Source organism: Platichthys flesus, chromosome 1 (genome assembly GCF_949316205.1).
Source record: "Platichthys flesus chromosome 1, fPlaFle2.1, whole genome shotgun sequence".
Taxonomy (NCBI): domain Eukaryota; kingdom Metazoa; phylum Chordata; class Actinopteri; order Pleuronectiformes; family Pleuronectidae; genus Platichthys; species Platichthys flesus.
Genome location: NC_084945.1, coordinates 29,284,918 through 29,860,253, shown reverse-complemented (window position 1 = coordinate 29,860,253; position 575,336 = coordinate 29,284,918). Strand labels below are relative to the sequence as shown.

Here is a 575,336-nt window from a genome sequence, read left to right as displayed (position 1 = left end):
TTCTGGAGTATTCGGAAATGGGCGTGGCAAAATGGCTCAACAGCGCCACCTACGGAAAAGCCCCTCATTTAGCATTCACTGATCCTCACAAAAATGAGGATTAGATTCAAGATTCAAGATTCAAGATTTTTACTATCAAATGCACAACAATAACATTAAGCAGTCGTTGGCAGTGAAATGCTTGAGTCACAGGCGCTCTTCTAGCAATGCTCAAGTAATTACAACCTATAAAATAAAATAAAAATAGTATAAAATAGAATATCAAAATTTAAAATAGAAATAAAGTATATATATCTATATATATATATATATAAACAGCTGAAGACAAAATAAAACAACAATAGTGCATTTATGTGCAATATGCAAATATGTCATGGTGCTGGTCTGGTGGAATTATTGCAGTTCAGAGGAGTTTAAAAGTCGTATGGCCTGGGGGATGAAACTGTCTCTGAGCCTGGTGGTGCGGGCCCGGATGCTGCGGTACCGTCGGTCAGACGGCAGCAGGGAAAAATGTTTATGGCTGGGGTGAAAGGGGTCTTTAATAATCCGGCTGCTCTTCTCCCTGCACCACTGGGTGTAGAGGTCCTCTATGGATGGTAGCGCCGTCCTGGTGATGTGCTGGGCAGACTTCACCACCCGCTGTAGAGCCTTACAGTTCAGGGCGGTGCAGTTGCCATACCAGGCGGTGATGCAGCCTGTCAGGATGCTCTCTATGTCCAATAGACCTGTAGAAGTTGCAGAGAATCCTGGAGTCCCTCCTCTCTGTAAGTCTTTTCATCATCCCTCTAGGCTTTCTCATCGTCGCCGATGATCAGGCCTATGACAGTGGTGTCATCAGCAGATTAGTTGTGTATCATGACCAGATGCACATAAATGCCTCAAGGAGCATTATGAAAAACCATAATGATCAAGCACTTTGAAGACTATTCAATCAAATAGAGAAGTTTGCTAAATACCAAGTTCCCCATTAGTGATACAATCCATAATCAGTGAAATTTTGAAAATGTATAATTTGTTAGGTCACTATCTGTCTCCTATTTCACTGACAACTAGACTGCATATGTCAAACTGATATATCAGCCACAGAGGTCCGCTGATCCTGTTATTTTTTGTCATTAGTTGTTTGTCAAGATATTTGTGACGCTCGTGAAGTCTTCGTTTCTCTGTTCCGCCGTTTCCTCCGCACGAGCACCTTTCAGCCAATGGGCTTTAAGAAGTGGCGACATCACTGCGATTCAGGAAACCCGCTCCGCTCAAAAGGAGAGGCAAGACTACGTAAACCACATTTCCGGTATAAAATAGACACTTTCAGAATAAAATAGAGACGGAACAGCAGTACGCGATCTTTCAACACATTACAAGTTGCAGTGAACATTACAATATCTCTTACATATTGTACTATGTATTTAACATTTGGATGATCTAAGATGTTTAAAACTGTGAATGGTGAAGGGGAATGTGTATTAAGGAGATGTCTCATCTGTTTGTGAGACAGTGTTAAGGTGAATTATGATGGGAAACTTCTACCCATATATAGAGAATTTGAAATTAAAACCAGTTAAACAGTCCGATGAATACCAAAAAAGAAAAACTAAATCAGACCTGGACTTGGCACTTTTATTTCTATGAAAACGAGGCCTGTTCCGGTGTTGTCGTCTTTCCGGTTGTGGACTTGATTCCCCAGGTCTGGCTTCAGTGTTGACTGATGAGTGCGGAGCAGTGCACTCGCTCAGCTCTTTAACGTAGATTTCCTCTGTTTGGTGTTCGGTGGTTCCACGGAACATTTCCCCCGGAGGTGAACGTTATACGGTCCACGATGTCTGTGGCTGGGCTGAAGAAACAGTTCCACAAAGCCAGTCAGGTAAGGAGACGCCTCTCACTGCTCGTTCACAACAATTGATCGGATGTTAACGGTGAGCGACAAACGGAACCCGGCTTCATAATACTAATAATAATACAAACCAAATAGTGAATTATTACATCCTGTCGTTGTGGACTGTTACACCGACTCAGGTGAGGTTTCGATGAATTGTGCGTATTGTCTGTCACATCCTTTTCATCCAGATAAGTTCATGTTTCCTCCGCACCAGCACCTTTTGTCCAAAATGCTGCAGCACGTGTCCTGACGAGAACAAAGAGAAGAGAGCACATTTCTCCAATATTAGCATCGCTACACTGGCTTCCAGTTAAATCTAGAATAGAATTTAAAATTCTCCTCCTCACCTTCAAGGCCCTTAATAATATAGCGCCTTTATACCTTAAAGAGCTGTTAATACCTTATAAACCCACTAGAGCACTCCGCTCCCAGAATTCAAGCCTACTTGTCGTCCCTAAATTCTCTAAAAGTAGAGTAGGAGCCAGAGCTTTTAGCCATCAAGCCCCTCGGCTGTGGAATAATCTACCACTTTCAGTTCGGGAGGCAGTCACCATCTGTTCGTTTAAAAGTAGGCTCAAAACCTTTCTTTTTGATAAAGCTTATAGTTAGAGCTAATTAGTGCGCCAGAACGTTACTTGTTCTATTTTATGACACATGACACACGGAGCTTCTCTTTCCAGCTTCTCCTTCCTCTTCTCCATCCCTATCCCCCTTCCCCGGAATCCCTTTGCTTTATCACCCGCAGATCCAGGGCCTCTGTGGCCGCACCATGGATTACGGTTTGTGGATCGCGCACCGGGGGTCGCGGTGTTGGATCCAGTGTGGCGGATTCTGAGTCATGTGGGCTGATCGTGGTGCTGGTGGCGGACCCTGTGTCGCGTTGGCATTGGGCACGGGCGGTGGACCAGGACCGCAGTGGTGGCTTGTGATGGGTCCTCCTGTTGGGCGGCGGTGGACGGTGACTGAGGACTGAAGTGGCGTCTGGTCTGGATGGTGGATCGTGGTCTAGATGGTTGCTGAGCATGGACTGTGCTTCATCAATGCTGCTAGAGACTTTGATTATTGATGATGTTCTCCTGCACGTGGCATCTATTGCACTTCTGTCCGTCCTGGGAGAGGGATCCCTCACATGTGGCTCTCTCTGAGGTTTCTACATATTTTTACCCTGTTAAAAGGGTTTTTTGTAGTTTTTCCTTACTCTTGCTGAGGGTTAAGGACAGAGGATGTCACACCCTGTTAAAGCCCTATGAGATGAATTGTAATTTGTGAATATGGGCTATACAAATAAAATTTGATTGATTGATTGATTGATGTTAAACGAAGACATCGTCACACCAAAGTCTTTAGACATATATGACAATTTGTATATATTCTCCTACATGCGAGCACACCTTTGTGGTTTAACGTGATTCAAGAGCGTTTCCGACACAATGAAGTCCAGGGGATCGTTCGGCTCTGCTATCGATGTATCACGTCTCCATCTCGTAGTACACCAAATGTTTGACCTGGTTCTCGTTGCCCGGACCAGTGACAGGTGTATCATTTATATAATGCATTACAGTTGCTCGCTCTGTTCTGTCCAGATGTCAGATCATCCGTGTATAATGTGTTGATTTGTCGTGGGATAGTTACACAATAATTCTAAGTTGTACAGGTGTCATCTGTTAAACCTGACAACTTTCTTTTGCTTTTCTTAAAGCCTCCTCCCACCAAAATACACTGTGGTAGGGTGGCTGTGATTAACTATGAACCCTTTGTAACATTTAGTATGTGTTTTTGGAAAATAAAATTTGGATCAGCTGCTGGTCTAAATGTGCAGTGGCTCTTGGTGATTCATACATTACTCAAGCTTTGATTACATATGTAAGAACATGTTAAAAAGAGTCGATAGCTCCTTTACAGGTGGAAATGGATTGGATTACACTAGAGTTTGGCATGAGGGCTTCCTTACAGGCTTTCTAGGTGCTCCCTTAAAACACATGGAGCCTGCTGAGTTTGGTTTTGGTTTCATTCTTTTGTGTTAGGCGACAAGCTCAGTAAATAGTGTTTCTCTAATATCCATGAAATACTGTAATTTATTTTAGTAACTTTTAGGAAACTCTGTTGAGCCTTCCTGTGAAAATAATATTTTTTACATTATCTATAGTTTTTCCATTTAACACTTTAATCTGAATGGCACACACAGACTAGAGCACAGGCCTGATATTTTTTGATATTTTTATTTGGGATGAGAGCTTCTGGAGACTAACCATAACCCTCCACAATGTGTACCTGTGTGTAATTTTTATTGATAATTGATTAAACTTGTGTAAAATATAATTTATTAAGCTCAGGCTATTTCATAATTAATACAATTTAATAAGGCCTTACTGAACCTGTTGACTTTTATTCTTCACTGAATTTATTCAACAAATTCTTACTGTAGAAGTGACATGACCAGATGATGTAACTGCTTGTCAGGACCAGGATCTTTCATGGATAATATATAAGGCAATTCATGTAGAATAGAATGTTATCCTCTATTGTATTTAATAAAAAATTTACATTATTTGTCAAAGATTCATTTACAAAACAGGTGTTTTCCCCATATGTTCTCACTTAAAAATTGCAAAATGTAGACAATTTCAATAAGATAATCCTTATAACATCTGTTATCATGTGATTTTGGAAAATGAAATAATTATTTCAAGTACAATTGATGTGCATAAACTATTCAATACATGATTTATTTAAGAGTATTCAGTCTTGATCTGTAACATAGTGTTTTATGTAGGGCTGACCCCCAAAGTCAAATAATCAGTCAGAGATGTCTCAGTCGACATCTCTGAGATTCTTCAGTTCAAGCATTTGGTTTACCTGCTTAAGCTGTGGCTCTGTTTAGAAGTGGTGAATTAACAGAACACAACTACTTAATATGATATAGACTCTGGCTTCTGAACTATTGTCTGCAAAAAACGGTTGCTTGACATTTTTTATCTGTAACCGTGAGCATAGTAAACACGCATTAGCTTGGAGAAACAACTAGATTTGCCTAAATGGTATATTTGTATCGCTTTTATAGTCTCGTAAAGCTCTGTATCGTCATTTTTGCCATGTACACAAACGTGCGTACAATGAATCTATAAGCAGCATTCTCTCTAGAAGAGGTGGCAAATTTGTGGACTTCAGTATCTTGCCCTAGAACATTTCTACATGCGGAATGGGGAAGACAGGATTGAACCGCAGACCTTCTGGTTAGACCGCTCTAACCCCTGAGCAGCAGCTGCTCCATGTTACCCATGTACAGTATATGATGACCCTGAACAACTCAGCTGAACCCTGTTCCAAAGTCTGGCGGTATATAGTTTTGTTTCATCGTCAATATGTGAAAAGGAACAACTGTCAAATACTCATGTTGTACTGCCGAATCATTTCACTGGACCTTTCAGGCAGCCCCTGCCATTGGCATTTCAATTCTATAGGGAAACACTGCAAAAAACCTTGACAACCTTAGACCAGCATCTGACTGAATCATAGATCAGGCCAGACATAAGAGATTTACTGTCTAATTCAGGGTATGACTGTCTTGTCCCCTCACGGAAGAGAGAAAAATCTGATTACATGTGAAATTAGTCCCATGTGCATGAGACAAATGTCAACCTGCCACCTTCCGTTTTGTGTCTGTCTGCTCCGCACTGTTGTTGTGGTGTCATTCCCTCCATGCTTTGATCAGTGTAATTTGACATGGAACTAGACGTGCAGGTTTTCTTCTTTTTTATAATAGAAATTATAATTATTTATAATTAACTACAATTAATTATAAAATGTTTGTATGTAATTGCAGGTGTCTATGTTGGTCTAACATGGGATGCTGTCCACTTTCTTGTACTCATTATATGGACACATTTATGTACAGGCTTTTCCTTTAGTTGGAAGGGCTTTCTATATTCTCTCATGGACAGTGTTATCTCCTCTGAGTCATGCAGTGGAGCCGTCAAAGCCAATTCTGTTTTCTGCTAGTGGAAACAAGGTGTGAGACCTGAAAAGCTATGACTATCAATCAGACTTTTTATACCTGCCAAAAAACTAATTATGGATCAGTTTCTCGAATTCTGTTTACCATATACTGCATGTGAAAATATTGTTTGGTGTTTCACCTGCTTCCTGAAGGGGAAGTCCCCCCTGAAATGAGACCAGATAAATAAATGGCCCTCGACCAGCGGAAGATAAGTGGGGAGGGAAACATTGTCTTTTCCTGTTTATTTTAGCCATATCTGAATCTTTTTCCACTATTAGTGGAGAGGGGGCTAGAGGGATAGTGGAACAGCATGTATGGCCAGGTTATATACATTGGTGTGTGTATGTGTACACACAATGTCAAGATGGGTTCACGCTTTAACTCAAGCATGAAGCAGAAAACGACGGCTGAGTTGTACCTTTTAGTTAGGGCTTCAGTTCTGGTTATTTTCAGTAATTATTAATGTGCTGATCATTTTTCAAGTTCGGGTCAGATGTCTGGTTTTGTCAAACCAACTTTTCAAAATGTAACGATCTTCAGTTAGAAAAGAGAGAAAACAGTCCTCTCCTTCCTCTATCTGTTACTTGATAACATCACTGTTGTTGTTGTCCTTGTATCCAAGGCTCAGTGTCATGTTCAAAGTTCACAGTCATTTGTACAGGTGGAGCCCACCACTGTCTGAGACGTTTTATGACTAATACTCCTGAAGTCTCTCCTTGAACCGTCACCTTATCGTGGTGGAGAGGTTTGCGTGTCCCCGTGAACCTGAGGGCTGTGTTGTCGGGATCCTTGTGCTCCTGGTAGGGTCTCCCATGGCAGAGTGGTCTCAGGTGAGGGGCCAGACTAAGAATGGTTCAAAACCCTCAATGAATATCGACAAAAGAGGAGATGGGACCCAGCCCGGAGGAAGCCCGGGGCCCCCGTCTGGAGCTAGGCCCAGACGGAGGGCTCGATGGCGAGCGTCTGGTGGCCGGGTTTGCCACGGAGCCCGGTCGGGCATAGCCCGAACAAACTACATGGCACCCCCCCTCTCTTCATCTCATGGGCCCACCACCTGTGGGAAGACCCGTTGGGGTCGGGTGCGCAGCCACATGGGTGGCAGCGAAGGTAGGGGGTCTCGACGGACCAGACCCGGGCGGCAGAAGCTGGCTCTGGGGACGTGGAACGTCACCTCGCTGTGGGGAAAGGAACCGGAGCTTGTGAGGGAGGTGGAGCGCTATCAGTTAGATCTGGTGGGGCTTACCTCCACGCACAGTCTCAGCTCTGGTACCGTACTCCTGGATAAGGGTTGGACTTTATTCTTCTCCGGAGTTGCCAAGGGCGTGAGGCGTCGGGCGGGTGTGGGGATACTCATAAATCCCCGGCTGAGCGCCGCGGTGTTGGAGTTTACCCCGGTAGACGAGAGGGTCGCCTCCCTGCGCCTAAGGGTTGTAGTGGGGAAAACTCTGACTGTTGTTTGTGCGTATGCACCAAACAGCAGTTCAGAGTACTCAGCCTTCTTGGAGACCCTGAATGGAGTCCTGTATGGGGCTCCAGTAGGGGACTCCGTAGTTCTGCTGGGTGACTTCAACGCCCACGTGGGCAACGATGGAGACACCTGGAGAGGCGTGGTGGGGAGGAACGGCCTCCCTGATCTGAACCCGAGCGGTCGTTTGTTATTGGACTTCTGTGCTAGCCATGGATTGTCCATAACAAACACCATGTTCGAACATAAGGGTGCTCATAAGTGTACCTGGTACCAGAGTACCCTAGGCCGAAGATCAATGATCGATTTTGTGATCGTGTCATCTGATCTGAGGCCGCATGTTTTGGACACTCGGGTAAAGAGAGGGGCGGAACTGTCAACCGACCACCATCTGGTTGTGAGTTGGATCAGGGAGTGGGGGAAATTTCCGGATAGACCTGGTAAGCCCAAACGAGTAGTGCGGGTGAACTGGGAACGTCTGGAGGAGGCCCCCGTCCTAGGTATCTTCAACTCACACCTCCGGCGGAGTTTTTCTGGCATTCCTGTGGAGGTTGGGGGCATTGAGCCGGAGTGGGCGGTGTTCAAAGCCTCCATTGCTGAAGCTGCGGCGGCTAGCTGTGGCCTCAGGGTCTTAGGCTCCTCAAGGGGCGGTAACCCTCGGACACCGTGGTGGACATCGATGGTCAGGGAAGCCGTCCGATTGAAGAAGGAGGCCTTCCGGGATATGATATCCTGGAGGACTCCTGACTCGGTTGCAGGGTACCGACAGGCCCGAAGGGCTGCAGCTGCTGCCGTGTCGGAGGCTAAGCAGCGGGTGTGGGAGAAGTTCGGAGAGGTCATGGAGAAGGACTTTCGGTCGGCACCAAAGTGTTTCTGGAAGACTATCCGGCACCTCAGGAGGGGGAAACGGGGAACCATCCAAGCTGTGTACAGTAAGGATGGGACTCTGTTGACCTCAACTGAGGAGGTTGTCGGACGTTGGAAGGAACACTTTGAGGAACTCCTGAATCCGAATAACACGCCCTCTATGTTGGAGGCAGAACTCGAGGTTGATGGTGTTTCATCGTCAATTTCCCTGGTGGAGGTCACTGAGGTGGTCAAACATCTCCGCAGTGGCAAGGCCCCAGGGATTGATGACATCCGGCCAGAAATGCTAAAGGCTCTGGGTGTTGAGGGGCTGTCATGGTTGACACGCCTATTCAACATCGCGTGGGAGTCGGGTACAGTGCCAAAGGAGTGGCAAACTGGGGTGGTGGTTCCCCTGTTCAAAAAGGGGGACCAGAGAGTGTGTGCCAATTACCGGGGCATCACACTTCTCAGCCTCCCTGGTAAAGTCTACTCCAAGGTGCTGGAAAGGAGGGTTCGGCCGATCGTCGAACCTCAGATTGAAGAGGAACAATGCGGTTTTCGCCCCGGACGTGGAACTACAGACCAGCTCTTCACTCTCGCAAGGATCCTGGAGGGGGCCTGGGAGTATGCCCATCCGGTCTACATGTGTTTTGTGGATCTGGAGAAGGCGTATGACCGGGTCCCCCGGGAGAAACTGTGGGAGGTGCTGCGGGAGTATGGGGTAAGGGGGTCTATCCTCAGGGCCATCCAATCCCTGTACTCCCAAAGCGAGAGCTGTGTTCGCGTCCTCGGCAGCCAGTCAGTTTCGTTCTCAGTGGATGCTGGTCTCCGCCAGGGCTGCGCCTTGTCACCAATCCTGTTTGTGATATACATGGACAGGATATCGAGGCGTAGTCGTGGTGGGGAGGGGTTGCAGTTCGGTGGTCTGAGGATCTCGTCACTGCTTTTTGCAGATGACGTGGTCCTCATTGGATCATCGGCCTGTGACCTTCAGCACTCACTGGATCGGCTGGTGGCCGAGTGTGAAGCGGCTGGGATGAGGATCAGCACCTCTAAATCTGAGGCCATGACTCTTAGCAGGAAACCGATGGATTGCTTACTCCGGGTAGGAAATGAGTCCTTAGCCCAAGTGAAGGAGTTCAAGTACCTTGGGGTCTTGTTCGCGAGTGAGGGTACTATGGAGCGTGAGATTGGCCGGAGAATCGGAGCAGCGGGGGCGGTATTGCGTTCGCTTTACCGCACCGTTGTAACGAAAAGAGAGCTGAGCCGCAAGGCAAAGCTCTCGATCTACCGGTCGATCTTCGTTCCTATCCTCACCTATGGTCATGAGGGCTGGGTGATGACCGAAAGGACGAGATCACGGGTACAAGCGGGTACAAGCGGCCGAGATGAGTTTTCTCAGAAGGGTGGCTGGCGTCTCCCTTAGGGATAGGGTGAGAAGCTCAGCCATCCGTGAGGAACTCGGATTAGAGCCGCTGCTCCTTCACTTAGAAAGGAGTCAGCTGAGGTGGTTCGGGCATCTGGTAAGGATGCCCACTGGGCGCCTTCCTTGGGAGGTGTTTCAGGCACGTCCAGTGGGGAGGAGACCTCGGGGAAGACCCAGGACTAGGTGGAGAGATTATATCTCAACACTGGCCTGGGAACGCCTCGGGATCCCCCCGTCAGAGTTGGTCAATGTGGCCCGGGAAAGGGAAGTCTGGGGCCCCCTGCTTGAGCTGCTCCCCCCGCGACCCGACCCCGGATAAGCGGATGAAAATGAGATGAGACTCCTGAAGTCGAGGTAGTCATTAAAACCTGCGTCACCCGATGTCTGCTCCTCCACTGATTTTCAATGGAAGGAGGAGCAGTTTGAGAACAATATTAGCAACAGGTGTCTGCAGCCGTTTACATGGATCAAAAAGCTTGAGACAGAATTGTTTCTATACAAATGCTGTTTAAATAATTCTGTAACAGTATTCATTTTGTTTGGTTTTAACAGTTTGCACCGTCTCTGTCAGTAATTTACTGCTGCTCTCTGTGTGTCTCTCATTCGCCCTGCGCACTGCCAACTGATTCTAGCCCAACCGAGCGGCTCTGCCATCTCCTCCAGCTCTCCATACATTGACTAAGGTTACAAATTCCGTGGTTTTTACCCAGTGTTGGTTTAGAAACTTGTCCAATGACTGTTATGAAATGTAGGTTCAGATCTTGATAATTGCAATCTAAGTTGTAAAGCTCTATAGCTAATAGATAGATGGATAATACAGTGTAGCGCTCCCAGCAAGCACTCCTACAGTATATTCCTTATGTACATTTAGAACAGGCATGTTAAGATGATAGTATCTTATTTGGTATAGATGAGGTTGAGAAGTAGAAACCAAAATGCCATTGTTGGCTGTTGGTCTAAGGGTTCAAGGTATTTTTGTGACAAAAGACATTTACTGTGAAGCTGGGGGTTTGGACATTGGAGTTTGCGTTTAGATAATGGTACCAAAGATTAACTTCACATTCATATATTTTTCTAAAAAAAGATACAAATTACACTTGTTTGATTTGAAAGACTAAGCAAACAAACTAGATCTTATCCTATCTCATCTTATTTTATATAACAAGGTTGATGAAGGACAATTGGCTAGAAAACAGTGTATTATAATCGTCAGGTAGATTTTTTCAGTGAGAAACATAAAACATGCGGTTTAGGTGGACAAACATGCAGTTTGTATGGTACACACACAGAAACTGAGGTAGTTGTGTGAAAACTATTTACACACCTAACCAGTCATTGTATGGTCGATGTGATTTGCACATTGTCTGTTGGTTTTGTAGATATCATGACCTTGAATTATGGCTGGTCAGAATTAAAGTGTAGATATCTGAAACAAAAATCAGGGATAGTGTTAATTCAACTGAATGGTCTCTCTCTCTTGCTTTCTGAAAGTGTGTGAACATTTAACATTTAACATTTAAACCTTTAAAGAGGACCTGTGCAAGTTGAGTTCACATGCTCCGACATGTTTTCTCTTCAGGTTCGTACCACAGTGATGTTGTGCCGCTGTGTCATTTGAAATCAGCGTTGTACATTTTTGGAGCTAACTTGGACGTTTTAATGCCGAAACCTAATCCCATACTTTTGACGACTTGGCTCCGTTGTATTGTTAGCAGTGCTTTTCATTCATCATTTTGTATATGTACTCCAGAGAGGTGACGTTGTCTTGTGATCTACACAAAGCACAGGATTGGCTGAATTATTGCCCCGAACTCCGGAAACATTGTTTAACAATATGTCTTTTATGTTTTACAATATGTCTTTTATTTGATGAATGTGGGGGCAGTCACTGAAGCATTAAAATGATCCAAATAGGTTTTATTTCTAGAAAAAAAGATAAATAGATGGTGGGGCCAGTTGGAAAGTTTTGTAATCGGTGTTACTCGTACTTGACAAGTATTACTTTAAGCAGTCTGGAGGCTTAAAATTGGCAGTATACAGAAATCCAAACTCCCTCTGTGGGACAGTGTAAGCTAAGGTCAGACTATGTCATCACCATAGGTCCGGGTGCGCTGCAAGTGCATGCACATCTGCAATATTGGTTGTCTTTGTTCTACTTTATTAACATGTCGTCAGTAAAAACCTGTGGATGCCAGCACCCTGTACCAGATACAGAAAAATTATTTCACCTCAGTGAAAAGAATCCATCCATCTTTAATGACAGCGTGATTGAGAGACTGAGCCAGAGTCGCCTGGTTGTCCCACACGATGTAGAATCCGCCATACTGGATCCACCATTGTGACCTCTGATGCGCGATCCACAAATCTTAATCCATGGTGCGGCCACAGAGGCCCTGGATCTGGGGGTGATAAAGCAAAGGGATTCCGGGGAAGGGGGATAGGGATGGAGAAGAGGAAGGAGAAGCTGGAAAGAGAAGCTCCATGTGTCATGTGTCATAAATTCCCTTTGCGTCTTAGCGTCATCAGGGGGTTTTGCCCTGTAATCACTGATACAATGATACAGGCCGTACTTGAGGCTACACTGAGGCTCAAGGTAACTCTGACTGGCTACTGGTTTGTAACGTTGTGTCGTTCTTGAACGATTCGTTCGTTTTGAACGAATCGTTACAAGGACTCGGGAGTAACGAGTCCTCTCAAAGAGTGGTTCGTTCATTTTCTCATGGCCGCGCATCGGGACTGTTGCATAGGCTGCTGCAGGTCACGTGGAAAATGATCCAAAGACTCGTATCCGGCAGATGAACGAATCACCGATCCGAAGACTCCGTTGGCAGAAGAACGAATCACTGATCTGAAGACACGGTCGTGAGGTGAACGATTCGTTCATCTGCCGGGTACGAGTCTTTGGATCATTTTCCACGTGACCTCCATAGGCTCAGAAGAGGAAACAGATACCTCATTCCCTATCGCGGGACGCTGTTAAAAAGCAGCCATGACTGACAGCTTTTGTGTGGCAGATCATATTTTTTTTAAGAAAACCTCCTCTATTATATACAGTAAAACATGACAGTTTGTATGGTTTTAAATTGTCATTTATAGTCACACTGGCATTTAATTATCACGGGAAATAATTACACTGCACTAAACTGTAAGTGTAAAGGTAAAGTGAAAATAACAAAACCAGTCATTATGACTTTTGAATAGGGCTGAACGATATGGGGAAATAATCTAATTGCGATTTCCCCCCCCCCCAAATATTGCGATTAAGATTTAATATAGGATTCTTTTATTTTATCCTCTCTTTCCCCCCAAAAAAACGTAATGAATGATTTAAATATGACCAACACAATATTAGATACTGTACAATATTCTTTCCCACATTTTTATTTAACTGCTCATTACAGAAACCAGAATAACAAATCGGTGTGCATTTAAGTAATTTAATCAAAGTCATTTTAAGTATAAACACAAGGCATGCACTTTTTAAAAAGTGTGTGCAAATTTACCATCTTGAGAATTTTTTTTTTTTAAATATAGGTGTCTTACTGCTCTCAAGTCAGTAACATTTCCAGTGTTGGGAAGGATACTTTCAAAACGTATTCTGTTACAGAATGCAGAATACATGCCCAAAAATGTAATCTGTAACGTATTCCGTTACATTAACTAATCTGAGTAACGTATTCTGAATACTTGGAATTATTCCACATTGAATTACATTTTATAAGTGTAGGAATGCGGCGTTGTTATATTCAGTGGATCAGCAGCAGTTTAAGCTCTGTGTCCACGGATGCGGCGGGCCAGCTGGATGTGCTGGCAGCGTGCGGATCAGCAGCTCCGTAGATCCCCGTTCATGTCCGGGTGGACGTGCAGTGGTATGGAGGAGCCGGGCCGCAGCAGGAACAGCTGAACACCTCCGTCTCGCAGATGTGCATGTAGATGACCGGGGGGCTCTGGAGCCCGCCGCCCCGGAGCTCGGCTTGCTTTTCCGAGGAGCGATTTCCCCGTCCGCCGCCCGCACCGCGGTCACCGGCGAAATGAGCTCGCTCTGTGTGGCCGACACTTTGGCCGAAGACTCTGTGGGCCGATGAACGAAACACGTCGGGAGTTGAACGATTCGTTCATCTGCCGGGTACGAGTCTTTGGATTGTTTGCCCCCCCCCCCGTTGAAACGAACGAATGACTCAAAAAGAGATTCGTTCATTCTAGTGAACGAGATTTAAAGAACCGACACGGTAAAAAGATCGCAACTTCCCATCACTACTGGTTTGTATGGTAGTACGATGAAAACCATGTGGCCCACTCAGTAGATCATCCATCAATACCTCTATGCCTTTTTAGAATAAACGCTTCCTATTTTAGAAAATAGTGAAAGAGAACTGAAAGAGAGACATTATTCCACAGGAGGATTGCTTGATGGCTAAAAGCTCTGGTTCCTACTCTACTTTTAGAGACTTTAGGGACGACAAGTAGGCCTGAATTTTGTGAGCGGAGTGCTCTAGTGGGTTTATAAGGTACTAATAGCTCTTTAAGGTAAAAAGGCGCTATATTATTAAGGGCCTTGAAGGTGAGGAATCTGAGCCCCAATGGTTGTCAGGTGCATATATATACTTTTATTTTAGTCAAGCTATATATGAGCAATCTGATCCTACAAAATAAATGAGGTAGTTCTGACATTTACATAATTTGTTCACTTGTAAGTGTGCAGTTTGTTTTATATCTTGGTCAAAATATTGTCAATATGTTTTGTTATTTGTCATATCAAAAAAGAACAATATCTGCTAATATATCCAATAATGGATGTAGATTGTATTGCCAATACATTAGTGTAGTATCGTATCTTTCCCGCAGTAGAGTCTTGTTGAAGTCGATGTTTGAAGAGAGGAGACGCGGACCCAGTACTTACAAGTATAATGTTTATTACACAAGAGTATTACAGGTCAGGACGAGTTTCTAGAAAACTCGGAGATAACACACAGGCCTAATAGTGAAAATCCGCCTTGACTCTGCAAGGTAAGGCGTTTTACAGGGGAGTTGTTTACCACAAACCTAGAGATAAAATGACGTCACACAACCGGGCCTTCTGCCTAAATTTGGGAATGTGTCGTACCTTAAGATTTATGGACCCGCTGAAAACCATCTCTCCTCTTATTATTCCATAGGCAGTTCAAGGATAGTTCAGACAAAGATAAACACACTGAACACATCTGGAGATAATACTTAAAGGTTTGAACTTAAGATTCAAGGCGCCTTAAGATATTAACATGTCATTATGATCTATACTTATGCTAGAGAAACTCAAAGCTGAATATTAACTTACCATTTATGGTTTGTAACTGTGCTATGGATATTTATTAGCTGCTTATGTAGATTAACTCTTTGAGACGAGATAGGAATTAGATCGGTAAAAGATGATGATGAGATATAAGTGGTATCCTGCTTTCTAGTTTACCAGCTGTCATTCTGATTTCGTGTTCCACTCACACCATGCAGCCTGACTGAAAGAACCAGTATTGTTCTGGCCAGGACTTGGTAACTAACGACATTATGGTAATGCACAGGTGTGTCCCTGCTCAGGACAGGCCTCTAATGAGGCAATAACCTGGAATGACACGTTTAACCCAAGCATGATGAAGAACAGCATTAATCCAATACTGTGGGGCCATCCTGTCTGATGGGCTGTTTTTATTTTAAGTCATTTACATTTTCTGCAACAACAGCAGCTTCAGTTTCCTGTAACAGAGCAGTGGTTTCCATTACACGTACCTTACTGGGACAGAGAAACACGAACAACACAATGGCTTCTAGTCTGACTCTTCTGACGTGCTCTACGTCCTGAGCCACAGCTGCAGGTGTAGTTGGGTAGATAACTATGTACAGTTGAGTTTCTTGAAGACTTTTCACCTCTCATCCAAGAGGCTTCTTCATTTCTAAGTGACTGCTGGGAGTCCCACGTATTTAATGTGTAGGGTCGTTAGGAGTCGTTGAGGTTACCTGAGAGGCTGGACCCACCCTGCTGTTGGTTTCACTGGAGTCGTTTGTGGGGTACTTTGTGAATTGTAGTAAAACCTTTTGGGGATGGAAGTCAAGACTGTATTGTATGTGGCTTTTTACTTTTTTTCTCTGTCTCTCTTTTCCACAAACACCCTTACAACTGCCCAATCTCTTTTAGTTTCATGACTTTGGACTCTGCGATGATTCGTTTTGATGGGGTTTTGAACACTTTCATCGTGGTCCTTTGGCTTGTGTTTGTTTTATTGACTATTACCTGTGTTTCCTTATGTTTAGTTTTGTGTTCAGTAGTTTTACCCCCTTAGTTCTGTGTTTCCTGTTTTATTTAAAATGTAGCTCCTTGTGTGTCTGTAGCTTTATTTCCTGCCTTTGTTGTGTTTCCTGCCCTTGTGATCTCCTGCACCTGTTCCTTATGTGTTTCAACTGTGTTCAATCCTCTCTGCTTCCCCTGTGTATATGAGTCTCTGTGTGTCCTTTAGTCTTTGTCAGTTTGTCGTCGTCGTCATTGGCCTCACGTCTTTCGTTGAGAGTTTTTTTGTCAATCATCGCGTTCCTGTAGATCCTGTCCCCTTGTTGTCTTTTGACAATCTGTCTGGTTTCAGGGTTTTTCTGTTAGTGAATTTTTTGAACGTTTTGTAAGAACATTTGCCTTTTATTAAAGGGACTCTTTTTTTTTGCTACAGAACTTGCTCCTGCATTTTTTGGTCGACCTGCACACCTCAATTCTGGACAAATCAAAGATTGTTCAGGCCACCATCATATGCACTCCTTCAATGACAGATTCACTGGGAGAGTCAGTGTTATGCAGTTCTGCAGTTCTGCCTGCCTCTGCCTGCTGAGGAAGGTAAACACTCTCTTACCTGGAACAAAGATGGAATCTAATTATGTGGGAAATCCTGGACATTATCAATCACACAATTGGGGAACCAGTAAAGCTACCTGGCAAACACTAAAGTGTGTGTTTTTGAGCCAAGTGTACAACTTTTTATTGACCCTACCCAAGAAAAAAATGGCCTTAAAGACTAAAGGCCAATTGCTAACATGTGCAAATCTTGATAACTCATCAAAATTATTACATCAATGTTAGTATGTTCAATATTTTGATAACCTCCTGTTGGTAGTGTAGGCTAACACAGGAATCGCTGGTCTGTGAGCTATGATGAACTCACTTCTAAATGTCTGAATACTCTGTCAAGTAAAAAAATTACAAACAAAATTCTAAGTGGTTTGTATATTGTCACTCATCTCCCTCATCGTCATCCGCTTATCCGGGGTCAGGTCGCGGGGGGAGCAGCTCAAGCAGGGGGCCCCAGACTTCCCTTTCCCGGGCCACATTGACCAGCTCTGACGGGGGGGATCCCGAGGCGTTCCCAGGCCAGTGTTGAGCTATAATCTCTCCACCTAGTCCTGGGTCTTCCCCGAGGTCTCCTCCCCACTGGACGTGCCTGAAAAACCTCTTTGTATATTACTTCTCTTTAATTATTATAGAATCAATGATAATCTGTCCCCTCCTCTTTCCTTCTCAGTACACCACCTTTGAGATACTCAGTTAAATAATAGGCTCTGCTAACACAGACAACCCCATCAACAGAGTCCCTGTATACATGTGTTGGCTGCCGATTCACATCCTCGAGAGATTCCACATTGTTTTGAGGGGAAACAGCTGTTTAATCCAATGTAGTTTGATTGAGTGTCACTTTCCCTCCTATCCACCCGGACTGTGACCTGTGACAAAATGACAGTGACTGACAGACCACTGAACACTCAAAAGTATCATAGCTTGTTTTTTCTATTTTATGACATTTGGACTACCTTGCTGCCAGCAAATATGGCTCTCATCTGAGCCTGAGCCACTGAATGCACTGCATGACAAAACGTCACTTTCATTGATCGCATCCTCACAAGCATGGTCTTTTGTTTGCAACTTTGAAGAGACTTACCTATATTCATTTCTCGGATAGTAGTTATAGATTTTGAATTACAGCATTTTGTTGCGGACCTTCTCCTCAGGTCTAATCTGTCACTCTCTCTGTGTCACATATTAGTTTGTATTTATTGATAGGGATAGCTCCACCTAGTATCAATGTGAAATTTAAGTTTTATTAATCAACCCCAAAATTCTGTCACATGATCAGAGTCAACACCTGATGAAGTCAAGACTATTACTGCATACACACTAATAGTGATAGCGCCACCTAGTGGTCAGTGTGAAAATGAAGTTTTAGCAATCGGTCCCAAATTGCACACACTTCATCAGATTCCTGACTTGAAACACAGTCTGTCTGTCTTCCCCCAAAAAAGGAGTTTTCTAGTTAGTTTTAACACTCTGCAAATCCTGACCAATTGAACTAACCTTAATGTATTTAAAGCCAACCTGGCTTATTAATTTTATAAGTAAACGTTATATCTCTTCCATGAGGTTAAGAGGAAATCACCTTTTCCAGTTTGTTAAAAGTTTGAACCATATGGTGAAGATTTTAATTTCTTGATATTGAGAAACTTTTTCAAGATTTGATAACTGAATTTTCATGCTCCAGTCAACTTGAAACGTAGTTTTTAAAAAAAGTGGGCTTCCTCTTAACTTAACTATAGTAGAAGTACTGACACCCTGCTTTTCCAGGAAATGTAAATGTTAATTTATTGGGCTATTATAAAGATCAGCTCTACATGTGAGTCATAAGAAAAGAGTACAGGAGCAGAATCTCTTGTTGACAGGCGCAGAGTTATGGGCCTCAATGCAGTGGCATGGCCAAGTGGGGCCACCATCGTACAACAAGGCTATAATCCAAGTTATTCCCATTTCAATATTAATATTAGATACATAATATGTAATTTTAAACTAAATCACTCATGATTTTGGGGAAAACTGCAGAATTACACAATAATGCTCTGGTCACTTTTCTGACTGTTGGAATATCAACAATTTTTCTCAGGGAATATCCCTACTCCCTACTAAAAGCATGGTGACTGTACTGTAAAGAGCTTTGAGTGGTCATCAAGACAAAAAAAGCGCTATATAAATACAAAAAAAACAAAAAACAACCATTTACTAGGGAAAGTCTGTTCAGGGAACTTCCCTCGACAAAATCCTTGATTCGGATCACCCTGCCACATCATTAACTTTTCTTGTGAACATAGTAAACACATCTCCAATTGAATGCAGCAAGGGACTCATGAACAAAGTAGCTCACAGCAACATAGCTAATGCATAGCTAATGCTATTGCAACATCAATGTACTATCTGAAAGTAAAACCAGGACCCCCTTCAGTATTTTGGCTGATTATGCCAAAATTGCACTATTGAAAACAATAACTAATATTGAAGTAACTAATATTAAGTGAATTATATTTTTGCTGAATTAATGAGAAGCTTCTACTAATTCCTGTAAGATAATACCCATATAATTGTGTGCGGTATGAAAATTAGTAGTACTGACAGTCACATTTTTAGTTATAGACTTAATGGTCTTTCCCCTTTTGCCTATAATACTATTTCATTTGTTAGAAGCTTAAGTTCATAAAACATTCTCCATTTAGATTTAGGGCCTGATCCAATAAAAGGTTTGCGCGTGTAAAGACGTGTGCAAACTTGATTTCAGCCGCAAAAAACATGCATGCTGATCTACTAGCGGTGCACACTGAGGATGTGTGAAGAGTAACACGCGGTGTGTGCGCTTAATGAATATGCTTTATCGGGCGTGTCTACCTGAATGCGGAAAATATTGGGAGGAGTATAACACAGGAGTACAAATACTTTCATTTAGCACAGGTATTGTGGAAAACAAATGCTGGGATTGTGACTGCGTCAATATTTAATATGTTTGAAAGGTAGATGCTAATCGGCACAGCATTGTGCACAGATGTCTGCAGTTATTGTGGTGAGGAGGTGAAGGCATCGAAGAAGACGGAGAGAATGTTTTTTTTCTGCTTGTGTTAACATGTTTGGATCGACAGAAGCAAAATTAATCCAGACCTATCGCCTATCCAGCAATGCCATTTTGGAGCTTTTGGATGAGCTAAAGGCTGATTTGGAGCCACCCACAAGAAGCAATCACACAATACCACTGGCTGCATGTTGGGCAACAACCCATTGCTTCAGGATTGCAAGCATGCATCAATGTAATTCAAAGTCATTTCTCATGAGCTGTTGAGGTATGAGTTTCTTTTCATTTCCATGCAATACTCTTTAACTACGAGAAAATGTACTTCAAGCCTAAAGAAAATTTAAGTTGTCATTCATTATGTCTTCCTATTTCCTTTTTTTTGCCAACTTTACATTGTTAACCAGGGTTTTTCTTTTTCACAGGTTGCGCTTGTCTCCAGGGCGTTCTTCTCCTCCAGTGCGGTCTCCTCCCTCTCCATTCCCAGACTGCTCCGTTGTGGGACTGCTTGTATTGAGAGACCTCACCACTGCCTATACCCCATCTTCAATTCCTCTTGCAAGGGCCAGATACACTGGTGACAGCCGCCTGAGCGCTCGTGCCACGGAGGAAACAGCTCTCACCTCCTGTGCAATGGATGGCAATCCATATTGCTACAGACTAGGGTTGGTAATGAATAATCGATGATCGATTATTCGTCATTAAGAATTCATTCGAATAAAAATCCAAATCTAATGAACAATTGCTCTAGTACTGCGTATTATGAGAACAACATCTTCCGGTATCTTGCGCGAGCGCGACTTCTTACAGTAGATGAGCAAAGATGAAGCGGGCTTGGAGAAGTGCAGTGTGGGACCATTTCTCAAGAAAAGATGATAATGTCAACTGCAGTTACTGTGACGCTGTATTTACTTACCATAGTACAACGTCTCCTCTAATATATTATTTAAGAAATATACATCCGAACTTAAATTCCAGCGAAGCCAGTACCAGCGGAGGGCTCAAGCAGCAAACCATTCAGGCTACACTACCTAGGAGGACGTGTGATGACAAGCGAGCTAACGAAATTACCAAACGCATAGTTAATATGATTGTCAAACACGTGTTGCGTTTAAGTTTGGCTGACGGCGAGGGTTTCCGAATACTAATGGGATTTATTGAGCCAGGATATCATATTCCATTCAGAAAAACATTGACCAACCGTTTGGAGCAACAGTTTGCTGAGAAGAAGGCTGAGTTAAAAAGGAAGCTAGCTACTGTTGACGTCGCTTTAACCACTGACTGCTGCACTGCCTTGACTATAAAGAGCTACATTACAGTGCCGCCAGCGTCGAGAAGCCTGACGTTTAAAAGGATGGATGTAAGTCATTATACCGTTTTCATTTCTTTTTAAAATTATTTTCCAATGTTATTATTTCTTTTCATTTCGTTGCCTCTGTACTTGTACTTTGTGTAATGACAATAAATTGAATCCAATCCAATTTATTAATTTTTCAAAGGTCTATGCTGTAGCCAGGCACTGATTCGTTGCAATCGCTACCTGTTAAAATCCTTCGGATTGGCATAATGCGCTGTGAAAACTTAACTTGCGTGTTTGAACTTAATGCGCGTGGGGGTGATTTGTGGGGGGGAAATCATGGGGGGGCCTTAGCAAATAATCGATTAATTGTTCAATAACGTTATTAAGAGTCGAAAATGAAAACTGCTGTAAAGTCCCATCCCTATTGCAGACAGATTTTTTTGTTGCTGCAGCAACTCCCTATCAATGTCAACACAATCTGGGCACCTTTAAGGCTGTGCAGTGCCTGCCGATTTGGGCAGAGTTGAGGAGTGAGGCGGGGATTGCTCAACTTCTGACCAGATATACAGATTTTTTAAATACATTTTCTGGGATTTTACTCGTAATTACTTGAAGGGGGTCAGTAGGGACCCTCAAAGTATGAAAACAGTCACTCCGCTGACTTTTTTACTCAGTCCACTCTAAGAAATATGTTATTGTAGTTCCTCCCCTTGATGAGTCATATGGCTTCTTACTCACCGCTCAGCCCCACCCAGCCAGTACCAGTCCAGCCTCCGAACCCACCAGTTGCAACCGACTGTAAATATGTGGCTGGTCTTCAATAGATGTATCCAAACATTACGTGACTTTCAGCCGTGTTTACAAGAGTGAATGCGCCAGTATGAGACAGGTGCTAGGCCTGGTCACGTGTCACTCAAGTTGCAGTCAACCAATCAGAGGAGGGGCTCAAGACGCAGGCAAAAACAGCCGGTTCTGTCTGCAGCTCCAGAGAGAGGCAGAAGAGAGGACATGGAAATACAGATTGCAGCAGTTTTTTTACTTCAAACCACTGATGTATCATCTTAGGGGTACCAATACCTCAAATTTAATCTGGGGATATTCTCTGGCCAGCCCCTAGTATGTCTGCAGCTGCAGAACAGGGCATTGTACAACAAACAACAAAATACAGTACACAAGGACATATCCTGTAAGACCCAGAAGAATAATGCAGAATAAAAGTGAGCTGAATATTGCACCTGCCCCAAAAACACTTAAAATGATAAAACACAAAAAATATATTTTGCCATCCTCAAACATTACTGTATATAACACTATAAATTATGTGTATAATGTAACATTGTATTAAATCTGTTGTGATGTCATTGAGGGGAGATAAAGTTCAGCAGAGACCACAACCCATCATTGCATCCAGTTAAGTGACTCCATTTCCCATAGTCAGGAGGATAACCAGAGAGAGAGAGAGAGAGAGAGAGAGAGAGAGAGAGAGGTTCAACTGACAACACCTGTGTTTGTTTTGTTTAGCTGCTGTCTGCTGGAATTTAGTTTACCTTTTGCTGAAAAGCCTGAATATATTATTTGAGTTAGAAACCACCACTTGTCATCTTCCTTTGTGCACCCCCGCCTCACGAGCCGATTCCGACCTCTCAAGAAATTACACTGTACAGGAGAATAGTGTCTGTCTAATTCCACAGATACTCACTTCTCTCCATCAGTACCCAGGGTCAGGCTAAAGATAAAGGGCCAACCAACAGTAAATTGTAGTGTCTACGCTCATGAACTTTCATATCTAGCTCAGATGCTCCAGACAGACAGACACCAGCTTAACTATCCACTAGGATGTGAACACCTACATGTAAGATAGAGAGTGACAGCAGTTAGATTGACTGACGCAACTAGAGATATACTGTATGGAGATGCCGTGGGAGAAATCTACAGACTTAAGGGCGACAATTGCTCATGTTACTAGAATTTCTTTATTGTTGTGCCTTCTGGTCTTATTGATACATCAAGTTTTAATTGTGTGTTCTTCTTATGTTTCTTAATTGTATGCATGTATATGCTTATTTTACACTGTAAAGCACTTTGTGAGATATTTGCTCTCGAAAGGTGCTATGTAAATAAACTTACTTAATTACTTATTTTCAATAAAATCGTTTGCATTAGATATCAGTTGCTGCCTGAGTTTTCCTTTCACCAGCCTCCGAAAAACATCCATAACAAAAATAACTAGTAAAAGATGAAATAACAAATTAAAACCATCTGAATATCTTCAAGGGAGGGGGGCTGATGATACACATATGTAGTTTGTGTTAGATGGACCCATGAACACGGAAGTTAAAGCGTTTTCGTGTGTCATGGCGAGCTGATGTGACGCCCCGCCACAGTCAGACAGTGTGACGAAAAGTTGTTTCTTTGATAACTTTAGATCTCCATCTTGTTGTGATGACACTCGTCTAAATTTTCAGTTGATGTGATGAAAGCTGTACGAGAAGTATATCAAAGTAAAAGATTATGGAATATGACCAAAATGGCCACGAAATCGAAAATGGCGTGCTTCCTGTTGCGTTTTTCATATTGCTCCGAGCGCGTTTTTTGTGCATCTGGTGATGATACATAACTGTCTTCAATTTCGTGCGGATCAGTGAATGCTAAATGAGGTGTTTCTCCGTAAATGAGGGAAAGCACCGTTGGGGGTATTTCTGGGGTATTTTTACCAAAATATTTTACAGACATTTCATTAAGACCCCAAGGAACCATATCAACTGTGGTGAAATGGAAATAATATGTCCCCTTTAAAGCGAATATGTCCCCTTTAAGCGTTTTCGTGTGTCATGGTGAGCTGATTTGACGCCCCGCCACAGTCAGACGGTGTGTCGAAAAGTTGTTTCTTTGATAACTTTAGATCTCCATCTTGTTGTGATGCCACCCGTCTAAATTTTAAATTGATGTGATGAAAGCTCTCCGACAAATAAATCAAAGCGCACGATGTACAAAAACAAGACATTTCCTGATGCCACCAGGGGGCGCTTTCCTTTTAAGTCATGATTTCTAGGTAGATGTCTTCCGATCGCGACTCTTGTCTTATATGTGTAGTTTGGAGTCGATTGGACAAAATATGTCTAAGTTACAGAAGCTCGCTTATATTGGCGTTTAGTCGAACTTTGAGACCTCACCACGGTCACACGGTATGATGAAAAGTTTAAATATTGATAACTTTAGATCTTCATCTTGTTTTGTAGAGTCTCATCTAATTTTTAAGTTGATCTGATGAAAGCTCTCAGAGTAGTACATAAAAACATAACACGTCTTAAAAACAAGACATTTCCTGTTGCCAGGGGGGGCTGTGATTGTAAGCCACAATTTCTGCAGTGATGTCTTCTGGTCGCGACTCTTGTCGTATGTGTCTAGTTTGGACTCAATTGGACAAACTATGTCTGAAATATGGAAGCTTGTGTTTTGATGGCGTTTCATCAAACTTTAACGCCACACCACGGTCAGACGGTTTTGCTAAAACGTAATCCTTCAATAACTTTAGATCTCCAATTTGTTGTGATGACGATCGTCTAAATTTGAAGTTGATCTGATGAAAGCTGTACGACAAGTACATCAAAGAAAAAATATGGAATATGACCAAAATGGCCACTAAAGTCAAACTGGCGGGCTTCCTGTTGCGTTATTCATAATGCACTGATGGACTTTTTTGTGCATCTAGTCATGATACACAATAGTGTATGTTTTTTTTGAGGATCGGTGAATGCTAAATGAGGGGCTTTTCCGTAGGTGGCGCTCTTGAGCCATTTTGCCACGCCCTTTTCAAAATACTCCAGAATACGTAATTTTACGCCTCCTTCGAATTTGCTGCAAACTCCTACAACTTTTTGAGCACATTAAAGCCCTCAAAAAGCCAATGAGTTTAAACAGAGAAAAATAATAATAATAACTAGGGCTACGTTGTAGCACTAACGGGCCCGAGCACAGGCAATTTCAAGTCTGTTGCGGTCGGGGAAGAGAGAACGTTCGATGACCAAGCGCTCGTCTCCACATTGCCTGCGTTTGCCCTGTGCGGCAAGGAAGATCGCTCCACTTCTTCTGGCCAGCCGCTGTTGCTGAACTAGAGGTAAGTAACCTTGAAACTATCCAACATAACCTATTGCTTTATCTATCATCATATGCTTACATGCCTCAAGTTTTTTGTAATATGTAATTGTTATAAAAGTTACCGTTTATTTATCACGTCTAATGAACAGATTGAAGCAAGATAACTCGACAGTCTTGTTTTGGTTGTGACATTATTTTTTTTAATGAGTTACTATCAATACGCTACACGTGTACGTTTCATGTGATAGTAACTGTTTCACCAATATTCTGATACAGGATGGTATATCCGCCATTACTATTTTCACATCGTTTATTTAGTCTGTCATGGAGTTGTAGAGTGAATTAGACAGTAGTGATAACATTATAATGTCCACACATCAGTGTTGTAAACACTTCTCCAATTAATTATATAATTATGTTTTCACACTGAGGGAAGTGGAGAGACTTGATGTGGACTGTTATCAACAGCTCTGTGGGAGATCATCACCTTGAATATTACAGATGAGGTAGAAAGACATTTTATCTATGTGTACAATGTTGTATTTCTTTGTCACGTTTTATCAAAAGCGATTTAAAGTATGTGCATTTAACCATTAGGATACAAACCCAGACCCTAGTACATCGGTTCTAGCTGAAATAAGTAGTGCTTCATAAACAACACAAAACATTCATAACAGTACGCTTCTGCTCCTCATTAATGCAGCTCCTGATGTCCCCAGCAGCAACATGGTGGAGATCTGCAGCTTCATGCTGGTCAACTGGAAGACAACTGATTAAGATTAAAAGATTAAGATTAAAATCCATTTATTCATCCCAAACACATGCACAGACATGCAAAGGCACACTCATGCAGGTAGGGAAATTTAATCGCTGCTTTTTACCCATCTGGTGCAGGACACACAGAGCAGTGAGCGACCATGTACGGCGCTCGGGGGAGCAGATGTTGGGGGAGTGAGGTGCCTTGCTCATGGGCACTAGAGAGGGTAGGGAGACTCTTGGATTTTTGGACAGATCAATCCAGGTTCGACTTTTGTTGTCTCTCCATGGAGTCGAACCAAAGACGAACCAGAGACCTTCTCTGCCCATAGTCCAAGTTTCTGCCACTCGACCACCGCCTCTCCTCATGCATCATCAAACTAGTAATCTACACATCACTCCATGCGTTGCTCCCTTAACTACAGATGGCCTGCGAATGTCATGGAGTTTTACAGTGAATTAGACAGTTTAGGTATGATTTTAATCTCCACACATCAGTGTTGTAAACAGTTCTCAAATTAATTATAGAATTATGTTTTCACACTGAGAGAAGTGGAAAGACTTGATTTGGACTGTTATCAATAGGTCTGTGGGAGATTATCACCTTGAATAGTACTGATGAGGTAGAAAGACATTTTATGTATTTGTACAATGTTGTATTTCTTTCAGCACTTTTATCAGAAGGGACTTAAAATATGTACATTTCACCATGAGGATATAAACCAAGACCACAGTACAACAGTTCTATCTGAAATCTGTTGTGCTTTATACACAACACAAAACATTCTTTAACAGTGCGTTTTTTCTCTTCATAGATGAAGAACTGCAGCACCTGATGTCCTCAGCAGCAACATGGTGGAGATCTGATTTGATACACTTTAGATAAGAACCCAGTGTTTTATATTTCTGCTTTGCCATAAGAGACAGAACATGGTCATCACAGCTGTGTCCTTCAGGCTCGTCTGTCCCTAATAAAATGATAGGAAACATGAAAGTGATCGTCATTATTGTAGAGGAAGAGTTACATATGAACAAAGTGTGTAATCTTATTTTCTGTGGATATTCAACTGTGTATTTGAATATGCTTTTGGATTAAAACGTGCACTACCATGACAATGAATGTTTTTAATGGAGCTATTTCACATTAAAAGTATTGCATTATAATGTAATACATTATGTATTATGTGCAATACTTTGATTGTTTTTAAGTAATGAAATCAGGTCTGTACCTGGAGTCAGTGTTCAGTCTGGTTGGATTCAAGTTGTGTGTCAAGTTGGACCTTCTAGAGGAACATGAAACCAATACACAGATATGTAAAGTCATACATGGGCCAGGTTAAGTAATTAACAGACTTTTAAATGGTAAAAATAAAATATTAGTTCAAAGTTAATCAGAGCATAATCATTTCAGATTAGGAAATAGGTAGTGCATATAAGCCTACAACTCTGTATGACACTGTCTGTTCTAGTAAAGTTACAAGGCTATGACTTACTCATATTTAACAAAAGAATTCAGTGAAGTCTGTCTGAGATTAACGATTTAAATACTGAAGGTGGGAGACACGGTTATTTTTCACTGTAACACGTGACAGGAAATCAACACCGTGACTCTGAATAAAGAGCCTTAAAAGACGTAGTGCTCCTTTGAACAGCTGCTCTTACAATGTGTAGCAAGTGCTAAATCTCCATTAGTATAATAGTAACAAAAATCACCCTTTACATAATTGAACATATATTTTCCATGTGAACCCCTTTAACACAGTTCAATTCAGGAGCAAAATATAATTTATACAGTATTTATTAGAGCTAGTATTAGTAAACAGATCAAACAAATGCAGTACAACACATCACACGTGCACCAGCATGCAGTCTCAATGTCGCTACGGAATTGACTCTGCAAAGTCAGTCCACAGTGTCTCTTTTGCTTATCATCACAGTCAGTCAGTCAGTCAGAAGTGTCCGTTTAACTTACGTAGCAGTTGAGAGATGCTTCGTTGGAGCTAGCAGGAGCTAGCTCATAGCCAGTGCTGCTGTTGAGAGCGGCAGAGTTCACACAGGAAAAGACACGACGGACGGGGGAAAAAAGCTTTGAGTGCGTCCCACACTCTAACCTGCTGAGCGAACAACGTCCACAGTGACTCCGCCGCCGTCCTCTCATCCAGACTCGCCAACCGTTCTCCGGTTCTTCGTGATACACAGCTCCGCAGCTTGTGACGACGTAACTTTTTTCAGTCTCATGAGGCGTTCACTTGCAGCTGTGTTAAATGCAGCTTCGTTTGTCATGGCGAGTTGAAGAAGTCTGCTGCAAAGCTATGAATAATCCGCATGATGAAAACTCACAGCAATGTTATGCCTACATTATCAATATATTGAGACCCATGTGACACAGTTTGACATGGTTTAGCAAAGTGAATGAGGAGAAATACATCCAAGTGTGAGACTTAACAAACCGAAAGCGGTCTCATGCTGCGTTCAAGGTAACTCTGTTAAAATGGGTTTCATTGGTCATGGTGAGCTGATGAACTTTGATGCCACGCCATTAACAATCTGCATGATGAAAAGTCACAATAATGTTATGCCTACATTATCAATATCTTGAGACCAATTTGACACAGTTTGACATGGTTTAGTAAAGTGGCTGGAGGGAAATACATCAAAGAGTAAGATGACCAAAACAAGACATTTCCTGATGCCACCAGGGGGCGCTTTCCTTTTAAGTCATGATTTCTAGGTAGATGTCTTCCGGTCGCGACTCTTGTCTTATATGTGTAGTTTGGAGTCGATTGGACAAAATAAGTCTAAGTTACAGAAGCTCGCTTATATTGGCGTTTAGTCGAACTTTGAGACCTCACCACGGTCACACGGTATGATGAAAAGTTTAAATATTGATAACTTTAGATCTTCATCTTGTTTTGTAGAGTCTCATCTAATTTTTAAGTTGATCTGATGAAAGCTGTCTGAGTAGTACATAAAAACATAACACGTACCAAAAACAAGACATTTCCTGTTGCCACCAGGGGGCGCTGTGATTGTAAGTCACAATTTCTGCACCGATGTCTTCTGGTGGCGAATCTTGTCGTATGTGTCTAGTTTGGACTCAATTGGACAAAATATGTCTGAAATATGGAAGCTTGTGTTTTGATGGCGTTTCATCAAACTTTAACGCCACACCACGGTCAGACGGTTTTGCTAAAACGTAATCCTTCAATAACTTTAGATCTCCAATTTGTTGTGATGACGATCGTCTAAATTTGAAGTTGATCTGATGAAAGCTGTACGACAAGTACATCAAAGAAAAAATATGGAATATGACCAAAATGGCCACTAAAGTCAAACTGGCGGGCTTCCTGTTGCGTTATTCATAATGCACTGATGGACTTTTTTGTGCATCTAGTCATGATACACAATAATCTTTGTTTTTTTTGAGGATCGGTGAATGCTAAATGAGGGGCTTTTCCGTAGGTGGCGCTCTTGAGCCATTTTGCCACGCCCTTTTCAAAATACTCCAGAATACGTAATTTTACGCCGCCTTCGAATTTGCTGCAAACTCCTACAACTTTTTGAGCACATTAAAGCCCTCAAAAAGCCAATTCATTTAAGCTAAGAAAAATAATAATAATAATAATAATAATCATTTCAATTTCAATAGGGCCTCCCACCGATTTCGGTGCTCGGGCCCTAATAATAACTAGGGCTACGTTGTAGCACTTGCGGGCCCGAGCACCCGCACGTTGAAGCCTGTTGCGGTCGGGGGAGAGAGCGATCGATGACCAAGCGCACATCATCGATCGAGCATGCACTTCTCCACGTTGCATGCGTTTTGCGCTCTGCGGCAGTAGGTTTGCCAGTAGGTGGCGCCATCACTATTATTACGCACAGACATATAGATCTGTTCAAGTAGGCGCTCTGATGTAGCGTGAGAAATTTTGTGTCAATTGGACAATGTTTCCGCAACTTAGTTTTCACACTGATCAATAGGTGGCGCTATGATCCTGAACTAATATTCATATATGGAGCTGTTCTATTCAGGATTGTGATCATAGGTCAGTAGTTTGGAGCCGGTTGGATAATGCAGAGTGGATTAACAAAGTACTTCCTGTTTCCTGGCGAATCAGTAGGTGGCGCTATGACACTGAGGAAATATTGACACATAGAGCTGTTCAGGCTTGGACTCTGACCATGTGACAGAAGTTTTGTAGTGATAGGACAATGCACAGTGGAGTTATGATAACATCGTGTCCTTTGGCGAAGGAAAATCCTTCGCCGCACATCAATGTTTACACGGTTTGAGGAAACGTCACAATGCTGACCATGATCTAATGACTTGACTGATCTGATTTGAGCTGTATATTGTAAATCAGCCAGGAGCAGTTCATCAAAGTATAAAACATGTCACTTCCTGTAGCCACCAGGGGGCGCTGTAATTTCAAGTCATAATTTCTGTGTAGATGTCATCAGGATGGCACCCTTGTCTAACATGTCTAGTTTGGACTCGATTGGACAATGTATGTCCGAGATACAGAACCTCGTGTTTTGATGGCGTTTAATCAAACTCAAGACGCCACGCCACGGTCACACGGTGTGACGAAAGGTCAATCTCTTAATCACTTCTTATCTCCATCTTGTTGTGATGGCACTGATCTTAATTTGAAGTTAATCTGATGAAAGCCCTGGGACAAGTGCATCAAGTAAAAATGTGGAATATGGGAAAAAAATGGCCACTTAATCCAAAATGGCGGCCTCCCTGTTTGGTCAAGCATACCTATCCAAGATATTTTTTTGTTTGTTATGAAACGACACATGTCCCGATAGATTTGTATAAATGTCGGCCATCGTAGTGCCGGGGTTGCCCTATAGGGGGCGCTGGTCAGTTTTTTTGCCACGCCCATTTCTTGAAACCATATGAATATCTTCAGGGGGGGGCTGTTGTTACACACATGTAGTTTGAGAGAGATAGAATCATGAACACTGAAGTTACAGCAATTTCGTGTTTCACGGCGAGTTGATGAACTTTAATGCCACGCCATTCATATGGCGTTTGACGAAAAGTCACGGTAATCTTATGTCTTCATTGTCAATGTCTTTGGACCCATTTGATACAGTTTGACATGGTTGAGGTCAGTGGATGAGGAGAAATTCATCCAAGTGTAAGACAAGCAAAAAACAAGACATTTCCTGTTGCCACCAGGGGGCGCTGCGGTTTTAAGTCATCATTTATGCATAGATGTCATCAGGCGGGGACTATTGTCTTACATGTCTAGTTTGGACTTGATTGGAACATGTATCTCCGAGATACAGATGCCCGTGTTTTGATGGCGTGTAACCAATTTTTAACGCCATGCCACGGTCACACGGTGTGATAAAAAAAAAATCCCTCAATAATTTTTTATCTCCATCTTGTTGTGATGACACTCATCTGAATTTGAAGTTGATCTGATGAAAGCCCTGGGACAAGTACGTAAAAGTAAAAATGTGGGATATTGCCAAAATGGCCACTAAAAGCAAAATGGCGGACTTCCTGTTGCGTTTTTCATAATGCTCCATGAGACTTTTTTTCATGACTGGTCACGATACAGCTATATCCAGATTTGGATGAAAATCCGTTATGTGGAAACCTAGGGGCTGGTTCCAGGGGGCGCTGTAGAGCCATTTTGCCACGCCCAATTCCAATTACTCCAGAATACTAAAATATCCGCAGACCTTGAATTTCCTGCAAAGTTTCATAACTTTTTGAGCATGTCTAGACCCTGAAAAAGCCCCCCAAAGGGAAATAATAATAATAATAATAATAATAATAATAATAATAATAATAATAATAATAATAAAAATCCTTACAGATTCAATAGGGCCTCTCACCATTCGGTGCTCGGGCCCTAATAAAAATCCTTACAGATTCAATAGGGCCTCTCACCATTCGGTGCTCGGGCCCTAATAATAATAATAATCATTTCAATTTCAATAGGGCCTCCCACCGATTTCGGTGCTCGGGCCCTAATAACTAGGGCTACGTTGTAGCACTTGCGGGCCCGAGCACCCGCACGTTGAAGCCTGTTGCGGTCGGTGGAGAGAGCGATCGATGACCAAGCGCACATCATCGATCGAGCATGCACTTCTCCACGTTGCATGAGTTTTGCGCTCTGCGGCAGTAGGTTTGCCAGTAGGTGGCGCCATCACTATTATTACGCACAGACATATAGATCTGTTCAAGTAGGCGCTCTGATGTAGCGTGAGAAATTTTGTGTCAATTGGACAATGTTTCCGCAACTTAATTTTCACACTGATCAATAGGTGGCGCTATGATCCTGAACTAATATTCATATGTGGAGCTGTTCTATTCAGGATTGTGATCATAGGTCAGTAGTTTGGAGCCGGTTGGATAATGCAGAGTGGATTAACAAAGTACTTCCTGTTTCCTGGCGAATCAGTAGGTGGCGCTATGACACTGAGGAAATATTGACACATAGAGCTGTTCAGGCTTGGACTCTGACCATGTGACAGAAGTTTTGTAGTGATAGGACAATGCACAGTGGAGTTATGATAACATCGTGTCCTTTGGCGAAGGAAAATCCTTCGCTGCACATCAATGTTTACACGGTTTGAGGAAACGTCACAATTCTGACCATGATCTAATGACTTGACTGATCTGATTTGAGCTGTATATTGTAAATCAGCCAGGAGCAGTTCATCAAAGTATAAAACATGTCACTTCCTGTAGCCACCAGGGGGCGCTGTAATTTCAAGTCATAATTTCTGTGTAGATATCATCAGGATGGCACCCTTGTCTTACATGTCTAGTTTGGACTCGATTGGACAATGTATGTCCGAGATACAGAACCTTGTGTTTTGATGGCGTTTAATCAAACTCAAGACGCCACGCCACGGTCACACGGTGTGACGAAAGGTCAATCTCTTAATCACTTTTTATCTCCATCTTGTTGTGATGGCACTGATCTTAATTTGAAGTTAATCTGATGAAAGCCCTGGGACAAGTGCATCAAGTAAAAATGTGGAATATGGAAAAAAAATGGCCACTTAATCCAAAATGGCGGCCTCCCTGTTTGGTCAAGCATACCTATCCAAGATATTTTTTTGTTTGTTATGAAACGACACATGTCCCGATAGATTTGTATAAATGTCGGCCATCGTAGTGCCGGGGTTGCCCTATAGGGGGCGCTGGTCAGTTTTTTTGCCACGCCCATTTCTTAAAACCATATGAATATCTTCAGGGGGGGGCTGTTGTTACACACATGTAGTTTGAGAGAGATAGAATCATGAACACTGAAGTTACAGCAATTTCGTGTTTCACGGCGAGTTGATGAACTTTAATGCCACGCCATTCATATGGCGTTTGACGAAAAGTCACGGTAATCTTATGTCTTCATTGTCAATGTCTTGGGACCCATTTGATACAGTTTGACATGGTTGAGGTCAGTGGATGAGGAGAAATTCATTAAAGTGTAAGACAAGCAAAAAACAAGACATTTCCTGTTGCCACCAGGGGGCGCTGCGGTTTTAAGTCATCATTTATGCATAGATGTCATCAGGCGGGGACTATTGTCTTACATGTCTAGTTTGGACTTGATTGGAACATGTATGTCCGAGATACAGATGCCCGTGTTTTGATGGCGTGTAACCAATTTTTAACGCCATGCCACGGTCACACGGTGTGATAAAAAAAAAATCCCTCAATCATTTTTTATCTCCATCTTGTTGTGATGACACTCATCTGAATTTGAAGTTGATCTGATGAAAGCCCTGGGACAAGTACGTAAAAGTAAAAATGTGGGATATTGCCAAAATGGCCACTAAAAGCAAAATGGCGGACTTCCTGTTGCGTTTTTCATAATGCTCCATGAGACTTTTTTTCATGACTGGTCACGATACAGCTATATCCAGATTTGGATGAAAATCCGTTATGTGGAAACCTAGGGGCTGGTTCCAGGGGGCGCTGTAGAGCCATTTTGCCACGCCCAATTCCAATTACTCCAGAATACTAAAATATCCGCAGACCTTGAATTTCCTGCAAAGTTTCATAACTTTTTGAGCATGTCTAGACCCTGAAAAAGCCCCCCAAAGGGAAATAATAATAATAACTAGGGCTACGTTGTAGCACTTGCGGGCCCGAGCACCCGCACGTTGAAGCCTGTTGCGGTCGGTGGAGAGAGCGATCGATGACCAAGCGCACATCATCGATCGAGCATGCACTTCTCCACGTTGCATGCGTTTTGCGTTCTGCGGCAGTAGGTTTGCCAGTAGGTGGCGCCATCACTATTATTACGCACAGACATATATATCTGTTCATGTAGGCGCTCTGATGTAGCGTGAGCAATTCTGTTTCAATTGGACAATGTTTCCGCAACTTAATTTTCACACTGATCAGTAGGTGGCGCTATGACCCTGAACTAATATTTATATGTGGAGCTGTTCAGATCAGTATTGTGATCATAGGTCAGTAGTTTGGAGCCTGTTGGATAATGCAGAGTTGATTAACAAAGTACTTCCTGTTTCCTGGTGAATCAGTAGGTGGCGCTATGACACTGAGGAAATATTGACACATAGAGCTGTTCAGGCTTGTACTCTTATCATGTGACAGAAGTTTGGTAGTGATAGGACAATGCACAGTGTAATTATGAAAACATCGTGTCCTTTGGCGAAGGATGATCCTTCGCCAAACATCAATGTTTACATGGTTTGAGGAAATGTCACAATTCTGACCATGATCTAATGACTTGACTGATCTGATTTGAGCTGTATATTGTAAATCAGCCAGGAGCAGTTCATCAAAGTATAAAACATGTCACTTCCTGTAGCCACCAGGGGGCGCTGTAATTTCAAGTCATAATTTCTGTGTAGATGTCATCAGGATGGCACCCTTGTCTTACATGTCTAGTTTGGACTCGATTGGACAATGTATGTCCGAGATACAGAACCTCGTGTTTTGATGGCGTTTAATCAAACTCAAGACGCCACGCCACGGTCACACGGTGTGACGAAAGGTCAATCTCTTAATCACTTTTTATCTCCATCTTGTTGTGATGGCACTGATCTTAATTTGAAGTTAATCTGATGAAAGCCCTGGGACAAGTGCATCAAGTAAAAATGTGGAATATTGAAAAAAAATGGCCACTTAATCCAAAATGGCGGCCTCCCTGTTTGGTCAAGCATACCTATCCAAGATATTTTTTTGTTTGTTATGAAACGACACATGTCCCGATAGATTTGTATAAATGTCGGCCATCGTAGTGCCGGGGTTGCCCTATAGGGGGCGCTGGTCAGTTTTTTTGCCACGCCCATTTCTTAAAACCATATGAATATCTTCAGGGGGGGGCTGTTGTTACACACATGTAGTTTGAGAGAGATAGAATCATGAACACTGAAGTTACAGCAATTTCGTGTTTCACGGCGAGTTGATGAACTTTAATGCCACGCCATTCATATGGCGTTTGACGAAAAGTCACGGTAATCTTATGTCTTCATTGTCAATGTCTTGGGACCCATTTGATACAGTTTGACATGGTTGAGGTCAGTGGATGAGGAGAAATTCATCCAAGTGTAAGACAAGCAAAAAACAAGACATTTCCTGTTGCCACCAGGGGGCGCTGCGGTTTTAAGTCATCATTTATGCATAGATGTCATCAGGCGGGGACTATTGTCTTACATGTCTAGTTTGGACTTGATTGGAACATGTATGTCCGAGATACAGATGCCCGTGTTTTGATGGCGTGTAACCAATTTTTAACGCCATGCCACGGTCACACGGTGTGATAAAAAAAAAATCCCTCAATCATTTTTTATCTCCATCTTGTTGTGATGACACTCATCTGAATTTGAAGTTGATCTGATGAAAGCCCTGGGACAAGTACGTAAAAGTAAAAATGTGGGATATTGCCAAAATGGCCACTAAAAGCAAAATGGCGGACTTCCTGTTGCGTTTTTCATAATGCTCCATGAGACTTTTTTTCATGACTGGTCACGATACACCTATATCCAGATTTTGATGAAAATCCGTTATGTGGAAACCTAGGGGCTGGTTCCAGGGGGCGCTGTAGAGCCATTTTGCCACGCCCAATTCCAATTACTCCAGAATACTAAAATATCCGCAGACCTTGAATTTCCTGCAAAGTTTCATAACTTTTTGAGCATGTCTAGACCCTGAAAAAGCCCCCCAAAGGGAAATAATAATAATAATAATAATAATAATAATAATAAAAATCCTTACAGATTCAATAGGGCCTCTCACCATTCGGTGCTCGGGCCCTAACTAGGGCTACGTTGTAGCACTAACGGGCCCGAGCACAGGCAATTTCAAGTCTTTTGCGTGCGGGGAAGAGAGAACGTTCGATGACCAAGCGTTCGTCTCAGCGTTGCAAGCATTTGCGCACTGCTGCAAGATAAACGCTTCACTTCCTGTAGCCAGCAGGTGGCGCTATGATTTTAAGTCATGGTGTCTTTGTTGATGTCATCAGGTCGCGCTTCTTGTCTTACATGTGTAGTTTGCACCTCGATTGGACCAAATATGTCCAAGATACAGAAGCTTGTGTTTTGATGGCGTTTAGTCACATTTTGACGCCTCGCCACGGTCACACGGTGTGGTGAAAAATTGATCTTTCAATAACTTTAGATCTCCATCTTGTTGTGATGACACTCGTCTAAATTTTCAGTTGATCTGATGAAAGCTCTCCAAGAAGTACTTGAAAATAAAAAACATGGAATATGGTCCAAATCGAAAATGGCGGGGTTCCTGTTGCGTTTTTCATATTGCTCCGAGCGCGTTTTTTGTGCATCTGGTGATGATACACAACTGTCTTCAATTTCGTGCGGATCAGTGAATGCTAAATAAGGTGTTTCTCCGTAAATGAGGGAAAGCACCGTTGGTGGCGCTGTTGAGCCATTTTGCCACACCCATTTCCAAATACCCCAGAATACGTAAATTTTCACGAGGCCCATAATCTGCCCTATAGATGTTGAATGCATTCTGTAGTGAGAACACATTCAAGCACATGTCCTACACCTCCATGAGAGGGGGGAGGGGTGAGAAGGGGGAGGGATGAGAGGGGTGAAAGGGGGTGGGGTAAGATGGGGGCGGGGTGAGAGGGGGGCGGGGCCTTAAAAACAGGTTGATCTGAGGAGGTCTGTTTTAGACAGAGTAAAAAGGTGCTGTTTTAAATTATCCTTGGGGTATTTTTACCAAAATATTTTACAGACATTTCATTAAGACCCCAAGGAACCATATCAACTGTGTTGAAATGGAAATAATATGTCCCCTTTAAAGCGAATATGTCCCCTTTAAGCGGTTTCGTGTGTCATGGTGAGCTGATTTGACGCCCCGCCACAGTCAGACGGTGTGTCGAAAAGTTGTTTCTTTGATAACTTTAGATCTCCATCTTGTTGTGATGCCACCCGTCTAAATTTTAAATTGATGTGATGAAAGCTCTCCGACAAATAAATCAAAGCGCACGATGTACACAAACAAGACATTTCCTGATGCCACCAGGGGGCGCTTTCCTTTTAAGTCATGATTTCTAGGTAGATGTCTTCCGGTCGCGACTCTTGTCTTATATGTGTAGTTTGGAGTCGATTGGACAAAATATGTCTAAGTTACAGAAGCTTGCTTATATTGGCGTTTAGTCGAACTTTGAGACCTCACCACGGTCACACGGTGTGATGAAAAGTTTAAATATTGATAACTTTAGATCTTCATCTTGTTTTGTAGAGTCTCATCTAATTTTTAAGTTGATTGATTAAAGGTCTCCGAGTAGTACATAAAAACATAACACGTCTTAAAAACAAGACATTTCCTGTTGCCCCCAGGGGGCGCTGTGATTGTAAGTCACAATTTCTGCACCGATGTCTTCTGGTCGCGATTCTTGTCGTATGTGTCTAGTTTGGACTCAATTGGACAAAATATGTCTGAAATATGGAAGCTTGTGTTTTGATGGCGTTTCATCAAACTTTAACGCCACACCACGGTCAGACGGTTTTGCTAAAACGTAATCCTTCAATAACTTTAGATCTCCAATTTGTTGTGATGACGATCGTCTAAATTTGAAGTTGATCTGATGAAAGCTGTACGACAAGTACATCAAAGAAAAAATATGGAATATGACCGAAATGGCCACTAAAGTCAAACTGGCGGGCTTCCTGCTGCGTTATTCATAATGCACTGATGGACTTTTTTGTGCATCTTGTCATGAGACACAATAGTCTATGTTTTTTTTGAGGATCGGTGAATGCTAAATGAGGGGCTTTTCCGTAGGTGGCGCTCTTGAGCCATTTTGCCACGCCCTTTTCAAAATACTTCAGAAAACGTAAACTTGCACACATTTGTAATTTACTGTACACTTTAGAAACTTTTTGAGCACGTTAAAGCCCTCAAAAAGCCAATTCACTGAGCGAAGAAAAATAATAATAATAATAATCTTTTCAATTTCAATAGGTCCTCTCACCGATTTCGGTGCTCGGGCCCTAATAATAATCTTTTCAATTTCAATAGGTCCTCTCACCGATTTCGGTGCTCGGGCCCTAACTAGGGCTACGTTGTAGCACTAACGGGCCCGAGCACAGGCAATTTCAAGTCTGTTGCGGTCGGGAAGAAAGAACGTTCGATGACCAAGCGCTCGTCTTCACATTGCCTGCGTTTGCCCTGTGCGGCAAGGAAGATCGCTCCACTTCTTCTGGCCAGCCGCTGGTGCTGAACTAGAGGTAAGTAACCTTCAAACTATCCAACATAACCTATTGCTTTATCTATCATCATATGCTTACATGCCTCAAGTTTTTTGTAATATGTAATTGTTATAAAAGTTACCGTTTATTTATCACGTCTAATGAACAGATTGAAGCAAGATAACTCCACAGTCTTGTTTTGGTTGTGACATTATTATTTTTTTTAATGAGTTACTATCAATACGCTACACGTGTACGTTTCATGTGATAGTAACTGTTTCACCAATATTCTGATACAGGATGGTATATCCGCCATTACTATTTTCACATCGTTTATTTAGTCTGTCATGGAGTTGTAGAGTGAATTAGACAGTAGTGATAAGATTATAATGTCCACACATCAGTGTTGTAAACACTTCTCCAATTAATTATATAATTATGTTTTCACACTGAGGGAAGTGGAGAGACTTGATGTGGACTGTTATCAACAGCTCTGTGGGAGATCATCACGTTGAATATTACAGATGAGGTAGAAAGACATTTTATCTATGTGTACAATGTTGTATTTTTTTGTCACGTTTTATCAAAAGCGATTTAAAGTATGTGCATTTAACCATTAGGATACAAACCCAGACCCTAGTACATCGGTTCTAGCTGAAATATGTAGTGCTTCATAAACAACACAAAACATTCATAACAGTACGCTTCTGCTCCTCATTAATGCAGCTCCTGATGTCCCCAGCAGCAACATGGTGGAGATCTGCAGCTTCATGCTGGTCAACTGGAAGACAACTGATTAAGATTAAAATCCATTTATTCATCCCAAACACATGCACAGACATGCAAAGGCACTCTCATGCAGGTAGGGAAATTTAATCGCTGCTTTTTACCCATCTGGTGCAGGACACACAGAGCAGTGAGCGACCATGTACGGCGCTCGGGGAGCAGATGTTGGGGGAGTGAGGTGCCTTGCTCATGGGCACTAGAGAGGGTAGGGAGACTCTTGGATTTTTGGACAGATCAATCCAGGTTCGACTTTTGTTGTCTCTCCATGGAGTCGAACCAAAGACGAACCAGAGACCTTCTCTGCCCATAGTCCAAGTTTCTGCCACTCGACCACCGCCTCTCCTCATGCATCATCAAACTAGTAATCTACACATCACTCCATGCGTTGCTCCCTTAACTACAGATGGCCTGCGAATGTCATGGAGTTTTACAGTGAATTAGACAGTTTAGGTATGATTTTAATCTCCACACATCAGTGTTGTAAACAGTTCTCAAATTAATTATAGAATTATGTTTTCACACTGAGAGAAGTGGAAAGACTTGATTTGGACTGTTATCAATAGGTCTGTGGGAGATTATCACCTTGAATAGTACTGATGAGGTAGAAAGACATTTTATGTATTTGTACAATGTTGTATTTCTTTCAGCACTTTTATCAGAAGGGACTTAAAATATGTACATTTCACCATGAGGATATAAACCAAGACCACAGTACAACAGTTCTATCTGAAATCTGTTGTGCTTTATACACAACACAAAACATTCTTTAACAGTGCGTTGTTTCTCTTCATAGATGAAGAACTGCAGCACCTGATGTCCTCAGCAGCAACATGGTGGAGATCTGATTTGATACACTTTAGATAAGAACCCAGTGTTTTATATTTCTGCTTTGCCATAAGAGACAGAACATGGTCATCACAGCTGTGTCCTTCAGGCTCGTCCGTCCCTAATAAAATGAGAGGAAACATAAAAATAATCAGATCATAATCATTTCATCTTAGGAAATAGGTAGTGCACATCATTTTCAAATTCTCTATGAACACTGTCTGTTCTAATAAAGTTACAAGGCTATAATGTATTTATATTTAACAAAATAATTCAGGGAAGTCTGCCTGAGATTAACGATGTAAACACTAGTAGACACGGTTATTTTTCACTGTAACACGTGACAGGACATCAACACCGTGACTCTGAATAAAGAGCCTTAGGATACGTAGTGCTCCTTTGCACAGCTGCTGTTACAATGTGTAGCAAGTGCTAAATCTCCATTAGTATAATAGTAATGAAAATCACCCTTCACATAATTGAACATTTATTTTCCATGTGAACCGCTTTAACACAGTTCAATTCCGGTGCAAAATATAACTTATACAGTATTTATTAGAGCTATTATTAGTAAACAGATCAAACAAATAGCAGTACAACGCATCACACGTGCACCAGCATGCAGTCTCACTGTCGCTATGGAATTGTTCTTAGAGTGTGTGCCGCGCACTGTACTCTGCACAGTCAGTCAGAAGTGTCCGTTTCACTTACGTAGCAGTTGAGAGATGCTTTGTTGGAGCTAGCAGGAGCTAGCTAATAGCCAGTGCTGATGTTGACAAAGGCAGCGGCAGAGTTCACACAGGAAGAAACACGAGGGGAGAGGGGAAATAGCGTGGAGACACTCTAACCTGCTGAGCGAACAACGTCCACAGTAACTCTGACGCCGAACTCTCATCCATATTCGCCAACAGTTCTCCGGTTCCCCGTCACCCACAGCTCCGCAGCTTGTCACGCTGTAACTTTTTTCAAAGTCTTATGATGCGTTCACTTGCAGCTGTGTTCAATTGAGTTTTTTTTTTCATGTCGAGATGATGACCTCAGCTGCCAAGCAGTTAATCATCATGATGAAAAGTCACAGCAATCTTATGCCTACACTATCAATATCTTGAGACCCATTTCACACAGTTTGAAATGGTTTCGTAAAGTGGCTGAATAAAAATAACTCCAGGTGTGAGTTGACCAAAACAATGCGGTCTAATGAACCTTGAAACTATCCAACATAACCTATTGCTTTATCTATCATCATATGCTTACATGCCTCAAGTTATTTGTAATATGTAATTGTTATAAAAGTTACCGTTTATTTATCACGTCTAATGAACAGATTGAAGCAAGATAACTCGACAGTCTTGTTTTGGTTGTGACATTATTTTTTTTAATGAGTTACTATCAATACGCTACACGTGTACGTTTCATGTGGTAGTAACTGTTTCACCAATATTCTGATACAGGATGGTATATCCGCCATTACTATTTTCACATCGTTTATTTAGTCTGTCATGGAGTTGTAGAGTGAATTAGACAGTAGTGATAACATTATAATGTCCACACATCAGTGTTGTAAACACTTCTCCAATTAATTATATAATTATGTTTTCACACTGAGGGAAGTGGAGAGACTTGATGTGGACTGTTATCAACAGCTCTGTGGGAGATCATCACCTTGAATATTACAGATGAGGTAGAAAGACATTTTATCTATGGTTACAATGTTGTATTTCTTTGTCACGTTTTATCAAAAGCGATTTAAAGTATGTGCATTTAACCATTAGGATACAAACCCAGACCCTAGTACATCGGTTCTAGCTGAAATAAGTAGTGCTTCATAAACAACACAAAACATTCATAACAGTACGCTTCTGCTCCTCATTAATGCAGCTCCTGATGTCCCCAGCAGCAACATGGTGGAGATCTGCAGCTTCATGCTGGTCAACTGGAAGACAACTGATTAAGATTAAAAGATTAAGATTAAAATCCATTTATTCATCCCAAACACATGCACAGACATGCAAAGGCACACTCATGCAGGTAGGGAAATTTAATCGCTGCTTTTTACCCATCTGGTGCAGGACACACAGAGCAGTGAGCGACCATGTACGGCGCTCGGGGGAGCAGATGTTGGGGGAGTGAGGTGCCTTGCTCATGGGCACTAGAGAGGGTAGGGAGACTCTTGGATTTTTGGACAGATCAATCCAGGTTCGACTTTTGTTGTCTCTCCATGGAGTCGAACCAAAGACGAACCAGAGACCTTCTCTGCCCATAGTCCAAGTTTCTGCCACTCGACCACCGCCTCTCCTCATGCATCATCAAACTAGTAATCTACACATCACTCCATGCGTTGCTCCCTTAACTACAGATGGCCTGCGAATGTCATGGAGTTTTACAGTGAATTAGACAGTTTAGGTATGATTTTAATCTCCACACATCAGTGTTGTAAACAGTTCTCAAATTAATTATAGAATTATGTTTTCACACTGAGAGAAGTGGAAAGACTTGATTTGGACTGTTATCAATAGGTCTGTGGGAGATTATCACCTTGAATAGTACTGATGAGGTAGAAAGACATTTTATGTATTTGTACAATGTTGTATTTCTTTCAGCACTTTTATCAGAAGGGACTTAAAATATGTACATTTCACCATGAGGATATAAACCAAGACCACAGTACAACAGTTCTATCTGAAATCTGTTGTGCTTTATACACAACACAAAACATTCTTTAACAGTGCGTTTTTTCTCTTCATAGATGAAGAACTGCAGCACCTGATGTCCTCAGCAGCAACATGGTGGAGATCTGATTTGATACACTTTAGATAAGAACCCAGTGTTTTATATTTCTGCTTTGCCATAAGAGACAGAACATGGTCATCACAGCTGTGTCCTTCAGGCTCGTCTGTCCCTAATAAAATGATAGGAAACATGAAAGTGATCGTCATTATTGTAGAGGAAGAGTTACATATGAACAAAGTGTGTAATCTTATTTTCTGTGGATATTCAACTGTGTATTTGAATATGCTTTTGGATTAAAACGTGCACTACCATGACAATGAATGTTTTTAATGGAGCTATTTCACATTAAAAGTATTGCATTATAATTTAATACATTATGTATTATGTGCAATACTTTGATTGTTTTTAAGTAATGAAATCAGGTCTGTACCTGGAGTCAGTGTTCAGTCTGGTTGGATTCAAGTTGTGTGTCAAGTTGGACCTTCTAGAGGAACATGAAACCAATACACAGATATGTAAAGTCATACATGGGCCAGGTTAAGTAATTAACAGACTTTTAAATGGTAAAAATAAAATATTAGTTCAAAGTTAATCAGAGCATAATCATTTCAGATTAGGAAATAGGTAGTGCATATAAGCCCACAACTCTGTATGACACTGTCTGTTCTAGTAAAGTTACAAGGCTATGACTTACTCATATTTAACAAAAGAATTCAGTGAAGTCTGTCTGAGATTAACGATTTAAATACTGAAGGTGGGAGACACGGTTATTTTTCACTGTAACACGTGACAGGACATCAACACCGTGACTCTGAATAAAGAGCCTTAAAAGACGTAGTGCTCCTTTGAACAGCTGCTCTTACAATGTGTAGCAAGTGCTAAATCTCCATTAGTATAATAGTAACAAAAATCACCCTTTACATAATTGAACATATATTTTCCATGTGAACCCCTTTAACACAGTTCAATTCAGGAGCAAAATATAATTTATACAGTATTTATTAGAGCTAGTATTAGTAAACAGATCAAACAAATGCAGTACAACACATCACACATCCACAGTGTCTCTTTTGCTTATCATCACAGTCAGTCAGAAGTGTCCGTTTAACTTACGTAGCAGTTGAGAGATGCTTCGTTGGAGCTAGCAGGAGCTAGCTCATAGCCAGTGCTGCTGTTGAGAGCGGCAGAGTTCACACAGGAAAAGACACAACGGGAGAGGGGAAAAAAGCTTTGAGTCCCACACTCTAACCTGCTGAGCGAACAACGTCCACAGTTACTCCGCCGCCGTCCTCTCATCCAGACTCGCCAACCGTTCTCCGGTTCTTCGTGATACACAGCTCCGCAGCTTGTGACGACGTAACATTTTTCAGAGTCTCATGAGGCGTTCACTTGCAGCTGTGTTAAATGCAGCTTCGTTTGTCATGGCGAGTTGAAGAAGTCTGCTGCAAAGCTATGAATAATCCGCATGATGAAAACTCACAGCAATGTTATGCCTACATTATCAATATATTGAGACCCATGTGACACAGTTTGACATGGTTTAGCAAAGTGAATGAGGAGAAATACATCCAAGTGTGAGACGTAACAAACCGAAAGCGGTCTCATGCTGCGTTCAGGGTAACTCTGTTAAAATGGGTTTCATTGGTCATGGTGAGCTGATGAACTTTGATGCCACGCCATTAACAATCTGCATGATGAAAAGTCACAATAATGTTATGCCTACATTATCAATATCTTGAGACCAATTCGACACAGTTTGACATGGTTTAGTAAAGTGGCTGGAGGGAAATACATCAAAGAGTAAGATGACCAAAACAAGACATTTCCTGATGCCACCAGGGGGCGCTTTCCTTTTAAGTCATGATTTCTAGGTAGATGTCTTCCGGTCGCGACTCTTGTCTTATATGTGTAGTTTGGAGTCGATTGGACAAAATATGTCTAAGTTACAGAAGCTCGCTTATATTGGCGTTTAGTCGAACTTTGAGACCTCACCACGGTCACACGGTATGATGAAAAGTTTAAATTCTGATAACTTTAGATCTTCATCTTGTTTTGTAGAGTCTCATCTAATTTTTAAGTTGATCTGATGAAAGCTGTCTGAGTAGTACATAAAAACATAACACGTACCAAAACAAGACATTTCGCGTTACCACCAGGGGGCGCTGTGATTGTAAGTCACAATTTCTGCACCCATGTCTTCTGGTGGCGACTCTTGTCGAATGTGTCTAGTTTGGACTCAATTGGACAAAATATGTCTGAAATATGGAAGCTTGTGTTTTGATGGCGTTTCATCAAACTTTAACGCCACACCACGGTCAGACGGTTTTGCTAAAACGTAATCCTTCAATAACTTTAGATCTCCAATTTATTGTGATGACGATCGTCTAAATTTGAAGTTGATCTGATGAAAGCTGTACGACAAGTACATCAAAGAAAAAATATGGAATATGACCAAAATGGCCACTAAAGTCAAACTGGCGGGCTTCCTGTTGCGTTATTCATAATGCACTGATGGACTTTTTTGTGCATCTAGTCATGATACACAATAATCTTTGTTTTTTTTGAGGATCGGTGAATGCTAAATGAGGGGCTTTTCCGTAGGTGGCGCTCTTGAGCCATTTTGCCACGCCCTTTTCAAAATACTCCAGAATACGTAATTTTACGCCGCCTTCGAATTTACTGCAAACTCCTACAACTTTTTGAGCACATTAAAGCCCTCAAAAAGCCAATTCATTTAAGCTAAGAAAAATAATAATAACTAGAGGTAAGTAACCTTGAAACTATCCAACATAACCTATTGCTTTATCTATCATCATATGCTTACATGCCTCAAGTTTTTTGTAATATGTAATTGTTATAAAAGTTACCGTTTATTTATCACGTCTAATGAACAGATTGAAGCAAGATAACTCGACAGTCTTGTTTTGGTTGTGACATTATTTTTTTTAATGAGTTACTATCAATACGCTACACGTGTACGTTTCATGTGATAGTAACTGTTTCACCAATATTCTGATACAGGATGGTATATCCGCCATTACTATTTTCACATTGTTTATTTAGTCTGTCATGGAGTTGTAGAGTGAATTAGACAGTAGTGATAACATTATAATGTCCACACATCAGTGTTGTAAACACTTCTCCAATTAATTATATAATTATGTTTTCACACTGAGGGAAGTGGAGAGACTTGATGTGGACTGTTATCAACAGCTCTGTGGGAGATCATCACCTTGAATATTACAGATGAGGTAGAAAGACATTTTATCTATGTGTACAATGTTGTATTTCTTTGTCACGTTTTATCAAAAGCGATTTAAAGTATGTGCATTTAACCATTAGGATACAAACCCAGACCCTAGTACATCGGTTCTAGCTGAAATAAGTAGTGCTTCATAAACAACACAAAACATTCATAACAGTACGCTTCTGCTCCTCATTAATGCAGCTCCTGATGTCCCCAGCAGCAACATGGTGGAGATCTGCAGCTTCATGCTGGTCAACTGGAAGACAACTGATTAAGATTAAAAGATTAAGATTAAAATCCATTTATTCATCCCAAACACATGCACAGACATGCAAAGGCACACTCATGCAGGTAGGGAAATTTAATCGCTGCTTTTTACCCATCTGGTGCAGGACACACAGAGCAGTGAGCGACCATGTACGGCGCTCGGGGGAGCAGATGTTGGGGGAGTGAGGTGCCTTGCTCATGGGCACTAGAGAGGGTAGGGAGACTCTTGGATTTTTGGACAGATCAATCCAGGTTAGACTTTTGTTGTCTCTCCATGGAGTCGAACCAAAGACGAACCAGAGACCTTCTCTGCCCATAGTCCAAGTTTCTGCCACTCGACCACCGCCTCTCCTCATGCATCATCAAACTAGTAATCTACACATCACTCCATGCGTTGCTCCCTTAACTACAGATGGCCTGCGAATGTCATGGAGTTTTACAGTGAATTAGACAGTTTAGGTATGATTTTAATCTCCACACATCAGTGTTGTAAACAGTTCTCAAATTAATTATAGAATTATGTTTTCACACTGAGAGAAGTGGAAAGACTTGATTTGGACTGTTATCAATAGGTCTGTGGGAGATTATCACCTTGAATAGTACTGATGAGGTAGAAAGACATTTTATGTATTTTTACAATGTTGTATTTCTTTCAGCACTTTTATCAGAAGGGACTTAAAATATGTACATTTCACCATGAGGATATAAACCAAGACCACAGTACAACAGTTCTATCTGAAATCTGTTGTGCTTTATACACAACACAAAACATTCTTTAACAGTGCGTTTTTTCTCTTCATAGATGAAGAACTGCAGCACCTGATGTCCTCAGCAGCAACATGGTGGAGATCTGATTTGATACACTTTAGATAAGAACCCAGTGTTTTATATTTCTGCTTTGCCATAAGAGACAGAACATGGTCATCACAGCTGTGTCCTTCAGGCTCGTCTGTCCCTAATAAAATGATAGGAAACATGAAAGTGATCGTCATTATTGTAGAGGAAGAGTTACATATGAACAAAGTGTGTAATCTTATTTTCTGTGGATATTCAACTGTGTATTTGAATATGCTTTTGGATTAAAACGTGCACTACCATGACAATGAATGTTTTAAATGGAGCTATTTCACATTAAAAGTATTGCATTATAATTTAATACATTATGTATTATGTGCAATACTTTGATTGTTTTTAAGTAATGAAATCAGGTCTGTACCTGGAGTCAGTGTTCAGTCTGGTTGGATTCAAGTTGTGTGTCAAGTTGGACCTTCTAGAGGAACATGAAACCAATACACAGATATGTAAAGTCATACATGGGCCAGGTTAAGTAATTAACAGACTTTTAAATGGTAAAAATAAAATATTAGTTCAAAGTTAATCAGAGCATAATCATTTCAGATTAGGAAATAGGTAGTGCATATAAGCCCACAACTCTGTATGACACTGTCTGTTCTAGTAAAGGTACAAGGCTATGACTTACTCATATTTAACAAAAGAATTCAGTGAAGTCTGTCTGAGATTAACGATTTAAATACTGAAGGTGGGAGACACGGTTATTTTTCACTGTAACACGTGACAGGACATCAACACCGTGACTCTGAATAAAGAGCCTTAAAAGACGTAGTGCTCCTTTGAACAGCTGCTCTTACAATGTGTAGCAAGTGCTAAATCTCCATTAGTATAATAGTAACAAAAATCACCCTTTACATAATTGAACATATATTTTCCATGTGAACCCCTTTAACACAGTTCAATTCAGGAGCAAAATATAATTTATACAGTATTTATTAGAGCTAGTATTAGTAAACAGATCAAACAAATGCAGTACAACACATCACACATCCACAGTGTCTCTTTTGCTTATCATCACAGTCAGTCAGAAGTGTCCGTTTAACTTACGTAGCAGTTGAGAGATGCTTCGTTGGAGCTAGCAGGAGCTAGCTCATAGCCAGTGCTGCTGTTGAGAGCGGCAGAGTTCACACAGGAAAAGACACAACGGGAGAGGGGAAAAAAGCTTTGAGTCCCACACTCTAACCTGCTGAGCGAACAACGTCCACAGTGACTCCGCCGCCGTCCTCTCATCCAGACTCGCCAACCGTTCTCCGGTTCTTCGTGATACACAGCTCCGCAGCTTGTGACGACGTAACTCATGAGGCGTTCACTTGCAGCTGTGTTAAATGCAGCTTCGTTTGTCATGGCGAGTTGAAGAAGTCTGCTGCAAAGCTATGAATAATCCGCATGATGAAAACTCACAGCAATGTTATGCCTACATTATCAATATATTGAGACCCATGTGACACAGTTTGACATGGTTTAGCAAAGTGAATGAGGAGAAATACATCCAAGTGTGAGACGTAACAAACCGAAAGCGGTCTCATGCTACGTTCAGGGTAACTCTGTTAAAATGGGTTTCATTGGTCATGGTGAGCTGATGAACTTTGATGCCACGCCATTAACAATCTGCATGATGAAAAGTCACAATAATGTTATGCCTACATTATCAATATCTTGAGACCAATTTGACACAGTTTGACATGGTTTAGTAAAGTGGCTGGAGGGAAATACATCAAAGAGTAAGATGACCAAAACAAGACATTTCCTGATGCCACCAGGGGGCGCTTTCCTTTTAAGTCATGATTTCTAGGTAGATGTCTTCCGGTCGCGACTCTTGTCTTATATGTGTAGTTTGGAGTCGATTGGACAAAATATGTCTAAGTTACAGAAGCTCGCTTATATTGGCGTTTAGTCGAACTTTGAGACCTCACCACGGTCACACGGTATGATGAAAAGTTTAAATTCTGATAACTTTAGATCTTCATCTTGTTTTGTAGAGTCTCATCTAATTTTAAGTTGATCTGATGAAAGCTGTCTGAGTAGTACATAAAAACATAACACGTACCAAAATAAGACATTTCGCGTTACCACCAGGGGGCGCTGTGATTGTAAGTCACAATTTCTGCACCCATGTCTTCTGGTGGCGACTCTTGTCGAATGTGTCTAGTTTGGACTCAATTGGACAAAATATGTCTGAAATATGGAAGCTTGTGTTTTGATGGCGTTTCATCAAACTTTACGGCCACACCACGGTCAGACGGTTTTGCTAAAACGTAATCCTTCAATAACTTTAGATCTCCAATTTGTTGTGATGACGATCGTCTAAATTTGAAGTTGATCTGATGAAAGCTGTACGACAAGTACATCAAAGAAAAAATATGGAATATGACCAAAATGGCCACTAAAGTCAAACTGGCGGGCTTCCTGTTGCGTTATTCATAATGCACTGATGGACTTTTTTGTGCATCTAGTCATGATACACAATAATCTTTGTTTTTTTTGAGGATCGGTGAATGCTAAATGAGGGGCTTTTCCGTAGGTGGCGCTCTTGAGCCATTTTGCCACGCCCTTTTCAAAATACTCCAGAATACGTAATTTTACGCCGCCTTCGAATTTACTGCAAACTCCTACAACTTTTTGAGCACATTAAAGCCGTCAAAAAGCCAATTCATTTAAGCTAAGAAAAATAATAATAATAATAATAATAATAATCATTTCAATTTCAATAGGGCCTCCCACCGATTTCGGTGCTCGGGCCCTAATAACTAGGGCTACGTTGTAGCACTTGCGGGCCCGAGCACCCGCACGTTGAAGCCTGTTGCGGTCGGTGGAGAGAGCGATCGATGACCAAGCGCACATCATCGATCGAGCATGCACTTCTCCACGTTGCATGCGTTTTGCGCTCTGCGGCAGTAGGTTTGCCAGTAAGTGGCGCCATCACTATTATTACGCACAGACATATAGATCTGTTCAAGTAGGCGCTCTGATGTAGCGTGAGAAATTTTGTGACAATTGGACAATGTTTCCGCAACTTAATTTTCACACTGATTAATAGGTGGCGCTATGATCCTGAACTAATATTCATATATGGAGCTGTTCTATTCAGGATTGTGATCATAGGTCAGTAGTTTGGAGCCGGTTGGATAATGCAGAGTGGATTAACAAAGTACTTCCTGTTTCCTGGCGAATCAGTAGGTGGCGCTATGACACTGAGGAAATATTGACACATAGAGCTGTTCAGGCTTGGACTCTGACCATGTGACAGAAGTTTTGTAGTGATAGGACAATGCACAGTGGAGTTATGATAACATCGTGTCCTTTGGCGAAGGAAAATCCTTCGCTGCACATCAATGTTTACACGGTTTGAGGAAACGTCACAATTCTGACCATGATCTAATGACTTGACTGATCTGATTTGAGCTGTATATTGTAAATCAGCCAGGAGCAGTTCATCAAAGTATAAAACATGTCACTTCCTGTAGCCACCAGGGGGCGCTGTAATTTCAAGTCATAATTTCTGTGTAGATGTCATCAGGATGGCACCCTTGTCTTACATGTCTAGTTTGGACTCGATTGGACAATGTATGTCCGAGATACAGAACCTCGTGTTTTGATGGCGTTTAATCAAACTCAAGACGCCATGCCACGGTCACACGGTGTGACGAAAGGTCAATCTCTTAATCACTTTTTATCTCCATCTTGTTGTGATGGCACTGATCTTAATTTGAAGTTAATCTGATGAAAGCCCTGGGACAAGTGCATCAAGTAAAAATGTGGAATATGGAAAAAAAATGGCCACTTAATCCAAAATGGCGGCCTCCCTGTTTGGTCAAGCATACCTATCCAAGATATTTTTTTGTTTGTTATGAAACGACACATGTCCCGATAGATTTGTATAAATGTCGGCCATCGTAGTGCCGGGGTTGCCCTATAGGGGGCGCTGGTCAGTTTTTTTGCCACGCCCATTTCTTAAAACCATATGAATATCTTCAGGGGGGGGCTGTTGTTACACACATGTAGTTTGAGAGAGATAGAATCATGAACACTGAAGTTACAGCAATTTCGTGTTTCACGGCGAGTTGATGAACTTTAATGCCACGCCATTCATATGGCGTTTGACGAAAAGTCACGGTAATCTTATGTCTTCATTGTCAATGTCTTGGGACCCATTTGATACAGTTTGACATGGTTGAGGTCAGTGGATGAGGAGAAATTCATCCAAGTGTAAGACAAGCAAAAAACAAGACATTTCCTGTTGCCACCAGGGGGCGCTGCGGTTTTAAGTCATCATTTATGCATAGATGTCATCAGGCGGGGACTATTGTCTTACATGTCTAGTTTGGACTTGATTGGAACATGTATGTCCGAGATACAGATGCCCGTGTTTTGATGGCGTGTAACCAATTTTTAACGCCATGCCACGGTCACGCGGTGTGATAAAAAAAAAATCCCTCAATCATTTTTTATCTCCATCTTGTTGTGATGACACTCATCTGAATTTGAAGTTGATCTGATGAAAGCCCTGGGACAAGTACGTAAAAGTAAAAATGTGGGATATTGCCAAAATGGCCACTAAAAGCAAAATGGCGGACTTCCTGTTGCGTTTTTCAAAATGCTCCATGAGACTTTTTTTCATGACTGGTCACGATACACCTATATCCAGATTTTGATGAAAATCCGTTATGTGGAAACCTAGGGGCTGGTTCCAGGGGGCGCTGTAGAGCCATTTTGCCACGCCCAATTCCAATTACTCCAGAATACTAAAATATCCGCAGACCTTGAATTTCCTGCAAAGTTTCATAACTTTTTGAGCATGTCTAGACCCTGAAAAAGCCCCCCAAAGGGAAATAATAATAATAATAATAATAATAATAATAATAATAATAATAATAATAATAAAAATCCTTACAGATTCAATAGGGCCTCTCACCATTCGGTGCTCGGGCCCTAACTAGGGCTACGTTGTAGCACTAACGGGCCCGAGCACAGGCAATTTCAAGTCTGTTGCGGTCGGGAAGAGAGAACGTTCGATGACCAAGCGCTCGTCTCCACATTGCCTGCGTTTGCCCTGTGCGGCAAGGAAGATCGCTCCACTTCTTCTGGCCAGCCGCTGGTGCTGAACTAGAGGTAAGTAACCTTGAAACTATCCAACATAACCTATTGCTTTATCATCATATGCTTACATGCCTCAAGTTTTTTGTAATATGTAATTGTTATAAAAGTTACCGTTTATTTATCACGTCTAAATGAACAGATTGAAGCAAGATAACTCGACAGTCTTGTTTTGGTTGTGACATTATTTTTTTTAATGAGTTACTATCAATACGCTACACGTGTACGTTTCATGTGATAGTAACTGTTTCACCAATATTCTGATACAGGATGGTATATCCGCCATTACTATTTTCACATCGTTTATTTAGTCTGTCATGGAGTTGTAGAGTGAATTAGACAGTAGTGATAACATTATAATGTCCACACATCAGTGTTGTAAACACTTCTTCAATTAATTATATAATTATGTTTTCACACTGAGGGAAGTGGAGAGACTTGATGTGGACTGTTATCAACAGCTCTGTGGGAGATCATCACCTTGAATATTACAGATGAGGTAGAAAGACATTTTATCTATGTGTACAATGTTGTATTTCTTTGTCACGTTTTATCAAAAGCGATTTAAAGTATGTGCATTTAACCATTAGGATACAAACCCAGACCCTAGTACATCGGTTCTAGCTGAAATAAGTAGTGCTTCATAAACAACACAAAACATTCATAACAGTACGCTTCTGCTCCTCATTAATGCAGCTCCTGATGTCCCCAGCAGCAACATGGTGGAGATCTGCAGCTTCATGCTGGTCAACTGGAAGACAACTGATTAAGATTAAAAGATTAAGATTAAAATCCATTTATTCATCCCAAACACATGCACAGACATGCAAAGGCACACTCATGCAGGTAGGGAAATTTAATCGCTGCTTTTTACCCATCTGGTGCAGGACACACAGAGCAGTGAGCGACCATGTACGGCGCTCGGGGGAGCAGATGTTGGGGGAGTGAGGTGCCTTGCTCATGGGCACTAGAGAGGGTAGGGAGACTCTTGGATTTTTGGACAGATCAATCCAGGTTCGACTTTTGTTGTCTCTCCATGGAGTCGAACCAAAGACGAACCAGAGACCTTCTCTGCCCATAGTCCAAGTTTCTGCCGCTCGACCACCGCCTCTCCTCATGCATCATCAAACTAGTAATCTACACATCACTCCATGCGTTGCTCCCTTAACTACAGATGGCCTGCGAATGTCATGGAGTTTTACAGTGAATTAGACAGTTTAGGTATGATTTTAATCTCCACACATCAGTGTTGTAAACAGTTCTCAAATTAATTATAGAAGTATGTTTTCACACTGAGAGAAGTGGAAAGACTTGATTTGGACTGTTATCAATAGGTCTGTGGGAGATTATCACCTTGAATAGTACTGATGAGGTAGAAAGACATTTTATGTATTTGTACAATGTTGTATTTCTTTCAGCACTTTTATCAGAAGGGACTTAAAATATGTACATTTCACCATGAGGATATAAACCAAGACCACAGTACAACAGTTCTATCTGAAATCTGTTGTGCTTTATACACAACACAAAACATTCTTTAACAGTGCGTTTTTTCTCTTCATAGATGAAGAACTGCAGCACCTGATGTCCTCAGCAGCAACATGGTGGAGATCTGATTTGATACACTTTAGATAAGAACCCAGTGTTTTATATTTCTGCTTTGCCATAAGAGACAGAACATGGTCATCACAGCTGTGTCCTTCAGGCTCGTCTGTCCCTAATAAAATGATAGGAAACATGAAAGTGATCGTCATTATTGTAGAGGAAGAGTTACATATGAACAAAGTGTGTAATCTTATTTTCTGTGGATATTCAAGTGTGTATTTGAATATGCTTTTGGATTAAAACGTGCACTACCATGACAATGAATGTTTTTAATGGAGCTATTTCACATTAAAAGTATTGCATTATAATTTAATACATTATGTATTATGTGCAATACTTTGATTGTTTTTAAGTAATGAAATCAGGTCTGTACCTGGAGTCAGTGTTCAGTCTGGTTGGATTCAAGTTGTGTGTCAAGTTGGACCTTCTAGAGGAACATGAAACCAATACACAGATATGTAAAGTCATACATGGGCCAGGTTAAGTAATTAACAGACTTTTAAATGGTAAAAATAAAATATTAGTTCAAAGTTAATCAGAGCATAATCATTTCAGATTAGGAAATAGGTAGTGCATATAAGCCCACAACTCTGTATGACACTGTCTGTTCTAGTAAAGTTACAAGGCTATGACTTACTCATATTTAACAAAAGAATTCAGTGAAGTCTGTCTGAGATTAACGATTTAAATACTGAAGGTGGGAGACACGGTTATTTTTCACTGTAACACGTGACAGGACATCAACACCGTGACTCTGAATAAAGAGCCTTAAAAGACGTAGTGCTCCTTTGAACAGCTGCTCTTACAATGTGTATCAAGTGCTAAATCTCCATTAGTATAATAGTAACAAAAATCACCCTTTACATAATTGAACATATATTTTCCATGTGAACCCCTTTAACACAGTTCAATTCAGGAGCAAAATATAATTTATACAGTATTTATTAGAGCTAGTATTAATAAACAGATCAAACAAATGCAGTACAACACATCACACGTGCACCAGCATGCAGTCTCAATGTCGCTACGGAATTGACTCTGCAAAGTCAGTCCACAGTGTCTCTTTTGCTTATCATCACAGTCAGTCAGTCAGTCAGAAGTGTCCGTTTAACTTACGTAGCAGTTGAGAGATGCTTCGTTGGAGCTAGCAGGAGCTAGCTCATAGCCAGTGCTGCTGTTGAGAGCGGCAGAGTTCACACAGGAAAAGACACGACGGACGGGGGAAAAAAGCTTTGAGAGCGTCCCACACTCTAACCTGCTGAGCGAACAACGTCCACAGTGACTCCGCCGCCGTCCTCTCATCCAGACTCGCCAACCGTTCTCCGGTTCTTCGTGATACACAGCTCCGCAGCTTGTGACGACGTAACTTTTTTCAGTCTCATGAGGCGTTCACTTGCAGCTGTGTTAAATGCAGCTTCGTTTGTCATGGCGAGTTGAAGAAGTCTGCTGCAAAGCTATGAATAATCCGCATGATGAAAACTCACAGCAATGTTATGCCTACATTATCAATATATTGAGACCCATGTGACACAGTTTGACATGGTTTAGCAAAGTGAATGAGGAGAAATACATCCAAGTGTGAGACGTAACAAACCGAAAGCGGTCTCATGCTGCGTTCAAGGTAACTCTGTTAAAATGGGTTTCATTGGTCATGGTGAGCTGATGAACTTTGATGCCACGCCATTAACAATCTGCATGATGAAAAGTCACAATAATGTTATGCCTACATTATCAATATCTTGAGACCAATTTGACACAGTTTGACATGGTTTAGTAAAGTGGCTGGAGGGAAATACATCAAAGAGTAAGATGACCAAAACAAGACATTTCCTGATGCCACCAGGGGGCGCTTTCCTTTTAAGTCATGATTTCTAGGTAGATGTCTTCCGGTCGCGACTCTTGTCTTATATGTGTAGTTTGGAGTCGATTGGACAAAATATGTCTAAGTTACAGAAGCTTGCTTATATTGGCGTTTAGTCGAACTTTGAGACCTCACCACGGTCACACGGTATGATGAAAAGTTTAAATATTGATAACTTTAGATCTTCATCTTGTTTTGTAGAGTCTCATCTAATTTTTAAGTTGATCTGATGAAAGCTGTCTGAGTAGTACATAAAAACATAACACGTACCAAAAACAAGACATTTCCTGTTGCCACCAGGGGGCGCTGTGATTGTAAGTCACAATTTCTGCACCGATGTCTTCTGGTGGCGAATTTTGTCGTATGTGTCTAGTTTGGACTCAATTGGACAAAATATGTCTGAAATATGGAAGCTTGTGTTTTGATGGCGTTTCATCAAACTTTAACGCCACACCACGGTCAGACGGTTTTGCTAAAACGTAATCCTTCAATAACTTTAGATCTCCAATTTGTTGTGATGACGATCAACTAAATTTGAAGTTGATCTGATGAAAGCTGTACGACAAGTACATCAAAGAAAAAATATGGAATATGACCAAAATGGCCACTAAAGTCAAACTGGCGGGCTTCCTGTTGCGTTATTCATAATGCACTGATGGACTTTTTTGTGCATCTAGTCATGATACACAATAATCTTTGTTTTTTTTGAGGATCGGTGAATGCTAAATGAGGGGCTTTTCCGTAGGTGGCGCTCTTGAGCCATTTTGCCACGCCCTTTTCAAAATACTCCAGAATACGTAATTTTACGCCGCCTTCGAATTTGCTGCAAACTCCTACAACTTTTTGAGCACATTAAAGCCCTCAAAAAGCCAATTCATTTAAGCTAAGAAAAATAATAATAATAATAATAATAATCATTTCAATTTCAATAGGGCCTCCCACCGATTTCGGTGCTCGGGCCCTAATAATAATAATAACTAGGGCTACGTTGTAGCACTAACGGGCCCGAGCACAGGCAATTTCAAGTCTGTTGCGGTCGGGGAAGAAAGAACGTTCGATGACCAAGCGCTCGTCTTCACATTGCCTGCGTTTGCCCTGTGCGGCAAGGAAGATCGCTCCACTTCTTCTGGCCAGCCGCTGGTGCTGAACTAGAGGTAAGTAACCTTGAAACTATCCAACATAACCTATTGCTTTATCTATCATCATATGCTTACATGCCTCAAGTTTTTTGTAACATGTAATTGTTATAAAAGTTACCGTTTATTTATCACGTCTAATGAACAGATTGAAGCAAGATAACTCCACAGTCTTGTTTTGGTTGTGACATTATTATTTTTTTTAATGAGTTAATATCAATACGCTACACGTGTACGTTTCATGTGATAGTAACTGTTTCACCAATATTCTGATACAGGATGGTATATCAGCCATTACTATTTTCACATCGTTTATTTAGTCTGTCATGGAGTTGTAGAGTGAATTAGACAGTAGTGATAAGATTATAATGTCCACACATCAGTGTTGTAAACACTTCTCCAATTAATTATATAATTATGTTTTCACACTGAGGGAAGTGGAGAGACTTGATGTGGACTGTTATCAACAGCTCTGTGGGAGATCATCACGTTGAATATTACAGATGAGGTAGAAAGACATTTTATCTATGTGTACAATGTTGTATTTTTTTGTCACGTTTTATCAAAAGCGATTTAAAGTATGTGCATTTAACCATTAGGATACAAACCCAGACCCTAGTACATCGGTTCTAGCTGAAATATGTAGTGCTTCATAAACAACACAAAACATTCATAACAGTACGCTTCTGCTCCTCATTAATGCAGCTCCTGATGTCCCCAGCAGCAACATGGTGGAGATCTGCAGCTTCATGCTGGTCAACTGGAAGACAACTGATTAAGATTAAAAGATTAAGATTAAAATCCATTTAGTCATCCGAAACACATGCACAGACATGCAAAGGCACACTCATGCAGGTAGGGAAATTTAATCGCTGCTTTTTACCCATCTGGTGCAGGACACACAGTGCAGTGAGCGACCATGTACGGCGCTCGGGGAGCAGATGTTGGGGGAGTGAGGTGCCTTGCTCATGGGCACTAGAGAGGGTAGGGAGACTCTTGGATTTTTGGACAGATCAATCCAGGTTCGACTTTTGTTGTCTCTCCATGGAGTCGAACCAAAGACGAACCAGAGACCTTCTCTGCCCATAGTCCAAGTTTCTGCCACTCGACCACCGCCTCTCCTCATGCATCATCAAACTAGTAATCTACACATCACTCCATGCGTTGCTCCCTTAACTACAGATGGCCTGCGAATGTCATGGAGTTTTACAGTGAATTAGACAGTTTAGGTATGATTTTAATCTCCACACATCAGTGTTGTAAACAGTTCTCAAATTAATTATAGAATTATGTTTTCACACTGAGAGAAGTGGAAAGACTTGATTTGGACTGTTATCAATAGGTCTGTGGGAGATTATCACCTTGAATAGTACTGATGAGGTAGAAAGACATTTTATGTATTTGTACAATGTTGTATTTCTTTCAGCACTTTTATCAGAAGGGACTTAAAATATGTACATTTCACCATGAGGATATAAACCAAGACCACAGTACAACAGTTCTATCTGAAATCTGTTGTGCTTTATACACAACACAAAACATTCTTTAACAGTGCGTTTTTTCTCTTCATAGATGAAGAACTGCAGCACCTGATGTCCTCAGCAGCAACATGGTGGAGATCTGATTTGATACACTTTAGATAAGAACCCAGTGTTTTATAATTCTGCTTTGCCATAAGAGACAGAACATGGTCATCACAGCTGTGTCCTTCAGGCTCGTCTGTCCCTAATAAAATGATAGGAAACATGAAAGTGATCGTCATTATTGTAGAGGAAGAGTTACATATGAACAAAGTGTGTAATCTTATTTTCTGTGGATATTCAACTGTGTATTTGAATATGCTTTTGGATTAAAACGTGCACTACCATGACAATGAATGTTTTTAATGGAGCTATTTCACATTAAAAGTTTTGCATTATAATTTAATACATTATGTATTATGTGCAATACTTTGATTGTTTTTAAGTAATGAAATCAGGTCTGTACCTGGAGTCAGTGTTCAGTCTGGTTGGATTCAAGTTGTGTGTCAAGTTGGACCTTCTAGAGGAACATGAAACCAATACACAGATATGTAAAGTCATACATGGGCCAGGTTAAGTAATTAACAGACTTTTAAATGGTAAAAATAAAATATTAGTTCAAAGTTAATCAGAGCATAATCATTTCAGATTAGGAAATAGGTAGTGCATATAAGCCCACAACTCTGTATGACACTGTCTGTTCTAGTAAAGTTACAAGGCTATGACTTACTCATATTTAACAAAAGAATTCAGTGAAGTCTGTCTGAGATTAACGATTTAAATACTGAAGGTGGGAGACACGGTTATTTTTCACTGTAACACGTGACAGGACATCAACACCGTGACTCTGAATAAAGAGCCTTAAAAGACGTAGTGCTCCTTTGAACAGCTGCTCTTACAATGTGTAGCAAGTGCTAAATCTCCATTAGTATAATAGTAACAAAAATCACCCTTTACATAATTGAACATATATTTTCCATGTGAACCCCTTTAACACAGTTCAATTCAGGAGCAAAATATAATTTATACAGTATTTATTAGAGCTAGTATTAGTAAACAGATCAAACAAATGCAGTACAACACATCACACATCTACAGTGTCTCTTTTGCTTATCATCACAGTCAGTCAGAAGTGTCCGTTTAACTTACGTAGCAGTTGAGAGATGCTTCGTTGGAGCTAGCAGGAGCTAGCTCATAGCCAGTGCTGCTGTTGAGAGCGGCAGAGTTCACACAGGAAAAGACACAACGGGAGAGGGGAAAAAAGCTTTGAGTCCCACACTCTAACCTGCTGAGCGAACAACGTCCACAGTGACTCCGCCGCCGTCCTCTCATCCAGACTCGCCAACCGTTCTCCGGTTCTTCATGATACACAGCTCCGCAGCTTGTGACGACGTAACTTCTTTCAGAGTCTCATGAGGCGTTCACTTGCAGCTGTGTTAAATGCAGCTTCGTTTGTCATGGCGAGTTGAAGAAGTCTGCTGCAAAGCTATGAATAATCCGCATGATGAAAACTCACAGCAATGTTATGCCTACATTATCAATATATTGAGACCCATGTGACACAGTTTGACATGGTTTAGCAAAGTGAATGAGGAGAAATACATCCAAGTGTGAGACGTAACAAACCGAAAGCGGTCTCATGCTGCGTTCAGGGTAACTCTGTTAAAATGGGTTTCATTGGTCATGGTGAGCTGATGAACTTTGATGCCACGCCATTAACAATCTGCATGATGAAAAGTCACAATAATGTTATGCCTACATTATCAATATCTTGAGACCAATTTGACACAGTTTGACATGGTTTAGTAAAGTGGCTGGAGGGAAATACATCAAAGAGTAAGATGACTAAAACAAGACATTTCCTGATGCCACCAGGGGGCGCTTTCCTTTTAAGTCATGATTTCTAGGTAGATGTCTTCCGGTCGCGACTCTTGTCTTATATGTGTAGTTTGGAGTCGATTGGACAAAATATGTCTAAGTTACAGAAGCTCGCTTATATTGGCGTTTAGTCGAACTTTGAGACCTCACCACGGTCACACGGTATGATGAAAAGTTTAAATTCTGATAACTTTAGATCTTCATCTTGTTTTGTAGAGTCTCATCTAATTTTTAAGTTGATCTGATGAAAGCTGTCTGAGTAGTACATAAAAACATAACACGTACCAAAACAAGACATTTCGTGTTACCACCAGGGGGCGCTGTGATTGTAAGTCACAATTTCTGCACCCATGTCTTCTGGTGGCGACTCTTGTCGAATGTGTCTAGTTTGGACTCAATTGGACAAAATATGTCTGAAATATGGAAGCTTGTGTTTTGATGGCGTTTCATCAAACTTTAACGCCACACCACGGTCAGACGGTTTTGCTAAAACGTAATCCTTCAATAACTTTAGATCTCCAATTTGTTGTGATGACGATCGTCTAAATTTGAAGTTGATCTGATGAAATCTGTACGACAAGTACATCAAAGAAAAAATATGGAATATGACCAAAATGGCCACTAAAGTCAAACTGGCGGGCTTCCTGTTGCGTTATTCATAATGCACTGATGGACTTTTTTGTGCATCTAGTCATGATACACAATAATCTTTGTTTTTTTTGAGGATCGGTGAATGCTAAATGAGGGGCTTTTCCGTAGGTGGCGCTCTTGAGCCATTTTGCCACGCCCTTTTCAAAATACTCCAGAATACGTAATTTTACGCCGCCTTCGAATTTACTGCAAACTCCTACAACTTTTTGAGCACATTAAAGCCCTCAAAAAGCCAATTCATTTAAGCTAAGAAAAATAATAATAATAATAATAATAATCATTTCAATTTCAATAGGGCCTCCCACCGATTTCGGTGCTCGGGCCCTAATAATAATAATAATAATAATAATAATAATAAAAATCCTTACAGATTTAATAGGGCCTCTCACCATTCGGTGCTCGGGCCCTAATAAAAATCCTTACAGATTCAATAGGGCCTCTCACCATTCGGTGCTCGGGCCCTAATAATAATAATAATCATTTCAATTTCAATAGGGCCTCCCACCGATTTCGGTGCTCGGGCCCTAATAACTAGGGCTACGTTGTAGCACTTGCGGGCCCGAGCACCCGCACGTTGAAGCCTGTTGCGGTCGGTGGAGAGAGCGATCGATGACCAAGCGCACATCATCGATCGAGCATGCACTTCTCCACGTTGCATGCGTTTTGCGCTCTGCGGCAGTAGGTTTGCCAGTAGGTGGCGCCATCACTATTATTACGCACAGACATATATATCTGTTCATGTAGGCGCTCTGATGTAGCGTGAGCAATTCTGTGTCAATTGGACAATGTTAACACAACTAAATTTTCACACTGATCAGTAGGTGGCGCTATGACCCTGAACTAATATTTATATGTGGAGCTGTTCAGATCAGTATTGTGATCATAGGTCAGTAGTTTGGAGCCGGTTGGATAATGCAGAGTGGATTAACAAAGTACTTCCTGTTTCCTGGCGAATCAGTAGGTGGCGCTATGACACTGAGGAAATATTGACACATAAAGCTGTTCAGGCTTGGACTCTGACCATGTGACAGAAGTTTTGTAGTGATAGGACAATGCACAGTGGAGTTATGATAACATCGTGTCCTTTGGCGAAGGAAAATCCTTCGCCGCACATCAATGTTTACACGGTTTGAGGAAACGTCACAATTCTGACCATGATCTAATGACTTGACTGATCTGATTTGAGCTGTATATTGTAAATCAGCCAGGAGCAGTTCATCAAAGTATAAAACATGTCACTTCCTGTAGCCACCAGGGGGCGCTGTAATTTCAAGTCATAATTTCTGTGTAGATGTCATCAGGATGGCACCCTTGTCTTACATGTCTAGTTTGGACTCGATTGGACAATGTATGTCCGAGATACAGAACCTCGTGTTTTGATGGCGTTTAATCAAACTCAAGACGCCACGCCACGGTCACACGGTGTGACGAAAGGTCAATCTCTTAATCACTTTTTATCTCCATCTTGTTGTGATGGCACTGATCTTAATTTGAAGTTAATCTGATGAAAGCCCTGGGACAAGTGCATCAAGTAAAAATGTGGAATATGGAAAAAAAATGGCCACTTAATCCAAAATGGCGGCCTCCCTGTTTGGTCAAGCATACCTATCCAAGATATTTTTTTGTTTGTTATGAAACGACACATGTCCCGATAGATTTGTATAAATGTCGGCCATCGTAGTGCCGGGGTTGCCCTATAGGGGGCGCTGGTCAGTTTTTTTGCCACGCCCATTTCTTAAAACCATATGAATATCTTCAGGGGGGGGCTGTTGTTACACACATGTAGTTTGAGAGAGATAGAATCATGAACACTGAAGTTACAGCAATTTCGTGTTTCACGGCGAGTTGATGAACTTTAATGCCACGCCATTCATATGGCGTTTGACGAAAAGTCACGGTAATCTTATGTCTTCATTGTCAATGTCTTGGGACCCATTTGATACAGTTTGACATGGTTGAGGTCAGTGGATGAGGAGAAATTCATCCAAGTGTAAGACAAGCAAAAAACAAGACATTTCCTGTTGCCACCAGGGGGCGCTGCGGTTTTAAGTCATCATTTATGCATAGATGTCATCAGGCGGGGACTATTGTCTTACATGTCTAGTTTGGACTTGATTGGAACATGTATGTCCGAGATACAGATGCCCGTGTTTTGATGGCGTGTAACCAATTTTTAACGCCATGCCACGGTCACACGGTGTGATAAAAAAAAAATCCCTCAATCATTTTTTATCTCCATCTTGTTGTGATGACACTCATCTGAATTTGAAGTTCATCTGATGAAAGCCCTGGGACAAGTACGTAAAAGTAAAAATGTGGGATATTGCCAAAATGGCCACTAAAAGCAAAATGGCGGACTTCCTGTTGCGTTTTTCATAATGCTCCATGAGACTTTTTTTCATGACTGGTCACGATACACCTATATCCAGATTTTGATGAAAATCCGTTATGTGGAAACCTAGGGGCTGGTTCCAGGGGGCGCTGTAGAGCCATTTTGCCACGCCCAATTCCAATTACTCCAGAATACTAAAATATCCGCAGACCTTGAATTTCCTGCAAAGTTTCATAACTTTTTGAGCATGTCTAGACCCTGAAAAAGCCCCCCAAAGGGAAATAATAATAATAATAATAATAACTAGGGCTACGTTGTAGCACTTGCGGGCCCGAGCACCCGCACGTTGAAGCCTGTTGCGGTCGGTGGAGAGAGCGATCGATGACCAAGCGCACATCATCGATCGAGCATGCACTTCTCCACGTTGCATGCGTTTTGCGCTCTGCGGCAGTAGGTTTGCCAGTAGGTGGCGCCATCACTATTATTACGCACAGACATATAGATCTGTTCAAGTAGGCGCTCTGATGTAGCGTGAGAAATTTTGTGTCAATTGGACAATGTTTCCGCAACTTAATTTTCACACTGATCAATAGGTGGCGCTATGATCCTGAACTAATATTCATATGTGGAGCTGTTCTATTCAGGATTGTGATCATAGGTCAGTAGTTTGGAGCCGGTTGGATAATGCAGAGTGGATTAACAAAGTACTTCCTGTTTCCTGGCGAATCAGTAGGTGGCGCTATGACACTGAGGAAATATTGACACATAGAGCTGTTCAGGCTTGGACTCTGACCATGTGACAGAAGTTTTGTAGTGATAGGACAATGCACAGTGGAGTTATGATAACATCGTGTCCTTTGGCGAAGGAAAATCCTTCGCTGCACATCAATGTTTACACGGTTTGAGGAAACGTCACAATTCTGACCATGATCTAATGACTTGACTGATCTGATTTGAGCTGTATATTGTAAATCAGCCAGGAGCAGTTCATCAAAGTATAAAACATGTCACTTCCTGTAGCCACCAGGGGGCGCTGTAATTTCAAGTCATAATTTCTGTGTAGATGTCATCAGGATGGCACCCTTGTCTTACATGTCTAGTTTGGACTCGATTGGACAATGTATGTCCGAGATACAGAACCTTGTGTTTTGATGGCGTTTAATCAAACTCAAGACGCCACGCCACGGTCACACGGTGTGACGAAAGGTCAATCTCTTAATCACTTTTTATCTCCATCTTGTTGTGATGGCACTGATCTTAATTTGAAGTTAATCTGATGAAAGCCCTGGGACAAGTGCATCAAGTAAAAATGTGGAATATGGAAAAAAAATGGCCACTTAATCCAAAATGGCGGCCTCCCTGTTTGGTCAAGCATACCTATCCAAGATATTTTTTTGTTTGTTATGAAACGACACATGTCCCGATAGATTTGTATAAATGTCGGCCATCGTAGTGCCGGGGTTGCCCTATAGGGGGCGCTGGTCAGTTTTTTTGCCACGCCCATTTCTTAAAACCATATGAATATCTTCAGGGGGGGGCTGTTGTTACACACATGTAGTTTGAGAGAGATAGAATCATGAACACTGAAGTTACAGCAATTTCGTGTTTCACGGCGAGTTGATGAACTTTAATGCCACGCCATTCATATGGCGTTTGACGAAAAGTCACGGTAATCTTATGTCTTCATTGTCAATGTCTTGGGACCCATTTGATACAGTTTGACATGGTTGAGGTCAGTGGATGAGGAGAAATTCATTAAAGTGTAAGACAAGCAAAAAACAAGACATTTCCTGTTGCCACCAGGGGGCGCTGCGGTTTTAAGTCATCATTTATGCATAGATGTCATCAGGCGGGGACTATTGTCTTACATGTCTAGTTTGGACTTGATTGGAACATGTATGTCCGAGATACAGATGCCCGTGTTTTGATGGCGTGTAACCAATTTTTAACGCCATGCCACGGTCACACGGTGTGATAAAAAAAAAATCCCTCAATCATTTTTTATCTCCATCTTGTTGTGATGACACTCATCTGAATTTGAAGTTGATCTGATGAAAGCCCTGGGACAAGTACGTAAAAGTAAAAATGTGGGATATTGCCAAAATGGCCACTAAAAGCAAAATGGCGGACTTCCTGTTGCGTTTTTCATAATGCTCCATGAGACTTTTTTTCATGACTGGTCACGATACACCTATATCCAGATTTTGATGAAAATCCGTTATGTGGAAACCTAGGGGCTGGTTCCAGGGGGCGCTGTAGAGCCATTTTGCCACGCCCAATTCCAATTACTCCAGAATACTAAAATATCCGCAGACCTTGAATTTCCTGCAAAGTTTCATAACTTTTTGAGCATGTCTAGACCCTGAAAAAGCCCCCCAAAGGGAAATAATAATAATAACTAGGGCTACGTTGTAGCACTTGCGGGCCCGAGCACCCGCACGTTGAAGCCTGTTGCGGTCGGTGGAGAGAGCGATCGATGACCAAGCGCACATCATCGATCGAGCATGCACTTCTCCACGTTGCATGCGTTTTGCGCTCTGCGGCAGTAGGTTTGCCAGTAGGTGGCGCCATCACTATTATTACGCACAGACATATATATCTGTTCATGTAGGCGCTCTGATGTAGCGTGAGCAATTTTGTGTCAATTGGACAATGTTTCCGCAACTTAATTTTCACACTGATCAGTAGGTGGCGCTATGACCCTGAACTAATATTTATATGTGGAGCTGTTCAGATCAGTATTGTGATCATAGGTCAGTAGTTTGGAGCCGGTTGGATAATGCAGAGTGGATTAACAAAGTACTTCCTGTTTCCTGGCGAATCAGTAGGTGGCGCTATGACACTGAGGAAATATTGACACATAGAGCTGTTCAGGCTTGGACTCTGACCATGTGACAGAAGTTTGGTAGTGATAGGACAATGCACAGTGGAGTTATGATAACATCGTGTCCTTTGGCGAAGGAAAATCCTTCGCCGCACATCAATGTTTACACGGTTTGAGGAAACGTCACAATTCTGACCATGATCTAATGACTTGACTGATCTGATTTGAGCTGTATATTGTAAATCAGCCAGGAGCAGTTCATCAAAGTATAAAACATGTCACTTCCTGTAGCCACCAGGGGGCGCTGTAATTTCAAGTCATAATTTCTGTGTAGATGTCATCAGGATGGCACCCTTGTCTTACATGTCTAGTTTGGACTCGATTGGACAATGTATGTCCGAGATACAGAACCTCGTGTTTTGATGGCGTTTAATCAAACTCAAGACGCCACGCCACGGTCACACGGTGTGACGAAATGTCAATCTCTTAATCACTTTTTATCTCCATCTTGTTGTGATGGCACTGATCTTAATTTGAAGTTAATCTGATGAAAGCCCTGGGACAAGTGCATCAAGTAAAAATGTGGAATATGGAAAAAAAATGGCCACTTAATCCAAAATGGCGGCCTCTCTGTTTGGTCAAGCATACCTATCCAAGATATTTTTTTGTTTGTTATGAAACGACACATGTCCCGATAGATTTGTATAAATGTCGGCCATCGTAGTGCCGGGGTTGCCCTATAGGGGGCGCTGGTCAGTTTTTTTGCCACGCCCATTTCTTAAAACCATATGAATATCTTCAGGGGGGGGCTGTTGTTACACACATGTAGTTTGAGAGAGATAGAATCATGAACACTGAAGTTACAGCAATTTCGTGTTTCACGGCGAGTTGATGAACTTTAATGCCATGCCATTCATATGGCGTTTGACGAAAAGTCACGGTAATCTTATGTCTTCATTGTCAATGTCTTGGGACCCATTTGATACAGTTTGACATGGTTGAGGTCAGTGGATGAGGAGAAATTCATCCAAGTGTAAGACAAGCAAAAAACAAGACATTTCCTGTTGCCACCAGGGGGCGCTGCGGTTTTAAGTCATCATTTATGCATAGATGTCATCAGGCGGGGACTATTGTCTTACATGTCTAGTTTGGACTTGATTGGAACATGTATGTCCGAGATACAGATGCCCGTGTTTTGATGGCGTGTAACCAATTTTTAACGCCATGCCACGGTCACACGGTGTGATAAAAAAAAAATCCCTCAATCATTTTTTATCTCCATCTTGTTGTGATGACACTCATCTGAATTTGAAGTTGATCTGATGAAAGCCCTGGGACAAGTACGTAAAAGTAAAAATGTGGGATATTGCCAAAATGGCCACTAAAAGCAAAATGGCGGACTTCCTGTTGCGTTTTTCATAATGCTCCATGAGACTTTTTTTCATGACTGGTCACGATACACCTATATCCAGATTTTGATGAAAATCCGTTATGTGGAAACCTAGGGGCTGGTTCCAGGGGGCGCTGTAGAGCCATTTTGCCACGCCCAATTCCAATTACTCCAGAATACTAAAATATCCGCAGACCTTGAATTTCCTGCAAAGTTTCATAACTTTTTGAGCATGTCTAGACCCTGAAAAAGCCCCCCAAAGGGAAATAATAATAATAATAATAATAACTAGGGCTACGTTGTAGCACTTGCGGGCCCGAGCACCCGCACGTTGAAGCCTGTTGCGGTCGGTGGAGAGAGCGATCGATGACCAAGCGCACATCATCGATCGAGCATCCACTTCTCCACGTTGCATGCGTTTTGCGCTCTGCGGCAGTAGGTTTGCCAGTAGGTGGCGCCATCACTATTATTACGCACAGACATATAGATCTGTTCAAGTAGGCGCTCTGATGTAGCGTGAGAAATTTTGTGTCAATTGGACAATGTTTCCGCAACTTAATTTTCACACTGATCAATAGGTGGCGCTATGATCCTGAACTAATATTCATATATGGAGCTGTTCTATTCAGGATTGTGATCATAAGTCAGTAGTTTGGAGCCGGTTGGATAATGCAGAGTGGATTAACAAAGTACTTCCTGTTTCCTGGCGAATCAGTAGGTGGCGCTATGACACTGAGGAAATATTGACACATAGAGCTGTTCAGGCTTGGACTCTGACCATGTGACAGAAGTTTTGTAGTGATAGGACAATGCACAGTGGAGTTATGATAACATCGTGTCCTTTGGCGAAGGAAAATCCTTCGCCGCACATCAATGTTTACACGGTTTGAGGAAACGTCACAATTCTGACCATGATCTAATGACTTGACTGATCTGATTTGAGCTGTATATTGTAAATCAGCCAGGAGCAGTTCATCAAAGTATAAAACATGTCACTTCCTGTAGCCACCAGGGGGCGCTGTAATTTCAAGTCATAATTTCTGTGTAGATGTCATCAGGATGGCACCCTTGTCTTACATGTCTAGTTTGGACTCGATTGGACAATGTATGTCCGAGATACAGAACCTCGTGTTTTGATGGCGTTTAATCAAACTCAAGACGCCACGCCACGGTCACACGGTGTGACGAAAGGTCAATGTCTTAATCACTTTTTATCTCCATCTTGTTGTGATGGCACTGATCTTAATTTGAAGTTAATCTGATGAAAGCCCTGGGACAAGTGCATCAAGTAAAAATGTGGAATATGGGAAAAAAATGGCCACTTAATCCAAAATGGCGGCCTCCCTGTTTGGTCAAGCATACCTATCCAAGATATTTTTTCATTTGTTATGAAACGACACATGTCCCGATAGATTTGTATAAATGTCGGCCATCGTAGTGCCGGGGTTGCCCTATAGGGGGCGCTGGTCAGTTTTTTTGCCACGCCCATTTCTTAAAACCATATGAATATCTTCAGGGGGGGGCTGTTGTTACACACATGTAGTTTGAGAGAGATAGAATCATGAACACTGAAGTTACAGCAATTTCGTGTTTCACGGCGAGTTGATGAACTTTAATGCCACGCCATTCATATGGCGTTTGACGAAAAGTCACGGTAATCTTATGTCTTCATTGTCAATGTCTTGGGACCCATTTGATACAGTTTGACATGGTTGAGGTCAGTGGATGAGGAGAAATTCATCCAAGTGTAAGACAAGCAAAAAACAAGACATTTCCTGTTGCCACCAGGGGGCGCTGCGGTTTTAAGTCATCATTTATGCATAGATGTCATCAGGCGGGGACTATTGTCTTACATGTCTAGTTTGGACTTGATTGGAACATGTATGTCCGAGATACAGATGCCCGTGTTTTGATGGCGTGTAACCAATTTTTAACGCCATGCCACGGTCACACGGTGTGATAAAAAAAAAATCCCTCAATCATTTTTTATCTCCATCTTGTTGTGATGACACTCATCTGAATTTGAAGTTGATCTGATGAAAGCCCTGGGACAAGTACGTAAAAGTAAAAATGTGGGATATTGCCAAAATGGCCACTAAAAGCAAAATGGCGGACTTCCTGTTGCGTTTTTCATAATGCTCCATGAGACTTTTTTTCATGACTGGTCACGATACACCTATATCCAGATTTTGATGAAAATCCGTTATGTGGAAACCTAGGGGCTGGTTCCAGGGGGCGCTGTAGAGCCATTTTGCCACGCCCAATTCCAATTACTCCAGAATACTAAAATATCCGCAGACCTTGAATTTCCTGCAAAGTTTCATAACTTTTTGAGCATGTCTAGACCCTGAAAAAGCCCCCCAAAGGGAAATAATAATAATAATAATAATAATAATAATAATAATAATAAAAATCCTTACAGATTCAATAGGGCCTCTCACCATTCGGTGCTCGGGCCCTAATAATAATAATAATAATAAAAATCCTTACAGATTCAATAGGGCCTCTCACCATTCGGTGCTCGGGCCCTAATAATAATAACTAGGGCTACGTTGTAGCACTTGCGGGCCCGAGCACCCGCACGTTGAAGCCTGTTGCGGTCGGTGGAGAGAGCGATCGATGACCAAGCGCACATCATCGATCGAGCATGCACTTCTCCACGTTGCATGCGTTTTGCGCTCTGCGGCAGTAGGTTTGCCAGTAGGTGGCGCCATCACTATTATTACGCACAGACATATAGATCTGTTCAAGTAGGCGCTCTGATGTAGCGTGAGAAATTTTGTGTCAATTGGACAATGTTTCCGCAACTTAATTTTCACACTGATCAATAGGTGGCGCTATGATCCTGAACTAATATTCATATATGGAGCTGTTCTATTCAGGATTGTGATCATAGGTCAGTAGTTTGGAGCCGGTTGGATAATGCAGAGTGGATTAACAAAGTACTTCCTGTTTCCTGGCGAATCAGTAGGTGGCGCTATGACACTGAGGAAATATTGACACATAGAGCTGTTCAGGCTTGGACTCTGACCATGTGACAGAAGTTTTGTAGTGATAGGACAATGCACAGTGGAGTTATGATAACATCGTGTCCTTTGGCGAAGGAAAATCCTTCGCCGCACATCAATGTTTACACGGTGTGAGGAAACGTCACAATTCTGACCATGATCTAATGACTTGACTGATCTGATTTGAGCTGTATATTGTAAATCAGCCAGGAGCAGTTCATCAAAGTATAAAACATGTCACTTCCTGTAGCCACCAGGGGGCGCTGTAATTTCAAGTCATAATTTCTGTGTAGATGTCATCAGGATGGCACCCTTGTCTTACATGTCTAGTTTGGACTCGATTGGACAATGTATGTCCGAGATACAGAACCTTGTGTTTTGATGGCGTTTAATCAAACTCAAGACGCCACGCCACGGTCACACGGTGTGACGAAAGGTCAATCTCTTAATCACTTTTTATCTCCATCTTGTTCTGATGGCACTGATCTCAATTTGAAGTTAATCTGATGAAAGCCCTGGGACAAGTGCATCAAGTAAAAATGTGGAATATGGAAAAAAAATGGCCACTTAATCCAAAATGGCGGCCTCCCTGTTTGGTCAAGCATACCTATCCAAGAAATTTTTGTGTTTGTTATGAAACGACACATGTCCCGATAGATTTGTATAAATGTCGGCCATCGTAGTGCCGGGGTTGCCCTATAGGGGGCGCTGGTCAGTTTTTTTGCCACGCCCATTTCTTAAAACCATATGAATATCTTCAGGGGGGGGCTGTTGTTACACACATGTAGTTTGAGAGAGATAGAATCATGAACACTGAAGTTACAGCAATTTCGTGTTTCACGGCGAGTTGATGAACTTTAATGCCACGCCATTCATATGGCGTTTGACGAAAAGTCACGGTAATCTTATGTCTTCATTGTCAATGTCTTGGGACCCATTTGATACAGTTTGACATGGTTGAGGTCAGTGGATGAGGAGAAATTCATCCAAGTGTAAGACAAGCAAAAAACAAGACATTTCCTGTTGCCACCAGGGGGCGCTGCGGTTTTAAGTCATCATTTATGCATAGATGTCATCAGGCGGGGACTATTGTCTTACATGTCTAGTTTGGACTTGATTGGAACATGTATGTCCGAGATACAGATGCCCGTGTTTTGATGGCGTGTAACCAATTTTTAACGCCATGCCACGGTCACACGGTGTGATAAAAAAAAAATCCCTCAATCATTTTTTATCTCCATCTTGTTGTGATGACACTCATCTGAATTTGAAGTTGATCTGATGAAAGCCCTGGGACAAGTACGTAAAAGTAAAAATGTGGGATATTGCCAAAATGGCCACTAAAAGCAAAATGGCGGACTTCCTGTTGCGTTTTTCATAATGCTCCATGAGACTTTTTTTCATGACTGGTCACGATACACCTATATCCAGATTTTGATGAAAATCCGTTATGTGGAAACCTAGGGGCTGGTTCCAGGGGGCGCTGTAGAGCCATTTTGCCACGCCCAATTCCAATTACTCCAGAATACTAAAATATCCGCAGACCTTGAATTTCCTGCAAAGTTTCATAACTTTTTGAGCATGTCTAGACCCTGAAAAAGCCCCCCAAAGGGAAATAATAATAACTAGGGCTACGTTGTAGCACTTGCGGGCCCGAGCACCCGCACGTTGAAGCCTGTTGCGGTCGGTGGAGAGAGCGATCGATGACCAAGCGCACATCATCGATCGAGCATGCACTTCTCCACGTTGCATGCGTTTTGCGCTCTGCGGCAGTAGGTTTGCCAGTAGGTGGCGCCATCACTATTATTACGCACAGACATATATATCTGTTCATGTAGGCGCTCTGATGTAGCGTGAGCAATTTTGTGTCAATTGGACAATGTTAACACAACTTAATTTTCACACTGATCAGTAGGTGGCGCTATGACCCTGAACTAATATTTATATGTGGAGCTGTTCAGATCAGTATTGTGATCATAGGTCAGTAGTTTGGAGCCGGTTGGATAATGCAGAGTGGATTAACAAAGTACTTCCTGTTTCCTGGCGAATCAGTAGGTGGCGCTATGACACTGAGGAAATATTGACACATAGAGCTGTTCAGGCTTGGACTCTGACCATGTGACAGAAGTTTTGTAGTGATAGGACAATGCACAGTGGAGTTATGGTAACATCTTGTCCTTTGGCGAAGGAAAATCCTTCGCCGCACATCAATATTTACACGGTTTGAGGAAACGTCACAATTCTGACCATGATCTAATGACTTGACTGATCTGATTTGAGCTGTATATTGTAAATCAGCCAGGAGCAGTTCATCAAAGTGTAAAACATGTCACTTCCTGTAGCCACCAGGGGGCACTGTAATTTCAAGTCATAATTTCTGTGTAGATGTCATCAGGATGGCACCCTTGTCTTACATGTCTAGTTTGGACTCGATTGGACAATGTATGTCCGAGATACAGAACCTCGTGTTTTGATGGCGTTTAATCAAACTCAAGACGCCACGCCACGGTCACACGGTGTGACGAAAGGTCAATCTCTTAATCACTTTTTATCTCCATCTTGTTGTGATGGCACTGATCTTAATTTGAAGTTAATCTGATGAAAGCCCTGGGACAAGTGCATCAAGTAAAAATGTGGAATATGGAAAAAAAATGGCCACTTAATCCAAAATGGCGGCCTCCCTGTTTGGTCAAGCATACCTATCCAAGATATTTTTTTGTTTGTTATGAAACGACACATGTCCCGATAGATTTGTATAAATGTCGGCCATCGTAGTGCCGGGGTTGCCCTATAGGGGGCGCTGGTCAGTTTTTTTGCCACGCCCATTTCTTAAAACCATATGAATATCTTCAGGGGGGGGCTGTTGTTACACACATGTAGTTTGAGAGAGATAGAATCATGAACACTGAAGTTACAGCAATTTCGTGTTTCACGGCGAGTTGATGAACTTTAATGCCACGCCATTCATATGGCGTTTGACGAAAAGTCACGGTAATCTTATGTCTTCATTGTCAATGTCTTGGGACCCATTTGATACAGTTTGACATGGTTGAGGTCAGTGGATGAGGAGAAATTCATCCAAGTGTAAGACAAGCAAAAAACAAGACATTTCCTGTTGCCACCGGGGGGCGCTGCGGTTTTAAGTCATCATTTATGCATAGATGTCATCAGGCGGGGACTATTGTCTTACATGTCTAGTTTGGACTTGATTGGAACATGTATGTCCGAGATACAGATGCCCGTGTTTTGATGGCGTGTAACCAATTTTTAACGCCATGCCACGGTCACACGGTGTGATAAAAAAAAAATCCCTCAATCATTTTTTATCTCCATCTTGTTGTGATGACACTCATCTGAATTTGAAGTTGATCTGATGAAAGCCCTGGGACAAGTACGTAAAAGTAAAAATGTGGGATATTGCCAAAATGGCCACTAAAAGCAAAATGGCGGACTTCCTGTTGCGTTTTTCATAATGCTCCATGAGACTTTTTTTCATGACTGGTCACGATACACCTATATCCAGATTTTGATGAAAATCCGTTATGTGGAAACCTAGGGGCTGGTTCCAGGGGGCGCTGTAGAGCCATTTTGCCACGCCCAATTCCAATTACTCCAGAATACTAAAATATCCGCAGACCTTGAATTTCCTGCAAAGTTTCATAACTTTTTGAGCATGTCTAGACCCTGAAAAAGCCCCCCAAAGGGAAATAATAATAATAATAATAATAATAATAATAATAATAATAATAATAAAAATCCTTACAGATTCAATAGGGCCTCTCACCATTCGGTGCTCGGGCCCTAATAACTAGGGCTACGTTGTAGCACTTGCGGGCCCGAGCACCCGCACGTTGAAGCCTGTTGCGGTCGGTGGAGAGAGCGATCGATGACCAAGCGCACATCATCGATCGAGCATGCACTTCTCCACGTTGCATGCGTTTTGCGCTCTGCGGCAGTAGGTTTGCCAGTAGGTGGCGCCATCACTATTATTACGCACAGACATATAGATCTGTTCATGTAGGCGCTCTGATGTAGCGTGAGCAATTTTGTGTCAATTGGACAATGTTAACACAACTTAATTTTCACACTGATCAGTAGGTGGCGCTATGACCCTGAACTAATATTCATATGTGGAGCTGTTCAGATCAGTACTGTGATCATAGGTCAGTAGTTTGGAGCCGGTTGGATAATGCAGAGTGGATTAACAAAGTACTTCCTGTTTCCTGGCGAATCAGTAGGTGGCGCTATGACACTGAGGAAATATTGACACATAGAGCTGTTCAGGCTTGGACTCTGACCATGTGACAGAAGTTTTGTAGTGATAGGACAATGCACAGTGGAGTTATGATAACATCGTGTCCTTTGGTGAAGGAAAATCCTTCGCCGCACATCAATGTTTACACGGTTTGAGGAAACGTCACAATTCTGACCATGATCTAATGACTTGACTGATCTGATTTGAGCTGTATATTGTAAATCAGCCAGGAGCAGTTCATCAAAGTATAAAACATGTCACTTCCTGTAGCCACCAGGGGGCGCTGTAATTTCAAGTCATAATTTCTGTGTAGATGTCATCAGGATGGCACCCTTGTCTTACATGTCTAGTTTGGACTCGATTGGACAATGTATGTCCGAGATACAGAACCTCGTGTTTTGATGGCGTTTAATCAAACTCAAGACGCCACGCCACGGTCACACGGTGTGACGAAAGGTCAATCTCTTAATCACTTTTTATCTCCATCTTGTTGTGATGGCACTGATCTTAATTTGAAGTTAATCTGATGAAAGCCCTGGGACAAGTGCATCAAGTAAAAATGTGGAATATGGAAAAAAAATGGCCACTTAATCCAAAATGGCGGCCTCCCTGTTTGGTCAAGCATACCTATCCAAGATATTTTTTTGTTTGTTATGAAACGACACATGTCCCGATAGATTTGTATAAATGTCGGCCATCGTAGTGCCGGGGTTGCCCTATAGGGGGCGCTGGTCAGTTTTTTTGCCACGCCCATTTCTTAAAACCATATGAATATCTTCAGGGGGGGGCTGTTGTTACACACATGTAGTTTGAGAGAGATAGAATCATGAACACTGAAGTTACAGCAATTTCGTGTTTCACGGCGAGTTGATGAACTTTAATGCCACGCCATTCATATGGCGTTTGACGAAAAGTCACGGTAATCTTATGTCTTCATTGTCAATGTCTTGGGACCCATTTGATACAGTTTGACATGGTTGAGGTCAGTGGATGAGGAGAAATTCATCCAAGTGTAAGACAAGCAAAAAACAAGACATTTCCTGTTGCCACCAGGGGGCGCTGCGGTTTTAAGTCATCATTTATGCATAGATGTCATCAGGCGGGGACTATTGTCTTACATGTCTAGTTTGGACTTGATTGGAACATGTATGTCCGAGATACAGATGCCCGTGTTTTGATGGCGTGTAACCAATTTTTAACGCCATGCCACGGTCACACGGTGTGATAAAAAAAAAATCCCTCAATCATTTTTTATCTCCATCTTGTTGTGATGACACTCATCTGACTTTGAAGTTGATCTGATGAAAGCCCTGGGACAAGTACGTAAAAGTAAAAATGTGGGATATTGTCAAAATGGCCACTAAAAGCAAAATGGCGGACTTCCTGTTGCGTTTTTCATAATGCTCCATGAGACTTTTTTTCATGACTGGTCACGATACACCTATATCCAGATTTTGATGAAAATCCGTTATGTGGAAACCTAGGGGCTGGTTCCAGGGGGCGCTGTAGAGCCATTTTGCCACGCCCAATTCCAATTACTCCAGAATACTAAAATATCCGCAGACCTTGAATTTCCTGCAAAGTTTCATAACTTTTTGAGCATGTCTAGACCCTGAAAAAGCCCCCCAAAGGGAAATAATAATAACTAGGGCTACGTTGTAGCACTTGCGGGCCCGAGCACCCGCACGTTGAAGCCTGTTGCGGTCGGGGGAGAGAGCGATCGATGACCAAGCGCACATCATCGATCGAGCATGCACTTCTCCACGTTGCATGCGTTTTGCGCTCTGCGGCAGTAGGTTTGCCAGTAGGTGGCGCCATCACTATTATTACGCACAGACATATAGATCTGTTCAAGTAGGCGCTCTGATGTAGCGTGAGAAATTTTGTGTCAATTGGACAATGTTTCCGCAACTTAGTTTTCACACTGATCAATAGGTGGCGCTATGATCCTGAACTAATATTCATATATGGAGCTGTTCTATTCAGGATTGTGATCATAGGTCAGTAGTTTGGAGCCGGTTGGATAATGCAGAGTGGATTAACAAAGTACTTCCTGTTTCCTGGCGAATCAGTAGGTGGCGCTATGACACTGAGGAAATATTGACACATAGAGCTGTTCAGGCTTGGACTCTGACCATGTGACAGAAGTTTTGTAGTGATAGGACAATGCACAGTGGAGTTATGATAACATCGTGTCCTTTGGCGAAGGAAAATCCTTCGCCGCACATCAATGTTTACACGGTTTGAGGAAACGTCACAATGCTGACCATGATCTAATGACTTGACTGAGCTGATTTGAGCTGTATATTGTAAATCAGCCAGGAGCAGTTCATCAAAGTATAAAACATGTCACTTCCTGTAGCCACCAGGGGGCGCTGTAATTTCAAGTCATAATTTCTGTGTAGATGTCATCAGGATGGCACCCTTGTCTAACATGTCTAGTTTGGACTCGATTGGACAATGTATGTCCGAGATACAGAACCTCGTGTTTTGATGGCGTTTAATCAAACTCAAGACGCCACGCCACGGTCACACGGTGTGACGAAAGGTCAATCTCTTAATCACTTCTTATCTCCATCTTGTTGTGATGGCACTGATCTTAATTTGAAGTTAATCTGATGAAAGCCCTGGGACAAGTGCATCAAGTAAAAATGTGGAATATGGGAAAAAAATGGCCACTTAATCCAAAATGGCGGCCTCCCTGTTTGGTCAAGCATACCTATCCAAGATATTTTTTTGTTTGTTATGAAACGACACATGTCCCGATAGATTTGTATAAATGTCGGCCATCGTAGTGCCGGGGTTGCCCTATAGGGGGCGCTGGTCAGTTTTTTTGCCACGCCCATTTCTTGAAACCATATGAATATCTTCAGGGGGGGGCTGTTGTTACACACATGTAGTTTGAGAGAGATAGAATCATGAACACTGAAGTTACAGCAATTTCGTGTTTCACGGCGAGTTGATGAACTTTAATGCCACGCCATTCATATGGCGTTTGACGAAAAGTCACGGTAATCTTATGTCTTCATTGTCAATGTCTTTGGACCCATTTGATACAGTTTGACATGGTTGAGGTCAGTGGATGAGGAGAAATTCATCCAAGTGTAAGACAAGCAAAAAACAAGACATTTCCTGTTGCCACCAGGGGGCGCTGCGGTTTTAAGTCATCATTTATGCATAGATGTCATCAGGCGGGGACTATTGTCTTACATGTCTAGTTTGGACTTGATTGGAACATGTATGTCCGAGATACAGATGCCCGTGTTTTGATGGCGTGTAACCAATTTTTAACGCCATGCCACGGTCACACGGTGTGATAAAAAAAAAATCCCTCAATAATTTTTTATCTCCATCTTGTTGTGATGACACTCATCTGAATTTGAAGTTGATCTGATGAAAGCCCTGGGACAAGTACGTAAAAGTAAAAATGTGGGATATTGCCAAAATGGCCACTAAAAGCAAAATGGCGGACTTCCTGTTGCGTTTTTCATAATGCTCCATGAGACTTTTTTTCATGACTGGTCACGATACAGCTATATCCAGATTTGGATGAAAATCCGTTATGTGGAAACCTAGGGGCTGGTTCCAGGGGGCGCTGTAGAGCCATTTTGCCACGCCCAATTCCAATTACTCCAGAATACTAAAATATCCGCAGACCTTGAATTTCCTGCAAAGTTTCATAACTTTTTGAGCATGTCTAGACCCTGAAAAAGCCCCCCAAAGGGAAATAATAATAATAATAATAATAATAATAATAATAATAATAATAATAATAATAATAAAAATCCTTACAGATTCAATAGGGCCTCTCACCATTCGGTGCTCGGGCCCTAATAAAAATCCTTACAGATTCAATAGGGCCTCTCACCATTCGGTGCTCGGGCCCTAATAATAATAATAATCATTTCAATTTCAATAGGGCCTCCCACCGATTTCGGTGCTCGGGCCCTAATAACTAGGGCTACGTTGTAGCACTTGCGGGCCCGAGCACCCGCACGTTGAAGCCTGTTGCGGTCGGTGGAGAGAGCGATCGATGACCAAGCGCACATCATCGATCGAGCATGCACTTCTCCACGTTGCATGAGTTTTGCGCTCTGCGGCAGTAGGTTTGCCAGTAGGTGGCGCCATCACTATTATTACGCACAGACATATAGATCTGTTCAAGTAGGCGCTCTGATGTAGCGTGAGAAATTTTGTGTCAATTGGACAATGTTTCCGCAACTTAATTTTCACACTGATCAATAGGTGGCGCTATGATCCTGAACTAATATTCATATGTGGAGCTGTTCTATTCAGGATTGTGATCATAGGTCAGTAGTTTGGAGCCGGTTGGATAATGCAGAGTGGATTAACAAAGTACTTCCTGTTTCCTGGCGAATCAGTAGGTGGCGCTATGACACTGAGGAAATATTGACACATAGAGCTGTTCAGGCTTGGACTCTGACCATGTGACAGAAGTTTTGTAGTGATAGGACAATGCACAGTGGAGTTATGATAACATCGTGTCCTTTGGCGAAGGAAAATCCTTCGCTGCACATCAATGTTTACACGGTTTGAGGAAACGTCACAATTCTGACCATGATCTAATGACTTGACTGATCTGATTTGAGCTGTATATTGTAAATCAGCCAGGAGCAGTTCATCAAAGTATAAAACATGTCACTTCCTGTAGCCACCAGGGGGCGCTGTAATTTCAAGTCATAATTTCTGTGTAGATATCATCAGGATGGCACCCTTGTCTTACATGTCTAGTTTGGACTCGATTGGACAATGTATGTCCGAGATACAGAACCTTGTGTTTTGATGGCGTTTAATCAAACTCAAGACGCCACGCCACGGTCACACGGTGTGACGAAAGGTCAATCTCTTAATCACTTTTTATCTCCATCTTGTTGTGATGGCACTGATCTTAATTTGAAGTTAATCTGATGAAAGCCCTGGGACAAGTGCATCAAGTAAAAATGTGGAATATGGAAAAAAAATGGCCACTTAATCCAAAATGGCGGCCTCCCTGTTTGGTCAAGCATACCTATCCAAGATATTTTTTTGTTTGTTATGAAACGACACATGTCCCGATAGATTTGTATAAATGTCGGCCATCGTAGTGCCGGGGTTGCCCTATAGGGGGCGCTGGTCAGTTTTTTTGCCACGCCCATTTCTTAAAACCATATGAATATCTTCAGGGGGGGGCTGTTGTTACACACATGTAGTTTGAGAGAGATAGAATCATGAACACTGAAGTTACAGCAATTTCGTGTTTCACGGCGAGTTGATGAACTTTAATGCCACGCCATTCATATGGCGTTTGACGAAAAGTCACGGTAATCTTATGTCTTCATTGTCAATGTCTTGGGACCCATTTGATACAGTTTGACATGGTTGAGGTCAGTGGATGAGGAGAAATTCATTAAAGTGTAAGACAAGCAAAAAACAAGACATTTCCTGTTGCCACCAGGGGGCGCTGCGGTTTTAAGTCATCATTTATGCATAGATGTCATCAGGCGGGGACTATTGTCTTACATGTCTAGTTTGGACTTGATTGGAACATGTATGTCCGAGATACAGATGCCCGTGTTTTGATGGCGTGTAACCAATTTTTAACGCCATGCCACGGTCACACGGTGTGATAAAAAAAAAATCCCTCAATCATTTTTTATCTCCATCTTGTTGTGATGACACTCATCTGAATTTGAAGTTGATCTGATGAAAGCCCTGGGACAAGTACGTAAAAGTAAAAATGTGGGATATTGCCAAAATGGCCACTAAAAGCAAAATGGCGGACTTCCTGTTGCGTTTTTCATAATGCTCCATGAGACTTTTTTTCATGACTGGTCACGATACAGCTATATCCAGATTTGGATGAAAATCCGTTATGTGGAAACCTAGGGGCTGGTTCCAGGGGGCGCTGTAGAGCCATTTTGCCACGCCCAATTCCAATTACTCCAGAATACTAAAATATCCGCAGACCTTGAATTTCCTGCAAAGTTTCATAACTTTTTGAGCATGTCTAGACCCTGAAAAAGCCCCCCAAAGGGAAATAATAATAACTAGGGCTACGTTGTAGCACTTGCGGGCCCGAGCACCCGCACGTTGAAGCCTGTTGCGGTCGGTGGAGAGAGCGATCGATGACCAAGCGCACATCATCGATCGAGCATGCACTTCTCCACGTTGCATGCGTTTTGCGCTCTGCGGCAGTAGGTTTGCCAGTAGGTGGCGCCATCACTATTATTATGCACAGACATATATATCTGTTCATGTAGGCGCTCTGATGTAGCGTGAGCAATTTTGTGTCAATTGGACAATGTTTCCGCAACTTAATTTTCACACTGATCAATAGGTGGCGCTATGATGCTGAACTAATATTCATATATGGAGCTGTTCTATTCAGGATTGTGATCATAGGTCAGTAGTTTGGAGCCGGTTGGATAATGCAGAGTGGATTAACAAAGTACTTCCTGTTTCCTGGCGAATCAGTAGGTGGCGCTATGACACTGAGGAAATATTGACACATAGAGCTGTTCAGGCTTGGACTCTGACCATGTGACAGAAGTTTTGTAGTGATAGGACAATGCACAGTGGAGTTATGATAACATCGTGTCCTTTGGCGAAGGAAAATCCTTCGCCGCACATCAATGTTTACACGGTTTGAGGAAACGTCACAATTCTGACCATGATCTAATGACTTGACTGAGCTGATTTGAGCTGTATATTGTAAATCAGCCAGGAGCAGTTCATCAAAGTATAAAACATGTCACTTCATGTTGCCACCAGGGGGCGCTGTGATTTCAAGTCATAATTTCTGTGTAGATGTCATCAGGATGGCACCCTTGTCTTACATGTCTAGTTTGGACTCAATTGGACAATGTATGTCCGAGATACAGAACCTCGTGTTTTGATGGCGTTTAATTAAACTCAAGACGCCACGCCACGGTCACACGGTGTGACGAAAGGTCAATATCTCAATCACTTTTTATCTCCATCTTGTTGTGATGGCACTGATCTTAATTTGAAGTTAATCTGATGAAAGCCCTGGGACAAGTGCATCAAGTAAAAATGTGGAATATGGAAAAAAAATGGCCACTTAATCCAAAATGGCGGCCTCCCTGTTTGGTCAAGCATACCTATCCAAGATATTTTTTTGTTTGTTATGAAACGACACATGTCCCGATAGATTTGTATAAATGTCGGCCATCGTAGTGCCGGGGTTGCCCTATAGGGGGCGCTGGTCAGTTTTTTGGCCACGCCCATTTCTTAAAACCATATGAATATCTTCAGGGGGGGGCTGTTGTTACACACATGTAGTTTGAGAGAGATAGAATCATGAACACTGAAGTTACAGCAATTTCGTGTTTCACGGCGAGTTGATGAACTTTAATGCCACGCCATTCATATGGCGTTTGACGAAAAGTCACGGTAATCTTATGTCTTCATTGTCAATGTCTTGGGACCCATTTGATACAGTTTGACATGGTTGAGGTCAGTGGATGAGGAGAAATTCATCCAAGTGTAAGACAAGCAAAAAACAAGACATTTCCTGTTGCCACCAGGGGGCGCTGCGGTTTTAAGTCATCATTTATGCATAGATGTCATCAGGCGGGGACTATTGTCTTACATGTCTAGTTTGGACTTGATTGGAACATGTATGTCCGAGATACAGATGCCCGTGTTTTGATGGCGTGTAACCAATTTTTAACGCCATGCCACGGTCACACGGTGTGATAAAAAAAAAATCCCTCAATCATTTTTTATCTCCATCTTGTTGTGATGACACTCATCTGAATTTGAAGTTGATCTGATGAAAGCCCTGGGACAAGTACGTAAAAGTAAAAATGTGGGATATTGCCAAAATGGCCACTAAAAGCAAAATGGCGGACTTCCTGTTGCGTTTTTCATAATGCTCCATGAGACTTTTTTTCATGACTGGTCACGATACACCTATATCCAGATTTTGATGAAAATCCGTTATGTGGAAACCTAGGGGCTGGTTCCAGGGGGCGCTGTAGAGCCATTTTGCCACGCCCAATTCCAATTACTCCAGAATACTAAAATATCCGCAGACCTTGAATTTCCTGCAAAGTTTCATAACTTTTTGAGCATGTCTAGACCCTGAAAAAGCCCCCCAAAGGGAAATAATAATAATAACTAGGGCTACGTTGTAGCACTTGCGGGCCCGAGCACCCGCACGTTGAAGCCTGTTGCGGTCGGTGGAGAGAGCGATCGATGACCAAGCGCACATCATCGATCGAGCATGCACTTCTCCACGTTGCATGCGTTTTGCGCTCTGCGGCAGTAGGTTTGCCAGTAGGTGGCGCCATCACTATTGTTACGCACAGACATATATATCTGTTCAAGTAGGCGCTCTGATGTAGCGTGAGAAATTTTGTGTCAATTGGACAATGTTTCCGCAACTTAATTTTCACACTGATCAGTAGGTGGCGCTATGATCCTGAACTAATTTTCATATATGGAGCTGTTCAGATCAGTATTGTGATCATAGGTCAGTAGTTTGGAGCCGGTTGGATAATGCAGAGTGGATTAACAAAGTACTTCCTGTTTCCTGGCGAATCAGTAGGTGGCGCTATGACACTGAGGAAATATTGACACATAGAGCTGTTCAGGCTTGGACTCTGACCATGTGACAGAAGTTTTGTAGTGATAGGACAATGCACAGTGGAGTTATGATAACATCGTGTCCTTTGGCGAAGGAAAATCCTTCGCCGCACATCAATGTTTACACGGTTTGAGGAAACGTCACAATTCTGACCATGATCTAATGACTTGACTGAGCTGATTTGAGCTGTATATTGTAAATCAGCCAGGAGCAGTTCATCAAAGTATAAAACATGTCACTTCATGTTGCCACCAGGGGGCGCTGTGATTTCAAGTCATAATTTCTGTGTAGATGTCATCAGGATGGCACCCTTGTCTTACATGTCTAGTTTGGACTCGATTGGACAATGTATGTCCGAGATACAGAACCTCGTGTTTTGATGGCGTTTAATCAAACTCAAGACGCCACGCCACGGTCACACGGTGTGACGAAAGGTCAATCTCTTAATCACTTTTTATCTCCATCTTGTTGTGATGGCACTGATCTTAATTTGAAGTTAATCTGATGAAAGCCCTGGGACAAGTGCATCAAGTAAAAATGTGGAATATGCGAAAAAAATGGCCACTTAATCCAAAATGGCGGCCTCCCTGTTTGGTCAAGCATACCTATCCAAGATATTTTTTTGTTTGTTATGAAACGACACATGTCCCGATAGATTTGTATAAATGTCGGCCATCGTAGTGCCGGGGTTGCCCTATAGGGGGCGCTGGTCAGTTTTTTTGCCACGCCCATTTCTTAAAACCATATGAATATCTTCAGGGGGGGGCTGTTGTTACACACATGTAGTTTGAGAGAGATAGAATCATGAACACTGAAGTTACAGCAATTTCGTGTTTCACGGCGAGTTGATGAACTTTAATGCCACGCCATTCATATGGCGTTTGACGAAAAGTCACGGTAATCTTATGTCTTCATTGTCAATGTCTTGGGACCCATTTGATACAGTTTGACATGGTTGAGGTCAGTGGATGAGGAGAAATTCATCCAAGTGTAAGACAAGCAAAAAACAAGACATTTCCTGTTGCCACCAGGGGGCGCTGTCGTTTTAAGTCATCATTTATGCATAGATGTCATCAGGCGGGGACTATTGTCTTACATGTCTAGTTTTGACTTGATTGGAACATGTATGTCCGAGATACAGATGCCCGTGTTTTGATGGCGTGTAACCAATTTTTAACGCCATGCCACGGTCACACGGTGTGATAAAAAAAAAATCCCTCAATCATTTTTTATCTCCATCTTGTTGTGATGACACTCATCTGAATTTGAAGTTGATCTGATGAAAGCCCTGGGACAAGTACGTAAAAGTAAAAATGTGGGATATTGCCAAAATGGCCACTAAAAGCAAAATGGCGGACTTCCTGTTGCGTTTTTCATAATGCTCCATGAGACTTTTTTTCATGACTGGTCACGATACACCTATATCCAGATTTTGATGAAAATCCGTTATGTGGAAACCTAGGGGCTGGTTCCAGGGGGCGCTGTAGAGCCATTTTGCCACGCCCAATTCCAATTACTCCAGAATACTAAAATATCCGCAGACCTTGAATTTCCTGCAAAGTTTCATAACTTTTTGAGCATGTCTAGACCCTGAAAAAGCCCCCCAAAGGGAAATAATAATAATAATAATAATAACTAGGGCTACGTTGTAGCACTTGCGGGCCCGAGCACCCGCACGTTGAAGCCTGTTGCGGTCGGTGGAGAGAGCGATCGATGACCAAGCGCACATCATCGATCGAGCATGCACTTCTCCACGTTGCATGCGTTTTGCGCTCTGCGGCAGTAGGTTTGCCAGTAGGTGGCGCCATCACTATTATTACGCATAGACATTTATATCTGTTCAAGTAGGCGCTCTGATGTAGCGTGAGAAATTTTGTGTCAATTGGACAATGTTAACACAACTTAATTTTCACACTGATCAGTAGGTGGCGCTATGACCCTGAACTAATATTTATATGTGGAGCTGTTCAGATCAGTATTGTGATCATAGGTCAGTAGTTTGGAGCCGGTTGGATAATGCAGAGTGGATTAACAAAGTACTTCCTGTTTCCTGGTGAATCAGTAGGTGGCGCTATGACACTGAGGAAATATTGACACATAGAGCTGTTCAGGCTTGTACTCTTATCATGTGACAGAAGTTTGGTAGTGATAGGACAATGCACAGTGTAATTATGAAAGCATCGTGTCCTTTGGCGAAGGATGATCCTTCGCCAAACATCAATGTTTACATGGTTTGAGGAAATGTCACAATTCTGACCTTGATTCAATGACTTGACTGAGTTCATTTGAGCTGTATATCTTAAAGCAGCCAGGAGCAGTTCATCAAAGTATAAAACATGTCACTTCCTGTAGCCACCAGGGGGCGCTGTAATTTCAAGTCATAATTTCTGTGTAGATGTCATCAGGATGGCACCCTTGTCTTACATGTCTAGTTTGGACTCGATTGGACAATGTATGTCCGAGATACAGAACCTCGTGTTTTGATGGCGTTTAATCAAACTCAAGACGCCACGCCACGGTCACACGGTGTGACGAAAGGTCAATCTCTTAATCACTTTTTATCTCCATCTTGTTGTGATGGCACTGATCTTAATTTGAAGTTAATCTGATGAAAGCCCTGGGACAAGTGCATCAAGTAAAAATGTGGAATATGGAAAAAAAATGGCCACTTAATCCAAAATGGCGGCCTCCCTGTTTGGTCAAGCATACCTATCCAAGATATTTTTTTGTTTGTTATGAAACGACACATGTCCCGCTAGATTTGTATAAATGTCGGCCATCGTAGTGCCGGGGTTGCCCTATAGGGGGCGCTGGTCAGTTTTTTTGCCACGCCCATTTCTTAAAACCATATGAATATCTTCAGGGGGGGGGCTGTTGTTACACACATGTAGTTTGAGAGAGATAGAATCATGAACACTGAAGTTACAGCAATTTCGTGTTTCATGGCGAGTTGATGAACTTTAATGCCACGCCATTCATATGGCGTTTGACGAAAAGTCACGGTAATCTTATGTCGTCATTGTCAATGTCTTGGGACCCATTTGATACAGTTTGACATGGTTGAGGTCAGTGGATGAGGAGAAATTCATCCAAGTGTAAGACAAGCAAAAAACAAGACATTTCCTGTTGCCACCAGGGGGCGCTGCGGTTTTAAGTCATCATTTATGCATAGACGTCATCAGGCGGGGACTATTGTCTTACATGTCTAGTTTGGACTTGATTGGAACATGTATGTCCGAGATACAGATGCCCGTGTTTTGATGGCGTGTAACCAATTTTTAACGCCATGCCACGGTCACACGGTGTGATAAAAAAAAAATCCCTCAATCATTTTTTATCTCCATCTTGTTGTGATGACACTCATCTGAATTTGAAGTTGATCTGATGAAAGCCCTGGGACAAGTACGTAAAAGTAAAAATGTGGGATATTGCCAAAATGGCCACTAAAAGCAAAATGGCGGACTTCCTGTTGCGTTTTTCATAATGCTCCATGAGACTTTTTTTCATGACTGGTCACGATACACCTATATCCAGATTTTGATGAAAATCCGTTATGTGGAAACCTAGGGGCTGGTTCCAGGGGGCGCTGTCGAGCCATTTTGCCACGCCCAATTCCAATTACTCCAGAATACTAAAATATCCGCAGACCTTGAATTTCCTGCAAAGTTTCATAACTTTTTGAGCATGTCTAGACCCTGAAAAAGCCCTCCAAAGGGAAATAATAATAATAATAATAATAATAATAATAATAATAATAATAATAATAATAATAATAATAATAAAAATCCTTACAGATTCAATAGGGCCTCTCACCATTCGGTGCTCGGGCCCTAACTAGGGCTACGTTGTAGCACTTGCGGGCCCGAGCACCCGCACGTTGAAGCCTGTTGCGGTCGGTGGAGAGAGCGATCGATGACCAAGCGCACATCATCGATCGAGCATGCACTTCTCCACGTTGCATGCGTTTTGCGCTCTGCGGCAGTAGGTTTTCCAGTAGGTGGCGGCATCACTATTATTACGCACAGACATATATATCTGTTCATGTAGGCGCTCTGATGTAGCGTGAGCAATTTTGTGTCAATTGGACAATGTTAACACAACTTAATTTTCACACTGATCAGTAGGTGGCGCTATGACCCTGAACTAATATTTATATGTGGAGCTGTTCAGATCAGTATTGTGATCATAGGTCAGTAGTTTGGAGCCGGTTGGATAATGCAGAGTGGATTAACAAAGTACTTCCTGTTTCCTGGTGAATCAGTAGGTGGCGCTATGACACTGAGGAAATATTGACACATAGAGCTGTTCAGGCTTGTACTCTTATCATGTGACAGAAGTTTGGTAGTGATAGGACAATGCACAGTGGAGTTATGATAACATCGTGTCCTTTGGCGAAGGAAAATCCTTCGCCGCACATCAATGTTTACACGGTTTGAGGAAACGTCACAATTCTGACCATGATCTAATGACTTGACTGATCTGATTTGAGCTGTATATTGTAAATCAGCCAGGAGCAGTTCATCAAAGTATAAAACATGTCACTTCCTGTAGCCACCAGGGGGCGCTGTAATTTCAAGTCATAATTTCTGTGTAGATGTCATCAGGATGGCACCCTTGTCTTACATGTCTAGTTTGGACTCGATTGGACAATGTATGTCCGAGATACAGAACCTCGTGTTTTGATGGCGTTTAATCAAACTCAAGACGCCACGCCACGGTCACACGGTGTGACGAAAGGTCAATCTCTTAATCACTTTTATCTCCATCTTGTTGTGATGGCACTGATCTTAATTTGAAGTTAATCTGATGAAAGCCCTGGGACAAGTGCATCAAGTAAAAATGTGGAATATGGAAAAAAAATGGCCACTTAATCCAAAATGGCGGCCTCCCTGTTTGGTCAAGCATACCTATCCAAGATATTTTTTTGTTTGTTATGAAACGAAACATGTCCCGATAGATTTGTACAAATGTCGGCCATCGTAGTGCCGGGGTTGCCCTATAGGGGGCGCTGGTCAGTTTTTTTGCCACGCCCATTTCTTAAAACCATATGAATATCTTCAGGGGGGGGCTGTTGTTACACACATGTAGTTTGAGAGAGATAGAATCATGAACACTGAAGTTACAGCAATTTCGTGTTTCACGGCGAGTTGATGAACTTTAATGCCACGCCATTCATATGGCGTTTGACGAAAAGTCACGGTAATCTTATGTCTTCATTGTCAATGTCTTGGGACCCATTTGATACAGTTTGACATGGTTGAGGTCAGTGGATGAGGAGAAATTCATCCAAGTGTAAGACAAGCAAAAAACAAGACATTTCCTGTTGCCACCAGGGGGCGCTGCGGTTTTAAGTCATCATTTATGCATAGATGTCATCAGGCGGGGACTATTGTCTTACATGTCTAGTTTGGACTTGATTGGAACATGTATGTCCGAGATACAGATGCCCGTGTTTTGATGGCCTGTAACCAATTTTTAACGCCATGCCACGGTCACACGGTGTGATAAAAAAAAAATCCCTCAATCATTTTTTATCTCCATCTTGTTGTGATGACACTCATCTGAATTTGAAGTTGATCTGATGAAAGCCCTGGGACAAGTACGTAAAAGTAAAAATGTGGGATATTGCCAAAATGGCCACTAAAAGCAAAATGGCGGACTTCCTGTTGCGTTTTTCATAATGCTCCATGAGACTTTTTTTCATGACTGGTCACGATACACCTATATCCAGATTTTGATGAAAATCCGTTATGTGGAAACCTAGGGGCTGGTTCCAGGGGGCGCTGTAGAGCCATTTTGCCACGCCCAATTCCAATTACTCCAGAATACTAAAATATCCGCAGACCTTGAATTTCCTGCAAAGTTTCATAACTTTTTGAGCATGTCTAGACCCTGAAAAAGCCCCCCAAAGGGAAATAATAATAATAATAATAATAATAAAAATCCTTACAGATTCAATAGGGCCTCTCACCATTCGGTGCTCGGGCCCTAATAATAAAAATCCTTACAGATTCAATAGGGCCTCTCACCATTCGGTGCTCGGGCCCTAATAACTAGGGCTACGTTGTAGCACTAACGGGCCCGAGCACAGGCAATTTCAAGTCTGTTGCGGTCGGGAAGAGAGAACGTTCGATGACCAAGCGCTCGTCTCCACATTGCCTGCGTTTGCCCTGTGCGGCAAGGAAGATCGCTCCACTTCTTCTGGCCAGCCGCTGGTGCTGAACTAGAGGTAAGTAACCTTGAAACTATCCAACATAACCTATTGCTTTATCATCATATGCTTACATGCCTCAAGTTTTTTGTAATATGTAATTGTTATAAAAGTTACCGTTTATTTATCACGTCTAAATGAACAGATTGAAGCAAGATAACTCGACAGTCTTGTTTTGGTTGTGACATTATTTTTTTTAATGAGTTACTATCAATACGCTACACGTGTACGTTTCATGTGATAGTAACTGTTTCACCAATATTCTGATACAGGATGGTATATCCGCCATTACTATTTTCACATCGTTTATTTAGTCTGTCATGGAGTTGTAGAGTGAATTAGACAGTAGTGATAACATTATAATGTCCACACATCAGTGTTGTAAACACTTCTTCAATTAATTATATAATTATGTTTTCACACTGAGGGAAGTGGAGAGACTTGATGTGGACTGTTATCAACAGCTCTGTGGGAGATCATCACCTTGAATATTACAGATGAGGTAGAAAGACATTTTATCTATGTGTACAATGTTGTATTTCTTTGTCACGTTTTATCAAAAGCGATTTAAAGTATGTGCATTTAACCATTAGGATACAAACCCAGACCCTAGTACATCGGTTCTAGCTGAAATAAGTAGTGCTTCATAAACAACACAAAACATTCATAACAGTACGCTTCTGCTCCTCATTAATGCAGCTCCTGATGTCCCCAGCAGCAACATGGTGGAGATCTGCAGCTTCATGCTGGTCAACTGGAAGACAACTGATTAAGATTAAAAGATTAAGATTAAAATCCATTTATTCATCCCAAACACATGCACAGACATGCAAAGGCACACTCATGCAGGTAGGGAAATTTAATCGCTGCTTTTTACCCATCTGGTGCAGGACACACAGAGCAGTGAGCGACCATGTACGGCGCTCGGGGGAGCAGATGTTGGGGGAGTGAGGTGCCTTGCTCATGGGCACTAGAGAGGGTAGGGAGACTCTTGGATTTTTGGACAGATCAATCCAGGTTCGACTTTTGTTGTCTCTCCATGGAGTCGAACCAAAGACGAACCAGAGACCTTCTCTGCCCATAGTCCAAGTTTCTGCCGCTCGACCACCGCCTCTCCTCATGCATCATCAAACTAGTAATCTACACATCACTCCATGCGTTGCTCCCTTAACTACAGATGGCCTGCGAATGTCATGGAGTTTTACAGTGAATTAGACAGTTTAGGTATGATTTTAATCTCCACACATCAGTGTTGTAAACAGTTCTCAAATTAATTATAGAAGTATGTTTTCACACTGAGAGAAGTGGAAAGACTTGATTTGGACTGTTATCAATAGGTCTGTGGGAGATTATCACCTTGAATAGTACTGATGAGGTAGAAAGACATTTTATGTATTTGTACAATGTTGTATTTCTTTCAGCACTTTTATCAGAAGGGACTTAAAATATGTACATTTCACCATGAGGATATAAACCAAGACCACAGTACAACAGTTCTATCTGAAATCTGTTGTGCTTTATACACAACACAAAACATTCTTTAACAGTGCGTTTTTTCTCTTCATAGATGAAGAACTGCAGCACCTGATGTCCTCAGCAGCAACATGGTGGAGATCTGATTTGATACACTTTAGATAAGAACCCAGTGTTTTATATTTCTGCTTTGCCATAAGAGACAGAACATGGTCATCACAGCTGTGTCCTTCAGGCTCGTCTGTCCCTAATAAAATGATAGGAAACATGAAAGTGATCGTCATTATTGTAGAGGAAGAGTTACATATGAACAAAGTGTGTAATCTTATTTTCTGTGGATATTCAAGTGTGTATTTGAATATGCTTTTGGATTAAAACGTGCACTACCATGACAATGAATGTTTTTAATGGAGCTATTTCACATTAAAAGTATTGCATTATAATTTAATACATTATGTATTATGTGCAATACTTTGATTGTTTTTAAGTAATGAAATCAGGTCTGTACCTGGAGTCAGTGTTCAGTCTGGTTGGATTCAAGTTGTGTGTCAAGTTGGACCTTCTAGAGGAACATGAAACCAATACACAGATATGTAAAGTCATACATGGGCCAGGTTAAGTAATTAACAGACTTTTAAATGGTAAAAATAAAATATTAGTTCAAAGTTAATCAGAGCATAATCATTTCAGATTAGGAAATAGGTAGTGCATATAAGCCCACAACTCTGTATGACACTGTCTGTTCTAGTAAAGTTACAAGGCTATGACTTACTCATATTTAACAAAAGAATTCAGTGAAGTCTGTCTGAGATTAACGATTTAAATACTGAAGGTGGGAGACACGGTTATTTTTCACTGTAACACGTGACAGGACATCAACACCGTGACTCTGAATAAAGAGCCTTAAAAGACGTAGTGCTCCTTTGAACAGCTGCTCTTACAATGTGTATCAAGTGCTAAATCTCCATTAGTATAATAGTAACAAAAATCACCCTTTACATAATTGAACATATATTTTCCATGTGAACCCCTTTAACACAGTTCAATTCAGGAGCAAAATATAATTTATACAGTATTTATTAGAGCTAGTATTAATAAACAGATCAAACAAATGCAGTACAACACATCACACGTGCACCAGCATGCAGTCTCAATGTCGCTACGGAATTGACTCTGCAAAGTCAGTCCACAGTGTCTCTTTTGCTTATCATCACAGTCAGTCAGTCAGTCAGAAGTGTCCGTTTAACTTACGTAGCAGTTGAGAGATGCTTCGTTGGAGCTAGCAGGAGCTAGCTCATAGCCAGTGCTGCTGTTGAGAGCGGCAGAGTTCACACAGGAAAAGACACGACGGACGGGGGAAAAAAGCTTTGAGAGCGTCCCACACTCTAACCTGCTGAGCGAACAACGTCCACAGTGACTCCGCCGCCGTCCTCTCATCCAGACTCGCCAACCGTTCTCCGGTTCTTCGTGATACACAGCTCCGCAGCTTGTGACGACGTAACTTTTTTCAGTCTCATGAGGCGTTCACTTGCAGCTGTGTTAAATGCAGCTTCGTTTGTCATGGCGAGTTGAAGAAGTCTGCTGCAAAGCTATGAATAATCCGCATGATGAAAACTCACAGCAATGTTATGCCTACATTATCAATATATTGAGACCCATGTGACACAGTTTGACATGGTTTAGCAAAGTGAATGAGGAGAAATACATCCAAGTGTGAGACGTAACAAACCGAAAGCGGTCTCATGCTGCGTTCAAGGTAACTCTGTTAAAATGGGTTTCATTGGTCATGGTGAGCTGATGAACTTTGATGCCACGCCATTAACAATCTGCATGATGAAAAGTCACAATAATGTTATGCCTACATTATCAATATCTTGAGACCAATTTGACACAGTTTGACATGGTTTAGTAAAGTGGCTGGAGGGAAATACATCAAAGAGTAAGATGACCAAAACAAGACATTTCCTGATGCCACCAGGGGGCGCTTTCCTTTTAAGTCATGATTTCTAGGTAGATGTCTTCCGGTCGCGACTCTTGTCTTATATGTGTAGTTTGGAGTCGATTGGACAAAATATGTCTAAGTTACAGAAGCTTGCTTATATTGGCGTTTAGTCGAACTTTGAGACCTCACCACGGTCACACGGTATGATGAAAAGTTTAAATATTGATAACTTTAGATCTTCATCTTGTTTTGTAGAGTCTCATCTAATTTTTAAGTTGATCTGATGAAAGCTGTCTGAGTAGTACATAAAAACATAACACGTACCAAAAACAAGACATTTCCTGTTGCCACCAGGGGGCGCTGTGATTGTAAGTCACAATTTCTGCACCGATGTCTTCTGGTGGCGAATTTTGTCGTATGTGTCTAGTTTGGACTCAATTGGACAAAATATGTCTGAAATATGGAAGCTTGTGTTTTGATGGCGTTTCATCAAACTTTAACGCCACACCACGGTCAGACGGTTTTGCTAAAACGTAATCCTTCAATAACTTTAGATCTCCAATTTGTTGTGATGACGATCAACTAAATTTGAAGTTGATCTGATGAAAGCTGTACGACAAGTACATCAAAGAAAAAATATGGAATATGACCAAAATGGCCACTAAAGTCAAACTGGCGGGCTTCCTGTTGCGTTATTCATAATGCACTGATGGACTTTTTTGTGCATCTAGTCATGATACACAATAATCTTTGTTTTTTTTGAGGATCGGTGAATGCTAAATGAGGGGCTTTTCCGTAGGTGGCGCTCTTGAGCCATTTTGCCACGCCCTTTTCAAAATACTCCAGAATACGTAATTTTACGCCGCCTTCGAATTTGCTGCAAACTCCTACAACTTTTTGAGCACATTAAAGCCCTCAAAAAGCCAATTCATTTAAGCTAAGAAAAATAATAATAATAATAATAATAATCATTTCAATTTCAATAGGGCCTCCCACCGATTTCGGTGCTCGGGCCCTAATAATAATAATAACTAGGGCTACGTTGTAGCACTAACGGGCCCGAGCACAGGCAATTTCAAGTCTGTTGCGGTCGGGGAAGAAAGAACGTTCGATGACCAAGCGCTCGTCTTCACATTGCCTGCGTTTGCCCTGTGCGGCAAGGAAGATCGCTCCACTTCTTCTGGCCAGCCGCTGGTGCTGAACTAGAGGTAAGTAACCTTGAAACTATCCAACATAACCTATTGCTTTATCTATCATCATATGCTTACATGCCTCAAGTTTTTTGTAACATGTAATTGTTATAAAAGTTACCGTTTATTTATCACGTCTAATGAACAGATTGAAGCAAGATAACTCCACAGTCTTGTTTTGGTTGTGACATTATTATTTTTTTTAATGAGTTAATATCAATACGCTACACGTGTACGTTTCATGTGATAGTAACTGTTTCACCAATATTCTGATACAGGATGGTATATCAGCCATTACTATTTTCACATCGTTTATTTAGTCTGTCATGGAGTTGTAGAGTGAATTAGACAGTAGTGATAAGATTATAATGTCCACACATCAGTGTTGTAAACACTTCTCCAATTAATTATATAATTATGTTTTCACACTGAGGGAAGTGGAGAGACTTGATGTGGACTGTTATCAACAGCTCTGTGGGAGATCATCACGTTGAATATTACAGATGAGGTAGAAAGACATTTTATCTATGTGTACAATGTTGTATTTTTTTGTCACGTTTTATCAAAAGCGATTTAAAGTATGTGCATTTAACCATTAGGATACAAACCCAGACCCTAGTACATCGGTTCTAGCTGAAATATGTAGTGCTTCATAAACAACACAAAACATTCATAACAGTACGCTTCTGCTCCTCATTAATGCAGCTCCTGATGTCCCCAGCAGCAACATGGTGGAGATCTGCAGCTTCATGCTGGTCAACTGGAAGACAACTGATTAAGATTAAAAGATTAAGATTAAAATCCATTTAGTCATCCGAAACACATGCACAGACATGCAAAGGCACACTCATGCAGGTAGGGAAATTTAATCGCTGCTTTTTACCCATCTGGTGCAGGACACACAGTGCAGTGAGCGACCATGTACGGCGCTCGGGGAGCAGATGTTGGGGGAGTGAGGTGCCTTGCTCATGGGCACTAGAGAGGGTAGGGAGACTCTTGGATTTTTGGACAGATCAATCCAGGTTCGACTTTTGTTGTCTCTCCATGGAGTCGAACCAAAGACGAACCAGAGACCTTCTCTGCCCATAGTCCAAGTTTCTGCCACTCGACCACCGCCTCTCCTCATGCATCATCAAACTAGTAATCTACACATCACTCCATGCGTTGCTCCCTTAACTACAGATGGCCTGCGAATGTCATGGAGTTTTACAGTGAATTAGACAGTTTAGGTATGATTTTAATCTCCACACATCAGTGTTGTAAACAGTTCTCAAATTAATTATAGAATTATGTTTTCACACTGAGAGAAGTGGAAAGACTTGATTTGGACTGTTATCAATAGGTCTGTGGGAGATTATCACCTTGAATAGTACTGATGAGGTAGAAAGACATTTTATGTATTTGTACAATGTTGTATTTCTTTCAGCACTTTTATCAGAAGGGACTTAAAATATGTACATTTCACCATGAGGATATAAACCAAGACCACAGTACAACAGTTCTATCTGAAATCTGTTGTGCTTTATACACAACACAAAACATTCTTTAACAGTGCGTTTTTTCTCTTCATAGATGAAGAACTGCAGCACCTGATGTCCTCAGCAGCAACATGGTGGAGATCTGATTTGATACACTTTAGATAAGAACCCAGTGTTTTATATTTCTGCTTTGCCATAAGAGACAGAACATGGTCATCACAGCTGTGTCCTTCAGGCTCGTCTGTCCCTAATAAAATGATAGGAAACATGAAAGTGATCGTCATTATTGTAGAGGAAGAGTTACATATGAACAAAGTGTGTAATCTTATTTTCTGTGGATATTCAACTGTGTATTTGAATATGCTTTTGGATTAAAACGTGCACTACCATGACAATGAATGTTTTTAATGGAGCTATTTCACATTAAAAGTATTGCATTATAATTTAATACATTATGTATTATGTGCAATACTTTGATTGTTTTTAAGTAATGAAATCAGGTCTGTACCTGGAGTCAGTGTTCAGTCTGGTTGGATTCAAGTTGTGTGTCAAGTTGGACCTTCTAGAGGAACATGAAACCAATACACAGATATGTAAAGTCATACATGGGCCAGGTTAAGTAATTAACAGACTTTTAAATGGTAAAAATAAAATATTAGTTCAAAGTTAATCAGAGCATAATCATTTCAGATTAGGAAATAGGTAGTGCATATAAGCCCACAACTCTGTATGACACTGTCTGTTCTAGTAAAGTTACAAGGCTATGACTTACTCATATTTAACAAAAGAATTCAGTGAAGTCTGTCTGAGATTAACGATTTAAATACTGAAGGTGGGAGACACGGTTATTTTTCACTGTAACACGTGACAGGACATCAACACCGTGACTCTGAATAAAGAGCCTTAAAAGACGTAGTGCTCCTTTGAACAGCTGCTCTTACAATGTGTAGCAAGTGCTAAATCTCCATTAGTATAATAGTAACAAAAATCACCCTTTACATAATTGAACATATATTTTCCATGTGAACCCCTTTAACACAGTTCAATTCAGGAGCACAATATAATTTATACAGTATTTATTAGAGCTAGTATTAGTAAACAGATCAAACAAATGCAGTACAACACATCACACATCCACAGTGTCTCTTTTGCTTATCATCACAGTCAGTCAGAAGTGTCCGTTTAACTTACGTAGCAGTTGAGAGATGCTTCGTTGGAGCTAGCAGGAGCTAGCTCATAGCCAGTGCTGCTGTTGAGAGCGGCAGAGTTCACACAGGAAAAGACACGACGGACGGGGGAAAAAAGCTTTGAGTGCGTCCCACACTCTAACCTGCTGAGCGAACAACGTCCACAGTGACTCCGCCGCCGTCCTCTCATCCAGACTCGCCAACCGTTCTCCGGTTCTTCATGATACACAGCGCCGCAGCTTGTGACGACGAAACTTTTTTCAGAGTCTCATGAGGCGTTCACTTGCAGCTGTGTTAAATGCAGCTTCGTTTGTCATGGCGAGTTGAAGAAGTCTGCTGCAAAGCTATGAATAATCCGCATGATGAAAACTCACAGCAATGTTATGCCTACATTATCAATATATTGAGACCCATGTGACACAGTTTGACATGGTTTAGCAAAGTGAATGAGGAGAAATACATCCAAGTGTGAGACGTAACAAACCGAAAGCGGTCTCATGCTGCGTTCAGGGTAACTCTGTTAAAATGGGTTTCATTGGTCATGGTGAGCTGATGAACTTTGATGCCACGCCATTAACAATCTGCATGATGAAAAGTCACAATAATGTTATGCCTACATTATCAATATCTTGAGACCAATTTGACACAGTTTGACATGGTTTAGTAAAGTGGCTGGAGGGAAATACATCAAAGAGTAAGATGACCAAAACAAGACATTTCCTGATGCCACCAGGGGGCGCTTTCCTTTTAAGTCATGATTTCTAGGTAGATGTCTTCCGGTCGCGACTCTTGTCTTATATGTGTAGTTTGGAGTCGATTGGACAAAATATGTCTAAGTTACAGAAGCTCGCTTATATTGGCGTTTAGTCGAACTTTGAGACCTCACCACGGTCACACGGTATGATGAAAAGTTTAAATTCTGATAACTTTAGATCTTCATGTTGTTTTGTAGAGTCTCATCTAATTTTTAAGTTGATCTGATGAAAGCTGTCTGAGTAGTACATAAAAACATAACACGTACCAAAACAAGACATTTCGTGTTACCACCAGGGGGCGCTGTGATTGTAAGTCACAATTTCTGCACCGATGTCTTCTGGTGGCGACTCTTGTCGTATGTGTCTAGTTTGGACTCAATTGGACAAAATATGTCTGAAATATGGAAGCTTGTGTTTTGATGGCGTTTCATCAAACTTTAACGCCACACCACGGTCAGACGGTTTTGCTAAAACGTAATCCTTCAATAACTTTAGATCTCCAATTTGTTGTGATGACGATCGTCTAAATTTGAAGTTGATCTGATGAAAGCTGTACGACAAGTACATCAAAGAAAAAATATGGAATATGACCAAAATGGCCACTAAAGTCAAACTGGCGGGCTTCCTGTTGCGTTATTCATAATGCACTGATGGACTTTTTTGTGCATCTAGTCATGATACACAATAATCTTTGTTTTTTTTGAGGATCGGTGAATGCTAAATGAGGGGCTTTTCCGTAGGTGGCGCTCTTGAGCCATTTTGCCACGCCCTTTTCAAAATACTCCAGAATACGTAATTTTACGCCGCCTTCGAATTTACTGCAAACTCCTACAACTTTTTGAGCACATTAAAGCCCTCAAAAAGCCAATTCATTTAAGCTAAGAAAAATAATAATAATAATAATAATAATCATTTCAATTTCAATAGGGCCTCCCACCGATTTCGGTGCTCGGGCCCTAATAAAAATCCTTACAGATTCAATAGGGCCTCTCACCATTCGGTGCTCGGGCCCTAACTAGGGCTACGTTGTAGCACTTGCGGGCCCGAGCACCCGCACGTTGAAGCCTGTTGCGGTCGGTGGAGAGAGCGATCGATGACCAAGCGCACATCATCGATCGAGCATGCACTTCTCCACGTTGCATGCGTTTTGCGCTCTGCGGCAGTAGGTTTGCCAGTAGGTGGCGCCATCACTATTATTACGCACAGACATATAGATCTGTTCAAGTAGGCGCTCTGATGTAGCGTGAGAAATTTTGTGTCAATTGGACAATGTTTCCGCAACTTAATTTTCACACTGATCAATAGGTGGCGCTATGATCCTGAACTAATATTCATATATGGAGCTGTTCTATTCAGGATTGTGATCATAGGTCAGTAGTTTGGAGCCGGTTGGATAATGCAGAGTGGATTAACAAAGTACTTCCTGTTTCCTGGCGAATCAGTAGGTGGCGCTATGACACTGAGGAAATATTGACACATAGAGCTGTTCAGGCTTGGACTCTGACCATGTGACAGAAGTTTTGTAGTGATAGGACAATGCACAGTGGAGTTATGATAACATCGTGTCCTTTGGCGAAGGAAAATCCTTCGCCGCACATCAATGTTTACACGGTTTGAGGAAACGTCACAATTCTGACCATGATCTAATGACTTGACTGATCTGATTTGAGCTGTATATTGTAAATCAGCCAGGAGCAGTTCATCAAAGTATAAAACATGTCACTTCCTGTAGCCACCAGGGGGCGCTGTAATTTCAAGTCATAATTTCTGTGTAGATGTCATCAGGATGGCACCCTTGTCTTACATGTCTAGTTTGGACTCGATTGGACAATGTATGTCCGAGATACAGAACCTCGTGTTTTGATGGCGTTTAATCAAACTCAAGACGCCACGCCACGGTCACACGGTGTGACGAAAGGTCAATCTCTTAATCACTTTTTATCTCCATCTTGTTGTGATGGCACTGATCTTAATTTGAAGTTAATCTGATGAAAGCCCTGGGACAAGTGCATCAAGTAAAAATGTGGAATATGGAAAAAAAATGGCCACTTAATCCAAAATGGCGGCCTCCCTGTTTGGTCAAGCATACCTATCCAAGATATTTTTTTGTTTGTTATGAAACGACACATGTCCCGCTAGATTTGTATAAATGTCGGCCATCGTAGTGCCGGGGTTGCCCTATAGGGGGCGCTGGTCAGTTTTTTTGCCACGCCCATTTCTTAAAACCATATGAATATCTTCAGGGGGGGGCTGTTGTTACACACATGTAGTTTGAGAGAGATAGAATCATGAACACTGAAGTTACAGCAATTTCGTGTTTCACGGCGAGTTGATGAACTTTAATGCCACGCCATTCATATGGCGTTTGACGAAAAGTCACGGTAATCTTATGTCTTCATTGTCAATGTCTTGGGACCCATTTGATACAGTTTGACATGGTTGAGGTCAGTGGATGAGGACAAATTCATCCAAGTGTAAGACAAGCAAAAAACAAGACATTTCCTGTTGCCACCAGGGGGCGCTGCGGTTTTAAGTCATCATTTATGCATAGATGTCATCAGGCGGGGACTATTGTCTTACATGTCTAGTTTGGACTTGATTGGAACATGTATGTCCGAGATACAGATGCCCGTGTTTTGATGGCGTGTAACCAATTTTTAACGCCATGCCACGGTCACACGGTGTGATAAAAAAAAAATCCCTCAATCATTTTTTATCTCCATCTTGTTGTGATGACACTCATCTGAATTTGAAGTTGATCTGATGAAAGCCCTGGGACAAGTACGTAAAAGTAAAAATGTGGGATATTGCCAAAATGGCCACTAAAAGCAAAATGGCGGACTTCCTGTTGCGTTTTTCATAATGCTCCATGAGACTTTTTTTCATGACTGGTCACGATACACCTATATCCAGATTTTGATGAAAATCCGTTATGTGGAAACCTAGGGGCTGGTTCCAGGGGGCGCTGTAGAGCCATTTTGCCACGCCCAATTCCAATTACTCCAGAATACTAAAATATCCGCAGACCTTGAATTTCCTGCAAAGTTTCATAACTTTTTGAGCATGTCTAGACCCTGAAAAAGCCCCCCAAAGGGAAATAATAATAATAACTAGGGCTACGTTGTAGCACTTGCGGGCCCGAGCACCCGCACGTTGAAGCCTGTTGCGGTCGGTGGAGAGAGCGATCGATGACCAAGCGCACATCATCGATCGAGCATGCACTTCTCCACGTTGCATGCGTTTTGCGCTCTGCGGCAGTAGGTTTGCCAGTAGGTGGCGCCATCACTATTATTACGCACAGACATATATATCTGTTCATGTAGGCGCTCTGATGTAGCGTGAGCAACTTTGTGTCAATTGGACAATGTTAACACAACTTAATTTTCACACTGATCAGTAGGTGGCGCTATGACCCTGAACTAATATTTATATGTGGAGCTGTTCAGATCAGTATTGTGATCATAGGTCAGTAGTTTGGAGCCGGTTGGATAATGCAGAGTGGATTAACAAAGTACTTCCTGTTTCCTGGCGAATCAGTAGGTGGCGCTATGACACTGAGGAAATATTGACACATAGAGCTGTTCAGGCTTGGACTCTGACCATGTGACAGAAGTTTTGTAGTGATAGGACAATGCACAGTGGAGTTATGATAACATCGTGTCCTTTGGCGAAGGAAAATCCTTCGCCGCACATCAATGTTTACACGGTTTGAGGAAACATCACAATTCTGACCATGATCTAATGACTTGACTGATCTGATTTGAGCTGTATATTGTAAATCAGCCAGGAGCAGTTCATCAAAGTATAAAACATGTCACTTCCTGTAGCCACCAGGGGGCGCTGTAATTTCAAGTCATAATTTCTGTGTAGATGTCATCAGGATGGCACCCTTGTCTTACATGTCTAGTTTGGACTCGATTGGACAATGTATGTCCGAGATACAGAATCTCGTGTTTTGATGGCGTTTAATCAAACTCAAGACGCCACGCCACGGTCACACGGTGTGACGAAAGGTCAATCTCTTAATCACTTTTTATCTCCATCTTGTTGTGATGGCACTGATCTTAATTTGAAGTTAATCTGATGAAAGCCCTGGGACAAGTGCATCAAGTAAAAATGTGGAATATGGAAAAAAAATGGCCACTTAATCCAAAATGGCGGCCTCCCTGTTTGGTCAAGCATACCTATCCAAGATATTTTTTTGTTTGTTATGAAACGACACATGTCCCGATAGATTTGTATAAATGTCGGCCATCGTAGTGCCGGGGTTGCCCTATAGGGGGCGCTGGTCAGTTTTTTTGCCACGCCCATTTCTTAAAACCATATGAATATCTTCAGGGGGGGGCTGTTGTTACACACATGTAGTTTGAGAGAGATAGAATCATGAACACTGAAGTTACAGCAATTTCGTGTTTCACGGCGAGTTGATGAACTTTAATGCCACGCCATTCATATGGCGTTTGACGAAAAGTCACGGTAATCTTATGTCTTCATTGTCAATGTCTTGGGACCCATTTGATACAGTTTGACATGGTTGAGGTCAGTGGATGAGGAGAAATTCATCCAAGTGTAAGACAAGCAAAAAACAAGACATTTCCTGTTGCCACCAGGGGGCGCTGCGGTTTTAAGTCATCATTTATGCATAGATGTCATCAGGCGGGGACTATTGTCTTACATGTCTAGTTTGGACTTGATTGGAACATGTATGTCCGAGATACAGATGCCCGTGTTTTGATGGCGTGTAACCAATTTTTAACGCCATGCCACGGTCACACGGTGTGATAAAAAAAAAATCCCTCAATCAATTTTTATCTCCATCTTGTTGTGATGACAGTCATCTGAATTTGAAGTTGATCTGATGAAAGCCCTGGGACAAGTACGTAAAAGTAAAAATGTGGGATATTGCCAAAATGGCCACTAAAAGCAAAATGGCGGACTTCCTGTTGCGTTTTTCATAATGCTCCATGAGACTTTTTTTCATGACTGGTCACGATACACCTATATCCAGATTTTGATGAAAATCCGTTATGTGGAAACCTAGGGGCTGGTTCCAGGGGGCGCTGTAGAGCCATTTTGCCACGCCCAATTCCAATTACTCCAGAATACTAAAATATCCGCAGACCTTGAATTTCCTGCAAAGTTTCATAACTTTTTGAGCATGTCTAGACCCTGAAAAAGCCCCCCAAAGGGAAATAATAATAATAATAATAATAATAATAATAATAATAATAAAAATCCTTACAGATTCAATAGGGCCTCTCACCATTCGGTGCTCGGGCCCTAATAATAAAAATCCTTACAGATTCAATAGGGCCTCTCACCATTCGGTGCTCGGGCCCTAATAATAATAATAATAATAATAAAAATCCTTACAGATTCAATAGGGCCTCTCACCATTCGGTGCTCGGGCCCTAACTAGGGCTACGTTGTAGCACTTGCGGGCCCGAGCACCCGCACGTTGAAGCCTGTTGCGGTCGGTGGAGAGAGCGATCGATGACCAAGCGCACATCATCGATCGAGCATGCACTTCTCCACGTTGCATGCGTTTTGCGCTCTGCGGCAGTAGGTTTGCCAGTAGGTGGCGCCATCACTATTATTACGCACAGACATATATATCTGTTCATGTAGGCGCTCTGATGTAGCGTGAGCAATTTTGTGTCAATTGGACAATGTTAACACAACTTAATTTTCACACTGATCAGTAGGTGGCGCTATGACCCTGAACTAATATTTATATGTGGAGCTGTTCAGATCAGTATTGTGATCATAGGTCAGTAGTTTGGAGCCGGTTGGATAATGCAGAGTGGATTAACAAAGTACTTCCTGTTTCCTGGCGAATCAGTAGGTGGCGCTATGACACTGAGGAAATATTGACACATAGAGCTGTTCAGGCTTGGACTCTGACCATGTGACAGAAGTTTTGTAGTGATAGGACAATGCACAGTGGAGTTATGATAACATCGTGTCCTTTGGCGAAGGAAAATCCTTCGCCGCACATCAATGTTTACACGGTTTGAGGAAACGTCACAATTCTGACCATGATCTAATGAGTTGACTGATCTGATTTGAGCTGTATATTGTAAATCAGCCAGGAGCAGTTCATCAAAGTATAAAACATGTCACTTCCTGTAGCCACCAGGGGGCGCTGTAATTTCAAGTCATAATTTCTGTGTAGATGTCATCGGGATGGCACCCTTGTCTTACATGTCTAGTTTGGACTCGATTGGACAATGTATGTCCGAGATACAGAACCTCGTGTTTTGATGGCGTTTAATCAAACTCAAGACGCCACGCCACGGTCACACGGTGTGACGAAAGGTCAATCTCTTAATCACTTTTTATCTCCATCTTGTTGTGATGGCACTGATCTTAATTTGAAGTTAATCTGATGAAAGCCCTGGGACAAGTGCATCAAGTAAAAATGTGGAATATGGGAAAAAAATGGCCACTTAATCCAAAATGGCGGCCTCCCTGTTTGGTCAAGCATACCTATCCAAGATATTTTTTTGTTTGTTATGAAACGACACATGTCCCGATAGATTTGTATAAATGTCGGCCATCGTAGTGCCGGGGTTGCCCTATAGGGGGCGCTGGTCAGTATTTTTGCCACGCCCATTTCTTAAAACCATATGAATATCTTCAGGGGGGGGCTGTTGTTACACACATGTAGTTTGAGAGAGATAGAATCATGAACACTGAAGTTACAGCAATTTCGTGTTTCACGGCGAGTTGATGAACTTTAATGCCACGCCATTCATATGGCGTTTGACGAAAAGTCACGGTAATCTTATGTCTTCATTGTCAATGTCTTGGGACCCATTTGATACAGTTTGACATGGTTGAGGTCAGTGGATGAGGAGAAATTCATCCAAGTGTAAGACAAGCAAAAAACAAGACATTTCCTGTTGCCACCAGGGGGCGCTGCGGTTTTAAGTCATCATTTATGCATAGATGTCATCAGGCGGGGACTATTGTCTTACATGTCTAGTTTGGACTTGATTGGAACATGTATGTCCGAGATACAGATGCCCGTGTTTTGATGGCGTGTAACCAATTTTTAACGCCATGCCACGGTCACACGGTGTGATAAAAAAAAAATCCCTCAATCATTTTTTATCTCCATCTTGTTGTGATGACACTCATCTGAATTTGAAGTTGATCTGATGAAAGCCCTGGGACAAGTACGTAAAAGTAAAAATGTGGGATATTGCCAAAATGGCCACTAAAAGCAAAATGGCGGACTTCCTGTTGCGTTTTTCATAATGCTCCATGAGACTTTTTTTCATGACTGGTCACGATACACCTATATCCAGATTTTGATGAAAATCCGTTATGTGGAAACCTAGGGGCTGGTTCCAGGGGGCGCTGTAGAGCCATTTTGCCACGCCCAATTCCAATTACTCCAGAATACTAAAATATCCGCAGACCTTGAATTTCCTGCAAAGTTTCATAACTTTTTGAGCATGTCTAGACCCTGAAAAAGCCCCCCAAAGGGAAATAATAATAATAATAATAATAATAATAATAAAAATCCTTACAGATTCAATAGGGCCTCTCACCATTCGGTGCTCGGGCCCTAACTAGGGCTACGTTCTAGCACTAACGGGCCCGAGCACAGGCAATTTCAAGTCTGTTGCGGTCGGGGAAGAGAGAACGTTCGATGACCAAGCGCTCGTCTCCACATTGCCTGCGTTTGCCCTGTGCGGCAAGGAAGATCGCTCCACTTCTTCTGGCCAGCCGCTGGTGCTGAACTAGAGGTAAGTAACCTTGAAACTATCCAACATAACCTATTGCTTTATCTATCATCATATGCTTACATGCCTCAAGTTTTTTGTAATATGTAATTGTTATAAAAGTTACCGTTTATTTATCACGTCTAATGAACAGATTGAAGCAAGATAACTCGACAGTCTTGTTTTGGTTGTAACATTATTTTTTTTAATGAGTTACTATCAATACGCTACACGTGTACGTTTCATGTGATAGTAACTGTTTCACCAATATTCTGATACAGGATGGTATATCCGCCATTACTATTTTCACATTGTTTATTTAGTCTGTCATGGAGTTGTAGAGTGAATTAGACAGTAGTGATAACATTATAATGTCCACACATCAGTGTTGTAAACACTTCTCCAATTAATTATATAATTATGTTTTCACACTGAGGGAAGTGGAGAGACTTGATGTGGACTGTTATCAACAGCTCTGTGGGAGATCATCACCTTGAATATTACAGATGAGGTAGAAAGACATTTTATCTATGTGTACAATGTTGTATTTCTTTGTCACGTTTTATCAAAAGCGATTTAAAGTATGTGCATTTAACCATTAGGATACAAACCCAGACCCTAGTGCATCGGTTCTAGCTGAAATAAGTAGTGCTTCATAAACAACACAAAACATTCATAACAGTACGCTTCTGCTCCTCATTAATGCAGCTCCTGATGTCCCCAGCAGCAACATGGTGGAGATCTGCAGCTTCATGCTGGTCAACTGGAAGACAACTGATTAAGATTAAAAGATTAAGATTAAAATCCATTTATTCATCCCAAACACATGCACAGACATGCAAAGGCACACTCATGCAGGTAGGGAAATTTAATCGCTGCTTTTTACCCATCTGGTGCAGGACACACAGAGCAGTGAGCGACCATGTACGGCGCTCGGGGGAGCAGATGTTGGGGGAGTGAGGTGCCTTGCTCATGGGCACTAGAGAGGGTAGGGAGACTCTTGAATTTTTGGACAGATCAATCCAGGTTCGACTTTTGTTGTCTCTCCATGGAGTCGAACCAAAGACGAACCAGAGACCTTCTCTGCCCATAGTCCAAGTTTCTGCCACTCGACCACCGCCTCTCCTCATGCATCATCAAACTAGTAATCTACACATCACTCCATGCGTTGCTCCCTTAACTACAGATGGCCTGCGAATGTCATGGAGTTTTACAGTGAATTAGACAGTTTAGGTATGATTTTAATCTCCACACATCAGTGTTGTAAACAGTTCTCAAATTAATTATAGAATTATGTTTTCACACTGAGAGAAGTGGAAAGACTTGATTTGGACTGTTATCAATAGGTCTGTGGGAGATTATCACCTTGAATAGTACTGATGAGGTAGAAAGACATTTTATGTATTTGTACAATGTTGTATTTCTTTCAGCACTTTTATCAGAAGGGACTTAAAATATGTACATTTCACCATGAGGATATAAACCAAGACCACAGTACAACAGTTCTATCTGAAATCTGTTGTGCTTTATACACAACACAAAACATTCTTTAACAGTGCGTTTTTTCTCTTCATAGATGAAGAACTGCAGCACCTGATGTCCTCAGCAGCAACATGGTGGAGATCTGATTTGAAACACTTTAGATAAGAACCCAGTGTTTTATATTTCTGCTTTGCCATAAGAGACAGAACATGGTCATCACAGCTGTGTCCTTCAGGCTCGTCTGTCCCTAATAAAATGATAGGAAACATGAAAGTGATCGTCATTATTGTAGAGGAAGAGTTACATATGAACAAAGTGTGTAATCTTATTTTCTGTGGATATTCAACTGTGTATTTGAATATGCTTTTGGATTAAAACGTGCACTACCATGACAATGAATGTTTTTAATGGAGCTATTTCACATTAAAAGTATTGCATTATAATTTAATACATTATGTATTATGTGCAATACTTTGATTGTTTTTAAGTAATGAAATCAGGTCTGTACCTGGAGTCAGTGTTCAGTCTGGTTGGATTCAAGTTGTGTGTCAAGTTGGACCTTCTAGAGGAACATGAAACCAATACACAGATATGTAAAGTCATACATGGGCCAGGTTAAGTAATTAACAGACTTTTAAATGGTAAAAATAAAATATTAGTTCAAAGTTAATCAGAGCATAATCATTTCAGATTAGGAAATAGGTAGTGCATATAAGCCCACAACTCTGTATGACACTGTCTGTTCTAGTAAAGGTACAAGGCTATGACTTACTCATATTTAACAAAAGAATTCAGTGAAGTCTGTCTGAGATTAACGATTTAAATACTGAAGGTGGGAGACACGGTTATTTTTCACTGTAACACGTGACAGGACATCAACACCGTGACTCTGAATAAAGAGCCTTAAAAGACGTAGTGCTCCTTTGAACAGCTGCTCTTACAATGTGTAGCAAGTGCTAAATCTCCATTAGTATAATAGTAACAAAAATCACCCTTTACATAATTGAACATATATTTTCCATGTGAACCCCTTTAACACAGTTCAATTCAGGAGCAAAATATAATTTATACAGTATTTATTAGAGCTAGTATTAGTAAACAGATCAAACAAATGCAGTACAACACATCACACATCCACAGTGTCTCTTTTGCTTATCATCACAGTCAGTCAGAAGTGTCCGTTTAACTTACGTAGCAGTTGAGAGATGCTTCGTTGGAGCTAGCAGGAGCTAGCTCATAGCCAGTGCTGCTGTTGAGAGCGGCAGAGTTCACACAGGAAAAGACACAACGGGAGAGGGGACAAAAACCTTTGAGTCCCACACTCTAACCTGCTGAGCGAACAACGTCCACAGTGACTCCGCCGCCGTCCTCTCATCCAGACTCGCCAACCGTTCTCCGGTTCTTCGTGATACACAGCTCCGCAGCTTGTGACGACGTAACTTCTTTCAGAGTCTCATGAGGCGTTCACTTGCAGATGTGTTAAATGCAGCTTCGTTTGTCATGGCGAGTTGAAGAAGTCTGCTGCAAAGCTATGAATAATCCGCATGATGAAAACTCACAGCAATGTTATGCCTACATTATCAATATATTGAGACCCATGTGACACAGTTTGACATGGTTTAGCAAAGTGAATGAGGAGAAATTCATCCAAGTGTGAGACGTAACAAACCGAAAGCGGTCTCATGCTGCGTTCAGGGTAACTCTGTTAAAATGGGTTTCATTGGTCATGGTGAGCTGATGAACTTTGATGCCACGCCATTAACAATCTGCATGATGAAAAGTCACAATAATGTTATGCCTACATTATCAATATCTTGAGACCAATTTGACACAGTTTGACATGGTTTAGTAAAGTGGCTGGAGGGAAATACATCAAAGAGTAAGATGACCAAAACAAGACATTTCCTGATGCCACCAGGGGGCGCTTTCCTTTTAAGTCATGATTTCTAGGTAGATGTCTTCCGGTCGCGACTCTTGTCTTATATGTGTAGTTTGGAGTCGATTGGACAAAATATGTCTAAGTTACAGAAGCTCGCTTATATTGGCGTTTAGTCGAACTTTGAGACCTCACCACGGTCACACGGTATGATGAAAAGTTTAAATTCTGATAACTTTAGATCTTCATCTTGTTTTGTAGAGTCTCATCTAATTTTTAAGTTGATCTGATGAAAGCTGTCTGAGTAGTACATAAAAACATAACACGTACCAAAACAAGACATTTCGTGTTACCACCAGGGGGCGCTGTGATTGTAAGTCACAATTTCTGCACCCATGTCTTCTGGTGGCGACTCTTGTCGAATGTGTCTAGTTTGGACTCAATTGGACAAAATATGTCTGAAATATGGAAGCTTGTGTTTTGATGGCGTTTCATCAAACTTTAACGCCACACCACGGTCAGACGGTTTTGCTAAAACGTAATCCTTCAATAACTTTAGATCTCCAATTTGTTGTGATGACGATCGTCTAAATTTGAAGTTGATCTGATGAAAGCTGTACGACAAGTACATCAAAGAAAAAATATGGAATATGACCAAAATGGCCACTAAAGTCAAACTGGCGGGCTTCCTGTTGCGTTATTCATAATGCACTGATGGACTTTTTTGTGCATCTACTCATGATACACAATAGTCTTTGTTTTTTTTGAGGATCGGTGAATGCTAAATGAGGGGCTTTTCCGTAGGTGGCGCTCTTGAGCCATTTTGCCACGCCCTTTTCAAAATACTCCAGAATACGTAATTTTACGCCGCCTTCGAATTTACTGCAAACTCCTACAACTTTTTGAGCACATTAAAGCCCTCAAAAAGCCAATTCATTTAAGCTAAGAAAAATAATAATAATAATAATAATAATCATTTCAATTTCAATAGGGCCTCCCACCGATTTCGGTGCTCGGGCCCTAATAATCATTTCAATTTCAATAGGGCCTCCCACCGATTTCGGTGCTCGGGCCCTAATAATAATAATCATTTCAATTTCAATAGGGCCTCCCACCGATTTCGGTGCTCGGGCCCTAATAATAATAATAATAATAATAATAATAATAATAAAAATCCTTACAGATTCAATAGGGCCTCTCACCATTCGGTGCTCGGGCCCTAATAATAATCATTTCAATTTCAATAGGGCCTCCCACCGATTTCGGTGCTCGGGCCCTAATAATCATTTCAATTTCAATAGGGCCTCCCACCGATTTCGGTGGTCGGGCCCTAATAATAATCATTTCAATTTCAATAGGGCCTCCCACCGATTTCGGTGCTCGGGCCCTAATAATCATTTCAATTTCAATAGGGCCTCCCACCGATTTCGGTGCTCGGGCCCTAAAAATGGCATTAATACAAAAAAAACAGAGTGTAAAGGTTATTGAGATGCATGGCTGAAGCAAGATATTTACTTATTGAGTAGTCAGATAGACGTTGGGATGAATAAGAGCTTGAGGTGGTTGGTCTTACTCTTATTGGCTCTGTAACGTCTGCCTGTAAGTAACCGTAACAATCTTTGTAGATGGTCTGAAGGGAAGGATGATTCTTTTTGACCATCACCTTCATAGCCGGTTTTACAATGTTCTCGTTTTAGCTGGACTGTTAGAGTTCCGAACCATGCTAGCATTCTGTATCTAATTATACTTTCTAACACAGCAGCGTAAAATATTGACATGACGCCGTGGTCACACCGAACAGTCTAAGTCTGGGCCCTTTCCATTTCCACTTAAGATCACAGTCCCGCTGTTAGCCCAGATATTTAAAAGGGCTCACCTCCTCAATAACTTTATAACTGATGGACTCTCATACCCCTGGGGTCAAGTATCATCTCCTATGACTGATAATGACTGTCAAACCAGTTTTTAAGGCAGTCATCCCTGTGCAGCAAGCTTAAAATCACTGTATCATCAGAAAATTTGATGGCCTGCTAATCCTGCATTTAGGATTTAGTATTCAGTGTGTGTAAGAAATCATTTCCTAAGTTTTTATAATTTGGAAAGGCTGCAAGAGGGACCATCATCAATACTCTTAATCTCGAAATCTACTCGAAATCTTAAACTTTACAGACCTGCAATTGCAAGATATAGCTCTGAACCTATGACAGTTGCTGTTAATAATAATAATAATTTGAAATTATGGCCAAACCTTTGAGAATAATAGCTGAGTATAATAAATGGAAATTAGCCTTTAACATACAAAGTAACAACAGCCTTGGTCTGGCTGCTGGGTACTTATTTTGTTTGTTTACACTTAGCCTTGTTAGCAAATAGCCAAAGACATTGTTCTTCTATGGATGTTTGTGTGTTCTCCCTGAAGGAAGGAGCAAGCATCCCTTCCGCTCCCCCAGATCCTGGCTTCGGGTTGGACCTGAGACATTTGTTCAGAGTGCAGGGAGAGGAAACATAGATCTATCACCACAGTCACACAAACAACAAGGGCTACGTTGTAGCACTAACGGGCCCGAGCACAGGCAATTTCCATTGTGTTGCGGTCGGGGAAGAGAGAACGTTCGATGACCAAGCGCTCGTCTCCGCGTTGCATGCGTTTGCGCACTGCGGCAAGGATAAATGCTCACTTCCTGTAGCCAGCGGGTGGCGCTATGATTTTAAGTCATGGTGTCTTTGTAGATGTCATGAGGTCGAAACTCTTGCCTTACATGTCTATTTTGGACTCGATTGGACCAAATATGTCCAAGATACAGAAGCTCGTGTTTTGATGGCGTGTGATCAGACTTTGACGCCACGCCACGGTCACACCGTGTGAGTAGAAATGTATCTTTTAATAACTTTTTATCTCCATCTTGTTGTGATGACACTCATCTAAATTTTTAGTTGATCTGATTAAAGCTCTCCGACAAGTATATCAAAGTGTAAGACGTACCAAAAACAAGACATTTCCTGTTGCCACCAGGGGGCGCTGTGATTTTAAGTCACGATTGCTGTGAAGATGTCTTCAGGTCAAGACTCTTGTCTTACATGTCTAGTTTGGAGGCGATTGGACCAAATATGTCTGAGATACAGACGCTCATGTTTTCATGGCGTTTCATCAAACTTTAAGGCCACGCCACAGTCAGACGGTGTGTCAAAAAGTTGTTTCTTTGATAAGTTTAGATCTCCATTTTTTTGTGATGACACTCGTCTAAATTTTCAGTTGATCTGATATCATGTCATGTCACCATCACAAAAATAGAGGTAACTGATTATTATAAGCAGTAGGCCTATATAGACCAGTAAGATATACTATGGGCTGCATTTTGAGTGCCAGCAGGGAGCAGAAATCCTATTTCAAATACAATTCACATGTTTTAGCGCTCGGCGCGACACAAAGATGTTGTCTATAATACAGCATTAAAGTAAAATGATTGCCACAAATTGAAAAGATTAGACAGACACATAGCTTCACATCAATGTCAACATCAATACTTTAGGAGACGTAATGCTACTTTAAACAGCTGCTCTTAAAATGCAGATGTGACTTTAAATACTCCAATTCAGTTGATCACAGTACATCTGTTTCTGCAGATTAATTATCTGTGTAACGTCGTTCTAATCAAATGGGTTGGCGATTGAAACTACTTTAATTAACATTAGATATCTTATGTGGTGGAGCTTATATTCCAAACACACTCATCCTCATCAACCCTTACACTTTTCTTCGCTGGCTGGACGGGATCATGTCGGATCATGTCAGGGCGATAACTTTGTACTGTTCCATTAGCATCTTCATTACTGATGGTATGTTGCCTGCAGGCACGTTCATTTTTAAAAAAATCATCGTATCAGGCCATCATGAAATACCAGGAGCGGGTGAATGTGTGTGTGTGTGGGTGCGCGCTCCTAGATAGTGGACACACACACAGAGCCGGGGCTCCGCCCCCCGCCCTGAGCCCACGCTCACTCGCTCAGAGAGACACAGTGAGATCGGTCCTGGTGCACGTGTAGCAGCCTCTCAGTATCTGACCGGCTGCTTCTCAACAGTGGAAATAGTGAAAACAACGAGTTTCTCTGGTCTCAGCTGATCAGAGATCATCGCCTAAGCTTCTTTATCAGAGCAGGAGCTGCAGGTGACCTGCTCTCACGTTTTGTTTTAATATTTCAGCAACTAGAATATGCGTCACATCCTATTACGTCCCGGCGCTCTTCCCTGCAGGTCGCTAATCTATAGTTCTGACCCCCGGCCTCGGTAAACTAATCATGGATAAATCCCAGAAAAGAAAAGTCTGGGAGGAAAATAGAGTTTAATTCTGCGTGGACAGCTTAATTTGCTTTCACTGCCACCGATGCTGTCTTACATGTATGCTTGATATGTGGCGAGGAATTAGCAAACAATAAGAAATGTAATGTTGAGAGATATTTCCAGAGCAAGCTCATAGCATCTGCTGAAAAGTACCAAGCTGGAGATGAGCAAAAAAAGCTGAGTTCTTTGTTTAATTTATTCCAAACTAGGCCCACACATGTATTTTGTTCTCCAATTCATAAGAGATGGTGTTTTCCTATTTTGTAACAGGTAAAAATAGCAGTTAAATGTAAAAAAAACAGTTTTATGTATTGTCGTTCTATTATTTAATAAATGCAACAAACTATAGTTTTCATATATATTGTATAACTATATATATATATCAGTGCTAATTTCGTTGACGGAAACGATGACGAAATATATTTGTTAACGACCCTTTTTCCATGACGAAGATGAGACGAAGACGTAACGAAAACGGGTCTTTCAAAATAAAAACTATGACTAAATCTATTTTTAACTTTCGTTAAAAAACGAGACGAGACGAGACGAAAATGTTGGTGGTTGACTAAGTCAAAATAATTTTTTTAACATCATCGTATCAGGCCCACATGAAGTATCAGGAGCGGGCGAGTGAGTCTGTGTGTCTGTGTGTGTCTGTGTATGTGTGTGTGTGCGCTCCCAGATAGCGCAGCGGTCCGTAGCTCCGCCCCCCGACTCGCGCACTCGCTCAGGGAGACACAGTGAAAGCAGAGCGCGTTCACGTGGAGCAGCCGATCAATGACTGACTGCTTCTTAACTATAGAAACTGTGAAAACACAGAGTTTCTCTGGTCTCAGCTGATCAGAGATCAGCGCCTCAGCTTCTTGATCAGAGCAGAAGCTGCAGTTGGTTTCTACCGAGCTGCAGTTTCTGTGTTCGCCTCCAGTCTGACCTGCTCTCACTTTTTGTTTTCACATTTAAAACTAAATATATATTTTTAAGCTATTAGGCTGCAGCTATATGTTTTAATTTGGCTATTAAATGTGACTTAAACTAGACTAAAATGGAATTTGTTTTCGTCGACTAAAACTAGACTAAAATGTTATTTGTTTTAGTCGACTAAAACTAGACTAAAACTAAGAAGGATAAAAATTATTAAATGTGACTAAAACTAAAATGCATTTTCGTCAAAGACTAAGACTAAGACTAAATCAAAAATAGCTGCCAAAATTAACACTGATATATATATATATATATATATGTAACTTTATAACCTGTGTAATCAAAATATGTTATGCGGCTCCAGACAGATTTAAATTGGGGGAAGAGGGGACGAAATGGCTCTTTCAATAGTCACAATTTGTGCCTTGATCAAACCATGGTCTTACACTGCCCTCTGGTGACTTAATATTGCGGGTACAGGTGTAATGGCAATATTAATTCACTAGAGAGCAGTGTAAACACAGACATGGTGTTTTCATTTTGTTTATCAAACTTATAAGCCTCACCACGGTGACACAGATTGATGAAAAGTTTAAATTTTGATAACTTTAGATCTTCATCTTGTTTTGTAGAGACTCATCTAATTATTTAGTTGATCTGGTGAAAGCTCTCCGACAAATACATCAAAGCGAGAGACGTACCAAAAACAAGACATTTCCTGTTGCCACAAGGGGGCGCTGTGATTGTAAGTCACAATTTCTGCACCGATGTCTTTTGGTCGCGACTCTTGTCGCATGTGTCTAGTTTGGACTCGATTGGACAAAATATGTCTGAGATACAGAAACTTGTGTTTTCATGGCGTTTCATCAACTTTAACGCCATACCACGGTCAGACGGTTTTGCAAAAAGTCGATCTTTCAATAACTTTAGATCTCCATTTTGCTGTGAAATTTTAATTTGATCTGATGAAAGCTGTACGACAAGTACATAAAAGAAAAAATATGGAATATGACCAAAATGGCCACTAAAGTCAAACTGGCGGGCTTCCTGTTGCATTTTTCATAATGCACTGATGGACTTTTTTGTGCATCTAGTCACGATACACAATAGATCCTTTTGTGAGGATCGGTGAATGCTAAATGAGGGGCTTTTCCGTAGGTGGCGCTCTTGAGCCATTTTGCCACGCCCTTTTCAAAATACTCCAGAATACGTAAATTTTCACTGCCTTCTAATTTACTGCAAACTCCTACAACTTTTTGAGCACATTAAAGCCCTCTAAAAGCCAATTAATTTAAGCGAGGAAAAATAATAATAAGAAGAATAATAATAATCATTTCAATTTCAATAGGGCCTCCCACCGATTTCGGTGCTCGGTGTAGATATGATGACATCACTGGATTAAAAGTGGGGCCAACGGCACACATTTATTTGCCCCAGCTGTCACCTGCTGCTGCAGCTTATGTACAAACGCACATATCGTTGTCACAGTGAGCACTGCTGCTTCTCCCTTTCTCCCTTCAATGCAACAGCAAGCAACCCTTCTTACTCCACAGTACATAGTAATGTGAATAATGGTTTAATTACTTTAATATGTAATTTTTGCAAAGCATCTGCAAATTCTTGGATGTTGAGATGATTCCAGTTTGGTATATATAAAGTATATATAAAGTAAAGTAAACTTAAATTACACTCTGTGCTTTTAAATCCTCTGTCTTCTTTCATGGGTCCATTTTAGGACATGGTGATGAATGGAGGTAAAGGAAAACATAGGGCTCAATTTGAACAATCTAACATGGTTCAGAAGTGCGGTAATTAGTCTTGTATATAGTCATGGGTGTGTTTTGGATGTGACATACCTCTTTTAAGCTGGCCGTGTATTTGCCAGATAGTAAAAGTGAAATCTTTAAAAGCAAAATGGGGCAACCAACAGTGTGACTGCATTGTTTGTGTGAGCAGACACACAAACAAACTTATACGCATACACAATCCTGGAGGAAATGCTGGAATACTAACCCTATACAATACAATCTAAATCATAGCCATCCCACTCAGATTCCAGCATAGAATGTTTGTGTCTGAATTTTAATTTTGGGATAATTTAAAGACCCTCCAGTTCTATTAATCCCAGTTTTCCAGATATGGCGCCCAATGTCCCATCTGACTCTTCCACTCAGCACTACCCGTGATTGCTGTCTTTTATTCTGGATTGATTTTGAGGTTCTCCCACTTTGTAGCTTCCTATAAATGTTGTGCTGTTCGGGGAGCTACTAATTGGACCTTTAGTCTTTTCCTTGCATCCATTATAGTTACATGGTCAATCTCATGAATTGTTTATCAGTTACTGACTGCAAATCAGTTTTCTTCCTAACTGGCCAACTGCCCCAAATCTCCAAGTATTAGTCAACTATTTGTGCACACAGAATTTTAATCCTCCTTAGAAATGCCAGGGAATGGTCTCTCCCAGTGGTCCCATTACTCTATGTGACACACATTTGAAAACTCTGCAGCTCACTACAGTTCATGCTGGTATGGAACAATTGTTGACTCTGGTATATTACCAGTTCTTTAACTACAACAACCATTAACCTTAACAGCTAGACATGAATTACCAGTACCAAACTCTCTCACTCATGTGGATTTATTCATTTAGAAACTGATGGATGCTGGATTCAGCTTCACTTTCAGATAGCATATTGCTCACTTGTGAACGGTTGGATTGAATCACCAGAACATGTTTCCATGCCCATCATTCACTACATGCAGACGTATCTGCTTACCTGTACACAGGAGTGAGGTCGTATCTTAGATTAACTTAGATGTTTTAACAAAATCCTTTTGGAGCATGTTTTATCACCCTGCTAAATAATGTGTGTGTGGGGTGGGGGTTGCATATAGTGGTTAGTATAATCCTTTGGTTTCTCGAATAGAACTTGAACCTGTGCCACCTCTGCATTGCTCTTTGAAGGCACGGTTCAGAGAGAGATTTTATTTCATGTTGCTATCCAAAAGTTAGGAAAACAATTGACACTGCATCAGAATCTAGAGTCTTACTCTCGTACTCTTCTCGATATATTGACTATATGTCATAGTCCAAAAGGACAGTGTCAAGACATTTGAACAGTCTCGGGTTCATTCTAATCATTAATATTTATTCAATTTAACCATTCTCTTGTTGCTCTCTCTTCGCAGCTACTAAGTGAGAAGATCAGTGGGGCAGAGGGGACTAAACTGGATGATGACTTCACTGAGATGGAAAGGGTGAGTTTTCTGTGACGGACGTGTAGTTTTGCATTTGGTAGTGATGAAAACATGTAACTGCAGAACTAACTGATGGAAGTGATGGAAATGGAGTTTTGCAATGTTTGCCGCTTTGTTGCTTTGTTACTCTGATGATACAGACACACACATGAACACACACACAAAAATATATACGTATTTGAAGATTTGAATTAATATAATATTCTAAATATCTTTCAAAATGACAAAAATATCTGCAATATTTACATATATTAATTATTTTTATTGTCTTCATCTCTATAGAAAATTGATGTGACCAACAAGTCAGTGTTTGACCTCTTGTCCAAAACAACAGAGTACCTCCAGCCTAACCCAGGTTAAGAAAAGAAAGACAATGATGAACCATATTGTGTATTATTTGGTTAAATACTTAATTTTCTTTTTCTTTTAACTACTCTATTACAAAAAAAATTGCAAAAGAAACCCAGTAATGGAATGTGGAATATTCATTGTTTTTTCTCTACAGCTTCTCGAGCCAAACTCAACATGCTTACAACAGTGTCTAAGTTCCGAGGGCAGGTGAAGACCACCGGCTACCCTCAGACTGAAGGCCTGCTGGGAGACTGCATGCTGCGCTATGGTCATGAACTGGGAGAGGACTCCGTCTTTGGTACAGATTTTTATGTTTCAGAACTTCTCCACTATGTATAAACTGGTCTTCCTATAACTACCAAGGCTTGTTACAATGATCATCAACAGTATCATGCATAAGTCATATTGAATAAAAAAACAACAACTAACAACTAACAATTTAGTAGCACTTAAATGGCACTTACTTATAGCACTTTGTAGTTTTGCTTTATTTTTGAAGAAATTGTACTTTCTTGATTCTTGTTGTTCTGGGTTTGTACCCTCATGGTTGAATGCACTTACCGTAAGTAGCTTTGGATAAAAGCGTCAGCTAAATGAAATGTAATGTAATGTAATGTTCAACTTAGTTTTACTCCATATTGTTTTTGATACAAACTCTGACCTTTGTTTATAGTTTATATATACTATGTTTTTTTTGCATTTCCACAACACATGTCCTGCTTTGTGTGTTACATTTTCCTGCGACAAAAACTACAGGCTATCAGAAACATTGTGGTTTGTCTCTCTGTCCTGTAGGCTGTGCGCTGCTGGACATGGGTGAGGCCATGAGACAGATGGCAGATGTTAAGGACTCCCTGGACATAAACGTCAAACAAAACTTTATTGACCCCTTGCAGAATCTACAGGACAATGACCTCAAAGAGATCACGGTACATTTTAATATAAATTAAATGAAATGAGGTGACATTTTTGAAAAACCTGTGGCAGGTTATTGATTTTCGTCCAAAGCGAGACCTTAACGTTCTAATAATGCTGCCAGTGTTTGCAACACAGGGGAATACTGACAACAATTTAGGGTGGCAGAGATTACTGCAGCACATTTGCAAAGCTGTTTGAAATCTGCCATTAGATCAGTGTCAACATGCAGCGCCTTGATGAAACTTTCATGTCATGTAGAGTGCATACAGTGTGTTTCCCCATACCATAAACGGCATTCTAAACTTCACTTAAGTAAAAGCACAGAAATATCATCAACCAACTGCACTTCGATTTATCTTTAGTCGCTTCATAAACAGCTGGATAGTTTGGTCTATAAGGACCTTGCTTTAACTACTTTTCTATTTTCTAATATATCAACTAAAATGCACTGTTATATGTCTTACCTGCATTACTAAGGATCATGCACCTATCAAACTTGTTCTCCCTGGTATCTGTCAAACTGTGTTGAACTCACTGGAGTAATTTTAATGGATAGTAACATGGGTATAGCTTTTGTTTTTTTTGGTTTAAATCTTAGTTGACAGCTCACTTTGACTGCATTAATATCTAACTTTTTTGCTCATGGCAATATCCAACAAATTGGACCAGCTTCAGCTGAATTATCAGCGCTTTCAATTCAATTCACTTTTATTTTCACAGCGTCAAGTCCCAACACACGTTATCTCACAGCACTACATAGTGAAGTTGGCACCTTAAATTATTGAATTATTGATTCAACGTACCAGAACTTACTTGTTACCAAATAATGTTGCATTATTACATACATATACAGTCTTATGATAATTATTTTTTATCAATAAATGATAATAGCAGTAGTTGTTAGTGAATAGAAATGGATATAGAATAGTTATAATAGTTAACAAATAATAGTAGTTGCTGCTAAAATCTGCTGTCTTAAAATGCTTCTGCTTTCACACGAAAGACAAACCACAGCAGTCCACGCAGAAATGTCTGGATCAAGTGTCTGTGTGTGATTTTTTGAACTGCGGCACTGTGTGGACTATAGCTTTCACAGCACAATTTGTCTGAACTGAGCCAAAGAAGTCAGGTGTTCACACTGTGCTCCTGTTTTCAGCTCATCAGTCATAAACCTTGAAATAACCGACCTTTGGTGCATTGTGGACACTATAAATAGGAAACTGCATGCTGTGTGATGAAATGCATACAATGTTTTATACAATATCACATTGAGGCAAAAATAAGTAAGAAGATATGACATTAGGTTTCAAAAAGTATACACTTCAAAAGAAATGCGACGATACAGCACTCTCTGCGTGTGCAGGATGTGGGACTTGTTGTCAGTCTGTAGGTACATGTCAGTTAGTGTGTAGAGATCATCATTTATAGTTTTTGTTTTTGTCCGCAGCACCACCTGAAGAAGCTGGAGGGCCGCCGGTTAGACTTTGACTATAAGAAGAAGCGTCGTGGGAAAATCCCTGATGAGGAGATCCGCCAGGCTGTGGAGAAGTTTGATGAGAGCAAAGAGCTGGCTGAGAGGAGCATGTTCAACTTCCTGGAGAGTGATGTAAGAGGAACACTACGTGAAGATTGGACCAACAGTTAATACAAGAGATTTGACAAACATGAGAGGGTTTCAACATCCGGCACAACAGCAGGCAGATTTAAAATAAAACTCTTCAATGGGAAGATTTAATAAATGAATACATTGATGTTTAAGCCATGCTGATTATTAGAATAAAAAAAATTAAAAAAATAAAAAACTGAATAACTTTGCATTTTTGTATTTGCGTTTAAACAAAACAAACACATGATATGTCCTTTTCCTTTGTTTTCCTTTCCTTTTATTGTTAATGTTTAAAACTGCGAGGAGAGCCCTGCTGTGAAGCTTCTAACAGTGTACGAACAGCTAGGATGAGTTTCAAATGCTCACCTTGATTTTTAAAAGCTTGATAAAAATGGGTCCAGATTACCTGACATTACACCCAGTTACCAAAAAGTCACTGTAGATAGACGCAAGTTTCCGCTACAATCAGGACTTTATCATTTTGCGCCAGATTTGTCCCCTTAACAATTATGGTGTATATTATCAGAAGTAGAAATGTAGAAAATGTGAACAGACTGTCACAGATGTGATTTGAATGGATGTTGAAGGTAATGTGTTTGTTTGGGCTGTGCTCAGGTGGAGCAGGTGAGCCAGCTGTCAGCACTGGTCGAGTCGGCCTTAGCGTACCATCGTCAGTCATGTGAAATCCTGGAGGAGCTGAGTGGAAAGCTGCAGAAGCGGTAAGGGGGTGGTGTGCTGTCAGTAGTGACTCTGTGACAAAACTGCCGTCAAAATCAGCTGCTGCTTTGAAAAAGTTTATTTCACTCAGAATGGTTGAGACATGAATGCCAATGGTGACAGCAGGTGTGTTGGCAGCACTGCTACAGCCAATAAGCTTAAATGAATGTGTTACAAGGTTTATGGCACCATCTCACAAGATATCACTCACTATTTTACAAATATAAAGGATCCACACTGACTGCTGTTGTTTTTTTGTATCAATGTGTTGGACTAACCTGAGAGCAGCTATGACCAGTGCTGGGTATTGCTGCCAACCCAAATTACCTTTTTATTCCATCAAAAACCTTTTTGTTTATTCTTTTTATTTTCACATATGGTTACACACATTTCTTTGCACATTGTTCACTCAAAGTCTCTTTAATATTGTATGGATACTGCTGCCATTTAAATCTTCTACATGTACACCAAAACATTTTGCAAAAGAAATTCACATTTAGCGTTAGTTTCAGTCATCATATTGTTCAGTATCTTCTCTTATATCAACTCAAGAGTGTTATGGTGGTTTTCGATACATCACTGGATAGTCCATATAATGTTAGTGGGAGGTGTTTATCTGTGTCCCATTTAGAGGATCTGCTTGTAATGCGAAGAGGAGGCAGAATATTTAAAAAGCATCATGACAGTATATTAGTTCAATGCTGTGAAAAAAGTGACTTTCAGTTTTCCTTTTTACTGCTTAGTAACCAGTTTGGCTGCCGCTGAAGTAAAGATACTCCATACACGGCTCAAGATTTGTCCATTCCGATCAGCTTCCTTCAGAAGCAGTGCTGTCTTTCTAATGGCACATTTATGTTTATTGAAAAGGATGGACTAAAAAGGATGGACTAAAATAAGTCATTTCAACTCGATGTATGAATTCAGATTACCCTTATTTGGAACAGACCAGGTTCCTGTCACTTTGTTAATCGGGTTCAGATGTAGAGCTTCAACATTAACTCTCAGTGTGTCCTTTCATGGGAAAACCCATCTGCTGCCCAGAAAGAGCCATTCAAATATATGTGGTATGTTGCAAATAATCCTTTCATTTCATCTTTTGTTTAAGGCAACTCACATTGACATACTGTACTTAGACGTCAGTAACCCAACAGTAGTTTATCTATGTCTGATTATGTTCTCAAGTACTGAAACTGTTCTTCAGGATTTAGAATCAAATCAGGCCCTGCTCTCATATCCCAGTCTGTCAGGAAACCCCTTTGGCAGAGTTCATGTGGGAGAGAGTAAAAAGTCTGATGACAGTCGTCAACATGACTGCTCATGATGAAAGTATGGGTGGAATGCTCTGTCATGGAGAGACAGAGCTTCAGTCTGCGTTTTATGAGCAAGCTGCCAAGTAATTTGTTGGAACAAAATTATAATCAGTGTAAAATGCTGACACTTACATGTTGCATTGATTTTTTTTTATTGATTCTTTGACACTTTGTGGGACTGAACATTTTAGTTAGTGATTTTAATATGTTATGTTTATGGTGGAGTTTTTTTCAATAAATCAATAAATCAAATTGTATTTGAATAGCCAATATTCACATATTACAATTTGTCTCATATGGCTTTTACAAGGTATGACATTCTCTGCCCTTAACCCTCAATAAGAGTAAGTAAATACTAAAAAAAAAACTCCAATAAACGGGAACAAATTTGAGAGATCTCTTTCCCAGGATGGACAGAAGTGCAATAGATGCCACATGTAACTAAGAACTCAACTGAATTAAGAAAATCACAGTCTACGATCCACCATCACGATCCACGATGTGGTTGCATCTATGACTAAATCACACGATTGGCTTTTTGGCTCTGTTCATTACAACCAATTAACCAACCATTCAATATCCTAATACCTCTTGCAACACATTTTAAACTTCACGTGTCCTTTATTTTTCCATAAAAAAAATTACAAACCAAAGGGCAGAAAATCATATTTTTTATTGTTTTCGATTTCTTATGTCCCTACATTAATGTTATGGTGGTTCAATGTGTTTATCACTTACGCTGAATTTATTTTAAAATACATTTCTCATGAAAGAGACCCTATGATAGAGATCATTGGTCAATCAGCACAGCCCACTAGCAAGCGATCATTCCTTATCATGGATCCATGTTGAATAATGCTCTGTGCGAAAAAATCATGATCTTACAAAAAGATAGATCACAATTAAAAACATCAGATCTCACACCCCTACATTAGAAAGGTCCAGATGATCTTTGAGTTCTTCTGAGCGCATTCATGAACCTCTGAACATTCTGGAGCCTCCTAAAAGAAAAAAATAATCCTGTGAATCAGTAAAGCATCACTCCATTGGCTTTTTATTTCTTTCACTCTGCTATCATCTCCCCATAGGATATCAACAGCCAACTGCCGTCCTAAGAGAGAATTCAAGCCAGATGCGATAAGGAGCAACACAAACACTCTGGACAACAGTCAGCACAACGGCCTGTCATACAGCTCCTCACTTAAATCCACCGGTACAGCTGCCACATATCTGTCTCTGTTTTATTTGTGTTTTCTTTTCCTTTCTGAAACTGTAAATTTCATCACCATCCCCATTGTGTACTTTGTGTGGACTTTTGTGGACTTTTTTTCTGTTTTCCCTTTCAGATATCCAGATCAACCAAACAGTTAATGGGAAAAGTAGGTATACTTTAGACTGTGTTCAGGTGTGATCCCTCTCATTAATTTTCAGGGCTTTAACCTCTGGGCTCTTATTCTACATCATGTGCTTCCCTCCAACTGGCATTGATAATACTTATATCCAGATATAAAGTGGCTGGATCATATATCAAATCAACAACACATGCATTAGTTGTGTTTTTCTCCACTCACTAAATGTACATAAAAACGTACACTAAACAATATTTTAATCTTTGCAAACTGACAAATAACAGCTTGTCTGCTCCACTCACACCAGTTCCTCACAAACTTTATAAAGCAACAGATACAAAGGGCTTCACATAGAGGACAAGTAAAAAAAAACGAGAATACAAAACATGCCATCAAAGACAGCAATGATATATATCAATATCTAAATCAATGACAGCAGATAAAATAATACATACTTTTAAAGTAATGGCAAAAGAAAAGGGTAAAATAAATATAAGTAAGAACTACAGCTAAGTAAAGTACATTTGATGGATGGTTTAAAAACGGACACTAAATGTTTTTAGTTTGAGATCCTCAATTAACCAATTTGGAAGGTTTTGGGCCCTGTCAAAAGCCCTGTCAACTTTGGTCTTCAGACACCACAAGATTATTTGTCTTGGTCTTGGAAAAAAATGAATGGGCTCATTGTCTCGTATCTCATGGCAGTATTTATAAAATGTTGCTGCCCTCCACTGGTAAGAGTTAGAAGGAACAACTGCACTACAGATTATAAGAGATGATTTCTTCATCCAACCCTGAGTTTGTACTTTGTTTTGTTTTGTCACATGCTCAACACCATCTCCATTTGTCTTTTCAACTCACCCAGTTGATCATATAACTACTGTACTACTGTCATGGCCTGAGAGCCCCACTACCAATGGCAACCTGCAGCGTGAGTAACACACCCTGACTCAGCACTGACACACATGTGTATCAGTTAGTAACATGAATAAGCAGAAAGGTACCCAGCAGCACTTTGATAATTGATTAGTCTCAGCTGGTCCCAATGTTTCTGGGTTTTCAACTGTCAAACACGAATGATGAAACTCAAAGTCATTTGTTTAACAATTAAAAGACATCTTATCAGACACTGTAATTAAGACTAATAATTTGAATAAATATAAATATACATGTATATCTCAATAGTGAAAGACATCATTATTTGCAGCCTGTTTTCACTCATAATTATGCACGAGTGAAAAAGTTATTTCATAATCTTATCTTCTTCCTTTGTTTGGGTGCAGAGTCGGAGGTGCTTGACCAGCCGTGCTGTCGCGCCCTCTACGACTTCAAGCCAGAGAATGATGGCGAGCTTGGCTTCAAAGAGGGTGACATCATCATCCTCACCAACCAGATAGATGAGAACTGGTATGAGGGCATGATCTGTGGCGAATCTGGCTTCTTTCCCATCAACTACGTAGAGGTCATTGTCTCCCTCCCTCAGTGACTCACCCCCGAGTCCTTTACCGACTCCGTCTTGCCTCAGCACGTTCAGCCTCTGTCCTCAGCTCAACTCTGACCAGAAAATGTACAAAGCTGGATCAACCTGAAGCTGAAGGGAATATTTTGTCTGCTGATTTTCATTCGGAGCGGGAGAGCTAGTAGGTCTGTCCCAAGCCAACGTAAAATCAGATCGTTAAATATTTTAGTTTTTAATATTAATGAAACAGAAACCAAGTGAAATTCAAGCCATTGAGTGCGACACTCTGCCTGGTGGGATCCTTTTTGTCCTTCAGGTCGGACCAAGGTCAAGATGTCAAGCTGTTGTCAGACCCTGTCGTCCCTCCCATGAGTCCCTCAGGTGAGAGAAGTGTATCGCACTAGGCTGTCTGCCTGCCTTTGCTTGACGTGCACCAGTTGAAAATATAACTGTATTGTTTAACCACTACATGAAAGGCTTTATTTGCTTTTATGTTATAGTCACATTAGGAACATCATATACATTCCAGGATTTTAATCCCATTTTAGTTATCCAATTTTAAAAGGTTGGTGTTTGAATGACAAATCCACTCATAGTGACAGTGTGAAGTGGTGTGGACACACACAGGTAACAGCCTACAGTACAGATTTAGTCCAATGAATGAAGCGGTTAGACAGATCAAATCAGGTGATCATCACGTTTACCCAGATTGTTTTATATGTCTACATCTTGATATATTTTAGTTTCTGAGTTTTATGCCATCTTTCACATACAATGAAGAACGTGAATATCACAACCAAAAAAAATTAAGCAGATATGATTTGTTTTAATGTGGGTGAACAAGGCCCATTAAAAAGGGGATGTGAGTTGAAGGCTGCCCTGTATGTAAAAAAAGAGTGCAAAAACAATAGATACAAATAAATATATACATTGCAACCCAGTGCCCATTGAGACACCAGTATGGCTGCCGGAGTCCCACATTCCCTGATGTTGTTTTGCATTTTGAGAAGCATTTTATGATCAGGATTATTGTCCATACACAAGACTACTTTTACTTTTCAGGATGCTTTGTGAGCACTTGGCAGACACATGGCTGAGTTACCTGTTCTAGCTTGTTGGTGAGATCAGGACTGCTTTAAATCAGTCTAATGTGAGAGCAGATCCAATGATCAAACATGTTTTAAATATCCAATCAATATTTTTATATCAACAATTGGTCAAACGACAACTCATGACCCCACAGAGAATTATCAGCATCACTTGCAGCTCCCTTCAGCTCGATAACATGTTAAATCATCTTTTAATTCCTGAATAACATAACATGTCTTATCTGTGAGAGCTTCAGAAAGTTTTGGAGTTCTCTTCTCCAGTAGCCAAATAAAATTGGTTCAATGCTGTGTTAAAGAAATATATAACCAAATAAGATAACCAAACATTCTAGGAAGAAAAAATGAAGGATTCGGGTAGAATAATCATCCACACTCTCAGTTGTAAACTTTGACTTGCAGTTTTGGAGGTTTAAATTTTACCTCCAAATAATCAGCATCTTGTTTTACCGTCGTCTCAGCGTCTGATAGCTAATTCTTGAACTCGGACTTAGTGCCAGCGGTGTTTCCATGCTCCCTGATCTGAGGAGCTACAAAGTTACATGTAAGTTTAACAGAGAGAAAGATCAACAATCATGAATATAACACCCAAATAGTTCTGAACCAAAATGATCCTGTAAAATGTGGATTTAAAACATATTGATGTGTGCTGTCTTTAGCTGGCTCTATATGTACACTCAAAACTCCATTGCTATTTATTTAAGAATTATTTTTTTTTATGGTTTTGTGAACATTTGCACCAATCACCTCACACTCCAGCAGGATGGTGTATATTAGTTCTCCACTATTGTTGTAACTCTTTATCTTACTGTTCACGTCTTCTGTCTTAATCAGATTGTCTTTTTGCCATCTGTGCTCTTATTTCTTACTCTCTCCCTCTCTCTCCCTCTCTCTCTCTCTCTCTCTCTCTCTCTCTTTCTCTCTCTCTCTCTCTTGCCCTCTCACTCTGAAACCATGAGAAAGATTTTTTTGAAATTGTGTCTGTATTGCACTGGAGCTTTAGAATCTACCTACCACAAAAGTTATATGTACATGCACCTTTTTGTAGTTTGTTTGAGGTTTTTACACTTTTCAAGCATTGCACTCTGTGTTGATCTCGATGTGGTTAAAATCACTATCAGATATATAAGTGATGTCCAAATGGAAGTAATTAGATTTCTATAATAACAGATGTTTTTTGTATTCTATAATAAATCTACTATTTCAATCATTGTAATGTAGAAAAACTCAGACATATACAAATTGTGGAAGTAAATGAGCCAGTTACCTTGTGAGACTCAGTCCAGCTCTTGTTAGCCAGTGATAAGCAGTAGATGAGTAAAGGCCTACAGTAACTGCGTGGACATGCAGATAAAGCTGTTAATTTAGGAAGTACCAATGTGGCATACATTGGTAAAACACCTGATAACCAGCAGTCATCTCGCCTTTAATAGATGTGGTGACTTAAATGCCATCAGACATGAAGCTGCAAGAGCTTAATTAACATCAGCTCTCAAAGGAGGAAAGGAAGCTTTTATTTACCTCTGCTGCAGAAAAGGACAGCTCTTTATCTATTGTATCCTGTTTCATATGTTTATTTTTTTTCAATCATATTTTAGGAAGAACATTTCTTGTTTTGTTATATGTTCTTGTATTCAAAGTGTATTCCATGCTTATCTGTTGGATAATCTGTAGCAATAACTCTATTAGTGATATATCGAAGTGGAGTCTGCTGCTAGCTTCTCTCAGAAGGTTTACATTAAAAACTGTCCAGCTGCTCAAAGTTCATAGTTTATTTTCTCCTATGCTAAGTTTAACAACTGCCATTAGAAAGGACTTTGAACAATTTATTTTCAAAAAATTTCGACTCCCTTGTATTTGTGCAAAAAAATGCATTACAATCACAGTCCTTAAAAATCCCTTTGCTCAGAATTCTATAATTTACAGCTTATATCATATATTTGTTTCGATTTTGGCTCATTTATTGCTGAGTAGTGGGTGTGACATTACTCTTTTGTATTACTGGTGTATTTATTGCTTCATCTCAGCACAGATATTTTGACCACATTTGAACCTTTAGCTTCTTTTACTACTGAGCAGCCTTTATTTATTCAACTCTTATTTGAATACCAGCCTTGATTTGAGATTGAATAGTACTCTGAATATTATTATGACAGAGCCCTTCTTTTCCCTCCAGACTTGTGTGCCTCTCCATAGTTTTGATTTACTTATTATGTGAAAAGACACAACTTCAGACCTAAACTAAAAAAGGTTTTGGGTGTTTGTCCCAGTATGCACTCGATGGACTACATTCTTATTCTATGTGATATAATCTCATCTTCTATTGTAAATGGAAAATTTTTAGTTTATATTTAATGGAAAGAAAATAAATAAGATGTATTTGATACTTACTGTTTGCTTGCAATTGCTAAAATGTTCAACGTGTTGCATGATAATTACTTCTTTACTTTCTAAAGATTGTTATCATGGATTGTGGATGGGCAGCTCCCAGCACAAGGTGCTGTCTGCAACACAGTCACAGTATGTCACAGAAAAGAAAGGTCATCAGATTATTTAATCCTGCATCCAGTCTCTAGAATATAACAGGGGACAACTTGTTTGAAGAGATTTTTTCTTTAAATGTAGCTTCTATAAAACAACTGGCAGAATCCATATGAACTTCATTTCCAAAGTGTTTGACTTTTTTAGAATTGAGACTGGAGGCAAGATTACACTGATTTAAAGTTTTATTTGTTTTACAGTTTCTCTATGAATTACTTGTTTATACCCTAAACAAGAACACTGTACCTCTGATAGCCTTTCCACAAGAGTCTAATTTTACAACCAACTTGTAGGTGAAGGAAAATGGCTGCGCAGTTCTGTGTTATATATTTTTTTTCAGTAGCATAATTAATGCAAATAGTGTTTTATAGATGTTGTAAATTAATATATTGATATATATATTGAGTAAATAAATAACAAGCAAGTATTCAGCGCATGTGCTTTTTGTTTACATGCATATTCATCCATAAATTGACCTATATGGCGAAAATTATGTGGACACACCCATAATGTTGGAATGAGAGTTCCATACAACTACATCCCAATATCTGGTGGGTATGCTTAAACCAGAAAAATGTGGCCTGATATAGTATCAGATTAAGACCCAGGGTTTATGTATGGGGTGTCCACATATTTGTGGCCATAAAATGTACCTTTAATCAAACTCCAAAGCGGATCTTGAGACAATTGCTGGTGTACAAAAAAAACAAAAGCAAAATTCTCAGAGACAAACTTTATTCAGTTATTGGATAATTTCTCAGATGTGTGTGTTTTCATTTCTGTGTGATTCAAAACTGAATTTCATAACCTGATGTCTCTGAAACCAATTTAAATTAAACAAACTGAAAAAAATCCACCTGCCCCAAAATCATGGAACCTGTGATGAGGTATAATACATTTTCATTGTATTAGAAGGTTGCAAAAAAGGGAACTTTGGGATACATAGTCTTAAATGATAAACATTATCATCATTGATAATCCTCTAAAGGGAGTCTGTACACACTATGGTCAACACAAACAGTGACACATTTTGTTATGTTGAGGCTTTAAGACTCATCCAGCATCCCAGCAAACAAGCATCCCAGCAGCACTCTGGTATTTCCACAACGTCCCTTTTGAAATGAATTAAATATCTGTTTACAGGATAGTGTCCAATTCAGGTTGTCTCTCGGGAATGAAAGACGTAATGGACAGCCACTATTTTTTGTGGTTGATAAAGTAAGTTGTTTAAATAGGTCTGTTTTAAGTCTGCCAGTTTAAAGTAAAATACAGGGTTAGTTCTCCCGAATTTTAAATCTATAAAACAGTTGAAAGCACTGTCCCTGGATTGTCCTTGTTAAAAGAGCTTATTTTTCAAAAGACATGTTACTGTTGAACAGGTCTATGATTTTTCGTTGTTGTGAACTACACATATTCAATTTCATTTACCACCACAATATTTTTATCAAAGTAGTATATCTCCACCGTTTCAGTAATCTATTGCCAAGAAAGAAATTTGGGTGATCCATTACGATAAATAACCTCGAATTCTACAGTAAGATCCATGATTTTAAACAAATGATGGCAGCAACAGTCTTCCACTCAATCAAAGACTAAATCCAGACCTGAGCACTCCTTTGCTTGGACCCCCTGCTCTCCTTTATACTCTTCATAGGCTGCCTCTCTCCTTTATGGGAGTCTTGTCTCTTTGGCTGCTCCAATTTAGTCTCTCTGACCTCTTCAGGCTCCCTTATACTGCTACAGTTCAAAGCACAAGTCCAATCCGGCTGGTGTCCCACCACCAGGTCTAACGTGGGGAGATGGGTGGTGCTGGGCACATCTCTGAAGCCTAAAGAGGATGTGAGAGAGTGACTGTCAGGGGGAAAGGTTTCATATCCCCCCCTCATACCTTGGCAACCTCCCCAGGTTGTCCTCTCCCTCATCTTTAACACCTGGCGGATCTTCTTCCAGCCCAGGTGGTTGAGCTCCAGCAGGTTGAGAAGGATACAGAAAACTCCCACACAAAACATGAAGCACAAGAAGATGGTCTTCTCTGTGGGTCTAGAGACATAGCAGTCCACCGGCTGGCTGCAGGGGGCTGAGGTGCAGAGGAAATGGACCGGCACCTGGAAGCCAAACAGCTTCCACTGGGCCACTACAAAGCCCACCTCCAGAATAGCACGTAAACACACATGGAAGATGTAACATTTGGAGAGAACCCCTCCAGGGACCACATGACCAGCTGCATTCCCTTCTCTAAACGGGCAAGCTCTGCCCTGGCTTAAGGTCACTATGAGCTTGGGGTCTCCCCTCTGGAGGTTCTGGGTGGGTATTCCCTCCAGCACATCTGCCAGGCTGTGTCCTAAATGCTTATGGGAGCGAACGGAGCAGCTATCTGAGTCACAGCTCCGATCATATGCCTCCAGTCCGCTGTCCCGCCATACATCTGGGCGTCCCTGCCCTGGGTTATCCCCTGTTCCCTGCCCCAACATTAGGGTGGTGTTGTGGGGCACTTTGGACAGGTTGTGCCAGGTGTAGATGATGAAGCAGAGGGACGGCGTAGAGACGCTGATAATGTGAAACACCCAGAAACGAGGTTGCGAGATGGGCGCAAACGCGTCATAGCAGACAGTGGAGCATCCTGGCTGAATGGTGTTGCACACAAACATCTCCTGCTCATCGGTGTACACGTCCTCAGTTGCCACAGCCACAATGAGCAGCCTGAAGATGACCATAACGGTGAGCCACAAACGACCAATCATGGTGGAGTGCTGGTGGACAGCATCCAGGAGACGTTTGAGCAGGGTCCACTCCGTCATGGTGGCCTGTGGCTGATGGCTGCCTCGTGGAGGGACAAGGTGCCTAGAGTAGAACAGTCTGCTCTCTACTGATCCACCCCTCCTTCTCCTGAAGCCCTATCGTGGTCCTGCTTCAAACTTAAACTATACTACAGACACCCTGAGAACTGTTCAATTTAACCTACATCCTACATACTCTGTTTTTCATTTTTTTCTCAATTCTTGAACTAAAGGATCTACAATCATAGCACCTTCCTTCCTCAGCTGAAGCCAGCAGTCCTCTCTAACTGAGTGTTTGCCAGCCCTGCCTTTCTGCCTGGCAAGCAGTTGAGCCATAGCAAAGGAAAGCCATCCCATCTTTTACAGATAAGGATGTCCACTTGACATGAGTCACTTGGCGTGTCCACTTCTCTCTTGCGTTTAGGATCCATTTTAAAACTGAGAGACATCAGCCTTCCTGTACCACAGGACCTGCTGATAGTGTTGACTGATAGAGCATTCTTCAATGATTAGTCGGCTGAAAGCAAATGGGCTCTTCCTTTAATGGAGACGCAAATTTTGGATGATGAGCAGTACTACAAATATAGCTTTCAGGACAACAGACATTATTTTACACAAAAATAAATCAACTCTGGATACACAACTGAAGTTTAAACAACAGGCAGTTCAGTCTGGTGTCTCATGAGGTTTTCTGTTCCAGGGGCTTGTTTTGACTGCTCCTCTCCAACCACTTGCCAGTCCTCTTATCTTTGTTTAAAAAAAGACCCTTGAAAGGTCTACTAGCATCAAATCATCCTGTCCCTAAGATAAAACACTCAGTGACCTTTTTCCTTGCATCAAACAGTCTTGGAAAGCTCTGTCTGAGTCTCTCTGTCGCAGAGCTCTGCTCACATTCTATTTATGACATGAACAGAAATGTTTGGTGCAGCGTGAAATAAAAATGTTTTTACCCAGCTAGCCTCCTCTCTCTCACATGTCGACACCTGTCTGCCTTAATCACTACTCAGAATCACATTGCTACTAATCTCAACAAACTGGACTGGTCCAAACCCTCATCTCTTGAATCACTGGAACCTGAAGACATTTGTGGTCTGTACTACAAAGCAGGATTTGTGGTTTTCAGGGTAACTTCAAGTTTACTTCAGGGCTTTCAGTCTCCTAAGAAGCTTGTTTACTTTATATCGGGGTAAAGCACCATGCTAAATGATACTGAATGACTATGAAAGATATAAATCCTCATCACAGGGAATAATGAACCTACGTCAGCTGGTGAAGCCAAACAAAACCAACCTTACATGCAAGAGCAATGTGCTCAGTGTTGTGCAATAGTAGGAGTAGAATTGACGTTGGCTAATTATTAATAATCATGAAATATGATTATTAAAATAACAATTATTTATTAAAAATAATCAAAAATGATAAAGCTATTAAGAACAGTAACACATTTAATTAGAAATGATACGGTTATCCATTAATAATAGTTAAAATAATTAATGAAAACAATACAATTATCAATTAAGAATAATAATCATTGCTTATTGTCGCGGGGCACCACCCTGGTTACAGGGACCAACAAGTCAATCTATAAAATGTCAGTCTCATAATGATAAATGTCAAATCAATAATCTCAATATTTAATATTAATAATTATTTAATTAACAGTGAAGGCTTCTAAGTTCGAGCACAGGCAATCATAATCCAGCTGCAATCACATACATATGCACAAATAATCACAGACTAGAGGTACTTTAATTACAAAAGCGTTTATTAAAGGGGAAATAAAGTTATAATGTTATTCAATGATTCATCATTTTAACAAGCTCCGATATTTCAAAGATAAACACAGCAGCAGCACTTATCACAATTCAGAAAATACATGTAAAAGCGGCGGTCCACCTATGTATGTCTGTCTCGGTGTGTGTGTGTGTGTCTGTGTCAAAGTGTCTCTCTGTGTGTGTCTATGTGTGTGCATGTGAAATACAGTTAGTGTTATTTAACGATTCATCATTTTAACAAACTCCCATATTTCAAAGATAACAACAGCAGCCGCTTATCACAATTTAGAAAACACATGTATTCTTCTATGTGTATCTGTGTGTGTGTATCTGTCTGTGTCTATCAATGTGTCTCTGTGTCTATCAATGTGTCTCTGTGTCTGTGTGGGTGTGGGTGTGTGTGGGTGTGTGTGAGTGTGTGTGAGTGTGTGAGAGAGCGAGAGCGAGAGAGAAAAAGAAGGGGGCGTGGCGATGACGCAGTCACGTGGTGACGTCACATCTAAGATGGCGGCCGATCATGATTCGTGGAATCAAGGCCTAAAAACTTTTATGATTTTAGAGCCAGAATGGGAGGAGAGGGAGAGAGGAGGCATGGCAGTAATGGACTCAAAATGGTGGTTTAACTTGCGTTATTCAAAATGGAGTCTATGTCAATGACACCATGTGGCCGGAGCTCACACTGGTGGTCGTCAAATGAATTACACAAAGGGATTTTCAGACAAAGAGAATTCTTTGTCTCTGCTTTGGCGTTCGGCCGCATGGCTCCCAGATGTGTCCAGCCTCTCTGAATATAGATTTAACTATGTTACATGAACTGTATTCTAAATACAGATCGGATGTGCAAATAAACAGGTTTAGAAGAAAAGAGAAAGAGAGAGAGAGAGATCAGGAAACAGTCAGAGACAACTACTAGCGAAGCAGGCAGTCCAGTTACGTGAGATTTATCTTTTAACAGATGTAAATCTCCGCACAATATCTCTGACGGTAACATGTTAAAAGGAAGCGACGGCTCATTACCGTGCGCTTCTCAAAAACACAGTAGACAAAGGAACCGGATGTGACGTCTCGGTCCGCCGTGTAACGGCTAAAAACAGATCAGCGATCTACAAACAAACATACAATCAAACAAATGACACGCTAAGTATTCAAACTAGTCTCTGCCCAGACAATCAAGCCTCTTACTGTGACCTCTGCGGTGTTGCTTGCGGGGCGCGGATTTCCGGGAGTCCAGTGAATGTCTCGTTAAACCTCAGGATGCGTGCGAACGGGCGAATTCCTGGAAAACAAATCAGTGTCCTGGCCTCTTAAGCGGTGCTCCGGTGGGTCTCGCGGTTGCAACGGAGATCAGTGCTGGGCCGAATCGAGCAAACTTCTCTTGCTCTTGGAACGGAATTCGGCTTCTTCTCTTCTCTGATGGGATTCAGCTTCGTCTCTTCTGCAGGGATGAACAGCGGTTGACGCAGCTGTGGATTTGGAAAGAAAGTCTCTGAGCTCGGCGAGCGAGCGAGCAAGTTCCTGTGCACGGCCTTTTCAAGTTAAAAACAAAAATAGTCTATCAAAGTAAGATCAAACTTAAGATAAAAGACAATGAAAGAAATGAAAGAAAATAACTCTGGTTGCCCCCTTTAGCAACTAAATCATCTGGAAAGACCCGGAGGGGTCTGTTGACGTCTTCAGAGCAGGGAAAATGGCAGCGATTATTGATGTCTCGGCACTCTTATACCACCTGAGGACTTCCTGCTTCCTCCAGAAGTGGTCACAGGGTTCAGTTGGCTCTCAGCCAATGAGAATGTCAGGATTCCGACCTTAGTGGGCGGGGCTTGGAACTCAGCGGGGGTCCTGAAGGCTCTTCAGGACATTTTCCAACCACCAGGGGGAGATTCTCAGGCCTGCTGGAGAATGTTTTCCCTCCAAAAGTTTTAATCCTTTGTCCTCACCGTCGGCTCCAGGCTGTCTGAGGAAGGTGTGAATTAAGACTGAAAACTGGCCAAACTGGTTTCAGCTTGGCCCCAAGTATTTACAACCCACTGTTTGGTCCTCACTGGGGAGTCTACCCCAACATCAGAGTACCACAGACTGTCTGCATCAGTTGGTCATTTAGCAGCTGTAATTATGTTTATTTTTGTTAAGATGCATTTGTATTATAGTTTTATCCTTGTTAAGAAATGTGCAGGACTGCTGCCAGTAAGGCTGAACAATTAAAGTAAAAATCATGAATCTAGTTTAATTTGGTCAATGTTGTCATCATAATATAATAGATTACTCATTGAATTTAGAGACATCATGCAAGTTAAACTCATAGTGGTGTGCTGCAGTTGTGTTGTTGTTGCTGGAGGTTGGTTGACACAGCTTGGTATTGCGTTATACATTTGCACAGTGCATAAAGTTAAATTTCACATCCTGTTATGTATTTTATAAGTCTGGCCATGATATATAAACCGATTTTGATACATGAGAGTTATCTTGCCAGGGGGCTTTTTTCTTTGAAATTTTGTAGTGGGCGCTATCAAACTATTTTGCCATTATCATATGCAAAACCCATATTGGAATTAAAGATTTGTCATTTCCGCTTTGTTCGCCATGTTCTCATGTATGTTTAGCCTCCCAGATAATGCTATCAACTGTAAAAAATATGGTCAACATTCGCTGTGTTGCCATATCAACAGCGTTCAACAAAAATGGCCAACATTCACAAGATATTTTCATCCCATTTTAAGCATCTGGTCTTATCCGGCCTTCTCATCCCCCAAGTTTTGTGCAGTTTGGACAATATATTGTAGTCATTTAGGAAGAAATTCCTGCGTCAAGGCAAAATTTCTAGCTGATCCAAATAATCCTTTTCGTACGTTTCGTACATTACATTAAAAATGGTTGACTTCCTGTTGGGTTTAGGGCAGTGGTCACCAACCTTTTCGAGCCCAAGATCACTTTTCAATTCTGAATGTAAGCCGAGATCTACCACCCTGATATCTTCCCAAAAAAACACTTAGGAGATTCATATTTATTATTTAGGGAATTTCTGTTAAAGGCTCAATGTACGAGCATAAATATACACAAATAATTATTGTAATGCAACTTTATCTATTCAATGCACAATATTCACATTCATATCAATTTTTATTATAAGCATCTGTTCAATGCACAATATGTAGCTTCACAGTTCAACAATATGTTTTGCAGAGGTGCTGTCACTGCAGATAAATGTTTTTACATATAGGCTATGACTTGAATATGACCATAAATATTCCTTATATAAAAGTAGTCCCTTGTGCTCAAATAAGTACTATTCAGATTGAAGCTGCGAATTTTCTGCTAATGCAAATATTTCACAATAAAACCCCTTTTCTTAAACAAAGGAATGGATCGGTCAACAGAAACATTGGGTTGCTTTTATTTTGAAATGCATACAGGAAGTCTTGCAACCAGTTCATTTTGTGACATAAATTCAACAGATATTCCTTGAAACTCAGGTGAAAGATTCTTTCATCCACTTTGAAATTCTGCTGTGAACCACAATTTGTATATATCTATGACACAAACGTATTTACAACCGCAGTCAGTGAATCCAGAAAGTTCGGGGATCGACAGTGAAAGCTTCAATGAAAACTCACAAGATTCATTATTTCTCATCAACCATGTCTAAAGGGTCTTCTTACCAAATTTCAGCTTGATCTGGTCAACCTGCTACATGGAGTAAATCCCACTATAAAACATGTCATTTCTTCTTGCCAATAGGGGGTGCTATGACCATGACTGAATATTAGCATGAAGATGTGTTCAGGCTAGGACTCTCTCAAACATGTGTAGTTTGGTGCAGATTAGATCATGTACACTGAAGATGGCAAACATTCAAATTCGACACCATGTAACTTACACACCCTCTGACAAAAACTCAGGAAGACTGCTAGAGGCTGCGGAGAGGCGGTGGTCTAGTGGCAGAAACTTGGACTATGGGCAGAGAAGGTCTCTGGTTCGACTCCACGGAGAGACAACATAAGGCGAACCTGGATTGATCTGTCCAAAAATCCAAGAGGATTCTCCCTACCCTGTCTAGTGCCCTTGAGCAAGGCACCTCAACCCCCCCAACATCTGCTCCCCGAGCGCCGTACATGGTCGCTCACTGCTCTGTGTGTCCTGCACCAGACGGGTCAAAAGCAGAGGTTACATTTCCCTACCTGCATGAGTGTGCCTTTGCATGTCTGTGCATGTGTTTGGGACTAATAAAAGCATCTTAATCTTAATCATCAATGTGTTTAGATTGCACCGAAGGAATTTGAAGTTGATCTGATTAATCCTCTAGGACAGGGGTTTTCAACCAGGGGTCCGCGGCCCCCTGATGGTCCGCGACGGCATTGCAGGGGTCCGCGAAATTCGCTTTGATATTTCAACACATTTCCAGATTACTCTTGAATATCGTGAAAAATATTTAAAATAAGAGAAATATGTCTAAAATAATATAAATATAATAAGGGGAACCTTGAAACCGGCTTGGGGCTAGAAAATGCAAGTAGTTCTCCCCTGTGCTTGTGTGTTAAAGGTAGATGTCGAAGAGCTGTTGAGCTAGGTAGAAAAATTCTCAGGAGGTCTTGGAGATGTAGTTTGTATGATGGGAATTTTTATTTTACCAAAAAGAAGGCCCAAAAGGGCAGAATTAATAATGAAAATATTAAATAAAACAAAAGAGCGAAAAACAAATACTTTGTAATAAGAAAAATGTATTGGCATAATAGCCAATACAATCAATTGCAATAACAGTCAACTTTATCAAGTTCGCTTGTTGAGAAACAATTTCTTAGGAGAGCTCTAGACACACACACACACAGAAGTACTACTCACGCAGTAGGTGGGATTTGCTGCTGTTGATCATGAGGTTAAACTTAAGTAGGCCTCAATTGTTTGTGTGATATTGTATAATTATCATTTGTGACATATTCTGCATTACTTTGTCATCTTCCCTCTTCAGTTGTAGTCCCAGTTTATGTTGATTGTTATTGATCACCGTTACTTTAACATTCTCTCAACATGTAAGCTACATGTCTGTACATTTACTACTGCAACTGTCTTTAGTTCCTGCTTGTTCTTGGGGCATTTTCCCTTTAGTTTTGTCTTCAGCAAGTGAAATGCATGCTCAATTGGATTCAGGTAAGGTGATGACTTGGGCATAGCATAACATTCCACTTCTTTGCCTTAAAAATTCTTTGGTTTCTTTTGCAGTATGCTTCGGGTCATTGTCCATCTGCACTGTAAAGCGCCGTCCAATGAGTTCTGAAGCATTTGGCTGAATATGAGCAGATAATATTGCACAAAACACTTCAGAATTCCTCCTACTGCTTTTGTCAGCAGTCACATCATCAATAAATATAAGGGAACCAATTCCATTGGCAGCCATACATGCCCGCGCCATAACACTACCTCCACCATGCTTCACTGATGAGGTGGTATGCTTTGGATCATGAGCAGTTCCTTCCCTTCTCCATACTCTTCTCCTCCCATCATTCTTGTACAAGTTGATCTTTGTCTCATAGGATGTTGTTCCAGAACTGTACAGGGTCTTTTAGATGTTTTTTGGCTAACTCTAATCTGGTCTTCCTGTTTTTGAGGCTCACCAATGGTTTACATCTTGTGGTGAACCCTCTGTATTTACTCTGGTGAAGTCTTCTCTTGATTGTTGTCTTTGACACAGATACGCCTTCCTCCTGGAGAGTGTTCTTGATCTGGCCAACTGTTGTGAAGGGTTTTTTCTTCACCAGGGAAATAATTCTTCTGTCATCCACCAAAGTTGTTTTCCGTGGTCTTCTGGGTCTTTTGGTGTTGCTGAGCTCACTCATGTTTTTTTTTTCTTTTTATAAATGTCAATCAATCAATCAATCAAATTTTATTTGTATAGCCCATATTCACAAATTACAATTCATCTCATAGGGCTTTAACAGGGTGTGACATCCTCTGTCCTTAACCCTCAGCAAGAGTAAGGAAAAACTACAAAAAACCCTTTTAACAGGGTAAAAATATGTAGAAACCTCAGAGAGAGCCACATGTGAGGGATCCCTCTCCCAGGACGGACAGAAGTGCAATAGATGCCACGTGCAGGAGAACATCATCAATATTCAAAGTCTCTAGCAGCATTGATGAAGCACAGTCCATGCTCAGCAACCATCTAGACCACGATCCACCATCCAGACCAGACGCCACTTCAGTCCTCAGTCACCGTCCACCGCCGCCCACCAGGAGGACCCATCACAAGCCACCACTGCGGTCCTGGTCCACCGCCCGTGCCCAATGCCAACGCGACACAGGGTCCGCCACCAGCACCACGATCAGCCCACATGACTCAGAATCCGCCACACTGGATCCAACACCGCGACCCCCGGTGCGCGATCCACAAACCGTAATCCATGGTGCGGCCACAGAGGCCCTGGATCTGCGGGTGATAAAGCAAAGGGATTCCGGGGAAGGGGGATAGGGATGGAGAAGAGGAAGGAGAAGCTGGAAAGAGAAGCTCCGTGTGTCATGTGTCATAAAATAGAACAAGTAACGTTCTGGCGCACTAATTAGCTCTAACTATAAGCTTTATCAAAAAGAAAGGTTTTGAGCCTACTTTTAAACGAACAGATGGTGACTGCCTCCCGAACTGAAAGTGGTAGATTATTCCACAGCCGAGGGGCTTGATGGCTAAAAGCTCTGGCTCCTACTCTACTTTTAGAGAATTTAGGGACGACAAGTAGGCTTGAATTCTGGGAGCGGAGTGCTCTAGTGGGTTTATAAGGTATTAACAGCTCTTTAAGGTATAAAGGCGCTATATTATTAAGGGCCTTGAAGGTGAGGAGGAGAATTTTAAATTCTATTCTAGATTTAACTGGAAGCCAGTGTAGCGATGCTAATATTGGAGAAATGTGCTCTCTTCTCTTTGTTCTCGTCAGGACACGTGCTGCAGCATTTTGGACAAGCTGTAGAGTCTTTAACGACTTCCTGCTGGAGCCTGATAATAATGAATTACAATAGTCCAGTCTCGATGTAACAAAGGCGTGGACTAGTTTTTCTGCATCTTTTTGTGAAAGGACATGTCTAATTTTTGAAATATTACGCAAGTGGAAAAAAGCGGTCCTAGAAATTTGTTTTAAGTGACTATTAAAGGATAAATCAGGATCGAAGATCACTCCCAAGTTCCTGACTGTTTCATTTGAAGCAAGGGCAATGTCGTCTAGCGCAGCTATATCATTAGATAATGCATCTCTAAGGTGTTTGGGGCCAAGTATTATAACCTCTGTTTTGTCTGAGTTTAATAAGAGAAAATTGCGGGTCATCCAGGTTTTTATGTCCTTGAGACATGTTCGAAGTTTAGTTAATTGATTACTTTGTTCAGGTTTTATTGACAAATATAACTGGGTGTCATCCGCATAGCAGTGGAAATTTACCGAGTGTGTCCTGATAATGTTTCCTAGTGGAAGCATATATAATGAGAATAAAATTGGGCCGAGCACAGAGCCCTGTGGAACACCATGATTAACTTTGGTGCGCACAGATGACTCATCATTAATTTGCACAAATTGGGAGCGATCAGAAAAATACGATTTAAACCAGTTAAGGGCGGTTCCATTAATGTTAATTAACTGTTTTAGTCTTTGTAATAAAATTTGATGGTCAATTGTGTCGAATGCTGCACTGAGATCTAACAGAACGAGGACAGACACAAGTCCCTGATCTGAGGCTATTAAAAGGTCATTAGTGACTTTTGCCAAGGCTGTCTCTGTACTGTGATTGGCTCTAAACCCCGATTGAAAGTCTTCATATATATTATTTTCCTGGAGAAACTCACACAGCTGATTGGCTACCACTTTTTCTAAGATTTTAGAAATGAAGGAGAGGTTAGATATTGGTCTGTAATTGGCTAAAACCTCTGGGTCTAGGGTGGGTTTTTTGAGTAGGGGTTTGATGACAGCTATTTTAAAAGACTGTGGTACATAACCTGATGATAATGACAGATTGATAATGTTAAGTAACAAACTATCAATTAGGGGCAGAATGTCTTTAAGTAAGTTGGTAGGAATGGGATCTAAGATACAGGTTGTTGGTTTAGAACCTGAGATTAATTTGGTAAACTGATCACGGGTGATCAGAGAGAAGCTGTCTAAGTAATGGGTAGGATTCTCAGCCGTTTCTGAGATCTCTGTTGTTAGGAGGGTATTAGTGCCAATTGAGGGCAGGAGATTGTTGATTTTATTTCTAATAGTTTGAATTTTACTTTTAATGTACCAAACAGTTGATTTCGCCACACCTAATGTTTCTGATATCTCTCTGATAGGTTTGTTTTGATTATTCAGCATAATGATGGCTTGCTTCACTGATAATGACAGCTCTTTGGACTTCATATTAAGAGTTGACAGCAAAAGATTCCAAACACAAATACCTCACTTGAAATTTATTCTAGACCTTTTATCTGCTCCTTGTCAATGTAATAACGAGGAAATAACACACACCTGTCCATGGAGCAGCTGAGCAGCCAATTGTCCAATTACTTTTGGTCCCTTAAAAAGGGGGGTGCCACATATAAAATGTGTTGTAATTCCTACACTGTTCACTTGATTTGGATGTTAATACCCTCAAATAAAGCTGAAAGTCTGCCCTTAAAGCACATCTTTAAGGTGTCAATGTCCAAATATTTATGGACCTAACTGTATATATTGACGTACATATGGTTCTGAGATGCAGTACAACTACAAATTGCATAAAATTTAGTTTTCAATTCTTAAGCACTGAAAATCAACTGTTTTTGTTTTTTACACATTTTTGTAGATTTATTTGAGGTTTTTAAATCAAACCAAAATGGAAAACGAAATGTTAAAACTTCCTTCTATCAACGCACACACACACACGTAGTCACGCGCTCACTTAGGCACATCAGTGGGCCGCGAATTACTTTCTAGTCAGAATGGTGGTCCCTGGGACAAAACCAGTCATAAACCCCTGCTGTATGATCAAAGTATGATGTGTATGAATCATCAAAAAAGACCACTTAATCGAAATGGCTTTCTTCCTGTTGGGTTTGACATATGGGTCCACAGACACTTGTAAGTCTGGGCATTATATAGATGTCCAACGATTTTCATTGGACATTTCCTATACATCAGAAAATTTACAAAGTTTCACCGACAGTTACGCATCTTAAGGCTAAATAATATGCGATTCATTTGCAGTGTAAAATTTACAAAAGTCGACAGGGTCCTCATGCAGCCGCTGCTCAGGCCCTAATAAATCCTTTTGGTGCCCATGTTTACAGATTAGAGTGTCTCACTTTAACCCTGATGTCCTGGCTGAGCCCGTCATGTTACATCTCGTGTTGTGTGACAGGTTAACTGCTTGCACCCAAAATGTTAGACTTTTTTGTCAATATGTTTAAATACGTTTCATATAATCTGTAGAGTGAATTAAATAAATTCACGGTGTAAATGGGGCGGTGTGGCCTAGGTGGTAGAGCGGGCGTTCTCCCACACGAAGGTTGCCGTTTCAAACCCCACTTTCCCCCATCTGCATGCCGAAATATCTTTGGCAAGATACTGAACCCCTAAATGGCCCCTCATAAATGCTGAGTGTACTAAAAATGTAAGTCGCTTTGGACAAAAGCTTCAGCTAAATGACATGTGATGTGATGAATAAACATAAAGTAAACTTCAGGAACTGTATTTTCCTAATAACTTTGATTATTGATTGGCGAATATGAGCTATAGAAATACAATAAGAACAATTGATTGATTGGTATTTATTGTTCATGTGTAAAGTGAGAGCAGGTCAGTGGGGGATGAGAAGGCCGGATAATATACAATGAGGCCTATAATGTACGTCTGCCCTGATTGTGAAGCAGTGGAGGCAATAATTGTGCTGCGGCAAGCCGCTGTAGTCTCCTGACGTTTAGTTGAGTGAACTAGCCTGACTGCATATCTGAAAGATTTCCTTGGTATGAACTTGCTTCGTAGTATAGATGAGTTGAGTTGAGAGAGAGAGAGAGAGAGAGAGATTACTCCTAGAAAATTGTTTACTTTCCCAGGGTCAGGTGTTGCAGGATTGTTGGGACCTAGTATTTGTGAACTATAGGTGGGCCTATATGTTTAGCCAAATCCTGCAACCACATGGAGACAAAGGAGAACTTCCAGAGCTCAGTCTCCCAGGGTGCTTCAAATTCACACCTAGGTTTTAACCTACCACTGGACACAACTTTCAACCACTATTGATCAAGTCTGACCAGCAGATGCACAACAACAGGAGCCACAACCATCAAGACCACTTCACTGGACTTCAAACAGTACCTCAAAGAGGACCTTTTCCCATTTTCATGAACTGGTAACAGAACTGGGGTAATTAGACTAGGCTATGCAAAGGACTGTTGAATTATATTCACGTAATGTTTTATAAGTTTGATTTGTGTTGTTGTGATGTTCAATAATTTCCCAAATTGGGATCAATAAAGATAATCTATCAATCTATTTAGTAATGTTATTTAAAAGCAAATGTTTTTTTATGTTATGCTCTTCATAGAATACGCATGCACTTAACTACTTTCTCTGACCTGGCACCAACACCTCACACACTCATCTACCGAGGTGGTCTTTTGTTTCATTCTGGCCAGCCGCCATTTTGAAACTCATTCACTAACTCACACATACACACACACGCACACACACACACACACACTCATACTCACATACACATCTGCATATCTATATATAGTAATTACGCCTAGTTTGTGTGGTTAATTATTAATTTTATTATTAATATGATCAGTTTTCCAAATTTGTAGTTAGAACTTTCATGAGACGTAGTCAATAAATTGGCTATAATGCCCCGAGGCAGCTTTAATGTCAATTAAAGTCATTATTTAATATTAATAATCTTAATTTTAAATAACATCAAATAATTTTCTTCCAAATTTATTGACTGCCGAAGCCACACCATTTAATGGTGCCACACACAAGGTCTAATAATCCCAGCAGGATCATGATGATGAGGTTGTACAGGTAAAGCCTTAAGCCAGTGGTTCTTAAACTTTTCTGTCAGAATATTTTTTATGCCCCACCCTCTCCCCAGCCCCAACAAAATTGGCCAATGTGTATTTACATAACATACACATGAACATTAAATCCGCATAACTTTCAGGAATTTAAAAAAAAAAAATTGTTTCAAACAACTTTTTGTGACCTTTGTGACTCTTTATTTCAAAGAATAGTCCCATAACATTGCTTAAATTCAACTTAATTGAAGTACTTTTGGGGACATTAATCACTACATTCCTCTATCAGTCTGTACTTTTTCAATAACAGAGAAAACATTTATTCAATTATAATCACTTTGTTACAAACATGATAAAGCTCAACCAAAAATAACACATGCATGTGACTGTGGTGTAAGAGTCTTCTTAATTTGTTTGGTCTCATAGAGTTTTCAGACATAAAATCAACACTGGTATCTCCTCATGTCCTACCCCATTGACTGTGAACCCAACAGTAAGACAGGCGTCATCGTTTTGATTTTTGAACACCGTCTCTTGTTTGTCCCTGACTGGCTTCTTCACATGAAAGAGCTCGGATCTCACTAATCTACACTAATCTAAACCCACCCTAGACCTAGAGGTTTTAGCCCATTACAGACCAATATCTAATCTCCCCTTCATGTCTTATATCTTAGAAAAAGTTGTAGTCAATCAGTGTGAGTTTCTCCAGGAAAATAATATATATGAAGACTTCAGTCTGAGTTCAGAGTCAATCACAGCACAGAGAAAGCCTTAGCAAAAGTCCCCAATGACCTTCTAATAGCTTCAGATCAGGGACTTGTGTGTGTCCTCGTTCTGTTAGATCTCAGTGCAGCATTCAACACATTTGACCATCTCTGATCCTGATTTGTCCTTTAATTCACACCTAAAACAAATTTCTAGGACAGCCTTTTTTCTACTTGCGTAATATCTCAAAAATGTCCTTTCACAAAAAGATGCAGAAAAACTAGTCCACGCCTTTGTTACATCGAGACTGGACTATGGACTAGATTCATTACTATCAGGCTCCAGAAGTAAGTTGTTAAAGACTCTAAAGCTTGTCCAAAATGCTGCAGCACGTGTCCTGACGAGAACCAGGAAAAGAGAGCACATTTCTCCAGTATTAGCTTCGCTACACGGTTAAATCTAGAATAGAATAAAAAATTCTCCTCCTCAACCTCAAGGCCCTGAATAATATGCCGCCATTTTACCTTAAAGAGCTGTTAGTACCTTATCAAGTAGGAGCCAGAGCTTTCAGCCATCAAGCTCCTCTCCTGTGGAATATCTACCACTTTCAGTTCGGGAGGCCGACACCATCTGTACCTTTAAGAGTAGGCGCAAAACCTTCCTTTTTGATAAAGCTTATAGTTAGAGCTAATTAGTGCGGCAAAACGTTACTTTTCCTATGTTCTAAAATAGGAATCGTTTAGTTAAAAAATGCATAGAGGTATTGATGGCCAGTGTTGCCACAGTTACTTAGCTACTTTACAGATTATTTGATTTTAAAAGTAACCTAGTTACTTTACAGATTACTTGATTTTAAAAGTAACTAAGTTAGATTACAAGTTACTTTATTAGTTACATTCAGCAGCTGACGACAACACCCCCGCCGCCTCAATATAAAAATGACAACCGGTTTTACCAACAGTCACTTTATTAGAAGTCGCCGGAGGGGGCCCCCCGCGGGAACGGAGGGTTCCCCCCAGTGGGCGCCGTTGCTGAGTTGATCCGTGAGAAGGGACTGACTTCTCGCGGAAGTACGGCGGTCGCACCATGGATTACGATTTGTGGATCACGCATCAGAGGTCACAATGGTGGATCCAGTACGGCGGATTCTATATCGTGCGGGCTGATCGTAGTGGTAATGGCGGATCCTGTGTCACATTGGCATCATATAATGGTGGTGGACCATGACTGAGGCGGCAGCTGATGATGGATCCTAATAAGCGGCAGTTGACAAAGACTGTGGACTATAGTGGATCCGATCTTGATGGTGGATCATGATTTTGCTGTCTGCTGACCATAGACTATGATTGCAGCAGGACTGCTGGACATATAGTATTGAAGTTATCCTTCAAAGTGTTTACCCTCATCAATGATGCTAAAAACTTTAATCTTGATGTTGTGCAATAGTAGTAGTAGATTTGACATTGGCTAATTATTAATAATCATGAAATATGATTATTAAAATAAAAAATATGTATTAAAAATAATTAAAAATTATAAAGCTATTAATTAAGAATAGTAAAATAATTAATTAGAATTGATACAGTTATCCATTAATAATAGTTAAATAATTAATGAAAACAATAAAATTATCAATTAAGAATAATACAATCTGTAATCATTGCTTATTGTTGCGGGGCACCACCCTGTTTACAGGGACCAACGAGTCAATCTTTAAATATCAGTATCAAGTGATATACGTTATATTAATCTCAATATTCAATATTAATGATTATATAATAAACAATGAAGGGTGGTAACATTCGAGCACAGGCTATAGTAATCCAGCTGTATTCACATACATATGTACAAATAATCACAGAAATACAAATACTTTAATTACAAAAGTATTTATTAAAGGGAAATAAAGTTAATGTTATTTCATGATTTTTCATTTAAGGCTCTTTAAATCTAGATTTTTCTATGCCACATGAAATTTGTAAGTGTAGGTCGGGACGTGTGTAAAAACAGGTTTAGGAGAAAAGAGAGAGGGAGAGAGGGAGAGATAGAGAGAGATCAGGAAAGCTCTCAAACCATCGTCAGAGACAAACTTCCAGCGAAGCAGGCAGTCCAGTTACATGAGATTTATCTTGTAGCAATCCCCCAAAAGATGGTCAAGACTTCACTGATGTTCTTGGTCGTTTATTAAATCGTCCTTATCCATGTACACGTTAATAAAATAAAACAACTCAGACACACCGTAAGAAAATTGTCCTTTTTTTGGCGGTTGCTAAAAACATAGCCTTCCGTTGCAACGCTGACGTCATCACCGCCCGACTCTGCCGGAACCCTTTCAAAATAAAATCATCTAACATGTTTACAAAATAAAATAAAAGAGACACTTCTGTGATATATAAACAATAACACACAGTTGGAGTGTTTTGTATCAAATAACAACAACAACGAACAATGTCACACATACAACATCAGTGCACCTTGCAAGCACAGCTCAAGTAGATTCCAACAGTAGAACCAACTTCTGCACTGGACGCTCCAACACAGAAAGTCCACCAGAGCGTTCACCCTTAACGCTCAAATTCTTATCTCCCACTGAGATTTTCACCTTCCTCACAAGCCCATCTTTTCCACTGACAGTCTCTAAAACCCTGGCAAGTCTCCATTCACCTCTAGGCAACAATACATCAACGTCCATCACAATATCTCCAACTTGAAGATTTCTTCTTGCAGTGTGCCAACGCTGCCTTGTGATGATGTTGTGAAGATATTCCTGTCTCCAGCGACTCCAGAACTGCTCTGCCAGGAACTGCACACAACGCCATCTTTTTGCTCCATACAGGTCCTGTCTGGGGAATATGCCAGGTGGAGGCAGTGCTGTGCTGGATTTCATTTGAAGAAGATGATTTGGGGTCAATGGTTCCAGGCTGTTAGGACTGTTCAAATTATCCACAGTGAGGGGTCGACTGTTGACTATGGCCATGGCTTCGTAGAATAGGGTCCGTAGAGAAGCGTCGTTGAGTCTGTCTTTGGCGATTAAAAGAGTGGCATTCAGAACACTCCTGACTGTTCTTATTTGGCGTTCCCATACGCCACCTGCATGACTGGAGTGGGGGGCATTCATGACAAAGTCACACTGCTTTTCTGACAAAAACATTCTGAGTCGCTGAGTATCAAGTTCCTTCAAAGCTGCTTTGAACTCATTCTGTGCCCCAACAAAGTTCGTGCCTTGGTCACAGCGAATTTGACGAACTGCACCTCGAACGGCAATGAAGCATCTCAAGCCGTTGATAAAGCCATCAGTAGACAGATCCTCGAACATTTCAATGTGAATGGCTCGTGAACAAAAACAGGTAAAAAGCAGACCATATCTTTTGTGATGTTTCCTTCCCTCTGTGGTCACAAAAGGTCCAAAGCAGTCCATTCCACAATACGTGAAGGGCGTTGAAGGCTCTACACGTTCCACAGGTAGGTCACTCATTCTTTGGGTCTCTGGTGGTCTCCTGAGTCTGCGACAAGTCACACATTGACGGAGGAATGATGAAACTGCTCTACTCATACCAGGAATCCAATAGCCACTGGATCTGATGTCGTTCATGGTGAAACCTTTTCCCTGATGCTTTACTCTTTCGTGGCAGTGAGCTATTATTAGTGATGTCACATGATGCTCTTTGGGAATGACGATCGGGTGCTTGAAAGAGTCAGAGAAAGTTGAATGGCAGAGTCTTCCTCCCACCTTGAGAAGCCCATCTGTGTCAAGAAATAGATCAAGCCGGTGCAGCTTGTTGTGATGTGGCAGTTCACTTCCTTTTCTCAACAGCTTTATTTCCTTCTCATAGGCCTCGCTTTGCACATTCTGAAGTATAAAATGTTCAGCACATTCCTGTTCACTCACTGAGGCTGGAGCATGTGATCTGACCTTCTTTGCTCGCCGTTGAAGGCGGGCCACAGCCTTGGTGCATTTGGACCATGAAGAACACTTGGAAAGATGATCTCCAAGACTCTTTGTTTCTGTGGTTTTTGTCAGCAGTGTTTGTGCCTTTCTGACTTCTGGATCTCCAATGGACAGATCCAGCATCATATCCTTTGGTGTTGGTAATTCTGGTTCCCAGAGGAACATGGGGCCAGTGAACCAATTAGATGCGATCAGCTTATTTACAGTGCTTCCTCGGGATGCAATGTCTGCTGGATTCTCCTCTGAGGGGACGTAAGCCCATTGCTCTGGGCTCGTTGTGCTGCGAATTTTCTGGATTCGGTTGGCTACAAAGGTGTGAAAGCGACGTGCATCATTCGTTATGTACCTCAAAACCACCTTTGAGTCTGTCCAGAAATACTCCTTGCAATTAGCATAACACAACTCATCCTTTAGCATATTGCTGACTGTGACTGAAACCACTGCTGCAGTTAACTCAAGTCTTGGTATGGAGGTCAACTTTGTTGGAGAAACACGAGCTTTTGCTATAACTAGAGAACAGTGAATCACTCCTTTCTGGTTCTTGGCCCTAAGATAAGTGCACTGACCATATCCACTGGTGCTCGCATCTGAGAAGTGGTGTAACTCCGTTTCGATAACTTCTCCAAAATCAGCAGGTAGGTAACATCGAGCTATGTTTATGTTCACCAAGTTGGCAAAGTCACGTTGCCAGTTCTCCCACCTTGGCTTCAGGACTTCAGGCAGGAGGTCATCCCAGCCGGTACCTTGACGACACATTTCCTGGAGGATTTTCTTTCCAGTGAGGACATATGGTGCTAGAAAGCCCAGAGGATCATATATGGAGGCCACAGTAGACAAAACACCTCTTCGTGTTGCTGGTTGATCTTTCATGGTGTTGCTAAATCTGAAGCTATCCTTCTCTATGCTCCAGAGAATCCCTAACGCTCGTTCTTGTGGCATGTCAGTGAACCTCAGGTCTTTGGTCTTTGTATCTATTGCACATTCTGATGCAGGGAGGCTTTGTAGGACAACATGGCTGTTTGACACAAATTTGTGAAGGCGGAGACCACCTTTGGAGCATATCTCCCTTGCCTCATCTGCCAACTGGATTGCTTTCTCAATAGTGTCTGTGCTTGTGACCCCATCATCCACATAAAAATCCTTTGTGATAAACAGGGATCCTACTGGATGAGAGTGGCTGTTTTCTTTGGCCAGGTATTTAAGCCCGTAATTTGCACAGCCAGGGGATGAAACTGCACCAAACAGATGTACTTTCATCCTGTATTCCTGGGGTTTTGTGTTCACATCTCCATCTCTCCACCACAGGAAACGCAGGTAGTTGCGGTCATCCTCCTGGACATGAAACTGATGAAACATTTTTTCTATGTCACACATCAGAGCGATGGGGTGCTGCCTGAATCTTATGAGGATGCCAGTTAGATTATTGATCAAATCTGGTCCCGGAAGAAGATGTTCGTTTAGGCTTGTGCCGTTGTACTTCGCTGAGCAGTCAAACACAACACGCAGTTTAGTTGGCTTTTTTGGCTGGTAAATGCCATGATGGGGAATATACCATCGCTCACCTTGAGTTCCGTCGTTGTGTATCTCCTCGATATCACCTCTCTCGATGATTTCGTTCATGTATGTTGTGTAGTCTTTCTTGTATTTCTCATCCTTGTCGAATTTTCGTTTTAGATGACTCAGTCGGATTTCAGCAAGCTTTTTGTTATAAGGTAAGTGTGGCCGTTGCTTGAATGGCAGAGGCATCTCATAATGTCCCTTGTCATTTTTCCTTATGGTTCCTTTCAGTTTCTCAAGGAATATGAAATCCTCTTGTGACACAGTCTTGTCTTCTCCTTTTGTGTCCTTAAAGTCTGACTCCAGGATGCTTACAATATCCATTGGTGTTACTGGAGGAAGTTCCTTTACACTGGCTCTGTGACACAGGCTGGATTCTGTTTCATCCAGGCATGGGGTTGAACCTCCAACAATGCTCCAACCTAAATCTGTAAGAATGGCATAGGGCTCGTTATCATTTCCAGATAACACCTGTCTGGGCGCTAATGTTCTTGGACAGTTGTATCCGATCAGAAGTCCTATATCACAATCAAGGAGAGGTGGCATTTCATCGACGATTCCTTCTAGATGACACCATTGCTTTGCTGTTTCATGCGTTGGTATATGATTACGGTTCACTGGAATGTGGTTTTTACTGTATGAAGGAGGAAGATCAATGTGAGAGCTTGAATTGTAGCCTCTTACACGCAGTCCAATTACTCTTTGACTGTTCACAATGGTGTTTTCTCCAAGCATAGTGGTCAGTTTCAGTTTCACAGGGTAGGCATCTGCTTGTAACTCATTGCTTAATTCTTCATCGATGAAGGTGCTGTCACTTTGAGTGTCTAACAATGCATACACAAGCTGCTCCTTAGATGGGTTTTTGGCTGTGGACACCCACACTGGGACGATCATGGAGGTGATGTCTGACTGGCTCCCTCTAGTGACATTAAGTGCTTTTACCACTCTGGTATCATTAGCCGTGTTTGGAGCTGTGTTCAAACTGCATTCAGTCCCCTCTCCACCTGTGTGTGCCCTATAGGTGTAGTCATGGAGACATGTAGGGTGTTTTCTCTTACATACGTCACATGTGTGCCGGTGACGACATTCCCTTGCGTTGTGACCTGGTTTCATACATCCGAAGCACAGCTTTTACTCCATCACATATGATCGTCGCTCCTTCAGAGACTTCTTCGTGAAGTTTGGGCAGCTTGGCAACTGATGCTTGTCATCTTTGCAACACATGCAGGGGGGTTTGGATCTTACACTGTTTGCTCCTGCTTCATTGCTGCTTGTGATGGTTTGCATAGTGAGGACCTTGGCTTTGTTTCCTCTTATTTCCTTGGTGAATTCTCTGTCATGGAGTGTGTTAGATGAGTGAAGAGCATGTAGAGAAGTGACTGGGTTGCATGCTATCTCTGCTTCCATGTTCACAAAGTTAGCAAAGTCTTCAAAGGGAGGAAAATCTTTTCCTTCCATTAGCTTGACTGTGACCTTACGATTCCACCGGGCTGCTAACCAATCAGGGACTTTCTGTATCAACTTTTGGTTTTCTTCACAGTCATTTAATATTTCTAGACCCTTTATATGTGGCATGGCTTGCAGGCAGGCGTTTAAGAAGTCTGAGAATGACCTTAACCCTTCAGCGTCCTTGGAATTTATTTTCGGCCATTTTGACAGCTTCTCCCTGAAAGCTCTTTGGACTAGAAATGGCTGGCCATAGCGTTGGTCTAGCTTTTTCCATGCATCTCCGTATGCTTCATCATCACTGCGGAAAAAGGTGCCTTCAAGGCATTTGTGTGCTGAGCCCGTGACATATTTCTTTAAAAAATGAAGTTTATCAGCTGAAGAGATGCCTTTGCGGTCGATGAGTGACATGAATGAAGCCCTCCATTCAATGTAGAGAATTGGTTCTCCATCAAACACTGTGGGCATCGGCATGGGAGTCTGTTTAATGCGGTGCTCTCTTGGATTGCTTGGGCCAATTGAGACACGTCAGTCTGAGGTGCTGGTGCAACAATGTGAGGGTTCTGCTGGTGATCAGAGGGGATGTAACTGCTTGCTCTGTTGCTTTGCTGGGAGGGCTGAACATCTGGTTCCCTTCTCATTTCTCTGTCGTAGATCATCAGTCTGGCACGAGCAGCCTCCATCTCCTTTTCTGCCTGTAGACGCTCCAATTCAGACCTCTGCATGCTCAATTGCTCTTCCATTGTTCTTATTTTATCCTTCTGTTTTAATTCAACTTGCATCACTTGGTATTGAGCTTCCTTTACAGCTAGTTCTGCAGCTGCATCAACTCTCTTTGCTGCAATGCTCGCAGTTTCAGAGCGGAGACTGGCGCCTGACAGTGAAGCGCTTCCATATACAGAGTAAGCATAGTTATTTGCGTGTAGCTGATGAAGACGCTGCCTTTGGAAGTCTGCATCAAATTCACCGTCTAGTTCTGATAAACGTTCATAAATGACTTTCAACATGTCATTAGTCACGGCTTCACATGAGTCCATCTTACATCTCAGTTCATTGGCTGGTGTGTCATGCACCCTCAGTTCACTGTACACTTTGATGATGTCCTTCATTCCCTTTTCAATGTTTTCTGCCAGTGTAGCCAACTCTGCGTCTGATATGTTGCTCTTCAAGCTTTGTTTGGACTTTCTCATGAGCATTTTCCATTGCTCATAGAGGCTAAGCAGGGGTAATCCATTAGCATCATCCATTTCAACTTGAAGCTCAGCTAGCTGTTCTTCTTTACTTTCAATGTCCTCCTTTATTTCCTTGAGTGACCAACCTTCAGTCTCAGCTTGAAGTAATAAGCCACGACTTTCCTCTATTTTGATCCGTAGTTTCTGCATCTGTTCCTTAATGTCATCCATCTCAGCCATCGTTGTTAAAGCTTCACCAGCGTTGCTGCGTCACGCCGCTCCGTGCCGTCTTTTTCCCGTCTTCTCTCTCCACAGGCAGTGTGTCGCAGCAGGTGAAGGTGAATTTTCTTACTGTAGCAATCCCCCAAAAGATGGTCAAGACTTCACTGATGTTCTTGGTCGTTTATTAAATCGTCCTTATCCATGTACACGTTAATAAAATAAAACAACTCAGACACACCGTAAGAAAATTGTCCTTTTTTTGGCGGTTGCTAAAAACATAGCCTTCCGTTGCAACGCTGACGTCATCACCGCCCGACTCTGCCGGAACCCTTTCAAAATAAAATCATCTAACATGTTTACAAAATAAAATAAAAGAGACACTTCTGTGATATATAAACAATAACACACAGTTGGTTAGTTACATATCTTTTAACAGATGTAAATCTCCGCACAGTATCTCTGACGGTAACACGTAAAAAGGAAGCGCCGGTTTGTTACCGCGCGCTTCTCAGAACACAGTAGACAAAGGAACCGGATGTGACGTCTCGGCCCGCCGTGTAAGACGGCTAAAAACAGATCAGCGATCTACAAACAAACACACTCAAATAAAATGACACGCTAAGTATTTAAACTAGTCTCTGCCCAGACAATAAAGCCTCTTACTGTGACCTCCGCTGTGTTGCTTGCGCGTGGCGCGCGAATTTTCCGGAAGTCCAGCGAATGTCTTGTTGAACCTCAGGATGCGTGCGGACGGGCGGATTCCTGGAAAACAAATGAGTGAAGTCCTGGCCTCTTAAGCGGTGCTCCGGTGGGTCTCGTGGTTGCAACGGAGGTCAGCGCTGGGCCGAATAGAGGGAACTTCTCTTGCTCTTGGAACGGAATTCTGCCTCGTCTCTTCTCTGACGGAATTCTGCCTCGTCTCTTCTGCAGGAATGATCAGCTGTGGATTGTGGAAAGAAAGTCTCTGAGCTCGGCCTGCGAGCGAGTTCCTGTGCGCGGCCTTTTCAAGTTAAAAACAAAAACAGTCTTTCAAAAGAACATTCAACTTAAGATAAAAGAAAAATTAAAGAAATAAAAGAAAATAACTCTGGTTGCCCCTCAAGAGCTGGAACATCTGGGAGACCCCGAAGGGCCCTGGTCAAAGTCCTTAACAGGGAGAATGGCAGCGATTATTTGGAGTCCCAAGGTTTTTAAATTACCTGAGAGGTCCTCCTACTTGAGGAGTTGGTCATAGGATGATGCTGGCTTTAAGCCAATTGAGTGTCAGAGCTGGACCCCAGTGGGAGGGGCTCGGCCCTCACTGGGCGTCTACAGACCCAGCAGGGGTTCCCCTGGTCCTGCGGGGGGCTTGAAACCTGCTAGGGGTTACTTGAAACTGCCAGGTAAAGGTACTCCCAGGTGGATCGGAATGTTCCACAAGGCCTTGATCTATACAGGCCTATGTGTAGATTTTCTCTGTGTGACACAGGTCTCTGACCTGTGTCTGGTGGCCATCCGCTGGGCTCTGCCCCAACATTGATGATGTTTTCCTACACTTGACATCTATTGCACTTCTGTCCGTCCTGGGAGAGGGATCCCTCACATGTGGCTCTCTCTGAGGTTTCTACGTATTTTTACCCTGTTAAAAGTGTTTTTAGTAGTTTTTCCTTACTCTTGCTGAGGGTTAAGGACAGAGGATGTCACACCATGTTAAAGCCCTATGAGACGAATTGTGATTTGTGAATATGAAAATATAAAGATATACAATTTGATTGATTGATTATGTTTGTCTGAGAGTGTTCGCTGTACAGGGAGCGAATGCAGAGGTGCTTCCTAGCCGTCCGCGGCTTCAGAGTCGCCCGCGGCTTCAGAACCCTGGCTACGGCGAAAGAGCGATTTGTTTACTGCTCAGCCGTTAAAGAGATGCGGACGACGTTAAAACATTGGTTCAGCTATAATATTGGTTCTGCCTCACATTTCCCCCTCCCGGTCACACGCCCCACCTGTTATGCCTTCACAGATCATAAATATGAATGCAAAGCTTTCTTTAAAAGAGGCTGGGCTCCTCATCTGCTTCACACACTCGCAGACAAAATACCTAATCCCAGAGCAGAGGATTTCCTAATCTTAAATAATTGTTGGAGTATAGCTTGTAAATGTTGTTATTATTCTTGTAAACAAAATGTTACTTTTATGATAAATTTCTTAATTGCACTCTGGGGACTTGACTGGATTATCACCAGACTGTATGGAAGGTCCAATGTCTGGATGTACGTGTACTCCAGGCTGTTCAGTATGACACTTTACTGAACAGTGACGTAATTTCTACCATAAACAAAGGTTGTTCACCTTTTCAAGATACTGTAACTGTGTGTCCAACCTGATCACAAAAGAAAAAAGTGACAGTAAAACTACAAAGACAGACAAAGACATTGTTTTGTGTTTTCTGTCTTACTCAATGCACTTGCTTTTACATTAGGTAAGAAAAAAAAGTGTGATGTGAACATCCATACTATTACCAATAATAATTATAGAATGTATGGCAAGCTTTTAAAGACTAAGATAAAGTCTTTAATAAGGTAAACAAATATGAACAGGAATTATTTCAGTAAAAAATATAAAGGGGGACATTTAATTTCCTATTACTCTATTATTGTTATGTAATTTGAGAAACTAGAGATTATGGTCAATCATTTTACTTGAGTTTGGTAGTTCAGATCAGACCAAGAAGTGTAAAATACAAAATATATATTTTATGCAAACTGACTAATACAAAAATGTAAAAATTGTATTTAATTACATTTAATTGAATTAAATTTATATATATATATATATATATATTGTTGGGGTAGACTCCCCAGTGGGTTGTAAATACTTGGGCCCTGCTAGGCCAAGCTGAAACCAGTTTGGCCAGTTTACAGTCTTAATTCACACCTTCCTCAGACAGGCTGGAGCCAACGGTGAGGACAAAGGATTAAAACTTTTGGAGGGAAAACATTCTCCAGCAGGCCTGAGAATCTCCCCCTGGTGGTTGGAAAATGTCCTGAAGAGCCTTCAGGACCCCAGCTGAGTTCCAAGCCCCACCCACTAAGGTCGTAATCCTGACATTCTCATTGGCTGAGAGCCAACGGAACCCTGTGACCACTTCCGGAGGAAGCAAGAACCTCTCAGGTAGAATAAAACCACTGAGACATCAATAATCGCTGCCATTTTTCCCTGCTCTGAAGACGTCAACAGACCCCTCCGGGTCTTTCGAGATGATTTAGTTGCTAAAGGGGGCAACCTTAACTTTTAGTTTATCGGCCATTTTTACCCTGCTCTGAAGACATCACCAGGCCCCTTCGGGGCCTCCCAGCTGATTTAGTTGCTAAAGGGGGCAACCTTAACTTTTAGTTTATCGGCCATTTTTACCCTGCTCTGAAGACATCACCAGGCCCCTTCGGGGCCTCCCAGCTGATTGAGTTGCTAAAGGGGCAACCAGAGTTATTTTCTTTGATTTCTTTCATTGTCCTTTATCTCAGTCGACGTTTTATTTTCAAAAGGACTTTTGCTGTTTTAACTTGAAAAGACCAAACAGGAAATTGCACGCGGAACAATCTCAGACTGTTTCACTTTCCCCACGGACTTTACTTTCTTTTCCCAACGATCTACAAACGGCTTCCACAGCCGTCCCCTGCAGAAGCGCGAGATTCATTCCGCTGAGGAGCACGACCTCCACATCCCTGAAGAAGAAGGACGATGTTCATCCCGTCGAGGCAGCACGAGAAAATCCGCTGCTTGTCCGGTCCAGCGGCGGCTCACCGCTTGAGAGACCACGTGATTCACTGGCCCGACGCGCACGCACACCGCGAGGGTAGTACAGTAAGAGGCTTTATTGTCTGGGCAGATGTTAATCTAATACGTAGCGTATTGTTTTAATACTTGAATGTATTTGTTTTGTATGAGACCGCAGAGTCTCCAGTGTTTTAGCGGCGATTCGCCACTTCCGGTTTCCGGTTACGGCCTTGTGCCATCGTTTTTAAGCGCCGTGAGCAGCGTCTCCAGCTCATTGTGACCGTTTGAACAACTTTAAAGAGACTTTACCGGTCAAACCTCAGCACACAACGCCACTTGGGTGCTGAGTGGTAAAGTAAATGTAACTTGTCTCTGACGGTGCTTTTAAGAGCTTTGCTCTCTCCTTGTATTCTCTCTCTCTCTCTCTCTCCTTCTAAACCAACCTATACACACATCCGATCTGTATTTAGAATACAGTTCATGTAACATAGTTAAATCTATATTCAGAGAGGCTGGACACATCTGGAAGCCATGCGGCCGAACGCCAAAGCAGAGACAAAGAATTCTCTTTGTCTGAAAATCCCTTTGTGTAATTCATGTGACGACCACCAGTGTCAGCTCCGGCCACATGGTGTCATTAACATAGACTCCATTTTGAATAACGCAAGTTAAACCACCATTTTGAGTCCATTGTTGCCACGCCTCCTCTCTCCCTCTCCTCCCATTCTGGCTCTAAATTCATAACGGCTCCGCCATCTTGTTTTGTAGTCAATCCGCCATTTTGAGAGTCTTTAGGCCTTGATTCCACGAATCATGATTGGCCGCCATCTTGGTTGTGACGTGACTGCGTCATCGCCACGCCCCCTTCTTTTTCTCTCTCTCTTGCTCTCTCACACACACCCACACAGACACAGAGACACATTGATAGACACAGACAGATACACACACACAGATACACATAGAAGAATACATGTGTTTTCTAAATTGTGATAAGCGGCTGCTGTTGTTATCTTTGAAATATGGGAGTTTGTTAAAATGATGAATCATTAAATAACACTAACTGTATTTCACATGCACACACATAGACACACACACACAGAGAGACACTTTGACACAGACACACACACATACCGAGACAGACATACATAGGTAGACCGCCGGTTTTACATGTATTTTCTGAACACATAGAAGAATACATGTGTTTTCTAAATTGTGATAAGCGGCTGCTGCTGTGTTTATCTTTGAAATATCGGAGCTTGTTAAAATTATGAATCATTGAATAACATAACTTTATTTCCCCTTTTTAATAAATGCTTTTGTAATTAAAGTATCTGTAGTCTGTGATTATTTGTGCATATGTATGTGATTGCAGCTGGATTATGATTGCCTGTGCTCGAACTTAAAACCCTTCATTGTTTATTATATAATCATTAATACTAAATATTGAGATTATTAATATAATTTATATCATTGAGACTGATATTTTATAGATTGACTCGTTGGTCCCTGTAACCAGGGTGGTGCCCCGCGACAATAAGTAATGATTACAGATTTGTATTGTTCTTAATTGACAATTTTATTGTTTTCATTAATTATTTTAACTATTATTAATGGATAACCGTATCATTTCTAATTAAATGTGTTACTGTTCTTAATTAATAGCTTTATCATTTTTGATTATTTTTAATAAATAATTGTTATTTTAATAATCATATTTCATGATTATTAATAATTAGCCAACGTCAATTCTACTCTTACTATTGCACAACAATATATATATATATACATATACTCCAGTCTACGTTATAGGCTCTCTCTGCTGCCCGGCCAATAGCCCCCTAACAGGATTAAGGGGGATATGGTGAGGTGCTACTCCTGCTTGGTGTAACTCACTCTGATGTGATTTCCATTTGTCTGGCCTGGCCCTTACTTTCCCCTCCATCTAATCCCTCACTATTCTCACTGCCACCCATTAGCCACGCTAATTTGCCACTAGGCTTTAGAAGGAAAAGCTTCTTCACAGTGACGCTGATAAACACAGCGGCAAAGTGATGTTTTTCACTGTGTGGGAGCACACACCTTCACACAGGACTTGTGGATCTCAAACAGTTGGTAAGACTACAACGATAAATTCACTTCTATACTTTGTGCATGGTGTTGTGTGAATCTCATTTGCTTTGTTCTACTTCGTGACTGGCTCTGGCTCAGCTCAATGTGTGTTTCATGTATCACTGCCTGTACTTATGAGTCTGTGATGAACAGGGCATGTGTGTCATTTCAAATAAGTTGATGTATAAGTTCATCTGAACCAATTGTGTGCAAGAGGCTTTTTAATGTAGAAAGGAGTGGATTCTTGTTGAAGCCAGCTGAGAAGATGCTCAATATGTGGATAAGTGGGTGTTACCTCACTACTTTACAGTCTATATTGTAAATTCACAATTCTTTGACAGACTTTTTTGTCTCAATGTAGGTCTACATGTCTTGTTTCTTTGAATATACAGGTAAAACTAGATTTTCAAGAAATACAATTTTACTAAAATTGGTTGAACATTGATTATTTCACTTCTATCGTAAAAAAGCTAAAAACAATCATTCTACAGCTGTATTACTTGATAGTTGTTTTTTGGCTGCTTTTGGTCTCCACTGACTCTGCATGTTAACCAGAGAGTCACTGACTATGTCTGTGAGCTGTTTGCTGCGTTGCAGTCTGAGGAGAGTGGCTTTATACAACCCTGTCCCCTAAAAGATATTTATACAGAGCTAAATTGCAAGAGTCCATATAAAAAACTAATTATGACTAGATTAAATTTCTATTCATATACAGTTCATTGTTGATATGTTACCCATTTTTATAGTATTTAGTCACAAGTACATACTTATTGACACAGTACGTGAACACACTGACATTAACATTACAGCAAAATGTTGACAGACAACATATTTATTTTCTGCCAATTATTCCGAACAGTATTCAACATCAGAATCTTTCCAGTGTTTTATTGATCTGTATAGACTCTCACAGCTCTTGGTTAAGGTCCTGGGGTCTCATTTATAACCATTGCGTACCCACAAAACAAGGCCTGAAACATGCATACTGCACTTCTCACGCAAACGTTTTTAAATACAAAGTCAATGGGAGAATGTGCGCACTTGGGTCACTAACTCTGACCCATGCTTACAAACATTTTGGAGATTGGAAAATGACGCTGCAGGCGTGAGGTTCTGACCTGAAGCCAGGTTATTGATCCACTTGATCATAACATTTATAATCAGCTGCGTTATTTGTGCTCACGTGACATAATTGTTGCAAAAGAACCTTCAATTGAATTTGATAAAAAACAACTTACAGCAAATAACAGTCAGGTTCCATTAAACAGCGAAATTGCAGAGCTGGGTGATTTGTAGTTTTTAATACTTTCTAACACTGCGTGTATCATCAAGTATACAATTGTGTGTAAAATTGTAAAATGTAAATCTTAAAACATATTCACACATCAGTGGATCCTAACCTCCTCTTTGGGATATTATTTGGAAATAGAAGTTTGAATAGTTTTTCTATATTTTTGTGAGTAACCTCCGCCAACAAGTGTTGTTTTCTATTGGAAAACAGGTGTACCTTACTGACTGATGCTAAGGAATTGTTATGGAAGTTTTCTGGAAGATGGTGAAAGGAGAACTCAGGCAGCATTTTAGTGTAGACTTAATGTAATGTAGACTTGATGCATCAAGGGACCAGAAGGTGGAACAATATACAAATGCTAAAAGAGTAACATGAGCAATTGTCGCTCCCAAGTCTGAAGATTGTCTCCCACAGCATCCCAGTATATCTCCCAATACTTGCTTCATCCATTCTAACAGCACATCCATGAATGGCTAATATTGCTGTCAGTCTCTATGTTACAGGTAAGTGTTCACATCCTATTGGATAGTTAAGCCTAAAGTATGCATAACTAAATCATACTGTGTCCTTACGTCTACCAATGGTGAAATACGCAAAAGAGTTAAAGTTGGTGAGAGTTGAAGTTGGTGTCTGTCTGTCTGGGGCATCTGAGTTAGATATGAAAGTTCATGAGATCAGACACTACAATTTACTGTGGTTGGCCCTTTATCTTTAACCTGAGCTTGGGTACTGATGGAGAGAAGGAGTATCTGTGGAATTAGACAGGGACTATTCTCCTGTACAGATAAAATGTAATAACATAATATATAGTGGCATTTATAGTAATGTGTGGGGATGGTAAAGAATTCCTCAACAGTTATGAAGTTTACATTGTACAGCCGAGTGATGGAATTACAGTGTAACTGTAACGTTAACTGATGTCCCTAGGTATAGACAATAAAATCGAGAGACAGTAAAAAACTGGGTGTATTAAAATTCAAGGAGTGAGAGTAGCAAAGTTCAATTGCATCCTGTGCTTCTCTAATATCTTCAACAAAGCCACAATGATGATGGAATTTATCAATTAGTAAATAAATATATTTGTAATATTATTTTAAATGGTGGACTACACAATTGAATTAGACTCATGCTGTCCTCAGTTGTAACTAATGAGCTCCTGGGTAGTTAGGCCTCTCACAGTCTTGTACATGTATGGGTGGTGGGAAGACTGCTGCTGTGCTAACACTTAAATAATATACTGTAAATACAATAGTGGAACCACAGTAAAACTGGTACCACAGCAGGCTACATACAGATTGCTCAGTAGCATCAATTAGCTCAAAGGGGAGGGAGGAGTAGAGGGGGCCTGCCGTGAACGTACCAACAGCGCCTTGAGGGTCACTTCTGGCTAGTGGGGGTCCACCTTAAACACCTACAAAGTGATGTAAAGATGAAAGACCCAAACAGGAGAACAATGCGATACACACATTCCAGCCTCTCTTAAACCTGCGTCAATGCCGGAAGTCAAATGGACTGGAAACAGGGTGTGCCATCAGCGTCATGGGAGAGCTCAGAAGACTACTACATCTCTATATAGTGTCCCTGTACTTGTGATCGGTTGATAAAGCTGACTGAATAACTGCGCAAAGCACTGACGCTCCGACAATGGATCAGTCAAGACTGAAACAACCAAAGCTAGCTCCAGGACTTCAATAGAGCAGAAAGTGCATTAGACACAGGTTTGGGGAATGTTGGCAGCCTCACACAGAGCTTCCTCCACGGGTCTTGGGAGAAGGTGAACATTGGAATGCCGGCCAGCAGTAGACCAAGTTGTCCGTCGTACTTCCACTTCGTTGTTGTCAGGGTGACTGGTGGGTGGAACTGTCAAAGGGACAGATGGTTGCCCGGTCGGTACAGTATTGGGGGCCCTCATTGGACCTGGCACAGTGGGGACCAAGTCGGATTGTGAAAGCAGTACCCCAGGAGTAGTTTGGATCACTGTAGATGGTCTGGCTCTCATCAAAGTAGGCGTCATCTGAGGACTTTTGGGCCTCAGGAGCATCAGGTAACCAACACGACAACTCATGACATGTGCGGCATTTCCACAGAATGTGGGTTACCACCGAGGAAAACAAGGAAACCCGTCTGATCTATATTGTTCTGTGGTCAATATTTTGTTAAGAGTGTTTTCTGTTCATTACCTTTTGGTAATGAACAGAAATTGTCCTGATAATTGTAGAAGATAAGAGGAAACCACTAGGTAGAACATAGTTTAATGCTAATATAGCTTAATATGTGATAATGTGATTAATTAGAATCCTTTCATGACTTTATGGTATTAGCAAATCCTCATTATGTTATTAATGAAAGATGTTTTTAACCACATCACAGATTTTAATTTAACAGACCAGAATAAGTCCATTTTGTAAATTTAGTTAAAACACAATTTTGGACTATGAAATATCAGTTGAAAAATTAATGATTTCTGGCCTATGCACTTCTATGATTCTAACAATGACTATAATTGAGTGAAGCATCAATAATTCATATTTTTTAACGTGCCATTAATTTAACTTTATGCCACCTAGAGACATTTTTGACATTTCAAATGTTTGCATTTATATTATTATTGAAAACCTAAATGAAAGTTATATTAACCATGGTCCTATGAAATAGTTATAATACACTGTGTAAAAAGCTTATTCCTTCACATGCATTTTGCATGAAATACTTTAATCTGACACAGAAAATACATTAATAATGCATACAAATCGTTGACGTATAGGTCTATGATAATTCACGAATATTTGATATTTATGATCAGGACTGAAATAAAATACATGTACATATTTATACATCTAGGGTTTTCATTGCAGTTTTAGGGGGCGAGTGTTTTAGTCCTCAAGGTACTGAGAAGGAGTTTTTTTTCAATGTGATACCACACAAGAAATAATTTAACAGATAAGTAAGTGTTGTTGCTGATCTCTTTTGTGTAAAGGCCTAGTCTCACATTGTGAAGGGCCACGTTTTCTTTATGTTAATGTTATTCCCACTTGTAAGACGTGATTCTACACTTGCCTGTCATAGTCTATCAACTACGATGTTCTTCAGTTGATGCATGTAGAGCACCGGTTGCTGTCCTGCATGCTGACACATTTCAATGTTGCCTTATGTTTCTACTTACTGCATTTCTTGTAAGATCTATAATAATCTTAATCACTTTGTGCACAAATTCTCATTTGTGTGCACAAAAAAGAGGACAGTAGCCGGCAGTCCCTGAACATGACACATCTCATTAGAGCTGCACAACATCCTGTGGGCCGAGGCTTGGATCTGATACTGGAGTCATTGTAGCTGCGGTTGATTACAAACAAGGTCAAGGATGACACAGGTTAAAAGATTCTCTCTGAAGGAGGCTAGGTGAGATTGAGCTAGTTTCTGCAGTATATGTGTTGTTGTAGATTACTTCTTATTGATGTGTCTTTTTATCATGAGAAGCAGGGGGATGTTTATTAACATGTTTAATTCATTTGATTTTTTCAGACAACAAACTGTTTATGTTGTACTTGGCAAAGAGTGAATTAAAACAGAAATATAGTCTTATAATGAACATAACCAACATAATTGCAGCATAGGGTGTATGTCCACAAACAGTTATTACTATTATCCAATCAGCCAATCATGTGGCAGCACTATATAATCCTGTTGGTTAAGGTTACTGGTCATATCAAACAGTGGAATGAATAAAAGTGTGATCCCAGTCAATTTGACTGTGACATGGTTGATTACGGTTACATCACTATTGATCAAATTCAGAATAAGACATTATTGTGATTACATGAGTTGCTAATAGTATATATTCCATTCATAATCCTGTTTACATGTTAGTTAAGCATTGTCTGATTATGACTAACATCATTATGTCCACTATGCAATTACGTCTTACATTATTCTGTCAGTTTAAAAACCCCAACCTGAAATTTGTATGATGATACCCTACACCAGTTAAGGTGTTTTCTTTCTGATTATGCAAAAGATACAGCTCTTTTTTATTTTTCCATCTTGTTTACAATGAGGGCATACTTTGTCAAGCAGTTTGTAATTGCACTATGTGCCAAAATGCTGTGAAATCTCCAAAGGTCATTATTTATGATTAAGATTTATGTATGAATGTATATATTTGATTATTGCTTGTTCTGATTATGATCTTATTATTGTTAAATTAATCAGAATCTGCTCTATACATTTAGCTTAATCTGGTTAATCGTTTTTCTATGATCCTGATTTTAGTTTCACAGCTTTTGTTACTGACCATGTTCAACCCCTTAATGCAGTGGTTCTCAAACTTTTTCTGTCATGCCCCACTTTAGGTCTAGAATATTTGTCATGCCCCACCCTCTACCCAGCCCCAACATAACATACACATGCACATTAAATCAACATTACTTTCAGGAATTTCTGATGTGCCAACAACTTTTTGTGACCTTTGTCACTTATTTCAAAGAATAGTGCCATAACTTTGCTTAAATTCAACTTAATTGAAGTACTTTTGGGGACAGTTATCACTACATTCCTCCATCAGTCTGTACTTTTTCAATATTAGAGAAAACATTTATTCAATTATAATCACTTTGTTACAAAGATGATAAAGCTCAACAAAAAAGAACACATGCATGTGACTGTGGTGTAATGTTTCTAAGAGTCTTCTTAATTTGTTGGGTCTCATAGAGTTTTCAGACATAAAATCCATACTGGTATCTCCTCATGTCCCACCCCATTGACTGTGAACCCAACAGCAAGACAGGCTTCATCATACTTTCTTTTCAACTTGGTTTTTGAACTCCGTCTCTTGTTTGTCCCTGACCGGCTGCTTCACGTGAACGAGCTCTGATCTCACTATGTGTGCCTCTAAGTGAGTGAGCGGGGCGGGGGGCGGAGCCCCGGGGCCTGAGAGTGTGCGCTGTACAAGGAGCCACTGAAGCGATTCGGACGTTAAAACATTGGTTCTGCTATAATATTAGTTCCGCCTCACATTTCCCCCTCCCTCCCTCTCTCTCTGTGTATGCTTACAGATGTGATGCTCCTCACATGAGTCGATGGCCCCTTGTATACCAGACATGACAGGAGAGGAACCCGTTGGCCTATGGGTGATGAGCCCAGTAGGGGAGGTCAAGTTACTGCCTGAAGGAGCCAGGCTGAAGGAGGAACGCCACAATTGCGATCAAGAAGTAACGTGCTATCATACAGAGACACCCAGTGAGGTGTCTGCAGCACTCACGGACAGGTAACTCTATCACCTATGTAGAACTGTTTAATGAGAGGATTAACTGCATCTCTAAACAAAATACTACTGGAAGAGTATTCAATCAATCAATCAGATTTTATTTGTATAACCCATATTCACGTATTCATATTCCGTTTTAAAGCGTGAAAAGACCATCACTTCTTTGCTTGCCCTGCTGCTGCAGTATTGCTACCAGATGCTTCAGCCCCTCCACCGCCCCATCATCCACCTGTTTGTTCATCACTCCCATCATATCTATGCAATCATATCTGGGGGAGTGATGAAGTCGAAGTTTAGATGCCAAACACTAACATGTTCTACCGTTGCAATAAACATTTGTAAATGTGAGTTGTCTGACTGAACTTTCTGTAAGGTAGTTAAAAATCGTTAGATTCAAACCTGCAGAAAAAAGCACTCCTAAACCAAGCTGATAGTAATGCGGTACTCAAGCTAAATACAGAAAGTCGTCGATTTGTATTATATTAGGGGTGTGTGTGTGTGTGTGTGTCTGTGTCAACCTTAGTTAATAGCTGAGATCTTGGAATACCCAGCAGGGTCCATTCACAGATCTGAATGGAACTCTTGACACAGGGTGTTAATATGATCCCAGTGTAGTTTGGATGAAGACTATTTATTGCTGTATGTTGTCATATATGGGATTTATGTGTTCATATCACTTGGTGCCTGTTAACATTACATTATATTAAATGTCATTTGGCAGACGCTTTTGTCCAAAGCGACTTACAATTAGCAGGGAGCTCTGACTGATAAAGTCAGTATAAAGTGCAAAAGGATAATCAAGATAAAATGCCTTTTTAAATCAGTTGGAGCCAGGGATGATCTGAGTTGAAAGAAGCATAAGCAAACAATATTTGTCACTTGCAATTCAAAACATTACTGCAATAAAAGTTTTATTGTGGCTTTCTTGGAGGTTTTGATCAAAGACAGAAGTTTTGGTTGGTAGAGTTTGTAGGACATTATTATGAACTCAGACTTGCCATCATTGAATTTTAGAAAGTTTTGGACATCCAGAGGCTAGCCAGCAAGTTATCAATGCTCCTGGGTTTGTTAATTTGAAATGGAAAATATAGCTGCATGTCATCTGCATAAGAGTGATAACAGTTTATGACATGAAAGTATCTAAAAAGCTTTCTCACACTACTGACACCACACAATTAAGGTCAATGTTTGGAACAGAAATCCTCAGAAACCTGAATACAGGTGTAGACTGCCATCCTCTGACATGTTTTCTCTTGTGTACTAGTGTGTGTGCTGAGGAGCTGTTCTGCAGGATCTGCCATGAAGACGGGACTTCAGGGGAACTGCTGTCCCCCTGCGAGTGCTCTGGTAGCCTGGCCATGGTGCACCGGGCCTGCCTTGAGCAATGGCTCACCACATCCAACAGCAGCCACTGTGAACTCTGCCACCACCAGTATGCACTCGAGCAATTGCCGAATCTTCTCACTGAGGTATGCCCAGAGCAACACACAGCATGTCAGTGGTAGTTGTACATGTTAACAAATCAGGACACTGCTCCTCAGCATTAATTCTTAAATTAAATGGGCAGTGACAAACTACCCAAAACCTGGAAAAGTATAATCTGTTACTGGAGTGAGTCTAAGGGTTGCTGAATATGGATGTAGATCGAGAAATAACATCTTATACACTTAAACAATGTTGATTTTATACACATCCAAATGTTAATTTTGGTTCCCAGCTTTCGATGCAGGGCACAGACCGGTAATGATATGTTTACCACATTCTGCAAAAACTAAAAAGGACAGTGAAGTAGCATGTTTTTTTTTTCTTCGAAGTGAAACCAAGCTCTATTATTACAAATGTAATAAACCAACGTTGTAGGTGATCAGCTGTTTCTTCTCAATGAGACAGCAGATGTCATGGTCAGTAGGAGGAGCTTCTTGGGGGAGTAGCTGCCTTCATGTTGGACCTGCTGCTGTTAGCTGGACCTCTTGTGCTGCTAAAGCCACTTAGCCTGAGAGCCAGATTAGATGGTGTTTCCTACCCTCGCTGCTCTGTAGAGAACAGACCTCCTTCCTACTTTTCCTGTTGCATGTGTGGTCAGAGCTAGTAATCTGCTTATTAAGCTCTACCAGGTTAAGCTACATCAGTGACCAACATAAATCTGCTGTCAGGTAGTGCTGGACTCATGCTTAAACATGCACAGTAACAAGGATAACTAGTGTTATCTGCTAATGTAAAGTTGATTGAGTGCTAGTGCTGGATGATAATTTGGCATTAGTCATTGCTATCATTAAAAACACTGCGATACAATTCTCAATAATTATATTCACGCAGCACTGGGTCATTTGTATTCTACAGTTGAAATATGTTTTCAGAACTGATTCAATATATAATTCAACTTAAGTAACCTCTTGTCCTTAAAACCTATTATGTGAGATGGGTTAATCACTTTCATTGAGGAAAACATGTACCTTTGCACAGTGCATTAGTTTTAAATAAAATCTTAAGCTAAATACAACATGGTCTAATTAAATTTGGAGATGGCACATTATATAAATTAATCAATAGTATATATATTTTACTGTGATAGCATTGAGATTCAATATCATTCCTAACTGCCCAGTGGCAGTGAATTTCACTGGTGAATGTAGAAATTACCCAAGTACATTCAGTTTAACGCAGTACTCTACTCAGTTTTGAATGACATATTCTTCAGTTAAATATCAATAATAAGATTGAATCAATACATTTTCTGCCAAATGGTCCAATCAACCCAATCATACCGTAAGGAACAGATCAATTATTTTGTGATTTTGTAATCTAAATTACCAAACACTTTATAGCCCGGCTTCAGAAGCTGCACCATGTAATTAGTAATTTTGCATAGATGCCTTTTACTAGTAATATAACCATTTTTGGTATTAATATAACTCATATAAAAATCTATACATTTGTCATATTATCACTTTTAATTGAGTAAAATATCAGAGTGCTTGAATAAATATATTAACTGTGATCCTATTGTTTATTGACCCTTTGTGTATTTGTATCATGACATTATGATTCCATTTTAGTCGAGAAGTTTGAGACATTGCTTCAAAGCTACTTTATGGTTCTAATACGTTTGACTTCAACACTTTTACTGGCACTGAGACTTTACCCATAATCCCACCTCTTCTTGCATGCAACCGTTCATAAGAGAGAGTATTTAGCACCACCTTTTGGTCAAACACTGTATTTTCAATACTGTAACAAAGGTATTCTATTTACACACAACTGTTTACGTGTTGAGAGGACCCCGCACTGCCCTCCACGAAGTCCTGGGTTTCACTTGTCTCTTGTGATGTACTGTTAACCAACATACACCCTTCTCCTTCGCTGCAGTGGTTGTGTGCTCCATCTATGCAGCAGCAGAGGAGGACATTGTGTGGTGATGCAGTATGTTTCCTGTTCATCACGCCACTGGCCAGCCTGTCAGGATGGCTGTGTGTTCAGGGAGCCATGGACCTCTATTACACTAATGGCATGGAGGCCTTGGGGCTGCTGGTCCTCACCCTGGCTCTGTTTACCATATATGTCTTCTGGACCCTGGTAAGTTCAGGGTCTACAGTGCTTGTGCACAGTATAGTTGGTGTTCACTCTCTGTGGATTCAATCACAATGAGCAGCCCCTTTTACACTATTTATCATTTGATTTGGCAAATATGTGTCTGGGACCTGTTGTTGATAAACAATAAACGGCCCTACATGTGTACATAAAGCTTTGGCGACAAGTTTCCTTTGTCCTAAAGACAAAAGGAGAGCATCCAGAACTCAGTCTCCCATAGTCCACCAGGTTTTCATACCTGAGTGGTCTATCCCATCTTGCAGCCACCACTGGTCAGTCTGGCTTCCTGGCTGTGATGTCACCATTTCACATATAAAGGCAGTTCACTCTCTTCTCTCTCTCTCTTCTGACTTCTCCGAGGAAAAACCACTACGTTTAATCCGGGCGCCACCTCCTCACACACACATCTTGTCAAAACTCATCACACACACACATGACCACAGCCACATAGTAAAACCATCCCATTATGGCCTTTTGTTTTTGTAGTCACAGCTCCCATTTTGACCCACACACATACTATCTCACACACACATTTAAACATACAATGTTATTGCTGAGTATTGTTGCCGAACATGTTCATCCCTTTGTAGGCACAGTTTATCATCTTCAAATGGAACATACAATTTAAATTTAAACATACAATGTTTAAATGTATATGGTAAGAACATTTTTTTGCTTGAACACACATTCTCTCTGTTTATCAATCTTGCAAAACTGTGAATTTTGCTCTACAATGGCAATAACAATAAATCCTTTAACCTTTATTAACCTGATAGTGATTTTGATTGTAGTTTGTATTCTAAATTGTGACAGTTATTTGTTTCTCAGGTATCTGTGCGCTACCACATGCATCTGTTCAAGACATGGAAGAAAACTGACCAGAGAGTGCGACTGCAGATTCCCTTGTCCGGCCACATTACACACAACCAACAGACCCTGTCCGTAAACAGCCTCGGCAAAACCACCGACAAAGCGACTATGGTGTAAACTATACTGTACAATACTGAACACACCTTAAATGAATGGGGGGTGAGTAGCATCCCCATACTCAACAGCAGGCCTTGAAGCCACTCGGGCTCCTCCAAGAGCAACTGTCGTGCGCCGTAGAGAAAGGTCGCACTGACAATGGCTCCGCAAGCACTACGCAGTTTTATGTTTATTACGTGTTTTCTTGTTTGTTTTTTGTACACACTGCACTGTCGCTCATACAGTATGATCGACTGGCACTTTTGGAAATACGTTCGTCACTAAATACGGAGTTTTTCTCAATTCACCGGAGTGCTTGCTGCGGCTCCTTTGTCCTGCCGCCGGTCTGTTTACCAATACGCCGTCGGACGAGGAAGAAGCGAGGGGAGGGGGCCGGTATCCTGTGCAGGTCTCGGACGAGATGCTGCAATCCCCCGCTGCCGAGCATTAAAATGAAAATAAAATGGATGAGCTGCACGCACGAATTAACTTCCAGCAGGACATCGCGAACTGCTGTGTGTTGGCGTTCACGGAAACATGGCTGGATCCCATGGTGCCTGACTCCGCCGTTACTCCGGCCGGTTTTTCCATCTACCGGCAGGACAGGACCTCCGAGTCAGGTAAGAGCAAAGGTGGAAGGGTGAGCTTTATGATTTACTCTCGCTGGGGCTCGGATGTTGTTGTGCTTTCTACACGCTGTTCACCAGACCTGGAGCTGCTAACGATAAAAGTGCGCCCTTTTTACCTTCCCCGTGAATTCAGCTCCGTTATAATAACCGCTGTTTACATTCCACCGCAGGCAGATAAAACGTGCGCGTTAGACGATGTGTACGGAGTTATTAATGGACTTGAGGATGCACACCCTGAGGCAGTCTCTATTGTTGTTGGTGACTTTAATAGGGCTAATATGAGAAAAGTTCTGCCTAAATATCATCAGCATATTAACTTTCCCACTCGGGGTGATCAGATTCTTGACCATTGTTACTCGCAAATTCGGAACAACTACAAACCCCTCCCCCGCCCCGCTTTCGGGAAGTCGGATCACACTTCCATTATGCTAGTTCCAACCTACAGACAACGGCTGAAACAGGACAAAACGTTTTTTCGGGCAGTTCAACGCTGGAGTGCTGAATCAACAGATTGGCAGATGTTCTGTGTTGCAGCTGATGGGGACATTAACGAATACACCGATACTGTCTCTTCATATATCTCCAAATGTATAGATGATGTTGTCCCTAGGGTCAGTGTCAGGACTTTCCCAAACCAAAAGCCCTTGGTAAATGGCAATGTCCGTGCTAAGCTCAGAGCACTGTCCTCTGCCAGGGGACCCGGAGGCGTTGAGGAAGTCCAGATATGACCTGCGGAGGGCCATCAGAGAGGGTAAAAGAGACTTCAGGGATAAGCTGGAATCCAACTACCTCAGCTCTGACCCCCGGCGCTTGTGGGGTGGCCTGCTACACATCACTGGCTACAAAGGGAGAAGTAGCAGTGATGATCAGCATGCTGCCTCCCTACCTGATGACCTCAGTGCCTTCTACGCACGGTTTGAGGCAGCCAACATCCTTCCATCCGCGAGACTGGCTGAGGACCGAGACGATGACTGCACTCTGTCCCTGAACGGTTGCGAGATGTAAACAAACCCAGGAGGGGTAGCATCGTTGAGCTGCGAAAAGTCATTTGGCTGCTGCCACGTCTCTGTCAAACAGAAAAAGTCATACTTGCGGTCGGTGAAGTAGTCCTGGACAATATGGCCTTTGCTCGTGAGTGAGCGGATGTTCAGAAGCCCGAAGTTGATGGTGGAGTTGTCATTATGGACAGTAGTGCTAGCCGACCTGGGTAGGCTGGCTAGCAAGCTGGGATCAACCCGGCGGCAGCTGGTGTTTCTCGGAGGGCGACGAGTGGAGGACCAGAAGCATTTTATTGGTTTGGAGTTGTCCGTATGGAAGTTCCGGCAGGAGCCACGGTGAATGTATTTTCGGCGGTGCAGGAGAATGACATCCCGAGGGCGCAGCACCGCAGGCGGAGGCTCAAACAGGTGGGAACGGAGCCAAAGGAGCTCGGCAGCCGAGTACTGGAGAAGACCAGCCACAGGTAGGTGGAATATCGACAATGTATTCCAGGTGAGTGCCGACGAAAGTATAAACTTAGCGGACAACATTTTTAACCGAGAAGCCAGATGAGCTTACTAAACACAATAAAACAATAAGAACAGCCGGTGAGTAGCGGCAGCAAGACGCGCCAGCGTGCACACACCAGCCAAACGTCAGGGTGAAGAAATATTCCCCACTTCTTCACCGTGAAAACTGTTGCTTCATTTGAATTTATTTGACTGTGTTATATGTTATACATATATTCATATTACTTAATTTAATATTCACCTGACTGTGTTATATGTCATATGTTACAATGTTATGTTATATGTTATGTTACATAGTATGTTATTTTTTTTGTCATTTTGTAAAGTCGCCTACTGCGTAGATGTTTGCCTGCCATGTCATAAGAATTTCACTGCTCCGATGACGCTGTCATTGGTGCATGTGACAATAAACTTTGATTTGATTTGATTTGATTTGAGAGGTTAAAAAGCCTTTGCAAACTTTTCCCTACAAATATTACACTGGAAAAAGCCAGACAAAGGAACAACTGCATCACTGTGGCAGCTGAGGGGATGCTCCGTCATTTCTCACACAGTGTCATCGTTTTCCTGAAGAATAGTGATATGACTGGACAAATGTCGCTACATGGAATAAGATCAAGATCACCAACAGATCTGTTGTTCTGTTCTTATACTCTGACCAAGCACTTTTTGAGTAACATCACAGTAATATTGCTTTCAAAACTGTTTTTCATTGCATTGATTCCACTAGATTGTAGAAATTTCCCTCTGAGCTTCTTCTCATTGTGGACATGTCACACTGCATTTCAGTGTCTATACTCTGCACATTCTGCTGCCAACCTGCTCTTCTACCATAACCCAAGGATTATACTGGATCCACATCTGCTGACTGTGGATGTCACTGAACTGACGTATTCAGAAAACCACTTTGACACTTTTACTTTGTGACATGGAGCATTAACTTGCTGGAAGGGTCCATTAGATGATAAACTGTGCCTACAAAGGGATGATGTTCAGCAACAATACTCACATAAACTATGACACGTAAATCATGACTGATTTGTATGAAAACCCAAATTGTACAAAAAAAACATAATTTATGATCATCACACCACCAACAACAGGTTGGACTGTTGACACAGGGCAGGTTGTCTATATGGATTCATGCTGTTGACTCCAGATTGTGACTCTACCAGCTGCAGCCTCAGCAGAAATCCAGACTCATCAGACCAGGCTACGTTTTTGAGTCTTCAACTGTCCAGTGTTGGTGAGTCTGTGTCACTGCAGCCTCACTCTTCTGTTGTTGGCTGACAGGAGAGGAGCCTGGTGTGGTCTCTGCTGCTGGAGGTCCATCCACCTCCAGGTTGGATGTGTTGTTGCCTCAAAGAACAAAATATATTCTTTGCTGTCTGTCGGTTTCTTAGCAAGATTTAGCAAAAAGATTGTTCATGAAAAGTTGTGAGGTGGCCCTTTCGCAACGTTTGGGTGCCCCCAAGATCCCCCCCCGCCACTGGGGATGGGGCATGAACAGAGCCAAGGACTTTTTTGCACTTTGTTTAAAATGGTGAGATACAGTGCTGTGAAAAAGTATTCACCCCCTTCCTGGTTTCTTATGTTTTTGCCCATTTGTCACACTTAAATGTTTCTGATCATTAAACCAATTTTTATACAAGACAAAAGTAACCAGAGTAAATATAAAATGCAGTTTTTAAATGATGATTTCAGTTATTAAGGGAAAAAAGCTAGCCGAACCTACTTGGCCCTATGTGAAAAAGTAATTGCCCCCCATGATAAATCATGAATGAATTGTGATTAACAAAAAGATTTGGAAAGCTGAATTCAATTTCACCAGCCACGCCCAGGCCTGATTACTGCCAGACCTGTTGAATAAAAAAATCACTTAGATAGAACCTGTCTGCCAAAATGAAGTAGGCTAAAAGATCTCAAAAAGCAACCCATCATGCCTCGATCTAAAGAAATTCAAAAAGAAGTAGTTAACATGCATCAGTCTGGAAAGGGTTACGAAGCCATTTCTAAGGCTTTGGGACTTCAGTGAACCACGGTGAGGGCCATTATCCACATATGTAGAAGACTTGGAACAGTGGTGAACCTTCCTAGGAGTGGCCGGCCTACCAGAATTACTCCAAGAGCACATCAACGACTCATCCAGGAGGTCATAAAAGACCCGAGAACAACATCTAAGGAACTGCAGGCCTCACTTGCCTCAGTTAAGGTCAGTGTTCATGATTCAACAATAAGAAAGAGACTGGGCAAAAATGGTATCCATGGGAGAGTTCCACTGCGAAAGCCACTGGTGACCAACCTGTGGCTTTCATAAAAACAACATCATACCAACAGTCAAACATAGTGATGGTAGTGTGATGGTCTGGGGCTACTTTGCAGCTTCAGGAAATGGACGACTTGCCATAATGATGGAAGCATGAATTCTGCTCTCTACCAGAAAATCCTGAAGGACAATGTCTGGCCATCAGTTTGTGACCTCAAGCTTAAGCGCACTTGGGTTATGCAGCAGCACAATGATCCGAATCACACCAGCAGGTCCACCTCTGAAAAAAACTGAAGGTTTTGGAGTGGCCTAGTCCGGAAGTAAAAATCCGATTGAGATGCTGTGGCATGACCTTAAACAAGCCGTTTAAACAAAAAAAAAAACTACAATATGGCTGAAATAAAACTATTCTGCAAAGAAGAGTGGACCAAAATTCCTCCACAACGATGTGAAAGACTCATTGCCAGTTATCGCAAATGCTTGATTACAGTTGTTGCCGCAAAGGGTGGCACAACCAGTTATTAGGTTTAGGGTGCAATTACTTTTTCAAGAAGGACCACTTAGGTCTGGATGGATAGCTCCTTTCTCTAATATTAAAATTTGTTTGACGATCTGAATCATTTAAGTTTGACAAATATGCCAAAAAATTCTAAATCTGGAAGGGGTCAAATACTTTTTCACAGCACTGTATGTGCTCTCGGTGTGCCAGTTCATTTAGAGATGCTTCTGTGTTCACCCTAGTTGTTAAGAGTGGACCATAGTTGAGGATGAGTGTGTTTGGAGAATAAGCTCCTCCACGTAAGATATCTAATGGTATGTAAATTGTTTCACTCGCCAACCCATTTGACTTGACTACGTCACACAGATTATTCTGCAGAAACAGATTTACTGTGATCAACTGAAACGTGAGTATTTAAAGTCATATCTGCATTTTAAGAGCAGCTGTTTAAAGTAGCATTTCGTCTCCTAAAGCTCTTTATTCAGAGTTTTGATGTTGATGTCTTTGTGTCGCACTGAGCGCTAAAGCATGTTAATTGTATTTGAAATAGGATTTCTGCTCCCTGCTGGCACTCAAAATTCAGCCCAAAGTACATCTTACTGGCCTACTGCTTATTATAATCAGCTACCTCAATTTTTGTGACAGTGACATGACGTCACCAGAAATGTCAAGCTAAAATCGCCACTGAGCAGTAGCTTTTTTTTTTTTTATTTCAGCTCAAACCAGTCTGACCTTTCTCCTCTGATCCTTCTCATTAACACAGACCTGCTGCTCACTGGACCGTTTTGATTTAGTCTCCATTCTTAGTAAAAACTGATATCTTGTTGGTTGAGATATAGAAAAACTCAACCAACAAAAATGGCATAGTCACATATCATTGATATATTAATTGCTGCCAGATGACTGCATTATAGCACAGCTAATTAGGTATACAAGTGTTCCTAATAAAGTGCTTGATAAAATGCAGTTTTTGACTTTTGAGATAAAATAAATTCAGCAATGCTATAATTAAGGTGCACACCATCCACCTGAATATTCATTACCTGTTTGACTTGACTTAATTCTGCACAGTTAATTGAGGCTCTACTAGATTGTTTTTTAGTACAGAGACCTTTGTCCTCAACGCTAATGTAAATGCATTAACACTTAAATTAACAGGGACAATATTTCCTACCATCACAATTTCAGTTAAGCACCTTAGCAGACTAACATGGGTTACCTTCACTAAAGACTGATGGGCCGATCATCACTCAGGTGTATGCTGGTAAACTGACTCTGGCACTGTGGGTCATGTAATCCCTCTTAAATAGTAACTCGTGGGAATTACAGTAGGACTCCAGTTGGTTAAAGAAAAGGAAATCTTCACTTTTGATTAGATCACTTGTCGTGAGCATGGACATAAAGAAAACCTGTTATTTTAACATTGGCTTTTATAACACTTACAGGGTTGCCAAGACAGCCTTCAGTAACCTTTTCAGTGAGCGGCATCCAGTACTGGGATGTCTCATGTGATTTGCAACGTTTCCATCAGCCTTTTTTTAAATATCACATTCCAATATGTCATCCTGTCAAAGCAAAGTGCGAAAAAGCATTTCAGATTTCCTGGCATATACAGCCAATGTGCTAGAGTAAATTGACATCACAACTGAAACAATCACAGCAATTATAGTTTGTCATACTAACAATACTGAGTTTGATGTGGATATTTTTGAACTGTAATTGTTGAATACCTTGAGCAGCATAATTGCATCCCTGGATGAAAAATCTCAGTAAGATTGTGTATTTACCTCGATGATTAATTTTATTTCTGACACTTTGTGGCAACATGCTCGTCATTATTGCAGAGATATGTTAGTGTCATACAACTCCATGAATATGGTATATTTTTTCACTGATTACAATTTAATACTTAGTATATTTGTACCATATAAAGTTTAAGGCCTTTTTGTTCAATGCTTTTATTGGGTGCATGATATCTGAAACTTACAGCTTTTAATTTGGCTTTTTACACACACACACTACATTATTTCATCTTGCTCCATGTGTCTAAACAATATATTTATCATAGTTCCTCAGCTTGATACACACACACACGTGTGTCTTCCTGTGCATTGTCATGAGCTTTCTCTGCATTTATGATCCTAACCCTTACTATAAACACAATATTTATTATTTCAAATACACACGTTCATTTAAAATCAAATCAAGGCAAAGCTCATACCTTGTGCAGCTAGAGGTTAAAAGAGGGAACAAGTAAGGATTATTGAGGTTGATACGGTAACTGTAAGGCCTCTTCACAGTCAAACTAAAACATCATACTGTAGTTTGTCACAGTGACACTCTGCATTGAACAACAGTAACACCACTCAGACATGCGTTCTGGAGATCAGAGGCCTGAGCCGATCTAGAGTTTTCCAGGCAGATGTGAATGAGAGCAGGAAGTGGATACAATCACATGACAGCGCAGTTTGTCTCTTTAGATAGATCCTGGGAAAAAATTTGAAGTCACATGGAATTAGTTGCCATCAAGAAACACATGCTGCTCTTACATAGTATATACAGTGTGGTTAAGCCTGAACATGCGGTTAGGATAAGATACAGCAAATGAACCAAGAAGCAACTTCATCATATAAGGTAACGCAGGCTGACAGATAAAGATCCCTGGGGCTATAATAAATGGGTTTAGCATGCTGCCGAGTCAAATACAAAGACCACAGCAAATCTAACATGTATCAAACAAGCCATGCACAACACAGAAGCTCAGGGAAGAAAAGCAGAGGAAAAAGTCCTTGGTGGGTAGATAAGCAACCCCCCCCCCCCCCCCTCACCTACTGTCTCCTCTGCATTCAAGATACAGAACAACACTTCTTTTTCTTTGGCTTCAATGTAGGCAGGAAAAAGAGTGAGGTGAAGTTTCACAAACTAAAGACTTTGCCCAAGTATCTGAAGGCTCTTTACACTCAACTTTCTTCTGGGCTAGTTGTAGTCAGTATCTTACCTTTCTCTGAAAATGCTGGATGTCACTGCCTGCGACAAATTCTTCAAACTCCAGCTCCTTTTCCTCGTCCCCTCTGTTCGTCATCCACACCCTGCGCTCAGACATCTCCTGAAAATTACCACAGGACTCTTGAGGTGAGTCAGCACAGAATAAGCAGACAAGTATTTCCACTTAAATATACACAAAGAAAATAAGCTGTGTCATCACTTTGATGAGGATCTACAACATTGACCTACATTAAGGCCATGGGCACTGGCATTTTAAGGAAAATAAATCCAAATGGGTGATTGGTAGGCTTTGGGACCATTAATGCCACCATCTCACCTTTCCAGTTTCCTGGAAGCCCCACCCTTGTTGCCTCACACTGCAGGTTGTCCTTTTAAAGAGGACATATGCAGTTATGTGTGTATGGCAGCGTCCAGGTAGCAACCAATGTCACATGAGTCATGACAAGAGTTTTACTTTGTGTCCCAGCATCCATGGTAAGTTGGCATGATCACCTTTTTCTTTATTAGGTCTGTTTGTTTTTTTATATCGTTGCATAATATAAAGTCAGGTAAATTATAATCTAGTATTTGAGGGGAACTCAGTTCAAATAAATCTTTCTGACCCCCAGTAGCATGGTCCAACCTCAAGGTTCACTAGTCTTCATCCTTTTGCCCATTATGTATATACACCAATTATGACTGCAGTGATTGGAGCACTGTGTAAAGGTGTATTCGGAAAGCTGTAGTTTGACTCAGTTACCTCATGGTTTGGGTTCAGGAGGACCACCCTTACATCAGAAATGGGGCCCCAGCTCCTGTGGCCCTGCAGAACCAGGTCCCCAGAGTCGGCCTCCATTTCTGCTCCTGCTGCCCAGATCTGTTGGTGTAAAACAAACACAATTCCTCTTGTGAGAGTTTCGTCTCCATTGTGGGACAGTTTCAGTTATATTATTCTCAACAAGAACAGCTCAACAATTACAGACTACCCACTGTGAGTATCTGCCAGCCAGCCAGGACACAGGAGGAGGGGATGTGGAAGAAAATGTCTTCAGAGAGTGGATAAATCCTCCGAACTACCCAACCCCCAAGTGGCTGTCCCTGTAAAGCACAAATGAGAAATACGGCGCCAAATATTGTATGCAACTTAGTGTCGCAGAGTGGAAAAAATGTACTTCATACTTTTGGCATGGCTGCAAAAACATTAACAAACTTTTACATGTGCACCATTGAGACTATTTCAGCCTGCACTACTGCCTGGTATGGTAGCTGCTGACAGCAAGGGCCACAACAAAAGAGCCTTTTAATCATGAATAGTATTAATACACACAATCTTAAGAATGTGGCAACAGATGAATAATCAATGCAGGAAAATCTGCCCCGAAAGATATCCATTTAGAGACTGGATGCATAGCCTCCAGTATGGGCCAAGCTCTAAAAAACACTGGACCCTATGTGGCGTCAATGGTCTTGTATAAGTTGTTATAAATCAATACATTTGCAGTGTGCATGCACAGCTGAGATAACCCAGATGAAAACAGCAGTTATTTTTTCCTCCAGAGCTACATTAGGTCATAAAACTGTTTCCACAGTCTGAGTTGTACCTACACCTAAGGCACGACCAAATAGCAAAAAATACTATGTGCCGCATTAGACTTACTGTGTCACTGTTGTTCTTCAATCTGACATATTTTCCATCCATGTCAACTTCTACCACGCTCACAGGACCATGGTTTGTTGATCGACTGGACATTTTGTAGGCAGGCGAGTTGCCAGACGCTCCCTCGTGTTTTCGTTTTTTCCCTCTGATTTTGCGGCTGCTGTGTTCATGGGTTCGAGGAATGAGAGAGTGCTGGGAGGGGCTAGGTGACAGCTGCAATCTGACAGAAACCAGGAACCATGGTATATTTTAATTTTTGAGTTTAGACAGTAACATTTTTCATGTTAATGTGTGATGTCCACAGCTGTACCTCTGCTCCTCCACTTCAAGCATCTTCCTGTAAGCATTGATCTCCATGTCTAGAGCAAGCTTGACGTCAAGCAGGTTCTCGTAGTCTTCTAGCTTGCTGTTCATCTGACTCCTCATGTCCAGCAGATCCTGCTCCTTCTCACACAGTTTCTGCTGCCAGACCTCCCTCTCCCTGTCCAAAGTCCTCTCAAGCTCCTGAGAGCGGATCTCAAGCTCCATTTTCTGAAAGAGAGGTGGGATGTAGAACATGAGGGTCAATGTTACCACATCATTGCCTACAATAGACACCATGGAACAAAGCCAGATAAAAAATACATGCAATACAGAGATCTAAACACAAGAACACCTGCATTGTAAACAAGCAGTTACCACACTTACGGGCTTTCAACAACCACATTCAAACTCGACGATACAACACAGCACAGTATAAACATGATTGAATAGATCAGCTGGTCAGTTCTGGAAAGGCGAGTCTTGTATTATGGAAGAATAACAAAGTACTTCTGAACTTTAAACTCTTAAATTTAAGTGCACACAGTGCTGATTGTGTTGTTATGGACTTACATCTTTCTGGTACTGCTGGAGTTGGAGGCTGAGGCTCTCTATTCTGTGCCTTGTGCTGACTAGTTCGTCTTTGGTGGTTGACATAACATAGTTTTTCTCCAGTGCAGCTTGCTGGGCATTCTCTAACTGAAGCACAGGAAGAACTCCATGTAAGCACAATGAACTTTAATACATTACATCAGAAACTTGGTGTTATAAATATAGACATACATCTTGTAGGACAACTTCTGTGTTAGCACCTTTGAACTGAAGGTCTTGTCGAGGTCTGCTTTATACTGCTGAAGCTGAACGTCATAGTCCTGGCGTAGATGCTGCATTGTTTCAGACAGTTTACTCTCAAAGTCTCTCTGTCTTCCCGTGTCCATCTCCACCAAGCGGCTCTCGTACCGGCTTCGGATCTCCAAGACCTCCTTCAAAATATAAACCACTGTGACTTGTATGAAACATTTTTTTCAGAGAGACAATCAGCTGTTGGAATTAGACGTGGGTTGAGGTGAACAAATTAACCACTTGTGCATGCCTGCAGGCGGGTGGAGGTCCGGGTTACCTGCTCACTGACATTCCCCTGGAGTTCTAGCTGCTCTTTGAGTGTCTGCACCTGGTTCTCCAGCTCCACCCTTCTCAGGATCTCTGAGTTCAGCTGGTTCTTGGTCTCCGACATGTCACCCTCCACCTGGTCACACAGATTCTCTTCATATGGCAATACCCAACATAATCAGCATCCCAGTGAATCTGTACCATCATCATCTACATCTGTCTGTCATAGATGTGACCCTTAAATGCCAGTACCTGTTAGCATTCGACACATTTCAATACTTGCTGTATATGAACAAAATAACAGTATTTACAACTTTGATAAGAAACAGATGGTAACATAATGGAAAATATATATTTTAAGTATATATTCGTAAGAAAATGTTTAATAGAGATGATGGGAGCAGCAATGACACATGATCTGACGAATGTAAACCCCCTTAATCCAACAAGTAAAGATGAATTTACAACTTTTGCAATTTGCAAGGAACCAGTTTGACACTAGTTCATACTCACCTGAAAAGAGCTTTATTTTTTGTTATCTTCAGAATGAGCCCTTTATGTCTTCATTTAGAGTGTGTCCTCTTCCACAGTGTGCGACATGTTTCTACAGTATCCCACAAAAGACAACCCAAACCCTGGCTCTACATAACAAATAAGTTTCTCCTACACATTGAAAATGAAATTCTATTCTACTGGCTGCAATCTGTGACCACTAAATGTCACTATCTTTTAAGACTGTTGGTACTTTGTTGATGTGTCAGAGAATTAAATACAGTATTTACCACACAGCAGCACAATGTCGTATGAATAAATATGCATTATTCATTAGGGGTGCAACGATTAATCAACGTCCTCGACAAATCGATAACAAAAATAGTCGCAGACGAATTCACTCGATGATTCGTTGGTTAGGTCATAGCGCGTGTTTTTGTGCCGTACAGCTGAACTAAACGTTGTTTTACCAGTGCTGATGGAAGTAGCCAAGGAGTGAGCCATCTCGCTCCCCTCCTATCACTGAAAGTCGCGCATATGCAAAAGAGACAAAACATGGACCAACGGTAAGGTCCGTTGCAACAGCAGCTTGTACCAGGAAGTGAATGGGTCGGGAGACTTTCACCCTTAACATAGCCCGAAAAAAAACTAAGTGCAATATCTGTACAGCGGACATGCTCTCCATGGAGGCAGGACACGCGCATTTGAGGAGGAGGCACTTTTGACATTGTAACGTAAACGATGCAGACTTGCCTCGGTAAGAGCCTGTTAGCGAGCTTGCTTTATAAATGTAAACCTGTGCGCAGGATTCTAGAATCCATTACAAAAATATAGTTCAAACTTTTTAACGCGTTTAAAGCGTAATGTTTGCTATTGACTGATAATCGTATTTTTTAATTACCATTATGCAGTCCGAAGAAGACTGTAGTTTCGTTTGATGTTTTTATTGCTGATACTTTCCCTGTCCATTTTGTTAACAGGAAAAATGGATACTTGCTTTTTAATCTATTTTTAGTATCAGCACTTGGCCTGTTCTCTTGGTTCACAGGAAAACTTGAATTTAAAAAAAATGATTAGCACTTTTCCTTTCCTTGGTTTGAAATGGACAAAAACTTGATTTCTTTGCTTTTGTGTCAACAGTACCCTTATATGCAGCAAAGTTTATAAAAAAATATTTTTTGAATCGATCTTTATTGTCGGTCATCGCATGCCTCGAACAACCTCAAGCTAAATTTAAAAGCTGTTTGCTAAATAAGAGCAATTGAGAATTCGTGTCATTCATAATCCGATTAGTAGTTTCAATAAATCGATGACTAATCGACTATCAGAATAGCCGTTAGTTGCAGCCCTATTATTAATGCAGCACTTAATGCTGTATACACAATGGCCTTCGCTGTATGGTACGTTTTATTCTAATTGGAATCTACAGGATGGCTTCAAACAGGATGTCATTGTGCTGATGCAGTGACAATAGTTATTTAAGCTTAATTTACGATAACTGAATTCATCCCAATAAAAAAAAGTGTATGGAATAATCCATCATAAAGCAGCATATTGGCAAAAATAAACAGATTCATCCCCTGGGGACTATGAATTTCTAAAGATTCAGTTACAATCTGTCCAACAGTTACAAACAGTGGGGGACTGACTGAATGGACTGTGGTGCTAGTGTGGATAAAAAAAAATAAAAAAATGGTAAATGGATTTGTATTTATATAGCGCTTTTCTAGTCTTGATGACCACTCAAAGCGCTTTACACTACAATTTCACATTCACACACACATTCATACAGTGCATCTACTTGCAGCACTTTTGTTATACTATGGGGGCCATTCAGGGTTCAGCATCTTGCCCAAGGACACTTCGGCATGCAGATGGTTCAGACTGGGGATCGAACCGCCGACCTTCAGGTTGGAGGACGACCACTCTACCCCTCAGCCACTGAGTCCCTCAACAGCTGCAACTTATCATCTCATTTGTTTAAGCCGAAACTAATTGTCATTTTTCATCTGTTTATTGGGATACATATGTGCGCTAAATGGACTGACTTAACACAATTGGGTTACGTTAATTCTAAAAATTTTACAAACCGAGGCTTCGTGGGCCTCAAACATGGCGACTAGACAACATATCAGTACACTCACTCCCGTAATAGATGTGAATATGAGTAAATATAGCTTTGGCTCATACGTTTTCCAGCTGGCCCTGCAGGTCAGTAAAGTCATCCTGGAGTCTCTTGTGCTCAGAGAGCAGCTTTGTGCATTCAGCATCTTTGGAGCTCAGCGTCGCCTCAAGTCTCCTCCACTGGGCCAAAGCATTCGCCAGATCACCCTCCTTCTTCTGGTTCCTGGAGATGGAGAACATCAGAGGAAATGTGAGCCCCATAGAAGACTACCTCACTGATTTTCTCTTAAACACAACTCCATTCAAATATTTGTACACATAAATGCATATTTTAACTTGAAAACCATTTACGTTTTTTTATAAACCTTCCATGCCCAAATATCTTTCAGCCAGGAGATCCAATCTTATATTATAAAATATAATTAGCGATATTCTCAAGTCTGCATTGTTAGGAGATGGAATTCATTCTGACCACATTTAACTTGTGGTCCCTTCATTTCAAAAAGGAGAATAAAGCCACACGTCTGCCCTGAGAGGGCAATTTGAAAAATATTAAGTCAACCTCAATTAAAGGAAACCTACCTGCTACTGATGTACACCAGGAACTGATTCATTAGTTTACTGGGGATCAATACTCAGACGGGCACATATTTAATGAAATGGACTTTAAAGGATTTTTGTCTGTCGTCTCTAATCACGCCACTGGTGCAGGGAGTAGTATATTATAAGTAGGAATATAAGTGTGACACCCGAGGCTGAATCAACCAGAAGCCATCCCCCCTTTGCAGGTGCTTCTAACAGCATGCCGGAAGAACGCTCTGAATAAGGTGATGGACTACATGCTGGTCGTGTTGCAGCATCACCGACACCAGCACGCTCGGCTCCTGACGCAAACCTCTCTACCTGGCCTGAAGTTTCCTGTTGTCCTCGCGCAGGTTCCCGTAGTCGATTTGCAAACGGGCCCTCTCCCCGGCCAGGCCGTCCAGGGAGCTTCTGACATCAGCCAGCTCCTGCTCGTAAAGCCGCCGCACGTTGCCCATCTCCCGTCTAGTCGACTCGTCCTTCTCCTCCAGCTGCCCCAGCATGGAGGAGCGCTCGCTTTCCAGTTCCTGGACCCGCTGGATGTAGTTGGCGAGGCGGTCGTTGAGTTGTCGAAGCTCATCTTTCTCGTGTATGCGGGACAGGCGGGACGGGCTGATGCTGGAAGCGGACAGTCCGGCGGCTGCGCTGCGGCGGGATGTGTTGCGGCTGGAGCGGCCGCTGGTGGGGAAGGGGGTGGAGGTGGCAGAGGCCATGATGACGCTCCTTCGCAGGCAATCCACAGGACCGATCTGATCAAGTCACACTGAACCGCTGCCGAGCACCAGTGACCGTGACGAGAAACTGCTTCTGTTCCGGTGGAGCCGCGGCTGGACAATATCAGTTGTTCAACACGTTCACAGCTGACAGCAATCACAGCTGACCAGCTTACGTCATGAGCACCAAGAGACCCACACACAGCACTTCCGCCTGTCCCTGTCATAATAAAACGTTTGACGGTCGTTTGTGTGTAATGTAAAAGTTAATTTGGGCCTATCGAATATAATATTTGAAAAAAAATCACTGATTTTGTCTCTGTTATATCTGAATATATTAATTTACTGCAACACTTTCAGACATTCATTTAGCCTAATGTATCTGATTGGAGCTGAATGAGTAAATCTTCTATGAGAAATAAGATGAGAAATATGGGACCTGGTGCTGATGAGAGTGAAAGTCCCTACAAGGTCTCATTAAAGCAGATTATGACATAAGAAACAACCAATAAAGGTTAAACTAAAGATCGGACAAAATATAAAAAACAAACAAGCTGAATGTTGTCAAGGAAAATGGGCTCAAGTAAAGGCACAGGCCAAAGATTCTTGACACATATCCTAAACTAAAGGTAAATGACATGTGAGAAGCTCCTGCGAATGAATCAGAACTAATCACATCATGATTGCCATTAGTCAGCAATGAAAACAAATGTCTCCTTAAATGTTGTTGTACGTGTCCGGGTGAAAGGGGGCGCAAGAACTCCATCACGCACATTGTTGGTTATAGGATAATTCAGTTTGTACAGTGTGACACATCCATCTATAAATATACAGAATTAATTGGTTTGCACTATGTAACTTCCACTGACTGGCATATCGACTGAAGATACGTGTTATACCCCCCTATATAATGGAGATATAATGAAGTCAATTGATATATATTCCTGTATATGTGAGTATATATCCAGCCCTGCATATACACAGTGGGTTTCCACAGAGCAGGACTGAGCACATTCCAGGAGCTTGAGGTAAAAACTAATGAATGTGTGATCAATCAAATTTTAATAGTATAGCCCATATTCACCCATAACAATTTGTCTCATAAGGCTTTAACAAGGTGTGACATTCTCTTTCCTTAACCCTCAACAAGAGTAAGGAAAAACCACAAAAAAATGTTTACAGGGTAAAGAGAACATAACGTGATTCCATCTCTGAGTCCTTCCGTACCGCTCTGTGCAAATGTGGCTCTTAGTCCGGTAAGTGGTTACTTTCGTCTTTTTGTTGGGATGTAATTTAAATGTAAGGATGTAAAATCGAAAACAAACGGCCGTGTTCACAATGACTAAATCATTACAAATTCAGTCCATTTAATACAAGTTTGTTTGTTGATTGCCAAAAAGAATGAAGCCATAATAATTTGAAAAGGAGACATGTTTAACTGTGAAGATTCCTATATAAGGGAGGAGGAAAGCTCTGAGGGTAATTCAGTTCCTGGTTAACAGGAATCCTGACCAGAAGAAGCTGACAGCAATGATGGCAATGGTGGCAAAGACAACAACTTCCATGACCCCATGGTACATTATAACGTCCCCAAAACAAAACAGACAGACAAACCAGGGAGTTAATAAAAATATGCTCAGGGGACAGTTTTGCATCATCATGTAACTGGTTAATGCAATCACACTCCATAGTGGTCCCTGAAAGAGGGATCTGGAGGACAAACCCAACATTCTTTAGCAAATAGGAGAGTTCAGGCTGAGTTTGAAAGGTCAAGTTGGATCCTTCTTTTTAAACTCATTTTTTGTTTGGGAAGGCACTGTGCTGCAAGAAGAATCACAATCATAAATGGCTAATTGATCCCATAGGGATATTGTGTTGTTACATGGCTCTTTGCAAAATTAGAAATATAGGCTTATAAAGAAAATAATATAGAAAAAATATATTAAATAAATTAAAATATAATGAAATATGAAATATGTACAATATGTGCCTTCTGTACAGTATTTACTATAAACATAGATATGTCAGATATTGCTGGCATTGTAATGAGTCCAGTCGGTTGACTCAGAGGGAGGAGTTGTATAATTTGATGGCCAAAGATAGAACATCCCCTAGACTGGCAGATGTCGAAGGACCTCAGTCTCTTAGGAAATAGAGGGCATCAGTGTTATGCAGTCCAGCCTACGGTCTCAATACACTCCCAGGTATTTGTTATCCTTCACAATATCCACGCTGACCCCCTGGATGGAAACAGTGTCCTAAAGCTCCTCAGATCTACAACCAGCGCCTTTGTCTTTGTCACGTTGAGCTGCAGTTGGTTCTGCTCACACCATGTGACAAAGTTAGCCCCAAGGTTGCATGTAGTAGCCCTGTGTCTGTGTGGGATTCCTTCGGGTTCCTTGCATAGTCCAAAGACTTGCAGGTTAATTGGAGACTGTATATCAATGTGAAATTGAGTGAGATTGAGGGGCGGTTGTGTCGGAGGGGGTTGAGCAATCATCTTCCAACCAGAATGTTGGCAGTTGAATCCCAGTCCCATCGAACCCCAAATTTCTCATATAAACTGGCAAATATAATAATATTAACCTGTACGGTGATGGACTTAGCGTGGTCATCCAGGTAGTTGTTCGTGTCTATTTGTCGGCCCTGTGATAGACAAGGGACGGCTGACCTGTCGGATTGGCTGCATCAAACAACAATCCTAATTTTTATCAACACAAGGACTGAGCAATACACGAGAATTTGTTTGTGCACAAAAAATAAAAATTCCTTTTAGATCAGATTGCTTCTCACAACATATCTTTTTCCTCCACCACAAATATCACAGTGTAATCTTGAAAGGAATATTCCAGGAAATTCACTTTTTTATCTTAAAAGTGGAATTACACATAGTAAAGGGCATAAGTTAAGCTCTGTACATCTTTCATATCACTTGGTTATTTTTGCTTTACTTCGCCACAATTACAAGCAAAGGTAAAACAATGAAAATTAACTTAAACCAGCTGTGACTCAGGGAAACTGAGGCTTTGGGGGTCTCGGGCTCAGTGACTTTGTAATCACATCCCTCAGGAATACTGATGCTCACAATGTTGATATATAGCTGCAAACAAAAAACGGAATGACTCTAACAGAGTAACAGCCATCATGTGAGCTCTGAGCCGTGGTACAGGTCACGGTCAACATGTGACAGTGGACATGATAAGAAGAGCAGGTCTGATGAGTTCACGCTGACTTGGTCATCAGGCTCGCCTGTGAAGCGCTGTGTCCACTTACTAACGACAACCAGAGCAATGGCGGAAATCAGCTATTTTATCCTTCAGAATAAAAGCAGCTTAAAAAATCGCACTGAAGGTATAATAAAACTGCATCACAAGCAATACAAAACTAATAAATAACATAAATAAAATCACCACTGCACTCTAACTTGTGAAAATGGGTTATTAAACAAGATCTGTAAATCAAAAAAGGGTTTACTCATACATAGCTTTTATCATTAATCTGAAAAAATGTTGCACAGCTGACAGCAAAAATGCAAATCATTAAGCACACATAAATAACAACAGTCTGACATAAGGCCCCAGCAAAGTCACCCCACATGGGTTTGTCATATAAGACGATACAAGTCCAAATTGACCACATTAACCCCACACAAGGACACACATGGACATGTTGACTGGCCAGTTGATTAAATACACGTTTGAAGCCTGTAGAAATATTAAAAGTTAGGCTAACACCAGTTAAAAAAATTAAGGTGGTACAAAATAAATCAACTCTATCAGTGTTTTAATTTGAAAGCGACGATCGGAAGCTGTGTATCTGCGTCTAATTTGACACCGGTCCCAAGTTGTGCGTCAGGCAGACGGAACTGTGCGCTGCCCGGAGACAGGAGACACTTCACCGGGGACACGAAGCGGCTGCACTGTGTATTCCTGACCCACACCCTCCTCGCCACCCACTTCCCGGACGTGTTAGTGTTTGACTCGGGCTGTGGGCTCCGGGACTTACTCATATAATCGGAGTGTTTTTGGGGCGATTACCTGATGCTGCATCTCATTATGAGCGCATAGGAAGCGCAGGAGCTCTCCCCCTCAGGATCTGAGGTGTGTATTCTTCCTCAACACACACACACACGCACACTGATGTTCTGATGCTCGGTGAGCAGCAGTGATCGTTCTCTGCTTCCCACATAGAGCAGACACATGTTACTGCTCCTGGATGCAGGTGAATTTTATTGTCAACCGCCTCTATTACTCGGATGTTTCTTTTTGTTTTACTTCACCAACTCGGCTGTCATTTTCACTATTCACTAATTAACTAACTAATCATAAATTACTTCATCGATTAAATCTCAAATCTTTCAGACAAATGTCCAGTAACAAGTCTAAATTATCCCGAGTGATCCCCTTCTAGTGTTTATTTCCAACCAACTTGCATTATCAGCAGAACTTTTATTTTAAAATCAGTTATTGATATTCTGTCTTGATGTTGCAATCAAAAATTATCATTTCTGATGAATAAGCAGGATTACAAACCAATGTGGGCTGCTGCCCGAGCATGCCTGGTTCACAATTCCAATGATTGCAAATTCGTTTTTTCATAGGAAGCTTCTTAACTGAAGAATGAAGTAAAGTCACACCTGTAGTGTCACTTAATCTTGAAGTGTCTTCTATCTGAGGGCCTCTGAGTTAAGACCTAGTTTTAATGGTGATTTTAAAGGACTGATTTAGTTTAGCACTTTCTTGAAACAGGAAGCTATAGCCAGATTTCTATTATTTTTATCAAGTCAAATTCAATGCAGCATTTTTTTGTCCTTGGTATGAGTTATGTTTCAAACATGCCGGATCCTACTTTTCCCATTGAGCATTTCACTAAAATTTGGGAAATTTTTTCAGCCAAGCACTGACTTAAGCATGTGTACCAAATCAAAGGCTGCATCCTTCTGTGGCTGGATTTGAAGTATTTATTCGTGACTCAAGCATGATTAGGCTGTCCACTTGCATGGGCTTCTACAAACAACACAACAAAGGATTCAACAGGTGGATCCTTCTCAGCCAAACCAATCCCAGGATTTAATTTTTCCCCAGCTCACAGTGACAAATAACTTAGCAAAAAAAGGAAATGACAATGACAAAACCAAATCCGAGAAGTACAATTTTAAATATCAGGATATAACTAAATCAATAGCTAACAGTAAAAAAATAAATTCAGCTTCAGTTAGCTGCAAGAAGTGCTCTATGCTGGTGACACATAGATAATCCTCCGTAGACCTGAACCAACACCTGTTTTATGTCGGTTCAGCCTTCGTGGTCTACTTGGCCTAGACCACTCTAGACTCAGCTGCTGAACTTGAGCTTATATGTAATTTTGCTTCTACTCCAAACCCAAGTTGATTACCCAACCCTGGTGACATCACTCTGACATTCATTTCCCCAGAAACACACACTGAGCAGAGTGCTCCATTCAGGACTTCGTCTCATCCGTTTATAATATACTTACATGTATTTTACTAAATACACTTATGCTTAATCAAGTTACCACACACTGATTACTAACCTATACATATTCAATCCACAGAGTGGGGTTTATCTGGGTGTTTGGGGGTCCACATCTCATCTTTGCACTGGGGCCCATCTGTCGCCTATTCCAGCCCTGTTAACTGGTGGTTGCATCATGAATAACTGCATATTAAATAACATTTTATTATGTCTATTGTGGTGTCACTTAAACATCACAATCAAGCCATGGTGCTGCTTGAGAAGTATTTTAATCTGTTGTGTTAACTTCCTGTCCACAGTCTGGGGCTCGCACAACTGTAGCAAGAAGCTGACCTGGGGGAAAAAACAGATAAGGATGGAATCCTTTATCCTCTGCAGGGCTGTTCTCATCTTCCTCATGCTTTCCTGTGTTCAGGTAATGCAAACGAGAGGATGGATGGATGGATGGATGGATTAACTGATCTCATTTAGAGTCATAATATGAGCAAAATATTAAGAACACATTCCGATGCTGAGTTGCAGCAACACATGTATTTGCAACGGAACTGTGGAGAATGTCACATACGTAAATTAAGTGATAGTGAGCACAGGATATTCTCTGGCAAATATAGCAGCTACTTAATCCCTGACAACAGACATCTGTGGACCTAATGTTCCCCATGATCAGCTTTATTTGGATCATGTTTCTCTAGATGAATCTTAGTGGAAGACAGAAATTACTCACACAGATTTATTTATAAGCAGAATTTTAATTTCTTACTAAGTTCAGTGTTTCCCCTAGGTTTACAGCTTTTTTGGGGGGTCGGGCGGCGCGGCGTGGCACCGTAAACTGTACATTGAATTTCTGACCGGCGCTGATAGGCTATTCTGTTACGCTCAGACGTCATGTGTTTGTCCAGTTTGTCCTTTCTGTAGGACTGGCAGGGAGACTCTATAAATGGCCAGGTCTTGTGTCAGTGTCAGTGTGTGCGCGCACGTGTCTGTGTTCGCGCGCATCTGGATGGACGTTCGCCGTGCGCAATACAGAGAGCAAAGGAGAAATCTCAATGCGCGACCATGTAGAGACATAATTGACATGCTTCTGGCGATCTGGCGGTTTATTAAAAAATTAAAAATAAAATAAATAATTAACTTGATCTTCCAGGGTGGGCGGGAGGTGCCGTTGGAGAAGTAAAGCAGGATTTTTTGTTCTGTCTTTTTTTGGAGGCTGGGATTTGTAACATTCCAGGGTTTACTGTTGTTATTCTGCTGATTGGGAATTACATTTTGAAGGTTTGCACAGGTGATCCACTGCTTATAAACTGCACACACAGCCACAGGGTGTGTGTTGTTTTTAACATCAAATTACATTTTTGGTGATTTTTGGAATTCACTGCGTCAGAGAATCTATGGCATAAAGACATACATCAAGGTTTAAAATACTCAATATCTGACTTGTATAAGTAGAATGGTGCCTCTTTCTTCCCTAAACTGGTCCCTGATGCTTTCTCTTGTGCAGATATGATCTACCATAAAAAGTGCAGAGGTGTAAAAATTACTGAAATATTGTACTCAAGAAAAGTACCTATCTAAAAATCTACTCAAGTAATATGGAGGACCATACATGACAGTAAAAATAAATAAATAAATAAATGTATAAATAAATACAGAAATAAATAAATAAATGAATAAAGAAAAATGGAAATAAATAAATAAATACAGAAATAAATAAATAAATATGTTAATATCAAAAGAAATGTCTTAAATATATTTTAACATTTATTTTTTCCCTGATACATTTCCTTTGCATTTGCAGTGTCCTTATGCTAATGAGAAATGCGGGCCTAACCGCAGTCTCATGCAGGATTGGTCACAGGAGTGTAATGATCCAGCCCTACTACTTCTGCCTTTCAATGCTGGTGTCCAGTAGCTGTTTGCAGCGTTGAGCCAGTTCACACTTAAAATGAACTAGTTCAAGTTCAGAGGGTTAGTTAAGGTTATTTTTTATTGGGATGATTTAGCTGTCAGTAGTCCTGACTGTGAGCGACACGTCTCGTGTTGTACTGAGCACAATGAGCGAGCCGAGAGGAGGAGGAGGAAACAGAAACTCCAGCTCGGTACAAACCACCTGCCGCCTCTGCTCTGATCATGAAGCCGCTGATCTCTGAGCAGATGTGACCAGAGAAGCTCTGTGTTTTCACTGTTTCCACTGTTCCACAGAGTCACTAACTGGCTGTTTCACGGTGAAGAGATCAAGTCTCAGTCACTGCCTGTGTCTCTGAGCGATTGTGTGGCGGAGCGCAGGGGCTGTGTGTGTGTAGCTCAGTTGACCAATCCTGCTCGAGACTGAGGTTAGGCCCGCCTTTCTCATTAGCATAAGGACACTGAAATCGAAAAATAAAAGTTGGAATAAATGTGGAAATAAAACAATAAATATGGAAATAAATGCAGAATTAAATAAATCAATGTCTTAAACTTATTTCCACATTTATTTATTTATTTCCACTTTTATTGCAACTTTTATTTATTTCCACATTTATTTATTTCCACATTTCAGTGTCCTTATGCTAATGAGAAAGGCGGGCCTAACCTCAGTCTCGAGCAGGATTGGTCAACTGAGCTACACACACACACAGCCCCTGCGCTCCGTCACACACTCGCTCAGAGACACGGGCAGTGACTGAGACTTGATCTCTTCACCGTGAAGCAGCCAGTTAGTGACTCTGTGGAACAGTGGAAACAGTGGAAACACAGAGTTTCTCTGGTCACATCTGCTCAGAGATCAGCGTCTTCATGATCAGAGCAGAGGCTGCAGGTGGTTTGTACCGAGCTGGAGTTTCTGTTTCCTCCTCCTCTCGGCTCGATCATTGTGCTCAGTAGAACAGGAGACGTGACGCTCACAGTCAGGACTACTGACAGCTAAATCATCCCAATAAAATATAACCTTAACTAACCCTCTGAACTTGAACTAGTTCATTTTAAGTGTGAACTGGGTCAACGCTGCAAACAGCTACTGGACACCAGCATTGAAAGGCAGAAGTAGTAGGGCTGGATCATTACACTCCTGTGACCAATCCTGCATGAGACTGCGGTTAGGCCCGCCTTTCTCATTAGCATAAGGACACTGCAAATGCAAAGGAAATGTATCAGGGAAAAAATAAATGTTAAAATATATTTAAGACATTTCTTTTGACATTTCTTTTGGTATTAACATATTTATTTATTTATTTCTGTATTTATTTATTTATTTACATTTTTATTTATTCATTTATTTATGTATTTATTTATACATTTATTTATGTATTTATTTTTACTTATGTCATGTATGGTCCTCCATAAAGTAAAAGTAAAAAGTAGTTCATTTAAAATGTACTTTAAGTAAAAGTTACATCCAACAACTTCATGGAGGCCGCTCCTATACAGTGCAAAAAAGGACAAGGGGTCATAAATCCAATCCAAAAACAGTTATTTTTAATTAAAGGAGAATCTTTACAAATATAAATGCGATGACATTAAACATGTCAAATATTAAAAATGTCAAGACATGAACCACATCTCATCTCATCTCTCATCTCATCGTCATCCGCTTATCCGGGGTCTGGTCGCGGGGGGAGCAGCTCAAGCAGGGGGCCCCAGACTTCCCTTTCCCGGGCCACATTCACCAGCTCTGACGGGGGGATCCCGAGGCGTTCCCAGGCCAGTGTTGAGATATAATCTCTCCACCTAGTCCTGGGTCTTCCCCGAGGTCTCCTCCCCACTGGACGTGCCTGGAAAACCTCCCAAGGGAGGCGCCCAGTGGGCATCCTTACCAGATGCCCGAACCACCTCAGCTGACTCCTTTCTAGGTAAAGGAGCAGCGGCTCTAATCCGAGTTCCTCACGGATGACTGAGCTTCTCACCCTATCCCTAAGGGAGACGCCAGCCACCCTTCTGAGAAAACTCATCTCGGCCGCTTGTACCCGTGATCTCGTCCTTTCGGTCATCACCCAGCCCTCATGACCATAGGTGAGGATAGGAACGAAGATCGACCGGTAGATCGAGAGCTTTGCCTTGCGGCTCAGCTCTCTTTTCGTTACAACGGTGCGGTAAAGCGAACGCAATACCGCCCCCGCTGCTCCGATTCTCCGGCCAATCTCACGCTCCATAGTACCCTCACTCGCGAACAAGACCCCAAGGTACTTGAACTCCTTCACTTGGGCTAAGGACTCATTTCCTACCCGGAGTAAGCAATCCATCGGTTTCCTGCTAAGAGTCATGGCCTCAGATTTAGAGGTGCTGATCCTCATCCCAGCCGCTTCACACTCGGCCACCAGCCGATCCAGTGAGTGCTGAAGGTCACAGGCCGATGATCCAATGAGGACCACGTCATCTGCAAAAAGCAGTGACGAGATCCTCAGACCACCGAACTGCAACCCCTCCCCACCACGACTACGCCTCGATATCCTGTCCATGTATATCACAAACAGGATTGGTGACAAGGCGCAGCCCTGGCGGAGACCAGCATCCACTGAGAACGAAACTGACTGGCTGCCGAGGACGCGAACACAGCTCTCGCTTTGGGAGTACAGGGATTGGATGGCCCTGAGGATAGACCCCCTTACCCCATACTCCCGCAGCACCTCCCACAGTTTCTCCCGGGGGACCCGGTCATACGCCTTCTCCAGATCCACAAAACACATGTAGACCGGATGGGCATACTCCCAGGCCCCCTCCAGGATCCTTGCGAGAGTGAAGAGCTGGTCTGTAGTTCCACGTCCGGGGCGAAAACCGCATTGTTCCTCTTCAATCTGAGGTTCGACGATCGGCCGAACCCTCCTTTCCAGCACCTTGGAGTAGACTTTACCAGGGAGGCTGAGAAGTGTGATGCCCCGGTAATTGGCACACACTCTCTGGTCCCCCTTTTTGAACAGGGGAACCACCACCCCAGTTTGCCACTCCTTTGGCACTGTACCCGACTCCCACGCGATGTTGAATAGGCGTGTCAACCATGACAGCCCCTCAACACCCAGAGCCTTTAGCATTTCTGGCCGGATCTCATCAATCCCTGGGGCCTTGCCACTGCGGAGATGTTTGACCACCTCAGTGACCTCCACCAGGGAAATTGACGATGAAACACCATCAACCTCGAGTTCTGCCTCCAACATAGAGGGCGTGTTATTCGGATTCAGGAGTTCCTCAAAGTGTTCCTTCCAACGTCCGACAACCTCCTCAGTTGAGGTCAACAGAGTCCCATCTTTACTGTACACAGCTTGGATGGTTCCCCGTTTCCCCCTCCTGAGGTGCCGGATAGTCTTCCAGAAACACTTTGGTGCCGACCGAAAGTCCTTCTCCATGACCTCTCCGAACTTCTCCCACACCCGCTGCTTAGCCTCCTATCCCGGAAGGCCTCCTTCTTCAATCGGACGGCTTCCCTGACCATCGATGTCCACCACGGTGTCCGAGGGTTACCGCCCCTTGAGGAGCCTAAGACCCTGAGGCCACAGCTAGCCGCCGCAGCTTCAGCAATGGAGGCTTTGAACACCGCCCACTCCGGCTCAATGCCCCCAACCTCCACAGGAATGCCAGAAAAACTCCGCCGGAGGTGTGAGTTGAAGATACCTAGGACGGGGGCCTCCTCCAGACGTTCCCAGTTCACCCGCACTACTCGTTTGGGCTTACCAGGTCTATCCGGAAATTTCCCCCACTCCCTGATCCAACTCACAACCAGATGGTGGTCGGTTGACAGTTCCGCCCCTCTCTTTACCCGAGTGTCCAAAACATGCGGCCTCAGATCAGATGACACGATCACAAAATCGATCATTGATCTTCGGCCTAGGGTACTCTGGTACCAGGTACACTTATGAGCACCCTTATGTTCGAACATGGTGTTTGTTATGGACAATCCATGGCTAGCACAGAAGTCCAATAACAAACGACCGCTCGGGTTCAGATCAGGGAGGCCGTTCCTCCCCACCACGCCTCTCCAGGTGTCTCCATCGTTGCCCACGTGGGCGTTGAAGTCACCCAGCAGAACTACGGAGTCCCCTACTGGAGCCCAATACAGGACTCCATTCAGGGTCTCCAAGAAGGCTGAGTACTCTGAACTGCTGTTTGGTGCATACGCACAAACAACAGTCAGAGTTTTCCCCACTACAACCCTTAGGCGCAGGGAGGCGACCCTCTCGTCTACCGGGGTAAACTCCAACACCGCGGCGCTCAGCCGGGGATTTATGAGTATCCCCACACCCGCTCGGCGCCTCACGCCATCGGCAACTCCGGAGAAGAATAGAGTCCAACCCTTATCCAGGAGTACGGTACCACAGCTGAGACTGTGCGTGGAGGTAAGCCCCACCAGATCTAACTGATAGCGCTCCACCTCCCTCACAAGCTCCGGTTCCTTTCCCCACAGCGAGGTGACGTTCCACGTCCCCAGAGCCAGCTTCTGCCGCCCGGGTCTGGTCCGTCGAGACCACTGACCTTCGCTACCACCCATGTGGCTGCGCACCCGACCCCAACGGGTCTGCCCACAGGTGGTGGGCCCATGGGATGAAGAGAGGGGGGGTGCCACGTAGTTTGTTCGGGCTATGCCCGACCGGGCTCCGTGGCCAACCCGTCCACCAGGCGCGCGCCATTGAGCCCTCCGTCTGGGCCTAGCTCCAGACGGGGGCCCCGGGCTTCCTCCGGGCCAGGTCACATCTCCTCTTTTTTCGTTATTCATTGAGTTTTTTTTTTAACCATTCTTAGTGAACCACATGAAAGCTAAAAATGCCGCTGTCCCACTGTATATTTAAACTTTTGGTTAAACTTTGGTCCACCTTTAGTGCACTAGTCCACAAACTTCTTGTTGAGTTTGAGCAGCAGCTGATTTAAAAGGTGAGTAGAGCTCATTCGGGCTCGCTTTGCAGTGAACAGCAGCACAGCTGAAGAGTTGCTCGCAGGAGGCAGAGAATATTGAACTGACCGCAACTTAATGACAAATAATGAATTTGAACGGTGAACAAGTTCATATTATCTGAGGTCTAGCAAAAACGTTACAGAATGTTTTCCTTATACTGAGGTGAGATGCTGTCTTGAGATCATTGTGTTTATTTTAAAATAAATGCAGTCTTACAGGGCAAAATACCATCTGAAAGTTGCAATTCCGTATTGGTGGGAAATTGTTTGAAAAAAAAATATATTTTTTTTTTTCAGGGTGGGGGGGCCAGGAGGGAAGCTTGCATAGAGCGCCAAATGTGCTAGGACCGGCCCTGTGTAGCTTAATGATTCTCAAACTGTGTGGTGCACCCATAACAGGTTGTGCGAGGCGTAACTAATATTATAGCCGAACAATTTTTTTATCAATCACTACTATTTCTTCTTCTTCTTCTTCTTCTTCTTCTTCTTCTTCTTCTTCTTCTTCTTCTTCTTCTTCTTCTTCCTCCTCCTCCTCCTCCTCCTCCTCCTCCTCCTCACCATCACTTGCAAACGCATTGCTAAAGCTACAGGCATCATAATCAGAATCATTAAGTATTTATTGCTAAGTAGGTTTACACCTACCAGGAATTTGCTCTGGTAATTTGTGCATACAATGAACATAGAAACATAAACACACAATAAATACTACACACATAAGAAAAGCAATAAATAAAAAAAGCTACTATAAATTTACTAGGGCTCTTTGATAAATCGAAATTTAATCGTGATTACGATTATGGGGTCAAACGATCTCCAAACTACTATAATTGAGTTGAAAAAATTATTTGGAATTTTTTCGCATGCTCAATTCAGTCCTTCGACCAAAGCATTCAGCGGCCCAGCTGACTGGCACTCACTCTCAAACAGCAGTAAAGTGAAGGAGGCGAGTTGTGTGTGTGGTGATCAGCGGTGAAAAAAACAGCGCGAGTGGAAAATCAGGGAGGGCAGCAGCACACCATGTAGCGGCTGCACACCGCAGAGTGTTAGGGTTGCCATCATTAAGGGTTTGAATAACCGGGCACCGATATCCTGGTTTCATGGAGGAATAGGACACGCAGCCATCATCTGTGTTTACCGGAACCGCAAATTATTAAAAAAATTAAGCATAGACTTCAGAATAAGGGCACATATTAATAATCGTCTAAATAATCGTGATTTTGATATTGTCCAAAATAATCGTGATTATGATTTTTTCCATAATCGAGCAGCCCTAATATTTACTCACTATTTACTTCTTATTTATTAACTTTTTGTAATATTTATACAAAGTAACAGAACGGATGATGCGCTACAGCCTCGTTTTGTCGTTTGCGGTGGCAGCAGCGAGCCAGATGGTAATGGAGGAGGTGAGGATGGACTCAATGATGCAGGTGTAGAAGTGCACCATGATATCCAAACTGAGCAAGAGATTGTGGGACAACAGCCAGTTGACCTTGAATACTAAACTTCTAAAGTGAACCTGGCATGTGTCCTTGGTACCCTGCTTTAAGGGAGTGAATCCTGGATAAAGTCACAGTGTTGACTATGTCCCCAGGTCATCAATATGTTGATATTATAAACACCTTTTCACTGTAGTGGTTTGTGTGAGAAAAAACGTTTGTATATAAGAATAACATTGTACATTCACAGGTTATTTGATTTATATTGCAATATATATCGACTGATATAAAAAATACATCGTGAAAAGTTTTTTCTTTTGAGAGTGGTGTATGATTTAAGTTTAGTGTTAATAGTGTTTGGACATAGGGACAGGTATATAAATCTGTGCATGCATCATCCATATCTAGATGGTCAACAAAAATAAAAATGTCTCTCAATACATTAAGAGTTTGTGTGTTCAATTGAGAAGTAAAGTAATGTTTTTGGTGCATTGAACTAAAGGGGGAGGGTTAGAGTATATGCCTGGCTAGCTGCATGGATTATCGCAAGCAGCTGTAACTGACCTCAGATGATTCTTTCTCTTTTCCTGGATTTGACCTTACACTTGGTTTGTTGACTAAAAATAAAATGTTGGGGAAAGGCAGAAAGAGAAAACAGCTTCTTTCGTGCTATTATCACACCACATAGGAGGCTGGTGGAGAAGTGAAGGAATGAGTGGTAGTGAAGAAAGGAAAAGATAAGGACAAAGGGAAAACACCACTCCTCCACCTCTCTATTCGTCTGTTTCCTTTTGGCCTGGCCTTCCTGGTGCCAGCCTCTTCCTGTCATCCTTCAACCTTGATGTAGGGACAGCTGTTCAAACACAACCCATCAGTGGCAGCTCTGCCTTTTCTCATCTCATTTACCCTGCTGCCAGTGGACACCCGCCCAATCTCCCACTCCAACCCTGGGACAGAAACCCTTTTCCGTCACCACCACCAACTTCCCCTTCCTACATACTCACAACAACAACTGGTAAAAATCACCAAGCTTTTCCTTTCACCCTCCTCTGAAAACAGCATTGTCTGTGATGCCAATGAGTTATGAGGTATGACTTTGAGGAATGTTGTTTGCCATTGTGTGTTGATGACAGCTGTGGAGGAATTGCATGGATCAGCTGGGGAGTAGGAGGAAAAGGGCAAAGTGGTGAAGACTTCATTTTTCATTTCTTCAACAAGCAAACAATCCATGTCTATAGCTATAGAACCTGACCTTAATTTACCTATAAATTGTCAAGATTAGATTATTAGCTGAGCTGGGTTTCTCATAGATTCATTAGACTGGTATCAGCACTTATACGTTGTTATCGTCTTGAGTCTGAACTTGTTGACCGATAAATAGTGCAGGGTAGCATGAGAACTATTTATATATTTATTTTTAGTAAAAAAATTATAATAGTATTAATTCAAAGTATTTTTTCAATATTGTATTTTTAGTTACATGACTAGGATTTTATATTTAGTGGCTAAATAACTGCCAGGAGTACATCACATATTAAATAGATATATTTGATTTCAAAAAGTATATACTAAAAGCTCAGATAATTTTCATTTCAATTCAATTTTATTTGTATAGTGCTAAATCATCATATACATTAGCTCAAGGATTTTTACATGAATTTTTTAGAGAAACCCAACAGTTCCCACAACGAGCAGCACTTAAGCGACTGGAGAGAGGAAAAACTCACTCATTTACTGGAAGAAACCATTAACAGAAGCAGACTCAATGTGGGCGACCGGTTGGGGTGAGCAGTGAAAAATGGGGAAGAAAGGAGAGATTGTTGGAAAAAATGGGAGAGAAGAGAGAGAGATAGGGGGGAGGAGAGAGTGAGAGAGTAGAGAGACCTGAGACACATGTGCACCATCAGGTTTCAGCTCTGACGAGTTATAATGAAAACAATTAGAGTGTATGTTATTAATGATAGAAGCAAACATTTATATATATATATATATGAATAATATATACAATTATTATTATTATGATAATTGTTGTTATACTGCAGCTCTGGAGTCAGAGATACTTGCAAAGAGAGAGACAGAAAGCGAGAGAGAGACTATGGGATGGGAAAAAAATATACAAGATTTTCATAATTTTCACAATATTACGCAGGTGTAAGAAAGCTGACCTAGAGACTTGTTTTATATATGGGCCTATCATAACTCCAAGGTTCCTCAAAGTGGGAAGGGGCCAAACTAACACCATTCAAGGAGACTCTCTGGTCAGACAGTGTTTCTCTGAGATGTTGAGCGCCAATTCGATGACCTCAGTTTGGTCTGAATTTAGAAGTAAGAAGTATTGGGTCATCCAGGTCTTGATGTTCTTGAGACATTCCTGAAGTTGTTTATGTGATTAGATTCACCAGGCTTCATAGTTATGTACAGCTAGGTGTAATCTGCATAACATTGGAAGTGCACATGGTGCTTTCAGATGATGTTGCCTAAAGGGAGCATTTATAAGGTGAAGAGTATCGGTCCAAGGACAGAAACTTGTGGAACTCCGTGACTAACTTATGTGTGCATGGAGGAGTCTTTAATCTGATTTAATATAAAGCTGTCAATTAGGAGGAAAACTTCCTTAAACATTCTAATTGGGATAGGGTCTAGTTGACAAGTTGATGGTTTAGAGGACAAAACCAATGAAGTCAGTTCAGAAAGAGCAATTGAAGTGGTCCAAATATAAATCTGGTGCTATAGGTGGTTCTATGGTTTCTGTACTATACAATGTATCGTTGCTATTCATGGGGAGGAGGTTGTAACTTCTTTCACTGATGGTTATAATTTTGTTTGTAAAGAAGCTCATGAAATCTTTGCTTCTCAGAGTTAAAGGAATAGATGGATCAGTAGAGCTATGACTCTCTGTCAGCCCTGCTACAGTGCTGAAGGGAAACCTGGGGTTGTTCTTAGTTTCTTCTATTATTAATGAATAAAAGGTCCTGGCATTTCTTTATTGTAATTTATCAGGCTATGATCTTTCTAGTCTTGGTGAAAATCACCTGGGCTGATGGAACGCCATTCCCTCTCCAGCATCCGTCATGTCTGTTTGAGAATTATACCATGGTGCTAATCTCCTCTGATTTGCCTCCTACTTTTTTAGCAGAACGACAGCGTCAAGCTTTAATTTAATGAGGCTGCTGTACTATTAACTAGTTTAGAGTGAGGTTTTGATGAACTTCCTGTATTCTACTGACACATGGCTTTGAGGTTAATGGGAAAAGGAGGTTAAAGGAAGCATTTTTTAATGTTCACAGTTTTATCAGATAATCACTGACTATAATATAATTTCTGTCCAGAGTCGGTGTTGTCAATAATTGTTGATTCAAATGTAATTCAAAAGTGATCGGACAGAATAGGGTTTTGAGGATATATTGTTACATTTTCAATTTCTAAGTCATATGTCAGATCAAGATCAAGCAGGGCCGGCCTGGCAATGTTGGAGCCCTAGGCGAGATTTCAGATTGGCAATAGAAGAGACGATGTTGTGACGTTACTGCATTGGTTAACATTGCATGTATCACGTCATGATAAATCATCCTCTTTTGGCGCCCACTCTGCATTTTGCGGCCTATGCCAGGAGCCGCCCCTGAGATCAAGAGTGTGATTTAAACAGTGAGTGGGTTTATTCACATGTTGAGTAAAACCAATTGAGTCTATTAAGAGTTAAAGGCTGAACTAAGGCGGTCATTAGTTACGTCTACATCAAGGATGCCATGTTGAAATTGGACAGGGGGCCAGATTTTTCTCAAGCGAGACCTCAGGGGGGGATAGGTAGGCTATTTTAAATTATTCATGAAGGCCTACACATCAATAAGAAATTGCATTGGCACCAAAATAGCCTCACAGTGAGGCCTGCAATTATATAGCCTAAAGCAGGAGACAGTTACCCTTTAAAAACTTAACATTTTCCTATCCATGCAAGTAGCCGATATTTATAAATTAGAAATGCAACAAAATAGACTCGGTGCCAACAAAACACAATTCCTATAAATAACACAAGTATAAACTGTTAATTACCTTTATTATTTTTTTGAAGGCTTGCACATGAAAACAGGTCAATGCATAATTAGCCCAATTAAAAGAAGGACAGTAGGCCTAAACGAGTCAAAGAGAGTAAGCGCCAGAATAAAGTAGTCCAACAATAGGCCATGTGATTGAATATCCAGTAGGAATTAGTAAAACTAAAAGTTTCTTGAAAAAATTGTCAATTATATCAAAAAACATTGAATTGGCTCAACAACAGATGAGGCACATTAACTTTGCGAGTCATCACCAGTCAAACCCAACTAGGGTTGACAACCGTCCCTTGAAAGACGGTGTAGACGGTTTAAAATTGTTGTCATATTTCTAGATATGAAAGCCATTCTTGTGGCATCTCTGGTATCTTCATATCTATTTTGTGTTGTGCAATAGTAGGAGTAGAATTGACGTTGGCTAATTATTAATAATCATGAAATATGATTATTAAAATAACAATTATTTCTTAAAAATAATCAAAAAATGATAAAGCTATTAATTAAGAATAGTAACACATTTAATTAGAAATGATACGGTTATCCATTAATAATAGTTAAAATAATTAATGAAAACAATAAAATTATCAATTAAGAATAATACAAATCTGTAATCATTGCTTATTGTCGCGGGGCACCATATATAGGTTATATTAATAATCTCAATATTTAGTATTAATGATTATATAATAAACAATGAAGGGTTTTAAGTTCGAACACAGGCTATAGTAATCCAGCTGTATACACATACATATGCACAAATAATCACAGAAATACAAATACTTTAATTACAAAAGTATTTATTAAAAAGGGGAAATAAAGTTAATGTTATTTCAATGATTCTTCATTTAACAAACTCCAATATTTCAAAGATGGTAACAGCAGCAGCACTTATCACAATTGTCACACATGTAATACGGAGTATGTATGTGTGTGTGTGTGGTCGTGTGTGTCTGCCTGTCTGTGTGTGTGTGTGTAAGAAAGAGAAAGGGGGAGTGGCTATGGCGTAATGACGTGGTGACGTCCTCTGGCCGAATTCAAGGTGATGTTACATTCACGTACTTCCAAGATGGAGGTTACCTTAGTGAAGCCACGTTGCGAAAAGCAAAATGGCTGCTGGTCACTGACCTTAACAAAGGGGATCTTTAAGACAAAGGGATTTCTTATCTCGTGGTTTTGGCGCCGAATGGCGTCGAGATGTATAAATGCTCGTTCAATCTAGATTTCTCCATGTAACATAGGTAAAAACAGGTTTAGGAGGAGAGAGAGAGAGAGAGAGAGAGAGAGAGAGAGAGAGAGAGAGAGAGAGAGAGAGAGAGAGAGAGAGAGAGAGAGATAGATATCAGGAAACATCGTCAGAGACAACTACTAGCAAAGCAGGCAGTCCAGTTACGTGAGATTTATCTTTTAACAGATGTAAATCTCCGCACAATATCTCTGACGGTAACACGCAAAAAGGAAGCGCCGGCTCTGTACCGCGCTCTTCTCAAAAACACAGTAAACAAAGGAACCGGATGTGTCGTCTCGGCCCGCCGTGTAGCACGGCTAAAAACAGATCAGCGATCTACAAACAAACATACAATCAAACAAATGACACGCTAAGTATTTAAACTAGTCTCTGCCCAGACAATAAAGCCTCTTACTGTGACCTCCGCGGTGTTGCTTGCGCGTGGGGCGCGGATTTCCCGGAAGTCCAGTGAATCTGTCGTTAAACTTCAGGATGCGTGCGAACGGGCGGATTCCTGGAAAACAAATCAGTGTCCTGGTCTCTTAAGCGGTGCTCCGGTGGGTCTCGTGGTTACAACGGAGGTCAGCGCTGGGCCGAAAAGAGCGAAGTCTCTTGCTCTTGGAACGAAGTTCGGCTTCGTCTCTTCTGCAGGGATGAGCAGCGGTTGACGCAGCTGTGGATTTGGAAAGAATGTCTCCGAGCTCGGCCAGCGAGCGAGTGAGTTCCTGTGCACGGCCTTTTCAAGTTAAAAACAAAAATAGTCTCTATCAAAGTAAGATCAGACTTAAGTTAAAAGAAAATGAAAGAATGAAAGAAAATAACTCTGGTTGCCCCCTTTAGCAACTAAATCATCTGGAAAGACCCGGAGGGGTCTGTTGACGTCTTCAGAGCAGGGAAAATGGCAGCGATTATTGATGTCTCAGTGGTTTTATTCTACCTGAGAGGTTCTGCCTCCTTGAGGTGCTGGTCATAGGATGATGCTGGCTTTAAGCCAATTGAGTGTCAGAGTTGGACCTCAGTGGGCGGGGCTTGGAACTCAGCGGGGGACCTGAAGGCTCTTCAGGACATTTCCCAACCACCAGGGGGAGATTCTCAGGCCTGCTGGAGAATGTTTTCCCTCCAAAAGTTTTACAACCCTTTGTCCTCACCGTCGGCTCCAGTGTCTGGTGCTCAGCCTCTGGACTGTGGCCCAACATTTGTAACACTAATAATTGTACTCAAAAGACTGACACCCACCTGGAGTATCCTGGCTACAGTTTGTAGGCTAGCCCGAAAACATTACAATGTATTCATAGCTGGATGAGGCTCTGTCACTATAACGATAATTTTGATACACCACAGGTGGTATATTTCCTTTTGGCTTGTTCACAACCTAACTCTTCCTCTGAACACATGTGGTTGTTGTCTTGTCAGACTGAATTTAAGATAAGTTATTCTTCCGTAGCTTCTTGTGTTCCAGTAATCCCTGTTTAGTACAAGCTGATGAGATCAAAACTGTTGAACTGGCTTTTATCATGGTTGTTCATTAGGGACAGGTTGATGGTACTGCAGGAGCAGGGTCACTTAAACAACTTTGAAGGTGTTTCATGTGCCCAGAATAAGGGCTGGGCGATACAATGATATAGATAATTATCGTGATATAACTTTTCCTCGATAGATATTCAAGACATGACAAAATAACATCGATTGAACTCATCACGTCCATGCTTTAACAGACAACACAAACAGTGAATGATAATGACAATACCAATTCTAGATATGAAAGCCATTCTTGTGGCATCTCTGGTCTCACTTTCCACATCCTACGGCACCACAGTGACAGAGCCTCATCCAGCTATGAATACATTGTAATGTTTTCGGGCTAGCCTACAAACTGTAGCCAGGATGCTCCAGGTGGGTGTCAGTCTTTTGAGTACAATTATTAGTGTTACAAAATAGATATGAAGATAGATAGATAGATGGACGAGGGTCCTCTCTCAATATATAGTATTACATTGTTGAGATTATGATTGCTCTACTGTAGGATGGTATGTGAAAAGTTTATACAGTATGTGTGGCTCTTACACTGATTTACCTGTTGCAGTATTTTAATAACGTTATGTATTAAGTTTTTCCAAAACGTCACAATTATTTAATGACCAAAGGTATGGGATCAGAATATTAGCTTCCACAAACTCTTGGTTCAGGTATGGTGTCTTTACTTTGTTGTTTGTCTGAAGAAGGCTTCATGTCAGAAACATGCGATATGGCTTAAATCAAATATCGCGATATTTTACGGCTATATACACAATATATATATTGATGATATCAGCCGACATTTAGGCTTAAAACACAGTATAAATAACCCATTTTGAGTCATATTACAATCTTAAGGCTTGCCGTCTGATCACTGAGCAGCTGTGGATCATAGAGGAAATTGTGTTTTAAATGTTTGTTTCAACTGTGGGAGGATCACCGGGGCCTCTGTGTGTGTAAACACAATCTTGCTTGAGTGAACACCGCTCATGTTCATCATTTGTAAACAGATTTGTTCGGTTCAGCGTTCACAATGAACATGAAAAAACAGTCAATAACTGTCTCTGAACTCTTGTCAACTCGCTGGGTTCTTCACCTTCTTTCTTTCTCTCCACACTCTCTGAGTCTCTTCCATCCTCTACTGATTCAAAAATGGGAATCCACATGGGAGAGTTTTCTGGATGGGCGGGGGAGTGAGTTGTCTGCTGTGAGAGGGGCATGAGAAGCCAAATTCAAAAATAATTTCATGTCGACAATTTTTATACATTGCACGTGGTACAAGCTAGATGGACTAGTGGCAGAAACTTGGACTATGGGCAGAAAAGGTCTCTGGTTCGTCTCTGGTTCGACTCCATGGAGAAACAACAAAAAGACGAACCTTGATCTGTCAAAAAATCCAAGAGGATTCTCCCTACCCTGTCTAGTGCCCCTGAGCAAGGCACATTACTCCCCCAACATCTGCTCCCCGGGCGCCGTACATGGTCGCTCACAGATGGGTCAAAAGCAGAGGTTAAATTTCCCTACCTGCATGAGTGTGCCTGTGCAGGTCTGTGCATATGTTTGGGACTAATAAATGTATCTTAATCTTAATCTTAATCAAGTATATTCGATATATGGCGCATCCCTACAGGTAGGTTCAATTATAAGCTTAATGGGGCATCATTTGGTGTGTGGAAAGTTCTCGTCCTCTGTTTTTTGTCACCTCTGTCCATTACTTGGTGGTTATCAGGTTTGGATGTGTGTTCTTTTGTGAACTATCTAAACTTGCACTACACTTGACAACAGCTGAGACACATGAGATATTTTAAGTCTCATGTGTCCACTGTCCTGTGAAATGAGGGATACGTACCATAATTTTGATACACCACAGGTGGTATATTTCCTTTTGGCTTGTTCACAACCTAACTCTTCCTCTGAACACATGTGGTTGTTGTCTTGTCAGACTGAATTTAAGATAAGTTATTCTTCCGTAGCTTCTTGTGTTCCAGTAATCCCTGTTTAGTACAAGCTGATGAGATCAAAACTGTTGAACCAGCTTTTATCATGGTTGTTCATTAGGGACAGGTTGATGGTACTGCAGGAGCAGGGTCACTTAAACAACTTTGAAGGTGTTTCATGTGCCCAGAATAAGGGCTGGGCGGTACAATGATATAGATAATTATCGTGATATAACTTTTCCTCGATAGATATTCAAGACATGCCAAAATAACATCGATTGAACTCATCACGTCCATGCTTTAACAGACAACACAAACAGTGAATGATAATGACAATACCAATCATGTTGCTGGAATAAAGTTATGCCTACATCAGTTAGGGCGATGCTCACATTACAGGGTGTAGGACAGGGGTCTGCAACCCGCGGCAGAGGCTCCTCAGCCTCGCAATCTGGGAACTTCACGAATCCGTTTTTTCATTTGATAAACGAGTGAACATCAGGTTCACGTTCATTTTTTAAATCATCATCATATCAGGCCATAATCATAATCATCAAATACCAAGATGTGTTTGTGTGTGTGCTCCCATATAGCGCACACACACTAAGGCGCCAGGGCTCTGCCCCCCACCCGGCTCACTCGCTCAGAGACGCACACAGTGAGATGAGAGCTTGTCCGTTCATAACAATGGAAACAGTGAAAACACAGAGTTTTTCTGGTCACAGCTGCTTAGAGATCAGCGCAGTAGCCCCTTGATAAGAGCAGAAGCTGCAGGTGGTTTGTACCGTGCTTCAGTTTCTGTGTCCGCCTCCAGTCTTTTTTTACCAGCAGAGTAGTGTGCCACAGTGCAGTGGTGTTGATTTAAGATAAGATAAGATAAAACCTTATTAATCTACACACTAGTGAAATTCAGTTGTTAGAGCAGCAGGCAGGTCCAAATGAGGTAAAGACAAGAGCATAAAGAAATAGAAAAAGGCAATAGAATTTTTTGTGCGTGGTATGTACATTATATATACTTATTCACTGTAGTGGTTTGAATGAAATGTTATAGGTAAAGTGCAGTGTCAAAGGATGTGTGTACGAGCACACTGTCCATAAGAACATTGTCCTTAAACGCAAATGGGCAAAGCATGTATTTTCTGGTTTGATTTGATTTATATCGCCATATAAATATATCGACTGATACGAAATAAACATTGTGATACGTTTTTCGTTATGCCCTGCTCTATTCAGTATATTCTGTATGGTTGTGATGTATCTTTTAGTCATTTTTGAATGAACTGAAGTGGTAGATGTGTAATGGTTGATTTTTAATAAAGTATGACAAATTTGTAGGGACGAGAAATGGCAGGGACCTCCGGATATGATACAATCACGATACTTAGATGGCGATACGATATGTATTGCGATTTCTTGCGATTTCATTTATTAAATACTGGACCATGGAAAACAGTTGAATCATTCCTTCAAATACAACACAGTCAAATTCACTTAGAGCTTTACAAGTGCTATTTCAAATATTTACATTAACTTGACTGCCGGGCAGCCAATAGAGAAAATGAAAAAAAAATATGCCCTATTATTGTAAAGTCCCTGTCAACTGCACAAAAACTGACAGATTAAGAAATGTATGCCACTTAGGCTACTTTTAAACAATAAATAAAAGGTAAATTAAATAGAAAGAATATAAGTTTACTTAAAATATAACTTTGAATAACAAAACAGTGGGCTATGCTTCACTGTTATTTGCGTGTAGGCTATGCAAAGCTAGTGCTTGGATATGTTTAGATTATTGTGCAAAAACAAGAGCTGGTCAGCATGCTCTGGGGTGAGGTTGCCCCCCCCCCCCCCCCCCCATATATCGGCCCCCGTGTAAAAGCAATAAAAAAAAAATTGATTTGGGAGGCAGCGTGGCGATTTTAAATTGTCATTCACAAGAATTGTGATCTGTAACTGAATCGATTTTGAATCTGCTCTCCATGGAAGCAGGACACACGCATTTGAGGAGGAGGCATGCTTGACATTGCAATGTACACGATGCAGACGGTAAGATAGCCTGTTAGCTAGCTTGCTATATAAACATATATACCTGTGCGCAGGATTCTACAATCCATTACAAAAATATATTTTTTCTAACGAGTTTAAAAGCGTTAAAATGTTATCCCATTGCCTGACAAATGTGTTTTTAATTACCATTATGCAGTCCGAAGAAGACTGTAGTTTTGTTTGTTGATGTTGTTATTGCTGATACTTTCCCTGTCCTTTTTGTTAACAGGAGAAATGGATACTTGATTTTTAATTATTTTTTAGTATCAGCACTTGGCCTGTTCTTGGTTCAAAGGAAAAAGGGAAACTTGGTTTTAAATGGACAAAAACTAGAATTTTCTTTGCTTTTGTGTCATCAGTACCCTTATATGCAGCAAAGTTTATTAAAATAAATCTTTTTTGAATGAAGTAGCGATCTTTACTGTCTTTATTTTCACTCGTAACATGCCTCGAACAACCTCAAGCTAAATTTAAAAGCTAAACATGAGCAATTGAGAATTTGTGTCATTCATAATCCGATTAGTCGATAAATCGTTTCAATAATCTATGACTAATCGACTATCAGAATAGTCGTTAGTTGCAGCCCTACTCAGTAGGTCCACCTTGTCGCTGTTATCTTCAATGTCATCATTTAGTCACTGCTTGGTTCATGTTTATTAATCATTTTTAAACGGTAAATGGCTTTGTGGACACATTAAAACTGCAGGTTATCTTTATTCATGTACTTCTGGTGAATTGATTGGAGTTGTTAGGTTTATTGTTATTTGAGCCCGGCTCACCACCTTCTTCCTCCCCCTTTTCTCTATTTCCTTTCTGGCGAGGAACAAGAGCTAGTAACCCTAACTCTTATTTAGTTTCATTTTGTGATCTACCTTTGCTGTCAACTTGTTAACCTTTGATGTCTCCTGACTTCTATCTGCTCCGCTGCCTGGGATTTATATCTCCTAAAGGCGCAACTAGTAGGTAGCTGCTTGAAAGTGCAGTGTTCCAGATCCAGATTTAAATCAATGTGACACATAAATGTGTTTAAGTAAGAATGGGGGCCTCTGGAGAGCAGAAGGAGAAGAGAGAGAAATGTCTCCTTTCCTTCTCTCTTCTTTTCAGTTGAATTCTCTTTGGACATCTTCAAGAAATTACTATCACCATGTTTTCTCTGCATTATCTATCATAAAATTATCCATAAATATCTGTCCTTAAACAAGTAGAGTAGTGCCTGATGTTAATTGTAGGTCAATATCTTGTATTTCTTTTTTGTGTTTTCTTTTCTTTGATTCAGCAAAAAACATTTTCATGTCAAAAACAACTGTCTTCTCCATTGTCATATTGCAGCATTAAGATAAATGGAAACACTTTCTCACAGCATGTATGTAACTGCAGCGATATGCAGATATGCAGCCATTAAAAGCGCCTCTGCAACATGACCTCGCACAGAGGCTCACATTACTTACCCAGTCCACTTTGATCCAAAACCTTTTATCACTTAAAATATGTAGAAACGAAAGAAACTTATACTTGATTTATTGATCTGTTACGTGTGTCAAATTTTTCTTTTGATTGACAAGCAGTAAGAAGTCTCATAATTTGATGGTTCCCACAGACAGTTTGCTTGCATATCTGCTGTTATTTATGAGCTGACAACATACTGAGGTTTAGTGAAGCACTTTTATGAAATTTTGATTTTTGTCTGATGTATGACGGCATATGTTAAACCTCTCTCTGTTGTTAAGTTTAGGGTTATGTTTGAATACACTTCATCTGTTGTAATCTCCCTAAATAATATTTCCACCAAATTTGGTAAATTCCTGTCTTGAAGTGCGGTCATTTCCTTCATTATGAAGAATGTTGCAAAATAAAATTATTGTTGTTTTTTAAAGGTCCAGTGTGTAAGATGTAGGTGAAAGGGAATAATATGCAGAAATTGTATATAAAACTAGGGCTACGTTGTAGCACTGGCGGGCCTGAGCACCCGCACGTTAAAGCCTGTCGGTCGGTGAAGAGCGTGATCAATGACCAAGCGCACTTCTCTGCGTTGCATTTGTTTGTGCACTGCGGCATGGATAAACGCTTCACTTCCTGCGTCCGTCACGCTACGTAGATCCTTGCCTGCTAATTGCTCAATACGGTCCACGCTATCAATTGCACAACACACTCTGAAAATTGTATGTAAATCGAGTGATAGTTGTAAAAAAAAGCTTACTCCCTGTTGCCAGTAGGTGGCCCAATCACTATTATTACATACAGACATATAGATCTGTTCAAGTAGGCGCTCTGATGTAGCGTGAGTAATTTTGTGTCAATTGGACAGTGTTACCCCAACTTAATTTTCACACTGAACATATGGAGCTGTGGAGGTCAGGATTGTGATCATAGGTCAGTAGTTCGGAGCCGGTTGGATAATGCAGAGTGGCTTTACAAAGTACTTCCTGTTTCATGGCGAATCAGTAGGTGGCGCTATGACACTGAGGAAATATTGACACATAGAGCTGTTCAGGCTTGGAGACAGAAGTTTGGAAGTGATAGGACAATGCAGAGTGGAGTTATGACAACATTGTGTCCTTTGGCTAAGGACCATCCTTCGCCGCACCTCAATGTTTACACGCTTTGAGGAAATGTCACAATTCTGACCATGATCCAATGACTTGACTGAGTTCTTTTGAGCTGTATATTGTAAAGCAGCCAGGAGCAGTTCATCAAAGTATTAAACATGTCACGTCCTGTAGCCACTAGGGGGCGCTGTGATAAGTCATGATTTCTGTGTAGATGTCATCAGGCCGGGACTCTTATCTTATGTGTCTACTTTGGACTCGATTGGACAATGTTTGTCCGAGATACAGAAGCTTGTGTTTTGATGGCGTTTAATCAAAGTTTTGCGCCACACCACGGTCCCACAGTGCGGCGAAAAATATATCTCTGAATCAACTTAACTGAATCAGTTAAGTTGATCTGAGGAAAGCCCTGGGACAAGTACATCAAAGAAAAAATGTGGAATATGGCCAAAATGAACAATTAAGCCAAAATGGCGGGCTTCCTGTTTGGTCTAGCATATCTATCCAACACTTATTTGTCTGTTATGAAAAGACACTTGCCCCAATCGATTTTTGTACATGTAAGCCAATCGTGGTGCCGGGGCTGCCCTTTAGGGGGCGCTTGTCAGTTTTTTTTGCCACGCCCATTCCTTAAAACCATATGAATATCTTCAGGGGTAGGATGTTAATAGACACATGTGGTTTGAGTGAGATAGAACCATTAACACTGAAGTTACAGCAATTTCGTGTTTCACGGCGAGTTTATGAAATTGAATGCCACGCCATTAATATGGCGTTTGACGAAAAGTCACAGTAATCTTATGTCTTCATTATCAATGTCTTGAGACACATTTGATACAGTTTTACATGGTTGATGTCAGTGGATGAGGAGGAATACATCAGGAAGACATGCAAAAAATCTGAAGAAACCCCTGGGTACTTCAAAGTAAAAATGTGGTATATGCCCAAAATGGTCACTAAATCCAAAATGGAGGGCCTCCTGTTGGGTTTTTCTTAATGCTCCTTGAGACATTTTTCTATGAATAGTCACGATACACCTGTGTCCCGATTTTGGTGAAAAAGGTGGCGCTGTTGAGCCATTTTGCCACGCCCATTTTCAAATACTCCAGAATACGTACATTTTTTGCCTGAATAAGTATAATAATCCTTTCAATGTTCTAAGGGCTTCCCACCGTTTCGGTGCTCGGGCCCTAATAATAATAATTTTAATTTCAATAGGGCCTCTCACCGATTTCGGTGCTCGGGCCCTAATAAGAAAATCCTTACAATTGAATAGGGCCTCTCACCATAAGGTGCTCGGGCCCTAATAATCCTTAAAGTTTCAATAGGGCCTCTCACCATTCGGTACTCGGGCCCTAATAATAATCATTAGAATTTCAATAGGGCCTCCCTCCGGATTCGGTGCTCGGGCCCTAATAATCCTTACATTTCAAAAGGGCCTCTCACCATTCGGTGCTCGGGCCCTAACAATCCTTACAGTTTCAATAGGGCCTCTCACCATTCGGTCCCTAATAATCCTAGTGTGTTTCATCAAAATTGTACAAATTTTTTTTTTTTTTTTACCCCAGAATTTGTCCTTTATATTTAAATACTTTATATTTACATCAGGAGCAGGTCCTCGGAGGGTGGCTATGTTTTTTTTACGGGAGCCAAAACTAGACAAACCAGAAATATTTTGAGTTTTATGAAAGCTACCTCAGGTTGTCTTTCATGTTTGGAAAGGGAGGATGAGTTGAGGGGCATTCAGCTGCAACATGCAACTTAACCCACTACATTTCATTAAATGCCAAACATTGAACCTTTAAATTCTTCAATTTTTGACATTTTTGATACAACCCATCTTCATGTCTCTTTTGGTGGGAAAATATGTCTCACCCTCCTTTACTGGTCCATGCAAAATAATATATTTCCAACAAACCAGGGGTGACATGTATTGTAATTCAAAATGAAGGGCTCTAGGTGTTTTATTGTTGACAGGTCAGATTTCACCAGATGTAGGCTTCAGATATAAGTTGTGTTTTTTAAAAGATTGGACAGTCTAGTCGCCCTGCTGTGATGCAATCGGCCCTCATATGCAGTCTCCAAAGGATGCAGCCCCCAATTTGAAAGACAGTTTGGTATTCTCCCCCCCTTCTGCTACATGTATGTTACTTTTTCCCCTTCACTAAGATGCTACTTTAACCCTGAAAATGTCAATATTTGGATCATTCTATCCACAGTTGACATATGTCTATCACAGTTTTTTTGTGGATGATCAGTCATTTTAATCACAGTGATTGCCACTAAATGTGAAAATAATGCATCAACACAAGAGCAGGACTTAAAATAAAACCCATGGTGATTGGTTTAAATAAATGAAGTGATGGGCAGGGAGTAGGGCTGGGGGATATGAAAAAAACCCTGTATTAAGAAAAAAAATGTTAATTCAGTCTATATCGATATATATATTATGATATAAATCAAATCACATATTTCTGACATTTCTGCTTCAGATGGTAAAAAAGATTAGTGGAATTACCTGTCTTTTTGGGAACATGCTTTTCACATAATTTGCAGTTCGTGCTACTCTGCTTCTTGTAGGACACTTAATAGCCAAAATATTTCCACAGTACCGAATTCCTTAGACCCTTCTTTTCAACAATGTCCTTGTCTTTTGAGCCTTGGGCTGTGTCTATTTGGTTGTCTTCTTCAGTAAAGCTGTCGCTCGAGTTTTGATTAACTTTTTCTGTCGTCACTTTCTCTTTATCTCGCAGCCACCTGACCAGAATATTCAGAATACTTGTGTGCCACTGCAGTTTGCTCCAAGCATCAGTACAAAAACACAACCCAAAGACTTGATGGCGTTGCACTTTCTTGTCAGAGATCCAGTGGGTTGCTTATGAGAGGCCTCTTTGAGAGACTGTTCCCTCAGTGTGACCTGTTTATCACTCTCACCAACATTTACAGTACAAACACACAGCCCAGGTTCAGTGTAAGCTCTGGTATTTCAGCTAAAGGTGAGGAGTGAAAAGATCACTCTGTATCTCCACACCACAAAAACTGCAGTGAACCAGGCCATCACTAGTCACCTCTTCCCCCCACACAGCTTCTGCATACATGCTTTATGTGTGTGTGTGGGCGTGCGTGTGTATATTGATGTTCAGATAGAGGTGGCTGAAAAGCTCATTCATACAAGCGGAGAGTGTGCCCTTTCACTCTGATTGGCAGCTCTGTTTCTACTCTGCTCTGGGCTAATCAGCTGGCTCGACTGTCTTTCTCATCCTTTCATTTTAGTGTTTACCTTTGCACTGTCTCTTTTATTCTATCATGCTACAATAAAAAAACAAGTATGTAAAAGCCAAAGTGCTGAATCATAATAATCATTATCTCAAGGAACTTTACAAAGAAGGTCAAGGCTTTAAAAATGTATAGAGAAACTCAACAGTTCCAACAATGAGCAGCACTTTCGAGACTCCTTCATTTACTGGAAGAAACCACTAACAGAACCAGAGTCTATATGGGCGGCCACCTTGGGATGTGCAGGGAAAATGGGAAGGAGAGAAGAGATGGGTGGAAAAGAGGGGAGAGAAGAGAGAGAGATAGAGAGAGGGGCAGGAGAGGGGGAAAACGAGGAGAGAGAACTGCACTGAGGCACATTACTCCGCAGGTCATAAAGTGACTCTGCTCCTATGATGTTTTCTAACCATCACACGTAGAACTGATATTTAACTCCATTCCAGCCACATGATTGGTTTGGGCCGTTGTGCTATGCTCATTACGATTGGCTTCTCGTGTTGTCTGTCGAAACATACAACCCAGTCTCATCAGAAAACGTTCAGTGGCAACGTTGGTCCACTTGGAACGACGTTACCATCTCACATTCTGGCCTCTCAGAGTGTGAGATGGTAACATTTTGTCAACCCATTGTTTTGCATTGGCGTGTTCTCACGTCACGTGACTCACCAGCTCCCGTCTGCGGAGAGGAAAACATGGCGGATATTCCTTGTTTTCGCAGATTAAAAATATAGTTTTGTAACTTAGTTTGGGCATAAAAATACATTCTGACACCATTTCTAGCGAGAAATGTGTTCTTTGCTTCCACAGTCTTCACCCAGTTTGTGCTTATGATAAATATTTTAATAGTTATCACGAATGTTTTTATCGTTGCTATGAGGGTTGCTATGACGCTGCCATGCCAGCACGGCGCAGCGTGCTGTTAAAATCACCGTCCCTGCGTGATGTCCTTCAGTGATCGTGAATGTTATTCACGTTATATAATATTAATATTTGAGGCTAGATTACACCTCTAATGCGAAGGATCCTGCGAGACCGTTCATCCCGAAGGGGGACCGACTGCGCCACGGACCGACTGGGTGAGCGGAACTGACGTGTGGCTTTTAGTAAACATCCGGACCTTTAACTCTGGGCTGCGTAATAGCCACCGAGCTCTTGGAAGACAAACAATGTCATCTTCCTTCTGTCAGGTGAGTAGTGACAGTTTGGAGAGGGGGGTTTCAGAGGGAGGGGGCAGCTCTGGAGAAAGGTCTGTCACTCCAGGTCTGCTGCTTGGTGTGATGGAGACATGAGGTTAGCATCAGGAGCGGAGGCTGCAGAAGGGACCTTGGAGCTGAGGCACACCTGTACTGCTTCTCTTGAGAAGAACTGAAGGACACACAAACAAACCATAGTGTTAAATTATGAAGATGGTCCCCTCAGATTTTTTTTTTTAAACATAAACGTCAGACAGGCCGCTAAAAACTAAAAATGCTGAAGCTAACAGCTACCCAACAGCAAGCTAATGCCTTCCTAAGGCTGCCAGGGAGTAGCAAGAGTAGCCTTGTAGCAAGAGAGTGTAGCTAATCACAGCCCTCACTGTTCTTCATCAGTGGAGAAGTACCTCGCCATGTTTCATCTTCAGAGGAGTCATTCAAAGACTGTGCTGCTGTTCCGGAATATGTCAGGCCCGCTGCAGCCTGCTGGGCTTGAACTCTGAGCACGCAGAGTAGGCCCTCACGTCCCGTCTCAGTACATGCATCAGTCCTTCCTGAGAATATATGATCAAAAACTAAACGTCTCAATAGTGCGTTTGTACGTATGTATACATACACACGTATGCTTCCAGGGAAGCATGATTGATGTATACATACACACGTACAGGGCTTTCTTTTCTACAGAAATATTTTTCCTGAGTTGATGTCTCTGCTTATGCCATCTAGTATGTGAAACCAAAGATATTTTGGCATAACTGTATGTTTTCGGATTGTCTAACTGTGTATTTGTGTTAAAGTCAAAAGGTCAAGGCCACACTGACCTCATCTTATGGTTTCAGTTGTCAAGAGACACAGTGTCATTTATACGAGAGAAAATATGTAGAAATATGTAGACGGACACTGCGCTGGTTAGCGGAGTCATACAACGCAGTGCGGTAATTCTAGTGTAGTTTTTTTTAATAAATGGGTTCTCTTGAATGTTACACAAATAAATTGGCATTAAAGTTGGCATCTTGCTGTCTCGCCAGTCTGACGATGCAGCTGAAGCCTCCATCAAGGGCGTTCTGCAGGTAATTTGGATTGTTTGTTTCTTGTGAAGAGGAGAATAACATGAATTCATACCAATATCAGTTTACAATCAAACCTTTTTGTGTTAACCTTGTGTAAACAGAGTCAAAGGTCATTGTACAACAATGACACACTTCCACAGTACCTGTCGTTCACTACTGCACTTCTGACACCCATTACTGGACTGTGTCTTCCTGTAGAGTGGTGATGTTCTCAACGCTCTTTTCACAGTCTGTCAAAACAAAATTAGAGTTACAAATGTTTATGCCTTACAACCCATTGCAGATACGGTTGTATTTGCACACCACATCGGACCAAAACAAAACTGCAGTCTGTGAAACAAGCAGTTTTGATAGATATAAGGGAAATGCTAATATTTCTACATGATACATATTCAGTCCCTTAAGCAAAATAACAATGATGGCAGGCCGCAACCTTGATGCCTTCGTCTACTTTGCTCACAGACTAGTTTGCGGAGTCTCGTGCTGCCGCCCACTGACCGATACATCATCGCTCTTTTCTGAAACTAATGAAGGCAAATTCACACATGTAGACAATAAATTAAAAGGTGTAAAGATTGCTAACATTATGTTTGATGGGGGTCATCATTATACATAAGAGGAAAACTTTGAACATGTATTCCTTAAATTGACTTGCCTTCCTGTGGAAAAAGTTGTTTTCCCAGTTAAACAATCACAGCAGGGAAGCATGATTGATCAAAATTCTTCACTCACTCACTCATCGTCATCCGCTTATGCGGGATCGGGTCGCGGGGGGAGCAGCTCAAGCAGGGGGCCCCAGACTTTCCTTTCCCGGGCCACATTGACCAGCTCTGAAGGGGGGATCCCGAGGCGTTCCCAGGCCAGTGTCGAGATATAATCTCTCCACCTAGTCCTGGGTCTTCCCCGAGGTCTCCTCCCCACTGGACGTGCCTGGAAAACCTCCCAAGGGAGGCGCCCAGTGGGCATCCTTACCAGATGCCCGAACCACCTCAGCTGACTCCTTTCTAAGTAAAGGAGCAGCGGCTCTAATCCGAGTTCCTCACGGATGACTGAGCTTCTCACCCTATCCCTAAGGGAGACGCCAGCCACCCTTCTGAGAAAACTCATCTCGGCCGCTTGTACCCGCGATCTCGTCCTTTCGGTCATCACCCAGCCCTCATGACCATAGGTGAGGATAGGAACGAAGATCGACCGGTAGATCGAGATCTTTGATCAAAATTCTTTCAGTGTGATAATAACTTGTACGTCAGCAAGCGTACTTTTGGGATTTTATAAAAATGTATATTTGGCATATTATATAAAATGGTGTTTCTGGTATGTAACTTAAAAGTACCTCTTTAAATGGTAGGATCATTTCTCTCCCTCATCTTCCTCGTGGTACGTGGATGATGGTAGTGGGCTCAACCCGGCTTCTCTTTCTCTCCAGGCTGCCCTTCCTGCTCTTCATCAAGCAAAACAAAGTGTTCGGTCCAAGTTATTGACGTTAATGAAACTCCTGTAGCTTCACTTGGATCTTTCTTGATTAAAAAACAGAACATAGGAATTGTTTTATAAAATGAATTGCAACTCCATAACATGGAAACATTATTGTCATATTGCATACTATACATTAAACCAAATTGATCTGATATTTTGGAGTAATGGTAGAGAAATACACTCCTTATTAATCTAAAGCATTCATAAATCAAATTCATGTTTATATTTATATTGTAGCGTCCCTCAATGATGAGCTAAGCGTCTTGAACTGGTTTCAACAACCATGTATTCACCTCCCAGGTAGCACAGGCTACGGTGGGCTGTAGCATGTGGCTAACAATGGCGTATTAGCTGAAGATTAGCATTGTGTGTATCAACGGACTCCGCATCCGCTGTCTCAGCACTCGGACTGTAAAAACCTAGATCGTAACGATCTTTAAAAACAATAAACTACTCACCTGACAGAAGGAAGATGACATCGTTTGTCTTCCAAGAGCTCGGTGGCTATTACGCAGCCCAGAGTTAAAGGTCCGGATGTTTACTAAAAGCCACACGTCAGTTCCGCTCACCCAGTCGGTCCGTGGCGCAGTCGGTCCCCCTTCGGGATGAACGGTCTCGCAGGATCCTTCGCATTAGAGGTGTAGTCTAGCCTCAAATATTAATATTATATAACGTGAATAACATTCACGATCACTGAAGGACACCACGCAGGGACGGTGATTTTAACAGCACGCTGCGCCGTGCTGGCATGGCAGCGTCATAGCAACCCTCATAGCAACGATAAAAACATTCGTGATAACTATTAAAATATTTATCATAAGCACAAACTGGGTGAAGACTGTGGAAGCAAAGAACACATTTCTCGCTAGAAATGGTGTCAGAAAGTATTTTTATGCCCAAACTAAGTTACAAAACTATATTTTTATCTGCGAAAACAAGGAATATCCGCCATGTTTTCCTCTCCGCAGACGGGAGCTGGTGAGTCACTTGACGTGAGAACACGCCAATGCAAAACAATGGGTTGACAAAATGTTACCATCTCACACTCTGAGAGGCCAGAATGTGAGATGGTAACGTCGTTCCAAGTGGACCACCGTTGCCACTGAACGTTTTCTGATGAGACTGGGTTGTATGTTTCGACAGACAACACGAGAAGCCAATCGTAATGAGCATAGCACAACGGCCCAAACCAATAATGTGGCTGGAATGGAGTTAAATATCAGTTCTACGTGTGATGGTTAGAAAACATCATAGGAGCAGAGTCACTTTATGACCTGCGGAGTAATGTGCCTCAGTGCAGTTCTCTCTCTCCTCGTTTTCCCCCTCTCCTGCCCCTCTCTCTATCTCTTTCTCTTCTCTCCCCTCTTTTCCACCCATCTCTTCTCTCCTTCCCATTTTCCCTGCACATCCCAAGGTGGCCGCCCATATAGACTCTGGTTCTGTTAGTGGTTTCTTCCAGTAAATGAAGGAGTCTCGAAAGTGCTGCTCATTGTTGGAACTGTTGAGTTCCAACAATGAGCGTGTTCTCACGTGACGTGAGAACACGCCAATGCAAAACAATGGGCTGACAAAATGTTACCATCTCACACTCTGAGAGGCAGGAATGTGAGATGGTAACGTCGTTCCAAGTGGACCAACGTTGCCACTGAACGTTTTCTGATGAGACTGGGTTGAAACATAGACGGGATGAGTTCTTTTGACGTTATATCGTTATATTTCTTAAATTTATATCGAGGAAAAGTTATATTGGGATAATTATCGATGTCGTTTTATTCCCCAGCCCTATTTCTAAAACATATCTTAATGTGGAAAGATGCTGTCAAAGGCCACTGTGACTAAGACTTAGTTAGATATTCCCATGATTTCTGAACAAGCCTTGTCCTGCTGATATATCAGAGAGGAACAAAGTCTAGCTAGAGTAAGCTGGCCAGTACAAGGTACAATCAAACATTTGGAACATTTGGAACGCTCCATAAAATTTCACATCTGTAACTTCATCAAGCATGATATGCTCTCTCTAACAACTATGGGAGCTGGTTCATTAGCTTTTAAAGGCACAGGCACTCAAAACAGGTTACTCTGAGGAGGGCTATTTTAGACAGGGTAAAAAGGGTGCTGTATTAAACGATCCTTGTGGTATTTTTACCAAAATATGCTACAGACATTTCATTAAGACCCCAATGAACCATATCAACTTGTGTTAAAATGGGCATAATATGTCCCATTTAACTAAAGTTGATTCAACCTGTAGGACTGTTGCAAGCCTCTGTGATGGAAATTCATCTTGAGAATTGAAATAATGAAATTCTCAGACTGGAGTTGCCATTGAGTCTGTATAATAATAATCTCTGCAGAGTTACAGAACAAGCACGGTGCTCAGAATGGAACAACTGGCTGCAAGTTCAACAAAAGCCAGGACTTCTACAAAGAGGCGTTTCACAAGACAATATGAAAAAAAGAAGACATGCCAGAACTAATACAAAGAGGTGCTTCATAAAACTTAATATGAAAAAGATATGAAATCCTCCTCTGTGTCTATCTGCTTTGTCCGTCCGCTGTAGTAAACTCCCTGTTTACTACAGAAGTGAGATACCTGGTCAGTTGAATTTTCCCTTACACCTCTTATCAAGCTGCACACTAACAAAGGTTATTGTAATCACAGAATAATTAGAAGACAGGCTGTAGAAAAAGAAGTAGGTCTATATGCGTGAGTGGTGGACTGGCTGTTCAAAATAGACTTCGTATATTTAGACACAATGAGATCAAAGCCTTTCATCCCACTCTCTCAGCCTCTATAATAAGAAGAGATTATTTTACAGTAGTCGACCTAGTATCAGCTTGAATTAGTTGAAGGACATATTATTTTGTGTGACTTATTAATGAAACAAATACTTTAACAGTTGAAAAATAAAGAAACTATGATTGAAAGTTTCTGGGAAATGAGTAATACTGTTTACAGGATGTATAGACACAAGCATAAGACAATTTGTAGATTAAAGCAGCAGCAGATGCAGAGATATCTTTTTTATTCACAAATATTGGACTTGAATCCCACATATCCCATAATGCAACCCACATCTTTTTTTTCTATTTAAAAACTGTATGATGATATTATGACAGACGGATAGAGTAAATCATCACCAGCACTTACATCAATGATGTAATACATGTTTATTGTCTTGTCCTTAAAAATGTTTCAGAACTGCAACATGCTTTAATCTTGACCTGCAGTACAGGAGTTTAACTCTCTGCTCTAACACACAATACATCCCACACTTAAACTGCTGCCTTTCCTGGTAGAGTATGTTGTACCTTGGGATGGGGGTTGCCTCCTGGTATTATTATCCCACTATTGGCTACTGTCAAGTAAGCTACTGATCCAGTGTTAAACAGGCGCTGCAGTGTAATGGAGGGGGGAGGCTGTCCTGACACTGTCCTTCCAGGTGTGTGAATTCAATTAGGAAAACTGCTCTATACCACACGCACGGACACGACTCAGTAATTTCACACCAGGACAACCTGACTTTCTGTGTATGTGTGTTTGTGTGGGCGCTGGACTTAGTCCTCTACTGGGATGACAAATCATGGCACTTTTAGACATGGCTTTTTTTCTTTCAGTGTCACCAACAGACTGTTCTCGCTGACTTGATTAAACAGCCGTCAGAGAGACATTCTCCCAGATGATGGCTGATTCATAAGCTATTTAAATAAGTTGCAGGAGGTCAGACATGTATTATGCTCTTTCTACTGAATTGAAGAGCGGGTCACACAATAAAAAGCCACAGACACACATGTTCCTGGTTGTAGGGATGTTAGATTATGTTGTTCTTGCACAGTTAAAACTCAGAACTCGCTGTATTTGTCAGAATTCATTTACCAGGATGATTAGAGAGACACCAGTAACACCGGATTAGATGGACTGTGAATCAATCAATTTAGCCATTTTGGCATTTGCATTGGTTCATCTACAATTTTAAAAGCAATGCAAATAACTAGACACCAAAAGGTTATGAAAAAAAAGATATATCAGTTGGCCACACTTGTCAGTCAGTGTTTACCATCAAATAAATGCAAGTGTTTGTTGAGAGCTCCTGTGGTTGTTAAGATGCAGCTGGGGCTCTGAATATCGCTAAGATTGCATAACATTTGATCCAGCTATTCATTAATATGAATGCTAAAGGAAGGTGCTTGCAAAGCTATTTAATTCAGGTAAAATTACCCTATTTTGCCAAAAGTATGTCCATATACTTGTGGTCTGTTTAGCCAGGTCCATGATTTTTATATTTATGGCTTAGAAATAAAAAGTAATGACCGAGAGCCAAAATATATTAATTATTTTGGTACAGCTGCCCTGACTCCTGGTTCTGTAACAAAATAGAGAAGAGCAAAGTATCATGTCGTTTATCAGCTTTTTTGATGCCCTCGTACTGGCAGGGGCATTATGTTGTGTCTGTCTGTCCCATTCTTCTGAGCATAACATCGCAAGAATAATGCCTTGAAGGAACGTCTTTAAATTTTGTACAAACGTTCAATGCAACTTAATGATGTAATGATTTTATTTTGGTTATCAAACCTTTTTTTTTGCCTTGTGAGTTCATCATGTAGGAACGCCTTAAGGAATTGTTGCAAAATTGGCACACATTTTCCCTTTCCCATTTTGCCTTTGGGGATTTTCTTTTGGACTTTAGTTTAAAGATTATCTGATTAGATTGCAGTGGTCAAAGTTCACAGTGACCTCATATGAGTATGGAAAAATGTATGTAGATGGAAACTCCACTGATTGGCGGCAGCATACAACTATTGGGTGTACTTCTTCTTAACTTGTTGCTAAATGCATAGCATTTTCAATACCTGCTTAAAACATTATTGGTTCATCAATGTAAGGCTTGTAATGTGATGTAGCAGCATAAAAATATTTTTTATAAGTTAACAGTAAATTCAAGATTTTATAAATACACAACTTTCTCTGTGCTCATCAGAAAAGACACATGTGATGACCAACTCACAAATACCAACACTGGTGGAGCAGGAGCACAACAGTTTTGTCAACTTAAGTTATATAATAATGATTTGCTGTCTGTGCATACATTTCATAGTGGGATCGTCGTGCTTAGCAATAATCTTCAGCTTAATGCAACCTAGAGTTTATTGTTATCACAGTAAGAACAGCTGTACAGGAGGTTTGTTTCTGTACTCGATAAGCTGGCAACATGCATACTCACATATACCCAATGAAAATGGAATTTTAGTGTAACAGGTGGAACAAACCATAGGAATTAAAATAAAAAAATAAAAGTTTATTATTTATTGAAAATTAAAACAATGGTTTCACGTTGAAACCCTTTCCCCTGCTCAAGACAACTTTAAATACAAAGACACCTGTCCTACTCACAGGTGAGTTCCTATAACTGAAAAGGTAGCAACAGGTATGCAAAAATGCAATAAACTCAAAGTCAAGCTTAACACTTTCTTCTAACGAAATGCAAGACATTCAGTTACATTGATTTAAAACCCATAACAAATGATCGTTTTGAACCATAAATATCTTTCACAATCAAAGTTCAATGGTTTTCACATTCAGTCTGTTCCCTCACAGTTCACTGATTTACATGTTTAGTCAAAAGTGGTCGAGCCATGGTCCTCAAAGTGAATTGAAGTGTTCCCAAAAATGGACGTTACCGTCCCAAACACTTTGCTGCTCGCTGACGATGCGGAATCACATGTGGCAGGGTAATACTCACAAACCAAACCGCCTGCCGGTAGCTTGGGAGAGGTAGAGAGAGATTCAAGTGAGCTGCGGACCGTCCAGGGCTGTAATGGCGCTGCCGGGCGAAGTCCCGACGCGGCAGGTACATTCAAGGCTGCGGTGGCTAAACGGCTAGCTGTCCTCCTTGGCCGGCGTGGTGAAGTCCCCGACGCTGCGGGCACCTCAAGGGGTTTAGTGGCGAAACGGCTGGCGGTCCTTGGCGCGATGAAGTAAACCATAATAAACCGTAATACTTCCGCAACACGGACACTAACAAACTTAGAGCTAAACTTATAATTAACCGACTAGTCCCGCTTTCATTTACTCCCTATCAGGTGTGAGTTCTCCGGGCGCCGCCATCGTCTCTGTCGCCGTTCTCCGCACACCTTGTCCCGCCCCCTCCGCTCTCTCCATTTGCCAGCGCACCAAATCTCACTGATTGGCTGGACCTATTGCCAAGTGCTGTTTTGCTATTGGGTGTGAACCCAGGATTGATGTCCCAAAGTAAATGCAGGGGCTGCACATAAAGAAATATGTCCACACTCTGGGTGTACCCCTACATTAGTATGAATTGTCACAAGTCTAGGATGTGGTTATTAGACGGAAAATGAAGATAATGGGGGGATGGCCCCTGTACAGCCCTCGACACAGGGATTTTTCAGAGCCACGCTTCAAACCGAGGGCTATTAGAATTTCCAAGAATGCTATGCGAATAATCCGCTAGATGGGAAGGAGAGCCACAAATGTGGTATTTTCTCCCTTAAAGGGGACATATTATGCTAATTTTACCACAGTTGCGCTAACGCTAGCTGGGCTCAACTGGCCCGGTTAGCTCGCAAGCTAACGCTAGCCGGGGTCCCCTAGCTCATGAGCTAACCGGGCCGACGGAGCCCGGCTAGCGTTAGCTCGCTCGTCCAAGGCCATGTAGCGAGACTCCCTTCATGGGCATGGTGTGACTATGACCATAGATATATATATATAAAGGCTAGCTGTCTCATCCGCGTTTCCGGTCAATGGAGTCGAACGTCCGCACATGGCGGCCATCTTGCCACAGAAAGCTCGCCCCATAGGCTCGCCCACCCATAACATTGTGTTGGGAGTGGTACATGTACTTTTTAAATAAAAAAAATAAAAATAAAATCTTGATGTATATTTGTAAAGGGAAATCTTGTACCTATATAGAACATAATTCTATTTTTTGGAAAATAACGTAATTATTCATAAGTATGCAGTGTCATAACTACATATCTGACGTTTGTAACAAATCGAACCATTTAAAAATCGATTGAGAATTTAGCAAGTTATGGTTATTTAAAAAGTACATACCACTACAACACAATGTTATGGGTGGGTGAGCTGCCTGTAGCAAGATGGCCGCCATGTGTGGACGTTCGACATCGTTGGCCGAGACATCTAGACTTTATATATATCTATGACTATGACGTTTATTTTGGTCGTAATCTCATTCGATGCACTCTAGCGTATCGTTTCTGACATAGAGGAACCACAACAAATCGCGGGAGTAGTTTTTATCCCAGAGTTTTTGGAACGGTAGACATGCCAGATACCCAAATTCACGTGTAGAAGCATTACAAAATCGGTATGTAACGTTGTCTGCCGACCTCGCGTTTACCTTGCTTTAGCTGACAAATTATTCAACCTTACAGCTAATCTACGAGATTCGGCTAACGCTGAGAAGATCCCTCCCCCCGGGTTAGGGAGACGCTGCCTTGGCCTGGCACGGTGGTGCGTATGGTTCCGTGACCTTTTGACCTTCAACCCCGAAAATCTAATCGGTTTCACCCAATGCTTGTCAGGGTGAATGTTTGTTCCAAATTTGAAAACGTTCCGTAGAACAGATCTAAAGATATCCCCTTGAAATGGAGATACCAGGGGTAATGGTTGAAATATCCCTTACATCTTCAGTTACTTATAGCACTATACTGTTTGAATGGTTTTCAGCTCCTTATTTTCGGACATTGACCATTGTCCAACTATATTTTAGCTTTTGCCTAATCTTGTTTTACAAGCTATGGATAAATGGTAAATGAAATGGACTGTATTTATATAGTACAAGCCACATTCACCTGTTCACACATTACTCATAAATGCTACACTTTTTCTATCACACACCATTCAGACACTGCTATCAGGGTTGATTTGTGGTTCAGTATCTTGCCAAGGGACACTTCAGCATAAGGACTGCAAGAGAAAGGGATTGAACCATCAACCTCCTGAGCAAATCACTGTGTCTGATTAGAAAATCACATGACTATCCATATGTAACCTCACAGAGAATAATCATCACTGAAGTCTGCAGTTCCATGCAGTTCTGTGGGGCTTCAGAGTGTTTTTCAGCTTACTGTAATGGTTCTAGCTGTACTGTCATGGTTCTGTCTCAGAACGCTCTTTATCCTTGTTTCCAGTTGCAGCGGAGCAACAGAGCTGTTGCCAACAACAGCTCTGTTAAAAAAAGCTCTGATAAATCCACTCTACATTGTTTTCACTGTAGCAACAACAGACACATATAGATACTATAGCTGGGAAACATTGTTGAGCATTTAGCAGCCAAGCAGCAAGCTATATTTCTCCAGGGTTGGCAGAGACCAAAACAGAGCTAAAAGGGTTACCATTGAGCAGTCAAAGAACAAATTTGCTCATTACTTTTTTTACATTTTCCAGAACTTGCCAAATACAAAATTCCTGAAAAATAAAAAAGCTAACTTAGGTAGCTAAAAAGAGCATAACCAAACAGAACTGTACCCCAAACAAGAAATTAAACTCAACTGTGAGACATATTAAAAAACTGATCATTTCAATGGGAAATGACAGATTATTACAAAATGCAAAGAAACACCATTCCCCCATGGTAATTCAGTTCTTGGTCTGGGGCTCTCTCTTACGTTCAGCCTGGACAAAACATAGCAAAATGTTTATTTGAATATGAACCGTAGTGCGTTGAACACCCTATTGGGATACACAAGCATTTCAAATATGGCTGCTGAGAAGACCATTGTTGGTGTTCTTGTGGGATGAAACTCGCAGATGATGAGTTTGAATAAGTTCAATACTTCAATACGCTTGATGTTACAGTCGCTACCTTTGCTCTCAAATTAAATGATATTTAAATATGAATATTTTTTAGCTTATTGTATTTAATAACTTAATTATAAAATATAGTCTTACAACATCTTTAATTGATGAACACCAAGCAGCAGCTTCCAAATTGGCAGTTAACTTTAGAATCCATTATTTGCACTGTCTTTTTAATAAGGTAGGGTTTATATATACATTTCTGCCAATTGGGCACCCCTCTGACACTTCTACCAATCCAGAGAAATTGTACCTGGAAGCTTAAGCTAATGTTTCATTTAACCTGCAATGTGTAGGAAAAAATTGCAAAACATTTTGATATTGAACGTGCCCATGTATTTAAGCAGGAAGCCCTATATAGACAGGAGCTAGTTTGCACCCCCCCCCCCCCCCCCCAAAAAAAACAAAGTCTCTCTCTTGTGCTGCTTTAAACCAACCTTCTAATTTCTTGCTGCTGCTAAACACTAATTACATCAACCACTACAGGGTAACACACTCCAGGCTGAGGAACAATGGTATATTTTTGTAGCATAATGTATATGTTGTTGCTTAGTGTAAATAGTAACGTGAAAACTTTCACAATCTTTTTTCTTACTATTCATAATTATACTTTAATACATTTAAGACCTTGCACGACCTGATTTTGTTAAGATGTAGGGGTTATGACAGTAACGCAAACATGGATTTGAGAAAGACAGCCAGAAAGAGAGAGGGTGAAGAGGTTAGTGGTGACAGTGTGCCTGTCCTCAGATGCTCTCCAGGGAAACACATACCAGTGGCCCTTCTGCTGTGTCTGTCTCTAAGTGGCTCTAAAAGCCTGCAGGAGACACCACTCCCACTAATCTTAATGGTGGATCATCTCTTTTGCGCACAGTTCAAGTGGCCAGTACACACACACACACACACACACACACACACACACACTTTCTCTCACAAAGTCTCCTTCTGTCTGTCTCTGAGGAGTCCTCTAAATGCCAGATGCCAGATATTCCTCTCCATTGTCAGTGTGCAGCACAGTCTGTGTTCGGATTAGATTCACTGCTCCCTTCTCGGCCTTTGGATAACGCTGCTTGCCCAAAAAACCAGTGTGAATTTTGCCGGTTTGAATACATCACAGGATATTTAATAGAAAGCATTCAACACTAAATAGGAGCAGAATTTATGAGCAATCCAAATGTACATATCTGAGTTCAGCTTTTCTCTCTCTTGATTTGAGAAGGAGGAGGGGTCAGCTTGTTTAGCGAGATGACTTCACTGTTTCTTTCAGAAAACTCCAGAAAGCAATTTTGAGGTTTTGACAAATTTTCTTCCATGTCATCTTCTTTCACTCTAAAAGAAAGAATATGTCAAAAAATACACATTTAGATGGTGTTTTTTCTACTTTGTCTGTGTGCTAGCAAGACACAAGATAACTATGTGTTTTGTCTTAAAAGAGGCAGGTGAGATTCTCCTAAAGCGCCTGTCTGAGGAATACCCAAAGTAAATTGAAAGCTGTTCTTGAACCATTTGGAGTAGATGCATCGTCTTGGTCTCTTTTGAAAGGTAACATTCTGAACTCCTCCCCCAAAAAAGAAGCAGAATCATTCCAAGTACTACTGGTATTGAGCAATAGCAGTTTGAACACAGTGAATTAGAAGGTTTTTAATTCCGGTTGAATATTTTTTGGTGAGCAGATGCTTGCAGATGACTCTAGCTGGGACGTATGAGCTGGAAAACACAATGGGACCCATGAAGCCTTGACTAGCCCAAGTTCAATTTGTTAACAATACCATAGTAAATTAATATTTGACAGATTTTTTCCTAAGGGCATTTCTAGGTGTTTTCCACAAAGGCCATTTGAAGTCTCCAAAGGACCCTTTGTAACCATGGTAACCAACCAGGCTAAAAAGGCAAATTTTACAAACAAAATCATACTTCTATATAAAGGAGACAAAACCGGTCATATGGTTTAAAATTTATACAAATAAACATCTTTCATATTTTTAGCAACATTTAGTACTCATGACGGGGACAAAACACAGACGCACGATGCGGCTAAACGATACGCCAGTCATCAGAACAGTCGGTTGCCATTTGCTCAGTCTCTACACTTCAGAAGAGGGGCAAGCTCTCTCTGTCAACGAGGTGTCTCATTGGATATTGTAGGCTGTGGACAACCCATGCCAGCCCATGCCAGCTCCGATTTGGTCAAGTTTAGATTGACAGCTCACGTGAACCAACAGGAGCTGCTAGCCACCATTTTTAGATTTTTGTTTACATGCAAACAGAAATTACGAGTGAGAGTAAGTTACAGTTTACACGGAGGAGGTGGCTGCGCTGACATTACGCAACAGCTGACTGTGGTTATTCTTTAATGTCATAGTGTGTTTTAAACTGATTATGTTACTGGATTGGATCGCCTGGACCTTTGGCAAGGTACCAACACCATTTTTGTTGGAATGTTATCAATCTGTGGATTAATATGATGCTTCTTAGGTGAGTCGCGTTGACTTTGTTATCGTTTTTTTTATTTCCGGTCTGACTGAGACGTTGGTTGTACCGGCTGTGGTGATTGGATCTTGAAATGGTTGACATCATTCAAATCAGAAGAATCTTAGCTTTCTAATGATATGTTGCATTAGTACCTAGCTGTATGACGCAGGTCTGTAAATAACAATGTTTGACCCTAATCGGAAAAACAGCACACCTGGAGGACGCCCGCTGGCTGATGCTGCTCAACAGATTAGGGCTAATTAGCTGTAAACTGGAGGCATTGGTAGCTTAGTTTGTTCATCACCACTCAGCTCCACACAAGATAAGAAAAAACAGTACAACAGGGTTAGGAGCTAGGAGGTGCTGCCTATCTGATGTGACTGTGATGACTATGTGCTCACTAGAGGTGTTACATTACAATTAGTACACTCAACATTGATGAGGGGCCATTTTAGGGGTTCAGTGTCTTGCCAAGGACACTTCGGCATGCAGATGGGAGAGAGTGGGGTTTGAACCGGCAACCTTCTTGTTGGAGAACCACCACTCTAACCACTAGTCCACACCGCCCCCGTGTTCACCTTCCGGGAGCTTTATGGGCATCGAGCCAAGCCTCCTAAGGTCAGTCATGTGACTTGTTAATATGTGGTCTTGAGCATAGGGACATGAAGGCATCATTCCAGGTAAAGTCCGTGGTGACAGTCTGAGTGAGGTTGAAATAGATCTTGTACTTGCAGCAGAATCTCCTGCTAATGTCTCATCTACAAGTTCAGAGCTAGGAAAATAAACAGGGGCCTTTACTAGATATTACTTCTCAGGCTAAATAGTTAGCTAGAACACTCTGTATATATTATTTAGCCTAGGATACTGAAACGAACACCAAAACGGGAACTGTCAAGAATCGTACCAATTTAGACTAAAATTCTATGCCGATGTTGGCAACCAGCACATTTCCCACCTTGGGCTTCTTCTATGTATCATTAATACTGCCTATCCCTGGATATAGCTCATTTATTTTACCAGGGAGTAAAGGAAGTCTGTTTGTGTGTGTTCGTATTACAGATATGTGCATGATCATGATAATAGTTCTCATGGACTTCAGCATGAAAATGATACACTGTACCTCTGCTTTTGTTTATGTGTTGTCAGTGTGCAGAGACTCAGCCCCAGAGTGCAGTGTTCCTGCCGGAGTTCACCCTCTCGTCTCGGGGCAGTTTCATGCAGGATGCCACTGAAGATCAGTTTCTAACGTACAGTTACGACGACCAGGTCGGTCACACTCTCTTCACTGTTACTTCACCAGTTGATGCAAATATTTTCAACTGAAATGTCATCAACTTTTGTTGATTGCTCGAACTTGGCCCAACTGGAGAACACTGTTACATGCTCTTCATTGTAGATATGAGATTGAAAGTCATTTACCATGACTATTCAAAATCAGTTGGACTGATAAAGAACTATACATTCATGAAAGGACATGACTAGGAATATTTATATATTTTATTTTCATTCAGTTGGTTCACAAAAAAGAAAGAATTTTGACTCGTTCATCATCCTTTGAAAAGAGTATCTGCTCAAGGTGTGATGGTGTCCCTAGTTTGATACCAAGCCCCCAGAAACAGCACAATACCGAAAGTCAAATGACAATACATAATTATTACAAGTTTACAATGACACAATTTCTTCTCAAAATCACAATTGGTTCAGGTAAATATTTAAAAATGTCTGCATTGACTTATGCAACTGGCATATTTTTTGCCATCGCAACAAATAATGTCCTAATTAAGACAATAATTAGACAAAAGTCTAATATAAAAAATGTTTCTCTCTCAGTGTAAATTAATATGCTCAGTGCATTCAAACCAGCCGTTTTTGTAGCTTGTTTAAGTTTGATCATTTAGGCTCAAAGTTATTTTTTATGGAAATCTCACCAAAACAAGCCCTGCTTATAGACAGGAAGCCTTCTTTTTGGGACACCCTCAGAAAACATCAGTTGGGTAAATTTAGCCGACAAGCTACTAGGTGTGGTTCTTAAGCTTGTTGTTGTATTGCACTGGTGACACTAAAAGTCACAGCTTAGCTAGACACACTCAATTGGAGCAAGATGCCAAATAAATTATCTCTATAGCTCTATCTTCAGTATCTTTGACCTAATTTCCTGTGCTGTCTCAGTTGTAGATGGACACTAAAGATCATAAATGTGTGTTGGCTATAGGTTTGTTTTAAAACATGCAGGGCTGCAGTCTAATTTTTTCCTTGGTTGCAGTGGTGCCCCTAAGTTTTTCATTTAGATGCAAAACCACATATTTTAGTTGCACCCAATATTTCATTTTCAGCGTCGCTTCCCATAGAAATAGGTAAATCCATTGCTCATTATGTAAAGTATTGTAAACAGGAGCATAGGCGTAGCATTTGTTTTAATCGCAGAGCACTCAAAAATTGTGATGATAAAACAAACTTTTGAAAAACTCATATAAATAGATTTACCAAACAAATATAACTCAATCAATCATAATTGAAATGTACATGGAATCCGCGATCTTGAGAGACATATTTCTGTAATGAGTCAGCGATCACGCCAATGAACTGTACGCAGGCAGTGTCGTTGGCGTAGGTCAGGTGGACATTTAACCCCTTGTTTTTCATGAGGATTATCAGTGATTTGAATTTAGTGAAGGCCAACTCTTCTTGCTATATTCTAAGCAGTGTTAAATTTGATCATCATATCTGATTCCTAACTTGTATGACTTGATATTTCATGCCTTGATATTTCATGCTGGCCTAAAACGATGAGGATTTAACAAATTAACGTGACGTTCACATTCAACATATGCAAACTGATTCATAAAGATCTTGTCAATCAAATGAAAACTGATTCATAAATCATTCATCTTTCTCGAAAAATTTGCCCGACATGCAACACTGTGCAGAGGGGCTGAAGAGCCCTCTCTGTGGCTTCAGAGATGCGGGTTGCCGACCCCTGGCTAGTGCTAAAAGAAAGCCATTAAATAACATTGGAAATACTTTCCATGAATTTTGTAAGTAAATTCAAGCTAGCTGTTACAAAACAATCAATGTGAACAGTAAAAAAACAAAATTAAATGTTTTAAAGGATGGAAACATGAAAAGACAAATAGTGGATGAGGCAATCAAATTGTATTTCTTCAAAAACACAACGTTCAACACTTTCAGGTGCTTGTAAATAACATAAAAAAATAAAAATAAATAAATAAAATACTTTCTCTTATGATCAACAAATTGCTTCCCTATTTATTCAAAGTAAAAAAAGAAAGACAATTTTAACGCTTTCAGCTGCTTGTAATTATAAAAAATATACTTTCCTTTTTAGAGAAATTGAAAAAATAGGCCATTTCAAGTCCAATGAGAATGGATCTTAGTATTAACAACATAAAGAAGCAAATGTACAAAAGTATTCAGTGGTGTAGTGAACAGTGAAGTGCTTTAAGAAATGGTGTGCTGTCTAGTAGCCATCACATATTACAGGATTCCATTAGAATTATCGGGGCCGAGGGAGCAGTCTGTGATGGCAGATTTTATATTTAGATATGTTTAATGAAAGAAATGACAAGTATATAATTACGATAGGGCTTCTGTGTTTAAGACTGCAAACATGTGGGGGTCAGTTTAGGAGACTCAGATGTGACTTCCTTCGCTCAGATGTGTATTTGCTTGGAGACTCCTATTCCTGTTGCTAGAACAAAGGTTTTCACTGCAGGGGCCATTGAACTGTCTGTAACAGAGGGACTATAGGTATTACAGGCCAGAGACGGGGTCTGAGAGAAACTTGGGAGTCTAAGCAGATGCCTGATGCCATTGTATTGTGTAACTTTGAAAGGGGTCCTCATTCAGATTGAAGGTGACCAAATGTAAGCCTGGTTACAACAAAGCAGAGAGTTGATTGGATGAACATTCTGCATCTCTGTGAGGAGGGGTCTAACTTGTATAAATGCAATGTGATTTCATTGTTCAGGGCGCTTGCTCGAATCTTTCAGTGGTACAAGCAAGTTGCCCTCAGCCGCAGCTGAGTAAGAATTAAACAACCAGAATTGATAATTGTTATGCTGTGAAATGTAGTAAATATTCCATTACAGGTCAGATATGGAAAGCTTTGGAAAGGTCTGACTTAACAAATTTCTAAATTATTTTAAAATAATTAGGGAACCCCCCAACCCTAAGACCCGATCAAGGCTTTCGACTGATCTGTTAGGGACATTTTTACACATATGCCAAAAGTGGACAATCTACACAGACCTACAAGTTGAGAAAATTTGATTTAGCAGGTCAGACTGATAGTACATGTGTGTATCAATATTAGTTTTATTCATACAATTTCCACTGTTAGAGCAAGTGAATCCTAACCAGTTTATGAATTACATCAGAGGCTGCCAATAGGTTTCTCTATATAGCTCACACTGTAAAAAGTAAAAGGGGATGTTCCTTCACACAGTAATTTACTACCTCATGCACATGGAAGGGAGCCGGCCACCTCATTTTGAAATCAGCTATCATTGGTGCCTCCCGAACTACTTCTTGCCTCCTGTAAGCAAAGGTCTTGTCGATCATTTTCGCCACATTCTCCTGAGTGTTTCTTTTCTTAACTTCTGAGAGGAGGTCCACCCTTAGTCCTTCTTGTGTCTAACCCTAACCCTAACCCTGCATTTGCCATCAGGTTTGTGTGTTAGGGCATTTACTGTGACTTCTGAGCAGCCAAGCCGCCTGAGATTTGTTCAGTAGTTACCGAGTATATATTTCAAACTCGTCTTCCAGCCGCCAAATCCAGTGACTGAGCCCGGCTTTATCAAACATGGATGGGCTGATAAAAGAGCTTCAGCTACCTCCTCAAACTCACGGCCGGAGAAGTGCACTTTGTACTTGACAATAGTTTAATTTAAACAATCGGCCATGGCTGATTTAAGTTGGGTATCAGGACTTAACAAAGTTATAGTTTCTTTGAAAGTCGTGTTGGCCCTTTCCAACTGCAGCTCAGCATCATAGGAGAACCGGGGAACATTTAAGATAATGGGCCATCCAGAAGATCTGCAGGAAGTGGACTCCGGTGAAGACATTATTCCTGCATTATGTTAGCTATCACAGGATGGGACGAGGAGTCATCTGGGGATCGAAAGGTGGCAGTAGCAGCTGGGTAGACAGGGGGCAGAGAGCCATCATGCTGGACAGATACAATGGGACCAAATATGAATTGTTGATAGTACTTTTGTCCTGGCCATCTGCAATTGAGAGCAAGTTGGTGAATTTATTGCCAAACTCATAATCCATGAATTGAAGTCTGAATTCCCCTTCTACTTAACAGTGCTGCTTTATTTGGTTTGTGAGGTCACAGATAGAATATGGTATCCCGACCTGGAAGGATCAATTTCTGGGAATCATTTTCTCCCAGAATGATTCGGAGCTTCACTAGATCAGCCATTTCACCGAAGTCTTCAAATGAGGAAAGAGAACACAACTAAAATTTATCAGAACTTCAAAAAAGATGCTAGAACAAAGCAATTTGACTTTTAATATAAAGCTTAACATACCTTATGTGATAATATGTCTTTTTAATGTCCCCATTCTGAGAGGTCCAACAAAGTAGTAGGTCAAAGGGTAGTCATCAGCCAGTTCACCAAGCTCAATCAAAACCGTTTCTCTGGCTGGACATGCACTCAGCTCAAAGGCTCTGTGGTGTTTCCTGTACCATCCAAAAAGCCTTCTTACGATGAAACGCAGTTTCTCTTGAAACAACACAAATCTGAACTATCTCTGCGAAATCAGGCAGGCCACTTGGAAGCCCATGAGCTACTATCATTCCATTTCTGAAATTGACACCTTTGCTTGACAGACGCTTAGTAAGGTGGACTACAGTCATACCAGGGAACTTCTGCTCAATAGTCTGAACTACTTCTTGTTTCAAAACATCAACAGTAGCGGCTGAGAGCTTTGTTAATATCTAGGGAAATCTCAAATGATGTTAAATCATCAGCTGAAGCTTAACAGCTAGCGAGAGGGGCACATTTTTAAAGCAATTGGTGGTCGTGCAACCTATCCCACAGGAGGACCAAACACCCTGATCAGCCGGGGATACTGCTGCAAATAATGATGTTTTGGAAGGAGCTGCAGGTCAGGAAACAGTTCTTGGTATTTTTGATGTGCTCGAAAATGTTGCCCTCAAGATAGGCAAATCGACTCATCTGTGTGTGCTGAAACAATGAAAATCTCTACAATGTCTTTCAACTCCAACAGTATTTGCCAAGCTTTTTCAATCTCAGGCACCAGATGCCCAACTATGAATGGGAGTAGTCGCAACAGAGCCCAGTTTTCATGAGCATTCCCAACAATTGTTTTCTTTGTTGAAAACATGTGTGGGCTTTTTGGTCTTGTCTCCCCACTTGTAAGGGAAATGCTAAATGGACTGCCAAGCACCATGCAAGCTACACAGGTACTATGCCCTCGAAAACATCATGCATAGCAGCTAGGGGATAACCTGTGAGAACACTGAAGTGGGAAAGAGTTTTAGTGATAACGCAATGGCTTTTCACTCCAAAACAACTACCATTCTCCTGAGCTGATTTCACATGAGACTCATCGAGTACCTTTGTTCGGAGACTAAATACTCCTGACTTTACATCTGTTGTCTGGATGTCTTTTCTTGTTCCTGTGCAAAATCGACAGATATACCCACCAGAAAAGCTCTCATTGAAAACAGCTAAACCGTGAGCACCCCTTTATGACATCTTCCGAAAAATGGAATGAAAACTCCATCTTTCTCCAGTGTTTTCATATCTCTGCGCATTGTCAAAACAATGCTTTTTCACATCATCAGATTTACACAGGACTGCCAAGTAAATTGAGGAAAGTGATGAATGTGAACCTGGAGGAAAATTACTCAAGGTCAAGTAGATTCCACAAAGCGTATGTCTTGAGCGTGTACCCAAGGGATTAAAGATCTCAAAGTCATCTACATATAAGATTATCAAAATTCTCAACTCATCCCCAGACAAAAAACTGTTCTCTTGGAAGTGAGAACCATTCTGAGAAGTTTATGCTGAATCACTTCAGGCAAGTTCTTGTTTAAATCCACATCACTATTTGCAGATGCAGGGTCTGCTTCAACTGCAGAGTCATCGAGATGATATGCATCTTCCTCTGGTCTATCAGAGGATACTGGATTGGTTGTAACTACACTTGACTTGACATTTTTCCTGGTATTTGGGTTGTGCTTTCTGTTTTTGTGAGAGTGAAACATTTGTTTTAAAACTGCAACCTATAAACAGCAGTTTAGCCGTAATGGAGCTCTGCTCACCTGGGGTCTCATTTATAACTGTTGCGTACACACAAAACAGGGCCTGAATCATGCGTATGCCACTTCTCACACAAACGTGATTTATAAAAACAAACTTGTCTGTAACATTTGCGTATTTCCACACAAACCCTGACCCATGCGTACGGAATTTTTGGAGACGGAAAAGTGGCGATTGCAGACGTGAGGTGGTGAACTGAAGCAGATTATTCATCCAATTCATAATTTACTTTAAAACCAACAGCTTAGTTTTGCTCGCGCGACATATCTGTTCAACACAAACCTTTTAATTTAAAGATATATAAAACAACTTACAGCAAATTACGTTTTGATTCCATTTAACCGCGGAGTTACAGAGCCGAGTCATTAACAGGTTTTAATAATATCTTCTGTGCGTGTATCATCAAATCACTGTTTTAATAATATCTTCTGTGCGTGTATCATCAAATCACTGCAGTGAACGTGACTGTGCCATCAGGCGCACTGAGCACCCTGGCACCAAGCGCACAGGAGATCACTTACAAGAAATCAAGAAACTTTCCAAATAATATCCCAGAGTGAAGGCAAGGATCCTCTGATGTGACGGAATTGGTCCGATGCTCTAAATAAATAAATACTGCCATGACAGTGGTGCGGGGTTCTGCGTGATGTGTACGAATGGAAGGATGAGGAGGAATTGAGGGCTCAGTGATGTCTGATCATTTCATATAGATCTATTGATCTGTGATCTTTTTTCTACTTCAGGCTCCGTTCTTTCTCGTCTTCACTCTTATCCACAGCAGCGGAAGAGTGTCTGTGTATTTTCTTTATTAGTGACATCACTGCTGTCCCATAAAGTCGCTCTTCACCTCCACCTCACTAACAAACGCTTTGATGTGTCAGAAAGTTTCGCTTCCTCTTCTCATCGGTTGATGCCGTGACTCCGTCAGGACTCACGGTAGAAACCCATTGGTCAGCAGCATTATTTTTAATTCTTGTTGTGCTTTGCATTGACCATTTATGGTTGTAAGTGGGCGTGTGGAGGGCGGATTTGGAGGCAGATCAACGTACGAACGTTCCAAGGTGGACTGTGATTTATAAAGCGAACACTGCGTTCAGCTGTGCATGCGCACGGTTTTATAAGTCGGGATTTTCTTTTGCATATGCCGTATCCGGCTTTTGTGCGTTACTACACTTTTAGTATGAATTCTACGCACTGTTTTATAAATGAGACCCCTTTACCGGTGTTCAGACACGCCACGTCTTCTCTGCTGGAGCCGCTTTTTTATCACATCCATTTTGTTCCCATCTCACACGATTTAACGTTGTTCTTCAGTTCAATGCTTATATAAAAGGTATTTGAGTATCCATTTTCAAACCAAGTAAATCAGATGGGCTTGTCAAGCTAAAGACTGGCGCATGCTTCTGCAACTGCGGCTTTTCACGCCGCTGTTGCGAAGGACTCTTTGTCATTCATGCTTTTCCAAGCATTGCGCGTGTTACAAAGCAATTCCCCGCCAGAATACTAGGCGTAGTAACGGGTTTTGTCGAAGACGACCTTAGAGACGCCTTCTTTCTTCTTCGTCGACTGTTTATTTACATCTGCGGCTCCTCTTAGCCTTTTACTGGCGGACAAATCCGCCAGTCAGTGACGGGTTATACAAGTGGTCATACTTTCAAAATACCACAAAGATCGTTTAAAACAGCACCCTTTTTAACCTGTCTAAAACAACCCTCCTCAGATTGACCTGTTTGGCCTAATCATCTTTGACTTTCAGCCAATTGCTGAGACAAACAAGCATGTTCACATTTTCTGGAGCTGATGCTGCTCTCCTCTTCTGGATAATATTACCTGAGAGTCTATTCCTGCAAGATTCTCTTCTCATGTGTGTGCTGCCTTCCTGACCACCAATTTAGTGGACAGTCCCCCATCTGCAATTTTGGCTACGCTCTGTAACGGTTCAGAGCTTTGTCAATGGACTCTTCCTCTTCTTCCTCTGAATCTGTATCAGAGGAGGCCAACAAGAAGGAAGACATCCTCTGCTTTATTGGACCCTGGTCTGGTTTCTCACAGGTATACCACCTTTGTCCTCTAGCATCAGGTTGAGCAGTAAAGCCCACACCTCACTTCTTTCCTCTTTCGGGAAGCACTTGAAGTCCTTGAACCTGGGGTCACACAGTGTTGCAATCTTCATCATCTTCAGATTGGTATTCTCTTTGCGTTTGGCAAGGTAAAGGTGTCTTTGAATTTCATCACGTAGATGGGATAATCATCAGATGACTCCATCATCCTGGACAGGTGGCACAAGGCTGATTTGACCACTGAACAGGAATCATACTGTTCTCCTCCCAGTAGTTCAGTCACAAGTCTGCAATAAAAGGTGCAGGCATGTTTTAATAAGGGCCTTAAAACAATCACTCTCACACACATGCACACACATACACACAGGACGGGGAAACAGAAAAAAAGAAAATACTAGCATAAGCATAAGTGGAGAGAGAGAAAGGGAGCATAGAGTAGACGATAGGCCTCGTTAAAAGCAAAAGACTATCAGAGGGAGAGCACAGACACATAGCCTACAAACTGAGGGACAGGGAACAGAGTAGACCACACTCAGAAAACATTACCAAAGGGAGAGTATAAGTAGGCCTACACATATGAACTTGCACACATGCAAACACAACAGAGAGAGAGAGAGAGAGAGAGAGAGAGAGAGACGTCGATTACGAATAAAGGCCATATCAAAAAGAAAGGGAGAGCAGAGACACAGATGGAATGAGAGAAGGCAGACAAAAGAGGATGGAAAGGGTGGACTTGCCTGCATGGTTCAAGTAGCTGCTCCAACTTCTCCAGTTTAGCCAGCGCCGGTGCAGTCAACGTCGAGATGTCTTTTGCTGAACCAGGGTGGCAGCAAACAGACCCTTGTTTCGCTGGATCCGTTTTATCATCTCCAAGGCAGAATTCCACCGGGTGGTAACATCTTGAACTTGCGACTCTTCCTGCTGTCCTTGTGCAGTTTGCTGTGCTCTCAACTCTCGATTATTTGACGGGCTGTGTTTGAAGTGCCCAACAATCTTCCGACATTTAGCCAGGATGTTTTCAAAACCACTGTCTTTTAGGTCAAGAGTGATTGTCCTTTGCAGACTGTGAGCCGCGCAGGGTAGATGTTGAAATGGAAGTAGCCTAATAGCTGCCAACATGTTGCGGCACTATCAGTGCCTAAAGTTGTCAGTTTGCCTCTTATCTCCCATCTGTTTGAGACGTCGAGGAATTCCTCTGCACAGTTCTCCGTGTGAATACCCAATTCAGCAAGTTCGACAACCAACTGCCTCCCCTCAATAAGTAGACAAGATCAATGTCAAATGTCTCTATGGTCACAACACGACTAAGCTAGAATAATTGGAAATTGCAGTCATTGACTGAACGTTTAGCCAGTACAGCTACACGTTCACAGTGGGTAAAATAGGCCCAATCCCATTTCACCCCCTAGCATGCTAGCATTAGCGCGCTAGCGTTTTAGCATGCTAGCTTTAGCGTGATGTTACTGAGCTTAACAGCTCCTCTCATAACAAAGCAACCTGGTAGGGTTGCATACTAGCTTTTAAATTTCAAATGTCATGGATTCACTTCAAGTCATTCACAAACATTGCAAACAATAGCATCGGTTTAATTAAGATCTCAACAATGTTATTACAATGACATCCCAACAAAGTTTAAGCCCAGATATATTTTTTAGGCAATTAACATTCAACTTACATAATAAGGTGTGGCTGGACACGGCTGTTGCTCTTCTACTCCCATGCTCTCATGTCGCATATCAACAGTATTTAACTGTAACATGCACCATCTACAGTCAGAATACAACTTGCCTGTAATTTTACAAGGAGTTACTGTAAAATGTACGTAGAAACTACAGCGAATTGTTACAGTGTAAGTCTGGGAAACTTTGAATTTCCAGGACGAGTTGTTTTCCATCTACAGTTGCAATCAGAAATATTCAACCCCCTCACCTCAATAGACATTATAGTAATGTGGATGACAGATAATGACAATAAATGACAAAAAAAACTCATCAAACAACAAAAGATATTTTTTTATGCGTATTTTAGTTATTTTGACAACAGAAGTTGACTTATCTTTGAAGTTCAAATGAAAAATGTAACTCTTTCAACACATGTGCATGTGCAGTATAATTCAACCCCCCAGCTTCAGTACTTTGTGGCGCATCCTCTAGCTTTTATAACTTCTGAAAAATGTTTTCGTAAGTGCGGACAAGCTTCTTACACCTCTCGATTGGAATCTTTGCCCACTTTTCAAGTGCAAAAGCCTCTAGATCAGTGATGTTTGATGGCTTCCATGCTGCAACTGCCTTCTTTAAATCCCACCAAAGATTTTCAATCAAATTTCAATCTGGTGACTGTGAATGCCACTCCAGGACGTTCCAGGATCTTTTTCTCAACCAAGCTTTGGTGGACTTGGAGATTTTGCTTTGGATCATTGTCTTGCTGGAAAGTCCAATGATCACCAAGGTTTAATTTGTCAACAGAAGGAATCACATTCCTCTTTAAAATGGCCTGGTATTTCTGTGAATCCATGATGCCATGTACACAATAAAGATTGCTAGTTCCTGCCGCAGAAAAACAGCCAAACATCATCTTTGACCAACCTCCATGCTGGACTGTGGGGATGGTATTCTTCTGGTCATAAGCCTGTCCTTTCACACGTCAGACATACCGCTGGTCCATACGTCCAATCAGTTCCAGTTTGGTTTCATCAGTCCATAGAACTGTCACCCAAAACTCATCTGGCTCTCTCTGAGGTTTCTACATCTACTGTTGGCCTCAGTGTCTATGTTCTTTGAAGTAAAATATGACAATAAATACATTTGATCTGAGTCTAGATAAAGTTAACTATGCTAATTGCTGATCATAAAATTGTCAATTGTAAAACAAACATTTACAATTTTTGAAGTAACAGAAGTAATACAGATGCATAAATTAAAAATATGTTACAAAGTGAAATCTAAGGTTGGACACCGCAGTGAGCACTGAAGGTATTTATTTGAGAACTAGGGAAAGAGTAAGACAGAGACCAACAATCACAATAAAAGAGCTACAGACTTCAGCTGCTAAGAGAGAATATGGATCAACCATATCAAGAACACTGCATAAAAAATGGCCGGCCATTTCCGAAGAACCATGTCAACCTGCATTTTATTTTGCACTGTGTTAGATAACACAAAGCCAACCATTATCATCCAATGCAGCATTACAGCTGTTTATTAAAAAAATGTATTTAGTATATTATTATATTTGTAAGCACTTCTATAACCCAGGGTTCGTACGGTCATGGAAAACCTGGAAAAGTCATGGAATTTAAAAAAATGTGTTTTTCCAGTCCTGGAAAAGTCATGGAAAAAAATAATCTCATAAAAAGTTTTGAAAAGTCATGGAAATTTGTTATATTAATATTTTTGTGTTGTTCATTTTAGGGATGGGCATAATTAATAGACGATGAGTTTCGTCGATGACATTATTTTTTCATGGATGAAAACTATTGCATGTTCGCTATGTGGAATATCCGAGTTGCCTTGAACGCAGCACAGCGAGGATCTTAGCAGCTGGAGGGAAGCAGCCCGGAGCTTACCTGCGCTGCTCGGCTTCATGTCCGCACACGGACAGTCAGTCCAAGGGGAGGGGAACCCGGACAGACCCGGGTCTGTGTGAGGGGTTCCGGGAGTTGGGGCGTGACAATAACTTGACTGAGAGGGCGAGAACAGTCAAATTCAGCTAGCTCCCAACGGGGCTTAGTTTGGAGTACAGCAGTGCATATTTTCAAGTGTTAACATTGAACGGATCCCGTTAAACTGCCACAAGAGGTGTTCATTCGAATAAAGATTTCAACACGCTTTGTTTTTTCTATTTTCACTGCATTTTAATATAGCCTATAAATTGTGAATTTTAACATGAAAATATTAATGATTAATCGAAAATTGATCGTTTATTCTCCCAACAAATCGATTAAGACAATTTAATCGAATGCCCATCCCTAGTTCATTTACGCTGAGTTTTAAATAATTCATATGCTTTTAAAGAAATACGCTAAAATATAAGCAAGCATACTTGGGTTTGTGTAATTTAAGGTATACTGTATGCTTTGGAATTCTCATTGTTAGTTTGAATACTACATTGTCACTTTTTCGTGAAGACACCGAGATTTCACAAAATGTTCGGTCATGGAAATTTGGTTAAAAGTCATTGAAAAGTCATGTAAAAGTCATGGAAATCCATTAGTCAAAATGTGTATGAACCCTGATAACCAAACACAACTGCTAGTCTGCTGTTAACACAGGCAGACACTACTGCTGCTACAGAGACTGGTTAGGGTGTTAGCTGCAGAATCATTAAATTATCAAACCATTGCCAATATAATCAAAAGAGCTGCTTGAATAAAATGTGTTGCCTTTTGGACAGAGATAAATACGTGGATACTTTTTTGATTTGAACTGAACCCATATGTTGATCAATGAAGACTTCCTTTATCTTAATGCTGTGCTCTGTTCATTTGTGTTTTAATTTATTAGTGTGCATGAGTGATACTTGCCTGGCTCAGTACAATATAAATTAAAATGGTTAATAATATGTTTTTAGGTCCTTTAAAACGTAATTAAGTAAGTAAATATGTCCTCTCTCAGCCTGGTCTATGGCTACTTTGTAACGCCTACTGTATGAAACTCACCATATATTCCTTTACAAGTTTCTCATAGTCTTCGTTCAGGTAGGTGCACAATGACTTCAGGATGCATGCTCGTCTTGTATGTATCGCATCACCTGAGGAAAAAAAGGAGACATATTCTGATTATATTTTGAATTTTAGGCTGAAGTAAAAAAAATATATATATTCTGCAGGCCTAATATCAATCTGTAAGTTTTGAGCATGTTACTTGTGTGGTTGCCAATACCACGGTGTCAGGAGCCCTTAAGGCAAATACTAAAAATATACAAAATCTCAACCAAATCAGACACGAAATGAGGCAGGCACAGACACTCACATGGTTTTTTTTCATTCTGACCAAAAAGTTAATTATGTGATTTTACCTATTACTTCACATCTCTGGCTGAAGCCGATGTAATCAGTATAAATTACATGATTTAGTGTTTTGATCAAGTAGAAATATCCGTACCCTTGGCACTTTTGCCTAACTTATAAATAGAGAACTATGCTCATGCAATTTTCATGACAGGGGCATAAAAAGTATTTCATAAGCATAGGTCTACCCATTTTTAATACAAAGCTTGGAGATGGCCACCATGAGATGTCAAATTTTTCTTCCAGCTGCCCCACTTTTGCATCTAAAGAGCTCCATCATGCGTGAAGAGTGCAGGTCAAGGTCAGCAAGTATGTAGATAGCAGAGGTACAGTTGATATGCGCATGAACTCTTTATCGATCTGAAAAACATCAACAATGCACTTGTCACTCACTAATTCGAAAATTACAACAATATACAACATAGGAAAGATAAACAATCAAACAGTATCGGGAGTCCGTGCTGACTGTGTGAGGAGCCTGGGGGACTTAAATAAACCAGCGTGGACTTCTTCTAGATACGTGGACTTCTTCTAGATACCTCATGAGGTAGGCTTCTCTAAGCTCGACTTCCGCTGCGCCAACTACTGTTCTGGCGGTGAATTGTTTTCGGAACAAAAAGGCTTGTAGAACTATAAATCAAAAAGTGTCCGTCCGCTCCGTCCGTCCGTCACTCCGCAACGGACTCGGAGGCCTTTAGTCTCCGAAAGTAGTGCAATTCTTTCATTTTCCATAGTGTCAGTGGTTTCTCCTTTTGGATACTGCGGACAGTAATTTACTTCTGCCCTTCTGGGCTTTTCACTTTCAACGCTGCCTGACATTTGTCTTTAGCCTTGTTCTTTAGTGAATTTATCATCACCTCATAACATGCCAGGCCTCTTAGTTTGGTCCGTAAGTTGGCCATTTTATAGTTGACGCTGATCTTCCAGCCTGCTCCCTCTGACAGGGATGCTTTTTCACAAGGGCTTGCCTCACATCGTTCAGATCATTTTCAATTTAATAATTTCTCCTGCCAGTCCTTCTAGAATGTGGGATTTCAGTTTCGGTGAGGGGCTCAAAATATTTCCACTAGATCTGCACTCAACATTGGCCTTTTCAAGTTGCAGTTCAGCCTCGTAGCTAAAACTAGGGACAGTGAAGACACTTGGCCAAACCGAGTGCCTTTGAGATGCTGATGAACCTGAAGATGAAACGGGGTCTGTGTTATCCGTGTTAACAGAGGACATTGATAAGGAATCTGTTGAGCTTTGGACTGGTAGAGGTTGATTAGTCATTCCATCAGCTTCTGTATAACTCTGCAAGTTTAAAGTATATAAGTATACAACCTTTAAAGTTGCTTTGTCCTTAATTTCTGAGATTTCCTACAGGTTTATGAAGTCATTTCCAAATCAGCATCTTGATATTGAAGACGGATATCTTGTTGCAATCCAAAACTTGTCTTTATTGGCACAATTCCTCTCTGGAGTCTGGTATCCCTGCTGGCAGAATAAGCTTCCTGGCATCATCTTCACCAAGGATAATCCTCAGTCTTATAGTGTGGGCCATTGTGTAAACCTGAACAATAAACAACAAAAACAGTGGTTGAATATTTCAGTGTAAAAAAAACTCAGAGGCACTTATAATAATTTACAATTAGTATTAGTAATGTGTGGGTGTGTGCATATACATTGGTACTGGATACTTTATATTATTTGTATATCATTTACAGTAGATTCCACTTTGTGCTGTAAACAAATTCAAAACACAAGTGCCCAATTGCTGATTTTACAACTTACTCTGCCAAGTAATATGGGGGGGAAATACTTACAAACACTACTCCTGTTTCCCCTGTAAGTGAATGTATCTCTTCAGACTAACCAGGGGCCGGCCTCCCACTGAATAGGCAGCTAATGGGTAGACATCAAGTAGTTCCCTATGCTCAATCAGAGACACCTTCCTCACATGTGACATGTAAAGTTCAAAAGCTCTTAAGTGCTCTCTATACCAAGCGGAGAACTTTTTCACAATGAAAGTCTGTGGTATTGCTTGAGATCGACTAGTTTTATCCCCCCATTTGTACACAGAATTTTCAATGGTGAAATGTTTCTTAGAGATCAAAAGACAAAAACAATGAGCAAGCGCCACAGGTACTATGGGCAGAGATTATGGAAAGCTCCACAGCCAGGAGAAGGCGCTCAGCTCGGCCCTAGCGCCACCAAATTCGCAGCAGACACCAGGGAGCCTTCCACTTAAAGTGTCCATTAGGAGTCTTCCATAGATGTTTGGACCGTGAAAACTTTTTTTAATAATCCACACAAATAAAACAACCGTCTTCGCAGAGCAAGCTTCATGGTGTCACTTTGGTGCTAAGATGTTATAGTGTTGGCTTCATGTGACATATAACCTTTCAAATAAAGTCAAACATAGAAAGGAGAAGAAAATAGACACAGTAAACAAAACAACACATGGAAAGGTGACAGCGTGCATAGGTGCAGCAACAAGCTTCTAGCTACTTGTTGAGAAAAAAATGCAGTTGACCTAAATTTAGTTTGTAAATGCCGGATGTCCTATTTCCTCACCCACCCGTTGACCTGGGCTTGCTTTACATGCTGACCGTGGACAGTGTCACTGCTCAGACGTTCTTGGGAACCATGCAGTTCTTAGGGTTTGCTTTGTGTTTGTTTAGTTCAGTTTGGAGTTAACCTGTTCCAGGGCATCTCCAGGTGTACTGTTTTACCGATCAGCGTCAAAGATTATTATTTACAGAACTGCGTCGTACAGCTAGGTACTAATGCAACATATCCTTAGAAAGCTAAGCTTCTGATGCCACTGATATAAACCATTTCAAGATCCGATCACCATAGTCAGTACAATCAATGTCTCAGTCAGACTGGAAATAGAGAAAAAAACCATAACAAAGTCAACGCGACTCACCTAAGAATCATCATTTTAATACACAGATCGATAACATTCCGACAAAAACGGTGTTGGTACATTGCCAAAGGTCCAGACGATACAACCCAGTAACAATAATCAGTCCAAAACACACCATTAAATCAAAGAATAGCCACAGTCAGCTTTTGCGTAATGTCAGCGCAGCCACCTCCTCCGTGTAAACTTTGACGTACTCTCACTCGTAATTTCTGTTTGCATGTAAACAAAGATCTCCAAATGGTGGGTAGCATCTCCTATTGGTTCAAGTGAGCTGTCAATCTAAACTTGACCCAATCAGAGTTGGCATGGGCTGGCATGGGCTGTCCACAGCTTGCAATAGCCAATAAGACACCTTGTTGACAGTCAGAGCTTACCCCTCTTCTGACGTGTAGAGACTGAGCCAATTGCAACCGATTGTTCTGATGACTGGCATATCGTTTAGCCAATAAAATTTCAAAAACAGAAATGGGCTGTTACACAGGAAAAATATAAAAGACGTTTAATTGTATAAATTTTAAACCATCTGACCGGTTTTGTCTCTTGTATATAAAAAGTATGATTTTGTAAAATGTGCCTTTTAGCCTGGTTGGTTACCATGGTTAACTTTGGCTAGTCATGGCTTCATGCTAGGGTCCCATTTTGTTTTCCAGGTCATAAGTCCCTGCTAGAGTCATCTGCAGGCATCTGTTTATTAAAAACTATTCAGGCGAAAATAAAAACCTTCTACTTTACTGTGTGCCAACTGCTATTACTCAATGCCAGTAGCAATTAGAGTTGGGGGGAAAGTTCAGAATGTTGCCTTTCAAAAGAGACCAAGACCATGCATGTACTCAAAATGGTTCAAGAAAAGCTTTCAATTTAATTTTGGTATTCCCCAGACAGGTGTTTTAGGCGAATCTCACTAGCCTGTTAAGAGGTGAGACAAGTATCTAAACAGAGCGAGAGAGACAAGCGCACACACACATGCACATGCACACAGGAGAGAGCTTCTTCCTGCAGATTGTGACGCATGGGTTTTAACTTGAATGTGTTCGAAGCAGCTATGCACTATTTATCCATGAACATGGATGTGAACTCAGCGAGTTATTGAGGAGATAGCTTCTTTGTATTACTAGAGATGATCAGAGGAGTAGAATCAATTGTCGACCGGCTCCGATTCTTTTTATTTAATTGATAATTTTGTTACCGGCCACTGTAGGAGTGTGTATTGAAGGTAATGCGACTTGTTGTTTTGTTTTTTTTTGCTGTGGTATTCGAATTGGGTATCATGAATAGTGGAAATTTCCTGGTATCGATATCGAGTACTAAATGTTTGGTATCGTGACCTCACTAGCTTATTAACATCGCTGTTTAGTGTTGCAGCACTTGTCTGACACCTTGTTGGTCAGTTTGAATTACTGCTTGAGCATTGACTGTATAGAGATTTCTTTTTACTTTTCTGGTATGGTATTGACACCCCTGGAATTTCAACAATATGCGAGGGTACTACCACATTTCTGGTATTGTGACATTATAAATTATTTCACTAGAAAGTAGAGTGAATATGTTAAGGACTGTATAATAGAAGTGAGGCTGAATGGAGCATGTTTATTAAAAGCTGCCCAAGGTAACGGAGCTGCCAGAGGTACAGCTGCTTCCTGAAGGATCGGAGGGGAAGCAGCTGTGGCCCAGTGAGGAGAATGGGTCGTCTACTGTTCAGAAGGTTTGAACCCCAGCCACATATCAAAGTGTCCTTCTGCAAGATTCTGAAGTGAATGTTGCTTGACAAGGAAGCGTTAATTATAGAAGCACAGTTTGAATGTGTGATAATGCCTTAATGTGACCTTCAATGTAAAACGCTCTGACTAGTTTGAAACGCAAACACACAAACACACACACGTGGAGTGTGTTCGGTTGTCTCTTAACTTGACCAGAAAGCAAACACATAGAGGGAATGGTTTTGAATGATAAATCTTTTTAATGTAAAGCTGTAGCTGGCAGATGACAGGCTGGTGGCTGGCTGAGGCTGAGCTTGGGACTCTGTGAGCTGGAGCGAAGGCAGGCAGGTTGGATCTGGCCATCCAGAAGCACAGAGGAAAATTCATGTAAGGAGATTCCACAAGAAGCATACGAAGAAAACTTTTACTATAGAGTAGTTCAAAGCGGCCCAGAGAGTATACCACTGTGGTGACAGAAACAATCTGCAGATGAGTGGAAATAACACTGTGGTTCTTGTGGAGTGGGTGACAGGGGGTTGAACCCAGGTGTGGAACTCACGCCAGGTGCCAGGTTTGGAAAGGAGGTGGAAAGGTGGGGGCACAGAGAACAAGGAAAATAACATAGTAACGGCCTGAGCCGTCACAGAGTGATATTTGGTTAGGGATATTCTAATTCGTCTGTGGTTGAATACTCTACCTCTTAACAAACATATGGATCAGACCAATGCATTTGTATGTAAGTGCTTGTGAATGTTTGTGTGATTTTGCTGACACATAAAGACAAGTGGGGATTCAAACTGAGACTCAATCCTTAATCAGTCCTTAATCATCCACATGACATATATATCCCATTTCTGCCAGGCATTTTTTGTTAATCAGAAAATAATTGGATAGAGCTTGACAACAGTAGATCGAACATGCCAAGCACTCAAGATGTACTGACAGATTGTGATCTGACACATTTAACCAGACACATTTAGTGCAGTTGCATTGTCCAATGCATATACAGCAACTACGTGGCCATGTCAACTGCTCCAAACTAGTGAGGTATAGCAGTTTGGCAGCTAGCAACCATTGCCAGTAAACTGAGGAAGCAGTCCTAACTTTATTCAGGACACCTGACGATAGAGTGAAGATTACAGCATCTGTAAAGCATGAAAACTGAAAGTTTTAGCTTCATGTATGGCTAACATCTTCACATCTTCATTTGTTGGACCTTCACAAACAAGAGGAGGATGTAACATGAGCTTGACAGAAGGATCACATTTCAAAAACATCTCAGTGTGGACCCTGGGGACACATATACCAGGTGTAAATGTTTTCAGGTTAAAATTATGTCTGGATGTGAAGTCATTTTAAAAGGAGACGTTATCCTTTCTGTAAAACGAAACAAACAGCTTTGAGCCCATTTTTCTGCACTGCCAAAATAATCAGCGAAACAAAAACAGACGAGCAGAGAATAACATATTTTGGCAAAGTTTGCCGCAATGCAGTTTAAAATCCATTGAAGTTGTCCTAGATTGTACATTTGTGTTCAATTCCATTATAATGCTATTCATATCAGTGATTTGTGGGCCAATCACAGAGTTAGGGAAATTAGATGGAAGGAGTATGGACCAACATCATTAAAATGCATGCATCAGCATGTGTCCTCAAGAAGATTGGAATAATTTACCAGTTATTTCTGACCTGTATTCTGAATTTGGGGCAATATCACCCCCCCCACACACACACACACTTTTTTCTAATAAGTCAAGGCTTCACAAGAAAAGAGTCGAGATATGTTATTTGTGGTCTTCAAATATGTTTGAGTTCCCTCTAAGGAGAGTGTTGTGAGATGCTTTATTTGTGGGTTTCTTGCATTTGCTGAAATAATAAGGCAGTGTTGACTTTATTTAGCTCTACTAATAAAAGAGTGAGTTAACTTCAGATAAACAGTTTTCTTCAGGAAAAAACACTAGTTTTCACATTTTAAAATGAGAATGACATTGTGGTCCTAAATAATATGCATCCATAAGTATTACCCAAGGCAAGTGACCTTATTATGCAAAGTTACTTCATGAATCTGTACTCACATAAAACATAACTCACAAGCACATATCAAATCCATTACTGTGTCTTACACTTTCCAACAGTATCATTATGTCCATAAATTATCATTGAATTGATGCTTTAGAACATGGTATCAGATCATTAACTTTTCCTAAGCGACAATGTAATGCAGTGACATTTGTCTGTATCTGCATATGTACTGATAAACAGTTAGGTAATTGCAGCTGGAATTATAACTGAGGTGGGGATGAAAGTGTTCCACATATGTTCACCAGATGGGATTAAAATCACCGCCTAGCAATGTAAATCATCAGAATGTAGTTTTAGATAAACAGTGATATTTCTTACATTCTTAATAACAGCATGTCAACGTTATAATGATGATCATGTTAGCTTGCTGATGCTAGCATTGAACTGTTAGCATGGCTGTAGGCTTTTGAGAAGTTGGAATCTGTCTGTCCCAAGTCCCCCCATGTTTATGGAGGTTTAACAGTAAATTGTTACATTGACCCTTTAACATTATGAACAGCTGCGAGATTCAACTCCATTTAGTTGAATTTGTATAGCTCCTTATAACAACATACACTAGGAACTTTTTGTAATAAATTCGAGGCCAAAAAATGTTTTTATCATTTATTATTTATGTTGCATTACGCACACTGTCCAAGCAAGCCCTATCATAAAATATGATAGAAAACATCTTCGGCAAATCAGATCCACAGTGGAAAACACATTTTCACTGCCACCCACACACAAAGAGGAACACCCATCACAGTGTTTACCTGTTGTCGTACCTGGAGCACAGAGGATGGAACAAGGGTCGCGGGCCGGCGTCCTAGTCCGGCTAAAGAAACGTGAGAACCACCCTCCACTACTTAGTCTTCTTCTGGCCAAAGTTCAGTCTTTGGATAATAAGTTCATTAACTTTGAAACAGGATGGTTTTCAAACGGGACATTAAGAGTTGTAATATCATGGTTTTCACTGAAACTTGGCTCGACCTCTCAATCCCGAACTCCGCCATTGCTCCCGAGAGGCTTTCCATTCACCACCAGGACTGGACAATAATATCGGGGAAGAGCAAGGGAGGTGGTGTCTGCTGCATGTTGAACAACCTGTGGTGCTTAGATCTGGAGATTATTTCTTCTGGCTGTTCTCTGGACCATCAGATCACGTCTCAGTTCTGCTGCTGCCTTCCTATAGGCAGAAACTCAAAGTGACAGACCTGTTACTTGGACCATTCAGTTGTTGTCAGACTAATCAGACTCTGCGTGACTGCTTTAGCACTACGTAGTGGTTGTGATGTTTCAGGACAACAACATCAACACATACACAGCAGTAATTGGCTACATCAGCAAATGTATAGATGACGTTATACCAAGGATTACTCTACGAACATTCCCAAGCCAGATCCCTGGATTAATGGTGCCTTCCATGCCAAACTCCAAGAACGGACTGATGCCTACAACTCAGGGGATTTGGAGGAGTACAGGAGTTCCGGAGTGCTATTAGCAGTACAACTTGTCAACTTGTCGCTGCTTCAGTCTGTAGTCCCCACATGCTTCAAGGACACCATCATTGTCCCTGTTCCGAAGAAACCCCAAACCCTTCCGCGTGAACGACTACCGCCTAGTAGCACTCACCTCAACCATCATGAAGACCTTTAAGTGGTTAGTCAAACCCTTCATCACCTCCTCCCTCCCTGACTCACTGGACCCACTTCAGTTTTTCAGGATTCTATATCGTGCGGGCTGATCCGCCATTAATGATAATGGCGGATCCTTTATCGCATTGGCATCAGAAAATGGTGGTGGACCCCGATTGAGATGGCAGCTGATGATGGCTCCTAATTGGTGGCTGTGGACAATGACTGTGGACTATAGTGGCATCCGATCTTGATGGTGGATCATGATCTTTCTGGCTGCTGACCATAGACTATGATTGCAGCAGGACTGCTTGACATATAGTATTTCTCCTCAGATACTTGACCCTCAAGTATCTGACCTTCAGTTATCCTTCAAAATGTTTACCCTCATTAATGCTGCTAAAGCCTTTATCCTGATGATTTTTTCCTCTACACTTGACATCTATTGAACTTCTGTCCGTCCTGGGAGAGATCCCTCACATGTGGCTCTCTCTGAGGTTTCTACGTATTTTTACCCTGTTAAAAAGGTTTTTAGTAGTTTTTCCTTACTCTTGCTGAGGGTTAAGGACAGAGGATGTCACACTATGTTAAAGCCCTATGAGACAAATTGTGATTTGTGAATATGGGCTATACAAATCAAATTTGATTGATTGATTGATGATATTGCCTACAGGCCAAATAGGTCGACTGCAAATTATATCTCCCTCACCCTACCCACTGCCCTCTCCCACCTGGACCAGAGGGACACATATGGGAGAATGCTGTTTATTGACTACAGTTCAGCGTTCGATACCACCGTGCCCCTGAAGCTCGTCACCAAGCTCAGAGACCTTGGGCTCAACATCGCCCTCTGTGATTGGATCCTGAACTTCCTGACGGGGAGACCCCAGGCTGTGCCCATAGGCAGCACTACATCCTCCACCCTGACTCTCAACACCAGCCCCCTATGACTGAGTGGCCACCCACAGCAACACAATCATCAAATTTGCTGATGACAAGATTGTCACAGGCCTGAACACTGATCAGGTGGCCTACAGAGAGGAGGTCAGAGCCCTGACATCTTGGTGCCAGGACAACAACCTCCATCACAACATCAGCAAAATGAAGGAGCTGATCGTGAACTACAGGAGGAGACAGGGAGAAGAACACACCCCCTTCTCCATCAACAGGACAGCAACTTCAGGTTACTCGGGGATCAGTGATGACCTGACTTGGACTCACCACAGAGACTAGCTGAAACCAGACCAGACAACGGCTCTTCTTCCTCCCCAAGCTGAGGAGGCTAAACATGGACTCCAGAATTCTCTGCAACTTTTACAGATGCTATACAGAGAGTATCTTGACTGGCTGGATCACATCCTGGTATGGCAGCTGCACCGCCCTGAACCGTAAGACTCTACAGACGTTGGTGAAGTCTGCTCAGCACATCACCAGGACACAGCTACCATCCATGGAGGACCTCTACACCCAGCATTGTAGGAAGAAGGCCAACATGATTATCAAAGACCCCTATCACCCCAACCATAAACCGTTATCCGTGCTGCCGTCTGGCCGACGGTAATGGAGTATCCGGGCCCCCACCACCAGGCTCAGAGATAGTTTTATCCCCCAGGCAATAAGACTGTTAAACTCTTCCAATCTGCCATTAGATCAAAATTTCGCATCACTTTCGTTATTAAATTATTCATTCTACTCAGCAGGATACTTTATTGTAGTTTATAATTTATATTTCAGGTGTATATTTTATTTCAAGACTTTGTTTTATTTAATTTTATATATTTAATTAAATTTTGTATATTAAAATTTTGTTTAATCTTTTTTGCTTGTGAGGAATATTTCTTGAATCTTGAATCCTGAATATAGAGAAACCCTACAGTTGCCACAATGTGCAAACACTTTGAACAAGAAAAAATTTAAGCTTCAAACGGGTTATACATCACTAACAGACAGCAGACAACAGACAGTAACTAAAAATTACAGCCATGTTCAGTTCATAAAGATTTGATTAAATCTCAAAGAAATAGCATGTTTGTTGATCAGTTGGAATCAATAGTTTTGTTAAACTTTAAAAAATACATATAGTTTTTGTCGTTAGTAGTTGCTACGATATTTCAAGTACTACCTGCTAAGGTCACATTTCCCCACAGAGTCTCTTGCTCTTTGAAAACTGGCAGAAACAGTCAAATCAGTGAATATTTCATTCAGGACTGGGTCTCTCCATGGCCTGGCCTGTTCTGCCCTTCTAAAATCGCATTTACTGCTTTAATTCGACTATCTCAGGAGACAATACAGCTGAAACATGGCCATAGCCATTCAGCGCAACTCCATTGCCAAATCTAGGGGCACTAGATGTAGACTTCAAATTACTTGCCTTGGACATATAGGTCAAATTTGGGCAAAAATGAAAAGAACAGTTTTCCTTTTATTACTTTCTTTATTTGATTACTCCTAAAGCTTATGAAAAATATTCAGATTCTAATTATGCATTTTTGTATAGCTTCTTGAATAAAGCACTTTGTAATAGTAGATAAAGCAGGTGTATTGTGAGCTCTACAGATCACAAAAGGCTCAAGTGGCTTCTCCCAGGGGGGTTAAATGCTGCGTTTAATCTATACATGTTTCCTTTTTGTTACTAATAGCCTACTCATCCATTTAACCTCCTCTCCTCCTACTCCACTGCAATATAAGTTACAAACGGATTTAGGTTATATGTGTGTGTGTGTGTGTGTGTGTGTGTGTGTGTGTGTGTGTGTGTGTGTGTGTGTGTGTGTGTGTGTGTGTGTGTGTGTGTGTGTGTGTGTGTGTGTGTGTATGTGTGCCAAGTGGAAATCACATTGCAACTTGCCTCTTGGCAGTCAAGTTTCCTCAGGGACCAGAGGGGGTTACCGTGGATACGACAGAGCTGACCTCATCCACTTCCAGTCTGAAAGAAATGGAGGAGCCATTTCCATTCATTGGCTGGTTTAATTCAATCTGTGTAAAATGGCTGGGAGGTTAACGGACTGGTGCGCTGACCTGGGGTCTAGAGGGAATGGAGGAGAGAAAGGAGAGGAGCACTGACACAGAGGAAGGTTTAAACTTGATACATAAAACTGGTATTAGCAAGAGATTTGTGAAGGTGTGGTCCTGCTGCAGAGCAGAGTCCACAGACTCCGCTGGGGCTGTCGACTCTTATGTACATTGGTTGTAATCTCATAATTTCCACAGATGACAATATGACAATTTTCATCATTTTTTCATCGGATACAGCACTTGCTTTACATGATTAGTCATGATTTTTTTAATGTGTTTTTTCCAGGTTCTCTGGTTTTGGGTTGATTGTTCAACATTCAAAAATATGAGAATAAAATAAACTTGACTCAGCTTGGCTGATCTCATAGTTTTGTGTGAGACCATGCACTAAAATTGTTTAAGATTGGCTGAGGTTAAGTAAAATGAACCAATAGGAGGAAGGTGGGTGTCACGTGAAAAGTGTGACAACAGCAACAGACCCTGTGCGCGTGACATTTGTCAAACGTATGACATATATTTGTCATTTATTTGCTGACTTATTTAAAAAACTCCTTGTGGATTTGTTTATTGATATCAATATACAGCAGAAAAAGTGTGGTAACTGTTGGATTCTAAAGATATTTCAATCAGGAGACACTTCGATTCAACGGTTTAACAAAAATGTATTGACATGCCCATAGAGAAAGTGACGGATGTTATAAGTCTTTTGGCATTTTAGACCCCTGTGTTGTCACTAGGACTAGAAGGGGGTGGAGCATAATCATTTTGGGGTGATAAAACTCCTGTTAGAATGCAGCTGTAAGCCATGCTTGGGTGTTGTAATCCCCTGTAATGAAGGTGTGAGTGATGCTGACCATGTGATGCTTCTCATGAACGGTATGATGTCCTCCCATGAGGAACGCCGCTTATTGATGATATTGTCTACAGCTTGGTTATTGCAAAAAAATGTTTCCGTCTGATGGAGAGACACTGAGACATGGAAAGCAGAGTTTAAGTTGGAGAGGGACACACGCCTTGAGCTGTCTTGACACAAAATATTAGTAACAAATCATCCAGCAGATGGAGAACAGCTGGAGCTCTCAGGAGATGAGCGTTTGGATAGTTGGTTAAAGATGCTCGGACTATTCTTCAGCCGAAAGTCGGGCGCATCACAAAATTATCTTTTGATTCTAACCGGATGCCGATTTCACTGCAAATGATGTATGAGATGATTACGAAAGCATCAATTATGCCTGCTTTACGAAACCAAGCTCCATGACCTGCAAGAGAGAGAAGCTCTGGTGTAATTATACTATTCACACTATTCACACACATCGGACCAGAGAGGGGATCAGAATCCTGTTCTGCTATGATGCATAAGGATCATCGGTGGAATGTAACAAAGTATTTTTATTTCGTTATATATCTGTACTTACGTAAGTAAAAATAATAGTGCATACTTTTTACTTTTACTCCGTTACATTTTGCAGCTATTATCTATACTTTTACTCCTTGCTGTTTTGGAAGTCTAAACGCGCGCACACACACACGTGTCCTTACACCGCAAAAAGACGTTATGTTTATAATAATGACAACAAGTAACGAAATAACCACAAACCTTGTGCCTTTATCAGCCAGGTGCTAAACAACTAAAAGTAATGCTTTTTCATGCAACAACTAGGCACACCTACCATTTAGCGATCTTTTTCGTTTTTCAGGAACTACCTTTTCAAAATAAAAGTATAACATTTCTCCTTCCATCTAAACCATTTCAAAATATTCAGAAGAGGAATAGTTTGGCTGCGTGACCAATGGTCAAATTTCCATTTCAAGGTCCTTCATTTTAAATTTCTCATTCTAAGATCTGCCTTGTTCTGACCAGTTTTACAATTGTTTTTCATGTTCCATGTTTCCATTTTTTACACGTTTACAATTAAATAAAAGATTTAAAGATATAACATGTTGTCTTTATTGGTTTGGCTTAATGGTATTAACTTTGAAGAAAATCCCTGGTAGATACCTTGTCATCCGCAGAATTGTAAGATAGAATGTGAACAGTATTACAGAGGGTAAGCACAATAAGTACACCAACCTTTCCAATAAACAAATGTTGTTGCTTATAATTATTACTAGTACTGACATCTGTAGAGGCAGGAGTATTACCAGTAGCTATATCTGCATTCTTTATCAAAATGGCAAGGCTTAGACATTGAGAGACAACCCATTACGTGAGTACTTTTATTGTTAATACTTAAATAAATTTAAAAATAAGTACTTTTTACTTTTACTTAAGTAGGATTGTTGATGTAGTACTTTTACTTAAGTATATATTTCCCTGGGTACTTGTACTTTTACTAAAGTACTTAACTTCAGTACTTCCTCCACCACTGATAATGATGCAACATTACTCATTGAGATCAGTGAGCCATGGTGGTTTTTTTTCGAACTTAAGGGAATTTCACACTGTACATCTATTGTCATTAACCTTTATACGGTCAGAGAGTTTCACTGTAATGACAAGGAGATTAAATGTATGTGTACATTTTCACAAAAACAACCCGAAGACATTGCTTTCTACTTCGTTGTGTTTTTTGTAATTGGTGGGTGTAGAGGCAGTAGTATTTGCCCATTGAACTGTAAGAGTATATCCCATTTTGTCAGTTATGGTAAGGTGACCAGATTTCTGAAATGAAAATCGGGGACATTTTCAATGCGGCGGTGAAAAATCATTACATATTATCATTATGAAATATTAAATGGGGACAAGTACTTTTTCATGTATTTTAACCAGCTTTTATTACACAAAAGGTCAGAGGTGCCATTAGGGGGCAAAAAGTTAGGAAAATTCTGAGGGCCCGTGGCCGTGACTGACAGGAACCCTGAAAAAATATTAGAACATTAGTTATGTTAATAAAAAAACATTATTAATTATTTCTGCTGTCTGTCCATATGTCATTCATTCGAGAGAACACCCTCTCTACTGGTGCATTACTGCCGGGTAAGCACATGACAACAGACACTAATCTTGCCAGGTTAGTGTGCGGGATGTCATTTTCTTTGAAATGAGTAAATACTGTGCTCCATCTCTGACTGAGTGGTGTCTCAATCTCTCTCCATTTCAAGAGTGATTCCCCCTTTAGGAACTCTTGCAGGGCAGAAACCTCATTAAACAAATCATCTTCTTTGATTTTCACATTGGGGCACTTTTCCTGCAGTGTGGCTGTTGCCTTCTGGATCTCTTCGCGCAGAGGTTTCTTTTTTAAAAGGAGACAGTGCAAGTCATTTAAATTGTCTGTATGCTTTCCCCAAGCTTGCAAGTAGTTCACAGCCGTTGTGAAGAAAGACTGAGTTGTATTGAGAAAGTTTTCTCTAGTAATTGCTGCATTTTCCACGAGCTCTCCCAGTAATCCTCTGGCTAGTACTGGAATGAAGCTGTCGTCACATCTTGCTGTCAATTTTATCTCCAACTCTCTCAGGATTGCAGCTGACTCCACAGCACAGCGGTCCTGGCCTTCAAGCTTCTTGATTGTTTCACTAAATATGGCCAGGTTTCCATGGGCAAAGGCAAGCCACAGTTCAGTCAGTGGATCTTCAAACATTCTTCGCAAGACAACAGGGCATTTCTCTTCAGAAAGAAAAAAGGCTTTAAGTGGTGCATACATTTGAAGCACTCTTTCTAGAGCAGGGAGCATGGACAGCCAGCGAACGTTGCTGTGTCCTAAGATTTTTTGATACTCTTGGCCAACAAATTCACAAAAGCTCTTCAATCTTTCCATTCTAACAGTGTAAATATGAAAATACCCGAATATCTTTGTGAGCAGGTACTCTAAATCGATGGGAAGGGTATCCATAGCTGTTCTGGTTGCATTATGGATGATGTGGGCAGGACAACCCAGGCCAATCACCTCCTGCTGCAGTGCATTTTTCACTTTGGTGTGGACGTTGATTCTCCCCACCCTATTCAGCCCGCCAAAGTTGGTGTTTGTATTGTCGGCAGAGAATGCCACTACTTTATTTTCCAGGGAGAATTTTTCAATCACCACCATGATGTCAGCTGCAAGTTCCTCTGCCTTTTCTCCTTTAAGTTCAACAAAATCAAGCAATTTTGTTTCTATGGACATACTGCCATCATTTGCTTTGCAATACCTGACGATTAATGGCAGCAGCTTCAAATGTCCATGATTGGATGAATCAATGGACAGGGAAACAAATTCAACCTGCTCTAGGTCCTGTCTTACCATATTGGTTGCCCATGGTGCGAAGACGTTATTCACTATGGCTTCACCTTTGGTCCGGCCACAGGAAAACTTTGGCTCATAAAGCTTCTTTGTCAGTTGTGCTGTGCAGTCCATAGATCGGTAACTATGATTGTGTTTCATAGTGTGGTACGCCAAGATGCCCTCCTGCACAGCTAACTCGAACTCCTTTTGGGAAGGCTCTGTCTTCTTATAGAATGTGGTGATAGTGGGCGTAAGAGCATTGGCAGTCAGACCTTTTTTATGTTTTTTTGTCTGCTGATGCTCCACCACAGAATATCGCCCCCCACTGGCAATTGAAAAAGAAGACTGGCAAAGGGTGCAGTGGACCACTGTGTCATCTTGGCCTGGGCGACAGGGGCGTATAAATGGAAATTCTTTCTGGATTTGTTCTGTAAAATGGCATTTGCGCTTCTTTGTAAAGCCATCTTCTCCTCTACTCTTTTTGCCTCTCGTCTGCTCTCTTCTCCTTCAATGCTTTTCTTTTCTTCACCCTTCTTTCTTCTCTCCTTAGCTTCCCTCTGTTGTTTACTTCTTTATTTCTGCCTTTCCACACTATTCTCCTGCTCTTTTCCTCTTCTCTCCTTCACTCTGTTGTTTACTTCTTTATTTCACTTTTACTAAAAAGAGTGACATATAAAACAGTGCCTCAGGGCATCAGCTAATCAAATGGTCTGCATTTATAACTACAACAGTCATTGACTACCCACACAGCGCGAAACAAAACAGCAGCCTAACACACACAACTATCAACCATTGACTTATTATTAATTAATTAATTATTAATTAATAATATCATCATTATTATTATTTTAACAGTCTCAGGTCACTATGCTTAGAGGAAAATTATATGCTAACAAAGCAGTTCCACCTCCCCCTCTTCCAAAACAGAGCCACATACAATGTCATCACCTGGTAATCTCATGCTAACGTTACCATTACAGCTTCACTTATGACAGATATGAAAACATTGTCATAATGTTAACGTTCACTGACTTTTATAACGTTACGTTAGGTCTTCAGTTCAGATAAACAATCACTTATTTTAACGTTACATCACTTCTCTTACACACACACACACACACACACACACACACACACACACACACAGCCAAGTCTACTGCCAATTCACACAAAATAAATAAGTTCATACACAACATACCATTTATGACCGCTGATCTTCTCTTTTTCCTTTTTGCCGCCTCTAGATTGTTGTTGTTGACGCTGCTGCGTCTGGTCATGCGTCTTGATAACGTCTGTACGTCATACGACGTCTTCTCTGGTGATGCGTTAAATGACTACAGTAATAACTGGTGTTTGAGTCTGTGCGGATTTTTCCCCCATTCAGTGTCAAAATCTGGGACATTTCCGGGGACAGCTTTGACCGGGGACAGATCACCGAAAACGGGGACTGTCCCCGGAAATCTGGGACGTCTGGTCACACTAAGTTATGGCCAATCAGTGAAATGGCCAACTCCCACAATGCAAGCTCCTACACTGATGAATAGCTTGTTGGCGTGCCAGCCCACAGCCAAAATGTGACATGTATTAAAGCAACAAGATAAATAACATGGATAGATATAACCTGTGTTGACCTCTAGAACTGAAATCATTATTCCATAAAGCAGCTTAGAGTGCTTTAACTCACATGTGCACACATTTTGTGCTCAGCACTGCTATCACACTGCACCTGGCATAGAGCAGTTCTGCTTTTCCCTTTTCATTCCCCAACACCAGCCTGACTTCTGATCACCTAACCACTTAGGCCCCCGCTAAACCATCCAGTCATTATCCGCTCGCTCAAATCTAAAATACCACTCTTTGTGATTAATGGCTGCAGAGAAAAGTTCTGACATAATGTGTGCTCATTTCTGTAAATTGTATAGCTCTTTCATATACAGGACCTCGCAGATGACTGAGAAAACATAAGCAATTAAGACCTGTCAACTTATTATGCCTGTCATGAAAATTAAACATAAGGTAATGTGCAGCAAGTTTGAGCATATATTTGTATGTATGTGTGTGTGTGTATGTCTGTGTGTGTGTATGTGTGTGTGTGTGTGCGTGTGTGTGTGAGAGAGCGAGAGAGAGAGAGAGAGTAATGAGCATTCTTTGATGAATGACTGGATCATGAAATGTACTTGGCTGCACATTTCCCTATGCCATACCTCTCTGTGTACTCCAGATGTTCCATGCAGTGGTTGGTATGGAAGCCCCAGGCTATGGACATTCATGAATGGTGAAGTGGTCTCAGACATTTGGACCTGTGAGCATGTGTGTTATATGACTGGCAGGTAAAGCAGTGGGTCTGGGTGATGCAGTATTCCTCTTTCAGCAGCTTTATAACCCGATGCAGGCTCGATTCCAAGACAACCACAGTGGGAAAGTGTTAAAGCCAGATGTCACAGCTGATCATGCTGCTGCATGTTGGGCCAGGAGGCAACCTTTAATGTCTGCTTTTTGTCAGGAAAGTGTGTGTGCAGCAGTTAAACAATGGATTCAGACACATACATACAAACTCGAAATTGAAAACTGTCAGTTCACATTTGTTCACAGCTGTGTATGATAGAAACACATAGAGGATTGGCGGTGGTCTAGTGGCAGAAACTTAGACTATGGGCAGAAAAGGTCTCTGGTTCATCTCTGGTTCGACTCCACGGAGAGACAACAAAAGACGAACCTGGATTGATCTGTCCAAAAATCCAAGAGAATTCTCCCTACCCTGTCTAGTGCCCCTGAGCAAGGCACCTTACTCCCCCAACATCTGCTCCCCGGGCGCTGTACATGGCTGCTCACTGCTCTGTGTGTCCTGCACCAGATGGGTGAAATGCAGAGAATAAATTTACCTACCATTGCATGAGTGTGTTGTGCATGTCTGTGGATGTGTTTGGTATAAATAAACGAATCTTAATCTCTTAATCATAGGGTTTTCATCTCATCTCATCTCATCTAAATGTTAAATGATTCACAAACTCTGTTAAAAAACTTTAGTATTTTCAAAATTTTCACTTTACCAATAAATTGTTGAAAGCATTACGTGGAGATCAGTAAAATGCTGTGGGGAAACTGTTAGTGTTTTAAAGACTCTGAATGCAAGATAAACAGTGAATAAGCCATCAAGAATCACAGATTGGAGTGACGTACCAACACAAACATTTTTACTACACTATCACCAAGTCCCAGTGGAGTTGGCTAGAGCACCAGATTACCTGTGGCTCCATAGTGTTTGGAAGAAGTACTTTCAGAGTTGGTTTATTTTTGTGTTTTATGTTTTATTTCAATTTAATTTTTTAACAATATAACTTAGAATGATTAGACTAACTCATATATATGATAGTACAGATGCATGCACACTGATTTGATAACAAAATTTTAAGAAAAATATTGTAATGAAATATCAGCATTTTTATCAGGAACATAAATAAAATCCAGATATTGTCATCTGTAGTTAATAACTTCTTTCCACAGTTGAAGCTGATGCTTTCTGCAGCACATGAAGTATTCTCTCTGCAAGCTATTATATCCCATTCACAGAGTAGGTAAAAGGATTGATCCTTTCCAAAGCTGAAATATCAATAACAAATTGAAAGTCAGAGTTAAATTGTCTTCATCCTACCATGTTTTTGTCAATGTTTTTGATTAAACTAATGAATTTACTTGGCATTCCCGCGTTCCTGTGCTATTTCAGCTGTCTGTTAAGTAAAGAAAAAAATCTTCCTTCTTAAGTTTACAACTTTTAAAAATAAAAACTCATTAATTCAGCTTGATATAAAGCATTGTGACTAATTGACAAACAGGAAATAATTCTATGAAAGCCTTTGCCATGATGGACATCAGCAGTTGTGCTGTTTGCCTGTGTGAGTCAGATATGATGAAATAACAATCATTAAATTATCTAAATGATCAAAACCACTGCTGTAGTATATCAGAGAAATAGAGGAACTGGTTCAAAATGATTCACCTGAGACTCACTGCCCCTTTTCTACCTGGGCCATTAACAATACACATACCAACCTCTCCTGATACCGTCACCTTATCGTGGTGGAGAGGTTTGCGTGTCCCTGTGAACCTGAGGGCTGTGTTGTCTGGAGCCTTGTGCTCCTGGTAGGGTCTCTCATGGCAGAGTGGTCTCAGGTGAGGGGCCAGACTAAGAATGGTTCAAAAAGCCTCAATGAATATCGAAAAAAGAGGAGATGGGACCCGGCCCGGAGGAAGCCAGGGGCCCCCGTCTGGAGCTAGGCCCAGACGGAGGGCTTGATGGCGAGCGCCTGGTGGCCGGGTTTGCCACGGAGCCCGGTTGGGCATAGCCCGAACAAACTACGTGGCACCCCCCCTCATCTCATGGGCCCACCACCTGTGGGAAGACCCGTTGGGGTCGGGTGCGCAGCCACATGGGTGGCAGCGAAGGTCAGGGGTCTCGACGGACCAGACCCGGGCGGCAGAAGCTGGCTCTGGGGACGTGGAACGTCACCTCACTGTGGGGAAAGGAACCGGAGCTTGTGAGGGAGGTGGAGCGCTATCAATTAGATCTGGTGGGGCTTACCTCCACGCACAGTCTCAGCTCTGGTACCGTACTCCTGGATAAGGGTTGGACTCTCCGGAGTTGCCAAGTGCGTGAGGCGCCGGGCGGGTGTGGGGATACTCATAAAACCCCCGGCTGAGCGCCGCGGTGTTGGAGTTTACCCCGGTAGACGAGAGGGTGGCCTCCCTGCGCCTAAGGGTTGTAGGGGGGAAAACTCTGACTGTTGTTTGTGTGTATGCACCAAACAGCAGCTCAGAGTACTCGGCCTTCTTGGAGACCCTGAATGGAGTCCTGTATGGGGCTCCAGTAGGGGACTCCGTAGTTCTGCTGGGTGACTTCAACGCCCACGTGGGCAACGATGGAGACACCTGGAGAGGCGTGGTGGGGAGGAACGGCCTCCCTGATCTAAACCCGAGCGGTCGTTTGTTATTGGACTTCTGTGCTAGTCATGGATTATCCATAACAAACACCATGTTCGAACATAAGGGTGCTCATAAGTGTACCTGGTACCAGAGTACCCTAGGCCGAAGATCAATGATCAATTTTGTGATCGTGTCATCTGATCTGAGGCCGCATGTTTTGGACACTTGGGTAAAGTGAGGGGCGGAACTGTCAACCGACCACCATCTGGTTGTGAGTTGGATCAAGGACTGGGGGAAATTTCCGGATAGCCATGGTAAGCCCAAACGAGTAGTGCGGGTGAACTGGGAACGTCTGGAGGAGGCCCCCGTCCTAGGTATCTTCAACTCACACCTCCGGCGGAGTTTTTCTGGCATTCCTGTGGAGGTTGGGGGCATTGAGCCGGAGTGGGCGGTGTTCAAAGCCTCCATTGCTGAAACTGCGGCGGCTAGCTGTGGCCTCAGGGTCTTAGGCTCCTCAAGGGGCGGTAACCCTCGGACACCGTGGTGGACAGCGGTGGTCAGGGAAGCCGTCCGATTGAAGAAGGAGGCCTTCCGGGATCTGATATCCTGGGGGACTCCTAACTCGGTTGCAGGGTACCGACAGGCCTGAAGGGCTGCAGCTGCTGCCGTGTCGGAGGCTAAGCAGCAGGTGTGGGACAAGTTCGGAGAGGCCATGGAGAAGGACTTTCGGTCGGCACCAAAGTGTTTCTGGAAGACTATCCGGCACCTCAGGAGGGGGAAACGGGGAACCATTCAAGCTGTGTACAGTAAGGATGGGACTCTGTTGACCTCAACTGAGGAGGTCGTCGGACGTTGGAAGGAACACTTTGAGGAACTCCTGAATCCGAATAACACGCCCTCTATGTTGGAGGAAGAGCTCGAGGTTGATGGTGTTTCATCGTCAATTTCCCTGGTGGAGGTCACTGAGGTCGGGTACAGTGCCAAAGGAGTGGCAAACCGGGGTGGTGGTTCCCCTGTTCAAAAAGGGGGACCAGAGAGTGTGTGCCAATTACCGGGGCATCACACTTCTCAGCCTCCCTGGTAAAGTCTACTCCAAGGTGCTGGAAAGGAGGGTTCGGCCGATCGTCGAACCTCAGATTGAAGCGAAACAATGCGGTTTTCGCCCCGGACGTGGAACTACGGACCAGCTCTTCACTCTCGCAAGGATCCTGGAGGGGGCCTGGGAGTATGCCCGTCCGGTCTACATGTGTTTTGTGGATCTGGAGAAGGCGTATGACCGGGTCCCCCGTGAGAAACTGTGGGAGGTGCTGTGGGAGTATGGGGTAAGGGGGTCTATCCTCAGGGCCATCTAATCCCTGTACTCCCAAAGCGAGAGCTTTGTTTGCGTCCTCGGCAGCCAGTCAGTTTTGTTCTCAGTGGATGCTGGTCTCCGCCAGGGCTGCGCCTTGTCAGCAGCGCTAAATCTGAGGCCATGACTCTTAGCAGGAAACCGATGGATTGTTTACTCCGGGTAGGAAATGAGTCCTTAGCCCAAGTGACGGAGTTCAAGTACCTTGGGGTCTTGTTCGCGAGTGAGGGTATTATGGAGCGTGAGATTGGCCGGAGAATCGGAGCAGCGGGGGCGGTATTGCGTTCGCTTTACCGCACCGTTGTAACGAAAAGAGAGCTGAGCCGCAAGGCAAAGCTCTCGATCTACCGGTCGATCTTCGTTCCTATCCTCACCTATGGTCATGAGGGCTGGGTGATGACCGAAAGGACGAGATCACGGGTACAAGCGGCCGAGATGAGTTTTCTCAGAAGGGTGGCTGGCGTCTCCCTTAGGGATAGGGTGAGAAGCTCAGCCATCCGTGAGGAACTCGGATTAGAGCCGCTGCTCCTTCACTTAGAAAGGAGTCAGCTGAGGTGGTTCGGGCATCTGGTAAGGATGCCCACTGGGCGCCTTCCTTGGGAGGTGTTTCAGGCACGTCCAGTGGGGAGGAGACCTCGGGGAAGACCCAGGACTAGGTGGAGAGATTATATCTCAACACTGGCCTGGGAACGCCTCGGGATCCCCCCGTCAGAGTTGGTCAATGTGGCCCGGGAAAGGGAAGTCTGGGGCCCCCTGCTTGAGCTGCTCCCCCCGCGACCCGACCCCGGATAAGCGGATGAAAATGAGATGAGATGAGACATTAAGTTATTTTCAATTTTAGTTGAATTATGAAGCTAAAGCTAAGGGATGTGAAATGGTTTATGGATGACTGGTGGATCACATGCTGGTTTATTCTCTATAAATTTCCATCAAACTCATCCCTCGGCAAAAAATCTGCCAACCGCATTTATGATCGGAAACAACATATATCTTTTGATAGCAATGCTCCTCTGAGCTTTACACTGATGTCACCCACAACACCCAGACATTTTAGTGTGTTGACTGTTTTCACACTAGAACGTGGCAGTCTTGAGAATTTGCTCCCGAGCAGAAGTTGAGTCCTAATTAGATGTAATCTGGTATAGACACTGCATCAGATGGGAAACTTCAGTGGGATAACACGTCACCACTCACTCTACTCATGGTCAGTTGCTAGCACAACCAAATTCTACAGCACTTCCATTGAATCCTAAAAGTGCATATGTGTTCTTAAAGATAGCGCCAAGGAAGGCTGCTGTGTCGCACTCTCCCACAGCTCTGCTCTTTATTATCTTTTTTCTATCTTGTTGTTTTAATTCTGCTTTATCTGCATTGTGCAATATGGTAAAGCGAGCCCTATCATCATATATGATAGAGTCAACAACTTCTGTCCATCTGGTTGACGTTAAAAAACACTTTTTCATCGCCACCAACAACAAACAAAGGAGACTTCCAAATGGCGCTGTTTACCTGCGGTACCTGGAACACAGAGGCGACGACGAAGGAAACGAGGCGTCCTGGTCCGGCTGAGGAAACGTGAGAACCGGCCTCCTCTACCAAGCATTCTTCTGGCTAATGTCCAATCCCTGGACAACAAGCTGGACTTCACAGCAGGATGGCTTTTATGGGACATTAAGTTTTGTAACGTGTTGGTTTGCACTGAGACCGTGCTTGAACCCTCGATCCCAGACTCCGCCATTGTTCCCGAAGGGGTCTCCATTCACCGCCAAGACCGGACAACAAACTCGGGTAAAAGCAAGGGAGGAGGTGTCTGCTTCATGGTGAACAATCTGTGTTGCTCGGATGTGAGGATTATTTCTTCGGGCTGTACTCCTGACCTGGATTACATCCCGAGGGAGTTTACATCGGTCATTATAACAGCGGTGTACATTCCGCCACACGCCGACACCAACCAGGCACTGGACGAGCTGCATGCGGTGATCGACAGGACGGAGACATCACAGCCCGAGGCTGCATTTATTGTGGCCAGTGGTTTTAACAACGCCAAGATGAGGAAAGTCCTACCGAGATACAACCAGCACATCAGCTGCCCGACACGCGGAGCAAACACGCTGTACCATGTTTACACTCCCTTTCGAGGTGCTTATAAATTCCTCCCCCGCCCCCCATTTGGATAAATCAGATCACTTTTCAGGTCTGCTGCTGGTTTCCTATAGGCAGAAACTCAAGCGTGACAGACGGGTGACTTGGACATTTCAGCGGTGGACCGACGAATCACACTCGGCTCTTCAGGACTGCTTCAGCACAACGGAGTGGTGCGTGTTCCAGGATGATGACATCAACACATATACGGACGCGGCCATCTGCTACATCAACAAATGCATCGATGACGTCGTACCCAGGATTTCTGTACGAACATTTCCAAAGCAGAAGCCCTGGATTAATGATGACGTCCATGCTAAACTCAAAGCACGGACTGCTGCCTACATCTCAGGGGATCTGGAGGAATACAGGACATCCAGGTACGTGCTCCAGAGTGCTATTAGCAGTGCTAAGAGACTCTATAGGGACAAAGTGGAGTTCCACTACAAGGGCTCCAATACCAGGAACATGTGGGCCGGATTGAGAACCATCACAGACTACAAAGCCGGCAGAGACCGGCAAAGACCGGCAGTGCTGATGTAGTGTCTGCATCTCTCCCAGAGGATCTGAACACTTTTTATGCAAGCTTTGAGAGTAACTCCCCGGCTGTGGAGATTGAAGAGGCCCAGGATGACCGCTGCCCCCCCTTCATATCTATGACGTGTGGAAATCTCTTAACCGGATCAACACACCCGAGGCACCTGGACCTGATGGCATCCCTGGCCGAGCTGTCAAGGTGTGTGCAGATCAGCTGGCAGATGTGTTCACAGACATCTTCAACCTGTCACTGCTCCAGTCTGTAGTCCCCGCATGTCTCAAGAAGACAATCATTGTCCCTGTTCCCAAAAAAACAAAAATCCTCTGCCTGAATGACTACCGCCCAGTAGCACTCACTTCCATCATCATGAAGTGCTTTGAGCGGCTGATCCAACCATTCATCACCTCCTCCCTCCCTGACTCTCTGGACCCTCTTCAGTTTGCCTACAGGTCAAATAGGTCGACTGCAGATGCCATCTCCCTCACCCTCCAAACTGCCCTCTCCCACCTGGACCAGAGGGATACATATGTGAGAATGCTGTTCATCGACTACAGTTCAGCATTCAACACCATTGTGCCCTTGAAGCTCGTCACCAAGCTCAGAGACCTTGGGCTTAACATCGCCCTCCGTGAGTGTATCCTGAACTTCCTGACGGGCACACCACAGGCGGTGCGGATCGGCAGCACCACATCCTCCACCCTGACTCTCAACACCGGTGCCCCCCAGGGCTGCATGCTCAGTCCCCTCCTGTACCCCCTGTTCACGCATGACTGCGTTGCCTCCCACAGCTCCAACGCCATCGTCAAGTTTGCTGATGACACCACTGTCATAGGCCTGATCACCGGCGACGATGAGAAGGCCTACAGAGAGGAGGTCTGAGCCCTGACATCTTAGTGTCAGGACAACAACCTCCATCTCAATGTCAGCTAAACAAAGGAGCTGATCATGGACTACAGGAAGAGACAAGGAGTGGAACAAGCCCCCCTCTTCATCAATGAGACCACGTTGGAGCGAGTCAGCAGCTGCAAGTTTCTCGGGATCCGCATCAGTGATGACCTGACCTGGACCCCTCACACAGACTCCACCAGGAAAACGGCCAGGCAGCGGCTCTTCTTCCTCCGGTGGCTGCGGAAGCTCCTCTCGGACTCCAGGATTCTCTGCAACTTCTACAGGTGCACCATAGAGAGCATCACCGCCTGGTATGGCAGCCGCACCGCCCTGAGCTGTAAGGCTTTACAGAGGGTGGTGAAGTCCGCCCAGCACATCACCAGGATGGCGCTACCATCCATAGAGGACCTCTACACCCAGCGGTGCAGGAAGAAGAGCAGCCGGATTATTAAAGACCCCTTTCACCCCAGCCATAAAATGTTTTGCCTGCTGCCGTCTGGCCGACGGTACCGCAGCATCAGGGCCCGCATCACCAGGCTCAGAGGCAGTTTCTTCCCCCAGGCCATAAGACTTTTAAACTCCTCTGAACCAGTTTTAATTTCGTTGACGAAGACTATGACGAAATATATTCGTTAACGACCTTTTTTCCATGACGAAGACGTAGAAAACGAATCTTTGAAAATAAAAACTATGACGAAATCTATTTTAATTTTCGTTAACGAGACGAGACGAAAATGTTGGTGGTTGACTAAGTCACAATAACTTTTAAAACATCATCGTATCAGGCCGTCATGAAGTATCAGGAGCGGGCGAGTGAGTGTGTCTGTGTGTGTCTGAATGTGTGTGTGTGTGCGCCCCGCTCCGGGGCTCCGGTCCGTAGCTCCGCCCCCCGCCTCGCTCACTCGCTCAGAGAGACACAGTGAAAGCAGAGCGCGTTCTCGTGGAGCAGCTTCTCAGTGACTGACTGCTTCTTAACTATGGAAACAGTGAAAACACAGAGTTTCTCTGGTCTCAGCTGCTCAGAGATCAGCCCCTCAGCTTCTTCATCAGAGCAGAAGCTGCAGTTGGTTTGTACCGAGCTGCAGTTTCTGTGTTCGCCTCTAGTCTGACCTGCTCTCCCTTTTTGGTTTCACATTTAAAACTAAATATATATTTTTAAGCTATTATCAATCAATCAATCAAATTTTATTTGTATAGCCCATATTCACAAATTACAATTCATCTCATAGGGCTTTAACAGGGTGTGACATCCTCTGTCCTTAACCCTCAGCAAGAGTAAGGAAAAACTACAAAAAACCCTTTTAACAGGGTAAAAATATGTAGAAACCTCAGAGAGAGCCACATGTGAGGGATCCCTCTCCCAGGACGGACAGAAGTGCAATAGATGCCACGTGCAGGAGAACATCATCAATAATCAAAGTCTCTAGCAGCATTGATGAAGCACAGTCCATGCTCAGCAACCATCTAGACCACGATCCACCATCCAGACCAGACGCCACTTCAGTCCTCAGTCACCGTCCACCGCCGCCCACCAGGAGGACCCATCACAAGCCACCACTGCGGTCCTGGTCCACCGCCCGTGCCCAATGCCAACGCGACACAGGGTCCGCCACCAGCACCACGATCAGCCCACATGACTCAGAATCCGCCACACTGGATCCAACACCGCGACCCCCGGTGCGCGATCCACAAACCGTAATCCATGGTGCGGCCACAGAGGCCCTGGATCTGCGGGTGATAAAGCAAAGGGATTCCGGGGAAGGGGGATAGGGATGGAGAAGAGGAAGGAGAAGCTGGAAAGAGAAGCTCCGTGTGTCATGTGTCATAAAATAGAACAAGTAACGTTCTGGCGCACTAATTAGCTCTAACTATAAGCTTTATCAAAAAGAAAGGTTTTGAGCCTACTTTTAAACGAACAGATGGTGACTGCCTCCCGAACTGAAAGTGGTAGATTATTCCACAGCCGAGGGGCTTGATGGCTAAAAGCTCTGGCTCCTACTCTACTTTTAGAGAATTTAGGGACGACAAGTAGGCTTGAATTCTGGGAGCGGAGTGCTCTAGTGGGTTTATAAGGTATTAACAGCTCTTTAAGGTATAAAGGCGCTATATTATTAAGGGCCTTGAAGGTGAGGAGGAGAATTTTAAATTCTATTCTAGATTTAACTGGAAGCCAGTGTAGCGATGCTAATATTGGAGAAATGTGCTCTCTTCTCTTTGTTCTCGTCAGGACACGTGCTGCAGCATTTTGGACAAGCTGTAGAGTCTTTAACGACTTCCTGCTGGAGCCTGATAATAATGAATTACAATAGTCCAGTCTCGATGTAACAAAGGCGTGGACTAGTTTTTCTGCATCTTTTTGTGAAAGGACATGTCTAATTTTTGAAATATTACGCAAGTGGAAAAAAGCGGTCCTAGAAATTTGTTTTAAGTGACTATTAAAGGATAAATCAGGATCGAAGATCACTCCCAAGTTCCTGACTGTTTCATTGGAAGCAAGGGCAATGTCGTCTAGCGCAGCTATATCATTAGATAATGCATCTCTAAGGTGTTTGGGGCCAAGTATTATAACCTCTGTTTTGTCTGAGTTTAATAAGAGAAAATTGCGGGTCATCCAGGTTTTTATGTCCTTGAGACATGTTCGAAGTTTAGTTAATTGATTACTTTGTTCAGGTTTTATTGACAAATATAACTGGGTGTCATCCGCATAGCAGTGGAAATTTACCGAGTGTGTCCTGATAATGTTTCCTAGTGGAAGCATATATAATGAAAATAAAATTGGGCCGAGCACAGAGCCCTGTGGAACACCATGATTAACTTTGGTGCGCACAGATGACTCATCATTAATTTGCACAAATTGGGAGCGATCAGAAAAATACGATTTAAACCAGTTAAGGGCGGTTCCATTAATGTTAATTAACTGTTTTAGTCTTTGTAATAAAATTTGATGGTCAATTGTGTCGAATGCTGCACTGAGATCTAACAGAACGAGGACAGACACAAGTCCCTGATCTGAGGCTATTAAAAGGTCATTAGTGACTTTTGCCAAGGCTGTCTCTGTACTGTGATTGGCTCTAAACCCCGATTGAAAGTCTTCATATATATTATTTTCCTGGAGAAACTCACACAGCTGATTGGCTACCACTTTTTCTAAGATTTTAGAAATGAAGGAGAGGTTAGATATTGGTCTGTAATTGGCTAAAACCTCTGGGTCTAGGGTGGGTTTTTTGAGTAGGGGTTTGATGACAGCTATTTTAAAAGACTGTGGTACATAACCTGATGATAATGACAGATTGATAATGTTAAGTAACGAACTATCAATTAGGGGCAGAATGTCTTTAAGTAAGTTGGTAGGAATGGGATCTAAGATACAGGTTGTTGGTTTAGAACCTGAGATTAATTTGGTAAACTGATCACGGGTGATCAGAGAGAAGCTGTCTAAGTAATGGGTAGGATTCTCAGCCGTTTCTGAGATCTCTGTTGTTGGGAGGGTATTAGTGCCAATTGAGGGCAGGAGATGGTTGATTTTATTTCTAATAGTTTGAATTTTATCATTAAAAAAGGTCATAAAGATATTGCTATTTAGGGATGGAGGAACAACAACAACCACGAACCCACTTTGTCTCTGCCTGAACGTGTGGCCTCGGAAAAAAATAAAACCAAAGAGTTTTAAAACCCAAAAAAAATAATAAAAATTTTTATATTAGGCTGCAGCTATATGTTTTTATAGAAAAGGAGTTTAATGTGGCTATTAAATGTGACTAAAACTAGACTAAAATGGAATTAGTTTTCGTCGACTAAAACTAGACTAAAATGGAATTTGTTTTCGTCGACTCAAACTAGACTAAAACTAAGAAGGATTAAAATGACTAAAAGGTGACTAAAACTAATATGCATTTTCGTCAAAAGACTAAGACTAAATCAAAAATAGCTGCCAAAATTAACACTGCTCTGAACTGCAATAACTCCAACATATTTGCATATTTGCACTATTGCACAATTGTTTTATTTTATTTCTCTCTTCATCTGTAATTATATATATTTAGATTTATTTTCTATTTTAAATGTTGATATTCTATTTTATACTATTTCCTTTTTATTTTTTGGGTTGTAATTACTTGAGCATTGCTAGAAGAGAGCCTGTGACTCAAGCATTTTTTGCCAGCGACTGTTTAATGTTATTGTTGTGCATTTGACAATAAAAATCTTGAATCTTGAATCTTGAATCAAATGTACAAGTGTGTCTGCGTGTGCAAACACATACTTACGATGATTTATCTGAGCAGTGTTTTGAAAATCTGCTAGTGAAGGGCATCAGTGGATAGAAAAAAATGAGCAAAGGAAAGACGACAAATCATTAAGCACACTCTCACCCTAAGGTCATGCTATCACCTTTCATTCTGCTTTTTTTTCTTTACTGTAATATAACCTACTTAAGATTTTCCTGCATATATCTAACTGCTTAATGGCACACTGCTGTGTCTTACATACTGACTTACATTATGTTCTGCCTGTGTGTTTAACTTAAATTTCAGTAACATAGTTTCTTTGTTGTTGGACATAAACATTTTTATATTCATTCAGGTTTTTATACAGTCTTATATGTGGTGATTGGGGGATTCTGATCATTTTACTATATAAATATAATTGTCAACTTGTTTAGCATTAGCTTCATCTGGGACCTTCATGTGTTAGGTGTGCACAACCTTTCTGATAATCCCCTTTGACGCAGAGTAGATTGGTTGTGTTTTTCATGTTTTGCATCTTGATTACATTTATTAGCCTTTGTAACTTTTCATCTTTCTTTTCATAAATGTTGAATCTTGTAAAGCAAATGTTTATTGCTTTGTGGACTTTGTAGTTTAGTTTCCAGTTAGATGTGCAATATGGAATTTGACAGCACATTTCCGTCAGTTGCTGAATCTCAATTGTTAGTCACTTTATACCTTTTGTATCAACAATATTTCCCGAAACAGTTTGATACTTAAAAAAAAAAAAGCATTATATATCTGGAGTGATATGATGATAGAGAGTATCTACACAGCATAAACTACACAGTAGAAAAACACTTTTCATCAAATTTTATTCAACAAATTTAAATCAATAATAGCAAATATCAACAAAATAAATCACTGGTCAAAGAATCTGACAGGTCACAGATTACTGTGTAACAAAGTAGGCAGGCTGAGACAGATGACTCATATACTCAAGTGATGATAAATGCCATCTGTAGTATGATGGATATGAACAAACATTTAAGCTGGAACTTTTTGTTCCCCTCCTTTGCAAAATTGAAAAATAAAGCAGTTATTTTCATCTTATGTCCTGTATTCTGAAAAGCTTAAGTCCAGGCAGCCCACAACAAATCCATGTATTCTCATCCACTATGGAGCCCGCTCAGCAGTTAACAGCAGACAGAAACAGTCAGGGACGTTACGGTGAATATAGACGAGCATTTAGCAATGAATGTTGCTTTGTTTTTGCGATGTGGTCATTATTACGCAAGATAATGACATTGTGTCAAAAATACCCTTGTTTACAGCTTCTCTTGCCCTAACTGGCCAAATAGCAAGGAATGCTAGTTTAGAGAAATGGCAAATGCAGAATAGTGCTAAACCTTTTCATTTCCTCCAAGAATGGGCTTAATTCCATGGTTCCCTTGTATTTGTTGTAAAATACAGGTCAAATTAATGTAGAATGAGAGCTATAAACAGTAACATAGTTTAGCTGATGGTTGACTCACAATCCAACAAAATAGAGCCCTATATCTCTGCCCGTTATTCACGTACCTCTCTGGGCTTTACATGGGCCACCATCGATCTTCAATATCACCCTCATCCATATCCTCAAATTAACCTTTTTCAAATCTGTTTCATGAAATGCAGCTGAGCCAGCTTTATGCATAGCAGCAGATTTAGGTCTGTCTGAGGCAGCAAGTACTGTACTGCAGCAAGGCCTGAGGGAAATGACAGAATGATTGGTCACTTACGCCGGGTTCACACTGGACGCAGAAGCGACGCCGAAGCGAGGCGTAAGCGCTAATTCCTAGCGCTTGGCGGTTCACACCGGGCGCGGTAGCGTCGCCGAAGCGCCGCTGTTATCAGCCTGCAGTAAAAACGGCATTTAATTTTTTTTAAGCATATACTTACTTGTTGCTCCAAAATTAACTGCAACAGCGTCCCAACATGTGTCCTTTTTAGTCTTGTCTTTATACAACATGTTCCGAGGATCATACAACTCACTGTACTTCTCCACTTCAATTATTAATTTAATGTCATCCATGTTGAAGAACTTCTCCGCTGTTGGCTCCGTTAAATGTCGGGTGTCGAGGGTAAATTACGTATTCTCCATTCAAACCTATGTGGAGAATACGCAGCCCCCCCCTCTTTCTCTCTTTTTATCTTTATGACTGCTTGTGTGGCTGTAGTGGATGGGCAGAGGGGGACATTTAATAATGTGGTTGGTAAAAGTGGTAAAATTAAAACTCCTGGACAACAGAAGGTGAAGTATGGGATGCATATTTGATAATTTATATCATATAAAATATGTTGTCAATATCGTTTAAAATCATTTTTCAGTGTGTTTCCTGTCGCGATACGCTCGCGTCAAGCGGACAAAATAGACTTTAGGCAGCTGCGGCGCAACGCTACGCTTCAGCGTCCTGTGTGTTCAGCACAACGATTTAACATGGGAGTGGATGGGAGCCAGAGGATTGGCGCTGTGCTTACGCCTCGCTTGATCGTCGCTTCCGCGTCCGGTGTGAACCCGGCGTTAGTGTCTTGCCCGCTCCAATGCAGGTAAAACCTTATGACTGCACTCCATAAACACCCATATCAGGGGGGTTTTCGTGCATACCCATATATTTCTGTTTCTATATACACTTCTCATGGAGACAGTGTTAAAAAGAACAAAGGCAGGAAAGTTAAACTGGGAAATGGTGTCCATAATGTTTTTTGGGAGTTGAGATGTCCTCGAAGCTTTTTGGTTTTGATACACTTACAGTATATCATACAGAGTCATAGAATGTCTGAAGTTCAATAGAAAACAAGTTTTTAATCTGGAGGAAACTGAATAGATCTAACACAGTAACTAAATCATGTTTTAACTTTACTGTTGTCAGAATCTGTACAATAATCAAACCAAATGTTTTCATAATGGGGACCAAGGTCTTACATGTCCCCAGATTTGAGTCCAGAAGGTGAGTACATTATAGTAAAATAAGTGAGCAAATGCTACTTTATAGAAGGAAGGGGAAACTTTATGTATAAAATGGTCACTTAATTCATTGCATGGACATTTTTATATGAATTTTCAAACTTAATTATTGACAAAAAAATCAATAGGCTACAAATATTCGGATAATAATTAGAAACATCACCTCCCTGAAAGAAGTGGGGACATTGACTTTGAATAAAAGTTATAACACCATCATCCCTGAGAAAGGCTCATACAATAACGACACTTTAATAAGCAATCTAGACGATTTACTTTTAAGAAGTCTTGGATGCTGAGACCATAAAATGTCTTAATCGTTCCATTGGATAATCTCTTCACAAGTGACAGACTCTCCCATTAGGAGTTCATAGATAAACACAAAGTTTTGGTCATGTCACTTCTAAATAAATATTTAAGCTATTAACACGTACATTTTTTCAAGATATTGTACATGTGGCTTGTTGGAAATTATAATTGAATACAAACTCCCCCATGTCAAGGTCTTGCTTAGACGTTACCATACATTTTCCGGAATTGATAATAAAAATCAAGAAGTATATTGCACTGTTGCCAGATATTTCTCATGCACCGCCTGCTATCAACAGGTGTTCGTGTGTGTGTTTGTGTACATGTTCGTGTGTGTGTGTGTAGCTGTGTACAGTTGGGGTCTTTAGCTATGTTGTTAGGCGTTTCTGTATAGGCAGGCTGGTGATGCAATAAGAAGACCAGAGCGTTTCAGCTCGGCTGATGCAACGAAGAATGATGCCTCCAAAGGGTGAGGGCCCTGAATTCAGAGACACCTTGTGTGTCTGTGTGTGTGTGTGTGAGAGAGAGAGAGAGAGAGAGAGAGAGAGAGAGAGAGAGAGAGAGAGAGAGAGAGAGAGAGAGAGAGAGAGAGAGAGAGAGATTTGATTTTTAAATACCTACTTTATTCAGTTTTACAGAACAAAGAGTATGGCAATCAATTATTCCTTTCCATCAAAGAAATAGAGAATTAAAAAATGATAAACAAACAAAAATAAATTATAACATATGGCTAAAATGCAATTAATTTTCTTTACAGTGCAGATCGCTTCTTTGACACACCATACATCAGGGGTACTCAAGTAGAAATGATGAGGGGCCACAACATTTTTTTCAGTGACTCAAGGGGCCATTTATTGGGACCGTGTACGTCCGATAACGTATCATAACATAACGTATGTATAACATTTACATTTTATAACATTTTATAACATAACATTTCCTTTTTATTAAAAAAAAAAATATTTCCTAAAATAAAAATATAATTTTAATTTGGGCATATATTAAAAAAAATAACTAACCCTGTTCAAGATAAAAAAAAAAAAAAAAAAAAAAAAAAGCCTTCAGACAGCCCATTTTTGTGCTTTGTTTAACAAACTATTTCACATTTCTCACATGTCCCCTTTAATGGGAGAATTGGCCTCTGCTTTCTTTGGCCAATGCTTCAAACCTGGGCTGATATGGTGTGATTGCCAGGGAGACACATTGATGCACGTGCTCGTTGGTTAGGCGACTCCGGTACTGATTTTTGATGAAGTTCATTTTTGAGAATGCAGATTCAAATCTGTATGTGGATCCAAACATTCTAAGGATGTACACTGCCATCCTATTCAGCAGGGGGAAATTGGCCGCAGTTACCATTTTTGTCCACAGGGTGATGACGTCACACTGAGTCTCCCTCAGTGTGAAATTCTCCTGCAGGTCAATCAGCTCAGTTTGGAGTGCTGCAGCTTGGATCCAGGGGAATACCTGATTCGCCTCTGAAGTGAACTCACTCACATTTCTGACAAGGAATGGGTTTCCAATGCACAGGAGGATTTGGTTTCCAAGAATGAAGTCATCAAATCTTGTTCTGAAGTTCTCAATCATCTTCTCCACAAATGCAATGTGTTTTTGATGAGCATCTTTTTCTTTGGTCTGCTCCAAAAGTTTGGGGAAATGGAGCAATTCCTCCTGTACATAACAATAAAAAAATAGTCATTATTATTGGCATTTCAAATTATTGTTATTAGGACAATGATTCTGATCATGAGTATGGTGATGATGATGATTGTTGTTGTTGTTATTGTTATTATTAATATTAGTAGTAGTAGTAGTAGTAATAGTAATTAGTAGTAGTAGTATTGTTATTATTTTAAAATGGCATGACAAAAATGGCATAATAAAATAAAGATGTGTGGCAGCCAATGTTAAACAGCCTACCTGTAAGTCACCATTGTAGAGCTCTAGTTTCCTCTGGAATGCCGGCACTGCTGATATCAGCTGACATACAGTGTTGCCATTCCCTTGGAGCTTCAGATTCAAGTCATTCATGTGAGATGTCATGTCAGTCAAAAATGCCACAGCCTCCATCTTTTCTGGATTGTGCAGGAAATCCAAGAACAGCTTTTGCACTTTTTTGTTGTGACAGAAATAGTTGTAGTTCATTCCTAATGGCCCAAAACCGCTCCAGGACCTTGCCCTTGCTCAGCCATCTGACGTTGTTGTGCAAAAGCAAGTCATCAAATTCAGCACTGACCTCAGTCAGGAATGACCGCAGCAAGCGATGCTGTAGTGCAGATGATGCTCTCAAGAAATTGACCAGCTTCATCATTGTGTTCCTGACTTCGGCGTAGATTTCTCCAAGACTTGCACAAAGGATGGACTGGTGAATTATACAGTGGTATGAAATCAATCATCAATCAATCAAATTTTATTTGTATAGCCCATATTCACAAATTACAATTCATCTCATAGGGCTTTAACAGGGTGTGACATCCTCTGTCCTTAACCCTCAGCAAGAGTAAGGAAAAACTACAAAAAACCCTTTTAACAGGGTAAAAATATGTAGAAACCTCAGAGAGAGCCACATGTGAGGGATCCCTCTCCCAGGACGGACAGAAGTGCAATAGATGCCACGTGCAGGAGAACATCATCAATAATCAAAGTCTCTAGCAGCATTGATGAAGCACAGTCCATGCTCAGCAACCATCTAGACCACGATCCACCATCCAGACCAGACGCCACTTCAGTCCTCAGTCACCGTCCACCGCCGCCCACCAGGAGGACCCATCACAAGCCACCACTGCGGTCCTGGTCCACCGCCCGTGCCCAATGCCAACGCGACACAGGGTCCGCCACCAGCACCACGATCAGCCCACATGACTCAGAATCCGCCACACTGGATCCAACACCGCGACCCCCGGTGCGCGATCCACAAACCGTAATCCATGGTGCGGCCACAGAGGCCCTGGATCTGCGGGTGATAAAGCAAAGGGATTCCGGGGAAGGGGGATAGGGATGGAGAAGAGGAAGGAGAAGCTGGAAAGAGAAGCTCCGTGTGTCATGTGTCATAAAATAGAACAAGTAACGTTCTGGCGCACTAATTAGCTCTAACTATAAGCTTTATCAAAAAGAAAGGTTTTGAGCCTACTTTTAAACGAACAGATGGTGACTGCCTCCCGAACTGAAAGTGGTAGATTATTCCACAGCCGAGGGGCTTGATGGCTAAAAGCTCTGGCTCCTACTCTACTTTTAGAGAATTTAGGGACGACAAGTAGGCTTGAATTCTGGGAGCGGAGTGCTCTAGTGGGTTTATAAGGTATTAACAGCTCTTTAAGGTATAAAGGCGCTATATTATTAAGGGCCTTGAAGGTGAGGAGGAGAATTTTAAATTCTATTCTAGATTTAACTGGAAGCCAGTGTAGCGATGCTAATATTGGAGAAATGTGCTCTCTTCTCTTTGTTCTCGTCAGGACACGTGCTGCAGCATTTTGGACAAGCTGTAGAGTCTTTAACGACTTCCTGCTGGAGCCTGATAATAATGAATTACAATAGTCCAGTCTCGATGTAACAAAGGCGTGGACTAGTTTTTCTGCATCTTTTTGTGAAAGGACATGTCTAATTTTTGAAATATTACGCAAGTGGAAAAAAGCGGTCCTAGAAATTTGTTTTAAGTGACTATTAAAGGATAAATCAGGATCGAAGATCACTCCCAAGTTCCTGACTGTTTCATTGGAAGCAAGGGCAATGTCGTCTAGCGCAGCTATATCATTAGATAATGCATCTCTAAGGTGTTTGGGGCCAAGTATTATAACCTCTGTTTTGTCTGAGTTTAATAAGAGAAAATTGCGGGTCATTCAGGTTTTTATGTCCTTGAGACATGTTCGAAGTTTAGTTAATTGATTACTTTGTTCAGGTTTTATTGACAAATATAACTGGGTGTCATCCGCATAGCAGTGGAAATTTACCGAGTGTGTCCTGATAATGTTTCCTAGTGGAAGCATATATAATGAGAATAAAATTGGGCCGAGCAAAGAGCCCTGTGGAACACCATGATTAACTTTGGTGCGCACAGATGACTCATCATTAATTTGCACAAATTGGGAGCGATCAGAAAAATACGATTTAAACCAGTTAAGGGCGGTTCCATTAATGTTAATTAACTGTTTTAGTCTTTGTAATAAAATTTGATGGTCAATTGTGTCGAATGCTGCACTGAGATCTAACAGAACGAGGACAGACACAAGTCCCTGATCTGAGGCTATTAAAAGGTCATTAGTGACTTTTGCCAAGGCTGTCTCTGTACTGTGATTGGCTCTAAACCCCGATTGAAAGTCTTCATATATATTATTTTCCTGGAGAAACTCACACAGCTGATTGGCTACCACTTTTTCTAAGATTTTAGAAATGAAGGAGAGGTTAGATATTGGTCTGTAATTGGCTAAAACCTCTGGGTCTAGGGTGGGTTTTTTGAGTAGGGGTTTGATGACAGCTATTTTAAAAGACTGTGGTACATAACCTGATGATAATGACAGATTGATAATGTTAAGTAACGAACTATCAATTAGGGGCAGAATGTCTTTAAGTAAGTTGGTAGGAATGGGATCTAAGATACAGGTTGTTGGTTTAGAACCTGAGATTAATTTGGTAAACTGATCACGGGTGATCAGAGAGAAGCTGTCTAAGTAATGGGTAGGATTCTCAGCCGTTTCTGAGATCTCTGTTGTTGGGAGGGTATTAGTGCCAATTGAGGGCAGGAGATGGTTGATTTTATTTCTAATAGTTTGAATTTTATCATTAAAAAAGGTCATAAAGATATTGCTATTTAGGGATGGAGGAATACTGGGTTCGGTGGAGGTGTGACTCTCTGTCAGCCTGGCTACAGTGCAGAAGAGAAACCTGGGGTTATTTTTATTCTCTTCTATTAGTTTTGAATAGTAGGCGGCTCTTACTTTGTGGAGAGCCTTTTTATATTCTTTAACACTATTCTTCCAGTCTATGAGGTTTTCAACATTGTTGCTGGAGCGCCACTTCCTTTCTAGTTTTCTTGATAATTGTTTTAACTCATTTGTCTGGGAATTATACCACGGAGCTAATTTACTATGTTTGACATTTTTCTTTTTTAGAGGCGCTATTGAGTCTAATGTTAATCGTAATGAGTCTGCAGAGCTATCGACGAGGTGGTCGATCTCAATGGAGCTCAGGGTTTTAAAGAATTTGTTGTTTATATCTACTGCTAATACGGGTTTAAATGTAATTGGGATTATTTCCTTAAATTTAGCTACAGCACTATCAGGTAGACATCTAGAAAATGAATTTTTTATTAGTGGCATATATTCAGTTATTGAAAAATCAAAGGTTATTAAATTATGGTCTGATAGAACTGGATTGCGCGGAAGTACTGTTAAATTTTCAATTGCGACACCGTACGATAATACAAGGTCAAGTGTGTGGTTACCACAATGAGTAGGTTTGTGCACACACTGACTGAAACCAATAGAGTCTAGTATTGAAATAAATGCTACGCTAAGGCAATCTTTATTATTATCAACATGAATATTAAAGTCACCAACAATAATAATTTTATCGGTCTTTAGGACTAAGTTTGATAAAAACTCAGGGAATTCCTTTAAAAATTCAGTATAAGCCCTGGGAGCACGGTAAACTACGGCAAATATGATTGGCTGTTGGTGGTTCCTTGATTGGCGTGGAAGACTAAGAACCAGACATTCAAATGACTTGTAGCTGAGTTTAGGTTTAGGATTAATTGATAGACTGGAGTTAAAAATAGCAGCAACTCCACCTCCTCGCCCAATTTCTCTAGGAACCTGTGAATTGATATGACTGGGGGGAGTAGATTCATTTAGACTGACATAATCATCAGGATGCAGCCACGTCTCAGTGAGGGACAATAAATCTATGTTGTAATCAGAGACTATTTCATTAACTAAAAGAGCCTTTTTTTCCAGTGATCTAATGTTTAAAAGACCACATTTAAAAGTCTGGGTTTCCTGTATTGTTTCAGAGGTTGTTTTAATTTGTATTAAATTTTTGTGTGGAGTTCTCGTTCTATTATTGTTTAATTTCAATAATTTAATCGGACGGTGAACAGACACAATCTCTATGGGGTTTTGTGGCTGATCCAGAGGGAGCGCAGAGAAGTGTTTAGCACTGCAGCTCTGCTTCCTGGTCCCAACTATGGGTTGTCATGTTATAGACTTAGTAATATTCCTAGATAAGAGAGCTGCTCCATCCCAAGTGGGATGAACGCCGTCTCTCCTAACAAGACCAGGTTTTCTCAAAAAAGTTAGCCAATTATCTATAAAGCCCACGCCGTTTACAGGACACCACCTCGACAGCCAGCGGTTAAAAGACAACATGCGGCTAAACATGTCATCACCTGTTGTGTTAGGGAGCGGGCCAGAGAAAACTACTGTGTCCGACATCGTTTTAGCAAAAGCACACACCGACTCAACATTCAATTTAGTGACCTCCGACATACGAAGCCGGGAGTCGTTGCTGCCGACGTGAATTACGATTTTATTGTATTTACCTTTTTTAGATTTAGCCATTAACTTAAGTTTAGATTCGATGTCGCCGGCTCTGGCCCCTGGGATATAATTAACTATGGTCGCTGGTGTCGCTAACCTGACGTTTCTCAGAACCGAGTCGCCAATAATCAGAGTTTGTTTATCAGCGGGTGCCTCGCTGAGTGGAGAGAATCTATTTGAAACGTGAGCTGGTGGCTCTTTAATCGTGGGCTTTCTAAGTCTAGCACTATGCCCCCTCTGGAACGTCACCCATCTGCCCTGGGCTCCCGGCTGCACGGGACTAGTCTGGGGACTGCTCGTTAAGGCTAAGCTACGTGCTAAGCTAGGTGGCTCCGCGGCTAGCGGGAGCCGGCTAACTACAGCTAACGGAGTTTCTAAGCTGCTGAGCCGAGCTTCTAAGTCGCTAAGCCTCGCCTCCATCGCTATCAACACACTACATTTATTACATGTACCACTACTGTTAAGGGAGGCAGAGGAGTAGGTAAACATTAGACACTCGGAGCAAGAGAGAGCAGTAGAGCAACAGGGAGAGAGAGAAGACATCGCTGCTATATAGCTACGAAGGTGAGCTCAGACAGAACACAGAATCACTAAGCACGATAGAATAAGCGTTGGTATGTGCGAGTGTTTAACTACAGACCGGTGATTTTAGCCGTAGTGCTACAGGGAAACAGTTGTGTTTAGCAGCGGAGCTAATTCGCAGAGCGACCACCACCAGTGGCAAGAAAACAGGAAATGACGCAGCACGCTTACCGTAACAGTAACAGTAAGCGTGCTGCTCGAAATGAGTTGAGGGTGAAGAAGCTTCAGGCGCTGAACTAGTCCCTTCTCTCTGCCCATCATAGATGGCGCCCCATCAGTAGCCACTGACACAATTTTCTTCACATCAATTCCTTTTTCATTCAGCACTGCCATTATTGCATTGTAAATGTCTTCACCCCTCGTCTGCCCAGAAAGGCTTGCCATGCCCAGCACATCCTCAATAAACTATCTTTTTGACTCATCAAAGTATCTCACAACTATCATCAACTGAGCTTTATCATTAGTGTCAGTGGATTCATCCAAAGCAAGGGAAATGCACTCTGCATTTTTTATTCCATCACACAGCTGCTTTGCAACATCATCAGCCAGCATTTCAGTACGTCTGCATGCTGTGGAGTCAGACAGTGGGATTTGTTGAATTTTTGTTTTCATTTCATCTTTTTCTTTGCCTTCAAGCAACGTGTCCATCACGTCAATCATGCATTCTTTCACTACCTCTGAATCCGTGAATGGCTTCATGTGCTTAGCCAAAACCCACGCTACTCTAAAGGAGCACTGTGATGCCTTTTGCTGCTTTGTCACAGAAGTGTGGAGGATTCAGTTGGATGATTGATATGATGCTTTAAGAGCATTTAATTTTGTTGTTCTGATCTCGGAGTTTTGCGGAAATGTCTCTTCAAAATGCTTGTGTTTTGATTCGTAGTGTCACTTCACATTGCTAAGTTTAATTGCCGCGACAGACTCTTGACATATTAAGCACAGAGGGCGAGTGCTGGACGGTGGTAGAAAGAACGCAAACCTTTCTGTCCACTCTGGTTGGAACTGGCGGTTTTTCGCTGTCCAGTTTTCTTTTTGGGGCAAATTTGGAGCATGCCATTACGGCTCCGGTCGGTATACGTGTGACTGACTGCTGCTGAGATGGACTGTCTGCCTCGAGTTTGGGAGGGCTGGAGCGGTCTGTGGGCTGGAGTGCTATCTGTTTATCGTTGCAAACCCCAGCCTCGTATTGAGATCGCGGCGCGCGGTTTCAAAATAAGAGCGCCCAGCACGATTTTTTTTTTTTTTTTTTAATAATTAATTTTTTAATAATTAGCTCGAGGGCCATTAATAGACACCTGGCCCGCGGGCCGCTACTTGAGTATAACTGCCATACATCCTTAAATGTTTCGAGATTTTGCATTAGCTCATAAAACCTAAAATCAACCACAACTCTGGCTTTTACCAGGGCAGGAAACAGAGCAATGACATTAGTCCCTGGTTGTTGCTCGACCTTATTTCTCCTAGTAATGTAAATAGCCATCTTGGCTTGACCTAGGACTAAGTTCAAAATTTTACATACATTTTGTCTTTTCTTAACATACTTAAAACCAAGGACAAACGTCTCAGTGGAGAAAACTTCACTAAATGCACCAAACACATCTTTCAGCATGCAAAACAAAGCTTCTAACCTTAAACAAAGTGTAAAAGCATGAAAAACGGTTTCTCTTTGGTGACAGAAAGGACATTCTTGACTTACATTTCTGTTTATCACAGAAACAAAAGCATTGACAGCAACTGCTCCATGAAGAATTCTCCACTGTAAATCACACTCTCTTAGCCAATGGTGGTTTATAAAGAGCTCTCCATTCCGGCCTCACCCCACTATTCAGTTTGAGCAGCGCTCCATGGTGTGTCAACCCTGCCCTCCAAACTTTTCTTATTAAAAGCTTTGACACATGCATGATACAACTGTTTCCCTGTAACCATATTTTGCAGCATAGTGTTTGGGTTCCGAGATAGAAGTGGAACTGTACACTGGTCCAGATTGGGCCAGACTACCAGCCGAGGGAAAAAGTCCTGCTTGTCTGGACGACACACCCCTGCACAATAGTCCATAAGCATTTCAGTCTCATCTGTGTTACAGGCAGCACGCCATTTTTCCAGGAGCTGCGAAACCACCCGAAGCGACCTCAGCCCCAAAGCATCAGCAAACCCCCTCCTATTCCCAAAGTCTGGCCCCTTCAGATCCACTACATCCTTCAAAGTGACGATCTTGGCGCCACACAGCATTTTCTGTAGCGCCGGGAAGTTGGTCGAGGAGACATCCAGACGAGCACCTCCAACCACAGGCTCTTGCAAGAGCCAATGTAAGGAGATTGCAGGGCCAAAATGTCTGACATTAAACCAGGCCCAGACTTTAAAACAACTGCAATAAAACGGTGGCAACTTTGAAAACAACCTCACATCTGGTTTCATCAAAAACAAAGATTTGTCTAACCCCAAATCCCCCCCATTTTCAGTATAGCACAGCTCAAACCCCTCCATGCAACCTCTGTAGGCCCAGTCAAGAGCCTTTTTACAAACTGCAGTCTAAAAGCTGCAGTCCTACTCTGTAAGTGTATGAGGCCCTGCCCCTCCTCATCTTTTGGCAAAAACAAAACAGACTGAGGTACCCAATGTAGCCCATCCCAAAAAAAATTCCCCAAAACAGACTGAATCTTCTGCATCATGTCAGGTGGAGGGTCTACACAGGCTAGTCTATGCCAGAAGGAAGAAGCTACCAGATTGTTAATGATGAGTACACGCCCCCTGTAAGACATTTTAGACAAAAGCCACTTCCACTTTTCCAGCCTCCCCTTAACACTTTCAACCGCCCCCTCCCAATTTCTTCCCATGACTTCATCATTCCCCAGAAAGACGCCCAAATACTTGAACCCATCTTTCCTCCATCTTAAATTATCTGGAAGCCTTGGCACCCCCTCCACCCATTGACCCAGCAATAGAGCCTCACTTTTTGACCAGTTAACCCTGGCTGATGAGAGTAACCCAAACTTCTTAAGGATGTCCACCACCACCTCTATATCCCTTCCCTCACTAATCATTAAAACTATATCATCAGCATAGGCTGACACACGAAGAGGTACCCCACACCCAGGCACAGACACCCCCCTTAGAGTTATCCTTAATCTCTGCAAAAGAGGCTCTATTGCTCAAGAATATAACATACCGGACAGAGGGCATCCTTGCCTCACACCTCTGCCAACCTTAAAGGGAGCACCTAAACCACCATTGACTTTGAGAATACTCTCCACATCACTGTACAGAACCCTGACCTTCTGAATGAAGCCTTCACTGAATCCAAAGGCATATAGGGTGTCCCACAGATAGCTATGCTCCACCCTATTGAAAGCTTTCTCTTGGTCTAATGAGACCAACCCCAACTTAAGCCCCAACATTTTTTGCCATATCTATAACATCACGTACTAGAGCAACATTATCAAAAATGGATCTACTGGGGATACAGTATGTTTGGTCCGGATGGATGACCTGGTCTATCACCCTACATAGTCTGTTGGCCAGTGCTTTGGATAATAACTTATAATCACTACACAGGAGCGACACAGGTCTCCAGCACTTTATATCAGTGAGATCACCCTTCTTAGGTAGAAGTGTGAGGCAGGAGTCCTCCAGCAAGACTGTCGTTGAGCACTGCAAGCAAATCCTCCCCCACCACAGACCAAAAAGCTTTATAAAAGTCTATAGGGATTCCATCCAGGCCAGGGGCCTTGCCACACTCCATACCTTGAAAGAACCTCTCCAGTTCCTCCAACGTCAGAGCTGAATCAAGTTCGGCCAAGGATTCCGCTGAAACCTGAGGCAATCCCTCCATGAACACACTGTCAGCCTGTTCACCCCTTAGTTTGCTCCTGTATAGCTCTTTATAAAACCGTATAGCTCTACTTCGAATATCATGCACAGTGGTCAAAAGGGTTCCAGATTCAGATTTCAAAAAACGAATACATTTCCTTTGGCCATTTTTCTTCTCCAAGCTAAAGAAAAATTTTGAATGTACATCCATCTGATCTATACACTGAAAACGTGAGCGGACCAATGCCCCTTGTGCATTAAGACCTAACAGCTCAGCTAGGGCGCCCGTCTTGGTTGCCAAATTGTCAACGCCATCATTATCCCCAGTAAAATAAGCTAAATTTTGAAATTCTACTAACTCTGCTTCTAGAAATTCAATTGACCGGGTTCTGTCACTTGTGATGTTTCGTGTATACTGTTTACACAATTGTTGGATTTGCATTTTGCCAAAGTCCCACCACTGTTGTAAAGAAATAAAAGATGCCTTGCACTCACAAAACTCATCCCAAAAGGCTTTAAAAACATCCCTAAAATCCTTATCATGGGTTAAAGTGGTGTTAAAATGCCAATAAGCACTCTTTGGCTTCATTGAATTCAAGAAAACACTGCACACAACCAAACTATGATCTGAAAAGCTTACAGGAGTAATATCACAATTTTTAAACATATTAAGATGATATTTAAAACAGTAAAACCTGTCAAGCCTTGCTAAGGAAATCATATTACTACGGACATGAGTCCAAGTCTTTTGCGTGAAAGCACATGTGGCTCAACATGATTTCTGTCCATGTCTTGCTCTGTGCAATTAAAATCCCCCCCAATAAACAGATATTCCTCACTATTGCATCCAGAAATAACAGTGGACAATGTTTCTAAAAAAGCCACTCTTTCTGCTGCAGTAGTTGGGGCATACACACAAATAAAAACAAAAACATAATTTTCAAAACAGGCTCTAACCTTTAATATTCTTCCCTCTATAACTTCCACCACTTCATACGAAATTGGAATAAAACTTTTAGCAAACAGACATGCAACTCCACCACTAACATTGGAATTGTGGCTCAAAAGGGTAAGACCCTCCCACTCTAGTGCCCAATCAGCTGCGTTCCTTGCATCACTATAAGTCTCCTGCAATAGAATAACGTCTAGACGCTTAATGCGACAGGTGAAGTTGTGCTCTTTTCAAGGGATCCCTGGCCCCATTGATATTTAGGGAGGCTACACGAAAATCACCCATGATCAAAAACAAAAAAGAAATAAAAATAACCTGTATAATATCAATCATTTTGCTGCTTGTTTGGGTGCTGTCTTTTTTGCAGAGGTGGGACCAAGTCATTTTTTTGCAAGTCCCAAGTAAGTCTCAAGTCTTTGCCCTCAAGTCCCGAGTCAAGTCCCAAGTCAAGACAGGCAAGTCCCGAGTCAAGTCCAAAGTCAAGACTGACAAGTCTCAAGTCAAGTCCAAGTCCTGCAGTTTGAGTTTCGAGTCTTTTCGAGTCCTTTTGATCACTGAGTATTAATATATTTACACAGATCATGTATGCTTTTAAAATCTGTATTTATTTATTAAAACAAGTGCAATTGAAATTACAGAAAAAAAATTGCAATTCCCTATTGCACTATTAACCAGTCATTTTTAACATTTAACTCATATTTTGCAAGAATATTCTTCATTTTAAACCACTCCTACAGAATGAACACATTTGAAATAACAAGTGCAACTGTAATTATTTGTACAAAAGTGCTAACAACATTGTCCTGTCCTGTGTTTATCTCACATCATATTGTCTGTGTGTGTGTGTGTACATGTGAGAAACACAACAAATACTTGAACATAACAATGAACAGGGTTGTGCTTTTTATATGTCAGGGCCCTGTGCTGCATTACATTTGCAAAAGACCACATTGGCCAAAAGTCTGTCAGTCATTTGTGCACGATGGGGACGTAGTATGATTCCACCAAGTGGCGCTGCGAGCCATTTTGGTGCCCTAAGCATAACTCCTCTATGATTACGTTAAATAATCATCAATAAGTACAAACAAGAATAGTCAATCTTCTTTAACTTTTTTTGAGCAATTTAATATATCTCTTGTTCTGCCTTTTTTGTGATATACATGTCTAAAAGGTACCTAATATTTCTATACTGAAATAGTATCGGCATTATAATTGTAAGCTAATTTATTTAATGATGTTATTGTTGAGGGTTGATTTGTATTTCCGGTTTTAAGTGGGTTGTTGGTAGTGACTCTTATTTTGAAAGGGGGTTTTAAAGGAAGTGGGTGCTGTGATGAGTGAAGTTGTAAAATGAACGGAGAATAAGCGGGTGTGCTGTCCCGAGCGCATGACCTGCTCTCGTGTCCTTTGTCGGCTGAAGCCAGACTTATGATACAACCAAACGCTCGGCTTCATAATTATTATAACTATGATGATTTTTCAGTTGCTTTTTTTTTGGTGCCCCCTCAGGACTTGGTGCCCAACGCACAGCGCGTAGTGGGCGTTTTGGGAAATGCCCACTACGGCTTAATAACATACTTTTGAATCTTTGTGTTTTGGGGAAAAGAGCAAGTCTTATCAAGTCAAACGGCTCAAGTCCAAGTGAAGTCACGAGTTATTGATGTTGAAGTCCAAGTCGAGTTGCAAGTCTCTTTACAGTTTGTCAAGTCGAGTCTAAAGTCATCAAATTCATGACTCGAGTCTGACTCGAGTCCAAGTCATGTGACTCGAGTCCACACCTCTGCTTTTTTGGTTTACTGTTTTTACCGAGAAGGGTATTTAACTTCTTGAGAAACTTGGTTAAACGGTAAACTTCAGTGTTAGAAAAAAGCCCGTCCGAAATGATCTGCTTTGTTTTAGCCATGAACTGCTCAAGATCAGGGAAAAAATCATCGATATTAACATTTCTGACATTCTTTGTTTCACTCAGAAAATGTTGAATGTCTTCAACAGTGTAATCTTGAGTAGTATAGCCACCCTTGCGCAAGCTACAATCCACACTAAAGTCAGACTCTAAGTCGCTTTCGACCGTAGGTTTATTTATGCCTCGTGTAGGCTTCAATTTTTTTTGATTTAGCAGACTCATCATTTTGTGTTCGCTTACGAGTTTTGGGGGGCACGCTTGGATCTTTAAAAACTTTAAATTCATCCTCCGCTTCCCCTTGAGAGCTTTCATCCTCTGCATCCATCTCATCCGTTAGATAATCATTTCCTAATGCTCCACTAGTTTGGGAAAAATCTGCGTTTACGGGCTCAGCTTGGGACGCACCTTCCACTGTTCGCAGGGCCTACGCGCGGGGCCTACCTCAGCCGAGGAATTCCCCCCCTCTCCCTCTGTCATAGCGCTATTTGCTTCTACACTCTCCCCATTATTGGGAACGTTAACACTGGGGGCTTGCTCGCTATTAGATTCCCCCTCAGTGGGAGTACTATCCATTCTGTCCGGGCAAGCACGCACCAAATGACCAGCCCGGCCGCAGCCAAAACACTTCATCAGACAGGAGGACACATAAACCGAATAATTAAACCCCTCCACCGGCACATTCAGAGTAAAGTCTAAATCTTTGTTTTCTCTCGTTAACATATAAACAAAACGTCTGAACGACACAACATGTTTCAGGAGTGGATTGCTGTTGAAAATCGCTATCTTCCTTATGGGTGATACCAATTTGCCATGACGGGATAGAGCTTCAATTAATATTTCATCCTTAATAAAGGGCGGAATGTTTGATAAAAATACTTTTTTAGAGGGTGCTGATAAAGAGAGCACGGGGGTGAAAATACCATCAACTACTACTCCCTTTTCAATCACCTCATTTGCCAGTTCCACCATCTCTAGAAACAAAACAACTGCCTAGTTCATACGGGCTGCAGAGAGAATTTTGTCGTGCCCGACCAAATCACCAACAGCCAAACTACAGTCTTCAACGCTGGCTTTTGCTGCTATTTTAATGGCATGCCGCCGCGTTAAAGACCCAAACATTCCGGTGCCTAAAGAAGCCATGCTCCCCGGCCGGGGTGGACGCCTCGGCAAAGAAAAAAAACAACAACCGAACTACTCCAAAACAACCCACCCAAACTAAACCTAAAAAACCCCACAAATAGTCATACAAACAAACGTGAAAAGAAAAGACAAGAAAAAGTAGAAGAAAGCAGTGAAAAAATTGGCACTCACGCACCACTCACTCAGGCTCCACTCACTTGCTCCGCATGCGCACGAGAGAGAGAGAGAGAGAGAGAGAGAGAGAGAGAGAGAGAGAGAGAGAGAGCGAGAGAGAGAGAGAGAGTCTGTAAGACATGTTAATGTGACTTGGCAGCAAGGGCAATTTCTCTACTAATTGAAGCACAGTTGTGTAGATGGGTGGCCGGTTGTACCTGGTCTTTTTTTGTGGTATTATATCTTCTTATTAGCCTGGATGCCAGACGAACTTAGCCCCGCCCACAACATTTGAGGTCGGGAAGTTCGGTCTGGAGTCGCTCCGTTGGGGAGAAATTATGCCCGACCAGGCCAATCAAATTGTCAGGGCGGGCTTTATACGATGATGGACAGCTGATCAACGGTAACGTAATCAACCTCGTCATCAAAGTGCCCTTGGGTTGAATTCGTTTTCAACAAACATGGCTGCCGCTGGAGAGCTGAGATGTGTAGATGTGTAGTTTCCTCTGTTAAATGTCGGGTGTCGAGGGTAAATTACGTATTCTCCACACAAGCCTATGTGGAGAATACGTAGCCCCCTCTCTCTCTCTTTTTATCTGTATCACTGCTTATGTGGCTGTAGTGGATGGGCAGAGGGGGACATTTAACAATGTCATTGGTCAAATTAAAACTCCAGGACAACAGAAGGGGACTTCAAAGTATGGGATGCATATTTGATCATTTATATCATACAAAATATGTCATCAATATAGTTTAAGATCGTTTTTCAGTGTGTTTCCTGGTGCGATACACTCACGTCAAGCGCAAAAAATAGACTCGACGCCGAAACGATCGCTGCACGGCGCTAGGCAGCCTTGGCGCAGCGCGGTGCTTCAGCCTCCGGTGTGACCCGCACAAAGTTTTAACATGGGAGTGGATGGGAGCCAGCTGTTATTTAAGGCTTGGTGCTGCGCTGTAGCGTCGCTTCCGGTGAGAACCCGGCGTTAGTAAATAACTCACAATGCGTTGCTTAACATACGTCACATACTACGTTGCTCTGATTGGTTGTAGGTTTATCCAATTGAGCGAAGAGGAATTTTATTTCCTGGTCAGTTGAAACACGCCCCATAATCACAGCCCAATGGAGCGGTCTCAGACTCACATTCTAGAATGTTATGCAAGAAACATTCTAGAATGTGAGTCTGACAACGTCAGGCTATCTTCTTATTATAATATGACTTAAAATTAAACCAAGTTCTGTTGAACATGCTTTGCATATCCCAGGATGTAATTCTGTATAAATACTCACTTTTTACTTAGAATTTTTGTTTTTGCTTTGATTTTATTGTGTCAAGAACAGATATATGTCATAGAAAGCACTGGAAGTGTTATTTAAAGGTTAAAGTGAAACATTATTCCATTTACATTAGTGTCATCACATATCCTACTTCCTCCTCTCTGCCCTTTTCCGCCCCCATCTCACAGTGCTATGCTCCATAACAAGTAGTGATCGCCTCCTCTGAAAGGCTTTTTTTATGTTCTGTTATTTTCAGCTTTCTCTCTTTTCATTTTTTCCTCCTTCCCTCACTTCCTCTCATGTATTTACTCTTGTAAAATTTAATGAGTTCTGACTGTACGATCCATATTTGCCAACAATGGCTAAAGAAGGAATTCAGCTCTCAGGACCTCAGCTGTAGTGCATATGAAACACTGTATTTCTATATTTATCTTTAGGTTATCAATTTTTTCATGTATTTATGTCTGTGAATTTGTAAAATCAAGACATGATGGTGTGGAAATAAATTAGGGATGCCAGTCACCTGAGGACTTACACTACCGTTCAAAGTTTGGGGTCACCCAGACAATTTGGTGTTTTCCATGAAAACTCACTTTTATTTATCAATGAGTTGCAAAATGAATAGAAATATATTCAAGACATTGACAAGGTTAGAAATAATGATTTGTATTTGAAATATTAATTTTGTTCGTTAAACTTTGCTTTCGTCACAGACTGCTCCATTTGCAGCAATTACAGCATTGCAGACCTTTGGCATTCTAGCTGTTAATCTGTTGAGGTAATCTGTAGAAATTTCTCCCCACGCTTCCTGAAGTACCTCCTACAAGTTGGATTGGCTTGATGGGCACCTCTTGCGTACCATACGGTCAAGCTGCTCCCACATCAGCTCAATTGGGTTGAGATCTGGTGACTGCGCTGGCCACTCGATTACAGACAGCATACCAGCTGCCTGCTTCTTCCCTAAATAGTTCTTGCATAATTTGGAGGTCCGCGTTGGGTCATTGTCCTGTTGTAGGAGGAAATGGGTTCCTATCAAGTGCGGTCCACAGGTTATGGCATGGTGTTGCAAAATGGAGTGATAGCCTTCCTTATTTAAAATCCGTTTTACCTTGTAAAAATCTCCCACTTTACCGGAACCAAAGCAGCCACAGACCATCACATTACCTCCACCATGCTTGAAATATGGCGTCAGGCCCTCTTCCAGAATCTTTGCACCTGTTCTGCGTCTCACAAATGTTCTTCTGTGTGATCCAAACACCTCAAACTTTGATTCGTCTGTCCATAACACTTTTTTCCAATTTCTGTGTTCTTTTGCCCATAGCCATTTTCTTTTTATTGCCCAGTCTCAGATATGGCTTTTTCTATGCCAGAAGGCAAGCATCCTGGAGTCGCCTCTTCACTGTAGACGTTGACACTGACGTTTTGCGGGTACCATTTAAAAAAGCTGCCAGTTGAGGACCTGTGAGGTGTCTATTTCTCAAACTAAAGACTCGAATATACTTTTCTTCTTGCTGAGTTGTGCACCGGGGCCTCCCATTTCTCTTTCTTCTTTGGTAAGAGACCGTTTGTGCTGTTCTCTGAAGGGAGTAGTACACACCGTTGTAGAAAATGTTTAGTTTCTTCGCAATTTCTCGCATGGAATAGCCTTTATTTCTAAGAACAAGAATAGACTGCCGAGTTTCACATGAAAGTTCTCTTTTTCTGGCCATTTTGTACGGTGGCCCTGAGAGCTCCACGAACAGCAACTTAAGAAAACACATGCAAGTTGACAAAACACATGCAAGTTGACAAAACACATGCAAAGTAAGAAAACATCTTCATCAATTTCACAACACAACACATACAGAAACGCGCTGCAAATAGACAAACGTGCTGCAAATAGACACACGTGCTGCATATAGACAAACGCGCTGCAAATAGAGGCGACAACACAACAGAAGTGTTTCCAGAGGACAGCTAAAAGGGATGGACACCGCTGCCACAGGAGACACTAAAACGTCCACTACATCATACACAGTCGGTTCCGCACAGGGGTTGGCAACCCGCGGCTCTTCAGCCCCTCTGCAGTGGCTGTACAGTACAGTGGTTTGCATATGTTTCGCGATCGCTGAACTTAACGATCATCAGTTTTCATATTATTAACGCGTACTTAACGATGAATGTTTGTGAACGTTCATCGTTAAATCATCATCGTATCAGGCCCTCATGAAATACTAGGAGCGGGCGTGTGTGTGTGTGTGTGTGTGTGTGTGCGTGTGTGTGTGTGTGTAGAGGGCTGACCAGGATCGGGTCTCGGGGCACCGACCCCAAGGTTTCCCATACTATAAACAATACATGGCCTCACAAACAGGGGCTTGCTTGTTAGCACTGTTTATTCAGTTTAACAGGAGAAGACGGCATGTCTCTAGATCGGACCATCTTCAGAGATCAGAGCTCACTGTGGCTCTCTCCGAGCGAGTGGGCGGTGTCGGAGCCCCGGTGCGCTGGCCACACACACACATACACACACATGTATGTATGCACACACACACACATACCCCCCCCCACACACACCCATGCCCGCTCCTAGTATTTCATGATGGCCTGATACGATGATGATTTAAAAAATGAACATGACGTTCACTCACGTTCATCGTTACGTACAAGTTAAAAATATGAAAACTGATTCGTTAAGTTCAGCGATCGCGAAACATATGCACAACACAGCCGCGTTCGGCTCCAGAGCCGCGGGTTGCCGATCCCTGTGCGGAACCAAATGTGTATGATGTATTGGACGTTTTTGCGTCTTCTGTGGCAGCGGTGTCCATCCCTTTTAGCTGTCCTCTGGAAACACAGCGCCGTTTGTCTATTTGCAGCGTGTGTGTCTATTTGCAACTCGTTTGTCTATTTGCAGCGCGTTTCTGTAATGTGTTGTGCTGTGAAATTGATGAAGATGTTTTCTTACTTTGCTTGTGTTTTGTCAACTTGCATGTGTTACTGTTCATTGAGCTCTCAGGGCCACCATAATTTTGAGAGTATAATCGAACCCACAAATATGACGCTCCAGTTACTCAACTAGCTCAAAGGAAGCCCAGTTTCCTAGCTCCTCTCTAGAGGTAAACAGTTTTCATTTGAGCTAACATAACTGCACAAGGGTTTTTTAAGTGTTTTCTAATCATCCATTAGGCTTCTAAGGCGATTAGGAAACAGTATTTACCATTAGAACACTGGAGTGATAGTTGCTGGAATGTGCCTCTATACACCTATGTAGATATTTCATTAAAAAACAGACTTTTCCTCCTAAAATAGTCATTTACCACATTAACATTGTAAAGAGTGTATTTCTGATTAATTTAATGTTATTTTCATTGAAAAATGCAAACATTTCTAAGTGACCCCAGACTTTTGAACAGTAGTGTAGGTTTACATGAAGATTACCAGCACACAATGGTGTTCCATCACAGTTTGTGGCAAGCTAACTTATGATGCTGCTTGAGACACAGACTAAAGTCAACTGTGGGGTATTTCTTGAATAGATTTAGACCTCTGTTGCAAGGGTTAGGGTTATTTAGTGACTTTTGTCTGCCTTCTGCCTTTGAAATCATTTTCACTGAGCACGATAACATAAACACTTGTTTGCCTGCTTTTTGAATTATATTCGGGATATGTTGTTTACATGGGACATATTCAGCTGCCAGTATGCACAATGTACTGTATGCACAGATGGGACTGTGCAGGTCGGTCTTTGTTCTCCACATCCAGCAGATCTGCTATTTTTGTACTGTCTGTTACCTCAGCAGTTGAGGATGAACCTACTTTGGTTCATGCCTGTCTGGATTAAACTCAGTTTATCATTGTCTTTTGCCATCCATTATGTTTTATGTGCAATACTTTGCTTTGATTGTTTGTAAGTAATGAAAACAGGTCTGTACCTGGAGTCAGTGTTAAAGTGATGACGCAGGGTTCAGTCTAGTTTGATTCCAGTTGTTTCCCATGTTGGACATCCTAGAGGAAAAATACACATATGTAAAGTCATACATGTGCCAGGTTAACTCCTTAACAGACTTTTTTGGTAAAAATAAAAGTGTAAGGTCAGATCATAATCATTTAGCTTAGGAAATATGTGGTGGACATCAGCCTCAGGTTCTCTATGAGACTGTCTATTCTAGTAAAGTTACACTGTCTATAATTTATTTATATTTAACACAATAATTCAGTGAAGACTGCCTGAGATTAAGGATGTAAAAACTGAAGGTAACAGACAAGTTTAGTTTTCACTGTAACAGGTTAAAACACATCACAACATTACTCTGAATAAAGAGCTTTAGGAGATCCAATGCTACTTTAAACAGCTGCTCTTACAATGCAGATATGACTTTAAATACTCAGGTTTCAGTTAATCACAGTAAATCTGTTTCTGCAGAATAAGAATCTGTGTAACGTAGTCAAGTCAAATGGTATGTCGAGTGAAACAACTTTACATAACATTAGATATCTTACGTGCTGGAGCTTATTCTCCGGACACACACAGTCGTCTGTCTCAGTTTAAAAGATTCATTATCAAACTCTAACGCTTCTCTCTGCTGGGCGACCGGCTCATGTCGGTGTGTGTCGGCAATAACTCCCGTTCGGGAGACAATGGGACTTTCTGTTTCTTGGAGCCGGCCCTCTTTGGACCCAGTGAACTTTTTACACTTCCTTATCCGCCTCATCGCTCAGCGCAGGATGTTGCCCCTTGATGATCACATCAGACGCCTTTTCTGATGTTTGTCTTTCTCCCCATCTTATCATACACGACTGTCACATTATCATTCTACTTCAATTTGTCTGTCACAAAAAAATACACTGTTAGCCATGGGGGTTGCCTGGCTTGCGCAATTTAATGTTATGAGGTGAACGTGAAGGAGCATGTGATGAAAATAGAGCTAGCATTTCATAATAATGAGCGGGCTCAGTTCATCTAATAACATCAGTCAGTTGTCTTTCAATAAGATTACACCCTACCATTTTTTTTATTCAAACATCAATATGTGTGATTGGATTTTTACATGCACGCACAAGTATATAAACAACTGCTGGCTAAAATTATTTGTGGATCATTTCACCCCCTCCAAATGTTAATAATCCTTATTTTACGCCACAATAATCATTTTCACATCAACTTTTCAGACTCAGAAAAACAGCAGATGTGGTGTACATTATAGCTTGGGCTATGTATATGGGTATTTATGAACAGTGTGTTAAATATTTGAGATTTAACTTCCCAGATAGTTTATAGCTCAAAGAAGGCTGCAGTGCATGTCTCAAATGTATTTAATTAAATCAGTATTGGCTTGTACAACAACAAGAAACACACACACACACACACATACACACGTACACACACACACGTATGTATTGTAGTATTGGAGCAGATCTTTTTACTTTCACTGTGGTTAACAATGACATTATTTCTATCTCCTGTTCACATATAATTTTACTTAAAAATAATGTATCTCTTGTTTTGTTCTTTTCAATCTCTCTACCCTCCAGCAGTAGTTCCAATCACAACATCATGTGATCTGAGGTTGCTGAGCTAGTTTGCTCTGGTTAGTCTTATCCCCTGTTGCAGTCTCATTGGATTGGTACTATTATCCTCTATGTGTTCCCCCACTACGACCTGCCACACCAAATAACTCACAGTGGGCAGACTGCCAAGGAAAGATGAACCTAAATGGTGACAGTGTGTGTGTGTGTGTGTGTGTGTGTGTGTGTGTGTGTTTGTGTGTGTGCAAACAACCCTGGCACTGCACACACTTTTAAATGCCTCTATATACTTCACACTCCTTGAAACTCAAATGATGTTATACCTGAGAGAGGTGGTTTCAGACACTGTCAAATTAATCCAACAAGTACTTTCTTTGTTTTCTAACAATCTGACAAGAGTTTGGGAGGTCACTGGTTCGGCCAAGACATAGTTAAAGCATCAGCAGTTTGTTATAAAATGTTGTCCTTGCAAGCAAAGCGATTTGTGGGAAGTACTTGTTTTTTTATGTTCTGTACCCAAAGTTTAATGCTAATGCACTGCACAGGCAATGTATTTTCCCCAATGTCCGTTTGTGTCTGCAGCCACCATGCATTCAGACACAAACATCACCACACTGACGCTGGACATCTATCACATAATCCATCAACCTGATGAGTGCTATGTGCATTATATGCCTATAAGTGTTCTGTCCTATTCTATGGCTTATATTTGCTATAATTATATCAGTAACTTTGGTGAACTTATTAAATGCTGAGTTCAGACATCACAGTAGTTTTTCTACAAATATTACTTCAAGACAAAAATATTGCATTTTTAAACAACAATCTTTTCTAAACCTTGTCCAACAAAAGGCAGGAGATAAACCCTGGTCTTTGAGGTCAAGTTCAAACTTACTTTTCCTGAAACTGGTGGAATGAGACTGGGTGTAATGGCGTTATGGACGTTATGACATGAGCCATAATCAGGTACACATTAATATTAATGGTTATTTTATCAGCAACTCCTGTAAATACCACATTCAAAATAGGGTTTTTCTGAATAAGGTAAATTGTCACAGCATAGGTGCATGTAAACTATGTCAAGGATAAAGGTGTTTTTGCCATAGATTGAAGACTTGTGGTGGAATTCTCTGTTTCAATTATTGGATCCTGAAACAGCTCTTGAGTTATAAGTTCTACCAGGCATCATAGTAAATAGTTTTAAATTTGAATGGGCATGCTTTTCATTCCATTTCTGCGATTAGAGTGCCTACTGACCTGTGTTAGCCCTTGTTAGGTGGTAAGTTGTACTAGTCGACGGGGGGCTGTGGGAGATTTCACTCCTAATTGGGGCTGTTTTGTTAAGAGGATGAGAGGGTGGTGAGGACAAGCGCATATGAGGTGAACTCCCTTCCTGCCTATACTCTGGAGTAAATCATTATCTGACTGACCAACAACGGCCAGGGTGAATGTTAAAGACAGTCCCCACCTGACTGGCCTTATTTTAATTTTCTACACAATGAAACCAACCAACAAAAACCTACACAGTCACGTTACTGCGTGCAAGTATCGTGTCCTCCCTTAAATACACCAAATTTCGTTCCTCCATAAGGTGTTAAAATTGGAGCCTATGTGAGATATTGGATGACCTGGGCTACTTCATCTTTTTATTTATCAATCTAGTGGGTTTGTATTCGCTATGGAAGGAAATAGATTACGCTGAGAAAACATTAGATATTTCAAGAATATTTATTATCTTGTTTATTTTTATTCTGATAGGGAACTGAGCATATCAGTATCAATCCCTTTCTGAAGAACAGAAGAGATGGAATCAAGATCTGGTTATCCTTGCTGAGCATATGGACTGAAAGCAGGGGGAAACAGCTAGCAAGGCTCTGACTATATACAATTTATTTGCCTGTGCTCTTGAAAGACATTTAACATGACACTGAGATTTTAATCTCTCTGCAACTAAATCAACTAAAGTTACAGACCTTCTAATTTTTTTTTTTTAAAACAAACCTACTCCCAATGCAACCACCAATTTGTATTTTTCAAATTTTGAATTAAATCATAGTGAGCCAATTATCAACATCCATTTCAAATTATGAGCACAAAACACCATGACCCAATACCTTTGTGAGTTTTCTTTCAAAAGTTTAGAATGGGTCTAATTTATATATTAATTATTTATTGTTTCATTAAACAAGTCAGTGTTTAAACACTAATATTTTGTCGGCAGCTAAACATGTGTTTGTCAGGAGTGTTAATGTTAGCTGAAACCAGTTTCAAGCAAGTGGAGCAGGGAAGATCATTTCTCTGTTTTTGAATCAGCTCATACTTTCAGGTTTGGCATGCAAATTGTTTGAGGTAAGTACAGTCTACAAGGGTCCTCACTAGTATAGTAACACACATATGTATGGGAGTCTATTTTGAGCTTCATCAGAGAGAACAGGACTATGCAGGGTTCCTCAGCTTCCTCATCATTAGCCCAGCAATCCCTGAGACTCATTTCCTGCATTGTGCTTTTGTAGTCCCTCCCCAAGGATCTCAAACACTCTCTCCATCACTCACTTCTCACTCTTCCCTCCTCTCACCTTTTATCTAGCTCATCTCTTCTCTCCTTTACCCTTTCCTCCATTTCCCTCTCTGTGTGCAGTCTTTTGATGTTTATTATATACATGGTGCACATCAGAAAAACTCTCCCTATGCTAGGGCTCCCCACAGGACTTTCTCTCTCTGGTTTGCAAAGAGTGTGTCAAGGATGCTGTTTTTTACTTACTTCATTGCAAAATAATTCAATTAAATTTGGGGAAATCACAACATAATTTATCTTAAGATGTAACAGTTTCATACAGAAACCCATATCTGCTATGTTACCTGCTGGTCATTCAGCCCCTTCACTTCTGATGATCTTGCTGTGAATACTGGTCATGTGGTTAAGTGACTCAATTTCATCCATGTAGAGGAGGTGGCTGATGGTTGCTCCTCTTCAGACGCAGTATCCTTAGCCACACACTCTGCAATGATCTGATTGAGGGGGTTCAGACCAGAGCAGAACGGCAGCGCATGGGGACAGATATCTTGCTATATTCTCCACTTGATGGTTATTTATCTTTAGTTTTGTACCATTGAGGTCCTTATGAAGACTCTCAAACCCCCATTTCTACAAAAGTGGAGGAAGTGCTGTTACTCGTTCAGAGCTAGTTCAATGCCACGTCATTACATCACCATAGACATCACTGTCTTTGTCACTTTCTATGTATATGACAGGAATGTGTAATGTATTATTTGGCAGTAATTTGGGATTTTATTTAGCCAATATAATGGTCAGCCAGCTGTATAAATTAACCTATGAACTGACACATATATTTGATTTATTCAATTGTATCAAAAGTGTTTCAGCTGTGGGAAAGAGGGACACCAAGCAAAAGGGTGTCCTCAGAGAAATAAAACAGCTGACACTCAGGAGCAACAGGAGGGGACAGGGGGGGGGGGCAAGGGTTGGTGCACATTCAGAGTAGAATATCCACTTTTAAATTACAGTTTTTACAGAAATATCTCGTAGGGCCACAGGATGTTGTTTGGAGGCAAGTTACAAGCAGCATCCTGAGGGGGGCAACTGGGCTGGTTTTAGACATGCCAGTGTTCTTAATGGATTTTAAGCTTTTTAAACTGTATGGATTATCTTCTTTTTATCAGTCACTTTTTAAGGCATGGAGCCTTTTTAAATGGAAGAGGCTGGAACCTACAAACTCTTTGCACTGGCTTTTAGAAGAGCCGCTTATCAATGGAGCCAGGCTGGATGTCCAGAACAGCTCCACACCAGGCCTCACCAGCATGCTGTGCACCGCCGGAGCTGTGACCCTGAGGGCGATCGTCAATGCAGCAGGTCCTGGACTAACAAACATCCCGGCGGTGGCGACCCTCATCGGGCAGAGGTCCAGGCGACAGACAGAACGGATTTTAAACGAATGGATTAAAAGACTCACAGACGAGGAGGTGAATATGCTGAAGGGTTACTCTGATGGAGCGGAAACCCCAGACTACAGCGACCCCTTTCCGGAGCTAGGTTTTAACCCAAATCTGGATGGGCTCTCAGGACCTTTTTTAAATAAAACAGACTGGAAAGAAGTTGACCTGTACAAAGCAAAAGGAAGAGCCATCTATGAATGCTGTGTTTTAACCTTGAATAGAAACAAGCTGGATGTGAGGCCTGACACGGTGTGGAGGAGGAGACTGGATCTGAGCATCAATGACAAACCGGTGTGGAGGGTTTTATACAAACCACCTTTAAGGAAGAGGACTGGTGACCTGCAGTGGAGGATTTTACACGGAGCCATTGCGGTTAACAGTTTTATATCTATCCTCAACCCAACAGTCATGTACAATTGCCCATTTTGTGGAGTGGCAGAGACAGTTTTTCATGCGTTTAATGATTGCGAAAGACTCTGTTTCCTTTTTAATACACTGCAGAAGGTTTTTAAACAGTTTGGGGAGACATGGAGAAGGCCTTAATTTTAGGAGTAGGGTATAGGAAAGCAAATGAGTGCAAATGGAAACTTTTAAATTGGATTGTAGGAGAAGCGAAAATGTCAATTTACAGCAGCAGGAAGAACAAAGTGGAGGACAGGACAGGACAAGAAGCTCTTCCTGTTTTTATCTCGCTGCTGAGAGCAAGAGTGTGGGTAGATTTTAGGTTTTTTAAAGAAATGAAGGACATGGATGGCTTCATCAAACAGTGTTTTAATGATGTAATATGTTCTGTTGTTGAGGATGTTTTAATATTTAATTTTACTTTCTAGGTAGATTTTAGTCTTGTCCTGAAACGTACTGTACTTAACCAGTGAAACTTGTACGCCGTTTTTGTACAAGTTTTGAAAATAAAGGTTTCAAAAATCAAAAAAATCTCTCTCTCTCTCTCAGTGCTGACACAGAGACACACAAACACACCAAAACAGTTTAAATATTGAAATTTTGGAATACATGCAGCAGCATGTCAATAGCTGATAGCCAGAGACAAAAGTAATTTTTGGTTGCTATTGGTTTTGAACTCACACCCAGTGGATCATTGAGTCAGCAGCTCAACCCTCCTCTGACTTACTAACCCTCTTCTTTAACCACTAGACTACCTATGGTGTTGAACAACACCTCTGACTTAAGATATCATTGACAGTTGATTATTTAAAGAATTCAACAGTTCCCCCCTGAAAAACTCAATGTTTGTGTCTTACCCCACTGGGACTGGAACACACCATGTTGAGTTACTGTCCCTCTGCTCCTCTGACTGCACTACCTGCTGTGTTGATTACCATCTGTGTAGTCTAAAAATAGATCTGACTGTCCCCCCTCCCTCTCTGTCCCTCCTCCCCCTGCATGTGTGAGTCTCTGATTATGCCAGGTGCGACGTGGATGGGGGAGACATCAGAGCTCAGGCGAACATCCCAAACAAAATGCTATAATTCAAAATCTATAACTCCTATCCGTGAAATGAAAACTTCGGGAGAATCACAAGGCTTGGACGAACAAGTACATATCTATATTATTTTTAAGAGTCAAAAAATAAGGCCGTGTGAGCAGTTTAGAAACGTACTTCTCATTTCATGAATTCTCCTCCGAGAATCATTAGTTTGAATTGAAGAGACATTTTTTCACACTAGCACTTTCATTAAACAAATACTTGTTACTCAAAAACTATAAGTCCTATCTGGAAAACATTTTGAGAATCACAAGGCTTGACACTACAACCGGATATATTTTTTATCTGTGAGGGCTAAGAAATGGAGCAGTGGGAGCGATTTACGTTTTATTTTTCAGTTTTAATCTTCTCAGAAAAATATTCAGAATTAACATGGGGCTCCAATGGGAGACAGATCCGGAAATAATTCCTCGATTTTTCGATGCAGATATAAGCACAGGTCCAAGAGATTTGAGAGTGACATGTCTGCGAAGGAAACAATCTCACGACCTCAAATATCTAAAAAATCATGTCTGAGGACCTCCGTTTGGGGATTTGAGAGCAGTTTGAGTGACGAAAAAAAGGGTCTAAAAACACTGATTTTCAGCCTGTCGCTCTTTTGGTAGAGAGACCTTGAGTCCCATTCGTCGTTTTTGGTCGCGTTATCGCAGAAGTAAGAATATCGAAGAAGAAAAAAGAATAATAAGTGACGGGGAATAGTAGGGCGTTGCGCCATACAAAGGCGAAGCCCTGCAAAGCATGGACCTAGTGGTGCCTGCCACTAGGCGGCACCCATAATTAATGCTGAGCTCTATCAGTCTCACTTCAGAAACGGATGACAGATATATATATTTTTTTTTTATATAAGACAAGAATATCCCTTGCCCATTTGAAGGTTTTCTGCACAATTTAAGTAACCCCCCATCAATAATCCAATTTATTCCCATTGCATGCATGGTCATGACTCCAATCATTCAGTGAAGAGGATGGTGTAAAGGCCAAACAAGACAGACAGAAACTGGGTTATGAAAGGGATGAATGAGACACACCAGGAATTAATTTGAATCAAAAGCAGACAGTTCTTTTGTTTAACACTTCCTGTTGTCCTTGTTGGATTCTGTGTTTTTGGCACAGTCCTAATCATTTCTGACAGCAGAATCTCTGCATGTCTTGAGTGTTTTACAGTGTCCAAGCCTCATTCAAGAATGAGTCGTCGCTGGCATTGTTTGTTTTAAGAGACAGGAAATGTGATCTGATACCTGACAGTGTGCACAGCAGCTGGAAATAATGTAAGGTAACTGTAAACTGAATTTTTTTTTACATTGGCTAAAGTTAAAAAAATTGAGGTAATCGATCACAACTTATATTGTAGTTTGATACAATATAAATAATTCATTTGACCTGAAATATTTAACTTCATGTAAACCGATTTCTGAAGGTTGAACCAAAGCAATTATTTCAGATTTTCGTAAATTAAAATAATGGTTGGTTTTATTACTTAATGTAAATAATCTACTTTGTTAAATCTGAATATTTTAAATTCATTTAAACAACTTTTAAATATGGGAGCAAACTATTTTTTTTAAGTGGTCTCAAATACAAATTTAAAGTCATAATTTAATGTTTATAGACCGGAATTAATAAAAAAATGTCTAAAACCTTTTGATTTACACTCAGAAGCCATTCCTTTTAAACACATTTATTGTTGAATGAAAAAAAAATTCAACATAGACCAAGCTTAATGATCCTTCTCAACAAACAGCAACCAGGAAACATTTTCAGATAAACTTATCTCAAATACAAACAGTAGACATGCATTCAAGACATGAATTTTCAAGGTGTCTTACATATAAAAACATACCTCTTCCATCTGAAAAAGTGCTGGCCATCTTGCTGTTAAACCTTGGCTCAGGTGTTCAACAACAAAACCCTGAATAACACAAGTTCTGAAAATATAGCATTTATTTTACATAACTAATATTACAAGACACCAAAAGACAAAGAGAACACCTCCACATGTCCATGTGGAGATCAAACCGGTGAGTGAGAGAAAGACCAGAGCCCAGTCTGCAGGTCTCTTAAGTAGTAGTCCCCCAGGTGCGCCACATCACCGTGATGACTAAGGCTGACTCCGCCTACAGGATCCTGAAACAGAACACAAGCACAGCAGACAACTCCAGGGTTGTCACATTGCCAACATGTCTTCAGTGCTCGGCTGCTTGTGCACTATTTCTTGTCTACGGTATCCAAACGTCTTTGCCATCTTTTCCTTTATTATTTGACAGTGGTTTTTCTTCTGTAGTTCAGTCAAAAGGGAAACCCTCTCTTGTTCCAGACTGTCTGTAGTCTCACCACTTGGCAAAGCTGGAAAATGATTGGCCTCAGCTCGTCTAGGTCTCTTGACATTCTTAGCTGGGTAGGAGTCCCCTTGAGACTTGGATTTCAAAGAATTCACTGTGACCTCTGGAGCTGTACCTTGTGCCCTAAGTTGAGTCCTGTAGTTGGCCATTTTCATCTTCATCCTGCACGTCCAACCATAGCTCTCATTGAAAGACCCTGGTTCTTTCAGGCAGGGGTGCTTCTTTGTCAGTGCTTCAGCAACATCACTGACGTCAGAATCTTCAGGGTATGGGGTGTATGCGTAGATACTTTCAGCTACTTTCTCCAGTATGTCTGACAGCATTTTTGAGCTAGGTGTCAGTCTAGTTTTGCTTCTCATGTACTCTGCATTCCCCCTCTGCAGTTGACATTCTGTGTCATAGGAGAAGCGTGGGATTGGGAAATGTCGTTGCCACTGTTGGGTCCTTAGTGAGTCTGAGGAAGTCCTGCTAAGCAGTATGGTGTCGTCTGTATGTGCAGACACTGAGGAGTCATCACTGCCCAGTCCAACCAAAGGGATGCTACTCACTGGGGGATCAAGTGCGTACAAGACAACAGTTGAATCAGGGTCTAACTTGAGTACTTTGAGAACTGTAAGATCCTTGATTACAGTTGTAGAGGTCAGATTAACAAATGTGTTCCCACAATCTGTGTCCTTGTACTGCAACCTTATGAATCTCCCTATTCCACATGCATTCTTGACCTCATCGATAAACTCTTTCAGTGAATCGGGAATCCCGTTGCGTAGCTCTATTCTCACACTGCTGTTTTGATTCAGGATAACCAGCAATCGAACAGATGTGTTTTCCATCATGGTGCCCTGTGAGAGAGAGAAAGAGAAAGAGATAAATATGACTCAGTTGCTTTTTAATATTTGTAATAGTTAATATTTTCATCATTAACCTTAAGGTGATAATATATACAATGCACTAGAATATATTTCCTGCTCCATCTATCAGTAAACGTCTGCAGTAGATTTGGCTCCCGCAATATTATAAAGGACTCTGTTGAACAAAGACCTCCTCCTCATGTAGGCTGTCTATTCGTCGCCTCTGAAACAAACAGCCTGAATTAAACTGTTTTGTTTGCTCCAAGAAGTCCAAGAAGTTTCCTCATCTTCTGAGAAAGTGAAGAGCCCCAACTAAAAATTATGGAAATATACTCTAGTGGAGTTAGAGAATAAAACCCTAAAGCAAATTTTGTAATTACTTTTTTGTTGGGTCCACTTTAAGACTGACCTTACAGATGTATGTATCTTTTGAGTGTTATCAGCCGCATTCAATGGGAAGACTTGAAACATTTGCTACTTCCAGGGGAGATTTAGGAAAACTAAACATGTGAAGGTGATGTGCCATGAGAAACTGGTGTCTTTGTGCTAAGGACATAAGCACATTTTTGAAGCAGGTTGTATGCCGCACAACTCTTTTGAAGAAGATTTGCTTCGATTCGAAGCGCATGGTCCATAATGAGACCAACGGTCCAAACTCACAGATTAAGTGAGGATAATGTTCTAAAAAATGGTGTTTAGGTCGAAAGTTTGATTCAGGGAAAACCTCTTTGAATCTGACTCTGTGAGAGATCTTCAAGTTCAAATATGCAATCGATTCCTGAGTCTGAACTGGAGATACAACAATTTCTACAATGTCCTTCAGATGATTTGTGTGAATCTCCTCAGTTCTCAGATAGAAAGCTCCAGCTCAAACTTCTTTGTCCTGAATTTCTGACCTAAATCTGCTGTACAAAACCTGGAACTATAGCTGCCAGAAAAACTCTCTACAAAACCAGCAATGCTGTGTGCGCCAAGGTTATAGGCAATAACACACTGCAATGTACCCTTCAAGTTTTTCCCAGCTTTTCCACAAATACCCCATGTTGTTCCAATGTTATGAGATCAGTAATCAAAGGCTCCAACACTTTTTCATTACCATAGACCTTAACATCACTGCTATTGATCAATGCAGCCAAATCAATAGAGGCCAAATAGGAGTGACAATCAGGTGGCAGATTGCCTAAAATCAAATACAAGGCACAGATTTTGTGTTTTTTACGGGATGTCCCAAGGGGATTGCAAATTTCAAAGTCGTCAACATACAAAATCACAGAAATTGCACATTGTTTTGAGAGAATAGCATTACTTTTACAGAGGCGTCCATCCCAAAATGATCTATATACTTGTTTATCACTCTGCACTGGATGTTTTTCCTTCAAATGTATAGCCTTATTAAGTGTTGTTTCACAGTTTAAAAGTTGCTGCAAGGATTTCAGTAAAGGCACATACTGAAAAGTCTTATTATTCTTACGATCTAAAAAATATTCAATGGGTTCCACAACATTAAAGTTTTTTCCATAATATGCCTTCCTTTTCCATGCAGTCGAGAGAGGACCGCCCTTCCCTACTGCAGCTTTAATGGGATTTGTAGTGCAAAGTACAGTCGCTAACTCTTTTACAAGAGATTCATCAAATATGCAATTGTTACTTTTTAAGGAGTCCAGTAGAGTCTTCTGGGCGACAGGGACAGAGGCAGTACTTTAGCAGGACCGAGGCTAACTTCACTTCAATAGATTGTGCCAAATTTCTTGGTTCTTCATTAGTAAGCTCTCCAGATGTTATATCATCATCAGATTGCTCGGTAGCACCGCTTTCAAATGTTTCTCCAACAACAAAACTACCAACAGGTCCATCAACTATTCCTCGCTTAAAATCATGAATTGTGTGGGGGTTATGTTTTCACCACTTGTGAGTATTGAAAGCACCATAAATATTTGTTTTATATGATTTCTTAAATGTGTCCAAAATAATGAGTCTCTGTAGAAAGTTGATTGTTGTTGCAGATGTGGCACTTGAATGCTGTCAAGCTATCTTCCTGTGGGGATTTAGGATGGCATTTGCTTAGATGAGTCAGCAGAGATTTCCATGTTTTGCAAGTGCATGGGCAATTCTCATATGTACAGGGGTAAGCACGACCCCGCCCATAATGATGATGATCAAGTTTATAATGTTTCAGAAGTTCAGATCTTCTTGAATATGAATTCTCACAGTCTTTACATTTCCACATACATGGATAACTGAGGAAAAATAAAAAGGCAGAACAGTACGGTTTTAGGAGAGTGATCTAATTATCAGAAATACCCTCATGATATTGTACTCAGAACTTACTACAATAAGAAGAGGGACTTCCAAACTTGTGGCAGGAACACAATGTTTCTTTCTGCTCTCATTAAATTAAAAGAGAAAAAAACGTTTAATGTTTTATGTTGACAGACCCTGTTGACAGGGTCTGTCAACAGGATGACAGACCCTGTCTGCAGCTCTGTTAAGTACACATCTAAGATCTGGGAACACTGGCATGAGTGCCTTTTTTAGCACTTCTTTCCTTGTATGTTTCTGTGTAATGTATTGATTGTATGTTTTGTCTTTTTATACTGTGGGACTTGAGCCTGTAATAAAGTTTAATAATAATAATAAACCGTTTAGCCAAATAAAGTGGGTTCTCTCAAAGGCATTACATTTTACATTACATTTTATGTACAAACATTCCAGCTTTCAAATTGTCGAGTAGCCTGCCCAATGAATTGAGGCCTGGAGTCAAATGGTGAACCCTTGGTATTATTGCGAAGGAGTAATGTATCATTAAATTGTACGATTTTTAAAAATTTCTAAACATTGATTTCTTGCATCTAGCTGTTGGGGCTATAAAGACTTTTTTCAAAATTATGAAGTTGATCGACAAGTTAAATTACGACTGTGCAACATTTATTTAAAAATGTTTAGCCCAACATGCAACGTTTGCTGCAAGTGAGCTTGGGAAACCTGAAAGCAGCTTCTATGTTGCAAACTGGAAAGTGATTAAGTGTGAGCCACCCATCTCTAACAAATACAGTTTACATTTCCTCCCCCAGCCTTCATAATCATTTTTGAACAAATTAGTGATATGGGATGTGAGTTGCCCAGGGTTGTGTACCAGAGCAGTGTTCAGAGAAACAGGTTACTTAGTAGAATTACAACGTTAACAGCAACACCAGTCACTCTGTGCGGTTTAAACAGGATTTCGGATGATTTGAGAAGCTAGGCTGCTACTCCTGTTTAATACATCAGCTGTTAGTAGTATTTCACTTTTGTATACTGTTGCATCTGAGCGTCATTACAAATGATCCAATGACAACAGTAGTTTTTGTTTGACAGTGGTACTTGAACCGGGGCTGCAGAGTTCAGCCTCAACATAAATTGTACCATCACCATGCCAACAACAATAACCTCACATCTGCATTTTACAACAGTTAAAGGATTTTTTATATCAAACATCTTTTTAATATTAGACACAAATCAGATCAGCATGAATAAGCGCCAAATTATACTCTATAGTAAAAACATTTTTATTGACTTTGTTTTGCTTGTTTCCATCTCTAGCTTAACACAACAGTCACCTGCAGCAAAGCTCTACTCAAGACCAGTGATACTTGGGTCAGACCAAGATCAACATCAAGTCTGATCAGTTTCAGTATCCAGTCATGACTAAGTCCAGGTGGGGGGTAGGATCTATACAGAAGAAACCCTTCACTGAATCCTACATAGTTCAGCATCAGACATTTTCAAAGGAACATGTAAACAAGCCTGATGTATTAAAGACCCGTCGGCTGATGGAGTTAAAATATAATTTTCTGGTCACAGTGATATAAGGCCTGTTTGTAGAAATTGGTGCAGTAATGCATGAAAATAACACATTTCCATCTCCCATCATCTGTCCACCTTGATATCTTGTAAACCTAAACATCTGTCCACATCAATGCAGGACGGCCTAAGAATCGTAAACAGACGCAGAAGCCTGTTGTGAAGAATGAACGGTAAATCCCTCAAACAAGAGCTGGAAGACAGCTGCTACAAAGAGTGTTTACAAGCTGATAGATGCTAGAGGTTAACCACTTTTTAAATATTTTGGTATAGGATGGAAAAATCCACTTTGTGCATCTCTAACTACATCGTATCAAATATAAACAGTTATAACCATAGATATAGAGTGTAACATTGGCCAATCATCAGGGCTGGGAACATTCACCTATCATCCAATTTTTAACCCTAACCATAACAATATTTGGGCAGTTACTCAATCATGTGTCCTGATTTTATAGTAATGTGATTCTTAGTTTTCTTTATTGTGTAAGTATTGTAATTTGATTTTGTTTTACTTTTTGCACTTCACACAAGAGAAGCTGCGTTTCATCATATGAAATCCCACTAGAGCCAGCTCTTCACCTTTTATGACCTTAAATGACCAATATCAATTGAGCCAAATCCACTGTTCTATGGTTGCTTCAGCTGCAGTAGAGCGATGGATTCTGAGATGACTTTGTGGCTCACAGTGTAAAGGCTCAGTTTGCACATACTGCTTGCCTCTTTGTCTATTAGGTTAAGAGTGATAACGTTCAATGTGAATGACCGCATCTGTAATTACTAACTCCGGGTTTATGGCTCTCTCACTTCACTACCCCCCATCACTTTCATTCTCTCTCTCTCTCTCTCTCTCTCTCTCTCTCTCACCAACATACTCAAGTTCACCATGCTAATTCCCACAGGCAGGTATGAACAAATTGTTTGCAGCTTAGGAGCAGAAATACAAAAATTTGTAGGTAAATGTAAAGTTATCTAAAGACTGTGCTACAGAAGCTGCAATCTTTTGGAATTGATAGACATGAGGAGCTGTTTATCGGTTGTAATATACAGAGAATAGCTCTTGGAGCTTTTAAAGGCTGCACTGGGGTTGTATGTGTATGAAAGCCAAAAGAGGAGAAAGAGTGGCTGGTATAGTATTTATAGAGCTGTATGTGGCTGTTGCCTCCCAAATAATGATTATTACTTAAGCACGATGAGGAGGTTTTACACTTACACTTTTAATGTTCCTCACCTTTTCTTCTTCGAGAGAGAAAGTTTTGAAACTTTACATTTTACATTTATTATATTACTATCAACATCAACAGTGTTTTCAAAAACTAACTTTACCAATAGTTCTGTTTCCACCATACCAAAGTTCCCATGCACAGATACTGTGAACAAAACTAATTTACTGAAAACACCGGCCAATCCAGTACCAACAGTACGGCAATATTTTATTACAGCGTTGAAATTACTCAGTTATGTAAAGATAATTGAGTATTTCAACCTATAATCATTTTCTGTATTTTTCTGGGCAGTTGTGCTTTTTTAAAAAGCTGACAGGCAAAGATTTCAGCTTTGGGGTGGGACATGAGACAATGGCTGTCCTTAAGCTTGCAGGCTGAAGATATTGATTGCACACTGAGTCATATTTTGATTGAATGCAGTTTAAAGGTGATTTGTGGATGGATTATCCTGCAGGAAGCTGTACAAACAATTGAAAAACAAATAATTAAGACTTGTGTTTTTTAATTGATGTCTAGTTTCGACCAAGTTAATGCATAGATTAATTTAGATGAATATAACATGTGTTGTGATGGCTTTCTCTTGAGGTATTTTATATCTTCCTTCTTGCTGAAGAAGTCTCAATAGTAATAACTAATAATGATAATAATGAGGATTCTAACTAAAAACAGGCTGATTTGGTTTACCAACAATCTGGCAGGTACTGCAGGTCCTACAATAATGCACTACATCTGATTTTAGTCCTGGACTGAAGAACTGTTTAAGAACACAGTTGTAGGTTTTGGTAATGCTGAGGTGACTTGACCATATGTGTCCATGAGCCAATGATAACACCTGCTGCCGACAGTTAACAGGGATCAATACCTGAAAAAACCCTCCCCAATATCGAAAACGACTCAATTGCCACAATCCCTGACTGTGAATTCCACCTGCGCATCAACACGCCATCCTCCACAAAGAACGGGCGTTTTGGTCACACTCAGACCTTGTGACAGCAGCAGACAAACATTTGGTTAGGGATAAGTCACTTCTCTGAGCTTTAATGAGAGCCTCACAAGTAAGCGGCAACGGTTCAGGCGAGCTAGATACAGACTCTGCCACCTTAAGGGGTCTCCCCAAAGCAGCCTCCTGCACCATCAAAGGGCACCTCTCCCCCATACAAAACAGAAGCAAACAGAGTCAGCCACATCAACATCATGGGCCAGTATTTTGGCCTGAGTGTAGCGGTTGTGTACTCTCTCGTTGCGTTGTGTGATTGAGACCACGATGGAACCATTGGCAGCCAGCCGTTTATTCTGGTGGAATATTTAACATGGGAAATGCTCTTTGAGAACCCTCACAATGGCAGCCTCTCCCAGCCGGGATATACACAGACTCAGCATTTACATGAAAATAAATATCACATTAAACAAATAACTCACAAAATATTTGAATGGGCGTTTGGTGACATACCTGGTGGAATATTTAACATGGGAAATGCTCTTTGAGAACCCTCACAATGGCAGCCTAACATGGGAGAAAGACAAGCTGAAGTACACTTTCATGGCGAAGTCGACGCTAGCTAAGTAGCTACGACCAAAGCTAATGGTAGACAAGCTAGCGATCCTAAGACTAAAGTCCATTTAAAAGTAATTACAGATTCCAAGCAACACAATATATATGTACAAACAACCAAGTATTAATACAGTATTATGTACATTTAGACTCCCGTAATACATCGCCAAAGTGTGGATTCATGTTTAACTGCTCTGACTACTTACCTCTCCCAGCCGGGATATACACAGACTGAGGAGAGGAGGCAGCAATGTAAAATACAACCCCCGCATTCCGCTAGAGGGAGCTCTAGCACTCCAACCAAGGCTCCCACTACCACAGCCAGCGCAAGGATCTCGCTGGCAATGGCAAATGGGAAGCATTAACCCTGCTACATGAGCTCGGGTTAAAACACTTGCCACAAAAACACGAGGGTGATTTGTGGCTAAATCATCGGCATCAGCGATGGAAAAATCAACAATCTCGAGAACCGGGTAAACTTTACCGCCTGCTATATATTTCCCACAATTAGCTCAATACCATCAATGGGGAAACATGAACGGACACCCGCCGTTAAGGGCAGAACTCCGGAGAGAATACATTTCCTAACTGGACACTGATCCTCAGCTTTACCTGTAAGAGACACAGACCCATCAAAAATAAATGGTTTAAATAATTTAAAAGTCACTTCAGACTTTCTAGAGTCCACAGAATGGACTCTGGGAGAAATGTTATCAACCCCACCCCCTTTGGTTGTCTCGGTGGCGAACCTGTCTGCTTCCGCTTCCAGGCTTCACAACCACCAAATGACCGGACCTATGACAAAAAAAACACGTTTTGTCTGTCTTCAGATTTGAGGGAACGCTGTTAGGCACCCGAGTTTCAGATCTTTGTGAAAACATGTTAAAGGAATCACAGGTTTTAAGAACAGTTTTATGTATGAGCGCAAACTTGTCAGCAAGTGTGGTAGACTGCTGTAGGGTGGAAACTTTCCACTTGTTCAGATATACAGTTGTACGCTCCGATAAACACATTCATTCCCGCATTGAGGACAGATCGTCCGCCTTGCATGCTGCACACCGGTCAAAAAGAACCCCCTTCTCTCTGGCAAAGGGGTTTCTCGTTTGACTGGTCACAGTTCTAACTGGCGCATCTTAATCCCAGTCTCTGCCTCCAGCCTCTTTAGTTCCAAATCTGATTCTAAGATCCAGCTCCAGCTCCTTGCTCCGGAGGTGAAACCACAGACAACGGGTCATAGTGTGGCAATGTGAAGGGCTGGTGTGTCGTTCCCTCAGGTCGGACAACGGGAGTTTCACTAACGGGCTTCCCCGTCCCCTCACTTACCTCTGGATCGGAGGATGACGACAAACTCATAATCCCTTTTCTAATGAAGATCTCCAGAAGAACAGCTTTCAGCTCAGCTTTGGCAAGAAAAATAGATACAGATATCTCATAATACTCCGCAAGTTTATATAAATCACACCGCCAAGCCTTGCCCCAAAGGAAAAAAAACTTCCCCGGAACCTGCCTAGTAAAAACTTGTCCCTTACTTGTCTTCGAAAGCCGTGCTGGGCTCGAGGTGATCCTGCCCAGGTTTGACTCCAAAAAATAATGAAGGAAAAACAATAAATGATCAGCTCAGCTGGACACTCCCCTAGCTACACCGAGGAAGATGTTCACATGTTACAGGAGGCTACACACTGGGCAATATCCGACTCAATTTATCGCGACGCACTGGAACTAAATACCTTGTTTATATCTTTTTAAAACAACCAAGCAACCCTGGTCTAAGAAAATCCCGGATGGGTCCCCAAAACTGTTACGTCCCCCTAGCTGTCTAGGGTAGAGGGACGAACAATTAGAAAATAAAACCGGGCACTAAACAAGGAAGCCATACGTTTTAGGTTTAGCAAGTAAATAAGGATTTATTATATAACTGTGGTTTAACAAAAAACGCCCTTCCTAAACAGGAAGCGGAAAAAGACACCAACACCAACACCAACCAACAACCAATAACCATGTTCTTAAACAGTTCTTCAGGCCAGGACTAAAAGCAGATGTAGTGCATTTTTGTAGGACCTGCAGTACCTGCCAGATTGTTGGTAAACCAAATCAGCCTGTGCCCCGTGCTCCTCTGCAAACAATACCTGCTGTTGGTGAGCCTTTTGAGCGTGTCCTTGTTGATTGTGTAGGGCCATTGCCTAAATCCAAGTCAGGGAATACATTTTTGCTCACCATGATGTGGGTCTCCATCCGTTTTCCTGAAGCAATCACCCTACTAACAATAACTGCTCCAGCAGTCACCAAAGCGCTGGTTAAGTTTTTCACTACGGATTGCCAAGACCATGCAAAAGGATCAGGGAACCAATTTTCTTTCCTGGGTTTTTGGTCACAATGTGCGTTGCCCATTGAAAGTGTTAAAGGAGAAGCTAGTGTGCAGTTCTCGTCCCAAAACTAATGTGCTTGATTTGTCTCTCAGTGTAGGGAGCGGCTACACCATGCCATCAAACTGGCCAGAGAGTCACTTGCTTCCTCTCAGGTCGGGAGGAAAGAACGGTTTGACAAGAGAAAGGTTAAGCGACAATTTCAGCCAAGTGATGAAGTGTTGGTATTTTTGCCCACACCTGGTTCTGCTCTTACAGCCCGGTTCTCAGGTCCTTTCGTGGTGGAAAGTAAAGTTTAGGACACAGGCACGCCTGAGCATAGACGGAAAACCTGTTTGTGTCATATTAACATGCTGAAACTTTTTCGCTCCAGAGAAGCATATCAGGAGAAGCCACAGAGGACCTCTGAGATTGCTGTGGTGGGCGCTTCTCTCGCATGTGTTCAACCTGATTAGCTGGAGTCCGATTTGGTGCAACCCTTTGATGAGTGTGGTAGGCTAGCTAATTCACATTGTCTACCATCAACAAGCAGTAGTGTTATTTTTCTGCACATAAGAGATAGGATGTGATTAACTTGCTTCACACATATCCTTCTGTGGTGAAGGACGTGCCGTCTTGCACAAATGTTCTGGTGCATGATATTGACGTGGGTAATGCTACCCCCTATTAAACATTATGCTTACTGTTGTCCGCTAGCTAAGAGAGGGGCATGAAGAAAGAGGTCAGCTAACTGGTAGACAATGGTTTTGCAAAGCCCAGCTGCAGCCCCTGGAGTTCTCCATGTTTATTGGCACCTAAGTCGGACGGAACTCCTTGTTTCTGTACTGATTTTCGCAAGGTCAATGCTGTTATTGTATCAGATTATTTTCCTTTCCCCCGCAAAAACTTCTCGGTGGTTGTCTCTCCCCTTACCAAGTTGTGTAGTCCTCTGGTTCCGTTTGTGTGGAATTCTGAGTGTGAACATGCCTTTAATTCTGCAAAGTCTCTCCTTTGTAGTGCTCCTGTGCTGGCAGCGCCTGACTTTTCAGCACCTTTTCAGCACCGCCCCAGTTCCACGGGAGCTGGGTCGGTGCTGTTGCAGGACAATGGTGGTGATGTGTGTCACCCTGTATGCTACTTCTCAGCCAAATTCAAGCGACATCAGTTGAATTACGCCACTATTGAGTTGGAGACGTTAGCCATGCTCCTTGCCCTGCAACATTTTGAGGTGTATGTTGGCTCTCCAGGACAACAGAGGGTGAATACAAAGTATGGGATGCAGATTTGATCATTTATATTATATAAAATATGTCGTCAATATCGTTTAAAATCATTTTTCAGTGTGTTTCCTGTCGCGATATGCTCGCGTCAAGCGGAAAAAATAGACTCGACGCCGAAATGATCGCTGCACGGCGCGAGGCAGCGTCCGGTGTGTTCAGCACAACGATTTAACATCGGAGTGGATGGGAGCCAGAGGATTGGCGCTGCGCTTACGCCTCGCTTCCGCGTCCGGTGTGAACCCGGCGTAACCCTCTTGTTTTTCTAGCACAGATGGACAACAATAACCAGCGCTTGATGCGTTGGGCTCTCCTGGCCCAGAACTACAACCTTAACATAAGACACAAGAGAGGAGCAGACAATGTGGTAGCTGACGCCCTATCCCGTGGGTGAGACCAGGCAAATTGTGAAAGTGTGTGGTGATATGGTGAAGTGTGTGATTAATTAACTGGGTGTGGCTTGTTCTTATGGGAGGGGGTGTTACGTGCAGTGTGTTGTCTCTCTCCCCCTCTCTCGTCTCCTCCAGGTGGGTTCTCCAGAGGCACCTCCACTGGCACAGTTGCCCACTCTGGTATCAGGGTGTGGCAATAACACACCCTGACACAAGTGTCTAGGAATGAATATCCATTGGCTTTAATGCTTGTGCTATGCTTCCATTGCAGAGTATTCTATCATTGAATGTGCATCGGCAGTTGTTTGATTGGCTGATGCAGGATAATGCCAGACGGCGCTGAATCGTTTCAAAAGTTTGAGAACGGTTATTTTTGACATTTCTGGTGAGGACCAACCACCCCTCATGGAAGTGGGTCATTCAGGACCGGGCACAATTCATTTGATTTCATTTGATTTACTTACCACCCAGGTAGGAGCTTTTTAGGCAACATGAGTGTGATATTAAAGTTCTGGTTCATCCTATACCTACAAACAATAGCTTAAATGATTGCATTATCCCATCATCCCCAGTTAAAAACTCAGATTACTAAAATATAGGCTGTGTTAAAGTTTGAAAAAGCAAGTCCAAATTAGAGCTGGGTAGAGAGATGACTTTTTAACTTGGTCAGTATTAAGTTATTAAATTATTTGACAGTTTGATTCAATGCAGGTTTTTTCTAGAGCCTTCCAATGTATTCCTGGTGCTATGTGTCACATGTTGTAATTGAGAAATATTGTTTGGGATCTTGTAAAGGAACATGTGCCCAGCTCACCATATTGGCTGTGCTCAGTAAAGTTCTCCTAAGAATGATTAACGGCTCAGTGTTGTGTCTGAAGGCCACAGTGTGTTGCTGATTAGGTACTTGGGTTTTTTACAGTTGTCATGACATTTGGAGGCCAGGTCTTGTATAGTGTGAGGGTTCTGCTGCAATCAGCCAGTGAATGAGCTTAGTGGTTTATAATGAGTTCATAGTCTGACCTGGCAGCCATACGACTGAGACAGACTCAAAGGTCAAAGGAGTCCAGCAGATACTTGTTTTATATCCATACTACAATATATGAATGAATGAATAAATTAAAAAAAAAGTTATTCAGTCATGTGTTCCTTGAAGTAACATTGCTCTGTGGAGTTTTTGGTTTGCCTGTTTATAACTTCAGAGAGATTACCTGTCATGTGGAGATGTATTGAGTCATTAATATAAAGCACTGAAGACCAGACAGAATCTAAATTAATGTAGGTTATTACCACTGACTCAGACCTTGGATTTGAGTCTGTTCACTTGACAGACAAGATCAATCAATCAATCAATCAAATTTTATTTGTATAGCCCATATTCACAAATTACAATTCATCTCATAGGGCTTTAACAGGGTGTGACATCCTCTGTCCTTAACCCTCAGCAAGAGTAAGGAAAAACTACAAAAAACCCTTTTAACAGGGTAAAAATATGTAGAAACCTCAGAGAGAGCCACATGTGAGGGATCCCTCTCCCAGGACGGACAGAAGTGCAATAGATGCCACGTGCAGGAGAACATCATCAATAATCAAAGTCTCTAGCAGCATTGATGAAGCACAGTCCATGCTCAGCAACCATCTAGACCACGATCCACCATCCAGACCAGACGCCACTTCAGTCCTCAGTCACCGTCCACCGCCGCCCACCAGGAGGACCCATCACAAGCCACCACTGCGGTCCTGGTCCACCACCCGTGCCCAATGCCAACGCGACACAGGGTCCGCCACCAGCACCACGATCAGCCCACATGACTCAGAATCCGCCACACTGGATCCAACACCGCGACCCCCGGTGCGCGATCCACAAACCGTAATCCATGGTGCGGCCACAGAGGCCCTGGATCTGCGGGTGATAAAGCAAAGGGATTCCGGGGAAGGGGGATAGGGATGGAGAAGAGGAAGGAGAAGCTGGAAAGAGAAGCTCCGTGTGTCATGTGTCATAAAATAGAACAAGTAACGTTCTGGCCACTAATTAGCTCTAACTATAAGCTTTATCAAAAAGGAAGGTTTTGAGCCTACTTTTAAACGAACAGATGGTGACTGCCTCCCGAACTGAAAGTGGTAGATTATTCCACAGCCGAGGGGCTTGATGGCTAAAAGCTCTGGCTCCTACTCTACTTTTAGAGAATTTAGGGACGACAAGTAGGCTTGAATTCTGGGAGCGGAGTGCTCTAGTGGGTTTATAAGGTATTAACAGCTCTTTAAGGTATAAAGGCGCTATATTATTAAGGGCCTTGAAGGTGAGGAGGAGAATTTTAAATTCTATTCTAGATTTAACTGGAAGCCAGTGTAGCGATGCTAATATTGGAGAAATGTGCTCTCTTCTCTTTGTTCTCGTCAGGACACGTGCTGCAGCATTTTGGACAAGCTGTAGAGTCTTTAACGACTTCCTGCTGGAGCCTGATAATAATGAATTACAATAGTCCAGTCTCGATGTAACAAAGGCAAATGCTGCCCTCATCAAGCCCCAGGGGGAAGAAAGACTGGGCCCACATTACAGACGGAACAGAGAGTAGAATCAGTGTTCAGACTGTCAGCCTGCTGGAAGCTTTGAATGGAGTATTGTACATTTCTGCCAGGATTATTTCAGATGCTTCATATCTTTGGAGACAGGGATGGAAAGAGTAAATGGATAGGAAGCTGGCATTTCTGATATAATTTACATTCATATAAAACTACTTTGTACCAGGAAGTATCATTTTGAAGAGACATAATGCCAGACTTTAGTTGTTTGTGTCCTCATATTAAACTTGATATTGAAATTTAACAGATGTTCGAATTTCTCAGGATTTCAGGCTCTTCAATGTGTGTATGTGGCTCATAAAGGCTTAACAATCATAATATAACCACTGAAGTGTTTATATTTTATCCAAATGGCCTCGCTACGAGGTGGGATACAAAGCATTTTGTCATAGAGATGGGGCAGATTAAATGGCAAACTAGTCTCAGCTATGCCAATCCCCTCTCCATGGTTCACCTGGAGGTCCTCAGTGAGCCAACTCCACACCCTCATTTTCACACTGGCTCTCCTGGTGTATCTGACTGTTGGTTTCGACAATCGTTGCCCCCATCTAATCCCAGGTGAAAAAGGTTTAGTGGCTCTGGTTTTTGGGAGCTATTCAATCATCTTGTGAAGAATCATACTTGATGATTGACTTAACATTGATATACTAAAGTATGGCTCAAATGTAGGAATAGTTGAATGGAAACCATACAGGGCATGCATTTTTCAATGTTTTAATAACATTTGTTACCTTTGAGGATCTAAAATGTGTGGTATGGTCTTTAAGGATTTCAACACTTTTAGTGTTGTATGAGATTTGATTGTAATTTTATAAAAGGCTTATCATTTTTGTGCCCATCTACAACTGGCATCCCTTTTCTCATTTTGTTTTGCACCATTTGGACCTCTTCCTGCTTTCTTATAACTAGAACTAAATGTTGCCAGTGAACACTAATGCGGATTAGCTTCATAGAAACTTTCCAGTAGAAATGGTTGAATTGTGGACCCTTCCAAGGGCAATGGGGAAATACTCCTTCCTTTTTCTTATCAGTTTGCAATAACAATATGGATCAAAATCTAATCCATAGGCACACACCTACAGTGAAGTAAGCCACCACATTAGAGAGAGATTGTATCCAATCTGACTGAATAAAATGTTTTGGGTGAAGTATTCCTTTAAGCTTTCGTCAGAGACAAAAATGTTGTCAATTTCTTCAAGATCTTTGTACAGGGTTGTTGTAAATGCAAGATTAACTAATGTTTTTCCTAATTATTTACAATTATCTTATAAGTCAAGAGAAAAAAAAGAGAGCATGATCAGGAACTCTGGAGGGGACATGTAATTTAAAAAGGAGACCTATAATCACTCCCATTTGTTAACAGTTCACATGTTTCCATTAAAACCAGGATCTTTCCTACTTTTAGTAGTTATTTTAATAAAGCAACATTTAACACAAACTATAATATTTCCCAGCCATCACCAAAATAATCCATCAAAACCTTAACCACAGTGGTGTGAGAAAATAAAGCACCATTTTTATGATAGCCTACTGAAACCATTTAATGTTGCCCTATTTTACACCTCACATTCTTTAATTTGAATACTTTGGGTCATCTGATCCAATCATTCACAATCTATATCATAATGCATGTAGCAGAACTATGTTTGCATACCAAACTTAAACCTGCATGTCCAGGTTAGCTGTGTTGTCAGAAGACACAGATTGCTGATACTGAACTATGCAGAGCTCACACAATAGGCCTGGCTGACCATCCGGGCCAGAAAAGCCTTGGCTGGACAGATTCTCCTCATGCCGATGGTATTACTGTTGGAGGTCTGCGATGGCTGAGCTCGACAACAAAAGTTGGTTTTATCCTACTAGCAGAGTGCTAACGTGTCTAATTCCTCTCTAGCGGATCAGTCTGTCTCTTTAGATGCTGCAGAGAAAAGCGAGAGAATACCAAGTTCCACCGCAGTCCAAGACACACAGATCGATCTCATCTGTGTGGGTATAACAGAGCAAGGTTGAAGACTGCTCGACTTCCAATATGCCTCCTCCAAGGTCAGCCAGTGATCCAGGCCTGGGAGGCAGGGTTAAATGAAACCCATGGAAGCATGTCGGAAATGTTAATTATGGTTGACCAGGCATAAATAACATTGTCAGAGGAATTAGAGTTTCTGTGTGCTGAGATCCACTGACATGGAAAGAAAGGGTTTTGGAGGAGGGCCTGTGCTCCCACTTCTCCAGGAAAAACTGTTTTCTAAACTGTATAAATCTGTGCACTGAATATTTACCTTTGACAGTGACACACAGGTTGAAGGGCAGAACTTGGAACACTTTTGACACTCATCTCTCTCTCTCTCTCTCTCTATCTCTATCTCTCTCTCTCTCTCTCTCTCTCTCTCTCTCTCTCTCACACACACACACAAACTGGCACCATAGGGTCTGGGGTGACATCACTTACCCAGGGGAAGCCAATTTTCCTATTTTTGGTGACCAACAGCCAGGAAAAGGCTCTCTCTTTCCATCACTCTTTCTATTAGAGTCACTCTCACCATCAATCCCCTCTCATATCTAAGTTTTTAACACAGGAGATAAGGAAAGGTCTGAGGGTTGTGAGATGCAGGGAGGCTGTTGCAGCTTGGTGGTTTTCTTACAAAAGAGCAAGAAAACAGTATACAAAGACCTCCATTCATTTCAATTCTAATTCAACTGTCAAGCATGTCAGCCATCTTTTTCACATTTGATTTGACTCCAGCTCGGTGAGCTGACTGCTCACTGAGCAGCTTTGACCAGAGAAACTCTGTGTTTCACTGTTTCCACTGTTCTTCTACAAAGACACTGACTGGCTGCTTAACGTGAACGAGCTCTGATCTCACTGCTCGCGTCGCTCTGAGCAAATGAATGGGGGCAGGTATGGATACATAGAGTGGGTAATTTTGCGCATGCGTTAATTCCACAAATTAACCAAGAAATGTGTCATTGCTCAACATCAAATTGTCCATAATACTTAGTAAAGGACAAAGTAAAAATTTGATCCAAAGGCGGTGATATCCACAGGGTATTAGGTAAAGGTAACAGCAGCCCATCCTATAATTGCTAAGTATTATGCATGGTTTGTATTTTTTTGGGTGCTTTTGTCATCATGATGACCACTCAAAGCATTTTATATTACAGTTTGCCATTCACCCATTCAAACAAACACTCATACAGTGCAACTAAGCAACACTTTTCTATGAAGGGCCATTCAGGGTTAAGTATCTTGCCCAAGAACACTCAAGGCCTAATTATAGTCCTGCGACTGCAACCGCGGAAGGCCACGCAGCTGCATCGACGGACTCGTTTTGGTTTATACTTCTCTAACGTGCTGTGCGTGTTGCAACGCAATTCACCGCCAGAACACTAGGCCGAGTAACGTTTTTTTTTCAAAGACAAAACACACAAAGAAGAGACGTCTTCTTCGTCGTCGACTGTTTATTTACATCGCCACTCCGGCTCCTCATAGCCTATTTCTGGCAGACAAATCGGCCAGTCAGTGACGGGTTATACAAGTGGTCATACTTTCGGATCTCTTCTGCCAAGTGCTCTTCTATTTGGTCCATATTCATTCTTCTAAATCTTCCGTGATTTCCGCGTATTGTGGGGCATGAAACCGGAAACTAGACTCCGGACGGGATGTCTTGCGTGCATGCGTGCGTCCGTGCAACACGAGTATAATTCGGCCTTTAGGCATGCAGATGGGGAAGACTGGGATCAAACTGCCGATCTTCTGGTTGGAGGACGACCACTCTACCCCTCAGCCACTGGGATTACCCTAATTGTCAAGACTTTGTCAACCTGCTGGTGGTAGTAAGTGATGTTTGTGTTGTCTGTAGGCATCTAGAATGACCCGCTCAGATGAGGACAGGGACATTGGGTGGGATGCCTGGGGCCCCTGGAGTGACTGCTCTCGGACCTGCGGTGGAGGAGCCTCCTACTCTCTGCGACGTTGCCTCAACGGAGGGTAAGCCTCATTTAACAACTCATAAGACACAATTCGACCGCATGTTCGAAATATTGGATTGCATTATGGAAGAATTCAATACATTAAATAAGAAAAAATCCAGAATCCGACAAATCCAACAAATCTGCTCACCATGACATTTTCAACAGAGAGCTATAATGCTGAATTGTTATGTTAAGAAGATGTTTATGCTTATTTGTATTGATCTGGCCACAATTCCTCTCTGTGATGATTTAATTATTCCCTCCAACATAATTGCTGTGATTTGCAAACATGGTGATATAATAGTCTGATGAAAAAACATGAGCAATCAAATAATGAGACAAGATGAAAATAACCTATAGAGAAGGTACATTTCCTTTTGTGTATTACAGTAATAAAAACAACTCAAAAAGATATACAAAGACAAATCCAAAACATCAACTTCATAACAAATCAGATTAGCAACCCTACAATCAAACCACACAGCTGAATTATGGGATGGAAATTCATCTTGAGATTTGAAATAATATAATTCTCAGAGTTGCTTTTTAATCTTTATAATAATAAGCTCTGCAGAGTTTACAAGCATGGGTGCTCAAAGTGGAATCACCACAACACAACTGGCTGCAGGTTCACATAAGTCAGAACTTATACAAAGAGGTGTTACATGAGAGATGATATAACAAAAAGAAGACCTCAAAGACATGAAAGACATGAGATCATCATCTATGTCTTATCTGCTGTGTCCGTCCGTCCCCGGTACCAGTTAGAGGAAAAACCTCACCCTACCGTCCCTGGTACCAATTAAAAGAAAAACATCACCAAATAAGGGTTCCATCCTGTCAGGTAGACAGTATCACAGCAGTGAGACACCTAGTAAGGGGATTTCCAATACCTTAGACACTGGTCAGCGGAATTTTCCATTACAATTACTAACCTGTCAAAACTACCCCACAGCCCCTAAACACAGAGGGCCCTCCAAATGGCCGGGGTCCTCAGTGTTGACCACCTTATAAACAATTTAATCTAGAACACTAAGTCCCATTATGAAAGCCTATTTAAATCACAAGATCTGGGTTTCTATTTGAATCTTCACCAAATTGAAAACAGTATCAGTAGTGCAAAAATCCCAAAAGTTTATGATCAAGATCCATGAATTAGTCTGAGAAATCAACGACAATGTATCAACTCATACTGTCTTGAGTCGTCAACGCCACTGAAAACAATCTACTGAAAACAGTTGTGTTTCCAAGAAAAGCAGGTCGCTCTGGATGGGATACTGGGGAGTCAGGAAGGCGGGGTCTGCGTTGGGTGTGTCCTGTATGTTCCTCACACTGATAAACACACCAAGTGTGTAGGTTTCAAATCCCTGCAGTTTTTAAAAGCCAAATCCGGCTGTCTGCCTCCACTGTCTGTCTCAGCCTGTCTCTGCTCAGCGATATGCTGTGTTGCTTCTTGCTGAAGTCATCACAGCCAATCTATTTCAGACTTTGCCCTGTTGCAACCTTCTCTACAACACATTTGTCTCCATTATTTCTGACTACAAATGAGTCTCACTTTAAACCTCCATGCCACTGCTGAAACTTTTCACCCTTTGGCCATCAACGACATGAGTTGGAACTTTACTGACTGCTGATAAACCACCGATATAGTAAATAAACACAGCAGAGCTAGAGCTTGTTAATTGGCACCTTGTGGTTATGAGTTGATACGAGAGGTACTCAAAGAAAGATAATGGAGGAGAAAATACAAAGTGGCCTTTCGGTTTTTCTGATCTAATGCTAAGCGAGTGTTGCTTTTTTCTTCCTGTGAGTTGTAGAGTTACCAGTGTTGAGAGACAGATGTTAATGAGACCCTGAAGACCGTGTCAACTTAGGTCGCAGCTCTCTGTTTCAGCTGCTGATCCCATTTTCCATCATAAATATAAACTGTAACTGAAGAGACTGAAACAGTAGACTGAACATGATAGTATTATAGTATAGTATTTATCTATTATTTATTATAGTATATCATATTTTATTTTATACCATACAGATACACTGGTTATGATGACATGAACACAAATTCACGAGAGAGAGAGAGGTAAGGTAACAGTAGGCAAAAGTCTGAGAAAGGAGGATTGAGATGCGGCTTGATTTCATATTTACTTATACTAAATTTGGTATGTAGTGTTCATTAGTGACTACCCTCCCAAACACTACAGATACATTTTTACAGTTGACTGTTATTTGGTGATATTTTTTTTTAAATATGCATGAGGGTCTTAATGAATCAAGAGGAAGGAGGCCCACAGAGACTGCTTGTGCTATGAATGTTGCCCAGAATCTTGTGCTACGCCCATGTGTGTGTGTGTGTGTGTGTGTGTGTGTGAGACACTACCGGGCCTCACTAATTGTGTCCAGAGATCGTAGTTGCTGCCAGTAAGAAGCTCACACAGACTCAAAGACAAACACTTGTGGGACAGCTGCCTTTTTGGGAGAATTTTTTTTAATGACTTTAGAGTGTGAATCTCCCAATGCGGAGGAAGTCTAAACAAATCAGGAGAAAGATTTCCAGAATCATTTCCAGATGCCTGGAGCTGTGATCACTGTTACCAACACAAAGGATACAAATACACACATGTATATGTGTATATATAAATATGTTTGTGTATATCTCTGTTTGTCTTGTGTGTTGGTTACCATCATCTTTATTGCCCTCTTAGGACTCATCTGGCTAAAGTGAAAATCCAGCTACAACACACACGCATCTCTCTCTATAGTTGTGAGGACACTCATTGGCGTAATCCATTTCCTAGACCTTTACCCTAACCTTAACCATCACAACTAAATGCCTGACCCTTAAACCAAGTCTTAACCTTCAAACAACCCATTGAATCTATAAGGACAAGCCCAAATGTCTTCACGATGATGGTATTTTACCAAAATTGGCCCTCATAACTATTGATAGACATGCGTGTACGTAAACGTGTGCGTCCAAACACACACACACACACACACACATCTTGGCTATGGGTTCTCTCGAAATTGGTATAAAGTTAAAGATAAAAGCATCTAAAAAATATTTTTTTCTTCACTTTACTTTCAAAGTCAAGGTTATGATTGTGGTACACAGCAGACCAAAGGCAGGCTTCAACTTGTAACAGTCAAATAAGATACACAATGAAGATAATACATTTAGAATAAGCGTGAAATATGCAATAAAATAATCCAAATGCTTTAAATAAAGTCCAGTGATGTGTTGATTTAAATGGGGGGAATGGAAAAGACATGAACATTTCCCTGTATATGAAAAGAAACGTAAAGTGACGTTTAAACTGTGTTGTGGTTCTATTCATATACAAATGATTTTAATTGCATCACTATCTAACACATGTACTGACAAAAGCATGTGAGGAAATAAAGCTGTATCTGTTATCTTTTCATTTTACAGTGAAAAAAGTGAGATCTACATTTAAACTCATCAATTGTGCCTTATTTTCCATAATTAAATGTAGGTAATCATTTTCAAGTTTTTGCTTTAAACTTTGCAAGGAAATAAACGTACCCCGAAATCACACACACCATGTTCCAGTCTGTTCCTCACATTCGCGGTTGTCTTTTCTTCTCCAGTGTTAAATGTGCGAAGCTCTAAGTGTAATTCATTCACTCCTTATATCATTGTGAGTTATTAACATATCAGCATCTGTCTCCTGACTGGCTGTAAGAATTTATTTTCCTCAGTTTTTCAAATGTAGTCAAACCACAAGTTGTAATTATCCCTATTTATTTTCCCAGCTGTCAAATTCTTATCTACAGACAACAGAGTGCTTCTGATTCACAAACCAACGTGTAAATCACAATCAGAATGCTTTTAGGTAAATGGATATTGTCCCATTGCTACTTTGTACCTCTTCAAATAAAAATAAAATAAGTTCAGAGCATGTGCTTGTTATGTCAATATGCTGTTTGATGAGATTTTTTTTATACTTTCATGACAGAGTAGAGCTGTAGATGAGGCGTGCTCAATGCATCATGTTGGTGCTTACTTATAGATCTGTACCTTATAGCTGCAGTATTCAGTATTTACAGCAACAGTTGATCAAATGTCTTATGTGTATAGACATCTGAGACTAGTTGTTATTGGTCCACCTTCACTTGTTCTCTTAGTGAAAAACCGGGAAGCAGACGGATTAGAGAACAAACATGTTCAAGTTTAACAGTTAAACAAGTTTTAAAAAAAATTGTAAAAACATGAAAAAAGCTTAAAATGTGATCACGCTTCCTGAAGCAAGCAGAGGTTGGCAAAGAGCAGAGTAACAACCCTCAAACCCTCAGAAGCAGTTATAGCATCTCTAACACTTAGGGTGCATGAAGATCTTAGTTTGGTAATGAACCAGTCCTTTTGTACGTTAGGGTAGTAGTTGTGACAGTAAGGGAGAAGATGAAAGGAAAACATTGAAATAAAGTGTAATTCAACATAAAAATATGATATATTACCTGCAGTGGCAGAATGTCCAGGACAAGTAAACTAATGCATCAGACAATAAGACAATGAGTTGATGTTCAAAATTAGCAAAAAACAATTAAATGAAGTGCAAGTTAAGATTTAATGGTCCTTTTGAATTTACTTAAACAAGCAAACCAGAACATGTCGATGACATACTGATTCCAAACCAAGGATACTTTTAGGTGACCCGCTACTATGATTATTAGATGAAATAAAAACTTACAAAATTGAAAGTATGACTCCACATATTGCTATTTATGAGAAAAATAAATACAAAACGTAGGGCGTGTATTCTTAAGTGTGTTACAACTGCCTGACTACACAACATGCTAAAGCATCAGTGATCACATGACACCAATCCCCCAAAATGCCACAGGTTCCATTGATCTTAGAAAGTCTCCCAGAGGATGTATCAGGATGCTGCATGTCCTGGGGTCTGGGCAATATCACACAAAGGTGTCAAGAACCACCAGGGTCAACTCCTATTGGTCACTCTGATCTAAGACCTGTGAGGTCAACGGGGCCAGTATAAGGAGAGGTCTCCCCAAGATCTTCCTCTTTCTCCAATCCTCCCGAGGGCGGAAGGCTGCTACAGCCTCTCTTCTTCCATCTCTCCGAGGGTGGAAGGCTGCTCAAGCTCTGATCCAGCTTCCTTCTCTATCCAACCCACAACCGGAGGTCAGAGGTGCAGCTCCCCTGCCCACCCTTCACAAGGAAATCTCCTCGCCCTTCAAGCTCTACAAAACTCCTCGTAGCGACGCAATGTCCTGCAGGAAAACTTCAACCAGCACCTGAGCACACGGCTCGACAGAATCGCGAATGCAGAACTCTACGACCACAAAGCCAGGAGACGTCACAGAACTGCAAACTGAACAGCAACTTCTTTTCCTCTTTCTCTCGGACTGTTAACATAATCTGGGCTTAATAATACTAATACTACGCTAAGCAAGACTGTTTATTTGATCGGTGTGTGTTTATAAGTTTGATATATGCTGTGACGTTGTAGTAACAAGTTATTTGAAAGTAATTGTTAGTTAGGCCCTTCACAGGCCTCCTTTGTAGGTCTCTCTGACTTTTGCATTATCTGATTAACATCTACACAGACACACGCATAGTCTCCACCTAGTTAAACCTACCCCCGTAAAGCAACCTCAGAAGAAGGGGGGGGGGGGGCTCTTATCTTAGGGACCATTCTTTAAAGCATGCTAATTTACATTCACACACACACTCACACACCTCCTTGTTAGTTAGTTTGATTGTTTAGTAACTTGTGTTTTTATACTTTAAAAACCGTTGCACTGTTAAGAACTCCATAACCTTCATTGTTCATTATATAATCTTTAATGGTAAAATATTGAGATTTCTAATTGAACTAGATCTAAATGAGACTGATCTTAATCAATAAATTGGCAATCTTTTCCCTTCTATGAAGGGTGGTAACCCGCGAGAACTTTAACCAATTAAAGTTATGATTTAATATTAATATTTTAAATATTAATGTTTTATATTTTATTTTGATAACCAAATTTATTGAGTGCCTAAAGGCACACCCTTCTGTGTGACTGCTTGTGTGGCTGTAGTGGACAGGCAGAGGGGGATATTTAATAATGTGGTTGGTAAAAGTGGTAAAAAATTAAAACTCCAGGACAACAGAAGGGGAATACAAACAATGGGATGCATATTTGATAATTTATATCAAATAAAATATTTGATCAATATTATTTAAAATCATTTATCAGTGTGTTTCCTGTCGCGATACACTTGTTTCAAGCGGAAAAAATGGCCTCGACGTCGAAACGATCGCTTCACGGCACTAGGCAGCCTTAGCGTGCAATGCAGCGCTTCAGCGTCCGGTGTGACCAGCACAACGGTTTAACATGGGAGTGGATGGGAGCCAGCTGTTATTTAAGGCTTCCGGTCCGGTCCGTCCGGTGTGAACCCGGAGTAATGCTTCTTGGACGGGGGCCGCAAACTGATCACCTGGGCAAAGTTGTCTGAAGTTGAAAGACCTGAAACACACGATGACCCCAGATACTATCACAGAGGATGTTTCATTAGATGTATGTTAGTTACAACCAACAGAAAGAATACTGCTTGTGTGAAATGAAACAGATTGCATTACAGTGATCAAAAGTACATACTGCGTTGTTGCATTTTTCTTCAGAGAAAGAAAAAACATTGTGTGTGTGAAGAAGCCAGAGACCTTCCCTGTTGTCTTGTCAGTGTTATAGGTTTAGTGGAAGACTAATGGCCAGAGCTGCAATGACCCTGAAAACAAAGTTCAACCACCTACACACACAAATTACACTAACTGGAGGACAGTAAGTGCAATTTAGTGGGAAAATGTACCAACAGTCCCATGAATATGGAGCCGTGGCTTGCTGTTGTTTGGGCCTGGATTAGCTAGGAGCTTGCTGAATGGTTTTAGTTGTTTTCAGCTCCATGTCTGCCCTGAATGGCAGATTATGCCAGGCCTACTTTACACTGGCATGAATGAGCTGCTACCAGTTTAGTCAACTGTTATTGTAAGCCTGCAGGAGAAATGTAGACTTTACGGCAGTTAACACACACAGAGAGATTGGGTGTTGTTATTGTTGGAAAGGGTTTAACAGCGTGTCCATGCTGTCATGGGGAAATGAATGTTATGCCATGGCACATTTCACACAGGGTGGGAATTTATTCTGACACACTGTATGTGTGTGTGTGTGTGTGTGTGTGTGTGTGTGTGTGTGTGCTTGTTTGTGTGCAAGTATTTTGGACTCTGCCAGCTGGAGCTTAGTGAATTGCTGAGATGGCTGCTGGCTCAGTTATGTGTGCTGCAGGTGGGCTATTCTGTAACCTTACAGTTGTGTGGCTTTGTGCATGGGTATGTTTTTGTGTATGTGTGTAGTCATCTATCAAGTTGAGTCTGTACTTAAGGAATTTGCCTGCAGTACTGTCTGATCCAGAGAAAATTGAGAGAAGCTCATCAAAGACCAAGGTGAGAAAAAAGGGAAAATATTCAAAACTGGGAAGAGGGAAAGAACATATTGCATGGGAAAAACTGAGGGGGAGAGAAGCATAGCAAATGAAACAGAACTAGACAGTGTGAGTGAATATAAGTATAGAGCTTCATGAATAGCTGTTCATAACTTAACAATATGAACATTAGGCACATGAAGCAGTTAAATCCAAATAAAAATCTGATAAATCAGAGGAGGGATGAAATGCCCCAAAATCTTAGCCTTAAGTAAACCAGGTTTAATGCGCAGAAGATATTTTTTTCACCAGACCTTAACTCTTATTGGAGACAGTGCCCTTTACAGTCATCAGCAAAATATCAGATTTTGAAATAAGTTTAAGAAGAATGGGTCAATTCTAAGGTGTAGTGGAACCAGTTTTTCCAGATCTACCATAATTAATGTATTTGTAAGGTAATTTACCATCTGTACGATGTCTAACCCTAACCCGGAGCCAAGGTGTTATCTAATTAGCATTTGACTCCGGGCGAGGCCTTCTGAGCCGCTCTCGATTCACCATTGGAGGAAACCAACCCGGAAAGTCACTCGTGATTGGTTGGTAGAAGAACTATTCTACCAAATAGTTTGGTTGCGATTGGTCACATTTAGTCATTGCAGCACACACGTGGGGTAAACCCCTCCCACACAATATTAATAATAAAAATTAATTTATAGTTGTTACTAATAATATATATAATAATATTTAATTTATTTGTAAGCCTTTACCAAAAGCAATGCAGTTAATTAAGATTCATTCATGTGATGCTTGATGTAATATGTGAACATATTGTACAGGGAAAAAAACATGAACAAGGTATATGTTGAGTCAAACCTTTATTTACATACAGCACAAATATTGTACAAACACAACTGGCCTAGCCAGTGAAAAGCTAATCAGGTGAAGCTTGAAATGTCTCTTTGCAGCCTCTGGGTCATATGTTATTTGTGGGACTCTGTCCGAATCTGCCCCAGTGTGTAGACGTCTGTGGTGTGTAGACGTCTGTGGTGTGAAGCTGTGAGATCCAGTGTAGCTTCTAGTCTTATTTGAAGCACACAGGTTGTTGAGCTCCTGGCTGTGGAAGGATGGATCGATGTCATCTGTCCCGCTTCAATCAGCTGTAGACACAATCAGTACAATTAGCATAATTCAATGACAACATACACCTACATGCATCTGAAAAATGATTTAATGAATCTAACCTTACCCTCTTTCTTCTCTGCCGACTCCTGAACTCCTCAATGCCGCTGCAAGGTCCGTTTGGTTGTACTGGAAGCTCCTTCATACCGGCTCATAGTGGGTCTTAGGACGTCATAGTACAGGCAGCTGTAAAACAATGAGTAACATGAGTTTATTATTAATTAACGGAAATAGCCTTGCTGCATCACCGTTGGAAGATCCACAGCAAAAATCCTAAACACATACTTACGCACTGCAAATGCGGACTTTCAGCGAGTCTCGGTGTAATGTGCAGTGACTGCGTCATTGTGTGCAGGAATCCGGCTGTGAAACAAAACTATGAAATCGATCAGATAAAGTAAAGCTGGAGGATGCATTTTAAACAGAACAGCTCTTCTTCATTCATACCCTCGCTCCGCCGGCCATTTTCATCACAGCTGTGAAGAGGGAGAGCTTCCTACAAACAAACAAAAACCACGTTTATGAAAAATCTTACAGAGAACAAACTGTTCGATTTAAGTAGTTCATACATATTTAAACATGCACTAGTTCCGCTAAAGCACTTGATGCTTTATTTCACTTTTAACAACTGTCGCGCTAATGTTCACACGTTTTTCAAATCTGAGTTAGCTTAGTAGTTAGCAATGGCTTCGCTCGTTGGCTGGGTATCACCTTTGTTCAGGGACTGTGCATCCGTCTTCTCCGCTTCGACTCCTCCACACCGGGCCCTCGGCTTTGCTTTCCCACGCACTCATCTTCTCCTCCAGGGAAACAGCGTCGTGTCGACTTCAGCAAATTATTAAAACCGAAAACAGAGTCACTTGTACGGAACAAACAACAGGAGCCTCGCATATCTACGGCAGACAGGCTCTGTATTCACGAGGCTGTGATTGGACATCCAGATCAGGTGATGACGCAAACGACTGACGTCCGCTTTTCAGAGTAAAGCTACAAAGCTGTCCTTTTCATCTTAAAGCAGCGGTTAAAACAGCTTTTAAATTTACATTTTATATGGGATGAGTATGTGACTGAGAGGACCAGTTTATGTTATCTGGTTTTAAGTTATTGTACTTACATGATTTCTGCTGTTCTGTGTTTGTACCCTCATAGTTAAATGCACATATTGTAAGTCGTTGAGTGTTTTAATTGAATACTGAGAAAGTTTAATAAGAAGTAAAAATTATGAGGGAATTTCCAGTAATTTGGGAGGACAGATATCTTTATGGAAAGCCAGTAGGGGAGAGCGGGGTAATGTGAGACACCCCTGTATCTAGGCAACGGAACACATTTGTGGTCATTTGACCATTATGTTTAAAAGCCCCTCCTCTCCCCCCCTTGCCGTGAAGGAGAAGTTGGTGCTGGTGCTGTGGAAAGTATGTTTTTTCTTGCTTTGAACTTAATAAACTGTTGTGTCAAAACAAATTGAATAAGGTAGAAAAACTCCAACATATAAAACCATGTGATTGATGCTAACTGAAGATTAGCCTGAATTGCTAAGAGATGTTTTCAAAAACGGTGGCTGTGGGGTAAAGTGGGACAAATGCTGTGGGGTTATATTACATTATAAATGTTTTATTTTTAATGTCATAAACATTGTAGAAAAGCCATCATGCCAAGAAACTATACACCAGGAAGACAACCTGGGGCCAAACACCCCTCGCAGAGATGGAGAGTGTAGCTGCTGAGGTCATGCAAGGAAAGAAGTCCTTAAGAAAAGCTGGAAGGGATAGAAGTATTGATAAGAGAACCCTCAAAAGATTCATAAAGAAAAAAGAGAAATGAAAGTAAATCAGTAGCCTGGGGTGCAGTAGCTGAGGTAAAGAGAATATTCACAGATGAGATGGAGGAGGAGCCAAACACTTGAAACAACTAGCTGACCAGTTCCATGGCCTTGCTCCAGTTATGTGCCGTGAACTGGCATTTGAATACGCAAAGAAAAACAATATCCCTGTCACTGCCAGTTGGACAGAGATCACATGCATCATAATAATCATAAATGTGCTTAATTGACCAATCCCCATGATTCTATTACTTCATTTCTTCCTGTTGAGCGGATTGGTGGTAGATGTGTGGTTAACACATCCACTGTGCATTTAACCTGCACAATTGAAAAGTGACTGTAATCATGCCACTCTGTAGTGGTTGAGATTTAGGATTGTGTTTTGGATAATAATAAAATGCTGAAATGTGCTTTTTCATAGCATTGATTTTGCTCGTGGTATACAATGTAATTAATTATAGCATACTTACTTAACTTAAGATAAATTTACAATTTCAGGTTTTGTATTTATTTTAAGCCTAGTGTACTAAGGCCAGGCCGTTTAGAAAAAGGTGTTATCTGCTCCGAGGGAAACTATCCTGATTTGCATTTGTAAAGTGCAGAGCTTTTGCATTTGCATGTGAAAGCCTCCCCTAGGCTTAGGAGAAGGGGGGTCAGCTCCAAACATTTTCAGGCTTGTAAAAAGGCAAGACACTGATAACAGAAATTTCACCAAGAATTTCCTACGACATTAACTGGTACAAATTCTTCTTTTCATGCAGTGTGGACCATTACGTCTGTATTAACTTATCTCTTCTCGCCATTCCATGCTCTTCAGACGTATTCTTAAATATTATGTCTCGACTTTTCCTGAGTAGCCAGTTGGTTTGCTTTGTACTTAAAGTATTTCTTCTGTTTTTTTTTTTACTTTATGGAGCAGAAGCTGTGATGGCAAAAACATCCGCTACAGAACCTGCAGCAATACGGTGAGTCGTCTTATGATTAATGTTAGTTCTAAAATGGTTTTAAGATAATACCTGTTAACTTGAAGAGATAATCTATTGATTAGTGTCCTTGCATGAGGTGCATGTATAGCTTAATCATGGATCTCTTTTTAGATCCCAAAAGATCTTTTGAGCTTAACATGAAATAAACCAATAAAAGTGCCGTCTCTCATCCCTGTAAAAGCCAGGTGTGTTTCCACAAGGTTTATCCTAAGTTCAATTAGCAGCGGTGGATCACTTATTGCCGACACTGCTTCAGGATCAGGGCAGACACACAATATAAGCCTGTGTCCCCAAATCTAGTTATCTGTTGTGTTTTTGTGTGTTATTTTGGCTGAAGAGTACTGGGTTTTCATATTAGGGACAATAACAGCATCAGATTGTTCTTTCTACTCTGACGTCCATAAATCCTACACTAGGTTTGACTATTTCCTGATATTTTCTACCAGCTACTGAAGTGTGGACGACTCTGCATCAATATAGTCTAGGACTACAATTCAATACATTCAATTTTATTTGTATAGCACTAAATCATTATATACATAATCTCAAGGTACTTTAAACAAAAGTTCGAGCCTTAAAAATTAGCCTGGTCCTACTAAAACCTTTCTGCATCCCATGGGAACGACTGGTTGTGTCTGGCCTGTGGAAATATCACACAGGAGTGTATTGCCAGAAGCACCAAAACCAACATCCTCCAACTTCAGTCCCGTTTCAGCCAACCTCAGTGCCTGAACGTCTGGATCAGAATCTTTGTCTGCCGCCATGCAATCAAAACCATAATGGGAATTTTGTGAAAGCGTAAACCTTTGAGGTGAGAGGGACTGCCCGTCCTTAGTAATGTCGTGTCCCAAGAAGTCAATAGCCATCAGCCCAAAGTGAAACTTGGCTGGATTTTATAATCAGACTGACTGGGTCAGAGAAACATATACAAAAAAGCAGGTCCTTCAGCAAAGTATCCATAATCCGCTGAAAAGTCTGTGCTGCATTTTAAAGGCCGAATTTAATCTGAAGGAATTCGAAAAAGTCAAAATGATGTGATACCCACTATCTTGTGCATGTCTAGTGGGTGCACAAGAACCTGGTGATAGCCACGGACTAGTTTCACCCCCTGAAAATATGACTTAACCAGCCATGCGGGCAGGAAGGTCCTGAATGTGTGGGACTGGAGAGCGATTGGGCGTGGTTGGGCCTCACAGACTCCAACTGCCGCCTTGCTTTTCCACAATATGATCAGTGATGGGCTGCTGGAATGATGAATGATTCCAAGGCACTCTATGTTCTGAAAATCAGCGTTAGCAATAACCAACCTAGTCAGGTCCACGTGCCAGGACCAGGTGCCAGTTCCGAGCGTGAATTGGTGGGCCGGTCATAGAGATATGATGTTCCACCCCATGTTCGATGGTGTTGAATGAGAAAGTGGGCTTTGTTAAACTTGGAAACTGTACCAGGAGGCGGTGGCTCCTTGGTGGCTGGTACCATGCTGGACAGTCTGATAAACAGAGTGAACAGGCATATGAACAAAAAGTCACTCCATCAATCAGGCGGCAGCTCTTGATATCCACTAACCACCCACAAGCACACAGGAAATCCGCACTTAGCAGGAAGAGTACGCTCGCCACGTCGTTTCCTTTCCTGTTGAAAACTGCATGGGGAGCGACAACTTTTAGCCCTTGTACCAAATTGTGCATTGTAAAAACAAAGGTGGGAGCTTTCTTGGCTTTTAAGGAGAGACAGCATCTTATCTATCAATACTGAAGGCTCCCAGTCGCTGAGGCCATTTAGAGAAAGAATCCGGCGTGCTCGCTAATTTAATCAACCTGCGACAATTCCCTTTACCTTCCTGTCTACACATCTTGCCGATGCAGACTAAAAACCCATCTCTTCCGACTATACCTTGGATAAAAAAGAAAAAGCACTTATATGGCACTTACATATAGCACTTTGTAGTTTGGCTTTCTTGAAGAAAAATGTTTCTCTCTTGATTCTTGTTGTGCTGGGTTTGTACCCTCATGGTTAAATGCACTTATTATAAGTCGCTTTGGTTAAAATCTTCAGCTAAATGAAATGTAATGTTACCTAAGGCATATTAGTATGAACAGTGATTAAATCTCATTTGGAGCCAAAACGCATGTGTGGATAGAAATGGTTTAAGTTTAAAAATGCCATATTCAAATGAAAATGTTTTGCTTAAGCCTTAGGAAGCCCCAAATTCAAGTTCCCCTTTGGGTTGTTGAAGGGCTTGGTTTGGCCTGGGCTAAAAAAAATTCCTTCCTTGAGCCGTCTACTTCATTGTGAAATTCATATAAACATGGACAATACTGTTAGAGTCATCTACCCAATGTAGACAGTTTAAAGTTAATAGAATTTTGCATCAAGGTGGTTTTGAATGTAACAGGAAAGGCTGGAGAGTGGCACATCCAGCTGAGCAGGCAGTGGAGACCGTGCTGGATATATTACAGGCGTTGTACACATAAGGAAGAGATTGGCAAGGCACACAATTAGATCGGCTGAAATGAACCTGAGGCACAGGCAAACAACAATCAAACTGAGTTAAAAAACAAACAAGAAGTTACCGGGCCAGGACAATAAGAGATGGTCCAATAAGATATTGATGAATGGGGGATCTTGTGAATACTGAGGACTCATTATAACATTTTGGTTTTAATACTGCAGTGGCTGGAGAACACACACACACACACACACACACACACACACACACACACACACACACACACACACACACACACACACACACACACACACACACACACACAGACACACACACACACACACACACACACACACACAAACACACACACACACACACACACACACAAAAAAAACCACTTTAATTAAAGCTTAATTTAAATTAAATTCAAGTAAAAATCAAACATTTGCCTCTTTAGATAATCAGCCCATTAAGCAATATGTGGTCCTTAATCATCAAACATGATTATTAAATTCTTTCCTCATAAAACATTTGCTTTTAAATCTTTAATTCTTTAATGTCTTAAATCTATCTTTTTAGAGAAAGTTCCATTCCATATTTTGAAAGCCAATTAACTCAAATGTATCATAATGATGTAATGTTGTGTCACATTCCAACATCAGTCCTCTATCTTGTTATTTATATCCTCAGGACTGCCCTGCAGAGTCAGGTGATTTCCGGGCCCAGCAATGTTCAGCCCACAATGATATCAAGTACCAGGGTGTCACATATGAGTGGGTTCCAGCCCCGTATGACTCCTCTGCACCCTGCGTCCTGCAGTGCCAGGCTAAAGGGAGAAGCCTCACTGTTGAACTTGCCCCTAAGGTGCTCGATGGCACACGATGCCAGGCAGATGCCTTTAACATGTGCATCAATGGAATGTGTCAGGTAAGGGGTCATATTATAAAAATAATGTTATGATCAGATATTGTTTAGCCAGACACTTCTGACATTTATCTCACTGTGTATGTAAATAGAGCAATTGTATGAAATTGCATCAAAACAAAAGATGGGGACAGTTCTGTGGCAACACCTGTCAGCTGGACCAGAGGCTCTTGTGTGTCTTCTAAAGCTTTGTTCATATTTCATCTTGAGTTTTATTGATTTATGGAAAGTGCTTGTGAGGAGAAAGCATGCACTTGTTCTTTGCAGCTCTTTTTCATGCCTCTGCACTACCCTCTCTTCAACATACGTTGTAGCTCCTCTTACGACGACACAAGACACAGGTCGGTTCCTTTGAACGGGCGTTTATTGCGGTGGCATGTCTCCTCTCTCCCTCTCCATCTTATCAACACCATCACGCTTTACACGTTACGCCGTGAGAACTGAAAGTATGTAAAAACACAGTACAAAACATTTCCATACATATCGCAGCACATTATACACATATAGCGAACACAAAATGACGCTCAGTGTCGACATTAATATAAACATACCTCGTTGGCCGCTTGCCGTAAAAAGAGGTTTTGATGTGCATTACAAGTTTTATAGCTTTGGTGACAAAACGCGCACCGTGCACCTGCCGTTTGCAGTGTCACAGTGATCTTGGCCCCCGGGGCTACGAACAAAGCACATTAGTTCCGCCTCAAGAAGCGAATAATACAAATACTGCCTGTATCAGTTACATTTTAACCTTTTCATTCATGAACTTAAATACCGGCACTTACACTCCCACCAAATCACTCATCCACCTAAATGTGGGATTTTCCGGTACAACAAAATATAAGTGGAATAAACAAAAAAAATGTTCTTAAGCATCATTGAAAGTGACCTTATGTGATTGAGCTGGCCTCAAGTAAGGTGACTACCTTGTGTATAGGCCTCTCAAGATGAACTGATCTAGTGAGTGGTTTGCCTTTGTCAAATGTAGTGTCGCTAACTAGAAGTTTCAGTTTCCGTACCATGCCATCTGCACTGGGATACACTTCCACAACTTTAGCAAGCTTCCATTCATTCCTTGGTGAGCCATCTTCTTGAAGGATCACAATGTCATCTATTTGCGAGTTCCTTGATATTTTTTGCCATTTCCGTCGTTGTTGGAGGTTCAGCAGGTATTCTCGCTTCCATCTTTGCCAAAACTCATTGGCTAAGAACTGCACCTTTCTCCACCTTTTGCACAGGTACAGGTCTTCCTTGCAAAACTGTCCTGGAGGTGGCAGAATGATTGAGGATTTCATGGTCAGTATGTGGTTTGGAGTGAGGGGCTCCGGACCAGTAGGATCATTAAGATGCTCAACACTTAGTGGCCTGCTATTGATTATAGCCATCGTTTCGTAAAGAAACGTTCTCAAAGTTGTGGTGTCGAGTCTGCTTGCGGCTTGGTCAAGCATAACCATCAAGATGCTTCGGACTGTCCGAATCTGACGCTCCCAGACCCCACCCATGTGGCTAGCTGATGGGACGTTCAGCACAAATTCACAGCCGAATGCTCGCTGACGTTCAGGATCTATTCCTTTGAGCAACTCAGAAAGGACTCTCCTAGCGCCCATGAAGTTTGTTCCCTGATCACATCTTATTTGGCGCACAGGTCCTCTGATAGCCATAACTGTTCGAAGTGCATTCATGAATGCGTCTGTTGTCAAGTCATCGAGTGTTTCTATGTGTACTGCTCTCGAACATAAGCAGGTAAACAGCAACCCATAGCGTTTTAATTCCTTTCTTCCTTCCTTTACGATAAAGGGGCCGAAACAGTCAAGACCACAGTAAGTAAAGGGGGGGGATTCTTCAGCCCTTTCTTGCGGCAGATCTGCCATTTGTTGCACCTCTGTAGATCTTCTGTATCTCCTACATTTTACACACTTATAAATGTGTGAGGAGACCACATTCCCACATCCCAAGACCCATATTCCATTTGCACGCAATTCGTTCATGGTCATGCCTCTTCCTTGATGGAATACTCGCTCATGATAATGTTTGATGAGGAGGGCTGACACATGAGATTTTCGTGGAAGAATTGCAGGATGTTTTATGTCGTGGTGTAAGGCTGATTTTGACAACCGTCCTCCCACCCTGAGAACATTGTTTTTGTCCAGGAAGGCATTCAACCTGTGCAACTTGTTGTGCTTGCTCCGAATGTCTCCTTTCTGGAACCTGATTCTTTGAATGTCGCCAGCAAAGGCTTCTTCTTGCGTCAGCTTGATAATGAAAACTTCCGCTTCTCTTCTTTCTTCGAGATTGGTTGTTTCATTAGTTCTTGGTTGAAGTCCTTTGAATTCTCTGACATATCTCTTGAGCCTGGCGATGGCTCTCACAGCTCTGTTCCAGTCAGAAAACTTAGTGAAGCGGTTTGCCATTGCATTCGCCTCCTCTGTCTTAGCTGCATGAGCATAGGCTTTGCGAAGCTCTGGGTCTGTCGTTTCTACTTCTACTTTCTCTTCTTCACATGGCGGAATTTGCTGCCAAAGGAAGTTGGGTCCTTTAAGCCAATTAGACTCCTTCAGCTGAACTGCACTCAACCCTCTGGAGGCATGGTCGGCTGGATTGCTTTCAGACCTGACATGTCGCCACTGTTCAGGGCTTGTGCTGGATCGTATGCGTTGGATTCTGTTGGCTACAAATGTGTGGAACCTCTTGGCGTCGTTGTTCACGTAGCCGAGGACCACCTGTGAGTCAGTCCAGTAATACTCTTGCAGGCCTTCAATCTCAAGTTCACCCTTGATGAGGTCTGCGTTGCGGACGGATGTCACAGCTGAAGATAACTCAAGTCTTGGAATGGTCGTTAGTTTGACAGGAGCTACTCTTGCCTTCCCAATGACAAGAGAGCAACTGATGTGTCCCAGTTCACTTATTGCTCGAAGATACGAGCATGCACCATAGCCTTGAAAACTTGCATCTGAAAAGCTGTGAAGCTCATATCTTATGACCTTCCCGAAGTTTGATGGGAGGTAGCTCCTTGGAATCTTCAGCGCTGCCAACTGAGGCAAATCTCTTAGCCATTCCTCCCATTGCGGAAGAATGTGTTCAGGGAGATCTTCATCCCAGCCTACTTTGTCTTTGCATAGCGCCTGAAGAATCTGTTTGCCGACTAGGATGAAGGGGGCCACAAACCCTAATGGATCATAGATGGAGGCAACAGTCGAAAGAACACCTCTCCTTGTCAGTGGATTTTCCTTAACCACAACTCTAAACTGGAAATAATCCGCTTCGACGCACCACTGAACTCCGAGTGCTCGTTCTATATATGGTTCTCCAAGAGCCATGTCTTGATCCTTGGTTTGCGCACGTTCCTCAAGTGGTATTGCTTCCACTACTTCCTTGTCATTGGACACAAATTTATGCAGCCGTAGGTTTCCTGTTCTGCATAAAGCTCTTGACTCTTCCACCAGATGTATGGCTTCCGCCGCTGACTCTACACCTGTTAAGCCATCGTCAACGTAAAAGCTTCTCTGTATGAACTTGATGGACTCTTCGCTGAACTTTCCATGACCCTGCGATGCCAGATGTTTGAGGCCAAAGTTGGAGCAGCCAGGGGATGAGGCTGCCCCAAACAGGTGTACTCTCATCCTGTACACTGAGGGTTTTGTGTCAAGATTGCCTTTATCCCACCAGAGGAATCTGAGGTAGTCTTGATGTTCCTTTGCAACGTGAAATTGGTGAAACATTCTCTCGACATCACACATTATGGCTATTGGACCCTTTCTGAATCGACAAAGCACTCCAACTAAGGTGTTAGTCAAGTCTGGTCCAGTCAAGAGATGGTCATTTAGAGAGGTTTCCTGAAACCGTGCAGAACAGTCGAAAACCACACGGATCTTCCCGGGTTTGTGGGGGTGGTAGACACCGTGATGCGGGATATACCATGCTGGTTGGTCATTGAGTTCGGACTGTGGAACTTTCTCAGCATCTCCTCGTTCGATTATGTCGTTCATGAACTGGACATAATCCTTGCAATACTGCTCGTTTTTCCTTAGTCGTCGCTCTAATGACATGAGCCTGTGAACTGCACACTGTTTGTTGTCTGGAAGATTGGGCTTGTCTGTTTTGAAAGGAAGTGGGAGTTCATAGTGACCATTTTCCTTCTGCTTTACACCTTCTTTCACTTTTGACAAGAAGAGGAGGTCTTCCTGCGAGATTGGATTACCATCTGTGGTACGCTCTGTGAAATCAGATTCGAGAGCTTTGATAATGTCTGTTGGATTGATCTCTTTAACATGTGTTCTGCACACAAAGTGCACCTCCCTCTTTAGCCTAGCAGACGGCTGTGCATCAGGGGTCACTTGCCGTACCATCATTTTGTGACTGGTTCCTATTGAATCACCGTGGTCACTTGCTTGATTGGAGCAGCCAACAATGCTCCAGCCCAGGTCTGTTAACTGTCCGTATGGCTGATTCTCTTTTCCAGACAGAATCTCTCTTGGGAGAAGGGCTTGGTGACAGTTATAGCCAATCAAGAGGCCAACTTCGCAATCCAATGGTGGTGGAATTTTGTCTACCAATTGCTCCAGATGAGTCCATTTATGAGCAGTTTCAGAAGTTGGAATGTGTGACCTGTCTGCTGGAATGAACTCTCGTGTGAAAAGAGGTGGCAATGAAATCCTCTTCTCCGAATCATATCCTCTCACTTGTAGATGTGTTAGTTTCTGACAAGCTATGACTGCTGACCTTGTAGACATTGTGGATAGCTTCAGACTTACATTCTCTTTGGTTGTGTTGAGGTTTTGGGCAACTTCATCCAGAATGAAAGTTGTGTCGCTCTGTGTGTCTAAGAGTGCATAGACAAGGACTTCATGATTCGGCTGTTTTGTGGATGAGACCCAGACCGGTACAATTGAGGATGTCTGTGTACTCGAACCGTCTTGTAGGATTCTGTTAGTAGTTGCTGTTGCAGCTATTTCTTTGGTGTCCACCTTTGGAGTCATTGACCATTGATGATCCTTGAATTTGTCATCATGTAAACATGTTGGGTGTCCTTTCTGACACCGTTCACATATGCTCTTGTTGTCACACTTTCTTGAAATATGACCACTTCCTAAACATCCAAAGCAAAGCTTCTCTACTTGCACAAACTTGTTACGCTCTTGAACTGTCTTTTCACCAAACTTTCTGCACTTGGCGAGTACATGTCCTTTCCTTTTGCAGAATACACATTCTGAGATGCTGCTTTCTGTTGTGTTTGTGGACAGTGTCTTTGCTTGAATGGTTTGGCTTCTTGGATGCTTTGGTTTTTCACCTTCCACGCTCTTGAGCGCTTGTATTGAAGATATGGGATCACAAGCAAGATCTGCTTCCTTTGACAGGAAGTTTACCAATACTTTGAATGGAGGGTACTCAGCATTTGCTTGTCTGTATTCCATTGCCTTGCGGTTCCAACTGGATGCCAGCCAATCTGGCAATTTAAGGAGAATTTTTTGACTCTCGTTGCAGTCATTGAGAACTTCCAATGTCTTGACATGGGGCATTGCGGCTTGACAGCTCTCGAGGAAGTCTGCAAATTCTCTTAGCTCGAAACCTTCTTTAGAGCTTATTTTTGGCCATGCACTTAGCTTGTCTCTGTAGGACTTCCCAATAATGAATGGGTCTCCAAAACGTTTATCCAACAGTTGCCAGGCTGAGTCGTATGCTACTTCAGTGCCCAGTAGGAAGAATCCTTCAACAGCTTTCTTCGCAGCACCACCCAAGTACTTTCTTAGGTAGTACAGTTTTTCGTTCTTTGGGATGTTTTTCCTGTTTATCAATGTTTCAAAGGAGAGTTTCCAGTCCTTGTATTTCAAGGGATCTCCAATGAATAATGCAGGCTCTGGTGTTGGAAGACGATTGGCACTTATAGCTTCTGCTAGCATGTTGACCAAGTCTGAGCTGTTCTGCGCTTGAGGCATGGGCATTGAAGTAGGTGGAGCTTGAGGAATGAATGGGGGGTTTGGGGCATAAGTGTGAAGACCTTGAGTTTTTCCTAATCGTAATGCTTCATTTAGGGAGTTGCTTGCTTCAGACCTTTCTTCAATTTGTTCATAGACCTTCACTCTTGCTCTAGCAGCGTTAAACTTCTTAACTTCTTCTAACCTTTCGATTCTTTTATGCCTGTCTTGCATTGCTTGTTGTGTGGCTAGATTCTCAGTTTCTAGCCTCCGAAGCTCTGTTGTTTCCCTTTCTTGTTCCTCCAAAACCGCCAAAACTTCCCGGGATGCAGCAGCTTCAGCTGCAGCCTCATACCTTTTTACTGAGCAGACACTGGTGTAGTTGGAGCCACGTTTCGATCTTTGAGATAGTGGTCTTGATAAGGAGCCTGTTGAGTCGAGTACAGATCCAACATCAGGCCAGGGTTCTTCTTCCTCTGCTGTATGCCCTTTAAGCTGCCTTTCTGCCTTTTCAATCATAAATCCTGAAAGCGATACGCACGTGTCAACTCTGCGCCGCAGGTCTGGCTCAGGAGTTTGTATTTCCCGCAACTCTTCATAAATGTTCTTTACCTTTGTGCATGTGCTTTGTATGTTATCAATAAGCTCACCCAATTCATCCTTGGATGCCTCATCAGTCAATATATCCTTGCCTATTCTTGCCTGACACCTCCACCTCTCATAGATTACTCTATATCGACGTTGGATACCCTTTAGCCTTTCCTCTTGAAGTTCTCTACCCTTTTCTGTTAAGGTTCTTGTTCTTTCGCTTCTTCGTAGGCTTTTCTCCTCTTCTGGGAAGTCAGGGTCTGTAGCTTCATGTTGAGCAGGTGATTCGGCATTCTTGTGGCAGGTCTCTGAACTTTTGTAAGACATTTTGAGATGACTTGAATGGCTATGGGATGTGTGTAGCTATTGAGCTTCAAATGGATTAGATTAGGCTATGTATAAATGTAAGCTACAGAAGGCTTTCAGTAAAGTAGCCATGCAGGTCTGAATATGGACTTTCATATTGCATTAAATAAAATAGTATTTTCACTTCACTCAAATTTAAAAGCAAAACAAATACCTTTGTAAAAATGCAACAAAAATCTCAAATATACTTGTACTTCACACAAGAAAAGGTTTTCACATTAGTGGACTGGCCCTTTAAATTTCACTTCAGTCACCCTTTAAACACTGCTATTTTCATAAATCAAAATTTACAAGTATTACTTTCCCATTCACTTAGCACTTATACAATAAGCTGCTTAAGAGGAGTAACACACATCAACACACATTATGTACAGAACTGAGTCCTTTTTAAGTTAGTTGAGCCACTTCTCACACCGCTTTCACTTGAAGGTGATGGTGGAGCACCTCTTGGCTTTGCCTTGAAACTTGCGCATGTGACACAGTTTACCTTGCATATATTGCCGCCGCTATGGCGACAGTGATTGAAGTGCGTTGCTTTTCCGCTCTGCTCCGATGCCGAGTGATCCCGTCACGTCGTCACACAGCTGCGGTCTCGTCGTCTCGCCTACCCGCGCCGAGCAGTCGAGTTCTCACTGTAGCTCCTCTTACGACGACACAAGACACAGGTCGGTTCCTTTGAACGGGCGTTTATTGCGGTGGCATGTCTCCTCTCTCCCTCTCCATCTTATCAACACCATCACGCTTTACACGTTACGCCGTGAGAACTGAAAGTATGTAAAAACACAGTACAAAACATTTCCATACATATCGCAGCACATTATACACATATAGCGAACACAAAATGACGCTCAGTGTCGACATTAATATAAACATACCTCGTTGGCCGCTTGCCGTAAAAAGAGGTTTTGATGTGCATTACAAGTTTTATAGCTTTGGTGACAAAACGCGCACCGTGCACCTGCCGTTTGCAGTGTCACAGTGATCTTGGCCCCCGGGGCTACGAACAAAGCACATTAGTTCCGCCTCAAGAAGCGAATAATACAAATACTGCCTGTATCAGTTACATTTTAACCTTTTCATTCATGAACTTAAATACCGGCACTTACATACGTAATATATTAAACCCTGGATTTTAGGTTTTAGGCTAATCCCATTCATCCCTTCTCCCTTCCCCTTCTCCCTTCCCCTTAGCCCTTCCCCTCCGTTTTTGAGTGTTCACGTGTAGGAGTAGGGAGTCCCCATTCTTGTTGGGATGGAGGGTTAGTGGCAAGAATTAAGGCTGCACAACTCTAGAAACTGATATTTTTCCAGACCAAACACTTCCAACCTAGAGCTATGAGAGTTTCCCAGAATGCCTTGCAAATCATCTGCAAGATGGGTGAGATCCATAAATGTGTTATTTTCTCCATTACTCATTTCCAACTATGATAATAATTGTTACATCTTAATTCAATGCAGTTCAATGTATTACGGTCGTTTTTTCACAAAAACCTTAAAAAAATTGATCTAGCCTTCTAATGTTACATTTGTATTAGATGATAATCCCATATTTTGTCATAATTACAGTCACATGAAATCATGGGAGGTAACTGAATGGAACTATTCCTAATAACAAAGCATCCTGGCAGGGCTGTCTACAGACCCCTGCTAGTAACCTGAAGTTGTAAGCTTTTGATTTATACATGAAATAATGCAGAGCATCCAAGCTTTTCAATTCCCATTGGATGGATGGCACATGTCATTGTGCTGTACGATTATTGCCATAGTACAGAGGGAAAGCAGGAAAACATGTTCTGAATATTTACCTGGTAATATGATTCATCTGCATTAGTATAGATGTTATTTGGATTTTATAGGTTTGTCACTTTTTTAAATGCAAGCAATAGCATTGGTTTATTTAATATCTCAACAGTGTTGTTACAACGACATCCCTGGGCATTTTTTTTGTTGCATCTGTTTACACCAACGACTACTAAATGACTTGTCTCTTCCCTAGACAACTACTGATGATGTAGCGGCTTCTTGAAGCACTGTCCCAATTCATAGGGGAAGATTTCAACCATTACCCCTTGTAGCTCTGTTTGAAGATAACCCTCAAAAGTAAGGGATAGGGGTGGGGAGAATGGGTGAAATGGGATTGGGCCTAAGTATCCTTTCAAGCTATAATAAGTCCTCTGAATGGTAGAGCTACAGAAGGTGTTTATCCACTGCTGTGAAGACAATGAGACCATACTCAAACACTAGAGTTCACACTATTTAGTTCAGTTCAGTGACATTTTTCACTCTCATAGATATAGTATTACAAAACTATATAGTAGAAAGTCAGCAACATGACATAACAATTTTTTTAACTACCAGGTACACTGTTGTACAGTGTACATACAGTGGCTATATGGGCAGCACAGCCATCAAGGGCATTATGTTGACTTTGCAGAGACATGCTCACTGTGATGATTAAGGTCAATCTCAACATCATTACAGCTTGCTCATTGTCGAATGTTTTATTTTTTCTGAGAACCAGTAGAAGCTGCATACACCTGAAAAAAACACATCAAGGGATAGTATGTTCTTTGCTTTAGATTGTCACTTTTATTTGTGGAAATATATTCAACTATAATTGTGTTGATCAGCTCGAGAAGTTAGAATTCCAGAGATACAATCAAAGTAATATTTTTACCATATGTTGTGAAAATCCATTCACGCTTTGTTATTTTGAACACACACACATGCACACACACAGAAGCTATGCATGGTCACAATCTTAGGAAAGTTCATGATCAAGGTTAAGATCTGAACTGAACTGTAGGTTAGAAACATAAAATGAACAGTGCTTTATGTCTCGTGTTTTTTGACCTGTCCATCCATTCATCTTATTGAATCAACCTTATTTCACTGTACATTTTTCCTTTTAATGTTGTTTATAACAGATCTTCAGCTTCTGGGGGCTTTGTCACTTGATAGTAAAAATAAAATATGTTGCTGTTTTGCCTTTTGCTAACAACACTGAATCCTCTCCTTTATTTTCTGGAAAGTTTCCTTTTACCCTAGAGCTCATAGACTGGTTCTCTACTTTTTTAAATATAATTCTGTCTGTTTGCAACTAGCCCTTAACTGAGTATTAATCGCTGCTTTGCTTTGCAGCCAGTAATGTGTTCCCATGTTAATAATGGGCCTTGATGAAATGCACTGGTGAGCTGGGACATGGAAACTCTGGTCCCTGTACTGTCATAATCATGTCAGGGCCTCTATATTTAGGAGAGCTTTGTTTTAGGACACACTGAGTGGGATTTCTGTGGACTGCTCTCACTTCCAGGCTGCTGCTTGTTTAGAGGTTGTTTGTGACTGCATGACAGTAGCACATGTATACACCTGACAAATAATTATTTAGACATGCACTTCTGCACAAATGTTATGTGACATAAAGTGAGTAACACAAACAGAAATGAAATAGAAACCTATTTTAATAACATACATTCTGACTGTCAAGTTATTGTTTGTGTTTTAATCTGCTTTGTTGAAGTGGAAAACAAGAATAGATGAGGTCTGAACAGATTTTGGTTTGACCTTATTTCATGCTGTATGAAGTTGGCAGGTTTTGAGTCCCATTGGGCCTTTTGTTTACAGAATCTTTTGAAAAGCATTTGGTATTGAGAAACACACAAAGCAACAGGTAAACTCTTGTTTGTACAAATAAATACATTACTATGCGTAATCCTCTATTGTTTAATCTTCAAAGCTTATTTGGGAGAATTTATTATGTAAGTGATGTAATTACGTTGCGTATTCAACCCTACGTTTAGACCCGTTGTTAACATCCAATCAGAAGTGGATGACTTTAAATTCATCATTTCACATCTGGCAGTACAGCATGTCCCCACATGTGTTTCCAGTGATATCTTGTGATCAGATGTCACTTCCCTCCATTACATGCAAATTAATAAATACATAAGTTCTCTTCACCAAGGCCTAATGCTGTGACTGGGCTTGTCTGACTGTGATAGACCTGTCTGGTGGCAATGTGTTTATATGTGTTTAAATCCAAGAGACAGAAAGAGAGAAAGAGGGGAAGAGAGCAAATATATATATAAAAAAAACTGAAAGACCAAAAAAGATATAAATACACAAAAAAAATCATCTGGTATCTAAGTTCACACTACAAAAAGGATGCAGCCAAGTGTGATTCACACCACATCTAATTATGTCCTGAGTAATCTGATCTCAAATTTGTCCTCAATGCGTCTTGGTGGCTTTCACACCTGAACTTCAAGATTCACTTTTGAACGCAGCCAAAATAGTTTTTGTTGTGTTCTGTGATTGCCTATTTGTTGTTATGTTTTTCTTTAATGATAATAATTCACCAAATATGCAAAAAAACACATAATCCTTCTAGTCTCGATTTTGTCTGTGGTGTTTTCATAATATTTTAGGAGTTTGAAAAAGAACAACACTCTACGTCAGAGATGCTATCAATACCAATAGAGAAGTCAAATCATCTTGATCTCCCCTTGTTGGAGGTATGCACAAATTTAAAAGTGAAAATACAGTTTAAGGAAATTTTGCAAAGATGGTTTGTGCCATTTTAGTTAGTTTTCACGACACTTATCTATGTTCAAGTATTAACGATTCTAGTAAGTTTGGTTTTAATTTAGATTTTATGAAAATGGGATGAAACATCATGATTGACAGCTGAGACTGACTCGCGATTTGTTGAATGCATGTATTGTTAGGATTATGATATGGCAGCTCCTCACCATCATTACAAAGGAGAATATGTGTCCAAGGGATATAAAAATCTACAGATGACACCACCATTTTGTTCAATGGGCAGATATGAGTTGCCATACACTATCGCATGCTCCTAATACACAGAATTACATCAACATTTGGTCACAAAACCGTGCCTCCATAAAGGCTCTGGAGTCAAAGGAAGAGTAATTTTTCTTTAGATTATAGTTTGAAGTCGTAAGTGTTTTCAAAATATGTTCAGTCACAGCCAATCCGTCTGTGTTTGTGGTGTAAAGTAAAAACAGATCCAAAATTCAATACTGTATTGCCACACAACTAAGTTGTTTGGAATGTGGCTCTGACCACTTTTTTCAGTAACGAGTAATCTAACAAGTTACTATTTCCAAACCAGTAATCAGATTAAAGTTACTTGTCCAAGTCACTGTGCGTTACCATTTTGGTATTTTTGGTTAAACCGCTGGGCACGTTCCACGGCTGGCAGCGAATCTGGACACGTGTCGGTCCCTTCTCGCGGATCACCTCAGCTACGGCGCCTGCTGCGGGAACCCTCTGTTTCGCACGGGGGGCCCCCTCCGGCGGTTTCTAATAAAGTGAGTGTTGGCAAAACTGGTTGTCATTTTTATGTTGAGGCGGCGGGGGTGTTGTCGGCAGCTGCTGAATGTAACTAATAAACTAACTTAGTTACTTTTAAAATCAAGTAATCTGTAAAGTAACTAAGTTACTTTTTAAAAGTAACTGTGGCAACACTGTCTGTGAGTGAGCAAAAAAATAATTTTAATGAAGCAGGGAGGCAAGAAGGTAACAAGCTTGGTGTTGGCTGAAGATGAGCCTGTGATCAGTGAGCTGGAGATAAGGCAGACAGGTTGGCTCTGGTGATCCTGAGGCAAGAAGAGAAAAAACATTAGGAGGATTCACAGGACACAAAATAAATAGTTTCCACTAGAGAACAACTTGAGATCGGCCCAGAGTGTGTACCACTGAGGTCAATAAATCAAATTTTAATTGTATAGCCAATATTCACAAGTCACAATTCGTCTCATAGGGCTTTAACATCGGTGTGACATCCTCTGTCCTTAACCCTCAGCAAAAATAAGGAAAAATTACTAAAAACTTAGAAACCTCAGAGAGAGCCACATGTGAGGTATCCCTCTCCCAGGACGGACAGATGTGCAATAGATGTCAGGTGTAGGAAAACATCATCAAGATTAAAGTTTTTAGCAGCATTGATGAGGGTAAACATTTTGAAGGATAACTTCAAAACTGTATGTCAAGCAGTCCTGCTGAAATCATAGTCTATGGTCAGCAGCCAGCAAGATCATGATCCGCCATTCCAGATTGGATGCCACTATTGTCCACAGTCATTGTCCACTGCCGCTTATTAGGATCCATCATCAGCCACCGATCTCGGTTGTGGTCCAGCACCATTATATGATGCCAACCCGACACAGGATCCGCCATTACCACTACGATCACCCCGCACGATATAGAATCCGCCACACTGAATCCACCATTGATACTTCAATGTGATAGGGATGGAGAAGAGGAAGAAGAAGCTGGAAAGAGAAGCTCTCTGTGTCATGTGTCATAAATTCCCTTTGCTTCTTAGCGTCATCAGGGCTTTTTGCGTTGCCAGGCCGAACTTGGGGGTACACTGAGGCTCAAGGTAAATCTGACTGGCTACTGGTTTGCATGGTAGAATGATGAAAACCATGTGGCCCACTCAGTATATCAGCCATCAATACCTCTATGCCTTTTTAAACTAAACGCTTCCTATTTTAGAACATAAGACAAGCAACGTTCTGCCGCACTAATTAGCTCTAACTATAAGCTTTATCAAAAAGGAAGGTTGAGCCTACTCTTAAACAAACAGATAGTGTCTGCCTCCCGAACTGAAACTGAGAGATTATTCCACAGCAGCTTGATGGCTAAAAGCACCGGCTCCTACTCTACTTTTAGAGAATTTAGGGACGACAAGTAGGCCTGAATTCTGGGAGCAGAGTGCTCTAGTGGGTTGATAGGGTACTAACAGTTCTCTAAGGTAAAATGGTGCTATATTATTCAGGGCCTTGAAGGTGAGGAGGAGTATTTTAAATTCTATTCTAGATTTAACCGGAAGCCAGTATTTTTGCGAAAGGACATGTCAAATTTTGGAGATATTACGCAAGTGGAAAAAGGCTGTCCTAGATATTGTTTTAAGTGTGAATTAAAGGACAAATCAGGATCGAAGATCACTCCCAAGTTCCTGACTGTTTCATTGGAAGCAAGGGCAATTTCGTCTAGTGCAGCCATATCATGAGATAATGTATCTCTAAGGTGTTTATGGCCAAGTATTATAACTTCTGTTTTATCTGAGTTTACTAAGAAAAATTGCGGGTCATCCAGGGTTTTATGTCCTTGAGACATGCTCGGAGTTTTGTTAATTGATTACTTTGTCCAGGTTTTAATGACAAGTATAATTGGGTGTCATCCGCATAGCAGTGGAAATTTACCGAGTGTGTCCTGATAATGTTTCCTAGTGGAAGCATATATAATGAGAATACAATTGGGCCGAGCACAGCGCCCTGTGGAACACCATGGTTAACTTTGGTGCACACAGATGACTCATCATTAATTTGCACGAATTGGGAGTGATCAGAAAAATACGATTTAAACCAGTTAAGGGCGGTAACATTAATGTTAATTAACTGTATAAGTCTTTGTAATAAAATTTAATGGTCAATTGTGTTGGATGCTGCACTGAGATCTAACAGAACGAGGACAGACCCTGAAAGGAAGTCCCTGATCTGAAGCTATTAGGTAATTTCAATCAGGAGAGACTTGGTTTTCAATTTAATGAGTTTATTTTGTTTTTACAGTGCACAGAGAATGCGAATATTTATAGTCTTTGGCATTTTAGACCCCTGTGTGATGTCATCAGGATTAGAAGGGGGTGGAGCAGAGCGTCGTACAGGAATACCCCCCAGGGGTCTAGACACTGGTGGTGGTTCATTGGTCAATCGTTTGTTTAGATGGTCCATATATGAGCATTGTCCTATTGGACTTCCTAATTGTGACATCCTCTGTCCTTAACCCTCACAAGAGGGTAGAAACGTAGAAACCTCAGGAAGGGCCGCATGCGAGGGATCCCTCTTCCAGGATGGACAGAAGTGCAATGGATGCCACGAGTAACAAGTATGTTGTCAGGCAGTCAGCTGCCACCTTAGTCCGTGATCTGTTGTCATCGTGATCCGGAAGAGGTGATGAATGTTCTTCTCAGGACTGGAGGAGATTGGGGTGGAGGAGGGGTTGTGTGAGTCACTGCATTGACACTGCTAAGGAAGAGAAGAGAAGGGATTTTTAAAGTTTGACAGCTGCTGTGTGACTGGCTGAAGGAAACAGCGCAGGCCTGATTAGATGATTGGGAACACCCACGATCAGCTGACAGCATACAGGTTAAGCCCTCCCATGGGCATTCCCGATATTTAGGACCGCCCGCGGTCAGCTGATCTGAATGGGGTTTTAAGTCTTCCTTATTGAACTTACGCTGAGCTCCATTAGTGACTTTTGCTGAGGCTGTATCTGTGCTGTGATTGGCTCTGAACCCAGACTGAAAGTCTTTATATATATTATTTTCCTGGAGAAACTCACACAGCTGATTGGTCACAACTTTTTCTAAGATTTTAGACATGAAGGGGAGATTAGATATTGGTCTGTAATTGGCTAAAACCTTTTAGTCTAGGGTGGGCTTTTTGAGTAGGGGTTTGATTACAGCTATTTCAAAAGACTGGTACATAACCTGAATATAATAACAGATTGAGTGTGTTAAGTAACAAACTATCAATTAGGGGCAGAATTTCGGCAGGAATCGGATCTAAGATACAGGTTGTTGGTTTAGAACCAGTGAAGGCCAAATTTCCTGACTTTAGAAAAACTGTATTTACACTCAAATTAACCAGATCATATTAGCATCATAGCAGATATTTTGTCATGCCACTTAAGTGCAATGCATTACTTAATGATGGTAAGATATCATTTAGATTTCTTCCAGGGCCCTGAGGATGTGTATGATTGCACACTGCTATAACCTACTAGGAATTCAACTGATAACTGAGCTATCATTACATATGGAGTCAAACATTTCTGCCATCAAATCCAAACCCTAACCTTAGAGTTGAGTGCAGCATAGGCAAACACACTGTCGGTGCACTTTCATGTTTGAATGTCCATTTTGTCCATAAATAAATAATAATATTCTGGATGACTGCATGGACTAATGCATCTTTTGGTGTTTTAATGTAAAGATGTATTCAACAACCTAAATGCATTATGTCTTGCATTATGTGTTGCATTATGTCTTTATCAGTAATGTACCCTTATGCCCTCAGGTGTCATGTTACTTTATGTTCATGTTCACAAACATGAATAGGTCAGTCATAAGATTTCAAAAATGCTGAAATACAGAGTGGTGCATGATACTTTTCATTTAAGAAACAACCTGAGTCCAAACCAAAATAGCTTTGTTTTCATTGAAGGGCCATATCATAAAAATGGATATAATTGACACTGCGAAATACCTGTTTTTTAACGATCAACATTAGTATGGAAAGAGCCCCACTTTAATTTGGGGAAGCTGTTTGAAAAAGAATCCAAGTATTAAAAGAAAAAAAAAGAAAAATAAAGCTCATTTCCAGCAGGCTGGAAAAAGTTACCACCCTCTCTCTTTGGTTACGTTTGTTTGGCCACAACTTGGACTCTCAAATTGGACTCAGTTTGATTGATGTGACAGAGTTTGCCTGAGCAAAAAGTAATTTCTGGAGAAGCTCGAGCTGCTTTGGCTGTTTCTGTTGCATCATTAAACTGAAAATCCTCCAAACAATTGGTCCACTCAGGTCACTTTGCAGCAATAATGGGAAATGGATGATGGATGTGTGCGCAAACAACAGTTGCTGCTGACCCTGATGTACAGGGAGTGCCTTGGGCCTGGCAGGGATGAAAGGGCATCATATGGTGATAGACACAGTAGTACAGGAAGGGGTGCTATGTTGCTGTGGTATTCAAGCAGGAGGTTTGTCACTGACGGATTGAGGCCAATTCTTCCTCTAGTGAATGTGTATTGATTAATAATACACCACAGAGCAGCATGAAATCCAGCTGTTTACAAGTAGACGAGAAGATAAACACAACTCCCAGGAGCAAATGGTAAAAGAGAAATGTGTATGTGCCACTTTGTTTTGTCAGCCTGTGACAGCATTCAGCATGTCAAGCCTCAGCATGTCTAAATTAGGATGTGTGTCTGTGTGTGCATGAGAGCCCTAATTATTTTAATCAAACCCAGGGATAAAACATACTTTACTTCTGGAATAGAAGAAATAAATAACTCACAATGCGTTGCTTAACATACGTCACATACTACGTTGCTCTGATTGGTTGTAGGTCTATCCAATTGAGCGAAGAGGAATTTTATTTCCTGGTCAGTTGAAATACGCCCCATAATCACAGCCCAATGGAGCGGTCTCAGACTCACATTCTGACTAGAATTGTGAGTCTGACAACATCAGGCTAACAGACAGAGGTGTGGACTCGAGTCAAATGACTTGGACTCGAGTCAGACTCGAGTCATGAATTTGATGACTTTAGACTCGACTTGACAAACTGTAAAGAGACTTGCAACTCAACTTGGACTTCAACATCAATGACTCGTGACTTCACTTGGACTTGAGCCGTTTGACTTGATAAGACTTGCTCTTTTCCCCAAAACACAAAGATTCAAAAGTATGTTTTTAAGGAGCGCTCTGTATCTTTCATCCTGTTTGTGTGCGTCTGTGTGTGTGTGCAGCGCCGCCACTCCCAAAACGCCCACTACGCGCTGTGCGTCGGGCACCAAGTCCTGAGGGGGCACCAAAAAAAAAGCAACTGAAAAATCATCATAGTTATAATAATTATGTAGCCGAGCGTTTGGTTGTATCATAAGTCCGGCTTCAGCCGACAAAGGACACGAGAGCAGTTCATTCGCTCGTGACAGCACACCCGTTTATTCTCCGTTCATTTTACAACTTCACTCATCACAGCAACAACTTCCTTTAAAACCCCCTTTCAAAATAAGAGTCACTACCAACAACCCACTTAAAACCGGAAATACAAATCAACCCTCAACAATAACGTCATTAAATAAATTAGCTTACAATTATAATGCCGATATTATTTCAGTATAGAAATATTAGGTACCTTTTAGACATGTATATCACAAAAAAGGCAGAACAAGAGATATATTAAATTGCTCAAAAAAAGTTAAAGAAGATTGACTATTCTTGTTTGTACTTATTGATGATTATTTAACGTAATCATAGAGGAGTTATGCTTAGGGCACCAAAATGGCTCGCAGCGGCAATTACTACGTCCCCATCGTGCACAAATGACTGACAGACTTTTGGCCAATGTGGTCTTTTGCAAATGCAATGCAGCATAGGGCCCTGACATATAAAAAGCACAACCCTGTTCATTGTTATGTTCAAGTATTTGTTATGTTTCTCACATGTACACACACACACAGACAATATGACGTGAGATAAACACAGGACAGGACAATGTTGTTAGCACTTTTGTACAAATAATTACAGTTGCACTTGTTGTTTCAATTGTGTTCATTCTGTAGGAGTGGTTTAAAATGAAGAATATTCTTGCAAAATATGAGTTAAATGTTAAAAATGACTGGTTAATAGTGCAATAGGGAAGTGCAATGTTGGCACAATTTTTTTTCTGTAATTTCAATTGCACTTCTTTTAATAAATAAATACAGATTTTAAAAGCATACATGATCTGTGTAAATATATTATTACTCAGTGATCAAAAGGACTCGAAAAGACTCGAAACTCAAACTGCAGGACTTGGACTTGACTAGAGACTTGTCAGTCTTGACTTTGGACTTGACTCGGCACTTGCCTGTCTTGACTTGGGACTTGACTCGGGACTTGAGGGCAAAGACTTGAGACTTACTTGGGACTTGCAAAAAAATGACTTGGTCCCACCTCTGCTAACAGATATGTTGATACTGAACATTTTTGTAAAATAGTCAGAATCATAGATGTATTTGTTTGTTCATCACAGTAATCAAGAACAATTTGGCTCACAATGATAAAGAAACATGAGAGGTTATATTATTGGAACTGGAGAATTTGGAATCTACTAAAGTTGTTTATCTTGATTTGAGAAATGACTTGATATGTTTTGTTGATATTTTTTCAATTCATCAGTTAGTCAATTATTGCCCTTTGATTGCTGCAAGACTGAATGTCAATATGCAGGTATTGGCTTTTTTGTCCCTGACCAGTGGATGAGTTGGTCGGTCGTATTTCTCTTTCTAAATGTATATGTGATGTGTGTGCAGGAAGTGGCCTGTGATCGGCAGCTGGCCAGTGGCGCTAAGGAGGATAACTGTGGCATCTGTGGCGGTGACGGCTCCACTTGCCGGCTGGTGCGAGGACAGGTCCTACCCTACCTGACACCAGAACAATGTACGTATCTCACCACTGGCCATGCAATGACACAGCCTCCATTTATGTTTAACTCACATACATGTCTTTATTCACATGGGCTCCCTGCCCAGCCATCCTCCCAGTCAGACCCTATGGGAGGTAAATGATAAAGCTGGAAGTCTGTCCGTCCGGATCATTGTCTTCAGCATTTATTAATCAAGGTTCTGCTATAAAATGCCATCTGGCTACATTAACCCATCCACTACATGCAGCTGCACTATTAACATATAATTCCCTTTTTATCTTTAACACCCAGATGTTTAATTAATAGCTGTGTTTTGGCCAAATCTGATTGATATTGTTTGATAATTACAAACTCAATTAGAAGAACCAAGCAGAAAATGCCTGGTCTGAAATAGAATATGAGCAATGTAACGGGTATCTATTTGATAATGGCCAGGACCAACAATGTTTTATGTTTTTATTTTTCCTCATGAGCAGTCACATAATATTTGTTTTGAGAGATATCAGTGGAAATACTGTCAATATATTATGTATGCACAGCCTTTGACCTGTTAACTGTGAAAATTTGACTTTTATCCAAATTTCTATATCTATAGAGTATTTTACATATATAAACATAGATATATGCCAAAATTGTTGGTATCCTTCCGTTAAAGAAAGAAAAACCCACAATGGTCACGGAAATAACTTGAAACTGACAAAGTGATAATAAATAAAAATGTACTCAAAATTAACTAATCAAAATCAGACATTGCTTTTGAATTGTGGTTCAACAGAATAATTTAAAAAAACTAATTAATGAAAATTCATGTGACTACAGTTGCTAATATTATTCAGAAGCTTAAGGTCCACAGTACTGTAGCCAACTCCCCTGGACGTGGCTGCATGAGGAAAATTGATGACAAAATGAAGAGACAGATAATACGAATAATAACTAAAGAGCCCAGAACAACTTCCAAAGAGATCAGAGGTGAACTCCAAGGTCCATCGGTATCAGATCGCACCATCCGTCGCTGTTTGAGCCAAAGTGGACTTCATGGAAGAAGACCAAGGAGGACACCACTGTTGAAAGCAAATCATCAAAAACGAGACTGGAATTTGTCAAAATGCATTTTGACGAGCCACAAACTTCTGGGAGAATGTCCTTTGGACAGATGAGACAAAACTGGAGCTTTTTGGCAAGTCACATCAGCTCATGTTCACAGACACAAAAATTAAGCATACAAAGAAAAGAACACCGTACCTACTGTGAAATATGGAGGAGGCTCAGTTATATTCTAGGGCTGCTTTACTGCATCTAGCACAGGGTGTTATGAATCTGTGCAGGGTACAATGAAATTCAAGATTCAAGATTCAAGATTCAAGATTTGTATTGTCAAATGCACAACAATAACATTAAGCAGTCGCTGGCAGTGAAATGCTTGAGCCTCAGGCTCTCTTCTAACAATGCTCAAGTAATTACAACCTAGGAATTCTGGTGCAAAACGTGCTGCCCAGCGTCAGAAAGCTTGGTCGCAGGTCGTGGGTCCTCCAACAGGATAATGACCCAAAACACACAGCTAAAAACACCTAAGAATGGCTAAGAGGTTGGACTATTCAGATATTCTGAAGTGGCCTTCTATGTACCCTGATCTAAATCCTATTGAACATCTGTGGAAGGAGCTGAAACATGCAGTCTGGAGAAGACATCCTTCAAACCTGAGACAGCTGGAGTGGAGTGGAGGAGTGGGCCAAAATACCTGTTGACAGATGCAATCTCATTGAGAGTTACAGAAATAACTTGATTGCAGTGATGACATCAAAAGGTTCTGCAACAAAATATTAAGTTAAGGGTACTGTTAAAGGTAGGATGTATATAAGCGGTTGTGCTCGGTTGGAAAAATAAAAAACTCCCAGGAGGACTTGGAGATGAAGGTGTAAAATGGGAATTTGTATTGTCCCATATAAGACCGACAAGGCAGATTTAACAAAGTAAATATAGAATAAATCAAAAGAGCGAAAAAAACACACACTTGGAAACAAAAAAAAAATTGGCACATGGGCCCAATCAAATTATTACAATAACAAAATACTTCTGAAAAAACGCTTATCAGGAGAGCTCTTAGACTTACGTCTTTCCATCCGCAGCCCCCCCTTACAGAGTGAACAGTCAGGCTTAAATGGGACATAACCCCGCCCCCACAATTGGAACAAACCAACATAGTATCATATGCAGGGGTGTTACAGGTAAGACAATCCGCAAATTCCTTATGGCTGTAAAAAATACCCGGCAACATATCTACCATTCAATTGCTCCATGAAGGCATAGCCAACGAATAATAAATCAGCATAAACGGGCATCGCCCCACTTTTCTAAAATTTACGGCAAAGCTCCGCAAGCTCACTCAGCCCGCAAGGCTGTGATTGGTCTGCTCTACATCCCTTCTGGAGCTGCATTTCCGGTTTCATGCCCCATAATACAGGCAGAAACAACGGAAGATTTTAAAAAGAAGAATGGACAACCGCGAAGAACTCCTGTCGGAAGAGGTCCGAAAATATGAGGACCTTTATAACCCGTCGATGTCCGGTTGATTTAATGGCCGTACAGACCACCTACGCCTCCACTCCAGTCGCTTTTCCTGATGACTAATTATAAGAAGTTGCTCTTCAATGTCCAGCAGCTCCATCTCAATCAATTGTTGTTCGGTTGGAATCGTGAATACACTCTCTGCCATGGTTCACCGTGTGTTTGTAATAGAGAACAGGACTGGTAGAAGGTAAATAAACAGTCAACAACGATTGCCACACCCACAAAGAAGGCGTCTCTCAGGTCGTCTTTGACAAAAAGCATTACACCGCCTAGTGTTCTGGCGCGGAATTGCTTTGTGAGACGCGCAACGGTTGGGGAAGCATGAATGAAAACGATTCTTGCGCCACAGCGGCGTGAAAAGACGCAGACGCAGTCGCAGAAGCATGTTTCAGGCTTTAGAGTTTTCAGAAAATGAGGTGGAAACGGGTTGGACTGCAGGGCTGGAAGGTGAAAGCTCAGAGGAGGACATATCAGCTTTCAAGGGGCCTGAGCAGGGACGACATGGGGACTCTCACTGTCTATTATGGATAAGCAATAATGTGTAAGCATGATGTTTTGAAGTATTATGGAAGAAATTTAAATGAATTTGAACTGAAATTCATCAAGTTGTAATATGTCAAGTTAACATTTAACCCACATACAGTTAGGTCCATAAATATTTGGACATTGACACAATTTTCATCATTTTGGCTCTGTACACCACCACAAAGGATTTGAAATGAAACAATCAAGATGTGCGTTAAGTGCAGACTTTCAGCTTTAATTTGATGGTATTTACATCCAAATCAGGTGAACAGTGTAGGAATTACAACACATTTTATGGGTGGCACCCCCTTTTTAAGGGACCAAAAGTAATTGGACAAACTAATATAATCATAAATGTAATTGTCACTTTTAATACTTGGTTGCAAATCCTTTGAAGTCAATGACAGCCTGAAGTCTGGAACCCATAGACATCACCAGAGGCTGGGTTTCGTCCCTGGTGATACTCTGCCAGGCCTCTACTGCAACTTTCATCAGTTCCTTTTTGTTCTTGGGGCATTTTCCCTTTAGTTTTGTCTTCAGCAAGTGAAATGCATGCTCAATTGGATTAAGGTCAGCTGATTGACTTGGGCATTGCAGAACATTCCACTTCTTTGCCTTAAAAGTCTCTTTGGTTGCTTTCGCAGTATGCTTTGGGTTATTGTCCATCTGCACTGTGAAGCGACGTCCAATGAGTTCTGAAGCATTTGGCTGAATATGAGCAGATAATATTTCCCGAAACACTTCAGAATTCATCCTACTGCTTTTGTCAGAAGTCACATCATCAATAAATACAAGGGAACCAGTTCCATTGGCAGCCATACATGCCCTAGCCATAACACTACCTCCACCATGCTTCACTGATGAGGTTGTATGCTTTGGATCCTGAGCAGTTCCTTCCCTTCTCCGTACTCTTCTCTTCCCATCATTATGGTACAAGTTGATCTTTGTCTCATCAATCAATCAATCAATCAAATCAAATTTGATTTGTATAGCCCATATTCACAAATTACAATTCATCTCATAGGGCTTTAACAGGGTGTGACATACTCTGTCCTTAACCCTCAGCAAGAGTAAGGAAAAACTAAAAAAAAAACCCTTTTAACAGGGTAAAAATATGTAGAAACTCAGAGAGTTTGATGAGGGTAGACATCCCGAAGGACAACCCCAACATGACATGCCAAGCAGTCCCGCTGCAAGCACAGTCCATGCTCAGCAACCATCTAGACCACGATCCACCATCCAGACCAGACGCCACTCCAGTCCTCAGTCACCGTCCATCGCCGCCCACCAGGAGGACCCATCACAAGCCACCACCGCGGTCCTGGTCCACCGCCCGTGCCCAATGCCAACGCGACACAGGGTCCGCCACCAGCACCACGATCAGCCCACATGACTCAGAATCCGCCACACTGGATCCAACACCGCGACCCCCGGTGCGCGATCCACAAACCGTAATCCATGGTGCGGCCACAGAGGCCTTGGATCTGCGGGTGATAAAGCAAAGGGATTCCGGGGAAGGGGGATAGGGATGGAGAAGAGGAAGGAGAAGCTGGAAAGAGAAGCTCCGTGTGTCATGTGTCACAAAATAGAACAAGTAACGTTCTGGCGCACTAATTAGCTCTAACTATAAGCTTTATCAAAAAGGAAGGTTTTGAGCCTACTTTTAAACGAAAAGATGGTGACTGCCTCCCGAACTGAAGGTGGTAGATTATTCCACAGCCGAGGGGCTTGATGGCTAAAAGCTCTGGCTCCTACTCTACTTTTAGAGAATTTAGGGACGACAAGTAGGCTTGAATTCTGGGAGCGGAGTGCTCTAGTGGGTTTATAAGGTATTAACAGCTCTTTAAGGTATAAAGGCGCTATATTATTAAGGGCCTTGAAGGTGAGGAGGAGAATTTTAAATTCTATTCTAGATTTAACTGGAAGCCAGTGTAGCGATGCTAATATTGGAGAAATGTGCTCTCTTCTCTTTGTTCTCGTCAGGAAACGTGCTGCGGCATTTTGGACAAGCTGTAGAGTCTTTAACGACTTACTGCTGGAGCCTGATAATAATGAATTACAATAGTCCAGTCTCGATGTAACAAAGGCGTGGACTAGTTTTTCTGCATCTTTTTGTGAAAGGACATGTCTAATTTTTGAAATATTACGCAAGTGGAAAAAAGCGGTCCTAGAAATTTGTTTTAAGTGACTATTAAAGGATAAATCAGGATCGAAGATCACTCCCAAGTTCCTGACTGTTTCATTGGAAGCAACGGCAATGTCGTCTAGCGCAGCTGTATCATTAGATAATGCATCTCTAAGGTGTTTGGGGCCAAGTATTATAACCTCTGTTTTGTCTGAGTTTAATAAGAGAAAATTGCGGGTCATCCAGGTTTTTATGTCCTTGAGACATGTTCGAAGTTTAGTTAATCTCATCTGTCCATAGGATGTTGTTCCAGAACTGTACAGGCTCTTTTAGATGTTTTTTGGCAAACTCTAACCTGGTCTTCCTGTTTTTGAGGCTCACCAATGGTTTACATCTTGCGGTGAACCCTCTGTATTTACTCTGGTGAAGTCTTCTCTTGATTGTTGACTTTGACACAGACACACCTACCTCCTGGAGAGTGTTCTTGATCTGGCCAACGGTTGTGAAGGAGTTTTTCTTCACCAGGGAAATAATTCTTCTGTCATCCACCACAGTTGTTTTCCGTGGTCTTCCGGGTCTTTTGGTGTTGCTGAGCTCCCCAGTGCGTTCTTTCTTTTTAAGAAAGTACCAAACAGTTGATTTGGCCAAACCTAATGTTTTTGCTATCTCTCTGATGGGTTTGTTTCGATTTTTCAGCCTAATGATGGCTTTCTTCACTGATAGTGACAGCTCTTTGGACTTCATATTAAGAGTTGACAGCAACAGATTCCAAACACAAATACCTCACTTGAAATGAACTCTGGACCTTTTATCTGTTCCTCGTCAATGAAATAACGAGGGAATAACACACACCTGGCCATGGAACAGCTGGGCAGCCAATTGTCCAATTACTTTTGGTCCCTTAAAAAGGGGGATGTGTCAGGCGTGTTGGTTTATCCTAAATAAGAGAAGAGCTGGACTGGTCCAATTTAAATATTTATTGAGATGCAATGAAAGTTGAACAACATAGCTATGGACAATTATCACAGCCTAGGCTAATTAAGTTAGCAATAGGTAGTTAATAATGGCCCCGAACAAAAGGGGTTTGATAGAGTTATAACCGTAGATTTAATATGATTGGTTATGAAAGATTGAAGGGGAGTCACCGCAAATCAATTTGGTTCTCCCTTGTTGGTGCACAGGCATGTCCACGCAAATCCAGGAAGTGACAAGTAGCCGCTCTCTGTGACGCTTCTACTACTCTGATAGTTGCTAAGCAAAATTTTCCCTTCATGAAAGGCCTTGACACAGCTGATGCCATGTGGGCCATTGGAGAAAGGAATATGATGTTCCTGCTATATTCAAACAATGTCCTGTTGATGTAAACATTAGGATCCTCGAGACCAAAACAACGAGACAAAACAATGTCAACAAAGTCAGTCTGTCCGACCTCCAGAACTTATCAGACAGCTGCTTGAAATATATTGTGAATGAGTCTAAGGGAATAATGGTTTAATACCAAAAGTTAGAATTCAGAACAGTTATAAGATTCATTATTAACAATATGCAGCAAGGGTTATTTATAAATCATTTGAATAAAGGCCTTATATATGGTTCAAACTGATCATGCTTCCCCCCCCCTTTAGTTGCGAATAGTTTCAGTCAGACCCAAATACCATCTAGAATTTAAATTCCTAACAGGTGCCACGTATAAAATGTGTTGTAATTCCTACACCATTCACCTGATTTTGATGTAAATACCCCAAATCATCTTGTAAATCTTGATTGTTTAATTCAAAATCCATTGTGGTGGTGTACAGAGCCAAAATGATGAAAATTGTGTCAATGTCCAAATATTTATGGACCTAACTGTATGTCCATGAGCAGCATAATTAGTAGCAGGATGAGATGGAAGTCCTCGTCTGGCTCCATTAAGAAATCAGACGACGTTTGGACTGAGGTCTTTCTTGAGGAAACTCAGTTAGATGGCAGTGATGATTATATGATTATTTTGAGATTGTGGCACCGTATTAAATCTGTCCTCACAACTTGTCAAAGATATCTTTGTTCAGAATTTGGGCATTTTCTTAGAAAGTAATAGACACCTTGACACTGTGATGTCTCTGGATGTTGATGTTGGCATCCAGTCATTTCAGAACTTTGGTTAAGGGCCAAAACGTGAAGTATATTCATGTCTGGAATTAAACAGCATTGTATTTAAGGCGACAGCTCATTTAGAGACCTTCATAAGTCTGACAAGAGGCGCAGTTTACATTACACTGGGCTACACAGTGGTAAATGTGCAAGTCAGTAATAGTCATAAAAGATTGCTCAATGACTGCGGCAAGTTTCTTGCCATTTATATTTTTTAGAGAGATGGTTTCGGTCTCACTCCCCCGTTGTTTTACCGCATTACCGAGTGGGCACTCTCCAACATGAAGGTTGCCGGTTCAATCCCCACTCTTCCCCATCTGCATGCCGAAGTGTCCTTGGCAAGATACTGAACCCCTAAATGGCCCCTCATAAATGTTGAGTGTACTAAAAATGTAATGTAATGTAAAAGTCAGTTAAAACAGAATCGAACATTCAGTAAATCCCACTTCCTGATGGTTTGGGGATGTGGATGGAGAACCCTTCTCGTCATTTCTTCACTCAGTTATGCACAAGTTTCCTTTTATTTACAACCATTCTGTATTTTGTGCTGTGTTTTATGTTGAAATTAAATCTTTCTTTACTTCTGTCCAACTGCAGCTCATAAGACAGTTCTGGAGGTGCCAGTGGGAAGCCGCTTTCTCAGACTCAGTGCCAAAGGACCTGATGTGATATGTGAGTGTCAACACTGCTCCTTTATGCTAAATTCCCTCTGTTGAGTTAACCAGTGTGTTGCAACAGTTTACACCAACCAAGTTTCAAGGCATTTAATATTCATTGAGAAGCAAAATTATATTAACCAAAAACAAAGTTAAAGTGTTACTATTTGGCCAAATAATTGTTATAGCCAAGATGGGCTGAAGAGTCTGATAAATGTCTCTTGTGACGAGCTGGCTTTTATAAACAAGGTTTGGAACACACAGCTGTCCTCAGTAAGCTCACCATTGATTCGCCCTCACCCGTTCTGCAACTGGAGAAAGAGGTTGACATTGATCTATATTTCCTCAGTTTACAGACACTGTGTATTTCATCAAACAGTTCACTGGTACATCAAGTTCATAGTACACAAACATTTCTACAAAAATTAATTTCATTTAGTCCATGGTAGGTCCATCCCATTGAGTTATGACAGAATGTCTGATTCCACCAAAATGTCACATTTGCTACAAAGGTAAAAATACACTGGACTTTATTCTTATAGGCTATTCATGTTTTTGTCATTCTTACTCTTAATACTGTGCTGTTTATGTTGCATAATTTAACTGTGGTCAAGTGCCTTGAAATAATGTATGCTATGATTTTGGGCTATGCAAATAAAATAGAATTCACTTCAATTAGGGTTACGTTGTTTGTCAATATGCACGTGTAATAAAAATTTACTTGATAACTTAATAACTTTCCATCTAGGGTACAGTTCAACATAAACATTATGGTGCACCCACTGTCTAGCATGTGAGCCCATTGTCTATTCATGTCTTGCAGAAGTTGATCTTGAGATCGCCTGACTTCTACAGTGACATTTTACTCTAATCTGGTTTAACTGTGTCTGTCCTTTGTTTGAGGAACTCAGCTGACTGACACAACACCCTAACATAGTCACACCTTTACAGAAGATAAGTTCCAGACACAGAACAATACACACACACACACACACACACACATAGACATCCCTCTGCGTGTTTTTGGGTCAGGTGGTAAGCAACACAGAGAAACTTCAATATGAGCACAGACACTGCAGTTTTCATCTCACTTGCAACCTCCACCCTGTGTGATCCTTTCTGCAGAATACTTTTACCACAAATAAACCACAAAGACAACTTATCTCAGAACCTCCAATGCCACATTCTGTAGCTCAGTTGGTAATGGAGCAACCATGTTTTAGGCAGGCAGAAAGTTTGAGCTTGAATCTGAGCTATGGTAAACTCACCCAAGCTTGATTTGCATGAATAGAATTTATTTAAATATAATTTTTTTAATGGGGAGACCTGACCAAGACAGACCTTTATGGGAAATGTAAGCCACGTCGAACAGAAGCATCAAGGATCTGTTGCAAAGTGTAACAGAGAGCAGGACCGTGTACTCGCAGATATTTTTTTTTTAACAATATTTTTTATTGAAGTTTCAAGTGCATCAAACTTTATGACGAATTTACAAACATTTTCATTTATATCCCGTAGAACAGTCACTCATTCACACAGACAAAGATAAAATAAATAAATAAAATGGACAATGACAACAGACAAACTAATGGAGTAAAATAAATAAGATAGAATAAGATAAGATAAAAAAAAAAAAAAAAGGCAGAATCATTTCATAACCTGTTATTCAGTCAGTGTTATCCGTTTCATTGGTCAGAAATGACATAAATGATTCCCAAATACAAGCAAACTCCTCCTGTTTACCTTTAACAATGTATGTCAATCTCTCCAGTCCAAGACAAGTCGTTAACTCCCTCTTCCATATTGCCAGTGATGGTGGTTCTACATTTTTCCAATATACTGCAATCTCCAGTGCATGGAGAAGTCCAAAGTCAACCATCTTCGATTGCTTTGTTGTTCTGATGGAGTCTTTGGGGTAAATTCCAAGTATGCAGATTGTTGACGTCAAAGGAATGCTACACTCAACCATCCGTGATAAACATTTAACTACATTTTCCCAAAATACCAACATTTTAGGGCATTCCCATAGGCAGTGAATCAAAGTTCCCTTTTCAGTCAGACATTTAACACAAACATCTGGGATGTTAGGGGAGATATGGTGGGGTTTTGCAGGGGTTATATAAACCCTCATTAACCACTTATACTGAATCAATTTTAACCTTGTGTTAATTGAATTCTTTTGCGCTTTTAAACATGCTCTTCCCCAATCTTCTTCACTAATATTTTCGCTCGCAGATATTCTTAACTTGAATTCAAAAGCTTAATTACTTTACTTATAAATCAGGGTGAGTCATCCTGTTTTTGGAACTATTAATCTCACACAGGGTCCAACTGTTGTTTTAATGAATGGTATTCATAACCATCATTGTTGTAAACTGTTGTTGCAACCAACGAGATTAAGTACATGACTTCCTGCCCAGAACTAAACAGGACTGACTATGGATGTACCAAATTAATCCAAATGCAGTTGTGTAGGTGACCTATATAGATTGGAAAATGGGGTCATGATGAATGTTTTGTTAAAACACTCCATTTTCTGGATATGAAATAAACAAAAAGCTCCAACTTGGCATGAACCCTGTGATTTACATGTCCAGAGCAGTTTGAGTATTTGTTTGTCATTTGGGGTTACCTGACCTGTTTTATCGTCAGCTGTTGAGACCAAAAGCCCACTATGAACCAAACACATGTACACAACCTAATACTTCCTACACGTTGTCGAGAACTGCTGGATTTACTGGATGTGTTCTTTGTCAGATGGTTCAGAATTGAGGAGTTAATTACATTAACAGATCATTCATCAACTACAGGAGATGACTGTGGTGGACAGGGAACACTGAAGCTGAAGAGAGGGAGAGACCATAGTGAAAGAGAGGAAATCAAGCATTCAACTTGGCTAACTCAAGTCCTCCAAGTTCATGAACTCTTGAAATCAAATATTATCCGTCTACTCGTCATTTCTAATTATTTACTGGCTTTTTGATGAATAATCCAAATGGGTCACATGTATTAAAATTAAGTTTCAGAAGCAAGTTGGCCTATATACCACATGTAAACATAATGTGGCACTGCCCCAGGAATGTAGGGCCACAGGGACCGCAATTAATGCAGCAGTACATCCAATTAGTGTGCTTTTCTTGCAAACTCTCAGTTAAGTCAACTCTTATTGAGCTGTTCCTGTTGGAAGGAAGTCAGTTCTTTGCAATTTTCAATATACAATCCCCTATTGATTTACATTGTGAATCATCCTCATCAGATGTTTGGAACTGTGGCAGCGCATGAGCCTCTAAATCTTTTATTTTGAAAAATGAATCTAAATGTCGTGTCATTGTCTCCTAAGGACCAATGAGAATGAGATTAAGAACATACACAGGTACAGTAAATTATAGCGTGTTCAGAACATCCTGTAGTTGAGGGATTTTGTCTGCTTATGTACACTAAATGAATGCTGTTGCCATTATATACAGTCTGTGGTTCATGCAAATATTACAATGTGCTCAAATTGAATTACTGCATTGAAATGGCTTGCTGTTCTTGTTATCATAGTTATTATTATCACAATCAAACTCCCTTCAAATTCAGAAAAGGTTCATCGCACTGTAAGAGTGATATTAGTGTTCTTCACAATGGTTACAATGGTGATGTCATATACTGCAATATTACAGAACTTTCTGATGGGAAGAATTGATGGGAAAAAACACAGTTTCTCAAAAATGTAGTAGTAATGATTCAAATTGATGCATTTCACATACATATGACTACCAATTTTCTGTTGAGGAATATTGGTAAATTGCTCTCTTAACGTCATGTCAAAGTTTAAAGCATACAATCTTGCTGTGGGGAGGTTAACTATATGTCAGAATCAGAATCAGAATTCTTTTTATTGCCATGTATATTTGACCATACAGGAAATTGCCTTGGTGTGGTTGGTGCACTGTACAAACAACAATATAAAAACAACAATATAAAACAACAACAACCATGGATAAGTTACCATTGAAGTCAATTGAAACCTGGGCATCCCTTTATAGATGTCAACAGCAATCCAAGATATAAGTTATGAGTTCAAATTAATTTTGTTCCGAGGGTGGCTGCATTTCAAGATTAGGAGAGGAGCTCAGACATTTGAAAGGAGGAGAGCTGCCCAGTGAAATGAGTCAGTTTGGTGGTTGGGCCATCTGACAGGACACCTCTCCAGGGCAGCCTGCTGAGCTTGCTGCCACCACAGCACCAGAATGACCAGCATTAAGTGGATAGATTGAACAAAACATACTCGTATTGTTCTCTCACATTTACATTAATAACATTAACTAATGCTAAGGCCTTTTTCTGTTTACTGAATATTACTATTTCGTCTTAGTGAAATTGTGATGTTTTGATTGATGGTGTAAAGTGATGAATATCCCACTTGCTGTGTCTCTCCCTCAGCCATCGAAGCCATCTCTCTTGAGGGAAGGAATGAAGAGATCAGTCTGATGTCCACAGGCTCTTACGTGATAGGAAACACCTCCTTGGATTTTCAAAGAGGGACAGAAAAGCAGACACTCAGGACACATGGTCCACTCAATGCTGATTACTTTATCAAGGTGAAAAATTTGAAATTGAATGGGGGGTTGATCATCCACCTATCTTCTATACTCTTGTAACTTTTATGAGTTAATTCTGTCTTCTCTTCTTCTTTGATCGGTTTATTGGCAGGTGGCAACCAACGTCAAGGTGCATTACTGCCATCTGCCATCTATTGTGTCTTCTCTTGTATACTCTAGAGTTGTATAGTCACTTGTAGAGCTTAGCTGTGTTCTACTTTCCTATGATGTTCTAGATAGACTATCATATCCTCTACTTTACACTACTTAACACAATCTTGTTCCTCACCCGACATGTTGTCCAGATGAGGTACGGAGGCCCCAAGGACACAGTTGTCCAGTTCCTGTTCTACCAGCCAATTAGGTACCAGTGGAGGGAGACTGAATTCTTCCCCTGCTCTGTCACCTGTGGAGGAGGTGAGGGGGCTATTAGTTGATAATAATTGCAAACAGTTTGTATGTTTCATGATCGTTTAACATTGTTTCTGTTTGTTAACCTCAGCTATTATATGTCCATCTTCACCAGTTTAAAGAGCCTCTGTCCAATATGCTCCCCAGGCTACCAGCTCAACTCTGCAGAGTGCACAGACATCCGATCCAACCAGACGCTGCCTGAGCATCTCTGCAGCAGCTATCCTGAAAACACTAAACCAACACCGAAGCTCAAGGAGTGCAACATGGACCCCTGCAAAGAGGGGTAGACATCATTTTCAGTTTTATTTTACATTGGTGATATCATAGGGACATTTTATCTACGGCTATTATAAATATTTTTGTTAAACCACCCTGCAATGACTGTAAAAGTAATGACTAACTATGGACATCATTAGACTTTATGATGCAACATTCTACCAAGTGCATATTTCTGTTGTGGTTATTTTCTTATTGATAAACAATATTATAATTCTGCCAAAGTGAGCAAAGACCAGATTTCATCTGTTGTTCCTTACTGGATGTTATAATTTATCCTAAACATATAGATACAAAATGTTAAAAAACAAGAACGCTACTGAATGTGTTTTATTGGCTGCAAGTGAGACGAGTTATACAGATTACAGCATAAGCACACAGAGTAAGCCCTAAAAAGCATTTTCTTTTGACACCCTTTTTTGACTTAATTATGATCATGAAGGCCGAAGCTAAGAAGTTAAGAATCATTCTGAGTGCTCTTACAGTTTTCGTATATGCCTTCACAGGATTTCCTGTATGCTGTTCTGACAGCGTTCCATAATTGTATAAACTGAGAACTGTGTTCTGTAATATTTTGTATCCTCTAGTGATGGATTCAAAGAGGTGATGCCATATGACCACTTCCAACCTCTGCCTCGGTGAGTAACTCCTACAATCTCTAATTTTAAAGGTTACTGAAAACTGTTCTTCACACCTTTTTTCTACCGTTTGACATATTTCCAGTTTGGAGATAGTGTTGTCTGAGGTCTAACACAGGAGGTGAGGGGGCACAAAGTGATTTGTAATTTGTGATTGTAATTATTGGTTGGAATAAGCCGATGATGCATCCTGGAGTAACAAGGGGGAGAAGTAGCAGTAAGAAGTATGTAAATAAGAGTTTTTGAGAGTCCTTTTTCAACATATTTAACTTCCCTCTCTGGGAGGGCCGCTGTAAATCCTCCACACAACATGTCTGGAGGAATTGATTTAAATGTGACCCAAAAGCCTTCCAAAGTTATTAGTCATACATTTTTACATTCTTAGTAGGAAATAGCGACTCACTTAAATTATTAACTTTTATTTTTGTTGTGTTGTCCCCTAAAACGTTAAATTTGTCTTAAATTATAGTATTAATGTATGATTTAATACAATTTAATAACCTAGACCTTACCAAACTTTTTGCTTGTGAATGTAGTGGTACATTTCACAGCTTAAGAGCCATACATTTTTCTCAGAGGTTGGTGGACACCAGAGCAGATTATAAAGAAGAGTGGTTGGACTCAAATTCTTTAGGTGAACAAAAACCTAATGCCAAAGGAGGGATTGTGCAAAACAATTTATATTAGTTTAAAAGGTGGTGATATATAAATTAATTTCCACTGCTGTCAATTGGCCAAAAACAAAAAACAGGGCAGCCGTCATTTCACTGGAGATTTAATAAATCAAAGCAAAGAATAAGATGAATAATAAAATACAGTCTTGGTTGTGAAAAGCCTCTCCTCTACTACACTCCCTTCAGCCACAAACAGATTGAAAAACCTTCCCCTGCCCTCCCAAAATTTTACAATGAGAAGGAGCAAATGGTGAGAAATTCATCTTCATTCCATTGTGTCTAAAAAACAGTTACTGTGATCTATTACACTGCAGCTGTCTCCCAAAGCAAAGCGTTACTCATCAATCAACACCGGCCTTTCACCTCATCCACTCTGACTTCATCTATCATGGGAATAGTGAGCAATCCAGTTCCGCATATGACTTAAAAAATAAGTAGTTGGCAGTGCTCCTTGGATGTGGGGCTTTGAGCTCTGTGAGCTCAGCTCCTGGAGCAGTGGTCTGACTGGGAGTGATGGTGGAGACTGCCTCACACTCTGTCACAGGGAGAGAACAATAATAAGCCATCATTTCCTTTAGATGTGCTTGGCTGTTTAACGCTGCAGCCCCCTGCTGCACATCTACACTTGGAATGTGTGTGAAGAGCAGTGTTAATTTTGGCAGCTATTTTTGAATTAGTCTTAGTCTTAGTCTTTTGACTAAAATGCATATTAGTTTTAGTCACATTTAGTCATTTTTATTCTTCTTAGTTTTAGTCGACGAAAACAAATTACATTTTAGTCTAGTTTTAGTCGACGAAAATAATTACATTTTAGTCTAGTTTTAGTCACATTTAGTACCCACATTAAACTCCTTTTCTTCCCTTCTTAGGCCTAGGGACCTTGTGTTGTGTCAAAAACTGCATAATAGTCTAGCTTGCAGTACTTAGGTTTGTTCATTAGATATCCCTACCAGCATAAGTCTATAGCAGGGGTCGGCAGCCTTTACTACTCGTATTGTTTTCTCGCAAGTGTAGCAGGGTGCTGGCTGGCTTGTGGATCCTGGCAACAAGGAGGACGAAGAGCCATGCGACGAGGCACACAAGAGTTCTGTGTGAAGAAAGCAACAAGGTCAGCGTACATCCAAAAAGGTCGAGAGTATCCTGCTAATCCCTTGCTACCGTATTGGACGGAATAATCTGGGGTCGAAGTGATGAGACGCCCAGGCTTATATGGAGGAGGATGATTAGAAGGATTGGATGCAGGTGTGTCTTGTCCTGTTGCAGCCACCAGCCAGCCACACCCCCTGCCACACACAAACACACAGGAGAACACAGAAGGGGAAAGGGAGAACACAGCCAAAAACCATACAAACAAAAAACAATCACCACATCGGCTCTGCAGCCTAAAAACTCTGTTAGCTGTAGTTAGCCGGCTCCCGCTAGCCGCGGAGTCATGTTGTTTAGCACGTAGCTTAGCCTTAACGAGCAGTCCCCTGACTAGTCCCGTGCAGCCGGGAGCCCAGGGCAGCTGGGTGACGACCCGGAGGGGGCATAGTTCTAGACTTAAAGAGCCCACGATTAAAGAGCCACCAGCTCACATTTCAAATAGATTCTCTCCACTCAGCGAGGCACCCGCTGATAAACAAACTCTGATTATTGGCGACTCGGTTCTGAGAAACGTCAGGTTAGCGACACCAGCGACCATAGTTAATTGTATCCCAGGGGCCAGAGCCGGCAACATCGCATCTAAACTAAAGCTGCTGGCTAAAACTAAACGTAGATACAATAAAATCGTAATTCACGTCGGCAGCAACGACTCCCGGCTTCACATGTCGGAGGTCACTAAAGTGAATGTTGAGTCGGTGTGTGCTTTCGCAAAAACGATGTCGGACACAGTAGTTTTCTCTGGCCCGCTCCCTAATACAACAGGTGATGACATGTTTAGCCGCATGTTGTCTTTTAACCGCTGGCTGTCGAGGTGGTGTCCTGTAAACGGCTTGGGCTTTGTAGATAATTGGCTAACTTTTTTGAGAAAACCTGGTCTTGTTATGAGAGACGGCGTTCATCCCACTTGGGATGGAGCAGCTCTCTTATCTAGGAATATTACTAATTCTATAAAATGACAACCCATATTTGGGACCAGGAAGCAGAGCTGCAGTGCTAAACACTTCTCTGTGCTCCCTCTGGATCAGTCACACAACCCCATAGAGATTGTGTCTCTACCGTCCGATGAAATTATTGAAATTAAACAATAACAGTGCGAGAACTCAACACAATAATCTAATTCAAATTAAAACAACCTCTAAAACAACACAGGGAACTAAAACTTTTAAATGTGGTCTTTTAAACATTAGATCACTGTCATCAAAAGCTATTTTAGTTAATGAAATAGTCTCCGATTACAACATAGATTTATTATCACTCACTGAGACGTGGCTGCATCCTGATGAATATGTCAGTCTAAATGAATCTACTCCCCCCAGTCATATCAATTCACATGTTCCCAGAGAATTTGGACGAGGAGGTGGAGTTGCTGCTATTTTTAACTCCAGTCTATCAATTAACCCTAAACCTAAACTCAGCTACAAATCATTTGAATGTCTGGTTCTTAGTCTTCCACGCCAATCCAGGAAACACCAACAGCCAATCATATTTGCTGTAGTTTACCGTGCTCCCAGGGCTTATACTGAATTTTTAGTTTTTATCAAACTTAGTCCTAAAGACCGATACAATTATTATTGTTGGTGACTTTAATATACATGTTGACAATAAGAAAGATTGCCGTAGCGTAGCATTTAGTTCAATACTAGACTCAATTGGTTTCAGTTAGTGTGTACACCAACCTACTCATTGTGGTAACCACACACTTGACCTTATATTATCGTACGGTGTCGTAATTGAACATTTAACAGTACTTCCGCACAATCCAGCTCTATCAGACCATAATTTAATAACCTTCGATTTTTCAATAATATATGCCAATAATAAAAAACTAATTTTCTAGACGTCTACCTGATAGTGCTGTAGCTAAATTTAAGGATATAATTCCAATTACATTTAAACCCGTATTATCTGTAGATATAAAGAACAAATTCTTTAAAAACCCGAGCTCCATTGAGATCAACCACCTCATCGATAGCTCTGCAGACTCATTACGATTAACATTAGATTCAATGGCCCCTCTAAAAAAGAAAATGTCAAACATAGTAAATTAGCTCCGTGGTATAATTCCCAGACAAATGAGTTAAAACAATTATCAAGAAAATTAGAAAGGAAGTGGCGCTCCAGTAACCATGTTGAAAACCTCATAAACTGGAAGAATAGTGTTAAAGAATATAAAAAGGCTCTCCACAAAGCAAGAGCCGCCTACTATTCAAAACTAAAAGAAGAGAATAAAACAACCCCAGGTTTCTCTTCAGCACTGTAGCCAGGCTGACAGAGAGTCACACCTCCACCGAACCCAGTATTCCTCGATCCCTAAATAGCAATATCTTTATGACCTTTTTTAATGATAAAATTATTATTATATAACTATTATTATTATAACTATTATTATTATATTATATTATTATAACTATTAGAAATAAAATCAACCATCTCCTGCCCTCAATTGGCACTAATACCCTCCCAACAACAGAGATCTCAGAAACGGCTGAGAATCCTACCAATTACTTAGACAGCTTCTCTCTGATCACCTGTGATCAGCTTACCAAATTAATCTCAGGTTCTAAACCAACAATCTGTATCTTAGATCCCATTCCTAAAAAATTACTTAAATTGCCCCTAATTGATAGTTCGTTACTTAATACAATCAATCTGTCATTATCATCAGGTTATGTACCAGAGTCTTTTAAAATAGCTGTAATCAAACCCCTTCTCAAAAAACCCACTCTAGACCCAGAGGTTTTAGCCAATTACAGGCCAATATCTAATCTCCCCTTCATGTCTAAAATCTTAGAAAAAGCGTTAGCCAATCAGCTGTGTGAGTTTCTCCAGGAAAATAATATATATGAAAACTTTCAGTCGGAGTTTAGAGCCAATCACAGTACAGAGACAGCCTTGGCAAAAGTCACTAATGACCTTTTAATAGCCTCAGATCAGGGACTTGTGTCTGTCCTCGTTCTGTTAGATCTCAGTGCTGCATTCGACACAATTGACCATCAAATTCTATTACAAAGACTCAAACAGTTAATTAACATTAATGGAACCGCCCTTAACTGGTTTAAATCGTATTTTTATGATCGCTCCCAATTCGTGCAAATTAATGATGAGTCATCTGTGCGCACCAAAGTAAACCATGGTGTTCCCCAGGGCTCTGTGCTCGGCCCAATTTTATTCTCATTATATATGCTTCCACTAGGAAACATTATCAGGACACTGTCGATACATTTCCACTGCTATCCACTGATTTCCACTGATAAAAACCTGGATGACCCGCAATTTTCTGTTATTAAACTCAGACAAAACAGAGGTTATAATACTTGGCCCCAAACACCTTAGAGATACATTATCTAATGATATAGCTGCGCTAGACGACATTGCCCTTGCTTCCAACAAAATAGTCAGGAACTTGGGAGTGATCTTCGATCCTGATTTATCCTTTAATAGTCACTTAAACAAATTTCTAGAACCGCCTTTTTCCACTTGCGTAATATCTCAAAAATCAGACATGTCCTTTCGCAAAAAGATGCAGAAAAACTAGTCCACGCCTTTGTTACATCGAGACTGGACTATTGTAATTCATTATTATCAGGCTCCAGCAGTAAGTCGTTAAAGACTCTACAGCTTGTCCAAAATGCCGCAGCACGTGTCCTGACGAGAACAAAGAAAAGAGAGCACATTTCTCCTGTGTTAGCATCGCTACACTGGCTTCCAGTTAAATCCAGAATAGAATTTAAAATTCTCCTCCTCACCTTCAAGGCCCTTAATAATATGGCGCCATTTTACCTTAAAGATCTGTTAGTACCTTATAAACCCACTAGAGCACTCCGCTCCCAGAATTTAGGCCTAATTGTCATCCCTAAAGTGTTTAAAAGTAGAGTAGGAGCCAGAGATTTTAGCCATCAAGCTCCTCTGCTGTGGAATAAACTACCACTTTCAGTTCGGGAGGCAGACACCATCTGTTCGTTTAAGAGTAGGCTCAAAACCTTCCTTTTTGATAAAGCTTATAGTTAGAGCAGGGGTCTCAAACTCAAATTACCTGGGGGCCACTGGAGGCAGTATCTGGGTGAGGCTGGGCCGCATCACAAAAAAAACTTTGCTAAAAGAAAATTAAAGGTTCTCAAATGTCCTTATTAACTGTTATTTAACTTCAATGGGTTCTTCTGAACATGAATAGAATATTGAAGAACATGAACGGTTCTTCTGAACCTGCTTTCTCTTGCCTACTTCTTGCTGCCAGATCCGGTACCTCTCGTATCGAAAAAAAAAATATATATATATATTAATTATATTAATATGAATATTAAAAAAAGTTTTTAAAGATGTAATTAAAATAAAATATAACAATATAATGTAATCATTACAAAATTACGGAGCCCCTGTTGACATCGGTGGATAATTACAAATTTGTGGCCACGCAATAACAAGATTATCTAATAAGTTATATATAAAGCTTTCTTAACAACAGCATACAATTTCATAAAATAATAACAAATGCAGACTTCTAAGATGAACCAAAATAATTATGCATATCGTCATGTACAGTCTGTGGCTCGGTGCGTAAATGTCACCACCAGAGGATGAGGGAATTTAAATCATTAAAATTCATCCACACATATCAGGTGTAAATAATAATGTAAAACAGCCCAGACTGTAAAATGAAGATATTAGCTCAGTGACGTGCTATAAACTGCTGCAGTTTAGAATAATCCGTCTGCGTAAAGAAGCTCCCAAAACCTCAAAGCGCAGCGTGTGCATAAAGAAGCCGTGGTGTCCCTTGAATTTGCCTTCAATTTAACAAATTGTGTGTGTGTGCGTGTGTTTGTGTGTGTGTTTGTGTGTGTGTGTGTGTGTGTGTGTTCCGTTCGTTTTCTCCGCTGGACACAGAAGACGCCTTTGATCAACATTATTAATCACTGACACAAATACTGATACCGTCACTGCAGTATAGCCTTAATAAGTCTGACTGCATTGTAAGTGGCACGTGTGTGCTGTCTTAAGCGTTGTTTTATCTGCGTTCCGGGACCTGTGCTCGTCGTACCTGCGCTGTCATATGTACTTAGCGTTCCGGCACCTTGTGATTTACAAATGAAGCACTGGATGCATCATGACCTGCGCGAAAGAGGGCGGAAAACTATGGATTTCACCCTCCTGCTCTCCGCACATCCAAAGCCACCCTTTTCTCTACCGGCTCTCTCTCGCACTCACTGTCACACACACACGACACCGCCCCCCATGTCACTCACATGCATGCTGCATTAACTGGACAGGCACACAGTAGGAAACCAGAACATCATAACATTTCTCACACAGAAGCTAACAGCGGGGTTGCTACAATATAAAACTCACGGGCCACACTAACATTAAACTTTCATATTAAGGTGAGGGCCACAAAATATCATCCCACGGGCCGCAATTGGCCCGCGAGCCACGAGTTTGAAACCCCTGAGTTAGAGCTAATTAGTGCGGCAGAACGTTACTTGTTCTATTTTATGACACATGACACACAGAGCTTCTTTTTCCAGCTTCTCCTTCCTCTTCTCCATCCCTATCCCCCTTCCCCGGAATCCCTTCTCTTTGGTCCGCAGATCCAGGGCCTCTGTGGTCGCACCATGGATTGCAGTTTGTTAATCGCGCACAGGGGGTCGCAGTGGTGGATCCAGTGTGGCGGATTCTGTGTCGTGTGGGCTGATCGTTGTGGTAGTGGTGGACCCTGTGTGGCGGATTCTGTGTTGTGTGGGCTGATCGTGGTGGTGGTGGCGGACCCTGTGTCGCGTTGGCATCGGGTACGGGCATTGGACCAGGACCGCGGCGGCGGCTCGTGGTGGGTGGCGGTGGACGGTGACTGAGGACTGGAGTGGTGTTCTGGTCTGGATGGTGGATCGTGGTCCTGCTGGTTGCTGACCATGGACTGTGATTGCAGCGGGACTGCTGGGCATATCATGTTGGGGTTGTCCTTTGGGATGCTTACCCTCATCAAATGCTGCTAGAGACTTTAATCTTTAATCTTGAAAACTTTAATCTTGATGATGTTTTCCTGCACGTGGCATCTATTGCACTTCTGTCCGTCCTGGGAGAGGGATCCCTCACATGTGGCTCTCTCTGAGGTTTCTACGTATTTTTACCCTGTTAAAAGGGTTTTTAGTAGTTTTTCCTTACTCTTGCTGAGGGTTAAGGACAGAGGATGTCACACCCTGTTATAGCCCTATGAGATGAATTGTAATTTGTGAATATGGGCTATACAAATAAAATTTGATTGATTGATTGATTATATTGAAATAAATAAAAACATATAGCTGCAGCCTAATAGCTTAAAATATATATTTAGTTTTAAATGTGAAAACAAAAAGTGACAGCAGGTCAGGCTGGAGGCGGACACAGAAACTGAAGCTCGGTACAAACCATGTACCACCGTGTTCCCTGATGAGTGTAAATTAGGAGGTGCAAGGCTTTTTTCCAGAAGCCATCTTGACTTTAAGCTCCACTGACGTCAAATAACTTTATTATTTCTGCTGTGTACTGTATTGCGCTGAATATGTTCCATTAGTAAATTATATCATATTGTGTCAGCGTTTGAATAACACAGTGCCTTTCAGGGGAGCCATATTTTATGGTGGCACCACGTGTCTAATACATTCACACATAGAAGTGTGCATTGTGTTTCTCTATCCCTGGCTGTTCCATGACTTTTCTTTCCTTTCCCTTCTGTCTCATGTCCATAACAATGTCAGCCTGTCTGCCAACAGTAATCAGTGCTTTCTAAGGTACTGAAACAACATACATCATGCAGGTTATTCTGATAAAAACAGGTTCAATGATTTGCATCATAGGGTACAGACCTACGTAACAATCATAAAAAACACAACATTTTAAATAGGGCTAGGGCTCAACAGGGCATTCCCTGAATCCACACAGATCTATCACACATAAATGGCCACAGCAGGTATAGACAGCATTAGGATACTAAATGGAAAATGGTCTGTATTTATATAGCACTTTTAGAGTCTTGGTGACCACTCTAAATGCTTTACAATACAATACGGTTTATTGGCAATCACACACATTCATACAGTGCATCTATGGGCAGCCCTTTTTGTATTCTACCCCCTCAGCCACAGCTACCACATAGTGGAGAGAGACATAGGTTCAATGAACCATTTATTGTGAGCCATAACAATTAGAACTAACCAGTACTTGGCTGGTATTTTAGTTTTAAATCATTTAATGAGAGTTCTGCCCCATTGATAATTTAAAAGTTAAAAATTATGCACCAAATTATAATATAAGATTCCCTATTATCCACATTAAGACTATAGCAATGTTTATTTGCTTCAACATGTAATAATGAAGTAAATGCTTATTGCAAAATGCAATAACTGTAGAATAATGACAATGGATGGTTCCCTGTGAGCATTGTTTACACTGTGCAATTTTTGGGATGGAGCTTGTACAATGGTTTCAAACATTTTGTGTGAGAACAGAGGCTTGATTTACAGCACTAGGGGAGCGCATACTAATGCGCAGCCAAACCAGAGTCAGGGCAGAACTGTGAAACAATCCACCTAAGTATGGAAACAGAGAAAACAAGCTTCACTGCAAAGATGAAGGATGGAAAGTGAAGAGGCGAACTGACAAAAAACATGTTTAAACAAGAGCAAACCTTTGTTAGGCAGTCACCTATCTCAGCAGTGAAGTGAGCCAGCAGTCAGCCTACTCCTGCAACATGGGGGCAGCACGCTCTCTCACACACCCTGAACACCAGGCATACAGATAGGGCCAATACTTATACTGACAGGGCCTATGCACACCTTATTGATTTAGATAACAATATGTAACTCGGATTTCATTCAAAACTATTTTCAGCATTCAGAGACATAACCATGCGCTAGAGAGTATATCAGGAACACCAAACTTTGCTGCCAAACTTCAAGCTTAATTTATTCAATTTATTGATTTCATAAGATATATTACACTTGTTTTTGCTGCTATCTCCTGTTCTGACACACCCTAAAGGTTCTACTGGATAAACATGTGGCCACTGTTAAGGTCACTGAAGTTCACTAAACTCTGTGTCGTGTTCTTGAAACCAATTTTAGTCTTTTCTTATGTGACAAGGAGCCTTATCTGCCTGGAAGTGTCCAATAGGAGATTGTAAACTGTGAACATAAAGGGAAGAACAACAATACACAGATAAACTGTGATATTTAGGCCCAAAAATCAGGAGAAAACAAGTATTTCCTCATCACACTACCAGTTGCAACCTAGACTGGGGACACAAGTCAGTTGTGTCTTGAGTAGAACCATCCACCTAAATGTTGGATGTGTGTGTGTTGTGTGTTCATTCTGACATGCTTCTCTGCCCAGCACAGTTGTAAAGCCTGGTTATCTGAATTGCTGTAGCCATTCTGTGAGCTCCACCCTGTCTGACCACGATCCTCTGAACTCTCTCACCAACACAGATATGCTGCTCACTTCTGGCTCTTGAATCGTAGGAGATTAGCCGTTTCCTAAAAATCACATTTTTACTCATTTGGATGTTTGACTTGAACATGAATGGATATATAACATGAACATGTGCTCGGACTAAAGTTTGGTAAATTAAATGTTTTTGAGAAAAAACATCATCAATCTTTCAAATGAGGTGCCATCTGAACTGTTATTGAACAATGTTGCATGGTGCATAATTAATTGATAAGCTTTTACCGAATTGGGTTCCCTCCCTTTTCTGCAGCTGGGAGCAGGGCCCCTGGATCCAGTGCTCTGAGTCCTGTAGTGGTGGCTGGCAGGATCGCAGTGTACTGTGCGTAGAGGAGGACAGCCATGGACAGTTCTCTCAGGTGGAGGAGTGGAAGTGTACCCACTCCCCTCGACCTGTCACCCGACAGATTTGCAACAGCTTCCCCTGCCCCCAGTGGGTAGCCATGGAATGGTCTCAGGTCAGTGACTGTCTGAATACACCAGCAATACAAATTATAAATCCCTTGAAGAGTCCAATAAAACAGTAAGCCCTCTGACAGAAAACATTATTAGTCATTAAAATCACCTATCAAACAGTTATCGTTCAGGACCGCCAGGACACTGTACCAATTACACATTCAAAATAAAGAAAAGCAGGGAAAACATATTTGTGCTAAACAAAAATGTTCCCCTATACTTGCATCATAAAATACAAAAATAAGTATAATTAAATGGAATGATATAAAATAACTCAATCACTCCTTGAAATGGTCCCAATGTGTTGCCTTAACTTGACATGGATGTTTTTAATGGTCAAAAGCCTAAATGTTTGCAGACCTCTGAATTCATCTATTCATCAAACGTACCTATTGAATTAATTTATGTAAATGTTATAGTGTGTTGTATCTGAGCGAGTGTAATAATGTGTGTGTTTCTCTCACATCTCAGTGCACAGTGACGTGTGGCCGAGGCCTGCGTTACCGGGTGATTCTGTGCATCGATCATCGTGGACAGCACATTGGAGGCTGTGAAATATCACTCAAACCTCAGGTTAAAGAAGATTGTCTGGTCCCTATCGCCTGCCACAAGCCTAGAGGTAGGACACTAATAACTGATGGAGAACCGTTAGCATGTTGAAGTCCAAAACACACTAGGGAAAAGGGGTGTGGCACTATATCAACTATACAATGTCACTGAAAAGTACAAAGGCCCTATCAAATGAAAGTAAAAAGCATTTTTCCAGAACTCAAATGTAAATACTTACTAATATTAATATCTGGACTTTGAAAAACATTATTTATCCATTATCTAATGTAAGGTATAGTACTGTACAGTACTACAGTATTGCACATACAAGCTACATACTGATCCTAAAGTCCATTTAGCCTATTAATACACATGTTATGTGCAGTCTAAATGATATATGAAATGTTTTAATATTTATTTTTTCCATTGGTTGTGATGTGTGCACATACATGTGCTCTTCAAGTGTGTGATATGTGGTAGAAAGAACTGCCCTACAGTTGTGAATCAGTCTGTTTTGACCGTTACTCTTTGCACACTAGCTGTGTCCCGCTCAGTCCCCACCGTCACTACAAAAACAACAGGTTTCATTTACATTAGCTTCCATCATGTGGCCCCTAATTTATGATGCACCATAAACGAGCATCCCTCCCTAATTTAACTAAGTTCTATGAGAGCTATTTAATCCCTCACAAAGAAACTCATAGTCTCACATACATGTTAAGAGCTTTTTCCATAATATCCAATTCAAACTCAGACAGTATGCTGTGAGTGCCCTCTGTCAAACACACAGACCTTACTTTAGTCTCAACCAGGGGTGGGGAACCTGTCCCTATCGAGGGCCATTTCCACCTTTATAACTTCCTTCCAGGGCAATGAATTACTGATCACAGCAACCTCTTCAATGGCTGGAACTGCTTCTCTCTGGCGAACGTGCAATGTCAAAGATGGCGATCCTACATGCAGCTGGTTTTCTGATCAAAAATACTGTGATAGTCAGAAAAGAACTAACCAGAGCAGTAGTTTGTCTCAAACAAAAGTGGAAACTTCAGTGAATGTCTCCTCCAAACGGTCCCTGATCCAGAAGTAGGCCAGGGTGGGGAATGCTCACCCGAATTGCTACTCTGCTCATCCAATTAGTCAACTTTATTCTTAACCATTTGAATCTGCTAATCCAGTGGTTCTCAACCTTTTTTCAGTGAAGTACCCCCTTCGAAGAAAAAATTCTGCCGAGTACCCCCTAACCAGCGCAAAGCATTTTTGGTTGAAAGAAAGATGTAATGTGATTTATTAAGCCTTGTAACTAGACACATTCAAATTTAAAACTCCATCAATGTCCATAACATTGCTCATTTGTAGTGGTCTACAAATGAGCAATTTGCATGCAATTAACTGAGGTAATGCATGCAATTAACTGAGGTATTCGAGTCAAAAAGGGGCTTTCTGATGAACAACAAAAGACATTTAGTGAGAGGCAAAATTTGTCAGAAAAAAAAAAAATGTCTGGTATCCTTATCCCTAGAAATCGACTCAAGCCTTAAAGTATCTAATCTGCTATAGCTTTGGTTGGTATGGGATGTGAGTAACACTAGTGTGTTGAAATGAAATTGCTGTATATATTAAAGATTCTATGCATCTTATACACAAGTATCCAATTTGTAGAAAATGGTGCAGCATATGGTATATTTTATGTCTCATAGGTCTTTCTTTTTAGATCAAAACTGAATATGTTGCTCGATGGAAAGACATTTACAGAGTAAGAATTAATATTTCAATTCCATCCATTCTTGATGGAATTGAAATATTAAATAAAGATTTGTGCACCTCAAAATAATTATCAACTTAAAGTGACCTCTTTGGGATCATAATAAAGATATGTTCTCAAACTGAACTCATGAACTTAATTATAGCTAAACACTTCTTCCCAAAAAATAAATCATTAACTTAAATAAAAGATTAGCTCAAAACATATTTTTTTAATATTCATCATCTTAAAATATCTTCTTTAAGGATCGAAAAGAATACTGACAGGTAGCTTGTATCCGTTTGCTTTGGGGAGGCTTTTCGCATCGTGTCTTGAGATGACCTGAATTCAGAAAGTTTCCTCTTAAAAAACTCAGGTGGCTTACCAACATGACTTTCATGTTTTGTCTGGAGATACCGCTGAAGATGTGGTGGCTTAATGCCACTGCTGGCTAATCTCTCCCCACAGAAAAAACATAAAGTGTAAATAACCCAATCTATGTTATTGATAATATTATTGAAGTGTCTTTCTGTTATTTTATTGTGACATATTTGCTCGTTTTAGGGTCATACAATTTCATTTCTGCTTTTGTATTACATGCTTTTATTTTGAAAGGGTACCGGTAGAGACGCGGACTTATTGTAATGAATCATTAACTTCACAACGGAAAACTTTTCCATTTTAGCGCCCCTCCGAAGAGGCACTAGCTCTCACGGTGTTGTTTAGGGAAGGCTCTCTGCTCTGGTTTCGCCATCTTTGGTACTTGTCCCTCCGTGTTTCAGCACTGCTGCACTTCAACTCGACTCCATTGTTGAAGTTTTCAAGGCAGGTGATGACAGGTGATGACAGGTGGCGTGTGCCAGGTTGGGTCAAACCATCGTTATGGGGGAGACTCTGTTTTTTTAGGATAATTAAATTGAAAAGCCTACTGAATATAAAATTTAGTTCGTGAACTTACACTTATATTTTATTGAATATTTGTTAAATAACAATTTTTCAAGGATTTTTGAATGGATGCTAATTTTAAATATATTTAAAAAAAATCTCAAGTACCCCCTGGAGTACCTTCAAGTACCCCCATTTGAGAATCACTGTGCTAATCAATGAGCAACGCCTGTGAGCTAGTTCAGACAGCCAACTCGAGCTGCACTGCTCTGATCATGGGACATTCATCATGTGACATACCTCACTCTTCACAACCATCTATAATACACACTCACCTTATCGGGTGGTCTTTAAGCATAGAGAAAATTCCCATCATTGCCTTTGCTCGCACTGATGCTGCAGTATTGCTACCAGTTGCTTCAGCCCTTCCACCACCCCATCATCCACCTGTAGGCTCCAACGGGGGTTATAAGTATATGCTTATCACTCCCATCACTCGTGTGTTATCATGGGGAACGACAGCGGGAGCTGTCGTTGGCTCTGAACTGGACTGCCTCACAACAGTGGCAGAGAGCAGGACCCTGAGTAGGCTTCGGTCTATCTTGCAATGAGCACCACCCACTTCACAAAACTCTCATAGGTCAGAGGAGCGTTTTCAGTGGCAGACTCCTGTCATTGTCATGCTGCTGGAAAGGCTGAGGAGGTCCTTTGTCCCCTGGGCCATTCGGCTTCATAACGCCACACAGAGGGAGAGTGGGGGGGAGAGATCTTCCCGGCATGAGTCGACCATATTCGTGGCAACTATTGCACTTCTGTCCGTCCTGGGAGAGGGATCCCTCACATGTGGCTCTCTCTGAGGTTTCTATGTATTTTTACCCTGTTACTGAGTTTTGTCGTAGTCTTTCCTTACTCTTGTTGAGGGTTAAGGACAGAGGGTGTCACGCCCTGTTATAGCCCATGAGAAGAATTGTAACTTTTGAATATGGGCTATACAGGTAAAATTTGATTGATTGATTGATTGATTGATTGATTGATTGATTGATTGATTGATATTCCTATATATTTCTGCTGTTTTTATAATATAAATGCAGTTTATATTTTGTTGTACCATCCATTCCAGCAGCACGAAATTACTTTATGATTTATGTATATATGTCAGTGATGAGTTAAGTGTACAAGCTACTGGATGATCTGAATTTCCCTCGGGATTAATAAAGTATCCATCTATCTATCTATCTATCTATCTTAAGTTGGAGCCTAGACGCCACAAATTATAATAATAATAATAATAATTATAATTATAATAACTGTAGTGGCCGTTCCACTCAGTTCCAATATGATGGCCACTTGATTGCGTCTGAGGAGTATTTCTTTACATTGACTTAACATCAGACCCCGTCCCATTGTAACCCAATGTTAAATGGATCCCGGAGGCTGATTACACCTGAAGTGATGGATTTTTTTTCCCTTTCCAGCCAGTGTTAATTTTGGCAGCTATTTTTGATTTAGTCTTAGTCTTAGTCTTTTGACGAAAATGCATTTTAGTTTTAGTCACATTTAGTCATTTTTATCCTTCTTAGTTTTAGTCTAGTTTTAGTCGACTAAAACAAATTCCATTTTAGTCTAGTTTTAGTCGACGAAAACAAATTCAATTTTAGTCTTGTTTTAGTCACATTTAATAGCCACATTAAACTCCTCTTCTAGAAAAACATATAGCTGGAGCCTAATAGCTAAAAAATATATATTTAATTTTAAATGTGAAAACGCTGGCTCCACCACGCACCTATATGAAGAACCGCCTTACAGCCTCCTCAAACTATTGCAAAAAAGACGCAAACAGCTTTCAAAACAGAATATACTTGAATATAGAAAACATAATATACAAAATATAATTCAACTGTACAAAACTTAAACTACAAAACCTGGACGTTATAAGAAAATATCAAAACAACATAAATATTTAACTATACACACACTGGCTGCATAGTGGCTCTTACAATAACAATCATAATTAAAATAAAAAATAAAAAGGGGAATACACAGCTTGGCCATGTGCCTATATAATGCCATAGGTTTGGAGGTCATTCAGTGGCTGATTGAAATTGAAGCACATTTACTGCTTGTTGCAATGCTTTTCCGAAAGTTTTATGCCTAAGCAACAACATGCATCCCTCCAGGTCCACTTAGATCAGATGTGCTTGATCTATTCATCAGTAATACTGAATACTGATCCCTGGGATTACTACTAGTAACTAATTTATCGTCTCCCCATCAGAACACACACCAGTGGAGGCCAAGGCGCCCTGGTTAAAACAAGCTCAGGAACTGGAGGAACACCATACTGCCACAGAGGACCCTACGTGAGTATGCACCCATGCACATTTAGACAAACACAAAGCATACATACATGTATCTATATAAATATATAAGTCTATATATATATGTATATAGATTTACATATATGTATATCACCTCGAGTGAGATAAAATCTGTTAGTAATAGTGAAAGACTTGAAATAGAATGTACAAACAACCCTAGTTTTCCAGTTGGTTTCTACTTTACTTAGCTGTGGCTCAGAAGGTAGAAATGGAGGTTGTGTTCAACAGTCGGTGTGTTTTGTTCAATCTTTGTACGTTTCTGCCTCAAAGCAAAGTGCTTGGGACAAACCACAAACGCATCGGCAAACACAGCTTATCCAGCCCTGTGTGAATATGTCTGGTTCTGTTTCCCCTCCTTCCACTGCTGATGATAAGCATGCTCATTGCCTTCTGCTCTGGGCCTGGTCAGCTCTGATAGCCTAACTGGAATCCATCAGCCCACACAGCTCATACACACCTCACAAACCTCACCACAAAGACTGTGTAGACACTAATATATGCGAGTCAAACACTTCCCACACTCACCTCAGTGACTTTACAGCAGGCACAGAAAAAAACATTTAGTTTTGTGTAATAATTAAGAAAATTGCACAAAAAAGGATAAAGGGGGGACTACAGGGGGATCGGAAACGATTAAATTAATATACTTTTAGGAGAGGCTCGCGAAGGGGAATCAAGAGGGAGAAGCAGATCCAGTGGATGGCAGTAATAAACCTGGGCGTTTGTTGCAATAAATGGAACAGACGAAGAAGAAGAGCGGCTGCCCTTACTAGAGGAACAACCACAACTATCCTAAAAAACTGACTATATGTTTCTGACAAACCATTGCTTACATGAATAATGACTGTCCTCTCAAAAGAAAAGGCAGATGTAGCATGACAATGTTAAAGTGCTGCATAAACCTCATGGTGTACCATTTGTGCAGTATCGTGACCTTTAGACTATATGCAAGTTATGGACGTAAGCTGACAGCTAGCCACAAGTACACAACAATTGTGTACTTGTGTGTGTGTGTGTGTGTGTGTGTGTGTGTGTGTGTGTGAGAGTGTGTGTGTGTGTGTGTGTGTGTGTTTGTTCAGCTCATCCTCTGACTTCCCATTCTTCACCACGTCCCACTTTGTCTCTGTTAATCCAGCTAAATGCACACAGATGCAATCAGACATACCACAGTCTGGTTACATTGTCATTAAATCGCAGGCAGGTGTCCGGTGTGACCTGACTTCCGAACATAATGAAGAAAAGAAAGAAAGGTCTATTGTCCGAAATGGTTAAGGAGCCCAACTTGCCATGATTTTGAAGAAAGGTTTTTCTTCATTGAAGGCACTATCCCAACATTAATCATCATGTAATACATTCAATGTTGTAAAACCTCAGCCTTGCTTCCCTTGGCCTGAAACACAGGTTGTATATTGACAACTCCACCAGCTTTGTCTTCCTAATTACAAGGTAACATGAGATTAGATATTAAATATTGTAAACCTAATTATTAGACAAAGCAGTCTTATATCATACTCAAAGCCTGAGTATTATGCTGGCAGAGCTAGACACACAGATATGCAAATTGTTATTTACAAACTTACACTTGAGTCACACTGACTGCTTTAAGTTGGTGTCAATCATTTGGAGACAATTCTTAGTAAAAGTTCATGAAATGTCCAGTAAAGGTTAAATAAGTGGGTACAAGCAGTCTACATTAGGTTGGTTCATAGTTGAACAAGACACAGCCTGGTTTTCACAGATCACATGTCCCTCCCACTATTTGTGAGCTGAATGTCCAATGTTAAGCACCACTTTGACACAAGGCACGAAAGAAGTTTCAAAGATCAGGCAGACAATGGAGAATCCATCAAACGTGCAGTGTCCAGGTATGGGAAGCAAGCCAACTCTCTCAAACTCTTTGACACTGATGAAATCATGCGACTGAAGCAAGCTTTCGCAATTCTCAATATGAGTGTGGGTGGTGGGATAAAGGACAAACTTATTATTGCAATCATAATGAGATAAACATGTTAAAAGTGTCCAATATGGATGGAATAAAATGACATGAAAATGAATATATAGGAGTATTTTAATGTGGTTCAATAATAAAATGTGATTCAATAATAAAACTTAATGTAAGAAATTATATGATATGGCACACTAAATGATATGATATGGCACACTGATTTCCTTAACCAGATTACCCTTAAATCTGAATCAAACAAGAGGATATGTTTTTTAGTGTTTCCACTTTTGGCCTTCTGGATGCTGTCAAAATAAACTAATTTATTTATTTTAAAATAAGTTTTTGAGATAATGAAGGAACATGTCAAATAGAGAGCCAATAGTTAATATGTATAGAGAAATCAATGTTGGACTTGTTTGTTGGGGCACACACTGTGTTATATGTTGCAGCTGCCAAGATATAAAAAATGGAAATATCATAACAAATCATCAATTACCTTCAATGGGTAAGCATCAGTAATACAAACTGAATATGACCCAGCATGTTACTGCTGCTGTTGATTAACCCAATGTTCATTGTAACTGCTGTGGGATGATCACTTGTCTTTTGTACAAAACATTAGTCAGATGTTTTAGTATTCAATATCCTTCTCTTTTGGAGGTGGTGGTGTTGGTGTGATTCTTTGTGAATCATCATTATAAACAATTGCTGCATGTCATGGCCTCACTGTATATTCTCCTCAACCGTCTTTAGATTTGTACCTGGGCCCTGGGTACACTGCAGCGCCACCTGTGGGCCAGGCAAGCAAACTCGTGAGGTGAAGTGCCGGGTCATGCTTTCATTCACCAAGACGGAGGTGGACCTTCCAGACAAGGAGTGTGGCAACGACAAACCCCAGGTAGAGAGGCCCTGCTACCAAGGGCCATGTAGGGGCATCTTTTCAGGCCCCCAGGATCATGGAGCCCCGTACAACCAGATGGAGGAACTGTACATTTGGGACTACAGGGGCTTCATTGCCTGCTCAGCTACATGTGCTGCTGGTGAGGTTTTCACAAATGAATGTTGACAGCTGAAATGTTACTTGAACCCTTTGTACATATCATGTCCAACTGGCTCTTTTCTCTGTGCTCTGCTCAGGGAAGCAGACAGCAGATGTGAGGTGTGTTAACAAGAAGCAAGGTGAGGAGGTGGCGGACCCCCTGTGCAATTTATCCAGCAGGCCACCAGCAATGATACGAATCTGTAACCCTGACCCATGCCCCCCAAGGTAAGAGACCACGGTTTACTAAAGCCATATAGAGAGGTAAAGAGCCTGAACAAGCACATACAAGTCAGTGACCCCTCCAGTAGTGCTTAGTAGAAGTGTGTAAAGGCCTCAGTATGCTTCTCCGAGTCCGTTGCGGACTGACGGACGGACGGATCGGACCGACCCTTTTTGATTTATAGTTCTACGAGCCTTTTTGTTGTGAAAACAATTCACCGCCCGAACAGTAGATGGCGCAACGGATGTCGAGCTTAGAGAAGCCTACCTCATGAGGTATATAGAAGAAGTCCACGCTGGTTTATTTACGTCCTCCCGGCTCCTCACACACAGTGAACGATGGCAACTAACAGAAAAAGGATGTTGTTGACGCGACAGTTTTTGCTGAAATAAAGTGACACCCAGCGGGTCATAATGCTTATGTTATCGTGTCTTAACGCACAATTCCCCGGTCTTGTTTCCAAACTGCGTTGCTAATTCAACAGCTGCAACAGCTTGAAGCTACACCGTTATGAAAGTTCGTTATAACCGTATGTGACCGTACACACATGCCGTAAGTGCTCTAACCAGCCACCGTCAGCCGGACAACGCCGCTGGCTTAACACACTTGTCACATTAATCATAGAGTCGTAGTTGTGATTTTGGTTTATTGTGATGTAGGGAATGGAACAAGAAGTTTCCATTCCGAAATGCTGGCGTTAGCGGACCAATCACAGCCAAGGGCTATCCGTGGGCTCTCCGCCATTTCGACGTGTAGTTAGAAAAATGAGAGCTGCACGAAAAGCTCTCCGAGGAGCCGCGGAGAGGCACGGAGAGGGCGTTCCACGTTGGAGAAGGCGGTCCTATCTGTCCGTGTCCGTCAAAACGGAGAAGCATACATTGGCCTTAAGACTCATGCATACTACAGCCATTTACAGACATGACCTGCGGTTCCGGAGAATTGGGTTCAGGCTGTACCCGCAGTCTACCTTTCACACATTCACAGCACAGTGGGAGGTTCTCTGAAAAGACTTCTTCACAACAGCAACAAGTCCACTGCATTATTTAGGTAAGAGGTGGTGCAGCAGACATAGGCAGGAAAAAAACTATTAATTCTACTGCAGAGATCAGACAATCACCATAGTTGGCTCGTATCACCTCGAACTCTCTTGACATCTTTGCTGGTGTTCTCTACGTGTATAACACTAATTTTTCGCCACAAGATAATGTTTGTCTTTTTGTGTTTTACATTTTTCCGTCTATCGTACGTTAAGGCTATGGAGCCCCCCAACTCACTTGCAGCAGTGGATCCCCCGTTGTGTTCTCACATCAGATTCTCCTGACTTTCTGCAGACTTTATAATAGGGGACCAGGCGGAGATTGTTTGCAGAAACTATGGAGCCTCACACTTTGACTTTTGAGTTCACACATGCACCTCCTCCAGAGATAATACGGAGGATCTGCAGAGTTCAGTGCATGTCTGAAAGCAGCTTATTTCTTCCACTCCATTGCTGCAGGCCCCCTCAAAAAACATTTCGTCCTCCACAAGGTCCTGGTTTCTAGACCCATACTGACTAACATACACCAACCTAACTGAATGTAAGTAAAAATGTGCTAAATAAATGTGTTTGTTTGTTCACATGCTGAAATGATTTAAGGTTTAAGTTTATTTTGAGCTTCACAAAGTGAATGCAAACAGGCAACCTAAGAGCCATTGTTGGACAAAACACTGCTCTAAGATCAGATATAAGATCAGATATAAAATATGTATCTGTTTGTATCTTTAACTGCTCAAGCACTACTTTCACTATCTTACACTGTTTTGAGAAAAGGGTATGTAAGTGTGTCTCCTGTAGTTACTTTACAGTGCCAGAGATTCAGTGATTGCTCTGCCAGATGACAAGATAACTTGCTTTTGAAAAGTTCCAGCTCTGAAATAGAAGAAAAAGTCCTGAGACATATATGCATTCCAAGTGCAGTAGGAGTTTGGATTTAGGGGGATTTACACTCCTCTGTAACATTACTGAAACCAACACAGTCAGATTAAAAACCAGCATACAGGCTGTAGTGGCAGTCAGAAGCCTTGCAACATTTTTTGACACCATGTTGCTCTTGCTGTAGTGACCACCTGGATGAGCGTCTTGCTCTGATAAAAAAATAAAATTCCATGCAGCTGATCATACACAGCTCTTATTCAATTATGTGGCTGAATACAGCATTGATATAAGGCCTGAATACATTCAAGCCTGGATACTATTTTCTAATACCGTGTAGCTGCGGCTAAAGAGTGAATTCAATGTATATAATATCTGTGATTATATAGTACTTTTTAAGTCTTGATGATCACTCACAGCACGTCCACCCCAAATTTCAAGAAGTTCTTGCTTTGCTCATGCCTGACGCCTTCACAAAATGTCAAGGAAATCAGTTTGGTAGTTTTTGCAAATGCAGATAAAGACATAACCTCCTTGCTGGAGGAAATTACTTGTCAGCCTGCACTTTATACAGTAAGATTTCACCATGGTCGAATAATGTGGTCTCAGGCACACGTTAGATTAGACACACGTTAGATTAGACAGGTTAGATTCATGAAGCAGCTGCATAAAGAAATGGTTAGACATAGAATGGGAGACAAACTGACCGCAAAACTCAAGTTTGAAATGTAACGTATTCATGTTTGAAGTCAGTTTAAAGCAGTGGTTCTCAACCTTTTTTCAGTGACATACCCCCTTTGAAGAAAAAATTCTGCCAAGTACCCCCTAACCAGCGCAAAGCATTTTTGGTTGAAAGAAAGATGTAATGTGATTTATTAAGCCTTGTAACTAGACACATTCAAATTTAAAACTCCATCAATGTCCATAACATTGCTCATTTGTAGTGGTCTCTCTTGAACTATTTCGAAATAAAAAGATATAAAAATAACTAAAGACTTTTATTATTATCTCAATATAAATAAAGATTTGTGCACCTCAAAATAATCATCAACCTCAAGTGACCTCTTTTGGGATCATAATAAAGATATGTTCTCAAACTGAACTCATGAACTTAATTATAGCTAAACACTTGTTCCCAAAAAATAAATCATTAACTTAGTTTTCAATAAAAGATTAGCTCAAAACATATTTTTTTAATATTTATCATCTTAAAATATCTTCTTTAAAGATCGAAAGAATACTGACAGGTAGCTTGTTTCCGTTTGCTTCGGGGAGGCTTTTCGCATCGTGTCTTGAGATGACCTGAATTCAGAAAGTTTCCTCTTAAAAAACTCAGGTGGCTTACCAACATGACTTTCATGTTTTGTCTGGAGATACCGCTGAAGATGTGGTGGCTTAATGCCACTGTTGGCTAATCTCTCCCCACAGAAAAAACAAAAGTATAAATAACCCAATCTATGTTATTGTTAATATTATTGTGTCTTTCTGTTATTTTATTGTGAAATATTTGCTCGCTTTAAGGTCATACAATTTCATTTCCGCTTTTGTATTATTGCTTTTATTTTGAAAGGGTACCGGTAGAGACGCGGACTTCTTGTTATGAATCATTAACTTCACAACGGAAAACTTTTACGTTTTAGCGCCCCTCCGAAGAGGCACAAGCTCTCACGGTGTTGTTTAGGGAAGGCTCTCTGCTCTGGTTTCGACTTCTTTTGTACTTGTCCCTCCGTGTTTCAGCAGCATTGCTGCTGCACTTCAACTCGACTCCATTGTTGAAGTTTTCAAGGCAGGTGATGACAGATGGCGTGTGCCAGGTTGGGTCAAACCATCGGTATGGGGGAGACTCTGTTTTTTTAGGATAATTAAATTGATAAGCCTACTGAATATAAAATTTAGTTATGAACTTACACAATTTTTCAAAGATTTGTGAATGGATGCTAATTTTAAATATATAAAAAAAGAATCTCAAGTACCCCCTGGAGTACCTTCAAGTACCCCCAGGGGTACGCGTACCCCCATTTGAGAATCACTGCATTATCTAATGATATAGCTGCGCTAGACGACGTTGCCCTTGCTTCCAATGAAAAGGTCAGGAACTTGGGAGTGATCTTAGATCCTGATTTGTCCTTTAATAGTCACTTAAAACAAATTTCTAGGACCGCCTTTTTCCACTTGCGTAATATCTCAAGAATCATGTCCTTTCACAAAAAGATGCAGAAAAACTAGTCCACGAACTTTGTTAGATCCAGACTGGATTATTGTTATTCATTATTAGAAGGCTCCAGCAGTAAGTCGTTAAAGATTCTGCAGCTAATGAAACTCAGTTGGTACACAAATGACAGAAGCTGGAATTTTGAGAAATCAAACAGGTGGATTACCTGGATGTAGAAAGGTTTTTAAGAAAATGTTCATAAAATCATCGAGGTGATTTTCTATTTGGGTACAAAACCTTAGTTGACATGGCGTTTGATGACATTTGACCTCTTCTACAACTTAAGAACCACTTACAGAGACCTTGTTTCTTTATTGCTTTCATACGATCCGTAGCATCAGACCAAACACAAGACCAGCTATGAATTCCCACAGAGAAGAATGATGAATAGCAGTTACTTGCAGAGAGAGAGTCAGGGAGACAGGGTGAGTGGGAGAGTTATAGACTTGCAGGGTTGAAGCGGGAATAGGGGAGTTAACAAACCTCACTGTGTTCACACTGTTGGCCTCCCAAAATCCGAGGCAAAAGACGACACCCAGTGTGTGTGTGTGTGTGTGTGTGTGTGTGTGTGTGCAGCTGTTTCCTGTAAATGTCCATTAGAGGAGGAGAGAGCGGTAAATCCCAGTGTGATTCAGATATGCCTGCAGTTTGCAGGACTGCTAAATGGGCAAATGTCCATCTGCTATGTGGAAATGCAGTGACTTATACACTCACACACAAAAAAAAAAACTGTCACGAACACACATACGCATACTTTTGCACATGTGTATTTATATTTTTGGTTATATAATTGTAGTGCACATTCCAATTTGAGGTCAGATGAATGCTTCCCTTGGATGTTTTTTAGCAATTGAACATCCAATTATCACAAAAGTTTATATTATCATCAAACACAAACTAAGTGAATGATTAACAACTTCAATTCATGTTTTGAAGAGATTAAACCCACAAGTAGCTGGTGGCCTTTGAGCAACACAGGGAATGATTTGTATGGTCATCCATCATATGGATGACCATACAAATTAGTCTATTACAATAAGTCTATATAGACTACAATTAGTCTATTTCTAATTATCCAGCTGTTTATAATCCTAATATTCTCTCCTTGATGGAATAAAGACAGTCAACATTTGATTTTGGGCTCAGTAATAGTCAATAATGTGTGTAATCCTACCTTCATAGGGACAGTGGTTTCATAACCTTCCAAATGAGAGTGAACGTAGCTTAACCCTGCACTTGCACGTCAAAGGTTGCCTCCCCTATACTTTAAACCAGTGATTCTCAAGTGGGGGTGCGCGTACCCCTGGGGGTACTTGAAGGTACTCCAGGGGGTACTTAAGATTCTTTTTTTATATATTTAAAATTAGCATCTATTCACAAATCTTTGAAAAATTGTTATTTGACAAATATTCAATAAAATATAAGTGTAAGTTCATAACTAAATTTTATATTCAGTAGGCTTATCAATTTAATTATCCTAAAAAAACAGAGTCTCCCCCATACCGATGGTTTGACCCAACCTGGCACACGCCACCTGTCATCACCTACCTTGAAAACTTGGAGTCGAGTTGAAGTGCAGCAGCAATGCTGCTGAAACACGGAGGGACAAGTACAAAAGAAGTCGAAACCAGAGCAGAGAGCCTTCCCTAAACAACACCGTGAGAGCTTGTGCCTCTTCGGAGGGGCGCTAAAACGTAAAAGTTTTCCGTTGTGAAGTTAATGATTCATAACAAGAAGTCCGCGTCTCTACTGGTACCCTTTCAAAGTAAAAGCAATAATACAAAAGCGGAAATGAAATTGTATGACCTTAAAGCGAGCAAATATTTCACAATAAAATAACAGAAAGACACAATAATATTAACAATAACATAGATTGGGTTATTTATACTTTTTGTTTTTTCTGTGGGGAGAGATTAGCCAACAGTGGCATTAAGCCACCACATCTTCAGCGGTATCTCCAGACAAAACATGAAAGTCATGTTGGTAAGCCACCTGAGTTTTTTAAGAGGAAACTTTCTGAATTCAGGTCATCTCAAGACACGATGCGAAAAGCCTCCCCGAAGCAAACGGAAACAAGCTACCTGTCAGTATTCTTTTCGATCTTTAAAGAAGATATTTTAAGATGATAAATATTAAAAAAATATGTTTTGAGCTAATCTTTTATTTAAAACTAAGTTAATGATTTATTTTTTGGGAAGAAGTGTTTAGCTATAATTAAGTTCATGAGTTCAGTTTGAGAACATATCTTTATTATGATCCCAAAAGAGGTCACTTAAGTTGATGATTATTTTGAGGTGCACAAATCTTTATTTATATTGAGATAATAATAAAAGTCTTTAGTTATTTTTATATCTTTTTATTTCAAAATAGTTCAAGAGAGACCACTACAAATGAGCAATGTTATGGACATTGATGGAGTATAAATTTGAATGTGTCTAGTTACAAGGCTTAATAAATCACATTACATCTTTCTTTCAACCAAAAATGCTTTGCGCTGGTTAGGGGGTACTTGGCAGAATTTTTTCTTCAAAGGGGGTGTGTCACTGAAAAAAGGTTGAGAACCACTGAGATAATGTATCTCTAAGGTGTTTAGGGCCAAGTATTATAACCTCCGTTTTAGCTGAGTTAAATAAGAGAAAAATGCGGGTCATCCAGGTTTTTATGTCCTTGAGACATGCTCGAAGTTTAGTTAATTTATTACTTTGTTCAGGTTTTATTGACAAGTTTAACTGGGAGACCTCTCCTTATATTGGCCCCGGTGACCTCACAGGTCTTGGACCAAAGTGACCAATAGGAGTTGACCCTGGTGGTTCTTGACACCTTTGTGTGACATTGCCCAGACCCCAGGACATGCAGCATCCTGTTACATCCTCTGGGAGGCTGAGTTCCTTGACTTTCTAAGATCAATGGAACCTGTAGCATCTTGGGGGATTGAGTCCACTCCAGCACATGCGGCTTGTTTGTTACAAGTTTGACTGAGAGGAGGCCTGTGGTTTGCGCAAAAACCATGTCCCAACACTCATCATTAATTTGCACTAATTTGAAGCGATCAGAAAAACAAGATTTAGACCAGTTTAGTGCCGTTACTTTCATGCTAATTTACTGTTCTAGTCTCTGTAATAAAATGTGATGGTCAATTGTGTTGAATCCTGCACTGATATCTAACAGAACGAGGACAGACACAAGTCCCTGATCTGAAGCTATTAGAAGGTCATTAGTGACTTTTTCCAAGGCTGTCTCTGTGCTGTGATTGGCTCTAAACCCAGACTGAAAGTCTTCGTATATATTATTTTCCTGGAGAAACTCAAACAGCTTATTGGCTACAACTTTTTCTTAGATTTTTGACATGAAGGGGAGAGTAGATATTGGTCTATAGTTAGCTAAAACTGTTTTTTTGAGAAGGGGTTTGATTACTGCTATTTTAAAGGACTGTGGTACATAACCTGATCATAATAACAAATTGATTGTGTTCAGTAACAAACTATCAGTTAGGGGCAGAATTTATTTATTTAAGTAATATTGTAGGAATGGGATCTAAGATACAGGTTGTTGGTTTAGAACCTGAGATTAATTTGGTAATCTGATCACGGGTGATCAGAGAGAAGCTGTCTAACTTATAGGTATGATCCTCAGCCGTTTCTGAGATTTCCATTGTTGGTAGGGTATTAATGCCAATTGAGGGAAGGAGATGGTTGATTTTATGTCTAATAGTTCAAATTTTATCATTAAAAAGTTCATAAAGATATTGGTATTTGGGTAACGAGGAATACTGGGTTCGGTGGAGGTGTGACTCTCTGTCAGCCTGGCTACAGTGCTGAAGAGAAACCTGGGGTTGTTTTTATTCTCTTCTATTAATTTTGAATAGTAGGCAGCTCTAAATTTGTGGAGGGCCTTCTTATATGCTTTAACACTACTCTTCTAGTCTATGAGATTTTCAACACGGTTGCTGAAGCGCCACTGGGCTAGACTCTGCCAGTAGTTTTCCCCTGTGCATGTGTGTTAAAGGTAGATGTAGAAGAGCTGTTGAGCTAGGTAAAAAAACTCTCAGGAGGTCTTTGAGATGTAGTTTGTATGATGGGAAATTTTATTTTCCCAAAAAGAAGGCTCAAAAGGGCAGGATTAATAATGAAAATATTAAATAAAACAAAAGAGCGAAAAACAAATACTTTGTAAAAAGAAAAATAAATTGGCATAATATCCAAAACAATTAATTGCAATAAAAGTCAACTTTACCGTGTTCGCTGGTTGAGTAACAATTCGCTGGTTGAGAGCTCTAGACACACACACAGAAGCACTACTCACGCAGTAGGTGGGATTTGCTGCTGGTGATCGTGAGGTTGAACTTAAGTAGGCCTCAATTGTTTGTGTGATATTGTATGATTATCATTTGTGACATATTCTGCATTACTTTGACATATTCATATGACACATTTTTGTAGATTTGTTTGAGGTTTTTAAATAAAACCAACATGGAAAACCAAATGTTAAAAGTTCCTTCTATCCACGCACGCGCACACACACACACACACACATACACACACACACACACACACACACACACACACATGTAGGCATGCGCGCATAGGCCCATCAGTGGGCCGCAGATTACTTTCTAGTCAGAATGGTGGTCCCTGGGACAAAACGAGTTGAAAACCCCTGCTCTATGGGGTTTTGTGACTGATCCAGAGGGAGCGCAGAGAAGTGTTTAGCACTGCAGCTCTGCTTCCTGGTCCCAACTCTGGGTTGTCATGTAATAGACTGGGTAATATTCCTAGATAAGGGAGTTGCCCTATCCCAAGTGGGATGAACGCCGTCTCTCCTACAAAGACCAGGTTTCCTTCAAAAAGTTTGCCAATTATCTACAAAGCCCACACTATTTACAGGACACCACCTCGACAGCCAGCGGTTAAAAGACAACATGCAGCTTAACATGTCATCACCTGTTAATGGCCAGAGACTAAACTTTTCTCTCTCATGAGTTTGTTCAAAATGTGCATATACAATTTCAGCACTATGAAACCCTTAGGCCCAATGCCATTTCAGCCCCTCCCCCTACCCCTTGTTTTAGAGACATATCTTGTCCCTTGAAACAGAGGTACGTGGGGTAGTGGTTGAAATCCTACCATACTAATTGGGACAGCCCTTCAAGAAGCTGTTACATCATTCACCATTAGTCATCGATGTAAACACAACAAAAGGTTTTGCAGGGGATGTCATTGTAATAACATTGTTGAGATTTCAATAAACCAATGCTTGTTTTCAGTTACTACAGTGACAGACATATAATATCGAATAACATATATGCTAATGCAGGTGAATTAATGACATTTTCCATTTATCCAATGGAAATTATAATAATTAAATGTAATCATTTTACACATAAATCCAAAGCTCACAGAGGAGCGCTTAAATTCAGTAGCACATTGAAACAAACTTTAATTCCTTATTAATGGAGAGAATACTACGTGTGTTGGTCTCTATCCCCTCACCTGCTGATGATTCGTAATGCACATTGTCATAGCCCTCTTGTTTTTTTTCACTGGACATGAAGCAATCGAGAGCATTCCATTACAAGCCCAGGGAGATCTGTGCATCATCTCTCCCACACACTGTGTGTAGGAGGCCAGAAGAAAGACATTTCACAGGGCAAAGAAGTTTTGAGAAATATATATTCTACCAATCTCTTTTTTTACAACATTTGAGTTTTCTAATCACTATTCTAATTAGTAACTTATAATGGTGTAAGATATTATGATGTGTCATGAAGAGTAACTAGCCAACACCAATTCCATGTTCCTAATATTTAGAAGTGGTTAGTGGACTTTTTGTATTATCTCTCACTGCAGATGGGAGGTGACGGCATGGACCAGTTGCTCTGCCTCCTGCGGCGTTGGAATACAGACCAGGAGCGTGTTTTGCATGCGTCTGTTGTCCATCGACCAGCAGGATATTCTGACTGTTTCTGAGGAGGAGTGCAGGGAATTCAAACCTGCCATTCTGCAACCGTGCAACCAGTTTGACTGTCCCCCAACCTGGGAGGCTGAACCCTGGCAGCTGGTATTGACTTTTGTGTATTTGTGTGTGTGTGTGTGTGTGTGTGTCCATCGTATTTGACTGCATATAATAAAACCTCTTTCCTACTTCTTTCTTCTTTTGGTTCCCAGTGCTCCCAGTCATGTGGTGGGGGTGTCCAGATGCAAAAGGTTTACTGTAAGCAGCTGTTGTCCACAGGGGCCTTTAGGAGGTTGGGAGACAGATCCTGCCAGGGCCCAAAACCTGCCATGGAGAGAGGTTGCAGCAACACTGACTGTCTGCACTACACGGCTGGAGGAGAATGGGGAAAGGTGAGTACCGTTTGGTTGCATGGGGCCAAATAAACCCTTTTTTAAAGAACTTTAGTGTACTCTGGGTTGCAAACTTTTGTCATTGACGATACCAAACTTTCTTGTCAGTGTTAACCTTTGAAGGAGAGAAGAGCCAAAAGCCCAAAGCAGCGTGTACTGTCATATCCTATCAGCACTGCATACCATTATGAGTATAAACTGCTGGACAAAGAAGGCATGGTTTGCAAGAAGATTTTAGACAAAGTATTTGCAACAATGAACAATATTTTTTTTTATGAATGAACTGTGTTAACTTATAGAGACCTGAAGTGACACTTCACCAAGAAGAAATCACAGTCCTAAAAAAAATGTGTTTGTATATTAAGTATCAGTTTTTTACAAGAAGGGATTCCAAAGACAACCTGAGTACTTGTGATATAGCTGCAATGACAGGAGAACTGGGAGGGATGAATTGGGAGAGCATTACTGGATTCCATTGATTGCTTCCAAAATCTTCATGACAGTTTCAGTATTTTTTACAATTCTCCATGGCTACTTTTAAACCATGAATGTTTCCTATTCTTAGAGCAACTATAGTTAATACACAGATATTTTGCAATAGCCATTTTATCGTAAAACCAAGGAGCATGAAACTTACCACTGACATGAATCTTCAGTGAGAGTCCACCATGAAGAGTTTAACAATGGCTTGCCTAGAGATGATGTGTGTGTGTAAGTGGGTTCCTACCTGGAAATAAGTTTTCCATATAGCTCTCATTAGTCAATGTATCACAAAGCTTCAATTGTCCTGTTCTATTAGGACAAGGAATATATTATTCTTGTGCTGCTTTCGTACTTGACCATGCATTCATCCAGACAAATGGTCTAATTAGTAATTAGGGAGGGTTTGAATGTATGAAAGCCTTCCAATTGTCCACTGTCAGTTCATGTTAAATTGATGAATTTCAGTGATATTCTGTGTCTTTCACAAAAAACACATAGCATACTTGGCTCTGGCAACAAACACTTCTCTACAGTTGTGATCATTTGGCGACCTGAAGGGGGATGAGGGGGAAGCCATCAAATTGACCAACAAATGATCCTCCCCTGATAACCTGTCAATTCTGCAATCACCTCGCAGCTATTCCCCCACCCCCCATGTGAGAGAGTGCTACATGTGCAGAGAGAGAATCTGTGTTGCTACTAAAACATGTGCTGCCCAAAATAGCAGGATCTAAAGTTCTTTTAAACCAAATGGAATCAAAAAGAAGAGGGGGGTGGGTGATCTTTGCCTCGCTCATCCTCTCTCCCCACAACCACACTGCATTGTCTGTCTTTTAGATTAACCACCAGCAGAATTCGCATCGGTGTCCTTTAAAAAAAATAATTTAAATTTATTTGCCAGGCAGGATTCGGCTTCAAGTCAATATTTTCTGCTGTGCACTTTCACGCAACATTTTTCACTTCAGGGATGTTGTCCTCCAGACCCACTTTGCAAATCTGGTCTAAAAGTTAATCATCTGGAGAAACACCTCCGAGTAATACTGTGGCAATTGACGATGCAACTGGGGTCTAACAAACACAGCCAGAGACAAACAGGTCGCTTCTCAGTGTACTTTTATAAAGGAGCAAAAATAAATCTGACTCAAGGTCTAGTGGCAGAAACTTGGACTATGGGTAGAAAAGGTCTCTGGTTCGTGTCTGGTTCGACTCCACGGAGAGACAACAAAAGACGAACCTGGATTGATCTGTCAAAAAATCCAAGAGAATTCTCCCTACCCTGTCTAGTGCCCCTGAGCAAGGCACCTTACTCCCCCAACATCTGCTCCCCGGTGCGCCGTACATGGTCGCTCACTGCTCCACTGCTGGGTTAAATGCAGAGGATACATTTACCTACCATTGCATGAGTGTGTTGTGCATGTGTGGTATAAATAAAACATATCTTAACATAAATTGTCCCACACATAACCTTTTCAGGTGTCTTGCTCAGCTCAGATTTAGATCTGTCTCTGCATTTGTGTCTCCTTCCCATGTGTTTCTGGCAGCTCCACTGCTGCCTTTTGAATCCAGGGAGAGCTGGGGTGCAAACTGGTCTCAGCTGTGCTATCACCTCTCCCTGGCTCCCCTGGAGGTGCTCACTGAGCCACCTCCATGCCCACAAATACTTACACCAAGTTTGGTGAAAATTCATTCAGGCACCATTAAGTTATTTTGATTGGGCAATCAATTCACTGCTGCAATCTATAGCATATATTTGTCATTACAGTAGTAACTAACTCAAACTGATTATTTAAGGTTATGTTCTATTTCAATTTGCCCAATGTTAGATTTGTCAACATTTATACGTTAGTCAATATGTGTACATACAATTTCTACCCTGAAGAATTTTTCACTTGAATACTGAACAGTTATGCAGTGTTCAATGTATGTCCTGTGCCATTAATAATAATAATTCACTGTGAAGGATTGTGTCATCAAGTGGTGAGATTGCAAAAAAACATTCCCATTTATTTCAACTTTCTTTTACTCTGCAGTGCTCAGTGTCCTGTGGGCTGGGGATCCAGCTGAGGGAGCAACGATGTAGCCAGTTGACAGCCGTGGGCCACCAGGTGACACTGGACAGGGAGCTGTGCTCAGGATTACCCTCCCCACGTCTTGTGCGAGCCTGCCGCATGATGGCCTGTCCCAGTAAGAGTTCATACAAACACTTAATCATATGTTTGTCCTCTTTGTTGGGGTTGATTATACTAAGAAAGGCATGTTATTTATGACTGATATTCATTTAAACAGGTATTTTTGGTTTATTTGGCAATATGGTTGCAATAACCTTAGAGCTGATGTGGGTTGACTGTGTAAAATAAAATAGTTGTGAATGAAGATAAGATTTGGTATTGACAGTGCACATACCCACGACTTCATTGAACATTTAGAAGCATAGTTGATAAGCAATGAATTGAATTTAAACACACTTCCTATGACTGTGGGGCTGGTCTGGCTTTCCAGAGTCTGTGCGTGTACACCGCCTGACCGGTACATCATCGCTCTTTTCTGAAACTAATGACGGCAAATTCACACATGTAGACAGAAATAAACAGTATAAATTAAAAGGTGTAAATATTGCTAACATTATGTTTGATGGGGGTCATCATTATACATAACAGAGGAAACTTTGCACATGTATTTCTTGAGACAGGCGACAGGCGCGTTGGCTCTTAAAGCTGTATATTTTTCAGATCCCATCCACTACAAAAGCCAACTTGTGGGGTTTGCACACAGGACACTGAATGCTGCACCTGCACAGCCCCTCAACTTCAAATCTGGCATGAGTCTATTCCAGTAATGCATTTAGCATGGTATCCCCGCATATCTCTAGCCTGGATGCAAGACGAATTTAGCCCCGCCCACAACATTTGAGGTCGGGAAGTTCGGTCTGGGGCGCTCCGTTGGGGAGAAATTATGCCCGGTTCGAAATCATCCGGACCAATCAGATTGTCAGGGCGGGCTTTATACGATGATGGACAGATGATCAACGGTAACGTAATCAACCACGTCATCAAAGTGCCCTTGGGTTGAATTCGTTTTCAACAAACATGCCTGCCGCTGGAGAGCTGAGATGTGTAGATGCTGCCATTGAGTCTGTTTTAGAAGACATCGCGCCAGCGCTTGGCTGTTCACACCGGACACTGAAGCGACGCTGAACCGCCAGGCAGCGCTAATAATATCACCCATTGATCCAGTAGATTAAAAGCATATACTTACTTGTTGCTCAAACATTAAGCAACAGCGTCCCAACATTTGTCTTTCTTGGTGTTGTCTTTATATGAGGATCATACAACTCACTGTACTTCTCCACTCCAATTATTAATTTAATGTCATCCATGTTGAAGAACTTCGCTGTTTGCTCCATTAAATGTCGGGTGTCGGGGGTAAATTAGGTGTTCTCCACTCAAGCCTATGTGGAGAATATGTAGCCCCCCCCCCCCCCCCCCCCCTCTCTCTTTTTATCTGTATCACTGCTTGTGTGGCTGTAGTGGATGGGCAGAGGGGGACATTTAATAATGTCATTGGTCAAATTAAAACTCCAGGACAACAGAAGGGGACTTCAAAGTATGGGATGCATATTTGATCATTTATATCATACAAAATATGTCATCAATATAGTTTAAAATCGTTTTTCAGTGTGTTTCCTGGTGCGATACACTGGTGTCAAGCGCAAAAAATAGACGATCGCTGCACGGTGCGAGGCAGCCTTGGCGCAGCGCGGTGCTTCAGCCTCCGGTGTGACCCGCACAAAGTTTTAACATGGGAGTGGATGGGAGCCAGCTGTTATTTAAGGCTTGGCGCTGCGCTGAAGCGTCGCTTCGGCATCACTAAAGCGTCCGGTGTGAACCCAGCGTTAGTTAATAACTCACAATGCGTTGCTTAACATACGTCACATACTACGCTGCTCTGATTGGTTGTAGGTCTATCCAATTGAGCGAAGAGGAATTTTATTTCCTGGTCAGTTGAAACACGCCCCATAATCACAGCCCAATGGAGCGGTCTCAGAGTGTCAAACACTATATTAAACTAAATATATGGAAATCATATTGCAAGCAGTGGGTAATTACTTCCATTTTATACTCACCGGCCTAAGACTTTTGTGCGATGTTCAGGCATGCTAACAAAAGTTTGTTGTGACATTCCCAGAGCCGCAGTCTTGAGATCCTCACATATAATGAACCAATCCACAGCGTGCAAGGTTTTCAACGAGACCAGCAATGTCCACTGAAAAAGTTTATGATTGCATCACCCTGAAATTCAAAGACAAAAAAAAATTATTTCAATGCACAAGCAATCTTAAATGATAATACTGCATACATTTGATGTAAGCATGTATGATTCCTTCCAATCAAATTGACTTGCCTTCCTGTGGAAAAAGTTGTTTTCCCAGTTGAACAATCACAGCAGGGAATCATGATTGATCAAAATTCTTTCAGTGTGAACTTGTATTTCACCCAGCGTATTTTGGGGATTTAATAAAAAATTCTATTTGGTATATTATGAAACTCCTGTAGCTTCACTTGGATCCTCCTTGATTAAAAAACAGAACATAGCAATTGTTTTATAAAATGAATCGCAACTCCCTAACATGAAAACATTATGGTCATATTGCATACTATATATTAACCAAATTGATCTGATATTGTGGAGTAATGGTAGACAAATACAATCCTTGTTAATCTAAAGCATTCATGAATCAAAGTTAAATCATAAACCCTCCTTAATTTGAGAAAACGAAATCAGATTAAATAGAAACCCAAAATAGGGAAGCTCTCAAAACTTACAATTAATGTAAAGTAAAGGCCCTACAGTGGGCCTTTCACCCTGCACCCTGCACTGTATCGTGTAAAACTATCTAATGGGCTAATTCGTGGTTTTGTCGTCTTCCATGCGCTCCGTGGTTATTACGCAGTGCTGAGTTAAAGTGACCGGATGTTTACTAAAACGTTTTTTACGAGAGCCACACGTCATGTCCGCTCGAGCACTCGGTCCGTGGCGCATTCGGGTCCGCCTCGCTATGAACAGACTCGCAGGATCCCTAGCATTAGAGGTGTAATCTAGCCTCAAATATTAATATTATATAACATGAATAACATTCACGATCACTGAACGACACCACGCAGGGACGGTGATTTAAACAGCACACTACGACCTTGTGTTATGGCAGCGTCATAATTACTATCAAAGCAACGATAAAAACATTCGTGATAACTATTAAAATATTTTTCATAAGCATGAACTGGCTGAAGAAGCGCATTTCTCGCTAGAAATGGTGTCAGAATGTATTTTTATGCCCAAACTAAGTTAAAAAACTATATTTTTATTTGAAAAAACAAGGAATCTCCGCCATGTTTTCCTCTCCGCAGACGGGAACTTGGGAGTCACGTGACGTGAGAACACGCCAATGCAAAACAATGGGCGGACAAAATGTTACCATCTCACAATCTGACAGGGCCAGATCGTGAGATGGTAACGTCGTTCCAAGTGGACCAACATTGCCCCTGAACGTTTTCTGATGAGACTGGGTTGGCTTATGCACAAATGATGGAGGTCCACTGTTCCCTAAAACTCCCAAAGTGCTTTGTGGACTCAACACTTCCACTCCCCCCCTGTATTGTCAGGTCAGAGGGGGAGTGTGATTGAAGCAGACTGACAGAGACTCTGACACAGGACAACCGGACCTTTAATGTGCCTGTGTCCTGAAGCAGCAGTGTTATAATAATTCAGCACGGTCTATGTCCACGTCACGATGCATCCAGGAGAATTGTCCACAGCTCTAGTGCTCAGCTCTGTGCAGGACACAGCATTCACCTCCTCAGTTATTGAGCTCAGGATTAATTTTAAAACATTAATAAAGCAATTGTTTCCTTTCCTGCTGTTGTGAGATTCTTGCGTTTTTAACCTTCTGGGGCCGTCTCTCTTATCCTCAACTGTTCAGCACACTGCTCTCTTAAGGACAAACGGATGTCGTTATATGGAGAAATAGAGGCATGGCAAAATACAGAGAGCAGACTTGCCCCTGTCAATTCAGAAGTATTCAGATTCACAAACAAACGCATGGTGGTGAGACGCATGGTGGGCTGGTGCACACTTCTGTGAACATGTTAGTGTTTGTGGCCCATTTTAGTTCTGTTAAGTTCGAAGGAAGTCCGAGCTCAAGGAACAATATGATCTGATCCATAAGTACTGAGCACTCATCTCGTTTTTTCCTGGCCAAAAATTATGCGGGGTGGTACTGAGTCATCAGACTGGGGAATGGTTTTTTTTTTGTTCCAGGCCTGGGGCAGACACGCAGGAAGCCATTATGCACGGCTCCAGCACAAGGAGCCAGGGCACAGACCCAGGGACCCTAGACAATTCCAATGCCCAAACCAGAGGTCGCACAGCCAGGGAGCCATGTACAAGTCGGCTTATAGTGTTAACAGGTCTTTTCATACATGTTTGGGCTTAAAAAAGTTATATTTTATATTTTATACCGGTTCTGTCAGTAATTAACTGCTTCTCTCTGTGTCTCTAACATTTGCACTGGGCGTGTGTGTGCACCGTTACCTTCCCCTTAAGTTCCAGGACTATCATACAGGAGGTACCCAATTCGTGGCACTATAAGTGCTTTTACACCGTACTAGAATATTGTAGGGTGGCGGAAGCAGCATAATTTTCTATGCAGGAAAAACCCTGATCTAAGAATGTTGTAAAGGCTATAGATTACTAATGTAATAATGCAGCAATGGTTACAGAGTACTCCTATAATAATGGAGTAATGATATTGTCTCCACATCTAATAAGGCAGCATGGCTACAGAGAACTTGGCTAATACTGTAGAAATTACAATTGAACAGTCATAGGGCGAACTGTGTGGCTGGTGTCATCATTCACACTATCTCTGGTTCCCTGAAACTAAAATCCGTCTGATGGGAGCGCTCAGAGCTACTGACTAAAGATACACAGATCTGCTAATCTCCCAAACGTTATAATTATTGGCTTATTTAGAAAAGTCTCCATTTAGAACCAGATTTTGGAGGCACCTTCTCTTACAAATGATAAAGTTGCCTACTCAAGTTTAAACTTGTTGCACTAAATCTAAAATGACAGATACACAGTAGAGTGAATCTTTCTTAAAACTCACTCCTAGATTTAGTCCTCTCAATCCACAGCTATTGGCTTGTTCTCAGTGATATCAGGCCTCTATAATATTATACATTCCCACAGGGATAGTGTTGGTACTGTATGCGTATATGGGAGGAAGGTGATTACCCCTGGGGCAGTACTCAATGTATCCACCTCATCACAGGGTCTCACTTTAACAACTTATCAACAGATCCTGTTCTCTCTTTTTACATGAATCATTAGATGACAAAAGGTTCCCATAGAGAAAACCAGCCAAAATTATCTTCATTCATAATGCTGCAGGAGTTCCTCTAGCTCACCGCAGCTGGGACACAGACTGTAAAACACATTTACAGATTGAATACCTTGCAATACCTTGCAAGAGTGCAATGACTCCTGAGAGTCACAGTCCAAGTGTATTTCATGAAATGTTCTCTCCAGCTGCTGCTCCGTGCTCTTTCTCACAAACGCTATTGGCTAATTAGGATTGAGGTGAAGGCCGGGTCAGAGCTAAGATGGTATAATGCTGTATGGTTGAGCACTGGTGAGAAAAGAGCCATGGTTTTCACCTCTCTCCCTGACTACTTCCACACTTGACAACAAATAACATGTGTTATGTTTACGCCTGGCATCCAATTACTTTATTATTATTATTTTTCATATTTTGCCCCTTTTGAAAGCTTTTCTGGTCTCATTTTAGTTTTAAAGGTTCAGGGGTGGAGCTGTAAACAATGATGCAGATGCCCACGTTTGCATCCAGATTGACTCTTATCAGGCACGACTGAACTACCAGTGATGTATACAAAACAATACTAACACTTTCTGTCAGTAGCAGCTCCAGCCTTGTAGTTGAAAGAACAAGTGGCATAAGTCCTTACCCTCACAGGATAGAAGTATAGAAAAGGAGAATACTGAACTCAATATTTTACAAATTGAATTGGCCTACTATTGTAAATTCTGCTCAGTATAATACTTCACTGCTGTCTCACCTTGCTCAACCTTCTTTATCTCAATAAAACTCTTCAGGTAAAAGGAGGTAAGTGTCCACTCTACTGGCAGACTTATGATGTCGGTGCTCAGTAGGCCTATCCATCGAGCAATAATCACCATGGCCTTTCAAACCATATTTAAATTATGTAACTTACCCCAGACCCTATCTCAAAAAATTGTATTTTAGTTAGTGATGTCCGATGTATTTTGCATTTCACATTTAGTCCAGTTATTCCACAGGAGGGAATTTGTAAGGTCTTGTTTGCATTTTCTCATAGTCTTAGTCAAAATCTCGCAAGCTCTCATTTTAATTGAATGTGACTTTTTCAGGGAATTCTCTGTGTGAAAAACAAGTGTTTTAATACATAATACAGATGGGATTTACAAGAGCCAAAATCCAATTTTTTTGTGGGAGAAGTACACCAGAGAGGTGCACTGTATTCGTTTTCTAGCCTACTTATAAATAAAATAATACAAATATTGAGTGTGACTATAACCCTTTCTTAGAAAGGAGAGAATTGACTGGTGAACTGAAAAAAATAACTACAGTCTTGAATAATATTCAGTATAGTGGGTTTATACACGTATTTTTCGCAATCCCATTTTTTTATCCACCACCTGATTAAACATTTTACACACAAACACTTTGCAAACTGAATCCAAAATGTTTTATTATTCTTCCACAAATTAAGACTAAGACCCTCAAATTCAACAATCAAAGTGATTCTGAATAGCGGCTGTCAGTTACAGGTGGGACACACACACACAAAAATGTTGCTGATTGACTATTCTGTTTTGCCCCTAATCTTCCCCCTCCCCCCAACTCTAACCATGTTAAATGACATTAGGAAATCTGATTCAGATGAGGAAACAATGCATGCTGTTGCATGAGATCACAGCTCTAGAGTTGACTAAAGTGTATCTTGTTTGTTGAGCATGTAACTGCATATAAAAGCAACAACAAATTTAATAAGATGAGATAAAGTGTCTTACTTAGTGACATGAAAAGCTTTTTCTTAACCTCTCAGGGGGCATTCTCAAAGTGCATTTACATTTTTTACAACTTCGATACGTTTATTTAACTTACCTCTATTAACTTTGGTTTACAAAGTATGTTTGATATTTTAGAGGTAACCGGGAAGGAGGCTTGTTTTTCTGTTGTTAAGGACTTCTCTGTCAATACAAATACAGACCTTTGCACAAAAAAATGACCCTCTCTTTCTTTATTTACTCTAACAGAACAGAGCAAAGATTGGAGACCCAAAGACACTCAGAAGGTTCCAATGAAGAACCAAGTGGGACATCCAATAAAGGCCCGGGGCTATAAGAGTGGGGTTAAATGGTGTCCTATGCTAATGAGTAAGCACCACATCTACATCCAGACCCACAAGGAGAAACGCATCCATTTGACTGTTGGTGGCCATGCCTACCTTCTACCTAACACCTCCCTGGTCATCAAATGCCCTGTCAGAAAGTTTCCCAAAGCATACATCCGCTGGTTGAAAGACGGAAGCCCCATACCCATCTCCAAACGCCTGGGCATCACCAAGTCGGGCTCTCTAAAGATTCACTTTGTGACAACAGAGGACACTGGGGCATACAAATGTGTCACTGGACCAGCCTCAGATATCTTCACTCTTCATCTGATAGGTGGTGACAGCATGAAACCTGGGAGACTGTCTACTACCACTCCTGGTCCCAACAGGGAGGAAATGTTGCCTAGTTGCCACAGTCACTACTCAACCTTGAATCCATACAGGCCCGTCAGTGTATTTCTTTTGCCCCTTGGTGTCCAGGAAGTTTCGCTGCAGCCGTGGTTGAAGGAGAGGCTGATTTATATAACCCTGCAGGCTGACAGAGGAGAGATACAGCAGGAGCAAGCTTCAGAGCTCATTTCCTCACTGCTGACCCACATGTCTGCTGCCCAGCTCTGGACACGGATTACAGAGGGAGAAGTGCAGGCTAAAGGTAGATGGCAGAGTGTGTTTAACATTAAAGTCTCTTTTTACGCCACCTTTCTGTGGCTTCCATCTAATTATATTGATTTAAATAATAATGATATAAAACTTTTTATAAAGCATTAAATTACATTACATGTAATTGTAGTGTGGGTGAGCACTTTACAACCTTATTTATGTTGGTTTATTTCTGCATATCAGTTGCATATTTTGATATGGCCAGATGATGACAAACTGTATCGTCCTCAGATTATAACGGTTTATACAGTAAATCGGACATGTAATCCCAAATCAGGCCATCATATGGTTTACAGGTAATGTAGGTGAAATATTAAAACTCTCACCGATTCTTTCTGTATTTGGTTGTTCTCCCTGGGTCTTCTTCCCTTCCTCTGTCCTTAAATTTGCAGATTGCAGTTAGGTTAAATGGATACTCTAAATTGATTGTAGGTGTGAGCGGGAATTGTTGTCATCCTTTCTGTTATGATGGTGGTAAAGATGATGGATTATTTTTTGTCGATATTTAGTACACTTTTTAAGGAAGAAACTAATTGTGTTTGGAGTATATTTGATTGACAGGATGCCAGTCTTTCTTTTCTCTTCCTTTCGTTAGGCTGGGCTCTCTGAGTGCCCCTCTATTTCAGACTGTGGCCTCTTTAACTCCACTGCCCCACCTGAAAAGGGACAAATCATTCTGTGCATGGGTTAGGGTTAGTTTACAAACAGAGCTTTTGAATCTATTTACAGATAAATGGATAACTTGTGATAAAAGACAATTCCTCTCCTGGCCAATAATCTGGTCTCGGATTCAGTAATTGAAAATGTGTGTTTGGATATGACCTTTTCCCGTAGATATTCTGCCCAACTGGTCAGAGCGCTCTTCACTCGGCATTCTTGTGAACACACCACGAATCATCAGGCAGCAACAGCGCCTTCCACTGGCTTTACAGAAGAACATCAACGTCACCATTGGACATAGTGCCCTCCTCACCAATGCTACCCGATCGCTGACCATCCTTTGTCCTGTAGAGGGCAGCCCGCCTCCCAAAATTAACTGGACCAAGGATGGAGCTCTGCTGCAGTTCACTGACAGGTAACATGGTAGTGTTTGCTCTGACCAATGAAATACATTTTTAACTTTCTAGACCTGATAATTCAGCTGACACCAAAATGCTTTAAGTGCGTTTTGTTAAAGTAGTAAAATCAAAACAGAACATAGCTAAATTAAATTAGTTACCCATGGTGGATTTGTGTGAAATGCCTTCGATGAAACAACCACTGCATCACTCACACGTGAGAAATTCCACCACATCTTTTACCCCTATCATCCTTACTTGAGCGCATATTTTCAACATCATGTGTTTTCATGTAGATTTGGTGATTCATACAGACAAGAGGACTGTCACTGACATATTATGCCCATTTTACCACAGTTGATATGGTTCCTTGGGGTCTTAATGAAATGTCTCTAACATAGTTTGCTCAAAATACCACAAGGATCATTTAAAGCAGCACCTTTTTAACCTGTCTAAAACAGCCCTCCTCAGATTGACCTGTTTTGAGTCACCCGCCCCCCTCACCCCCGGTGAGCCTGGCTGAGAGAGCCCCAGCTCCCCAGTGCAGCCCCGCAGTGGGAGCAGTGGGAGCTTGAGCTGGTGCAGCATCAGCATCCTTCCAAACTGTTGAGTCAACGTTTAGAGGTGTCCCGGGGGTCCCTTGTTTATACGGCCACTAAAATGTATGACGGGTAGCAGCAGCGAGCTAACGCTAGCCGGGCTCCATCGGCCGGCTAGCGTTAGCTCGCTCGTCCAAGGCCATGTAGCGAGACTCCCTACATGGGCATGGTGTGATTATGAGGTTTATTTCAGTCGTAATCCCATTCGACGCACTCTAGCGTATGGTTTCTGACATAGAGGAACCACAACAAATGGCGGGAGTTGTTTTTTCCAGAGCTTTTGGGACGGTAGACATGCCAGTTACCCAAGTATACGTGTAGAACCACTACAAAAGTGGATTTTTCATAATATGTCCCCTTTAATGTTTTCTTGCTTTAAATTAAAGCAAGAATTAAACCTAAAAGAAACAGCAACTCTTTTCTGGGCTCCACACCAAGTGAACTGAGCCGGTATGAGAGACAGTTATTTAATCCGCGGTCAAAGCGGTTTCCTGTTTTTATTTAACTAAATGCACCTTTTCTAGAAAAATGACCTGGCCTCATAGTGCCAGTTGAATAAATAGAGGCATTATAAAGCACTTCAGACAAAAAAGACAACCTGATGGTTTCATTACATTCGCTCCAGAGACAAACTCAGGACATGTGAAGCCTAATTCATTTTCTCTCCTGCTTTGTCGCTCAGCTGGTCTCAACATTATGTGGACGTATCTTTAGTGAATCCACTATATTAAATTGATTGATCGGATATTTGATGGAGACAGACAACTAATTTCCCTTTTTTTGTAACCAAAAAATAGAGTTAGAGCAGGGGTTGGACACTCAAGAGGAATTTACATTTTAAAAACATTCGTCAAGGGCATCATTTGTTTATTAATCATATATATAAGACTAGCCTCTCTAATGTGATAGCTCAAACAGCTTCTCTTTGGTAAGCGATCTGATGTCAGATGGTAGTGCTTTTGCCCAAAACATCTTGCGCAAACAAATCCTAAACTTTAGAAAAGGAACGCGCAGCTTACAGACAACAATTCCTCATATCAAACTGATCAGTGATCCCTCAAATAATAATTTGTACCTAATCAGTAATCTACTCCAAGATGTTTTTTTAAGACAAATTGACACTTTGGAAGAAGGACTACCCTGTAGGAGTATTTTATTTTAGTTTTTATTAGCCCAGAAAACATAAATTGCTGTCATGAGATTTTGATTGTATGACTTGGGTCTTTTTGTATTTTTTTCAATTGTCTCCCCAGGAAGAAAGACACTAACTCAAAGCCAAAGTGAGACCGACACTGGAATGGCATTTACAGGACATTTGGGCTGTAAACACAATATTCTGCATGTGTCCTTTGCTACATGGAGCTGTGGAGTGAACTAAGTATGATGGTTCTCCACAACATGTGCTAAGTCTGACCTAAAATAACTTCATAAGGATTTACTGAGGTTTGTTCAAGTCATTTGAGAACAAAATGTTTAGCTCTGTATTATAATTGAGGGAAAACAGCAAAAAAAAAAAAATCCTTCCTATGTGGGGACAGCCAGTGGCTGCAGGCATTTTGTCTGTTTGTCCATCCGTCCCATTCGCGTGAACACAATATCCTGAAAACGATCTGGTTATAATTTTGGGGTCAGGGTCAAGATCTTGTTGGCCTCACAAATTATGTTTTCTGTTTTTCTTGAATATGATATGTTAAGATCAGCTAGAGAGTCCCTCAATGTCTCAATGTCTTCAAATATTGTACAAACATGTAATTTGACTCAAAGATTTTGTTGGTTGAAGTTAAAAAAAGTTAAGGTAACATGACATTTGATGCTGGGAATGACCAAAAGGATGTCATTGCATCTGGCACAAACGTTCACTTTGAATCAAGGATGACCTGATTACAATTTGGCAGTCAAAGGTAAATGTCACCGTGACTCCAAATATCATGTTTTTGGCTTCTTGAATGTGATATCAACCTTGAAGGAACTTCTTCATCTTTTGTTGACTTGCTGACCCAAAGTTAAACGGTATATGTATATGAATCTGGAATGTTTTTAATTAGATAGAAATGGTACTGGCTGGTGGAGGCGTACAACCACAGTGGTATAATTCAAAATATATACTTTGTATGAACACCTAGATAACCTCATGTATTTCAGATATTTCCCACAAGTGAAGCCAGGGGTATCTAAATGCATACAAAACCCAACTCCTGTAAATTATGTCAAGATACTATAAATTATGAAAGAACAACTACTCATGTGAAACAGTAGTGTATCAAATTTAAAGTCAGGTCAAAGAGGAGTTCTCTGCTTCTTCCTACATTTCAGATCTTTTATCCTTCTACGAGCCATGACACAGTCTGAGATCATCCTGTCAGAGCAGATTAGACTTGCAGAATCAGTTACCCATTTTATCTCACTTCTTATCATCTCTGTTTTTATTATTTTTTTAATTGTTTGTTGTTAAGCCAGTGTTAAATTATCTTTCTGGTTAATCTGTCCTGGCTGTTGCAGTGATGTCACTGTGTATCAGCAATTATTTAGATGAGTATCATCACATTATAATAGATAGAAATTATAGACAAACCAGACATATAACAATTCATTGTTATTGAGTGCTCTCCCTTGAAATAGAATTAACGCTAAAATACCTCATCTAGTGTAGCTGCAGTTGTAGTGCTCCACTGTTCAAACAGAATTCTGCAGTTGATGCAGGATGTAAAGAGCAAACAATCATCTGTTTATTTGTTTATTTTTCCTTCTGTATCTGACCAAATATGAATCCCTTCACTCAGCGACCCCCTCTGTTTAAGCTGTCTCTTTCAGAAAGTAGTGGGAGCAGCTTTTTAGCTTCTAATCTGTTGAGAACCGCTGGGTAGACCAAATATGTTTTCTCTGTCTGTCTGCAGGGTCTCGTGGGACAGCTCCGGAGGACTTCACATCCTTCAGCCCAGAGTGTCTGACAGAGGCCAGTACAAGTGCACAGCTGCCAACATGCATGGCTCAGACTCAGAGACGTCTCAGCTACTTGTGGCAGGTGTGTGCTTTCTTCTACTGGACTCAAGTTTCAGTTGTCGTTGTGACAACATTTTAATATTCCCTCAACATTTTAAGAAAACTTAAAATGATATACATTACATACATACAATTCTCTTCTTTTTTTTTTCATGCAATAAGTAGCAGTATTTACATTTTAACAAATTGATCAATCCACAAGGAGCGGATTACAGGTTGGTCTTCACGGCAAGCAGCACCCTCTTTTCTATGATTTGAGATTTGAAGTCAATATAGTAATATAATTTCTTGTGTTACTCAGCCTGATGAAAACATTTTTTCCTAAGCTGTTGACATAACAGCTGTTTCTGAGCAATGTCAGAATCAGTGTGGATTAAACTGATTGATAATTTTCCTGCACTTGAGAGTAAAATATTGCACCTTGTATGAGTTCCCTTTAAAAGTCAAAGGGGCAGCGCTGCACAACAGTGCTTGGAACTCGATGTGCATGTCAGAATGCTGACATGCTCGCATCGTTGACAGTGTCAATACCAAGATAGATCGATCATTTAATTAATCTGCGCAGAGGGAACAAGTTTGATCATTTATGTACAGTTATACAACGAAATATGCATATGTTAGCTCTTTCTAAAACAGGATAACTCCACCACACAAACAACTACAAGAGAACATTGGTGTAAATCAGCCTACCTCCTGTAGGCTGTGACAGATCTGCCACAGATCTGCCTCCTGTTTAACAAAAATAAATCCATGTAACTGGATCAAATCTACTGCTACTCTTGATCCTTTTAAAATAGGGACTTTCTCTTACACGGCACTCTTCTGTAAAATTGTGTATTTATTTTCGTTTTTTTCATTGTACATACAACTTTTTTATTTTCTGTTTAAATGCGTTTTTGTATTGTTAATGGTACTTTCACATTTTCACTTAGAACCTTTTATATATTTATGTCGAGCACTTTGAGCTGTGTTTTTTTTTTTAATGTGCTGCACGAATAAACTTGCTTTGCTGGAAAATAGCATAATAATAAGTCAGTCAACTGATACATGATTAGTACCAAATATGATGTTTCCCATGTTCATCATCTTACTCTATTGTTAATCGTAATGAAACATGATGAAAAGCATTGAACTGAAACTGGATGGGATGTTGTTGGAATTACAGTGATTAAGTCCGAAACCATCAATTTGACCAGATAATGATGCTAGATGAAAAGTTAAAAGAACAAAGTGATTTTGATTTGTGCTCTGGTAACCACAAACTAATTGTATGTCACTCCATCATGTTAGTTTTCCAGATAGTCCGGACTCACTGACTGACTGACCATACTACAGATATTCCTGCTAACCCACAGTTACTAAGAAAATATCCCTTTATACAAATATTAAACTACATTGTTTTTGTTGATGTGGTCACTAACCTTAAAGGTTCCAGTTAGACAATGACTTTAAAATACAAGACTTTAAAGGAATGTCAATAGCACTGAAAAGGAGATGACATTTCCACCTTCATTGTTGCTCCACTGATTGATGCTCTCTCTCTGCCCTGTGGACCTTCAGAGCCACCGGCCATCGCAGTGTCATGGAGGAATGTTTCAGACCATGAGCTGGTGTTGGGACACAGCTTGAGGGCTGTGGTTGGTGAACGAGTCAGTGTTCGGCCAGGCACCAACCTCATACTGGACTGCCCAGTCACTGGTAGGTCATAGCGCTGGATTGTGAAGTCTGTGGCTGAAAGACGGCAGGACTACAGGCAGGAAACACACATCAGTCACACAACATCATGGGGACTTTCATTTTAGAGGGAGTGTTAACAAGCCCCAATCTATTGCAAATCCATAAATAATATTAATATTGATGGGCCTGTTTACCTGGTCACTTAATGCTACTGGTGCCAAGTGTGTAGTTAAAAGTATATCAAGGCATTTTACATAGTAAGGTTGAAAACTTAACAATTATAGAGAAACCCAACAGTTCCTACAACGAAAAAACACTTTGTCGTCTGTGGATAACGCAGAGGGTGTTTTTACTCTGGATGTATTAAGAGTTGGATACAGTTCAACAACTCAGTCTTTTTTACCATTTTGTTCCAGTGGTTACTCCCAGTACTACAAATTAAAATATGGCATCACCAAAATGAATTTGACAGGACAATGTAGACAGGGTCAATTATTATGATTAGTAAATAATGAATCAACAAGGAAAGTTTTCTATTTGCACTACTTGCTCAGAGCCTATAAGCAATTGTTATGTGTGACATCATCCCATTAAGAAGTGAATGGGCTCAGTGGAACAGTGCCGCTCAGGCCATTGGGAGAAATACTAATGTGAATAGTTACACAAACCGGCAAGCTGAAAAATAAACCTATTTGGTCAACACAATTTCCAATCAAGGGCAACCAGCTCCTACGATCAAAATAAAAAAGTGTAAAAAGTCCTTTGTTGTAAATGCTCCACTGGTAGGAGTGAGAAGTTGTGAGAGGGAAAACATTAAAAAGCACAACCTTAATGAGAGAACGGGGAAGGATGTATGGAGCTCTTTACAGTATTGTTTTTTCCATTCATCCGCTCGTACAGTTCATCTATGTCAGCAGTCAGGAGCAATTTGGGGTTCAGAAGCCTACCTTGCCTGAAGTCACTTTGGCAAGGGGAATGGGGGAGATGGGGATTGAACCGCCAACTTCGATGCTTAAAAGAAACCTTTGTTAACCTGTGAAAAGCTGTGGCGAAAGGCATATGTAATACGACATACATGATCAGTCCGGAACAACTCACAGAGTCTCTAAAAGATATCACTCTGGCAGTGAACTGGATGTGACATGTAGGTGTATTAAGTTCAGCCAAAGTTTTCTTCTACCGCTCAGATTCATCCCATTAAGCAATAGCAGCTTCAGGTAAGACTCAAGCCTGAAACATGCTTCTGCGTTTTCACGGGCCCGTAAGCGCAAGAGCCCTTCCGGGTCCCTTACGTGCTTATGTATCCCTCCTTACGTGCTGACGGGTGTCGACCCCCTTTTCTAAAATTTACGGCAAAGTTCCGCAAGCTCACTCAGCCCGCAAGGGTGTGATTGGTCTGCTCTACATCCCTTCTGGAGCTGCATTTCCGGTTTCATGCCCCCATAATACCGGCAGAAATCACGGAAGATTTAGAAGAACGAATATGGACCAAATAGAAGAGCACTTGGCAGAAGATATCCGATAGTATGATCACTTGTATAACCTGTCACTGACTGGCAGATTTGTCCGCCAGAAAAAGGCTACGAGGAGCCGCAGTGGCTATGTAAATAAACAATCGACGAAGAAGAAAGAAGGCGTCTCTAAGGTCGTCTTCGACAAAAAGCATTACTCCGCCTAGTGTTCTGGCGCGGAATTGCTTTGTAAGACGCGCAACGGTTGGGGAAGCATGAATGAAAACGAGTCTTGCGCCACAGCGGCGTGAAAAGACGCAGACGCAGTCGCAGAAGCATGTTTCAGGCTTTACTGTGCATCCACTGACATTACTTATTTTGAGTTTGTTGTCATGCTGACTATGCTGCAGAGAGGATAATTCAGAGCACTTTTTCTGCCTTGCCCTTACACAGCTCCCTTGTGCCAACCATGCATTCAGTCCTGTTATTGAGTATTGCATTAGTTATAAATCAATTTAATAAAAATCTTAATTTATATATTATAATATGTTTATATATATGTCATCAAGTACTGTATATATTTTATGGAAATGAAATTGTACATGTTCTGTGTTTAAGAGTTTTAGGAGCTGCTGACATTTCAAGAGACAGCGAAACCTTGCTTGTCCCATCACAAGTAACGTTTATTTCATTGGATGGTGAGGTTTATATGTCATACTTTTAGTCATTGAAGAGCCTATCTTACATTCAGCACAAATTAGGGGGCCAGCATCTTTGCTGGTTTCTGACTGAGGCAGTTGTCATTTTCCCATCCAGCACAAATTCTGTTTATCTCAGCACCCATGTGTTTGTCATGAAAGAGATGGGGTCAAGACTATTGTAGACACATTTAAATCTTGAGGCAGTCTTCTTTGTAACTTTATAAAATGTCGGAGGAAATTGTTCAAAACCTCATCTTTTGCCTTTTCCATTCCATGTATTACACCTTCTAGCTTGCTATAATTTTAGCCTATGGGACAGAGTCCATGTTGCCCTTGTCAAGCGGCACTGAACTATTGTCTAATTTGATGGCAAACATACAAATAACTCCCTAAACACTTGTCTTCTACGACCTACTCACATACTTATGTCCATGTGTTTTGATACCCCATAAATGATAACACTGTAAATTACACTCTGTAGTCTAAGGTGTTCCCCAGATTTGTCTTATTGGTCCCTCTATCTGTCAGGTGTTCCTCCACCCACAGTGAAATGGCACGGGAAGCGTGGATTGTTGGACTCCAGTGCTGTCTCCCTTCCCTCTGGCTCACTGTCGATCAGAAACGTATCTTTGCACGACCAAGGCACCTACTCCTGCATAGCCCATAACACCTTAGGAAGGTCCATAGCTTCTACCGTGCTGCAGGTCTATGGTGGGTTCACACACAAACTGTGCTTACAGTATCTTCTCATCATATATAACTTCATACAAAAACATGCCACATAGACACACATGATCAGATAATACAATTTGAAGTAACATGTTGGTTGTGTTCACTTTTTAATGTGAATGTGTACGTGTGCACAGCTCTATATCCTGCTGGAGAGCGCAGGGTTGTTCCTGTCTTACGAGAGCTGAACAGGAGAAGGGTCCACATGGCGTCACGCCGCGGAACTAGTGTTTTTATCAAACCTGGAGACATTCTACGTATAGGTACAAGCACAAAAACACATACTTACACAATCTATACTGCCGCATGCTCATACAAAAGCAGATCAGCTGAATAACATTCACCTTCACCTTCAAGACAGCAAAGGTGTCTTACCACTCATAAATAAATAAATGCTAACATACATATCCAATTTATTATATAATTAACCTCTGGTAATTTGTTTCTTTCCATTATGTGTTTAATCCCCTTTTAAGTGCATTCACATTATAAAGCTGTTATAAGACACATGGTTACTACCTCACATCTATTCAGCTCAGCTGAGGATGCTATTTCTGTTTTAATATATTTATAAATTTAATCACCAAGAAATATTAATCGACAAATACCATTTATCTTAATCCCAATAGTAAATGGACTGTATTTATATAGTGTCTCATCAGCCACTTAAAGCCCTTCACAGTAGAAGTCGCATTTATGCATTCGTGCACACATGCAACTTGGGGTACAGTGTGCTGTCTGAGGTCACACTCAGAGTACAGACTAGGGATCAAACCACCAACCTTCTGGTTGGCTGATCCACAGCCACCCTGCCTCATTGATATTTTTATTTATATAAAATCTATAATAATAATCTAAAATGCAATTTGTCCTCTTGAGCCAGAATATATAAGATTCCTCGAAACTATCAATAGGCTATATCCAACCGTTTTCACTTTGTTTTTGCTGTAGTTCACCCAAGCACCTGGAAACAGACCTTGATGTGTGAAATATGTGGCGTCCCCCTTCATAATTTCATCAGTCCATTGAAATTCAGCCTGCTTGTGTGTTTGAAAAAGGTTGTCCAGTACTTCCTGACCACAAACTGCCAGTTCGCTGGGACCACAACAACCAGACCCTGAAGGAGGTTCCACGTCCTGCCCAGTCCCAGGGTCCTGGTCTTGGCCTGCAGTACAGGATGTTGGTGGGGGGCCGTGTCCTTGAGGTCAACAGCCTCCATGTGAAGTTCTCAGGCCGGTACCAATGCCAAACATTCATCAACAGTACCAAACAAATGCTGTATGCCTGGATATACATTCACTCTGAAGGTGAGCCTCAGGTAGTCGTGTATGTATATGTGGTGTCTGTGCTCGTGTAAACCGTTGCTTTCCAATGAAATACTTGGATTTAATATCACGAATGATAGTTTATAATAGTCCCAATGATGAAGTGTAAGCACATAACATAGGTAAGTGTAGCATACAATATGAGCTTATAGACTGTGACTGTTTCTAGTGTGGTGCTGTTGTGGTTCAAAAAAAGCATCACGATAATATTTGTATTAAACATTCTGTCAAGGAAAGACCACCGCTCATAATACTAAATAATTTACTAACCATGAGATGACATTCTGATTAAAAATGTAGCCCCTCAATATCTTTTGTGAAGGGTTTGACGTAGAAAGAGTGATAATAATAAGGTGAGATAATTACCAAAATACCCAATGTCTCCATTACAAGCATTGGGTTACCAAGACAAACTAATGTGACTTGAAGTAAATTAGCAGCTGCCTGACCAAATAAAAAGAGGTTAATGCTGAGCCTACCTATGAACTAAATATGAAGGTGAAATTCATTTAAGGTAAACAACTAACGTATCCGAATGTCTGTGTGGGTGACATTTTTGGACATTTGAGTGTGTCTCAGTGAATGTGATGATTAAACTGACCAAAAAAGAGTTTTAATATGAAGCATTGTTAAAGTTAGTGAGAACACAAAAAAAACAAGGAGTAACATGCAATAAAAAGAAACCAACCAATGCAAATGTCTCCTACAGTAGTAATGAGCTGGGTGTATACAGGAAGCAGTGATGTGTTCAATAAGGACATAATCATGGTCTCATAGAGAAGAGATAGTGAGTGAGCTGAGAGCGGTATGTTTGTTGTGAACATGCAGTGAAAGAGGCATCTTCAGAGTTCATGCCGACTTCTGCCTGCCAAGGATTGTAAAATTGTCCCGTCTGATACATTTGACTGTGACAGAGAGGGTGATTCTTATTATTTTTAAAATGGTTGGACAAATGTTTTAAAGAAGAAAGAAAAGGGCATCCTGCGTAGTATCTCTGCATCAAATAGGACGATAGATATGACCTGAAGCTTATGTGACAGCAGAGGGAGCCTATTCCACAAAAGTTACTTGTTGACTGGAGCCACAATTAAACCACTACACATCATTTATCCTACCAGTATACCCACTGCCATGCATTGTGCCCTGAATGGAGTCTCTGGGAAACTCAGCTCAGAGCGAGGAGACAGCAAAGGATTCATAATATACATAAATAATCTGCTGAATGTTGAATAGTAATCTAGAGGCTGACATTTCTATTTGGATTTGCTAGTTGATAAGTCATTGACGTTGTCTCGTTCGATTGTCTCAATGACCGTGGGAACACACAAAGTCTGGAGCAAACCTGTGATGAGGTTTCTTGCAGGCTAAAGTCTAATGAACTGACTCATTCACATCCACATTAATATTCTTCACACCACAACATATTCGAATGATTTGCCTACTTGTGCCAGTTACAGCAAATATAATCTGAATCATCATCTGTTTACATCAGAGGACAATTTGAGACGATCTCCTCTTCAGCAGTAGGTGCTCCGTTCACTTAATTCTCATATGAATGCCTTTAAATGCAGCAAAGTTGAATGAAGCAAAGTTGTTTGAAGGAAGACAAGAGAATCTGCATATTTGCCTTTGTGGCTGAAAAGATTAACAAGATAAGCGTTTGACATGTCACAGTCACTGAAGCTCTGAAAACATTTTGTATCAAAGATTTGGGTTTGATGGCATGTACTGTAGACCGTGTCTCATTTGTACTACACTGAGTTGTGTCTTGGTTTGATTTTCATCTGTAGCTGTTTTTTGCATCTACAATGTTTCACGTTTGACTAATGAGTAACAGTCATTCGTAGATGCCTTCAGTTATCTAGTTTTCCTGTATAACTTGGTCCCCTTGATAACCCATACCAATTGTAAAACCCAGAATAAAACAAAGTTACAAATAATTTCCCCTGACATTTAGGTAGGTTCTTATTGATCCTGTACGTTTGATTTGTCACAGGTATCCATGTTGATGTCCATCCAGTTTGTAATGACAATATTTTAAGAGCAGCAGAGGGGGCTGGTCCAAAAAGCTTTTAGGTTTTTCTAAACATTAGGAAAGTATTTTTTTTTAATATGAATCACTGGTTTATTTGAAAATATTGGAAACATTTAATCTTTTACTGAACAGTATAAGAATACATTCAAATAAGCAGTTTTTGCTGCATCGTATAGTATTTTCACACTTTTGTCTTTGTCTGATCTGCACTCTTTGTTTCTTTGCCTTCCTCTTCCACTCACCACACTGCTCTGTTGATCAGCCACTCTCAGTTCTGGATAAGAAAAAGGTGACTCTACACCAAAGTCAAATCTGCTGCTCCTACTTCATCTACCCTACACCAGTGAACCTTGGGTAGAAAGGGCTGTCAGGAGCAAAGCAGCTGAAGCTATGACAAGTGGTCCAGCATGCGGTGGCACTTTATCTGTGAACTTCCGTTGCACTTTTAATCCCTTTGACTGTGTGACAGCCCCTTAGACACTTTAGTCTTGTCTAAAACGTGAGACTTGAGAGGAATGATTCCCTTCAGCTGTTAGAAAGGAGTGGCAGATGTGCTCAAAGTTATCATTTACAAACAATACAGGGACTGTAGTGACCCCCATATGGCTGATGTGTGACCACTTTCCTGTGACAGTGGTAGTGTACATTTTTCTGCTGTGCCTCAAACCCAAAAATCTTCAGATTTCCTCAAGAACCACTTCATGTTTTGAAAGGGTTCTTTCCACTCAACGACGCACCAACTGAGGGACCAAATCTTATAATTGGAAGAGAAACATGATGCTAACACCATGAATTTAGTTCAACACATTTCAGAAACTAAGACTGCTTAATGTTGAGTAGATTCATGCATATATCAATCTGTAGTTTTCTCTGTATCCCTGTCAAATCTGACCTGTGATGGGCTGTTTTTTTTAGATAATTGTCTGACTTTCTGGGGGAAATCTTGGTCATGACTCAGTCCACAGAATACTGAAGCTGCACCACCGCTGCTGCACAAAGACCGGGAAGCTCGACTCATTACTCAGAACCTCAAACTGACGTTGTTGTGAAAATGGTCATTGTTGTAAACATGCTGTAGTTGTAATTGACAACATCAGAGCTAAAAAATCGATGACAAAAATAGTCGATGACGAATTTACTCATCGATGATTCAAATTATATTTTCAAAAAGCTAAATATTGACATTTAGGGCAATAAACATGAATTTAACACATCAGTTTGTTTCACTTTCCCATCGTCATGATTCTGCTATGTGAAGCTTTTATACCACGAGAAACATAAAATGTAAATGCCATCAAGAATGCTACTGCAATGCAAACACTGTAAAATAAACAACACTTTATCAAGGCCTCTAGTGGACAGTTCTGTAGTGTGTCTGTTGCTCCATGTGATCAGGAAATGGAAAGTTTCACCGGGTATCACTGCAGCAAATTTATTTCTATCCATATCATCATGAGGAAATATTAGCAGCACTTTGTGCTAAATCAAACTTATGGATAATTTGATATATTTGCTGTATTATTAATTTAAGTGATGAAAGTGTAATTTTACACTCTATTCATATCATATACCTGAGCAATCCACATGGGTTCATTAAAAATTTGTCCCATCTTTTGCAAAGTAATATTTCCTTGAGGGCTTCACACAACAGAAGCAGCTGTTTTAAAGCACAAGCTCATAACATTGACAGGAGACGGAAGATGGAGAGTGCAGTAGGATGGATGGATGAATGGATGGATGAATAGAGCAATGCCTCTGTGGGTTGTCGCTGCTGTGCCTCAGGCAGTTTCTTACCTTTATGTTGGGCATTTCTTAATCAGAAATGAAATATTGAGACACTTAGTTTTGAAAATCCTCAAATGATGGTAGAAGCTGTCTCCTAAGGTTTTCTGAAATATTCTCTTTTATATGGTTCCAAAGATATAGGCTGGCGTTTTGGAGACTGGACCACATGCAGTGCTTCCTGTGGGAACAGAGGCACTTGGCTGCGAAGGATTCAATGTGTCACACCAAATGGAAAGGAGGTGCAGCCCACCATGTGTCACCACATACCAAAGCCCATCACCTCCCTGGTCCCCTGCAACAGACATGACTGCACCCCCAGGTACAAAAGAAGTTTAAAGGGTGTCCCGGATTTCTGGATGCAGATCATCTGATTAGGTCATATGCAGAGGCAGCCCTTGGTACAGCAAGTATGGGTTATTAAGAGATGATGGAGATTAAATGAAATATGTATTCCAATGTAATGAAGAAAAAATGCAATGATACACTTCTGAACTCTGATCTTAGCTCAATGAGCACGGTAGCTTCTTAGTATGTCATATATTATGATAGCTAATTAGGATTTATCACAACTTGAGTTTTGTTTATTGAATTATGTCTAACCAAAGGTTGAGTTATAATAGCATGGCACCCACCAATATAAATGAGATCAATGAAAACAACACCACCTCTGAAAACAGGTCCAGCAGGGCAATCAAAGGTCTCATACGAACTTGAAGGTTAGTCAAATTATACCCAAACAGACTATTTTAACCACCAGATCATCGTTATTCCCACTCATACCCACACACTTTACTCAGGAGATCGATTTGAACCCTGGCTCCATTTTGCACACCTAAGTGTCCTTGGGAAAGACACTGAACCCCTAAATTGCCCCTGACGGCTGAGAACATCTCAGCAAATATATTATTATTATCATATTCGACAAAATATAATAAAAACAACAATGAACTACAATGCCTTAAAGTTTCTTTCAAGCAAATGGCCAAATCTCACAATCCAATTATGTCATGTCTTGTCGGTACATTAGTTCCTAGTTTTTTAATCTATCTTAATTTTTTCAAGATCACAACTTTCCTCAGAGGGCTTAACAGGGTAAAATATCCACTGCCCTTAACCCTCAACTAGAGTGAGAGTTAAGGGCTACGCCCCTTTAACAGGGGAGAAATGCAAAACCTTAGAGAGAGCCACTAGATTCATGTTCTAATATGAACATGAATTCACACCAGGACCACCCACCAAAACAAAGAACAGAGAGGCTCTGATCACAACACACACTGACGAAGTGTAATGTTAATCATAGTTCAGGAAACCAATAATAATTATAATCTTTCAAAGCTACAGCAAGCGATATATTTTGTAAATATTACTTAAAACACAAATTGTATCGTCTTCCTACTGCCAGTGTCACATGACTGTTTTGATCCAGGCATGATTTAGTATAACTCCGGCAGTAGAAGTTAGTTAAGGTCATGATATTAAAGACACCCTGAGACTACAGATCCTGTGTTGGTTACACCCACCCTCCCCCCCATCCCCTCTAAAACAGAAATTGGCTTTGGTGGAGTTAGTGTAGACCAAAACTGAGCTATAAAGAGTGAATATTTGAAATTATGTTACTGTTGTGTTAACAAATATATTAAATTGTTTCTGCTATTGCTCATTTTGAAACATGAATCTGTATACTTTGATCTTTGCCATCCTATCAGATGGCTGGTATCAGAGTGGTCCAAGTGCTCGGCCTCATGTGGTAGTGGCTGGAAACAGAGGCAGATCACCTGTCAGCAGCAGGATGCCAGAGGTGCAGTGAGGACCCTGTCAGCAGCTGCCTGTGAGAGGATGACCCGGCCCACAGGCACGGAGCCTTGCACTGCTAATAACTGCCCCACCTGGATTACTAGTCCATGGGGAAAGGTACAATTTAATCAGACAATGTGCATGAAACACACTTCAAATTCAAGTGCAATGTTTAGGCTAAACTCCACTTTATTCCATTTCAGTGTTCAGGCAGGTGTTTGGGGCCCACCACCACTGTTCAGAAGAGATCCGTCATCTGCCAACATGCCAATGGCTCCTTGTTCACAGGCTGCGATCCGAGGGACAGGTACACACTTTCAAATACAATGAAAATACTATGACAGTATATATCGGGACATTTTTCTCATAAAGCTGGTTGGTAAATTATATTTTCACTGGAGCCTTGCCATCTGAGCTCCAATTGCATTCAAAGGAAAGTACGGAGTTAGAAATTACAAGCCATCACATGTAATATATATGGTTATCTCAGCTTAGCATAAAGACTGAGGACAGGGGGAAAGTGCAAGGCTGAATAGATACTTTTCTATCAAAAGTCCATCATAAATCAGCACATCAGATATTCCACTATGTCCATCAGAGCAGGCTGCAATTGCCCCTCCGCCTGGTCATATTAATTTGTTGTAAATATGAGCATGTGAATATATTTAAGGACGAACTTGGAAGAAAGATGTGAAGCCGTCCTGGAAGACATATCCACAATATGTGGTTGCAGACCATGTCACATGCTAAAACTGACACAAATTTATGAGACAAGAGTCAAGCTTCTATCTTGGCAATTCTGGCTCCTGGTTTAATTGAGCTATCTGACATAAAAAAAAGGATATTCTAGGTTTTACTATAGTCCAACAGATAATACAATTTACCTGTTTTTTTAAATAGGCCCCTGGAGATAGTGGAGTGCAAAACTGCTACAGCATTAATTGCATATCATTAAATATATTTTAAAAAGAAGTTTCTCTTTCAGGCCTGTTTCAGTACGGAACTGTTCCTCAGACCTATGTGATGTCCAATGGCATCCAGGTGCATGGCGGGCGTGCACTGTGGTCTGTGGAAGTGGCTTTCAATCACGCAGGGTGGACTGTGTTCACCGAAGGAGTAGCAAGGTGTTGGCTGACCAGCACTGCGCCTGGCTCCAGCGGCCCTCCACCTGGCAGCATTGCAACACCTCAACCTTTGGGAGTAAGTGTTTATGTGTATTTTTTTGTCTGTGTGTGTTTGTGATTTTGTGTCTGTGTCTGTGTCTGTGTGTGTGTGTGTTGAAACAGTCAGCAGTGTTGATGCTCCTTTACATGTTAGTTCAGAGATTTAGGAATTAACCTATTTTTATGAAATTGTAATAAACAAATATACATCAGTTGAGGAGTTTTCCTTGAATAGATTAATTTAAAGACAAGCGAATGCTCTTTATTATTTATTTAAATCTTTCTTTCAGGCAAATTTGTAAGTAAGCTATGGTATGCACTGACAAAACATTTTTGGAATATAGGACAAGATATTGAATATCCCTTGTTGTACGTGTGAAGGTCTTCTGCAAAATGTAGGTTACCAACTACCAGTATGTGTTAGCAGGTGTTATACCAGCAAATGTTAGAGACTTTTACTTCAGTTATGTAGTTGTAGTACTATGGAGGATTTAATTTAAGGTGATTGGAGGTGTACTAACAAATCTATATTCTCCCTATAACCAACACTGGATTTGATTAGGCAACCTGAATGCAAATGAAATGTTCTGGAATACAAGCACTATATCTCATTAGTAGGGATACATTTACCTGATGACGTGTAGTTAAGTAAAGTACTTTGGTATATCTACTTAATTACCCTCCATCACTGGTTGGTACAGGGAGTAGTTCATGTAATGTTTCTAGAAGGAAACCCAAGAAAACATCTGCCTAAATGTAACTTCTAAAGAAAACAAGTTTCATATCACTTTCTGTTACCCTAATGAATGAAAAAATGTCTGAACTTTGTGTTGACATGTTTTTGTTGTTCTTTAGTGAGTACATGCAGTGTTTTATTTTCTCATGCAGGCGAATGCCAGGACACAACCCAGTACTGCAGTGTGGTGAAGAGTCTTAAGCTGTGTTTCCTGGACATGTACAAACATAGATGCTGTGGGTCATGTTCACAGGACGCTGACTCCACCTAGTGGCAGTGAGAGTTTGTAACCACACAGCAAAGACTGGAAGGACCTGTGAGTGGATGCTTCAAGAGCAGCACAAGCTGTATGGAAACAGGACAAGTCTTAGTTCAGTTCACTAACGTCCTAAAAGGAAACTGGACGGAGCCTCAAAAGGCCTGGAAGGACCAGGGGGCTTCATTTTCTGATCTGGACCCAACATCCAATAGAGACAAGTGGTCATTATGTGGATCAAATGGACATTTTGGACTTTCCAGCAAAAACAGAACATTTTATTGCTTGTGACAGTCAAAAAATATGGCTAGGCCAAAAAGGAATATAATTTTTATTGCATAACATGTATCACTGTTCTCATTGTGTCAGTTTGCTCTCAAACTGATGTATTGCTTTGCCAATATTGCCCCACTCACCAGTTGTGTCAGCCACTGCTGATATGTGAGGGGCATCATATCAGCACGTACGTCAAAACAGCCTAGAAAACTTGCAGTCTCATTTATTTCATCAAACTATTTATTCATGCAATTGTTCCAAAAAAATATATAAAATGATTAATATAAACTGTTAAAGGGGAATTCTGTTCTTTTACAAATCGGTTCATGTTTTTTTTTATAGTTTGGTCATTTTCTTTAACTCAGTGAAAAAATTACAGACATCTGGGAACACTTTCTCTGAGGTGAGACCCACAGTCTCAAACTTTGAAAAAAACTCCTTTAATCTATATCCCTGACTTTCCAGACTATAAGTTAGGTTCACCTTACTTTTAAGAGCTGCTAACCCTAAAATAATTAAATGTATTTCAAAGGCTTTTCATTCCGGACCAGTTCAAAGTTGGTTGTTCTTCTGAAATTACAGACACAAAAACATCTCTTCAAAAGCAGATATTGGTGACTTCAGTCTAAAATACAGTGTCAAACCATATCTATCTGTAAAATCAAACCCATCCCCAGTAGATATGTTGATGCTGAACGATTCTGTTGCTTTTTTAGTGTCAATGTTTTTTAACTGTTTGTTCTGACACTTTTTGTGGAGGTCAATTGTTTTTATATTTGTATAGCAATGGAGCCCCATGCCACAACGTGACATGAGAATCCAGGAGACAATGGAGCATCTGAGGCAAAACTGGTTAAGTTTGGACATCCAAGTAGAGATGGTTGGGTTAAGGGCAGACCAGTCGTCAAACGATCTAAAGTATAAACAGAATTCCTGGAAGTACTGGCCGATTGAAACCCCTACATTCACACAATGAAGCAGGGGAAGTCTTGTTTAATGTCTGCAATTTCCAGTCATGTATGTAAAATAGAATTTAGGATATAAGTCCTGAAAGACCATTCACTTGAGTGATGGGTGTGATTCTTGTGTGACATTAATTAGATGTCACACAAGACATCTAGAGTTTCAGTGCTGGAGTTTCAGTTGTGAAAGCATGAATTCATATCTTCATAATCATCAAACTATGACTCTCAGCGCTGACGGTACAGGGCGTTTGTAAAATAATTTCAGTATCACAGGAGAAGAAAAGTCGACTCATTGAGGTGAAATGGACTGTGGAGCGAGAGGCACCAGCACAACATTGATTTTGACTGATCATGTTACCTTTGTGGTGGTTATCATACTGATGTGCTGCATTGTAAAATATCTTGTATATACTGTGTTCTAAGTGCAATATCGTATATCAAGTGATGTAGATTGTGTGAGACTTTTATTTTCTTACTTATTCATGGTTGTGTTTTTTAACTCTGGTTTAAGATATTAGAAGATCTTATCTTTTGAATGGGTGGTAATGTTTGCTACCACTCACCAGGTTTCATTTGCATGTGTACAAGCTCAATCACCAGTATTTAATATATGCATTGTGAAATGCTGTTCAGTAACTTATGTTCTCCAGTGTTTCTCCCTGGCTGGTGGTGACAATACAGTTACATGAGGTGACATTATCCTGATTGTGGATTTGCAGTTGGACCGAGGTAACATGATATATCATAAATCATTACAGTGCTTTAGATAACAATGCAAAGGATTTAAGACACTATTGATAAATGTGAATTTTATTTTTTCTCATTTTGATCATTAAGAGTTATCACCCAACATGCAAATCATTGAGTGAAGTTGACAGCTTGTGTCTGGTGGTGTGTGTTGAAAATGAATTAAATTAGTTTGACACAAAAGATACGTAGCTCAAGGTCTGCTGGCTAACTCAAATAGCTAGTGGACTTTGATTATGAATTGTTTTTCTACAAGTTTCAGTTTATTATCTAGCCATCCGTCCAGCTAAACCACTAATCTCTTAGGATTGCAAGGGGACTAAAGCCAATCGCAGCTGACACTGGGGTACACCCTGGTCAGGTCACCAGCAACTTGCAAGCTTACATAAAGAGACAAACAACCAGCTCTCCTCCTTTTGACCTTACTTCAACCTGCATTTGTTTGAACTGTGGGAGGAAGCCTGAGTACACAGAAAACCCATGCAGGCCGAATAGCTGTTTGAGGCAACAGTAATAACCACTGCACTCCAAGGCTTTAGTTATATATCAGTATAAAAACCACAAATATCTGAAGAGTTTTCTAATCCATTGATAGATTTTTAACTGTTTTCGTCAAAATTGATTACTTAAATGAATAAGCTTAATTTATAAACTGGTGCATGCATTAAACCATCTATTAGAAGGTACATTATGTGATACCATGTACCTGAATCAAGCCACACGAGGACGCAGTTTTACTGTGATCTGATCAGTTAAAATATCAATTTATACTGTCGGGAGCAAAACTTTTCATGGAACATAGTGTGAAAGACTGTGTTAGGGAAGGTTGAGCGTTCCTAAACATCTGTAATAAGGTCCGAGCACCGTCAGTGAGAAGGCCCTATTTTAATTGATATGATTATAAGGGCCAGAGCATTGACAGTGATTAACGCAACATAAATTCATCATTTTGGATTTTGTGGCCATTTTGATTAGTCTGAATATGTTAACCCTTCGGTACACGAGCTATGCGAACCCCTTCTAATCTACAACAAGGGTAAAAAATGAAATGTATTCATTTTTTGGGTCAAACGATCTCCAAACTGCTATAATCGAGTTGAAACGATTATTTGGCATTTTCTTCGAAAGAGATACGCATGCGCAATTCAGTCCTTCCCCCAAAGCATTCAACGCGGCCCAGCTGACTGGCACTCACTCTCAAGCAGCCGTGAAGTGAAGGAGGCGAGTTGTGTGTGGTGAACGGCGGTATTTACAAAACAGCGCGAGTGGAAAATGGCAGAGGGAGGGCAGCCTGTCTGATCGACAAAAAGGGTAGAAAGGTTCTCTTAAATGGGAACACTTCGGATGCGAAGAATCTGACGAGCAGCAGCACCACACAATGGGGGGTAAATGATGATGGTCCTCATAGCAATCCCCCGTCTTGCTCTTTCTCTCTCTGTCTGTGTGCTTGTAGTGGGGGGGCAGATGGGGAGAGGGTTGCCAACTCTGTTTAAAATAAATAAGGGACACCTCATTGGCAGGGCCGGCCGACCCCATTGCCTTGACCCTTTCTGGCTTGGTGAATTCTTTTAGCCCCCTTTTTTGTTATTTTTTTATTTGACCCTGAATTTAATTAGATGCATATATTTGAGTGACATGAACACGTGAAAAACTAATTATTATCCAGCAACACACTTAAATAATAAACAAAATTATCTGAATAAAATAAGAAACTTTCTTAAACAGAAACCTGTCTTGCTTAACTTAAAACTGTATACATTAATATAAAACAATAGATAGAAAGCAGAACATCCATCCTGAAATAGTGCATAGTTTTAGTGCAATATCAAAGGCTGTGACTGTAGGCTACAGTCGTAATAATACAGGAAGAAAAAAAAATCATGAACTCAACAGCTCAATACCACATTATGTGGATATTTAAGCGCCACAGGGTGATGTGCCCCTCACGATGATGTGCGGTGATGATATGCGCTGCAGGATGAAGTGCGCAGCAGGACGATGTGCGCAGCACCATGAGGTGCGCAGCAGGATGAGGTGCGACCCAGGATGATGTGCACAGGATGATGTGTGCCGCAGGACTAAGTGCGTCGCTGGACGATGTGTGCCACACGATGAGGTGCTCCACAGGACGAGGTGCGCCCAAGGATGATGTGCGCCGCAGGATGATGTGCGCCGATGTGTACCGCAGGATGATTTGTGCTGTAAGATGATGTGCACCGCAGGATGATGTGCGCCCTCAGGACTATGTGCGCAGCAAGACGATGTGCCGATATGCGCCCCAGGATGATGTGCGCTGCAGGATGATGTGCAACGCAGGATTATATGCGCTGTAAGATGATGTGCGCTGCGCAATGATGTGGGCCTCAGGATGTTGTTGCTGTAGGAAGATGTGCGCCGATGTGCGCCCCTGGATGATGTGCGCTGCGGGATGATGTGCACTGCAGGATGATGTGCACCTCACTATGATGTGCGGTGATGATGTGAGGTGATGATTTGCGCCACAGGATGATGTGCGCTGCACGATGATTTGCGCCGCAGGATGATATGTGCTGTAAAATGATGTGCGCCGATGTGCGCCCCTGGATAAAGTGCGCTACGGGATGATGTTCGCTGCAGGATGATGTGCACCTCACTATGATGTGCGGTGATGATGTGAGGTGATGATTTGCGCCACAGGATGATGTGCGCTGCACGATGATTTGCGCCGCAGGATGATATGTGCTGTAAAATGATGTGCGCCGATGTGAGCCCCTGGATAAAGTGCGCTACGGGATGATGTTCGCTGCAGGATGATGTGCACCTCACTATGATGTGCGGTGATGATGTGAGGTGATGATGTGCGCTGCACGATGATTTGCGCCTCACAATGATGTGCGCTGCAGGACGTACACGGCAGGATAATGTGCGCCAAACACTGATGTGTGGTGATGATGATATGCGCCACATGATGATGTGTGGCTGCACGATGATGTGTGGTAATGATGATATGCTCCGCAGGATGATGTGCGCGGCATGATGATGTGCTGTGATGATGTGCGCTGCAGGATGATGTGCGCTGCAGGATGATGTGCCCCACACGATTATGTGCCTGGCATGATGATGTGCGCTGCAGGATGATTTGCGCCGATTTTACCTCATGATGATGTGCGCCACAGGATGATTTCCGCTGTAAGATGATGTGCGCTGCACGATGATGTGCTCCTCAGGACATTGTTCGCTGCAGTAAGATGTGCGCCGATGTGCGCCCCTGGATGATGTGCGCTGCCGGATGATGTGCACTGCAGGATGATGTGCACCCGACTATGATGTGCATTGATGATGTGAGGTGATGATGAGATGCGCAGCAGGACTATGTAAGCAGCAAGACAATGTGCGCCGATGTGCGCCCCAGGATGATGTGCGCTGTAAGATGATGTGCGCTGCACGATGTGTGCCTCAGGACGTTGCTCGCTGAAGGAAGATGTGCGCTGATGTGCGCCTCAGGATGTTGTTCGCTGCAGGAAGATATGCGCCGGTGCGCCCCTGGATGATGTGCACTGCAGGATGATGTGCGCTGCAGGATGATGTGCACCTGACTATGATGTGCGGTGATGATGTGTGGTGATGATGTGCCCCACAGGATGATGTGCGCTGCACGATGATTTGCGCCTCACAATGATGTGTGCTGCAGGACGTACACGGCAGGATGATGCGCCAAACAATGATGTGCAGTGATGATAATATGCGCCACAGGATGATGTGCCCCACACGATGATGTGCCTCTAATGATTATGTGCGCCCTCAGGACTATGTGCGCAGCAAGAGGATGTGCACGTTCATGATATGCGCTGTAAGATGATGTGCGCAGCACGATGATGTGCGCTGCACGATGTGTGCCGCAGGACGTTGTTCGCTGAAGGAAGATGTGCGCTGATGTGCGCCCCTGGATGATGTGCGCTGCCGGATGATGTGCACTGCAGGATGATGTGCACCCGACTATGATGTGCGGTGATGATGTGAGGTGATGATGAGATGCGCAGCAGGACTATGTAAGCAGCAAGACAATGTGCGCCGATGTGCGCCCCAGGATGATGTGTGGTGTAAGATGATGTGCGCTGCACGATGTGTGCCTCAGGACGTTGCTCGCTGAAGGAAGATGTGCGCTGATGTGCGCCTCAGGATGTTGTTCGCTGCAGGAAGATATGCGCCGGTGCGCCCCTGGATGATGTGAACTGCAAGATGATGTGCGCTGCAGGATGATGTGCACCTGACTATGATGTGCGGTGATGATGTGTGGTGATGATGTGCCCCACAGGATGATGTGCGCTGCACGATGATTTGCGCCTCACAATGATGTGCGCTGCAGGACGTACACGGCAGGATGATGCGCCAAACAATGATGTGCAGTGATGATAATATGTGCCACAGGATGATGTGCCCCACACGATGATGTGCCTCTAATGATTATGTGCGCCCTCAGGACTATGTGCGCAGCAAGAGGATGTGCACCTTCATGATATGCGCTGTAAGATGATGTGCACAGCACGATGATGTGCGCTGCACGATGTGTGCCTCAGGACGTTGTTCGCTGAAGGAAGATGTGCGCTGATGTGCGGCTCAGGATGTTGTTCGCTGAAGGAAGATATGCGCTGGTGCGCCCCTGGATGATGTGCACTGCAAGATGATGTGCGCTGCAGGATGATGTGCACCTGACTATGATGTGTGGTGATGATGTGTGGTGATGATGTGTGGTGATGATGTGCCCCACAGGATGATGTGCGCTGCACGATGATTTGCGCCTCACAATGATGTGCGCTGCAGGACGTACACTGCATGATGATGTGCGCCAAACAATGATGTGCGGTGATGATGAAATGAGCCACAGGATGATTTATGCTGCACGATGATGTGTGTCGATGATGATATGCGCGGCATGATGATGAGCTGTGATGATGTGCGTTGCAGGATGATGTGCGCTGCAGGGACGATGTGTGCCGCAGGACAAGGTGCGTCCCAGGATGATGTGCGCCGCAGGATGATGTGCCCCACACTATGATGTGCCTGGCATGATGATGTGCGCTGCAGGATGATGTGCGCCGATCTGTACCGCACGATGATGTGTGCCGCAGGATGATATGCACTGTAAGATGATGTGCGCTGCACGATGATGTGCGCCTCAGGATGTTGTTCGCTGCAGGAAGATGTGCGCCGATGTGCGCCCCTGAATGATGTGGGCTGCGGGATGGTGTGCGCTGCACGATGATGTGCGCCTCAGGATGTTGATCGCTGCAGGAAGATGTGCGCCGATGTGCGCCCCTGGATGATGTGGGCTGCGGGATGATGTGCGCTGCAGGATGATGTGCACCTCACTATGATGTGTGGTGATGATGTGAGGTGATGATGATATGCACCACAGGATGATGTGCGCGGCATGCTGATGTGCAGTGATCATGATATGCGCTGCAGGATGATGTGAGCCAAACAATGATGTACAATGATGATGATATGCGCCACAGGATGATGTGCGCCGCATCCTGATGTGCAGTGATCATGACATGCTCTGCAGGATGATGTGCCTGCACGATGATGTGAGGTGATGATGTGCGCCACACAATGATATGCTCCGCAGGATGATGTGCGCGGCATGATGATGTGCTGTGATGATGTGCGCTGCAGGATGATGTGCGCTGCAGGATGATGTGCCCCACACGATTATGTGCCTGGCATGATGATGTGCGCTGCAGGATGATTTGCGCCGATTTTACCTCATGATGATGTGCGCCACAGGATTATTTCCGCTGTAAGATGATGTGCGCTGCACGATGATGTGCTCCTCAGGACATTGTTCGCTGCAGTAAGATGTGCGCCGATGTGCGCCCCTGGATGATGTGCGCTGCCGGATGATGTGCACTGCAGGATGATGTGCACCCGACTATGATGTGCATTGATGATGTGAGGTGATGATGAGATGCGCAGCAGGACTATGTAAGCAGCAAGACAATGTGCGCCGATGTGCGCCCCAGGATGATGTGCGCTGTAAGATGATGTGCGCTGCACGATGTGTGCCTCAGGACGTTGCTCGCTGAAGGAAGATGTGCGCTGATGTGCGCCTCAGGATGTTGTTCGCTGCAGGAAGATATGCGCCGGTGCGCCCCTGGATGATGTGCACTGCAGGATGATGTGCGCTGCAGGATGATGTGCACCTGACTATGATGTGCGGTGATGATGTGTGGTGATGATGTGCCCCACAGGATGATGTGCGCTGCACGATGATTTGCGCCTCACAATGATGTGTGCTGCAGGACGTACACGGCAGGATGATGCGCCAAACAATGATGTGCAGTGATGATAATATGCGCCACAGGATGATGTGCCCCACACGATGATGTGCCTCTAATGATTATGTGCGCCCTCAGGACTATGTGCGCAGCAAGAGGATGTGCACGTTCATGATATGCGCTGTAAGATGATGTGCGCAGCACGATGATGTGCGCTGCACGATGTGTGCCTCAGGACGTTGTTCGCTGAAGGAAGATGTGCGCTGATGTGCGCCCCTGGATGATGTGCGCTGCCGGATGATGTGCACTGCAGGATGATGTGCACCCGACTATGATGTGCGGTGATGATGTGAGGTGATGATGAGATGCGCAGCAGGACTATGTAAGCAGCAAGACAATGTGCGCCGATGTGCGCCCCAGGATGATGTGTGGTGTAAGATGATGTGCGCTGCACGATGTGTGCCTCAGGGCGTTGCTCGCTGAAGGAAGATGTGCGCTGATGTGCGCCTCAGGATGTTGTTCGCTGCAGGAAGATATGCGCCGGTGCGCCCCTGGATGATGTGAACTGCAAGATGATGTGCGCTGCAGGATGATGTGCACCTGACTATGATGTGCGGTGATGATGTGTGGTGATGATGTGCCCCACAGGATGATGTGCGCTGCACGATGATTTGCGCCTCACAATGATGTGCGCTGCAGGACGTACACGGCAGGATGATGCGCCAAACAATGATGTGCAGTGATGATAATATGTGCCACAGGATGATGTGCCCCACACGATGATGTGCCTCTAATGATTATGTGCGCCCTCAGGACTATGTGCGCAGCAAGAGGATGTGCACCTTCATGATATGCGCTGTAAGATGATGTGCACAGCACGATGATGTGCGCTGCACGATGTGTGCCTCAGGACGTTGTTCGCTGAAGGAAGATGTGCGCTGATGTGCGGCTCAGGATGTTGTTCGCTGAAGGAAGATATGCGCTGGTGCGCCCCTGGATGATGTGCACTGCAAGATGATGTGCGCTGCAGGATGATGTGCACCTGACTATGATGTGTGGTGATGATGTGTGGTGATGATGTGTGGTGATGATGTGCCCCACAGGATGATGTGCGCTGCACGATGATTTGCGCCTCACAATGATGTGCGCTGCAGGACGTACACTGCATGATGATGTGCGCCAAACAATGATGTGCGGTGATGATGAAATGAGCCACAGGATGATTTATGCTGCACGATGATGTGTGTCGATGATGATATGCGCGGCATGATGATGAGCTGTGATGATGTGCGTTGCAGGATGATGTGCGCTGCAGGGACGATGTGTGCCGCAGGACAAGGTGCGTCCCAGGATGATGTGCGCCGCAGGATGATGTGCCCCACACTATGATGTGCCTGGCATGATGATGTGCGCTGCAGGATGATGTGCGCCGATCTGTACCGCACGATGATGTGTGCCGCAGGATGATATGCACTGTAAGATGATGTGCGCTGCACGATGATGTGCGCCTCAGGATGTTGTTCGCTGCAGGAAGATGTGCGCCGATGTGCGCCCCTGAATGATGTGGGCTGCGGGATGATGTGCGCTGCACGATGATGTGCGCCTCAGGATGTTGATCGCTGCAGGAAGATGTGCGCCGATGTGCGCCCCTGGATGATGTGGGCTGCGGGATGATGTGCGCTGCAGGATGATGTGCACCTCACTATGATGTGTGGTGATGATGTGAGGTGATGATGATATGCACCACAGGATGATGTGCGCGGCATGCTGATGTGCAGTGATCATGATATGCGCTGCAGGATGATGTGAGCCAAACAATGATGTACAATGATGATGATATGCGCCACAGGATGATGTGCGCCGCATCCTGATGTGCAGTGATCATGACATGCGCTGCAGGATGATGTGCCTGCACGATGATGTGAGGTGATGATGTGCGCCACACAATGATATGCGCCGCAGGACGATGTGTGGCACAGGACGAGGTGCGCAGCAGGACCAGGTACGCCGCAAGAGGAGGTGCGCCGCAAGACAAGGTGCGCCCTGCAAGACGATGTGCTCCGCAGCATGATGTGCGCTGCAGGATCATGTGCGCCACACTGTTAAGTGGGACGGCATTGCTAGCTCTACATCCAACCCTACTCCTTTATCCGGGCTTGCGACCAGCAAAATGAGCCAAAAGAGACACTGGCAGTGCAAGTTTTCTTCTTTTTTTTTTCAGGGTCCTGAAAGGATTCAGTTTCACCACGTTCCACACTAGAGGTCTGGAAATGTTTCGATTCTTAGATACATCACGATGTGGACTCTGCATCGATGAAGAGACTGAACTCAATGACTCATGAGGCGCTGTCATTTGCCAGCAACTCGGCACACAAAACACACTGAGGACGTTGCTCAGTCTTCCTGTCAGGTAAATTAGAGCTGTGATTTTATCTCTACAATAACATAAGCATAAGTGGGAAAATAACACTGCTAAAACTATCCGGTTTTAGCTAAAGCTATTTATTAAGGATTGACCCCATTACATGTAGAATAATAATTTCATGCATTATTATTAGTAATATTAATATTTTGTAGCAATAACATATTACATTTTACATTTTACTATATTAGACAACTTTAAAAGTTCTGCAACAGTGATTGAGATATTTCGGAGCAGCAGTTTTTTCACAATCTTTTAGATCAGAAAAAAAATCATTGACTGCATTTCTGTGTTGGGCTGCGGATTTGCTGTAATATTAAGATGGACACACTGTCATCTGCTGGCCAAAAACTGAAGTGATATTTTAACACATTACAGACAGCAAGAGTTTGTTAGAGGCAGTGTTTCAATGGACTGAGTTGACTGAGATGCAGATGTGAAAATTATGTTAAATAAGAAAACGTGAAGGGAAAGAGACAGACATATTAGCGGAGATGTGCTGCATTCATATTATGGGGGAATAGTCCACCTTATAGATCATTGAAATGTGGACTGTCTCATACCTTTTTCATGATGCCTACATATTTTTGATAAGATGAGTTTTTAACAAAGCTCCGTAAAATGCACATTTTGTGAAGATAATAACTTTAGTACACAAGATAAAACCACATAATCTTGTGGGACTTCAGTACTTTAACATGACCCCAGAACTAGACGTTTTGTAGTGAATGCACAGTGTTAATAGCAGAAAGTCTCTCAGAAACGGTTGTTGATTGCATTTGCCATGTGTGGTATTCTAGTAACTGAACGTCTAGCATCATAATGTTAGAAGAATAACCAATGTGTTATAAGCTACTAAGCAGCCTCAGGTAAAATACATGGGTAATTGTGAATTCTCAGAAAAAGGTTCGTGTTTACCATGCCTCCTGAATGCAGCACCCATGTTAGCAAGTGGGCGTGGTTAATGTGTCATCAACTTCCGGGAGAGGAACACCGGGACACATGTGTTCAGTGCGTGTTTATTGTGACCCCACGGTGTTTTGAAGAGGACTCAGCAGAGCAGAGTGGTGCGTAGTGGTGGTGGTGGGGGCTGCTTTAGAGACGGTGGAAGCGACGTTAGTCTCGGGCTTTGGGTTGCTTGGGTTGTTAGCCTCAGTGTTAGCCTCAGTGTTAGCCTCGGTGTTAGCACATGTCACTAGCGACGGGCAGTGCCTCGTCCTCAGTGTTGTCAGAGGTGTACAGTCCATGGTCCATGTACAGTGAAGCCATGTCCATGTCTTCACTGTGCTGTCCGTTACAAAGCTCATGTTTTTTGTTTTTCGCTCTGCCGACGCTAGGTAGCAATTAGCAAAGCCTGCCCTCTAGCACAGCTTCATGAAAATTATACTGTTATAGCCATCAGTGGTAACAGGCTACACTATCAACAGGTGACAAGCGGGTCAAAGCGGGTTGTGTTCGCTGTCAGCTGCACCGCTAGGGCCGCCGCTTCTTGAGGGTTGTCATCATGGGCCACACCAGCCTCCAGAAGATCATTGCACTGCAGAGAAACCCTGCAAACATCAGAAACCTATGCATCCTGGCTCATGTAGACCATGGTGAGCTCTCATGCTTTAACACATTCAACACTTCTTGAATGCTGCAACAACAACCACTGTGAACTATTCTTTACTGAACCAGATTTCATTGATCACATTTACTTTCACTAGCTTATCTCCAGAAGTGAGTGATACTTCATGTGTCATTCAATTACAACTTTAGTATTTAGGATTTGAGTAAACACTGAATTTGTTTTATTTCATTTATTCTTTTGATGCCACTATTCTGATAGCTTATTTAGCATATGGGTTGAATTGGGGCTAAAGAGTGTCCCAGAATTGACAACTTGATCATTTCATTCAACAGATCAGATTGTAAATGTATTAAAGTAACACATGCCATTATCACATGCAAGTTTCCTGATGCCAAATGTGAAGTGTATGCTGCAAGTACATTAATAATGGTATTTGGAACCATCTTTGTCTTTGCAGGGAAAACTACTCTTGCTGACTGCTTAGTGGCAAGTAATGGCATCATATCCAGTCGACTGGCTGGGAAGGTTTGTGACTTCATTTGCTACAAAGACCATTTTCACATTTATGCTCCAAGACTCTCCCATGTTGTGCACGGTTCCAGTTTTGTCATCACTTGTGCTTATCTTTGATGTATTACTCCACCAGCTGAGGTATCTGGACAGCAGAGAGGATGAACAGATCAGAGGAATCACAATGAAGTCCAGTGCCATCTCTCTGCACTGCATACATGGTAAGGCCACGCTGGCCAGGACTAATTCTAAGATCATTTGCTGTTCACTTTGTTTAATTAAATTATCAAAAGCATAGGGCCCACCGCCACATTACTGATCTACACAGCATCCACAGAATATGAATATCAAAATTAACAAACCTCAGCAATGTGATTACTTCACTGTGATGGCTTTCCTCACCAGCGTGGATCTGCTGATATTCATGCAGATTCAATATTTTAATTTCATTACATCCCTACAGAGAGGCGGTGGTCTAGTGGCAGAAACTTGGACTATGGGCAGAGAAGGTCTCTGGTTCGTCTCTGGTTCGACTCCACGGAGAGACAACAAAAGACGAACCTGAATTGATCTGTCCAAAAATCCAAGAGTCTCCCTACCCTGTCTAGTGCCCCTGAGCAAGGCACCTTACTCCCCCAACATCTGCTCCCCGTGCGCCGTACATGGTCGCTCACTGCTCCTTGTGTCCTGCACCAGATGGGTCAAAAGCAGAGATTAAATTTCCCTACCTGCATTAGTGTGCCTTTGCATGTCTGTGCATGTGTTTGGGAATAATAAATGCATCTTAATCTTAATCTTAAATACAGGCATTGAAACCTACATGAGTGAATCATGAAACTCATATTTTAATGTGAAGAGTTACAACAGTTAGCCCAAATACTGTTAATGTTATTGTTTAGTGAATTGGCATACATGCTACTGATTCTTGAGAATTTTCTGATTTGAAAAATTGAAGAAAAAAACGAAAATATTAGTTGTTTGCCTCATCTGAGTTGATGAATCTTTGCAGTTTGTCTGATTGTCTGTGCTGCTCTTCTCCTCAGGAAATCAGGAGTACTTACTAAATCTGATTGACTCTCCGGGTCACGTTGACTTTTCCTCGGAGGTATCCACTGCTGTCAGGTTGTGTGACGGTGCCATCGTAGTTGTTGATGCTGTCGAGGGTGTGTGTCCACAGGTAAATCTCTCTATCCCCTCACAGACTCATTCTATAGATAAAGGAAGAGACTTTACATCAGTGTATCCAGTCTTTCCTGTAACCACACTTTATACAAACTGTTAATATGTTCTCGATTTATTGAAAAAATGATAAAATTACCAGTTTGCCCATCAATCTGAACTCAATAACTTGTTTTGTCAAAGTGAAAACATGGGTTTTATAAATAAAGCAAATTTATTGAAAATTGAAAACTTATAAACTGTTATTCTATACTCCTAATTCAGTAAGTATTTACATCTGCCAGTCTTCTTAGTTAAGTGTATGAGCGTTATACTCTTACTGAGCAGCAGTAGCAAAGCCGGAGGCTTTATGTTTTTGGGATGTCAGCCCATCCGTCCTTCCCATTCCCATGAAGGCGATATCTCAACAATGCCCAGACTGAATTTTTGCAAATTTGTTACAAATATTCACTTGTACTCAAGGATGAACTGATTCAATTTTAGTAGTCAATGGATAAGGTCATGGTGACCTCACTAAGCACATTTTTCGCCTTGTGATGGTGATATATCTGGACACCATCAAGGAACCCTTTCACATTTGGCACAAACAATAACTTGGAATAGTTCACTTGAATTTACTAAAACATCTTCAAAAAATGTTTTCACTTTGAGAAAGGGGTTATTTAGTGTAAAGTGATGGCCAAAATGTTGGCATTTCACATTTATAATGAAATCTGTCTTGATAAAGAGTGTGAAAAGTGCATTTATTTATACATCAGTTGGCCAATGTATAAGTTAAATAGTCTTGTGATTTACTGCTTTTACCAGATCTTCTTCTAACCAATATATTCATGCCACAGTGTTTACAAATGGTTTGCTGTTAAGACATGTCGAATGCGATTTTGTTGCTTTTTGTCTGTGTTTATTGTGTGTAGACCCAAGTTGTGTTGCGTCAAGCATGGCTGGAGAACATCCGGCCTGTTCTAGTCATCAATAAAATCGATAGACTCATCTTGGAGCTGAAACTCAGTGCTCAGGAAGCCTACACCCACTTGCAGAAGATTCTGGAACAGGTAAGGGGCCAGGTTCTCACCTAACACATGCAACAAACAGTGTATTTGAAAAAAAAATCTCTAAGAGTTTCAGCCACAATGTTGCAGTACCCTCGAGTTAAATCATTCTTGTCCATGTTTTGTTCATATTTAGATATTATCGTGAAGAAATATTTTAAATGTGTATATTAATAAATGAGATAATTGATACAAGGAGCTGGAAGTTCAGACCTCAGAGTAATGGAAGTAAATGGAGTCGTGTAAGGAGTGTGGAGACCACTGTAACTAATCATGGGTATGTATGTTCTTTCCTGTAGGTGAATGCAGTGACAGGTTCTTTGTTCACGTCCAAAGTGCTAGAGGACCGAGCAGAGAAAGAGGAGGAGAAAGAGAGGGATATAGCAAGTGGTGATTATGTTAACGACTGCAGCGATGGGCTGGAGGAGGCAGATGATTCCCTCCTCTACTTCTCTCCTGATCAAGGGAATGTGGTGTTTGCCAGCGCCATGGATGGATGGGGTTTCAGGTGAGGCTGGTTTCTTCTAAACCTTCAGTGATGACATTATTTGGTCATGAGTTCCACTGATATAAACAAGTGAAGTCCATTTATGTGTAAATTAGGGTTGCTTAGTGTATTTTTCTAATCAGTAAAACGAAAGTGATAGAAAGAAAATGGCTCATTTTACACCAATGATTTAGCTGCTCAGTAATCTAGATCAGGATATTTGTGTGTTTGTTTTCCAGTTTTAAAGAAACAGCAAATCAGTATTAAAAATGTGATCAGTTTAACAAAATAGTTTTCATTATTTCAGTGCATATGATTATTGTGTATATTCTTGGAAAATGTGAGACTAAGAACTGAACCTGAAATAAAGAACACGCATCAAGCCTGGGGTGGGCCGTTTGCATTTGCCTCAGAATTAATTCTGGTGGTAATGCGCTGCACGAGTGACAGGTACACAAACTAAAGAGTGAAAGAATTAAACAAATTGTCAAGGTCACTAGACGGCGTTGTCAACTTAGATTAATTATCTGTGACCACGGACATGATTATAGAACCAGTAGAGACAAGACTAAACGCTGATTAATTCCGAACTTGATCCCTTTCTTTTGTCTAGTAATGCACTTTGAAAATATTTTTTTCATTAATTGTAACTGGCATATTAGTAAGGTCACTTCAAATATGTATTATACACCCAAACAGTGACATTGGGCTGCAGTGGGAGTTTGGTGTATGGCAGTGAGAACATGAAGACCTAGTTCTGAGGGTTGCCGTGCCCTTGTGATCATTAGCTGCTTTAAATAAACTAATTAAGTTCCAAAGCTTAATCTTCTCCACCTCTGAACCCAGCGCTTGCATTCACTGTCTGTAGCAAGAGGAAGCTGAGGTCAGGATGAGTAAAAAATCATGTTTACCTAGAGTCTGTAAAAATGTCTCCACTTCAGTCAAAGGTGCTAATAACCCGAGTTAAAACAAAAAAGCTAAAGCCTGAGGAATATGTTGCAATAAAGATCAGAGCTTTTTGTCCGGGAACCTGCATATAAAGTATAAATGGACAATTAAGAGTACGATTTTGTGTTTTGTAGCATCCAGCAGTTTGCCAACATCTACAGCCAGAAAATGGGCATTAAAGCAGCAGTGCTGCTCAAAACCCTGTGGGGAGATTTCTACCTCAATGCAAAAGCAAAAAAGATCATGAAAGGAGCTCAGGTAAAGTAACTATAATTGAAGATATTTCTTAATGTGTGTTTATATTCTTTGTCTTTTCTCCTATGACTCACGAATGAGTTATGAATTGTTAAAATTTTGTGATACAGATATTCTTGTTGATTTGGCTTGTTGGTTTGATTCCTTATTGGTTCCCTTAGTGATTCCCATCAGTTTTATATGTGGAAAAAAAGTTGTTATCATCTATGAGCCTAAACATAGAGGTGAACAATCTTCTAATGTTTCTTCCGATACCGCATATTCACTCTTGGTAATGGTCCTGCTGCTTGGTTTGAAGCAGTGGAATTAAAGTATACATGGACTTCCATGATTGTTAATCAATGTTGTCCATCGTATTGTCTCCACACTTAAGACTCAGGCTCTGAAAAATGCCAGGTTATCTCCAACTACACAACTAAGAGGGATAGTTCAGCCAGAAAGGAAAATTTACTCATTATCTACTCACTAATATGCCGATGACGTGTTTAAGTCCACAAAACACTTGAGTCACAGGGGTAGAATCCAATACAATTTAAGTAACTGGCGACCAAATCTTCAGACCTAATAAAACAGTAGAAAACACACAAAATGTCTCCATACTGATCCTGTGATGTCATCCAAGTGTCCGCAAGCCCTGACAAATCCATATTTGACTCGAAACTGCATCATTTCCACCATGTGTTAAGCCTCATCGGAAAATGTCAGTGAAAATTTTGGCTTAAAACACTGTTTATAAAATTACCTCATTACAAGTCAAATATGAATGTTAGGGGGGTTGTGACATTTTTCTTTCTGGGTGAATTATCCCTTTAAATCGACAAGCTCATTGATCACCTGAATATGTTGATAGCTGCATTCGTAAAGTAAAAATAATCTTCTTTCCTGACCACTATTCGTTGACCCTGATGGTATACATCACAAGCTCAAGGAAAGATGTGAAGGAGAAGCCATAAGGAAAGGAGAACCAAGGTGCAGAGAAAAACCGACAAACTTTATTTATACCAGAAGATACGCAGAAAATGTATAGTAGTCTGTGATGTGCACTTACAAGTTACAAGTTGCACTTATAAGTTATAATAATTTTGAATTCATATCCTGAGAAAATATGTTTTCATTTAATACATCGACAACATTTAACCATCAGTTACTCACAGAAACAACAAAATAGATTGTAATGAAAATAAACGTTATCATAGCCATGTTAACTGGCACTGTTAAATGCCAGTCAGTGTGTGTTTGACTATGATTATTTATTGATTGTCTCCATGTTGTATTTATGTATGAAGAAATGGATGGAAAAGACATTTTTGATCATAGCAGGTGTTACAACTACCACTTAGTTAGAGGGGTCTTGAACATTGGGCCTCTCTGATACTGTGATGAACAATTTTAACTGTGTCAGACACTGACTCCCACATCACACCAACAGCAGCCTGCACTGGTGTTACAAGGCACGTTGTTTTCATGGATTCATGCTGTTGAGTATAAATTGAGACTCGGCCATCTGCAGTCACAGCAGAAATCCAGAGCAGGCACTGTTTTTTTAGTCTTCAAATGTCCAGTGTTGGTGAGTCTGTATCACTACAATCCATTTGTTTTGTTTGGCTGACAGGAGAGGAACCTGACGTGGCCTCTGCTGTTGTAGAGAATCCACATAAAGTTTGAATGTGTTAGTAATTCTGAGATGCTTATCTGCCCACCACAGTTGTAAAGAGTTAAAATGTCTGTTAATTTAAATGTGTTAAGAGAGCAACTTTTCATTTGAAACTTTGATATTGGTTGGCATTCATCGTCAGCTAATCAATGCACGCAGTAATCAGTTATAACCATTCGTCACTTTGCTTGTTGTATTTTCCTATTCTGATATGCCTAACAGACTCCTAATTGAGCGCCTGGCAGACATTGTTGTGAGACCCAAATCTTGACAAAGATATAAATCCATTTCTCAAATTGAGTTTTTTGGACAAAAAAAAGAGCATTAGGGAAAATAATCTCTGGTCAATTGAGGCAAACAATAAACTCTACTGAAAATAAATGCTCAGTCATGTGTTTCCTTATATCGCACATTCATTCTGATGTATATTCTTTGTCTCATACTTTGCTGCAGGCCAAAGGAAAGAAGCCACTGTTTGTGCAGCTTGTGCTGGATAACATTTGGAGTTTATATGATGCAGTTGTCACTCGGAGGTGGGTGAAAGATACTAGCCTGCAACACACTCTCATAGATAGATCTACTAACACTTATAAATGTTTTCTTAATTGAAATTGAATGAATTCTAATTTGTAAATTGAGAGGGTGTGTAAGTCTAAACCAGTCTTATTTAAATTTTTTGTAGTCGAGTTGCAACTGATAATCCCAATGAAGTAGCCAACATGGATGTCATAGTTTCCAAAAGTCTACCTTTATAACGTCAAAACGGAAATTCAGTCCAAGACTAATGAAACTAAAATGGGAACAGCAACGTTTCCAAACTTCTCAGTTGTGTTGACTTGAAATAGAAAGTCGATGTCAACGTATCAAAAGTATTGTATTTTTAACCAAAGTTTATGAGTGTGTACACTAAGCCGTTACGGGTGTTACGCTGCCTGGGGATTGTTTGAAAGACTGCATTGAAAGTAGCTTATAGTGAATCAAATACTACGACTCCAGCATAGTGATGGTCTATGTCTGAGGATGTAGATAGCTTCTTTCTGACCTGAGGAATTGTCTCTCCTATGGTGAGAAACGTGTGCACCTTAAGTACAAAACACCAAGGCATAAGCATGTGAATGCAATTAAATGTGATGTGGAGAACTAAGCCTTTACTTTAACTGCATGGCACAACCAGAATCTAGTGTTAGCAGGCTGTCATGGCCTAGCCATATAATGGGAAATACTAGCACAGCACTGGAGAGCCAAGACTCAGCAGTACACTTACATGTAAAGAAAAGGGCACATTTAGGCCAGAGAAAACTAACGGTTTGAAAGCAGAATTGGGAAAACTATCACTAAAAGAGGAGGTGGCCTACCAATCGAAGGCTGGGTGAAGTGTTTGAGTCCACAAAACAATCTTGGAGTCTCTGTGCTTAACAGGGTTGCAATCAAATCCAATACAATAGTAGTTAATGGCGACCACCCCTCCATACTACTCTAATTCGCATATGACTAGAAATTAGCTCATTTTGCGCCTTTTTTTTCAGCCTTACTGTCCGCTGATATCCTCCTTCTAGTTATAATATATACAAATATATCTTCTAGTTTCATATAACCTTGCTATATGCTGAATTTCTGTGGGACTTAGTTTGTGTGCAAACAGTTGGCTAGCCATTTCAGTTATGAGCTTTTGTGACAAACACTAGCAAATACCTATCTGCTAGTGTGTTGAGTGTTATACTCACAGATTACATTATTTAACCGACCAGGTAGGTAAGTACTTATCGCCAAGCTCACACCACGACCTGTTTGTCATGCATCTGGCAAAATGTATCTGCTGGATAATAATGTAGTGGAACAAGAACTGGTCAGAAAACACTATGCCCTGTGGTCTCACTGTAAAGATGTCTGTCATTTTTCTGTAACCAGGGACACAGAGAAGGTGGAGAAGGTTGTGACATCACTTGGGATAAAGGTGATGGCCAGGGATTCTCGTCACTCTGACCCCAAAGTCCTCTTGGCTGCCATCTGCAGCCAGTGGTTACCGGTATCCCAAGCTGTCCTTTGTATCCTGAAAGAGAAAATTAATGATCTTCTGTCACTTCTTATGTTTGTTGTGCTGCCTCAGTTGATTATTCTGGAGATATTTGTGCATTTAACTTGTAGTTTTCTTTAACACGAACTGTAGCAATGGTGTGTGAGAAGCTTCCCAGTCCCTTAGACATCGCAGCAGAGCGCGTTGAGAAACTGATGAGTGTTGGAGCACGACGGTTTGACTCATTGCCCAAACAAACTCAGGAATTAAAAAGAGGTATATGTATACAAACACACATGGGTGGGGTATCTTGCAGTAAACAATAATGTGTTTTCCCATAACATAAGTAATGGCTACTGTCAACTATTAATCAGCTCTGAGCCATGTTTAAACTCTTTTGTGATTGTCTTGGTTGTTAAACCCATGCAACTTTGGCACTATGCATTGAAGGGGCTATATATCACACAGTTCTTTCAATATTACAACCAACCCACAATTGAATGGAAAATAACGGCACTGCACATTTATTACAGATCAAGGGAAATATTTGACACTTGATGAGAATATTTTAACAGTGTCAAAGCTTATAATATCTATAAGAAGCAGGTGTGAAGAACTTAACTGCAAAACATGTATTTTTCTCTGACATCCTTGAGAGAATGGTCAGATTTGTACAGGTACAGACAGCATAATAATAAAAATCCACATTTTAGAACGGTAGTTTGTTCTTAGAACTATTTGCATGGCTCAGGCCTCCCATCCCTGATGTAGTCCCTAATCGTCTGACTAGAGGATGATCAAATCTCACCAACCAACTGCTCTGATCTGTCTGACTCAAATATCAGAGATCTCACAGCACCAGAAGTCCTGTGTGTGTGTGTGGTTGGCTTTTGGAACAAATTAGATTATATCTGACGAGTTGCAAGATTTTGTGCAATATAACTAATAACTAGGGATGCAGCGATATGGAAGTTCTTGGCCGATACGATATTTAAAACAACAATCTGGCCGGTACCGATATTTGTTTATTTTCTTTTCGTTGTTATTCATTCACCCTTTTGTGCCAGAAAAATAATTAAATAATTATTTAAAAGCTCTTTTTAAAAAATGTTCACCCCTTTATCACTCTTGTCTTTTAATGAGCACAAATTGAATTAGATTAATGAAACAATCTTTGATTTAACTAAACTTTATTTAACAGAGACATATTATGCCCATTTTACCACAGTTGATATGGTTCCTTGGGGTCTTAATGAAATGTCTGCAACATATTTTGGTCAAAATACCACAAGGATCATTTAAAACTGCACCCTGTTTACCCCGTCTAAACCAGCCCTCCTCAGTTTTACCTGTTTTGAGTGTCGGAGAGAAATCACATCGCGTCAACACCCACCGTGGCCCTTCGCGATGCTTAGTTTTAATTAAACAGACGGATTCCCCTGGTCCGCACCAGTTCTCATTCAGCTGCTAGGCGCCAGCTGAGGCGTACCGCCGGAGGGTTCCCCCCGCGCGAACAGAGGGTTCCCCCAGTGGGCGCTGTAGCTGAGGTGATCCGCGAGAAGGGCCCGACACGCTACCAGAGGAGCCGCCGCCGACCGCCATACCCGGTCCCCTCCATCGACCCGCCTTCCACGCTGGCGACGGACACCGCCCCGCTGTCCAAGAGAAAGAAAGCCCCTGCACCAGCGACGCCTTGAGGCGCCACCTGACGAGAACCTCCCCGCCAAATACCTCGAGGCGTGCTGCACGCCGCTCGGCGGCGCAGAGAAGAAGGCGACGGAGCGACTGCTCCCCCATCCGCGGCTAGTGCCCAGCGGTTTTACCACAAATATGAACGTCGGCTAATGATATCGGTGAAAGTCAAGTTTATTACCGATAAGCCAATATCAGTAAACGAGGCAAATATCGGCCGCTACCGATATTCGGCCGATACATCAGTGCATCACTACTAATAACCTTCAAATTCCATTTTTTCTTGGGGGTCGAAGTTGAGTGGGCTCTAAAAAGTATTCAATTACTTTATCTACGCTAAAGTTTATTTACATGATATCATTGAAATCAATTTTAAATGATTTAAATGATTTCAGTTTACTGTATGAGATATATTTACAAATTTAAACATTGCATATCTTCAGCAATATAAAAAAAAAGAATGTTTGCGTTAGATGCATCTTCGGCATTGCATTTTTGCTGCCTACAAATTTGTGGGTAACGAGGGGTCCTTGGCACTCAAGTGGTTAAATTGTGAGAACACTGCTGCAAGGCAACAGCAACATGTTTTTTAGAAGTCACAGAGGCTAGTTAGATAACATAATGTAGGAAATGCAAAGGCATTTCAACTTGAAAAGAGAATCTCTGTTTAAAATAACAATATATTGTCATCCAATGAAAATTTAACTTTCGTGTCCCTTGACATGTCTGAATACATCAGTAAAAACATCAATTTGTGAACTTGGACCTGTCACAAAATTCCGAGGTACACATTTTTACAGTGTTTAATCCATTTACAGCAATATTTAATGCTCTGTTTGGACTATATTTATTGCCTGGCATTTCTTGGATTGATTGGATGATAATAGTATATAAGGTATTTTGGAATTGGCTGCAATGTCAAAAGATATTTTGCAGTAAATCCTTAATCCTCAGTGTGAAAAAGGAAAAAAGAACCTAGATTATGGCCTACTGTCTGAATGTATTCGGATGTGTGAGTCATCTCAAATGAATACCATGTTTTATTAGGTATTTCATTGCTTTTCTGTGTACTGGAAGCAACTCAAACATTGGAACATGGGTTTGGCTTTGATCTGCCTTTTGTGTTGTGATTTCAGATGTGTGTTTGACTCGTTCTCCTCCTCTTGGTTGTGTTCCAGCATTCCTAGAGTGTTCCAGCGGAGAAAATTCTCCAGTTATCGTCTTTGTTTCCAAGATGTTTCCTGTGGACACCAAGGCCTTGCCTCAGAACAGACAGAGGTAATTGTGAATGGGTGTCCCCAGACAGTGTTGTCAGTAGATGGTGCTGCTTTCCTGTTCTTCCCTCTTGTCGCGGGCTGTGGGCATGCTCAGTTTGTCAGTTCTGTCATGGACCTAAAGACGGAGAGATTACTTGAAGTTACTCACAACCTGTGACGTATAAGCAATGCCATTCTATGTGCTATAACACTTTCGGTATCAATCACTGCTTTAAATGCAGTACCAACTCATTATTCTATTTGAATGGTTAGTTTATTCAAATACCAGACAAACAAACAATATGTCACCTTCTTCTCGTGCTACCTCTCCAGGCTTATGGTCTCAGATCTTTGTCAGACAATTCTGCCTCGACCCCAGTAGAGTCGGGCAACATGCATCCCCAGAAAGAGTATCCTTATCACTACAAACAATCCACACAAGACCAAGTGTCTCCAAGGCTGCTGTGTTTGAAAGTTGTTCCAAAGAAATCTGCTGACAGTGCATTATGTGTTACACATTATGTGTTACACATCAGACACAGCTGACACCCACTGGTGTCACTGATAGGAAGCATTTTGATGTAGGCCAACTTGTTGGGACTAGGACAACATTTCCCAGGACTTGAGGTCCTGTGTAAAGTAGCTATTTTTTCTGGTCACTCACCCAAATACTGAACTCTAACTTGTTTCTGTCTGTCTGGTGCATTTGGTTTGAGCTGTGGTTGTTGAATAATGTGATGTATACAAAATTCAGACTGTGTAATAGTGTTTTTTGTTCTGGTTTACGCACCCTAAAACACTCACCTGCATGATGATCAAACAGACCATTTACCACACAACTAAAGGGAAGGTAGAGTCCACCTACCAGTCACAGAGCTATCCTGTATCTGACGGCCTTCTTCAGCAAATGGAACCTGCAAAGATTTGTGGTTAAGAATGAATCTTCAGTCCTAAAGATTGAAACTGCAGGTGAATAAAGTATAGTAAAACAAACAAACAAACTGCTTGATATCAACAAGAAATGCTATGTTTAAATACACAGGGGAGGTACTATCAAATAAAAAAAATTGAATATTTACACACATTGGCTCAGAATTAGGAAAACTGCCTTTAAACGTTTTATAGTAATTGAAATCTACAAAACTGTGTGTGGCTTACCAGTAGAATTAGGCTAATAAATTTGCCAAAATATCAGAAGCAGTTCATCAACAACATGTGCATATCTACCAACTTTTAAGCTAGTAGGTGAAAACAAATTATTGTAAAAATGTCTATCTGTAAAATGTTCTTCCTCAATAATCAGAATGAAGTAATCCTCATCGCAAAAAATGTCTTCCTGTGAATTATTGAATATTGGCAACATACATGTTTTCTAACTTCTTAAAAAAAAAATTCAATTAGATATCAACACTGTTGTCGGGCTCAGGGGAAATATCACGGTTTCCACAATATCAATACTATAGAAGGAAAAAGACACAACAAGCAATATATAGCAAAAATATAGCTAATAATATAGCTAATAATATAGCTATTGAACTAAAATATGTATTATTATCATCAATTAGTTATAAAAGCAGTTATTTTTTATATTGTAATTTTTCGCTATTTAAAAGTAATTCATGTAAGCTTTTTATTTAGTTGCCTAATTGTGGAAGGTTGGTCAGGGAATTTGTGTCTCCTGTCATCATAAGCAGTATATCTGTTTGGGACTTTTATTGGGATGGGTCACGGATGGAAGTTAATCTGTTTTGGGAGTGATATGTGACTATTTGTGAAAAATATTATATTATACTATTACTTCTTAATATAGGTGAGGTAAACTGTCATCTATATTTACAATGGTTGATGGTAAGGGAGAGAGAGCAACAGATAGAGGGGGTGTGTCAGCCACTGCTTCAGAGCTGGTCAGAAACCGAAAGTAATTCAGGATTCTCCTCTCGCTGTGAACTCCTCCGATGGAGTTTTTTGTCCAGCCTTGGAGGAAATAAGGCTGTTACATCAGTTCCCTCTTCGCGCACACAAACAAAAGATTACACTGCACAGCGCACACACAGAGTATGTGACTCAAGAGAGGCAGGACACCATAGATATCGTAGTTTTTACAATTCTTACGGTTATGAAACCGTGGTTATTGTTAAATCGTCATCCCTAAGTCTAATAAGGCTACTATAATCCACTGATTTTTAGCGGGATTTGTTTCAATAAACAACTATTTCTTTCAATAAGTACATGTGAAACAGATGTCAAAGCGATTGGACTCCATATTTAGGACTGACTGGTTAAAACACAAATCTTTGGAGGGTAGTTTTGTCGATTTTAATTAGCCATTTAAAGAGGGCTATAGCAGTTAATTCGAGGCCTTTAACAACAAATTATCAAGCACTTGTTAAGTTCAGAAGGAGGCAATAATGAAGTCAGTTATAGAAAAGTCCAGACATAAACTATGTCTCACTGTTGGATGTTGAAGTGGTAGTCTGGACCTGTACTTAGTTTTTGCATCTCTTTACCTTTTAGGAATGGTTTGTGGTTTTATCTCCCAGAGTAGTACATAGTTCTTAGCCTTCGCTCATCTTTGTGTCCTTCTCAGTGGTGAGCAGAGGATAAACCCCCCCCCCAACTCTTCCACTGTCAGTGATAGATGGAGATGGCCTCTTTTGCCCGGGCCTGCCTGTCTGGCTTTAGGATCTGATTGCACTCAAACATCACACAGCTCCCTGCTTTAGGGGTTGCCTCATAATCTAAGTTGGATGTCACAGATTCTGTCTTCAAGCCCTTTATGAAGCTGTGAGATGAGATCTGGGACTTCTTCCGGCAGGATGAATTGCAAAGCCTCCTCACATTAAAAAGGCAGGGATGACATGTTACAGCAAAGAGTGGACTGCTGCCATTTCTCACTGGAAACATATGCTTACAGGAGACTAGGATTGATGTGTGGGAGTCATCACAGAGTAGGTCCCAGTTTTTGGTTTAATGGCCTGGCTTGTGAAGCACGTGTGTGAGATAGGATTGGGTCAGACAAAGCTTTTCTTCCTTCTACCTCTAATGAGAAACAGCAGCTTAAATGCCTCAGCTGCATTTAATATTTAAAACTCTCTTCAGCAGGAAACTGTCAATGTATGCTTAATATAAACCTTTGGTACTACAAGACAAAAGTTAGCTATATGTTGATAATGAATACTGGAAATGGTAGCAGTCGTGACACCACCTCCACCAAGCTAGTATGTTCTGGATCATGAGTGGATTCTTTGTTTCAGACCACTTCAGCCGTAACAACATTTTAGTTGTTTAGCAGTTTCATTTTCCTCTGATTCTTCCTGCTGATGAGTGGTTTGGAACCTGTGGTCTGGCCTATGTTTCTGCTCTCAGATTCTCCTTTTGAAAGTTGATGGTGATACGTTCAGCCTGTCCTGCGGAATTTGTTGCTGATGCTACTTTGGGGTTTGTCTTCACTGCTCTCACAATGTTCCAGTCAACAACTACTGATGTTGTCATTGGCAGACTTACTCACTGTCTGTTTCTCAGTTTAGTAGCAGTTTCTTTCTTTTTCAGGACATTCCAAATGGTTATAGTGGATCTGCCAATATTTCCTTGGCAACAGCTCTGATGGATTTTCCCTCTTTTCTCTGCTTGAAAATTGCTTGATTGTTTTAAAAAGACAGCTCTCTGCGATTCATGATGGTTTATCCTTTAAAGAACAAAAACTCACTTTTTACAGGTGAAACCCACAACAACAGCAGACATTCATTGATTAAACTATTAATGTAAAAGAGAAATGCATGAACAACAAGAAACACCAGAGTTTCTTCTCATTTGTCACCCAACAAAACATGTTTTGTCCTAATTTGTAAATACCAGGAATTAAAAGCTGAAATACTGAGTTCGTAAAAACAAATTTTTAGGATTTCATGGTAATATATAATTCCTTGAATATGAGCAGACATATCTTTTGAGGACTGGGAGGCCTTATGTAGCCTAAAAATGCTTATCCATGAGTTTAGACACTATAGTGTTTTTTTTTTATATATATATATATATATATATATATATATATATATATATATATATATATATATAGGATACATTATATATATATATATATTTATATAGGATACATTTTTAATGAAGCAAAACAAACATCTGAAGTCATACAGAACTTTGAACGTCAGAGTAAATACAGAGCTTAGCATTCATGCTAAACCTGTACTCCCCCTCAAGGCATTAGCTTCTTGATCTCCAGAACATCTAATGCAGAGTGGAAAGATCTCATTTCAGCCCACTGGCTCTCTGCTCTCCTGCCCCCTCTTGTGACAGAACTTGATCCTAATTGCAGACTCTGCTGAAGCACTCAGACGGAAACAGAGTGTCAAGCAGGGGAGAGGCGATATAGACAGGCTGTCAGAGCTGGGTTAGAGGATGGGGAGGTGGAGATACAGATATGTGAAAGAGAGCGGGAAAGAAAGGTCATCTCAGACTATGAGCCAGAAAGGAAAAAGCCTGTCCAAAATCAGGCTAATTAGCTTCCAAGTGCTTCTATTTTATTTTGCCCAGCAACACTGCTGACATCTGTGTGACAGCCCATGGCTACAACTACCTACAGAGGAGTCTGCAGTCAACAGTTGGGTTAACTTTGTGATACCATCAGCAAGGTTTAAGAAATGGAGAGGATCATTATCTTATCTTATAACCTTAGATCACATTCACATGTCTAACTCAAACTCAAATTACATAGTGATCATTTACTAAAATGCCTTATAACGCTTTACTGTCATATGCAAACATGAACCAGTTGCATTTTACAAGCAATTATTTGGTGCATTTCTGTCTATCTACATCTTCATATACATTTTCACACTTTCATTGAAAAACCTGAGTGGAAATGCAGATGGAAAAAAAATATCTTGAAAATAATCTTTTCTTTGAGGTTGTAAAAAAAACATTTAGCTCTGATGGGTCTCAGAACTCATCTTAAGGATAGTTTATGCCCTAAATGCTTTTGCTGGCTAAACAGAAGGTTTGTCTTGACTTAGATCTTACCTGTCTGGTTCAATTTAAATTCTGAATATTCATCACTGTAATGCCCCTGACCAATCCTGTTAGCATGTCAGGAGCTTTAATTAATGGAGTTACTGCTACTTTCCCATGTGCATACATTGTGTACTGGGCTTATTACAAATTGGAGACAGATTAAACAGTTACACTTGTGTGAAGCTAAGTAACATCAAATCTGTCCAATGAAGACACAGCTGGATAGGATAACTCCCCTCGGGTTACTGATATAGCAGCAAATTATTTGCAGCGTCAAATTTAATAGGAATGGAGACGGGGAGTTACACTCCCCGTCTCCATTCCTCCATTAAGACTCTTTTTGGATTTGAACACAGAGGACTCCTGGCATCTATACTCATATAAACAGTACTTCCTCAGAGCGTTGCAGTATGAAGTGTTCAATCAGCATACTCTTAAAGACCTGGGGGACTTTCAAGTGATGAAATCTTCTTCAGTGAGAAGAATCTGCTCCATTATGACTTAGAGCTTTATAAAATTAACAGTAAACCTACTTTAGACATTCATTTGAATTTTAAGGAAGAATATTATCTCAGTCACTGCTCATCAAATTTGTAGACGCTAGAGCTAAAATGGAAAACCTCTTCCATCAAAAATAATTCAGTGGTTAAAAAAAAGCCAGTGTGTTTTGGAGACATCTTTAATATCAGCACACTTTTTCCTCCTTTTCACAATGTCAAAAAGGTCTTTCCATGGTTTTATCGTCCGGTTCCAATGTTTGGAAGCCATTACTTCATAACCGCGGCATATTAGGCCAAAAAAAGTCCTGGCATTCACATTATTACCAATGAGCGACGGATTCAACCTCCTGACAAACCCCAAAAACTATTTTTGACTTTGCTGTCCCTAATGGGAAGTATGAAGACTTGTATGTATTACATAACATAGTGTTTATTTAGATGTTCTAAAGCAGCACATCATATTGATTACCCACTTCAATATCTGTCTGCTTCTTATTTTTTCTTTTGGGTTTTAGACTAAAAATTGTGAGAGGATTGAGCTTTAATCTGCAGCTGACTCATATGTTTACAGCTTGAAGTCACTTGCTAGTTATTTGTTCTTAAAGCCAGGTAATTTACCAAGGTTAGCTTTGTGGTTTTCTGTTGGAATCCTGAATTCAGCCTGTGGTCCCATTTATAACCAATTTATGCAAAAGAGATGCAATCAGTCCAAGTGCGTCTGTAGGGCTGCTGCTGTTGTCAGGGGCAAATTATGGGCTGTTTTAAGTGGTTTGTGATCATGGAACTAAACTCTTTGGATGCTGTCACTCAGGCCTGCTGTGAGCAGCTGTGTTGCTATAGTCACTGTGGTCTTTTTGAAGAGAGTATGTGCACATACGCAAACACTCTGACCACACTGCACATTCACACACAGGCCACACTGCATACACACAAACGCACAGGTCGTGTAGCAAAGGAAAAGCAGGGATAGTTTTGTTTATTTTGAGGTATCTTGGGACTTCAAAGTTTGCCACTGAGCTGAGTTCATGTTTTTTACATTCTAGTTCTTCCAATACAGGGCTACTGTAGCAATACATGTCAGGTGGGATCATATACATACAAAAAAATTATCATCGTAGTCGGTACACATTTTAAAATACGTTCTTAATGATGGATATCGCTGTTTATGTACAAATTTTCAACAGTATCAAAAGAAAAGGAAAAGAGGAATATGCATGATTTAGAGTTTCAATCACAGCATAATTCAAACATTGCCTGTTTTTGATATTTCTGTCTTAAGCCAGTCAGCAGATTACATAAAGATTCTGTTGATTTGACAACATGTCACTATCTAAGGCCAGTACTAAGTTTAAAGTGATCCAGTTTTGTGATCCTGGATAGCCAAGATTAAGCCCAAAGTTTCTATGGCTCTCTTGCAGTTTGGTCTGGCAAAAAAAATTCAGTGCCTTTCTGGATCTTATGAGGTTTCAAACTCAAGGATCTGCTGCTCTGGATGCGCCGTCCTGTAGCTCTCCTGTCTGTCCACCATAGAGAACAGATTACACACTCAAGCTAGAACCTAGTGTTTTTCACATGGTCTCATACAATTGCTCTCCCTTTCAGCCTCTGTGTTTTTAAATCCCAGTTATCTGTAAATCAAGTCCAGTCTATCACCAGTCCAGGGGTGGTCAAAATAGGAGCTCACTGCACTTATTATCTGCCTGCTCCTGAATTATCCATTATGTAGCCTGCTCTAATTGTTGTCTGCCGATCCCTTTCCAACCTGTCCTTCATTTGTAAAGATTTTAGAACTCCTAACTGCTTGAACTTATTCTTGGCTGCAGACACTCCACTAACTCCAAATGAAACATTCCCATTAATTTAGGCCTCCCTCCTATCATTTTTCTGAAAAGGTGTTCTCCTGTGTATTGGTTCCTTTGAAGTTTAAAATTCCTCCACTTTGTTTTCTTTTATATACAGGTGCATCTCAATAAATTAGAATATCATGGAAAAGTTGATTTATTTTGATATTTCAAATCCAAAAAGTGAAACTCATAAATTACATAGATTCAGTACAAACAGAGTGAAATGTTTCAAGCATTTATTTCTTTTAATTTTGATGATTGTGGCTTACAGTTAATGAAAACCCAAAATGCAGTATCTCATAAAATTAGAATAATACATAAGACCAATAAAACAAAGGATTTTTTTATACAGAAATGTCAGCCTACTGAAAAGTATGTTCATATATATGCACTCAATACGTGGTCGAGGCTCCTATTGCATGAATTACTGCATCAATGCGGCGGGGCATGGAGGCGATCAGCCTGTGGCACTGCTGAGGTGTTATGGAAGCCCAGGTTACTTTGATAGCAGCCTTCAGCTCGTCTGGAGTTTTTGGTCTGGTGTCTCATCTTCTTCTTGACAATACCCCATAGATTCTCTATGGGATTCAGGTCAGGCGAGTTTGCTGGCCAATCAAGCACAGTGATACCATTGTCATTAAACCAGGTATTGGTACTTTTGGCAGTATGGGCCGGTGCCAAGTCCTGCTGGAAAATGAAATCAGCATCTCCATAAACCTTCTCAGCGGAAGGAAGCATAAAGTGCTCAAAAATGTCCTGGTAGACAGCTGCGTTGACTTTCGACTTGATAAAACACAGTGGACCAAGACCAGCCGATGACATGGCTCCCCAAATCATCACAGACTGTGGAAACTTCACACTGGACTTCAAACAACTTGGATTTTGTGCCTCTCCACTCTTCCTCCAGACTCTGGGACCTTGATTTCCAAATGAAATGCAACATTTGCTTTCATCTGAAAAGAAGACTTTGGACCACTGAGCAACAGTCCAGTCCTTTTTCTCCTGAGCCCAGGTAAGACGGTAAGTTGTAGCCCATGTCTTGGCTATGTCTGTGCGTGGTGGCCCTTGATGCACTGACTCCAGCCTCTGTCCACTCCCTATGAATCTCCCCCAAATTCTTGAATGGCCGTTGCTTCACGATCCTCTCAAGGCTGCGGTTATCCCTGTTGCTTGTGCACCTTTTTCTACCACACTTTTTCCTTCCACTCAACTTTTCATGAATATGCTTGGAAACAGCACTCTGGGAACAGCCAGCTTCTTTGGCAATGACCTTTTGTGGCTTACCTTCCTTGTGGAGGGTGTGAATGACTGTCTTCTGGACAACTGTCAAGTCAGCAGTCTTCCCCATGGTTGTGTAGCCTACTGAACCGGCCTTGGAGACCATATAAAGGCTCAGTAAACCTTTGCAGGTGGTTTGAGTTAATTAGCTGATTAGATTGGGACATCGTGAGTCTACAATATTGAACTTTTTCACAATATTCTAATTTTGTGAGATACTGAATTTTGGGTTTTCATTAGCTGTAAGCCATAATAATCCAAATTAAAATAAATAACCGCTTGAAATATTTCACTTTGTGTGTTATGAATCTATATAATATATGAGTTTCACTTTTTGAATTTAATTATCGAAATAAACAAACTTTTCCATGATATTCTCATTTATTGAGATGCACCTGTAGACCCCTGTAGTCTTAGTTTTATTTACTTTATTTCCTTTATACTATTTAAACAATTAGCTTGAATAAGCTTGTCAAAGGTGCTACACATTTGATAGGTCATACTAAGATCTGGTTCTCAATTTAATCACATTAACCTTTCAGGCTCCTGGTAAAGATACACGGTCAAGCTATTTTTCTAGTTTGAGCTCTAAAAAACTATAAAAGATATAACATTTAAACTTGAATGTTTTTGTTGTGAATGGATCTAACCATAATACTGAATTAATGGACATGATTTTATAATTCACTCGAAACATACATCTAAGATATACTGCCTGCAGTCAGTCTTGACGTGAAATCAGTTATTAAGTGCCCTTTAGAGACTGGTGTTGTTCCTTCAGTGAAGCAGGTGAAAAAGCGTCCGAGTCAGATGGTCAGCAACATAGAGATTTGTTCTAGTAGAGGTTTCTTTCAGATAATGAGGGAGCTTTTTCTCTTCACAATCACCAAAGTGCAAAAATATGCCCAGTTTGGAGGCTGAAAAAAGGTTGAAACCTTTGAAGGGCCCAGTCAAAGAAGGGTGTCCTTTTAGTATGTTCAGCTAGTGGGTGCCTAAAGTGAGCTAAATATTAAGACCCTGTTCATACCTGGTATTAACAATTATCCTGAGTAATTTGATCTCAAGTGGACAGTTCTACATTCAAGGTGTGAACGTACCCAAATCTGACCTCACTGTCTTGACATCTTACCACACAACTATTGTCAGCGGTGTTCTTGGTTGCATGTGGCCGAGGGCCCGCATTCTCAGCTGAAATCCTCTCACCTGCTACAGTTTCACCATCAATCAAATAAATATTTACTCTTCTTAGTGCCTATACATTGATTTGTTTGTAGCCACTGCCACAATGTCAACACTTAACAACACCACAAAACAGCTCATAATGTTTCAAATCTTTCAAAGGTAAAATCCTATTCAATCCAGATGTTCATACACTACATTGATTCACTAACATCCTCCTGACCCTGCTCTCTTTCTCTATCTCTCACTTGTGCCCACAGGCACCCATCATCTGCGATGTATCTCGATATTTTAAAATTTCCTCTAAATCATGGTACAAATGTTGAATTCATAAAGTACACAGGAAGTGGCTAAGCTAGTGGACATTAGCATTTCCAACGGTCACTGAATGCACCTCGTCTTAAACACGCTGTAAATTACCTTGTTTCGATATAAATGTCAGGGCTTCTGATCATTGAGCAGCTGTGGATCATACAGTATTCACAGTTTTTTCTACTATTCTTCAACAAATTCCTTGTTTGAGTGGGGAAGGAGCATGGGGCCGATGTGTGTGAGTGTACGCAGCTCTAGTTCATCTTTGTAAACTGATTCGTTAAGTTCAGCGTTCACAATCATGTAAAGTGAGCGCAGTTCAGCGGTGGAGTGAGGAGGGACGACATGGGGCAGGGTAACACAGCACGGCCCCATCACTGCAAAATGAATATGATGGAATTCCTGAGCTAAATACATTTTTACCTCTGAAATATGTCAAGTTATGACAAGTAAATGAAGTGTAGCCCAAGTGATCTTTAGTTTCATTAGTGTTAAAGTCCAAGTCAAGTTTGCAGTCAATAAGGATTTTGTCGAGTCTGAAGTCATCAAAAAATTGTAGTCCACACCTCTGCTCAAGGCTACCTGAAACATCACAGACAAGATAAACATTACAACCACAGACCACTACTTGGAGGATTTTATTAGAAACTCTGCTCATCATACTATATCTCTGATCTCAAGCTGTTATTTTGAGGTCTGATAAAATTCTGATAATATAATGATATCAATTGACTTTTGTTAATGAAGGCAGAATTAAGTTGTTTTACCCACTCTGAGTATATAGATGTGTTTGTTGTAAATTGATTTTTGTGTGTGTGTGCTTGTGTGTTGGTGCGCATGCATGCTTGTGTTTGTGCTTGCATAGACCGTTAACCCAGGAAGAATTATCCCAGCGCAGGGAGCTTGCTAGACAGAGACATGCTGACAGGATGGCAGCTGATCAGGCAGCAGCAGAGAGCAACAAATACCTCAACCATACAGGGCGTGTGCCAGAGGAAGACCAGCCGGCAGGCCTCAGCACAGGTAAGCTTTTCTCTGCATTCACTGTTGCTGTCTCCCATTATCACACCTTTTCATCTCTACCTTTTCATAACAGCTTCACAAAAGATGAATACAAATATTTGGATTGATATTGTCAATGGGTGACAGGTAGTGGTAAAAACATTTTTTAAATAACAAAGCCTGACAGTTAGCTGTGGCCACAGGCTGAGGTTTTAGAGACATTCACTCACTTCTTTACATCCAGGCTTAATCAAATGTCCAAGATGTCTCATATCATGTAACAATATCAAATGAACTGTATTTTTGAAATGCTTTTCCATGTTACGAATACTTGATTAGTGAACCCAAATTTGAGACTAACACAGAGGGAAATGTGATTTATGATACAAATTTGTGTATTTTTTCTATTACACACCATTCATACACTGGTAGCACAGCCATTAAGGACTGTTTGGAGATCAGTGTCTTGCCCTAGGACACTTCAGAATGCAGACTATTGAACCTCCGTTATTCTGGTTAGTAGACAACGCTGTCTGACTCCTGAGCCACCCCTGTGCATCAAATGGTAATATTAATGATGAAGTGAGGTTTAAAACCACCCAGAGTTGCTATCCTGCATGGTGGCTTGCATGCAATTAGCAGGGTTAACTCCATTAGTTTACCTGTGCCATAGACTGTATACAAATGTGAATAGTTGTAGTGTTTCTGATTCAACAGTGTGCTGGTGGACAGGTGAGAGATGCATTTACATAGCTTGTGTCACTGAAAGATGTCATCACAGACATGAAAATCAGTGTTATCCACCGGGTTGTGTTAACATCCCAGCTGATTGGAGGTGGAGACATCTGCATATAAACATCTGGAGGGAGGAAGAGTTTCATAGGGAGGAACCCACATGCACTAACATGAATGGATGGACACACCAGCTACATAAACTATCATGTGAAAACTGTCTGTGTTGTTTCTGTCTTACAGCTAAAATGGAGAGTCTGACATTGAAAGACTCAAAGCAAGAGGAGGAAGAGGAGCAGAAGGAGACCTTTGTTGCCTTTGCCCGGGTCTACAGCGGGGTGGTCAAGAAAGGCCAGAGAGTATTTGTGCTAGGACCAAAGTATGACCCCGCCCAAGGCCTGCACATGGTAAACCAACACCTACACAACACCTGTGCTCCACTTCTGTGTTTGTGTAATGCACAGATCTGGAATCAAGTTGCAACTTTTAACATTTGAAATATTAGGTTAGATATGTCAGTGTTTAAAGTAAATACATTTTTGATAGTAGTTGCGTAGTTGGTTGGGACAAAGGAAAATAATGCTGTGTTTTAGGTTTTTATCTGTTTTGTGTTCACAGTCACAGTTAAATTTCCGGAAACTTTCCATAAACTTGCCATGGGAATATTGAGCTCGGGAATTTTGAAGAAAAAAAAGATACGTAAAATGAAGTGCGGATCAATAAAAACATCATTCAAAAATCTATTTTATATTACATGAAATGATTTGGCCTTTAATAAATAGCAAGGCGTTTATTTGCAAAGCAATTTAACAAAACCCGCCTTGGTAGTTGACTCTTGAATCGCAGTTTGTCGGTGAAAAAATGTTGCTCAGTCTGTAAATTAGCCGCCAACCTCTGAGCCGTAGCCGCCCCTTTCTTGCGTTGACTGCTTTCTAGCGTAGTTAGCATGCTTCGTAGCAAATTGACGGCTGATGTTGTACTCCTTGAAAACTGGGACAATTTCTCGGCATATCAGGCAGACAGCCTTTGATTGGACTTCAGTGAAAAAGTATTTTGTTGTCCACTCCGTGTTAAACACTCTGCACTAATTTTCCACTTTTCGTTGCCTTGATCCGCTCATTTTACAGAAGGGCTCACAGGGAAAAAGTGAAGGGAGATCATGTACCCTTTCAAGGCCTATACACCACACTCCCGGTCAAATTTAATTTAGCTGACGCTTTTATCCAAACCAACTTACAATAAGTGCATTCAACCCCGAGGGTACAAACCCAGAACAGCAAGAAGCAAGTAAGTACAATTTCCTCAAAAATTAGTGCTACTAAATTGTTAGTTTAATTTAATTTGCCAATGTCTGATATAGCCTATTTCTATTCATTTATCCATCAATTTTAAAATATTCCTAAAGCATATGGTCCGGTGCCCAAAGTTTCCTCAGGGCTCTAATCAGCCTATTACAAAACAAATGTTTATATATATGTCTGTATATTAAAGGTAAATACAGTTAGTATAAATTACCCACAAAATGTCCAGTTTATTCCCGTTAATTCCTGAATATTCCTGAATATTCCTGAATATTCCCGTTAATTCACATGGAAAGTTTCCAACTTTGCATAATTCCGAAATTTTGCAACCCTAATTCGAATACAAGGAAAGAGTCCACTCACAAGATAAACATTTTACGTAACAGTAGTCCCAAGCTTTGTGTTGTAGACTAACGTATAGAAATGACATTTTCCCTGTGAACCCAAATTAACAAAATGAGAAAAATGTTTTTTTCTGCAAATATATTTACTCCCTATCCCAATTCCTCTCCGTTTTTACCCGACCCTATATGAAGTGCTCTTCACTGGGAGTGTCCCCCTCCAAACACATCCACCATGGGGAGGGCTAGAAAATGTTCCCCTAGGAATCTGGACACCACTCCTTCATCAGCAGCCAACCAACATTCTAACAGTGACAAATAATATCAACTCACAACCATTTTAAACCAATATTCTAACAGTGACACCTCTGACAACTGCAGGACAAACAGGAAGGATTGATCTGTTGATAAATACAGTTAGTGGTCTCACATCCCTTTTCAATGTCAATGTAATGTTAGTCCTGTCCATAGAAACCTCTGCCCCTCACTGAAAACAATATACCATTAGCATTGAAGATTTTTTACAAACTTTATATATACGGGACACGAGAGTAACGAAAGTGGCTTGATCTCACTCAGATTGTTAACGATTTTGACTTTATGTTCTGTGTCATTTCTGCCAGCTTCCAGAGGGTTGCAGTGCTTCAGACACTGAGTGCGAGGTGCCTCATTTGTCCTGTTGTACTATGGAAAGCATCTATCTGCTGATGGGCCGAGAGCTGGAAGAGCTGGAGGACGTGCCTGCAGGAAACATCCTGGGTAAGTTTCCCTGCTCCTACACTGCGGCTGTTAATCACTGCTCTCAATGCACAGAATTTGGATCACAGATAAATAGATCTGATTTCAGAATCAAAAATACTTTATTGATCCCAGGGGGAAATGTGTTTGTAACAATAGCTTTATGCAACAGTAGAAAAATAAGCGTATAAAGGTTTAAAAAAAAAAAAGATATAGCTGCCATTGTAATGACTTGTAATGAAGGAGTTGTGTAGTTGGATGGCCACAGACGGGAATGACTTCCTCTGGCGCTCTGTGGTGCATTTTGATGATCTCAGTCTTTTACATTACATTACATTACATATCATTTGGCAGGTGCTCTTATCCAAAGCAACTTACAATTAGTGCATTCAACATCTAGGAGGGGCCATTTAGGGGTTCAGTATCTTTCCCCAGGACACTTCCTAATGCAGATGAGTCTTGCACTGAACGTACTCCTGTGTTTGACCTGCACGTCATGGAGAGGGCGGGATACATTGTCCAGAATGGCATGTAACTTCGACAGCATCCTCCAGTCTGACAGTACGGAGGCTGAGGTTGGAAACAGGGTTTGGACCCTGCCTAGTGCACATCATGTTTCTCATCATGTACATTTTGACTCAAACCCAGAACCTCCCGAGACTTCTACATCCTCACATTGAAAGACTGTGTCCTGTCTTTCACGTTTCTCTGAGAACTCATGCTTCTTTCTAAATGATTGTAAATTTTGCAGTGTTTATCTGGCAATGGCACACCTCATTTCATTGTGCATTCTCGTGGTTACTGTTGTCAGCTGTCTACATAATCACACCATGATTTATTTTTTCTTAGACATCTATTCATGAACGACCTCTTTCACTACAAACTGAGCCACATCAGTGGCTTCAGGGCAGCTTTATCTGTGTACATGCCTAGTTGTAGGCATACCTTGCAAATACCTGACACTGGAGCTGAGAGTATCGATGTGGGCAAACAGAAACAGGTTTCACTCTCTGATTATGTAATATTAATTGTTTGTGCAAAATCCTTTTAACAGGGCGACAGCCAACAAAAAAGCACAGCTATCACTAAAATAGATATATATTACTGAGTAGAATGAGTGAATGAGAATGCAAGTCAGGGTTTCCCCCAGTGCTTTATAGGCCTGGCGGGCCGCCAGGCTTTTCTCCCCCCTCCGCCAGGCTAAGCGTTGCTTGTTTATTTATAAAATATTAAAAAAATTGTTATGCACCAGAAACATGATACCAAAGACGGCATTGCGCTTTCAACCGCATCTGGTGATACGGTCGAAACCACAATGGCGACATCTTATGGTCAGTATGTGAACACATAAGGTGAGAGGTCCGGTGTATTTTCCATCACCTGAACCTCCAAAAAACCACGACCTGTCTCTACCATGCAACAACTTTTGCAACAACTTTCACGCGACATGTCACGGAGAAAGGGTTAAAAAACCTTGGACTCTTTCTTTTCCCGGAGTCGGGGGAGCACTGGAGGAGACGATGAGGCCGCTCGTTCACCCCCAGGCCAAGCGGAGAGCATCGCCGGCGAGCCGACCGAGCCGCGGCTCGATGATGAGGCAGAGCCGGAGCTAGTTAGCACGGATGTTAGCGCGTCGGATGTCGAGTCGGAGCAGACTGCTGCGAGCCGCGATAGGAAACATCGAAGTAACCCAAAGTGGTTTGGTGACCCTAAATTTAGCGGATGTCTCTACAAGACTGCGTTGTTAAGCATGTTTTGCACTATTAAAATATCAACAATATTATGCTTGCTAATTTCATATTGGTTTTTAATTTTGCTAGGGTTAGCATTAGATACGCTTTGTTTTAGCTTTTTGTGTGTGTCGTTCTTGGGTATGTTTTGCCGGGTGTGTCGTAGTCAGCGGGCAACACAAGGATGCTCAACGAGAACTTTCATTGAAGCTCCTTGTACTACATACAGGCAAGATGTGCTAAACGCACATATTGGGTCTCTACAACATCGGACAAGCATTGAGATGGCAGCAAGCAAAAGTAAACATAAATAATGTAAATATATTACCAATATGAATAACTACAGCATACCTCTTCAGGCCCTGAGTTCCCTGTTCCCCCTTGGCCATGTTTGCACTTTTTTATTTATGTTAATTTATTTTACTTTTAAATGTGACCAGAAATGGCTTGTTTTTTTTGATTCACTTAGATTTTACTTGAAAACGAATTGATAATATTTATTTTTATTTTATGTGGTTGTAAACTGTAATATGTAATGTTAATAAGTATTGTTAATACATTTCTTACAATAACACATAATTGTCATAATTTCAAAATTCCTTTCAACTTTCAGCCATCGGTCGGCTTCTCTAGCGGCCCTACCACCAGGCTTAGCAAGTTTTCTGGGGGAAACCCTGCAAGTAATACTGATTAGTGGTAGTACAAATATTAAAGTGTGCTATCTTCATTACCAGTGATCATGTGTGTAAAAAATGATATATTTTACAGTTGAAATATAAAGTCAAACAATTGTTTGGGTTTTAATTAATATATAAAGCTAAAAGATCATACATTGTTTGGTTCCACCCTGATGAGTATGAGTATATTCTGCGTTTCTTTGTTTTATATAGTAGTAAAATGGACAAATTGAAATTGTAGGCTGTTGAAACATCATCAGAATCAGAATTATTTTTATTGCCATGTATATTTGCACATACAGGAAATTGCCTTGGTGTGGTTGGTGCACTTTACAAACAACAAATTAACAACAATATCGAACAATATAAGAAAACAACAATATATACAGTTAAAGAGTTACTTGCAGTTTTAAGGTGCAGAGATTGGTAATAGTGCCAGTAATATAGAGTTATAAATTATGTGGGTGGGGGGGGGGGGTCAGCAGAGTCAGTGTCATGCGGAGTCAGTGTGATGCAGGGGGCTTGTTTGTGAGCCCCACTGCCATGGGGAAAAAACTGTTCAGGTGACGCAATGTTTTAGTCCTGATCGCCCGGAACCTTTTTCCAGGAATGGGAGTCTCTGGAACAGGTGGTGAGCGAGATGGGAAGGATCAGCAATGATCTTGCCTGCTTTCTTACTGGTCCTGGAGTGGAACAGATCTATGAGAGCCGGCAGGTCACAGCCGATGACCTTCTCAGCTGACCGGATGTTCCGTTGCAGTCTGCCCTTGTCCTTGGCAGTGGAGGCAGCGAACCAGACGGTGATGGATGAGGTGAGGGTGGACTCAATGATGGCTGTGTAGAAGTCAACCATCACTTTCCGCGGCATGCTGAATTTCCTCAGTTGCCGCAGGAAGAACATCCTCTGCTGGGCCTTCTTGATGATGGAGGTGATGTTCTCTGCCCATCTCAGGTCCTGTGCAGGAAGCCAGGCTGTTTACTTCCTCTCTGTAGGCGGCCTCGTCCCCATTGGAGATTAGTCCAATAAGGGTTGTGTCGTCAGCAAACTTCAGAAGTTTTACAGAGGGATGGCTGGAGGGAGAAGAGGAGAGGAGAGAGCACACAACCCTGTGGGGCTCCAGTGCTGATGGTCCGGGTGACAAGCTTCCCCAGCCTCACGCGCTGCTTCCTGTCGGTCAGGAAGTTAGTGATCCACCTGCAGGTGGGCTCAGGCACGCTCAGCTGTGTCAGCTTGTCCTGGAGAAGAGCTGGGGAGATGGTGTTGAATGCGGAGCTGAAGTCCACAAACAGGATCCTGGCATAGGTGCCAGGGGAGTCGAGGTGCTGGAGGATGAAGTGGAGTCCCATGTTGACTGCGTCGTCTACGGACCTGTTGGCTCTGTAGGCAAACTGCAGCGGGTCGAGGAGCACGAGGCGCTCAAAGGTCTTCATCACTACGGAGGTCAGGGCGACTGGTCTGTAGTCATTAAGGCCTGTGATCCTCTGCTTCTTGGGAACGGGGATGATGGTGGATGTTTTAAGGCAGACGGGTACAACACATTCAGCCAGTGAGGTGTTGAAGATGTCCATGAATACTGGAGACAGCTGATCCGCACAGTGTTGAGGGGGAGACAGCGTCTGGTCCAGCTGCCTTACGGGGGTTCAGTCTCATCAGGAGCTTATTTACATCTCGCTCCTGAATTGAGAGAGGTGTGATGGGGTGGATGGATGTGTGATGGGGGGGGGGGGAAATTTTGTGGGGGGGGCTATTGTCTTTGTCCAGGCTGGGGAGAAGAGGTGTGATAAATGCGGGGGGGGGGGGGTTTGAGGGTGTCTATCAAATCTACAGTAGAAGTCAATCAGTTTGTTTGCAAGTCTCAAGTCTTCCACAGAGTGGGGGGGATTTGGTTTTGCAGCCTGTGATCACTTTCAGACAGACGAGGAGTCGTTGGCTGCAAACTGTTGTTCCAGCTTCTCTGAATACTGTCGTTTGGCCTCCTTAATCTCCTTGCCAAACGAGTATTTAATCGGTCTGAACCTATCCATGTCCCCACTCTTGAAGGCCACCTCTTTCTCCAAACTAAGCTGTTTGAGCTTTGCTGTGAACCAGGGCTTGTTGTTGTTATAACACACCCTGGTGCGTGTCGGAATACAACTGTCTTCACAGAAGCATCATCTGGGGAAAAGAGAAATGATATGGCTATATTTACTTTTTTGATACTTAAGAGACAGAATGATTATTCATTTAATTCAGAAAATCATTGTAAGATTAATGGATAATACACACGATTTTTTAAAGTTGTTGATTCAAGATTCCAGATTTTTATTTGTCAAATGCACAACAATAACATTAAGCAGTCGCTGGCAGTGAAATGCTTGAGTCTCAGGCTCTCTTCTAACAATGCTCAAGTAATTACACACTATACAATAAAATAAGAGAAATAGTATAAAATCGAATATCAAAATAGGAAATAATGTATGTATATCTAAATATATATGAACAGCTGAGGAGAAAATAAAACAACAGAAGTGCAAATATGTCAGGGTACTAGTTTGATGGTGTTATTGCAGTTCAGAGGAGTTTAAAAGTCTTATGGCCTGGGGGATGAAACTGTCTCTGAGCCTGGTGGTGCGGGCTCGGATGCTGCGGTACCATCGGCCAGATGGCAGCAGGCAAAAATGTTTATGGCTGGGGAGAAAGGGGTCTTTAATATTCCGGCTGCTCTTCTTCCTGTACCGCTGGGTGTAGAGGTTCTCTATGGATGGTAGCGCTGTCCTGGTGATGTGCTGGGCAGACTTCACCACCCTCTGTAAAGCCTTACAATTCAGGGCGGTGCAGCTGCCATACCAGGCGGTGATGCAGCCAGTCAGGATGCTCTCTATGGTGCATCTGTAGAAGTTGCAGAGAATCCTGGAGTCCATGTGGAGGAATCCTGGAGTCCATGTTGAGTTCTATGTCTCATATAATTTTTATTACCGTCTGCCTCCATTCATTTAGCTTGTTTAACTAGTTAGCTTGTTTAATAGTATTATTTAACTAGTAATAAAGTAAACATTAATAAGTGTTATCACAAGTTATCACTAGACATTAGCCCTCGGGTGAGTATCACAGATCTTCCTGCTCCTTATTACATTTGGACTGTCAACTTACAGATGAACTGTTCTTAGAGTGGCCTTCATTGGATAGTTTTAACATCTGTCAATGGCTCTACAGTGTTGGATTTAATGGGTGGCTTAGACCAAATATTTGTTTGACTCTTATAAGTCTCCCAAATCCGAAATGTAATCCTATACTAAGTGGTATAATGGTACAATGTTGATTGGAAATAGAAAGTACAGAGGTATCAATACTAATCTTTTGAGTTGGAACCTTCATGGACGTTGTTTCATACTTTAAACTTTAAACCAGATAATAACTTTGTCTTTTTTTTTTGTTTGTGTCTCTCCCTGACTCAAGCCTGTAATGTAAGCTGCTCCGAGTTTGTGTGATATCGCTATTGCTGGATTTTCCTAATTACAGACATGTAAAAGTATTAATAAAAATACAAGATATTCTATGTGTAGAACCCTTCAACGTTGTAAACATAATGACAATTGATATCAAGGGCCTTCGTCTGGACTACATTATCAAACACCAAACAATGTGTTGCTAATGTTAAATTTGATTCTGAATGCAGCTATAACTTTGCTAATTAACTTTTTAAATAAAATAAATCAGCTACAACTGTGAAGCAAATAACTTAGAGTAAGGTGCAGGTTTAAGTGTCCTATGATACGTCTTGTGATGCTATGGCTAAAAGAGGGATATCAGAGGTATGCTAAGGAGAAACAATGGGAAAAGCCTCTCCCTAATGTATGTGACACACGCCCTCGAAGGAGGCATGATTTCGCAGAAGCTACAGTGGTTGGACATCAACCAAGGAAAAAGCCACTCACTTTGCAGCTGATGCAGAAAAATGGGTGGATCCAGAATTTGTATTTATTTATATCGAGAGGGCACTTGGTATACACTCTCCAAGCGGCCTTCTAGTTTGTTCAGTTAATTAAATGTTAATATGCTAGGTATCATTATCATTGTAAAATTTAAATTAAATGACAGATAATATGTCTGTACCTCTGTCTGTCAAGTCTAATGCAAACTCTGGATAAGAAGGACATAGTCAGATTGTTTCCACTGGAGTGCATTCTACTAAGAAGCTTGATGACTAAGCAGAAAGTTGAACTAGTGGCAGGCAGTTTGGAAACAATTTCTACCATGTGTGGACCCACAAAATCACACTCTGTGTGCCTGAGCCATGTGGGAGCCATCATTCCTGCTCTGTTAGTGAACTGCTGGCAGGGAGGAAGTTGCAAACAGAGCACCAGTCTGTGTAAACCCAACCAGGATTGGCCTTGATTAGGCCGCGATTATTTGACGGTTGGAGTAAGTAATTGAGGGAAGAGAACACCATTCTCACCATGTGCTCACAAGGCACCATTTGATGTGGGAAACCTTATTTTCTACTTAACCACATGTAAGTACACTGCCCGGACTTCATGACAAAGCGCTATGTTGTCTTTGTGTGTCAGTGTGTCATGGGAGTGCTTATGGTCCATTATGGCCATTTTAAATGAACAACAGATACCATGCCCACACACAGACACATACACAGCGGCATATGGGCAAAGGAAAGGCAGCTGCTGCAGGCTTTATGCTCTGAGTAGTGCTCCCTCCCTCCTCTGTTTCCAGCTAGCTATTAAAAACAGCACCTCAGGGAAACAAGGCCTCACACCATGCTTTGAATGTTAGAGCTGCAGGTGAAGGGGTTTGATGGTTAGAACTTTCATTGGCCCTTGAATCCTGCAATTACATTTTTGTTTTTTAACAGGCTTTTGTCTGTAGCTTTGTGTTTTGTTAAAAATCATTACACTGCACATTTCATTGGATCATTGGGATACTGTCATGCGCTCTTGTCTAATCCAGTGCCATTGTTGATACTACCACCAGATGAGACTAAACTACTACACATAATGGGACTTGAGGTCCAATCCTCTGAAGAAGAAATTTATTTTTAAAACCCGCTTATTAACTGAAATTTGTCGCTATGAGACAGAATCTCTTCACACTCATAAGCACTCTTACGCACACTTGGTTACTGACTAATTTGTGTAAAATGTTCAATTATTATGTTCTTTTATTCTACAGTTGTAAAAATGAAATTAGCATAATATTTGATCATTCTTTAACTTTAAATAGACTGGCTTGTGACATGTGCAGTGAAAGAAAATGCGACCAGTCAACGTTACCGACCCGACTCGAAACAGAATATTGTTTAAAAATATTTCCTGTAGCTGCAGCAGGCAGCTGTTTTCAGTTAAAGCCTGATAAACCCATCATATGCCCACTTGTCAGCATGCAGCAGTCAAAGACTAGTTAGTGAATTAGGGCTGCACAATTAATGGAATTTTAATCGCGATCACGATTTTGGCTGCCACAATTAAATGAGCATGATCGTCGGCAATATTGACGTTTAAAATGCCTGCTCTGCTACATATCAAATCAAGCGCTTCCTCAAATAACAGTCAGCCAACCACCAGGGGGAGACTAAGAGGGGAGTTGGCATGCGCGCTAGGGCTGTGCTCAAAAAATTGATATGGCGATATATTGTGACGTTGTCATGCCGATGCACGCATCAATGCAGATGCTACTGTATCGATACGGCATCAAATGCTTTGACGGCCATCTTGAAAACTAAACTTCACCTATGGTGCAGTGCACAATAATGCCAAATGGGGCAGCATAGGCAAAAACAGCACAGGTCTCAACTCAAAACAAGCAAGGAAGAAACATCGGAAAAACTGGCGGAGTTATTGCACGTAAAATGCTTTGCTCGCAGTCTGAATTTGGCCGCTCAACGTGCACTCGAGACGCCCACTGTTTCTTACTTATTCTCCACTGAGGTGTGGAAAAATGCCAAGGAGTTGTGGACCTTAACTGAAGCGGACCTGGCCTGTGCTGAAGATGAGGCTAAAGCCCTGAAGCCACTAAAAGCTGCAACACTCGTAATGTCCGAAGAACATTATAGCACCGCTGAATGCCCAGATGTGCATCTGCGCTCATGTTCAAGCAACAGACTCTGCACTTACGAGGGAAATTAAAAACACCGTATCCGGGGATCTTGTGAAGAGATGCGTGAGCGACAGATCCTTTCTGTGCATTGCCTTTTTTTTTAAAATTGGGATTAGAATGATAATTATTTTACTTTTAAGATCTTTTAATGTCCAGAATTTTAAGTATTTTGAGTGGTGCGATCCCTAAGACTTCGCCTTTGCTGTTATATGGAATAATAAATAACAACTGTTGTAGTCAATTCTGTGCAGGACATGGTCATTATTCAAAAGCAACGAGTATCGTCTTACGTATCTTACCTTGAGGTTGTAGGCAATACCCAGCCCTAATGCGTGCACCCTGCAGCGGCAGCCTCAAAAAAAGTTCTGTCTGTAATCGACTCCGGTTTAGTAGAAGAGGAGAGCGAACAGAGAGCAGACGGTCACCGGTGTCGTGTGAAAGGTAATGTCAGGAGCAGAAGACGAGGAGCTAGTCCCTCGAAAAGGATCATCATCCATTGTCTGGAATTTTTTGGGATTTAGGGCAAGTGATGTTAACCAGAAACAAATCATATGCACCGAGTGCGTTAGAGTTGTGTCTGCGCCGCATAGCAATACAACTAACTTGTTCAACCACCTGAAAAATCACCACAAGCCACAGTACGACGAATGCATTAAGGCCAAAGCTAACGTTACCTCACCGAATCTCCGTCCATGTCCAACGTCAACCCAAAAAAACATAACAGCGACCCTGCATAGCGCGACAGCGTATCCACCCACCTCCCAAAGACACACTGAAATAACCGATGCATCACATTTCATTTGGCCAAAGACATGAGTCCAATAAATAATTTGCTAAGTAACAATAACTGAAGCTTTCTTTTAAAATTAAGCCTTGAGGTGAGATTATGATGCTTCAGTTAAAGGTTGGTAAATTATACTGTAACAGTTACAATATAATTTATCAATAACACCTTGTCATTGCCTTGTCTGCATAGGCCTGAATTGTTTTCATTTGGTTGCATTCTGTGATGGCATATTCATTTTTAGTTAGCCCTTTATTTTGGGGAAATTTAGTATTTATATTTTGCTTCAGGTGAATAACATCGGTATAAGTTTTATTTTGATGCAAAGACTTGTACATTAGCTGGAATATAGCACAACAATGGAAGTGGAAGCAATGTTCTTGTTCATTTAAACGTGAAAGTGCAATAAAAAGATGTTGTCCCTACAATTATGAATAATCGTGATCTCAATATTGATCAAATTTATCGTGATTATGATTTTGGCCATAATCATGTAGCCAAATAGTGAATACAGTGCACATTTTACAGCTATAAAGGTGGCGGAGACCAAAATAGATAACAATTAGTCAAACATATACCAACACAACATACTTCATTCATAATCAAAATGTAATCAACTGTTTCAATAAAGTTGCATCAATTTGGGTGTAATCAGGTGACAGAGCAAATACTTTGCTTTAAGCTACATAGCATTATCCTGTATATAAAAAGTAGAGTACTTTTCAGTATTTAAATAATGCTAAGACCTCTATTCTCTAGAAGAGCAGCACGGCTGAACCACAGGCAGTGCAGCCGCTCTAATCTGTTAACATTAGCCGTTCTGAGTCCATTTTGCAGCCAGTGGGGCTCTGGGTAGCATGTTTTCCAAATAAACCGAAAGACATCGATGACGTTACTAACATTTTGTTTGATTTGCCATTTTGACAAATCAACATTTATAACACAAGCTGAGTCTCAAAAGTGCATTTTCAAACCCCGGGCATACTGAAATCAGAACTGCCTTAACAAAAGTCCTCTGTTTAGTTCTGTTCACAATTTTTTGTAGTACCATACCCCCAGCTGTGGGTTTTATCTATGATTGCAGCAGAGGGAAAATACACAAGCAGCTAAGTAGTGTTTGATGTAGAGCTTAGGAAGGCCAATTGTTTGTCACAGGGGTTAAAGATGTGGGCAGCATCAAACTCTCATCATCAGTATCTAATGCAAAGCGGCTGTCTGAGGAGACACAGCCACAACCCGAGTCATCCAAGTCAGTCCTCAGGGAGAAAGGAAAAGGAAAGGACTGAAAAAAAGGAGTCTGAGTGAGATGAATGATGCTGATTCAACACCGGACGACTTTATGAAAACATTTGTTTTGCATTAGGCTTGTCTCGGAATGCAAGTGGTGACTAGCAACCTAGATCTTTAGAAGAATACACCAACTGAATAATTTAAATGATGTCAACCACACCAGGGTAAAGGCAAAGCCGTGTTCATCGAGCCCTGCTGAGATCCCACAGCAATGATGCATTCTCCACCTCATCAGTCCTCTGCTCTCCCCTCGGAAATTTATTGACCATATCCTCCCTCATGTCCCCTCCGCTTGTCTCCTTTTTTTCCCTCCTTCACTGCTCTTCTCCTCATTATCTCTCTCTATTTCTACCTCTCCCTACAACCGTCTGTCTCACTCTTGCTGATCTAGATTTTTGTTATCTTTCTTTTTCCCTGAAATGTAGGGGTGAGGAAAAACAGGAGGCTAGCACAGACAGAGTCCTACACAAGGACCTCCAGCAGGCTACTGGTGTGCATGTTTCTGACCAAACTGTCAGAAACAGACTCCATGAGGGTGGGATGAGGGCTGGACCCACCTCTAGTGGGACCTGTGCTCACAGTCCAGCCCTGTTTAGCTCGACTGGCACTTGCCAGAGAACACAAGGATTGGCAGGGCTTCCACTGCCACCCTGCTATCTTCGCAGGTTCACACTGAGCACATGTGACAAGCGTGAAAAAGTCTGGAGACACCGTGGTGAACGTTATGATGCCTTTAAACAGGCAACACATGACCGGTTTGTCGGTGGGTAGTGTGTAGGCAGTTCCTATATAACAAAGGTCTTGATGAGGTCTAGCCAGATACTTTAGGGCATACAATGTGTCATGATATATTGTTTAAAAGTTCAAATATTTATACACATTATACACATATTATATCATCAAGAAAATAATCCACCTGTGCCTGTTGAAGAAATTCTGTTTCTTTCGTTTGTGATGCAGTATCTACTTCAGACTCCAACATTATTATTGTTTATTATGCTACACAATGTGCTGTGCAAAAGCCCTCTCTCTTCCACTCTCTCTCTCTGTGATTGTCAATTCACATTAAGACTGAAAGTTGCATTTACAAAAGAAGGGAAATCAAACAGAAAGTGAGAAGTTCTATCTCCTATCACCTCTGCTCTGTTTCTGTGTCAGCAAAGCTCTGCAATGCACAACTATGAATTATGATAATAATTTAAGACATAAACAGGGACTTTGGGGCACTGATGCTTCACTGCAAGAATGTTATTGGTTTGAATCAAAGTTTGGTGAGGGCCTTGTGTCTGTGTAGTTTTTCTCAAGGTTTCCTCCCACAGTCTAAAGACATTAAGACTGGGGTTAAGTTAATTGGAGACTTTAGATTGTATTGTATTGTATGTGAGCCCTGTGAAACACTGGAGACCTGTGCAGGGTGTGGACCTTGTCTCTCGCCAAATGTCAGACACACACACTCCCCACTCTGCTGACACAGAAACAGAGCAGAGGAAACAGGAGACAACGGTGTTATCAAGACTGCTTCTCCTTTAAGGAGAAACAGATGAATATATATCGTAGAATTTGCTATCGCTTAGACCACAGAGATCCTCGTCTATCCGCTTAACCCCAGTAGGTATTCTGAGTGGAATTTGCCAAAAATGAGAGAAAATATGAAAAATCTAAAATAATACAGGCCTATTTAAGAGGATGAAATAACTCTTTAAACAGGAAACTCAGAGTAATCATTACTAAAGGACCCTGACTGAGTTTTACTTTTTGCAGACTTATATCCACTATGTTTTATGTTTTATGTCTAACCAACAGAGGGATAGCTTAACACAATAAATAAATAAATACGTTACAACTATTACAACTTAATTTTAATTCAACAGAGATGATTTGATTCTGACAGAATACCTGACAGTGGTTATAGTCTTGTCTGTGACCGAGTCCTCCTGTGTAAACCATGTGCTTTTCAGTAGAAGGCAACTAAGAGAAGCAGGCTGTAAATGGGTTCGCTCAGAATGTTAGAAAGTCAATGGCCTTTATAAAGACCCAACAGAGAGAAAGTTTGTGTGCATGCCTGAGTGTAGGAAAAAGGGCAGAGTGGAGGGTGTCTTCCTCTAGCTGCTGACTCTCTGCAGGTGGCTGTAGAGCAGGGGTACTCAAGTAGAAATGATGAGGGGCCACAAAAATTTTTTTCAGTGACTCAAGGGGCCATTTATTGGGACCGTGTACGTCCGATAACGTATCATAACATAACGTATGTATAACATTTACAACATTTTATAACATAACATTTCCTTTTTATTAAAAAAAAAAAATGTTCCTAAAATAAAAACATAATTTCAATTTGGGCATATATTAAAACAAATAACTAAATAAAACCAAACATAACCCTGTTCAAGATAAAAAAACAAAAAGCCTTCAGACAGCCCATTTTTGTGCTTTGTTTAACAAACTATTTCACATTTCTCACATGTCCCCTTTAATGGGAGAATTGGCCTCTGCTTTCTTTGGCCAATGCTTCAAACCTGGGCTGATATGGTGTGATTGCCAGGGAGACACACTGATGCACGTGCTCGTTGGTTAGGTGACTCCGGTACTGATTTTTGATGAAGTTCATTTTTGAGAATGCAGATTCACATCTGTATGTGGATCCAAACATTGTAAGGATGTGCACTGCCATCCTATTCAGCAGGGGGAAATTGGCCGCAGTTACCATTTTTGTCCACAGGGTGATGACGTCACACTGAGTCTCCCTCAGTGTGATATTCTCCTGCAGGTCAATCAGCTCAGTTTGGAGTGCTGCAGCTTGGATCCAGGGGAATACCTGATTCGCCTCTGAAGTGAACTCACTCACATTTCTGACAAGGAATGGGTTTCCAATGCACAGGAGCATTTGGTTTCCAAGAATGAAGTCATCAAATCTTGTTCTGAAGTTCTCAATCATCTTCTCCACAAATGTAATGTGTTTTTGATGAGCATCTTTTTCTTTGGTCTGCTCCAAAAGTTTGGGGAAATGGAGCAATTCCTCCTGTACATAACAATAAAAAAATAGTCATTATTATTGGCATTTCAAATTATTGTTATTAGGACAATGATTCTGATCATGAGTATGGTGATGATGATGATTGTTGTTGTTGTTATTATTATTAATATTAGTAGTAGTAGTAGTAGTAGTAATAGTAATTAGTAGTAGTAGTATTGTTATTATTTTAAAATGGCATGACAAAAATGGCATAATAAAATAAAGATGTGTGGCAGCCAATGTTAAACAGCCTACCTGTAAGTCACCCTTGTAGAGCTCTAGTTTCCTCTGGAATGCCCGCACTGCTGATATCAGCTGACATACAGTGTTGCCATTCCCTTGGAGCTTCAGATTCAAGTCATTCATGTGAGATGTCATGTCAGTCAAAAATGCCACAGCCTCCATCTTTTCTGGATTGTGCAGGAAATCCAAGAACAGTTTTGCTTTTGCACTTTTTTGTTGTGACAGAAATAGTTGTAGTTCATTCCTAATGGCCCAAAACCGCTCCAGGACCTTGCCCTTGCTCAGCTTCTGACGTTGTTGTGCAAAAGCAAGTCATCAAATTCAGCACTGACCTCAGTCAGGAATGACCGCAGCAAGCGATGCTGTAGTGCAGATGATGCTCTCAAGAAATTGACCAGCTTCATCATTGTGTTCATGACTTCGGCATAGATTTCTCCAAGACTTGCACAAAGGATGGACTGGTGAATTATACAGTGGTATGAAATGAGTTGAGGGTGAAGAAGCTTCAGGCGCTGAACTAGTCCCTTCTCTCTGCCCATCATAGATGGCGCCCCATCAGTAGCCACTGACACAATTTTCTTCACATCAATTCCTTTTTCATTCAGCACTGCCATTATTGCATTGTAAATGTCTTCACCCCTCGTCTGCCCAGAAAGGCTTGCCATGCCCAGCACATCTTCAATAAACTCTCTTTTTGACTCATCAAAGTATCTCACAAATATCATCACCTGAGCTTTATCATTAGTGTCAGTGGATTCATCCACAGCAAGGGAAATGCACTCTGCATTTTTTATTCCATCACACAGCTGCTTTGCAACATCATCAGCCAGCATTTCAGTACGTCTGCATGCTGTGGAGTCAGACAGTGGGATTCGTTGAATTTTTGTTTTCATTTCATCTTTTTCTTTGCCTTCAAGCAACGTGTCCATCACGTCAATCATGCATTCTTTCACTACCTCTGAATCCGTGAATGGCTTCATGTGCTTAGCCAAAACCCACGGTACTCTAAAGGAGCACTGTGATGCCTTTTGCTGCTTTGTCACAGAAGTGTGGAGGATTCGGTTGGATGATTGATATGATGCTTTAAGAGCATTTAATTTTGTTGTTCTGATCTCGGAGTTTTGCGGAAATGTCTCTTCAAAATGCTTGTGTTTTGATTCGTAGTGTCGCTTCACATTGCTAAGTTTAATTGCCGCGACAGACTCTTGACATATTAAGCACAGAGGGCGAGTGCTGGACGGTGGTAGAAAGAACGCAAACCTTTCTGTCCACTCTGGTTGGAACTGGCGGTTTTCGTTGTCCAGTTTTCTTTTTGGGGCAAATTTGGAGCATGCCATTGCGGCTCCGGTCGGTATACGTGTGACTAACTGCTGCTGAGATGGACTGTCTGCCTCGAGTTTGGGAGGGCTGGAGCGGTCTGTGGGCTGGAGTGCTATCTGTTTATCGTTGCAACCCGATAAACAGATAGATTATCGTTTTTGACCCCGCGGGCCAAAAAAGGCCCGTGGGCCGCTACTTGAGTATGACTGCTGTAGAGCATGGCAGGACTTACCCTCCAGTGTTTGAGTGCTAACCTACATATTCCGCACACCTCTACTGTTTTACCTCCTGTACAGCAGTAACCTGGTCTAAAGCCTGAAACATGCTTCTGCGTTTTCACGGGCCCGTAAGCGCAAGAGCCCTTCCGGGTCCCTTACGTGCTTATGTATCCCTCCTTACGTGCTGACGGGTGTCGACCCCCTTTTCTAAAATTTACGGCAAAGCTCTGCAAGCTCACTCAGCCCGCAAAGGCTGTGATTGGTCTGCTCTACATCTCTTCTGGAGCTGCATTTCCGGTTTCATGCCCCATAATACCGGCAGAAATCACGGAAGATTTAGAAGAACGAATATGGACAAAATAGAAGAGCACTTGGCAGAAGATATCCGATAGTATGATCACTTGTAAAGCCTGTCACTGACTGGCGGATTTGCCCGTCAGAAAAAGGCTACGAGGAGCCGCAGTGGCTATGTAAATAAACAATCGACGAAGAAGAAAGAAGGTGTCTCTAAGGTCGTCTTCGACAAAAAGCATTACTCCGCCTAGTGTTCTGGCGCGGAATTGCTTTGTAAGACGCGCAAAGGTTGGGGAAGCATGAATGAAAACGAGTCTTGCGCCACAGCGGCGTGAAAAGACGCAGACGCAGTCGCAGAAGCATGTTTCAGGCTTTAGGCACTGACCCAGGGCCTGGCTGACCTCATCAGCCATAATAAGCATCTTCATGGCTCCCTCTCACTCCTTCTTTTCTATTGTTCAGTATGAGTACTGCTGGCTTTCTTCCATCATTCTTTGTCTGAGCCATGTGGTACATGCAGCATGCTGGCAGCGCTCTCATAGCCAATAGATGGCGTGAGTGAGGAGGGGAAATGGAAATTTTCCCCTCTTTACTGCCTCAAACTCTACAGACAAAGAGACAAGAGGAACAAAAGCTGTAACAGACGTAGATTGAATCACACTGAGCAGGGATCAGGCTTTCAGATACGTTTCACACACAGCTCTGCGATGCTCATGAAATCTCACCTGAAATTATTTCTATAGTAGTTTACTCATGGAACTGCCTACTGAACAGTTGACAGGCTCGACAAAAAAGCAGACAAAACCACCAGATTATCAGGAAAGGAGACATTTGTGTCAAAGTGGAGGACACTGAAATGAATTTGGTTGACTGTTTTGTATCACAGTGTTGATCTTGATTGCAAATTGACCCGTCATGTTTTTGGTATAAATTACCTTGTTTTAAGACAAATCTGAATGTCTGGCCTTGAGGACACTTGGGTGACACCACAGTAGCAGCCTGGAGGCATTTTCTCTTTTTTCTGTTTTGTTTTTTTATGATTGAAGAAGTGGTCACCATTTACTTTAATGATAGTGCTTAATGATGTTTTCCCTGAGACTCCTAATAGTTTTTCGTGGACTAAAACACTTCACCCACCCTTCAATGGGCATAATGGTGAATGGATAATGAGTGAATTTACATTTTTGGGTGAACAATCCCTTGAATGTTCTCAAACAACAAATAGCTCCTCTGTATTTGGGCATTATCATGAGAGGTTAGAGAGGAAATATTCGTTCCTGATAAAACAACCGTTTGATTGTTACAACCAATTACTATCAAATCCATTTTATTTCAGCACTATTAGATGTATAGAGTTTTTCTTGGAAATTAAGCCAGCAGTTATCATGACATTTCCACCTGTCTTGCCAGATCTGAAAAAAATGTAGTCTGGCTGTAAAATGAGAGAAGGCCCAGATCCCTGTGGAATGGCTCTTTTTTACTTTGTCTTAAAAAAGCCAGAGCTAAGATTCCCTTTGATATTATAGCAAGAGCTCTGATAGTTGAACTGGAGTGGAAAATTCAGGCATTTTAATAACATTGCGAGAATTGCATTGCCTCCATGTACAGTCTCCTTCAATAAGAAGAAAAACAGAAAGACTTGCATAGACCACACATGTCAAAGCAGTAAACAGTGTGTTTATTAAACAATGTGATAAAAGCTATTTTTGGGCATTTTTGATGTACTGAGACATCTCAGGGAGTACTAATTAAGCGATTTCTAATTAAAAACTTGATCCTTTCTGACATGTTCCAAACAGTTTCTAATGTTGTTCACTCACTGACAGCTCACCACATATTCTCAGCAAAACACCCAGACTTATACTATATCTTACACATTACCACCATTACTTTCTTGCTACCACAATTCAATAAAATTCCCTTAAAATGCAGATGTTTACATGAGAATAAATGTTATTAAGATCAGTTCTAAGTGTAACTGATTAGAAAACATCAGAGGACCAAAGTCACTTGTTGACCTCACAGAGTCCTTCTATGATTAGGTGGAATTATTTCAGCCTATCTCTTTAAGTTTAGGCCCTGATGTCAAGGATGGGAGGAGCATACATATGATCATCAATTCCATTGGATGGGTCAGATTTTTTCTTCTTTCTTATTGTGCTAAGCAGCACAGTACTGTTATGAAATGCAGAAGTAGCTTTACCAAATTATTGAGGCAGATAGATATTTGACATTCATGACAAGAATCCCATAATATTGAGTTATGAAAGTACTGTTACCAAGACAACTGTCACGAGCAAACTCTAATAGTTGTAAATGCTAGCTATTTTACAAACACAAAGGTGTTTCCTAACACAAACACAGAGCTGTTTCCTAACACAAATTGCTAATATAACACTAAATTGCTACAGCATCCAACACAAAGAAAATGACACCAAATGTCACTCTTGTAGAGCCCTATACATACTGCTTCAAACCATTGGGAATACCTATTTACAGGTGCAAATTTATGACTGAAAAATCCCACTTGGAGTAAGGTCAAACAAGTGAGTCAAATTGGTGAGTACGCTCTCCTCACTTTTTTGTTTTTCTTCGAGTTCTCTGGTCCATCATGTAAAGAGTGCAGCAACGGCTCAATAGATATGAGTCCATTCGTAAACTGTCCTACTACAGCTTGGGCCGTGTGAAACACAGCTTTTTTGCATTCCAGGTTTTATGCGCTGACCACAGTATTCCAATTTCTGTCTGAAACTAGTTGCATGTCATTTCTCATGTATCTTCCATCTCCTATCTATTTGCAACAGTATGCTGTAAAAAACAGTTTGTATATTTCAATGCATATTGCATTCCCTGGTCTCTTACCATATTACATTACATGTCATTTTAGCTAACGCTTTTGTCCAAAGCGACTTACATTTTTTGAACACTCAGCATTTATGAGGGGCCATTTTAGGGGTTCAGTATCTTGCCAAGGACACTTAGGCATGCAGATGGGAAAGAGTGGGATTAGAACCGGCAACCTTCTTGTTGCAGAACACCCGCTCTATCCCCTAGGCCACGCTCTCCCTGCACACATATTGACCAAATGCCTAACTTTAACCCTTAGTTCATACCTGTATCCTCAAGAAGCTCCTTGAAGTTGTGATGACCAGCCAACATTACATCATAACAATTAATTTGAAGCAACTTTGCCTGGCCCTGGCCCTGGCTCTGGCTCACACACACTCTCTCTCAGTCACACACACTCAGACACATATAAAATTATCACTGAGTAATCATCATGTCATGGAGTGAAATGTTACCATGATATTTCTCTCATAATTATGCCATGTGAATGTTTTTCATTGACTGTGGTACAACTCAAACTGCTTTAATAGCTTTAAGAAAATTGGACTAACTTGATAAGAGTTGGTTAAAATGGAGCTTCTGCCCTTACTCTGCTATGACGAAGTGTAATGTGAAGACTACATTGATAATTGCTTTCATTAACCATTGAGGAACTTAATTCAGTTTAATACCCCCAGAGTTGGCAGAAGGAACTCTCATCAGCTGTCCTGTAAGTAAAAAACTGAAAGCTACATCCATACTAATGTTTTAATTTTAGAACAGCATTTTAGAATGTTATTTGTGAATGTGAGCGTGAGCTGTTTATTACAAAATTGTCTCAATCAACTCAAACTTGAAAACACATATCAGATAATCATTCATTAACACTTGTTATTGTCATGTCAGTGTAAACAGGAGGTAGATGTCCGCTCTGCAGTTAGTTGCTTAGTTGCAGAAAATACTAAGAATTAATATATGTAAGAAATTATGCGTGAACCAAAGCTATAAACTAAACAAGGAAATCTCTAACTGCGTGCATTATTATAAATATTAAGGTAGGCCTGTCACAACAAACTTTGTTGGACAATATTTTGTCGATAATTTAAACCACTGGTATAATGATAATATTATAGCACAATCATTAGGAATGTAATGTTTCTATCTGTAGTTTCATGTGAAGTCATCTCCAACATGTTCTTTAGTGTTCTTCTCTTTTCTGCTACAAATGTTGGTGTTTTAATAAAACCCAGAACAGTCAAAGACTGACACGGTACAAACTAACAACAGCTTCTGCTCTGACCTGAAGCAGCAGCACTAATCGTTTATAGAGGTCACTTTTTGTCGCCACTGGTCGATGTTTACTCCCTTGTTCACTGCCTCGTCTCCCTCATATCTGCTTCACTATCCGTGTGTTGGTGTGTGAGTGAGTGGGGGCAGGGCGAGTCTGGGGCCTGTGTTTGTGTGTCTGAGTGTAATGTTCTAAGTACTGTAATGTTCTAAGTAATTTCAGGAAATTTTCAAATATTTTTTATATATTTAAACTATTCTCTAGGTTAGACATCTAGGTTAAATGTGTACTTTAGACTCACTCACACACATACACGTGTTTGAGCAAGTTTCTTATTTAGGACATAACATTAACTTCCATTAATTACGCACATCCTGACCAAAACCATTTCCTGGACTGTGACCATTTCATGCCTAGCTTGAATCTTAACTTAACCACAATTCACATTTTACCCCTAACCAGGAGCATATTTTTTTTAATTCATTGGGATGGGGCTTTGGTCCCCAGTATTTAGGCTGGAAAAGATCCTAAAGACGTAACAAAATTGAGTATACACACACAAACACACACACACATACACACACACACACACATAAAAACTGAATGTCAGATGTAAGTGGGACTTTCCAGAGCAAGGCAAGTTCCAAAAGACATTTGAAGGGAGCAGATTACCAGGGCTCTGGCCTTGTACCTAAAAAAAACACCATCCAGAAAAGAACATTTAAACATTACCTGCTCCACACTGTATTCATTGCTTTTCAATCTGCTTGGTTTCCACCAATACAGCATTTTTTTCCCAGTCTAATTCTTGCCATACATTTGGCTCTACATGCTTCATGTGAATGATGATCAGACTTCCGCTATCATATCAATGTATGAGGCATAAAATCAGACCCACCTCCTGAATCTCTGTCAAGGAATAATCAGAACAATGTGATCACTCTCACAGCCAACTGCCAATAATTCTTGTATCTGTTTTTCTTAGGGATAAAGTTTAAACATCTTAAACTTGTTTCAGTATTGATTACTTGTTGTAAGTCATCAGTGGCAGTGACCATGAACCCCCCTCATGATATATGCAATGTAATGTCCAGGTCAAGAGCTGAAAAGTTACAAAATTCACTGAGATAAGCATAACTTTGTTACAGTGCTATTAAAAAGCTGATAAGCAGTGCTTAGATGTGTTTTATTTTGTAGTGCTGCACACAACATTTTGAAGAAAAAACTTCAAACCAGCAGGTTAAAGGCAGTTTACAATTTTGGTTATGAAATTAATGATTCAACAGTGGAAAAACATGTTCTGAGTAATGAAACCTTCACGTGGAAAGAGAAGCTACAATAATGCAAGCTCTACATAAAGTTGTAGGGTTAACTATATACTCATACCAATACTATCAATAATTGTAGCAGAAGGTGTTATGCAGGCTCAAGGGGCAGTAAGTGGTTTAAATTCATTGATCCAGTCTCGGTAGCTCCAAAACCAGAAGATGTCAGCGATTAATAGGAGAAAGACATTTGGGAGAAGAAGGTAGTAACATACATCCATAGGATATGAATGTGTAAAGATAAGATAATGGCTGAAAGCAAGCCTTAGGAAGTTTAACTATAAACTTGATCAAAGATAAACATATTAATCATTGACATTGATGAGAAGAAACAGTTTTCAACATAAAGGAAAGGTGTGTATATGTTTATACTATTTATACATATGAAAATGTTTGATAGAGACGAAGGGAGCAATGGAAATGGAACAGTTATTCCCAGTAAGTGTAGAACATGTGAGTAGGCATTATTGTTGTAATTATAGTCCATGATCAACCGGTACCATGATCAGTTGCCAACACCATCACAATCCTTGATCAGGATCCACCATCACGTTCCATTGCCTGTTGCCACCACGATCATCATCCACCATCACAATCTCCAATTTATGATCAACCGTCGTGATCTAAGATGTGGCTGCAGCAGTGATCATTGATCTGCAAATGATAAATCACAAGGAGTCCAAGGAAGATGTCAAGTCAGTAACATGTATTGATGAGACAAATGATAAAGAGAGTGAAGACGAAATTGAAGCTCCATGTGTCCCCCGACATTCTAGTTATATAGCAGCATAACTAAGAGCTGGGGCCTGTACCACTTAGCAGGATTTGTTTTTATCGTTGAAACTTCATGTTTAGTTCAGGTGGTAGCTTATGCTTGACGGCTAACCTGCAGGTTAAGTCTGAGATAAGAAATCCAGCATTATAAAATCTCTGCCCACTCACCACTCAATTCCTTTGAAACATGACATCACTGTTCTTAGAGGATCCCATGGAGCAAAAAATCCAGTAGAGCTTGGTGTGCAGATGTTAGTGGGTCTCTTAGCAGGACAACATTTACAGTATATAAGTCCACTGAGATACATGCAAATCTTACACACGTACATTTGTGTCTGTCTGCCCTTATAGTTAAATATCTCTTTATACCTGCGCTCCATTTTCACCTAGTCCCTCTCTCATTCTTTTGTGTGTTTTGAGAGCAGGTTTAATGGAGTCTGAGGGAGGAAGTGGGGGCATAAAGAGGATAGGAACATTTTCTTCATATAACCAGAGTTACAGCCAACTGCACTTGTGGTCGGAGGAAATGTCTTCAGGCTTGAGTCATTCTGAGTTCTGCTGTATAACCAGGCTTGGTCCGGGGGGAGAGCTGTTAAGTCTTTCCTCCACTTTGGTTAATCAGGAGTGGTGCTAAGTGGTTGCCTTTTGCTATGTACTAGTTACACATTTGGATTGTTGTGCAATAGTAGGAGTAGAATTGACGTTGGCTAATTATTAATAATCATGAAATATGATTATTAAAATAACAATTATTTCTTAAAAATAATCAAAAGTGATAAAGCTATTAATTAAGAATAGTAACACATTTAATTAGAAATGATACGGTTATCCATTAATAATAGTTAAAATAATTAATGAAAACAATAAAATTATCAATTAAAAATAATACAAATCTGTAATCATTGCTTATTGTCGCGGGGCACCACCCTGGTTACAGGGACCAATTATCATGCGTTTCTTCATAGCATCTTTGCTCTTTGAACTTTATTGTATTGAAAAGGGAGATCTTGAACTGGACCTCTCAAACATTGTAGAAGCACAATCATTTCTTAGAGTTCTTTTCGACTTCTTAACGCTTGAATAATCAGTCATTGTAGAAGTAGACATGAAAATACTTGTAGTTTTGTGGGATTCTTATCTCCAGGAACCCCAGTTCGTCCGTCTCCGTGAAGATTCAACACTTCACCTGTTACATAAGGAATGTTTACGCTGCAGTCCCCAAACCCCACTTTGGTAAGTCAGACCCCCTGGTAAGGCAGTAACAGTCCAGCTACACAATGCTGGAAGCTAATCTATTTTCAAGCCCCTTTTACACAACCTGTTCAACGTGGAAAGTTTGTGCCTTTATTCTGCCTCACCATTCCGCATAAAATGCATAAGCTCGGAATGGGTATGTTCACCGTTATACCAGGAGTGGAGGTAGTCACAGAGCCATGGTGGGACTGGACGCCAACACTGGTGTGTTCAATGTCATGCTTCTGATTGCAGATCGCTGGCTTGGAATCTAAAATCACCCAGGGGGGCAGCAACATTTTGGAGATCTATCATAGTTCAATACAGTTCTGAAAGCAGCTTGAGATTCCATAAGGCCAGTGTTGAATGTTTATATACATTTTTACCACCTCTTACACATACATAGCAGTGCTATGCTCAGGTGGAGGACCTCAGAGTACAACCTGGGACACCAAAGGCCAGACAGCATCACCCCTCAGAGCACACTTCAAGAAACTGTCTGACTTAATGCAAAGGACATCCCCTTGCCCCACCACCTCATTCACACCATTGACACAATAAAGAACTCACACATTACAGATCGCTGGTCAGTCTCACAACTGTCTTGATAAAAAGTCTGATAAGAGCCATTGCCTGTTGTGGGAACTGTGAATCTGTGGCATACTATACATTGTATTTTAACTTCAATCAATCAATTAATCACATTTTATTTGTATAGCCCATATTCATGTTGTGCAATAGTAGGGGTAGAATTGACGTTGGCTAATTATTAATATTCATGAAATATGATTATTAAAATAACAATTATTTATTAAAAATAATCAAATGATAAAGCTATTAATTAAGAATAGTAACACATTTAATTAGAAATGATACGGTTATCCATTAATAATAGTTAAAATAATTAATGAAAACAATAAAATTATCAATTAAAAATAATACAAATCTGTAATCATTGCTTATTGTCGCGGGGCACCACCCTGGTTACAGGGACCAACAATTCAATCTTTAAATATCAGTCTCAATGATATAGGTTATATTAATAATCTCAATATTTAGTATTAATGATTATATAATAAACAATGAAGGGTTTTAAGTTTGAACACAGGCTATAGTAATCCAGCTGTATACACATACATATGCACAAATAATCACAGAAATACAAATACTTTAATTACAAAAGTATTTATTAAAAAAAAGGGGAAATAAAGTTAATGTTATTTCAATGATTCTTCATTTAACAAACTCCAATATTTCAAAGATGGTAACAACAGCAGCAGCACTTATCACAATTGTCACACATGTAATACGGAGTATCTATGTGTGTGTGTGGTCGTGTGTGTCTGCCTGTCTGTGTGTGTGTGTGTGTGTGTGTGTGTGTGTGTGTAAGAAAGAAAAAGGGGAGTGGCTATGGCGTAATGACGTGGTGACGTCCTCTGGCCAAATTCAAGGTGATGTTACATTCACGTACTTTCAAGATGGAGGTTACCTAAGTGAAGCCACGTTGGTCACTGACCTTAACAAAGGGGATCTTTAAGACAAAGAGATTTCTTATCTCGTGGTTTTGGCGCCGAATGGCGTCGAGATGTATAAATGCTCGTTAAATCTAGATTTCTCCATGTAACATGAAATGTAGTGTCTGGTGTTCAGCCTCAATACTACAATATGTTGTAACCTATATCAGTTTCATGCTGCTATTCATCTTAACATGTTCATTTGGAAACATGGATAAGCTTGTGAGGTTTATTTCTCAATTCTTTGGTATTTCCTCATATTTAAATGGAATGGGGTTTTGTTTTCTAAAATCAGCATAGAACATTTTATTGATATATTTTAAAGATATACATGATAATCCAACTAGTAATTCTCTGCATTCCAACATGGCGGTCATTCTTACAAATGCTGTAAGTTACTATTTGGAGTGCTGTGTTTTCGAGCATAGATATTTTTTTCTCAGGTAAGCACTACAGAGTGCTGCTTTAAAGGTTTCTTTAAAAGTGTTTAGTTAGTCAAGTCTGGACTTCTATAAAAAACATGGCTGTATCTGTAGAGAGGACCCACTCATGATGTACATATACAGTCTTTAATTATAAAGTGCCATTTAAGGGTAAAGAAAACAACAATAAAATGTCTACCTGTAGATCTCTTTCACCTTAATTGTCTCATCTTGAAACTTATGAACAATGCACATTTACCAATGTTTTCAAAGCTTTAAAAACACAAAACTAGTTTATTTTTTCTGGTATTCAGTTTCAATGAACACATTCATATACAAGAGAAAAAATTAGAAAAAATTTGTGAATGAGACCCATTGTTTGGCTTTGGTGTGTTTTGGACAAAAGATTTACCCTCAAGACAAATATGCAGGCTATATAATCTGTGGGGGAAAAAACTGATACCAACTTCTAATTGATTGTGTGTGTGTGTGTGTGTGTGTGTGTGTGTGTGTGTGTGTGTGTGTGTGTGTGTGTGTGTGTGTGTGTGTGTGTGTGTGTGTGTGTGTGTGTGTGTGTGTGTGTGTGTGTGTGTGTGTGTGTGTGTGTGTGTGTGTTTTAACTGATAATTACATGGTATACAGTATTCACCATCTATTCCTATATTCTAAAATTGTTGTTTATCGATGAAGTCGGATCCTATCTCAATTTAACTCTGATGTCTTGACGGTGCGCGTCTTGTGTTGTGTAGCAGGTTTGAGCAAAAAAAAAAAAAAAAGTAAACTTCAGTCCTTTAAGTTTTAACTGAGTGCAGGTCAGAGGTGGAGTGAGGAGGAAACAGACTCCGACAGAGACTCTGGCACAGGACAACCAGACCTTTAATGAGTGTCTGTCTGATCCTGAAGCAACAGTGGTTATAATTATTCAGCAGTGGAAACCTGCTGAAACAATGAATGTAGCTGAAAACATGAATCATTATGTTCAGTCTCTGTTCAGTCATCCTCCTCTCTGGAGGTGCCTAAATTATTAACACATGTTGCTCTTCCTACACTGTGTTGTGGGAGTCAATCTAACCTGTGGCTGTAACTCTATTCCAGCTACATGATTGGTTCAGCGCAGATATATTCACATTATCATTGGCTGTTTGTGTAGTTTGTCATAACATAGACGAGATGACATTATATTAACTTATCTTAAATTTCTAGAAAGTTATATTGTGATAATTATCGCTATCGTATTATCGCCCAGCCCTACCTAAGGTACATATATACAACTCAATGATGCAGACCACAACAGCAGTGATTGGTCCAATCTGTAAAGTGTCTTGTCCATTTCTCAGTGGAGAAGCACACAACATCCCTCCCTTTTTCTTCCTTAATCAGTTTGATGTCATCCGGTCATAAGTTGCCATCCCTCTTGTCTGAATCACAGATGTTCACTCCAACTCCAACATGATCCGCTCTGTTTCAGTTGCTATTGTTTGATGTACACTCACTGTGGCTTAGAATACTCACCGGCGGGGGCGCTAGTGAGCAAGAAATGGAGTGAGACGCTAATTTCAATGCTCCTGCAGAAGCTACAATATTTTCATCACAAAATCAGCTACAATTCCACAAACTTCAGCCACAAAGCTCACAGAGGACAACACAAAGGGGCCATAACCGGACTCATGCAAGATACGCCGTTTTGAATGGCGGAAAAGCTTCAAAAATACAAATATAAATCCACCTTCCCCCACCCGAAGCGAAAGCCCAGGTATGACCACTGAAAGAATGAAAGCGGATATCTTATCTTCCCTAAATGGAGAGATTTCCAAAATCATAAGAGAGGAAATTAAAAGTGCGTCAGCGGAAGATTTCCATGCCCTGAAGTACGAGTTACAAGCGGTGCGGTCCGAAATTGCTAGCAATACGACCGCCATCCAGGCAGAAGTTGACCACATGAAAACCAAAATAAAAGACATTAAGGGCGGCTTATCAACATGGTCCGACGAGGTGGCGACACAACAAGCTATGGTAACCCGTCTCCAAAGACAGCTGACAACTCTAACAGACCGATGCGAGGACATGGAGGGGAGAATGAGACGCTGCAACATCCGTATAGCCGGCATTCAAGAGCAACCGGACTCCAGCTCCACCAAAACAGTTGCTAAAGTTATCAGAGAAGTCCTGCAGATGGACCGGGATATAAAGATTGACCGATCGCACCGCACATTCGCCACGGGAGACCGGGAGAAACCACGAGTGATCATCGCTAAACTACACAATGACGGGGATGCTGTAGAGATCCTGAGGAGAGCCCGAGACAGAGCGCCGCTGGAGTACAACGGGAACCGGATCGCTATCTTTCCAGACTACACACCCAGCGTCGCCAAAGCCAGAGCCGCATTCACAGACATACGGAAGGCCCTACGAGGAAAGAAGGGAGTTCGCTACGGTCTACTGTATCCAGCCAGGCTCCGGATTTCACACAACAACGAAGACGAGGAGTTTCTGGATTCCAGCAGAGCCATGGAGTATGTCCAGAATACAGTGTATACATCCTGCTTAGTGGGGCTATAGTGTACAGTAGACTCTGCTTTGAGTACTGTAAACCAGGCTGAACCAGGAAAACCTGAGGTCACAACAAACGCAAAGCTTTGATTCACATGCAATTTCAAGGCATTGCCTAAAACCAAAGCACTGGATGCTTTTCAATTTCTTAATAGCTCTCTGTTGAATCAGTGACAGGATAACAAATGCTGTACACATTTCTTCTTTATTAGTCTATTAGACTATTTGTTGTCTGCTTTGACCGATAGTATAAGTCAATTTTATTATTATGACATTTTGAGAATTACCTTGTCTATATTTTAGCTTATATGTTATTCCTTAAGCAGAGATTGTGCAGTGTACCATCATTTTTCAATGATGATGTCTAGGCTAATGGCTTCTTTTTCCGACTAGAGTCAGCCAAGAAAGGGACTGTTTCCTTTTAAGTACAATGTTTATTTAATAAAGCCCCTCTTTCTCAAAATCCATCGTCTCTGCAACACAGTATTCTTTTCTTTTGGATGTACTTCTTCTAAAAAGCTTTTTCTTATAACACTAGGTATGTCGGCTTATATGCACATTTAATATAATTAATCACAAAGGACTCTACCTGCTTTTATTCAATATTGTAATTGTCTGTACATTTGGTCCCTTTGTGCTTGCTGTGCTTTGTAAGAAGTCTCTCTCATTGTTCATTGCTCCCATGCCCTGACTTTTAATGAATTGCAGAGCACAAAGAGTGTAGCAATGTTAGCCTCCCACAATAATTGTCATTTGATCTGCAGAGTGGCACGAACATCATTATCATTGTGAACAATATTGCCTGTTACTTTCCTTTCTGACTTCTTGTACTCCCCAAATGATTATTTGAGTACATGCAAGGCTCTTGTCAGTAGAAGGGTCAGTTCTCGAAAAGTGATAAAAGTATGGCAGCAATTAGTGTTTTGTACAACTGCCATTAGTAGTGTATGACATAGTTCTCATGCTTCTACCAGTAGAACATTAACCTTTATTGGGTTTGTATTAGTGCTGTCAGTTAAACATGTTTTATTAACAACGTTTTTAACGACGTCCATTTTTTTCTTGCGAGATTAACGCAGAGCTGCAACCTCCCGGGCTTTCGCCATGTGACACAGGCTTTTGCATGTTTTTACACGCACTCACGCCACACACAATTCATGTCACAATAATTGTTTTAAACATCATCGTATCAGGCCGTCAAGAAGTACCAGGATCGGGGGGGGGGGGGTGCGCGCTCCCAGCTAGCGCACCGGTCTCGGGGCTCCGCCACTCGCTCAGAGAGACACAGTGAGATCAGAGCTCGTTCACGTCAAGCAGCCGCTCAGTGACTGACTGCTTCTTAACTATGGAAACAGTGAAATACAGAGTTTCTCTGGTCTCAGCTGCTCAGAGATCAGCGCCTCAGCTTCTTGATCAGAGCAGAAGCTGCAGGTGGTTTGTACCGAGCTTCTGTTTCTGTGTCCGCCTCCAGTCTGACCTGCTCTTGCTTTTTTGTTTTAATATTTCGCCAACTAAAATGTATATTTTTAAGCTATTAGGCTGCAGCTATATGCTTTTATTTATTTTAAAATAGGGTACCTCTTATTTCATACATTTTCCAAAAATATGGGGAGGAGTCAAATAGCCCTACAAGGTTCTGTGTTTCATTTATTTCAAAGTAGGTCGACACTTGCCTGTGTATTTTGTTTGTTTGTTGTTTTGTTGCTTGACTGTTTGAATAGCTGGCTGAAAGCAAAGAAGTAGTAGGCTTACCTTTTATTGGTAACCTAACTGTTATGGTTCATTTTTTTCTGAAAAAAGAGGCCTGACTGCTATGTTCACAGCAAACTTGAAAAAAAGAAAATATTAAGCCATGGTTTAACTGCACTATAGGCTGAGTCCTTGTTTACCTGAAATGTGCACTTTATAATTTTATTTTGTAGCGCCCTGTTTGGCAATGTTGTTTTTCAATGAAATAAAACATTTGCATAAAGCAAGCCAATCCACTTTTCTATGTTGATAAGAGCATTAAAATGAAAACAAATTATTATTAATTCGTTTAATTTTGAGGTAACTATGACATGAATGCGATTAATCGCGATTAAATATATAATTTGTTTGACAGCACTAGTTTGTATATAAATCATTAGCGTGTGGTCGTGCACGCATCCAGGTAGCAAAATTAGAGGTTGAGAACTTTTTTCAAATGCATTAAAAAGAAATGTAATGAGATCACAAATGTCAGTGCAAAATCAGCTGCTCTCCAACAATGTGGATCAGGGTGGCTCTCATTCTATTCCAACTAAATCTCAGGATGTTTAAAAGATCTGCCTGCTCTTGTTGTTTTATTTATTTTATGTAACTTTGTGCTGAAGACGTGTGGGTGGGTGGGTGGGTGCCGGTGCATTTATCGTAAGCGTATCCTCAGGCTACCACTAGTAAATCTCATCGAATGATAACATTCATGTTAAATATTGTTCATTATCTCCTACAAATTAAATATATTACAGCACATACCTCATCAGTGATGCTTGATAAAGATGAAGTGTTGGCACTCTGCAGGTCATTGAAGCAACAGAAGCTCACTGATATGTGTATAAACCAAGGGGCAACATCCTGGGCTGAGCGATGAGGCTGATATGGAAGTGTAAAAAGCTGCAGTTCAGTGGGTGGACACAGAGGGCCGGCTCCAAGAAACCGAAAGTTCAATAGACTCCCATGTTAAAAAGGCAGACTTTAGAGCAGAATTAAACCTGTTTAAAGCATGGTTCAAAATTTGGTTTTAGTAATTGCGAGGTTCTTTCTTCATGACAACTCTGAGGGGGGGGGGTTTTTTTCTAACTCCCCCGTTTAAGCGATATATAGGTTTGAAATTCACGTGGCGTCACATTCAGCGCAACGACTGCAACTCCTAGCCTGCTGCCTGCTCAGCTCTACCGGAACTAACAGGCTAATCCCCGGTCAGTTAACACCACCTGAGACCGTGGAAAGGCTTCCATTCACATATCGGATGAACAACACGGTTTGATGTTCTACTTGTTCTCCTTACGGACAAGTTAAAGATGTCTGCGCTCCTGTTTCTGTGGTAAGTAAAGTCTTGTATTTTATTTAGATGTGTTAGAAGTGATTCGCAGGTATCTGTGTCTCTGTACCTTAGCTCTGCTAGCCCAGAGGCAAGATATAAGCAGTAATGGCGATGCGAACGGGAGTTATTACCGACACACGCTGACATGAACCAACATGAGCCGGTCGTCCAGCAAAGAGAAGCATTAAGGCCAAATTATAGTCCTGCGACTGCAACCGCGGAAGGCCACGCAGTTGCATCAACGAACTTGTTTTGTTTTTTGCTTCTCTAACGTGTTGCGCATGTTGCAACGCAATTCACCGCCAGAACACTAGGTGGAGTAACGTGTTCTGTCGTAGACAAAACAAACAAAGAAGAGAAGTCTTCTTCTTCGACGACTGTTTATTTACATCACCACTTCGGCTCCTCATAGCCTATTTCTGGCGGACAAATCGGCCAGTCAGTGACGGGTGGGTGATACTTTCGGATCTCTTCTGCCAAGTGCTCATCTATTTGGTCCATATGCGTTCTTCTAAATCTTCCGTTATTTTTGCCGGTATTATGGGGCATGACACCGGAAACTAGACTCCGGACGGGATGTAGTAAGCAGACCAATCACAAGCCTTGCGTCGCTTTGTCGTATAGTCAGAAAAATTGGCGGACGCACGCAAGCCGCAAGGGGGCACACAAGGGGCATGTCGCGTGGATGCCTGCGTGCGTAAAACCCGACTATAAATCGGCCTTGAGAGTTTGATGATGAAACTTTTAAACCGAGACAGGTGACTGTGTGTGTCCGGAGAATAAGCTCCGCCACGTAAGATATCTAATGTTATGTAAAGTTGTTTCACTTGACATACCATTTGACTTGACTACGTTACACAGATTCTTATTCTACAGATTTACTGTGATCAACTGAAACCTGAGTATTTAAAGTCATATCTGCATTGTAGGAGCAGCTGTTTAAAGTAGCATTACGTCTCCCTAAGCTCTTTATTCAGAGTATTGGTGTTGATGTGTATTAACATTTTACAGTGGAAATTAAACTTGTCTGCTACCTTCAGTCTTTACATCGTTAATTTTAGACAGACTTCACTGAATTATTGTGTTAATATAAATAAATTATAGGAAGTGTAACTTTGCTAGAATAGATAGTCTCATAGAGAACCTGAGGCTGATGTCCACCTAATTTTTCCTAAGCTGAAATGATTATGATCTGATAAACTTTGAAGTAATACACTTTAAGTTTTACCATGTAAAAGTCTGTTAAGGAGTTAACCTTGCACATGTATGACTTTACATATGTGTATTTGTGTTGAATGTTCCTCTAGGATGTCCAACATGAGCCACAACTGGAATCCAACCAGACTGAACACTGAGTCATCACTTTAACACTGACTCCAGGTACAGACCTGTTTTCATTACTTACAAACAATCAAAGCAAAGTATTGCACATAATACATAATGAATTAAATACTATATGCAATGCATTTAATGTGAAATGACTCCATACTGTACATTCATTCTTGGTAGTGCACGTTTTCATCCCAAAACATATTCAAATACATAGTTGAATCTCCACAGAAAATATGGATACAAACTTTGTTCAGAAGTAACACTTCCTCTACAATAATGCCATACTTTTATGTTTCCTATCATTTTATTAGGGATGGACGAGCCTAAGGGACACTGCTGTGATGATCATGTTCTGTCTCTTACGGCAAAGAAGAAAAATGGGTTCTTATCTAAAGTGTATCAAATCAGAAAGCAAAAGATAAACATTGTTCTAATAAGTGTCAATTTTTTTCAACAACCATAATGACTATAGAAATTAACTCTATTATCCATGACACTTTGCAATGACTGCCAACTCAAAACAGTTGCAGGCCGTATTTAGTTTAGGGAGGAAAACATGAAGCTGGTGCAGTCGTCCTCATTTTCTCTTATTAAACTCAGACAAAACAGAGGTTATAATACTTGGCCCCAAACACCTTAGAGATGCATTATCTAATGATATAGCTGCGCTAGACGACATTGCCCTTGCTTCCAATGAAACAGTCAGGAACTTGGGAGTGATCTTCGATCCTGATTTATCCTTTAATAGTCACTTAAAACAAATTTCTAGGACCGCTTTTTTCCACTTGCGTAATATTTCAAAAATTAGACATGTCCTTTCACAAAAAGATGCAGAAAAACTAGTCCACGCCTTTGTTACATCGAGACTGGACTATTGTAATTCATTATTATCAGGCTCCAGCAGGAAGTCGTTAAAGACTCTACAGCTTGTCCAAAATGCTGCAGCACGTGTCCTGACGAGAACAAAGAGAAGAGAGCACATTTCTCCAATATTAGCATCGCTACACTGGCTTCCAGTTAAATCTAGAATAGAATTTAAAATTCTCCTCCTCACCTTCAAGGCCCTTAATAATATAGCGCCTTTATACCTTAAAGAGCTGTTAATACCTTATAAACCCACTAGAGCACTCCGCTCCCAGAATTCAAGCCTACTTGTCGTCCCTAAATTCTCTAAAAGTAGAGTAGGAGCCAGAGCTTTTAGCCATCAAGCCCCTCGGCTGTGGAATAATCTACCACTTTCAGTTCGGGAGGCAGTCACCATCTGTTCGTTTAAAAGTAGGCTCAAAACCTTTCTTTTTGATAAAGCTTATAGTTAGAGCTAATTAGTGCGCCAGAACGTTACTTGTTCTATTTTATGACACATGACACACGGAGCTTCTCTTTCCAGCTTCTCCTTCCTCTTCTCCATCCCTATCCCCCTTCCCCGGAATCCCTTTGCTTTATCACCCGCAGATCCAGGGCCTCTGTGGCCGCACCATGGATTGCGGTTTGTGGATCGCGCACCGGGGGTCGCGGTGTTGGATCCAGTGTGGCGGATTCTGAGTCATGTGGGCTGATCGTGGTGCTGGTGGCGGACCCTGTGTCGCGTTGGCATTGGGCACGGGCGGTGGACCAGGACCGCAGTGGTGGCTTGTGATGGGTCCTCCTGGTGGGCGGCGGTGGACGGTGACTGAGGACTGAAGTGGCGTCTGGTCTGGATGGTGGACCGTGGTCTAGATGGTTGCTGAGCATGGACTGTGCTTCATCAATGCTGCTAGAGACTTTGATTATTGATGATGTTCTCCTGCACGTGGCATCTATTGCACTTCTGTCCGTCCTGGGAGAGGGATCCCTCACATGTGGCTCTCTCTGAGGTTTCTACATATTTTTACCCTGTTAAAAGGGTTTTTTGTAGTTTTTCCTTACTCTTGCTGAGGGTTAAGGACAGAGGATGTCACACCCTGTTAAAGCCCTATGAGATGAATTGTAATTTGTGAATATGGGCTATACAAATAAAATTTGATTGATAAATTTGATTGATGTTGACCAGCCTGAAGCTGCCGATCTCCACCATGTTGCTGCTGAGGACATCAGGTGCTGCAGTTCTACATCCACTGAAAAGAAGAAACTCTCTATTAAAGAATGTGTTGTGTTTGAAGCACCACAGATGTCAGACAGAACCGATGTACTGGGCTCTGGGTTTGTACTCTCATGGTTAAATGCACATATTTTAAGTCGCTTTGGATAAAAGTACTGAAAGAAATAAAATGTTTTACAAATAGATAAAATGTCTTTCTACCTCATTTGTAATATTCAAGAGGATAATCTCCCACAGAGCTGTTGATAACAGTCCACATCAAGTCTCTCCACTTCCCTCAGTGTGAAAACATAATTATATAATTGATATGAGAACTGTCTAAACTGTCTAATTCACTCTAAAATTCAATAACAGGCTAAATAAACGAGGTGGGAATAGTAATGGTGGATATTCCAGCCTGTATCAGAATATTTGTGAAACAGTTACTATCACATGCAACTTACACATGTTACTTATTGATATTAACTTATTTAAATAAAAATCAAGTCACAACCAAACACATGACTCTGTAGTTAACTTGCTTCAATCTGTTCATTAGACGTGTTAAATAAACGGTAACTTTTATAACAATTGCATAATAAAAACAACTTGAGGCATGTAAGCATATGATTATGATGATAGATAAGGCAATAGGTTTTGTTGTTGTATAGTTTTGAGGTAACTTACCTCTAGATCATGGTACAGATCACGACCATCAGCGCTAGCAGCGCTAGCTGTTAGCACCAGAGACTAGCATGTCGACAGTAGGTGGTTAGCTGTAGTCTAAGATAACCAGGCATCTAGACAGCTGTCAGTCTTCACTTACGCGCCTCTTCCTTGCCCATTGATTGGTTAGCCAGGAACTAGGACAGTCAGCACCGGCAAGATGGCACCGGGGGAACGCCTCCTACTAGCCTCATTCTCAATCTGCAGAAACCAACGGGTGACGTCACGGACCCTCCGTCCATTTATATATACAGCCTATGGTATAAACGAGTCAGTCGCCCTTTCAAGGTGGCACACGCACGCCCACACATTGATCATACCATAACCACAATATCTGTGTCATCTGTTAACGTTTTTCTTGTATGTTCCTCCAGGTGTTGGAGGTCTGCAGGAGTGTGTCTTGAAGTCAGCCACCCTATCAACCTCCCCTGCCTGCCCCCCCTTCACCCCACTCAACTTTGAGGCCACACCCATCGTACGGGTAGCAATAGAACCCATACATCCAAGTAGGTCTTGGACGGCACACACATGCCTTCTTCATAACGTTGACCTTTTCTTTACAGATATAAAGAACTCTGGTGTAAAAATGTATCTTATCAGAAAGATGTACAGATAGCATACGTAACACATCAGGTTTAATCAAAATAAAGACTACTTTTTTACAAACTTTTTTCCTGTGGTACAGTAATTTAGCATGCTCAGGTTTCATTGCTTTACTCTAAATATATAGTATATATAATTTTTTGTAATTCTACACGTGCACATACTCCTGTTACAAAGGTGGTCTGAGGCATCATGCATGAACTTATTCCCCCTTTTTGTCTGTAGACAGTAGCTCTGTGTCTGACAGTCAACCAAGTCTGTTGATATTTTTGCTGTGATGATGACTGATAGCCTTTAACCAATAAGCCTAGTTAACAATGATTTTAGCATAAACTAGATTGGTAATCAGTAGAGCGCATAGCTCCAACTGACAGTTCCTTCTTGGTCAATGGTACTGTATGTATTTACATGTGGTGTTTTTTTTTTGCCTTGATGCCTTTTGGAGAACAGTTTTGCCATTCACCTAGTCACACACAGATGTGTTTTTGCTCCTGATCTGGATAGGTGCCAAAATTATATGGGTTCTTACCTGTCACATACCACAGCCTATCACCAATTTTTATTGTAATCTGTCAAGTAGATGTTGCATGATCCTCCTAACTAACAAACAAAGACTTCCTTACTAGAGGTAATACTACAGACAAAATTTGCTGCTGATTTATAGACCATTGGTAATTAAAACGAGTGGGGAAACCCCTGTCACTTTGCTTGGTTTTTGCTCTTGAATGCAAAGATGATCAAGAGAAATTGTGTTTTATAGCATATGGTAATGAGCTGTAAATGGACTGTATTTATATAGCTCTTTTCAAGTCATAGCAACCACTCGACAAGTTGCATTCTTGCACAAAGACACTTCAGCATGCAGTCAATGCACCAAAAAGCTTTTCCTCCTGAACCACAGCCAGTCCCAGAGCAAACTCTGAACATGCTCTTGCATGATATGTGACATTTTAGTGTGTCCTTTATATTGTCATGATAGGGTTTGATGAGAAAAAGTATACATTTATCAAAATTTATCAGTAGACTGCAATATGACATGCCAAAATGTTCAAAAAGATTTATGTTTTGGACGGCAAATACAGGAAAAAAAAGGCACTGAATGGGTTTCCACCTTCTGTATTTTTATGTTAGGTGAAATGCCAAAGCTAGTGCGTGGAATGCGTTTGCTGAACCAGGCAGATCCTTGTGCTGAGGTACTGATCCAGGAAACAGGAGAACATGTTCTGGTCACTGCTGGTGAGGTTCATCTCCAACGCTGCCTGGATGACCTCCGAGAACGGTTAGTCTGTCATCTCATAATATCTATTATATATATGCTTATAGTACTGAGAGTAGTTACAAAATAACTGTAGATCACAGAATTGTGCCTCTTTCTGTCTGTTCTTTCCTTTAATTACCCTTCAGGGACAAATTTTCAAAAACTCTTATTTCTGTGTCTAAATAATTTGTAAAACTCATGATAAAGTAGGTGTGCTGGAAAAGTATGTTCACGAGCTACTGCTGTAGCAAGCCGTTATTCAGTCCTCCGTTAAGATGGGTTATGCTTAACTTCACTTTTTCCTAGGTGAAGTCATAATCTCTAGTTTTGACTCTTTGGTATTTGTTGGGATACAACAAAGCGGGTATATCATCTTAACTAGTGAGCTCAAGCAGTGCTGGACTGAGCCCGGCTTCTTCCCTGTTTCCCCTCTTACTAAGATCATCTGTTTTGTTTCAGCCCTAAGCTGCTAAAGGCAGTTGCATATTTACTGTGCAGACATCAGTAGTGATGAGGCTTTCACCACATAGTGATAGCAAGATAATGATACGGTGATTTACCAAAATGTCAAACTGCCCCTTAAGAGTTCCCATGTGTGAAGTTGTGGTTACGGAGGAGGCTCAGAGAACCAGTGGATTCACCAGTGCAGCTTAGGGCTTTTAGCTGATTGATCCGCTGGTTCAAAAGGCAGCAGCAGAGCTTCCAGAGAGACACATGGGAGAGAAGCTCATGAAGGAAACACACAGAGACTAAGCTGAAACACGGCAGCTGAATTTGCTGGCCATTTTAAGTTTAGTTTCACTGTGTCGGAAATACAGATGCTGAGCACACTGAGATGTGGATAACTTTAAATGCATGCATTTTAAGTTAAAATGAAGCTACCACAGTGTATAGAGGTACAATTACAGATTAAAAATACATAGAATGCTGGTTAATGCTGTAAAAAAGCTAAACATAAACAGAATATAAATGGTATTTGATATTTTTATATTTAAGTGAAGCAACTTGTGGTCTCTAAGAAGGTAGAAAGACAGAAGCATGACACAGCCTTATTTTCTCCGTTAAAGGGGACATATTATGAAAATTCCACTTTTGTAGTGCTTCTGCACATTATTTTGGGTGTCTGGCATGTCTACCTTCCCAAAAACTCTCGAAAAAAACAACTCGCGCAATTTGTTGTGGTTCCTCTATTTCAGAAACTATGTGCTAAAGTGCATCCAATGGAATTACGACCGAAATAGACGTCATAGTCGCAACAAGCCCATGCCCCCATAGATCTATGCACTCCCCCACTACCACTCGACCCACCCATGGATGGACCCACACACTTTTTAGACAGTCTATCGGTGTACGGCAGACATTTCATTCTTGCAAGCCTTGGAAACACTTGGATAAGCTAACTAGCAGCATGAATCGAATTCGACAACCGAGATGCTCAGTGGTTGGCTGCACAAATGTCTTCATGTGACTCCAGCTTTAGAAGACACAAGATTGAGATGGATTGAGTTCATATATGATGGCAATGTTCCTGCCACCTCTTTGAATCAGACTGTTTTATCAACCTGGGCCAATATAACAACGGATTCTCTAAAAAGGTTGTTATTGAAAGAGGGGTCGTGACATCTTTCCGTTGCAACACTGAAGACGAGGGAAATGTAAGTAATCTTTTTTTATATTTCTGGTATTTGCTTTTTTTTAGACATTTTGTGTGGAGGCAAGTGCCGTTAGCATGTTGTGTCGTGTGTGTGAGGGGGTGGGGGGCTAGTATGTAGTGGTGGGGGATAGGGAGAGACTTTACAGGAGTTTACATTTATCGAGGACAGCTGGCAAGAGTCCACGGCGAACGGTGATCGCACGGCAGGTTCGTGAGTGTTGTGCTCTCCACGCTCCCCCCCCCCTCCGCTCGAGGGGCCGTAGCAGCTACTACGAGCCCGGTAGTAGCTGCTATGAGCATCGGTAGTAGCTGCTGTAGCTTGAAGTTAGCTACGGATGTTTGTAGCAGCTGCTATAACAGGGGGCGGTGTGGCCTAGTGGTTAGAGTGGTGGCTCTCCAACATGAAGGTTGCCGGTTCAAACCCCACTCTCACCCATCTGCATGCCGAAGTGTCCTTGGCAAGATACTGAACCCCTTAATGGCCCCTCATAAATGTTGAGTGTACCAATTGTAAGTCGCTTTGGACAAAAAGCGTCAGCTAAATGACATGTAATGTAATGTAATGTAATGCTATGAGCATCGGTAGTAGCTGCTGTAGCTTGAAGTTAGCTACGGATGTTTGTAGCAGCTGCTACGAGCTCTGGTTGTAGCTGCTGTAGCTTGAAGTTAGCTACGGATGCTTGTAGTAGCTGCTACGAGCTCCGGTTGTAGCTGCTGTAGCTTGAAGTTAGCTACGGATGCTTGTAGTAGCTGCTACGAGCTCCGGTTGTAGCTGCTGTAGTTTGAAGTTAGCTATGGATGCTTGTAGTAGCTGCTACGAGCTCCGGCCGTAGCGAACTTCCAGCCCAGTGCTGCCGTGGGAAAAAATCAGCGGCACAGTACTAACGGGAGGACACGCGTGCGGAGGGGGGGGAAAGAGCGTGGAGAGCACAACACTCACAAACCTAACTTCCAGCTACAGCTGCTGCTACGGCCGCTCGTTCAAGATACCGGAGGATGTTGTTGTCATAATGTGCGGGACTAGAACGATTATTCATTACCAGCCCTAGTTTGGGGAAATGTGTCCTTGTATCCTTGTATGCATGACAGTAGTACAAACATGAATAACATTGCTGCTTTTGGTGTTCAGGCAAGCACATCTGTTCACGGTGCTAGGCTAAATCACGTAACATGCCAGACGGACCCACCAAAGATATGCACACATGGCACGCAGCTTTCTAACACTGCGACCTCACTACAAAAGTACAGGTTTGTTTACCCTCAGTTACTTCGTCATGTCATTGATTGTGTCTCCGTGTTAAAGTTGTAACAGCATCTCATTTGTTGTGACTCCATGGATACTGAATGTCTGTTTTATCATAGGCACACAGAAAACTGTGCTGAACTGATGTCCGTGTTGGGACCTCAGCTGTAAGAGACCTTGCTTGGAGGAGGGAGAGGACAACCCAAGTTGTTCAAGTATGGACTTCAGAGAGCCACAGGATGCTACCTATGATCCTGATGACTCGATCACAGTCTTGACTGAGTCAGCAGATTTGAATATTTAATCTAAACATTTCAATAATCAGATGGATTACCATCCTACACTTTTTTAGCTGTTGCAGCCTTTGGGTGAAATCTTTGTCTTTCTAATAGAATGGAACCTTCCAACCCTGTTCATAAGACACCCACATATATTGTCTATGAAAACTGCCTCCTGGAGCTGTTTGAGGTTTGTCCTGTGTGTCGGCGGGGGACAGATGTAATATATAAGAAGGGCGAGTGCACAGCAAAGCTGGTGAAAGCAGATGCAATCTTCCATGATTCTCACAGGCTCTATTTAAAATCCAATCAATGTACAAACAGTATGTGAAACATAAATAACATATCAATTAACTGCTGTCTTTAAATGATCTTCACTATTTAAAGACCATTTATTTATCGTCTTCATGATAAATACAATAATGTAATTATAAAAAGAAAATTAATAAATACAAAAAAGTGCAAAATGTCCAACTTTTCCCCCCAATTTGTATTACAGATTACGTGGATAACCTGTTGGAACTCATCTTTCACGAGGTTTTCAGGACCCGGCCCCATATGTGAATGAGCTGCTGAAGATCTCAAAACCTGAGGATCTCTCTGCTAAGTATGAGAAACCTGACAAGCAGGTTTCTCATACTTAGTTCAGCAGCAAGCCAGCTATGTGTCGAGTTTCAATCAAGGGCAGGTCTGAACCCTGTATAACTTCCCTGAGCATCAGGGAACACTCTGCGTATCTGGAGCACCGAGCAGGAGGGCAGGACCACCCTGATTATCCGGCCCAGATGGCTTCAACACCAGCTCACAAAGCTTCTGTACGCCAAATACCTGTAACGGCTGAGCAAAGTTCACATTCCGCATGTTCAGGATTTTTCAATTCGTCTGGCTGGCATGACAATTTTTTCTAAAATCGATTTGGTGCGAGGTTATCATCAGGTGCCTGTGCGGGCAGAAGACGTGCCCAAGACTGCAGTCATTACACCGTTTGGGCTTTTCGAGTTCCTGCGAATGCCGTTCGGCCTTAAAGGCGCAGCGCAGACGTTTCAGTGCTTGATGGACTCGGTATTACGTGACCTCGCGTTTGTTTTCCCCTGTGAGGATCCAGGCTTTTGAGGGGGCTAAGGCTGCCCTGGCTAACGCGGCGCTTCTGGCGCACCCCGCGTCTCGGGCGCCCATCGCCCTCACGACCGATGCTTCGGATGTGGCTGTCGGTGCAGTTGTGGAGCAGCGTGTTGCGGGTGCGTGGCAGCCCCTTGCATTTTTTAGCCGCGGTTTGCGAGACAGTGAGCGAAAATAGGTGGCCAGAGGCGGTTCCTCTGTCTTCCACGACATCTGCGGACGTGGCACGCGCTTTTCTTTCAGCTTGGGTCTCGCGTTTTGGTGCACCGTCTGATATCACCTCTGACAGAGGCCCGCAGTTCATTTCGGATCTCTGGTCGGCGCTAGCAAAGTCTTTGGGCACACAGGTTCACCGTACCACTGCCTACCACCCCCAGGCTAACGGTTTGTGTGAACGTTTTCACCGGTCGCTTAAGGCGTCATTGCGGGCTGCGCTCTCAGATGCAAACTGGTTGGATCGGTTGCCGTGGGTAATGCTCGGGTTGCGCTCGGCTCCTAAGGCTGACCTGGATGCCTCGTCTGCAGAGTTGGTGCTCGGTCAGCCGCTCCCCGTCCCAGGGGAGTTTCTGCCTCAGAGCTCGGCCCCCTTTCCGGTTCCTGTTGCGCGTCCTGCGTCACAGGCCGCTTGTGCACCGGTGCCCGTGCATCATTTTTCTCCTCGGTCTTTCGTGCCAACGGATCTCGCGACCACTCGGTTTGTTTTCGTGCGTCACGATGCTCACCGGTTTCCCCTCCAGCCCCCGTATGACGGCCCGTTTAGAGTGAAGGAGGCGGGTTCTAAAAGTTTCATTCTGGACATGGGCGGGCGCAGGGAGCGCGTTTCGTTAGACAGGCTTAAGCCAGCTCATCTGTTGGCCGGCGAAGAGGTGCTACCGGCCCGGATTCCCCGTCGTGGTCGCCCCCCTTCTAAGACCCCTGTGTTGTTTTCTCCAGTTGTGCCTCCTGATCCTGTGCCTGTTGTAAATGATGTCCCTTCTGCCTGTTCCACCCCTGCGTTTGCAGACGGGGGTCGGCGTAGCCGTTATGGTCACCTCGTTAAACCCCCTGGAAGGTACTGACTTTTGTCCAATTTTTTTTCCCTCTGGGTGTTCGGGGGGGGGGGGGCTGTGTGGCAGGCACTCATGGGTGTGTCCTCTCACCCAGTGGGTTGATGGGTAATGTTAGAGGCTGTAGCTATATATACTTCCCGTATGGGGAACATGTGCTAGTTCTTCCTTGCTACTGAATAAACGACAGTAAACAGTACCTGCGTCTCTGCCTTTCCTTGTCTTGCCACAACATTCTATTTAGAGAATAAAAGGTGACACACAAATATAAAGTGTTTCTTTGTTTACAGTATGGCTACTGATGGCACAAATTGTATAATTTCGCGGCGTCAAAGGATGTCTTCCAGCGCTTACTGGCGGAATTTCCTTCGCTGACAACGCCCACATTTTCTGCCGCGGTTACTAAACACGGCGTGGAACATTTCATTCCCACTGCGAGTACGCCCGTTTTCGCACGTTTGCGTCGCCTCGACACCGTGAAGTTAGCCACCGCGAAGGAGGAGTTTGCTACCATAGAGCGTTTGGGGATCGTTAGGCGGTCCAACAGCCCGTGGCCTTCGCCGCTCCACATGGTGCCCAAGGCGGAAGGGTCTTGGCGGCCGTGCGGTGACTTCCGCCGTTTAAATAACATTACGGCCCATGACCGTTATCCCATTCCGCATGTTCAGGATTTTTCGATTCGTCTGGCGGGCATGACAATTTTTTCTAAAATCGATTTGGTGCGAGGTTATCATCAGGTGCCTGTGCGGGCAGAGGACGTGCCCAAGACTGCAGTCATTACACCGTTTGGGCTTTTCGAGTTCCTGCGAATGCCGTTCGGCCTTAAAGGCGCAGCGCAGACGTTTCAGTGCTTGATGGACTCGGTGTTACGTGACCTCGCGTTTGTTTTCGTCTATTTGGACGACATCTTGGTGGCCAGCCCGTCGGTTGATGAGCATTTGTCGCACCTTAAGCAGGTTTTCCAGCGCCTTGATGGACATGGTCTCATTGTCAACACAGCCAAGTGCCAGTTTGGGCCATCGCATTTCGTCACAGGGTGCGGTTCCTTTGCCTTCGAAGGTGCATGCAGTTGCGGATTTTCCCCGTCCGGTCTCGGTCAGGTCGCTACAGGAGTTTTTGGGCATGGTAAACTTTTACAATCGTTTCTTGCCTCGTGCGGCCCAACTCCTGCAACCATTGTATGGTGCTTTGAAGCTTAAGAAAGCCAAGGACCAGGTTGACTGGACCCCTGTGAGGATCCAGGCTTTTGAGGGGGCTAAGGCTGCCCTGGCTAACGCGGCGCTTCTGGCGACATCTTGGTGGCCAGCCCGTCGGTTGATGAGCATTACTGCTCTATTATTTATAAAGGCCCATAATCTGCCCTATAGATGTTGAATGCATTCTTAGTGAGAACACATTCAAACACACAGGCTAATTAATGGAGGTAAAAACGTTATGTCCTACACCTTCATGAGAGGGGGGAGGGGTGAGAAGGGGGAGGGATGAGAGGGGTGAAAGGGGGTGGGGTAAGATGGGGGCGGGGTGAGAGGGGGGCGGGTCCCTCAAAACGGGTTGATCTGAGGAGGGCTGTTTTATAGGTGCTGTTTTAAATTATCCTTGTGGTATTTTTACCAAAAAATGTTACAGATATCTCATTAAGACCCCAAGGAACCATATCAATTGTGGTGAAATGGGCATAATATGTCCCCTTTAACTGAAGCTGCCTCAATCTAGTACAGAGATGTTAAAGGTTCAGTTTGTAGAATTAAGTGACATCTAGAGGTGAGGTTGAATGTTGTAGCTGAATACCCCTCACCTCACCCTCCTCTTCCAAACATGAAAGAGAGCCTGTAGTACCCTTCAGTTGTCAGAAAAACTGAAAAGGAGTTTAGTTTGTCCAGTTTATATATACTATACTATAACATGGCGGCATCACTAGAAAACTTTTTCTTTTATCAGCCGCCGTGGCTGAAAACACTACCAAGGTGATCAGAGTGAAGCAAAACATGCAATTTTACACTTTGTAAATGTAAGATCAGTAAAAGCAATATAAAAGGTTACACCGATTGCAGGCAAGTAGAAATTATTGTAATGGCATGCATGTAATTTAAGAAACTTGCAGTAAATGCAAGCTTACGTAAATTATATTGAGGGTAATAGTCAACTTGTTTGTTTTGACTCTGCACTATATTGCATATTTGGTACTGCTATACTTTGTGTTGGTGGGAATTATACTGACCCCTGACCTCTTTTTATGTAAAGATGAGAAACCACCATGAAAAACACTAAATTATATAATGTAGTCTAATACAATTGCACATATTCCTGTTTTCAAACTGACCACAGTATTTAATCAACACCTCCCTGACACTGTGTCATGTTGGCTGGCCGGAGGCAGTCTGAACCCTTCATGACCTCGCTGACAAACAGCCTGACCTGCAGTGTGTCACGCTTAAATGAGGTCAGCACTGCTTAGTCACCAAGCGAGCATAAAACTGTAACATCACACCACTCTGAGGGGATTACCTCTCTCGCGCGCGCACGCTCTCTCTCTCCCCCAAACCCTTCACACACACCCGCTATTGACAAACAGGAAGTTTAGATTGACTGGTGTGGTTTAAGTGATGTGTGTTGGTTATATTACACTAATAGGATTTTTTGCATAGAATAAAGGTGGCCACATTTAACTTTGCCACATATGTCTACATAAGCACTAATCATATTTCTGGCAGATTTCAGATCCACGTTTGGTGTTTCTGCCTATGGCTCGTCTAGATGGGCACATATCTGTCTCTGACTTTGTGTCTAATGCCATCTCAGCCCTTATCACAGACATAAACACAGACATTTTTTTTAAGAATGACCCAGTGAACCCTGGGACAGACAAAGACGCATCAGTGTTGTTTAGCAAAGCCTTCAATGCTGACGGAGCAGCAGTTAGACAGACAGCCTAATCAGTATGGAGGTTCTTTCCTGCCGCACCAAGGCATACTGACAAACAGACAATTGAGATGTTTGTGATAAATCAAAAGCAATGATTTAGAATGCTGTTAGAAAAATACTTTTTGTTAATAATCTGCTTGGATTCAAAGGACACATTTGGCAATAATGTAGCTTTATATGCTTTTGTCAAAAATTCTTATCAAAAGATTATAACTTCTTACTGAAGAAGCAGGGGGTTAAATGTCTCACAAATATTTTTTAAGAAAGGGGGGGTTAAATAATTTCCTAAAACAGCTGGACAGGAGTTAAACAGTACATTGATTTGGTGCTCTCATAAAAATGAATCATCAATCAATTTATTATACAAATATGTCCCTCTGTGGAGCAAGGGAATAAGAGACTGTATATCAGGTTCTAGATAAACACATGGTGATGTCAGGATATTGTTGGTTTTAGTTTTTTCACAGGATTTGTCAACAAGACATAGCACCAAACTCATCCATACATGGTTTGGAATTTTTTTTTGCCTTTCCATGTCTAATTTAATTGTTATAACATCCTTTGAAGGCCAAACTAAATACGTGAACACATTTGTCACACTAACCTCTCTAATGATGGCTTCAACTGTTTTTCTTTAATGACATAGTGATGTCAGATGGTAGTGATGATGATGATAATGATGCTGCCAGCTGCTCTTCCATGTTTGAGTCAGTCAATCTTTATGGGAGTCAGGTTTTTAGAAGAGCTTCTCATTTCAAACAGATGTAAACTTTGGTCCATGTCTCCTCAGAATTAGAAAATCCTCATGACATACGTACAATTTATTGATCAGGAGTTGAGGAAGGTTATTGTAATGTAGCTTTGAGCTTGTTGTTGCTTTGCAGTTTAAAATCTCACCAGCAAAATCTTCATGCAGGCTTTTGTTCTGGTGGAATGCAATTAAATCGCCCTTCCACAAAACCTGGCTGCAGAACATTGTGTCCATCAGAATGTGGTCTTCTGAAAGCTGCTTGATGGACACCAAACTAGAAAGCTTAAACTCTAAATGTTCCATTACTGTGTTTCATTACAAATTTAGATAACGAAAAATGCAGTTTGTCCATTTCTCTTTGTATCCATGGCTAATGTTAGTATTGACATGTAAAAGCTACAAATGTTTTGTTCACCCTGATTATGACCTGACAGGCGTACAGGCAGAAGAGAGGGGGGTTTCGCTGGTAAAATAATGTATAACCGGAGCTGCTCTTAAGGTTAATAGAAGAACATTATTCAGGGGTATAAACTTCTCCATAACTTAACATATGGACAAGTGCTTTGACCGGCAGGTTAAGTAACCATGTAGGTTGAAGTGGCATCCTGCCCAGCCAACCTGAAATTGTTTAAAAGATCAAACTATGTGATGTAGTCACATTTCTCGTGGGCTTCAACTACTTTTTTTTTTTGCGTTGATTGAGCTGCAAATTATATTCTCAACAATCAAATAGATTTTCCTTCACAGCATTAGAAAAATAATTATCAGCATTCAATAGCATTAGATGAGTGCAAATGTCCAAACCATTAAATGGACTGCATCCGAAACAAAGTTAAAAAAGAACTGCAGTCTTTAAGGTATTTAACATTTCTGTAGAGAAATAACCTCAATGATTAGGTGATTATGTAAGTAGCCAATTAATCTACTTTAGTTTGATGTTAGGTGGCGCAACACCTCAAGGATAGATAAATCGGGGAAGGAATAATCCCTCCCTCTGTATTAACTAAAAACACATTTTCTCAGGATCTGTAATTTTGTTCTAAACAGGAAGCTTTTTGTAACTGTCAATGTACTTTAAATCAATTTAAACTATAAATGAAGTTGTTTAAAAAAATTATTTATGTGGAGTATAATTTTCTCTGTACCATGGTTGTCCTTCCTAACTCCTTAGAGCTTCTCTTTCATATCTTTCCTTGAATTGGGACATAATCCATCATGGTCAAGGAAAAGTAGTTAGGAAAAATATTATTTGGGCTTTCCGAATGCAGCCCATATTAATTGTCATCAATATCAGTAACAGGAGTTTCACTTGTCTTTTAAAGGTTTGCTAAAATTGAAATCAGCGTATCGAAGCCCATCATTCCATTCAGGGAGACTGTGGTACGTCCTCCTAAAGTGGATATGGTGAATGAAGACCTGGGAAAGCAGCACAAAGTAGCCATCATTCACCAGGTGAGTCACTGAACAATTGTCAATCGGTGAACAACCAGTTCGGTAAAGTTGTGTCTGATATGTCCTGAATGGAAATCAGGATCAAGTGATACAATGGCATGTTTTACTGGGATGGAATAATAAGGTGAATCATTGTTGTATTTAACTCACAAACACAGACTTCAAAATTAACACAGAGTATTAATTTATCAGTGCGTCATTTATTGTGATGTATGCTTGGCTAGGTAAAAGAAGAGGCCTCACAGGGCCGTTTATCAGACAACCTCCACGTGGACTCCAGTGGTCTGGTGACCCTCGATACTCCCAACAGACTGTCTACTGTCAGCGTTCGGGCAATCCCCCTGCCACACGGTAACATCTCATCCCACTTTTACAAACTAAGTTGTGTGTTGTGACATCCATGTCTACCATATCTAAAGGCAGAGGTGTGTATAACTATTTTTAATGACTATCGTAGAGAGAGGTGGTACAGAATGTATTCATCGACCAAAGTAATGCAGCATACTATCACTGTCAGTTTGTCTTGTTATAACACATTTCAAATGTAGTACCACTTAAATCCGTGGACAATTTTTTCTTTCCTGTTGATTGAATCTCCTCTGATGACGTTCTTCTATAAATATGTCAGAGCTCTGACAGGTGTGATTCTACTTCTGGGTTATTGTCTGGGATGTTTGGATATAAGAGCAGCTTGAAATGTCAGAATGACCAAGTTACAGATGACCAAAGTAAAACTTTCCACTAAATCGTAGATGTGAGTTGTCAAACCACATTTCCAGAGACTCATGAAAAGTAAAGCCAGAGTTGTCCTCCATAGGTCTTGCTTCTTAATTTCAATTTGCCATGAATTCATGTCAGTAATGTTGTTTATCCTGTTAGAGGTGACCTGTCTTTTGGAGAGCAGCTCGGAGCTGATCCGGACTCTGGAGCAGGTCAACATGTCCCTGAGGGAGGGGAAGAGTCTGGATGTCAGCCTCAGGACACTGGAGGCCATCGCCGGACTCAAGACCCAGCTGGAAAGCCTTCTGCAGGGGAGGAAGTGGAGGAACACCGTGGAGCACATCTGGGCTTTTGGTCCCCGCAGGTCTGAACAAATCATAACATACATTATTTAACCAGTCTGATTTCAACAGATTCACTACATATACGTGCTTGACGTTTAACTACGAGCACTTTTGTAAGGCAACTTTTAATTTGGAATTTACAAATACTCCCATTCTGTGCCCTAAAAATAACACTTACAACTTTAAATATAGAACTTGCACTAGTCTTGTTTTAAGATTTTGATCTCAGTTGGCTGTGTATCAGGTTCATGTAGTAAAAACTAAAGCAGTCAAATACAACAGTCCTGTTATATATCTTTCATGACCGTTCTATTGTGCTGTTTTTAATCAAACTAGTGCTGGGCAGGTTCTAAACTTCTGTTTGGATTGGGATGTTTTCTTGGCCTGCGTCAATGCTGTTAAGCTACTTCAGAATGATTTATTGTCATCAGTGAGTCCTCCTCAAACAGTTCTATAATAAAGTTCTGTCACGGTTTATTGTTTGTGTGCTGGACATTGTGTGTAGAGCTTTTTACAAACAGTCTATGGTGCAGAGTGAATTTAGAAAACTGTGTGTTCATCCTACCAGGTTTATCTGCAATGAACTTGTATTGTCAATGATCATCAATTATATCATCAAAAATAAAACTGAATTAACTGTATTACTGCTCACTTGTGGGGCATGTATATATATATAAGATTGAAAGATTTACTTAAATGGGGTATGACTTTTTTTTCTATACACTGTATGTTGGCTATTTCAAAGGTTTGTTAAGCAATGGACACAATCTTCAGACCCAACTCTCAAAACAATCTAAAATTTACGAGATGTGTTGTGCATACAGACATACGTTTGACAAATAGGTTGGTAGATTGATAATGACAAAAAATTCAACAATTATAAAAAATGTTGTAACATAAAAATCTGATAATCATTTATCGATCTATATTTAAGTATGAAACACAAGGGAAATAAAAACAATACAGTTGAATTAAATTATTAAAGTTCAATTAGCATTCAAGTTGACCATTGCAACTGTCATGATGGAGGTTTGAATGCAAGACTGTTGGAATAGACTGCATTAGTTTTAGCTGGATGTAACTAATAAACTGCCACTGAGTTTATGTTGCCTTTTAGGGGTTTGCATGAACACATGTGAGTGATATGTCGTAACTTGTAATGTCTTATTCCCCATTTCACTGCGCTTGTTTTCAGGTACGGCCCCAACATCCTACTGAACAGTGTGAAGGGCTATCAGCGGCCCTCAGTGTGGCAGTGTCTGAGCAGGGGAGACAAAGTTATCGAGGCTGGAGCTCAGGCTGCTCAACTGCGAGACTTCGACAACAGCATCATAAGCGGCTTCCAGCTAGCAACTCTGGCAGGGCCCATGTGTGAGGAGCCCCTAATGGGAGTTTGCTTCTCTGTTGAGAGGTGGGACATCCAGTCTTCAGGCCAATCTCAGAATCAAGACTCTGGGGAGATAGGCCCCATATCTCCTGAGGATTTTGCGCACCACAAAGTGGAAAGAAGAAGTGATACTTCACAAGCGGAGGGCCCAGCAGCAGGGCCGGGCCATTCCAGACGCAGACCAGAGGCTAACGCTGCAGACTGCTACGGGCCGGTCTCTGGCCAGCTTATCGCTGCCATGAAGGAGGCCTGCCGTCATGCCTTCCAGGCTCAGCCTCAAAGACTGATGGCCGCCATGTATACCTGTGAGATCATGGCCACCGCTGAGGTGTTGGGTGAGAAAATACTTTTGACAACCCTCTGCTACACAAATAAAATATATAGTCAAGAAAATATATTCTCTCTGTCGGATTCTCTCCGTATCGTATATGTATATTCAAGCAATGCAGAAGGTAACGTTACGGGTAAATTGTGATTCTGCTGTCACCAAACAACTGCATGCTGTTTAGATATATATAGGGGCACAATAAACTCAAGTAGACAGTTGTGGAACAGAGAGCAGATGACCATATGAATAAATCCATGATGAGCTGATGTCAGCTCACAGAAAGATCCGTTGGAAACCTAGCATTCCGAGTTTTATCTCATCATTTGGAGCTTTGACCAATGCATGTCTCAATTAACATTTGAATACTGTTGTATCTTTAAAGCCATTGTTTGAATTTGGTTTTAATATACTAAAGGATTTAGTATACGGTATGTATACATTTCCTAAGACAGTGTGGCCTTGATCATTTGTGCGTACATATGGTCTGAGTCAGAGGCTCTGTCTGTTTGTGTGTGCGTGCTTGCACACCATGCTCAGTTTGTAATTTCTGCATGAAAAAGACACAGGTCTGCAGAGCTCAGGACTTACTAATGCATCACAACACTCCCTTAATTGTTGTTGTCTGGAAGTCATTAGGATGAAAATGAGGCTTGAAATACCATTTAACATGTTGGTAAACAATATTTTCAGGCTTGTTAACAGCAGCTTGTTACAGAAAGAATTCAGAGCAGGCTGAATAAGTGAGGCGACACTGAATAAGAACATTCCTGACTTTTGCATCAGTCTGGATGTGTCAGAACGCTAACGCTTTGTTCTTTTACTGAGCTGTATAGATTAAAGTCATTACTCGTTAGCTATAATTTTCCTATTGATCACCTTCATGTTAAACTGAAAAAAATATGTTTGTTTCTACACCAGAGACTACGTAGTTCATTATTTTACTGTTCTGTGATTTTAGATGTGCTATTAGACATTCCTTCCACTCAGTCAGAACCCTGGTCAATTCACTTAGTTGATTATTCCTTCAGGTCATATGTGACTAGCTTTATTCAAACAATAGTTTGGTGGCAAATTGTGTAAAATGTTAAACGTTATTCCCAGAGCAATTTCTGAGATATGCAAAAGCCTTTTGTGAACATCTAACTGTGGTGGTAATACTGAGCCTCTCCCATCATTAAACTGATTCAGATCTTTGTGTGCAGAGGGACTTCCCATTGTCACTCCTTGTAAGTTGATAAAATAGTTATGAATAATAAATAATAATAGTGAAAATTGATTCCTGTAGAACTGGAGCTTGAGCGCCCATAGTGACCCATCAATGTTAAAATAGAGTTCAAAGAAAAACTTCACAAATAAATCATTGGGTTCACTGTGTTTCTTTCTCTCTCTCTCTCTCTCTCTCTTTTCTTTTCTAGGCCGAATGTATGGTGTACTGGGGAAACGTGAGGGTCGCGTTCTCCATGAAGAGATGAAGGAAGGCACAGATATGTTCATCATTAAAGCCGTTCTGCCTGTGGCTGAAAGCTTTGGATTTGCTGACGAGATCCGCAAGAGGACCAGCGGTTTGGCCAGTCCACAGTTGGTCTTCAGCCACTGGGAGGTGATTATTACTGATTTATATTACACAACAGCCGTGCAATCTGCATCCAAGCTGCCTCAAACCATTAAGACCAAATGCAACATTTGGTGTGTCTCCCTTTAAAGCTGTTGAGACCGCTGCACGTTTTACATGATGTCCTTTTTTTACGATACTTAAAAGGCATTGTTGTTCACTTGGGAAGGTGAAATGCATAAAGGGAAATTCCTTTTTTGTTTTTAAAGGTTAACTCGTTAACAGACAATAACAAGCTGCAACTGCAGCAACATTGAAGAAGAGAACAGCAATTACTTGGCTGGAAACAACGATGACAACAAAAGTAGAAACGATGACAACAAAAATAGAAACATATGAGAGCTTGAACCTATAGGTTTTATTCTAAATCATTAGTCTTGATAAAATAAAAAAAACTGTTGATAATGTTGGTTGTTTCCAGCCATATCTGCGTAAAGGCAAAGATAATGATTTATGATAAAAGCCAAAGAAGGAGGTAATTTTAGAAAGCATTTTAGAGGGAGCCTTTAATAAATGTGAATAAACACAACTAGTGCTTTTATTCTTGGTAAAAATGTACTTTGCATGGATTGTTCAACAAAACACGAAGCATTGTCCAACCAGAATATATACCCACACACACACACACACACACACAAACACACAAACACACAGCTTTAGTGTGTCTGGGGTTGTTTTATGGAGCCGTGGGTCAATGAGGCTGTCTGGTTAATGAGACAATTCCCTCTAGGGAGTTGGATCCAAGCTACAATATTCAACATGTGCATTAGACCGTTATACCTGCTGCCTGGCTGGTTCAAGCTGAAACACACACACACACACAAACACATCCTCTGGGCCATATGGACATTGTCAGTTGGGGTAATGGGTCAAGTTCTCCTAAAGCAGACAGAAGTGATTCTTGCTGCTGTACAGCCACTTGTCAAAGAGACCCTCCTCACTGTGATTAAACGTCTTAAATGTTTCACAGTGTTAATTTTATACCCTGCTTGTGCTGTTTTATTACTGAGACATGCTGGTAAAATATGGATAAAAGTGGTAAAGTGGGAAAACTACTATGATGGGATACTGTCTGAAGCTGCAGATCCTCCACTGGGGCTGCATATGTGTGAACAAAATCTCTTCTCTCCTCTTTTACTTTGCAGCCAAAAGCTCCTTTTACCTAACTAGAATTTAATCTCTTCTCCATCTTTTCCAACCTCCTTGACACACCCAGTCCCCCTCCTCCTACCACTCTTCTACCAAGCCACTGTGTCAAATACCCTACAAAAAAGATGGATTGACGTACGCTCCTCATTTTCTAATCTACCTTCTGTAACTACATTTCCATCGTCTTCATCCCTTTCGCTTTCCTCTTTCACCCCCGTCTACCTTGGAAACCTCCGTCCGCCCGACCACCTGCCCCCTTGACCCCATCGCATCTCACATTCTCCACTCTACAGCTCCTGACCTTCCTTTTCTAACCCATCTTATCAACACTTCCCTGTCAACTGGCTGTTTCCCTAACTGTCTGAAGGAGGCAAGAGTAAACCCTCTCCTGAAGAAAACCAACCCTCAACCCGTCTGAGGTAAACATCTACAGACCTGTCTCTCTTCTTCCCTTTCTTTCCATAACTCTCGAGGGAGCTATCTTTAATCATCTCTCCTCCTATCTTAACCACAATAACGTTCTTGACCCTCACCAGTCTGGTTTCAAGGCAGGCCACTCAACTGAGACGGCCCTTCTTGCTGTCTCTGAGCAACTTCACACTGCTAGAGCAGCTTCTCTCTCCTCTATCTTTAACCTTCTAGACCTTTCTGCTGCATTTGACACATTGAACCCCCAGATCCTTATTTCCTCCCTTCAGGACCTTGATGTCTCAGGCTCTGCTCTCGCCCTATTCTCATCCTACCTCAACGACTGCACTTATCGGGTAACTTGGAGAGGATCTGTGTCTGAACCTTGTCCTCTCACTACTGGAGTCCCCCAATGTTCCGTCCCCTCCTCTTCTCTCTGTACACCAACTCACTCGACTCTGTCATTCATTCACATGGCTTTTTCTACCATAGCTATGCTGATGACCTCCAACTAATCCTCTCTTTTCCCCAATCTGCAGTAGCAGCACGAATCTCTGTGTATCTGACTAATATCTCTCACTGGATGTCTTCACACCACTTGAAAATTAACCTTGACAAGACTGAACTACTTTTTCTTCCAGGGAAAGACTCTCCCACCCACGACCTGACTATTACCTTTGACAACTCCGTGTTAACCCCCAACAAGACTGCTAGGAACCTTGGTGTAACACTCGACAGTCAACTATACCTTACTGCGAACATAACTGCAACAACGCGGTCCTGTAGATACATCCTGCACAACTTCAGGAGAATACGTCCCCTTCTCACTAAGAAGGCAGTGCAGGTTCTGGTCCAGGCTCTGGACATTTCACGCCTAGACTCTTGTAACTCCCTCCTGGCTGATCTACCTGCTAGTGCCAACCTACCTCTGAAGGTCATCCAGAATGCAGCAGCTAGGCTGGTCTTTAACCTAAATTCACTCACAATACTCCGCTCCTGCAATGTCTCTCCAGAGCTGATGTGAGATGGTTTATGAACATTATGGTCAGATTTGATTTATGGATTTGTTGAACCATAGAATCTCCAAATCAAGATGTTGAACATCTGCAAGAACTAGAATACCCCTCAATTAGGGCTTACCTCTGCCAATACCTAAATGTCCCCTCATGAAACAACAATCACATCCACCACTTCCGGAATTTTATCTGGATTTGCGCTAAATTGCAAACACTCAATAAATTACCGTCCTCTAAACATGCCTGACTTTATCATTAAGATCCATAACCTATTCTCTGAGAAAGGGTTGCAAAACTTACTGTTAAAGAAAATAATATCAAAAATAAATATTCTGGATCTACCCCTGATCTGGATATGCATCCAAATACAATGGCTTCTTACCTGACCGAAACCGCATCCTTCCACCTGGTGTCCTAGTTATCTGCTTTGTAGCTTTGATGTAATCCTGTTTACAAACTGACCGACAATCAAACTGAAACCATAAACTCTTAATAACTGCTTTGTTTACTTATGTACATGCACCTTGATGACATAATAATAATATATTTTGATGGTTCAAATTAACCTCAGACATTTTCCAAATATTGAGACTTACTGGCCATAGAAGAATGAATTATTGTACAGTCTAGCAGTCCAGTAAAACAGCCCTGCAGTAGATCCTACCTTTGTAAAGGCTTCACATTCAAAACTATTTATTTTATGGATCCAGTGTCTGTATATATTTACACATACTAGCCCAATAATGTCCCTTAATAAATAGTTGTAAAAATGAACCCTAAATTAATGTCCTGTATCAACCTACATTTTTCTACACAGACCAGTGTACATAAGTGTTCGTGAGAGCAAACATGCTTTTACGTACTGTGACTGCGTACCATGACAACATCAAATCAACATTGAAGTATGTCTAATATAGACATAAGCACTAGTTTACATTTTAATACACAACATTCATTGTACAGGACACTCTGCAGTTGTGGACATTACTTCAATGCAGCCTTTTTTTGCATATTTGAGAAAGAGACCTTGTTTGAAACCTCCAACTGTGGACATATATTTTAAGCCTTGCCATCCTCCACATCTCAGCTCTCTGCTTTTCTCATGATCCCATTACCTCATACTCTGTCAGACACAAGCAGTTATGGCTACGTTCTTTTTTCTCAGAAGGAATACTAGTCCAGGTGCTCATATCTCACAGACGAAAGTTCAGGATCTTTCAGAACATCATTCATTGTCATCTACTTTGTTCGGACCTGTTAATAACATCCATCCTGACTGATCTGATCACAAGTGGTGGTCTGAATACACTCAAATACTGTATGTCCTCATGCATCCGGGATCTGATAACTCAGATTCTCAGACCACATTGACAGGTGGTCTGGGACGCATCTGTCCACATATGAAGTTCTCTGACCAGTTTCACCATGAATCATATGCATTTTTTTACACCTCTCAATCATCTTAAGTTGATTAGTTTGTGGCCACCACCGCAAACACTCATCTCAACATATTGATGGATTTAGTTGGTAAAAAAAGTATTTTTCTTTCTCACACACACACGCTTACCCTAACCCTCAAACATGAGGACCAGTCAAAATGTTGCCACCCTACAGGGTCTATCCTTAAAATGGTCCTCAAAAGGGTGCAAGAACACACACACAATGTAATTAGGCTCAAATGTAATCTATGAGTGGGTAAAATAAAAACGTAGGTCTCTGCAAATACAAATAAATTTAAATGTATATGTGCATATTGTCAGGCGTGTTGGTTTATCCTAAATATGAGAAGAGCCGGACTGGTCCAATTTAAATATTTATTGAGATGCAATGAAAGTTGAACAACAAAGCTATGGACAATTATCACAGCCTAGGCTAATTAAGTTAGCAATAGGTAGTGAATAATGGCCCCGAACAAAAGGGGTTTGATATAGTTATAACAGTAGATTTAATATGATTGGTTGTGAAAGATTGAAGGGGAGTCACCGCAAATCAATTTGGTTCTCCCTTGTTGGTGCACAGGCATGTCCACGCCTCTTGGCACAGAAATCCAGGAAGTGACAAGAAGCCGCTCTCTGTGACGCTTCTACTACTCTGATAGTTGCTAAGCAAAATGTTCTCTTCATGAAAGGCCTTGACACCTCTGGTGCCATGTAGGCCATTGGAGAAAGGAATATGATGTTCCTGCTATATTCAAACAATGTCCTGTTGATGTAAACATTAGGATCCTCGAAACCAAAACAACGAGACAAAACAATGTCAACAAAGTCACTGTGTCCGACCTCCAGAACTTTATCAGACAGCTGCTTGAAACATATTTGTGAATGACTCTATGGGAATAATAGTTTAATACCAAAAGTTAGAATTCAGAACAATTATAAGATTCATTATTAACAATATGCAGCAAGAGTTATTTGTAATTTGAATAAAGGCCTTATATATGGTTCAAACTGATCATGCTTCCCCCCCCCCTTTAGTTGCAAATAGTTTCAGTCAGACCCAAATACCAGCTAGAATTTGAAATCCTAACAATCCCTCTTTTCACACCATTTAATGGTGTGAACCACTTACTTGGGATTTCCATGTACCCCTAACCACCATCCCATCCAGTGCTGTTCGGACATCAGTTTAAGAGTCAATGTTCTTGGATTTTAGCCTTGTGGAGATCCTTTTGTGGAATTAATACTTTCCGTTTGTCAGGTTGCAAGAGGTGCAGCTGTCACCGGATGGGAGTGGGTTGTGGAGACATGGAGCCCAGATCCCATAGATTGAAAGGAAACAAACAGAAAAGTGATTAATATGCTGCAGTGCGTAACTGAGTTTAAAGTTGATTATATAAACTTATATTTGCAAAGGAAAATAAACAAGTAATCAAAACAAGACATACAGGTAGACCCTTCTTTTGAGGTCAACAATTTCTTTAAGATTTTGAGGAGTAGTAGCCTAATAAGTGGACATTAAAAAATAAAGATTCAAAAAGTGGCAGAAGAGTGACAAAAATATTTGGCATTTCATGAAATATTAAATGATCAACAAGCTAAATTTCAATAAGCAGCAGATATGACAGCGTTTGAGTATTTGTGTTCAAACCATTCTCAAAAATCATCTGACTGCTTCTATACATGATAATTCAGAAGCTTTGACTTAAAATTGCCCTGTGTTAACACAGGAATCACATACAAAGGAAAAATGTGTTAGAAATGAGATTCAACAAACCGTTTCAGAGTCGACAGCTGAAACAGATTAAATAAAAGTTATTCTGACACACTTTTCTTTCATGATAAAATAATAAAAACATAAGTAGAGCTTAACAACACCTTTCAAATTAAGAGCATTGGATGTTAAGATAATTGGTGAAACCAAAAAATAAAAACCTTCTTCACTGAAATTAAGAGTTTAAAGTGTTGCAACAAAATTTAAATATGATTATAGATATGGCATTCAATAAAGTGTAAACAAAGGGCTTGTATTATGGTTTGTGCTTTTCATTTAAGATGAAACACGCTATGAGTTAAAGTGTTTTAGACCTATGGTCCTTGAATTGGATTCAGATTTATTCCTCTTTAAGTGGTGAAACATATTTATTTTCAGGCTTACAAGAGTCTTACAATAGTTACATTGAGGGTGAATCAAACTCCTATTCTAAATTGCCCTGTACTTGGTGGTCAGCGCTTTGAATGGCGCATCAGAAACAGGGAAACGGCCCATAGGCATTTGTATGGTCTTTTAAGTGTTGTGTGAATTGCATGTATTGTATTTGTGTACTAAGTTCTCTACCAGAGCTGTCATGTGTTGATGCCACCAGAGTATTGCTATGTTCTTCTGAGTCTGTTTCCTACTGATGTGTGTGGGTCCAGGGGCCTGTTTGAGAAATATCTGGGCTATTTTTGGATTGGAGATCTTCTCTGAGTTTGATCTCTTCTTGGGAGAGGGCCTCAGAGTTATTTGGGGCGTGTGTCCAATATTATTCCATTGGCCATGTTGATTCATAGGTGATGTCAGAGTGTTTGAGCACCTGAGTAATTTCCTTAAAGTTCAGAACTGCAGTGATGCTGTGGTCCAAGTTGACTTTTTAGGGGGTGACATATAAAAATGTGGCTAAAATGTCACCTATGATCAAGGTGACTGTTTTTCCTAATTCAATGCCGGTGAGGGTTTTGTTTAAAAGTGGGTATTGGGCTGTATTTATACATGGTAAGGGGATGGACTCTCCATTAGTTTTAAAAGGTCACTATGGGGTCTAATTGGGGGTATGACGTGACCTTCCGTGGACACTGGGCAACTTCATTGGTCATAGCCGTTGCCGTGTTCCCAGGTGGCAGTTTGCATCTGGTGTGGGTGCGGGGGGCATGCCTCTTCCTCGGCCTCGTCCTGGGGGTCCTCCGCGATGGGGGCCTTGCCCTCTGTAGGGGTTAGGGTTTGGGTTAGGTGATGGTCCCTCATAATTGCAGTCTCGGACCCAATGTTCAGATTGGCAGCATATGTAGCATCCAGTATTGGAGTTTCCTCTTGTTTGACCTCTATACTGACCACGGCCGTACCCCCTTCTTGGTCTGAAGGGAGCAGGTTGAACGTATGGAGCCATGGGTTGATTGTCTCTTTCGATTTTCATAACCTGCACTACTGCGCCTGCTATTTCCAAATGTAATCCTGAAACGGCAGCCATCTGATTAAGGGGCTCCTCCCCTGACCGACGAGTCTGCAGCTCTTGGAGTTCTTTCCGAACTTCCAGTCGTGATTTTTCCACTTCTCTGAGGTTGTTGCTTAGCTCAGCCACCTCCTCCTCACACTGTCGCTTCATACTGATTCTTTCGGTGTCTGCACTTCGCAGACTTTCTCTCAGTTGGGTGTTTGATTGGCTGAGAGTGTCTCTCTCTTTGCTGACCTCACTGAGGTTGCGTTGCAGCTCCATACTCTCTTTCCTGTGATTTTCTGCTGCGTCCTGAGTTTGGTTGGGCTGGCGTTTGCCGTTCATCACATCCCGTCTCAGTTGGTCTCTACTCTCCTCGTTCTCTGCGAAAGAAGCTCTGCACTGGTGCAACTGTTCAAGGGCAATATCAGCACGTGACTGAAGGTCGATACTTATCTCTCGTAGACTCTGGATTTGACGTTCGTCCTTGCAGGCTGCGTCTTCCAGCTGAGAGAGAAGCTGCAGCTGGTTGGTGGGGGTCTGGACAGGGGCGGCGGCCATCTTTCGGGATAAAACACATTGTTTTTGACAGGATATGATTTATTTGTCTTTATCCTGTTAATAATAATACCTCCAGAACAGCACACTCATCAGTATTCCAAGCAGAAGGGACAGACTCAGAATAAACCAGATCCTCTACTTCAGCCACTCAATGTTTTTGTAGCGCTGTGACATGTCGATGAATGTGTGTGTATTTTGGTTGGTCGGTGTTGGTCGTGGTGGTATGTCAGGGGTGTGTATCTCTGTCTGTTAAAAGCTAAAATCAGAATCAGACTCAAAATTCTAATTCAAAATCTAAATCTAAATCCAAATTATAACTAAAATTAAATTAAATTAAAATTAAAAACAATAACCAAAACAAAACAAAATATTAAACAAAAGCTAATTTTTTATACAATTATACAATTAAACAAGCAAATCCAATGACGTCAAACCAGTTGTAACCTGAGCTTTAATATCTTTAGGTTTCCCCAGGTGTAATACCCTTTATCAGCAACCAGTTGGTGTATAGAGGCCAAAATGGCAAAAGTATTCATTCAAAAGGTCTTATTTTTTGTATTTTGATAATTTCAGGCAGCACAGAATTAAGTTGAAAGTTTAGGTTGAATTTCTTATCCTCATATGACTGATTTGGTTCATCGCAAGCACATGAATGACTTCAGCTCTAAAAAATAAAGATAAAGAGGCAGAATTAGAGCATTTCAACAAGACTCAAACATGAATCCCTTTTTTGAAACAATTATCCTTTGCTTTCAGTTGATATGAAACAGTTGTTAGTTTATGCTCACAGACATAATTGATGATTGTTTCAACATAAATTGTTGCGAAATGAAGATACAAAATAAAAGGGGTGGAGTATCGATTTATATTAATAAGGAACAGATAGATTTTCCCTTCTCATCAAACTCGAGCAGAACAAAGCAGACCAGCTCTGTCTAGCTTCACAGGGCTCATTGCATCAGAGAATCAAGTTCTCCATACTAAAAAACAAAAACAATTATCGTTTCATTGTGACAAAACCACAGTTGAGGATGACACTTTTCAAGGGTGTAAATGGCTAATAAATATCAAAAAACAAAGAAAGAAAAATCAAAAAACATTACATTTTGACTGTACTCAGAGATGGACTTTTAAAGGACACATTAATGTGATTTTATAAGGTTCGGTTAATCACTCATCATTGAAGTTATATTACGAATCAAATTAATAAATTGTGAAGTATTAAACTGGTGTCTACTATTATCCCTGCTGTCGGGTAAAAAATAAGATATTAAATGATCTGATTTTATGTAGAAATTTGGAGGCCTAAACCTTTGCTCCTTTCCTCTAATGGATTGGATATATTTGAAAAATCTGAAACCACAAATTTGTGCCTAAAAAGTATAATTTTAACAATTAAGTTTGGAATTTATTACTTCTGAATGAGGCAATAGTAAAAAACAAACATCCCTACTTAGAAACAAACAACCAAGCCTCCTTATGTGGTCAATGCCAGTTGCAAGCTGCAAAGCGTTTGGCCTTCCCCATGGCTTTCAGACTACCAAACACTCTTATCTCCCTCCCATTCCTACTGTTGTGCACGTACAAAATCTTTCTATTCCACATCTCTTGCCCTCCTTTCTTTACCCCTCAGGTTTTACATTATATTATCCATCTCAGTGCAAGATTTATTGGATTGAAACCTCTCGCTCTTACAGATCTTTCTCCTTCCTAACCCTACCTTTATCTTTCTAGTCTTACTTCATCTCTCAAACCTTCAGTCAACATTCTTTCCCTTTCTTTGGCAAGTCCTTTACACATATACCCTCACATCCATACATATAACATACATTAAAATGGCAGGCATATATCGCCTCTAGTCTAGTTTTTTTATTATTTCTGTCTCTCTCAGTCAGACATTTCCCTCTCTGTCTCAGTCAGCAAGCTGACCTTGACTATTTTTCCTCTCCTCCTCCCTAGTTTTCACAGACACACTATTTTATTCATACTAGTTCATTCAGAAAGAACTCCCTATATTATATAATCAATATTAATTTATAATTATTATATTATTATATAGTAATTTCCCGTTTCCAAAGTCTTTATTCGTAACAGCCTTCCGTTATTTGTGCCCAATTGAAAATATGTTGTGTCTGACTATTAAAGCTCCTCTCTCGTAAGACCAGGCCAACCCCTACCTCCAGAATCACAATCATATTTGTATGATCTCGGCGTCTTAAATTTAGGACCGATTTAAGCAATGGTGGTTCTAGCTAGTCAAGCACCTCACTTTTGTGTAGGCTGCTCAACTTCCTCCAGAATCCCACACTAACTAACTTAGTTTGCAGAGATGCAACATTTGCTAAAGTCGTCTTTCTTCTTTTAGTCCCGATCACCGGTGTGTCTCTTCTCCAATCTGAATTAGTTTTAAGGATTCGTGCGTCACAGACTTATCTGTTGCGCCAAGACTCTGCACTGTTTAGACTTATTGCTGTTACAAACAACCTTTGTTCAATCCCTTGATTAACATTGCTTTGCCGTAGCCTTTCATTGCCTCCCAAAAACATTACACATATTATTTTACCTCCTTCTCCTCTCCGCACACTCAGAATCCATAACTAAACAGAATTTGTTTTCTGCTTACCTTTTGGTTTGAGTATGTGGAGAATCGATAGGAGCAGCCTCGGACCTTGGGGGTCTCCGGTCTTTCTGGTCAAAAGATTCCTCCTCAGGATCACGTCGGGGTCACCAAATTGTCAGGCGTGTTGGTTTATCCTAAATATGAGAAGAGCCGGACTGGTCCAATTTAAATATTTATTGAGATGCAATGAAAGTTGAACAACATAGCTTTGGACAATTATCACAGCCTAGGCTAATTAAGTTAGCAATAGGTAGTTAATAATGGCCCCGAACAAAAGGGGTTTGATATAGTTATAACAGTAGATTTAATATGATTGGTTATGAAAGATTGAAGGGGAGTCACCGCAAATCAATTTGGTTCTCCCTTGGTGCACAGGCATGTCCACGCCTCTTGGCACAGAAATCCAGGAAGTGACAAGAAGCCGCTCTCTGTGACGCTTCTACTACTCTGATAGTTGCTAAGCAAAATGTTCTCTTCATGAAAGGCCTTGACACCTCTGGTGCCATGTAGGCCATTGGAGAAAGGAATATGATGTTCCTGCTATATTCAAACAATGTCCTGTTGATGTAAACATTAGGATCCTCGAAACCAAAACAACGAGACAAAACAATGTCAACAAAGTCACTGTGTCCGACCTCCAGAACTTTATCAGACAGCTGCTTGAAACATATTTGTGAATGACTCTATGGGAATAATAGTTTAATACCAAAAGGTAGAATTCAGAACAATTATAAGATTCATTATTAACAATATGCAGCAAGGGTTATTTGTAATTTGAATAAAGGCCTTATATATGGTTCAAACTGATCATGCTCCCCCCCCCCCCCTTTAGTTGCAAATAGTTTCAGTCAGACCCAAATACCAGCTAGAATTTGAAATCCTAACAATATAGAGTGGGGAAGGGAGATCCAATCACAAGGGGTCACAGGAGAAACATTCAGGAAGCATTTTAATGCAAGATATGAACAGACAAACTGGATCTCTCAGGATGAATGTCAACACCAGGTCTGAACAGGGCCAGTGTCTCGAGTTCCAGTGCTGCACTATTGTTGCCCAGCTCTACTAAATCCATTGTCGCTGCAGCTGGCTCAGAGAAATTAAACAGTTCCCTCAAACAAACGTCTGACGAATCATCACTGGTCTCAAATCCCCAACAACTTCTGCCGAGCTATCAGCTACTGTTGTTGTCTCTCTTGTCCAGAGTCTTAAATAAAAGATAACCTCTAGAACTTGGCTTCTCACTCATTCTCAAGCATTCACTCACTTTTTAAAGAATCAGTTCTTAGAATTTAGAGACATCTAGGGGTGAAGTTGGATGTTGCAGCGGAGTACCCATCATCTCACCCTCCCCTTCCAAACATGAAAGATAACCTTTGGCAGCCTTCAGTTGTCATAAAAAGTCAAAAGGTGTTTAGTTTGTCTAGTTTGAGCTACTGTAAAAAAAAAAACATGTCGGCCTCCTTAGAGAGGACCTGCTCAGATGTAAATATAAAGTATTTAAGGTTGAAGAAAAAAACAAATCATACAGTTGAAATAGACACACCAGTGAAAACATCAGCAGGACTGGTACCAGCTGACTGGGGCTGAGAGAAGGGTGTGATTCCATGATGACATCATACGGAGAGGAAGTATGAAACGCAACATTTCAATAAAATATTTCACCAAATGGACTGAATGAAAAAGTCTGCGGAGCGACAGTTTTCATACTATGAGGGGACCTACTGACCCCCTTCAAGTAATCGCGGATAGTAAAAGCCAATAAGATGTATTTTAGACAATATGGGCCCCATTAAGTCTGGTGATTTTACAACAGTTGCATGCCAGAGTCAACATTTGCTGTAATCAACAACAACAAAAAATCTTGGCCCCACAAATCCTGACATAATTATACCATCAAGTTCAGCCAATTCTGTTGAGTTCAACAAAATGTTGGCAAACCTTTGTCATTGTCCTCCACGCTGCTGTTTACTAACCCTGTTTTGATTTGAGTTCACGACCTGTGTGAACATGAGACACTAGAAAACAAAGCTCATTCAGCTAACATACAGTATAAACACTCAGTAACAGATGCTATGCTGCCAAGATTGTGCGCCTGCTCTACATGTAGAACGTTGTCTGTCTAATCTCTCATAACTGCCATAGAGCCTGTCAAGCACCTATAGGCCTTTTGTGTGCGTGCAGTCACCTTCATGTCATCATTTTAACCCTCAACATCTTGTAGCACTTGGCAACGTACTACCACCATGTGTGTAACCCTGCCACGCTGCCTGAGCCAGTGTCTTGTCGCCATTGTCTTGTAGCTATTGTCTTTGCCTCATTAAAAGTTGACCACCTCATTACATTTATGTGCAGACGCTTCCTCACAAAGAGTTTATCCTGATCCCACCACCACAGAACCCCAGCCTTCTCAGCTTCAGGACTCGACGGCTGCTTAGTGCTGGTGTCAGCGCTCCTACTGACAGCAATTTGATATGGCTAGAATATTGGATTAACATATGAATGAGCGCACAGGCAGAAAGACCAGATTTGGAGCGTTGCATTGTTCTGTAACTGGAGAGTTAGTGGCTCCTGTGGGGAGGTTTACATTAGATTTCCATCAGAATGGAGCTTTTGTTCTTTTGCAGACTGAAGAATTGTGTGAATCAGTCTTGTATTGATCAGCCAAAGCATCTGTCTTGACAGCACAGATACAGTGTGTGCGTGTGTGTGTGTGTGTGTGTGAGAGAGAGAGATTTGTAGGCCTGGTAATACATTGAACCTTAATGATATATGAGCATGGCGGATATTTTTGCTAGCTTTTATAGTATCACAATTACATCTGTCCGTTTCAGATGATAATCACAAGAAAACTATGCATAAGGAAGTCTTAGAGAAAGGGTAAATTATGAATTTATAAAATAAAACATACTTTCATCAATTTATTCCTTCCAAATATGTATATATCAGAAACTGAGACCTGCGGAAACAATGATGTCGACACCCACATTCACTTCCTGATTGGGTCTTACTAGTCATGACTCGACTACCAGCAGTAAATGGTTAACGTTGCTAAAACTTACTGTACCAGTTTCACCTCAGGTTCAGCCATAAAAAAAGACAAAGACCATAATTATGATGGGATCAGACAAGTCGAATGCTGACGTTCCATCCCATGGCTTAGTATTACATTATTATTAGAGCACCAGGAGTAATACCACAGCCATCTTCAAACTCAACCTTTATTTTGATACTCACCTGTAAAGTTTCATGTATCTTGCATGAGGAAACTCAAACGCTTAAAAACTGCCTCTGCCGTAGATCCCTCTACGGCAGTTGTCTCCATTTTGCCATGTTGACACACATACACACACACACACACACACACACACACACACACACACACACACACACACACACACACACACACACATAAGATGAAAACAATATCATCCCTGCTGTCGTGCCTGGTATTGATTGCCACCCTCCCTCCTCAGTATTCACAGAGTACTTATCATTTGTCTTTTTAAGCTAATTATTGGCTGAATCAAACCTAAATGTGGGGTGGCCTTCAGTTAAGGTGGTTCACATGGGTGTTCTCCATCTCTCTCCTCTAATTTCCTGTCATCTCTATAATGGTTGTAACATACAAAACTTACTGTGCTCACACTAACTCAGCAGCAGAACATTCATTCAGTGTCAACCACTTGACTGTTGCAGGATTCCACATCTCTCCTCACCCCTCACTGGGTCCCATTGTTCAACACCATATGCTGATCACGTGCAGTGTGTGCGTGTTGTTGGGGCTGGTGGGTTGTGTCCTCTAATCTAGCCGATGGTGTAGCTCGCTCTCTGCCATCTGTCCCAATGTAACTAGAGCCAGGTGCAGAACCCTGCTGCCTGTTGCTACAACTGTAATTGTTACTAATCGGTGTCACACATCAGTTTGCAGCATTGAGAGCCTTTGTCTTGAGCTGAACCGTGTGTTGATAGATAGATAGATAGATAGATAGATAGATAGATAGATAGATAGATTACTTTATTCATCCCCGAAGGGAAATTAAGTCGTCATAGCAGCCGGTACATTTGAATACAATAAAATACAATACAATAGAATAAAATATAAAATATAAAATATTGCGGTAGAAAGAATAAAAACAGAAACACAAGATAAATAGGTAGATAAGGTGCAGTGGCAGGTAATAGTACTGATGATATGAAGGTAATGTTATTGTTAGACAGTATATCAAAAATAGTACAGCATATATAGTATATAATATATATTTATATATGATAGTAATTATACCAATATAATAGCAGTATATAGTAATAATAGCAGCAACAGTATATATAATAATAATAATTGTAAAATATAATAATAATAACATGTACACATGTATAAATATGTGTATATAGACTTATATATACAAAGAATATACAAAGAGTATGATATAATATATGATATATAGTACGGGTATAAATATAAGTATTTGGCGATACAATAGATAATATAATATACTATGAGTGTAAGAATATGTAGACAGAGTGTGCAAAAGACAATATTATTGTATGAAATGATGAATTGAGACAGGTATATTTAGTGCAGTTCTGTGATGGTGGCTCTGACAGAGGTCTGTGTGTCCTCTATCGTTCAGTTGATCCATGATAACAGGACTCATGGTATAGTAGCATCAGTTGAGCCTAACTACTAGTTATGTGATACATTTATTAATAAACAAATGTTAATAATCATTGGTTGTTATTTGTCGTGAATCTGGCAAAATGTCGCTGAAAAAATGTTGCTGATGATGCAGCTGATAATGTCATGATTCGCTGTTACTCTCTGTGTTATATCTTTGTCAACTGGTGTATCTGATTCCTAATGTTGAATATTCCTCCTTGGGCCCTGGGAAATGTGCGGGACATTTTTCACTATTCTAACTATTAGGTTCCCTTTGATTAAATGCATTGAGTAAGCTTTATTCACTAAGGAGTAGGGGTATGAACAAATAGAAATATATTTGCGCTCTTAACAGGTATAAAAAATCCATTTAATGTGTAATATTTGTATTTAGAATAATTGTAATCCATTATGTTACAGATAGCGGTTTTGTGTTACTTGCTGGTAAATTTAAGGTTCGTGACACATTTGAGTATATCGAACCATTAAGGAGCAGAATTACTTTTTATGACTGACCATTACATGTGTGTCCCTCTCCTGCTCTATGTGTCCCAGGTTACTGGCAGTGACCCATACTGGGTTCCCACCACTGAAGAAGAGTACCTGCACTTTGGTGAGAAAGCAGACTCTGCCAACCAGACGCTCAAATACATGAACGCTGTCCGCCGCCGTAAAGGTCTCTACGTGGAGGAGAAGATAGTGGAACATGGCGAGAAGCAAAGAACACTCGGCAAGAACAAATAGAGAATAAAACGCAGACGAGCAGCTTCTTCTGCCAGGCTGATGGACTCTGATGACATCCATCCATGCAGGATACTGTGATGCAGTTTCTGTGATACATGTATCACATCACTGCAGCAGAGGAACCATAGTTAAAACAGCAAACTGCAGTTACACTTTCACATTTTCTTGTGCTGCAGAATAAATATATTTGAATCTGATATTTGGGACTCTTGATAGATTGCACTGGTTGACACTTGATAGGAGATTCAGATGAAATATGAATAACATAAAGCAAGTATCACATTTAAAATAACAAAATTGTTTTCGGTTGCTTTAAAAGGCAAATAAATAGATTGCCAGCTATAATAGGAATGTTTGTGTATATTGATAATCATTGTGCATCATATGATCAATATAGACAGAGAGTATCATTTGGTATGAATTTTATGAAATGACACGTCAAGGTGAAGCATTACTTAAAAATGCACACAGAACCACTTGCCAAATATTCTATTTTTTGAAGAACAACATTACTACTGCTTGTGAATTTCGATAGTCTGTGCTGCCACAGACCTGTAGTTAAGGGTCAGTTGAACATATAAAAATATATAACAAAATGTACCCCCATTTAAAAAAGAAAAACATGTATACATTTCAGCCCTGACTAACCTGCAACATATAAGAATGAGATATCGTCCTCCGAGCTTCTGCTACAAATTGTTTGGGGAATTCTTTACAACTTGAATGGGAACACAATCAGACAGACTTAAACCCTGTTGGAACTCCACAACAGGGTTTCGATATGACACGTGCTCTGTGATCCAAGGCCTCGCAATTTATTTTGTCTACTTTTGTCTAAGACTCAATCATGAGAATTGGCCGAACTTGAGTAGAAAGGATATTATGGCCTTTAATTTATTCAACAGATTGACTTAGAGCATTATCTCATTTGTGTGATTCCTTCTTGTTGTATTTGCGATGAGGTCATCGCGAACACCAGGGTCATACCACCACAACATCACAGTGGTAGAAATGACAGTGGACTATTTCAATCAAGTATACAATTACATAAGAATCACCAATATTAAAAGAAAATTATGGTGATGGCAAATTAAAACTCAAACATGTAAATATCAACCCATGTTAATGTATTGTGGTCTGATACAGTAGCAGTAGAATATGTGCTGACGAGTATGGAGAGGTAAATGGTTTCATAACCTCTCCAGTCCTCCATTTCTACACTAATGGAATCAAACAGCACATCACTGTCTGTGTTCATGAAGCCTGCAAATAGCCTTATCCTGTTGTCTGAAGAAATACACTGAAAGTGGTGACCGTCGATAGCCCCCACCCTACATGTCCACTTAGTGCTAATGGTTGGTGAGCTCCTCCTGTGAGACCTTGGTTAATGCACTGGGTGGGACGGGCTTGTATTGCATCATGGAGTCAGTTACTGTCATGCATAATTGAAGAGCTACATTTACTCTTGGCAAAATCTTCAAGATTTGCCTTAGTCAAGTTGTCCAAATTAATTCCATCCTTGGCACACACACACGCACATTCCGTCTCCTGATTTTTTATATTTCATTACACAGACGCTGCGGCTTTCAAATTTAGGAAAATATGAATTTCTGCTGTGAAAAAGGCCTACAACATGATTTTGAAACTACATCTTTCTATACAACCTAATGTGTAATTTTCTCTTGGACAGCATCAATTACTATGTTGACAGCACCAAAGCAACTTTCAGCTAATCCACAGCTCACACTTTTCATTTCAATCTTGTCTGATACTGCTGTTGTTGCTCATTATAAAAAACTGTGTAAAACAAAGGAAGAAGGAAATGATTCCTAATTAAATTGAAAAATACAAAATTCCTCTCATCATTTCTCCTTCCTGACCAGCCCAAGTTTACTTTAAGCTGGAAATCAAATATTCTTTGTTTTAATCCATTTAACAATTTGTGTTAAAATACTGGACTAGACCTTGTATCCCATCATGGAGTCAGTTACTGTGTGTCCCCTGTTTTATAAGCTTTAAAACATGTTGTTACAGTGGGTGCCATGATATAATACCATTGATTTAAACAGATATATATATATATATATATAATTATATTTGTTTAGATCTTCAGAAAACTGCTTGTGCACTATATAAAAATTCTGCCATAAAATGTTGAAAAATGTTTTTGTCATTCCCCTGTACAGCACATAGGGTTTCCTCAGTATTTTGCAGCATCAGCATGGAGAGACCCAATAAGAATTTACCCTGGCAGGATACAAATAGTAAAGACCAACACAGCGGAGCAAGTTATTGTGGTGAATGCGGAGCAGTGGCTCCTCATATGTGTTCAGAGAGAGGAGTTTCGGCAAGGTCTGGCTGGAGGCAACTGCTCTTAAATTGATTGCCTTTGTTTCCTGTGAGCTGCGCTGGGCTATGCCATTACATCATTCTTCCACCCTCTACACCCTTCCCCTCATCAGGACAAAGCACACACACTGTTATTAGAGTTGGAGTTGCCAGTTCAGTGTACACAGGGCAGTCCAGTCGCTTTAAACCTTAACAGCCCAGTTATTGATTGTATGTGTTTGTGTGTAAGAGAAACCCTGGAAGAAACTATATTCTGCTTATCCAGATATTCTTATTTCTGATTTTTGTGTAGCTGACGGTAATCTCAGTCTCTGTCGATCTTGACTTTTTGCACTGTTTCTATATCAGATTGATAATTATAACCAAACAAGCGGGATAAGATCTAACTAAAATGAGGTAAATTATCTGATTTGGATGTACTGGTCTTTAATGCAACATGGAGGGCAGGACCTTTAATCTATACTGCAGCCAGCCATCAGGTGGCGATCAAGATGTGTTGCTTTTGCCTTAATTACCGGTCATTGACACATCATGATCAATGTGTCTGTGAGTGTTTGTGAAGCCCCTGAAAGCTCCGAACTGATTGGGGTAACATATCTTCCTGCTTCCATTTGCCAGGTTTAGCCTTTTATGTCTGTTTATCTATTGTTCTCATTCAACAGGCAGCCAGAGGTTTATGTCTCTCTCTAACTCTGCTGAGACCATATACTTTGCTGATGTGTTCTGCAGAGCTGAGTTGATTTTCTCTCCCTGCATGAGCTGTCTGGCAAGTCTCTGCAGACACAAAACGCAAGATCCCTTACACTCTGTCAAGTCAGCAAAGTCACAGCATGGAAACACACTAACACAGGTCCATACTGATGCCAGGACAGTGATAAAGCTATGGAAAGGTTTTATCACAGTGCTTTGGCTGGCTCTCTGTTCATGTGTCAGCTGACTCTGCCTTCACTCATTCCCTTTCAATTTGTTCCGGCTGTAGAGGAGTGGAGTGTGTCGAGAGGTCAGTTACCCAGTCGGTATGCCTACTTGTACCAGATTAATAGGTCGGTGTTTACTGTCTGTATATTCTTGTAGCTTGTAGCTGTAATCTCTGAGCACGACTTAGATTTTAAATGTGTAGCCTGACTTTTACCAGCTGTTTTCACTGTAAGGGATTAGGGTTAGAGAAGCAGTGGCCTAAAATGCCAACTGTGGTTGTTGAAAAAAATCATAAACAAAATAGAAACAAATGAGTCAGATATAGGCAAACGTCCACACTAATATATTTTCATAACAATTATAAAAACAATCTCAATCCAGATGAGAATTTTAGCTCCATACCAAGAGTAATCGCAATCGGTAACAACCCATCTGAATACCATGACCACCGGTCACTGCATGCCAATGTAAACAGTATGCAGATTGTCAATTTGTCCTTAGAGACAATGCTATGAATGAGGAACAGCAATGGCGAAAAGTATGAGCAGGGATTTATTTTCATGGCTGTTTCAAGCAGTGTCTCCACAAGTCTCTGTTGGTAACTCAAAAAACTCCAGGGTAGTGTGGATGCTGGTGTAACTGCTCCACCATGGCCTGGTTAGGGTCAGACAAATATAGGGATTTGAGTAAAACACAATTGTATGCAAATGCTTTGGTAGGGGAGAGCGGGGTAATGTGGGACATTTTTACATTTGCTCCCGTCTAGCCGAGCTAAACTGATATATCAGTAAAATGTACACATTTCCCATTAATTCAGGATGTTTTCTAGCAATGGAAATGATCAAAATGTCTTCAGGACAAAGGGCAGTGAAAATATGATTGTTTTAAAAAAAGTGGTCTTGTGACTTTAAAACTACCATAACAACACATGTTGTAATAGTTAAAATCCTGACAGCTAGATTGACAACCACTAATATCGGACTAGTAACAGAATCATGGGGATTGGTCAATTAAGCACCATTATGATTGTTATGATTCATGTGATCTCTAGCTTACCTGCACATTGTTTCTCTGTTCAATTGGCCGGAACAGGGATATTGTTTTTCTCTGCGTATTCAAATGCCAGTTCACAGCACTTAACTGGAGCAAGGCCATGGAACTGGTCAGCTAGTTGTTTCAAGTGTTTGGCTCCTCCTCCATCTCATCTGTGAATATTCTCTTTAACTCAGCTACTGCACCACAGGCTACTGATTTTATTTTCCATTTCTCTCTTTTCTTTATGAATCTTTTGAGGGTTGTCTTATCAATATTTCCATCCCTTCCAGCTTTTCTTAAGGACTTCTTTCCTTGCATGACATCAGCGGCTGCACTCTCCATCTCTGCGAGGGGTGTTTGGCCACAGGTTATCTTCCTGGTGTGTAGTTTCTTGGCATGATGGCTTTTCTAAAATGTTTATGACATAAAAAATAAAACATATATAATGTAAGATAACACTAGAATATGTTTAAGACTAAACTTAAATTGTGCTTCATGGTGGGGTAAAGTGAGACACTGTCCCACTTTACCCCACAGCATTTGTCCCACTTTACCCCGAAGCCACAATTTAAGAATAACAACATCTCTTATCAATTCAGGCTAATCTTCAGCTTGCATCAATCACATGGTTTTATATGTTGGAAGTTCATCAACATATATGATGTAAATTTTTCTACCTGAATCAATTTGTTTTGACACATTAGCTGATTAAGTTCAGAGCAAGAAAATTTACTTTTACATGCAAAAAACAAATTTTTGTGAAAAAACATACTTTCCACAGCACCTGCACCAACTTATCCTTCATTGCAAGGGGGGAATGGGACGGGCTTTTAAACATAATAGTCACATGACCACAAATGTGTTCCGTTGCCTAGAGACAGGGGGTGTTTCCCGTTGTCCCACATTACCCAGCTCTACCCTACTACTGAATTTGTTTTAATATTTACTTGATTTTGGGAGAGAGAAAAAGTAAATACAAACCCTGAAGCAAATTAAAATGTATGTTTAGTCAAATGTCAATGGACTTTTACCTTTTAATTCATGAACAACTGAAAAAAAGAACTGTGATTTTGTAGACCCTTTACTTATAATTCACTCATTACTTAAGAAGTTCTTATTATTAGATTAGCCGGAGTTAATCAATCATCTGACTTGTCTAAAGAGATGCCTAGAAAGCAGGGAAGGCTTCAAAAATATAATTAGAAATGGCAGTTAGGGAGAACTGTGCAAGTCTGGACAAGAACAACATCTGCCGGGCAGTAAGACAAACTAAATGCCTCATCTGACTGCGGAAGAGCTGCAGGAAGGTTTATCTGGCACATTAGTGGTGGTGCACTGTTTCACTTTGCAGATGTGGTGCATAAAGAGGTTCTGACAGAGTCATCAAAAGGAACCATTAGCTGGGACCTCATCACAAGTAAACGTCTTAAGCATACAAAGAAACATCTGGACAAATCAGAGTCATTTTTGACAGCCTGCTAGGAATAACAGGTCAATTTCATTTTGTACAGTATTACATTTTTTTCCTGCTTTCATTAGTGATTTCACACTTGAAATACGCTTCATATTTCACCCCCAACTTGACCGAAATGCCATTAGTCACCAGAAAAGCTCAAAACTGTGCAAATTGTCCTGAAAGTGCTGTGCCTTATATGGAATCTTGTGAGATCATGCTGTTTTGGAAGTTAAAACTGATTTATTTTGCCACAATCACCTCAGACTTTTGCACACACAATACTTACAATAGAACATGCACTGCAAACACATTATAATTAACTTTGGATAACAATTTTGGATAACATTACATTACATTACATTACATTTCATTTAGCTGACGCTTTTATCCAAAGCGACTTACAATAAGTGCATTCAAACCCGAGGGTACATACCAAGGACGACAAGAATCAAGAAAGTACAATTTATTCAAAATAAAGCAAAACTACAAAGTGCTATTAGTAAGTGCCATTTAAGTGCTACTAAAGTGTTTGTTTTCAAAAGTTTTTATTTTTTTTATTCAAGGTAAAGTCGGAAGAGGTATGTTTTTAGTTTTCGGCGGAAGATGTGTAAACTTTCTGATGTCCGGATGTCAATGGGGAGCTCATTCCACCATTTAGGAGCCAGGACGGCAAACAGTCATGTTTTTGATGAGTGTTTAGCTCGCAGTGAGGGAGCAACGAGCCGATTAGCCGAAGCAGAGCGGAGTGAACGGGGTGGGGTGTAACGTTTGACCATGTCCTGGATGTAGACTGGACCGGATCCGTTCACAGCATGGTACGCGAGTACTAGTGTTTTGAACCGGATGTGAGCAGCCACTGGTAACCAGTGAAGGGAGCGGAGGAGAGGAGTAGTGTGAGTGAATTTAGGTTGGTTAAAAACCAGTCGAGCTGCTGCATTCTGGATGAGCTGCAAAGGTCGGATGGCAGTAGCAGGTAGACCTGCCAGGAGGGAGTTACAGTAATCTAGACGTGAGATGACCAGAGCCTGGACCAGAACCTGCACCGCCTTCTGAGTGAGAAGGGGGCGTATTCTCCTGATGTTGTACAGCATGAATCTACAGGACCATGTTGTTGCAGTAATGTTGGCAGTAAGGGAGAGTTGGCTGTCGAGTGTTACGCCCAGGTTCCTAGCCGTCTGAGTGGGGGTTAACACAGAGTTGTCAAAGTTAATAGTCAGGTCGTGGATGGGAGAGTCTTTCCCTGGAAGGAAAAGTAGTTCAGTCTTGTCAAGGTTAATCTTCAGGTGGTGTTGAGACATCCACTGAGAGATGTCGGTCAGACAGGCAGTGATTCGTGCTGCTACCTGTGTTTCTGATCGGGGAAAAGACAGGATTAGTTGGGTGTCATCGGCATAGCTATGGTAGGAAAAGCCGTGTGAGTGAATGACAGAGCCGAGGGAGTTGGTGTACAAAGAGACGAGGAGAGGACCAAGGACAGAACGTTGAGGGACCCCAGTAGTGAGGGGACAAGGTTCAGACACAGATCCTCTCCAAGTTACCCTATAAGTGCGTTCATTGAGGTAGGAGGAGAGCAGGGAAAGAGCAGAGCAGAGATAACATTTTTGATTTAACAAGGTTTTGTTTGCAAAATACTTCAATTATCTAATCGACACTGATATTAACCAGCATTTAGCAGTATTGGTTTGGTGATATACTGAGGCCCAATACAAGGACTTTTTGTTAGTTAGGATGGAGCTTAAAGAGTCAGCCAGTCAATCCTGTAAAGACCTCAGCATACTGAGGTTAGTGGACTTGAGAGGGATGTGCAGCTGTGTGTCATCTGCAAAACAATGAAAAGAAATACAGTGTCTATGGATGATATCACCCAAGGAAAGTGATAAGTGACAAGAAGAATGGGGCCTGGAATGGACCCCTTGAGGCACACCACACTTTCCTTCGAAGAGGGATGACATGGACATATTAATGGAGAGACAGAACCTCCTATTAGACTTAAAAGGCAGCAACTGTGGGGCCTCACGGAATTCTCAGACACACAGAACACTCGGAGACTCAGACACTCTCAGACACTCAGGACGGGAGACACATAGAACACGGAAGAACACGCAGAGGAGGAACAATAATTCTGAGCTGATCCCTTTAATTTGAAGTTTGTTAATGTTTGTTCCAGTGTGTGTTTGGACTTAATAAACAGTGCTAAATCCTGAATGGTTTGTCTCTGGCTGGTGTGGTGGTGAAAACCAGTTTAATGCAGTTCAAGAAATGCCCATTCAGGGCCTCAGTCTGTTGAAAAGAACACATGATCAAAAGGGGCAAATGCTACACTTTGGTCATGAAGTGTCAGAATAAATCAAAATGTAATTTTACGTTTTTTTTTATGTAATTTTGGCAAAAACACTGGTTTCCTCTACAGCTGCAATTACCGGATTTCCAAAAATGTTGTTAGTCAATTATCAATCACATTTTATATTTGTATAGCCCATATTTACAAATCACAATTTGTCTCATACGGCTTTAACAAGGTGTGGCATCCTCTGTCCTTAACCCTCAACAAGGAAAAGTTACAAAAAAAATACTTTTAACAGGGTAAAAAGAATGTAGATACCTCAGAGAGAGCCACATGTGAGGGATCCCTCTCCCAGGATGGACAGAAGTGCAGTAGATGTCAGGTGTAACTGAACATTGATTAGAAGAAAAAAATTTTGACATAAGGGAAAAGTGTAAATGGAAATGGAAAGATAATTGTCAAGGATAGAAGGATCAAACCCAGTTTTTGAAGATTGACTCGACAACAGTGAGCTGCTCATAATAGGAAGCCCATCTTATTTCATTTTATAGTGAGGGCGAGAAATGTCTCTCTTCATAAATGTCCTATTGTTGCAACGCATGAGTATGAACGGTTCAAATGAGGGTCACAAATATACTTGTCGTGCAATTTCTAACTACTGGAAACAATCAGACTTTATGAAAGAGGCAGCGGAATTGTGCATTTAATCTAATTATCCCTAATTAACAATGGCATTGATGAGAAACTGTATTAGGTAATCTGGGGTGAGCATCTTTTCAGCTTGATGATGATTAATTAAGCATGTAACTGAAAAAAGGAGCATCAGAGCTTCCACAGCTGACATCACAAGGAGGAAAGGACTGGCTCTGCAATAGCAGTTGATGTGATACACCTGGGCGACGCCAGTTGATGTTAATTTACTTGATGCTGTACATGCATTCACTTTCATCTGTCCTCGTGGGGAAACAAAACGCAGTAGAAAATTATTCTTAAGGTCAGTGTTCAGACCAAATACCAAACCAGTCAACTGGTGATGACTAGTCCAATTGTGGAAAGAAGATGTCTCCCCTATGAGGGTAGTAGTGGATATTGGCCTGGGTAAATCTATGGGGAGTTAATCCGTCCGAAATCACTCACCAATCACTATATTTTGCACTGTATAGTGGATTGGCCATTTTGTAGTGCTGTCTGAATGCTAAGTACATTTTTCTATACCCTATTTTGTTTCCCACAATGCATCATTAAATGCATTGGTCAGTAACCGGGCAACATTTACCGTCACATATTGCACTAGTGGCAGAGAGACGAGGGGAGAGAGGGCAGCATGAACAGTCCGACCTGTCATACTAATGTAAATACGAGCAGAGCAATACAAACGGCATCAAACTATTTTGTTTCTACATTTAAAGATGGTCATTCAACAAGTGAAAAAAAAAAAATATATATACTGCCGGATTTTCCAGCAACCATCATTTCTATTGTTATACGTCTTTACCCTGTGACAAGGACATAATTACCGGTGCTAAGGAAATCCTCAGAGTAATATCCTAAGATGTATTTTTTTCTTATGCCTATGAGCTCACTCTACATAGAAGTCCCTATTTAGAAAACTGGGTTTAGTGTGTGCATGCGTGTGTGTGTGTGCTTGGTGAGTCTGTCTGTCTGTGTTTGTGTGTGTGTGTGTGTGGGTGTGTGTGTGTGCGTGTGTGGGTGTGTGTGTGTGTGCGTTTATGCGTGTGTACACTTCAGCAGTGCAGCTCTTCAGACTATAGATCCAAATGCTGCTCAATGTGGGACAACGGTCTCTGTTCTACTGGCTTCAGACTGCAGGAAATGAAACTGGAGACACAGCAGAGAGACTGAAAAGGTCTAAAAGTTGGTCTAATAGACAGTAATGAAAAAAGCAGACAGCCACGCTGTGCACCACCACTTTTGTTTTCTATGCATCTATGTTTTAATAGGTTTGGTTTGGGGAGCCGGACTTCTTCCATTGGAGATTTGATCAGCTTGTTGCAAAGCCATGTGGTTTATCCTGATCTCTTGTTCAGCTATCTAAGTCCCCAACAAGTCTGGAGAAACTTATCTAAATTGAAATTCCCATGTTGCAGATTTTTTGAACAATTAAACCCAGGATTATTCATGTATGTGCATTGAGTTAGATATCTGCATGTAAAATAAGTAACATTTCAGCTGATTGTTATTCAATCAAGTCCACACACCACTGATGTAATCCAACCTTTTGAAACTTTAAACATGATAAACCATTAAGAGCTGAACAGTGTACTGAGTGAATGAACTGAGTGGTGGGAGTTTCTTTGGTGACCTTACAGTCAGTATGACATCAGTGTGTTTGAATAGAAGTAAAACAAAAATCTGAAGCTGTATGCTTTGAACAGCTGAAAAAACAGAATTATTTTTGTTCTTAACTTATTGTGATAATTGTGTTCATTATGTACCTGCTGACTCCATATGTTGTTTCATCATTGTAGCAGGAATGAAATGGCAAACAATTACGGTAAATTTGCAAAAGAAAGTTGTGAAACTATGCTGCTCACATTTCCTTAGTGTTAGCCAACAGGATAGGACTGATTGAGGAGGACTCACTAATGACAAGGAATCCTTCTGAAGTAGCTCCCACAAACACAAGCATATCTTGCAGTTAAATAAAGTGTGTTTTGTACTTGTCTTACCTATGTGATAAAACTATTTAAATATTTTGAATGTGCATAACATGATGTGGTGTAACGGTAGCGAAGCATCATCAATAATTGAATGAGTCATGTTGGGCCAGAGTCCAGAGGCTGAGCACCAGACACTGGAGCCGATGGTGAGACAAAGGGTTGTAATCTTTTGGAGGGAAAACATTCTCCAGCAGGCCTAAGAATCTCCCCCTGGTAGTTGGAAAATGTCCTGGGGAGACTTTAGGAACCCCGCTGAGTTCCAAGCCCCGCCCACTGAGGTCCAACTTTGATACTCAATTGGCTTATAGCTAGCATCATCCTATGACCAGCACCTCAAGGAGGCAAGACCTCTCAGGTAGAATAAAAGCACTGAGACATCTATAATCGCTGCCATTCTCCCTGCTAAGGACTTCGACCAGGGCCCTTCGGGGCCTCCCAGATGTTCCAGCTCTAAAGGGGCAACTTTAACTTTTAGTTTTATCGGCCTTTCCCAATTCCCTGAAGATAGAGCTGACCTTTCCAGTTAGTTGATCCGGAGGTATTTTTAGGGAGCAGTTACAGACGTTTGTTTTATTTTCATTTTTGCTTTAATTCTTTATTCAGTCAACGTCTTACTTTGATAGACTATTTTTGTTTTTAACTTGAAAAGGCCGCGCACAGGAACTCGCTCGCAGGCCGAGCTCAGAGACTTTCTTTCCACAAACCACAGTTGCGCCACAGCTGATCATCCCTGCAGAAGAGACGCGGCAGAATTCCGTCAGAGAAGGACGAAGGTTAATTCCGTTCCAAGAGCCAGAGAAATTCGCTCTATTCGGCCCAGCGCTGACCTCCGTTGCAACCACGAGACCCACCGGAGCACCGCTTAAAGCCTGAAACATGCTTCTGCGTTTTCACGGGCCCGTAAGCGCAAGAGCCCTTCCGGGTCCCTTACGTGCTTATGTATCCCTCCTTACGTGCTGACGGGTGTCGACCCCCTTTTCTAAAATTTACGGCAAAGCTCCGCAAGCTCACTCAGCCCGCAAGGCTGTGATTGGTCTGCTCTACATCCCTTCTGGAGCTGCATTTCCGGTTTCATGCCCCATAATACCGGCAGAAATCACGGAAGATTTAGAAGAACGAATATGGACCAAATAGAAGAGCACTTGGCAGAAGATATCCGATAGTATGATCACTTGTATAACCTGTCACTGACTGGCGGATTTGTCCGCCAGAAAAAGGCTACGAGGAGCCGCAGTGGCTATGTAAATAAACAATCGACGAAGAAGAAAGAAGGCGTCTCTAAGGTCGTCTCGACAAAAAGCATTACTCCGCCTAGTGTTCTGGCGCGGAATTGCTTTGTAAGACGCGCAACGGTTGGGGAAGCATGAATGAAAACGAGTCTTGCGCCACAGCGGCGTGAAAAGACGCAGACGCAGTCGCAGAAGCATGTTTCAGGCTTAAGAGGCCAGGACTTCTGTTAGGACGACCACACTTACGGCTGGACCGTACAGCAAAAGAAGACCAAGGCAGGATAGTTTGCGTGTCACAGACAGGTTTATTGTGGTCTCTCAGGCAACATGGCACACGTCCTCCAACTCATGCATCAACCACACAGGAAAACACTCCCCCACTGATAACAAAATGGCCCCTTATATAGGGTGCCTCGTTAAGGAGGGAGAAACCATTCCCCCATGCTGACATGCTCTCCTTTTCACAACACTTTTCTTATATCATTATACCCACCATTCTCCTATATACACACCCCCACACACATTTATTTACAAACACCCCCTCATCCCCAATTCCAGCACATTACAATAATCACATACACTAATCTTCCCACACCCACACTTATCACCACTTGGTTTCCCCCGGAACTATAAATATGGTGCTTGTTTCCTGGGGAGGCCTTTTGCCCCGAACACCCTGGAGACAAAAGAGACTGGTGAGTACCATTACACACACTTTACCCTTCCCAATATACTAACACACACTATTGCACAACATATATTAGTCACATCTCATCTTAGCGTCCAGTTACCACAAATACACATTAACTCTCATGTCCCTCTTTTGCAGGTGGAACCATGTGGCCATCACAGAACCTACCAGCACAGATTTAAAATGGACGCAGTTCAGGGGGTGTAGGAGAGCTTTGTGCTCCTTGTCTAAATGACCCCTTTAGCTTCTCCTGTCTTCTTTGGGCTGATTTTACAGGCAAGGTGACTGGATTAGTCAGTGGCTCACTGAACTAGGCTACTGAATTTTGACCTTCATCCCTGCTCCAATCAGGTTTACATATTGGCTGAGTCATAAGGGCATAGAGTGTGGGTACATCATTGCCTAGAATCACTGTATATGGCAATGTTGGAGCTAATGCCACAGTCAACAGGAAAGTCTGGCCCCCCACAGTCAGATAAACTTCAGCTGTAGGATAAACATGTTCATCTCCATGAATACAGCTTATCCGTGATTTATCTTGACTCCATTTTTCTCTGGGGATCAAACTGGACAAAACTGTCTGAAAGCATGCCGAGTCAAGTAGTGCTATCTCACGCTGTCCATTGATCAACACTGGGGCTGTACGGCCTGCATCCCTTACTGTACCCCCTGTGGCTGGTCTTGGAGCAGAACAAAGGAGAGATGGTCTAGGGTGGCTCAAAGCTGGGCAAAATGGTTTTGTGTGACCTAAACCATTACAGTGGTAACATCTAACCTCTTGTTTAGGGGTTCGAGGGGGAGGTTTTTTATCATGGCTTGTGGCCTGGGGAGTAAACTGCCTATCACTTGAAAACCCTCTACCCCATGGCTGACCAGACCCCTGTTCACCCCCAGAGGACCTACTTGAATGGGCCTGGTGGTTCTCCCAGACGAAGGTGGCAGCTCGTCTTCCTCTCCTGGCTGATGTGAAGACCTCTGCCAGGCGTGCAGCTTCCTCTGCAGTCCCAGGGCCGTGCTCTCTGATCCAGATCTCCAGCTCTGGGGGGACCATCCTCAGGAACTGTTCAAGAATAAGATTCTCTGACAGTTCTTTAACTGTGGATTTCTCTGGCTTGACCCATTTGCAGAAGAGGTCTTTCAGACGCACATACAGCTCTCGTGGAGTTTCACCAGGCTCAATCTTGAGAGAGCGGAATCGTCTACGGTAGGTATCAGATGTAATTTAATATTTTGCCAAAATGGCTGCTTTAACTTTTTCAAATTGCTCTGAGTCTTTCAGGTCCATCAGAACATAAGCACTGCGTGCTTTGCCAGTCAGTAACGGAACCAGCCGCACCGCCCATCCATCTTTAGGCCAGCGACATACTCGGGCCATTCTCTCAAAAGTGGTTAGGAAATGCTCAACGTCATCATCTGGAGCAAATGGCAGCAGTTTGGGATCCCTGCGTTGTGTGCAATCCCAACTTGTCGGGCTCATCCTCCCATCTGGGTCATCAGAATCCCCATCATGGTGGTCACGACCATTGTCACAATCACCTCGTTGTGGAGGGTGGATTCCCTCCCTCGTGTCCAGCTCTGTTCTTTGTTCTTCGGTCATCATAGCCACTTGCTGCTGCATTTTGGAGACTTGATGCTGCATGCGTCTCCATCTCTGTTCTTGACAGGAGGACTCTGTCTCTCTTTGCTGGTCCCGCTCTGTTTGTGCTTGAATGAGTGATTTCACCAGACCAGCTAGTTCATCAAGCTTTTTTTCTTCCGTCTTTGCACCCGTCCTGATGTCTGGACCACATGCTCCGCTTGGCCCCTCGTCTGGTTCTTCTTGGCCACTTTTCTTTCCCTGCTTTGGCATCTTTTGCTGTAACGTGGATCCCACTTCTGACAGCACTTGTTAGGACGACCACACTTACGGCTGGACCGTACAGCAAAAGAAGACCAAGGCAGGATAGTTTGCGTGTCACAGACAGGTTTATTGTGGTCTCTCAGGCAACATGGCACACGTCCTCCAACTCATGCAGCAACCACACAGGAAAACACTCCCCCACTGATAACAAAATGGCCCCCTATATAGGGTGCCTCGTTAAGGAGGGAGAAACTAGTGATGTGTCCTCCCGTGTCGAGGCTTCGAAGCGTGTGTCGAGTAATCGAGGATGATTTTTATGAAGCGCGTATCGAGGCTTGTGTTGATGACGTATGTGATGACGTTCGAAGCCTCGCGAGCCGGCCGAGCACGTCACTGATTCAGGAAAGGGTTCGCGGGTTTGGTGTGCGATTCAAAATAAAAGGGGCCGCGAAACGCAATGGATTCCCCCCCACACTACTTGTCTTGGGACTTTATTGTGCGTTTACTTGCAATATATGCTGAGTATTGGAGGGAGAAAAGGAATTTATTTCCTAACTTGTACAAACTTGCGGTATCTTTTATTTGTACCCCAGCATCATCTGTGCGCTGTGAAATGATCGTTTCTACAGCAGGCGAAATTATTTTAAAAAAAAGGAAACCGCCTGAAACCCAGCACTGTTGAGAAGCTGTTGTTTTTAAATAAAAATAAATTAACTGTTATCCATTTTGTACGTGTTCGTGTATTGGCAGCACAAACATCATTAATTTGTTTATTCAATTCAAAGCTTCACACACCAAAGCAATGGTTTCATTATAATTACATTACATTTAATGTCCACTTGATGGCGCAGTAGAGCAAATGAAGCACCATGAAGCTTCGGCCCATGAGCGAACCAATTGGATGGAAAGCTTCAAAGCTTCCTGAAGCTTCATCTCGCCATCACTAGGAGAAACCATTCCCCCATGCTGACATGCTCTCCTTTTTACAACACTTTTCTTAATACCCACCATTCTCCTATATACACACCCCCACACACATTTATTTACAAACACCCCCTCATCCCCAATTCCAGCGCATTACAATAATCACATACACTAATCTTCCTACACCCACACTTATCACCACTTGGTTTCCCCCGGAACTATAAATATGGTGCTTGTTTCCTGGGGAGGCCTTTTGCCCCGAACACCCTGGAGACAAAAGAGACTGGTGAGTACCATTACATTGCACCGTTACATTGTATCACCTTGAATTCGGCCAGAGTATGTCACCACTTGACCTCGTCATTACGTCATAGCCACTTCCCCTTTTCTTTCTTACACACACACACACCCACACAGAGAGACACAGACAGGCAGACACACACACACGACCACACACACACAGATACTAAGTATCACCTGTGTGGTTCCAATTGTGATAAGTGCTGCTGCTGCTGCTGTTGTTGCCATCTTTGAAAAATTGGAGTTTGTTAAATGAAGAATCATTGAAATAACATTAACTTTATTTCCCCTTTTTAATAAATACTAATTAAAGTATTTGTATTTCTGTGATTATTTGTGCATATGTATGTGAATACAGCTCGATTACTATAGCCTGTGCTCGAACTTAAAACCCTTCATTGTTTATTATATAATCATTAATATTAAATATTGAGATTATTAATTTAACTCACTTGCGTTAAATCACTTGAGACTGATAACTATAGTTTGACTCGTTGGTCCCTGTAACCAGGGTGGTGTCCCGCTACGATAAGCAATGATAACAGATTGTATTATTCTTAATTGATAATTTCATTGTTTTTATTAATTAACTATTAATGGATAACCGTATCATTTCTAATTAATTGTTTTACTATTCTTATTTAATAGCTTTATAATTTTTAATTATTTTTAATAATTAATTGTTATTTTAATAATCATATTTCATGATTATTAATAATTAGCCAACGTCAAATCTACTACTACTATTGCACAACAGTCACATGAGTCACAGCAGTATCTATCTACAGTTTGATAACATCTGTCAACCCTAAGCTATTTGTCAAAGCTGCTTCAGGATTCTACATAGCAGCAAAACTCCTGAGAGTAATGAACCTCAGGCTGCATCAAATAGGTTCTAAAAATGTATGAAACCTGCACATACAGTGGATATAAAAAGTCTACACACTCCTGTAAAATGCAAGGTTTTTGTAATGTAAACAAATGAGGCAAAGATAAATCCTGTCTGAACTTTTTCCACCTTTAATGTGACCTTTAACGTGAACAATTCAATTGAAAAAACAAACTGAAATCTTTTAAGGGGAAACAGCCCTCCTCAGATTGACCTGTTTTAAGAGCCCTGCCCCTACCCTCCCACCAACAACCAACCAACCAACCTGTGGGTTTGTGGAGCAAATCTGTGCGGGCCACAAAAGTTATCAGAAGCAGCTCTCTCCCCCCGTCCTCCACCTCCTCCGCGTCGCCCGCCCGGGCATCGCAGGAGAGGCTGTCCGCTGAGCGAGTGCCCAAGTACTGGTACAATGATAATAAATGCATCTTAATCTTAATCTTAAATGCAGCCGGAGACCGGGGGGTCCTGGAACACGTTCCGGTGCTATTTTCTAACAAAGCTCCACAAAAACTGCTGTTTTCTATTTATACCTGCTGCTTCAACCATTCCAGAAAGTGCTGCAACTTTAAACACAAACTAGCAGCAAGCTAGCATTCGCTCCCCACAAACAGCTGTTTTCTATTTATACCTGCTGCTTCTACCGGGCGACACACACACACAGAAGCTAGCGTTAGCTCGCTGCTGCTACCCGTAAACAAACACCGACATGTCCCCGGAACAAGTGCTCGTAACTTACCCCAAACGCAGGCTCTGCTTCTCGGCCAGACCTCCGCCTCTCACCCTGCTCCCTAGCTGGTTAGCGTCCCAGCTGGCTAGCTTTCCAGCTAACACCTGCCGCCCGAGCTGAGGAGGGGGCTGTGGCTCGTAACCAGTGTTGGGCAAGTGACTGAAAATTAGTAATTAGTTACAGTTACTAGTTACTTATTTTAAAAGTAATTGAATTACTTCACCAGTTACTGTGTATCAAAAGGAATTAGTTACTAGGGAAAGTAACTTTTAAGTTACTTTTATGTCTGCTTTTTAAATGTAATGAATATGAATAGTACTGAACAGTTAAACACAATAAACATATTTTTTGTAATCAACAGGGCAACAGGCCTTCAAATAAAGCAGTAGTACAAAAATCCCTTTTAATACTTAACTTAATACAAAATAACTGTCTGTCATTTAACAGTGTTTTTTTTACCACATTAGGCCCAATGAAATAAAAGTGAGGAGAAGCTTCTCAAACTTATGATCTGAGAGCCTATTTCCTCTTTGGAGAGAGAATCAGGCTCACCTTGCGTAACTGCCTGTAGCTCTCACGGAGCGGACAGATTTAATAGACACGCCAACGCTGTCAGTGTTTCCCCTAGGTTTACAGCTTTTTTTGGGTGGGGGGGGGGGCCCCGGAAGCTCTCTGTCCGCTGGTGGGAGTGTGCTCACCTTTGTGTGTGCGCATCGGGATGGAACTCCGCCGTGAGCGATATAGAGAGCAGATGAGAAATCTAAACGCGCGACCATGTGGCGGGGGGGCGGAAAAAACGAAAAAGAGCTGTTACGTGCACCGGATCGTCCTCATGACTGCCTCTAGCCCAGTGCGATCGACCCATACTTCCTTCGCGGTCGACCGGTAGATCGCGATCGACGTATTGGGCACCCCTGCAAAAGAGAGTGCCCAATACCCCTGCACCCCTGCAAAAAATTTAACGAACTCGTTTAAATTTCAGTAATTGTAAGTGTGTTACTTGATTTAAAAAAATACCTTGTTACATGCTCGTTACCGCTAAAAGTAGTGGAATTACAGTAACACGTTACTTTGTACTGCGTTACTCCCAACACTGCTCGTAATTTACCCCAGTCTCCTCCGCCTCCAGGGGGCGGGGGCTATCCCATGGAGACTGACTGTGACTTCAATTCTGGTCGTAATCCCATTCGCCGCACACTAGCATATAGTTTCTGACATAGAGGAACCGCAACAAATTGCAGGAGTTATTTTTTTCCAGAGTTTTTGGGACGGTAGACATGCCAGATACCCAAATTAACGTAGAGGCACTACAAAAGTGGAATTTTCATAATATGTCCACTTTAAATAGTAGTCTGTACACACCTACCATAATTTACAGTGACTCTGATTAATCAATAATACAGTTCAGTTGTTCTAGTAGGATTTTCCTTACTTTCTCTTAGTTATCTCTTACAGCAAGAGCCATGGTCTGCAGAGAGCTTCCAAAGCTAGAGGGATCTCATTGTTGAAAGGTATCGGTCAGGAGAAGGGAACAGGGTAGGGTGGCAAGACAGAAGCCTTTCTGTCCAAGAAAAACATCCAAGCCCGACTCAATTTTGCAAAAACATATATGAAGTCTCCAAAAAGCATGTGGGAAAATGTGTTATGGTCTGATGAAACCAAGGTTGAACTCTTTGGCCATAATTCCAAAAGGTATTTGTGGCGCAAAAACAACACTGCACATCACCCAAAGAACACCATACCCACAGTGAAGCATGGTGGTGGCAGCTTCATGCTTTGGGGCTGTTTTACTTCAGCTGGAACAGGGGCCTTAGTCAAGGTGGACGGATCTATGAACAGTTAAAAATACCAGTCAGTTTTGGCACAAAACCTTCAGGCTATCGTTTGAAAGATGAAGATGAAGACGAATTTAACCTAACAGCATGACAACGACCCAAAGCATACATCCAAATCAACAAAAGCATGGCTTCACCAGAGGAAGATTCATGTTTTGGAATGGCCCAACCAGACCCCAGACCTTAATCCAATTGAACATCTGTGGGTTGGTCTGAAGAGGGCTGTGCACAGGAGATGCCCTCGAATTCTGAAAAGTTTGGAGCCCTTTTGCAAAGAAGAGTGGGCAAATATTGCCAAGTCAAGATGTGTCATGCTAATAGATTCCTACCCCCAAAAAACAGAGTGCTGTAATAAAATCAAAAGGTGCTTACACAACATATTAGCCACAGCCGCCCTGTGTGTGTGTGTGTGTATGTGTGTGTGTGTGTGTGCGTCTGTGTGTGTGTGTGAAGCTTTTTAGACTTCATTCCCGGTGAAACACACATGCTCTAACTCACGCACAAACACACTGTATATTCTTTCACAAAAACCCCTGTCAGGGCTGAACAAGTACTGACTGTGCCACACTCTGCTAGGCCAGCCCGCCCACACTCTCTGAAGACCCCAGCCTACCGGCGAACAGGAGTCTTTCCAAACAGCCTGAGAGCGGATCAGTTTTCACCGTGTAACACAGTGCTCTTGATTCAGCTGGAAATCCAGGAGAAAGTGTTTCACGCTGTGTTCTGTTCCCAAACAAAACAATGAGGAGAAATCTGAAAAACACAACCTCTGCAGTGGCAACAGTTTCCATTATGTGGCAGCAGACATGATGTGCTGCAGAAAAAGTCCAGGACTCAAATTTAATGGACTGTAAAATAAGTTATTTTAGTAAAAGCTGCCGACAATAGTCCTGCGACCTCTGCTGAGAATAAGAGGATACACTTATTCTCAGCAGAGAACACACTTAGTGTGTGTTTGTGTCCATGCATACAAATGTGAGATACTTTTTTGCCCACGCTTGTGTTCTGTTTTGCTGAATGCAGAATCTGCTTGACTGTAATACAGTAGCAAAGCAAGCAAATATTTATCTATATAGCACTTCATCCCAGGTAGAAGTACAATGCACACATGTGAGCTACCACAGAAGTAGCAGACCCATACCAGGCGAATAAAAAAGTAAGATATAAAATAATAAGAGGATTGGGTTGGAATTTTTATATATATATGTAAATTGAATTAAAAACAATACAAATAAGTTGTAAGCAAGACCTAAACAATAAGAGAATCAATAAGTGGAAGCCAGGATAACGACTTCAGCACAGGTGTCATATGGTCATATATCCTTTTTCTTCTTAAAACTCTTAGCAGCTGCATTCTGTTGTCACAGCAGCTTATCCATATACTTTTTACAGGTTCCAGTGAGAAGCGCAATTTTCCTTAGATGATAAAATCCAATTTTATCTATAGTTGATGTGGCTCTGCAAAGAGAGGTAGCTTTAAAATAATTAAAAGACATCCAGATGCCAATATCTTTGATGCATTCTGACAATGTGTCAATAGGGCTCAGATCATTCAGGGTTATGGACATACATAATTGTGTGGCATAAGCATAGTTGTGGTAACTCATGTTGTGTTTCCCAATCATTTGAGGCAACAAGTATTAATTAAACAATAATGGACCTAAAACAGAGTCTTGGGGTACACCACATGAGATAAAGAATATATATGGAGCTAAAATTCCTTATACAAAGACAAATGCTCACATCATGACTTTAAAGGTCCATTGTGTACGATTTAGGTGCAATGGATCTATTGGCAGAAACTGAATATAAAGTAATCCTACTGAAGTTTTCACAAACGGGTGACCATCTACGTTGTACTAATTTTGGTTGTATTTACCCTAGAATGAGCCCTTTATATTTACAACTGAGCAGGTCGATGTAAGTACGTTGGCCGCCATGTACCCAACAGTAGCCCAAACTGGACAAACTAACCCTCTTTTGAGTTTTTATGACAACTGAAGGTTACCACAGGTTCTCTGTCATGTTAGGAAGGGGAGGATGAGTTGAGGGGTATTCAGCTGCAAAATGACACTGGATGATAATGCTTTTTTTAAACTGCTGGGGAATCATGTATTTTAAGTCACACAATCTCATGACACAACCTTCAAAATCCTGGAGGTATTTTGTTTAGTGTTGCTTGATTGTGCTGTTAAAGTGTGCATTGATGTTATAAGTCCTTAATGAATGGGAACCACTGGATGCCTTCTAATTAATTTCAGTGGTCATCATATTGCCAACACCTAGTTTCTGCTTCTTTTTCATACAAGTCAGAGAATGGGTTTGATATAGTGGAAAAAACACTAAGAGTGAGTGAGGTGAATGAGAGGTAGATTTTAACCACATGTTTGTGTGTTTAGTACAGACACACAGCACTAATTTAAATTACTGTGTGCTACTGTTGTTTACCAACAATTGGATCTGCTTCTACTGAAACCATACATTTTTGTTAAGCTTTTTTTTCTCTCTTGATCAATTTTAGAGTTTGAGGCATACAGGTTCTCCTTTCTTTATCTCTTGTCTCTCCCCCTCTTTCTATTCTCTCACTCATTTCTCTTAATGCAGCTGCGGTAGATTCCCCACCCTGGGTCTGGTCTGTTTGAGATTACTGTTAAAGTTTTTTTTCATTTTTATTTTTTATCATATTTCCTTTTGTCTGTGTTTATTTTGCAAACTGTTGTGTTTCTCTCTATCATAATGAAAGAGTTCTATCTTTTTCCTCTAAAGAGTCTTTGGAGAAAACATATTTTATGATCTGGCATTATACATGAAAACAACTAAATGGAACTGAATGTATTTTACACTGATCCGTCTCCTCATCTCAGTCCCTCTTGTTCTGAAAGCAAACAACAGTATATATCTCTCAATGTCCAACTATATTATTCAGTGTAATTTATGTCTCAGCCTAAAACCAGCAGTTACCTCTCATACAGCTAAGTAAAGCATGATGACTTCACATACATTATCTGAACCCCAGTAAGGCTGGTCAGTAACATCATGTGTTTCCAGTTATAGCACTTCCTCCCACTGTGAATCACAAGCTCCTCCATCCACTGTGTGCATCATTAAACGTACATGCTTTGCTTGTTCATTTGCTGCACCACTGCAGCAGTTTGACGGCCTTTTCAAAAATGCCAAATTTGATTTACTGGTAGTAAAGTGTCAGCATGAGAGTCCAGCATGTGTCGAGAGTCCCTGCAGTGGGGATGTGTAATGGGTTTACACCAGACTTAGTGCTCCTGTCAAAACACTGTGGATATCTCTGCAAACACCACACAACTACTCAAACTCTGCTTAAGAGTATTAATAGCAGCTCTATGACTATAATGACATTAGGACTCAGGAACCTGAGCTTCCATATGTGTATAATCACATTGTCTAGTGATAGCATTGTTCACATTTCCTACTTCTTGTGCATGTACACGACAAGAATGAACACAACAGCAGTGCAAGTGTGTGCCAAAGTCGTATTAATGTTCAGTGTGCTGCATGCACACAGCACAAGATACACAAGCTGATCATGTCAACACATTAAAGCACAGATTGTTTGACTTTCAGTGTCGCTGATGCATATAATCAAATCTGGGCTGATGTTTGTCACTGTAACAGGCTGGGTGGGTGTGTGTGTTTCACTCTGTCACACACATTTTGAAAACAGCCCCTGCAGTCGATTGTCCAGCAAAATATGTAGCTGTAGAGATACACATCCTTATGTACACAAGAACAAATACACAAGCACACACACACAGGTACACAAATGTAGACTCAAATGCGGGGTAAAACCTGGTGTTGCAGACATTTTTCTTTTGCTGTGCTGCAAAACATGAGCTTCATGAGACATAACTGAGAGATGAGTGTTAACAAAGACAGAATCACAATTGAGAAAATAGAGATTTCCCTAATCTATTTAATGTTTATTATTATTTAAATCCATAATTTCTGCCTCATTATCAATTTCCTCCAAACGCAACAGAATTCTTTAACATTTGGAACATTTGCCTTTTAATGTCTGGAACTTTGTAATGTTGTACAGGTGGTGCAGAACTGACTGAAAATAATCCTTTGTTAAACTAGTAATATCTTTTCGAAACTATGTTGAGCATCTTCTGGTGACTTCTTGCTGGATTAACAGAACTTCCATACGTTCGGACAACATTTTACAAAGGTAGGTTGAGCAGAAGCTCAATATTCTAATAAATACTCAATAAATAAGTTCTGCTGAGCCTGGTTAATGAGTTGATTTCTTATTTGTTTTGCCCGGGTGCTCTGTTTATCTCTTACAGATCCTGATGCCTTCAGCTTGCTTACTGGGGTTCTGGTGGGCCTTGTTCAGTATTTGTCTCCTCAAATTGCTTAATCCCTTCCCAAGCTCTGTCCACCCACAAAACTACATTCATGCAAGGGTTGGCCTCCTTCTCAAGTGAAAATAATGTGTTACTGAAATGAGCGTTGTGTAAGTATTATCTGTTTTAGCATGCAACATGGAAGCTTTATTTGCATTTTAAAGAGCCAGAAATTACCCAGAGTACCCTTGAGTTTCCAATTAATTTGCTCTGAAACCATATTAATTTCTCAAGTGCTCAACAAACTGTCATTTGTATTATTGCCTTTGATATGTTTTCACATGTTATGTGCACATGCTCACTGTCTGTCAATAAGAAATCCTGTCAGCGTGTGCACTGAATGGATTCACAATTCTCCAGTGAGGTTACAAAACCATTTACCTAACCATCTGTTCATTAGGTTTGATGAAATTATATTGGAAAATGTGTTTGTTGTTTTCTCCAATGTTTTGTTTGTGTTATTTATTGTTTCTTTATTTTTGTATGTGTTTTATGTTTACTTTAAGTAGTCAGACTAGTAGTTTAGCACACTGACCTGGTTTTCTTGGTCAAGGTGTATTTGGTGCTGAATATCAAGCAGGGAAGATAAATGCACCCGGATGTAAGATAAGCATCCTTAGGCCCAGTCTGGCTTCCTGTTGGATTCTTCTGAGAATCCTCCTTCTTTCTTCTGCTTTCCCCTTGCAAATATACAAAAGGATATTTGCCAGCATTAACCAATATATTTGCCAAACTTTTGCAGGTTACAGTGGTGGAGCCGTCTGGTCGATCTGGTAGATACCTGCATTTACATGGACCAAGTGGACATAATTAAAATATGTTTGCTTTTAATTTTGTATCTTCTAAGCATTTCTTCTACCACATTTAAATTCAATATTACTATCACTCCATTGAACATGGCCTCTGTGACTGGGTGATGCTAACTATGAACTCGTCTGCCACCTCTGCTGTACACTGCTTTGCCCTGATGTATGAAATATTGTGTTAAGTCCTTATATTTACAAATCTTGTGTACAATGAAATTGGCAAGGACAATGTTAGCACAAAACATAAAGACTGCAAGTTGAAATATAGACAGTGAACAATACAAAAAAGAGTTAAGTGCCAGATGTGTAATGCCGTTTTCAGACATGAACTCTGGAGAATGTCCACACTATTTTGCCTTTCACAGATGAACAACGCAGCAGGAGATTCTCCACTCACATGCATACACTACGGTACATAAACCTCTGAGGCGTTCAGGTGAGCGGTGGAGCGTCAGGCAGAGGCAGGGTGTGATGTATATATTCTGCTGCAGAGATAATATGTTTTTGTTAACAGTACCTCAACTCTGGTGTCCACTCTTATCACCAAGAGCTCCCTTGACAACTTTGTCAGTGTCTTCTACATGTGTGGCACCTCCTTTCCACCTGAAATTTTTGTTTTCTTTTTGTTATGGTTTTTTAAATTTCACGTCTGTCGCATAAGAAACAAAGAACACCCTCTAAACCATTACAAATCATATAAACGTGATTCATGATGCAACGATACTATGGCTGGGAATTTGTTCGATTTAAGTGCAACAATTATAGACACAGACAGTCAAGAATCTTGGTTTGGTTTAAAATTTAATATTTGTGAATAGTCACAAATGATCACAACTATAATTTTAATTTGAAGAACTATTGTAAGATGATGGGAAACAAACAGCATTCTCCGATTTTAGAGTCAAGTCAATCAAATCCACCGGCACACACATACCCAGTGTACACGAATGGTCATGTAGAATGTGTTTTAAGGCATTCAACTTAAGATATGATTAAGATGGTTTGGACACAGTATTATTTTCCAGAGACAGAGTTAAAACATTGTCTGGGCAAATCTCATTTTCATTTTAATATCAAAACTTATTAGCAAGAACGTATAACCCTGGTCTCCAGATGGAAACACTGTGCTCTGAGCTGACAGACGTAGGCCGATACACCAGGCTGTTAATGTTCTTCAGGGGCTGCTGGGAGTAACTGTCTCCAGCCTCAGGGGAAGCAATGGAGATCTGATTTCACCAGGCTGCTGTGGAGCTGGGCAGGCACTCATACTGGGAGTGTGCGTGGGTGGTTGAGTAGGTGGTAGGTGAATCGAGAGAGTAGGCGTTTAGGTTGGGGTAGCAGTGCTTTGAGCACTGCTTTTGTGTGCACAAATATGGCTCACAGTTATCACTGCAGTACTTAGTAAAGGGGAAGTTGGATTACTGCTCATCTCATGCTAAGAATTTCAAGAGTGAATAACAGAAACCAAGATTAAACGTCCCCCAAAAAAAGAAAATATTTTTTCCGTCCCCTCCTCTCATCTGCTCCGCAGTACTGATATCAGATTAATTCCTGATGATCTGACTCCACAGAGGATAACTTTGAAAATACATCTCCAATAGAATAACAAAGTGCTGCAAATAGATGCACTGTATGAATGTGTGTGTGAATGGGTGAATTTAAAACTGTACTGTAAAGCGCTTTGAGTGGTCATCGAGACTAGAAAAGCGCTATATAAATACAAAACCATTTACCATTTACAATCCATTTTCTTTTTACCTCATATCTTTCCCCAAAAAATCTTCCACCACATATACCCAAGCTGTTAAAAAACTGTGGATACACTTAGAGAAATTTAGGAAAATTCACTCATTATCTACACACAACTATTCCGATGGAGGGTTGGGTGATAAGTAGGCCTAATCATTATAGATCTCCAAGCTGGCTCTAGATTAAACAGTTAATTACAGACCATGTTATTGTCAACCAACAGTCTTCCAAAATTAGCCTTAATGCAGCAAGTGATATTCAAACCGAAATCCTTATATAAAAGTGGATTATGCAACTAAATTTTGCCTTTTGGACGTGGATCCAGTGCCTCAAATGTCAACATTGTAAGTTGAGGATTTGATGCTCTTGTAAATGCGTCTGTGCTGAGAACCTTCTTCTGTGTGTGAAATGCAGAATACGACCCTGTCGCCAATTCTCCATATTTTAACCATAGTTTAGTTCTGAAAACGGCTAAAGAGTAAAAAATCTGAAGGATTTAAATCCCATTTTGTCAGTTATTACGATGGATTCATAGCTTGACTATATAAAAAATACACGGATCGGTTTACAGCCACTTTTACAGGTAACAGCCTCATAACCCTGTGTCTGAGTCTGTCCAGCTGCAATTATACAATTGTGCGCCTGAGCCAGCCACAGCTGAGGGAATGCTTCACAACGTAAAACATTTTCCTCTATCCTAATACAGATGAGCTGTTTTCTATGTATCATGGAGAATACCTGTATTGTGAGCAGACACCAAATATTGTTCAGATTCCCAGGGTGACTCTTTGGAGGCGCTGTCCATATCAGTATTCTGTGTGATGTGAGTGTTGTTGAACCTCCTGTTATGTACTCTGTTATAAAGACAAAAACAAACTACAAGAAGAAGAGGTGTATTGATAATTTTATCTGGGAGGTTTCTCACACGCAGTAGTTTCGGTTAGCTGCCGTCATTCACACACACAGTCGGTGAACTGTTTGGTAATGTTCCTCGCAGCGTCACTCAGACGTTACAGCACATTTATGGAGAGAGCCGCTCAGAGAGACACAACAATGAAAAGTGCTGTTTTGTTGTTTCGCAGGCTGCAGCATTGGTGGATTGAACTGATTTTACAATTGAGGCTTGGATTAATAACCATGAGTGACGATGGCCTCTGCTTCTTACACTGAATCAATCTCATCCTTTAACATTATTAAAGAAGTCTGCTGTCTGTTTGACATCCCCCAGTGCGAAGGCATTTATGTTAAGTTGTACCTTTCATTCAATTGTTGGACAAGATGGTTCTTAACATGATTGAAAATGGAAAAAATATATATAGAGACAGAATGATAAATTGGTCTATTCACACACTGCTTCATTGATTTACGAAGAAACTCAACAAAACAAAATTGGCACTTTCAATGTGTTTCCTAGTTTAATTAATGTTGGGACATGGTTTTTGTGCAAACCACAGGCCTCCTCTAAGTCAAACTTGCCGCATGTGTTGGAGTGGACTCAATCCCCCAAGATGCAACAGGTTCCATTGATCTTTGAAAGTCAAGGAACTCAGTCTCCCAGAGGATGTAACAGGATGCTGCATGTCCTGGGGTCAGGGCAATATCACACAAAGGTGTCAAGAGCCACCAGGGTCAACTCCTATTGGTCACTCTGGTCCAAGACCTGTGAGGTCACCGGGGCCAATATAAGGAGAGGTCTCCCCAAGATCTTTCTCTTTCTACAATCCTTCGAAGGCCAGCAGGCTGTCCAGCCTCTCTTCTCCTACATCGCCAAGGGGGGGGGCCTGGCTGATCCAGCTTCCTTCTCTATCCAACCCACAACTGGAGGTCAGAGGTGCAACTCCCCTGCCCACACTCTTCAAGGAAATCTCCTCACCCTTCAAGCTCTACCAAACTCCTCGTAGCGACGCGATGTCCTGCAGGAAAACTTCTACCAGCATCTTAGCACACGGCTCGACAGAATCGTGAATGCAGAAATCTACGACCACAAAGCCAGGAGACGTCACAGAACTGCAAACTGAACAGCAACTTCTTTTCCTCTTTCCCTCGGACTGGTAACATAATCTGGGCTTAATAATTATACTACGCTAAGCAAGACTGTTTATTTGATCGGTGTGTGCTTATATGTTTGATATATGCTCTGACGTTGTAGGCATAAGTTAAAGGAAGGTTAATAGTTAGGCTCGCCACAGGCTTTGTCCCTGACTATCATTATCTGATTAACATCCACACAGACACGCATAGCATCTCACCTAGTTAAACCTTCCCCCTGTGCCGTGAGGCAACCTCAGAAGAAGGGGGGGGGGGGGGCTCTTATCTCAGGGACCATTCTTTAAAGCATGCTAATTTACATTCACACACACACTCACACACCTCCCTGTTAGTTAGTTTGATTGTTTAGTAACTTGTGTTTTTATACTTTATTATGTTCATAATAAATGTTCTTCTTTAACAAATGTTCTGTCATTAATATTGCATAAGTGAATCTTGCCAACCGACACACTGCTAAGAACTCCATAACCTTCATTGTTCATTATATAATCTTTAATGGTCAAATATTGAGATTTCTAATTGAACTATATCTAAATGAGACTGATCTTAATCAATAAATTGGCTATCTTTTCCCTTCTATGAAGGGTGGTGCCCCGCGATAACTTTAACCAATTAAAGTTATGATTTAATATTAATATTTTAAATATTAATGTTTTACATTTTATTTTGATAACCAAATTTATTGAGTGCCTAAAGGCACACCATTCTATGGTAACTCTTTTCAAGCACTATTGCACAACATAAATGGATCTCCGTGTGAGGGCGGAACGCTGCACCTAATTAACATAAATGGTGCAGCCCGTGTGAGGCAGAGTACAGTTGGCAAAAAAAAAATTCATGACTATGCAATATTAATGTGTTTTTTTCATTTTTGGCAAAAGCCAGAAATAAGTGAATTTGGAATTTCCAGTCAAGCCAAAGGCTTGAATTCAATTCCACTAGGCTGCTACCGGAGTAGACATTCAACCTTATTTACAAACAAGTGCATTGTGGTGAAATTTAATTTACTCATTAAATTAAATGTTTATTAATAATTAATTATTAAGAACTACCACTTTAAGTCCCATAGTGTTACACTTAAAGATTGCTATTGTTGCTAATAATTCTAGTTGAACGTTCTTTGTTGAAATTTTAAGAATTTCTTTTAACATTTGAATATCACATATTCAATGTTAACTGGTCAAGCTGCAAGATTGCCTGTAACTGTTAAAATTTTTTGAATTAAGACATAGCATGCCACCGGCCCTATGTAACAGAGCTTGTACCTGGCTGTTACTGCCTAGCATATCAGCCTAAGTTGGATAAGAGAACATGAGAAAGAGCCACAGCGTGCTTACAGCCCTGTGAATTTATAGAACCCCTAACTGTTACTGCCCTGCATATCAGTTAGTGTGATTCAAAGTTTGGTGAATTGTTTTACTCACCATAGTTTTGGTTAGGCTAGTGTATGATCAAATCTACACTACAAGGTGTCTGCCATCGCAACACCAAAGCCAACCACACTGTTTTTGATTTATAAACTTAAATCTAATCCTTACATTTCAGATCCAACAATGGCGAACCCCTGTATAGAACAATTTGTTTCTTCCCTAGCACCGAGCCTGAACCCTGGCTATCCTGAATTCATCAACAAGTTGAACTTCAATGAGTGTAATAAAGAAATAGATTCTTTACTTAATGACAGGTGTGATGCACAAACAGCATCAAAGGGTCCATTGTTGAGATGTATGATTCTTAATTTCCACAGGCAAATCAACCTTGCCTGTCAGAGCAAAGCAGCCATGGAACAGGAGGTAAATACCCTTAGAGCACAAAATGCTTTTCTCCTCCAGGAGGTTCAGACTGCTAGTAAGAAAACTCTGCACTATTTGGAAGACCTGCACTCAGCAGAGTCAGATCTCTTTTTACACAAGGAGGAATTGTTAAAACTTAGATTAGAAGGCGCGGCCTCACATCAGTTTTTGAACCAATGTGATTCTGGTTACTCCGATTCATACTCCTCTGATAGTGTACGGTTAACTCCCTCTTCACTCCCAAGATGGGACAGAATCCCATCCGACCTGAAGTCTTTGGGAATGAAGTCACTTTCTGATCCTCCACTGACAGGAAGAGGTAGCAGCTTCTTAACCGCCCATCTCTCTGACTCTGAGACGGACATTGATGACATATGTAGTTTATCTTCAAGAACACATTGTGCCTCATACACTTCTCATCCACTACTGCATGACACATTGCTCCGTGCACAACTCTCGAAAGGGGGGACTTCAACATTCAAAAATGTTTTAGCACCTCCCCCTCAACCAGAGAGACCTGTAGCAGGAGATGCACGCAGCCGGACCTCACAGTGTCCGCGCTTCGAGTTGCTGGAGTTTCTAGCTAAAGATATTGAACAATTTGATCCAGACAACTGTGATCACGACATTGATAATTACTTTAGAGAACTAGATCTCAGCTTAAGTGATGTGCCAAATGCAACAGAAAGAGAGAAGGTTAGACTTGTGTTAAAAACCAGCACTACAGCTGTTCACAAGTTTATTCAGTCACTTCCTTCCAGTGTCGCAAGTAACTACACAGAGCTCCGTCAAGCACTAGTCGAGGAATTCTCTTCTACTGCTGATGAGATAACAGCCATTGTTACAGCATCCGAAATTAAACATTCACGTCGCGAAAATCCCAAGGATTATTTCAAACGTTTAAGACATGTTTATTTTTATGGAAAGAACGAACCAGGCCTAGAAGAAAATCCCACCTTCAAGGCCATGTTCTTACGTAACTTACATCCATGTATCCGCACACATGTAGTACTGATGACACAGGAAGGAAAACCTTCAATGCAGCAGATCAGGAAGATGTCACAGGTGGCTTGGGAAACTGTTATCAGTCTCAAGGCTACAGTTGGTGCAACCAAGCCTGTCAGAACAAACACCAAGTTGTCAAATTTATCCACAGCCTCAAAAAGGCCCCCTCACAACAAAACGAGGGGGGGTGACAGCAGGCAGCATGGGGACACAGAGCGTATCCGCCATGTTCACCAACTGCCCAGAGATAGGCATTCCCACAGTAGAAGCTGCAGGAAGCCGTACTCTGACATTCTGGCCCAAACAGACAACCACTACTCAGAAGATGACGACAGCATCTCTGAGTACAGTTCAAAATATGGTTATGACCGAGCACACAGTGACAGCGCCTCTGAACGCAACTTAGAGCCTGGCCCCGCAGCGCGTTACAGCCCTGAGCCGAGACACAGGCTATCCAGAGCTCGCTCCTCACGGCCATAACCATAACACAGTTAAATCCTGTACGGACAGTCAGTATTAAGTTTCATGCAGTTAAATAGGTAAAAAAAGTTTTGTTAGCGACAGCAGCAAACTCAAAAACCTAAATTCTGATTAAACTTATATACCACTGCCAACTTTGTAAATATGTTTGGATCGAACACCTTTCATATTCATATCATATTCAAGAGTCCATACCAAACAGGGTATGACATTAGCATATTATTACAGAAACAATGACACAGTCATTTGAATTTTGAGATTTAGAAAATTATGACATCCTTCTGCAGCAAACCTGAGAAGTTTTAAATTGTTAAATCTAACAGATACGACTGAGTACTACATTGAGTAAGATCCAATGAGGTAACAAAACTCTTGGACATTCCAAAAAGAATGACCTTATCATTGTACGTGCCTCTCTATACATCTTGTCTTACAATTAAAAATGTCACATTTTTCTGTTTTCTCTCTAAACCTAGTGAACAGCACAGGTTGTTCATATTGAACTGTTACTGTAACTCTGAATGATTTGTCTATTTTGAATCTTGCTTAGCTTAACTAGATACTATATACAAATGCCCAGATGTTACCGTCCAAATTAACTGACAATTGACCTTTCCAGCCTTGCATTAAACATGTTCAGATATGCCCTCAGGAACTCACGTCAGGTGCGATCCTTGAAGCCACAGGGGGGATGTTGGGACATGGTTTTTGTGCAAACCACAGGCCTCCTCTAAGTCAAACTTGCCGCATGTGCTGGAGTGGACTCAATCCCCCAAGATGCAACAGGTTCCATTGATCTTTGAAAGTCAAGGAACTCAGTCTCCCAGAGGATGTAACAGGATGCTGCATGTCCTGGGGTCAGGGCAATATCACACAAAGGTGTCAAGAGCCACCAGGGTCAACTCCTATTGGTCACTCTGGTCCAAGACCTGTGAGGTCACCGGGGCCAATATAAGGAGAGGTCTCCCCAAGATCTTTCTCTTTCTACAATCCTTCGAAGGCCAGCAGGCTGTCCAGCCTCTCTTCTCCTACATCGCCAAGGGGGGGGGCCTGGCTGATCCAGCTTCCTTCTCTATCCAACCCACAACTGGAGGTCAGAGGTGCAACTCCCCTGCCCACACTCTTCAAGGAAATCTCCTCGCCCTTCAAGCTCTACCAAACTCCTCGTAGCGACGCGATGTCCTGCAGGAAAACTTCAACCAGCATCTTAGCACACGGCTCGACAGAATCGTGAATGCAGAAATCTACGACAAAGCCAGGAGACGTCACAGAACTGCAAACTGAACAGCAACTTCTTTTCCTCTTTCCCTCGGACTGGTAACTACGCTACGCTAAGCAAGACTGTTTATTTGATCGGTGTGTGCTTATAAGTTTGATATATGCTCTGACGTTGTAGGCATAAGTTAAAGGAAGGTTAATAGTTAGACTCGCCACAGGCTTTGTCCCTGACTATCATTATCTGATTAACATCCACACAGACACGCATAGCATCTCACCTAGTTAAACCTTCCCCCTGTGCCGTGAGGCAACCTCAGAAGAAGGGGGGGGGGGGCTCTTATCTCAGGGACCATTCTTTAAAGCATGCTAATTTACATTCACACACACACTCACACACCTCCCTGTTAGTTAGTTTGATTGTTTAGTAACTTGTGTTTTTATACTTTATTATGTTCATAATAAATGTTCTTCTTTAACAAATGTTCTGTCATTAATATTGCATAAGTGAATCTTGCCAACCGTTACACTGCTAAGAACTCCATAACCTTCATTGTTCATTATATAATCTTTAATGGTCAAATATTGAGATTTCTAATTGAACTAGATCTAAATAAGAGACTGATCTTAATCAATAAATTGGCTATCTTTTCCCTTCTATGAAGGGTGGTGCCCCGCGAGAACTTTAACCAATTAAAGTTATGATTTAATATTAATATTTTAAATATTAATGTTTTACATTTTATTTTGATAACCAAATTTATTGAGTGCCTAAAGGCACACCATTCTATGGTAACTCTTTTCAAGCACTATTGCACAACATTAGTTTGAACATAAAATGTAAAAGATCACATTTGATCTTTCTTTCTCTCTCACGTTATCATACCATCTACAGTATGTTTAAAGTGTTAATACACGGTCTGACCCTGTAGAAATGCCATCATCACGCTTATGAAACCAATATTTTTTAATTTTTCATCAGATTTTATTTTGTTATGTTACATATTTATAATATACAAAATCATATGATAAATTCTTGATGTGTTATAACAGGAAATTTGTGTTTGGATGAAGCATGGGATAGGGCTCATTTACATGGATCTGATATACAGCATTTATTGAACACAATGGATGATATTGTGTTCTCATGTTATAATGTGATCGGTTTGTATGTTGTAATTATGTGAAAATATTGGTTTCATATCTGCAGCAAGCTCCCTGGTCAGGTTGGATATTCAGTTCTGAATGGTATGACATTTTAGTGATACTGATCTATTTTTCTTTTCTGGTGTGGCATCTATTAGCTTCTCTGGGATATGAACCCACCAAACTGAACCCCCTTTTTTTTAAATAGTTAATGATTGTGATTTTCATGTTGTTTCCCAATCCTTTGGATTCATGGCAACTCTGTATATTGAAATGTTCTGCTAAATTAAAAAAGCCAACAACTTTCTCATCCAAAGATATATGTATATATATGCTGCTAAAGAGTCTGAAACAACTTTGCATTCCTGGCTATTTCCCCCCAGGTCTCTGCGTCACAATGTGACATGGCGTGTGACTGGAGAAGTTGGCTCCAACTGGTACAGCACAACCAGTGCTATTCAGCTCTGTTTACAGAAGGCAGGAACTGCTGGGTAAAGGGCTTGGCATTTCTGAAACTTAAGGGTTTGACCAATCAAAGATGGCCAGCTGACCAATCAGAGAAGACTGGGCTTAGGGTTATGTTACCTTACAGCAGGGGTGTCAAACTCAAATACACAGTGGGCCTAAATTAAAAAATTGCTGCAAGTCAGGGGCCAGACGGGTTCAACGTTTATTGAAAACTTATTGAAAGAACCTTAGTGCACATATTGAACCTGGAACTAACAAGGCCTATAGAGTATTGCAGATAAAACAACATTAATTATGAAATAAATGAAATACATAAATAAATAAAAATAAAAGTAATAAAATCAGTTTCATTTATTGCTTATGGCTCTACCTGCAGTTTCTCCAGAGTAATTTCAAGTGAAAACATCTTCCACAGGCAAACAACAGCCAAAAATAATTTACTTGAAAGAAAGGGTTCAAAATTGAATGTCCTGTAGTAGCAAGAGAAAACAAATCCAAAAATGAAACTGCATTAAAAACTGAAAATGCATCAAAGCATTGTTTGCTGCTCTGTGATGCTCACTGGTCAATGTCTGGGGTAAGGCTCTGAGCTGAGGAAATCCTCAGGATTGAGTGAAGGTGCTCATCAGTAAGACGAGTCCTGAGTGTGAAGTTTTGTTTATCTTAATCAAGGAGACAGTTTTTTTCCTTCTCCTGAGGAGAGACGCTGTCTAAATCGAATGCTTGCACCATGTCGTTGCTCAGTACCGGTAGAATGTCCGCGATGTAGCCTAACCTAAACCAGCAGACTCAACTTCGCACTACGTTACCCATGATTCATCGCAAACAAATGCAGACCAAACAAGCAACGTATTCCAAGTGTTTTCTTCTTAGGCCAGTGTCTCGGCTCCGAACCGTAGTTGGGAGCTCAGCTCACTGGTTATTTTGGCTCGCTGTCTGACCGGTAACCAGCCGTCCGGACCACTCCGTGAATAAGGAGGAGGAGACTTTTCTTTACTTGGAATGCGGCCACTTTACTGAACTTTGAAATAGTTCATAAGAGGTTGCACAACACTGCCGGCGGGCCAGCTCTAATAGTAAATAGATTTTATCATGCGAGGCCAAAGATAATTCATTCACGGGCCGGATGTTGCCGACGGCCATGAGTTTGACACATATGCCTTACAGCCTTGCACTAACCCTAACCTTGACTAATATGTGTATTTTCAACATTGCATGTAAACCTTTTCCACTAGGGACCCTTCTAATTGAATAATATTGGAACTTTATTGTGCATATGGGTTATGACACACGCACACACTTGTCTCTATATAGTTGTGAGGTCCTTGACATAATTAATTCCTTAGCCTAACCATTATTCCTTACCCAAACCTTAACCATCACAACTAAATGCCTAACCCTAACCAATTTAAACCTAAACCAGGTATTAAGCACCAAACAAAAATCTCTTTATTATGATGGTAATTAACCAAAATTGTCCCTCATAACTAAAGATAGACACACACACACACACACACATTTAAATCATTTATTTTAATCCACCAATCATATTGTACAAAAAGGATTCAAACATTTCTCAGAGGTTGAATGCAGCTTAGTGACCCATGGGTACAAGAGACATATCCTACGCCAAACAGCAAGACTACCTATAGCAGCTGATACAGAGCAGAACTTTGCTAGTTGTTTAGATCGTCTCTTACTAAGTCCTACCAGTCGTAGTCCACTGACCGAAAGCTTATTGACAGGCCCAAGGACTACTACCTCCCTTTTAACCTTGTCCAAGAAAACAACATCAGGGGTGTTAGGGATGTTACAGAACACATCATCAGAACTGTTAAACCAATCTGGCATTATACGGGAGTGTTTGTACATTGACACATTTGGGGGGAATACTCCCTTAACAGTACTAGAAATGAGGGCGACAATGCGGTCATTGTGTGCAGTATAGAGTCCTTTGTACTTATTACAGCCATTACAAAATATAAGCAATGGATTCTAAATGTTGGTTGGGATTAGAATGCATTATACAGTGTTGGTGATGATTATTAGGGTACCACAATGCAAGATTGTATTTAGTTGGCAACACCTGTAGTCTGGCTTTAACAGTAAAGCAGAGGATGTTCTCTCTCCTTGTTGTTTTTATATTGTTGTTTGTACAGTGCACCAACCACACCAAGGCAATTTCCTGTATGTGCAAATATACATGGCAATAAAAATAATTCTGATTCTGATTCTGATTCCTACAGAGGCATTCCTGTACATTGTATGAGAGACAGAGTGGTCAGCAAAGTCAAGGCATGCCAACTTTCCCTGCAGTCTCAGTCCAGTCCAGTTTAGTTTAGTCTCTGCCTGTTTAATGTTCAGGAGAGACTTTATTGCTGTTGTGTTGTGGAGTGTTTGTTGTGTCCCATTGTGACCGCTGGGTCTGTGACAACTGCATCAGATGCGTCTGGTGCAGTGGGTGAATTTCCTTTCACCCATTTCAGTCGAACTACCACTTTGTTGCACAGGTCACTGAGGTCCGGCCAGTCTGACCGACAACCGTAACCTTCAGCTTTGGTATCCAGCTTGCCATTATCTTTCCTCCTGAAACCCAGGAAGTTCTCCTGGCCAGCATTTGGCAGAAACTTGGACTATGGGAAGAGAAATTATCTGGTTCGTCTCCGGTTCGACTCCACAGAGAGACAACAAAAGACGAACCTGGATTGATCTGTCCAAAAATCCAAGAGTCTCCCTACCCTGTCTAGTGCCCCTGAGCAAGGCACCTTACTCCCCCAACATCTGCTCCCTCAGCGCCGTACATGGTCGCTCACTGCTCTGTGTGTCCTGCACACAGATGGGTTAAATGCAGAGCTTAAATTTACCTACCATTGCATGAGTGTGTTGTGCATGTCTGTGCATCTGTTTAGTATAAATAAACATATCTTATCTTATCTTATCCAGTAGGAGGGAGGCTCTTGCTAGCTCTGGAACGGCAGCATCGTCGTTATTTAGAATCCTGATGTGTGTCAGCCTTGTAGTGGTGTAGGTCCACTCCACGTTAGGGACACCAAGCCCCCCCCCCTCTTTGTGTGAGAGGATGAGTATATCCCGAGTGGAGTGAGTGTTCAGTCATCTCTTGACAGCTTCGATTGTTTTATTGTTCATGTCTTGTAGGACATTCTGTGGGAAGTGGACATTCACAAAGAGATGTTGTATCTTTGCCAGGGCCACTTCTCTGATGACCTCCAGTTTCATGACTACAGGGAGGGGTGAGAAATCAATTTGATCAATTCTGTACTTATAGTCACAGGAGAGCTTCTGTAATTTCTCACCCCACTCGCCTGCAATGTTGAACTTATGGCCCAGATAGGTGTAAGTCTCATGATGAGAGTAGACCTTGATTGGTTGTCCCATTAGTGTGAAGGAGGGAGGTTTGTCTGACTTAGCTTTGTACCAGCAGTTACCACCGCTGCTTCGTTCAGAGTGCTGCACATTTAGTATGTTTTACCTCCAGCTTTGACCAGAGCAGAAACTAATATGTTCTGCCCAGCATGTATGTAATTACACTCTCATCCCTAGAGGACATCATCAGCGTACCCCTGGACGGGGTTTTGGGATCTGATTTGCAGTGGTGCACACTGACAGAGCCATTTCAGCCACTGGTTGATGGCAAGAATGAAGTTAACAACACTCCAGGGGCACCCTGTTTTAATCCCTAAATGGAGGGGTACAGGCTCTGTGAGCTGGTCTTCACAGATGACTTGCAAAAAAGATCCCTTGTACACGTCTGTGATGATGTCCACAAAGGGTTGAGGTAGATGGATTTCTTCCAGTGTGAAGAGCATCATATTGTGAGACAGTGTCCCAAAGGCATCTCTAAAATCCAGGAATACAGTGTAAAATGTACATGATTCATGTTTGAAGTCATCAATTCCAGTTTTAAGGCAAAACATATGTTCATGCATGCCGTGTCTGTCTATGTAGGCTTTTTGTTTAGGTGAGAGAGTGCCTGTGTCTACAAGCCATGGGAGGATGCGGGCAAGAAGACATTTCATGAGGACTTTGTAAAAATTGGGGAGTAGAGAAATGTCTCTCCATGTAGATGGATCATTTGGAATATTGTCTTTCTTTGGTATTCTATGTATGAGGGCCCCCTTCCATGAATTAGGTACCTTTCCATTAATTAGACAGATATTAAATATATTAGCGAGAGTTTGGGTGGACCAGGGTTTTATGGCTTTAATGGTTTCGTATGTCACCCCATCATATCCACTAGCTGTGTTGTTTGGCAGCTGGGACAGAACTTTATCCACTTCATCAAAAGTGAAGTTAGCTGTGGATGGATAATAGTCTGGAGCAACTGACTCAATGCTATCGGCCCAGGGGGGCGGGGTCACTGGTTCAGAAGGGGGTGATCGACATTTGGCCAAATAATGTTT

The 575,336-nt window shown here is 41.3% G+C and overlaps 9 protein-coding genes and 3 long non-coding RNA genes across 14 annotated transcripts; 6 read left to right on the top strand and 6 right to left on the bottom strand.

Annotated features, from left to right (window-relative positions):
* The first annotated feature begins 1,722 nt into the window (after positions 1–1,722).
* On the top strand, positions 1,723–128,807 carry sh3gl3a (SH3-domain GRB2-like 3a). Its single transcript, XM_062390908.1, has 11 exons — positions 1,723–1,861; positions 116,966–117,034; positions 117,317–117,389; positions 117,540–117,683; positions 118,181–118,314; positions 119,751–119,909; positions 120,525–120,628; positions 123,025–123,149; positions 123,283–123,315; positions 124,151–124,216; positions 124,569–128,807. Exons 1-11 carry the CDS (start codon positions 1,817–1,819, stop codon positions 124,769–124,771), a joined length of 1,155 nt encoding a protein of 384 aa, XP_062246892.1. The 5' UTR covers positions 1,723–1,816; the 3' UTR covers positions 124,772–128,807.
* A 1,176-nt stretch (positions 128,808–129,983) lies between these two features.
* On the bottom strand, positions 129,984–131,189 carry gjd6 (gap junction protein delta 6). Its single transcript, XM_062390907.1, has one exon. The coding sequence runs from the start codon at positions 131,187–131,189 to the stop codon at positions 129,984–129,986; it is 1,206 nt and encodes a 401-aa protein (XP_062246891.1).
* A 27,562-nt stretch (positions 131,190–158,751) lies between these two features.
* On the top strand, positions 158,752–170,020 carry zgc:158785 (uncharacterized protein LOC791214 homolog). The gene is made up of 5 exons (XM_062394128.1): positions 158,752–158,858; positions 165,198–165,409; positions 166,674–166,878; positions 168,776–168,982; positions 169,826–170,020. Exons 2-5 carry the CDS (start codon positions 165,222–165,224, stop codon positions 169,982–169,984), a joined length of 759 nt encoding a protein of 252 aa, XP_062250112.1. The 5' UTR covers positions 158,752–158,858; positions 165,198–165,221; the 3' UTR covers positions 169,985–170,020.
* A 6,416-nt stretch (positions 170,021–176,436) lies between these two features.
* Positions 176,437–184,980, bottom strand: lmnl3 (lamin L3). Its single transcript, XM_062390906.1, has 11 exons — positions 184,437–184,980; positions 183,600–183,756; positions 180,928–181,053; positions 180,620–180,790; positions 180,381–180,506; positions 179,818–180,038; positions 179,508–179,727; positions 178,841–178,948; positions 178,611–178,727; positions 177,864–177,971; positions 176,437–177,352 (listed from the first exon to the last, which is right to left on the bottom strand). The coding sequence occupies exons 1-11, from the start codon at positions 184,826–184,828 to the stop codon at positions 177,317–177,319; spliced, it is 1,782 nt and encodes a 593-aa protein (XP_062246890.1). The 5' UTR covers positions 184,829–184,980; the 3' UTR covers positions 176,437–177,316.
* Positions 184,981–188,743: 3,763 nt separating this feature from the next.
* Positions 188,744–420,985, top strand: LOC133955895 (ADAMTS-like protein 3). Of its 2 annotated transcripts, XM_062390903.1 has the most exons (24): positions 188,744–188,928; positions 190,623–190,738; positions 231,405–231,524; positions 325,070–325,197; positions 336,543–336,588; positions 339,749–339,985; positions 358,955–359,081; positions 367,016–367,090; positions 371,503–371,660; positions 371,966–372,077; positions 372,219–372,357; positions 372,938–372,988; positions 383,534–383,738; positions 384,208–384,355; positions 389,187–389,271; positions 391,988–392,274; positions 392,372–392,501; positions 402,467–402,677; positions 402,785–402,964; positions 405,478–405,631; positions 412,823–413,551; positions 414,394–414,634; positions 418,111–418,238; positions 419,777–420,985. In XM_062390903.1, the coding sequence occupies exons 2-24, from the start codon at positions 190,679–190,681 to the stop codon at positions 419,923–419,925; spliced, it is 3,900 nt and encodes a 1,299-aa protein (XP_062246887.1). In that variant the 5' UTR covers positions 188,744–188,928; positions 190,623–190,678; the 3' UTR covers positions 419,926–420,985. The 2 variants fall into 2 exon arrangements, with proteins under 2 accessions (XP_062246887.1, XP_062246888.1); XM_062390904.1 differs by lacking the exons at positions 391,988–392,274; positions 392,372–392,501; positions 402,467–402,677; ... (4 more) ...; positions 418,111–418,238; positions 419,777–420,985 and having other exon boundaries at positions 389,187–389,275.
* On the bottom strand, positions 333,484–334,738 carry LOC133955884 (uncharacterized). The gene is made up of 4 exons (XR_009920936.1): positions 334,516–334,738; positions 334,094–334,300; positions 333,872–333,990; positions 333,484–333,782 (listed from the first exon to the last, which is right to left on the bottom strand). It is a non-coding gene; the product is annotated as an uncharacterized LOC133955884 (long non-coding RNA).
* LOC133955868 (uncharacterized) lies at positions 340,329–346,099 on the bottom strand. Its single transcript, XM_062390902.1, has 2 exons — positions 340,534–346,099; positions 340,329–340,422 (listed from the first exon to the last, which is right to left on the bottom strand). The coding sequence occupies exon 1, from the start codon at positions 345,916–345,918 to the stop codon at positions 340,870–340,872; it is 5,049 nt and encodes a 1,682-aa protein (XP_062246886.1). The 5' UTR covers positions 345,919–346,099; the 3' UTR covers positions 340,329–340,422; positions 340,534–340,869.
* Positions 347,516–347,946, bottom strand: LOC133959039 (uncharacterized). The gene is made up of 2 exons (XR_009921763.1): positions 347,721–347,946; positions 347,516–347,609 (listed from the first exon to the last, which is right to left on the bottom strand). It is a non-coding gene; the product is annotated as an uncharacterized LOC133959039 (long non-coding RNA).
* Positions 420,986–421,995: 1,010 nt separating the features above from the next.
* On the top strand, positions 421,996–433,554 carry LOC133955921 (ADAMTS-like protein 3). Its single transcript, XM_062390905.1, has 8 exons — positions 421,996–422,756; positions 422,912–423,037; positions 423,833–424,081; positions 428,055–428,238; positions 429,626–429,830; positions 429,917–430,020; positions 430,699–430,913; positions 431,765–433,554. Exons 2-8 carry the CDS (start codon positions 422,980–422,982, stop codon positions 431,881–431,883), a joined length of 1,134 nt encoding a protein of 377 aa, XP_062246889.1. The 5' UTR covers positions 421,996–422,756; positions 422,912–422,979; the 3' UTR covers positions 431,884–433,554.
* Positions 433,555–443,483: 9,929 nt separating this feature from the next.
* On the top strand, positions 443,484–536,861 carry efl1 (elongation factor like GTPase 1). Of its 2 annotated transcripts, XM_062390891.1 has the most exons (24): positions 443,484–443,602; positions 443,963–444,130; positions 444,563–444,630; positions 444,752–444,836; positions 445,659–445,792; positions 446,709–446,846; positions 447,143–447,351; positions 448,413–448,536; positions 450,641–450,720; positions 452,096–452,232; positions 452,355–452,477; positions 455,072–455,171; positions 466,153–466,310; positions 467,265–467,428; positions 469,287–469,422; positions 504,540–504,671; positions 505,900–506,047; positions 516,362–516,491; positions 516,716–516,842; positions 517,371–517,575; positions 518,751–519,277; positions 520,686–520,870; positions 536,341–536,375; positions 536,476–536,861. In XM_062390891.1, exons 2-24 carry the CDS (start codon positions 444,040–444,042, stop codon positions 536,573–536,575), a joined length of 3,336 nt encoding a protein of 1,111 aa, XP_062246875.1. In that variant the 5' UTR covers positions 443,484–443,602; positions 443,963–444,039; the 3' UTR covers positions 536,576–536,861. The 2 variants fall into 2 exon arrangements, with proteins under 2 accessions (XP_062246875.1, XP_062246867.1); XM_062390883.1 differs by lacking the exon at positions 536,341–536,375.
* Positions 501,969–503,398, top strand: LOC133955858 (uncharacterized). Its single transcript, XR_009920910.1, has 2 exons — positions 501,969–502,658; positions 502,771–503,398. It is a non-coding gene; the product is annotated as an uncharacterized LOC133955858 (long non-coding RNA).
* Positions 526,833–531,408, bottom strand: LOC133955834 (rootletin-like). Its single transcript, XM_062390871.1, has 2 exons — positions 531,267–531,408; positions 526,833–528,643 (listed from the first exon to the last, which is right to left on the bottom strand). Exon 2 carries the CDS (start codon positions 528,641–528,643, stop codon positions 527,744–527,746), a length of 900 nt encoding a protein of 299 aa, XP_062246855.1. The 5' UTR covers positions 531,267–531,408; the 3' UTR covers positions 526,833–527,743.
* Positions 536,862–575,336: the final 38,475 nt, after the last annotated feature.

What these genes read in the sequence shown, in the direction of transcription:
- sh3gl3a (XM_062390908.1), top strand. Translation starts at nt 1,817, where the DNA reads ATGTCTGTGGCTGGGCTGAAGAAACAGTTCCACAAAGCCAGTCAG. An exon ending in GGGAGAGGACTCCGTCTTTG is followed by an intron (nt 117,684 to 118,180) that starts GTACAGATTTTT and finishes TCTGTCCTGTAG; the next exon opens with GCTGTGCGCTGCTGGACATG. An exon ending in TCAACTTCCTGGAGAGTGAT is followed by an intron (nt 119,910 to 120,524) that starts GTAAGAGGAACA and finishes GGCTGTGCTCAG; the next exon opens with GTGGAGCAGGTGAGCCAGCT.
- gjd6 (XM_062390907.1), bottom strand. Translation starts at nt 131,189, where the DNA reads ATGACGGAGTGGACCCTGCTCAAACGTCTCCTGGATGCTGTCCACCAG.
- zgc:158785 (XM_062394128.1), top strand. Translation starts at nt 165,222, where the DNA reads ATGGCCCCTTGTATACCAGACATGACAGGAGAGGAACCCGTTGGCCTA. An exon ending in TCTGCAGCACTCACGGACAG is followed by an intron (nt 165,410 to 166,673) that starts GTAACTCTATCA and finishes CTTGTGTACTAG; the next exon opens with TGTGTGTGCTGAGGAGCTGT. An exon ending in TGCCGAATCTTCTCACTGAG is followed by an intron (nt 166,879 to 168,775) that starts GTATGCCCAGAG and finishes CCTTCGCTGCAG; the next exon opens with TGGTTGTGTGCTCCATCTAT.
- lmnl3 (XM_062390906.1), bottom strand. Translation starts at nt 184,828, where the DNA reads ATGGCCTCTGCCACCTCCACCCCCTTCCCCACCAGCGGCCGCTCCAGC. An exon ending in ACAAGACCTTCAGTTCAAAG is followed by an intron (nt 180,507 to 180,619) that starts GTGCTAACACAG and finishes CCTGTGCTTCAG; the next exon opens with TTAGAGAATGCCCAGCAAGC. An exon ending in TCCAGCAGTACCAGAAAGAT is followed by an intron (nt 180,039 to 180,380) that starts GTAAGTCCATAA and finishes CCTCTCTTTCAG; the next exon opens with AAAATGGAGCTTGAGATCCG.
- LOC133955895 (XM_062390903.1), top strand. Translation starts at nt 190,679, where the DNA reads ATGGAATCCTTTATCCTCTGCAGGGCTGTTCTCATCTTCCTCATGCTT. An exon ending in AGGCTGAACCCTGGCAGCTG is followed by an intron (nt 402,678 to 402,784) that starts GTATTGACTTTT and finishes TTTGGTTCCCAG; the next exon opens with TGCTCCCAGTCATGTGGTGG. An exon ending in GGGAGAAGTGCAGGCTAAAG is followed by an intron (nt 413,552 to 414,393) that starts GTAGATGGCAGA and finishes CTTTTCCCGTAG; the next exon opens with ATATTCTGCCCAACTGGTCA.
- LOC133955868 (XM_062390902.1), bottom strand. Translation starts at nt 345,918, where the DNA reads ATGCCCATGCCTCAAGCGCAGAACAGCTCAGACTTGGTCAACATGCTA.
- LOC133955921 (XM_062390905.1), top strand. Translation starts at nt 422,980, where the DNA reads ATGGCGTCACGCCGCGGAACTAGTGTTTTTATCAAACCTGGAGACATT. An exon ending in TGGAGACATTCTACGTATAG is followed by an intron (nt 423,038 to 423,832) that starts GTACAAGCACAA and finishes TGTTTGAAAAAG; the next exon opens with GTTGTCCAGTACTTCCTGAC. An exon ending in GATATACATTCACTCTGAAG is followed by an intron (nt 424,082 to 428,054) that starts GTGAGCCTCAGG and finishes ATGGTTCCAAAG; the next exon opens with ATATAGGCTGGCGTTTTGGA.
- efl1 (XM_062390883.1), top strand. Translation starts at nt 444,040, where the DNA reads ATGGGCCACACCAGCCTCCAGAAGATCATTGCACTGCAGAGAAACCCT. An exon ending in CCAGTCGACTGGCTGGGAAG is followed by an intron (nt 444,631 to 444,751) that starts GTTTGTGACTTC and finishes TTACTCCACCAG; the next exon opens with CTGAGGTATCTGGACAGCAG. An exon ending in AAGTAGCCATCATTCACCAG is followed by an intron (nt 516,492 to 516,715) that starts GTGAGTCACTGA and finishes ATGCTTGGCTAG; the next exon opens with GTAAAAGAAGAGGCCTCACA.
- LOC133955834 (XM_062390871.1), bottom strand. Translation starts at nt 528,643, where the DNA reads ATGGCCGCCGCCCCTGTCCAGACCCCCACCAACCAGCTGCAGCTTCTC.